Source organism: Canis lupus, chromosome 14, assembly GCF_048164855.1.
Source record: "Canis lupus baileyi chromosome 14, mCanLup2.hap1, whole genome shotgun sequence".
NCBI classification, from domain to species: Eukaryota; Metazoa; Chordata; class Mammalia; order Carnivora; family Canidae; genus Canis; species Canis lupus.
Window position 1 is genome coordinate 58,195,980 of NC_132851.1, and position 576,716 is coordinate 58,772,695.

General features: G+C 34.3%; 1 protein-coding gene, 1 long non-coding RNA gene and 1 pseudogene across 7 annotated transcripts; 1 reads left to right on the forward strand and 2 right to left on the reverse strand.

Annotated features, from left to right (window-relative positions):
* Positions 1-6,954: 6,954 nt before the first annotated feature.
* Positions 6,955-353,359, reverse strand: EPHA5 (EPH receptor A5). Of its 6 annotated transcripts, none has more exons than XM_072775217.1 (18): positions 353,314-353,359; positions 319,408-319,472; positions 280,649-281,312; positions 179,053-179,208; positions 174,716-175,051; positions 104,436-104,560; positions 97,595-97,754; positions 90,387-90,492; positions 64,350-64,415; positions 55,064-55,131; positions 53,340-53,465; positions 49,527-49,712; positions 36,254-36,315; positions 34,673-34,882; positions 31,663-31,812; positions 22,311-22,504; positions 18,247-18,402; positions 6,955-11,619 (listed from the first exon to the last, which is right to left on the reverse strand). In XM_072775217.1, exons 2-18 carry the CDS (start codon positions 319,444-319,446, stop codon positions 11,514-11,516), a joined length of 2,910 nt encoding a protein of 969 aa, XP_072631318.1. In that variant the 5' UTR covers positions 319,447-319,472; positions 353,314-353,359; the 3' UTR covers positions 6,955-11,513. The 6 variants fall into 6 exon arrangements, with proteins under 6 accessions (XP_072631318.1, XP_072631321.1, XP_072631319.1 ...); XM_072775220.1 differs by lacking the exon at positions 353,314-353,359 and adding an exon at positions 351,984-352,132 and having other exon boundaries at positions 90,387-90,489; XM_072775218.1 differs by lacking the exon at positions 353,314-353,359 and adding an exon at positions 351,984-352,132.
* Positions 353,360-376,835: 23,476 nt separating this feature from the next.
* Positions 376,836-376,936, reverse strand: LOC140604412 (U6 spliceosomal RNA; annotated as a pseudogene).
* A 39,653-nt stretch (positions 376,937-416,589) lies between these two features.
* Positions 416,590-434,574, forward strand: LOC140603503 (uncharacterized). Its single transcript, XR_012006492.1, has 2 exons — positions 416,590-416,672; positions 434,159-434,574. It is a non-coding gene; the product is annotated as an uncharacterized lncRNA (long non-coding RNA).
* The last annotated feature ends 142,142 nt before the right edge of the window (positions 434,575-576,716 follow it).

A 576,716-nucleotide genomic window follows, 5' to 3' on the forward strand; every position in this document is an offset into this window, starting at 1 on the left:
AGACTGAAGCAGAGAGATTTAAACTAATTTTCCCAGAGTCACACACTTAGTGAGTGACAGAGCAAGAATTTAAACCACATCTATAGGACTCTCGAGTTCATGGTCTGGATCTTGAGTATCTAACATAATGAGTAATTAAACAAATGAGAAGATAAATAAATAAGTGTTGGACACTGGATCTATACAGGCCATTAAAACTTGTCTGATCAACCAAAGTTTCAACTCTAAGTCTAGGTTTAACACAATGAAACTTGTGCTAAAAATCCTGTTGTGAAAACAAATGCATTAGATTTCACATCCATCTAATTTAGGAGTTAGGTGACTTCTTACAATTTAAAAAAATTGTTTTCCATATGAGAATATCATTGTCTTAGCCACATAGAATTTGTTTAGTGTTAGTGTAGTTTTCTACTTAGTTCATTGGAAGAATAGAAATCAGATTATGTTATCTCTAGGTCCCACCACGTTATGAAGCTATTACTATCAATATCTTCTATCTACTGGCTTTGACATACAAATAAGTTAATCTCCCAGGAGCATATCTCAGAATGACTCCCTAGGACTTAGATTAAACTTTGGAAAAATAAGTGGAAATAATAGGAAAGTCCTATTACAAATTATTTGCTTACAGATACAAGAAATCACTGACTAGAAAATATTCCATTATTACTTTGTCAGGATTTTTAATATTTTATGGTTTGGAATCCTTTGAGAATTCAATAACAACTATGAGAATTCTCCTTCTAAAATATACATAGACAAATTCTGAAGTTTTACAGAGTTCCCCAGTTCCCAAAGGCTATTATTTAAGGATATTAAATAATATTTTAAAAGGTTAATGATGCTTGCTTTAAGATCTTTGGGTCTGGATCAGTTCTCTGGAAATATCTAGGTAAATTTCCATATGTATTTTCTTTGTTTTATTTATTTCCTGATTTTCCTATATGTACAGATTTCCTCCACTATACAGAAATATTCTTACTAAACTTTTTGTGAGCTGAAATGGCTTAAAGCCACTGTTCTCTGCTTTCCAAAAGTTTGCAATATGCCATTTCATTTTTACCAAAGACCTACATTGGTGCTGTTTTTGCTGATAGAAATCTGAAGAGGATTTTTGCTTTTATGAAAAAAAAATGTCTGTATTAATGTAGGTCTTTCATAAATGGAAAGTGGCATAAGGTGAACTTTCAGAAAGCAGGGGATACCTGTATGTACTTCTTTTCTTTTATACCTCTCTTTTTTCCACATAACATCCTCTTTAAAGTTTAACAAAATGTGTGTGTGTGTGTGTGTGTGTGTGAGAGAGAGAGAGAGAGAGAGAGAGAGAGACTTTCTCAATTTTCAGTCTTGTTTCTGGCTCAGTCTTTTTCTTCAGTCCCTTAGTGTTGATGTGGAGTTTGATGCGCTCATTTATACTAAGATACTTAATCTATCAACAGCCTTTTGTTACCAATTTCTTTTTCTAGGACAATCTCTCTTCCCTAAATTAAGTCTGTTGCCTTCCTTGGCATAGAAGATGTGAACATTTCTCTAATTTTTACTTTTGCCAGGGTAATGAGAGTAATGAGACCAAGGTCATGGTTCATTTTTTTGTTGTTGTTTTAATATTGTATTCAGTAACCTCTTATTTCAAGACTACATCCTATGTATCAGAAATTGATGAGATACAGTACATATTTCAAAGTAAGTAAAATTGACTAATTAGTTCTATATGTTTTAGAGCCTATGCCATTCCTCAGCTGCATCACAATTTCACTATGGCATTGATCTCCAGGAAAAGTAAGCTGATTATGGATGGAATATTATGTAGCTATGTGGCCCTGGTGCGCATACAACTCAGAGTGGTTATCTTCTCATCAGTGCTTCCCAAGAGTAGCATTACTTGAGAAAAATATAACGTTCTTATAGTTAACTTGTGAAGTGTTCACATGGATGACAATGTACTCTTAGAATTACCATGTGAGAATAGTAATAACTGCAAAAAGCCAAAAGGGTCTCATGATCAAACATTTGGGGAATCTTTAAATTAAACTTAGGTGAATCTTTGTATTTCTAGAATATTTTGTGAAGCTCCAATAGAGGATAATAGAAGCAATGTCTTCAAAGCCGATATGACTTTGACTTTTGAACCCCTTTGCTTATAAAACACAAAGGAACAATTATTTTTTTGGAAGCTCTCCGCTGTATTATGACCATATGCTTTGACAGGACATAAAGGAATAGCTCATGATTAAACATGGGGAACTTTCAGAAAATCCTGAGAAAGACTTGGGCTTTACACAAAAATTAGATCATAACTCCTGGTGCCTTCTTCAGCATGAGCCAAGCAAAGGACTGAGAAGTCTACAATATATTTCACCTGAAAACACACTTAGATTGCACCTTCTGAAATATTTTATTTGATATTAATATCCATTATAATTACATTTCACATATTTGTAGATAAAAAGGAATGATTGGAAAAAACATTTGTTGTTTGGTCTGAATTCCATAGGACATATGGTTAGGGCTGTTACCACTCCAGGGAAAATGCAGTAAATCATTTTACTTTATCCTTCTATAGGAGTGGAAACCCTTCAAGGATTATCTTTTCAAATGACTGTGACTAAGTTTTTATTATCTTTAAAAATTTTTTTCAGCATAATCCAAGTCAATTTATTTGTTGACATGGTTCAGAGAACCTTCTCTATAGGGTATATCTATTTGGACAAAGGAAAAGTCAGTCTGATGCTTTCCAATTTTTTTTTTTAATTTCATGATCCCAAATTATAACAGTGGAAAATTTTTGAATGAAATTACTGTTTAATGTTTATAATTGATTGCTCAATGGTGTAAGATTCCCATTTAATTCCCTTCATAAAAAAATGCATAAAATAAAATACCAAGTAAGAGCGTTCTTTTGATTTGGGGTGATACATTAAATTTTCTAGGCTATGTTTCCCACTTAGTGCTACCTTTGACCTTTGTTTATTTTTCTGTATCTGCTAGTAATGTATATAAGAACATATTTAATGTGATACTAATAAAATCTTATGACAAGTACTGCACTTATGGAAGAAAGTATAAGTTGTGTTGAAGGTAAGGTCAGTTGAGATATGCTCATTTTAAAAGGCATATATTATAGTCAATTAGAAATCTTCAGTATAAGTTTATTCACATGGAACTATATCTTTGGAGAAATATCAGCACTGGAGATTCAATATGGAAATCCATTTCCATATATGTTAAAATTGAGGAGTTGTGAGTTGATGCAACTTATAGGGCAAGTATAATATGGAATGGCAAGAATAGAAATAACACAATCCTGCCATTTCAGCATTTAAAAGAATAGCAGAAAGGCACCTGGGTGGCTGAGTTGATTGAGCGTCTACCTTCGGTGTGGGTCATGATCCTGGAGTCCCAGGATCAGCTCCTTATTGGGCTCCCTGCTCATCAGGAAGTCTGCTTCTCCCTCTGACCCTCCGCCTGCTCCTATTCTCTCTTGTGCTCACAAATTTTGTAAAATAAATAAATAAAATATTTTTAAAAAATTAAAAAATAATGTCAGAATAATAAAAGTTAGTGAAATTAATTGAGAATAAATGGCCAGAAATGTAGACAAAGCAGGAAAGATTGAGTTCTTGGATGCTAAGAAAGGGGGAATATTTAAGGTGGGCCTTCTAAATGCTGTTAGAACATTAGTAGAGGTGACATGAGTTTACAGAGGGGATATTTGAGCCTGTGACCATTTTAAAATAAAGACAGTAAAAAATAACACTAATCAACTTCTCTGCTTTGTCTATATAAACTCAATCTCAAAGTAACTAAATAGTTGATAAAGAGAAATTAGTCTTTATAAAAGTCACGTGGCAATTAAATGAAAAAAATGATGAAAATCACCAATTCAAAATTATTTGTGAATAATAATTTGGCAATGATCCTCAATTATTCTTAACATCACAGAAAGATAGCTTACTTTGAGTGAGCACTGATGCAAATACACACTACTGTGTCTTCCTAAAATAAAAAGAAACCTGAATCTGACTCACCTGAATCTGTGAGTCTAATTGCCAATTTATAGGAAACAAAGGGAACATTTGGATATTGACTTGAGGAAACTATGAAAAAAAAAAACAAGATAAAAGGTGTGATAAAACAGGGGAATACCAATTGGGTATGTGAAAATATTTTTGAAAGATTGTGAATTTTTAGATAGTTTAATAGTATTATGATTATATTAAAATAATTCCTCTATTTTGAAGATACACACTGAAATATTTATTTACAAAATGATAAAATGTCCGAGCTTCCTTTTTTTAATCTGGGAGAGAATAGTCTCTGAAGTTACGTACAAAACAAAATTGGCATTTAGTGGATAATTGTTGAAACTGGCTTATATGCACAGGGGAATTAATGAAAATTTTATCAAATTTTATGTATATTTGAAAGTTTTGATGGCATTTATAGAGAAGAAAGATTTCAGTAAAGAAGATATGTAAAGATAAATAACATTTACTAAGCAATTATTATGAAGTCAGCACTATTTTCACTTGCTGTATATGTATTCTTCGAGTCTTATAATAGCCAAATGATTTCCTCATTGAATAGATGAGGTACTTGAAAACAGGGAGGTTAAATTGCTTGCCTGAGTTCAAACAACTAGCAAATGACAGAGCAGGCTTTGACATGCTGGCTCCAGATAACCACTTGCTATAGGCTCCCTCACATACATATAGAGGGTAGGTGAAGGGAACCATGGAGAATGGTGGGCGAAAACATTCAAGACCAGGTGCAATTGATGGAACTGATGTCAAAGTAGATAGGAGAGTAACATCTAGAACTCGGAGGCAGAGAATTAACTTCAAAAGAGAGAAGGGATTTAATGAAGTAGGTCATCTGCAGAAATTCACTTAGCTTTGCATAGCCTTGATTTCTACCTTTGTTCAAAAGAAAAACAGAGGTGCCTGGGGTGGCTCAGCAGTTGAGCATCTGCCTTTGGCCCAGGGCATGATCTTGGGGTCCTGGGATTGAGTCCGGCATCGGGCTTCCTGCAGGGAGCCTGCTTCTCCCTCTGCCTATGTCTCTGTCTCTCTTGCTGTGTCTCTCATGGATAAATAAATAAAATCTTAAAAAAAGAAAAAGAAAAACAGAATAAACCTCTCACTTAAAGGACTGTTTTGAGGATTGAATACAAATTTTTGCTTTCTAAAAACTTAGGATCACTAAAAAACTTCAAATTGAAACTAATAACCTCAACATGTTAATATTTTTCATTATCGAGGGATGATTAAAGAACTAATCATTCTTGCTGTGAAAAAAATTATAGTTCAACATTTCTTCGAGTTTTATTCCAATTTGTTATTTTTTAGCTTGCAAATTCAAGTAAACTTACATTTAATATTTTATGTAAAACCTTATTTAACTTAAATGGCTACTCTGAATTTTAATAATTATAAATACTTTTCACTTTTGGTAACAATTTGGTCATGAATCACTTGTAGACTTCAAAGTTCTACAAGTAAAGTAGATATTATAGCTGGAAGAAATAATGAATATATATTATGATTTTCTGTACTTGTAGTTGAGAAAACTATGCCTATTAGAAAGATTCACTGAATTAAATTGTGCTCCTGCTCAGTGGAGGAATTAAAAATAAGGAAAGCTTTTTGACTCCCAAGGTTTGGCTTACTCTAAAAAACAAATAAGTTAGAAATGCAATCCGTTAAATCCTGACCACCACCCCCCCCCCCCCCCCCAAGGTGTACACTTCAGTTTCTGGAAATGTTCAGATAATTTCTTTCTTGATAAGTTTCAGTTCTTGCACCAATGAAAGCAGGAGACTGGCCTAAATGATTCCATTATCTAGACAGCATTATCAACATTTTGGAATCAGAATATTATAGTAGAATGTCTGTGAGTTTGGTTTCAAATAAATGTGGTTTTCATCCTGCCTTTGAAGAACAGTCAGGACTTGGGCAATTTCTGAATGACTTTGGGTCATGGTTTCTTCATCAGTAAAGTGCAAACAATAAAACCATTTTAAAGGTGTGTGTGGAAAATTCTAAGACAGCATAGTGCCTTCTTATTAAACATTTACTTCCCACCACCACACCATCGCTCCTACCTGATCAAGAGTGTCCACAGGATTGGGAGAAAAATCCATTTTATCATAAGATCTTTACATTTGCAGCAAAGCAGAGCCAAGAATAGTCTATTTGGTAACCAAATACTCAGTCTTTACATGAGGCTATTTACTAAGATATTAAATGATATATATACATTTTTACTAAATTATTACTAATTTTACTAAAATATTAAATTACAAATATAATTATATATATATATGATATATATATATATATATATATCTTATAATACTGATTCTATGCATAGGCAAAGGTGTTAAAGATTATTTCCATAGGTATGGTGATGTCACTTTTCATGAATGTAAATGCATTTACAAATATGATTATTAATTTCCTTGAATACAGCAGAATGGGGTATGCTTTTTACAAAAGAAGACTGATACGATATAATATATACAGAAAAAGAGGGAGCATTTGTACTTATTGACACCCTTTCTTGGAAGAATGCAACTCCCCCCCCTATGCCATAAATAGATGCTGGGAAGTGAGAAGATGACCACCTCATGCTAGATGCAGAAAGTCTCTTTTTGCAGATGGTACACACAGTTTTCTGTTTTTGCAAGTAATGTTGTATTACACTGTCACAAATCAACTTCTAATTAGGTTTCCAATAATTATGCTCATGTCCTACAGTCTTATGTCAAACTCTAGTTGCAAATACTCAAATGCAGAGATTCATGAACGTGTCTTCGAAGAAAATGAATGCTGATTGCATTTTAAATATTTAGCATAGGAAATTCAAACATTTATATTAGAACTAACCGAAAATCATTATACAAACGCTGTAAGTTTAGAATCTTTTGGGGGAGGGTCAAGCATGACAATCGGATTTAACTGTATTCAAAGGGTTTTTTATTTTCTGAAAAAATATAAAATTTCATATCTTACACTACAAAAACATGTACACAAACCAAATGCACATAGAGCTTCAAATGGGGAAAAATACAGAAATGCTAATCTTTTCTTGAATTAATGCTTAGGCAGGGATTTGAGATATCCTGATGCCTAGCCTAGAATAAGATACTCTATACAGCTGCTTCTGACCTGTCTGAAACTAAGAGAATTTAATAAACATATTAACAAATGACTAAGTTTTATTCTCAGACTATTATAAATGAAATTTACACACTGTAAAAATATTAACTGTAAAACTATAGCAATCTAAGGATTCACAAATATGTTGACCACTAAAATCTCTACTGTTAATATGGCCCAGACTGAATACACATGACATATTTTGCCACCTTCAATTTTTTTCATTTACATTTAGAAGAAGCAAATGACATTTGATTCTCATTATTATAAATAGACTTCCCCTCTCTCTTTCTCTCTCTCTCTTTTTAAAGAATTGTGTCTTCTCCCAAGCAATAATTTTGTGGTCATTCTGAACAAGAACATTCAATCATTTATGTGTAAAAAGATGTTTTTTATAAACCAACATGAAAAGAAAGTTCTTATCTATTTCTTCTTTGATACATTACTATATAATTAACAGCATAATAGAGAAAAATATTCAATGTAACCAGCTGTGCTACAGAGTTGAAAAAATGATGACTTATTCTAGTTATTAATTTCAAATGGAACTAGCATTTTGATTGTTTATTCATCATCATCATCATCATATTGTACCTACTTTTTATTTATTTTGAGGTTAAACATCTGGTGGGACATAAGAAAAGACAGTTTACTATCATACTTAGCTTTTTTTTCCTATTTTTTGAAAGACAAAAATGGGAAAAAGACCTTATCTTACTATGCAACATCATACATCTAGTAAATTTCTAACATCTGAAGCAAATTTGCTATCCCACGCACCATTACAAACAAAAATCTTTTCTACAGGTAAATATTTCTACTTGTGCTTCTGCAAGCCCACTTTAAATGGGAGAAAGAACAGTGTTTGAAAAAAATTTTTTTTTGACTTTCACATAGAGATTAAATAGCAGACATGCAAACACATAAGTGTTCAACAGATATTAATTTTTCATTTTAAACTTATGAGGTGAAACTATCTCTTCACCATTGCACACTGGTTAAAACTCTTTACAAACTAAGTGAAGGATGTTCTGTATTGTATGGCAACTCTGAAATAATAATGCTGGCCACATTTAAGTTTATATAGAGTATTGGAATATAATTTTTACAGTAATTATACAACTTTAGAACACTGACTTGGTGCTTAAAAGAGAAGAAATAAAAGACCATGCATATTTTTTTTACATGGAAAAATCAAAATCTTTACATTTTTACATACAATTCAGATATTTCAATGGCCAAGAAGAACATATGAGCAAATGGGAAGATTAGGAAACAAACTATGATTGATAAAAATAGTAATTGAGTGAATTCAACAGGTTACCAGTAGGTTGAAAAAGACTCCCTGCTTGTACTTATTTTTCCAGGTTCAACACTGAGAATGACTCATGCTTTAAGGGTATTGCTACTTGATAGTTACAATAACATTATGTATTATTTGACAAATCTATCTTATGTGCTAAAATTATTGAGCCTGTGTTTTATTTTTAGTTGTCTGGTGGGTGGCAGAATGAACCAAAAGGATAGGAAATCACACAATCAAGATTTGTCAAACCTCGCCCTAGGTTACTGCCTCGCTGCATTTCACAAGAGCTGCCTCTTCTTCTTGTTCCACTTCTCACATTTATAGATGAGATTGGCACTTCCCAATTGGTGACATATCCAGTGGTGAATAAATATTTTAGAAAGGAATTCTTTCCTTTTTTTTAATGTGGAAGAGGGCATTTCTTATTTGAAAGTCTATTTCTTTTAAAATCAGATTGACATTCCTTAGAAATTCTCAACCAAAGTGAGATATAGATGAAATCTATGTGTCTAACTTTCATCTCCATTTACGTTCCAAAAGGAATACCAAGATTGCAAAGGAATCTGATCCATATTAATTTATAATGTTCTTTTGTGAAAAAGAAGAAATCTACATTGTAACTTTAAATTCTTTTTTTTTTGTAACTTTAAATTCTAATCACTTAGATATATCTGTGTTGACCTCTAAATCAATTTTGAACATATAAATGTAGAAGACAATTCAGAAAATATCTTTGCTATATGTGAGTTATTATGTCTAGTCCTAACATTTATGATAGTTTGTATTTTAAGTCAATATGTCTATTCCTACTTGGAAGTTTCTCAATTGTTACTCTATCACTTAAATTAATTTTTTGTTTGTTTTTCTGTTTTTACAAAATTCAATAAAGTGCAACAGTCTCCAATTATTTTGTACAAAATGAATCATGTCAGTTCTTTTCTTGAAATGCACAAAGGTGTATTTCATAATGGTGATGCCTACTACTTGTGATTTTATCAAGACAGTGCCAAATCGACCTTCCTCTACTTTCTTTGCAAATTTCACTAATCTATTAAAGTATACTTGATGTGTATTTTGTTAGGACCCATGGTACAGTATAGACCTAATAAGTAATTATAGCCATAATGGGGCTGGACTAAATATACCATCTGAGAACTGCTTAGAATTTTTTTTTTTTTTTTGCTTTTTTGTTTTGTTTTGTTTTGCCAGTTCTTTAGCAAAGAGTTACCTTACTGCTTAAGTAAAAGGTGGGCAAGGTAGAAAGAAGTTATTCCTTAAAGATTTATTCTTGTATATTCTAACATCCAACTAAAACAAGTGCTTGGAAGAGAGAATACCATTAATATCATGCAGGTATATTTTCTACAGATTTCATTAAACCAGACTATTCCAATATACTATTGCCCTGATAATCATAAATAGGCTATATTTTGTTCAAAGACTGTGCTCCTTGAGTAATCATATGTCATTCCAAAATGCGATACTGTAAAAAAAAAAATCGTTATTTCACCGAGGAGCTCAGTTTTGTTCAAATTCTAACAAACCGTATAACATAACACGAATGTTAGTTTTCACCAAGAGTGGTACATGTACATAGAACATATCAACTAAATAATACTTTGGACTGATTTATCAATTCAATTTGATGAAACTGAATACAAGATGAAATTACCAAATGGATAAGCAGTCATTGACAAATAAAACTTGTTAACTTTTGAAACAAAGACAATTCTGAGGGAAATACATATATATGATGTATTTAATCATTCCATTGCTGCCTTAGTATCAAAATTTCTAGAGCTGAACCACAGGGAAATGGTTACAAAGGATTAACACTTAGGGGTAATGCTTAGTGCTATGTGCCTGGATTTAACAACATTAACAGAGCCTGCACAGTTAAATCCTTCTACGTCCTGCTGAAAATGTGCCCTTGGTGTCAACTTTGCTTGACAAGATATTTTCTGGGACTCAGAAAGGTGAAATTTCTTACAGGGGTGCAAGATTAATGGCTAGAAGAACTGCATTGTCACAGATATCACAAAGTGTTTTCAAAAAGCCAAAGGGGATTTAATCTTATAGACATTTCCTGTTAGTGAATAAAGAGATTTAGTAGCTTTTGGACATATGAGAGGAAGAAAGACACAAGCTTGTGTTAAATTTTCGTTTTAGTGCTTCCCTACTTCTCCTATTCATATGACACTCTGGAACACTTGTTCTCATATGTTGTTAAAATTAAAACATTATTAAAAATGCAAGCAGAATGGTAACGCACACATGTGCAAGCACCACACACAAAACTGCAACTTAAATTGATTCCTGGGTATACAGCAAATTATACAGTATATACACACGTATTACCTAGTAGTTTCTAGAAGAGCAACTAAAAGTACATTTTATAACACAGAAAAATAAATATACACCCTGTATTGTACTTGTCCTTGATCAAGCAACATATTTATACACTAGAGTCTATAACTTAACGCTGTGTAACAGCATTTTAAAATTACAAAAGAAGGTATCTATTAAGAAATTATCTAATCATATTGCTCTTCAATACACTTCTGTAGACAATTCAGATTTGAAGTAAACTTCAGTAAATTCAGCTTTTGTTAGCCCACAGATGGCTATAAACTTTTCCTTTCAAGTAGATTCTTGGAAGTTTTGAAAGGGGCTGCCTTAATTCAGTCTGTAAAGATGCTCTATATAGTTACATTTTTCATTTACAAAATTGTGTAGAAGGAGTGGAAAGGATTTGCTTGTTGCAACATAAAATAATGTTTAACCTCATGTTTTTATTCCACGTAGGTGATATTTGCTTCATGAAAAATGAAGACACTGCAGAAGATAAGGAGATTTTAGCAAAACACTGATTACAAATTCTGTGGCTGAAACAAATGCTCTCCTACGGTTTAGAAATCACGGAGTTTTCCCTCCCCACCCCCTTTTATTTATTTATTTATTATTTATTTATTTTTGTTAAAATAAATCTCGGGGCTTGTTTACAAAGTGCAGAATCATTCACTTGACGAAGTGACATTAAAATGAAGTTACAGTGGCACCATCCCGTTTACCAGCTGAACCTTCATTTCTTGAAGGCTGTTCATGATCTTCTTCTGGTGACCAACAAGAGTCACTCCAAGCCGTCTCAAATCCCTGCATGAAGAAAGCACACATTGGATGTATGTAGTGATTCAATTGGTAGCACACCTCAATATTTCACGCTGGCAAAGACACAAACATTTTGCAGACACTAATTAGAGTACAGTCCCAATTTAGAGACACGGGGTCCAATTTTCAAAGGTAGGCTCCCAAATTGTACCTTTTTACAGTCAAACATTTAATTTATGATGATAAGGAGTGCTATGATGTATATTTGCCCCCTTTTGGGGCTTCATTATTTTGGTGGCACAGAGTGGTGGAAAAACAAATTTGCACGTGCTTACTAATAACATTTTTAAATTAAAGGTACAATTTCATTGAACAATTTTGAAAATCTGGACCTACAATAGGCACAACCATTTTTTTTTTTTCTAAAAGAAGCATAAAATATACTTTTAAAATGTTACAGTTAAGCAGCTGAAGACCAAACTCTTCAAATGACTCACTTGGTACAATCCTTTTAATACAACAGATACCTTTAAAGGATAGTGATCACTACATTGCTCTTATAACACTTCTAAATATTTTATTTTTCACTTGGAAACCAAAGCGCCAGAGCTTTCTTTCTTTACCAGATAATACCTAGGCTCTACCGGCATTTAGAGCATTCTGAAGATTACACACTATCAGAAAGTCTTTTCAATCAAAATACATTTCTACTGTTTCTTTTAAACAAGCTTATTATTCAAAATAAAATTACAAATGTTTAGGTTTCTAAAGTAACAGCATATTATAGAGCTCAAGGTCAATGCCCATGGTTCTTAATTGTTATTTTATAGGATATTCGGAAATTCTATTCCCCTAGAGTATGTATTTGGCAAATATAATTATTCAGGTATGTTTGGTAAGTGATAACATTAATTATAGGAAAAAAATAACAAATCAAGATTTTGAAGCGACAAAACTGTTTGCCCTGTTAGATTTCTTTAATTACTTTATTGAATACATTATACTTAAATGATATTTTTGCATTCGAAGTATCTTCAAATTCTTTATATAACATATACGTAAAATTGGATAGCTTTGGAAACAAGTAAATCTCTTAAATCTCAGAGAATAGAAATTTTAAAAATGGGTACTTAGGCTCCTATATATATTAGTATTGGAAATAACTGCCTGTTTAAATAATATCTTAGGTTTCTTTTTCCTTTTATGTTTTCTTGATTTTTTAGGCTGCTTTTAGCAAATGGCAAATAGCTAAAAAAAAAAAGAAGCAATTGATACTTAGGGTGGAAACATGTTCTTTCTTAGAATGTGAATATTGCACAATTCATATAACTAATCCAATTATTAGGAATGAGCTTTTGAAAATAATAATTACAAGTTATTCTGAAAGACCTGAGAAAGAAATTATAGGTTTCCCACTAAAACTGCATGGATTTTAAATATACAATACCAAAATCTTACTTTGATATATGCATGTATATGGGTGTGTGTGTGGATGTGTGTGCGGTGTGTAGGTATGTGCTCCACATTTCAACACTTGATTGTCTCATTGATATCAAACCACTGGTTTGATTTATTTTCTTTTCCACTGGTTTAATTTATTGTTATAGTATAGGTAAATATAACTTCATTCTCTCAAAATATCTTGACCACAAGAAAGACTCTTGGTTCAGTGCTTTTGGAAATTTAAATTTTTTACGACATCTATATCATGTTAAAGAACAGAGATTTGGAGGGATTATATTTGATTAATAAATGCAGTTATAGAGCTTGTGTTTATAGGCAAATAAAACCTTTTTTTCTTCAAACCATTTCATACATCTAGATTTTAAGTTCAGTTTGTTTAAATTTTTCCAGTGAGTTAAATATAAGATTTTTTTCAAGGTCAATTTATGATCTGATTATCCCCTAAAATACACATGGAAGGTCAGACCATGGAAATGCTCCCTCCACTTATCTCCTCCCAATCCCTCTTTCCATGGAAGGAATGGAGTTATAAAAATACAGCATTGCATTTTATATATTACCATAAATTATGTGTATCTTTAATGGAATGCTGATGTTTTTAAAATCTGACTTGTCATTTCAAAAGCTATCAAATTAATGTGCAGAGATTTAGAAAATAGCATGATTATAATGCATGCAACCTACATATACCTTTATGCAATGTGATTTTCAGTGAAAAGGTTGGAGAGAAGGAAGATCATTTATGCAAGTTAAAATTGTTCTCAGTAGCAAAGAAGTTTCTTAAAAAAATCCTGTTTAATATTTTTCTAATTATATGAGAATTTATGATTAAAATAGTGTTAGAAAAACATTTCTAGTGAAGCTTAAATAACTATCCCAATATTGATAAGTGCATTAAAGTATCTTAAGGATTGTCTCATACTTCAATGATGTCTAAAAATTGCCATTTTACCCTTTAAAGTATACATTAAATGGTCAAGTTAGCCATACTAAAGTGAGATAAATTTGATAAAAATTAAAGTATCTTACATTTAATGATAAAGTTACTGCTCTACTTATAAAAATTCTTGGAAATGATACAAGATATGCTATTTTATTCATTTGATTTTTCTATATAGGAAATTTTGTAGCTAAGTAAAATCTTAAATGTATCCCCTTTATAAATATTATACTAAATGTATCATGACCATGTGTAATCTTAGGTAATACCCAAAGCCAATTCTAATGATGATGAACTATATTTCAGCAGAGGCTTATGAATTTAAACATGATAAGAAGAGTATTGCTACATAAAAATAACTTGGCTTTTGTCAACAAAGCATGATTAGTTTTAGAAAAGCTGCAAATATAATGGATTCCCATTTATGTAATTACATTTCAGCATATTTTCAAATGTTACTCTATAATTAATATTAAATCATGGAAAACACTGATTATATGATACTGAAGTGGCAGAATGAAAAATAGAGAACAACAAGAGGTGTCTACTTGATGTTGGAGCAACTCTTGATTATTCAGGATTTCATTCACCCATTTGTGGATGAGTAATTCCCTCATTTCTTCTCCCTTCTGCTTTACACACCTTTTAGCCATATCACTGGTATTTACCCCACCAACACTGCTGGATAGGAGAAGGGAGAAGAGAAATGAATAAATATTCATTAAATTTCAGTGACTATTCTTTTTGCCTTATTTTGACCTTGCAGGTGTAGTTCTGAAATTTTTTTGGATCCTTTAGAGAATCCTGATAATATTTATATATCTACTGTACAAGATAAATATATTTACATTTGGCAAAGATTAACCATGACTGGTCATGATTTTCGTGAGTGACACATAGTGAGACTGTGAACTAGACTAGAGACTTCAGCTTAATTATGAACTAGAAATGATGAACCAGACTAGAAACTTTAGCTTAATTATGTAGAATGTAGAGGAGTAAGTACTCCTGTGTGTATTTCATGTATATAGTAAATTATGCATAATATCTTTATTGATAAGTTAAGAAATCTACTTGAATTATTGTGATTAATTTTGGCACTAGATTTGTAAAACTTCCATTTCTGTAGTGTAAGACCCCTTTTTAATAAATGATACTAACGTAAATCTCTTCAACTTACACACAATTGACAAATACTTAAATTCATGGGATTTTGATCATCTTCTGAATAATCAAAAGTTGATAGTACTGGTCTGATAATAAGTTTTAAAAGCAGCTGTTATACTGTCCTTAATACAGATCTTTAGATTCATTTTGCAACTCACCGTGAGCTTACAATTCCCCCTGTCAACCACAATTCACTGCATTTACACACCATAGTACAGATTACACCATTACTGCCACAACAATGGTTCTGTGTATTGTGCACAGAATAGAAAGATTTAGGCACAGAGAATGACAGACAGGACATCTAAAGTTGAAAACCACATTGCTGAACACATTTTAATTTTAGGACTGTTAAGGTTTTCATTTCTTTTCCACATTAAGCCATATATACATGTGCTGGGGGAAAAAAAAAGGAAAAATAAAAGGAGAAAAAAAGGCAAAAAACAAAGATAAAATAAATAACAAACAAAATTAAATTTTTATCAAACTTTGCTATTCTGAAAAAATGGTAATATTTTCTATTCCTTTTTCTAAACCCACGATGAAAATAAATTTGATGGCATAAATTCTAACATAATATTCTAACTTAAGTATATGGCAGTTTGACCTTTTTCCTTATACTAATTGATCTTAACTTTTTCCCCCATCTAACCATTTATCACAGGTATACTTCCAGTTCTTAGTTTCTATTATGCCTTGGCAATAACGCTGATGATAATATTTTATTGTTTTATTATAGCATTATGCAGCCTTCGTAAAATTAGTATTTACACTGGATAAAGACCATGTATAAAAAATCATTATCTAAATATTTAAGAACTTGTCTTTGTCTTTGCTGATATCCCGGCTCTTTTGCCATGTATCTTTAATAATTTTTTTGGTGAAAGGCAAGCAAGATGCACAGATAAACTTTTGCTCTTATTCCTGACCAAACAAGTAACTGATTACTCACTGTTCCATGAGTTATTTAAATGATATTTTCATAAATATGTTATTGTCAAATAGGAAAAAATATGTTTAAAAACACAATAAATAAGAGGACATATATTTAAAGGTGCTGGAAATCAACTTTACTGGATTTGAGGTTTGTTGGCTCAGTTCCTATTAAGGAATGGGTAATTATCTGCCCAGGAATCTGAAGCAACTGACAGATGGAGACCAGCGTCTCTGGACAGGAAGATGTTAGTGAGTCTCCTAATTTTACTTTACTCTTCCAGTTAAGGTAAATAAATCAAAAGATAAATATCTTAAAGGAGGTAATATGGCAAGAGGCAAGAAGATATCAAAATAATAGACAGAAAAAGCTGAACCAAGTAGAGAGAAATTGATCAAACAAAGACAATTAGAGAAATGAAATGGGGCAGAGAACCATAATTAGAAGATAGGAGAAGGTTAATAAGTCTTGAAAGAAAAGATAAAGAATGAAGAATGTTTGGGAACAGAGGAGTTGACAAGTAAATCAAGAGAAAATAATTAAAAACAATAAAAAAGTGAAACACTGAAATATAATGTTAAAATATTCAACATTTTGGGGCCCCAAAAAGATAAAGTAAAAGAGAGGTAGTTAACTCAAAAAACATTATTTGTTATTAAAACTATTCTGTGAAAGGAGAAGCAAAAAGATAGTGGATGTAAATATTTATATATACATTTATGTATATGTGCTATTTTAATAAAAAAAGAGACATCATTTAATGCAAATAATTTTATTATATATTTACAAGTAATCTGACATTGGGTAGAAGAAATACCTACAGTATCATTTTAATATAAAATGACAAATGACTTTAATAAATTAAAATGACCATTTTTACTGAAAAATTAAATAGCAATCATGTAAAAATAGTTTTAAATCATCAGCAAAATTTTCTGTTTACTATTTTAAATATAGGACAAATGAGTTCTTTGAGCATCCAAAGAAATAATGGGCAAAGCATACGTGTCATCAAATAGATACAATTTGGTGGTGAGGATGAGGATGAGATTCAGCAAATTAAGAGAGCATGCTGAGTAGTGATTTTAGGTCCAACAGTTATAGATATGAGGAAGAGAAATGCTGAGAATGTGACATTATTTGGTGACAAATGACGGTACCCTGTTACCTTTTGTGTGGATGGGCAGTGAATTCAATGAAGCAAAGAATGCCAGACTAGAAACGGCGAGAGACAACTGCTCAGCGTTCAAATTGTGTGAAGTAATGGAATAAGGACTATGATTCAATGTGTTAGAATGTTCTATTATATTCTAATCCTTACAATATTTTAACCTTTGAATTTGCAGGTAAGTTAAAGTAAATTGTCATTATATTCACAGGTTAAAACATTATTCACGTTAATGTAATCTAGATGGAATCACCATAACAACAGTTAATTTTTACAAATAACAAATATTGGGCTAAAATAATTACACATACAGAGTATATAATAAAATACAAACAACTTACAACCTTAAAGAAGTTAATATTTAACTCTAGTAATTTTTTTATTTAATAAGATTCGATAAATGTTATCTTAAACGTGCAAACAGAAGAGGGCACAATTGGTTCCACTGAGATTGTACCAAACAAGAAATCAGAGGCAGAATCTAATATACCCTTGGATTGCAAGGATATAAGGTGCACCACTGAGAGATTAAATGAGATTCCTGCCTGGGAAGCTTTGTTGAAGCTGTTGCTACCCGGTTATTCGTCACAGCCAACATTTGAGAATATGTTTTGGGGTTATGTAGGACTAGACACACCAATTGTGCTTACAGTTTGTTTTGTAGTTACATTCATATAACATAGGTACCAGTATAAAAACTTTGTCAAGAAAACATCTTTTCCACAACACAAAATGCCAGTATTTTGCCAAGGAGCTGTTATTCCAATTATTCCAATATTATAATGCTATTTGTTTGAAGCAAAGAGGCAAAGATACTGGCCACAAGTAGCATTAACCATGCAGTTGTTAACAATACAGGCTAAAAAAGAAGAGGCTTCTTGGAAAGCTGTCACACATGGACAAAGGTTAACTGATTTCCCTTGACCTCATCCAGATTGGATTCCGAACAATTTTTCTCGCCCCAGCAATTAGGTAAAAATTATCAGAAAAATTACTCACTCCAAGGTGACCTGAGCCACAGCGTCCATTGAACTGTATCCATTTTCCATGAAAATCTCTGTATACCGGCCCATTTTGATTGCTTCTAGCCATTCACCTACTGATCTGTAGGCCCCAGATCCCAGTGGGCCATGTTCTGCCAATAAATTAGATACCCTAAAATATAGAAAATGGTAATATTAAGAACAACACTTCAATTCTTTTATAACAAATCATAATGTTAGCACACCATCAATGGATCTGGGGTTTATATTTTTAGGGGAAATATATACTAATGTTAACATGGAAGAAAATAATTCAAAATATAGAACACAAAACTAGACTATTCAGATTTTTTTTTATCCAAAATCAGTGAAAACTTGTAATGGCTTAATAAGTAAATGTTCTGTGATACATATAAAACATTAGCTGAAACTTCCATGTGGTGATTTAGATGTATTTACTTCTTATTATTGTTTTTCATTTGTTAAAATAATAGATAAAATGCTACCAAAATTAGATATGAGGAATAATTTGTGTAAAGCCAGTTGCTCCTAGATTTTGCTAGAGAAATTCAAGCTCATTTAAGCTAATTTCCCAGGAAGTCCAGAAGTTATTTATCATGATTTTATGCTCTTACATAAGGGTGCTTGTTAATTCACCCCAGGAGTGATAGAACTGGGAAAACAAAATGTAATCCCAAATACATAAGAAAACAGAATAGGATCAATGCAACCACGAGATGCTCTTAACTGTACTGAGCTCATAGTTTTTGGCCAATAATAATAATAATATGATGATGATGATGATAACTATTTCTGGAAATGTATCCTAAGGAAAAAGTAATTCTCTCTCTTCCTTGGCCACTACTACATTGAATATTCCTTGACTTCCCTTTATTTTTTTTATTTTTATTTTTTAAAGATTTTATTTATGCATGAGACACAGAGAGGAGAGAGAGAGAGAGAGAGGCAGAGACACAGGCAGAGGGAGACGCAGGCTCCATGCAGGAATCCCGATGTGGGACCTGATCTCAGAACTCTGGGATCACATCCTGAGCCAAAGGCAGACACTCAACTGCTGAGCCACGCAGGGGTCCCACCTTGACTTCTCTTTAATCTTCTTTGCCTGTTACTACTCCTTTTCCTGACTTTAAAATTTGGAGGGACCTAGGACTTGGCTTCTGAATCTTCTTTGCTCATGCTAGAATTTCATTCCAGGCAATTTTACTCACTTCTATGTTTCATGTAGCAACTATTTTTCTCCAATTTTTATCTCCAGCCTAGGTTTCTCATGCATTCGTACAGCTACTACACACCTCCATATTTCTCATAGGAATATTGTCCCAACATGTCTGAAGCCACCTTGTCATCTTTTTCACATCCAACTCCACCTGAAGTCCTCCCCCCTCTAGTATATAATGCAATAGTTCACTCCTTCCATGTCCTCAAACCCCTCACAATCTATCATTGTGTGTACTATCCATTCTACCTCCAATATATTGCACATCTGACCACTCCTCTCTATCTCATTTGCTGCCACTTCATGTCTTACCTGCACAACTACTGTAGCCTCTGAGTTATCTTCCTAAATTCTATTCCTACTTTCTACTGCAAAACCAAAGTTTTTTTTTTTTTTTTTTTTACTGTTTTCATTTTGTTCAGTATCTTTCTTCTCTAATAGTGTGTTGCTCAATGCCGTATACTCAGCACCCAGCCCATAGCATGACACAATGTGGACACATAAATATCTGGATGAATAAATGGGTATCTTGTGATTTGTAACCTTTGAGTCATAGGGGTCAAAGGTTTGATGAAGATAGAAATACAAGAAGAGTAGGATCTTGAAGTTGAAATTATGGAAGAGTTGAAATTTTTAGTAATAGATTGTAGAACATGACTGTGAGAGAGAATTCAAAGTAGGCTAGTGCTCAGAATCATTGAAGGAGGACATTTCAATGTACTGAGAGGTATTCAAATATCATCTCCGAGGTTACCTAAATCACCAAGTTTTTTGACATGGGTGGGAACGATGTAAAAAAGAATGATCAGGGGATCCCTGGGTGGCTCAGCGGTTTAGCACCTGCCTTGGTCCAGGGTGCGATCCTGGAGTCCCGGGATCGAGTCCCACGTCAGGCTCCCAGCATGGAGCCTGCTTCTCCCTCCTCCTGTGTCTCTGCCTCTCTTTCTCTCTCTCTATGTCTATCATAAATAAATAAATAAATATTAAAAAAAAGAATGATCAGGAACTAATATCTTCTAGAATTAAGATTTGTAAATGACTAAACAAACAATAGCTAGTGAGTGGGATAGTCTTAAGCCAAATCTGTTTAAATGAAACCTAGTAAACTCATTCTATATATTGCATACAAAAAATATGAAACATTTTTGGAGATTCTTAAACCGCTCTTAATCTACAATGATACAATATAGACTAACACAATTTAGAACACCAAAACGTCTCTTTACAATTTTCCTTTCTTTATGTCCATTTGTGATAGCATAATTCAAGCAAGTAGATGAAAGAAATGCTTAATATTTTACATGACAGTAAATAATTTAAAAGCAGATATTTCAGGAACAACATAAGGAATATTCACTAAGAAGATAAATTCTCCAGTTGCTACTACAAAAAGTTAATGATGCTTGAACAGAAGTTGAAGATTCATTCCTCATTTGTATTTAAAAATGACTTTTTGCCTAGTAAACAAATGTTATGTTGGAATCATAGAACTTATGTAACTTTACCAACAAATTATTTCTCATTTAGTTCATGCTAATAGGCAGCCAATTTGGTTATACTTTTTGTAAAAATAAAAAACTTCCTCAAGTAAGTGAAAATAACAATTGGTCATTTTTTTAAAGTATAGAATCAAACCCTATTTATTTTTTGAGAGGACAATTCTGTAATTTATCAGGTTAAAGAGAAAAGCATGTTTTACATATATGCAGCATTATTTAAATATATTCATGTGCATTCAGAAAATTTTTTAAAATGCTCATTTGTTTACACAATTTTTCCTATAAATTACTCATTTATCAGATTTAGGTCTTGTTCCAACTGAACAGTAAATGATTAGCCACATATCTGTGTACAACCAAATAAGAGCAAAGAATCTCTGAAGGAATTGTCATTGTTCATAAAATATGACAGACACTAAAATCTGTAACACAGAAATTAGAGTAATTATTATTAGATATCTCTGGTTTACAACATATCAGTGCTTATTTAGCTTTTCCCTATGATCTTAGAATCTCATTTTGCCTCATCTACAGTTATGTGTCATCTAAAACACATGAAAATAAACAATTTGGGCTTTTTAAAAATAGTTTTTCAGGAAACTTCTATTTTGTTGATTGATGATTGATTTTAAGAGATTTTTAGAAAGTATCAACTTTATGCCAGACTCTGAAGATGGCCAAGATAGAAACATAGTCCCAAGACTATGACACGCCAACATGCGCTGTGCTCCCCATGACGAATACAGATTCAGGGTTTGCACAGCAGCAAAGATGAGGCTTCTTTGGCAAGCTGCTTGGGCTGAGTTCAGGCCTGTAATGGATTCCGCCCCAAAGAGGAGGTCTGCCAAGAGTGAAAAGTGCTCACTGCTGTCGAGGCCTTATTTATTTATTTTAGAGAGAGAGCATGAGTGGGAGGGGCATAGGGACAGGGAGAGAGAATCTCTAGCCAAAACCCTGATCAACTGGGAGCCTGAAGTGGGGCTGGATCTCACAACCCAGAGATCACCACCTTGCACCCATAGGGAGTCTGTGGCTTTACTGACTCTGCCACCCAGGCACCCCTCATTTGAGTCTTTTTAATGTTACCTAAACTTGGCTACAGTTAACACTTTTTTGAAACTGGCATTTACACTGTCAGATAAGGTGTTGATGCTTATAACTATTTAAATTATTTAAGAATAATACATTGTAAGAGACTAGCATTATGCAAAAATTGTATTTACATAAATTAGTATCATATAGATCCATAGATTTGGGGGTATAAATAATGATTTTATTGATTTAATATTTATGGCATCAATTTGAATTAACTCCACCAGGAAAACCTCAAGCCAGGCTTCATACCTGCTCGATGCATTAACCAGTGTCTTCAAACTACTTGGGTTACGTATCAGTTTATCCAACATGTTGACGATCTCATCAAACTTGGGCCTGCTATTTCGGTCCTTCTGCCAGCAATCCAGCATTAATTGGTAGAGAGCAGCAGGGCAGTCCATGGGGCTTGGCAGACGGTAGCCTTCCTCTACTGCTTTAATCACCTGTGTAAAGCAAAACAGAACCTTACTCAACACCACAAATTTAGTACAGAGTAGCTTGAGAAATTTCCTACTTTTCATCCTTTCTTAGTCTTATTCTTGCAGTAATAACCAGCATCACTATCTTTAAAATCTCTGATTACTTCCATTTGCTGCAAAACAACATAAAAAAGTAAATATGTTATCACACTGTAAAACGATAGGTTTTCTTCATATATTACAAAGAAAATAAATGGTAATCATTTTTACATAAAATCTTGATGAAGGGTGATTTGTAAAATTAATTGACATCAAAATAATGTTCATGTTTTATTTATCCTTGCATTCTGTAATCAAATAGGGATTACATTTGTTAGTGATTTCTCTGAAAAGTTAATGTCTTTTTAATGAAAAATTATGGGCAGATCCACATTTTTTAAAGCACTAGAATGGCAATTTTACTTCAAAAGAGACTTTTGGATGGTAAATGATGGATAAGTCAAAGGCTAAATTAGCATAACTATCTCATGTATCATTTAATAATGTCAAAGTCTGCCTGTTTATTATCATCTACCTATTTTTGTCAGGAATTTGGAATGACTGCCTAAGTTGCACAGGCATTACAAATATCATTGATTTTATATAAAACCACACATATGAGTATTGGTCTAATTGTGAAATTGTTTTATAAAAAACATTCATAATGCTGCTGCCATCAAAATATCTAACTATAGAAGAAATTTGTTTATGCTTCTGAACATAATACAGGTTCCATTCTAGAAAATTCAAATATCTAAATGATACCAAAACCAATAATGATAAACACATTTCTCAAATTCCTATTGTGAATATTTCCTCAAATATTAAAGCTAATTAGATTTTTCGACAAAGAGTTTAGATTTGATTTGACAAATGGAAAAATGAATAATTATTAGAATAGGAAATTTACAAAAACAATTTTGAAAGATTGGAAAAAAACAGTCTCTCAATGATAAAGGACATGGCATCTGAACAAAAGCAATGATACATGGAAAGTTGAAATGGCAGATTTAAGAGACATTTATGACATAGGGGAAGAGGAGAGAGGAGAGAACATATGTGAGATAAGGCAAGTTCAGACTTATCACACTGGATGGTTGTTGCTCTTTACTTTAGATGAACACATTTATTGGAGTGGGAAAGGTTGACAAGTATAATTTGGAGCGTGTTTTGTTTGGGGTGAGTAGGGAACACCCAGATGGCAATTTGCAGGAATCTGGCTAGGGTGCAGGACATATTTGAGATGATAATGTAAATGTGAGAGTCATCAGCATTTGGTTACCCCTTTGAAGTTAGATGTGGTATATATCTCCCTGGGAAGGGCATAAAATAATAGTTGCTGGGAAGTACAAATAGTTAAGTTCAGGCAGAGAATTCAAAAGTACTACCAGACTCCAAAAATAATCAGATAAATTACTATATGACTCTGAGTGAAATTCCTGAGAGTTACCTACTACCCTAATGAACCTAAATCAAAAACAATATAAAAAATTAAAGGTAAACCATAGTAGAAACGATTACAAACTGTAACATATGATTAGCCTAACCTAATGTGTTAAAAGTTCATAAATATTGAGAAATAAACAACAGATTTGTGAGAAATAGATACTAACCAAAAATTTTAAATAAATTTTAAGAAAACATTCATTCTCACTGGTGATCAAATAAAAATAAACAAAAATAAAAAGGACCATTTGAACTTACATATTGATGGAAGTTCATTTATTCATTAATTTGCTTATTATAAGGTTTATTATTGATGTCAATCCTGGGCTATTGTCTTTAATAACATATATACCAAAATAAAATGTCCTAGTATAGTTTAAGTCATGAATATTTCACTATGCAGTAAGAACAATGATTTTTTACCTACTTAAAATCTGATTTCTTCCATGAATTTTTTCCCAAAGCTGCTACCAGTAAGCTCTATTCTTCCTTTAGCACCTATTTTTTGTAAATACTGTCTTTTTTTCCAATGAGCACTAGTGTTCACATATAACTATGAAATGAATAAATTAAACCAAGTCATTAGATTTAAGGTAATTTTATAAGTTGTTTGATTTGAGACATTATTTCCAGAATGTATTACTTAATCAGTTTTATTTTCACGTAAACATATATACACAGAAATATAATACCATGTCTCTAAGTTAACTTAAGTACTTGGCCTGGGAATTAGGTCATTGAATTTAATTCTAAATTCATCTTTAGACTCTATCTTCAAAGTATATTTAAACTATAACTTTACATTTTATATTTGGACACAGTGAATTTTTTTTTTTTCATTTTTAACTACCGTTTCCTTCATAGTTTGGGGGAGAAATGACTAGCATTCATACTCCGGTAGCTTGTGAAATGCTTGAAATTTATCAAAGTGCAATTTAAGCTATTCATTTTATCATACAGTTTATAATGTATAACCAATGAACTATAATCTCAATTGGGTTTCTTATTACTGCTACATTTGTTTATGTGGATGGATGACATAAACAAAAGAAAGAAAGAGAAAAAAGAAAAAGACAACCAGAAGTTTTACAATTTGGCACCAGTTCATATGTGTTACATCTGAAGTATTATTACGAGCTACGCATTTTCTTGGCATTCACATGTAAATCAACAGTCTGAACACAATTTTAAGAATGTTGCTTCTCCTAATATATAAAACTTCAATACTGAGTCCCAACATGGCACTATTCACTTGGTGGCAAGTTGACTCTACTGGGACCATTCTGTCATGTGAAGGTCAGTGGTTTCATCCTTTCAGATACATATACCCATTCTGGGTACAGTTTGTTTTTGCTTCCCAAAGAGCCTCAGTCAGCATTACAAACTTTACAATGCTTGATCCACAAACACTGAATCCCATACAGCACTCAATGAGGGCATCCACTTCTAGGGAAGAATATGTCAGAGTATCACATACTCAGTGAGGTACTGGCAAATGTTTAACAACTGGCCCTCCTTGAGGGGTGGGGTGAGCAACATATTTGTATCATTTTCTTGTTTATGTGGTATAAATACTCCCTCCATGTCAAGTGCAAACTGTCAGTATGATCTCATTCTGAAAATCTGCTAGCTGGTATGGGCTGGTTCCAGCAACCACTACACATAGTTCACAAGGCATGTAAGCTGCGTTCACACAATTAGAGTAGGGAAAAATAACCTGTGGAACCCAGGTGATATACTTGGGGCTTCTTGTTACTCTTTTGTAACAACTGTGGCCTGTAAATGCTAACTCCCAAGAACAAAAGATGGATTCAGGCTACCAGTTCAGCCACCATGACCTGCCAAATTGATAAATGAGGAGAATCCAGAATGGATAGTGGAGGAAGCAGAGGCAAAGGACTAGGTGAGGTCCTGAGATCAACTGAAACCACAGGGACTATAGTTAATTCATAAGCTGCCTCTTAAAAAAAATAAATAAATAAGCTGCCTCTTCTGAGTTTCCCCTCAGGAAGAAAAGCCCACAGAACCATGAAGTAGATACTCCCTGAACCCATGTGGGGAAGTAGGTCTGTGCTGCAAATGTGTGGGGTGTAGCAATCATGAAAATTTGTCTCCTCAGATCTTTACCCTCTGGGTGGTAGTTGACCAACAATCCTTAACCCTAAACCACCTAAAGCTATCATCACATTTACACCAACGCTAGGGTCTGCATGGGTTATTTTCAGTCAATTATTGAGCATGGCATTGATAATAAGATGAGCTTATTTCTATGTTATTCCTATGATTGCAACATTATCACAGTCTGACATCTCTCCCAGCTATCCTTCATCCCTTTTCCTTACAAGAGTTGCTTCTTCATCCTACTAATGTATATCAAATTCATTCTTTGCACAGGCTTTTTGGAGGACCTAGACTAGCCCAGGCATTATATCATAGGTACTACAGTACAAACTGTATATATATATATTATCTGCATTCATTGTTACCATATATTTGTAAGATAGGAATTACCATACATGTTTTATAGATGAAACACTTGAGACTCCAGAAGGTTAGTTATTGCCTTTGTTTACAGCTAAGAAATTGCAATGGTAAGATTCACATTGAAGTCTCTCTGGCAAGTGAACCTGCGGTCTTCCTATCCTGGTGCTGAGTCACACCACTGGAATTAGAAGTAAATATGTCCCAAGAAAATAATTGGGGAGAGTTATGGATTTTACTCCATGGAATTAGATTTTTGTGTTCTGATGAATTAAGTTCTATATAGGTGTGAGTGCCTATGTTGTTAGGTATTTACTTGGAATCTTACATATGAGTCATTTTGTTATTGTGAGATATGATGCTCTTCAGAAGTGACTAGAGTTTAAGAATATATTCCTGGAAATAATTTCAGATACCAGAGAAATAGTTCCAGATCTACAATTTTTTGTAGGATTTGTTTTGTTTCCAATATTTATTCAAAGTATTTTGAGTATGTTTTTTTTTCTTAGTATATCAATCTTAGATCAGTAGTGTTCCAGTGATTAAAGAGATCTTAAAAATCAAGTCCATTCCCTTTGTAATCACTGCAACTGACCAAGAGTTATAGATTCCAAAATGACTGGCTTTCAGTTCAAGATGTTTGTGTTGTTATTGTTGTTAAATAGCAAGGTACAGGATTTTTGAAATTAAATACTGATATTTTTTGTGTCACTTTTTCCAAAGGGATATGTATTATCATGAGGCTACCAGTTACTAAAATAATTACTTTCCTCTAGGGGCAGGCAGCATTATCCTTAGAAGACTAATATTATCTTCAAGACCAATATGTGTTTGTCAAATACACTCATTTAGATACTACTATACTACTGAGGCTCATAAGTCAAATAATTTGTTCACTGCCAAACCTTCGTAATTTTCCGTATTTATCTGAAAACGAAATTCTTCATACTCCAGTTAATTATAACATTCTGTGTGATGTCGTAAAATATCCTTTTATCATGAACTATTCCAACAACTAAAGATATATGTATCTTTGTATGTATATATGCATATATACATGTATATATCTTTGTGTATATATATATATATCTTTGTACATATCTTTGTATGTATATATACTATATATCTATATATATTGTCCCATCAGAAACTACACAAAGAACAGAAAGATGAGAGGTACACCCACAACGTAGGTTGACATCATTTTGGGGTCAAAAATCCTTGCTGCCTTAGAGTGAGATCTAGGGCAACAGAAATAGTAATAGAAAACTGTCAAAAAAAAAAAAAAGGAACAAAAGTAATTCTAACATGAGAAGACTGAGAAAGATAAATGAGTTTTTAAAAACATTTTGTAATCTATGTGCTTTATATATTCTATGCATTCATACATTTCCCACTAAATAAAAGAGAAAGACACTGTCACTAGATATAAACATGCAAAGCAATTAATTATTTTTTTATTTTGGTTTTGATTTTAAGTTCAGAAAAATGTTGACATTCAAAATGTTTGCTATCAAATAAAGAAGCTTCTACTGACTTCAGGATATTATCTTAACTTCCTAGGTTTGAATCAAAGTTCATGGTCTGGTATTAAAATATCTTAGTCATTCCAGCTTATTTTTATTATGTGTTGTTATGTTTCTTCTTTGTGATGACAGAGGCAATCCTAAATCAAAAGAAACCACCTGCAGCATTCTGTCCCCTTGACATAGTGGAAAGTATCCTCTGAGAGACTTAGAATATTCTGCATGCCTTGGTAATGTCATATTTTCCTGTTGCAAAGCCCTTTTAGAATCAGATAGTATTTGCAATGTAGAGATTGTGGGATATATCATTAAAAACACCAAATCAGTACTTCCATTTTGCTCTCTGAGAATTTGTTTCAAAGAAATATTCAGTGATCATGACTTTCAAATACAGTAGATCCATCATGTTTCTTGAATACACATTGGGATAGCAATTGAGGATATCATACTTAGTACTATACATAGAAACTAAATCCTACTAATGATTGTGAACTTTGCTGAGAAAATATATAGCTTTTATTGTATTTTATTAAAATCAGACATTTTAGAAAAATATGCAATTATATAGTCATTTGCTGTTAATCCTATTTAGATTCTTGGAAAACCCAGCCAAAGCTGGGTTATTAATTTTTATTGTTATAATTTAATTATATCAATTTTTATTGTTATAATTTCCTGAGAATATTATATCAGCACTCCCTTTTATTTTTCTTAGTAGTTTGAAATAAGTTATCTGATAGACTGTTAAGAATCACAAATGGCTGAAATAATAAAAAAAAAAAATGTCTCCCAAATCCTTCATACCTTCTTGTTTCTATGTCCTTCTTCATGTAACTTCATGTAACTTTAATAGTGGGCAGTGTGATTGGGCCAATCCCCTGATTATGGGATTGGCTAATGTGATTTTAGCAGATATGTTACCAAATGAGGTGCAAATTGGGATCATTCTGGCCCTTCAGTCACTTGACAGAGAGTTCACACCAGGCTAGTCTGCAAGTCTCCAGAAGAGGATGAAAGCCACATGGATTAGAGTCAAGGTGTGCCAGTATAGACCAGCCAATCCCAGAAACAGGAGCACATCCCGTCAAGATCAACAGAAACACTTACAGTGCATTCACCCAGCATCATGTTTTCTTGTAGTCTATAATTTTCTTTATGACAGATGTGACTATATCAGATATAATTGCCAATAATGTAGATGACAATGCTGTAGATGACAATGTCATACACATAGCTGGGAAGGACTAATAATTCTGAGTGACAGAATGAGAATTCAAAAAATATTAAGTTTGAGAAGAGGTCAACTAGGCAAATAGGGGACAAAGGTTTTCCTTGAGTGAAAGAACTAGCCCTGCTGGTAGTATGCCGGAATAAAATACTTTCACAAAAATTAAAGGGAGAGAATGGCATTAAAATCAGCCTTGAGCAAAGTTAGAAGCCAGACTGTGAAGAGCACTGTTGTTCAAGTTAGTATTTGGTATTTATCTGGGGAACTGTAAGTAGCAAATAAGTGCGGTCTTTGTTTAGACTATAAAAACCAGAGTAATCATTATGTATTGATAAATATATAGTATCTTATAATATTCAGGTGGCTGATCTAGGATCACTGGTTGAAAACAAAAGGGAAGAAGTAGACACTGATTCAATCAGAGACAGCATGGTAGTCTGGTACACAAATTTTAGAGAATCATGTTGAAATTTCTGGTGTTACTTTTATTATTTTTTGTGAGCTTGAGAAAGTCATTTAATCTCTCGAAGCTCAGTTTCTTAACTGCAAAACAGGAAAAATAATAGCGTCTTCTGATGAGTTGTTCCGTGATACTTTTTTTTTCTTAACCATAGCCCTCGGCCTAAAATCACAAACCTGAGGAGAACAGACACTATGTTCTCCAAAATTTAGAGAAATATAAGTCAGTACTCCCTCCCAAAGCCAAATGAGTGGGACACAGAGAAAACCAATTGTAGCAATTTTAGGTAACTACAAAAAGAGGAGGTTGGCTGCCTTGCTGCAGGCTTATTGAGAGGTGGGGATGCATTAAGCCCAATTTACTATTGCTATCAGAGAAGAATGCCATGAAATAACTCTTGGAAAAACTGAAGTGTGACCCTGGTTTCTCACCCAGAGAAATGTGAAGAAGGCAGGCTGTCTGGAGCAGTCTGCAATAATGGTCCAAAAGAAGGAACAACGGGAAAGCATCCCACTAGAATGGGTTTCCGTCAGGTGAAGTGCACATGTGTATGGTACCGTGAGAGATCGTGAAGTGGGTAGACAGTGAGTGAGAGGAACTCAGAGAATTCTGTTGGAGTGCATCCTCATCCTCTAGCGACCTGCAAGGAGAAGCCTTCCCCAGGGGTCTGTGTAAGACCTCTGACACGTACCTCACTAGACAACTGAGGTTTGAGTATGAGCCTGGCAGGAAGCATCAGTAAACTCACAGAAAAACAATCTTGCCCTTTCTTTTCTACATATCCACCCATCAAGGACAACCCTGAAAAATCTAGATACAAACTTTGACGAAGGAGGAAGAGGAGCAAACACATGACCATTCTTCCCTCCGAGTCTAGGTGCTGAGGATCACGCTGACCCTGTAATTGTGGAAAACGCTTTGAAATGGATATGGCATTGACTTTGATTTAGACTGGACTTGAATTTTTATATCTGAAATTGAATCTTAATTACTGGCATGGGACTGTTGTTTCAACAAAATGCAGTTGAACAACTATAGTATTTGTCTAATAACCAACCCCTGAAGGCATAGGAGTAGGAGATTTTACAGAGCATGGATGGAAGAAATAATTGGAGGAAAAATAAATGTTTTAAATCAGTATGATGTTGAGTTCAGACTGCTCCATATACCGGTTTTAGAAAGAAGTAATGAGGTAGTTGATAAAGCACTTAAGACAGTATGTGGCACGTAGTTAGGGCTCAATAAATGTTAGCTGTCTTCATAGTTGTTGGTAAGTTGAAGGGAAAATATCAAATTTCAATGTGATCCAAAATGGGAAGGACTGTACTGAATAGTAACAATGAAAAATTACAAAAGCAAAGACCAAAGAGCCATGTGTCAGGCATCACATAATAAACATCTGAACTTGAATAGAAGATTCTTTCATAGCTCTTTTCATTTCAGGATCCTACTATTCTAAGCATGCATTATTTTTCTACATAAAAAAAAAAATCTGTGTTTTTCCCGAATTAATAGACAATCCAACTCTTCTTACATGTTTTTTTTTTAATTTAAAGAAACACAGATTATTATTTTCTATTCCCTCAGAGCATCCACTATTAAATCAATATCATTCATCCTTTTGGTTTGGAGTATTAGCTGCCTTTATCAAATGCAAATCATAAAACCTTGGCTGTCAGTATTCATTCTCTGATGGCTCGTTCTTCATCTTTGAAAATGGTACTGACATAAAATGAGTGAACCGTCACTATAATACAGCTAAAACTGTCTGGCAAGGGACTGAGCTTTTATGTAATAGTGACTTCCTATCCTTTGTACTAACTTATTTTGAGTTTCTGCATAAAGGCTATTTCAACAACAACAAAACAGATCAGAGGGTAAGCAAAGTATTTCATTTTTTTTAAAGCAACTGTCATTGTGAGAAATGAAAGATTTTCTGTCTCCTGACTCAGAGAACAAAGCATTTCATCCCAAACTGGAGGGAGAGTAGTTCCATACTTACGTCTTGATTGGTCATCTCCCAATAGGGCCGCTCTCCATAAGACACAACCTCCCACATCACTATTCCATAGCTCCAGACATCACTGGCAGAGGTAAACTTTCGGAAAGCTATAGCTTCTGGAGCAGTCCATCTGATTGGAATTTTGCCTCCCTAAAATGGAAAAAGAATAAAAGAATTCCCACATCTTTCAAATGAAACTCAGGATATTGCTTTCTTGGTGGAAAGATCTAGAAAGAGATGTAGCATTTTTAAGTGAATCTGTTTGACAGCATGCAGTCTCTTTTCACATATCTCAGCCCGTAAGCACTTGTAGACTGACTACTAATTGGCTGTCCGGAAGGTTTCTGGTTTAAATTCTGTTTGACTACTGGAACACATACAGGACCCACATCTCAATTACAGTATCATGATGGCAGCTCTGAGAGGGGAAAGCAGGCAGTCAAGCAAATCAATAAGGTATACTTTCATGACTTTCTAACGAAGAGTAAAGGACTCAAATTCCCAGGGTGTTTTTTTTTTCCTTTAACATAGGAATTATGAATGGTAAGTCTTGATTGCTGAATGCAACCCTGAGAGGTTTAACAGTTAATAAGACAAGCGTGAAAGTCAGATATAGTTATATTTCTTCTGTCATTGTGCAATTTCCTTTAGTCTTGATTTCTCTTATTTTCTGCCAACCTCTTTTTGTATTTGTTCTGTTATAGGCTGTTTTTAATTTCACCTAAGAGACAGGTATCTCATTCAATTTAACCGAATTAAAAATTATGGAAATATTAGATTGTGGGGGAAAAACTTGACATTACCAACATTTGGAGACTTTTACATGGTAAAAAAAAAAAAAAAAAAAAAAAAAAAAAAGGGTTTGGGAGATTTCCTCTTAGTTCACAAAAGAAACACTTTGTATCCTGTAGGCAAACCCAGGAAACCAAACATTTCATCCACAGGCAAAAATATATCAAAGGGGGAAGGGCATAGGTTTTGAATATTTTCTTGTATAAAAGATGAAGAGCAGCCTTTGCCATCCCATTTTGCAGAGAAGAAATAATTTAATTCATACACTACCAAAAGTGGAACTTACGTTGCTCTTTATGAACCAAAGTTTCAGGACATGAGGAAATAAGAGTTTGAGGTAATGTCTGAAATTGTTCTGTGAGCTCAGGTTAATTTGGACTACTCAAACTGTGTTTAAATTATCTGCTCCTTACATATATGGTAACACCACTTTAAGAAGACCTTCCTTATACATACTTTTGTTAATTAAATATTCATAGGTAATTAAATGATGGGTAAAATCACATCATTAGACATGGCCCTATGTCATTGTGATATTCTATTACGTATTATCACTATTCCTCTTAAAAATATACTTTGTTGATTACTTTAAAGTGGAGCCTAGAATTTTTCTCCTGGTCCTCTGACCATCATATTTGATGTCACAATTATCTGAAGTTCCCTTATCTTCTTATCTCTTAGTATATGGATTCTCCACAAATTGTTATCATGGCTCATCTCAGAGGAGTAAGCCTTAAGGGTCTTGGGAACTCTGCCTCCCCTTCCACCCTTTTCTCCCCACCCCAGCACATTACATTGACACAGACCTTGACAAATCTATCTTATGCATTTAACTAAGACATCAACCAATCATACTGGGAATGGATTTTTCTATAAACTCCCTCTTGCTTAGGCTAAGTTTATTAAGTGTAACCCTAATCCCAAGAGAATTCTTAACTGAGGCTTCATTTAAGGCTAATAATGACAATGATAATTAGGTCTAGAAGAAGAAGGATATCCCATCAATTAACTGATTGATTTATTAAGCTAACCATTAGAAGACTTTGTTTGCTTAGATAAGTTACTCTTGATTTTCAGTATAGTAAAGTCCCTAAACATGCATGAATCACAAAGCAATACTGAAAAAAAAACAAAACAAAACAAACAAAAACAGCCTTACAATCTACAAAAAGAGTTTGTTGTTAGACTATGAGTGGAAGCCATTTTAAAAAAATTGAATTAAAGAAACAAATGTGTAATACATATATCTTAAGAATGTGAGATGCCAGAAGTGTTCTTCTGTATTGAAACAAAAGTTAACTGAATCTTATAGTGAAAAAGATATGATGAGAAATATTCCTAGCTTCACAGGGAGTTGGAACATTAAGGATATCTAACTTCATGTTTTCTTGACATTGAAAAGATTTATAATTAACCAAATACAGTTTCTCATAAGGGATTCAAACTCAAAAGGTGCAATACATAGACTGTTCAGAAAATTCTGTTGTACCAAATACCCACAGTTGTCCACAGAAAAAATCGTCAGATACATACTATATCGATTCAGGAAGCAATTACTTTGCTGGAAGAGGACGTTGATTTATGCTAATTATGACAACATGAGTTAGTGACCAATTTTCCATAGATGTGGGCCTAACAGTTAATATAGCATGTCAGGGAAGTAATTAGGCATTAAAATACCTCCAGTAAATCACAACTTTTTGAAGGAATAGTTCTTTTATTCCCTACCATGTGAATCCTTAAATGGTAGGTTTAGATATTTCTGTATTTCTTTTAAAAAATATAGACACTATAGTACAGAGACTTTAAGCTACCCAATAATGTTATACACATTTATTTGTCCATATATATAAAATATTTATTGCTTTTAATGTAGGAGATTCTCTCTTTAACTTTCTTTTACCTTTAAAACTGTTTAATTTTTATAATGTTGTATTCACTCTGAACTCAAAGTTTTTGTTTCCTGTATCTGTAGGAAGAAAACTGAATTATTATGCCCCATAGAGTGAACACTTTGTTTATTTGAGTTTAAAAGGGAAATTTGCAGATATTTAACAAGTAGAATTATCTGGACTTTTTAACTCCCCCTCCCACCAGCCCTTTCTCTCTCTGTCTTCCTATGTGAGAGGAATGTCCTCTTTGCTATTTCCTTTAAAAATCGTTAAAAATTAAATGTCTCTAGTCTAGTGTTTCAGAAATGCATTCTGTTAGATCTTACCCTCGTGGTGTAGGCTGCCTCAGGATCATCTTCCAGCACCCTGGAAAGTCCAAAGTCAGACACTTTGCACACAAGGTTACTGTTGATTAAGATGTTTCTGGCAGCAAGGTCTCTATGCACGTAACCCATGTCGGAAAGGTACTTCATTCCTGCAGCGATGCCTCTCAGCATGCCAACGAGCTGAATCACGGTGAATTGCCCATCGTTTTTCTATTAAAATGATGTCGAAATATTAATCCAGCAACAACAATCACTGGGGGGAGATTTGAAAGGATCTGCCTTCAAACCCCAAATGAATACTCTCACCAAATTCATATGCAATTTCTAACTGAAGGAGGATGGAAGGAGTTATGAAATAAATCATTAACTTTGTACCCTGGATCAGTCCTCTGCTTGGTCAAAGCCTCTCAAGGCTTGAAAGCCCTTGTCAAAAATCGAAGTTAGTTGCCCTTTTCTGCATTGCAATTCGTTTATTCTCAGTCGTTGGGGGCAGTATTTCATCATTCTGACCTAGTACCTGCCTTAGACAAACACTGTAACTTTTTTTGGGTGCTTTAAGATAAGCTAGCTGGAAAGGCACGTTGGGGTGAGCCCGAAGTGGCAGGAGATGGAGATCCTTCAGGCACACATGGGCACACGTGGGAGGAGGGACGTGCCAGAGCCATGACCAGGACAACACTGGTGACTCTTGGCAGCTTGCTGTCTTTGTCAAGGGCACCGGACTTAGGTGCAGCCACACAGCCTAAGGCCCAACAGATGATTATTTTGCAATAAAGGGATGATACAGCCGTAAGAGACTAGAGAACTTGAAAACATGCATAAGAAATCCGGTAACAGAATCTGGGGGAGGCTGGAGATCACTGTGCCGTCACCTCCCCTAATCAATGGTAGGAGTCACTATAGGAAATGTGGAAAAGTGACAGCCTATAAGGTTCAACTGGGCCTGCAAATATGTTACACCGTTGGCACGAGCTATTTGGTAACATAACGAGTTTCCAACAAGTAAAATTTGGACGCTTGCACATAAAACAGAATCTTTTCCTGCAACACAGAAGGTCTGACAGCATTAGTGATATTGTCTGTCACCATATGACCACTGCACCTGCACAAGTCGTGGCTGGCTCTCAGATGGGTTATAAGCCCGTTTAACTTCTTCATCAACACAGATGATTTGCATGGACCTTTTAGACGACTTTTCCTTACTCTGCCTGATATTAGACATTCTGAGAAAGTTAGGTACTTGCAAAAAATGCTTCTCTTTTTTTCCCCTTTCCTCTATCCTTCCTTTCCACCTCCCCTTCCTTTCTCCTGTCTTTCTTTCAATTTTTTTTTATTTTATTTTTTTGGGGGAAGGAAATTAACATTCACTTAAATAGAACTGTAGGGACATATGATTTTGGATTTAAGCTTCTAGAAAGGACAATTTACAAACCAAAGTTTATTTTTTGAAGTATGACTATTCCGACTCCAGATATTTCTATTGATTTATAAGTTCTGCTCAAAAGTGGCTCAATTTCAGCTTCAATGTCATAGTCAACATACAAGCAACACTTTGAATAATTAAATTTGTTTCAGACCTACCTTTAAAAATGTATCTAAAGAGCCATTTTCCATGTACTCTGTCACTATCATCACTGGTTTGCCTGAAAAGAAAACAGTGGTATGAACTGCAACTTTTTGATTTTGCATTCTTATCCAGAAAAACTTTACTAGAAGGTGTTATTTTTGTTCATACTGTATATAATTCTTTTGAAAAGTGTCCACTTTGAGTAGCAAGTAAATTCATGACATGATGGTATCTTCGTGTAATGTGAGGGGGCAGTGAGAAGAAACTTATCAAAAGATTAATAACAGATTGACCTTTAAGATATAACAATACATAATTTTCAACACTAAAATCAATTTATGTAAAAATGAGTTTAAAGATACATTTTATTTTAATAGAGGTAATGGTATAATGTGCCAAATAATATCCAGCAAAGAATTGTGAATGTATTTATCTTTTCCACAATTCTGAATAAAAGCTCTTATCCCATCTAACTGCACTGCTTGTGATCCCTTGAATATATGTTGTATTTTGCTAACTTTATTTCTCTATTCTTGTAACTCCTTTCCTCATTCCTACCTCACTCTCCCTTCTCTGTCACACACTTACAATCTCTGTCAATCCAGTGTTTTTCATTCTTCAACTCTGTTCTAATTTCTCTTGCTATCTGGAAATTTCTCTTGTAATCATTGTTTCCTCCCTCTCTCATGTCTGATGCAGGGGTGCAAGGTAGAGATTAGCTGGACAGACTGTGGAGTCACACTGTGTGGCTTTGAATCCCAGATCAATCACTTATTATGATGCAATCTTGTGCAAATCAATCATTACCTCTGTGCCTTGATTTTCCCATCTGTAAAAGATGGATGTTAATGGCACCTAACTCGTAGAGTTGTGGTGAGCATCCAGCAAGACATAAGGATCTGCAAGTCACTTAGAATAGGGCCTATCACTTAGAATTTGCTGGTTAAACTTTTTGCTGGATATAAGTTGTCTATGAGAATAGATCGTATTTTATCCCCTATAAAATTCAGGCACTTTGTATACAATATATCTGTGATACAAGGTTAAAAATACATGACCCAAAATCCTTCTTTATATGAGAAAATATCTAAAACATGAGTGTTAGTTTTATCACTTCACATTAATCTCACTATATTTTAAAGCATGCCCCTTTCCTATTTAATAAAGCATGCTACGTAAAGTTTGTATTAGTTTAAAGTATTTTGAGGTAAGTAAAAAGAGATCTTATGTCAAAAAATGCTATCTTATATGTCTATTAATTTTTTTTATGTCTATTAATTAACTTATTTTATTAGGAGGGGAAACAACGCTTGTACAATCAGGAGATTGTAATGATTGCATTATAATGAATGTAGTGGCATTCTCCAGAAAGACATCTGTATTTTACTTAAGAAATCATTACTTCAAGTCATAGAATTAGAACATGCATATTTATTCATACAACACTATTTAGAAGTACAAATAAAGCTATAGAAAGTCAGACAATTGCATATGAAAAAGAAATAACTAGGAATAAAGATTTTTTTCATTTCAAGATCAAGATCACTTAAAACGTATTATTTGGAATAATAAGGTGGGACTGTCTTACTTAGATAACTATATCTTTTTAAAATACTTCAGAAGCAATATTCTTTTAATGAAATGCTATGAGTATATTGCAAAGCCAGATACATTTCTCTCTTCCTGTTTAATGTTTATAAAAGTAATTTATTTGTAGATGCCTGTATTAGGTGAAACGCCACATATGCAGAGAAGGAGCACTGGATGTGAAGATATCATTTGATCTAAACTTTGAAGACTGCAGGGGTCACTGATGTAATAAAAGGTGACAGATATTCCAGGAAGAAGAGGCAGCATGTGCCAAGCTGACAAGTCATGAAAGAACCCATCAAGTTCAAATATGGGTAGAGCTCTGGATTTTCACTTTGTCGATGCAAAAGTGATGGGAGATGAACTGGGAAAGACTTTATTTTAAAACTGACTGGGCCTACACTAGTAAAAAATAAAAAGAAATACGGTTCATAATGTATTTGTAAATGTCTGTCACAACACAACAGAAGAAAAGATTATAAATAGTTTTTTTTCTTTAATATAATTTTAATCAAGGCTCATGAGTAGAGAAAGGCTTCTAATTTAACTTTAATTATATTGCCACACCTGTTTTAATTCAGACAGATTTAAAAAGAGACTAAATTCTGTTTTGGACCCTCGTGGTCCCATTCTCACATCAGAGGGCCCATTACAGACTTTCATTAATGTTGAAGCCCCTTTTCTTTCTAAAGTCCACAACTAATATGCCACCCCAAGGGTGAAAGCCAAAATATTTGACACCTGCGTTGGCATGGGTACATATGTGTCAGAAGTTCCACCAGCTATAATGCTGGAGTATCCAGAATATCCTGCTGTACCAGACATCATCACCCCTTCATTTGGCTGGTTTCAGGAATTCAGATGTAACCAGGGATGAAACTGAGTAGTCATACAAAGGGGACATATGAGTAATCCTGGCACCAGCTTTTTATCAAACACTAACAAAGTATTCTAATAAATTTAGAGATAATAGAGTCAAAGGGTACGTACCAGCTAAACTTCAGCCCTGATCCAATTAGAAGGAGGCCTACATTTTCTGGAGTCAGCCTGGGTAGCTCTTTTATTCTGACTCTGACTCTCACTTACAGAAATCCACTGGGGGAATTGTCAGAGTATAATTGGAATTGGAAGAACTGATTTCCAACAGATATTCAGAGAAAATAGTCTTAGATTTCCCTCATTGGCACCTCTCAGCTCATAATATATGAGTAGGTATCTTGTCTATCAAACTGATACTCTGATCTTAGTCCATCATTATCAATTTGACCCCACTCCTTTATGATTGTAGCATCTCCCTGATAGTTCTACTTATGAAATTTTCAGTTTTCTTCTACTTTTTTTGTAGAATTTCTTCATTTTATCTACCCTTTACTTTTTAGACTCTTACTTTTCTTTTACCATTATGGGTCAGTGGTAAATATTTAGTATTTCTCACCCAAGGTATATTGAGTGTAAGTTGGATGGAAGTCCTATGTAAAAAAATATTTTTCTTTGGTGAGTTTGTTCCATAAATTCAATCCAAATTCACTGAGCTTAGAATAAAAAAAAATTACACTGGAAAGAGAATGAACTGATCAGAAGACTTCTAGACTTTGAATAATATACATTTGGAAAGAAAAAAATACATTTACTTTTTAGGGAAATGGGCACCTGGCATTTGTTCTGTAAGATTTCTTAGATTTCATCACCTAGTTTTAAAAGTCAGATTAATTATTTATGACAGTGTAGGTTGTAATGTCAATAACGAAAATATTATTTGAGAAGCATGATAGGGAACTAAAACACTTCTCACATTTTAGAATATGGGAGAAAAGCAATTAAAATGAATGTTTGCAAACAAGCAGGATCTTCTTTTGTTGACAAGAATAAGACACTTTAGGACCCATTCGATTATTTTTTATGCTTGAGTCATTTTAATGCTAATTATATTTAGTTTGGCTTATGTTTTGTCTCAGTTCCTGCTAGCCTGCAAGAATGACATAGCAATAATTAATGTGGCTCACTCTAACCCTTGTAAATTCAATAAAACTGTAGAAATCATTTTCCATTATCCAGCTCAAAGTACAGACAAAGAATAGATTTGCCAATAATTTTGAAAGCATATTATCAAAAATCTATATAAAAAGAGCTCAGAAAGCATGTCAAAACATGATTCTAATCACAGAGCAGAGTTTTTATATTATTTTATATTATTTACCAAAGATCTAGCTCAGGCAGTCTAAGTATTAATAGAAGCATATTATTTGTGGAATTCACCAACCTTGTATTTAGTCATTCAGTTTTGGTAATCACAAAAGAGCTACAATCTATTGATTTATTGAATTTTCACTCTTTATAAGGCACAATGTTATTTTTAATCTTATTAAATTCCGTAACAGTGGTATTACAGAATAAATTTTTCAGAGAAAGGAAAGTGAGGCTTAAAAAGATTCAGTGTATGACGTGAGTTGACTAGTGCCAATATATAAGAACCAAAGCTGAGAATCTAATTTATGTCCACCTGACTATAAAGGATGTTTTCCTTTCCTCCACACCATGATGCCTATAGTTTTAAAACACTTATTTTAAAATTAAAATTTTAGTTTAAAATCTTACAAGAATTTACTCTTTTGTGTTATCACAAACTTGGTAATCATGACTGTTGCCGTGACAAACTATCCAGCCACTAATGGCAGATCTAGAGGAATTTAGCTTTTCTCAGTAAATAATATATCCTTACATATGACTATTACTTACATATGTTCTGAGTGTTCTGAAATATTCTATAGTGAAATGGTCTTGGATTCTATTTATATGGAGGTATACAAAGCAATAAAACCCATAGAAACAGAAAGTAGAAATGTTATTGCTAGCAGCTGGAGAAGGAAGGGAGAGTTGCTCTTCAGCATGTATAAATGTTCAGTTTGCAAGACAAAAGAGTTGTGGAGATCATCTGTACAACATGTGGTTATAATGAACAATATACACTTGAAAACATAAGAGGACAGATACATGACATGGGAGGTTATTTTACTGCAGTGGAAAAACTGAGTTTGATTCCTTATTCTGTGATTTTTTTGGTGCTAATGTCCATCACAAATCCAAGACAGGAGAGAAATGCCACCCTTGGTAAAGTAATCCTTTTCCATAAGGTATCTCAGAGTTAAGTGAAACAAACTTTGGGGAGTGTTGATCTAGCCCTTGTCTTTCAGAGCGTTGCCCTAACAGTCAGCAGAGCTATCACTGGGGAGCGTATTAGAAGTGCATAATCTTAATGCTCAAGTTGATCTATTGAAACAAATTCTACATTTTAGCAATATCCTCAGAGGCACATAAAATTTTGAGAAACCGTAAACTAGGCCACATTGCAAAAGTTGCAGCTAAATCTGGGCTTATTATTTTATTTGCATTGATACCACATGCTTTTCTGAAACCATTAGCTCATCAATAAACACTTGATACCACTTAGGGCTCTACTCAGGGAGCATTTGATTTAGAAGCATCATAATTCACTGGAGAATAATTGTCACTGGGTTTCTCTTAGAAATATTTTACAAGACTTGTAAATAATTAAAAGTATGCCTCTGCTTATACTTACATATCTACAGTTTTATTTCACTCTGTCATTCTATTTGGATGATATTCCATTTAGTATACTAAAACTTGCAGCTGTTTGAAATTACTTTTATTTTGACCCCAAGGGAAACTTGAGATAAGTCAAATATTGTGGTTCAATTATTAATGGTTAATGGTCAACCAGAAAGTGGAATCTTATGCTTAGAACTGGAAGAGATAATGCTTATTAAGGGGATAAGGATGGAGGACAAAGTATGGGGCAATTAGAAGGGTACTTGTATTTTAATTCCATTATTATCCTTAGTTGTTGATAACATTTTAGGGAAAAATCATTTATAACATTATGTAATTTTAATTTGGAGAAAGATGATAAAATAAAAGGTCTATATACCTTATCCGAAACAGGAACATGAAAATAGTAATGTCTCTATAAATAGAAACTCAAAACTTTCTGTAATACTATCCTCTATTTCAGATCCTGTACACTGATAAGCTTTCTCATTTCTCAAATTAATAATGATTTAGAATTGTTCAGACATTAGTGAAGGTAGATGATTACTGATGGTGTCAGAAATTATGGACTTTTCAGAGGAGGTGGGGAATCCAAGAATTAAGAAATCTGACAGCTTGTTTTATTAATAGTGAAATAATTTAAAACTATATAAAAATAATAAAAATAATTTAAAACTATATTGTTTTATTTACTAATAACAAATCTATGAACCAATAAATTTTGTTTCTATAGTTCTATTTTTTTCAGATAAGCAGGGTTTAGATTTTATCAGGAAGAGCACTTGTAAATGTCTAATAATTATTTTGTATTTCTTAAACCTCATTCTATGCCCTAACAAAGAAAAACAGGTACTGAGTTAATGAACTGGATTTTATTTCTATTCACCTTTTTTTTTATTTTTAAGATTTTATTTATTTATGACAGAGAGAGAGAGAGAGAGAGAGAGAGAGGCAGAGACAGAAGCAGGATCCATGCAGGAAGCCTGATGTGGGACTTGATCCCGGGTCTCCAGGATCACACCCCAGGCTGAAGGCGGCACTAAACCGCTGGGCCACTGGGGCTGACCTGGTTTATCACTGGTTCATAGAATTTGTTCTCCCCCCACACCTTTTTTTTTTAAGATTTTATTTATTTATTCATGAGAGACACAGAGAGATAGGCAGAGACATAGGCAGAGGGAGAAGCAGGCTTCCTACAAGGAACCAAATGCGGGACTCAATCCCAGGACCCTGGGATCACGCCCTGAGCTAAAGGCAGACAGACACTCAACCACTGAGCCACCCAGGCATCCCTAGACTTTGTTTCTTTATGTGAAATGCACAATATAAAATTCAAGCATACTCATACTTCAAACATTTTCATTTTTAGGACTAAAGGTAAATCAATCACTGCATGCTTACAGGCCTCTCAAATGTAAATTGTCCAAACTGAAGTACTGATTACTAACCACAGTCTTGCTCCTCCTAATCTTTTCCCCATAAATGGCAATTCCTTTCTTTGAGGAACTCATGACAAATAATTTATAATTATTGTTGACTCCTCTCTTTTTCTTATACTCCATATCTAAATCACAAGAAACCTTCCTGTGATTGTCTTCAAAATATATATAGAATTCAACTACTACCATCATCTTGTTAGATCAGTATCCTAATCTAATTCATAATGAAAAAAAATTCATAATGAGGTATGAATAATGTCAGTAGCCTCCCATGGTCTCCCAGCCTAAACACTTGGCTCTATGCTTAACATGGCAGCCTGACTGATCTTGTACACAGATACCAGATTCCATCACATCTTGGTTCTAAAGGCTGCAAAGCACAGATTAAGAGATAGTCTTTACAGGGACCAAAGTGTGCACTATCTACCCTCCTAGTACATTTCCAAATTAAGCTCTTTCCAGTCTCCTCTCCCTCATTCCACTGAAGCAATAATGGCTTTAATGTTTCTTGAACATCCCATACAAGTCTCATTTGAGACTTGCTGGTCCTTATTTCTATAATATTTTGCCCCCGATATCTGTAAGGCCTTCACTTTATTCAAGCCTTATCAGAGAGGTCTAAATAAAATAGAAATAAATAAAATAGAAATCCCCAACCCTCAATAGAAGCAATCCTTAATTTCCTCATCTAGCTTTATTTTCTCATTTAATACATTATAAATGTATTTATTCACTTAGTTTCTCTCTCTCCCACCCAAAGCAAACTTCATAAAGGCAGGAACTCAGTCTGTTTAATTTCTGCTGTATCCTGATTAATAGCAAAAGACATGTATTAGGTGATCAGTTAAAATCATTGAATAAATAAATGTCAAGTGTATGCTGAGTGTTGAAATATGAGATTGGTAATGTAAACTCTAAGAGCTTGGGCTTGGAAGGTATGCAAAACTGTTTTTAAAATGTGGCATTATGGGACGCCTGGGTGGCTCAGCAGTTGAGCACCTGCCTTCAGCTCAGGGTGTGATCCTAGGGTCCTGGGATCGAGTCCCACATTGGGCTCCCTGCATGGAGCCTGCTTCTCCCTCTGCCTGTATCTCTGCCTCTCTCTCTGTGTTTCTCTCATGAATAAATAAATAAAATCTTTTTTAAAAATGTGGCATTATATTATGCTAGTTTTATGATACTGGATGGGGTATTTGACCTCTTTAAAGTCAATTTTCCCTATCTGTAAAATGAGAACAAATACTAGTGTCTAAACCATAGCATTATTGTTCAGATTAAAGGAGATAATAAATTAAGAGAATTAAGCTTAGTAAATTCTTAAAGCAATGTTAATTGTTAGTGGTAGTAATGGCTGTTATATTCAAAATCCTGTGAAAAGATGATCAAACAATTCCCTTCATATGAATTTTATTTTTTCTAAAGACTGATAGTTTTATAGAATAAGGTTTTAAGAATAAAATATAAACTATATATACCTTTAACTAGTTTTAAATGTTTACATAACTGCATTTAGTCATTCACTCATTTAATATCATTTATGTCTTTTTTTAAAAATTACCTAATGTGTCTGGCCCTATGATAGAGACTAGGGGAGCTATAAACATACCAGTTTCAAGAAGCTTATTTTGTAGTAAGGATGATAAAACGTGCAGAAGGATAACTATGATACTACGCATAGCAAGATAAAGTGCACAGAAATGCAACTAGAGTGTATAAGATTGTCTCTGGCTGAGAATTTACTCATTCAACAGATCCATGAAATACTACCCATGCTGAGCACTGATCTGAACATATTGGTGAGCAAGGCAACAAAAATCTCTGCTCTTTGAGGCTTAAATTCTAATGTAGAACCAGGAAGCTTTCTTTTACTGAGCTATTTGTGGAACTGGGGAGCTTTTCTTTACTGAGCTATTCAACATTATTTAGTGGTTCCTGTATGCAAGGCAGACACTGAGAATAGAAAGAAAAATGAAGATAAATGACACTGATCTCGTGGAGAAAGCCACATCTGAATTCATCCTGAAGGTCAAGTAGAGCCAAGGAAAGTGGAGAGGACATTCTCGGGCTGAATGGAATATTTCAAAGGGGTAGAACAAGAACTCGACAGAGTTTTTATAGAAAGGAAATAATAAAAGATGCAGTTATGGTTAAAATTATAGTGGGTTAAGCATCAAAGTATATACGTTTTGCTTCATTTGCTTGTTTGGTGATGAAGCATCAGAGGAAAGCAGTGATTTAGTAAAACCTACCCTGGTATAACATCTGTGGAATGGGCTCATGTGAGAAAAGACAAAAGTAGAAAGGCTAGTTTGAAGAGTGTTGAAATGTTCCTGGATAATATATAATAAGAGCCTGCAAAATGGAAGTATCTTTTTTAAGATAAAATGAAATACTATATTTGAAATAACAAATTTATATAAGTCAAAATTGTCTGACAATTTAAACAATCCATTGTCATTGAATGTGCTATCTCTTCAGACATAGAAATAAAAAGAAATAGGGAGAGATTCCTCCAATGTTCCTCTAATATTTTGCTTAAATATATTTATTTTACAAAAGAACCAAATTTATTTGTCCATGACCCTAGATTAAAAAATATAACTATAGGGGATCCCTGGGTGGCTCAGCGGTTTAGCGCCTGCCTTTGGCTCAGGGCGCAATCCTGGAGAGCCAGGATCGAATCCCACGTCGGGCTCCCTGCATGGAGCCTGCTTCTCCCTCCTCCTGTGTCTCTGCCTTTCTCTCTCTCTCTCTGTCTATCATGAATAAATATATAAATAAATCTTAAAAAAGGAAATATAACTATAAATCATTTTAAGACTCAATAGAAGTATTCCTTTAGTCAATTTTGATAATAATTTCCATAAGTGGGGAAAGATAAATCATAAAGAACTTAAAGGTGCTGCAATGAGAAAATTATTTTCCCATTTTTACTTTATTTTTGAATCTCTACAAATAGTAAAATTGGCACTGTATATATTTCATTAAAGCATCTTGTATTGTGAATGAGTCAATTAAGCCTAGATCTGAGGGTTTTTTACATCATTTGTCAGGAAGTCTCTCTAGAATATATAACTATGATATGCCCTGTTTAACAACACATCACAGAATGAATTTGAATTTGGGCCTATGTTTCTGGCACGTAGGGCAGTAATAGGGGAAAGATGAAGGTTCATGATGACACCACCCATAGGAGTGCTACTTCAGACTCCCTACCTCAGTTTCAATCAGAAAAATCACAAGATTTAGTTGCACTTATGTCTCATTATCTGTGTGCTGCAGGTTGAGAATAATTGTTGAATAAATTAGCATCAGATCAGAGAGCATGAAATTAAGGACACAAATAAAGTGAGTTGCAACATGGTAAATTAAAAACAAGTTGAAGACTTCCTCAGCTGAACATCAAGAGGTACATTTATTAAGGGGAAATGCAGTTTGAGTTCACACAGAACTGAAAACAAGACAGAAATATTTTTAATATTTTCATTTTGCTTTATGTATATGTTTAGTTTCATGGCAGCAACATCAAGTAGAATATTTTATTAGGAGATTCGAAATTTCAAATCTGTATTCCTAACCACAGTATTGTTTTTTAGACTAAAATTCAGATAAGATCATTTGTTGATATAGGTTTCAAGTGTGTATAAAATATATGGCAAATTAAGTTAACTGAATGTGAGAAATTTAGTTGTCTTACTTTGCCTCAGCCATGATCCATTCACATTAAACAGTTTATATAATAAATCAGGGATCTATAAAAGTAGGTGAATATAAACTAATAATTTTGGGGACTTATCCACTAGTATCTGATGTATTCACTTAGATTAAAATAAATATTCACTATTCTAATTACCTGCAGTTTTGTTCATACACACAAATATACCTTAATTCAATCTGTATAACAATCATACAAGTTAGGTATGATTTCCCCTTTTTATTGGTGATATTGAAGCTCAAAATGTTAACTAACATGACTATGGACTGGTTTAGCTTTAGGTATGATAGGCTTACATAAATATTTAGGATACTGTCTCTGTCTTCAAGGATCAGATTTTAAAATTTTTTTATTTATTTTTTATTTATTTTATTTTTTTAGCTAGGGAGTTAAAAATATATGCAAAAGGGACAAAATGAAATGAAAGATTTGAATAAGAGTTTTGGCCAAATGAAGGATCATTACAGGCAATTGCAAAAATCTGTACATTGGCACAGTGTTCAAAAGAAGAAGGGAGTACTTTAGGGTGAAGTGATGAGGGATTGTTTCATGGATGTGATGTAATTTGAAAGGGTTTTGAAGGAATTGAAATGGTGGTGAATATGAGAGTGTAAGTTCCAGAGGAAGAGGCAATGTAGGCAGGTCAAAATATCAAGCATGTTAAAATGGACTTAAAAAAACAAAACAAAACAAAACAATGCATGTGAAGGAGTTTAGAACATAGGAAGAGATATAAGGAGAAAGTAACGCTATATATTGTTTTAGTACCTGTTCTTTGCCCTGCCCATTCTAGACTTTACCTGTATTCATGTCCCCTCCCTCAATTCACTATCTTTCCTTACCCCATGTCACTGATGAGGACTACGTTTTCTGAATGTCTAACTATCTTTTTCAAAGTCACATAGTTTATGGCAGAACCAAAATTACAGTATGTGGCTAGATCTACAGTCCATGTTCTTGACCATTATGCAATACTATCTTCCATAATAGTAATAGTGATCTGGCACTGTTCCAAACATTAAATCTGAACTCATTACAGAAGGTAAACTGGCTGCCTATAGACCACATTTATCCTGAAGAGGTCATGGTCAGAGTTTATTTGAGGAAGTTAAATTTGGCAGCCGTGTTAAGAATGAGATAAAGAAATGAAATGTATCAAATATTTGCCTACTATTATTACCATGACTACAATTAAGAAATATGCTTTATATTATATAGCACATTACTGCATAAGAAATAATCAATTATCATTATAATTCTTGTTCCTACAGTAGTGCCACAAGCAATCACTCATGTCCTTTTAGGACCTTTCCTTCAGATACAATATAGTCATATTCAAATTTTGATTTCATTTTATTGTACCAGGGATGATCTTTTTTACATCATATTCTCATTACAAATAGTCTTGCTCATTCATCATTGGGTACAATTTTTGTAAAATATTTTAATTTCTCATATTACTAAAAAGTCGTATTTTTTTCCTTATTCTCTACCTTTCTTTCTCTTGTCCCAGCCTCTCACCTTTCTTTAGGAACTTAATTGTGTGATATGACTTTAGGTTGTCCTTCTTACTCCAGCAATAGAAAGCAATACAATACAATACAATGTTATTCTTTGAGTTACTACCCCCCTTGATAGGGGGTAGTAATGAATATGCATCTGGAGGAAGAAACACACCTAAGTTTTGAAGAAACCTCCCTTTCTGCAGGTTATTTTATTCCTATGCTACATTTCTCAAGGAGAATTCTTACTAGAAATGTGTATCTCTTTAAAACATGGGAAAAAACAATCTAGCAATAAAAGCTGATTCAAAAGTTCAGCCAATCGTCAATATGGTAACTTACACTTTGGTTGGTTTTAGAAATTGTAAGGGGTTGCTACCTTCTCTCATCTGTGACCTATTGTGAATAAATTATGATTTTGGATTAACTTGTTATATACAAATATTTTGTTAAATACAAATATTTTGACTTGCTTCTTTTGTCTATATAGTGAAAAAGTTGTGTTTCTATTATTACTATTTTGTTTTCCATATTTAAAAGCTAAATAAGTGGGTATTCAATCCACTTATGTCGATAAGTGGCATAATTGGCTATCTAATAAATTGAAATTACTTAAATTGGTGGCATTCATTGAATACATATTGCTGATATGCATATTTAGCATATATAATGCAAAACGTGATTATTAGCAACTGGAAGGTGAACAAATAATTAAAAGCAAGTCTAAAGAATATTCCTTGCTAAAATTTTTAGATGATTTAGAAAGTGGTGAGTAGAACACATAGAAATAACAAAGAAAAAAATGAATTTAAATAAAGACTGCATGTGACCCAAAAATACTTGATTGGATGATGAAAAATTATTTGAACTCTTTGTAATGGGAAGCTTGTCACATAAGCACATTTATAAGACATAAATACATATTTAAAAGAGATGTGAAATTTTAGATAATTTCTGAGTAAAAATTAAATTTTCTTTAAGAAAATGATTAATCTCAAGGAATTTTTCCAACCTTCTGTGGCTGCTGCTTTCCCTAAAATTATTATAAGATCTCAATGAAAAAAAATGAATGAAAGAAATACATCTGTCTTTAAAGAACAGTTTAAAAGTGGCAGGGCACCTATGGTTATAGTAACTCTATCAAATGTTAAACTTCAATGTCACAATCAAAATGTTAAAATTAATATTTTATTAGGATAAAAAGTGAAAGAGCCAGAAAAAAAAAATGTTGATACATTTACTACTCCTTTTATCTGGTTCCTTTTTCCCTATTAGTGAATTCATAATAAATGAATTAATACATAAGTTTTGAAAAACTAAATAGAAATTCAGGTTCTATTATAATAAAGATATTTTTAATAACATTACTGTGGCTACTTTTCTTTTTATCCTGAAATTCATAATAACATAATAGAAGATACCCAGATATTCATGATACACACACACACACACATAGAATTTTTACTTTACTTACTTTTGGTCACAACACCTTCCAAGTGAATGATGTTAGGATGATCAAACTGTCCCATGATACTTGCTTCACCCAGGAAATCTCGGCGTTGCTTTTCTGTATAGCCTACTTTCAGGGTTTTGATTGCCACAGGTAATTCTCTTTTTCCTGGAAGTTTCAAACGTCCACTACAAACTTCACCAAATTCACCTTGTCATAAAGATGGAAAAACAAACTCATTTTAAATCCTTACTTAAGTAATATGCTATGGTATTCCTAGAATATTAAGGTTTAGACAAAACAGAATTAATGGAGGAGTCCAAACTTCATTATCAGTGTTAAGAGAATAAGTGGTGCGTTGGGAAAAATCATCTACAGGTGATCATAAAACACTCTGGGGGTTATTAGCTTCATCCATCTCGTCTACAAAAACCTTAATGAAAACATTAGAGAGAAATTAAATTCAACTGATTGAAAATCTCTTCCATCTTCCTTCTCTTTCTACACTAACAGTGCCATAATTAATGTGAAGAGAAAAGGAGGAAAGTTTATAGAAGGACAGAAAAGAAATAATTTTAAGGAAGGGATGATTCATAAATGGAATAACTGAGTGCTTAACCTATGTAAATCGTTTTGGACACTAGAAATTATATATGGAATAGAAAAACAGTAGATGATAAAATCCTATATTTGTAAATACATAATTTTTGTTGGTTTATTTATTTTTTTAATCTTATAAAGCAAACATTTGCTGGTTTAAATATGAGCTCCACAGAAGGAAGAATTAAAATATGATCAATTACATACTATTTTGAAAGCAAGTCAGTTACAAAAGATTTAAAAACATACTATGTTAGATGAAGACATGGACATATACATTCTATATATAAACATGGATCAAAAGAAAAAAAAAAAGAAAGGACCCAAATAGATAAAATCATGAATGATTGAGGAGAGATCACAACCAATGCCAAAGAAATACAAACAATCATAAGAGAATACTATGAAAGCTTATATGCCAACAAACTTCATGACCTGGAAGCAATGGACAGCTTCCTAGAAACTTACAAGCTACCAAAACTGAAACAGGAAGAAATAGAAAATTTGAAGAGACCCATAACCAGCAAAGAAACTGAATACGTTATCAAAAATCTCCCAAAAACAAAAGTCCTGGGCAGCCCTGGTGGCTCAGAGGGTTTAGCGAGGCCTCCAGCCCAGGGCGTGATCAGGGAGACCCAGGATCGAGTCCCACATTGGGCTCCCTGCATGGAGCCTGCTTCTCCCTCTGCCTGTGTCTCTGCCTCTCTCTCTCTGTGTGTCTCTATGAATAAATAAATAAAATGTTTAAAAAAAAAAAAAAAAACAGAAAACAACAAAAGTCCTGGGCTGGATGGCTTCCTAGGGAAAGTCTACCAAATATTTAAAGAGTTAATACCTATTCTTCTCAAACTGTTCCAAAAAATAGAAATGTAAGGAAAATTCCCAAACTCATTCTACAAAGCTATCATTCCCTCGATCTCCAAACTAGACACACACCCGACTAAAAAGGAAATTAAAGGCCAATATCACTGGTGAACATGGATGCAAAAATTCTCAATAAAATACTAGCAAATCAAATTCAACAGTACATTGAAAGAATTATTCACCACAGTCAAGTGGGCCACAGGGTGGTTCAATAATTGCAAATCAATCAACATGATACACCACATTAATAAAAGAAAAGCTAAGAACCATATAATCTGTCAGTAGATGCAGAAAAAGGCATTTGACACAATACAGCATCTTTTCCTGATAAAAACCTTCAACAAAGTAGGGATAGATGTAATACACCTCAATATCATAAAGGCATATATGAAAGACTCACAGCTAATATCATCCTCAATGGGAAAAGAACTGAGAGCCTTCCCCTATGGTCAGGAACAAGTCAAAGATGTCCACTTTCACCGTTATATTTAACACAGTACTGGAAGTTTTAGCCTCAGCAATCAGACAACAAAAAGAAATAAAAGGCATCCAAATTAGCAGGGAAGAAGTCAATTTCATTATTTGAAGATAACATGATACTCTATGTAGAAAAACAGAAAAACTTCACCCCAAAATTGCTAAAATTCATACTTGATTCAGCAAAGTTGCAAGATATAAAATCAGCATGCAGAAGTTTGTTGCATAAGATACCTAGGAATAAATCTAACTAAGGAAGTAAAAGACCTGTACTCTGAAAACTATAGAACACTTACGAAAGACATTGAAGAGGAAACAAAGAAATAGAAAAGCATTCCATGCTCATGGATTTCGATTCTGAAAAAAAGAAAAACAAAACTGGAGGCATCACAATTCTGGACTTCAAGCTATATTACAAAGCTGTAGTGATCAAGACAGTGTGGTACTAGCACAAACACAGATACACAGATCAATGGAACAAAAGAGTGAACTCAGAAATGGACCCACAACCTATGGTCTACTAATCTTTGACATAGTAGGAAAGAATATCCACTGGAAAAGTGACAGTTTCTTCAACAAATGGTGTTGGGAGAACTGGACAGCCATGTGCAGAAGAATGAAACTGGACCACATTCTGATACCATACACAAAAATAAATTCAAATGGATGACAGACCTTGATGTGAGACAGGAAACCATCAAAATCCAAAAACACTGGCTGAAACCTCTTTGACTTTGGTGGGAGGGAGGCACTTCTTACTAGACATGTCACCATAGCCCAGGGAAAACAAAAGCAAAAATGAACTACTGGGACTTCATCAAGATAAAAAGCTTCTGCATAACAAAGGAAACAATAAACAAAATTAAAAGACAGCCTATGGAATGGGGGAAGATATTTTCAAATGACATATCTGATAAAGGGTTAGTATCCAAAATCTACAAAGAATATATCAAACTCAACACCCAACAGGCAAATAACCCACTTAAGAAATGGGCAGAAGACATGTATAGACACTTTTTCAAAGAAGACATACAGATGGCTAACGGACACATGAAGAGAGATGCTCAATATCACTCACCATACAAATCAAAACCACAATGAGAAACTACCTCACACCTGTCAGGATGACTAAAATTAACAGCACATGAAACAACAGGTGTTGGTGAGGATGTGGGGAAAGGGGAACCATCTTGCACTGTTGGTGGTAATGGAAACTAATGTAGTCACTCTGGAGAACAGTATGGAGGTTCCTTAAAATGTTAAAAATAGAACTACTCGACTACCCAGCAATTGCACTACCAGGTATTTACTCAAAGGATAAAAAAATACAGATTCAAAGGAATATGTCACCCTGATGTTATAGCAGCATTAACTACAATAGCCAAACTATGGAGGGAACCCAAATGTCCATTGATTGATGAATGGATGAGGGAAAAAAAAAAAAAAATATATATATATATAGGAATATTACTCAGCCATCAAAAAAATGAAATCTTGCCATTTGCAATGACATGGATGGAGCTAGAGTGTATTATGCTAAGTAAAATAAGTCAGTCAGAGAAAGAGAAATACCATATGATCTCATTTATATGTGGAGCTTAAGAAAGAAAACAGATGGATGTATAGGAAGGGGGGTGGGAAGGAAAAAAGGAGGGAGGAAAACAGCCCATAAGAGATTCTTCACAAAAGAGAACAAACTGAAGTTGTTCAGAGGTGGGTGGGGGATGAGCTAGATGGGAGATGAGTACTAAGGAGGGCACTTAGGATGAGTTGTATGTAAGTGATGGATCACTGAATTCTACTCCAGAAACCGACATTGCACTGTATGTTAAGTACCTAAAATTTAAATTTAAAAAATACAAATAAATAAAAGTCTGGGTTACAACAGTGTTGTACCTGCTCCAATAACTCTTTCAATGGTGATGCATGAAGCTTCTATCTCCTTGGCAAATTCATGGACAGCTTGATTGGGATCCTCATAGGTGTGTGGATCAATGTAAGTTCTTACTCCCGGCAGTTTAACTGGAAAGACAATTGTGCATTAAAATATAAGTGCTAAAAAATAAAAAAAATAAAAATAAATAAAATAAAATACAAGTGCTTGTGATGGATGACTGAAATCATAAAGATTATTAACATGCAACTATGGCTTAAATCCCTAATTCCTAGAAATGGCCAAGCTGCAAGGATAGCTCCTCTCCTGAGTTATTGGAGTCATTTGTATAGCTTGCCATTTTTATCATTTAAAAAATCTGGGTTTTTGGCATGTACATGAAATACATATATGACAGCATATTTGAATAGATATAGCTTTCCACAATAATGTTCAGAGTCTCTGAGCCAAACTAAGATAATTTTGTTTACTAAACTGGGCAATGGAATGCTACTGCATTGTTGTTTTGTTATTCCGTTGCACTTAAAATGCCATCACAGGGATGCCTGGGTGACTCAGTTGGTTAATCTGCCTTCTGCACAGGTCATGATCCCAGGGTGGTGAGATAGAGCCCTGCATCGGGCTCCCTGCTCAGTGGAGAGCCTGCTTCTCCCTCCCTTTGCTACACCCCCTGCTTGTGTTCTCTCTCTCTCTCTCTCTCTCTCTCTCTCTCTCTGTCAAATAAGTAAATAAATAATATATATTTTTTAAAATACCATACAGATAGTTAATTTTGGTTTTACAAAAAATGATTTTAAATAATTTTTCTGGTACTTTGATCCAGTAAGGCTGACACAGAAGTCAAAAGAAAAAGAGAAGTTCTATTTCTCACTCTACCCCTGTTACTGCATGACTTTATACAAGACTAACATTTTGTGAGCCTCTGTTTCATCACATTTAATGACTATCAATTTCACGAGTTTTTTTTTTTTTTTAGGTTAAATACCATTAAATAATACAGGACTTATGAAAATAGATTCAATGCTTTGCAGCATGAATTATGGCTTTAATGATTTTGACTTTTATGGTCACAGCAGAGTGACAAAAACAAAAGAAACTTTATTATCTACTTGGCACATCAACAAATGCTATACTACTTATGAAAAAAATGTACATATTAAAATGCAATTAATTAGAACTCATTTAGGCTAATTTTTAAAGCATGTTATCAAAATGACTTTCTGTGTTTTAAAAAGGACAGTCTTTCGAATCATTGAACAAAGGTTGTTGCTACAGTAGCTGCTTAGGGAAATTCATACTATAATGCTAGAGAAAGAAGAAAAAAATATTAAGAAATTTTATTCATTTCATCTGATGGTGTTTTTTTTTTTTTAATGGTGTTATTTAACGATAAGTTTCTACTGACTGTGTTGCAAAAATATTAGATTTGGCCTGGAAATTTGGTTTGAAACATAACAGCTTTTTATATTGATTGAAAAGGTTTTTTTAAAAAAATAATTATAATAAAGGTGTACTTTTAAAAATTGAACAAACCTCCAGCTGTTGTCTAGAGTCAGGCAGCAATGCCCCCAAGCCCATGTGCTTTACAAGAACATAACAGAACACTTACATTTTGTAAAGACAATATTATGGTCAGTTATTACAAATCTCCTTGTCTGAAGATAAAGAAAATAACAGTAAAATCTCTTCTATTTTGTTTTCTCTTGATTTTTTACAATTTGCTTACTGTGCCCATTATGAAAATGCATCTTTTCCTCTTCTGGATCTTGTTTTGCTTTGCTGTAACCACACCGCCTGGAACAGAGTAAGCTACAATTAACCACATCTCCAAGTGTTGAATCACATACAGCCCAGAAGCATGAAACACAATTGAAATGATTGCAGCCCTAACTGATTTTCACACTAGTAGCATGAAAAAACATCAATCCTTCTATTGGATGAATCACATTTCCCCCACCAGTATCTCTCAGTCTTGCCCAGATTTCACTGAGAAGTCAGAAGCCATCCAAAGTCATTTTTTTTTAAAAAACCTCTTCGCTAAACCACACTTTCAAAAATTTTCTTTTCCCTTTCCTACTTTTTTTTTTTTTGCCACCTCAGAAGCAGAATGAATTGCCCAAAATATGCCTCTGATTCAATAGTGTCCTCCTTTCAGTATCTTACTCTATCACTTTATTTTTATTTTTTTTTCTCTCTCATTGTGGAGTCTTAAGTTGCTCCATTGGCTTTTCTCTCAATCCACTTAGATCCCTACCAAATTTAACACATCCTGCAACCTTTCTCAGTTCAGTTCCACTCCCCAAATCTTATTCTCTCCTGTGTTACTTAACTACTTACTAATTTAGAAGTCCTTGCAACCTGTCCTTGTTACGGAAAGAAATTTGTCCTTGAAGGTTCACTAATGATACAGTCACTTCCTGACTCTATCTTAGTTTTTAATTATTTATGATGGACTGAAATCTCTAACTACTCCTTTTCTAATGCTTCTTGCTCCTCTCTTCATTTATGTGAACATCTCTGGTTCTCTGCTGTCAATCCATTCATTTCTGTCACTTTAATTATTACCTCTATTCTGGTTTAATTCTTTTGCAAGTTACACTCTTGTTCCTCATAGATTTATTTTATTGGGATGTTCCACTGGCATACAAATTCAATAGACCTGAAAACCAAATCAGTATATTTTTCTTTATTTTCAGTCTTGATCTGTTCCCTTTTTTTCCTGTTAATATCACTAGCAAGGCCTTGGCCTCTTTAAGAACAAAGCCCTATTCTTGTGTACTTCACAACAGATTAGTTGCCAAATCGCAAGCATTGTATAACATAAAAGTCTTACAATTCATCTCTTCTTTTTCATTAGCTCTACTGCTTCTTCAATTAAGGCTTTGTTATTTTTCATTTGGATTGCCGTAAGTGCCTCTGAACTGATGCCCCTGCATTCTGTAACTGTTTTCCTAAACTCTACTAGAAATGGCTGTAGCCAAATTACTGTAAATAAGCTACTTTCTATTTTGTTACTTGTCTCCTGCAAAGTCTTCAATAAAATGGTTAAAGATTCCTAAACATAGTCTTAATGCATATTTCCTACACTATCTCTGTTATCTTCAAGTATACTGGACTATCTTCAGGTCCTCAAGATATTTCTCCATGTTTCCACATATTTACACATACTGGTTCCTACACCTAGGATAGTCTTCCTAACAATTTTCAATGGTCAAAGTCTAGTTCAATTTTTGCCTTCTTCGTGTTCTTGTTTCCTGGTACTCCAACTTAATGCATTCTTTTCCCATGTGAGCCTAATAACTTTCTACAGTCCTCTCACATTGTGATTACCATTTCAGTGCAACATAATAATTTTAGTATGTCTCCTGGATCTCTTCCTATTTGTCAGTTTCTTCAATGGCAGCAACTAGCATTTATATATAAATTTCTACAGTGACCTTGTGGCTGTCTCAGAGTTGGCATCAAAAATATTTGTCACATTGATGAATGAATACATGAATGAGTGATTTGATTGCATATACACAATGACAAATATTTAGAGAAGAAATACATTGATGAATACTAAGCTGATGTGGTACATGATTAACCATAAAACATTAAAACAACTGACTCAAATGAAAATAAATTATTTTTAGTGAAATTGTAAGAGGTGGATTTACAATTCATAAGGTTTCATAACAAAATTAAATTTAATAAAAACAAAATTTCCATTTATTTCTGCATAAAGAAAACAAGCCAAAATGGCAGATTCACAAAATATTTTCACTACAGAATTGGTTGAAAACTACTATGTGATGTAAATGAAATGTCCAATCAACACATACAAATGAGGACGGTACCTTGTTTACATATCCAATGGTATTTTTTTAAAACTTGTATATTTTGATATAAAAATGAAACACTTTATTCTATATCATTTCCTAGTATATAAATACATATACAAAGTAGATAACACACTCCATCTTTTTGTCATTTTTGAAAGAAAAATACAATTATTTTTGTTTTATCATGTTAATAAACTGGAAATTTATTAATAAAATATAGCTAAGTGAAATTCGAGTAAATTTGAAGTAATATACTTAATAGGTATGCTCGTCCTGGGTGAGGAAAAATACACAATGGGGATCTGGTGGCTTTTCAAATTTTACTCGTAACACTTAGATGCATTTGTCATCCAAGAGTCCTTAAGACATCTTGAATCAACTCACTGCAGTGAAATGGAAAGAAAAAAACAAACATATAAAATCATACAATAATTATATATGGTCTGACATTTAAGTTATTTTAATGCATTGTTAATAATTTTTCTAGATATTTCATTATTCTTTCAATCTTTAATGCATGTCTCTAAAGAGAAGTTTGATACTTTTTAAAATCAATGTTCTAACTACAATTGTGTGAAACCATCCTGAGATTTATATTATTTAGATAATACTGACAAAAAAACCTTCGTTAGAAGAATTCTAAAGAGACCAGAAAAGTATACACGTTCTTGCAGTTTACTTTAGAAAACAAACACCCATTCTACCTTCAACTCTCCTACCTTCACAAGAAAAAAAAAAAAAAAAAAGCTTTCAAAGTTGTATCTTCAAATAGTCTTTATCATTAAATAAGCCTCATGGATTTTTAAATTGCATGCAAATTCCTCATGTGAAAATGGAAATAAAACTTTGGATCTCATCTAAAAAGTGATTTGGGAATACCTTGGTGAGGACGGTTAACATTTTAATACCTAGGGTGAGAGTCAGGAGGGCAATAGAAAGGAGTTATTTTTGACTATGGGCATCTCTGGAGCTCTATAACATATACGGCTGCATGTCACATTAACATATAAAATTAAGTTCTGGAACCCCCAAAAGCATCGTTAAAACAAGTCTCAACAAGATACAGCAAGTGAAAGTGCAGCTGGCAGAGACTAGCACTCAAGCAGCAGTTCAGCCTCGCTAACAAAGTATTGCAGGATGCCTGTTCATTCAGGATCATCTTCTGTACCTGCTCCAGATGCATAATTTTAACCCATCAGACAAACAGTCAATAAATATGCCATTCTGTACATAAATTATGCCTCCTACCTTCTGGAACCAATTTTTTTTTTTCTGAATGAAAAAGAAACAGTTTTTTTTCATTTTGCTCCATATCCCAATTTTAATGAGCTTTGATATCATTGTACTAAAAATATCTGGAGTGTCTGTAATTAGGGGTATCATCTTTTTGTCATTTATACTTCTGTTCTACTAGAAAACAGTGCTGTCTTACTGTTTAATAGTAGAGGTGGGCATGAGAAATCACATTAAATGTAGCCTAATTAATATTCATTTATTAATGTTTATTAAAGAGACCTAGAGAGACACTTATTATATAAATATAATAATGACTTTATAGGTTATTTAGAAATCAGTCTATTTTCTTCCATACTTGTCCTGAAAATTTGGATAACACATCCTTGATGATACAAATTCTGATCTTAAAAACTGAACCCCAACCATAACATTTAAATATGGATATTTGAAATTTCCATAATACATGAAAGAATAAGCAATAATCTTTATGTATGGATGGATGTACCAATGAGTAATTTAATTCTTGGATGTAAATTAAGAATTTGATAATAAATTAGAGTGAATGTCAAGCCCTCCAGAGTACCAAGCAATGCACAGAATGAGTAATTTACTAAATTGCACCCTTATGTCCAATAAGGAAAGATGAGTGAAAGCAAAAAGGAGATTGTATATCCTTGTTCAACTACAGCTTCCAGTGCTTCAGAGTTCTCCATTGCATTAGCCTACAGAAAAACTAAAAAAAAAAAAAACAAAAAAAACAAAAAAACACTTTTTTGCCACTGAATTCTAAATAAGGTGGGGAGGGGTGCAATGATGGGAGAAGAAATAGTTCTGCATTTCGTGAGTATGTGCAGTCCCTATGCCAGAAAAGTAAACTCCTATGTTGCCCCTCTATTATCCAGGTTGATTAAAAAATGCTTTACCTATATTCTAAAGGAAAAAATATTAAAAAGGCAACAGGTTGTAGCAGACATAGAGTTGATATGTTCTACTTATGGAAAACAAAATCTTGTAATTTAAACCTCTTTAAAAACCATCCTTTTCCATATGTGCACACTCTTATATTCTTACATAATAATGACCTCAACCACTGTATAATTTGTTTAAGAATTTTATTGATGGTATCTTAAGAAGAATAAGTTACAGCTTCTAAGGAAATACTTTAACTTTTTCACTTACAGATTCTCTCCAACTGAGTAAAAATACTTTTAATGAAAGCAGCTAATTCAGCCTCATAAAGTAAAGAAGCATATGAACATCAGCTTATTAATATATCTAATGAATACTGGCAATAGATTAAGTTTTGCTTTACAGGGCAAAATTCTTCAATAAGAATGTGAGTGAAAATGTAAAGAAAGTGAAAGAATGTGAGTGAAATTTTGGATATTTAAGCTACATTGCTTGCAAGACCTTGACTCTCATTCATATATTCCTCATTTTTATACCAGCTTACTATGATTTTGAGTACCTTATAAATAGATTTAAGTTACACAAAGAACGTGAGTGATCTATTATTATTTACTAAAAATTCTCAAGCATACTTCTCAAGAGAAATGTATTCGTGCTGAAAATCACACTTTCCATGGGATATGGGAATGGAGTGATTATACTACACAAAATGAGGGCATAGCTTGCAAGGTTCCCATCTCACATTCTATCAGGATACTAACCACTCTGTGATTAAAGGCAACAACAAACACTAAATTCTTTCTTATTTTATGCCTTACCATATTTGAATTCCATATTCTAAAAGACAAAGAAAGAAAACCTTTGAAATAACACCTTCCAAAATAGTATAGGATATATGAATTTGTAAATTTCTCATAAGGAAACTCTTCAAATAATTTTAGAATTAACAACAGGAAGACTTGAACACTTTCAAATACTTCAAAATATTCAGAGACAAATTGCAGACTTTTCAATATTGAGTTAAATTTTAATTGGCTTAGAATTTTGACATAAAAACACATTCCATAAAGTATGATATGTGAAAACTCTTTTTTTTTTTCAGTAAATTTTGTTCTAATGTGAGAGTAGGTAATATCCCATTATTTCTTAAACTATTTCATGAGTATGACTATTGGATTTCTCATTTAAAATCCAGTTAATATCATCTATAATATTTCTTCCTTGAGGTTTCACAAGTTTTATAAAAAGGGATTTTGGAGCATTTCATTGTCGTACTTTATATAGCAAGCTTTCAATCAGAATTTAATATATTCTCTATATATTGTAGGCAAGCCTTATATCTGCCTGCTATGAGCACTTTAAATGGGGGTCTAGAATTATAAGGGATAATTTTATTTTATTTTCTATGTCTTTCTCCTAACTCTATAACATGGATTAGTACTTCCACATTCCTCCTTGGCAGAAATGTAAAGATGAATGAAATAATCTCTGTTGTATGTATGTGGAAATAAAAATTTGCTTACTTCAACTTTTAAGAAACATTCAGTTAATATAGGGAAAGAAAAATTGTTCATTGAAACATTAAGATAGTCTTGTTTTTGTTTTTTAAGTAGGCTCCATGCCCACTGTGGGGTTTGAACTCAGGTCCCTGAGATCAGACCTAAGATCAAGACCTGACAAGAGTCAGATGCTTAACTGACTGACGCACTCAGGCACCCCAAGATAATATTTCAATGTAATTTGTGATCCTTTTTGATCAGAGAAATTTGTTTTGGTTTAGGTTTTGCTCTTAATCTCTGCATTATGACAGAAGCTAGAGTTTTTCCCTTGTATCTGTGATTCATATTTTCAAAAATTTCTAAAAAAGACTGATTTCCTAAAAAAAAATCAAAGAATAGGAAAATGAACCTTTAATACCTCTATTTTCAGAATATAAAACTCCATTTCCCTTGCCACTTGAACACTTCAGAAAAAGCAGTAAGTGATAAGAAAACATTCAAAAGCATGAAAATTAATGAATGAGGAAAATAGTCTGGCATATGTTTGAATTTAAGAAATACAAGAAAAACCTACTTTGGGACCATGGGATCTTTCAGATGGACTTAAAATAAATATTATGCTATAAGCATATTTTGGGTTCTGCAAACAAACACAAATGAATATTAAGGGATAAATGATAATGTTATTTTAGAAATTACTCACATTAGTGTCTTATTTACATTAAAAAACAATTCATTCAACACTGGATATTTGTAAAAATAAATTTTCTTTGAGAAGTGAAACAATAATTAGAATCTCAAGCCAGTTGTGATGGCATAAAGTCAAAGATGGCCAATAAAAACTGTCTCTGCTAAAAATGTAGGCAATCTTAGGTATCTAAAATCTAGGTATCTGGTTTTCATTCAGAAATAGTTTCTACTATTGGGCAGATTGAAGTCAAAGAAGAAAAAATATTTAAATATTAACATTATATATAACTATACAGTTGCACACAAAGTGGACAACTCAAGTGATGAAAAATAATTTGAGATCAAAGGTGGCAACATCTAATTATCAATGTCAACTTATAAATGGTACGCCATGCTTTTAAAAAAATTATGGAGCATGGTTTTCTGGTGAGAGATGTAACACAACAAAACTCACTCCTCTGAAAAAAAACCAAAAACAAACTCACACCTCTGGAGAATTGAGGAAGCTTAAGTAGAGTTGAACTGCAGAATCAAAATTCTCAATCAGTGGTTTCAAAATTATGCCTTTAAGACCCTAAGATTTCCATAAAGTATGTCAAGTTACTTTTAAAAGCCAGTGAATTTACAGGAGGTAATTTTAATCTATATGCATTGGATTACATTAAGGTCAAAACTAAAGATACATGAGTTGTCTTCCCAGAAATGAAAAATAGTGAGATTTCAAAACCTCAAAATGTCTCACAACCTTTGCTCTATAATTGTAAATATGTCTGTTCACAAATGCTGATGATAGAATGTTTCTTGGAAAATATTTATGTGGTAATTGACTCATACTGATGTGATTATACATATGGAATTAAGTGACAAGATTTCAGGTCAAGATTTTTCAGATTGCAGTAATTTCAGTATTTCAGTGCTGACTCTATCCGGAAAATTATTCTTCTCAGCTCTTAATTTCCACTATAAAAGGTTGTTTTCTCCTCAATGCTTTAATCTGAACAGTATTTTTAGCTGAAACCTCATAGTGACTTGAAATTCCATTCTAAAATGGAATTTCGGAAAACATAACAATAAAAACATTTTAAGCTTCCGTTCTTTCCCAGTAATGATTTTGGATAACTGCATTCACACACACACACACACACAAATGCACTCACTGTCTTTATAATTATTAACATTATTTGAAGAAAAATATTAGAAAAATGTTTCAGTTTTCTTAGGATTTTTGATATGTTCTTTGTGAAGGAAGCATTCTGTCCTCCCGCTCTCCCTCTTATTTATTTTGTAAACTTCCTGAAGCCAACTGTATAGTAGAAAAAGGTACTATTTTTAACATCAAACCTTTAAAATCTAGCGAAACTGTTTTTGCCAATACTTTCTAAATCATGTCTTCATAAATTTTTATACTTGCATTAAGATTATCTTTGAGATTTATTTAAAGTAGGCTTGGATGTCCATCTTTTTTTCCAAGATGCAAACTTTGCCTATCCTGCATCAGTGATGATATATATCTCTTTCAAGAACTATACTCGAGACTCAAGTAGCCTGAACAGTTTAGCAATTATTTTCTTGTTTTTACCTTTCCATAGCACGTTTTTTTTTTTTTAAAAAAGTCACAATGTAAAGCAATTTATATTATACTTTGGCCATTGCGAAATTTCAGGGTTTTTTGGTTTGCCACCAAAACCCATGCTAAAAAAAGAATTTGAAGAGTAAGTTAAATCATGTGAAACAAATCTGTGCTTTTTATATTAACCTCAAAACTTTTTTCAAGATCTCTGATTTTTTTCAATCTGCTTGTTACTTTCTCTTGTTATCAGATCATTGGTACCCATTCCACCATGTCTCACATGTACACACGCATGCACACATATTCACAGCAGTTTTTTTAATCAACAAAAATAAATTTACTAGAATGCAAGTTTCAAATTAACGTGCCCCCAAGGAAACATACTTCTCTAAAATGTATTTCAGAAAATCTTTTCCTGGCAAACATTGACTACAGGTAACATCTCAATACAATAATTCAGGGATTTAGACTCTTTAATCTGGGAAGAAATTATCTCCATTATTTCAGTATTTACAAGATAGCACACTATTGTATAGGAGACCCTCTAAATCTGTGGATAGAGGTCTCTGATCTTTCCTCCTAGCCTATGGTTTCATAGATATAACCCAGATATATATCTAGGATTTGCATTTGTAAGTAATTAAGACTATCCCATTTGGACACTGATACCAAAAATGTGCATATTTTTTGCTTCACTGGTATCAAATTAAAAATATCACTTCTAAGATCTGAAATCATTCAAGCTTAAAGATATTAAACAAACCATTTAGAATTACATGTGGTTCTATTCTCCAATGCCACGTGTATCCACAATGATTATTAAAAAATAGAAGATCCCAGTTAAGTTACGGTCATTCCATGGTTCTGGGAGAGAGAAATGGTGATTTCACCTGAAACAGCATTTCACCAAGAAGTAGCATCCCACTTCCATACATGATACGATTTTAATCTTAATGGAACAACAAACAACAGCAACATGTTAAATGTAAAACAGATGCTACAATCTTACAACTTCTGATTTAAATCAGGACCACAGTAAAAGCTTCAGAAGAGAAGTATGAATGCTTGACATAAGGATGATATGCTATATGTATATTTTATTTGAAATTATCTATTATCCAAGATTCCCCTTTGGGAATCAGTTTCAATCTACTCTTCTTTGAGGCATAACTGGTGCACTAACTGTTAAAATGTACACAAATGGAGAAAAAAAAAAGGAATGTTGACGATAATACATAGAGGTGGGACATTACATAGGAGTGAAAGTGGGAGGGGAACACTAACCATATTAGGCTTGGATGGGCAACAGCGCACAGGGAAGAAGCCCTTCCACAGCCACACTCGCAGCAACTGAAAAGCAAACAAGAGAGCCCAAGATAAGGAAGAGATCCCACTCCCTTATAGCATAAAGACACTATGAATTTAGACAGGTGTCTGCTTTGCTTTTCAAAAGCAAAAATCCCTAAATGTATCACAATTAAATTTATTCCACAATGCCTTTCAAATTAAAAAGCATTTTATGGATTTAAGAAATACAGAGCTATATTAGTTATTTTTATTTTACTTAAAATGCTTATTCAGTAGGAAATATAATGAGCCAATGCATTTGATTATGCAATTAAGATAGACATACAAATAAAGATGTAAGTCCATTTAAAATACATCTTTCCTCAGAAATCCCTGCAAAATTTATACTCAGAAGACTTGCTAAATTGTCCTTTAAATACATGTTTGCATAGAGCCTACAAATTTAGGAGGGAGAATAACGTCCTGCTAATTTGACCCACTGATTTCATATGCTACTGGCATTATTTATCACAACCTATTAAATTGTTATGCTTACGTGACTTCTCCAATCACCTATAGAAAACTATCAATTTGTTTATATATTCAACTTAAAAAATGCCTCTCCAAATATATATTTGTAGAGCTATTGCCATATTAAAAAAGCAAACTATATATAATACATGCATTTTTCTGGATATTGCAACATTAATGAATCTTTCAAATTAGCCACATATTCATAAAAAATCCAGAAAATACCAAGTAAATTGTTTAATAAAATGCACCTTATCCTTAGAAACCACATAAACTGATCGCAAAATATAACATAGAAGTTATTTAGTGCTTCAATGCATTCACTTGCCAGTATACTTTATGAATAGCATTTCTAGTGATTTCAAGAGAACTGCGAAATGAGCTCAGCAATGATACATAAACCAGCAGGCCTAGGGTTTTGTCTAAAATCTATTTTGAATTGTAATTACTTGAAATGTATCTACTCTATTTTATAACAAATAAGGAGAAGAAAATAAAATATAAACATACAACAAATTTGGAAATGCTAACAAAGTTAGAAAAGTATTTCCAAATCAAATTCCAAAAGGTCTCTTTTTCAAAAGAAAAGTAGAGAATGTTCCATATATGTGTATATACATATTTTTTTTGAAAACCGACGATGTTTTAATTTTTAGGGCTACTGATTGTCGGAGAATTTGGCTGTCACTAAAATGGAATCCTAGTAAATAAAAATGGCCACTATGACATTTGTTTCTTTTTGACTATTTGTTATAATACATTTTAAAAAATATGCCTTAAAATTATTTCACTGTAGAGATAATGAAATTCAAAGTTAAAGTATATCAAAATGTTAAAACACTTAAAGAGTAGTTAGAACATCTGTGAAGTACTTTGGCAGATATTAATGTATTTCTTTATAATCATATTATTTCATTAATATCTTAAACACTTACTGATCTCTTATATAAATTAACTTTTCTGTTTTTGTTGTATCAGCACTCAGATGAGAGTTTGGCAAACTACAGCCCATGAACCAAATCTGTAATTAATTTTTGGAAATAGGGTATTGTGGGAACACACATACTCATTACTTGTATGTGGCTTGTTTAGTGCTATTATGACACAGTGGACTAGTTGTGGCAGAGAATGTAGGGCCCGCAGAACCGAACACATTGACTCTCTGCCCTTAAAGAATGTTTGCCTTCCTCATTTCTTAGGCTATTAGTTTCCCAAGATGAGGATGATTCTTTGAGCTTTTCTTTTTCTTCACAGTTTAAACAAAATAAATAGCACCAGTAAGTAGTCAATTTTTTTACTGTAATTGGTAGTTAACTACAGCACAATAATCTCAATTTACTGTTAGTTATTAATGTGGCAGGTTTGCGTATATGTGTTAATTTCAAACAGCACAGTTCCAACTTAATAAATAATTAATAAATAGTAATTGATAACTAATGTATCTGATAACTTTTCAATGATGAAAAAAAAAGGATGATGTAATCTCCTAATAAAGTACAAACATATGTCTGGTTGAGGGTACAGAGTTTATAAGCTCATGTAGAGCTGTGTTTAGGAAGGTGATAATGTCACTGTGGTTTGCCATTACCCAACAGGATTTAATACTCGGCCTGTGTTCTGAGACTCAAAAAACACACTAATGATTCAAAAAATAATATTGTTTCAGTCATCCTAATTTGAAAAATTATAATACGGTTTTTGTTGTACAAGTTAATGCAGACACACACACACACACGCATACACATACTATTCTCTGTAACAGCATATCCCCCAATTTTAGTCTTGAAGAACTGACATCACCTTACTTATCACTAGAATTTTAATTTAAAGTTTTAATAAACTTTAATGAAAATATGAAATCATGTAAAATCAAATGCTTGCACTTCTATATTTTTCTGAGTCCTTGTTTTAGATTTTGCACTGAAAGTGTCTGACTTGTTTTAAGATGAAACAAATAAATTACCTTGGGTAAATTAGTTAACCTCTTTGTGTTTCAGCTGACAGCTATAAAACAGGAATAATAACAGATCCTATCTCAACAGTTTTGTGAAAATGAAGTGAGAGAATATATATATTCACTTAGATCAGGATCTGGCATATCATATATTTTGTGAGAAAAGCAGTAGCTATTTTACTCCCAGTAATATCATAATCAAAATGATAGACTAGATTCTTATTATCTCAGAGGAATTATTTTTTTCATGATCCATATAATATTATCATACTAAGTATTTCCATTTATAATATAACTAAATAGCTGATTATATTGAGACTGACTCATATAAATACAGAATGGTTAATGCAATTAAAAAAATCAATTCCATAAAATATATTTTCTAAGGATTTGATGATCAGAGCATTCTATGCATTATTATGTTATTAATAAGATTAAAGCTGAAGTTCCTTTTCTATGAATATCTGAAGTGTAAGAGTAACCTCCTAAGTAAATCTTTTAAAATAAACCGTGAGGATGCTGTCACAGTAACACCTCAGCACAGATGGCTTACATGCTCTTTCCTTAATCAATAAATACTTGAAGTACAAGTTGAACATGCTTACAAGCCTCAGAGATAATTCAGAAATAGAAACCAAAGTGTGCTAGAAATAGCATCCAATCTAATTTCTATGAGCTATGGCTCCACACAGGGCACATCTGCATTCTCCTTTTTTGTGGCACCTGGAAAGCTGTAAGGAACTGCATGCAGTCAAAACAAGATCATTATTATCCAAGTTGAAAATAGTTTAGCTTTTCCAGTCTTATAATAAAAAAATCTGTTGGCCTTTGTTTTAACAAGATATTTCGATTTGTCCTTCGGAAGATTAAAATATGATAACAGAAGCTTTCCAGACCCAAGGAAGATTCAAATAAAATTACTTTAGCCTGGACTTACACAGAGTTGATCAATATATGCATGAAGTGTGTCAGTGTAAGTAAGATAACCTCCCTCCTACCAAAGCAAGGTGATTATAACCCTAGGGAAGAAATTCTCAAAGATACTAGATCAGAGAACCAAGACTACAGGCTATGGATAAATGATTTAAATTCTTAAACAAGAGATCATACAAGCAGATAAGAAAAACACTAAAATCCTAATAGATAAATGAGAGAAAAGCAGAAAGAGTAATTTCATAAAACAGGTACTTTAATTAGGTAACAAATATTTTCAGTTTATTGGTTAAAAAGAAAATTAAAAAGAAGAAAACAAAGAGACTCTGTAGTTTATCCATTTTAAATAAACAACAACAAAAACAACTGGTGGTACTCAGTGTTAGGGAAAACAGAGTAGCGCTTAGTCCACCCAGAAAAGTGTCACCAGGCCTTTAGAAAGCAATCCTCCAAAACCTATCAAAGAGCAATAAAAAAGTTCTCACCTTCTGACACCATTGTGAAGCTAAAGAATTAAGATCGTGGGGTTTTTAGTCAAAATAGGAGCAGTCCTGGATGTATCCATTACTATATGGATTTTTGGGTAAACCAGGCAGGGACGTAAATGAGACAAGAACCACATAATGAAGTTTTGAAAAATGAGTTTTCATAGTATGTGTGAAGCTCTTTGCATTGTCCCAGGCCACAGAAACTTGAGAAGTTTTGAAACTGATATTATTATAATAATCTGGTCTTAGGACAAAGAGTGAGGTGCAGAAAATATGCATGAGGCTGGTCAAATTGAAGGAATTTAATAACTAATGAATATTTTGAAGTAAACGAAATGCTTTTGTGGACTCTGATGCAGTGAAAATCAATATGATTATATATATATATATGTATACACACACACACAGATATATTTTTAATTAGTGTGCAGAGAAATAAAATCATGACAAAAATGTTTTATTGAGAGCTATTGTTAGAATGTTATTAGAATCATGGGGCAATTTTAATTTTCTTTGATTTCAATTTTTGTGGATATTTCACTTTATAATCTTAAGAAAGTGAAACAAATTATTTAAATAATTTCCAGTTATGAGGTTTATCAAAATATACTGTCATTTACACTCTAACAATTTTATTTTATTTTATTTTATTTTTTTAATTTTTTTTTAATTTTTATTTATTTATGATAGTCACAGAGAGAGAGAGAGAGGCAGAGACACAGGCAGAGGAAGAAGCAGGCTCCATGCACCGGGAGCCCGACGTGGGATTCGATCCCGGGTCTCCAGGATCGCGCCCTGGGCCAAAGGCAGGCGCCAAACCGCTGTGCCACCCAGGGATCCCATCTAACAATTTTAAATGATGAAAATAATATCAATATGTAACATGTATTTATAACAGAAGCTGAGGACATTGTTCACTGATAATCGATATTGACAGTGTTGATCATTTTATAGATTTTTAAAAATCTTATAATGCAGTATCTTTTGCATCTGTGTCTTAATTCCCTCTTCTAAGATTTTGTACTGATAACCTGATGAAGCCAGGCTAAAATTTTGCAGAAATTTTTTGCAAATACTGAGCAAGGGATAAAAAGCATGATTATAAGGTATATGGCTCCCAAACTCTACTCTTCATTCCCCATGCTTCTGGCACAAAGGCATAAAATTATTCCACCATAAAGAGAAGATAATGCAAAATGGTTATAAAGTACTTTTTATTTTTATTTCATTGAATTGTGTTTTTGAGTAACTGAGTAAATCAGGGATTTATATGTGCAACTCAATCACTATTTCCAAGTCATAGTCTAGACACATTGGAATAGGATATCATTATACGCAGTAATTTTTCCAAACTTCTTTTCTAGTTCTCTGTTTCTTTCTCACTATAGAGCTTTTTATCCCTCACCAACAATTATAGGTGCCTTCCTTTTACCTCCTAACATGCTTTACTAACAATTGTCATACCTAAGCAAGAATCACTGATAGATGGGTTTTGAAACATCAGTGGATCTTTGAGTCTTATCAAGTTCCAAGCCTGTCATTCTCATATCTTGCTGTGAAATAATGAGAAATATATATTTATAGTATCTACTTCCCAGTTCCCAAAACAGAATTCCTAAAACCTTATAGATATGGGTGCCAGGAGAATCTTTTGTTCCAATATTTATTCTTTGACTCCAGTTCCTGGCACAGAGATCCTAAAACTCTTGTAATTTCCTGGTAATCACATCACAAAGAGCATATCTTGTTCTAATATTTGGTCTTTTATTCTGGTTCTTGACACAAAGCTTCTAAATCTCTTGGAATTCCCTGGGTGTTAGGAATGTCTTTTGTGGGACGCCTGGGTGGATCAGTGGTTGAGCATCTGCCTTTTGCTCAGGGTGTGATCCTGCAGTCCTGGGGTTGAATGCCACATTGGGGTCTCTGCAGGGAGCTGCTTTTCCCTCTGCCTGTGTCTCTGCCTCTCTCTCTCTCTCTCTCTCTCTCTCTCTCATGAATAAATAAAATCTGAAAAAAAGAGGAATGTCTTTTGTACTAATAAGGTGATTCTCGTCGGTCTCCTGGATGGAGGCTGATCAGCAGAAACATCTAGGTCATGAGTAGAAGTATAGAATTTTCAATCATACCCCTCATTCTCCAGAGAGAAGATAAGGGCTAGAAATGGAGTTAATGATCAATCATGTCTACACGATGAAGTCTCTATAAAAACCCCAAGAGTCCAGAGTTCAGAGAGCTTCCACACACCAGGAGGGTGATGCACCTCAATTCCATGAGCTTCAGGATTTTGCATTCAGGCCTTGCCCTATGTATCTCTTCAACTGGCTATTCATCTGTACCCTTTATCATATCATTTATTATATAATAAACTAGTAGATGTAAGTAAATGTTTCCAGAGTTTTGTGACCTGTTCTAGCAAATGATCGAACTCAAGGAAACAGGTCATGAGAACCCCTGAGTGTAGAACAGAAGCTGTGTGCACCCAGGGACAGACTACTTGTGATTGCTGTCTGAAATAGAGGGCAGCCTTGTAGGATTGAGCCCTTACCCTGTGGTGCCAACTCCAGGTCCTGTCAGAATTGAATTGAATTGCAGTCCACCCAGCTGATGTCATTGAGAATTGCTTGGCATGGAAAAACAAACAAAACCCACATACCTGGTATCAGAAGCATTGTGAGTATGGTAGTAGTGTGAGAGTATAGGACAAACACAAAAGGAGTATCTTTCCAACACATTTGCTTTTTTCTTGTATTTCCTCTTTCAAGCCAGAAATGTCCTATTAGTATATTCATCTTAGGGCTGAGGGTTCTGAGACTCAAAGAAGAAGCAGTTTTCCCAAGATCGCACCTGAACCCAAGCTGTGGAGGTCATATGGGGGCACCAGTTACTGCATTATACTGCATTGGAAGCCCAATTCCTTTCACATCTTCCAGGTCCTTTCCCTCCAACCACTCCCACAGCCACATTCCTCTCTTCTCTGTTGAAAACTTCACATGTTGTCATGGACAGCTCTGCAACAGACCTTTCCTTCTTCCTCTATCAATAGCTTGCTATTATGTTAAAAAGTGGATAGATTAACTCACAATTACATATAGCACCTAAAATGCCTGTATATGGGTCTAGCCTTTACTATAGCAAAATATATCAAATTTTGTTTGGAAGTATGAAAGGATAGATGTCATAAAATTACTTAATGACCCAAACTCTACTATTAGTCAAATGCATGTATAAAATAGAGTTCAAATCATATAAGTGACTGACCTAAATAAATTATACACATTTCAAGGATTTCTAAAATAAAAGCAAAACCCAAAACTCTACAGATCTAAGTGTGCCAGGTGCAGCCATCCCTTTCCTGAAGGATGAAGTCACAAAAGCAAGCAAACCAAAAAACTAACTGGCTTTAACTTTGGAATCAGGAACTGTCCTTATTTCTTACTCTGGAAACAACTATTAGGACCCAGGGATATCACACACTACATGAAAGTAGAAAGAAAGCTTCAGAGGATTTATCTTTAGACGACATTTCAATTGATCTATTTCCCAAGCTATACCTTAATGAAGATTTGCTGTATTTCTTTTAATCATTCTAATGGGCCCAAGATCATTATAAAACAAGTTCTTCTTCCATGAATGCACAGTTCAAGGCATTGATGCAGCTAGCAAATGTTATTGAACATGTTAGATTTATTCAGTCTGCTTATTCCAGTGTATATTTAGGCACTCAAAGTGAATTTCACCAAATATTAACCACCTTTTGTACACTTTTTGTTGCAGTAATAGACACAATGATTCTCCTTATTAGCAAACATTTACTAACAATCTATGTGCTGTGCTTTCAGAATAAGGAATTATATAAAAACAACTTTCTATTCACAGTATGCAATGATTCTAAACCTACCTAGGGATTAAAGCAACAGATGATATTTAAACCAACAAATACCAAAAAAGAATCAACAGGGCTCAACCTAGAACAATTAAATCAAAATAGCTTAGTTGTGGGATCCCAGGTATCATTATTTTTCAAAAGCTTGGATTCTGAATTTCCTCCCGTTTGACAACCACTGATCCAATAGGTACTCAATAAATACTTGTTGTGTTGAATGATGTGCCTTATAACATTCTTAGGGCAATTTGTTTTATGAATACAAAGGGAAAGGTTCATAATTAGCATATTAATTGTCTGCATGTTAATAAAAACTTCTGAAGTGCCTAGAGGTGCTTAAAAACAATTTGTTCTCTGGTAAGTACCTTAAATAATTCTGCAATTTGTTTACAGTGTTAATTTATATTATCTACAAATGAAGACTATTTTTTTAAGTAACTGTAAGTTTCATCCTGCTCTCTCTTTTTAGACGAGATCGGGCGCGTTCAGGGTGGTATGGCCGTAGACCTGCTCTCTCTTTTTAAACCTCAAGTTTTGTTTTGTTTTATTTTGTTTTTCTAACATCTATCTTTACAGATTTCTTTTAATGGCAAGTTTAATGTTTAACAATAGACTCTTTTGAACTTCTATATTTCAATAATAGCTTCCTGGAATAATTAGAAGTCATAATATCTCAACCAAAATAACCAAACTATAAAATTATCTGTATTCAGCATCTCTATTTTGCCCTTGTAATTATTAGACCAAAGACTTACATAAAGTTATATGAAAACAAAGCTCAGTTTTGCCACAGATTTGTCAGAAGAGCTTTCAAGAAGTAGATATTTTGACATAAAAGATTTTCTTTAAACTGTCACTGAGCTGGAGTAAATCAGAACCACATACACATTTGTTTATATAATTTTACATATTATATATATTACTTATATATAAACATATATAATATTTGTAAATAAGAAAGCTCATGACAAAAATAGTAGAAAGGAATAGGGATTAGGCTGGCGAAGGTCACAGGTAGAGGCTGTAGAAAGCCTTGTAGAGGTCTAGAGAGTCACAATGCACCAGGCATGCCATGTGCATTCATCCTATATGCCTTCCTTATCACACACTAAATGAACTGATACAATTTCTCTTCACTCAATGAACTGATACAATTTCTCTTCACTAACTTAAATTTAACATTTCTGTAACAATATTTCTGTATTCATTAAAGTGAAGATAATCATATTCTCTATTCTATTCTTGTACCAATGGTTAAAAATATAGTACTAATTATGTTACTTTGAAATGACATGTCTCACTATTAGAATGTCCATGCTATGAAAGTAAGAAGCATTCAATCCCATTAAAAAAGCAAACCCTACAGGTCACCAAGTTTAGAAAAATCTATTTTAGTGAGTCATAACAAAAAGAGGTTACACAATACACCTAGTACTTTTGCAAAAAGTGGTTCCAGTGCGATATTTTGAACAGAAAAATCAGTTTCACCTTTTCATACATTGCTTAAATGTTTTTTATATTATTCAAATTTAAAGAACTAAAAGTCACTACTATATTATTGTACACATATATACACATTTATATATGTCATATGGATTTATATATACATGAAAATGCATATAAATATAATATATACATAAATATGTGTAAGCTATAATTTAGATATGGTCAATAAAATACTGATGCCTTTTTACTATATCTAGTCTACATACTCTTATCAATATCTATATTTTGAAGCTAATGTCCATCTTGTCAGGTCAGATGGAAAAATGTACATTAGAGGTCATATCACCCCTAAGGATGGCTCAACTGGCCAGAACATGTAGGCTGAAGCTCAATGGATAGGAATGATTGCTTATTATTCAAAGGAAGCTGTAGGACAAGTAGTTAATCAGCACCACCTTAAAGATATATATACCTAATGAAATCTCTAACATGAAAAAAGATATATATATATATATATATATATATATATATATATATATATATTCCTATTATTTTTTTGGTCCACAAATGGCCATTTTAATGAAGAAAACCATGATAATTTACAAATAAATCACTTTTTGGGCCAGAGCCAGGAGGGTTGAGGGCAGAAAGGAGGTGGAGGCCGTTGGGAGTCTGGGGCCATGAGCTCAGCACCTTCACAACCAATCCTACCCAGGCTCTCATAGGCTGGGCAAGCCCCAGAGGACCCTGGCCCCTGCCCCTTGACTCCCACTACTCATTTTCTAGTGGGAAGTTCTTGGGTTAACTTCAGGACAGAAGGTGGAGAAGGAAGGAATATTTATATATTCTTCATGTTAGAAATTTATATATATATATATAATTAGATTATATATATATATTATATAATTATATATTAAAATTAGATTTCAAGTCTTTTGATATGGAACAAACCATATCAAACCTCCAGGGACCAGAGGATATGGTCCCTGGAAGACCAGAGGAACACCTACTAGCATGACCTCCTAGGCCTCCAGTCAATGGTGTCCACATTTTCAGAAGACTGCTGCACCAAACTTTGCCCCTAAAATCCTCACTTGAAAGCCATCAGGGAGTTCAGGACTTTTAAGCAGTAGCTCCCTACTCTCTCAGATAGAACCACACCAATAAATTTGTGTCTATCTTTCTTCACTTCAAAAGCTTAGTGTAAGTTTTTATTGGCTTGTTGTGCATCTGGTGGATGAACTCTCCCTTCAGTTCAGTTATAATCTTCTAAAAGCTCAACTTCTTCCTCAGATAGCAAATAAGAAATAGATATTGTGGGCATTATATAGGTAGGACATACTATAAACTGATATTTGACCTCAAAAACTGGCAAACAGGTAGGTAATAGGAAAAGTTTTCTACTAAAACCACTAAAAATGCATTTTTTCACCTCTATCTCAACCTCATTCCCCCTTTTTTTCTTTCTTATCTCTCACTTTTCTGACATTGTAAAGATATATTATTTCATAAGTTATCTGATAAGACAAAATTCATCTTAAACAATTTTTATCCTTTAACTTCAAAATTATATGGTTTATTTCACAAATGAATAAAATCAAAGTGATACTGATTTAAACTAGTTTCATTTAAGCTCTGTAGTAATTGACCCGAGTGGTCAATTGGTCCAGACTTTATCAATATATACCAACTTCCCTAATTTTTATCCACTCTTCCAACTTAGGACCAACTAGAAGAAGTCAAACATGCTACTCTAATCAATCCCACAGGATGTTCTATTTCTAGTTAGACCACTTCCATCTACCACATGACAATAACTTCCAATCGTGGCAAAACTAAAGCCTTTCCTTCTTTTCATTACAAAGCATTTACACTCCTCTGCCTGTCTTTGGGTTTCTGCCAGATGCAAGTGATGGTGGTTGATTCCCTTGCTATAGCAATCTCTTAATAAATAGTCTTTGCTTGTTCTCATTTGGGTGTTTTTTGTTTATTTCCACAGAAGAAATAATCTTTACTAGTTCAATAAAGGAAAATTACATAGATTTATCTTTGCAATCAACTGGCATCTTAGTTCTGTTCTGACACAATAATAGTGTTGATATACAAAATACTGAATCATGTGTTGCTTTCTTCTGTGTGATGATGCCATCACTGAGCAAACATCAATTACCTCCATTTGTAGAAGCCTAAAGTAACCACTGAGCTCTTCTATCCCAGTCATTTCACTGCTGAAACAGGTCTATCTCTAAAGCTTATTTGAGGGGAGTGTGTGACTCTCATGACTAACCTGTCTGTGCTTAACTATTTGCAGTTTTGAGAGAAGTAGAGAGTTAAAAGTAAGGACAGATTGTGAAAAAAGTGATGTTAATTTTGCCAGCTTAAAAAAATGTTTTAAGCACAGCTCTGATAGTAACATTTGCTTTAAACAGCCATTTGTCTTAATGAAAAAATAATATCATTTTAAAACAAGTGGGTCTGATATTTCCCACACATTTCTTCTCCCTTCCCTTATATTCCCTTTCACTAATATCAGAAAGGGAGACAGAACATAAAGACTCCTAACTCTGGGAAACGAACTAGGGGTGGTGGAAGGGGAGGAGGGCGGGGGGTGGAGGTGAATGGGTGATGGCACTAAGGGGGGCACTTGACGGGATGAGCACTGGGTGTTATTCTGTATGTTGGCAAATTGAACACCAATAAAAAATAAATTTATTATAAAAAAATAAAATAAAAACAAGTGGGTCAAAAAGAGGAAACTAATCAAAGAATAAGCATATGTAAGTTCTGATTTATTTAGCTCCCTCCATTATGGCTGTTGAATATTGTTTCAGAGTTGAATCACTATATCAGCATTAAACTTACAAGGTAGAGATAAAGGTAAAATTAACAATTGCATCCCATGCAAAACAAATATTACTAAAAAGTAAACAAAACTTGACACTTCTAATAATATATCTTTACTATATGAAGAACTAAGATCCCATTAATTTAAATAGGTAAAGAGCATGTATATATAATTTATGAAACTGGTAATAAAGTAGCTGATGGGGGATCCCTGGGTGGCTCAGCAGTTTGGTGCCTGCCTTTGGCCCAGGGTGCAATCCTGGGGGTCCCGGGATTGAGTCCTGCATCGGGCTCCCAGCATGGAGCCTGCTTCTCCCTCTGCCTGTGTCTCTACCTCTCTCTCTCTCTATGTCTATCATGAATAAATAAATAAAATCTTAAAAAAATAAAGTAGCCGATGCCTACAGTTATTGTATATATATTAATAAACATATTAAATTTCAAAAATAAATGCAATTAAAAATACAGAACTATTGTTTTCCTGTTAAATTAGCAGACTGGCTAGTTTGTGAACCACCAGGAAATGTCACACACTGATGGAAGGAATGGTAATTTGTACAATGATTCAGGAGGGCCATTTGTCACTATGTATCAACAATCTTAAAAATATTCATATTCTTATGAATCAATCCTTATTTTGAATTATACAAATACATTCTATGGACATCAAAGACAGATATAGTAACTCCTCTCCTCATAACAATAAAAACAGAAAAGAAACAAATAATACCAAAGGAAAAGCATATGGAAAAAGTTAGACATTAGAGTATCAAAGATCTACTAAAATTTACTTTTAAAATGCTTTTAATCACACAAGGAAATTTTATATTTTTATATTGTCAAGGAAAATAGCAAATAAAACTATAAGTTATGAATTAAACCTTATATATAAAAAGATCTTAATACGTGTGCAAAACATGAATATTGATTGCTTCTGGTGGATAAATATGATTTTCTTTCTGTATTTTGTCTTCCATATTCTCTATAGTTTTTAATCAGAAAATTAAGAAATGCAAATATAAATAAAATATCAGCTAGTAAGATATTAGGACAATCATCTTAACTGTGCCCACTATGTAAAGTGCAGTGCTAAATGTAGACTGAAATTTATAGAAAAGGCTGACAGCAAGAGACCTTGGGAATGTCAAAATAATGATATCTAAGGATGCTCATCTAAGGAAATGGACATTAATCTAAAGTTGAAGACATGTTGGAACATAGCTAAAGCAATCCAGCAATTTGCATATTTGATGTCTAAGGAATTATAATATAATGGGTGGGCAGATGGAAGCAGGATTGATAGTGATTTCCACTTCAGGATATATGATGTACTGAGATGATCCTCTGATAGACTTCCAAACTGAGTTACTTAGGAGTCCTCTAAGAGCGAGGGTTTTCAAAGGATTGGAGACATAGCAGCAGGATTCAATCACCCTGGTGTTGGGAAATGATGGAAACAAAGGGCCAAACTACACAGGTTGCAGCCAGAAAGATGAGATGTACGTAGGATTTTACATCTCAATTTCTGGGATCAACATTTAGAAGCCTCAGAGCTTGGGCAGAAAAACACTGGATGGTAAAATAGACATTCAAAATATCAGAGAGGAAGACGGTTGGGGATGATAAAATAGATGAAGGGGATTAAGAGGTACAAACATCCAGTTATAAAATAAATGTCATGAGGATGAAATAAATGCACAGCATAGGGAATGTAGTCAAAAATATTGTATGGTGAACATGAACATTGTGAACATTTCATAATATATATAGTTGTTGGTTTACTATATTGTGTACCTGACACTAGTATAATAGTGTGTGGCAGGCACATCAATGACACTTCGATTAAAAATAAATAAATATTAAATAAAAAGGAATGCTACATTGGTTAATATCCAGCAACCAAAGGTTTAAATTAATTTTCAAATGATGAAAAAATACAAGCATTTGGTGTCAAAAGATCTATAATGACTATATTATAAAACTACAAAGAAAAAGTATTTTCCCATTGGAGCTAGAGAGTGATGGTACAAATAGCACAGGTTTGAAATGATCAACTATAGATTTTTAGGGTTCCAGGAAAGCCTGGGTTTATGCTGTCCCATGATATTACAAATGGCTAGAGAAGAGATAAATCTAGAAGACCACAATATGTACATTTGAAATAGCTGGAATAGGACTAGATCAGAGAGTCAGATAGTGACATCAAAATAAATCAAGAGGTCCTTATGTACTAGAAAACATGTAAGTCATACAAATGTAGAATTCTGATTTATCATATATTTGTCTTATCAAAATTTATATATAAACAATGGTCAATATCACTTATGTACATACTGAATTCATGCTGATTTGAGGATAACTTATTGGATTTTTACATCATCTTTGGCATGATGAGACAGAAATTAGTCATTTGCATGGTAAATTTCATCTTAAAAGTTTTCTGAGGAAGACTGGACCTATAGATTGACATTCTGGCAATTACACTGTTAAAAAATTTAGGAGAATCAGAATAATTTTACAGATTTAATATCTACACTGCTTAAATATTTGTGCTGAACTTGGTATTCTTAGAAAAGTAGTATGTTATTGGCATATGAAGATCTCTCAAACAACTTTAGCAGTGAGGATTTGTGGTAAGGATTCTAGAAGGCTAAGAAAAAAATAATATTAACATATACAATTTTTCACTTAATTTTATATTCCTACATATTTTTAAAGATGTTTGCTCAAATATTTGCTCTGTGATTGGCTGTATGATTACCTTTACATTCTTACCTGTACTATTTCTCCGTATTTTGTACCAGGTATCTCTTTGTATTAAACAGTCAAAATATTAAACAATTAAAATACTAAAGCAGAGTTACTTGACTTCAGTTGAAACTCAGCATATATTTTTTTAATGTTGGCACACTGTATATATTATCTATTGGTTTAAACAATGCCTATCAAATTTGCTTCAAGAAAATCAATGAAACAGGCATAGAAATGTCAAAGCAGCAGTAGGATTTCCAGATGTCAGAAGCATGGAGAGCTCTGGGAGGGGAGAGAAGAGGTGTTTGTGAGATACATGAGATATTTGAATCCTATGGAATGTTCAGTCTGGAGGGACCCTGAAAAGGAATTATATTGTTGGTCTAAGAACAACCTAAAAAAAAACAGTCTTTCCTTCACTAATCACCACAAACAGGTCCCACTTTGCCACCTTGACATCTTGTCTTTCAAGATGTATGTGGTGGTGTGAAGAGGAGACAAAAACAAACAACCTGTGATGAAGTTTAACCCATCTTTCTCCTTTAGATCTACCTTAACTCAAGAGAACTCAATAATGACCATGATGGAGATGTGGAATCCAATGCCAGACCATAAGAATGGGAAGAAAAGATAACAGGTCATTAAAAAAATAAACAAATGAAAGAGTGATCTAAAGAGCAGAATCCCCAAAATAAGCATTAAAATTCACTGACATTGTTATGTGGTATTGATGGCTTCAAGAGAGTAGAGAAATGCCTGTAGACTATTAAGAGCAAATGCATGCCAAGATCTAAGAGAACACTGCCATTTTTCTGTAAGATTAAAAAGTCAGGGGAGTAAGAAATAATGAGAAGCAAGAAGTGAGCTAAAGCAAAAAGATTTTTTGGTAAGCAAGATAATTAGAATATAATATGTTTTGTAGCACTAAAACTATCACAGACATCAGATATATCTAACCTCAATTCCTCCCATAGCACAATAAAAAAATGCGGCTGTTTGAAACTCAGTTGCTAATCCATTAGAAACATTTCTTTCTTTGCAGGTTTATGCAAGTTTTTAAAAAGAGCACAGATCTTAAACAAATGTGGTTTTTAGCCGGTGCTTAAAATCATTTGGAACATTTTATTGTCATTTGCTTCATTTCTCAGCAATGGATATACTCTCAGACATGGCTCAGGAAATTAACTGAGTTTTTGTTGAATAGACGGTCTATCCTTTGGCTTAGGGCAGTGCTATTGATTTTTCTCTGTAGAGCTGGGTATCAGGTTCCTGTGAAAGCCTGTGTGGGCTCAGGGAGATGTGGTAAGATTCCCAGAAACCTAGCAGTCTTCTATTAGAGCCATGTGTCTCCTGGCATGCCAGCATGTTCTCTTTCATATCTTATTGATACTGAGCTTCAGGCAAATGGAATTTCAGACAAAAAGCATATTTTGCCCTTGTAGTTAGGCTTTTGACCTGCCCTATGCTTCATACTTGATGAAATCTGAGAATCTTTAGATTCTTTGCTGTAATCTTTTTTTTTTTTTTTTAGTTTTGCAAATCAATGATATTAGCTTATCTTGGTAACATAGAGTTTTCCTTCTAAATGTTTGCCTCAATATAACTTCCTGAGAATGGCAGTGATGTTTCTGTGTTTGATCTGTGAGAAGTCACAGGTGGGATATTCAATAATGTTGAGCAATTGAACAGGTAACCCTCTTGGGTTCAGTTTCCTAGGACGATTTACTTCCCACAGTGGGCAATTAGTTGTTGCTATGCTCCTAGTCTTTTTGGCACTGCTCTGCCCTGATCCCCATTTGTCAGTTATTAATAAATTATGATCTTCTCTCTAATTATCTTTGATTCAGAGCCTTTGAAGAAAAAAGCATGTAATCATGAGAAAATAGAAGGAATAACAACTCTCAGATATTAAATCAATACACATGCCTGGATTTATCACAGTTTCATAAAGTCACATCTACTGTTAATTCATAAACCACTGAGATTTGCTTTTAATGAGAGCTTTCCTAAAATCAGTGATTGCATGTGTGATTATAAATATTTTGCTATTTATCATTATTTTAAGACAAAATAGTATTAGATAAAATATTTTCATATAATACTTTTTCTTACCAAAATTTACCAAGTTCCAAAACTATATGGCCCTTGTTATGTTAAAAATGCTAAAACACAACGTATTCATGATACCTCTGATCTGAAGAGAATCAGGAGAGAAATACAAACCTACACTATCATTAATAAAAACTATTGCTACTTGATGTTACCAGGTATATCATCATATTAGCATTACCATATCTAAAGGGCAAGTAAATAATATAAGCTGACGAAGATTTGTTTTTTTTAAAGATTTATTAATTTATTTGCACATGCAAAAGAGAGAGAGCAAGCATGCGCCAGGTTGGGGAGAAGGACAAAGGGGGAGGGAGAGAATCTTAAGCCCTGTGAGCACAGAGCCTGACACAGGGATCAATCTCATGACCCTAAAATCTGAGCCAAAATCAAGAGTTGGATGCTTAACCAATTGACCCTCCCAGGCACCCCATCTGATGAAGATTTTTTTTTTATTTTTTTTATTTATGATAGTCACACACAGAGAGAGAGAGAGAGAGAGGCAGAGACACAGGCAGAGGGAGAAGCAGGCTTCATGCACCGGGAGCCCGACGTGGGACTCGATCCTGAGTCTCCAGGATCGCGTTTGGGCCAAAGGCAGGCGCTAAACCGCTGCGCCACCCAGGGATCCCCTGATGAAGATTTCTTAACTCCTATGTAATACTTCTTTGAAATCACTGTATTTATTTTGTGATGGCACAAAATATTTCAGTAATTGGGAAGAAAGTGTACTTATGGATTAGGTACTGTATTAGACTTATGTCGGTGTTGCTAACAGTTCTCATTTTCTAAACTACCAACATTAGTTTGATTAATAAGGACAAAGCACTTCAAATGGAGATTGATGCACTGTTTAGTTTTAATTCAATAATTTATGAGGTATTCATTCAATTAGGTTATGTGGGAGAGCCACAGAAGTCTTTATCTTCTAAATAGTCACTGAAGAAGAAAGAAGATATTTACTCAATATACTATCATTTGTGGTTGAAAGTTTAAATTTCATGAGAAATATTGATACCTTGCTCTAAGACTTTAGCCAAAGGAAAAAAGGTTTTGGCTAAGGGAATTAAGGAAGATTTTGTGATAGAAAATAGTGGTTAATGTGCATATTGACGTGGGTAGGTTTAAATATTGAGACATGAAATGAAGTATAAGAAAAAAAGGCACAGAGAGAGATCCTCTTTCTGCATTCTTAGTTCATGTGCTTAGTTCATGTACCCTGTCTTCAGATTCAGGTGTGGACTCCTACTCTGCTGGGCCACGCAGTGGAATTTCTCCATTCTCTTCTTAAGGTCCCAGTGCTATTGATTGACTTAGTCTATGGAGCCAGCTTTTAGGTTCCTATCAGAGCCTGTACCGTATGAGCTCTGAGAGTGAAAGGCAAGAGCTGTAAAGTCAGAGCTGGGCTCACTACAGTGACCATTCCTGCTTCAGTGATCCAATAACTGTCCAGTCTCCTGACACTTAATGGGTCACTCTTCAATCTCCTTTGATGGATCTTTCTCCTTCACTCTATCTCTCAATGTCACTGTTGCTGGGCTCCCCCAGATAACCTCATTTTGGTGAGTAACTTTAAATACCGTATTTGTGCCACAACACTCTTCAATAATATGCCTCCAATTGCATAGCAGACACTATTTTAGCACCTAGATCAATAAGTCTCTGTACTTTAGGGTTTTTTTTTATATATATCTGGAACTTTTCATATGATTTATAATTATCTTTTAGAATAAGCCACTTTGAATTTAGCCTCTGCCATATGTGACTAAAGGAGTCCAGGTCAAAAATGCATAGTGGTAATGCTGAAAGGGTAGTCTGCAGTATATTTTCAAGAGTTCTGAACTCCAGTTTCATTCTTCCAGCAATAAAGTCACTGGGTATTTACTGGGAATCTACACTATAATCCGTACATTCAAGATGAGCACCAATCTATTGAAGAGACATATAAAATGATGAACTAAAACTACTTCAATTGGAAAAAAAAAAAAAGTTTTGAGGAAACAGAGAGGTGAAATTAACCAATCATCACAAATCAGGAATGGTCATAAATTGGTGACATTGAATGCGTGTAGTTCTAGAATAAATCATTTATCTAGCACTATTTTTCAGTGAAGGACTGAGGGACAATTCATTAAAATCCAGTTTATTTTTTATTTACTGTAGTGTCAAAATATCACCGACAGTACTTTCTAGGAGAGGCTTTATTTATATATTGACCAGTTTTGAAAGTTTTATTTATTTATTTTTTGGAAAGTTTTTTTTTTTTAAATATTTTATTTATTTATTCATGAGAGACAGAGAGAGAGAGAGAGAGAGAGAGAGAGGCAGAGGGAGAAGCAGGCTCCATGCAAGCCTGATGTGGGACTCGATCCCAGGACTCCAGGATCACACCCTGGGCCGAAGGCAGAAACTAAACTGCTGAGCCACCCAGGGATCCCCATAAAGGTTTTAAATAATAATAATTAATATTATTATTTTGGGGGATCCCTGGGTGGCGCAGCGGTTTGGCGCCTGCCTTTGGCCCAGGGCGCGATCCTGGAGACCCGGGATCGAATCCCACGTCGGGCTCCTGGTGCATGGAGCCTGCTTCTCCCTCTGCCTGTGTCTCTGCGCCTCTCTCTCTCTCTCTCTCTATCATAAATAAATAAAAATTAAAAAAAATATATTATTATTTTGGAGGCAGAGAATCAGTGACTTTGTATACAAGAGTTCAGAGTTTCACCAAAATCTACAGTTTAATGCTTATGTATCATAATGCACTTATATAGTGAAGAACAGAAACCCTAAGGTCAGATCTAGGTTCAAGCCCCAGACTTTCACTAACTGTGTACAGTAATTTGTGTTCTAGATATTTTCTCCGAGGAGGAGAAATCATGCACAGATAAGAATCCTTGCCATCTTGGATCTACAGACAAAAAAAAACTAACAGGAGAAATTTATACTTAGTATATAAATAAAACACTACAATTAAGTGTTATGAAGAGGTAAATCAAGGTAAGAGAGATCTGATAGGCAGTGGAAGGAATCACAGGCCCTCATTTCAGTAAGCTCAATTGAGAGGATAGAATTTTGCAATGATGTGAAAGCAGGAGGAAGCTATGTGCCTCTCTGGAACATGGGAGTTTTAGGCAGCCAGAAGAGCCAATACAAAAGCCTCAAGTCTGAACTATTTTTACAATGATCAAGAAACTGCAAGAAGATAATTTTATCAAGCATAATTGAAAGATAGAACTATTAATGAGATATGGTGTTGTGAAATATTACATGTAAAAACCCTTGGAACAATACCTGGGAGGCAGTATGTAATTCATGCTAGACCATATTGTACTTATTATGAACATTATTATGTTATTTCCATTAGGCAAAGAGGGTTCTCTGAAGGTTTTAGAATACTTCATACCTTTTAAAAACCATTCACTAGAGAAGCTATTATGCTTTGATATAAAAAAGTAGGCAGAGCTCTGGCACTTGTCTGAATTAAATAATTACATTAAAAAAATTACATTCAAAATGCCTGCATAATGATTTTATTTGGCTCCAAATAAGTTTGAAGAAAAGTTCCTAAGTACAGTGGATTTTACCATCAAACTATTGTTTTTCTTAACATAAAAATTGTGGTGGCATGTAATAAGAAGTCAGATTTTTCTTGAATTAATGCATCAGACCATCATTGTGGTCCAAAGGAAAACAAAAGTTACCATGAGGGAGGGATTCCAGTTTAAATCCTTGTCTTTATCCATAACTGTTGCGATTCTGCTTACAAAATTCTGTCCATTGATCTGACTACTAAATTAAAGTGGAAATACCTTGAGAAAAAGACATTATCTTCTGATTCCACATGCCCGGGACTTATCTTGATATTTGATGTGCAATAGATGTTCAATAAATGTTTGGATTATTTGAAGAATAAGTCAGTTATAACATATTATTATTAAGAGATTTGAAAAAATTACAAAAGGCTAAATTTTAATATTATTATTATTATTTTTAAAGACTATTCATGAGAGACAGAGAGACAGAGACAGAGACAGAGACAGAGGAAGAGGCAGGCTCCATGCAGGGAGTCCGATGTGGGACTCAATCCCAGGACTGCAGGATCATGCCCTGGGCCGAAGGCAGGCGCTAAACCGCTGAGTCACCCAGGGATCCCCCTAAATTTTAATATTATTTTTAAGTAAAAAACCCTAAAGCAGCATTTTATATAAATCTACTCTTTTTCCTTTACATTTTTAACGTGGCCTCAGTGTCTTAATTTTGATAGGTTAGCCTTTAAGTACACTATCCGTTGAAAAATTTTCAGCTCAGAAACTATGAGACAGGGCAGCCCTGGTAGCTCAGCGGTTTAGTGCCACCTTCAGCCCAGGGCATGACCCTGGAGACCCGGGACCGAGTCCCACATCAGGCTCCCTGCATGAAGCCTGCTTCTCCTTCTACCTGTGTCTCTGCCTCTGTCTCTGTGTGTGTCTCTCATGAATAAATAAATAAAATCTTAAAAAAAAAAAGAAAAAGAAGAAACTATGAGACATTTCAAGTGAATTGAGTTTTGGTTGCTTCATTCACAAAGAGGAAAATAGGATTTAGCAGTTATATGTCCAACCATGGGATTTGAACATGAACAGGCCAAACAAGGGAAGACCTTTGCCCAGAAAATAATCTTTTTCACAGCCATTAAGCCACCCCTCAGACTAACCTTATCATTTTAGGAGCATCATAACATTAAAGTCATTTCTGAATAGCCTTAAAATTGCATCAAAGGCTAAGCAGCTTGAGGAAATTCTTCCACTTTTTATTCCACCTCATAGGTTTTTTAAAATTTTATTTTCCACTTTTAAAACTGGTGACAGATTTAACTTATTTTAAGCATCCAACTCTTGTTTGGGGCTCAGATTGTGGGATGGAGCCTCCTGTGGGCTCCACACTGTGTGGAGTCTGCTTGAGATTCTTTCTCTCTGTTCCTCTCCTCCTATTTTCAATCTCACTCTCTCTCTCTCTCAAATAAAAATGTTTAAAAATGATTTAAAAATAAATAAATTCACAAGCTTTATATCAGGTTGAGAAATAACCAGTAATTAAGGATTAGGCCCCAAGTTTGAAATGGAGACAGAGAAAAAAAGTAACAATGTAATCAGTGATCATCTTCAAAGGAAAGGAAAACAGGAGAAGAAGATTGTAAAAGTCTTTCTCAAACATGTAACTGGGAGTATGGGCATGACCACCATTAATGGAAAAGTTAGTTTATTAAATAATTTATATCTATGTAGTAGTATTAAATCTATGTAGTAGTATCTATAAGGGGAAAATAATAAAATTAGTTTATTATAAGAAAGCAATGTGCATTGTCATTTCTGATTAAAGGGGGAAATTTTAAAAAACAATTACAACATACTGCACAAATCAGGAGGTTTAATTTATACTCATCCTAGAGTAATTGGCTCATAGTTTGCTGAGGACATATCAATTTTTTTGTAGTCCAATAAAAAAAACATTTCAAATTAATGATAGAGGAAGTGAAAAGGAGAATCTAAACCCTGCAGAAAATGCTCTATGGAATATTTAGCACCTCTAAAGGAAGATCACACAAAACGTAAGATTGATAGAATCCTAAGATGCTATAATTCTGTTTTTTAAATGAAACTTTTTCACTTAAGATGGATATCTGCCTACATTATTTTAAATTATATTTAGGTAGGAAGACTCCAAAAGGTTCTGTATAATCAATTTTAGCCTAAAGAGATTAGAAAGTATGTGGATCCTGGGGTGGCTCAGCGGTTTAGCATCTGCCTTTGGCCCAGGGCTTGATCCTGGAGTCCCAGGATCGAGTCCCGTGTCAGGCTCCTGGCATGGAGCCTGCTTCTCTCTCTGCCTCTCTCTCTCTATGTTTATCATGAATAAATGAATAAAATCTTTTTTAAAAAAAGTCTCTCTATCTGATTTATCTTTCATTTATTTTAGAACAAAAAAAAGTTCATTTTTTTCTTTGAAATAGATTAGTTCCATAGTATTCATATTTTTGATTTGGTGTGAATAAAAACACAAATTATCAGTGAATATGTATCTTTAAGACATATTTTCTCCTAAATAATATAAATTGCCAATAAATATTGCATTCAAATAATATTAATATTTCTGCAACATGGAAAAATTAGTTTATCTATACAACCACTGACAAGTAAAATTATTTGTAATCAAAATACATTTTACCTAGGAGCACATATCTGGTTCTTAATAAACTCAACAGATTAAAAAGTGATAAAATAGTTCAGAGTTAAGAGGATAGTCTAAATTTCATTGTATTTTTGTGTGTGTTAGTAATATTTTGGCAAGGAAAGGAGGGAAAAACATATGTAATTCAATGTCTTCCGACCAATTCTATAGTAGACTTTTTTCAACAACTTGTCAGTACTCATATATAACTTCCCAAATACTATTAGGTTTCAGCTACATTTCTTCATTTAATTTTTCTTTTATTTGATAAATCTTTACTGAGTTAATTCAGGACACTGTAGGTATTATGTGATAGGCACACTTCCCCTAGTTCAGACACAAATTGTGAAGCTCATTGTCTTGAATGAGATAGGAAAAGACTTTCAAAAATCATTTCATTTAGCTTTTGAGTACATATATTTATATAAAACATCTTAAAATAACTTATCTATGAAAAGTAGAATAAGATGTCCACAGATGTTTTTATCATAAGACAAATACCCCCCGAAATTCAAGAATGTGCATTCAACAAAATGAAGTAATGAAAATTTCATGCAAAGAAATCTGCTGGTAATAAAATGCAAATCTCAGATTTTGGGGAGTAAAATTTATTTTCCTTTAAATTAAAAATTCATAATCTCTGCACAGTAAGTTGTGTTATAAAATTAAATCAAGACAAAATGTAATATGAATAAAAATGTACAAATTAATAAGGTGTCTCAGGTTTAGTTATGCTGAAAATTAAGTTTTGGGTGTAGTTGTGATTCTCCTATAACTGATAAATTATATTAAAATTTAATTATTCTTACACAGGAAATCCAGGTACATATAGAAGTCATGTAGTGCACATGTGTGGGTGTGCCACATCCTAAAGCATTACTATCTATCCTTCAGTTACCAAGTAATAGGTTATATGAATCTTTTCTCAAACATTTTGTCTAATGCTACAGATGCAACAAAGTAAACTGTTTTTAAGTCAGTTTTGTATATAGATTGGGGAGGAAACATTTTTGAGAACAAGGTCTCATTCACATGCAAGTAAGCAAGAATTCATAGCTGAATGTAGTCAGTAAATTCACATTAAAATATGAAGGTTAAATAAATAGATACATTATATATTTGATTTGTCCTTTAATAAACCCTTAAACACACAAATTTATTGGATTTTAGCTCTTAAATCATTCATCTGGTTTTATTCATTTCCTCTAGGTGTGGACCCAACGAATACAGTATCTTCTTATGATCTGCATGTCCCTAACTATAACTAACACTTCTGGATTTTTGGAAAGGAAGAAGACAACTCTTATCCAAGTTAGAAGTAAAGAAATGTTATAAACAAGCTCTGAAACTGTATCATAGTTATCTACCCTTTTGAGGTAGAAAAGACTCATATGATGCGGTGGTTTTCTTAATAGCTATCAAACACTCAGTTATCTTATGTAATCAAAATCTGAGCAAAGTTGTTATGACAAAATTTATATCTTCCAGGAAGCAGGGACACAGCATTCTTCTCGGGTGACTTCAGAAAGAAAAGAACTGTGGGGCACCAGCTATCCAGCCTTCTGGTCAAATAGGGCTAGTTGTCCTCAATAGAACACAGACTGCTTCCTACCCAGAAATTCTGAAAATGTGTAACTGCTAATCTAACATTAAAAGTAAGCAATGGATTTCTATATATACTCTTAAGGAAATTTTGTACATTCCTGAATAAACAGGAGCTAGAAGAAAATGAATGTTCAGATACAAAAAGAAAGGATGTTCAAATGAATATTTTCAACAATGTTTTACGAATATAGATTGCTGTAACTTAAGGATATAGTCATAAATCTTTTCAGAATACAATATTCAGTATATTGAAAAGTGCCCAATTCTGTATATTTATGAGTTGAATATGTGCTGAAGAGTCAAAAATAAATAAGTAGAACAGGAAGAAAATCAATATGAATATTGATTTTCTGACTTTTTTTGGACCTAACACTACAATTTCACATCTTTAGGCAAGTCTAAATATTTCCATGAAGACTTTCATCAAATTTTCTGCAATAGTCTCATTCCAAAACATTTTCAAATGGACAGCTCTAATTACTGAATATCCTTTCAAACAATGGCCTGGATAAAAAAAATGGAAATATGTCTGTTGTAGGTTGATGTGTTGATGTATTTACTCACTGTGTTTTAAAATTTTTTTTTTCAGAGGGTTGATTATGCTCAGCTCAGCATCAGGAAATACTTTCTACAAAAGTTGTTGTTGGGCCTCTACCTCCTTTATTTTTGTTCAAAATGAAAAATGCAGATGTGTAACACACATGTTAATGTATCGATACAACATTCAGTAAAATTCACTTTCAATCAGTACACACTATTGATGTATTCAGGTTGAAATCATTCAGAGGCTGAAAATAAAAGCAGTCATGTAAGAGGGCTGATTATTTCTCAGAATGTTGGTCTGCCAGAGTGTCTGTATTGTATTCATCACTCTGTTAGGATTGAATGCTGCCTAAGTAGAATTATTAGTTTTATTCCTCTGAATTTACCAGGAAGGCCTTCCCCAACACTAAAATTGAAGCAGACAACCATAAATAATTTTGAGAGAAAAAAATCACATTTAAAATGCTATATCAGAAAAAAGATGGTTAAAGGTAGAATAAATCATAACAAGTTAATAATTAACTCTTGTGAAGTGAGCATATCTGAAAAAAGAGAAATTCTGTACTTAAAAGTTAGCACTTAACATGGACAAGGTAAAGCTTAAAAATACATCATACTTGAGTTTATCTACTGATACATTGCTTGACTGATACGTTGTGGGATGTGCTTCACAGCCAAATGGCCAGATCAAGGTAAAGAAGAGATCAGGGGCAAAAGTTCAGAATCACAGCTTCCTCTCTTACCTTCCACTGAGGAGGAAGCCAATAACCACTGCCAACAAAATGACTCCCACTGTCACAGACACAGCAATTATAGGAATCTGGCTTTGATCGCTGGATGCTGCAACTGCTGATAGGAGACACAAGAAAGGAAGCCCGAGGTTAAAGAGATCATATGCATTCAAATAAGAGCTGCTTAATAGTCAGTAATCGATGCGTGATTTAAGCAATCCCCCACACTTGGCCGCGATTTCCCCCTCATATCTCTGCTCAGTGGTGTGTAATTGAAAAGACATCTCTAGGAGAAAATATTTACTCTCCAAATGGAAATTTGAAAGAATCACTAAGTCAATGATTATTTCCTTGTCATCATAAAAAATGAATGTAATTGTTTGCATAGTATTTATCTAGGGATCGGGGGTTTGCAAGATAAAATGAAACTTAGTCCTTGAGATCAAACACCTTCATCTAAATAGGTGATGCTAAGTATATGAAATTTGGCATTTTAGAATCCGCATGTGGCTGTTCTCTAGGAAAAAAAAAATCAATATATCAGACAGGGTTTGTGTTTCCCCCCCCCGCCCACATAGACATAGGTTAAACTCCAAAATGTTGTGGCTATGACTTCAGTGAAGTTAATATAATGTCATTATTCTGAAAGCAAGTTTAAAAACTGTAATTTCAAACAGAATATAAACAGTGAGTATACTTTATGTGTAGCACTACTTTTTGAAAGATATCAAGGCATATATATAGAACTTTGAGAAGCCAGCAGTAAGAGTGGATTCATTTACATAATCTTTCAAATACATGGATTTAGATTAAATATCCTATATTTTAACAGTACAATTACCATAATAAGGGGCAATGGACATGATTAGATAGTTATGCTTCAAAAAGCACAGGGATATTTATTTTGTGCTGATAACTGTATTGTATTAAAATAAGAAACGTATAGAATAAAATAACTTTTACTAATGTTCTCAAGAAATGCTCAATAAGATACTTACTATTGTTTAACAATATAATCATCTTGATAAATTCAGAGTGGCATTAGCTCACCTTCATAACAAATTTTAAGTCATCAAAAGTAATAACAACTATACTTTCCACATTTTGTTTCTTATAACTCCTTACCAGATCTTGGCCTAATCAATAGTTTTGGACATCCAAACACTTCCCTTTCTATTATTGTCACCTCTCCCTTGAGTCTTTCAAAGCAAAACTGGCTTTCTGACTCCTTCTTATACTTTATCTATACTTTCTATGCTTTCGGACCAGTCTTCAAACCAAATATTGACAGTAGCTTCTTCATGTTCAAGAAAGATTATTATTGATGATCAAAATCTATGTACCCTCTCTTTTCTTGGATAATAATAGTTGTAGTTCAATGGCTCTTTATCTTGATTGTTCTCTCCTAATATCTGATGCTGAAGTCTGTGGTAGGGAATTCAATGCTGGTGAGCAGTATAAATGGGGTAAGGCAAAGCTAATTCACTATCCCACTATGCCTTCTCCAAGATTTGCTTTATTAATCTCTAAACTCAGATTACTCATACCATTGCTTTTTCTCAGTTCTTTAATTTTCTTTTTGGCAAGAGGAATGTTCTTAGACTTGGTTCATAATATGTTATTTAATTGGGCTCTAAATGCTATTCCAATTATTTTATTTTGATTCTCTTATTAATTTCCTAACAAAATCACCCCCATCATGAGTTCCTCATTTTCTCAAAACACTAATTCATTACCACTTCTCATGTTTCAGAAATGAAACATTTATCTATAATCTTACAGGTAAAAGAGAGTGATCAAGTCTGAACTCCATGGTTAAATAAAACTGTAAAACTCTATGGTTCTTCAGTTTTCCTTTGCTTTATATAAATCCAAGGTTAAAATCCTTCCTGTCTCTTCAAAGATGTGCCTCCTTCAATGATTTCCCTCCAGGAGAGTATTTCATTTCCTTACAGGCTACTTCTTTGCTACCTCCTAGCCTAAATAGATAATTCTTTTGGGGGGAAACAAATCCTTAAACTTACTGATGTTGGTTCAACTTAAATTTGAAAATAGGTCCAACATTTACTAGGTATATGGGCCAAAGCAAAGTACTTACCCTTATCAAGTCCCATTTCATTAATCTCCAAATAGGAATAATTTTCCTGGATCATTATAATTCTGTTTAGAGATAATATTTAGCAACTATTGCCAGCTTTAAATAAATAGTAGATAATATTTCCACATATAGTTATCTGATCCTCTTTATCACTCTTATTCTTTCCTATTTTTCACCATCTAGACTAACGTATCTAGAACTAGCCTCATTGTCTGATAACTGAGAATGTAAATTCTCTCTGAAACTTCTTTTCTTTGGCCAATGAGTTCTACATGTGATATTCTGGCTACATGCAATAAGTACTTTTGCATTTACTTTACCATGGACGATAATGAGGCATTTAACCCTTCTGAACATAAACTTCAACCTTGAGACTCTGTTCCTCTTGGTTTCTAGGACATCAGATAAGCTGTTTTCCCTTTTTCCCACTCAGAAGTATTACTCTGTCAGTTCTGTTGGCTCCACATTCTCGCCCCACATCTTATGCATGAACAATTTCTGATGAGTGCTGGCTCCTAATCCTCCACATTTCCCTCCTTAGCTCTTCACTCTCTTTCTGTCTTTCTCTTTTCCTTCTTCCTTTTCTTCCTACCTCTCATGTTTACTTCTTTGCATGCAAAGCTGGTAAGTCCCAAATTTATATTTCCAACTCTTATTTCTCTTCAAAGCAACACTCTATTTAAAAAAATGGACTTCTTTCTTTTTATTTGGATTGTTATTTTCATATAAAAACAATATGTTTAAAATCAACCTTTATACCACATCCACCCCCAAGGGCATTAACAAAACCACATCAATAAACAAAGATGCTATAAATCAAACCACAAACCAGACTAATTTTATCTCCTTTCTTCTGGTTTCTTTTAACTGTCACTAAATTTTTCTTAACTCTGACTTGCCCATTAAGTAATAAGCATTTTTGTGTTTCCTCTGTTTTTATACATGAATTAAGTTTTTTCATCCAACACTCATCTATTTGATTCATATCTGCTGACATACGGTTCATTAGTGTTTTAGGTGTTCCCTTTGCCTTCTATGTACTCACATAAATATCTAAAAATATCACTTTGATCATGTTTCTCTGATCAAGAAGTTCATAAACTCTTACTATCTATATAAAAAAAAAACCACACCAAATTCTCCAACTAGCATTCAAAAGCCCTTTTAACCAAATTCTAACAAATCTTTCTGGCCTCAATATGTCATTTTGGAAACTCTAAGATTCAGTTTTGGAAGGAGACAGCATGATTAATCAGAAGTAGGGATAAAATAGGATAATTTCACACTAACCAAAGTATTAATTTTGAGAAAAAATATGGATGCTTCATATCATCAAATGCTTCATTTTTAATAATTTATAGAACTAATCTAATTTAACAATAGGCTAAAATATACATAGTATGGGCTAAGATATTGCAAAAAATTAACTTAATGGTATACTAAACATTTTCAAATGCTTAAATTATTTTTTGAAAATATTTTTGTAATGCCAAATCACAAAGATTCATATTTACATGTTGTTATCTACTGTTTACTTATATAAGATATTTTTGTATAACAGACAATTAAATTAAGGATCTACGAGGAAGAATTTAATAATATATTTTCATTTTTTAAAAAATGTTCAGCATTTTCTAATTTCCTTGATGGGCTTTAAATATTTTACTATTTTCAAATGTATTAATTGTTTAGTGAGCTTTTTCAAGTAAAAAATAACTCATCAAGATTTTGTACCATTGGGACACCTGGGTGGCTCAGTGGTTGAGCATCTGCCTTTGGCTCAGGGCGTGATCCCAGGCTCCTGGGATCGAATCCCACATTGGGCTTCCTGCATAGAGCCTGCTTCTCCCTCTGCCTGTCTCTGCCTCTCTCTCTGGGTCTCTCATGAATAAATAAAATAATTAATTAAAATAAGATTTTGTACTAATTTATTCCTTTGTTTGACCTGACAGCATCAATAATATCCCCAATATATCAACTAACTAACTAAATATATAGAATTGATAAGGTATTGTCAATGCCTTCATACTTCATTCTTTAACATCAGGGTAAAATTGTAAGCCCAATATGATCTATGATTAGTGTTTTAATATATTATTAAGTTTTTTAATTGTTAAAAATAAAAATCTCTAATCACTCATATTTCCTAATTTTTTATATGTCATGTAGTTTTGGAAGAATTGCTGAGGAATATTTTGGGAATGCTTACAAGCAAATTTGGGGCAATGTAACACTACTATTAAAAGAATATTAGTTATAAACATTAATATTCTTTAGTAAATAATGTTTCTTTTTTTCAATCATTATATACTTATATTATCCATGGAAACTTAAAGGTAGCATACCCTGAGAAATCACATTGTTTACCTCACTTTGCTTCCTGTACTCCTGGTTGCAAAACAATATTACATAGGTATTCTCTATATTTTAGCCATATATTTGAATAGTTAATCATTAAGCTGAAAAGATTTAAAGCCAGGTTATAAGTGCTTTTGAAGGCCAGGCTGAGAATTTGGGATCTTTCTACCACAGCTGTAACTCACTATTAATTTTCTTGATTAAGATAATTAGATCAAAGCTACGATTTTTGATATGTAATATCGGTACATAGAAGTTAGTGGGGATATTTAAAATAGCATGGCAGGTAAATACAAACATGAAAAGATGTTGAACATCATTAGCCATCAGGGATTTCAAATTAAAACCATAATGAGATATCATGCCCACCTGTCCAAAATGACTAAAAGAAAAATACAGTGAGAACAGCAAATGCTGATGAGGATGTGGAGAAAGTGATCACTCATACATTGATGGTGGGACTATAAAATGGTACAGCCACTCTGAAAATCAGTTTGGCAATTTTTTACAAAATTAAACATAAAATTACCATATGACACAGCAAGTGTGCTCTTGGGTATATCCCAGGGAATTGAAAACTTATATTGATACAAAAAGATGTACATGAATATTCATAGCATCTTTATTGGTAATAGCAAAAATTGGTATTAGCCCAGATGTCCTTCAACAGGTGAACTGTTAAACTGTGGTCTACACATACCATAGAATATTACTCAACAATAAAAAGAAACAAACTTGGTATACATAACAATTTAGATGAATTGCCAGGGAATTAAGTCAATTCTAAACTTTCACATTCTGTATGATTCCATGTTTACTACATTTCTGTAATGTAATATTTTTAGATATGGATGTTTAGAAACTAAGAGTTGTCAGTGATTAGTTATGGGATAGGAGCTATTCCCAAAGGCAGTTGGTATAGTTGTAAAGGGCAACCCAAGAGATCTTTGTGATGTTGGCACTATTTAGTATCTTGACTATGATAGTAGATACACAAATCTACACCACTGACCAAATCGTATCCAACTTAATAGACATATGTCTATACACATATACATAAAAAGGAGTAGAAGGAATGTGAGTAAGATTAGTGGATTGCATCAATGTCAATATCCTGAATGTGGTATTATGCTATATTTTAAAAATATTAGCATTGGGGAAAACTGAAAAAATTGTACAAGAGATAACTCTGCATTGCATTTACATTTGCATATAAAACTACACTTATCTCAATAAAAATTTCATTTAAAAAACAGAATAGCATTATCCCAGCAATTGGGTTATACAAATTTGAATTAAAAAGGTAAGAATTCAATGAAAGGAAGTGATGCATTGGAGAAAAATAAATCATAAAAGAAACACAAAGGTGTTTGGTAAATCTTGTTAAGTGGGAGTTAAGAAAGATTCAGTGATAGTCTCAAAGTTTCAAGATAACTTATGTTAAAAGAAACCATATAAAAAGAGTGAACTAGATGGGCTGGATGGTTTCATTCATGCTGTTTATTTATTGGTATTCTTTATCACTGCTATTGGGAAAAGGAATGATTTATATATGTAACAAAATTAAAATAAAGTGGGTAATAGGCAGTTATAAAATATAAAGCTTGAGAGAGAAAGACTTCTGAGGTTTTCCCATCCAAATCTTCAAGACAAATAACCTTTCTAAAATAAAGATTTTGTGATCCTGTGCTTACTGTTTGCATTCATTAGGACTATGTGAGTGACATATAAGATAATGTAGATGAAAAAGAAAATCCCCTTGTAACAATTTTATGTCCTAGGTATAACATAAATTAAAATTTATAAATTTTAAAAATTAAGCAAATTAATAACATCATGCATCATTTTTATGAATTGAGTAACCAATTAGAAAATCTTTTTAATGATTTTCAGGTAATTTTCTGTCCTAACATACCTGAATGATAAGATAGAATTTCCTCGGTATTGGTAACTCATCAAAGTCAGTATTAACTGTCATGCACCAAATGAAAATACATACACACACATATTTGACATTTCACACTACTCCTCTGTGTTACTTTCTTCATAACAAAATATTAATAGTGTCGGTTTTTCATCTATAAATAAAAGTAAATTTTCTTCTAATCTTGCTTTTAATATATACTTTAGGACAAGTAATTTAAATATTTTGTTTGTGGTTAAAGAGAAAAAAATGTTTTATGCTATTTTATTCTTAAAATGGTACAAGAAAAAAAAAAGAAAAGAAAAGAAAAGAAAAAAAGAAAAAAAATGGTACAAGAAGTGTCTTCCAGAACTATTTCTAGGCCCTTTACTCAGGGATACTGCCAGAGATTTTGATTTTCCAAAACAATCAGATTGGTTGCTGAGACTGCCATTTTCTTGCCAAACTTAATACTTATGCAAACTCCTGGTAGAATTTTCATAGAAAGACTAAGCCTGATAACATTGTTCAATAAAACAAGTAAAACTCAATGGCAATAATTCAATAAAGTATGGCAGCTGTGGAAAGAAAGTCTTTAAAAGCAGGTTTAAACATTTCTTAAGGATCTCTTGATGTTTCATCTCCCAGGAGACCAAATGTGATGAGGAGCAGGGACCGATGTGTTAACCCACTAACCTACCATAATAGCATGACAGATGCTTCCTACCCGAAGGGGTCATGCCTGGGAGAGAGAGAGAGGAGCAGGAGACTGACAGAGTGCCCAGGGAGAGTATTGATCTACTGACTCTTTTCTGGTAACCATTACAGAGACATGAGTTGACAGTAATTAAAATGACTTACACACTGGGATAGTTTCAAACTCAAATCTTCGACTGAAGACACCATAGCCTGCTGCTGTGCGTGCTCGAATTTGGAAGACATACACTGAAGCTGGTTTCAAGCCTTCTGCAGTTACAGTTGTCTCCTTAGATTTGATGATTGTATAGCTGGTTTCCTGGTCCTTGGGTTACACGTGCACATACAATAAAAAAAAGTCAACATATGAATTACTTCCTGACAATAAAACTTAGAATCATAAATCAGAAAATGAATCCAAAACTAATAGCTTTGATATTCGTACAAATTTAATCTTTTAGAAAAAAATATATACATCCTAGGTGTGCTATATACATGAAATTTTAAAGTGTTTCCTAAAACTCAACGATGGTGGGTAACATGTTCTCCCCTCATCCGCCATACTTGTCTTCAGCACAAATAAATTTATAAAATCTTAAAATATGATTTGCAGGAGATGAATTGTTTTATAGACTCTATTTTAGTACTGGTATTGTGTGCTTATTTTTCTCATAAATGTTTTATTGGAGTACATCAAACATGCTTCCTGTTCATAGAGAAAGATGGCAATGTCTCAAATATTGCCAGGTAAGAATTATACTTTATATCTCTGGTAAATTTGATTTCTAATTATATTTAGGACCTGGGAAGGGGAATGAGGACTTTGCTGGAGAACTTTAATTTCAATTTATTAAGTCTAAACAGGGATTACTAAAGAAAAACTGTAAATAAGCAATTTTTTTCTTTACAAAAATCTTTCCATTTTTTCACACTTCTGTGTTTAAGCTGGATGAGTAGTAAATGGAGATGGAGTGAAAAAATATATTACAGTAAAGGTAGTTTTGGAAACTGAAACAAATAGAAAGCTGTTCCTATTTTGATAACTACCAGAGTCTAGACTAACCATACAAATGTAATTTTTCCTTACCTCTGAAGTTGCCACACTGAATCTCAAACCTACACACTGAATCTTGGCCCTACAAAAATCTAAATACACAGAGTCCCTATTTTGAACTTTCTCCTCCCATGTATTTTTCTGTGTAAATTATTGGCTACCCTTGCTTTTTTCCTTAAGGTATCCTCACAATTATTACATTTCTGATAGATATTACAGGATAACTTAATCATAGGTAATGGTTAGAGATTCCCCCCATTCTTAGGAACTAATCTTTACTTATCTTGATTGTTGACTATAAACTATCATTTTCTAGATCATTTCAGAAAATTTTATTTACTAATAGAAATATGTATTGAGTTTCTTAAGAACTAATGGGCATAACATGTAAAGGATTTTTTTTTCTGAAATGAGAAAAATTGAAAACAATTTTTCAATTCTTCAAAAATTGAAAAGAATATAATAATTGCTACTCAAGCATCTCAATAGGGAATATGGTGATTGTTTAATTTTCTTAACACAATTAAAATGCAAAATAAATGCAAATGATGCTCCTTCTCTGTTGAAGTTACCATCAACAGCAGCATACCATCCTGAAACTTTAATGTGGACACAGAAACCATGTGCTAAAATATAGCAAGTCGGGCAGCCAGGGTGTCTCAGTGGTTTAGCGCCGCCTTCAGCCCGGGGTGTGATCCTGGAAACCCAGGATCCAGTCCCATGTCAGGCTCCCTGCATGGAGCCTGCTTCTCTCCCTCCCTGTGTCTCTGCCTCTCTCTCTCTCTCTGTCTCATGAATAAATAAATAAAATCTTTAGAAAAAATAAAATACAGCAAGTCCATTTTTACTTTTATCCTCAGTTTCCTTATCTGTAAGATTGGAAAGAAATTAGTGCCTGGATATCCTCATAGTGATGTCATAAGAATGAAAAAAAAGTAATGCGTGTGAAAACACTTCATAAACTAAAGACTACATGTTTTCATTGTCATAATTATCCTTTATTTTTTTTTCTAATTTGACACATCAGAATCAATGGCTAATCACATTCTATTCTAACCAATACAATCTAAAATATACAATCTATCAAACACTTTTTAAAAACAGTTTTACCATTCCTCATTTAATACAGTCAAATATACAGAATTTTCTTAGGGTTAAGTTCATCCAAATTTCTAACTAAATCTATGTTCTAATTTCTAATGCAAACAGGTTTTCTGATTCATTCCACAAAGATGACTATTTTTTATTTATATTTTTTTGTGCATTGACTTGTAAGTGCCAAATCTTTAAGGTGTTTTAGAAATATTACTAGCGTTTGCAAGGATTTAAAGTAGGTCATTAAATCCTATAAAATTTTACCTAGTAATGTCAGTCATTTTCTTCATTCACAAACATTTACTAACTTTGTCTTCTATGCTCTATTACCCCTTCTACATGCTGGGAATAAAGCAGTAAAAAAAGGCAGACAATTCTTGTTGTGTCCCTTTAAAGGAGGTAAATAGTTTCTATAAACTGCTGTAGTTACTGATATATGGCTGCTCAGGTTTAAGACCCAATATGCAAGATTTTCTCAATAAGATTATACTTTTCACTTTGGCTATGACTCCTCAGTGATTTCAATAAGAAATGATACAATATCTGTATGCTATTATTTGTATTTTGTTTAAGATAAGGCAAAAAAATCTAGACAAAACTATAGATTCTGGTATATTTGATATAAATATGATTTTTATATAAAATATTAACATTTATAATGTGAAGTAAGAGGGTTTTTGTTTTGTTTTATAAAAGAACACAGGAATATCATGGTTAGAATTCAAGCCATGCTATTGCCTAAAGAAGTGTGTAAATATGGAAGCACAACTCAACCTGTCTTTTTCTTCCTTAAATTGGGATAAAATTATTTATTTAAGAGCATTGTGAGCACATAGAGATGGAGAGAGATGATGCACATAGCACCCAGCACAATCTCCACATCATAACAGGTTCTAGGTAAATGTGACTTGAGTCTGTAGCATGATGGCAAATTTAATTAAAAAATAATCAAAGAATTTGCTGTAAACTCCTATTGAAGGAACAATTATGTCTTGTAAAATTATTAGAAGTTGACACTTTCGCCAAATGAAGGGGAGGGGAAACATTCCGAGGAAACTGGCATGCTGCTTCTGCTTGAAATAATACAGGTTCTAATATCAATTGCACAAAATTATGCAACATTCTGTTTTATATACTAACATATATATCTAAGTAGTTCCTTATCTGAGTTCTAATTGTACGTTGTCTCTCAGGGTCAGCTGAATGCATTAATATCAGAGGGACTCACCAAATCATATATGTAAGAGATCAAAATCCATAAATGTACATTTTGAATTACCTAAGTAGTTCCAAAATTTGCTTCTGTTCCACTCAGTCACTGTTGTATTATAATTTACTTTTTATCACCAACTTTATATACATATCATCAACACCCATGGCCACCAGGCTGCCAATTCCTGGTCAGGGCAATGGCTTTTGCTGCCTTCACACTCCTGCTGAGCAAATGAGCTACATTCCCCAGCTGCTTAGCAAACACTGTTCACATGCAGTGAGGGGAGGGCCTCAGCAGAAGGAGCCAGCTGGCAAACACTCTGCCAAGGGGCAGCTTCCCTTTGCCTCTGCCTTTAATTAAGAGATGGCAATGGGCCCATCACCATGCAGGAGCAGAGAGGCCCAATGACCTCTATTAGAGCAGGGCAATCGCAGGCAGTAATGCCAGCTGGCAAATGCACGAGCCCTGGAAAGCTCTGCCACCTGTGTCTGGCCAAGAGCCATCCAATAAGATGGTGGTGTCATTCTGAAGGTTCAAAATGAGCTCTGGAAACCTATCAGGACCCCTACCTCAGTACATGCTATAAAAGCTCATTATCCTTTTCCTTTCTCCCCACCCCCCACCCCGAGTGTGTTAAAAAAAAAAAAAAAAAAACGTTCAGGTATTTTATTGGTATGCTCAATAATTTAGCTTGGCAAAAAAGTTCTGTGAATATTTTCAGTGTAAAAAGAAAAACACTGACCAAGAGAAGTTAATAACTTCCCCAAAATAATGTACTAGATGAAAGTTTTGCTGCTTTTAATGAATGTGAGTGGACAAGTTGCTATTCATTTTTTGAGACTATATACAGAAATATTTTCCCAAGTTATTTTTTTCTTATATTGAGTTATGCAGATAATAGAATGTATTAATACAGCATCAAATGTAAGATATTAAATGTAAAACTAAATTTTCATGAAATAAGGATAATTTAAAAATTGAACTATAAAGAAAATAATTCCACATGGATAAAATTCACTAGAAGGAATATTAAGAGAAAAGGACTCTCCCCACCACTTGTTGAAAAACTCTGCTTAAAGAAAAAAGAGAAAAAGATGATAAATCCTTGTTTTTATTGAGTATTATGCATATGAGATTCATGTACATGCTGGTAAGTAATAGTAAAAAAAAATAAAGGTAAATCTTAAGGGTTAGAATAGGGTAATTTCATTAGAAACTAAAAAGAAAACCAGACATTGATCCAACTAGTTGCTTCAGGGGTAAGAACAACTAACTATATAGAGAAAGAACAATTTGTCAAATTTTATTCTTCTTGCTGTTAAGCTTTATTTCATCTACAATGTACATTAAAATATAGAGTTTGGGTGCATTAGGTTTTTAATTTTTTTATAAATCCTTTTAAAATTTATCTTTAAAAAGTAGTCTCAATACTCAATTTGGGGCTTGAACTCACCACCCCAAGTTCAAGAGTTGTGGGCTCTACCAAGTGAGCCAGCCAGCCAATAACCCTGGTGCGTCATTATTTTTAAATGCCATTATGCATTTTAACTTTTTAAAAAATCAACCTCAATTACAATGAATATAACTCAATGAATATAACTTACCAAAAATCAGTATATATATATATATATAAAACAGCTTTTCGTTAGTATGCAGTAATAAAATTTACAAAAAACGAATAAAGAATGTAAGCCTTAATTTAACAAATTATTTTTTTGGATATAGCATGTGTTTAGATTGTAGACCTCTAGAATTTACAATGCAATGTAGACTACTACTCCCAGAGAAAACAAGAATCAGTGAGCAATATTAATATCAATACATTTTACTTGATTTGTCTTCTTTTTTTTACAATAAATACTCTAAACCATATCTCACTATGTTGTTTTTTAAGATTTTACTTTTAAATAATCTCTATACCCAACATAGGTCTTGAACTCACAACCCCAAGATCAAGATTTGCATGCTCCACTGGCTGAGCCGGCCAGGTGCCCTTATACCAAAATAGTTTGGTCTCATAGGCATTCTCATAAGACGTTCTTAGTAAATATTATATTTGATAATACATTATTTATGAAATATAAGTATCTTCACTTATGTTCTCTAATGATCTAATAGGTATTTGTAATGCCACCAGCAAGTCACTCCTAGGATAACTATGTAATCCTTCGAAAGTAATAATTTACTGTTTACCTATTGATAAAAACAATATAAGAATACTGTACAGTATTCAAAACCTAGAAAGGATATGAAGACATCTCCATTATTCTTCTTCCACCCCCAACACTAGGGTTTATTGTCATTATCTTTACACAGGTAATTGTTAAAATGAATAAAAGAAACATTTAAAAAATCTCTATAATACTATGTATTAGTTTAATGCATTTCAATGTATTTACCTATATTCTTTCATCTACACATATACACAGAATGTTGAATTTTTAAGTAACTCTCATTAATAGAATGTAAGTATTTTTTTCCTGATATTTTTGCATTAGTATAAGGAGAACCATTTATTCCCTCTCTCTTTACCAATGCCCTAGCTTGGACAATTTCTTTGAGATTGCAAAGTAAGTCTTTAACTTCTTCCTACTCCCGTCACTATTCCTTCTAAGAGAAGTGATGGCTCTGTGAGTTTAGGGAAAGCAATTGAGTATGTGCGGCTGAGTCCTTTCCTTTTCTTTTGGGATCTTCTTCTGTGCATGTGTTTGTGATCTTTTCTACCCCTACTTTGATAGAATACACACTCCTGAGTCAGAGTTTCCTACCCACCAGTGAGAGTCTGGTTTGAGTTCATTTCTATTTTTAATAACCTTTACTAGAAGTCAGGTTGTTCTAAGTAATGTATGCCACTCAGATCCAGACTGTATAAAAATAAAAGTAATATAGGTGTGGGAAGTGTAGGAAAACACTTATGATGATACATATCCAAGCTCTATACTATAGATCCAGTTTAGAAATTTAGGTTGACCTTTATTTTCCATCTGTATTATTTCCTTATCAATGGCTCACTTGGTTATGGATTCAGAAAAGAGGAAGAGGAATAACTATTGCCTTTAGACTATTATGGCAAAACACGCAAGAATGGACCCAAGATACAACTCAGGGAAGAAGAAATTGAGAACATGTAGGAAATGTGAAGCATACATTTCTGATTTTGTGCCCTCAAATTTTAAAATAAAGTTTATAATATGGTATTAGGTTTTTATATGCATTTAAAAATTATACTTTATATTCACATCGTATCTAACCATACCTCCTTAAAAGCACAGGAATTATGCAGGGTTAATGGCTATAACCCTATGTGTTTTTCCTTGCGGTACACTGCAGTGACTGCTGAAGGTCAAGAACTTAAGTGTTTACAACACTTTCAAAATGTCCTATGACTTCATCTTTTAATGCTGTGAAACCTAGTTAAGCTGATGTTAGACTACATGGCAGTAGTCCGGCAGCATAAACTATTTGGCACCAGAAGAACACAAAGAGTGCTCCCTATACATTTCTAACCTCCATAATCATGACTGTAGAATCAATTGTCATTGATTTACACATAAAATTGCAACATGCTTTTCTAAAAATTGGATAATTGTGGTCGCTAAACTGAAAAAAAGAAGAAAGGACTTTCTTTATTCTATTACTCTCACCTTTTCAAAATATTTGATTTCATACTCCAGGATGATTCCATTTGGACGATCTGGCTCTTGCCAAGACAAAGAGATGCTGTTTTTTGCAATCTTCCCCTTTTTCACATTGGTAACTGGAGATGGAGCTGCAAAATAGTGCAAATAAAGAGGAACATGATTAACAGAGCCCTGAAATTACAATGAGCTATATGTCGTATAACTACCATTAACAATTAAACAAGAACTACCTAAACAATTAAATTTTCTTTTAACCTGAAAACGATTTTACTTTCTCTATATAATAGAAAGTTTTACAGATTGTAAAATGTTTTGCAAATATAAATCAAGTATCCTGAAAATTTTCTTAAAACTGTATTCCCAGGGCACCTGCCTTGGCTGGGGTCATGATCCCAGAGTCCTGGGATCATCCCATCATGCTCTCTGCTCAGCAGAGAGTATACTTCTCCCTCTTCCTCTCCCTGCCACTCTGCCTACTTGAGCTCTCTCTCTGTCAAATAAATAAATAAAATCTAAACAAAACAAAACAAGCAAAACCCATTTTATAGTCACAAAGAGTCTTAATTTTACATTTTCTCTATAAAGTTAAGAAAGATAGATGAAGTATCTTAATTATCTTATATAACAAAGACATTCCTGATGAACTTATATATCTTCCACATTTCTAAAATTCATTAACCTTGCATAATATATATCCCATTGTACTAACACACGTGATTATCAATACTATATTTTCATAAAATTAATGCTTTTTAATAATTTTTTAATCATGTGGGTCCTAAAATCATTAATAAATCATATGTTAAATATAATGGGGATTGCCTTCAAAAATAAGTTATTAAACTTGTGATATTTCTTGAAAATAGTAGCAGATAAAATAAACATTTTCCTAATCTAATAAATTTTTTCTCTAAGATAAGGAACAAGAAAAGGATACCCACTTCCACAACTTTTATTAAATATCATATTAGAAGTCCTAGTCATAGAAATTAGGCAAGAAAAAGAAATAAAAGACATCCAAATTAGAAAAAAAAAAGTGTCACTTTTTGCAGATAACATACCATATATAGAAAAAGCTAAAGACTCTACCAAAAAAAAACCTACCAAAATTAATAAATTATTTTATTCAAGTTGCAGGATACAAAATTAATATACAGAAATTTTTTGTGTTTCTATACATTAATAGTGAACTCTCAGAAAGATAAATTAAGAGAAAAATCACATTTGCAATTACATTAAAAAGGATATTTAGGAATAAATTTAACCAAAGAGGTGAAAAACTTATATTCTGAAAACTATAAGATACTGAGGAAATAAATTGAAGACAACATAAATGAATGGAAAGATGTGTTATACTCATGGGTTGGAGGAATTAATATTTTAAAAATGTCCATACCACCCTAAGAAATCTACATATTCAATGAAATCCCTACCGATTTTATTTCTTATAGAACTATAACTAATAATCCTAAAATGTGTACAATCACAAAATACCCCAAATAGCCAAAGCAGTCTTGAAAAAAAAGTAACAAGCTAGGAGTATCACACTACTTGATTTCACACTGTATTACAAAGCTGCAGTGTTCAGAATAGCATGATATTGGAAGAAAAACAGACACATAGATCTATGGAATAGAATAGAAAGTCCAGATATCAACTCACTCGTATATGGCCAATTGATTTATGATAAGAGAAGGAAGAAGATACAATGGGGAAAGAACAATCTTTTCAATAAATAATGTTCAGAAAACTGGACAGCCACAGTTGAAAGGATAAAACTTGACCATTATATTATTCACATAAATTAACTAAAATGAATTAAAGATTTAAATATAAGATTTAAAACATAAAATAAAACATAAGCAGTAATATCTTTGACACGAATCTTAGTGGTAATTTTTTAGATACGTCTCTCCTGGTAAAAGCAACAAAAGCAAAAATGTAAAAAAAAAGGGGGGGGGACTGCATAAAATTAAAAATCTTTGCACAGTAAAGGAGACCATCAACAAAAATGAAAAGGCAACCTCCTTAATAAGAGAAGATATTTGCAAACTGTATATCCAATAAGGGGTTGATAACCAAAATATATAAAGAATTCACACAATTCAATAACAAAAATATACTGTGATTAAAAAAAATGAGCAGAGGAACTAAATAAACATTTTATCAAAGAAGACAGTCAACAGGCATATGAAAAGATGCTCAATATCACTAATCATCAGAGAAATACAAATCAAAACCACAATAAGACACTGTCTCACACCTGTCAGAATGCCTATTATCAGAAAGACAAGGAATAACAAGTGTTGGCAAGGATGTGAAAAAGAAAGGGAACACTGGTGTACTGTTGGTGGATATGTTGGTGAAGCTGCTATGAAAAGAAAATGAAGATTCCTCAAGAGATTGCAAAAAGTACTACCATTAGATCTAGTAATTCCCTTTATGGGTATTTACCCAAAAATATGAAAATTCCAATTTGAAAAGATACATGTACCCCTATGTTCTTTGCATCATCATTTACAATAGCAACCAAATTGTCCATTAATAGATGACTATATATCAAAGATGTTGTATATACTTATGTGATATATATGGTATATATACATGTGTATGTGAAATATATGGTATATATACATGTGAGTATAATATGTGTATTTTACTCAGCCATAAAAAATGAAATCTTGTGACAACGAGGATGGATCTAAACAGTAGTATACTAGGTGACTTTTTAAAAAGATTTCATTTAATTTTTCATGAGAGACACACAGAGAGAGAGGAAGAGACATAGGCAGAGAGAGAAGCAGGCTCCATGCAGGGAACCTGATGTGGGACTCAATCCTGGGACTCCAGGATCATGCCCTGGGCCGAATGCAGACGCTCAACCGCTGGGACACCCAGGCGTCCCAAGTTGACTTGTCAGTTGTCATTTGTGACAATGTAGATGGACTTAAAAGGTAGGATACTAAGTGAAGTAAGTGTGACAAAGAAAGGCAAATACTATATGATTTCACTTATGTGTGGAGCTTAAAAAAAACAAACTAATAAAACAGAAACAGACTCACAGATGCAGAAAATCAAAGAGTGGTTGCCAGAGTAGAGGGATGAGGAGACAGGTGAACTGGTGAAAAGGATTAAGATATATCAACTTACAGTTATGAAAGAAATAAGCTATGGGGATGTAATGTACAGCATAGGGAATATTGCAACAATTTCACGTGGTGACAGATAATTTGGCCTATTGTGGTGATCATTCTGTAATATATAACAAAATATTGACTCACTATCTTGTGCACCTGAAACTAATTTAATATTGCATATCAGTTATAGTTTAATAAAAAAGGAACATTTTCCTTCATTTCCATTTCCTCCAAATATTTTATTAGAACTAACAATTACTTATGGTGTTCAATGCTGTCTGTCAGTGCCTATTGAATGAATTTCCGATTAAAATAGAAAAAAAATCTATGCTATTTTAATATCTGGATTCCAAACATATGGATATTTGATTCAACAACCATTTTGTCAATCTGTAGAGATTTGTATAGATTCTGGGTTTGATAACACAGATATATGTTGACTAATATTCTTCTTGATGTAGATTATTTTTGCCAATATTTAAAATATTTTACTTATTCATGAGAGACACAGAGAGAGATAAAGAGAGAGAGAGAGGCAGAGATACAGGCAGAGGGAGAAACAGGCTCCTTTCAGGAAGCCCCATGTGGGACTTGATCCCAGGACTGACTCCAGGATCACATCCTGGGTCGAAAGCAGATGCTCAACTGCTGAGCCATCCAGGCGTCCCTATTTTTTGGCATTTTTAGCTTTGATAGGACATAGGAGAGATCATCATGGACTAATGGATGGTGTGTGTGTGTGTGTGTGTGTGTGTGTGTGTGTGTGTATGGAGAGAGAGAGAGAGAGAGACATCATGTATAATACATATTATATAATGCATATGTGTATAATGAACATAAATAAGGTAGAAAAGATCTCAGCAATAGTAAAGAGTGTCTAACCAATGAATAGTGGATAGCCCTGTCTGAACACTATTAAACATCCAATGAGATTAAAATTATATATTAAATATATGCAATTTATATATTATATAGTGTAAATATATAACGAATAACATTATATAATTTATTCAGTCAAGAGTAGAAGACAAATCCAGAATTGCATAGAAGGATCAACATCGTCTGGCACCCTGCATCGTTTCTTACTTCACCTCCTGCTAGCTCCTCTGCCCCAGCGTTCTGTTCTTAGAACACTTCAGACATACTTCTGCCAAAGAACTCTGCACTTGGCATTCCGTCATTCAGAGGTGCTTCCACCCTGACTTCTCTAGAGCTAGTTGCCTATCCTGTAGTTTTCTCACCGAGACCTTTCCTGTCCATTCTATGACTGAAGTAACCAATGCCCACTCTTCCCCCTCTTTCACCTTGCTCTCTGCTCCTTTAGGGCTTTATTTTTCTTCTTAGCTCTTGCACTTGCACTAGCTGATATACATATCTGAATTGTAGATTTGCTTTTTTTCAATCCTCTCAAGTAGAATGCAATTTTTATGACAACAGGATAGTGTTTATTTTATTCACTGCTAAATTCCTAGACCTAGAACAACAATGCCTGGGACAAAGGAGGGTCCAATAAATATGTATAGGTAAACCACTGGTAAAAATCAAAGTAATATAAACAAAACCTTTTAAAAGGTTTATTGTAAACCTTTTAAAATAAAAATTACTTTACTATGTCAACAAAATTAACCATGAAACTCAAGGGTGAAGTATGTCTTTCAATAAAATGAAAATAAATGAAAACAGATACGACCTGTAGGAGAGAAAAATTAGCTATCTAGTGTTTTGTAAACCCATATAGGGCGATAATGACTTTGGTACTTCATTGTGTACTTTTATTCTTTCAATCACAGAGCTCTGTGATACTCAGGTTCAGAGGGTTCATATGTTTAGCTTTATCTTGTTTTCTTAAACATGTCCAGTTCCTCAGAATTTTCTGCAATGCTACAGAACACACAGTGTGCATATAAAACCAAATTGTCTAAAAGTACCTCTGAAATTGCATTTTGTTTACTGCCATGGAAATTATAATTGACTGGTAGTTCTCACAGTTGTATTGTGGCAAGGTTCAGAGTCCTTATCGATTTCCTCAGGAAGGAAAAGTCATGCCATATTTGCCACTATGGACAAAGCATCCAGAAGATATGGAAACAAGAAAGAGCAGACTATGGGCCCCCGAGTTCATCACAGTATTTATAGCAAAGTCACAAATATACTCTAATAGGAACAGTAACAAGTTAATGGTAGTGTCATTTTTCTATTCATAAATTGAATATAACATGTATACTCCATTTAGTAGGAATTAATTTGGTTTAGCTCATTGCTATAAAAAATTACCAGAAAATTACTTGGCATCTAGAAATTTAATAAATATTTGCTGAATGGATGCATGAATGAATGAATGGGAAATACATACATCATCATGTATCATTCAAAACTGAGTTTGTCTCATCTAAGGTGCATATAGTAGGATCTTATTATTTGGGGATTTGGGTTTTATTTTAAAACTTAATTATTTGGGGCACCCGGGTGGCTCAGTCGGTTCAGTGTCTGCTTTCAGCTCAGGGCAGGATCCTGGAGTCCCAGGATCCAGCCCTGCATGGTCTGCTCCTTGGCTTCCTGCTCAGCAGGGAGTCTGCTGGTCCCTCTCTCCCTGCCCCTTCCCGTACTAGTGCTCTCTCTCAAATAAATAAATGAAATCTTTTAAAAATCTTAATTCTTTAATAAAATAATTATTTCAAAGTGAAGCCGTCAAATAAATATTAGCGTAGATATAAGCGGTCTGAAGCAGAATACGTTGTTATTTACTTACATCCATGAAGTTAAACAGAAATTGTGTGGCTTTCAAAGACTGCTTGATTTAAAAACAAAAACAAAAACAACAACAAAAAAACATTGTTTTTCAAACTCGGTTTTCTCAGAGGCTAAACAGTATTCTTTAAAGCTTGGTCGGAATGGGAAGAGAAGACCATACTCAGGTTAGAACCGTTGAGGAATAAATTCCTCTGTGATGAGACCATCTCTGCCTCAAATGGGTAAAGCTGATGAAAGTGGGGACACTGACAGCTCCTGGGGGCATGATGCACAAATTGTGAATGGCAGCACTTTACTTTTGCATAGTATTTTATAGATATCATGCATATTAAAACAATTGTGACCAGATTTGTCAGCATCAAGAGCATGTTTAATTATCCTAGTTATCTTCCCCACTGATACTTTTGTTCTACCCACTTAACCTTTTATTAAGTTAGCCTGGGACAAAATAAGAATGATGACTTAGAGCGTTTCTGCCTGTGAAATGTTGTTGATTGATGTTAAATGATACAACTATTACTGACATAGGGTAGGAAGCACAAAAATACTAAAGGCATCAAATTGTGATTAGAACAAAAAATTTACATAAATTCTTAACTTCACATGTTGGATCTGTGGAAACATTCCAAATTGTGCATTACAGCTTCTATAGTGAAGAGGACCTTTAAGTACTGGTATGGTAAACATGATACTGATCCTTCAGGCTAGTAATAGTTTCTATTACAGGCTAATGTTTTTGTCTGTTTGCTTAATTTTTTTAGTTTAAAATAGTTTTACATTTATATAAATATTATAAAGAGAGTATAAGAAGTTCCCATATACGCACACCTAGTGTTTCCTTGTATAAGATATCAGGAATATCTTACAGCAGTATATATAGTACATCTGTCACAATTAGTGAACACATTGGCACATTATTATAACTAAAGTCCATACTTTATTCAGATTTCCTTGTTTTTTACCTATTACCCTTTTTCTGTTGCAATATTCCATCCAGTATACCATATTACACAATATAGTCATCATGTCCCCTTAGGATCCTCTTGGTGGTAATACTTCCTCAGACTTTGTCTGATTTTGTGCTTTTGGGGTTTTTGAGGTATACTGGTCAAGTATTAGACTATTTCTCAATTGTTATTGATTTTACGTTTTTCCCATATGACTAGACCGAGGTTATGAGTTTTTTTGGAGAAACACTACAAGCGTAAAGCTCCATTTCATTGCATCATATTAAAGATACATAATATCAGCATATCATCACTATTAGGTTAACCTTGATCGCCCAACTGCAGTACTTTATCAGTTAATCAGTTTTCTCCACTGTAAAATTATTCTTCTTTTCCAATTTTCTGCACTGTAATCTCTGGAAGGAAGTCACTCTGTGCAACCTGCACTTAAGGAGTGGGGAGTTACATTCTACTTCCTTAAGGTTGGAGTATTTGCATAAATTATTTGGAATTCTTCTGCACAGATTTGCCCATTCTTCCTTATTTGTTTTTTCTTGTTTGTTTAATCATGTATTTACATTAATATGGACACAGATTTTTTATACTTTGGTATAAAATCGGATGCTTTATTTTGTTAACTAAAATTGTCAAAGCTTTGACCATTGATTAGTCTTTCAGTTAGCTCCTATGTTTCTTTGGCATACCCTTATCATTGTGGGTTTGATAGTTTTCTTTTTTTTCCCTATAGTTTTTTGTTTTATTTTGTTTTGGTTTTAGTTTCTGGCACTACCAAATCAGATGCTCCAGGCTCCTCTTGCTTATTTACTGTCTACTTCTAGAATCAGTCTTTTCCCTTAGGAGCACTGGCTTCTTTTATTGGAGAACATTTTTAGAAGCCAATTTCTGAATGTGTTCCTTCCTACTGGGGTGTCATTGCTTCTCCTTTCAGGTAACAGAACTAGGAAATAAATGTGTTTACATCAATTTGTGTATATCTATATCTATCTATCTGCACACACACAAACACACACACACACACACATATATTAAGCTAAACGTGAATACATACTGATGTTACCAACTCTAATCAGTTGCAACACAGGTCAGGTAGCAATGGAGTGAAATGAGTAAGAGGGAAAGGGAAGGAGAGGAAGGAAGGACAAGGTGGCAGAGGGCATAAATTGATAGGGAATGAGGACATTCAAGCTTCCACACTACTTATCTGTAACCTTGCACTCCCACATTTGTTCCCACCATCTGCCATTCATTTACTTAATTGTTCAATGCCAGTATATATGTCTAGTGGTTAAAGAATTGCTAATCCATTTTCTGACTTATTGATAATGATATAATATAAAAAATCTCTAACATCTCAGCAGCTCAGGCAATGATATACAAAACTTTGCTATTATTGTAAAGCAGCATGCCATCTAGCTCTTCAAAAATACAGAAATCTAGTTTAAGACATGCTGTCTCCACATAGGAAAGAGTGACATGACATGCATAGCTTTGAAGTCAAACAAAATTGGCTTCTAATCCTTTGGCAGCCAACCATTTTCTAGCTGTGTGGCCCTGTTTAGGTTACTTAATCTCTGTAAAGGTCCTTTTTATATTTAACTAGTAAGAGTGATTCAATCATCTTTTTGTAAGGTTGAAATATGATTCCATATGCATAATGCCAGGTATATAGTGGGTACCAAATAAAGACTGTTTGTAATAATATCAGTTGTAAAATAGCAGACAATTGTTTAAGACTTCAATAATAAATTCTCCATAATTCTATAAGCTTTTCAACATGTATCAATCAAAATTCTTTGTAGCTTCTTTTCTGAATGTGTCACTATTCTAAATATTCTAAATGTTCTAAATGTTTGCCTCCAAAAGGCAAAGTACATATAGAGATAAGATGTTTTATATTCTATGTCTGGTGAATTTCATGAATCTATAGTAATGAATAGTTATAGGTAAACTTCCTTGATAGTCATAGATTTTTTTATTGCACTAAAAGGTGTTGAATTTTTAAGTGTTAAAATGATTAATAGCTCATTTAGTATTGAATGTCTCTAAAAATGGCTTTAAAAGAGAATGATGAAGGGGCGACTGGGTGGCTCAGTGGTTGACCGTCTGCCTTCGGCTCAGGTCATGATCCCAGGGTCTTGGGATCCAGTCCTGCATTGGGCTCCCTGCAGGGAGCCTGCTTCTCCCTCTGTCTATGCCTCTGCCACTCTCTTTCTGTGTCTCCCATGAATAAATAAATAAAATCTTAAAAAAAGAGAATTATGAAAACATAAAACTTAATTGTGTTAAATGAAATAAGAAAATACCATTTATCAGTCATTCTAACCAATGCTATTTGTGTAGACAAATTATAGATAGGATCACGTGTTGATTACTTGTATTTAAAATATATCTCAATAAATAAATAAATAAATAAATAAATAAATAAATAAATAAACTCCATGCACATGACTTATTTCCCTATGTTTTGGGTCTTAACGCTTTGTGAAAAATAAACAAGACGACATTGAAATCCTCAGTCTGTGACAGTCCATGAATGTGTTAAAATTTCTTCAGATGGCACTTCTTTTACTTTCCTACAAAAGTCCCCTCACATGAATAATGTATTAGTTTATTTGCACACAAGTTTTAAAATATACAACTATCCATGATTTGATTCCCAGGTCAAAGTTTGACCAGGTGGATTGTCACTATCTGCCAGCTGGAAATCACTACTGTCTCTGCCATGCACAATTCATCATATTTAGGAGCTTCTTGTTATCCAGGTAGGTCTGGGCCAGTTTTCACTAAAAGTACAGATTATTAGGTTTCTTTCCAGGAAATTCTGACTCAGGTTGTCAGACTTGGACCAAGGACTCCCTGTTTTTAATAAAGACTCTCTGATTGAATCATTTTACCAGTGGAAGTTGGAAATTACTAAAGGTAAAGTGTGCTAGGGTTAGTTATTCTTTTAACAAACTTATATGAACTTAGAAAACTGAAGTTAGAGACTGGATAAGTATTGATGATTTTTGAGCTGCTGTTGCCTTAAACTTCAGCTCCCTATTATTGACTGTTATATTCTGATCTCTGTTACCATATATATTTGTCTTTCTTCATTTGGGTATTATTTCTTCTTATATTTGATATTTTCCTAATCCGTTATCATTTGGTGTAAACTGATTTGTTTGTTCATTTACACATATTCTGGTTTAGTCCAACTAGAGTGCAATCTCCATAAAATCTGAAAATTCTTTGTGTCTGTTTCATTGTAACCTGATTAGTCATTAGAACAGACTCTGAATGATATTAGATCCTTACAGTCTTTGGCAAGTAAGAATGGAAATGGGCAATGATCTTCTTTCTGTTACAGTGGATCCATTTGCATTTTCTAGAGTGTTAAATAAATAAAGTCATACTATATGTATTCTTTTTTTTGACTGGCTTATGAAAGAACCCAAGGAAACTGTTGGGAGAAGTGGAAATGCTCACTATCTTGTTTGTGGTGATGTTTCATAGGTGTATACATACATTAAAACTTATCAAATTGTGCATTCTCTGTGCAGTCTATGGTACATCAATTTTATAGCAATAAGTCTCCTAGAGTGTACATATTTGTGTCTGTGTATGTTTGTGTCTGTGTATGTTTGAAACACAACTTCTTATATCTCATATCTGCTTCCATCCTTGTGCACATACCATGTTCTTTCGCCTAACTAGTCTCTGTTTCAAATCTTCTATGCCTCCAGTAATTTCTTATGAGAATGGGTAATTATTTATTTTTTCCTTATGTAGACTGAAATAAATAGTATGAAAATTAATGACTAGGGATCTCTGGGTGGCCAGCGGTTTAGCGCCTGCCTTTGCCCAGGGCGCGATCCTGGAGACCCGGGATCGAATCCCATGTCAGGCTCCCGGTGCATGGAGCCTGCTTCTCCCTCTGCCTATGCCTCTGCCTCTCTCTCTCTCTCTCTCTCTCTCTCTCTCTGTGACTATCATAAATAAATAAAAATTAAAAAAAAAGAAAATTAATGACTAAAATCTCTCTCAATGGACTTGATTTTTTTCCTTTGTATTGCACCATACTTTAGTGGTTCAATATAAAAGAAAGTTGTAGATGTAAAATAAGTTATAAGAGATTCATAAAATCAATTTTAATAAAACTAAATGGTAAATTTTTCAATAAATTCATGAGAAATAGAATGAAGGTAAAATGAAATAGGAAGAACACTAGAAGTCTAGCTAATCACTGGGACAAACTGACACCATATTATTTTCTATCCTCTTATCATGAGTAACTATAACTACTATCTGTTGAATTTGATTTATCCTGAAGTTAAATATACCAAGGCTATTTAATAATTCCTCTTTTATCCCAATCTTGCATTGGTGCTGTCTGTTGGACAGTGTTCCATTTCTACTTTCATAATTGGACGGGCACACTGCAAACACACTTAGAGCTCTCCCCCAAGTACCAAAATGCATCAAACTTAGTCTAGAGCATGTGAGTTAATATTTGGGTAGTGCTGAGAAAAATGCCTGCAAAGCGCAGAAACTACATCAGTTTTAGAGCTATAGAGTACACATCTATCATTTAAAGGTAAGAAAATAAGTCAAGAAACTACATTTTTAAAAAATAAGTAAGAAATGCAATTGAATAAAATTATAAACATATCTGAAGTTGTTAAAATGGAAAAGTATGGCAGATATTTTGAAATACATACACACTAAATATCATATATTTTGTATTTTAGAGAATAAATTATACATATACATATATACACAGTTATTCTATACTTAAGATCTACTTATCGTTACATTGTCATTTGATACCACTGACAAAAAAAAAAAAAAATTCTCAACACACCTGGTATCCATGCTCTCTTCTAAAGAAAGAGGGCATTTTAGCGGTTTCTTTCTCAAATAAAAATTCAATCTGCTCATTCAGACAAAACCTACAATCACTCCTTTTTAAGAGACTGCCACTGGATCTTTTGATATATGATCTTAGAGAGGTTTTGAAAGACCCTTCCACAAAAACCTAGCCTTAAATGTCACTAGTTCTAGAGAGATGATATCCTTTTTAATAAAAAGAACCTATGAACTAAGATGTCCCACTAGGTAGAGTGTATTTTTTCAGACTTTAAAATCATAAGATATTGAAAGTTAATTGTTTTCAGTAAGAAAGAAAAGGAACTTAATTGCAAAGAAGCAATTTTTGGCATGATTAGACTTAATAGTATAAAACCATATGCTTCAAATATCATTTTGAAGTCATATTCACAATGATGTTAATTAGAAAAGAAAATAGGAATAATAAAAACAGAGAAACTATGCACTAGCATTTATTGTCACCATTTTCCAAAACAATCATGCAAATTACAAAAACAAGTATTAAATATAACTATGTGTAAAATGACAACACGCCTCTGTCTGGATAACAAAATTAATTCCGCATCAAATAAATTATCATAGAATTTATTTTCCATTTATTGCTTATTACTCTCTAATAGAATTTTTAGTACACAAAGTGGCCTTCATGTCAATGATTATTTAATCTCAATAACTGCAGTACCCATTTTATGAGAAACAGAGTTTAAACAATTTTTACAGTACCCTTTTTAAATAAAATTAAGTTCTATCTAGTAAATAATGTGACACAGTAGAAAAACTTTAATCAACACAGTATTATTCAGTTACATTATATCCAAGGGAACATAGCCCTATATATAATTTTCAATATTAATTATCCATATTAAACTTCAATTAAAGATATGACATTTAGTTTCAGAGATGGATAAATAATAATTAAGTCAACACATTCTTATAACTCATGTTCTTTTTTCATAAAAAAATATTTTCTTATAAACACACATTATAAAAGGTCTTCACCACAGAATAATCCACCAACAGTAACAAAGAAATACAGTGGAAACTTCAATTCTTAATTACTTCAAGATTTTCACATTTTAAACTAGTCTGATCTACCATTTTAAGGAGCAAAATAAACACATCATAAATATAAATAACTCATGTTTTTCCCTTTATCTCTTCCCATTGGTCCTAATTTTATATAGCTATGCAAGCAATAAGAATTATTTAACAGGAACCATGATAATAAGCTATCATTTATTATTGATTGTTTATAAAAACAGATTAGGCTCCTAGTGTACCATTAAAGTTCAAGGCCATCACATCTTCTTTTCCTAAATATATTTTCTCTGAGGCCATTTGCCAAGACTCCTTTAAAATCTGAAATTGTGCCAGTAGAAACAAACAAACAAACAAAAAATTAAACTTTATGACTACAAAATAACCAGAGAGAACTGAGTGGTACTTATCAGCTGATTTAATAAGCATCCCAATCACAATATCTTTTAAATAGTATAATTTCTAGCAGTAACATGACAGCCTATAACTAGAAAAAAATAAAAGAGTAATGATTACAGTAAGTCAATGTTTTAAAGTCCAGGGAAAAGCCAAATCAATATATTCTGTTCCAAATTAGTAATGTTATCAGATATTTAATTCCCTGGCTCTTACCATGGGACTAATTTAAGGGAATCAAACTCACATATTCTCCAAGTTGTGGAAAACCTCAGCAATGCTCAAGTTGCATGTAAGCCCATTTTTTCCTCACAGTGATCACTAGAAATTTTGAAAGCCAACAAAATATAGCACTATACATTTGTCATCAAAAGTTCAAATGGCATAAGGTTCATCTTTTTGGATCTACTGCAACAGTGGTTTGTGTTCATATTTACCAAAAAACAAAAGTAAATAAATAAATACATATATACATAAATACATAAATGAATAAAATAGAGTGCAAAATTCTGGCTGTAAAATGCCCAGGATGATGCATTTTATAAAGTTGCACTTGATGACATATAATTGTGTCTACTCTGAGTTTCATAACAAGGAATGATTCAAAACAATTTTGTCCGCCATAACACATCTAGAAGAGAACATTCAAATGTGTGAGAGCTCTATATATGTGTGTATATACCATACTGATGAAACTGGAAAATTTTCTCCTGGAAAAAAGCCCCAAGATAAATCACAACCCTCACAACCATTAGTGGTACATCGATAATGACTGCTCTCCATTTGCTGCACCACAGATAAGATGGACTCTGGATTCTGGGAAATTTTGTGCATGGTAGACACAGCTCAGTCTTCTCCACCACTCAGAAATGCCCAGTTAAACTCTCAAATATTATCATGCAATTATCATACAAACAGACATAAATATCCTTTAATTTACATATATTTAAATATATATATATTTAATAGACTTTGATACTTAATGGAGAATAAATAACTTGCAAGGAGTTACAGTAGAACAAGCAGTGTCTGCACTCTAGAGTCACACCAGAGGGATGTTGGGATTTCATGTAAATCTCTCCTTTATTTGTCCCAGCACATTCCTTTCCCCAAAACTCAAGCCATCTACCTCTGTCTCTGTCACAGGGTCTTTTAAGAGGCTGCCATAGGGAAAAAGATTAGTACCAGAAATCCTCCATTAATCTTCTCTCTTCCTTCTTTCATATTATTACTGAAAAACTAATAGGTGTCAGAGACTAGTCACTTGGACTTCTGCAATCAACAACTCCACATATCCTGGCAAGTGATCATAAAACTGGGATGTTGGGATCCCTGGGTGGCGCAGCGGTTTGGCGCCTGCCTTTGGCCCAGGGCGCGATCCTGGAGATCCAGGATCGAATCCCACGTCGGGCTCCCGGTGCATGGAGCCTGCTTCTCTCTCTGCCTTTGTCTCTGCCTCTCTCTCTCTCTCTCTGTGTATGACTATCATAAATAAATAAAAATTAAAAAAAATAATAATAATAAAAAAGAATTAAAAAAAAACTGGGATGTTAAAAATAATTCATTTGGGAAAATATTATATACCACAGATGCAGAAAGTAAAACCATTCCTCTGAGATCTATTTACCTGCTTCCCAGACTATATAACTATATAACTCTTGAGTACAGTGAGTGGCTCCATTTGTCTTTGTATCCTCTGTAACTGGAAAGAGAACAAGCACATGGTAGGTGCTCAAGAAAAAAGAAAAAGATCCAATCAATTAAAAAGCCAATGAAACAGGAAACTGCTACAAGATATTTCTGATAGGTGGTAAAAATGTGATATTATCATTGAAAACAATGGAATCTTGGTTTTTCAAAATCTGTATGTAAGACTGTGACAAATGCCATTTTTACTTTTATGTTAGCTTTTATTTAGAATTCAAAAAGGAGTAAACCTGAAAGTGGCCTTCCAGACATTATAAGTTCGAATCTATCTGATGAATAAAAATGAAACAAGAATAACCAATTCTTGAATATGAGGGCAGGTGAAAATTACTAAGAATTGCAATAAATATAATTTTAATGTATTCTTCAAAGACATGCTTATACATAATTGACAGTTATAACATCATGTGTGTAAATGCTGAAAATAACCAGAGATAAGGAAGTGAAACAAGGCAGAGAAATTTGTGATACAGCAAAATCACTCAAAAATACTGGAAGCAAGGTTTATTTGCACCTGTTTATAGTGAGTGTTAATTAATAGAAGCAACAGTCATTAGATTGAATATATTCTGGTTGAGAATTATCTTCAGTAGCCCTAGATTGCTGTGTTGAGTTCTTTCAATCAAACCCTTCATCATTTTTCTTCATTCATTGCCATTAGTCCACTAATTTTCACTTCCTACTATTGCTGTTATATCTGCCTAGAACAAACTATATCTTAATTGTTGAGAAAATAGGTAAAAATATTATATAAATTCATAAATGTATATATAATATGTAATACACAAATACATATGTAAGTATATATGTGCACAAAAATACATATAAATATATGTAATGCATAAATATAAATACATTGAGTACATCTATACTTTCAGGACGAATAGCTCTTAAGCAGTGGAGTTAGAACTTAAACACAGATATGTCTGATTCTAAAGATAATTCACCTGCTGCCTCTATATAGAATGAAGCATTATTCTTCAAATTAATTTTACTAAGCATCTCATTATATATACTTATGCATGTATATTAAATGAACATAGATTATATGTATTGATATACTATATGTATGTCTGTATATATATGTATTTTATATATGCGCACACACATATAAAACAATTTCACCCACTTATTTCAAAGCATCATATGTAATTAAGTACCTAACCTAGACTGAAATAAAGAAATACTTGGTACAATTGAGTACTCAAATTCATTCTTTTTAGTTCACAAAAATACAACATGATACTTATTTTTAATATAGTTTTCTGTATTTTGGTGACCTTAAAAATGACATCAATAAACAAACACATTACTTGTTCTTAACATTAGAATACAGACATAAGGAAAAATTTAGGGAGGGCTTCATATTAAAAAGTAATATACATACAACAAAATATTCGAAGGCCCTAATTATTATACCCTTATTTGTTGAAACCAAGTCCTAAGACCATACTAATATCTTTGATATTTCCTTGGAATGTATTATGATAAATATAGTTTGGCCAGAATACAGGCATATAATTCTTGATTCCACTCACCCAGACAGCCAGATACACTTTAACCCAGCCCTGGCAAAAAATCCTATTGTATTAATTTCCTATTACTGCAACAACTACCACGTGCTTAGTGGCTAAAAAAGCCTACAAATGTATTCCTTTAAAGAGGTTAAAAGTCTAAAATAAAAATATTAATAGGGCTGCATTCCTTCTGAAGTTTTCAGAAGGACATTATTCACTGGCTTCTCCAGTGTCTTGAAGCTATTGGCATTTCATGTCTCTAGCCCCTTCTACCTTCCGAGCACACCACTCCAGCTTTGGGATCCACAGACATATCTTTCTCTAGCTCTTATTCTATTTCCACTTTTTTATAAGGAACTTTATAATTATATTGGGTCTACACTAATCATACAGGACAATCTATTAACCTTAAATCCTTAACTTTATCACATCCACAAAGCCTCTTTGTCATTTAAGGTAGCGTATTTAGAGATTTTAAGGACTAAGATATAAATATTTTGTAGGGCTATTATTCAATCTACCACATGTATATATATTCTGATTTTTGCCATATTTTGGGTTTAATTTATATCACTTTGTAGGCTGTGCCTTTCCACATAATAGTATGTTTTAAGGCAATATATTTGTGATCATGTCTCTATTATGGAACTGTTAATTGCACCTATCAAATTATATTTTATGTACATATTTCCAAACACTTTCCATAGGGTTATTTAAACACAGACCTTTAATATCCATTTACATTCATTTATGCAGCTTTTTTTTCCTCTTGAAAATTCATCTAATTCTCTTTGAAACATTACCAAATATTTTAAAAATACATTCCTTTGCTTCACCTCCAAATCACTTTTCCATTCATCATGGGCCTTCTACAGAAATTACTGCAATGTCCCATCAACTGTTTAAAAATTCTATTGGAATAAGAAAAAAAATTCCCCCTTGAATTAAATTGTAATCTTAAAACCAAATGATTACTAATTTTTGTTAAAACCCTGAAGAACCCAAACCAGGGCATGCTCTGTTCAGAAATAATTTATGTGAATTTCCCATTTCTTCTAGAAAATGCTTAAACCAGACACAATGCTTTATTAAGATATAGAAATTAAAATAAAGTATATAAATGGCACAACACAAAAAATAAGGGTCCCTATAATATCCCCCATTACCTCCCTTGTATGTAAATTGTGGTGTATGTAGGTAAAGGAATTTATCATTAAGGGCCAATATTACCTTACAAGGACCACATAAAAGGAAAGGCAAATCACTGGTAGTTTCCAAATCCTGACTAACACTTGGTCATAAAATAAATATACATCCTGGGCAAGTTCATGAACATTCAGGATGCTTTATTACCACATATTAAATCCCAACTTACTGCCATGGAGAATTTAAGAGTTGTGTCATAGGTATTTGGGATCAGTAGTCAATTTGTATCCACTCATAGAGGTCTCCCAGCACAGAGAGGAAGCAGCTGCATTGATTAGACCACTATGGACCAGGAATAATATTTGCTGCATTTAGATGAAGACATATGCTGAAGGCATAATAATCCTAATAGCATTGATCTGGTCTTTTTCATCTTCAAAGGATTTTTAGAGTGTAAAAGAAATTAAGAAGTCAAAACATTACAGACCTTGGTACCAATTCACATGACCATAAAGAGAGAGCTGGGATATCTAATCATATTGACAGATTCTAGAAATATTCTCAAGCATTTTTCTAGATGTAGAAAATTTTACTCTCTACTCTCTGAAAAGTTCTTATAGTTGCTAAAATCCTCAGATCAGAAAATAAAGAGCTTCCATTCCAGCTCTGCCACTATTTTACATTAGGAGCAAATCACTGAGCCTTTTTCTGTGTAAAATTAATGTGCTAGAGCAGAATATGTCTGTTATGTTCTCTGACACTTAAAAAAATTCTACAAGCATAGAAATGAAGCACTGGAAGGACAAAGAAAAGTTAATCTCGACTTGATCAGAGAAGCCCTGACACATGGTAATATGTCTTGACTATTAAATATCTGCATTAATGAAAAGTACATAATCTAAAAATATTTAAATATGTTTTTTTTCCCAACTCTTGAGTCCTAACCATTTATTATACTGTTATAATTAAATTAAAACATTTCCTCACCTGATGGTAGACACAGTAATATTCTCAATGGAGAAAGACAACGGCAATTAATTATGTAATAGTTGTATACAAGAACAAGTTCTATTTAGTGGTGAGACCAGCAGTTATAAGAGATAGGTCATTTTGGAAAGCTTCAACTTTTGAGGCAGAGTTGTTCTGATGAAATAGAACTGAGAAATTTGGAGGATCTCTACAAATAATTTTAACAAAATTGCTTGTATTCTACGGATATAGTATGGATATAGTATTTACTACTTGGAGAAATGTTTCTGTTTTCTGATCAATATTATCAAAATCTACTAATGTAGTGCTACAAACAAGCACCAAAAGGCGTGACACAAAAGTGTAATCAAAAGTGATATACAGCTTCTTGGAGGCACTTTCATGTTAAATCTATACCCTTTCTCTTCTATTATGAAACTCTTTTGTACTTAGAAAATTCAATGTTCTATTGACTTATTATTAAAACATTCCTACATAAAACGATGGAGGTATCGATAGGGTAATCCAAAGAATCTGATAAAACAAAGATGATTTGAAATCTCGCCATTTGCAGCAACATGGATGGAGTTGGAGGATATTATGGTAAGTGAGATAAGCCAATCAGAGAAAGACAATTATCATCCGATCTCACTCATGTGGAATTTAAGAAACAAAATAGAGGATGATAAGGGAAGAGAGGGAAAATAAAACACGACAAAATCAGAGAGGGAGACAAACCATAAGAGACAATCATAGCAAACAGACTGAAGGTTGCTGGAGGGGAGGGGAGTGGGAGGATGGGGTAACTGGATGAGGGGCATTAAGGAGAGAGGGCATGTGATATAATGAGCACTGGGTATTATATATGACTGATGAATCACTGACCTCTACCTCTGAAACCCATAATACATTATATCTTAATTAATTGAATTTAAAACAAATACAAAAATGATGATTATTTGGCACTGCATGTGTATCAGAAGTTCATTACTTTGAAACAAAAATTAAGTATTTCTTATTTCAAAATATGGACAAAATTCAGTAAAATATTCTTGGATTTAGCAGCACTGTAGCTATTTTTAAATGTACATATTTTAAACAGCCAAATCAGCATGAAACCATCTGAATATAGGAATTACAACAACCATAACTAACTTTGGCTATTTAGACATGAGATTATCTATCCATAACTAACTTGCACCTACTGGGACTTGGAGGGTTTAATGACTTTTTGATCAATTACATAATGCCTAAGGTTGTTTTTTCCCCATAATTTAGTACTCATCTCTTTTCTTTTTATCCTTTCATGAGTAAATGGTACCAGGCTTTTGATCTGTATATTTCCATCACAATAACATGGTAGGGGAGGAAAGAAATCTCTTTTTACAGTGTTCATTGCCAGGAATTTATGAATGATGTGCTAATTTTTGTAAGTATGCTTAAATACAGTGAAAGGGCCATTTCATGAAGATTTACATAAGATAAAAATATTTTTAAAAAACAATATTTTTACTTCCCCTCTTTATCCATGCATTACAGAGGCATTATTCTCAAACTTATTCTTGAAACTTAGCTCACAATATTCTTGCAAAGAAGGCAAACAGAGCTGTCATACTGGGTTTATAGGTTCTCACAAAGAACCTCTGGCTTCCTGCCAGTCAGAGACTATTTCTTATTGTATTTGGTGGCCATCAGTCTTAACAAGTTCCTGGAAACCTTTCCAAGAGGTCTTTAAGACCCTTAAATGTTTGTATCACCAAACATTAAGATTAAATATTTGTTTCTTCTGTAAGAAGAATACATCCAAAAAATACGTCGAATTTTGGATAATCCACAGAGAGTAAAGACTTCATTTTTTATTAAATATTAAAATACAATTGATTATATTTTACCAGAAGCACCAACTTAGAATACTTTTTAAGAAAATCTATGCTTAAGGAAAGACCTAAATTTCTGATGTAGAAGCAATATAACCACTCCTGCTAACTATAATTCATTAATGAGATTTCCCATTAATAAACTGGATTCCATATTGGATTCCAGAGTGAATTTGGAATCCAGTTTAAGTTCTGCCAAAAAGTAGTAAAATCAGAAATTGAGATTATATTTGTCTCAACTAACTCACAAGGTCACAGGGGATTCAAAGCCATATTATATGTAATATTAAAATAATGAAATATCTATACAAAAATAGACACATCAGGACTTACAGAGTTAAAATTTAAGCAACCATTTCCTTTTTCTTTTCTGTGATGTCTTATCAAATCTGAGAGACTGCATATTTGGTCTTTTAAAAAATGTGTCAGAAACGAAATCCTCTGGTTTCAGAATTGAAAACTATTTATCTGTTCATAAAACACCACAGTAGATTCAATCTTCCATTTAATTAAATACTTACAAAGAGGCTACCATGTGCCAGGAACTCTTTTAATTGCTGGAAAAATAGCACTGAACAACATAAGCAAGTCTCATTCTTACATGAAGCTTACATTCAAAATGTTACTGATTTATCTATAAACTGTTAATTTAATAATCTAGAGGCCACCACAAATAATCATACCACCAACTCAAAATATTCCATTGAAATCAGATTATTGCATCACATTTGCCATTTCAATCGATTCTAAGGTGAATTTCACACATCAGTTAAATTAATCAATTAATCAAGCCCATTTACTTCTTTTAATTGTACATATGAATATAAATATTAATGTAAACTTGAATATGTATACATGTTTATAAATACATACATATATGTATTTTTAAAATTTTTTATCTTGTTTGGAATGCCCTCCCATATCTGTCTTCTAAAATATAGACTGAAGGCCGTGGAAACAAAAAGAATGCAGTGAATAACCACATGGAGTTGAGGAGCATTATGAAAGAATTTAAATAAGCTAAGTCTTAAAACGGAAATTTTTCTACCAGACAAAAAGGACAGGGACCATTTGGACTGAAGGAATGTAAGTACAGTGACTAAGTGCTAAGAAAATGTTATATCACATTTAGTGATGTTTGCAAATAGGCAACGTAGCGTGGGCGACAGCAGGAAAGAAAATAAAATAAGAGTTTAAAACCAGGGGCACCTGGGTTGCAGGGTCAGTTAAGCCTCTGCCTCAGGTTGTGTGGGATCAAGCCCCACATCAGGCTCCTGCTCATCGAGGAGCCTGCTTCTTCCTCTCCCCCTGCTCTTCCTCTCCCACTTATGCTTTCTCTCTCAAATAAATAAATAAAATCTTTTAAAAAAGTTAAAAACCAGATTAATGCTGTAATACTGATTTTATAGGATAGATTGTATTGTTGTTGAGCTTTCGAAGATAGTGACCAATCTTCTACAATTCTACACCCTAACTCCCAATACAAGCAATCATACACAGGAATCACTTCATAAATGTCTGTGATTGCTATTGCTAACACTGTTGCTGTTGGTACTGATGGTGCATGATGAATACATTATTGTTTAATAACAATGAAGGAATCTGGGGTGCCTGAGTGGATCAGTCAGTTAAGTGTCTGCCTTCACCTCTGCTCGTGATCTCAGGGTCCTGGGATTGAGCCCCATGTTGGGCTCCCTGCTCACCTGCTTCTCTGTCTCCTCCCTCCTCCTGCTATCTCTTGCTAGCTCTCTCTCTCAAATAAAAAATAAAAATCTTTTTATAAATAACAACAAAAAAATCTATAGAAATCACAAAAAGTGAGGTCACAATGGCTTGATGGAAATTGCTTTCAACTGAGACTTGAATGATAGGATATGGACAGGTAGAAAATAAGAAAGAAAAGGAATTTTAATGGAAAAAAAAATGTCCAAAGGCTCAGATATGCAAAATGGCAAAAGGGAATAAATTACATGGATATTAAAGATCTTGACTTCTGGATTGGAGTACTTACACTAACAAACATTTGGATAATAAATTTATAGTGATTCTAGGTCCAAAGTACCAAGGATTTTGTAAATTAGACTGAGATTAAAATGTGTTGCAGGCAAGAAAATTCACAAGCGCCTGCACATAGCAGCACACACACACAGTCTATTCATGTTTATATAAAATATAGATATTCAGTCTATTTACACACTTATAAAGAAACTAATATCATGAAAGTGGCATCATAAGGTGATACCTCTGCCAAACTGTGTAGGATATATGGGACGGGAAGGAGATTGGTGGATCTTATGAGATAGTAAGAAACTACAAAGTCATTCCTTTTCACGGGAATAAAGGGAAAGATAATTAGGTACTTATAAATTGTTTTGTCTTTTCTTAAATAAGCTGTGCTCTTTCTACAAGGGAATTAAAATGCTATAAATGTTTAAACTCAAACCCTACAATGACTATCCCCAATATCCCTCATTTATGTTGTGAAAAATAAACACCTACATAGTTGAAAACTTCAAGGATCTCAAGTTCCTTATATCCAAATATTAAATTGATTACAAATTAAATTAATAACAAATTAAATTATCCCAAATATCCACTGAGTCATTGCTAATATGTTTTTTAAAACCTTTCTTCATCTTTACTAAAATGCCACCATAGATTAAGGCCTTGCAATCTTGCTGGTCAATTTAAACTGCCACTAATGCTACTGTCGCCATCACCTGTAAATTTCAAGCCCTTTAGCCTGCCATACAAAGACCTTGAGCCTGCTCTTTGGTATCACATTTCATTACCCTACCAGATGCATTTCATGCCAGACATCTAGATTTCCTTGTTCAACAACTGAATACATTTCCAAAGTCTGGAGGCCAATAGTAGACACAAATTCTACAGAGATATCAAGCAGGTTGGGGCTGATGTTAATTTTTAGAGTTAGTTACAAGATGGCCAGTGGTTTTAATTGAAAAAAGGAAAAGACAAAGAAAAGCAAGAATATTTGCACAAAATAGGTAAAGAATAAAAAGAAAATTAAAAGTAAATTTTAAGCAAAGGGATTATAATAATGTATAATTATGAAAGAAAAGTAAAGACTCAGAACTCTAGGTGAGTAGGAAGAGGCAGATAAAAGTGATGGGTTGAAATGATTTACATTATAAAGAGCTAAAATAGCCAAGACTCATACACGTCTTGTATAACTGTACTCTAAATTCATTTAAAATATACTAGATCCTCACATATACTGGCTGCTGTAAATCTAAAAAGCAAGCCAATGAGATTGGTACCACTATTTTGCCCATTTTACACATAAGAATACAGTGGCAGCGAGAGGTTACAAATGGTGTTGGAGTTGATCAAATCCAGGGATTCTGGAATCAGAGTCTACATGCTTCACCATTGACACTACCATACTATACTTCAGGAGTCGTATCTGGAAGAGGCAGGAAGATTTGAAATACTTGTAGGTACATTCAGATATGCAAAAGTTGCTTTACTTTCTTTTTTTTAAGATTTTATTTATTTATTCATGAGAGACACAGGGAGAGAGAGAGAGGCAGAGACACAGGCAGAGGGAGAAGCAGGCTCCATGTAGGGAGCCCGACATGGGACTCACTCTCGGGTCTCCAGGATCAGGTCCTGGGCTGAAGGTGGCACTAAACTGCTGAGTCACCCGGGCTGCCCTTTTTAAAATTTATTTTTATTTTTATTTTTTGTTTTGCTTTCTTAAATAAACTTGATATTTATCATTGTAGCATTTGTTAGATTTATCATAAAAGTTAGGCTAATCAAGATGTATTTTATTTGTTCCTAAATCCTAAGATCAATTGTACACAATCTTTGTTCAACATAGAAAAGTTTTCCTCCCCCCTCTCCTCCCCACCATGGGACACCAAGTATCAGGATCAATTACTCTTTAAAATTCTAGATAGTCTAGTAGTTTTTATTTACAAGGTCTAGTTGAAGACTCCTTCCTAAATCTGAGCAGGATTATAAAATGCTGACATTAAGTGACATAAAAACATTTGAGTTAGGAAGAAAATGTATATGAATCAATGATTAGTTAACAGTAAGGCAGATAACGGGGCTATTTTAGCTTGTCTTCTTAGCAGTTTGAACTGATTTTCAGGATCTTTTTAAAAACTATTCTGATTTTCTTTCTTTTTTTTTTTTTTTGTAATTCCAGTAGCACAGTTCAATCTGTGTGCAATATGCCTTTATTAGTCTATTTCCTCTTATGTTTGCATTTACCAAAATAAAAGCAAAATGATTGGGATGAACTATATTTAATTGATCTAGGTAAAATAAATACCCTTGATGTTTTTAAAAAGTAGAAAATATGTTTACATTATGAAGGTTTCTGTCATATGTGTAGCTATGGTATTATATATGCTTTACTTCATGTATCTTTTTGCAATGCTTATAAGGTTGCAATAGCTGCCTATTTCTTAGTTATCAAAAAATAATATCTCTCTTCAAAAAACTTGCCAGGAATATCAGGAGATGTTCTGACATTGAATTTTTGTGAATGCTACTGTAATATTTATTTATATAAAATAGAGTTTAAAAGAAAAATAGTTAAGTAAAACAGAGTTCTTTGTCTCTTAATAATTCCTTAAATAATTTGAAAAGAATTATTTCCAACTTCAGAAATGTTACCATTAACATCATATTTACATCATATTTATAAATAGTCAATACAAATATTACTGAAAAGATTTCACATAGATGTTATCAAACAAGCTGAATATTAGTTCAATAAAAAGTCTTTATAATTTATGAATAATACTCTAAGAAAGAAGCATTGTGATAAAAGAGATTCCAGAAGACAGTTTGAGACCTGGATAAATATTAAACTTTAATACTACATCTACAAAATTTTTAGTAATAATGACGCAGAAAGAAAAAGATTGTGGAAAATATACAAATCTATTGTTTTTATAGAATTTACTAACATTCTTCCTAAATCTTTGCAAAGAAAAACAGAGTGAAATTCTCTATTTCTGTCAGAAGAGATACAAATTTATTTCCTATTAGTTTATAATATATAAAAAATACTCCAATTAAATGAACTATTTCTGTTGTTATTCAATACATATTTCCAGTATCTTTTTTAAGATACATTAATATTAAGACTAGACCTTCCCCACTGCCATGTTTGTAGATCCCCACATCCCTTTTAAAGCTACAGAATGTCAAAACACATCACACTGAATCTAGTAATCACAATTCAGAGCCTATTAGTGGGCCACGCATATGTTAAATCAAGAGGTGTCTTTGGGGAAGGAGTACCACCATGAGGAGGGGTCTCAATTCTGGGAAGAGAGAGCGAAGGAGAAAGAAAAAAAAGGGAAAGCCTGGTCTTAAGAGCCATTTCTGGTGGCCTATCTCCCTGTGGTGGATTTGGTGGTCGTGGTTGAGAGAGAGAAAGATAAAAGGAATCTGATGGCTGCCTTGTGTGCAACCTACCAAGTGTAGTAGAAGCAAGTAGGTCTGCGGCGGCTGTCTATCATCTGCCCAGGCCATTATTTACTGTTCATGCAAATGTCATTTTCCTCTGACTTATTGCTTCCAAACTTATTTCTCCACAATTAAACTATCAAAGATATATTACTGTATTGCACATAAAGTTAACAATTTTAAAGTTGAAATGCTTGTCAATATACTTGCTTATTGATTTTCTAATAATTTCAAGTTATCACATTATTTATATCATCAGCACAGTCTAATACTTTACTATAAAAAATAATATAGAGTAATTAATTGAAAAAATGCAAATGATCAATATGTATGAGAAAAGTGTTTTGCTTCAAGTAAATTAAAGCATCACTCATCCAGTTGGCAAAGTCAAAAAAAAATCTAAAATCATCTTCTATTATTAAGGGTGTTAGAAAGCCAATACCTCTGTAGTTCATTTATAAAAGCACAGCTTTTTTTGCAAAGTAAGTTTATGGTATTTACTTAAATTTAAAATGTTCATATCTAGAGAAATTTATCTTTACCACTAGATAAACAGATGTACAAATTAATGCTTAATATAGCATTATTTATAATAGGGAAAAATAAAGAGATAAGTGAGAAGCAATAAAGAAAGGGAGAGAGTATTTGTGTGGCTCAGCAGTTGAGCATCTGCCTTTGGCTCAAGGTGTCATCCCGGAGTCCCACATTGGGCTCCCTGCAGGGAGCCTGCTTCTCCCTCTGACTGTGTCTCAGCCACTCTCTCTCTCTGTGTCTCTCATGAATAAATAAATAAAATTAAAAAAAAAAAAGAAAGGGAGGGAGGGAAAAAGGGAGAAATGGAGGTTTGAGGAGGAAAAGAGCAATCTGAATGAAAAAAGAGTCACAGTATATCCATCCTATGGAATACACTGCAACAACTAAACATTTAGAACAAAGTAGATTATATGTAAATACTAACTTGGAAGGGTCTGTGAAAAATGTTGGGGAAAAAAAAAGTAGTTTGGAACGTCTGGAAACATTAACCTGCCAGACTGAAAATCTGTCTCAATTAAAAAATATGATATAGGTTGGGACACCTGGTTGGCTCAGCAGTTAAGCGCATCTGCCTTCAGCTCAGGGCATGGTCCTGGAGTACTGGGATCGAGTCTAACATCGAGTTCTCTGCATGGAGCCTGCTTCTCCCTCTGCCTATGTCTCTGCCTCTCTCTTTCTGTGTCTCTCATAAATAATAAATAAATAAAATCTTTTAAAAAACTTGATCTAGGCTAAGTAGAGTAATTATCAAGAAAAACTACCAGCCAATTTGATTGAACTTGATTATATCTTTGTCATAATGTAAAAGATCTATGATCTTTTTATTCGAACAAATATAGAGCTTTTACTGTGTGTCAGGACTACTAGACATTTTACATGGATTACTTGATTTAATACTTCATATAACCACATGAGTTAGATACCATTATCCACAGATGAAGTAAAAATTCCTAACAAATTTCCAGTGTCATTCCCTTTGTAAGAAATTCCATGCAGAGATTTACTACAGAGATTTACTCTTAACCTCTATGCTATTTGGACTCCACAGATCTTTAAATGAACACCGACTTGTGTACACAGTGTGTGTGTGTGTGTGTGTGTGTGTGTGTGTGTGTGTGTGTAGGAACTTAGCCTACAAATGTGTAGATACTCATACATACTTATATATTTAAATATAATATATGTTATAATGCACTCCATATAAACACACTACATTTTTAAAAACCTAAGTTCTAGGAATATTAGAGCAGAATAAAATTAAATATGCCTACCACAACCATATATGTTTTTTTTTCTTAGAGATAGCAGTAAGAAATTTTGTAGCCACCTGGTGTCATCTGGAAAATCATCATTATTTGGCAATTCCCCTGTAAGGTGAGAAGAGCTGCCAGGCAGCGGAGGGTAAGTGACTTGTCTGTAGTCACACAGTCACTGCCTAACACTTGGGATGACAACTTGCAAGTCTCAGATCTCTACTGAGTTCACCAGATCACGGACATTTCTACAGTGAACTTCAGACGTTAGAAACCCTTTCAAGTTCCTATTTGAACAAACTATATTTTCCAACAGTTCTTTTCAAAGAACAATGCTAGAAACCTCAAATACCTCAGCAACTTGCTTTTTAGAAGAGCAAATCAGAAATGTCAGGTATAGTGGATGAGAAGGTCCCGCTGCAGTATCCTGGGGTTTGCCCTAGTTATTTTCAACTTGTCTAGACTGAGACGCTCTACTTTACAGTTGTGTCTGCTTTTCATTAGTTTTTTTTTTTTTTTTTTAAGGGTATCCATATCTGAATCTTTCCTTTCTGGATTACATAAAGCTGACCAAGTTATCTAAAGTATAAATCAATTTTCTCTCCAAGAAATTACTACAACTGAATTCCTTGGGATTCAATTAGAAAATTAAAAAAAAATTCATGCTAGTATTTCAACAGAGGGAATTTAATCTAGAAAGTAGTTTACACTGGCCTAGAAATGTGAAATCAGATAAAAAGGAAATATTGAGAACTACGTAAGGAGCTATCATCCCTACATCAAAGAAAGGGAAAATTGGAGGATACGAGAACCAAGGACCTAGCTGCTGCAGGTACCTCAGAGGCTTAGAGAAGGGCCTCTGAAGGGGTGAGTTGAGGCTGGTTCAGCAAATGCCTACAGAACTGGGGGCTGGAAACAACTGCTGCTATGGAGACAAAGAACAATTCCCAGGAAAGCTATGCCTGGAACAGCGAGTAAATGGGAAGAAACATTCTACCCTCTAAAGCCTTCCAATCTCCCAGTTGACGGAATTTGAGGGGAAGCCATTGAGCAAGATAGAAATGTTGCTGGGTCTCAGCGCTAGCATGGCAAAACTGGTGACAGTAGGGTGGAATTCCATTAGAGGGAAATGTTTAATAGCTAATTTCTCCTTAAAAAAGCCTTATATTAAAAACAAACAAACAAACAAACACCTTATATTTCTAGGATTTGGGAGGATGTGTGTCTGTATGTGTGAGTATGCAGGGAAGGAGATGATAGGTACACACATATGTGTGCAGGTTGTCTATAGGTCTGGCTAGTGCTAGAACAATAAACATCTCTTTAGTAACTGGTTGTTGACTTTTTTAGTTTGAAAGCCTTTCTGTGATTGACTTGTATGTTAAATAGTTTACTAATGCTGCCACCAAGTAATGAGGCTGTATGTGTAATGCAAACAGTTTCAGCTTTAGAATAGCACAGAACAAACTTAAACTTCAGTTCCGCCACTTCCTAGCTGAGTAATTTAGGAAAAGCTATTTATCTATATTTAACCTCTTTTCAGTTCTATAAAATCAAGATAATATCTATATTTAAGTTGTTATAAAATTAAAGATACCATATTTATTTAATCTAGCCAGTGCCTCTTACACAGTAATGCCCCATGTAATATTATTACTGTAGACACCAAGCACTTCTTTTTGAATATCTTATTTATTTAGTCTTCATAAAATTTCAATAGAAAAGAAGAAATCAAACGCTATTGAACACTGTTTATTCACACAACACAGATTGTAGACTTGTAGAGATGATATTTTTATAGCTATGAAATATAGATATTATTTTGTTTTTCCAAATAAGAATTAAGTGTAGACAGTTGAAGTGATATGCAATTCTGCACAGTTATCATTCAAAGCCATCGTGGTTTTGTGGTGGTGGTGGTCATTGCATTTTTGCTTGTTTTCTGGTTGTTTTTATTATGTCTAGAAATAGTACATACAGCAGTTTAATTCTCATGAATTTAGATAAAATGGATAGTGCAGAAATAGTAGATTTACTTTTTTTTCATTCTGAATCAAACATATATTTTATTTCTTTTGTTTTTCTTGCCTCTCTAGCCAGTATTTACCTTCTTTCTTGGTAATTCTACTTTATGACCTCCTTGGGCCCCTCATCACTATTTACTTGAAAACAACTCCAATTACTGATTCATTTTGCTTGGCTGCTTTTAGGAGTATTTGTATTTTTTTCTCAAAAACTTAAAATTCTTTTGTCCTAAGATATTTATTTTGCCCACTGGAAAGTATAGAAAAGGTCTTTATTCTCCAATTTTACATGTAATAGCCATTTAACACATTTTATTTTGTGAGCCAATTCAGAAAAGCAGGCAAAGAAATAATGATGAGTTTTAGAAAAATTGCATACAGCTCTCACCTTTGCTGTTTTATTGTTAATCTGCACTTCTAATTAATAGAATACTTCCTTTGGATTCTCTTTCTACTTTGCAAATGTTTCTTATTTTCCTGGCCCATATCTGGGGTACATACTTTTATGTAGTATCAATAAGCCATCAATAAGCCAAGACTGTGGTAACTTTAAATCAATCTTTTATTAAAACCCTTTTGAGTTTGGTGTTCTGATTTATGACTTAAATTTTGGTATATGTACATTTTAATTTTCATACACATTATTCAGAATAATTGAGAGTTTCTCCTCTTGATGCAATATGTGACTCTAGGGCTCATAACTGAATGGACAAATACATTAATGTTTTAAGACACCAAATTATATTTAATCCATTTAATTATTATGTAGGAGTGTTGGTGATCACAGATAGAAGAAGTCGGTTTAAAACAAATAATGAGAGGAGCCTGGGTGGCTTAGTTGGTTGAGCATCTGACTCTTGATTTTGGTTCAGGTCATGATCTCAGGGTTCTGGGATCGAGCCCCTTATCAAGCTCTGTGCTCAGCAGGGAGTCTGCTTGTCCTTCTCCCTCCTCCTGCCTATGTGCTCTCTCTCTCAAAAGAATCAATCAATAAATAGTCTTTAAAACTCTCCAAATAATGAATATCAAGAGACCTTCAAATATTGCTGCTTTTTGATCATACAACTTTCCGGTGTGTGAGGATGCCAACAAGATTATGAGCATTCTCAAGGAAATTTATCATCAAAAAAAGCTAACTACATCTGGAACTGCTGCTTTGCAGACCAAAATTTTAGCTATTTCATACAGAATTAGCCATAAAAGTGAAACATTAATATATGAGAAGTAGAAGTTCATCATTTTTTATTACAAGCAGTTTTCACTTCACCACACTAAATAGAATATGTGTACTCCATCCTTAACTTGCAAGCATGAAAGAAGTAAGATGTGCCATCTAAAATTTTAGCATTTTTTTTCCCCTGTAGATTGGTCGGCCGTTCATATACTCAGTGACCTTCTCCTTGCCAGAGAACACTCACTACATTCATCATTCAAACTAACAAAAGGATTAATGTTCTCGTACAAAAATATTAATCTTAGTTCAAATAGCTGTACTTCAATTCACTACTTCAAATCCATATAGAAATACAGCTGCAAATAGCAAGACTAGCAATTTCTTTAACTCTTCTAGTATTTCAAGTAATGGAAATGCTTGAAATGCCTACTAAAAACTGAGTCTCTTCTGAAATTTAACATTCAAAACGTACTACCATCTTTGCTACCATTTTTATGCAGACCAACACTATCTCTCCTGGATACTGCAATAATATCTTAACTGGTGTCCCTTTTTCCACACAAGTTACATAGCCATTAACTACAAGGCTATCAAATTGATCTTTGTAAAACAAAAGGGTGGTGGAAATAATTCAGATCATGTCAACCCTCTAACATATCCATCATATTTTTAATAAAATAACACTTTCCCAACATGACTTATAAGGCCTTTGATGAATTTAGATGTTTGCTTGTTTAAATTATATCAGTTGTTTGTTAATTACTTTCTAAATATATTTACTATCCTCAGCTTTATTGTAGTAGTATGAAGTATGAATTACTTTATATAGCATCTACTAGTGTAAAGCCAATGAAAGGTCTATATGCAATACAGTGTTACAATAACCACTCAGAGAAGTTACTTGTTTATTCAGTTATTCATTTGCTTATTTAATGAATACCTGTTTTTTTTTTTACCTAAATTTTGCTAGGAACTTTGATGAGTACTAAGATACTGCAGCAATAAAGGGGAAGACTCAATCATTGACCTCATAGAACTTAGATACTAGGGAGGGATACAGACAAGTAGAAAAGATTATTACAGTGTAGCACTGTGGGAAGTAACTACAGTTTCAGATAGTGTACCATAAAAACACACCCATAGAACCTGGAGAATAAGGCAAGTTTTACCAAAAAAAAATGACTTCTAAATGAATAACATCTAGACATAAGCTATTTAAAGGAATATAGGAAATATATTATGGCCAAAGGGACATTGTGTATGTGTGTGTGTGTGTGTGTGTGTGTGCCTGTGTGTGTGAGAGAGAGAGACAGAGAGACAGAGAGAGAGGGAGAGCATAGGATGTTTCAGTATGGTTGCAGCACTAATTATGAAATGTGAACGAGAATTGAGACTGTGAGGTAACAGGTACAAATGACACTGAGCCTATAACTATATTGAGGAGTTTGAATATATCTGGATATTTATCTATTAATAAATATTTCTATATATTTTTATTTTATTAATTTTATTTATTTATTTAGACCAACTAGGGATACTTAATAGTTACAATAAAGAGTAATATCACCAAGCCTACATTTTAAGAAGCTTACTTTGTTTCCATTGGATACAATGCATTCAAAGTGCCTGTCAGGAGGTAATAGTAGCTTCCAGTCATGTATTTGTTGGGCAGAGACCATGATACTTAGATATTCCAAATACTTCTGTAAATAAATAAATACTATGACATTTGGTCGTAAATATGGTTGATGTCAAATTTATGACACCTTTGTCTCAGTTGTTATTCTGAAAATGGGGGTTTTGGAGGAGGTACCTATGATGATAGATGATAGATAGATGATAGATAGATAGATAGATAGATAGATGATGGATAGATAGACAAACAGACTATATTTTAATTCTAAATGATGGACTTGAAAGTGACACAATTTAATTGGCTTCTTTTCAAGCAGAATTTGATAAAATCTAGAAGACTGCTTAAGCTTACTAAATATTACTAATATTTCCTTAGACAATCCTAAATAAAAAATGTACATTCATGGGTGCACCTGGGTGGCTCCATCAGTTAAGAACTGCTTTCAGCTCAGGTCATGATCCCAGTGTCCTGGGATCCAGCCCTGTGTCAGGCTTCCAGCTCAGTAGGGATTCTACTTCTCCCTCTGCTCCTCACCCTGCTCATGTTCTCAATCTCTCTCTCTTTCTCTCTCTCTCTCTTTCTCTCTCTCTCAAATAAATAAAATCTTTAAAACTGTACATTCATAACTCATTCTTTGCTAACATAGTTGAAAATGAGGAGTTCTTTGCTAGATGATCCCATTGACTTAGAAAAGCAGAAGATTGGACAGGAAGTAAACTAAAAAGTACTGGAGTTTTTGGCATTCCTTGAATAAATTTATTCTTGTCTGATAAAGAAAAACCAGATAAAGGAAGAAGACTGATCTGAAGAATTTATGACAAAATGACAAATAGTTAAAAAATATTTTAAAAATTAAAAAAATATTTAAAAATATTTAAAAATGACCTCTTAAGAAGGAACAGACATGGGTGATGTTATGAAAAAAATCAAAATTTATCTAACATGATTTCAAAAGAAGATAGCAGGAAGAGCCAGGAGAAGAGATTTGAAGAAACAATGATGACCAGCTTTGAAAACAGGTGAATATCATACATCCTCATCTCCAGTTATAATGTGTTTTAGAACTATAAACAAAAGTAATTTCAACGTCAATTTTATCATATGGAAACTTTAAAAACCACAAATATAAGAAAAACTGTATGAGATCCAGAGAAGAAAAGAAGACAATTTACAAATATACTACAATTTACACAGAAAACAGGTTATTCAACAGAACCAGAAGTAAATCCATAGAAATGAAAAAAAATATATATATATTCAACCTAAGGCAAAAGGGGAGAATAGCCACAAAACCCACTAACTCAAAAATGATAGAGGATAGAAACATCACAGATTACTACAGTTATTATAACTATATTATAATTATTATAAATAATTGAAATGAAATGTAGTCTAGGAAGAGAGCTATGTATATATGAGTGCATTTATATTACAGTAACATTATTATTAATCCATAAAGAAATAATAAATAAGAAATGACATTGAGAAATAAGTCATTTGTATTAAAATGACATTAGAATCATAACATACAATAAAATAAATTATAGGAGAAATAAAGGTCTTTATGTGAATTATCCAGATATAATTTTTGAGATGAAAGTATATCTTTAAAAATGATACTTTTAAATTGACACAGAAAGTACAAACTATAAGGAAAATATAGATAATTTTGAACATGTTGAAATAAAAAAATAAAGTATAGCAAAACTTTTAAAAAGGCCACAGATTAATAATATATATTTGTATTGATTAAAAACAGTAAAATTGCTATCTAATGGATGCAAATTTAAAAAGTTATAATTCAATATAAAAATAGTTTTTCTTTATTTATTTATAAAGATTTTATTTATGTATTCATGAGAGACACAGGGAGATGGACAGAGACATAGGCAGAGGGAGAAGCAGGCTCCCTGTGAAAAGCCTGATGCATGACTCGATCCCAGGACCCAGGATCACAATCAAAGCCAAAAGCAGACACTCAATCACCAAGCCAACCAGTGCTCCTATAAATATAGTTTAAAATTTATAAGGCAATTAATAGAATAAACCCAAATCCCCAAAGTTTATATGACAAGTTTAAATATTTTTAAAGAAAATCAGGAAAATGCAAATGAAAACAAAATGGGATATATTTAACAAAGAAAATTTAAAAATTTGATAAAACCCAAGCCTTTCTGAGAATTTGGGGAGTCTTTTGCTTTGATTTACATGTTTAAAAATATCTACATTTGTATACCTTCGAATTTGAATATGAGAAAGTGTAAAATAGAGGAAATCTAATTCTATATATTAGACTCCGCAAGACCATGCTCAATTAGACCATGAGATGGATATTATGATGGAAAAAGAAGTCAGAAAAATCTAACTATTCTTCAGTGAAGCCATAGATATACTGTAGCACAATCATAGCAATTATATTCAGTAAGATTGATATGTAAATATTGTTATGGATTGATTTATGTTCCCCAAAAAGATGTTGAAGTCCTAACACTCAGTGTCTGTGAATGTTACTGTACTTGGAAATACGGTGATTAAGCTAATTCTTATCCAGTATAACTGTGTTCTAAAAATAGGAGAAATTTAGACACCTTGTGAAAGTGAGAAGATCTTGTGAAGACTAGGGTTATGCTACCCTAAGCCAAGGAATGATTACTAAGTAGGAAAGAGGCTTAGAGCAGATCCTGCCCTACGGCCCGTAGAGAGTACATGGCCTGTATTAACATCTTGATCTTGGAATTCTAGCTTTCAGAAATGAAAGACAATAAATTTGTTGTTAAAGTCAGTGAATTTGTGGTACTTTGTTAGGTCAATCCTAGGAAACTGACATAGGTATCAACGTAGATAAGTTTTAAAGGTGTTATAGAAGTATGACATTAATGACATTAAGGGGCACCTGTGTGGCTCGGTTAAGCATCTCACTCTTGATTTTGTCTCAGGTCATAATCTCAGGGTTGTGAGATAGAGCTCTGTGTCAGGCTCCATGCTCAGCCTGAGCCTATTTGGAATTGTCTCTCTCCCTCCCCCAGTGCCCCACCCTAAATAGATAGATAGATAGATAGATCCTTCCCCAAAGGATTATGATGTGTCCTTGTAGGTTTGTCAACTGCAACAAAAGTACCAGTCTGGTGGGTGATGTTGATAAAAGGGGAGGCTGTTCATGGGTGGAGGTAGGAGGTATATGGGAATCCTCATATCTTCCTCTCAATTTTGCCAGCAACCTGAAATTGTTCTAAAAAATTAGGTCTATAAAACAAAGATGAAAAAAAGTCATGGCATTTAATTTTTAAAGTGTGTTTTTTTAATTGATGACTATATTTTCAGTAATACTACAAAAACAGGCATGCAAACAGTACACACACACTTGAGGATCATGATTTCTTCTAGGAAGAAGTTGAAAGAGAAATAATGGGAATCAATTTAACCATAGAATTTTTAGTGTCATTTTTAGAAAGTGAAAGAAAATTTAAGCTAATGAGAGGAGATGTTTCTATATATTTCAGCTATGGTTGAGTACATTAATTCCTTTATGTACTTGTGTTTCTTTGAATTGTTTCACCCTTACAAATTTCTAAAATTAAAAGTGAAACACAGAGCACTATTACTCTACATTTCAGTGTCTAGTGGACCTCGATCCATAAACCAGTATTCCATAGGCAAAGCCATTGTGACCATATATGGAGGGACAGATTTTTAGAACAATGTAAAAATATCATTGTCATTTATGTTACTTGCACATTCAAAGTAAAGCAGAACATGTGTGATCATGTGAAATATTAGAAATAATAACTTTTCCCATAATTATGAATCATATGAAATTATTAAATATGGGAATAGTGATTAAAACTCTGGTCCAGTATTTGAATCAGAAAATCACAGTGATATAGTAACAAGTCAATATGATTTTCTCAACAGAATGAAGTCACCTTTGTGTTGATTTCTCCATTGAATTTCCCAATTTTTCACTTTCTATTCTTAGAAAAGACTATAATACCCCTTAAAAAAATTCAAAATAACTATGACAAAGAATCCTGCAGTACAAATTCTGTTACTTTTTCCTTGTCTATTCCCTGACTAAAATTGAAATACAAGTAGTGCTTTGCCTTTTTAAGCATAAGTTTATGTAATCTTAAAGTGTATTCATGCATGAGAGAAAAATATCTCTCCTGTTTTGACTAATGCCTGAAGCATGAACAGTGAAACCTTATTCCTCACTGCAGACCCTCTAATGATACTTCAAAGACTTACAAAACACCCCAGAGGGTGTTCAGAAGTGCCCATCCTTCTATGATAAGGCCAGGCTAACAGAACAGGTGGCTTCAGTCACTTGTATAAGCAGCTGCTTTCTGTGAGATGTTTTGCATCACATGAATTGACTATTCAATGGTAGCTTTAAAAAGACTTTTTAAAGAATAATTGAAGAACAAAAAGTAAAACCATATATGTTCTTAGAACATTTTCTGAAGTATCTTCAAATCATCAAAATATTTTTTCTATAAAGTAAAATAATTTGGACAAAATTCTGACAGTACCATTCTATTAGATTTAATCACTATCTACAATCCCAAATGGCTATTAAAATAAACACTTTCATTTTTTCTAGCAATTAATTAAAGCAGATTCAAGGTGTATTAATTCAAAGTTATATAAAAAGTATATTTAAGAAACAGAATTCTGGCGCCAAATATGACATTCAGAGGATAGAATGGCACTTCTTTAATAAGTGAGTTTATAGCTAAGAAACAATTAAACAATATAAAACAGCAATTAAGTCAAATATATTTTTGAGCATGGTAAAAATATTTTATCAAAAGCACTTTTGGCAACTTTTTATGACTATAGTCAAGAGCTCTTAACATTGGATTTTTCCCCCCACTGAATAATAGCATTAACACAGCAAGACATCTGGCACAATCAGAGTAAGCTTGATATTGTGGTCAGGTACATATAAATAAGCTATTTCATATGTTTATGACTGATGGTGCTGTGCTGCCAATTAAGACAAAAGATGAATGTGACCAAGAATGGGAGGAGTCTGAAAAACTCTAGGAGGAAGCAGCTATAGGATATTCAAAAAACTCCTCCTGGATCTCCCTCTAGTTTAATTATTATCATTTTGTCCTGTAAATTTCCAACAGTCATATTTTTTTAATTTAATAAAATTTTCCAGATTGAATTATGATTGAAATAAAAATTGTATATATTAAAAGTGTGCAACAATGATGTTTTAATATAGGTAGACACAATCACCATAATCAAGCTAGTTAATATATCTATCACAAAATCATATTAGTCTGACAGTTAAAACTCATATTCTTTTCTTTAAAATAGTTTTATAGGTGAAGATGATATTCGAGTAGTTGAAATCTATCCAGTGAATTTTTTAGAATTATTAGGAAAATGGACTATAGAGGTTTTTTAAAAATTACATTGTAAGTTTCATGTACATTTATTCAAAATGGTGTGGACGATATCTATATACTTTACTGGTAAGCTTTTTTTTAAACAGTTCATTGATTGCTACTTAGTCTAGAAGTAGCTAAAATTTATAATCTGTTTCTGTACATTTTAAACCAAGAAATATAATACAAATTTCTTTCTTCATGAGATATTTAACCTTTACAATAAATAACAAATAGATTAATTAATATGCTTATTCTTAGAAGTAAATAAAATGTAATTCATATAAGAAATTTAATGCCAAGTTATGAAAACATATTGTATATTATTCTTTATCAATTTACACACACACACACACACTGAAATGCAGTGGGAAAGAGAATAACTATTTTAAGTAAGCTTGTGACAGAGATTAATCATTGTTTAAAGCAAAGTATATTAGCTAGCTCAGCTAAAACACAAACTACAACAATATAAATAATAAATATTCCATGGCTGTGGGAATTCATAAATTGAAAATTAGACAGTAAAGTTTTAGTGTCTATACACTCACTTAAACCAATGGTGTCATTTTCCTTAAATGCAAACAATAAAACTAAAATGAGTGAGTAATGTTTGTGTTTAAATTGAAAAGAGCAGAGCAGAAATGATGAAGAAATCAGAGAGATCAAAAGAGAACCAAAAACAGCTTTTGCACTCTATTAATTTTGTATTCTATATACTATCTCCCCCTTTTTTTTGTAAAATAACATAAAATAACAAATATTTTTAAAAGAAGAAGAAGAAAAATCCCCTTCAGAAAAGAAAGTTGTAGTGAGCTAGTCAGCATTACTTTTCTTTCCTAAGTCTTCCATTCTCACTGAGTAATAATTTCTAGGAACTTCTCTCTCCAATCTTTGTCCATATAAGAAATGGTTTTACTAACTTAGAAAAATTTTTAAAAGAAACCCAGTGGTAATGAATGGCCATAATTTTTGGAACTGTAATGAGAAAAGAAATGTTTTCTTTTCAAATGACTTTGCCTCTTTTTTTTTTTTTAAGATTTTATTTATTTATTCACAAGGGGCACAGAGAGAGGGAGAGGCAGAGGCAGAAGGAGAAGCAGGCTCCATGCAGGAAGCCCAACGTGGGACTCCATCCTGGATCTCCAGGATCATGCCCTGGCTGGCTGAAGGTAGTGCTAAACCACTGAGCCACCTGAGCTGCCTATGACTTTGCCTTTTAAGTAAATATTAGACATTAAATGCACACAGGTTTGCAATATTGTGTTCCAAGGTTCACCATTTTCTGATACTCATAATGTAAGCTATTTTTTCTCTCATTTTTCTACATCAGGATACATGAAAAATTATACGTTCTTTAAATTCCTAATTAAAATCACAGAGAAACATGATTTGTCCTTAAATTGTTTACATGTGGAAATTACAATATAAAATTAGCAGAGTAAAAATTTATACCAATACTAAATATTCCACTGAGTAATGAGATTTTTGAATATGTTTTAATTTACTTATTATCTACATTTCTCTCCAATATATGAGAAAATAAATCAATATCAAGATTTTTAATTTTCTGCTAACTCTTTGGATCAATGAAATTTCCCTGAAAAAGCACAGAATTAAAAAAAAAATGACCAAAGAACTGGGAGAAAAATGTTTATTAAATTTATTGAATTAATAGTCCCTAAATTCAGATGACTGTTGGCAGTGTTCTTACCCCTCAAATACACCATGGTTTTTCCTAATACCGTCAAATCATAGAACACTCTAGATTCTGTAAACAGACAAGTGCATAACATGTGGCATTTTCAAAGCAAAACTTGGCCAAAGTGACTTAAAATTTCTTGAGACTTGAGAAAATTTTGAACTGAAATTTATGTGTCGAGAAAGAAGTAAAGAATGAGAAAGGAGTGTAACATAATGATTTGATCAGCTAATAGGCCATCAAATCATTGCTTTCTTTATCAAGCTAATTTTGGTCATATAATTGTGATTTAAGAGCTAGATGAGAACAAAGCTAAGTTCTAGTGGTGATAGTAGTTGTGGGCAACCAGTTAAGTAAAAGGTATCAGGTTGGGTTGCTAATTATTGCTCATGTTTCCTGGGCATTTGCTTAGTAATGAAAAATTAAAAGAACATTTTAATCTCATGTACTTGTTTGGGGAAAAAAATGGGAGCAATGGAAGTGCTGAGGAGAAAAGGTACACAAAGTTGTTGTGGGAAAAACAGACAAAAAAGTTAATGATGACCAAAAAGGAAAGTACTATATTTTCATATATACTGAAATAATTAGATACAGAACAGCAAGAAAAATTCTCAAAGACAAAGAGAATATTCCGCACATGTGAGAAATATCGGTCCTATGCAATGTTCAATGGACCCACAGCAAATATGGAAGAAAAGCAAATCCTCAAATGGAAAATCTTTCCATATGTGTTAAAAAGCTCAAATCAATGTCACATGCCCACCAGACAAATGTTAATGCAGGAGCAGGCTAAGACTTGTTCTATTTGAAAAACAGAGATGATAAAATCTACTCATCTTTATGTTTATGAACTGAATTTGGAAAGATTTCTTTTCCTCTTCAAGGAAAGATCAGATTTCAGAGCCATTCACAAGTGCATTCTTTGCCTACTTAACTGGGTAGTAAAGGCTGCCAAAAGGAAAGTTGGGAGGAATGAGAAACTTGTTTAAAGGAAACCATGAATCAGTATGAATAACTACTATGCAAATTTGCTTGAAAATAGGGGCAATCAGAGTGAATGCCTGAACAGTGCTCTGCCAGTCTGGCACTGAAAGAAAGACCTCTCAGAAAACAGCAAAGGGAATTTCTATACTAGAGGCAGATCTTTACTGCTTTGCCTAACGTTGGCAGATTTCACAGCATTAATTTCTGTGGTTCTATTTCTGAACCTTTCTTTCCCCTGTTCTTCAATTTTCTTTTCCTTTGGAATGGAAGAAAAGAGTAGCATAAAATACCCTATGGTTCTAAACATGCTTTGGTAGCTGTTCTGTTTTCTCCAATTTGTGAAAGACGAATAAAAAAGGAAAAACATGCACTTCGTTATAGAATCATTGATGAAATGTTAATGCTGATTAGTGTGTCACAAGAAGATTGTATTTTTAACTAATCACGTATGCTGCTTAATTTATGATGGGAGAGCTTGAAGGGAGCCAAGTAATTAATGGGTCTTGGAAATGTTTAATTAAAATTTTAATCAACATAAAAGGTGCATGAAACACAATTATTTTAGTCAAATATGATTCTATCAAAGTATATCAGCTATGAACGGAAAAAGCATGCTAAATAAACACACACACACACACACACACCACTATTAGTTGATTTATAAAATGTCACCTATCCACTTTATCAAACTTGATTAGTAATAAATGAAAATTTTCTTTCCATTTCAAGCCATGGAAGCATGTTGATATACATGAAATCATTACTTTCTTCCTTTCAATCTGATTAAACTGCTCAGTACATGAAAATGTATAACCCCAGGAGTTTATTTGCTATCTCACTGCAGCAATAAATATCATACACATTATAAATATCATTGTTTTATTAGAGTGTGATGTAAATTATTGTAACCAACAAAAGACAGATAAAAATAAATGACAGCCTTAAAACTGACCTTCAGCACACACTGATAATATTATACTTAGAGGTCGGAAAAACAGACTCTTTTATAAGGTACAGGTATTTTAATTTGTGAGCTCACCTCTTGGGTAAGGATGGAAGGGGTAAGAGGACATTGGACGTTACACAAAGAAATTCCACTGTATTTGGTTAATGGAATGAGTTTGGTATCAGCTTGCCTGGCTGTATACTGGGTCATCTGTTTACAAGTTCTGTGACTTAGGCAAGTCTCCTAAACTCAGGGTCTTCAACTGTTAAATGGGGAAAAGACTATGCTTACATCATAGGGTCACTGTGTACATGTAATTGATTGAAAGGTTTATTTCATGAAAGCACTATACTAAACACTCTATAAGTTATATATAAAATGATTTATCCCCCCCTATTTCTTGCACTGCTGAAACAAATTTCTCTTTGATTTAAGAATAAATTCTATTTCTGTTGAGCTAATATTTGCTGTGAATAATTTTTTTTTAAAGATTGATTGATTGTAGAGAGAAGTGGTAGAGGGAGTGGGAGAGAGAGAATCTTAAGCAGACTCTGCTGAGTACAGAGCCCCACTCAGGGCTGGACCCATGACATTAAGATCATGCCTGAGCCAAACCAACAGTTCCCCCTAAGGATCATTTTTAAAATACATAGATCAGAAGAAGAGTCAAGTACCCATATTTTCAAGTCAATGTATTTTTTCTACGTGCATTATAGCTTTTCCGTTCAATGAGGAGTCTCATAACCTAAAGTAATGGTTTTCTAACATAGCTCAGCACATACAGCATTGGAATTAGTGTGTATTATTATTAAAAATATAGATGTTTTAGCCTAAACTACACCTAGTACATTGGGGGGCCTAGATTTTTTTGAAATGCCAGTGTAACCTGTAAGTGTATGAAATTTAGATTCATTTGTAAAGGAAGTTGTTTAAGAGCAACTTTTTTAAATTTATTTTTTATTGGTGTTCAATTTGCCAACATATAGAATAACACCCAGTGCTCATCCTGTCAAGTGTCCACCTCAGTGTCCGTCACCCAGTCACCCCCACTCCCCGCCCACCTCTCCTTCTACCTCCCCTAGTTCATTTCCCAGAGTTAGGGGGCTTTCATGTTCTGTCTCCCTTTCTGATATTTCCCACTCATTTTTTCTCCTTTCCCCTTTATTCCCTTTCACTATTTTTTATATTCCCCAAATGAATGAGACCATATGCTGAGTGAAATAAGTCAATCGGAGAAGAGTAACTTTCTTAAATTAGTTCCCTATAATATGATAAATGGCAATATAAACTTATAATGTAAGGAGTTTTTTCACACTTAATTTTTTTTCTTTTCAATTATTTTATCTTAAAAAGGTTTGAAGCAATAAAGTTGGCTTCATATTAAGAAACTTTAATGTCCCTCAATGTATAGATTATTAAATATAATATTTTTATTTTAGTATTAAAGCCCTCCACAATCTTATACCAACATACCTTTCCAAATGTATAGTCTCATTATCTTATACACAGTACCATCAAACCAGAACATTTTATGTTCCTTACATGTTCTTTGGACACTATTTCTCTGCTTTTACTGAGTATATTTCCACAGTCCAACATGTTCTTTTCAAACACAAGATGTCTAGATTCTATCTGTATTTCGTGACCCCATTCAAACACCACCTCCTTCATAAAACCTTTTGATTCTCTCATCTGGAAATAATAGCTATTGCTTCCAAATGTCCACATTAATTTATTAATCTCCTTAACAGAACTACTTACAAGTCTATGTTCTAGTTGCTTGTGCACATATGTAATTTCTCCTATTAAACTTCATGCTTACTGAAGGCAGGAATTACGATTTATTTCTGTATTTCAAATATTCTTAGGATAGTTCTTTCTAATAGTAGCTATTCACAATTATTAATACTAAACATATGGGGACGCTTGGGTGGCTCAATGATTGAGCATCTGTCTTTGACTCAGGGTGTGATCCCGGAGTCCTGGGATCAAGTCCCACATCAGGCTTCCGGCATGAAGCCTGCTTCTCCTTCTGCCTATGTCTCTACCTCTCTCTCTCTGTGTGTATCTCTCATGATGAAATAAATAAAATCTTTTTTTTGAAGACTAAATATATGAACAGAAATAAGGCTTTGTAAATATCATCCATATATAATATTGTTCAATGATTTAATCAGCCATTTATTGAATAAATTTATTTATGCCCATTTTACTCAAGGATATGAGATTAATATTCATACTATTATCAAGTGAGTTAACATCTGCATTAATATGAATTTAAATATAAATTTAGCCTTCCAAATATTAAAAAAACACTTTTCTTTATTAATTTTAAATGCCATACAATGAAAATGCTATGAATTTTCACACCTGTTTTTTCATGAGACTAGTAATCCAACACATTTCACATTCTGAAACCTGTAAACAAGGGAAGCAAGAAAAGTATAATCTGAGACCTGAACTATTATAGTTCTTACCTGTGGAGAGTATATAGGAGCCAAAGATGTACTATAGATCCAAGGAATATAACCATGCTCTATACTTAAGTTTGGATCTTAATTCAAATTGGATCTAGGAACTAAGTAAGAGAAATAATACATCTCACTAATGGGCATCAATTCAAATGTTCTGATCTAATATTCACAATTATCATATCCAATCACTACAATGAAAACTAAGAAAGAAGCAAAACAGTAATTAAAAAAAATTAAGGCAGATTTATAGGAAATCACATTTCCAATTTTCCTCAATTGTGATCTATAATGCACAATCACTGCTCTCTGGATATTTTCATATGTCTTACTATATTTGTAAATATTTCCATTTTACCAATTGCGCAGTGGAGGTATGAATGATTAGCTGGAGATAAGGCCATATCTTCTAATAAGCATATCAAGTCAATGGTCTTAATTTTAACTTATCATATATAGGAGATTTACTTCTAAGACAGGACTATTCTTAAATCTTCTTGTTACTTATCTCATGCAGGATTATATTATAAGAGGGAAATGCATAGTATAACAGTATGTATTTTGTTAGGTTATTGAACACTATAAAATTTTCTAAATATAGGAAAAATATAATAAAAACCCAAATTTATCTATGTATGCATTTACTGTCTCTCTTTTGATAGAGTGGAAATCAAAGAAATACTAGATATTCAGTTATCCAATCCAACATGGTTAGTACACACACGCCAAAAAAATAAAAGTGCTTTGGGGCATCTGGGTGGTTCAGTTGGTAAAGCATCTACCTTGGCATCCTGGTGTCCTGGGATGGAACACCCTGTCAGGCTCCACGTCCAGCTGGATTGGCTTATCCCTCACCTTAGTGGGAGTGTTCTCTCTCTCTCTATCTCAAATAAATAAATAAAAATCTTTAATTTTTTTTTTAAAGGGATGCATGGGTGGCTCAGTGGTTGAGCATCTGCCTTCAGCTCAAGGCATGATCCCCAGGTCCTGGGATTGAGTTCAGCATCAGGCTCCCGGCAGGAAGCCTGATTCTCCCTCTACCTATGTCTCTGCCTCTCGGTGTCTCTCATGAATAAATAAACAAAATATTAAAAAAAAATAAAGTGGAAGCAGGCTTCATATCTGGAGCTAATGTTAGAAATTGAAAATCCGCCCAAAAACATATTTTGAAACAATCCATCCTCCGTATAGAATTATCTTTGAGCCTCAGACTGAGAAATTTGAAAATAATATATTTCTGAACTTGCTTTCAAGTTTTATTGTTTGTTGTGATATAATGTCTTGAAAATAAGCATGACTTGATTTTTTAAGCAATATATGCTTATGCATGTACATAGATCCTGGTAATGGGTCTATATTTAGCAAGATTAAATATGTATATAGTACAGAACTTAATATTATGTAATCTATTTTCAAATACATAATATTTAATACTATATTCACATTACCAAATATGAGTTTAACTACCTGACTGGAGATAGCCAGACATAGTTTGAATCTCAGTTCCATCATTAACTATACTATTAAAAAATTACTTAGTTTCCTTATACCTCAGTTTTGTTAGCTTCAAATGAAAACTCCACTTGGGATACTGGAGAATTATATAAGTACTGAAGGTAAATTACTTAGCCTTGTCTCTGGAACATACTAAATAATCAATAACTTTTAGTTATAAATAATGACTTTTCAAGGTCAACAGCTATATAGAGTGTATACATAACAAAAGTGCATTTAATATTTTAATATTTTATATGAATGCAGGTATTTGAAATATAAGATAGTATTATTCATTATCTTCACAGTTAGGTTAAAAAGAAAACAATAAACTTCTTCGTCTTCTAGATTTACATTAACTTTTCCAAATAACTTGCATTTATTTGACATCTGGGAATTAGTTACTTAAACTAAATATATGTTTGTCTCATTGTCTGCAATAGTAATGGTGGAAGAGATTGTGTGTGAGCATGTATGTGTGTGTTTGTGTATGTATGCATATCTGAGTGTGTGAATGTTTGAGATGAAAGAAGAGAGATGAAGAATTATAACAGTGATTTTTCATTAGATAGTATTCTTTTTACTTTGTTCTCAGATTTCATATGTAACCATTTCATAATAGTTATACCATGAAATTTGATATAATTGTCATATATTTTTGGTGTGATAAAATATCTGTAGACATGGGGAAAAAACATAAACATTTACTATAAATTTTCACATGATCGCCACACATTCATTTATTATAAATGTCCCTGCAATGCTGTGCCATATCGCTGAATTTTAAAATTTTCAGGTTTGCATTCACTTATTAACAAACCAACAATTACCAATAAGAGATAGTGCCAATTTACATCTAGCCATCAAGACTAAATCAAGTTAAGGCTAAAAACTAGGATGGTTTGTGGTGAAGATTTTAAGTGAGGAACAGATCTAATCACAATGAGTGACATATCATTCTATCAATATATCACTATATTCCTATTTGGCTACATAATTTTGTTGTTCTTATGTTTGTTTTTCTACAATTTATTCATATATATTAAAACTGTATCCCTGTAAATGATAGGTATTTGCACAGAAAAATTATATCATTATAAATCTAAATGTATAATATTATCATTCTTTCAAAGGACTTCCAATTTGTTATCATGAATGTATTTTTGATATACAGGTTTACTGAACAAAAAGCAGATAAATTAATAATGATTCCTCAACATTGTCTTGTGCTCTTTTTAAAAGTATTTGTTTTAAATGTACTATGTTCTACACACAAAAAAAATCATTAAAATATATCACAAGAGAGCAGATAAAGGCTATTAGTCAAACTATTGAGCTCAAGTCATGACTTTCATAAGAGATCTATATACTTTGCAGCCTCAGACACAAATGGCACATTTAATGCATGGGACAAAACTTCACTGACAGCTTCAAAAATGAGGTACATTTTAAAAAGATAGATAAGAATCTTAAATTTGAGAATATGGACATAAAAATATGAAATATAAGAAGGAACAAAATAAGAACAAAAGCTAATGATATGTCATCTTAAAAAAAACTCAGGTCAGGTCTGCAGAAATACAGTGACAGGATATAATTGATATTGAATAATTATGTAGTTAGCTAGAAAGAACATGGCTGCACTGGAGGAATGAAGCCTATGTACACCAAAGATGATGAAGGGATAGTTTGACAGACTGACAAATAGATAAATAGCACAATTTATGCATATTCATACATTAAACAAGGCAATTGGGGAAGTTCTGGTCTTTTAAGACTGAATCATCTGTGCTGATTTCTGAATCATTTTTGGTAACTAATACAGCAATAATGGTTAATGGAATGCTTCTGAAGCAAAATTGCATGGATTCAAATTCTGATGTCTCTACTAGTTGTATGTAAGTAACTTCAATCTTTTAATATGTCACTTTTCCACTAGTTAAGGAGGAGTGATCTGGATAATGATGAAGTAGTGTTCATTAAGTCCTTAGAGCAGTTGGAATATTTTGTAAGCACACCACAGATGTTGGCTATTTTGTTGATTACCAATTACTGCAAAGAAATTTGGTGACTTGGAACAACAGTGATTTACCATTACTCATAATTCTGAGCATTGGCTGGCTGATTCTTCTGCTATCCTTTCCTAGATTTGCTGTCATGGCTAAATATATCTTGCAGAACTGGTGGGCACTAGGTTTGTCCCAGATTATCTCATTTTCAAGTTAGGGCTTCATATGGGAAGGCTGGCGACCTCTTTCTTCAGGTGCTCTCACATTTCCAAGAAAGTTAGAGCAGACTTCCTCGGAACATGATAGTCTCAAAGTTCCAAGACAGTGGGAGAGAAAGCTGTAGGTCTTTAGAGGCCTTGCCTACAGAAATTACACATTACTTCCAACCTCATTCTTTAGTCAAGAAAAATCCCAAACCAAGTCAGATATAACAGTCTACCTCTGATGGAAGGAGTTTTAAGAATTTGTGGCCATGTTTTTATATCCTACCATAGCTATGATTTTTATTCTGGAAATTAGAAGCTTACACAGAAATCTCTATGCCTAGGTATCGAAAGAATGAAACAAACTCTTTACTCAGATGTCTAAAAAAGTTGGGGATAATAAATGCAATCTTGAGAATTAAAATTGTACTTAATAGCCATGAACCATAAATAAAAAAGTCAGTGCATAGTACACAAAGGTATTGTTTTATATATTTATTCTTTAGGTTGTAACTAATGTTTACTATTTAACAAAAAGAACTCACATTATGGATGTAAACATGCATATATCATTTACACTTGCAAATAAGCTGGACAACATTGGTAACACTTAAAAATGAAGATAAGTGCTCTCTGTCACTTACAATATATGTGTTCTTGTATAATACACAATTTTCATTCTGTATTCCAGGCAAAGCCATTGGAAAGTCACTCAACACACATGATCCTTTTCTTAGGCATTTAATAATGACATTAACAAGCATGAATTCATGGTTTCAGTGATATCTGAAAATCTTTTTTGTCTAAACTGGATTTTATTTAATATGTCCCGGTCATGAGTTGGAAACAATTCTATAAAAGTTATAAGAAATATCACTGCTGTTAATAAAGAACTTTTAAAGTAATAGGAAGCTCTTTAAATTAGACATTAAAGGCATTCATATTGGCAAAGAAGAAGTCAAACTCTCCCTCTTCACCGATGACATGATACTCTACATAGAAAACCCAAAAGTCTCCACCCCAAGACTGCTAGAACTCATACAGCAATTTGGTAGCGTGGCAGGATACAAAATCAATGCCCAGAAATCAGTGGCATTTCTATACACTAACAATGAGACTGAAAAAAGAGAAATAAAGGAGTCAATCCCATTTACAATTGCACCCCAAAGCATAAGATACCTAGCAATAAACCTAACCAAAGAGGTAAAGGATCTATACCCTAAAAACTATAGAACACTTCTGAAAGAAATTGAGGAAGACACAAAGAGATGGACAAATATTCCATGCTCATGGATTGGCAGAATTAATATTGTGAAAATGTCAATGTTACCCAGGGCAATTTACATGTTTAATGCAATCCCTGTCAAAATACTATGGACTTTCTTCAGAGAGTTAGAACAAATTATTTTAAGATTTGTGTGGAATCAGAAAAGACCCCAAATAGCCAGGAGAATTTTAAAAAAGAAAACCATAGTTGGGGGCATCACAATGCCAGATTTCAGGATGTACTACAAAGCTGGGGTCATCAAGACAGTGTGGTACTGGCACAAAAACAGACACATAGATCAATGGAACAGAATAGAGAACCCAGAAGTGGACCCTGAACTTTATGGTCAACTAATATTCGATAAAGGAGGAAAGACTATCCACTGGAAGAAAGACAGTCTCTTCAATAAATGGTGCTGGGAAAATTGGACATCCACATGCAGAAGAATGAAACTAGACCACTCTCTTTCAGCAGACACAAAGATAAACTCAAAATGGATGAAAGATCTAAATGTGAGACAAGATTCCATCAAAATCCTAGAGAAGAACACAGGCAACACCCTTTTTGAACTCGGCCACAGTAACTTCTTGCAAGATACATCCACGAAGGCAAAAGAAACAAAAGCAAAAATGAACTATTGGGACTTCATCAAGATAAGAAGCTTTTGCACAGCAAAGGATACAGTCAACGAAACTCAAAGACAACCTACAGAATGGGAGAAGATATTTGCAAATGACGTATCAGATAAAGGACTAGTTTCCAAGATCTATAAAGAACTTATTAAACTCAACACCAAAGAAACAAACAATCCAATCAGGAAATGGGCAAAAGACATGAACAGAAATCTCACAGAGGAAGACATAGACATGGCCAACATGCATATGAGAAAATGCTCTGCATCACTTGCCATCAGGGAAATACAAATCAAAACCACAATGAGATACCACCTCACGCCAGTGAGAATGGGGCAAATTAACAAGGCGGGAAACCACAAATGTTGGAGAGGATGCGGAGAAAGGGGAACCCTCTTACACTGTTGGTGGGAATGTGACCTGGTGCAGCCACTCTGGAAAACTGTGTGGAGGTTCCTCAAAGAGTTAAAAATAGATCTGCCCTACAACACAGCAGTTGCACTGTTGGGGATTTACCCCAAAGATACAGATGCATGAAACGCAGGGACACCTGCACCCCGATGTTTATAGCAGCAATGGCCACAATAGCCAAACTGTGGAAGGAGCCTCGGTGTCCATCGAAAGATGAGTGGATAAAGAAGATGTGGTCTATGTATACAATGGACTATTCCTCAGCCATTAGAAACGACAAATACCCACCATTTGCTTCAACGTGGATGGAACTGGAGGGTATTATGCTGAGTTAAGTTAGTCAATCGGAGAAGGACAAACATTATATGTTCTCATTCATTTGGGGAATATAAATAATAGTGAAAGGGAATATAAGGGAAGGGAGAAGAAATGTGTGGGAAATATCAGAAAGGGAGACAGAACGTAAAGACTGCTAACTCTGGGAAATGAACTAGGGGTGGTAGAAGGGGAGGAGGGCGGGGGGTGGGAGTGATTGGGTGACTGGCACTGGGGGTTATTCTGTATGTTGGTAAATTGAACACCAATAAAAATAAATAAATAAATAAATAAATAAATAAATAAATAAATAAATAAACAAATAAATAAATAAATAAATTAGTATTTGCACCATTAGTTAGGAAGAAGATCAAAGAAATCAACAAGGTGAAATTTGAAGAGCACTGGATAGGGATTCCAGACACCTGTGCCTCAGCTTGGCCCTTCTGATGATTGTGTAGCCTTTGACAATTATTTCATTTTCTACAGTCCTCATTTAAATATAAATCCATTCAGATGCTGTCAAAAGTCATTTTCTACAATATGAATCATACAAAAACCTTTGTGGAACTTTTCTCTTGTAATTTAGTTATTTACATTACATGAACATTTTTCTCTTAGCATAGGTAGGAGTATGTTTAAGATTTAATATTTTGCCAGATAACAGATGTTTATGTGCACAGATATTCTTAGAAAAAAAAAAAAAAAAGCTATGGCCACAGCTCTTAAATGTAGACATCAAAGATAACTTAGCAAATTAGTGCAAAATCCTTCCTGACTCTTAAATAAAATCTATCTATAAATCTCCACTTCCTTAATTAAGGTTAAGTAAATGATTTGTTATTCTATTTGTTTTTGTATGCATGCAGAAAAAAATTCCACAAACATTAAAGACTATATATTATAATATGAGATGTAATTTTACTCATAGACCTCATAAAGCTTTGCCTTTCACCTATTCGAAGAAGAACAAAACCGTAGCTTCAGAGTATCATGAAAAGTAGGAAAGAAACTCCAGTCATATACTAAATAAAGTAATAAGTGTTTTAAAATGCACAGCATAGGATTTCTGCAAATGTGCATTGATTGGCCTCAATTTTATTCATTATAAATAATGAAGTTTCAAAACTCATCATTTTTTCCATATGTAGATTATTTTCCATATTTTTTTAAATTCAGAACCAATTTCAAATGACTGGCATGCCTACAAATTGAAAGAGAGAGAGAAAAAAAGAAGATATGTGAATTCTGTCTCAAGGAATTGATAACACAACACAAAGGACAGCAGACAGTTTTATTTTAGGGCACTCGATTAACCTAACCTAAATAGATAATAATTTACACAATCTTACAAAGAACTTAAAAACCCAAAAGCTGGGATAGTTTTACCTAACAATGATTTTGATGTAACAACTTATGAAATAATTTAATTGTAGAGTTGAATAATGCATACACAATAAGTACAATAGTATTTTAAGTATTTTAAGAGGAAGTCAGGCAAGATTTAAAATTAATATTTAAAATGAATATTTAAAATGAAGAAATTATGACTGTATGTTGGCAAAATTAGGATAATTCTATTTGAAAACCAGAGTTGCTTTTGGGTGCTTGAAGAGTCAGGAAGAATTGGTATGAGTATTTAGAGGAAACAGGTTTTCTATTAATAAAATGACATTTAAAAAATAATTCCTGATTTTGAAAATTAATGGCATTTCAATGAATTACATTCATGTATTTAATCATTTAAACTATTTATTCACGTATTATGTATTAGAACCATCCTAGACAGTGTGGATTTAGTTATGACTAAAGCATGCATAATCTCTGCCCTCAAGGAGCTTAGAGCATAGTGGGGGAGACAGACGAGAAAGCGAATTACAACATACTTGATGCAAGTGAAGAAAGTGCCAGAACCTGAAGTAAGGCCTCGTCTCAGATTTGATGATTCAAAGACAGCTTCCTGAAAGAAGTCACTTTAGATGGGAAATAAAGATTGAGTAGGAGCTAATCAGTCAGAAAGTGGAGGTAATAGGAGGCTAGGGGATGTCTTTTTTTTTTTTTTTTTTAATGATAGTCACACAGAGAGAGAGAGAAAGAGAGAGAGGCAGAGACACAGGCAGAGGGAGAAGCAGGCTCCATGCACCGGGAGCCCGATGTGGGATTCGATCCCGGGTCTCCAGGATCGCGCCCTGGGCCAAAGGCAGGCGCCAAACCGCTGCGCCACCCAGGGATCCCTAGGAGATGTCTTTCATGTGGGATTTTATGCTGTTCAATTATGAAATGACATATTTTAAAGCAAGATAAGCAACAATTAGAGCATTAAGAAGAGGTAATGATTGTGCTTGGTAAAACAATATATCTTCCAATTTCCTAAGACAAATATCTATGGTGAAAAGATACCTTTAAGGCTTTTATCATTCATTCACACATTATTCCAACAAATATTCATCAAATTCTACATGCATGTACCTTTCTTGGCAAGAGATTATAGTGAACTTCCTGCACTAAGGGCACTAAGGGCACTTACATTCTCAGGGTGAGACCAAAAAAAAAAAAAAAAGAAAAAGCATGCAAATTCAATAAATAATAAAATGTTAGAGCGATGCCTGGGAGGCTTGGTAGTTGAGTGTCTTGGCCTTTGCCTCAGGGTAAGATCCCAAAGCCGGATCCAGTCCCACATAGGGTTCCCTGTGGGGGGCCTGCTTCCCCCTCTGCCTGTATCTCTGCCTCTCTCTTTGTGTCTTTCATGAATAAATAAATAAAATCTTTTAAAAAGTGTTATAAAGTGATATGTGCTATGGGAAAAAAATATGTGGAATTAAAAAAAAAAAAAAAAAAAGACCGGGGTGAGCCGTATGTGCGTGCACGTGCATGTGCACGGGGTGCTTACAAGCACAAGCATACATTTTTAAATAGAATGGTCACAAAAAACACTTCTGAAAAGGTATTAGAGAAAAAATGTGTTTATGATGCCAAAGTAGGGAATAGTATGGCTATTTGGGGAAAGATGGTTTTAGACAGAAGTAATAACAACTATAAAAGTCCTGAGGCTAGTACATGCCTGAAAAGCTCAGTGATTAACACGGAGACAAGCCTACCTGCACATTGAGTGGGTAAAAAGGTATTGTTGGGAGATGAGGTCATCCAAAGAAGCAGCGAAAGTTCAAATACTACAAACATATCTTTAACTCTGAGGGAAATAGAGTCCTTAGAGGGTTTTGAGCATAGGAAGTGATATCATTTGATACATTTTAAAGAGATTCCGGTGGCTGCTATGTGGAAAATAAACTACGGAGGTCTAAAAAGGGAAAGCAAAGGGATTGATTCGGAGACCATTGTAATAATTTAGTTACCAAACTATGGTGGTTTGGATCATAGTATTATCAATGGAATGGGTGGGAAAAAAACTGACTTATACATTCATTTAAGAATAGAATGGGTAGGATTTAGTGATGGTCCAATGTGGAAGTGAGGGAGGGAAAAATCTCAAAAAGGACTCCAAACCTTCCCCAATAATACATGATTGAAAACAGACACTTTTTGTACAGATTGCTTATCTCCCCCTTAAGTTTTTACAGGCAATAGTCTGAACTGAATAGTCAGGAACAGAAAGCATAAATGAGACATTCAAAAGTGATAGCTCCTTAACCCTCAATGCGACAAACAAGGTAATTTATTTAGAATTATATAAAAGAGTTGGCACTAAAGCAGAGTGAAACTTGACTCTCCTGTTTGTTTCCCCAGGGGACCACACCTCTAACAAATCTAAGCATAAAGGGAGAGATTTGTCTTCCACTCAAAGGGAAAAGCAAGAGAAAAATGATCTAATGCCAGGCAGTCAGGACAACAGATGAGAATGTTTGAGAGCACTAGAGAGTTTGCATGCTTGGAAAATAAACCAAAGTCATTAATGTGACTGCAGAATCTTTTTGATGGAACAAGCCTTTTGACTTGCCCTACTTGACTTTTTACTCATCATCATGTCCTATTTTTCTTGGAACCTGTTTTCAACAAAGAGACCGGCTACAGGTTGAAAGACCACATGGAGAAAAGCCCAGTTATCCCAACCAAGGCTTTCCTAAATAAGCCATTCAGTTGATAAATAGAGGAAGAAAATTTTCTGTCCTGGTGTGATGTGCTATATGTTTATGAGGTCTGGAATTGCTACAGCCATTTTGCTACCATGGGAGAATTCCATCTGAGTCAAGGCAGACCAGAAGAGGGTTAAGCAGTACAAATCTCAGAGAAATAGAGCCAGATCCATGACCAAACTAGTCCTGAAACTGGTACCTTTCAATGATAAAATATATCCTCTGTGTTGTTTAAATACATTCTAGTTGAATTTTTGTTACTTGCAAAATTAAATGTCTAGTCTATTAATTGTGTGTAAAATACAGATACAACTTAAATACATCAATGAATTGGTATGAAGGATAAATAAGATAATGGATGATCCCTTTTGTTATTTGTATTTTAGAAAATATTATGTAAGGAAAAATGGCTCTTATATAGGAGAATTAAAAAAAAAAAACAAAGACATGGCTGTGTCAGATGAAATGTGAGATCCCTTTAGTTTCTCAGGACAAAAGGTGAGGGTTGAATGCAGGTGAGTAATGTAAGGACTATTTCATATCTATTTGGGAAAGAGGACCAGTTTCAGGAATAAAAGGTAAATTATGTTGCTATTTCCAATTTCACCAAAATTATTTAAGATTTTTTTAAGAAAATTAGCTAACACGTCTCTATAAAATTGGAACAACTCTGCATATAGAAGTGTTTTTACAGTCATCATCGTTATTATTGTCAGCATCTTTAAAATAAATGTAGAGAGTATTTAATCAATAATTTTATGATGAATTCTGATTTAATATGAAAAAAACTATTCATGTTACTGAGACAAAAACAAATAAGAAAATCAAGGGAGGGTAAATTATTGTCAAACCAGATTCTAGTTGAACTATTGAGTCATTTTCTAACAAAATAAGCAATAGCTTTTCAAAACAGTCATGGTTAGTCCTTACAGAAGTTCAAACAGTTTTGACCCAAGAATCTCATCTTATATGGAATTAACTGGAAAAGACTGTGAGAAATTTTCTAAACACATTTATTTTTCTCTGCTGACTTGTAATAACCAAGTTTGTGAATACTATCTATCTTGATTAAAGGCAGCATAGAGTGCTGGATTTTTTTCTTTAAAAGAGATAAAGTAAGTGGTAGGGCTAGAAATAATAACAGCACTTTAAAAAGTAAAAAAAAAAAAAAATCAGACTACATGACATTAAGGTCCCCTACTATATATAGTAGTGTGATATATATAATCACAGTATAATATATTATACTGTATATAAGGTGTGATTCATAGTTTTAAGGGACCACTAATGTTTCCAGGGCTAGTCCCTAGAAAAATAGACATAAGTCCCATGAACCTCTTGAACTAACTGACTAGCTTCTCTCTGAAAATATCAATACTGTCATCATATTGGGAAATTAAAAATTATTCATTTAATCTTTGAATCCTTTTATTCTCACACATAATTTTTCATTGTTTAAAGTCAACCAAGACAAAAATAAATAAATCACTAAGCTACCACCACAATTCCCATTACTACCAATAATAACTTTGAAACAGTACCAATTTACTCTTTAGAGACTATTTTTTTCCTTCTAAAATAGAAGTATTTCCTTTTATATCTACAACATATAGGGTTAGTTAAGTAAAACTAATAACAAAAGACACCTTTTTGATATGAGTAGGCAGTTGATGACAGAAATTATAACCTGAAAGATTAATAATTTATAGGATAATGAGTTTTCACCTTCAAATATTGTTTACTATTTTATTAAAGAAAAATAACTATTTTAAAAAAATAGAGACCCTCTAAATTCAAGTACTTTATTATTTTTCAAACTTTTTGAGTATAGTTGGCACATAATTAGTTTCAGGTGTTCAACATAGTGATTCAACATCTCTGTATGTTATACTCACCACAAGGATAGCCACCATCTATCACCACACCATGTTACTACAATATTATTAACTCTATTCCCCATGCTATACCTTTTAATTCTCATGATTTATTAATTTCATTACTAGAAGCCTGTATCTCTGACTCCTCTTTATCCATTTTGCTCATTTTTCCACCCTCCTTGCCTCTGTCAATCATCAATTTGTTCTGTGTATCTGTAGGCTTAGTTTTGGCTTTTTGTTTGTGTATTCATTTGTTTTGTTTTTAGATTCCACATACGAGTGAAATCATATGGTATTTGCCATTTCACTTAGCATAATATCCTCTAGGTCCATTCATGCTCTCTCAAATGTCAAAATTTCATTTTTTTTATGGCTGTGTGTGTTACACATTTTCCTTATCTATTCATCTATTATTATTATTTTTTTTTTAGAGAGAGAGAGAGAGCGAGAGTAGGATGTGAGGTGCAGAGGGAGAGGGAGAGAGAATCTTAAGCAGGCTCCGTGACACAGGGTTCCATCTCGTGACCCTGAGATCATGACCTGAGCCTAATGCAAGAGTCCAACATTTAACTGACTGAGCCACCCAAGCACCTCTAACCATTCATCTATTGATGGACATTTAGGTTGCTTCCATACTTTGGCTACGTACAGAAGGGTATATATATCTTTTTTGAATTAGAGATTTCAGTTTCTCTGTGTAAAGAGTGAGTGGTGGAATTATTGGGTCATATTCTATTTCCATGTTTAATATTTGAGGACCCTCCATATTGTTCTACCGTGTCTCTACCCAATTTACGTTCTCACTAAGAGTACACATAAGTTCCTTTTCCTCCACATCCTCACCAATGCTTATTATTTTTTGTCTCTTTTTCTAGCCATTCTAACATATAAATAGGCAGATATAACAAAAACAGAGAGACTGCAGAGTCTCAATAATATTTATTTATATTTGGTTCAAACCACCACAAGCCCAAAGGAAATCATTGTTTTATTCATAATTTAAGCATCAGTTTGCATGCAGGTCATATCCTCAAGCCTTCTAAGCTTGAAGATTCAATAAACTAGCCTCTTTTTTTATTCCTGATGGAGGAGAATTTGTGAAAAGTAAGATCAAAAAGTGGGCACTCAAAGTATATTTTGTTTAATGGAAAACATTCCCATCCTCAAAAAAATTTGTCAAGCTAGATGCTTATTTTGATAAAGAAGATATTGGTATCATTGTATTGAGCTACAAAACAGGCAATTTGCTCTGACTGTATTCCAATAATGTATCAAATGTACTGTCAATTATTAATACAATTAGATATAACAAAGTAAATGAAATGCTCCCCACAGTAAAATAATCTTAAGATATTTCTTTTCCCACTTCATTTTGTGCTAGTATATCACTCTACAATAGGCCATTATCAGTAAAGATTGATTATGCTGTATTGATGTTTACCAAACTAGGCATGGTCACTTAAATAGATGCAAAGGCAATTACAAAAATGGTTTATCATCTATGTTGAGTAAATGCACCCACATATCATGACTAAATGGGTTTGAATTAATGCCTTACAAATATACATGTAATAAAGGATGCGAAATAGAAAAAAAAACATAATGTGAAGTCGACAAGTCAATCCATATTGTCATTCAAAGATGAGTATGGTGCTATGGCTGTTGAACTTAATGCCCACATTGTCATTAATTCCTTTATAATTGTTTTACTTTATTAGACCTTATTCTTTAATTCTTCAGTGGCCAAACAAAATCCTCTGTGGATGAAGCATGTCTTCAACTACTTTTGTATCTTTCAGAATGCTCAATAGAGAATGATGAATGCAGGAGGTACTAAACACATACTTGGTATTTGAATGTGTAATAGTCAATTTCAGGAAAATAACATGAACAAGTTATTTCAACAAGTTCTGCAAAAAAATGTTTCAGTATTCTAAGTGAACTTTGCTTATAATTTAATAAAGGACTCATGCATATTCTTAATTTAAACATTTTGCAACTGTGGTTTCACTACTATACTACATCTAAAGAGCACACTAGGAAGATTTGCATGATACCAAGCCATTGGGAAGGCTTTTAGAACTCTGATCTCAAGGACTAGTAATAAAGGGAAATAGCACTTCAGAATAAGGTTTTAAAGAAGTTGATATTCTATGCATATCAATTTACAATATGCATCTTTACGCAAATAAGTTCATAGCATGCATGCCAATGAGACAAATGATTGAATAGTTCAAATGCTGAGATGCTCTGATTCTGAGCTGAGCCACAAGAATGTTTGATGGTTCACAGAGGAAATGGATCATTGATCATGTTTCTGTTGAATAGGGAATTAGTTTGCAACCAGAATGGACACAAAAGAGCAGAGTTTAAAACCAGTTTTCAGGTAAGCAAGGGGCAGAAGAGAGTTTCCAGATTAGAGAGAAAGAATGGTAACAAAATCATTCCTGGTATAAAAACAGACTGTCAGCAGGTATTTTGTAGAGAACTTTAGGGAGAGGCAACACCAAATAAACCTCATTAAGGGGTTGTCACTATTTGCCTAAACAGAAAGGACAGGAAACATATCAGAACCTCTGGTAAGTATAATTTTTCTAAAATGGGGGCCAAACACACTTTACAGCAGAATCCTTGGCTCTGTGTGTTTGTGTGTGTGTGTATGTGTGTGTGTGTGTGTGTGTGTGTGTGTGACAGAGAGAGAGAGAGAGAGAGAGAGAGAGAATGTGTAGATTCTCAGGCCCTCTGTCAGATATACTTAGTCACAAATTTAGGATGTGGAGTCCAAGAGTAAGTAATCCTTAAACACAAATACCATGCATTACCCTTAAATAGCATGGCAATTGTTATATAAAATTCTTCTCTAGAATGGGTTCAGTCCTACTCAATGAATCCTTTTGTCAAGATTAGAGTGTTTAAATCAAAAAGATTAAGAAAGTAGACAGGCAAGCTAAGTGAGAGACCTTATTAATATCTTATTTTAGAGTCCTGGAGAGTGTAAACCTATGAATTACAATTAGGGCTCTGTCTGGATCCTTAAGAGTAAGTAAGTAAGTAAATGACACACAACACAAAATTCTGGCATAAAATTATTTGAAGAACTCCAAAAATCTTTAAAACACATTACACATCATCAGTACCAGTAACCGAATTACAATACTAATTTGAATAATACAGAAACCATCAAACTCATTCATTCATTTATAAATTGTTTCAACAAACAGTTATTAGGCACCGTTGTGACCCATAAGGAAAGATTCCGGAAAAACAGACAAAAGAAGAAATCATTACAGTGCTTTGTGCTCTGGAATATGTTAGAGAAGCATGCCTAAAGTGAAGAGAAGAGAAAGCTTTTCTCAAGGAAGCAGCAATTTAAGCAGATCTGAAGCCTGAGCTATCTGGAACAAGGATATAAGAAATAGGAATTCAGATAGAGGAACAGCATGTGAAATACTTCCTAGGGATTCAGAGTATTGTGGCTCTAGGGTAAGAATTTCTTGGTTTAGATTCCTATTCCCTCACTTACTAGATTTGTGACCTTGGGCAAATCACTTCACATCTTTAAACGTCAGTTTCTTCATCCTAAAAATGGGAATAATAATAATATTATGTCATGAAGATACTGCTAGGATCAAAGAAGAAAATGCAAATAAAGTTCTTCACATAGCAATGTGCACACAATAAGTGCTGAAACATGTTAGGCATCATTATCTGCCATTGTCACCACAGTAGGTAGAAAGGAGAAAGAAGCAACAGAAGACTCTGAAGTGCCTTTGTAGAAACCAGGTGAATCTTTAGCAAGTTCTCAAAGCCACTGAACCAAACAAGAACTCTGATGGCTTCTGAAAATATTGCAGCCTGTCCACTTAATCCTTATTAAATAAATCAGAGATGAGTTATGGACAAAATAATCAGAGTCTCATCTTTGAGCAATGTTTTCAAAACAGCAAATAGGCATAGAATCAAGCACAGAACTTGCACCTCACTTAAGTTTCAATTTAGATGGGCAGCTTCAGTTGGCAAAATGAGAAGCTTTTTGTTGATAGCCATAGTAACAGTAATTGGTCAGAGAAGCATCGGTGCAAGGTCGAATGTAGAGACATCCGTGATATGAAATTACACAAAACATTTGTCTCTTAGATATTTTTCCTTTGAAACTTTGAAATAAACTTCCACAATTAATGTCAATCCACACGCAAAAATTATGTAGTTAACAAATTTAATATTTTTCCGAATATATTTTGATTCAAATAAAAAGCATTACCTATTTTCTTTTTTTGTTTGGGGTTTTGTTATTGTTTTCCAATGAGCTTTCATTTATTTATTTATTTTTATTATTTTCATTTATTTATCATTTTATTTATTTCATTTATTTCCAATGATATTTATTTATTTATTTATTTATTTATTTATTTATTTAGTATTTTCCTCATTTTTGCTCTTGCTTTGATACTTTCATTCTTTTGTCTTTATGCTATCTCTCTGGTTATTTTATCAAACATAGAAAAACTTGAACACTAATATAAAACTCAGTGTTGTAAGACATCATTGAAGATAGAGTCACCAATGGAAAAATAATATTCATGCTTTACTCCTTTTAATAATATTCATGCTTTACTCCTTTAAGTTGTTACCTGTTTTGTTAGTGATTGTATATATTTATTTTTTGCTTTTGAATGTTTTTTCCCTTGTATCTAACCTCACTATTGAGTTTGTCTATATAATACTCATAAGGTCTAAAACCTATTTATCCCATAGTTTCTCTCATGGACTGATAGTATATAGAACATTAGTGAAAAGTTTCTTTTCTTCAAGATTTTATTTATTTATTCATGAAGCACACAGAGAGGCAGAGACATAGGCAGAGGGAGAAACAGGTTCCCTGGGGGGAGCCTGATAATGGGACTGATTATGATCCGAGGACTCAGGGATCATGACCTGAGCCAAAGGCAGATGCTCAACCACTGAGCCACACAGGTGCCCCTGAAAAGCTTCTTAAATGCTATTATATGACCCTTATTAATGCCTTATTACATGCTAGGCAGCACACCAATTGTTTTATAGATATTAACTCATTTAATCCTCACACCATCCTCTGTGATAGATGCTATCATTTAGTATCTGGGAGGTCTGAGTAACTTTCTCATGTCACACAGCTAGTAAATGGCAATGACATTATCAAAAGCAGAAAGTCTGGCTCCATGATCTAGAAGCTTAACCAAAACACTCATCTACTACTCTGTGCAACAGATTCACACACACACACACACACACACACACACAGTTTCTACTTTGTGTATCTCATTTTGAAGACAATAAAACTATATTAAGTATATTGTATAGGGAAATGACAAAATAATTGAAAATGTGGTCTACTAGTTTTGTTGTTTCCCATTTTTTGATATTTTCCTTTTTAATTTTCTTTTTCTAAAAGAAAATTTATGTATGCTGAGTGAAATGCACTATATTAGGACTTTAAAATGAAAAAGGAATGCTCACAAATTGTGTAGTCAGAGAATCTGAATCTCTGTTATTGAGTGAAATATTTAGATTATAGTAAAAAATTAGTTGACCGAGTAAGATATTTAAAATAACCATTGAATTAAATTAAAAACATATATATTCAATATTAAATATTTGATAAGAATATTTATGAACAACTACAACAAAAATCCCCACATCATATAAAGAATCTGCTCTTTAGTGTGGGAAATGACAAATGGATTTAAGACAAAAGTGGTACATAAGAAAGTATATAAACCAGGTAAGAGCCTTTCATAGTTCAAAGATGGTAATATGCCAAGAGTTGAGGAATCTTATTAACTCAACCCTCAACACCTGAAATACAAATATATAAATGGAGGAAAGAAAGAACAAAGGGAAGGAGGAAGGAAATAATGAAGGAAGAAAAAAGGGAACAAGGGAAAAAGAGAGAGAGAGAGAGAAAGGGCAAATTATTTACTTGAGAAATCAGATTTTCCCAAAATATTAGAGATAACTTGTCCAGCAATTGATATGTAGAAATTTTAATCCAAATTCGAATAAATTCATTGAATGTCACTTTATGTATTTATAAAACCGAGGTAATAAATCTTATCTCTCCAATATAGAAATCTGAACTAAAAAAAAAAATCCAGTTTCCTTTTTTCTAGGACAAAGGTATTCAGCTTGAGATCCATCAGACTTGCCCAGGCAAGATACTGATTCAAATAAGCAAATTGAGAAATCAGGTTTTTCATGAAGTTCTGTTTTTTAATTTCTGCTGGTGAAGATGGTAGCAAAATATGAATATTTTCTGGTGACAATACTGACCATTTTTCAGTACAAGTTTGAGACTCTGAAAGAGCAATGCTACTAGTGGCACTATCAATTGCAATAAAGTCAAGTCTCTGACACTTACTGCTTGATGGCTGTAGTGGCAATGTTTCCCTTCATCAGGCTAATTCAGCTGTAGAGTATCAAGCATTTCTTCTAGAAACATAGCCTCTAATCTTTGAATCTATTCTTTTCAATGATTGTATGAGCCACTTAATACCCTATATTAAAGGACCTTTCCTGTTTAAATCAGCTGGCGTAGATTTTGTTTGCAACTAAGAAAACAGACATTAAAAACAAAAATTGTTCCCCAAAGAAAAATGTTCCAGGCAATAGTCCTTAAGGGAATGGGAATATAGACTCTGTAACTAGACTTAGTGGTATTTTAATGTAGCAAGGACCTATTTAGTATTCAGGGGTGGTAATCTAACAATGGCTGGCCTATTATGGCATGTTTCATCACCTGTGGTCACCTCGAATAAAGGGCTTCTTGACAGTAATATTTTGAGTGACCAAATTCCATCTGTTTTAGTACTATAAAAGTATGAGAACAAGAAATATGAGGAGAATTGGCTATATCTGACTGCACTGCAGAATTCAAAGAAATAAAATAAGAAGCTTACAATTTAAATTTTCAGCTCAAATCATATTGAGATGATCAGAGGGTCTCCCTGCCAAAAGTCCTCTTACTCAAGTGAAAAATGATAACAGACCTGCACATCAAAATCCAAGTCTTATTTCATAGAATTCCTGAATTGTAAAAATTATTGAACTTATTGCACTGCCTTATGAGAAAATGAGGCCACTGATTGGAAGAAAAAGTGAAATCCTCAGCATTGGAATGCAGATATGTGGAAGAATTCAGATGACTCAAAAGATTCCCAAGTTCTAAAATTTACTGAGTCTCTCTTGCTACTCTACTGGATGCAGTCGTTCCACACCTGACTGAGGAAGTGGTTTCTTCACACCTTCATTACCAAGCCCACACCTTATCTAAGATTGTTAACTGATAGATGGAACCAATTCTCTTCCTGCCCAAACCTATTACTCCATCTGAACTCAGGACACCAACATTTTCTTGAAAGCCAGTTATCAAGTCCATATTGGGGGCAAGAAGCTTCTTGGATATGAGACTCACGGGATTCCATAACTTAAATTTGCCAAAACTTAGGAAATGTGAGTAAAATGGATTTTTATGAGTTTCTCACATTCATAGGAGCTAGAAATAATAAAATTCAAGCTAGAATGATTATAGAGTCTGTATTCAATGTATTTCTCCATGTCACTGGCACAAGTACTAAATGTTTCTTCAATTTGTTGGCCAAAACCTGGACTGAAAAGTGGCCAAAGTTAAATAAAGCTCAAAAACTGAGAATCTCTTCTTTTATTTAGAAGAAGGAATTAAATGACCTTCTGAAATGGAAGCGTTAAGATGGATTTATTTTTCAAGACCTATGAAACGACTCACTAATCACATCTTCAGGAAGGATCCAGAAGACAGTTTCTTTGTCATAATGATAAGAAATAAATTCATGACAGTGCCACATTTATAAACAAAATGCTTATAATTTCTGTCCTCTATACTTGAAAACACAGAAATTAAAGCTGCAGTAAAACATTTTATTGATTTCTTTAAGGTTTAGCTGTTACAGAGGCCACATAGTACCACTTTCCATCAGAAGGAGGTGGGCATGAATTTCATAATAGGCAGCAGGATTTGAATGGCAACAAGCCTTAGTACTCTGGTATCCAAAGACCAGAAGTATGAGTCATTTTATTTGTGCCATTAATATATGAAGGTCTGAGAAATACAAATCAAAATTTAGCGAGCTAGTAAGTCAAGGTATCTCACCAATTCCCAGACCTGAGTTAGTTTATGCACGGTTTGTGACTTAAAATGGTCCAATTTACATTTTTTTAACTCTATAATACTGCAAATGTGATAGACATTCAATAGAAACCTTATGTAGAATTTAGAACATTGATCTTTCCCTGGGCTAGTGATTTCTAACACCATACTCTCACGAATCTGGGCAGCAAACCTCTGCCACAAAGTCACCAGGATAAACAACAAACAACACTTAAAACCATTCTGTACTCAGGCAACCACCCTCTTTTTCACTTTTAGTACAGAGTGATTGCCTTTAAAGAAGGATTTTGCAAAGCAACATATTTTTAACACTATATGTCTGCCTTTTAGCTTCTCCGAAAGGTATTTCTGACCATTTCTAAATAAATGGGCAGGGGCAAAGATAAAAGCCCAGAACTTCCACAGGTTACTGAATACTGTGCCTGAGCTAACATTAATTCCTATGGATTTCAAATACCACTAAGGAACACTGATCTAAGTGGATGTTATGGGGGTAATGTGATGAATGAGATTTTGTTCTGAGCCCATATTACGACTGGTATAGTGATGCCTTCTCCATCTTATCCTTTGATTCTTTCACCAGATCATTAGTATATAGTTGGAAGATCTTGCATCTGAAAGAAACCTCTCTGGGCAGCCCTGGTGGCACAGCAGTTTAGCGCTACCTGAAGCCCAGGGTGTGATCCTGGAGACCCGGGATCGAGTCCCACGTCAGGCTCCCTGCATGGAGCCTGCTTCTCCCTCTGCCTCTGTGTGTGTGTGTGTGTCTCATGAATAAATAAATAAAATTCTTTAAAAAAAAAAAAAAGAAAGAAAGAAACCTCTCTTTGCCCATGAAGGAAAAGCTGTGAAACTATAGTAATAGCCAAACTAAAGCACCTCCATCCTACCAAAAGAGTAAGCACAAATCTTTATGGTATCTATGGGGGTATGTGTGTGCAGAAATTAGTGCCATCATAAAAAATATGGAAGAATAAAGGGTGGGGGTTATAAACTTTAAATGACTTGTTGGTCTGAGTAGAAGATAAACTAATCTTGGCAAACAATGCATTTAATCAGGTGGTGATAACAAATACAGCCAATTTGGACTCTCCACTGATGAAAATGAATAAACATCTTCACCATTGTTTAGTAATGGTCTATCGAGTTACAATAAACTTTTTTTTTAAACATCTCTAAACACATAAAACATTTCTCGCCAACTTGGCAAGAGCAACAATGTACTTTCCCCATCTTTTTTCAGCATCCTCTTAAATTTCCAGCTCTACAGCATAATTTAGTCTTCAGGAAACCCTGATCATCTCACCATCCTATAATATATATCATGCTGGTCGACTACATGAGTAGTATCAAACTGAAAGTACTTGATTAAATGGGATTATCATGTACGCCAGACACTTTTGCAAGAACCAAGAAATAAAAACCATCAAAACATAGGGACATATTTTATAGTGATATTTCTGATAGTCTGGGACAGATTGGGACATCCCCCACAAAATGTTTCTTGCATTTTGCAACTCACGTTATGTCAACTGAGCCCTCTGAAGATAGAATCCATGAGCCTAACTTTAATTCAAAACACAGTTTGCCCTATTTTACCTCAAACTTAGGGTTCTGTATCTTTGCATATTAAAATACTAGTAATTTAGACTTTTATTTGTCTGTTTTGAGTTAGAATGAGCTTATTCTTTCTTGGGATAAAATATACATTTCTATATATTTAAAAAGCTTTATATTTGTATATATTTTAATAGCATACCTTGATAGAGTATGCCTAGTGCAAAATTATTTTAAAATAAAACTTTAAAAATATGTTTATAGAAGAATGTAACACACAATGTTTTGTAAGTAAAAAATGAAACTTAGAAGATACTAGTTGTTAATAGAATTTTAATTGTAATATTCACACTATGTGTTGAAATATTACTCATTCTATCTACCTATATATCTATCCATTCATCCATCTACCTATATCTAACTAGAAGATAGAAATTTTAGATAACCTAAACAAATAAAACAGAAGAACAATAGAAATGTTATGTAAATAATCGAAATACCTTTTTTTAAGAAAGAAAGATTATCAAAAAAAAAAAAAAGAAAGAAGGAAAGATTATCACCAGTAATTCAACTTTTTGAAAGCATATATTGCATAAAATAGACATACACTCACCAGGTAGCTGGAGGAACTCACTCAATATCCCTTTTCTAAGTTTAAGAATTTAAAAAATTCATAGCTTGTATTTCCATAATTTTATTCACTTTGCAACATATTTGTTAAGAGTTCTTTACAAAATTAATGTATTCCCATTGTATTTTCCTATCATTTCTCACTCCTCCACAGACAGCATTTCTTTACCTTCATGTGAATTATTTTTTCTCATTTTTCCCCTTTCAGATGTATTATTTTGTTTTTGACCATGAAAATCCTCACAATTTTACAATGCTTCCCTGTTACTATTTGCTGCATTTTACAAGGACTATAAATTCCAACTAATTATAATATTCAGCTTTCTTTAAAGCTTTTAATTTATTTTTTTGTTTTGTTTTGTTTTTTTCAAAGTAATCTCTTCACCCAGCGTGGGGCTCCAACTCACAACCCTGAGATCAAAAGTCAGTCAGGTGCCTAAAACTCTATATTTTGACTTTACTATTAAATGACATATAAAAAAGTATCATTTGAATTTTACAACTTCTCACAAGAGCAAGGTGCTAGACTTCATAATGATATAATGAGTGGGGAAATGTTTTAACTGCTGTATAAACATCCATAAATTTATCATTTAATCACTATCTTCAGCACAAAATCATTATTTACTTTTATAACCCAATCAGCTGGGGTTACCTAATCAATTTCAGCTCCTAGCATAATGCAAACAATTGCTATTTTTTCTTCTTGTACTTTATAAATATATTTTTGAATCTGGACAGTTCAGACTATGCAGTAAAACTGCAATAGGTAACTGCTGTCACCTCTCTGTGACTATCTCAAGTGACCTCAAGGAGAAACCAAAAACAAAAAGAACCAGAAAGCCAGATAAGCAGATGTAGGATGGCAGTATTTTTGAATAATCCGATGCGATAGAAACAGAATGCATTAAGATGACATAAAGATCTTTCACATGACTACATGGAAATCAGTAAACCTTAATTTTTGCAACAAAACAAATTCTACCTTGTGACACACAACTACGAAGAACTGTTCATAGGGATGGATATGCTTTCCTCCTCCTTATGCACATAATCCTCTATAAACCAACATGTTTTGGAGCAGTTCTTAAGAGCAATTTGAAATACTATCTCCTGGGCTACAGTCCTCAGGAAGACACCAAGAAAAATATTTATTTACTTATTTTAAGGATGGTCATTTTTTTTAGGCAACAACACATTGGTTACATGGCACAAAAAATAAATCAGAAAATGCCAAAATAAATTACAAATCAGAAATGAATCTATTACGAAAGAAATTCATTTCACAAAGAAACCTCCTTAAAAAGATTGAAAGTAAAGTTAAAATTCACTGAAAGAAATTCTATATAAAAAAACACATATGGCACAAATAATTTGCTTCCATTTAATGCTTAACATACTCAAACATTAAAAAGTACCTACTACAGCTCATTTCCCATAATGTTGGTACTTGCTAAATGTGCAGTAATCATGATATTAAATATAAGACAGGAGCTACTCAAAGTTAACAATTTTTGTGAAAATTGAGACTTAGTTTGTCTGGAATGTCAGATACTAAGAAAAACCTATTGTTTTTATTTTTTATAGGTTTGCAAGGCTTTTACAGTATGTGTATCCTGAGAACTTGGAAAAAAAGCAGCAACCAAAAGTCAACAAAATGTCTGCTCTGAATACAAATGTTTATTTTATATGATAGCTGTGCCTTGAACAGTTGGATGAAAATTATTCTTTCATGGTATTTAAGGTATTTAAATATCAAAAAGCACACTTTGCAGTTTGAATAGACTAGCAAGTCAAAGACAACTAGAGCAAATATTTATTAAGTACTTCATTTTAAAAATATACAGTCATTTTCTATACCTAGTTCATCAGAGAAATATCTTTTACGTAAGATGAGGTTATACAAGCTAGAAATTGTTCTCCCTGAGGAATATAACTCTTAGTGATTGTTCAATATGTTTTTAGTATGTTAATGGAAGACTCACACACAGAACCAAGCAAAGTTGAAATGAGAAGTTGCATGAGACACCAGAAATCATATTATAAAGCCGGTATTTTTTTTTTTTTTGATGTGAGAAGACAGTTCACATTTACTGAACAATAGTGACTAGATACTGTGGTTGAATATCAATATATACCAGTATTGTTGGCAGATGAGTCTAGAGCAAAGGAAAATTTAATTTTCACTATTTCTATCCAGTTCTTTACTACTTTTATTAGTTCCACCTTAGGTTAGGGAGCAAATGGAGAAAAATATAAAGGATTCACTTAGGGAAGGAGCATTTATGTGTGTGTAATGTTTTCTCTCATGGAATAAAAAAAAAAGATGCTGTGACCATCTATTCAACATGGATAAGAATATCTAGAGTAATTAGAATGATTCCTAGTTAATTATTCAATTGCTTTCATATCATCTAGGCTGCTCTTGAATATTTCCCTCAATTTGATCAAACAGAAGCAACCATTAATTCAACTGCATGCATTTTCTTATTCTCAAGAGGTAATAACATGATTTACCTGACACATTCAATAATTCAAATTATTGTGGGCAGCACATGGTTGCCAACAGCATTCTCTTGTCAGTGCAGTCATTCTACAACTGACAAACATATACTAATGTATATGAACTAAGTCCAATTCGATTTAGTCAAACACATCCTATTTCATTATGAGTACACAAGGCAAGGGTATCTTCACTGAAAAAGTCCAACTGGGGTACTAAGAAGGTGACAGTCCATGAACTGAGAGCTGTGGCCAGAGAATAGAGGGAAGTGACATTTAATGCCTCATTCCACCCGCATAACTGTTGTTGACAAAAACAAGTCCTAAGTCACCCACAAGCTTTGAGTGATTCTTGGCACACAATAAGTTGAATTATTTTTTTTTAATAAGTTGAATTATTAGTTTAATCATAGTTTATCTTTGGTGTTCATTTTACCAGAAAAGAAGACCTTTATATTAACTTACTTAAAATTGAATATCTGAGCAGAAACTAGCAGGGAATTAGTAGCTCAAGCAAAACTGTACTCCCTCCTTCCTAATAATTACTCCCTAGTGATTCTAAGATCTTCATAGGGAACATAAATGTGTTTTCATGTATAGTTTACAGTTATTCTAAATTTTATAAAAAGATTATCAAAAAATTCATTTTGTACATTTTTATAAAAATAAGAGAAATAATAAGAAAAACTATTTCAATATGCAAAGAAAATTCAGCTATGATGCCAAACAAACAAGCAAGAAAATAAATCTGCCTGATTATCTGTTGAATTAATGAAATAAAAAACTTGAAGTAAACAAAACAACAAAATATGTAGATTTGAGTTATCATAATTGTATGTGTGAAACTTGAGGTAATATTCTTGATATAAATGAATCTGAGCCAGAAACGTCGTTTTAATTGAAAAAATTCAATTAAAACATATCCTTTTTTTTTTTTTTTTTTTTTTTTTGTCCATTGGATGAGTCTGCCGAGAAAGCTGTAGCTTTTATTTGTTTAAAACTAAATAAAGCATTTTGACATGTATTCTACTTTAAGTCCTAACCCTCTGGTTTATGGGAAGTTCTCTTACAGATCTCATACAGTTCAGCTCTCACTTAGCTGTGGGGATAATTGACAAAACTCAGCCTAAGGTACACGATTTGGTTGGACATCACACTTACCTGCTTGGTTTGTGGTTACATTTACAGACACATACTGCCGGGCTCCTGGGCTCAAGTCGGACACTCCATTCACTGCCTCAATCTCAAAGGTATAGTTTGTGTGAGCGAGCAGATCCACCATCATGACAGAGGTGTTTTTCAGGCCGATTTGCCGGGGAAGGTACCTGACATGACCGCCACACTCGTCACACACACCTGCATGGGAGTTGCACTTCTTGCATGCAATATAATATGATACATCTTTCCTTCCACCAGTGTCAGCAGGAGGAATCCATTCCAGAAAGACACTAGTTTCATTAACATTTGAGATGGCATTCCGAGGAGCTGAGGGGGGTCCTGGTTTGCAAAGTAAAGTGAGAAAAACATATTTTAAGATGATAAAATTAGGCATCGCTTACTACACAAATCCCTGGTCTCAAGGAAATTAAAAAAAAAAGATTTGCAATCAATCTTTTAAATAGGGAGAATGCAAGAATCATCAATTTGTAATAATTTGAAAAATTTTGTGATAGTTTTGTTGGGACAGTTGTGGGGTTTATGGTCTACAGAAATAACTTATCTTGCCATTGTTATAACCACATGTTTAGTTAAAATACATGTGTTGCTTAGTGTAAATGCAAAGAATTATGGAGTAAAACTATGTATGCAAAAATAATGTTAGATAAAAATTTATATATTCAAAAAGTGGTAAGTCCTTTGGCAAATCCAAGGAAAAATTCTCCTTGGGGACTGAACTGATTACCTCCTTATTGAGATCTGTCCCAGAAACCTAGGAAGTACACATGAAGGATTTACTGAGTAATGAGCACAAGTGAAAATAGGATTTGTCAGTGTGGCTCTTGACTACAAATTCTGCAGCAAGGAAAATAGCCTCGGCCTACCTCAAAATAAATTACATATCCACAGATATCATCAATGACATGTGAAATCTTCCTCTTATATCAAGAAAAAACCTTAGAATTTAAGTAGTTGGACATTGCAGTGTGTAATGAAACTTCACTTATTTTGGTATTGTTTTAATACTGTGGCTCTGTTGTGAATTTTCCTTATTAGGAAATCAGAAATTTATTTTAAAAATGACTCTCAAAAGCACTATGAGAGGAAGAATGAAAATGTTCCGATATTGAAGGATCAGCAGAACAAATTCATGTATAAATAACAAACAATATCCATCTGTATATTATTTTATTTCTGGAATGAATAATTAGCTTACTAAAGAGAACTAAAATTAAGTCCATATCAGTTGTGACAGTCGCATACCACTATGGCAGGAATTGATAAGTGAGGAGGCTACGCATGTACGTGAGCACGGGGTATATGGAAACTTTCTGAGTCTTTACTCTGAATTTTGTTGTGAACCTTAAAATTGCTCTAAAAAAATAAGTCTTTTAAAAACTAAATTGCATAATATCTATCTCTATAGTCAATTTTAAATTATATAACTTCAGTTTTTAATGTTACATGGTCACAAGTGCCCAAAGAAAAAATTCATTTATATTTATTTCAGACTTAATAAGTAAAACTTCTCCACAAGGAATAGAATGGACTATGGGGGTAGCTGAATGGTACATAAGCATAAATTAAGCTACTTGAGAGGGCTTAGCTTAGTTCTTTTAATATTTATTGTATTAAATATAGAAATTAATATTAATTTCTACCTAAGATTTATTAAGCCATGACTGTTAAGGAGGAAATTTAAAAGTGATAAAAAAAAGCTATCTGATATTTACAAAATGTCATTTAAATTAAAGGACCCCATAACCCACGAGTTGCCATTTTTGGCAAAATAATCCCCACCTCAACTATATTTCTGATTGAACCCTGTGAAATTTTCCATACATACAACCTCACACACAATTACTTTTAAGTTGAAACAATTACTTACGATGGAAATATAAGTATTATTTTTTACTGTAAACTTTAGCTTATTTAATAGTGGGAAGATACAGAGAAAATGTCATTTGAGATTAAAATGTTACAGGTTTACTTCTGAGAAAAAAGTAAAATATACTTGAAATATGTCTAGTTCAGAAAGATATCAAACTTTTATCTCCGTCATCTGAAATATAACCAAATTTAACAGCTTTCTCTAAATCTGTAAAAGTACATCAGAGTCTGACTCTTCCTTTACTTCTGACTCTCTGAACATTTGATGGGGATGCATATGCCTCTTAATGTCAAAATGAAACTCATTCAAGTGAAGACCTATAGTAGAGGTAAAAGAGGCTCAGATTACAGACACCTAAAAAAAATCACCTACGGAAAATCCACAGCCTTGCTAATAGATGTAATACATGACCCATAAATAGAGCTATGTGAAGTACTTTGAATTAGGCAGAATCATCAGAATCTTTTGTTTTACTTTTCCTGTAAATTTATAACATTCTATTTTCCTGATATATATTTTTCCTCATATATATATATATATATATATATATATATATATATATATATGTATTAAAAGGAGTTGGAGCCATAAATTTAATTCTAAAGGAGTCAAAGGGAAAGCAAAATTCAAAACGTTCATGTGAACGTGTGAACATCAGTCAAGTCATCTGTGTAAGGGGATCAAATGCATTATTTGTGGTGCTACGAATGCAACTAAAAACTGAACACACACACTCACAGATTACATATTAGAAAGATCTTCCACACAAGTCCCAATAGTCTTTTCGAGAAATGCATACATATTAGTGTTCTTTTGAAACACAGTATTAGAAATTCGCACACCTGGAAACAGAAGATTTGAAGCCTCAAGTCCTGTAAGAGGACTAAGCAGTCCCTGCCACCAAAGCACAGTCTTTCCCTCATCCCAATCCTAGTGAATTTACAGAAAGGGAGACTCACTTTTATGGTGAGAAAGAAAAGATCATGGCTGGACCACTTAAGGAAAATAACTATTAGAAAATTAATGAAATTTAAAAGATAATTCAATATATGGTTTTCTCTCCCTAATTTACCACTCTATTGTCTGGCCACATTTTCTCCTTACTCTCTGGGCATTCTTTTGCTCCAATAATTAAAATAATGTCTACTATAACCAAAATGTATCACATTCAATCATAGTTTATATCTCCTCTATTCAAATGCATCTTACCAAAAGTATATATAATGATACCATTTACTTATTTAAAAAGGAATGGTTTATAATTAGTAATCATCTAACCTATTAAATGATCAGTCTTGTGATAAAAGAATGATCTTTAGCAATGTGAGCTAATTAATATCAGAATTGAGAAATTATGAACTTATGTCTCACACTATGAAATCCAGATGCTGAAATTCAGACAAAATTTCAGTTTGTGTTAATTTGCTTAAAGGAATTGTATATCTGTTTATATTTCATACTAGAATACATGAACTATAATGAATAGTAGGTTTCAAAAATTTGTGTCATCATCTTTGAGAGGACTAGAGTTTGCTCTATCAAAACTAATAAAACAAGGCAAGGTCATGGATATTGAATCTTATGGAGAGAAGAGATAGACATTCTTCTCTTCCATTTTGATAATTTGTTTGATTTGCCATAGAGACTGTGACTGTGGAAAACTTATGAAAGTATTTTTATCAAGAAAACAAATACATAAATGTGTTTCCTTCGCAGAAACATGTGGAACACTAGAAAAACAAAAACACCAAAACCATCGATGGATGTGAATGCCTCCACTGCAAATGTTGGAATTAAATTACTATTTATCCTTCTAATTATATGATTATGTGATCATATAATTACTAATAGTTAAGAACACTCACTTCTAAGAAACATGAAAACTGCTTGAAAGTCCTAGCTAAAAATTTGGTATTATAATTGTCTCCTAAATCCGATTTGCCAAACCCCAGTCCTCCATGTTCTTGTAGTGTTTCCTGTCTTCTTTTATAAATGACCTTCTTGCTGGCCTTTGTACTTTAGTTGGACAGGTTAGGGGAAGGAAATGACAAAAGTACCATTTATGACATGTTGACATGATCAGAAGCCTGGCTTCAGAGAAGACAAAGAATGGAAAAAAAAGTTTATGGTGAACAGGAAAATGGGTTTATCAAAGTCATGTTTAGCTCTCATGAACACTAAAAGAAAATAAAAGAAAGAAATCTACATCTGTCTCTGTTTGAATTTGAAATTAGGGAATAGGAATGCTTCTAATAGTGAGTGATAACAGGGACTCCAACTTTTCAAAGTTTACTTAAGAAAATCGAAATTTGGTAAGAAAACAATTTTGGAAGATTAAACAGTTATGCCTGTTTTGGGGAAAATGGTAATAGGATGCAACAGGCTCCATCATGCTCTCTTTTCAAAGTGGTGAAAGTTAGCATCACCAAGTATCAGTGGGTTTCCTTACTTGTGCATGCCATTGTGGGTGGATCAGACTCCCTCCTGAAATAATCCTTTTCACAGACACAAGAGGTTGAAGCTTCCTCATGGGTATAACTGTGAGGTGGACATTTGCTGCAGCTCTGGCTGTGAGGTGAGGCTTTGAAGAACCCAGGTCTGCACACTGTCAAAAGAAATAAGAGACTAAGCTTTTCCCTGGAACAGATGCAGTGTTTGTTTTGTGAATAATGTCATTACTTTGACTAGTATACACAGATTACATACAACACAATATTGGCATTAATTTCAAAAATGTTTCATAAGCTTCTGAATCATAAATACCAGGCTATTCATTCAGATCATCAAATATTTAAGTATTTAAATTAAACATGTCTGGACTGTGTTTTTAGTGATTTTTATGCTGCAGGAGCTTATAAGAAATTGTATTATAAATGGTAAATACTTCTATGTATTTAAAACTGAAGTAGTGCTTGGAGTATAATTTTCATTTACTCATTAATACAACTTTTGTTGAAGAAATGTGAATTTTCCTATGCTTATGGAATGCCATGTTATACAGTAGGTGCTCAAAATTTTTTTATTGAATTAATAAATTATTTGGTAAGTGTGAAGGGCTTCATAGATTTTGTGGGATTTGGGAGAGTGCATGGATGAGCTGGTGTATCATTCACATTATATTGATTTCAAGGGGAGTGAGATGTAGGCTTTTATTTTACATTTTACTCCATTTTAGAACTTGTATTTGATTCAACAAGCATCTATTCTAATATCAGTCATACTTATACTCTACAAATTGCAATGATCTATAAAAGGTAGAAACTGTGTCTTATTCAATTTTGAATTCATAACAGTTATCACAGCATTTGACCACAGTAGGCGATCATAAATTATCATGTAATGTATAAATGAATGAATGACATGGAATGAAGACTGTAACTGAACTATTCAGAATCACATAAAAAAATGTTTTCTGGATATTTTTGTTAACATTTCTGTTGGTGGTCAAGTAAGTACTAACAAACTAAATCTTTTTATTATGCTCCTTCTCTACCCTTTTGTATTTTTCTTTCTTCTCAATGGCTAACAAAGCCAAACTTGTATTCCAATTGTCCAATATGGGCCAATTAAAGACGCCAAATAGATGGTTTGATTAATGTTTACGGTTTAGATTACATAAAACTAGCCAACCATATACTTTTCTTTCTATTTTCAAAACTTAGTACATTTACTTCAGTGCATTTATTCAAGCATCAATGGAAATTTGCTAAAGCTCAAAGGTGAACTTTTATTCCAATAGAAATTTTTGATAGACATAATGAATTTGGGCTAATTTTCATGTGCCATAAACGATTTAGAGCTTTAGTAATCCATGCTAAGTCTTTCTGCCATCACCATGAATAATCAGAAATTGGCAAAAATGAGAAGGTACTTTTTCAGTAGATCTAATTATAGCGATAGCAAAACCTTAATGCTCATAAATTCAGAGAGAATGTGAAAGTATTTGAAGATAAGAAGAGCTTTTTGATAGTATTAGGGGCATTCTTGTAGTTAAATGATTAGGAAAAGATTTATAATATTATTTTTCTTATAATAAGATTGCTATAAGCCACCAATACCATTCTTAGCTAAGTTATCCATTCTTTCTTCTTTTATCCTCCTCAGTAAAACCATTCTCACTTTTAAACACTATTTACTTTCAAAGACATGAAGTGTCAATTCATTCTGCATATTTGGAATCAATGATTATTTATGAAACAAAAAATTAATTCTTTTCTTTTACTGAATGCTTTTTAACCTAGAAACTTATTTTGATATTATATACAACACTATTTAACCCTCCATGGAAACTTGGAAACTTTGGAAGCAGAAAGTAATATATATATGTATAAAAGTAGCTAAGTGTATATTTCTGGTCAGCAGCTCAACAAAACGCTTTCAGCAGGTGTAGTGGGCCAGAAATTTTGCTTGGTACTAGATTACAGAGGTAGGCAAGATAGACATGGATCTGCCTTTGTAATTTTAAAAGTATGCATGAATAATTATCAATATTACTATGCTGGAAAAAAGAAAGAGCATGGAAGTGAACATTGGCATCCAATTTAGACTGGGATGTTAAAAAAGACTTTCTCAGGAAGCCGAGACTCTGCTGAGATGTTAAAAAAAAATTAAAGGAAAATTAACCAATTTACATTAGGGGAGCATTAGAGGAACAAAATCCTTGCAAAAGACCAAAACAGGTGAACAAATATGGAGATAGAGAAAACTAAAAAATTAATCAGGGTGAGAGTAGAATTAAAGCAGCAGAGATAAAGTTAGACAGGGAAAAGGATACCAAAACACACCTTACAGTTTATAATATTTGAGATCATCACAATATTTTAAGCAGAGAAATGTTAAGATCACAATGATTTTTGAGAGATCACTGTGTAGCAGTGTTGATAATGGATTGGAGAGGAACGTGATGGAGACAATTGGTCCTTTTGTGTCTGTTGCACTGGTGTAGAAAAAGATGTGTTTAACAAGAGTGGCTCCAATTGCGATAGATGAGAGTAGGTGTATTCAGGGGATCAGTCTGAGGTAAAATCAGTGAGGTTTCAGGATATACGTAGTGAGTCAGACGTGAGTGGGAAATACTAAGAAAGACTATGAGGTGTTTGCTTAAACTGCACAGGACCTACTGGTACCATTTTCTCAGAGAATGCTTGAAATGAAATGTGTTTGGGGGAAGATCAAGATTATATTTAAAGTATTATTTAATTTAAAGTGGCTAAAGAAATCCAAATAGAGATATAGAGAAGAAAGCTCTGGGCTCAATGTTATCCAAGAAAAAAAAAATATGTATACATACATATAAAAGTAATTATCCATTGCCTTCGAATCATGGCAGCGAATCCAGATAGGACATGCAAGGCTGCTAGACAATCTTAGTATTATTTCCCCAGTTAACTTTACTTTTCAGCATCAACATGATTATTTTGTAGCTTCTACTCTCTCTTCCTACACCTTGGAAGCTCTATTCCTTTGTGATTCCTAGCTCATTATATTTGTCTCTGTGCTGAGAAAATAGAATTCATTAGAGGAACTTGCTTATTTTCCTACCACGGAATTTCCAAACCTATATTCACTTGTAGCCACCCTCTCTACCTTTCTACCCATTAAAATGCAAATGTGGGAGTGCCTGGGTGGCTATTCAGTTAAATATCTGCCTTCTGGCTCAGGTCTTGATTGAGGGTCCTGGGACCAAGCCCCTTAGGGAGTCTGCTTCTCCCTCTCCCCTGCCTGTTCCTCTCCTGCTTGTCCTTATGCTCTCTCTTTTTCTGTCTCTGTCAAATAAATAAACAAAAAATATTAAAAAGGGCACCTGGATGGCTCAGTGGTTGAGCATCTGCTTTTAGCTCAGGGCTTGATCCTGGGTCTTTGGGATGGAGTCTCACATTGGGCTCCCTGCAGGGAGCCTGCTTCTCCCTCTGCCTATATCTCTGCTTCTCTCTGTGTGTCTCTCAAGAATAAATAAATAAAATCTTTATTTTTAAAAAATCTTAAAAAAATAAAATGCAAATGTGATTTTGCTTCTATCAAAGGAAAATATATTTATTTGAATTAGGAACCTCATCTCTATTCTCTGAGGGCAATCTTCCAAATGTCTATCCCTTGCTCAGTCTCTCTCAACCTTTCTCAGTTTCTGTCTCTGTCTTTCTCTCTCACCCTATCACTCACATGAGCCCAATACAATTTTCCAAAAATTTTCAATTGAAACAAAGTGAAGCAAAACAATACAAATAAAAACAAGAGTAAATTATCAATCTCACTTGATCCCAATTCTTCCTGTAGCTACCAAGTAGTTTCGTTCCCTTTTGGAAACAATTTTTTTTTCTTTAAAGATTTTATTTATTTATTCATGAGAAATATAGAGGGAGAGAGAGAGAGAAAGGCAGAGACACAGGCAGAGGGAGAAGCAGGCTCCATACAGGGAGCCCTACGTGGGATTCGATCCCAGGTCTCTAGGATTACACCCTGGGCTGAAGGCAGTGCTAAACCGCTGAGCCACCCGGGCTGCCCTGGAAACATTTTCTTAAATTACTTTTCCATAAATGCATCTCTACTTCTATTTGAAATCACACATTGGCAAAGTCCAGTTCACTCCTCTGAAATTGTTTTTGTTAAGATTACAGTCATCTTGTTTCCATACTTTCAACAGCATTTGATCATGTCCTTTTTGGGAAACTCCAGTTAATTTTAGTACAAAATGCTAGCATAGCCTGCAAGTTTCCACACAATATCTATGAAATCAATCGAATGTGGTCTCCTCCCACATTCACTATCTCTATCCATACTAACCTACTTATAATTTTCTGCACTTGAGAAACTCCTCTATCCTTCATACCGCAGGAGAAGAATTCCAGCCAAAAGACAAGAAGTGTAAGGTGCATGTTGGGGGTGGGGAGGAGGGATTTGTAGTTCATGATAAGGAATTTGGGTTTAATCTGAATGCATTTGGAAAAAAATGGGTATTTATTTTTTTGAGGACATCCCTTTTGTCAAGCACTCTGGCAAGGAATATTTATATTGTGGTCAGAAAATAAAAATGAAAATAAAGTGAAACATTTCAAGTTGGAGTTCAACAAAATTGTACTACTCATCTAAATAAATCAGTATTTGTTAAATATTGTCATAATTAAAATGCAAAAGAGTCAATTTTGCTTCTTTTGGTAATTTTTATTTTCTGTCTCCCAAATATGTTGTAGTTTTGGGATGTCAAGTACTCCAACTTGAAATATTTCACTTAAAGGTAAAGGAAGCTTTTGGGGTAAAATTGTTTCAAATGACAATTGTACATTACCTAAACATTATTTAGAAAATATTACACAAGTCCATTTAGGTTGAACAAGGAGTAGGAGGCAAAAATGCATCCTATGGTTGATATATTTCATGAGACTGATTTGGAGGGAAAGAAACTATTTTTTCTTTTGGAAATAATTTAGGAATAATAATAGGAATTTAATAATTCCTATTCTGTCCATGCTTCAGGGTTCTTTTTAAGTGCTACCTTTTCCATGATGTTTGTGATGATCTCCATGGCTACATATTCTTTCCTTATGCATCTTTTAGACCTACAAACTATATATTTGACATCTATCTTATGGCATATGGCAAAAATTGTGTCCTAAGTTAGTTTATCACCTGCTTTGAATTAAGTTGAGAAACTCTATATAAACATTCTAGAAAATGGAAACGGTTCATTTGATTTTCATCATACATAGCATAGTTTGTTGTACTGCATACATATTCATCAGTATTTCTTGTGTAAATAGTACATTTGTGTCCTGCTCAGAGTCTAAATGACATAAAAGAACTTAATAAAAGCTGATGAAGCTGAATTATTTAACTATTAAGTCTTGGCCAGTAAATAATAATATGTGCTATATCTATGCTGGCTACTTTAGAAGTTTTGCAAAAGCCACCAACGTTCCAGCTCTCATATTTATCACTTAGAAAACAAGGATGTTAATTAAATCTAATAAAATAGTTTTCAAAAAATCTAAGCAGAAAAAGCATGTCATCAATATATGAATTTCAATTGTTAAAGTTGTGAAAAGGTGTTGCCTAATTAGAAAATTCTTAAAAGTTCTCGAAATTACTAAAAATGGTTTATCTGATAATTCAGATTTTTGTCTGAATCAGTGTATATAAGCAAAGTCTTATTTATTTATTTTTAAAGATTTTATTATTTATTCATGAGAGACACAGAGAGAGAGAGAGAAGGTCTGAGACAGACAGGAGGAGCAGGCTCCTTGCAGGGAGCCCAATGTGGGACTTGATCCTAGGACTCCAGGATCATGCCCTGGGCTGAAGGCAGGTGCTCAACCACTGAGCCACCTAGGCTTCCCTCAAATTTATTTATTTTATTTTTTTTAAGATCTTATTTATTTATTCATGAGAGACAGAGAGAGAGAGAAGCAGAGACACAGGCAGAGGGAGAAACAGGCTCCATGCAGGGAGCCTGATGTGGGACTTGATCCCAGGATTCCAGGATCATGCCCTGCGTCGAAGGCAAGTGCTAAACTGCTGAGCCACCCAGAGATCCCCTCAAATTTATTTTTTAAACAGATTTTTCATAATTAAGTACCCATAGAATAGTTTAGCCCAAATTTAAAAGATGTGTTTATTAAGAAAAACAGCATTACACGTTATAAGAAATGTACAACTCAAAATAATTCAATATTTATAACAAAATTTAAAAATGAAAGCAGACCTTTATACTTAAAAGATATGCTCAGTATTAAAAAATATGTAATGACTTAAAACAATGATACATTAAGCTAGATCTCAAAGTATGAACTCTAAAATTTAGCAACATCTCTTGAATTCTTGCACACAGAAATAGGGCAAATAGCCCACTCAAGAATCTAAAATTCCTGGCTTTTTCGAATATAACTTTAAATGGTAGAAAGCAATAGGCCGATTTTAATATTAGAAAATAATATCAGAGAAGAAAAGAATACTATTTTAAATTATTTTTATTTTAACTCCAGTATAGTTAACATACAGTGTTATATTAGTTTCAGGTGTACAATAGTGATTCAACAGTTCTATACATCATTACTCAGTGTTCATCATGTAAGTGTACTCTTAATCCCCATCACCTTTTTTCATCTATCCCCCCATCATATTCCCTCTAATACGCTTTATTTTAAATGAGTAGCCTCAGTTAAAGTTCCTTTTTTTTAAACTAGACCATTTTTAATTGAAACATATTTTGGAATGCATGTTTCCAAAAGATATATATATATATATATATATATATATATATATATATATATATATATTTGGATGTATAATGTACATATATAATATATCTTTGGATACATAACGCATTATATATCCAACAAAAATAGAATACACATTTTCTTCAAGAATTGCCTGGTTAAATGACAAAAAAAAAAGACATAACAAATACTGCAAATTTAAGAAGACTGAAATCATATCGAGTATATTTTCCAACTTCAATGATTAAAATTTCAATGATCAAAAACTTCAATGATCAAAAATGATCAAAACGAAAGATCAACAATAAAACAAAGCTGGGAAATCTGCAATGTAAATACTAAATATTTAATATGTAAATATCAAACAACACACTACTGCACAAGCAATGAAACAAATAAGAAATCAAATGACAAATCAAAAAAAAAATGACAAATCAAATACATCTCAAAACAAAAGAAAAATAAAACACAATGTTCCACACTTAACGTGGAACTGCTTAAGATTCTCTATCTTCCCTAGATTCTCTCTAGGGAAGTTTTCTGCTATTATTTCAGAGGGAGCTCTGCCCCTCCCATGCTCATGTGCATGCACTCTCTCTATCAAAAAGTAAAGTAAAATAAGTAAATAAAATGAGTTTCTTGTAGGCAGCATATAGATGTGTCTTGCTTTTTTTTTTTTTTTTTTTATCGATCTGATACTCCATGTCTTGATTGGAGCAATTTGTCCATTTACATTCAAAGTAATTATTGATAGCTATATATTTATTACCATTTCATTACTTGTTTTGTCATTGTTTCTGGAGATTTTCTCTGATCTTTTCTTGTCTTTGTCACTTTTGGTCTCTCCTTTGCATCTCTTACTCTATTCTGAATAATAACCTTGCTGGATAGAATAATCTTGGCTGCAGATTTTTCCCAGGCAGCACTTTGAAGATATCATGCCACTTTCTTCTGGCTTGCCAAGTTTCTGTTAAGAAATATCCAGCTAGCCTTATGCATGTTCTCCTAAAAATTAAAGGCTTCTTTCATCTTGCTGCTTTTACGATTTTTTCTTTATCATTATATTTTGCAAGTTTAATTATAGTATGTCTTGATGTTGGCCTGTTTTTGTTGACTTTGATAGCAGTTCTCTGTGCCTCCTAGATCTGGATATCTGTTTCTTTTCCCAGATTAGGGAAGTTTTCTGCTATTATTTCATGAAATAAAATTTGTTATCTTTTCTCTCTCTTCTTCTGGGACTCCTGTAATACAAATATCATTACATTTGATAGAGTCACTGAGTTTCCTAAGTCTATTCTTGTGTTGCAAAATTCTTCTTTTTCTTTTTTTGTTTAGCTTTATTATTTTCCATTATCTTGTCTTTTAAGTCACTAACTCATTCGTCTGCTTCTGCCAGCTTGCTGTTCATTGCACCACGCCTGTTTCTAATCTCATTTATTGCATTTTGATTTCTAACTGATTCTTTTTTAATGCTTTTTCTCTGTGGTAAGGGTCTCACTGAAGTCTTTCTATTCTTTCATCAAGCCAAGTGAGTATCCTTATGACTGCTGCTTTAAATTCTCTACCAGGCATGTTACTTATACCTATTTCCCTTAGATGTCTTCCTGTGGCCTTATCTTGTTCTTTCATTTGGGATAAATGCTTCTGTTTTGGCATTTTGTTTAAGCCTCCACCTTCTTTATGTGTTAGAAAAGCCAGTTATGTCTCCTGCTCCTGAAACTGATGGCCTTATGACGAAGAGGTCATGTAGTGCCCAGGGCCTGGAGCTTCAGAAAGCCTCTCCAGTGTCTGCTGCATGCACTCTGCTGTTGTGTTTTGTGTGCTCTATTCTTCAGGCCAGTCATCTGCAGAGGCTCTACTTGCCTACTGTGGGCAGTGTTTGGTCCCTGGACTGTATGTGGAGAATTTTAACTAGGTATGCTCTGATCTACTTGTGGAATGAGACCTGACACCCACTCCACCAGAACTGAGGCCCAGCAGTACTCTCTGGTTGGTAGACATGGGCTGGGCAGGCATTTGTGTTGGCCTTCTGCTGCCCTCGGACTGAGGTGTGGTTGAGAGGGGCAGTCTCACCAGAGCCCAGGGGTGGGACTTAATGTAAGCAAGTTGGCAACCAACCTCAGCACTGTGCTGTCCCCCACCAGTGCTGGTGGCTCTGTGTTTATGCTGAAGGGCAGGAGGGGAAATAGTGCTGGCCAGCTCTCTTCTTAGAGAAGTGTTTCTGTAATGCTACCTCTAAGGGATGCTCTCCTCTCTAAGAAGACAGAATAATCTCCTCACTGTGTGCCCCAGGCATTTTTCTCATTGTGGCTTCCATGCTGTCTGCCCCTGGGTCATTTGCCTGCCTTCTCTCCAGGATAGTGCCCTCCTGGCTCTATCCTAGCCAAGCTCACTGACCTTTAAAACTCCACATTTTAAGTCCCGCCGTTTGTGAGAACTGATGAAATTCAGCCCCTCTCATTTTCCAAGCCAATGACTGTGGGAAAACGTTCTCTTTGTTTTTTCCCTTTGTGTGCTTCTCTCTCTCTAGCCCTTCTGGATCCGTTTCTTCCCTTTTGCAGAAGCTATAATCTGTTTCTCCTCTAAACCATGTCTTCACACTTCCTTCTTCAATGTGCCCTCTTCTCTCTCTTTAGTTATGGAATTTGTTCTGTCAGTTTTCTGGCATATTTCTGGAGTATTTAGGATAATTTGATAGTTATCTAGTTGTATTTGTGGGCTGAGAGGAGCCTAGTGTCCCCCTACTCTGCTGCCATCTTGGGGACTTATTCCACAACAGGAATACTATTGATAAATACATTAAATCTCTCTTTATCTTTACATTTGTAATTTATAAATTTTTAGGATTGCATTATGTTAACATTTTAATGTTCCTAAATCTGTATCTTTTATGCATCTTCTATATAAAATATATTATAGAAATGCTGTATTTTGTAGTGTCAATGATCAATTGTAGTACTGACCTCCCTCTCATAGCTAAGAAACTATTACCTTCCTAAAAGTTAAAAAAATCCTTAAATTTAGTAAAAATATATTATGTACCAAGATCTCCTCCTGCTTTACTTCTAAGATTATAATTTATATACTTCATAACTAATAGCTAGCAAAGTTAGAAAATGCTCAATTTTTAAAAGATACTGAAGACAATATGTATCATTATAACCAATTTATGTTATAAGCTAGGATGGAATGTTTGTCTTGCTCAAGTAAAGCATGTTAATTCAATTATATTTAATTAAAATTATTAATTGACAAGTGATATGTTTCATAAGGTAAAATAAACTAAATTAATTTTAGCTTCATAAGTTTAAATACCAAGAGTCCTGCAGAGTATTCTTAGAAGACACTCTATAGTGATATGATGATATAATTTCTCCACCTTGGCAACATGGACATGCTTAAGATATAGTAACTAAACCATGAAGCTCCTTGTGGTTTGGAATGCACTGACACATGACCCCTGAACTATGGACAGTTATAAATCATAACACTTTGTATTTATCTAGTTGAATCTCCATTAAAATGAAGACTCAGCAATTCTTGAAGGACTTCTACCATCTATCTATAAAAAGATGAATATTTAGTGGAGATAATAGAATTCATGATATCTCTCAAAGCAGAGATTATTTTCCCCCTTAGTTATGATGAACTCCTCTACAATAATAAATTGTAATAGATAATTTAAAATTTTTATTTTAATTATTAATTTTACAGGCTTTTTCCCATATCTTTACATTTTCAATAGATACTTAAGGTGTTGGGCAATTTTGCTCTCCCAAACAAACAAATATGAATCAATTTACATCAGCTCATTTTAATAACAGTGTGTGTAGAATATGTATGGCAGTATATGTGTGTGTGCAAAACACTTTTGATATTTGGTTACATATTTTCCATTTTATTAACATTTTAATTAGATAAAGATTTGAGAGTTAGTAATAAGTATTTCCGTTGTTAAAAGAAACAGACTTGTTGCTAGAGGGGAAGAGAATTGGGGGAATGAGGTAACTGAAAGATGAACATTAAAGAGGGCACCTGATGTAATGAACGGTGGGTATTATATAAGACTGATGAAATCACTGAACTCTATCTCTGAAGCTAATACTACACTATAAGTTAATTGAATTTAAATAATTTTTTAAAGAAACAGATCAAAAGGAATACACTGAAATATTTATGTAAAGTTAGTATAAATTTTATATATATATACATATATATTTTTTAAAAATATTTTATTTATTTATTTGAGAGAGCAAGAAAGAGCACAAGCAGTGAGGGGCTGGGCAGAGGGAGAGGGAGAAGTAGGCTCTATGCTGAGCAGGGAGCTGGACTCAGGGCTTAAACTCAGGACCTGGGGATCATGACCGGAGGCAAAGGCAGATGCTTAACTGACTGGGCTACCTGGGCACCCTAGTATAAAATACTTTTGTATTAACCATTTTACCTTCTCTACTCTTAAACATTATTTTTACTTTTTTCATGAATACAAACAAAAGTTATCTATTTGAACAAGAATTAATCCTGACATCAACAAATCCTATGCGTAGCTGCTTTATTATGTCATTTTGACCCTATGTACAACTGTTGCTTTTGAACAACTTTTCCTTTTTAAATAATTTGTAAGTTAGGAAGCATGAACTATCAAATATATCTGATGAATCCGGATCTCAATGAATTTGTAATTTAGAAGTGCAGAAAAATATAAATTAAGTTAAATCAAATTAAATGACTTTTAATTTTTAAATGGTAAATCTCCTGGTACTTTCTCATATTATGCCTTCAATTGGTGAAAGGATTAGAACAAAACAAAACAAAATCCAGGAGATGACCAGGTTATGAAACATTGAGAAAACTGACTTTACTTAGTTCTTTATAGAGTACCTAAAAATTAACATTATGCCTTGCAAATATTTTCAACATATTTTTATGGGTCAATTGGTTATCCAAAATGTATAATTCTTGCATATCTTTCCAAGCAAAATTAATGTTTGTAATTATTTTATAAGTTTAGAGAAAAGCTAGATATCTATGTTTCTGAGAATAAATTTAGTATGGAAAATTGTATGAAAGGGGAAATCTGTAGACAAATGATATCTCACTAAAAACATGACATTTAGCAATTTTTTATTGATTAAAAAGACATATACTATCTTCTCTAAGTTAAAAGGATTTCAAGTGTCCCACTTATATTTTCTCTCATTGTAAGCACAGATAATTTTTCTGTACAAATGCTGGAATCTGATGACATCTAGGTCTTTTCACTTTATTTCATGTTGAGCATGATAAAAATTAAACACTGCTGAAACATCATGAAATATTCTTGTATCAGCCTTTCGTGTTTTTCTTCATTGTTGAATGGTTCAATCCATGTGCTTTTCTGAACATTATCTGTAATAATATGTTTATTGCCTTGATAGGAGAGATGTACTGTTTAAATATTAAGCTCGATGATTTATCCTGTAATTGAAAGGAAACCTTATGGCCTGTGTATTTGATTTGAAGTAACCATTATTTCTCAAATCAAGTAGTGAAAGTGAGTTTGTTTATCTCACGTCTGTGATGGTCATAAAATAAGTCCAGTTATGAATCATGAAGAGAATATGTTCCTGTTAATGCAATAAAACTTCCATGAATAGATAAAAGCATCCAACACAACAGTTGTTAGGAAAGTGTATGCAATGCCTGGCTCAGGGTGTTGGTCTTGACAGCTAAGGTAAAAATAGTGTTTTCTGTTATGAATATTTCTCCAATGCCATTGGGCATTGCACCTGAGTTCAGTAACTCAGAAAACAATACTGGCTGCGTAACAAAATTACATCTCCTTTGATATGTACTATTTTAGAATGAATAATAAACCATAATATGTGGTATAAATGCATTAGTGATTACATTTTCTCTTTAAAAATAAAACTACAACAAAAGGAAAAGTTATTTCTCAGTATAGTCATAGAATTACTGCCCAGATTGATCATCACTTGAGTTTAAGTAGAACATTAACAATGTAGTTCTTTAAAAAACAGAGAGATATGGAGAGATTAACTGTAACAAGTGTTTGAAAATTGTAATTTGCCTTAAAACAAAAGAAAATTTTAAAAACAGCCACAGTAATTTGTAAGAAAGTATACTCGTAGTATAAGATTTAGCTAATTTCAGCTATAAATATAAATACAATTAAGTATAAGGAACATCATGCAGTTGTTTTAAACCAGTTTTCTGCAAACTGTACATTGAGAATTAAAATGAATCAAACCATTTTGTAAATATTCAATTCATATCTATGAAATACTGTTCTTCTTAATTGAAGTTCTGTGAATTAGCAAAACAACTGGTTAATGCAGTTCATTTGGCCAAAGCAGTCTTCTAGTTGCCCCTAATTTTCAGTGTGCAAATGTCTTACTGTGTCCCAAATTAAACAATTTCAGATGTCAAATTTAAGGGCAAATTTCTTTATTCACAGAATGGGAAATTCATGCCCAAAATAGCTTGGTAAATAAATGCTGGCTTTTAAAAATATACCTTATTTCTAAAACTTTCACCCAGGAAAACTCTCAAATATATTTCAGACCATCATATGTTACATTACTTTTATTTGTCTATGTTTAACTCACATATTTTATTTCTTCTCAGTTTATTATGATCAGTGCTATAGAATTACTCAATCATCCCTAGCATCTATTATTATGTGCTAGCTATCTGGCAATCTCAATTTCAAAACCAGAATGGGGCCTGGCTTTTTTTTAGAAGCCAGAGTAGGAAGGAAAAGTAAGCAGCCAGAAAAACAATAATTCTAAATGGTTGATTTCAGGGATGATTAGAAAGCAGTATCTTTATTTTGTAATACGAAAACTTAGACTTTCAAGTTACAATCCTAACCCATATTAAATTATATTTTCAAGCATATTCCTTTCTCATTGTCATTTTATGATTATCACCATCGTGTCACCATATCACCAAATGTATTCTCTTATAAACACATCACATAGAAATAATGACAGTAGTCATACTAATAAAACAAACTGACATATATTCATCATGTCCACTCATACCAGTGAGTGGAACGCTACACAGATCCATATCATTTAATCAGTACAATGATGATATGAAGTCAGTGGATTAACATTTCCATTTTATAAATACAAGGCAAAGCAATGTGCTTAAGATTTTAAAACCAGCCAGTATTAAGTGAAGAATTTAGGAGTAGAACAAGGATGTATCTGGTAATACAGCTCAGCTTTCTCACGATTGCTCTGGTGAGAGCAGACCTTGAGGCACTGTCTCTCTGGTTCCTGGGTAAAACTCAGTCTTTACCTAACTAACCATTCTCAAGGATGGAGGATTGCTGAGGACACTTTAAGTGTACTGTGTGCAATCTCGGGTAATCCAGACTGATATTAGCCTGATCTTAATTCACTACTTTTGTTTGTTTATTTGTTTTCTCATTACTGTGCTCTTCACAGTGCTGGTTCTTAGCTCTTTCAGTCCATATGGCCACACATTCTCTTCTCTTTGGTTAGAAGAGCATAGACTTCAAGGTCACACAGACTTGAGTTTAAATGTTAGTGATTTTACATTGTATGTATATCACTCTTGATATTTTATATTTTTACATTTTTACATTATGAACCTACTGCATTGTTTTATAGTTTTACAGCATGAAACCTATACTGATACTAAAAGAAGAGCATTTGCTATAGACTAAATGTTTATGCCCCTTCAAAATTCTTATGTTGAAGCCGTAATTTCTAATGTGATGCTATTAGGAGGTATAGCCTTTGGGAGGTGATTAGGGACAGATGAGACCATGAGGACAGGGCTCTCAGGATGGGATTAGTGGCTTTGTCAGAAAAGGAAGACAGAGACATCTCTCTGTTTCTCTCTGCGTACATGCACTGAGGAAAAAACAAAGACCATTAGGATATCACACGAAAATGCAAGCTCGGAAGAGAGCCCTCATGAGGAAATGAGTCAGCCAGCACCTTGATTTTGCACTTCTCAGCCTCTAGAACTACTAGAAATAAATTTCCACTATCTAAATTACTCATCTAGGGTATTTGATTATGGCAAACTGAGATAACATACTATTACCCAAAGAAATGTGTGTGGGGAGTGGTGGTGGGGGGTCATCTGTTTGGAATAATACTGGTTAAGAAAATGCTTTAAACATTATCTTCATATGAGATCTTTGAAATCTCAATCTAGTACCTCAAGAATATCTCTCAAGCATATATGGGTTAATATGTTATAGGTGGTTTTTTTAAAGGTGTTTTTACAAATGTGATTATCATTTGTAATGGTCAGTTTTGATATCTTAAAAATATCTGTATGGTAATGGTAAGATTTCATCAAAGAGACTACATCAAATAATTTTGGCAAAATGATAACTTCTGAAAATTTCAGTTTATCAAGCCATAAAACACTGTGTGCATATGTGTGCATGTGTATATGTCTCAATAAGATACTCAGAATCATTTAATATCTTTCTACTCTATATCTGCAAGTCCATAGAAACCTACAGTCTTAAAAGGCAATGAAAGAGATAACTGAATTTCAAATGATGTAAGAAACGTTTTATAAATCTTAGCTGACACTATGGGTCATTTATACAAAAGTTTTTAGTCAATCAGTTATTCCATTCATATAGAACATCACTTCTTAGTATCTCAGACTAATACATTGGTTTATAAATAGTGTATGTTACATAAATTTATTATTTTATATAAGGCTATTCATTTCCAAATTTTAGACCAAAATAATCTAATTTTTCTAATTGCCACCCATTTTCTTTTCTCTGCTACTTTATTTCTAGTACATCTCTCATCTTTTTTATATTTCATTCTAGCACATACGATGGAGTTCCATCTCCACATAAATTAATTCATTATGGCACTTTATTGAGTACGATAAGAAGGCATGTACTATTCACAGTTATGTATGAAGGTGAAAAAGAGAGAAGTTTGAAAGGTGTTACAATAGGGTTTTATGGGAATAAAAAATAGGAAAAACACAGTGGTGGAGAATGTAAAGGGGTCATGGAAGGCTGCATAAATGAAGTGATGCCTGTGTTTAAATATGAATTAAAAGATCACTTAATGGATGAAGTATGGACAGGTTGGGTATTATTGAGGAGATGAATGAGCAAAGATTGAGCAAAGGAGGCAAGCAAATTATCCAAGTATGAGCTTAGAGAAAGCATGACTGTAATCAGGAGGCATGTCTCATATTTCATGGATCAGAAAGGAAGCCAGAGTGGCTGGATTCGAGTTGATGAAAGAAAGTATATTAAGGGTGGTCAAATGGATAACAGGCAACAGATAATGAACAGCTTTGAAGGCTATTGTAGAAACTCTTACTTTTACTCAGGAAAGTGACATAATAGGATTTTTAAAGGATAATTGTAGCCTTCCGCCTTGGGAACGGACTTTAATGAATGAGAGGGAAATCAAGGAAAAAAGCTGAGGGTACTCCTGTAATCCACCAGAAAGATGATGCCAGCTTGGTTCAGGGTCATAGCAGTGGAAGTGGTTTGAAACCATTGAATACTGCACACAGTTGAAAATAGACAATGGTATTGGCTAACTCTTTGGATGTGATGGTAAAGAGAGGAGCAAAGCATGATTTAAGAAATTAAAAGGGTTAAATTGTCCTTGGGTGATAATGGAGAAGCTTGCAGTTGGTACAGGTTTTCAGGGGAAGATGGGGAATTCAGTTTTAGACATATTACATGTAAGAAGTAGGAGATATTCAGATGGAGAATTCCACTCTGCAGCTGGATAAACGAGTCTGATATTGGGGAAAGAAATTTCTGCTGGAGTAAACCCGGAGTGAATGAATGAAGTCTTAAGGCCAGGGGACTGAATAAAATCTCCATGGGGAAGGGTGTAAATGAAGAAGAACACATGGCCCTTCACATTCAACACCCACCACACAAAATTCCAGACACTGTTAGTTATCTTTGGCTGGGTGCTTAGGATATAAGAGACTCAAAGCATAGCTTTCAGCTTTTTAGTTACTAATTATGTGTCTTCAATTTTCTGAGCAATTTACTAAGATACACTTTAACTTCATTTCCTCAAGAAACTCATGAGGTAAATAATATCATGTTTATTTTACACTTAAATCAACTATACTCCTGAAACCTACCCAAGAGCAGAACTGAGATTCAGACTCAACTTTATTCAATGAGAAATTTGCCCCCCCAACCTGCTATTATCCTTTATATTCTCTTCATCCAGGAAAGGATTCTACTCGATCAGCCTTTCTTCCCCAGAAGAAACTTAGCTCCATTTCCTCTCCCCAACTTTCCTTTTTTTTTTTTCCTGAAGGAAAATCCATACTCAGTTGGACTAAGTGTCACCGGCTTTGTATTGTCCCAATTTTTATTCAGAGATGGCCAAAACTAAATAATCTCTTAAATTATCTGAGGGAACATTTGTATTCTTTTATTCACAATTCTCATCAGCTCATCATGGCATTTTATTTATTTATTTTTTAAAAAAGATTTATTTATTTATTCATTCAGAGAGAGAGAGAGAGAGGCAGAGACACAGGCAGAGGGAGAAGCGGGCCCCATGCAGGAAGCCCGATGCGGGACTCGATCCTGGGTCTCCAGGATCACGCCCTGGGCTGCAGGCGGTGCTAAACCACTGCGCCACCGGGGCTGCCCTCATCATGGCATTTTAATAAAAAATGATGATGAAAATGGATAGGGACAATTAAAAATCATCTTTTGGAATGTAGTGATTATGCCACTATACTTAAAGCTTCTTATTAAAATGCACTAAATCCATCATTAACATAGGTTACTATTAAGAATATTTAAGGTATCAGTAAGCATGGTATTGCCAGTGATAGATGAATATATAGAGAAAATAAGCATAAGAAATAAATACGTCAGTAACTATTAATTTTAATAAACATGTTAATGACATTTTTAAGTGTATATAGAATTTATGATGAATCATTTAATCATCTAATATATCATAAACATGAAACGTAAATCAATACACCTAAGGTTTTCAAAATCTATCCTGTATTCAAACATTAAAAATCTAATGGCAAAATTCAGGGGAAAAAAATCTCTGAGTTTTCAAAACCCAGATGTGTGATGGTTTACTAGAACTGAGAGTCTTTAGTCCTATGATCAAGCGTGCCAACAGATTTGGCTCTGAGCCTGCAGAGAAAGAAGGATTCTCAAATTATGGTGCGGTTTGGACAATTGGAGTAATTTGTGGTTAGGAAATATGACATTTGGGAGAACTTATTTTGATGATTTATGTCATATGTATTTGCTCTACCCACATTTTAGGGCTCCAGTATAAAGTAATAAGAAGTTACAAATGATCGCAAGAAACAACTAACTATTTTTGATAGATTTTCATTTATGTAAGCAAACAAATAGTAGAAGTTTTTATTTTTTACATTCTTCAGACATGTTTGGTCTTAAAGTTGAAACGAAATCATTCCATATTCTGATAAATCATATTGTATAGTGGTATATTTCACATGAAGATTTCTAAGCACTTCTGAGTTTTTTATATTTTTATCTGTATTTGTTTCCCTTAAGGTAACTAAAAGGCTGCCAAAAACAGGCATCAACTGATTTACCTCTCTACCACTTTGGGGAGGTATCTCAATAATTATTGTTTTTTTTTTTAATCATTTTAACATTCATTGTGATTTTATCATAAGAATCAAAAGAATTCAGTGGAAATCACATTTTGTATTTATCCACATAGTAAAAATCAATACTCAACATTTATTGAGTGACAAAATGCCAGGTCCATCATAAGTGCTTTGCACATATCATCACACTTGAACCTCCAGTTCATCTTTCACCATATGAATATTATCAAAATAACTTTGTCTATTACCCTTTTATTGATTTCCTACCTTTTACTTCCATAACTTCTGAAAATGTACTATTGTGATTCCTGTCTACTTCAGATTATAAGCAAACATTCCCAGATCCTCAATCTTTTTTATATGATCCCTTTTACCTTTTAGTGCTAAAAAACATGATCCTTTCTTTTTTTTTAAACAGAATGATTATTTATTTATTTATTTATCTACTTATTGATTTATCTATCTATTTATTTGAGAGACAGCATGAGCATAGAGAGAAAGGGAGAAGCAGACTCCTTGCTGAACAAGCGAGTCAGTTGTGTGGCTTGATCCCAGGACCCCGAGTTCATGATCTGAGCTGAAGGCAGACACTTAACTGGCTGAGCCACTCAGGTGCTTCAAACATGATTCTTTCCTGATAACACTAATTGTCCAGTGGCAATGGTAAACCCTTTAACATGTTCTCCTACCAATGGGCCTCTACGTGTGGTAAGTGTCCCCCTTGTTCTTCACTGAACTTTCTAGATCATTCTTCTGTGGCAGATTTCATTTTCCACAGTGATTACTCCAGGATCTTCCACGGAGATCTATCTATGTATCTATGTATCTATCATCTATCTATCCATCCATCCATCCATTCATTCATTTTTTGGGACCATTTAAGTTCTCCTATCTCAGCAAATTTCAATTATCTACTCAACACACCATGTTATCTTTGTGAATAAAAGCAAGAGATGAGACCTACAATGCAAAAGTCTTTGTTTCATAACCTAGAACCCACTATATTTTAACTATTACATTACAATTTTTTTGAATCTAAGTTTCTACCCAAATTAAGGAAAGCTGAGCTTGTGAAACAGGCTTTATAGGAATACCAAACCTAAACTCCTCTGATCCTAATCATTTGAGAGTCACTGTTTCTAATGTTTGCCCAATAGGGAAGCAAAAATAAACAAAACATTCCCCTTCCTCTTCTTTATGTAACCCAGCTACCATTCCCACCCTGACGAATCCATTTCCCAATGTCTGCCATAAACATGTTATAAAATTCTGGCCTGTGGCAAGCACAGCAGCAGCTGGTCAGCCCACTGTGCATCTCAGATTTAGAGGCTCTAGAGCTTGATTTGTAAAGCTCTGATTCTGAAGATCATGATGTAGCTTAACTTTCTCCTCCATTTTAAATGTCAAAGTCCATCTAAAAATTATTTTTAGTTAACAAACAGCTGTAACACTCACAACACACATCTGTGGAAGTGAAATCAACAGAGAAAGGCCTAAGATCAGACTAACTGATTTAAATATGCTAGAGGTGCTGAGGTGTGTCCCGGCACTGCCTCTAACGTGTTCTGTACTTTCCAAGGAGACTCTGGTTCTTTTGTGTCCCAGTTCTTCTAGAATATTACAGGATGGGGATTTTCTGCTTCCTCTTGATCTGCTGAGTTCTTCTAAGTAATTAATAGTTGTAAATGAACTCTGTAAGTACACATATTATCAAGAATTGCACTTGATTTCTTCAAAGCTAACAGTCTCTCATACTGTCCTTATCATTTTTATCTGGTAAGCAAAAGCCTTTTCTGTATTTAAGTATAAGTAAAAGAGTAATTCTGACCCTTCTCCAAATCTCTGTCATTAAAATTAGCTATCCAGAGTACTGAGACTTGCAAGTAGATTTTTAAATAACGTAGGAGCTCTGTGATTAATAGAGAACAGGTTTTTAAAGTGTCACCCAGTACATTCAGTATTTACATTACAGAAGCCTCTGTGTTTCCTTAACACAGATATGTGAATGACATAAGATTTTAAATCAGTGTAACAGAGCCAGCACGGGCACCCGTTCAGTTCATGATTGACTTAGGGCTGTTCATGTCACACATCATCTCCCCATGAGGCTTTCCTCACACAGACTGTGTGATCTGTTCTTCAGTAACTCTTCCCTTTTACTTCCTTTCCATCCAATTCGCTGCAGTTGAAATGATTCCATGGAACTTACACAACAGTCTGAATAAGGTGGTGTCACATTACACTTTTTATTTTAAATCACTTATTCAGTATAAGTAATATCCTGAGGCTTCAAGGTATATTAAGGGAGCCTAAGAAGGATGATTAACAAAATGAGGCAAGGGGTATAAGGGAAAAGCATTAGGTGGCTGCTAATTTAGAACCAGTCAGTGGATTTCAGTTTTTTTTAAATACTCTGTCTTTCCAATCTTAATATGTAATCACAGAGTATCAGTAGTTAGACTAATACTTATACATATTATTTATTATCAATAATAATAAAGTAATATAGTATTACTCATACTATATGTAACTGAAAAGTAGATTTAATATGATATATGATACAGTATATAACATATTATTGTATGGTAGAACGCAACATACTATATTATTCTCAGGAGCCCATAAATACTGCATTAAAAACTTTAACTATTTTTCCCTTATCCCATAGTACTCCATGTAAAATAATTTCTAATAATATACTATCACACTGACATAGCGCTTGAGCTTTGAACCAGAGCAAAGCAAGAAAACGACTGGCAGTCCTCTTTCACTTGGCCTGATATTTCACCTGTCCTTGTTATTGTAACAGAGGGGATCTGGTTAATTTTCCTATAGTTCTTTGGCTGTCAGCTTTTGTAAACAGTAAGTGACAAGATGTCCAGCTAACTGGGAAAAAGACACGTATGAGAGAGACAAAGTTGTGTCGCCATGTGATGAAAAAGAAATTTATAACCAAATGTGCAAATAGGAAAGCAGTTTTAATTGAGTTTACAAATCTGATGCTGTACAGTATGTTCCTTTATGAAATTATTCAGATATCATAAACCAGGAGCTATCATTGCAGAACTGAGGCTTTACATAGATAATAAAAATACATTCCAAATAGCTTTGGTGAATTTTCAGATGCCTCTTGATTTTTTTAATTGCTTCTAGCTCATCCTAAGAAAAAGAAAACTACTCGCTAAGAGATTTGAATACACAGGATGCCTACAGGCAAGGGTTCAGGTTCAAAGGAGTCTTTTTCCTAACCTAGAACAAAGAAGAGGAGAAAGGGTGGGTGCACCACTTGCACATCACAAGAGTGAAGATTATTAAACCAGCACCGCAAACGCATTGGAAGCTTAGATGTAACTGTCAAGGTCCAAAATGCCTAGAAATAATTTTAAAAATTGACTCGAGAAATAACTTAGTCTTCCTTTCCAAGCAAATTGGTAAACATATGTAAAAATCTTATTGTCCGCATTGCTTTCACTATATTTCTTCTTTCACTATATTTTTGATTGGCTATAATGAAATTGAAATACATATAGATGAAATTTTAAAGATAAAATATTTTGAAGTAGCTGAGTCAAAGGAGGAAGGAGTCTAGAGAACAAAAGAGATACTGTCCTTTGTTTACTTAGCCAGAGGTGTCAAGGGAGACAGAGATGTGATTTGTTTAAATTGTCGACACATGATACCTTTGATTATTCCCTTACACTTTTATATTCTAACAAACATGAATTCCTCTGCTATTTGTAGTTTATACATCTATATACCCCTTTTCACTTTGTTCAGTTTTATAACTAATTGTCTGTGTCTGTATTTTCTTTGCAAACCCTAAGCTCCTAAGATCAAAGCTGTGTTATATACATTTCAGCATTCCTATTTGGAACCGGTCAGATTTTGCTTGGATTAACCAAATGGAATATTATAAAATAACCTCTAGGTAAAGGAAATGAAGTATTTGCAGATGCATATATAGCACATTTTGATTTTTATGAGCTTTGCGATTTCAATGTGCTTAACTTTGAATCAAATCCTGGTAATATTCCATAGTAATGAATACTTTTTTTTTTTTTTTGAGTCCTCACGCTAACATTTTCCCAGGGGTGGGGTGGGAGGATTGTAAGGCAGATGAAACACTAAGTATATGCGTAAATATGACAGATCTATTAGCTATTCCTACAAACCAAAGGAGAAGCTTTTGGACATATACATTTTGTGAGGTGGTGTCTTATTTTTTTCCTTTCTTAAAAATATCCCACATAGCATGTCATCTCCTATGTTCCGTGAGAATCCTACAGTATGCATCCTGTGCTTTAAGGAGAACCTATATTTGAAGGTAGCAGAGGATTTTTTTAAAGTCCATGTACTAAAGGACTTATTGACTAGATATCTTTTGGAACTGTGGTATTAATGGAGGGGCATTTGGCATGTAGTGCTGCTATCACTGTAGCTTAAAATTTTAAAAATTTATTATGCTTTCATTCATTCACTCATTCATTCATTCATTCACTCAAATCTTTGATTATTTTGTCTCAGGGTTCTGAAATACAATTTAAATTTATTTTTTTTTTAATTTTTACTTATTTATGATAGTCATAGAGAGAGAGAGAGGCAGAGACACAGGCAGAGGGAGAAGCAGGCTCCATGCACCGGGAGCCCGACGTGGGACTCGATCCCGGGTCCCCAGGATCACGTCCTGGGCCAAAGGCAGGCGCAAAACCGCTGCGCCACCCAGGGATCCCTGAAATACAATTTAAAATGACAGATTTAAATCTTATCCTGAATCCGATATATAGCTTTTTATGTTTAGGCTGGAACATTTTCATATATTTTTTCTTCTGTCTACAGCAGTTATCAATCTGTTTGCTACAAGTCTCCTCCTGCTCTTAAACTACAGAGATCCACATCTGCGGCCCATTTCAGTAACCTACTACACCCTTTGGAACCATTGAGAAGCTATTTACTATACTCTAAAGAGCAGTGATTTCTGCCTTAAAGTGTTCACATTTAAAAGTACAGACTTCCTCAAATGAAAAACATAAAGAAATAAAAACAAAATGACCTTACTAAAACACACAGACTCATCATTTTTTCAAAGAGAAGCCCCCTGGCGTGAATAAACCATAAATATACCAATATAGGACTAGTGTAAGAATAATCAAAGCTATCACATATCAAATTTCTTCATTTCTTTGCTTTAAACAAGTACCATGAGATTTTTCAGAATCCAATCTTCTGTATTTTTCTCTCAGGCACCAAACAAAGATGATTTGGAAATCTCTTGGTATCTGGCTACTATGTTAGGCATTGAGGTCACAGAGATGACTAAGACTTTGTATAACTTGATTCTGCTAGATTTTGGGCAAATTACCCTTGCTGAATTCTAATTGCCTTATAAAATATAGTATAATACTACAATCTATCTCATTGCATTGTTGTGATGAATCACATCAGTATTTAACCTAATACTTGGCACATAGTAGGTATTCAGTTGATAAGTGTTACTATTTCTTTTATCAAAAGTTATTGGGATCTGGTAAAATGTCAGAGTTGAAATAATTTTGAGAATGGAAAATACTACACCAAAAGGGAGAGAAATGTAGCTGTCTCAGACATATCAGGGTACACACTCACACAATGAATTGTTCTAAGAGCCAGGAATATGAAGATAGAATATCACTCTCAAGTGTTCAGTGTTTAATAAACAAAATAAAATAGAAACAGGCTCATAAATACAGAAAACAAACTGGTGATGGCCAAAGGGAAGCGGTGTAGGGGAAGGGGAAAACATGAAGGGGATTAAGATGTACAAACTTCCAGTTATGAAATAAATAAATACATTTATCATGGTGAGCGTTTTGTAATGTATACAAATATCAAGTCACTATGTTGTACACACAAAACTAATATAATGTGTAATGATGTGTGTCACCTATATTTCAATTAAAAAGAAACTAGAAAAAAAAAAGAAACTAGTTTAGGGTTTAGTGCCCCTTTAGGCTGGCTGTAATTAAATGGCAATAGGGGCAAACCATTAAGGCAACCCATCTATTGTAATTCTAATTTGATTTCAAGGAATTATAATACTCTCAAAATAATTTTATTTCTAGTGTTTTATTAGAAATTAATATTTTACAAAGACACAGCTTATAAAGTGTAAAAGAAGAGAAGTTAGCTGCAATTGTTTATTAGAATAAATATCTACCATAATCCAGTATCAGCCTGGAAAATAAAATTACAATGAATTTTGATATCAGTTGAAGGTCATCAAAATGCCAGGGAAGCCACACTGTTTATTTGTAGGTCATATCACCCATGTGTCAACTGAATCAAATGCCTGAAAGTTCTGCAGTCTCACTTTCCACTTTCTTAGAAAAATGTAGTATCTCTTTCATTTGCTTTCTATCTTATTCTTTACCTTCAATAAGGAAAAGACAATTGATTCAGTTGATACATTTCTGAAATATGGCAATAGGAATTTCAGAAAGGGAAAAAGAAAAAAGCTCTCTACTGTGACTAAACATGAAAAATATGTGCATTGCCATCTGTAGTTGGGGAAGTGTGAATTTCAGCGACCAACTTACAGACTTCAGGTTGCAAATCATTTCAATATTGATATTAACCAATAGTTGGTAAGTGGTAAAAACAGAATTTGTGTACAGTACTAGGAAAAAAGCACACTTTAAAAAATATTTTATTTATTTATTCTTGAGAGACACAGAGAGAAATAGAGACATAGCAGAGGAAGAAGCAGACTGCTTGCAAGGAGACTGATATGGGACTCGATCCCAGGATCCTGGGACCATGCCCTGAGCCAACGGCCACATAATAAGTTATCTATTGTGCTATTGCTTGCAATAGTGAAAAAATGAGAAACAATCTATAGTGGAATATTATTCTGCAATGAAATTAAATAAATTGGATTTTTTAAAAGACATTTATTCATGAGAGACAGAGATGGAGAGAAAGGCAGAGACAAAGGTAGAGGGAATAGCAGGTTCTTCCCAGGAGCCCGATGCGGGACTTGATCCCAGGACTTTGGGATCACCCCCTGAGCCGAAGGCAGATGCTCAACCGTTGAGCCACCCAGGCATCCCAAGTTGGATCTTTTTTATCAAAGGGATAAATTATGAAAAATTATGTTGGTAGGAAAAAAGAGTAATAAATTTGTACATAAAATATTTTCTAATAACCTAATTATTGTGAAGCTAACAAAACATTATTACATACTGAATTGGAGATCTCCCCTACCCCCCTCAAAAAAAAAAAAAAAAACCAACACATTACTTACAGGAAGTACAAAAGGATAATGTTACCCTTGGAGATGGTTAGGACTCAGGATAAAAAGTACAGCCTCGATTATTTTTTTTAAGGAAAAAGTAACCAAACTGAACTAAACTAGCAAAACCTGAACCATTTCTTTTTAAAATCAGACTTAGATTTTTAACCAATAACTTCATATGGCTTGGTATAAATATCTGTGAGCGATAAATTCTGCTAGAACTAGAATGTGCTAGGGAGTAATGTTCTGGACATCCTTATTTTTAAACATTTTAGTTATTTAAAAAATTGCTCAAGGGTTTATTATTCGCTAATTTATTATGTTGATGGAAATTTAAGCTATAGTCAGCTTGAAAGGAAATCATTTGACCAGTAAGTGGAGAATACAGAATGTTTCCTACGCCATTTCTTATGTAATGAGAGATCATCTTGCTGTGGATGTTTGCAAATATAATTATAAAAGGGAGAGACAGTTAAGCATTGCACATTGATAAAATACTAGGTATCGTGAGCCAAAACAGCTCAGAAGGAGTGAGTAGCTTCCAAATTTAGCCAAATTATTTGAAAATCGGATTAAAAATATAATGTGCTTTAATTTTAGCAAAAATTTTTTTTAGCAAAAATTTTAAAGTCATTTTTACTTTTAAAAATCTAATTAGTTTACTCAAGTACATTTTATGCACAAGAACTGTGCATAAAAGTCACTTCCTCCTCTGTTTTCCTTTTATCTTAAGACTAAAAAAAAAATCGTTGGTTTCCCCTGCTGCTTAAAAAAACAACAAACTGAAGAAATTCAATCTGTACATCCACTCATTCATTAAAATCTATTTTTTAATGTTTAATTCAAGAATTTTCAAGAGAGAAATAAGTAGCTCAGGATACCCAGTGATACACATACTACATACTTGTCAACAAATATGCAGAGCAGGGATTACTTTCATTTCCTATTGTTTCGGGTTATTTTTTCCATCTTTGGTTGCATCTGAATTTTAATTCTGTTCACATTCTGTTATTTGTAAGAGAGTGGCCTGAAGCGGACAGCAAGAAGAGAGTAGTAAATGGAGCACGTAAATCACTCCTTCCCCAGTTCCATAGACGATTTAAAGAGCATCCTGGCACTAATGCTTGAAAATAATATACTGTCGAGCCTGACACAGCAGAGGGACTCTACTTCAAATTATAGGATAGTCCAGGTGACCATGCAATTACAATTAACCTCCTGCCCACAAAGTCAGTGATAAACAGTCATGCGAGAGATGGGCCTAGGAAAGCACTCAGGTAATGTACAAGCCATTCCTGAGGTTGAGTGTTTAAAAAACTATTTTCAATTAAAACATCTAACAACTTCAAAAATTGGTTTCCTGGTGAATGTAAGATTTTTTTAATTAAAAAAAGCTATATCATATGACATAAGAGAAGCAACTAGAACAATGTCTGACATATATGCACAAGAAATACTTATGAAAAGAAAGACTATAAGCACACTTGCAGAAATCCATAATCTTTCTAAACCCCAAGTGCGTTCAATATTTGAAATAGCTTTGCTAAGCTTAATTTTTGCTCAATCAGGTTTATATGAAGTAATAACTATACTGATATACTAACATCAATGTCAATAAATTTATTGTTTCTTCTGAGGCTTATAAACATACATGCCTGTGTATGTATGTATGTGTGTGCATATATATGCAAATAATGCTTGTGCCCACAGAGACAGTGTATCAGGTTATCCTTCAAATAAAGAGAGAATAAGACAGAGAAAGAAAAATTGTGTATGTTTACTTGATCTTTCCACTACAGATATTCTATGATGTGGACATACATAACCTTTAGTCTACTAATACATACCTAGTTGGAACTCAATAAATTGAATTGATATAGTGTCGGTAATTATAATAAAAATTTTCCAGGCAATGCAATGATCCATTCTTACAAAGAAAGCTCTGGTAAATGTCACTAACGAACTAAAATCTACCATTAGAAAGCACTAATTTCTAATTCAGAATGACATTATAATCATACAAGTTTAGAAACACTGATATTCAAGGTTTACATTAGTATGGGTAAATATAATAATTAAGAAAGCAATTAAAAGTTAACAATTAAAAATAATACTATGTATTCTTTATTGTGACAGGTGCCAGGTGAATACAAAGTGGTATAATAAAATGACTCTGGTTTCAGATTTCTTACATTCTAGCTGGAGAAACCAATTTATCTTGAGAGTTTTTTTTTTTTTTTTGCCCTTGAGAGTTTTTTAAAAAGGAAATTAATAAAATTAGTACAAACTGTTGCAAAAAATGGAATTCAAGAGTAGTTTACGCAGTTAGAGAATACTTATGGAGCTGTTTTAGAGCTATGACAAGTAAATTTTAATGAGCATAATCTTTATGCAGGTAAAAGAAGCAGGTCATAGAGTCAAAGATTGTTACTGTAAGGAGTTGATTCCAAATAAGATGAAAGACTTTGACAATAAGGCAAATAATTTAAAATTCAACTGGTAGGAAATACAGAGCCATCGTCCATGTGTCTAAACGTGTATTTTTATGCATCTGTGTGTGTTTGCATAGGACAGTAAAGGAATAATGCGATCCATGTAGAACTAAGGATTTCTTTAGTGGATGACCGGTTAGAAATCCAGCATAAACTGTGGAAATCGTTGAATGTATTGTAGAAATCCGGCATTAATTGGGAGTTTGTATTAGGATGATAGCTTATCACCATGGAGAGAAAAAATGGATGTAATGCAATTTCTAAATTACAGATATCTGATCATTTTCTTAAGTATTGGACTTTAATAGAAATAACCTCTCTAAGCCTTGGCCTCCATGTGTGTATTATTAATGTCAATGTTTAATAATACCAAGGTGAATGCAGCCAGCTCTCTATTCACTAAGTATTCTCTCCCTTTGCCTGAGGAATAGAATCTATACTGTGTGTGCCAGTGTGCCTAGCTATAAAGTCACCTTTAACAATTCTCCTCATAGAATGGAGTTGAGGAGAATGCAATGAAGATAAAGGTGGATTTTGTGTGTTACTTCCAGAAAAGCGCCTTAAATAGTGCTGACTTAACTGGAAGGCATGTCTTCTTTTCTTTTTGCCCTTTCCTCCCTCTTCCTGTCTAGAGTATGGATTTGGTGGCTGGTAATCCGGAGGTCATCTAAGGCTAAACCAGGAAGTTCGTAAAGAATGAAAGCTATATAAGCAAGATGGCTTTGCAAAAATGACAAGAATCTGGGTACTTGATAATAAAGAGGTACCATGTCATTCCTGGACTGAGTGTCCTCAGGCTTCATTTATAAGAGAAAAAAGTAGTTTCACTTAGGCAATGAAATTTATTTTAGGTCATCGGACTTTCACTTAAACCTTTCCCATAAGATTATGATCTTAAATGAGGCCAAGTCTATATAGGGCAAATAAATCTCTCTGTTTCATATTTGATGTCTGACCTTAAATACTTATTCAGAGGGCTTCCTATGTGGCTTAATGTGAAATAATCCTCATATGTTTATTTTTCTTTATAGCATTTAACATAATTGACAAATATCTAAGTATTTGTTTACTTTTCTAGTCTTTCTCTTTATTGTACCCGGCGAAACAAGAGGAAAGTCATAAACTCAAGAAATGGACACAGAGTGGTGATTAATAAACATATACTGGTTAAACAAAGGAATAGCACATTAAAATGAAGTTATTGATTTTCTCTTAAAAATCCTGCATAAACAAAATAATATTTTCCACAACTATATTTTAATAAATAGAAAAGCTTTCACTTATTTTCAATTGATTATCAACTAGCAATGAAATTTAATGTGATTTTTTTAATCTCCCAAAAGGTGATGAGTACTCCTCAGACACTTCAACCATCATCATTCTCTGTTTGAAAGAATTTCATTTAATTTTTTTTCTTAAATTATGATATTTTACTGATATTATCATCTCCAATTCAGTTAGATATAATTCAGTTACCAGGTTTCTAAAACATGAAATTTTCAATATAAGAATAGACTGCTAAGTAGCCTTATACTATTTTGAAGTTTTATTCTTTCCATTAACTCCACTATTTTGAAATTCCTTTATGTTTCCCATCTCCTGGATTTTCTCTTCCCCTTTTAAGATCATTGATGAATTTTTCTACTCTTTTTCTTGTATACCTTCTAATTTTCTTTGAATCTGTTCATTGGCCTTATCCCTTTCTCTCTCTTACGCTTCCTATCTAATAATTTCACATAGTTCATAAAACAAATTCAGTTCATAAAAAAGTATAACCTCTTCATACATGATTTCCAACTGCTTTTCAGTTCTGAGCACTTTACAGCTCTAGGCTGCCTTTGTAATCTTAGGAGTCAGATTTTATTGCCTTCATTACCATCATGTAATTAGCCATTTATCAGACACAGTTCATTTTTATAATTTTCAATCATTTTTTTCTTCTGCTGGCATCATTTTGGTCAAAAGCAGAACTATGCTAAAAATATAAATAAGTGAATGAGTAAATGAATGAGTGAATGTTCATTGTGACTCTTCTTTATCTTGCTGTATACACTCAGTCAAGTTTCCTATTAATATTTCTTGTATGAGTAATCTCATACCCTTCCCACTTCAATTATTCTAATTCAAGACCTCATTCTAAATACCAAATCATATTGAGACAAACAATTCTGTAAAAGTAACTAAGAACAGTCAGTCTCTATGCTTTTTATCCTTGGAAAATTTGCTGCTTGAAGTTTTAACAAATGTTAAAAGTCAATTTATGTATGATACTGTTTTTTCCATTTGGAAGATTCTGTGCATTAGTTTTATATGTATATAGAATTCTAGAATTTATAAAACTGTTTCATTATATCATGACTAAGCAAGGCAAGATAAATAATATTGTTTTGACTTTAGTATTTAGAAGCTCAGATGTGGCATGATTAAATTATTGCTCAAAGTGACACACATGTAAAAGTGTTTGAATCAGAACTTAAGTTTGTATCATTTCTATACTGTTTGCTAGTAAGACAGCAGTGCATTATCTCGTATTTTCTTTTATTATTTGATGAGGGCCAGTGTATTATACCTAAAACTATGAATATCAACTTTGAAATTAAACTATCAAGAGAGCTTTTCAACCAAGCAACAGAGAAGGGTTTAGCTAAGATAAGTTCTCATTCTGCACTCTGCATTAATATGCTATAAAGGTGTCTCCAGAAGGATCAGTAATGAAATTAAGATAACTAACACAAAATGTCTGTGACCACACGCATTTAATTTACTCAATAATTCATAAATGGTTCAAGTTCCCAAATACATAACACATTTCCTACTAAATTATTCTGTGAAAGAAAGCTTAGGAAATTAATACACATTTTTATGATCTTTTGTGAATGTAGCTTCATATTTTCAGTGAAACTGAAAATTGTATTACATTTAAATTTATGACATTTTAAATATCCAGATTTTTAAAAATCAAAATAAGATCTTCATAGTATCTCTGACATTGTCCACGTATCTGAGACTTATAAAATAATTCAGTTACACAAATTAAGAACATTTGGGAAAACCTGTTTACAGAAATTAACTTACAGAATTTCCTGTTTTCTTTCAATCTGCAATAATACACTGCTAAAACAAAATAAAAGCATGTTTATCCACCTCTACTAAAGTATAATTGGGAAAATTGTAATATATTTAAAGTGTATAATATTATGATTTAATTTATGTACATATTGTGAAAAAGTCTTGTTTTTCATTTTTGAAAAGTTTCTAACAATCAAGTTAATAAATCCACCCATCACTTCACATAGTTACCTTAGCTTTTTGGGGGGCGGTTGGGTGAGAATATGTAAGAGCTGCTCTTTTAGAATATTGTGATTGTATAACACAGTATTATCAACCAGTTACCATGTTACACATTAGATCCTCATATCTTATTCATCTCGTACCTGAAAGTTTATGTCCTTTTATCAAACTCTCTCTGACTCCCCCATCCCCTGGCAACCACCATGCTACTGTTTCTGAATTCAAATCTATTTATTTCTTTTATTTTTTTTAAGTTGTCATATATAAGTGGTACCATGAAGTATTTGGCATTTGGTCTGGTTTATTTCACTCAGCCTAATGTCCTTTTGGTACATCAATGTTGTTGCAAATAACTGGATTTCATTTTCTTTCTTTATTCATTTGTCAGTGGACACACAGGTTGTTTCCATACATTGACTATCATGAAAAATATTTCAATAAACATGGGAATAGGATATCTTTTTGAGATAGTGATTTAATTTTCTTTGGATGTGAAGCCAGACATATGATTTCTGGATCACGTGTTAATTCTGGATTTAATTTCTTGAGGAAGCTCCTACTATTATCCATAATGGCTATGCCAGTTTCCATTCCCAACAACATGAGGGTTCCCAAGGGACATTATTTCACCTTTGTGAAATACATTTCAACTTCAAAAAGAAAACACATCTATAAAGTTTTTTGTCATTTCTGACACTTTCAGATTGTTCACATTTCCTACAGTAATTAAGCAGATGGAGATGTCATTTGAAGTAGATATATAAATGTTATTCCATGCACATATGTATTATTTACTTTATGGGCAATTTTTGCCTAGATCTGTAGCATGATTTCAAATAAATCACACAGGTTGACTGAGACTTTGAGAGATATGTTTCTAGTATGGATGCAATATTTATATCTTTGAATCAAGATTATTTTACAATAAAGCATGCTGAAGTAGATACATTATGCCCTTGGAAAAGTGACCATTATGGATGACAACAACTAATGTGGATTCTAATATTTGTAATGGAAAGTCTTTCTTTCTCTTTTTTTTTTAAGATTTTATTTATTTATTTATAAATATATAAAGAGAGAGAGAGATATATATAGAGAGAGGCAGAGGGAGAAGCAGGCTCCGCACAGGAAGCCCGAGGTGGGACTCGATCCTGGGTCTCCAGGATCACACCCTGGGCTGCAGGTGGTGCCAAAACGCTGCACCACCGGGGCTGCCCGGAAAGTTTTTCTTTCAATGGAAATGGCCACTCAAGCAAAATCTGTGATCATATTTTTTGTAATGTATTTTGAAATTTTTCAAAATTTTGAATATACTCATGGTTAAATTCCTTTGTTCAATGCCAGGAAATAGCTCGCCCTGCTGATGGACAGAGCTTGGATGCCACAGATAGTTCTGTGGAAGATCACACTATTAAACATGAAATTCTATGTGAGAGTGAAAACCAAATACTGGGTTTGTTTTATTTTATCTTTTATTCCTTTTATTTACCATGGGCTTTCCCTCTAATCTACTAATATTATTTAATCGATAATGAGACTATTGTAATATTAGATAACTTGCTCTGCTCCCCTTGACATGATTAAAGATCTTCAATGTTTGTCTGTGAGAGTGACAGAAAAATCACAAAAATCACAGGACATAGATGGATGCTGTAGTGAGGTAAAAGACGCATAAGAAGGAGAAGGGTGGCTATTTTTCCACAACTGGACAATTTTGAAGGCACGTATGCCCTAGAATAAGAATTACCAAGTAAATTCCATTTCTGATTCCAGAGGAACAGATAAATTCATTTATTGACCTTGTCTGTTTAAAATGGATCTATTCATCCAATTTCTCAGCCCATCAAAGCTAGTACTATAAATTTTCTAGACTTGACAATTAATCACTCTTAATCACTGTGCCCAAACTATTAAAATTTTCTATTTCAAAGCTGTAGAAAAATTCAATACATGTAAAATGTCAAGAGAATATTTTGAGGATTCCATTATTTAATATTGAGTTGGAGGTTTTAAAAAATACTAATAATACCATAGTTTTAAAATGTACGTTGTATACTAGAATGCAGAACTTATACTTCTAGTGAAAGGAAAAAAGGTATGATTGATTTATGAAAAATATCAATAACACCTGGTGTATAAATAGCTAGAGTCATATGATAGCAGACAGTATTTTGATTAGAAAAATCAATCTAATTGAACTAATTGGGGAGTTTTTCCTCTAAGTATATATGTAATAAAGCAGGTAGTACAGAAAATTGTTAAAAATATGAAAATGCCCACAAAAGGAGTAGTATAAACCAAATATAACAATTGTACTGGCCACAAAGCAAATTATTAGTGTTTTTAGCAATTAGTGTTTTGATCAAAAAGTTTAATGTTGAACATAACTGTAAAATCTCTATGTTTGTATAGCAAACATCCTAATATTATACATATAGTTTTAAATAAATAAATGTACAATCTCATTCTTGTGCACATTTGCTTTTTAGGTAGATGTTTATGTTCACTTCCAAACACCTTAGAGAAGGAAGATTTCTAAATTTCTAATTTTCAAGATTTTTATGTGACAAAACTAAATTCTTTTTTAAAACTAAGAATTCCAAATTCACTGCTTCATCATCAATAATTATTAAAAAAGTTTTTTTTCTAAAATCAAAAGGGTAATTTTTGAATTATAGTCTTTTAAATGTGTTTAATTGACCAACTGACCTCATGAAGTGTAATTGGACACCTAAATTTTGCAGATGTTCTGACATAGACACAATTAAATTAACAATAATTTTTATTAATATTACTATTTTTCTGGTGGTTAAAGTTGTTCAATTAGGTGTTATAGTTTTACAATAAAATATTTTAAAGGAAGATTTCTATTGTCTTTTTAGATTAAAAAAGTACACTGAAATTTCATGGAGAAATATGTCTTAAAGAACTTTAACTTTAAAAAAACACTAATAAGCAGTATGATTTGCAATAGCAATAACATATCAGACCATTTCATGCTCTTAGACTTTATACTTGACCAATACATTCACATATGAATTATTACTTGTATTTTGAACCTCTTCTGAGTATGATAGAATATACTTATTATTACTTAGGGTGGATCTTTATCTGTTGCTCAGTGCTTTGGGGCAGACAATCACCCTTTCCTGATCTCTTTTGAAGCAAACAGATAACAATTTATCACTGTGATCTGACTTCTTTCAGTTCATTTAACTTCCCTGAAGTATGACAGGCATCAAAATCTTTTGTAATTGACTCTTTACTGACTGGCAAGAAAATCACTGCATCTGACACGATCTTATATAGAAACAAGTTCCCAAATCCACAATATAGAGGTTACATTTTCTTAATTGTCTGAGATAAAACACAAATTTCCCATACTCACTAGAAAGATTAATCCAGCAACTTTTGAGCAGTAAATTTTACTGTACTCTTTCAGACAGAATTTTTTCTTAACACTTCACAAAGCCACATAATTTTAGATATATATTTTAAAGATATTGTTGAAATAAATTAAATTTAGTTTTGAATCAAATTATAACCAACAATCCCAAAATGTATGCATTTATAATAATTTAATTATTTCATCCACATAAAATTAAACGTTAGTGCTCTTTCAATTTTAGAGAAAGAATCTAAAATACAGAGAATCTAAAATACAGAGTAATCTAAAATACAGAATCCAAAATACTCCAAATCCTCTGTATTTTAGATTCTTTAGATTCTATATGACAAGTTCTTTGGTCATATAGGAGAAGTTTTAGAAGGAACAATTTACGAAAATCTTTACACTTAGATCTCAGATTACTAGCTATGCATGACACCCAAAGGAAAATGAAAACTGAAATTAATGAAGTTTGGTTTCAAATATCCTATACTTGATTTATCATGATATATAAAATTGATGCATATCTTAGAATGGTGCTACTGTGATAACAACCCAGTTTTACATCTTTTAAATTGTAAGTGAATTAATCATTTTCATATTCTAATTGGGTCAGACTATGACTTCAAGGGACAAAATTTCCATAATACCCTTGGGATTCAAAAATTAGAACATATTTCTCACATGAGAGAGATGGTGAATATCTGTATTTTCCCTGTGGTAGAAATAAAGGAAGGTACTGAACCAAATTCATTTTCAGTTATAAGAAATTAGGATATGGACCACTTATCTCCAATTGATTTTTCATAATTCAACTGAGCATGGGCTTATATCCAAATTGGAACATTATCATCTTAAAGTTATGGAATAAAGCTAATGTGCATCATTAAGTCTTGTAGTTACTATATAGCTATGTGATAAGCAGAAGATGTTTTATGAAAATACAGGACATAGAAAAATCTTAGTTTTCCAGATGGCAAAACTAAGTTACACCTTGCCATTTTGGCATTAACCCCCTGAAACTATAGCAAAGCCTACAGAATAATGTTTATAATGTAAGATAATTCCCAAATAAACAAAATTCCCAGAAATAAATGTCTATTAATAAGGTTCAGTTTTACTCTCTTCATGGGGATTTGATTGTTTCAATTTAGAACCATTTGTCACTTGTATCCTTTTAAACATGTTCTTTTCTACATATTTGATGTACCTAAGAGCCCAAAAGTGATTCCAGACTCAATCAGCAAGACACAATTCTGAATTTTACTTAAAAGTAATGAAAATTTCTATATTGGGAGTTCTGAGTCTAGTCAATTGATTTCTTCTAATAGTTTATTTTTTCAAATTTTTAAACAGTTAAATATTTGAGATCTTACAGAGTTCAGGTTTTAAGAAACAGACAGATGAAACAAAATATCCAGGAAAAACTGAAAATAAATATTCTAGCACAATTGCTGCTTTAAAATATATATACTGGAAATGGAAGATTTAGGAATTTCCATGCATCCTTCTCTCACCCTTTTATACTAGTATTAATACACATTTGGAGACTGAAAATAATGATCAGAAAAGAACCTTATAGACAAACGAGTCACAAAAAAGTCATAATCCACAAACATACATTCACCTACATAAGGATGTCTTATTAAAAAATTACTCTCATCTTGGGGCATCTGTGTGGCTTACTCGGTTAAGTGTCTGACCCTTGATTTTGGCTCACATAATGATCTCAAGTTCATGATCTCAGGGTCAAAAGAGAGAGCCTGGCATTGGTTCCATGCTCAGTGGGGGTCTGCTTGAGATTCTCTCTCTCCCCTTTTTTTTCTGCCACTCTCCCTCCTCACATGCACTCTCACTCTTCTTATCTCTCTCAAATAAATACTTTTTTTTTTAATTATTATTGCTCTTGGGGGCACTGAGTGGCTCAGAGGTTGAGTTGTATGCCTTTGGCTCAGGTCATGATCCCAGGGTCCTGGGATCAAGTTTCACATTGGGCTTCCTGACGGCAGCCTGTTTCTCCCTCTGCCTCTGTCTGCCTCTGTCTGTGTGTCTCTCATGAATAAATAAATAAAACCATTAAAAAAAAAATGCTCTCATCTTATACTTTTTAAAAAAATTACAAAATAAAATAACATTCTCAAAAGAAGGAAAATTCTGTTAAGACAATCTGATTTTTTTTTAATATTTTATTTATTTGTGTGAGAGAGAGAGAGAGAGAGAGGCAGAGACACAGGCAGAGGGAGAAGCAGGCTCCCTGCAGGGAGCCTGATGTGGGACTCAACTCCAGGATCACGCCCTGGGCCAAGGCAGGTGCTAAACCACTGAACCACCCAGAGATCCCTGACAATCTGATTTGAATCCCTATTGCTCAACTGGCCATTTAGTTTCTTTCCTTTTAAACAAACAAAAATCTGCAAGGGAACAACTGGAACAAAGAAGTAAATCACAAGGAGGTCTGGGATATCTTAATTGCCAGGTAACTTAATTTTATATTAAAAAAAGTTTAAAAACCTCAGTGCAACCTTCTAATGTTAAAAAAAAAACGGAAAACTTAAATATAGACCAACACGAGTCCCACTGACAGCACCGAATTCATTGAACAAGTTCAGGGTTCTAACTGAAAATATCATTCTGGTCTGAGTCACTTCCACATCAACTCATACAAAGTCTCTCACCAAAAAAGATTGAATATGTTAAGAGTCAAAGTTGATTAGAGATCCACATTTAATAAGCAAATCTCCTTACCTTCTACTCCCTTCTTTATTTAATCCATATACCTGGATATGAAAATATTACTGGTAAACTGATTCTAACAAATTTCTGCCTTGTCCCTTAGCCTACTATCAAAGCATGTAGAAGTTACTTGATATGGAAAAGCTAATACATTGGTTGATCTGTAGATACACTATCTAGAATTAGCAAGGGAATAAGAAAAAGCAAATAAAACATGACAAAACAGATTGACAGTTGGAGTTCAAACCAGAGACAGACACCTGACCTACAAATCTATGCCATTCTCTATTCTTGATTCTAGAACTTCCTGGGTGGATAGCTACCCAGCTAGTGATATTTCTCACCATAACTTTCGGATAGATGTGATCATATGCCCATGTTCAGGCAGATTGGATATGAGAGAAATGATTTATAACTTCCTAGATATCTCCATAAAGCTGAAGGCCCTGCTCTAGGCTTCTTCTGTTTCCTTGTCTCTGACTGAAAAAAATGGTGAGGGATGTAGTAACTATTGTAGATACAGTGATTAGCATCCCATGTTGAGGACTGTAGAGACTTTCTACCAGCCAGCATCCTTTCATGATCTCATAAAGTGTGGTCTGTCTACCTACACATGACTGCTAACCAAGAAAAAAGGAAGTTTCTCTCTTGTTTGAGGTGATGTGTTTTATGTTTCTTTGTTTTGAGGGTAGCTGGCACCCTCTCTAACATAGAAACTAAATGGCAGTATCTTAATATTAGGATTAAAAAGCAAATCAGCTGGAGGTAGAGGGGCCTTATAATGTGATGAGGGGAAAGAGGTCCCGAGGCTCAACAAACTAACTGGATTAGAGCCCCGTTGTCCCAGCTTCAGAAACTTGGAAAAATGAATCTCTCCTTGTTTTAAATTCCGTAGTGCTAAATGAGGACAAGGGTATCTTTCTCCCAGAATTTGGTAAGATTTATAAATTAATACAAAGTAGAAAACAGTGTAGCCTGCCAAGTAGTGGGTGCTCAAAACATGTTAGCTATTACTGTGACTGGAAGAGAGAAAAGTTAACTTTCCTAAACATCTGTGTCTGAAGCTCCCATCTCCCAGTCTCCCTAAGACTAGGTTCCTCCATTTTTGCTTGAAGTCAGTGATTCAAACCCACATCTCAAATCACCTTTCACTCCAACAAGCATAAGACATTCTGTTCCTTTCCATCACAAGATAGAAAAACTGAGAGGCAAATCTTGCTTCTGGATAACTTACTTTTAAATAAATTCACACTTCATAGAGATGTTCATTCCAAAAGATTATATAGGCTAAATGAACAATAATTTCAAAAAGCGTAATTAAGTGTATTAATGACAAATAGTTCTGTTAAGGGCAACCATAAGGTTGTAGAAACGTGTAGCAAGAATGATCTAGCTTGTGCTATTGAACAAATGGCAAAAAAAAAATGTACAAATGGTTTCAACATTTGTTGAAGAGCATTTTTCTTGTCACTCCTACGAGATACTCAGAGCTAGCTAAAGTGTCCATGGGTCTAGAGAAAGATACAAATGTATTCTCCTTTCTTATGACTGTAACAGGTATTAATTACGTATGATATTAAATAGTTCCTTCCATTCCATCATTATTCTATCCAAGAATGAGTCAAAGATGTCATGCTAGAAGTTTCTTAAAAATATAATTAAAATTCTTAAAATATGAGCAGGAAGAAAAAAAAAGAAAAAGAAGGAGCAAGGGGAGAGAATAGGGAAGAGAGAGAAGAAAAGAAGACCAAAAAATCAAGAAAAACACTTATTCAAATATAATTTATTAAAGGGGTGAAGATAGGCCTTTTAAGTGTCAGTCAGCATAAGGGAGACACAAATAATGTCTGAATATGACAGAAACCATCTTTTTTTAATTGCTCTTAAGCAGATGTGAAATAGAAATACAATCATAATTCCATTTGCTTCCATAGTCGTATTCAATAGTTTGTTAACATTCTACTGAAAACAGATGAAAGGAATGGGATGTTCTGATAACTGTTTCAAGAAGTTGAAAACCACTGCAATTTGATCAGTAAAGAAGTTTCAATCTCACTGAAAAACACCTTCCAATTAAATGGTACCAGAAAAAAAAGAGTTTTTGAGAAATAAGGAAGTTATAAATTAGACTTTCCAACTTTTTAAAACAAGTTTCTTGGAAGCACACTGTCTTCAAAACCCGAATAATTCTGCTAAAGCTTCACTCTTTGTATGTTATTGTGATTGTGAATCATATTAGCGATTATATCACTTTTTATTCTCTTTTATGATCAATCACACAATAAGCTAAAAAATAAGCTAAATATCATCGAACCTCATTTTACAACAACGTGTGCATGCACCTCCTATATAGTTTCCCAACAAATGCTTCTGAAAGACTATGCTGTTGAGATCATTCCTTCAATTTAAAATGTACAAACACGGACTTATGTATTGTGATCTTTCTACAAGGATATTCTACTGACAGTAGGAAGATACTAACGAAGACAGCACCATGCAAGAAATTAATCACACTGGAACAAATGTCGGGAATTCACAGACACTTATCATGACTGTCATTTACAGATGAGCAGCAATGAGAAACGTGTCTATACTATATTTCATTGTCCTCCCTTATCCATGGTTTCACTTTCCATGCTTAGAATTACTGTGGTCAGTCATAGTCTGGAAGCAGAGATCTTTCCTCTGACACATGCTCAAAAGGTCAATAGCAGTATAATGCTATGTCACAATGCTGACATCATTCACCTCACTTCACCTCATCACATAGGCATTTTGTCATATCACAAAGAAGTAGTAGGCGTGCAGTATAATAATTTTGAAAGAAAATAAAGTACATCCACCAACTTTTATTGCAGTATGTGATTATAATTGCTCTATTTTATTATCTGTTATTGCTGTCATTCTCTTACCGTGCTTCGTGTGTAAATTAAACTTTATCATAAGTATGTATGTACAGGAAAAACATAGTAAATACACGGCTTGGTACTATCCACGGTTTCAGGCATCTCTTGGGGGGGTCTCAGAACGTATCTCCTATGGATAAGGGGGCTAACTATATAAAACAAAGATTATATTCTTAAAGCCCAAAGAGTTTTCTGAAAATCTAATTTTCTAAGTGGAGGAAATATGAGCATGAAAGCATTTTTTTTTCAAAAGAATCAAGTTGTCTCTTGTATTGCACACTTTATGTGAACAATGGGTTGATACGACACCAGTCTAACTTTGTCACTGGCAATTCTCTAGTTCAATAAGCAACAATTTTCAGCCCCTCTGAACTGTTTATCCTCCCCTTAATTTGGTGTCCAGAGGATATCTTTTCAGTGACTGTTTAACAAATAATTTATAGGGCAGCCCTGGTAGCTCAGCGGTTTAGCGCTGCCTTCAGCCCAGGGCCTGATCCTGGAGACCGCGGATCGAGTCCCACGTCCGGCTCCCTGCATGGAGCCTGCTTCTCCCTCTGCCTGTGTCTCTGCGTCTCTCTGTGTGTGTCTCTCATGAATAAATAAATAAAATCTTTAAAAAAATAAAAAATAATAAAAAATAATTTATATGGTGACAATCTGAAAAATTACAGTAACACCAAAACGCAGAGCAGCAGGTTCATTTTTTTTTTTTAATATAATACGAAGGGAAACATTTTAAGAGATTCCTGCAGACATAAATTTAAGATAGCAGGTTCTTCTCACACCACTAATGATACAATGATTCAAATATTGCAGAAAGTTTTTTAACATCTAGCTGGTTTCAAAAAGGCTTTTAGGTTGCCACATTGCAAGACAGAAAGCCAAGTGCACTTAATGGAGTTTTCCTTCTCGGATGACTTTTTTTTCTACCTTTTCTTTCTGAAATAGTATACAGTTTGCAATCTTCCCACCCCCACCCCCATACCAGAATCACTTAACACTCATTTTTTTTTTTTTTTTTTTATGAAAAATCCTTTTCAAGTGTTAGTCACTGAACACAGTGGAGTGGTAGTCAGATCTGACTACTGACTTCTGTTTAATGGGAGAAAAGGAGCACTTTTACACAAAGGAAAGGCCTTGAAGATGACTTGAGCCAAAGACTTCAAAGTACCACTGTAAGCCTCTCTCTCTCTCTTGCTCTCTCTCTGACTCCCATCTCTCCCCTCCCTACTTCTCTCCCTGTCCTATCTCTCCTCCCTTGTCTCCCTCCTCTCCTTCTATTTCTCCTCTCCTCTTCCCCTCCCCTCTTCCACTCTTTATTTTTTTTTCTAATTTTAAAAATAAAAACGGTGTTTAGGATTTTGTTTTTCCTAAGTTTCCAATCTGTGTTCTTTCTCTAAATTGTGTTGAAGCAGACAGGATAGAAAATTCAACCATGGTGGAAAAACTATGTTGCAGTCATAGAAGTATGTATTTGCTATTGTTATTAATAATTTTGTCATCAGAGCAGCAAAAGTTTACCCAAACTTAATTTTTTTTTTGCCTTAACAATGTCAGTACTGTTAACAGAAGGAATCAGGCATCTGGGAGCCTATCCTTGTGTCCTTGCTATCTGCTCTCTGTTTCTTTATCACATTTTTCTTCTACCTGCTTATATGGTCTGGATGGGATTTTGAATTGGATCAATTACTGAAGGCAGTCCTCATGGGTCTGATAACCCCATAGAGGATGGGATCTCCATTATCCAAAGTAACCCATCATTCCCCATCAGATAACTACAAAGATACTTGTTTTGACCATCACAGCTTAAAGCAGAAAGATGAAATCATTATGTGATGCTAAGTGGTGAGCAGTTTTATCAAAAGTAGAGCAAATTCTTATCAGTCGTTTCTTAGACTTAGAAGTCCAGAGGGGAGAAAAAAGTTTATACAATTTAACTACTAGCACAAAAAACTGACATAATACAATATGAATAATATACAAAACACAAAACAAGGAATATTAGAGCTCAGCCTAGATGAATACCAATAGAGAACAAGGTGAAAATGGGAAGAGAAAAATATTCTTTGAACAATGGATGGTTTTCTATATGATAAGAGATACCATAGTGTAACACGTATAAGTTATTACTCTTTTTTAGATTCTATAGAAGTTTGCATATGGGGTCAATGACTTTGTTTCCTAGGATCAATGCACGCGGTCTGAAATAAAAACTTTTTGGCACAAACAGATCAGTGTAGACCATTAGTGACAATTTGACACATCTACTGCAGGAGTCTAATTGTACAGCAAGACTGAAAATAGTAAAATGCCACATTCACCATACTCAGCAGTATTTTAAAGCAGGGATCTGTTAAGGACCAGATATTAAATATTTATAGCTTTGCGAACCAGAAGGTATCTATCACAAATAATCAACTCTGAGCTGTAGCTTGAAAGTAGGAATAGAAATATGTAAGTAAATGAGCTCTAACATGGGATTTGACTCTGCATTTAATGACCCTTGTCCTAAAGAACACTTTAGTAAAAATTTTAAATTATTTCGTTATTTTTAATTTTTATTTTGTGAGCACAAGGAGAGCAGTCAGGGCTTAGGAGTGCTGGGATGCTTGCTTCTGATTGTTATATATCATAAAGGTAGAGGCACTTAAAAATAATAAATTGATCAAGTTGCCACTATTGGACCTTAAATAAATATTTAGGTATCCTATCATTAATACCTCCTTATATTCTGAACATAATCAGAGGGATCAAGAAAAGCTATATTGAGAAATTGAAAGTTGTGGTTAAAAGGGGGATGTGCTTAGTAATACAGCTCACTGCATATTTGCATTTAGGTCTATTTTTTCTGGATTTAACTAAGCAATCTATTTTTCTAATGGTTCTTATTTGTTTTTGAACACTTAGTTTTCTCTGTAGTTCAATATCTCCTGAATGAAACATACTTGCAGAAATTTTAGCAACTGTCCACTGATTCCAAAAAGTGATTCATAATACCAGGTTTTTAATTTTGTTCAGTTAACAACTGAAATTCTAACGGAATGGCATTAAAGGCACCTGAAAAATCATCACCTTTATTAATATTATCGGGAAATAAGAACAAATTACAATGTGCATGAACTTCAAGATCCCTAAAATCTAATTCTATATAAAAAAAGAGTTAATATTACTATTGTAAATAACCATTGAGTTTCTATCAATCACCAGAAGGAACGTTATTTTTAGGAGGTAAGGCTTTATGAAATATTTTACTAATTTATTTTTTTAATATTTTATTTATTTATTCATGAGAGACACACAGAGAGAGGCAGAGACATAGGCAGAGGGAGAAGCAGACTCCTCGAGGGGAGCCAGATGTGGGACTCGATCCCAGGACCCCTAGGATCACGCCCCAAGCTGAATGAAGGCAGATGCTCAACTGCTGAGCCACCCAGGTGCCCCTATTTTACTAATTTCAAATAACTTTGCCCAACTTGCAAAGTACTCTGTATGCATAATACATTATTGAAAATTTCAAACTCTTCCCTAACAGGATAATCATTCATAAGTTCCCATGTGACTGGAAGCAACAGGTCTGTAATGGAAATGTCACTGCAACCTTAAATATAGCATTCACCACTGTGAAAACTGTAATAACAGATGCTCACAAACGCCTGGTGTGATGAATCAATGCAGAGAAAGGAGAGAAAGAGGTCTGTGTAGGTGTCTATGTGGATTGGGGGAGAAGAGTGCCTTACAAACACAGGAGTAAGCAGATGGCAATGATGGAGGCATGCTGGGGTAAATTTGACTTTTTCCACCCTGGGACTTCTCTGCTACCTGCAGGTACCTATTCATCAATTGGACAAAATAATGAAGATTCAAAGGCAAGCGGGGGAAAAAAAAAGGAAGAACAAGAGTGACTTTATTGCTATTACTTTGGTGATGAGAACCAAAGAAAGTGGGTAATAAAAAAGAACAAACGATACAGGGAAGTTGTTTTAAAAAGGTCAGTCAATATACATTTACTAGACTCTCTGACATAGTCTAAAGTAGTTCATAATCCAATAATTTTTATTTTTTTCCTACTATTGTGCTAAACAATGTTCTGGGTAGGAGAAAAACATTTAGAACATACTCTTGAGATTCCTTTTTTTTATTATGATAAAATAGGCTATTAAGGCTAATTTTCCCTCTTAGGAAAAAAGAAAAAACCCTAGAAAGAAAAGCAGGAAAAAAAAATACTTGAAAATATCTCTTTGTGTTTAGGGACTCTTTTGCTAACTGTATTTTTGATTCCCAAACTGAGATTAAGTGGCTCTTTTGACAGCCACATATGGTTAGGGAAAGATATTTGAATTTAGGGACACCCAAAGGCAGAGGCTGAGGGATCCCAAGGAAATATTATGGCATTGGAAAGTGACCCTGAAAAGCTGCACAGTCGGTAAGCCAGAGGCAATCATAGAGAATTCTGCTTATCTTCAAAATGAAATAAGCTGAAATCAGAGGGAGACAAACAATAAGAGACTTTTAACTTTAGGAAACAAACTGAGGGTTGCTGGAGGGGTGGAGTGAAGGGATGGGGCAATTGGGTGATGGGCATTAAGGAGGACACGTGATGTAATGAGCACTGAGTGTTATAAGCAACTGATGATTTGAAACTGATGATATACTATACATTAATTAATTGAATTTAAATAAGTTTTTAAAAAAAGAATCATGCTCAGCTTCAGATATCTCAATTGCTGAAAATGGATTGTAATAATTTCAGATCACCACAAAACCTGGATCAAAAGAGAATATCCTCTGTAGAGAAAAATATTATCACACTTCAAGTTAAATAATCAGTTTTTCAATAAAATATATAATACATAATCAAAAATAACCAGGACCACAAAGCAGGGTGGTATGAATAAAAGTCAGCCAGCCCAAAACAACAAGCAATATCAACTGATCCATGCAGACTACGGTATTGACAATACTGGATAATATGAATATTAAATAACTATAAATACAACTATTTTATTTCTTTTATTTTTTTTAAGATTTTATTTATTTATTCGTGAGAGACAGAGAGAAAGAGAGAGAGGCAGAGACACGGGCCGAGGGAGAAGCAGGCTCCATGCAGGAAGCCTGACATGGGACTCAATCTCCAGTCTCCAGGATCAGGCCCTGGGCTGAAGGCAGCACTAAGCCGCTGAGCCACCCAGGCTGCCCTAAATACAACTATTTTAACATAGCTATATATAACAACGTGTCCAATTAGAAAAATACAGTAACTTTTTTGAAATTTATAACATTTATTGAAAAATGGGAATGTATAACAAAATTAGGAACTCAATGGGTAGGACAACAGCAAATTAGATAAAGTAGAAGAGTCAGTGACTGAGTCACAAGTAAGAGGGAAAAAATCCCAACTTGAAATCTAGAAACAGAGAAGAATGAAAAATATAGAAGAAAAAGTATGAGACAAAGATAATAATACACTAAGAAACACCAACATATCTCTAATTGGAGTCAGAGAAAAAGAGGAGAGATAAAATGAGTCAGAATCAATTTTTAATAAAGTAATGACTAAGAAATTTCCAAACATAATAAAGCATGTGAAACCACAAATTCAAGAAACTCTATTAATTCCAAGCAAGAAAATACAAAGTAATGCGTTTGGGGAAATTGTCTGTTTCATGTTTCTGAGTGTCCTACAAGCAGAAGCATTAACTGGCTTTGTTCTAGACTTTTATATATGGATGCTTATATAGCAAACAACCTTGAATAATAAAGCTAGTGCCTCACTCTGGAGCAAAGACAGATTTCTACATGCTCCAATATACAAAGGTAAAGGTATAAACTCTCATGTTTCCTCAAGTCAAGGTCTCTCACTTGAAATGCAACCCACTGAGTGCAGGTGTCATGTGGCCCTTGGCATCTCTATCTGGGATTCGAGGCTTAGAAAAATGACACAATCCTAATAGTCTCACTAGTGGTAATGTTGTCAATAACAAAGTCCTTTGTATCTCTCCTAGGAGCATCCTGTCTTCTGCCAAAATGTATGGAACTGCTGGAAGATAACTGAGCTTCAAAGTCAAGTAAAAAATAGCAGATCTTTCAAAGTTATAGATAGAGGAATGGATAGATAGATTATCCATGTATATCAAGTAAAAGTACAGAAAGTCAAGATTACATTCAAATGAGAAAAGGTACACTAACAGTTGTCTTTTCAATAGAAATCATGGAAATGAGAAGATAATGGAATGATGTCATCAAGTCTTCGAAGATAATTCCAGCAACCTAGAATTCTATAATCAGCAAAAACATTCAAGGTGGTTTTCAGATAAACAAATTGAGGATTTTTACTACCAGTAGACCCACACTTAAAGAATTCTAAAAGGTACTGTTCTGGCAATAATAATGTGATTACAGATGGAGGGCCTCAGAGGCAGGAATGATGATAAATAGCTATAGCTAACACATAAATATATGCAAAGTTTAAGTTAACATTGATACAAGAATAATGTGTTGTTGGAAATGTAAAACTAATTAAAATAAAGACAGCAATGTCACTCAGTGTGGAAAAGAGCTGATGGGTAACTAGATATTCTAGGGTGTATTTTTTGGAAAGTTCCTCACTTTTACTCATATTGGTTATACTAGTTAGCAATCTTTATAATAAGTAATGTTGATTAATCGTGATTTTAATTTCAGAGTCCTAAAAACTTAGCTATTCCCATGCCACTAGTACAATTATCCTGACCATCAGAAGCTAGTGGTGATTAATTACATGTTAAAATTTTTAGTAAAATACTTATCAAGTCTGCACTTGCACTTGCACGTATATTTTGGCAATTTTCGCCTCCTACAAACTGGTGGAAGGCAACACACGACACTGTAAATGATAGTCACCAGAAGCAAGCTGAGCCATGATTCAGACCTCAGTACATTTCTACCTGTCTCCTCAGTGAGACTGTTTTCAGAGAGCAGGGGGAGAAAAAGACACCAACCTCACTAATGAAGCTGTTGGAGCCTGTGGCCTGATGTCAGAACAGCAGACGCTGACTTCATCAGAATTTAAGTTACAGGAGCCGAGAATGTTGTCTAGTTGAGCATTGTTCCAGTTCTTTGAACCGACTGCCATGGATTCCTGGAGCTTGACCACATTACAATTTTCACACTTAGCAACTGTAAAATTGTTAAAGCGATATCTTTCCACACGGTTTATCCTTTATTACTGCGAAGTTTGGCATACCACCTTAGTTACGGGCTTTAAATGCCACTTTCATCACTTCCCAGGGTAACCTTGGCCATGAAATCGGAAAATCAGATCATTTTCTGGTCCGTTTTCTTCTTTTTCTTTGGATGAGATTAGATTTTGCTACGCTTGACTGACAAATCTCATTTAGGATTCAAGGAGAGGCCCAGGCCCCGACCTCTTTAAGAAGTGGGAGGTGAGATGTCTTAGGCAGTGATGAGGAAGAAAGGACCAATTTCAACTCATCACACAAAGGCAATTAGTGATTAATTCACACTGTGAGACAAAAATACTTGTAAAAGTGTCTTTTAGTGTCAGGTCACAACATTATTTAAGATTCTTTAAAAATACCAATCATGTGCAAGGGTTTTCCTCTGCATGTTTTGTTTTCCTTTCCAACCATATTTCTAGGTCTGTTAAAAGATAAAGCACAAACCAAAATTATTTTTACCCAATTAAATATCGTCCACAATTCATAGCGAAAAATCATATTTTATTTTAAGAAAGAATGAGTCTGAATCCAAAATACATTTTCTATGAAATGTTCACTTAAGACCAGTTGCTTTATAATTCAAGAATATAATCGTGAGTTGCTGGGTTGTATATAGTCCATATATTACCTGCTTTAAAGACATTTATCCCTTGAAGATGGGTGAAGAAGTGTGTTGGATAAAGGGTGAAAATAATGATTGATAAATGCCTTAGAATGAATATTTTGTATTTTAGACTTTGTTCTCTGAATAGAGTAGGTTTAAAATCTCAGAGATGAGTTTAGGGATGAGTTGGCATTTTGGAATCTATGTCCTACACAAATTTACATTAAACTGATTGAAAGCAGAAAGTCAACTAGATATTTTATCATGAGAATTTGAGTAAGCACATGGATCAATGGATATCCACGCCATCTTCTTTCCTTTAGAGAATTGTTCAACTTTGGAAGGCCATTTGAATCAAATATGCAAACTTGGAAGAAGAATATTTTTAAAGAGCAAATACTTAAAATGATTGTTAGTTTATGTTGATTTCCACACTACTGCCTTGTTTCTTTCTAAACTTCTTTTTCTCAACAGTTGCATTTCCAGGAATTCTTATTTCATCACCTTTATTATCATTGAGGTTCTAACTACTTCAAAAAAATTTTTTTGAAACTTCTCAACTTCTTCTTTTTCTCAACAGTTGCATTTCCAGGAATTCTTATTTCATCACCTTTATTATCATTGAGGTTCTAACTACTTCAAAAAAAATTTTTAGTTGTCCTCAGAAATTGTCCTCAGAAATCTTTAGATACATTTGGTTTCTGATGTATTTCCAGCCAATTTGGGGGTCTAGCCAAATATCTACTAAGAGAATAAGCTAAAATCCATTTCTAAAATGTTATGTGAGGAAGAAATGTGGATCATGGTAGCTTGCATAAAGTGCTAAATAAATATTTGTGAAATTGGGCCATCTTCCTTAATCTCTCTAGCTGTATAAATACTGCTCTGCACATATCAAATAGTCAGATGTAGGACTCAAATGTTTTGAAATCCATTATATATGAAGAGATTCTCAGCGGTCTAAAAATTTAAATAATATATTTTTCTTCAAAGTGGAAAGTCTTTAGTAATATGGCAATATGCACTCTCCTAATGGAAACTCTAGTGAAGTTTGATTTTATTTTATATATTAGGTACATTTCTGAGAAGCTATGCAAAGTAAGCAAAAAAAAAAATTCTCAGTGAATTTCATTATACTTTCAGCAGGATATCTCAGGGTAACTCAGCAAAAAGATGTCTTTCGTACATGAGAAAAATTATTATGTACCTAGGAATTTCAATGTTCATTTCAAAAAAGTACTCCTTTTTTTTAAGATTTTATTTATTTATTCATGAGAGACACAAAGAGACAGAGACATGGACAGAGGAAGAGGCAGGCTTCTTGCAGGGAGCCTGATGTGGGACTCGATCTCGGGATAGGGACCAGGCACTGGCCCAAAGGCTGACAGATGCTCAACCAGTGAGCCACCCAGGCATCCCAAAAAGTATTCCCCTTTTATCCCTATCCTTCTAATATCATATACCCTTTGAAGACACCAGGTAAGTAAGGAAAGAAAAATCTCTGAAATTTACATTTCTGCAAATTTCAAACATACACAGCCTCACTTAAAATCTCATATTAATATTAATATCTAGCTTCTATATGATTTCCATTTTGTTTATTATTTGCATTAATTTTATGAGACTTTATTATTTAGTTGGCTGTAATTTTGACTATACTGTTCATGATATGAATAACATTCAGCTCTATCAAGTAATGATTATTTTCAAGTATGTGCAATTTAATTTGTCCTAAAAGTTAACAAAATGAGAAGTAAGATAGTACTTGATCAAAATCTAATAGTTGGACAAGGAAAAAATGGTAAAATAAAAATATGTAGATGATTATAATAAAAGTATACTATATAGATGTCATTTCTCCTAAAACTCCACTCTAGTTTTTTCAGGTACTTCACCTATATTTTATTAATAAACTATTCCTTTATGTGTAGTCAAAATATATTTGTCATTAAATACATTTCCATTATGAATTTTCTTTTACTGTATAAAAGAGTTCTTGCATTCTAAAGATAGATATGTAAATTATCTGGTTATTTTTCAAATAGCCAGTATTTAGTGAAAATGTACCCTATGTCTAGCAATTGTTTTAAGGTTTGGTTATGTAATTGAAAGGTAAGCATTTGGGTCCTTGGATTTCCAGCACAAATTTCTCTGTGCTTCCACACAATAGGTAATGTTTCAGAGATGGAGAAAATTTATTTGTAGGTATAAAATGCCAGCATTGGGCAGCCCGGGTGGCTCAGTGGTTTAGCGCCGCCTGCAGCCAGGGGTGTGATCTGGAGACCCCTGATCAAGTTCCACATTGGGCTCCCTGCGTGGAGCCTGCTTCTCCCTCTGCTTGTGTCTCTGCCTCTCTCTCTCTCTCTCTCCTCTTTGTGTTTCTGATGAATAAATAAATAAAACCTTAAAAAATAAATAAATAATTAAATAAATAAATAAATAAATAAATAAATAAATAAATAAATATCTTTAAAAAAAATAAAATGCCAGCATTTCCCCCTACACAGCAAAGAGTACATTTGCTATGTTGTGTCCATCTTAGGGAAGTTATATATTCTATATATGTTGTTTTTATGCTTTGCCCAGTTATATTTCAATGTGAATTCACTTCCATTAACCCATAGGAGTCTATTTTTCTTAGTGTCCTTCTAAAATGTGGAACATACTCTGTGACCTAATCATTTTCCTTCTAGGTGCCTCTTCAATAGCAACAGATTCATGTGTTCAGTTTTTGCACACATAGAAGGATTAAGGAAAGGGTATGGCAGCTTGGAATCACCGGGGAGAAATATCCAAAGGCTGTATTTATACACACACCATGATTCAGAGCACTGATTAGAAAAGTGTCTTTTTTTTTAAAGACTTATTTTTCTTAATAGGTCTTTTTTTTTATTTTATTTATTTATGATAGTCACACACACAGAGAGAGAGAGAGAGAAAGAGAGAGGCAGAGACATAGGCAGAGGGAGAAGCAGGCTCCATGCAGGGACCTGACGTGGGATTTGATCCCCGGTCTCCAGGATCACACCCTGGGCCAAAGGCAGGCGCTAAAGCACTGAACCACCCAGGGATCCCAGGAAAGTGTCTTAAATATATACCTTTGAAACAAGATCTTAATTTCACCTTAAAAAAAAAAAAAAAGAAAAAGGAAAAGTGCTCCCCTCTCTGTCTGTGGCCATGAGCTCAAAACAAATGATGAAGTAAAACCGTATCACCTTTTTCAAAGCAAATGAGCAAAATTTTAATTTCATGTATTTCACTACTCTGACATACTATTCAAAGCTGAGCTACCTCATCAAACTCTTAGGATATCATTCAAATATTCTGACAACTGACAGTAATTGATTATTTAGTGTGGATTTTTAAACTCCAAACCTTGTGGTCTACTAATACTACAAAGAGATACATGCTGTATTCAGACGGTCAAATAGAAACACTAGGATAACAGCCAGGAGACAATACTTTTGATTTGGCATTTATAAATCTGCATTTGTTTAGAAATTTTTTATTTTGTATAAGTTATCAATTATAAGGAGGAAAAGCTATGACAAATATATAAAGCTTTCCAAATTTTCATGATTTTATTTTCAACAACACTTTTAACTCAATTCCAACCACATTTTAAAAAAATAGAGTGATTCAAAAAAATGCTCCAATGCTGATGAACATACCCAGACTTCACCAAATTCTATTGATATTTCGTAACATCAGTAAGACTTGTACCCTCAGCAGCCATTCCTCATTCGGAAAACACATCTTTCTACTGACATATCAGTTTTAAAAAAGCATAAAGCCAATTTGATGGCAAGTGTGGATATGTGCTATTTCACGACCAGTCAGATTAAATGGAATAGCCTCAAGAGATCCTGCAAGAACTATTATGATGTCAATAAAATGTTCATGAGTGGCAGGGCTAAGCCAGGGACAATTCACCCTTTCACTAGTGGGAGTCCAGTCACATGCCGAGAACACTCTAAGGAGTACTTGGCAGGATTAGAAATAGGCTCAGCATGACCAATATAATTTCTTCTCTCCACAAAAATAAGCATTTAACAAGTGTGGGCCAAAGAGGAATATTGAATTAGAAAGATTAAGCTGTTTCTACCAGTAACAATATATTTGTGTTTGGTAAAAACACTTTATCCAACAGTATTATGTACATGGTGATCCAATTCAACTGGGAAAAACTTCATAGAATTTAGAGGATTCTAAGGAATTTAAGGAGTAATATAATCATATTAATTGACACTAGTTTTATCTCTAATGCTATTTTCAGAGTACGAGTAAAATTTAGTAAATAGACTGTTCGCTTCAGGACTTAGTTTGATTTTATTTTAGCTATAGACAAGTGGCCTATACTATGTTATAGCCCAGGAAAAGAACTGGATCCATTTTTGCTTTCTTGTATTGACTAAGACCTCAGTAAGTATTTATTAAAAGCTATCGCATCAACTAAGGTTAGTAGCAGAGGATTTTGTAGTCTGAAAACCTTTCAATGCTCTGTCCAATTCCATATGAAGTGAGTTTTCCTTCACTTTCTCCATCAAAAAATCATTAACTGATATATATTCTTTTTTTCTTTTATTTGGGCAACTGTAGGTCTCATTTTCTCTCATTTCATTTTGGATAAAGTGTATGATAAAACTTAGAAAACTAGGACTCATGTATAAGTTCACTAAAATTTACATGGACTCTTCTAGGCTTCATAGTTAGAAGTAAAAATGAAAATAGACTTGGGGAGGGACATGGTAATAGAAATTGTTGCAGAACTTTCTTTACGCATCATGGGATACCTATGTTTTTTTCACACTTTGTTACCATACACCTTAACCTCATAAATTCACTTAGGAACTTTGGGGGCAGATACGTTGGGAATAATTATGAAGAACAAATGATGATCTATAACTAATATCATTGAAAAATTAAAGTTAAATACTTTTACCAACTCTGACCCATAAGTATTTAATAAATATTAAATGCATAATCAGTATCATCACCATTCATTCAGTAAATATTTTTAGAGTATTTATGATGTGCCAGCCTTTGATCTAGGCACTGAGGCCACAAAAGGAAAGAGCAAAAAAATAGTAAAACCACGAAACCAAATTCTTGGAGATCATCTCACGAAGTCATTAATCCAGGAGACCAGATAGATACTTGTATTAAACAAGGAGTTTTGATAAGTAAGTAGAAGGCAGAGCCAGCCATGCACACTTCAAGGAGGAAAAAAGTATAGATTCAGTGACATTCTAGCGCCCACATGGGGCTTCAGAGGTGGATAAACGGAAGAAGCTGAAAACTTTGGGTAATGTGAAAAAAGAAAATGTAGCAATATTCCCACATCATTGATTGAGTTATTGAAATGATTCTAAAATTTCCAAGCCAACATTTTTCTTAAGCCATACCGCTCAGAAAATTTATATTCCATCTTTCTCTACTAGGTGTGTGTTGGTGTAGTTATATGTGCATTTATTGATACAACAAATCACACCTGCATCAAGTTACATTTGATATGTATTTAAATTTCCCACAATTCATTGATAAAAACTGAATCTAAAATGCACACTGGTATTGCTGAGAAAAAAATTAAATATAGCATCAGTTGAATATTTCACTTATATCATATCTCCCAGCTGACTTTTTGATGTATGTGTGTATATGTGTGTGTAAACATGTGTAATATTTATTGAACACCTTAAATACTAAGCACAGTAGGACAAATTTATTACAAATGCAGTCATTTTGGGAATCTATTCTTATGTCCTTTTTTGCAAGAGAAGAAAATAATTATAGAATATCTATTACTAGAATTTAACCTCAGGTTTTCTGCCTGGAGACCTAACATTTTATTCAAGATGTCAAAGTTGGCCCAAAGCAAATTTCATTAAAGAATTCTTAAAAATAAAAGATAAGGATTGTTTCTAAAACAGGTAATAATTACCTGACACATTTTTTTCCTCTTTTATTAAATGAAAGGTTCTCTAAGGTAAAACTTTTCATTGTAAATTTCACCCATTTCTCATTTCTCTTTCTTCAGCCACCTTCTTCGATTCATTCATTTATGAACAACGGTTTATAACTTAGAATCTGGTGTATTATTACAGAAACTCATAGAGATATATAAAGTGCACAAAAACACAGAAACCTTTTTCATAATTTTAGAAATAATTTCAAAGTAAATCTGTAAGGCTTTGATTGAAAGCACTTAAATTTTCAATTCCCACAGCTGTCACACCAGCAGTGAGCAGTGAAGTTCCCCATCCATAGTACACTTTGTAAATCAGCCAGCTCTTCTGGGGCAGGAAATCATCTGTTCCTGGAAGAGTTCGCACAATCCCTTCTCCCAACAGAAACCTTGAGGTTTTTCTGTGGTCTCTCCACAAAACAGTGTTTTCACAGTGATTTCACAGGCTCTTCATTTTTAATAAATATTAGTCAGCCGAGCTCCCTGGGTGGGTTCCCCAGTATCTTGAGCTTGTGCAAAGGCATGTGGACTTCTGTGAAAACCCCTATGGGTATGTGGATGTGCTGAGGGTCTTAGAAAGCCTTACAGAAAAGAAAATGCTGCCAGCAATTTCAGTGACTTTTAGACTGCATTTATTCATACCATATAGCTGCAAAACAATTTTGAACTGACTCTGCAGTTGCTAGCAGTTTTCTTTTTACATGGTTGGTTTCTGAGAGGACGAAATGTCTTGATTACTGAAAAAGCATATGTTTTACATGAGTATACTAGTTTTAAAATTTTGTATGTACAGTCACAAAGTAAAACACTTGACAGTTTTACTGCTGATGTATAAGCGTATTATCTAATTCCACAAACATCTGATGGGATAATCTTCAAATATAACCTCTTATTCACAAAAACAAAAACAAAAACAAAACAAAAAAACATTGGCAGTCAGTGAGAAAGGTCAATTTCTATGGCTGTGACATGCTAGGAAGTGTGAAATATTATAATGTATTGAACCCTGGAACTTTACAGCTCACTCTTTTGAACCAAATTGATTGTTTCTATCAGGTACCCCAAAATCCCTGAGAGAATGTAGACAGATCATTTGGCTATTGCCTTAGTCACATAAATCTTTTCAAATAAGGAATCTCTGAAGGAAAATGGACATGTTTAATCCAGATACCGTTTTGCATTTCTACAGGCTGTTTTCTATGTGCGGTTTAGCAATGTAATTTTCTGAAATCTAGGTTTCCTATACAAAAGAATACGTAGCCATTGTTCTGTATCACAGCTTAATTTTCACCCCAGAAGAATAAAGATTTTCTTCCTTCCCTGGATTATTCCGAAGATCTTTTCAAATAATTTTATTTTCAAAATGATAACATCTTCACTCCATGACATCAATAGTGAAATATTTCATACAAGTATCTATCACTCTCATGATTAACATCCTTATCCTAATAGTCCATTTGCCCCGTCCACTTTGGGGAAGATATGAGAAGGCAATTGTATTTCTTTCTTTCTCTCCCTCTCTCTCTTTTTGTATTTCTTTATATTTCAATTCACTGTCAGTTTTCTGTGCCCCTCCTCTAAGTGCAAAGCTGTGTTTTAACCAGAATGCTGCTGGACTGATTGGAAACTATTCTGTAAAAAGGAGTAGAGAAATGATAAAGGAAATATAATCTTTAGCTTAACCCTGAATCTTTGTGTTCATATAAGTATCCTAGACTAATACTCCCTGTCTTTTAAGTAACTTAAAGGCATTCTGAGGATAAATGAACTAATACAGAATATAGATGATGTGCCTTCAGTGTTTTGAATAAAAAAGCGTTTCTAAGTGAAACATTGTGCTTTGATTATGGTTAAAAGGCTCCATGTTGATTTTCAAATAATCTCTTAGGGATCTTTTGCCCATCCATGTATAGTGCTTCAAATCATTAATTTATAAGCTCTTGATTAGAATAAAACTCTCACATTGAAAACAATGTAAGTTCAAATCGATTTTATTATTAAAGGTACAGGAATTTATTGTTATTACTTAAGAATAGGAATTCAAACTAAAATTCCAACACAGGATGACTTTTAGGGCTTGGAAATAGGGACAAAGAATTTTCTCAGTACCTACGGCGACACTGTTAAGAGATAAAAGTACACATATTTTATAAAATAGCAACTCAATTTCCCTGTCCTTCAAAAGAAATGAATTTTTAAACATATTCCTGACTTTAAAAGGGGAAGAGCCTTCAGATGCCTATACTCATGACAGCAGCATTATTGGAATGCCAAACACTTTGTTAGGCAACCTGCCACCACTTTGTTAGGCAAAGTGCAGGTACTTACTATCCATAGACTATGCTATCCATAGTCATCGGTATATGAAATAGCCAAGATAGTGTCCATTGTCCCTCTGTTCGGATGAATCATTCATAAGCAAGGGGCAGGCAGGAGTTAGACTGAGTACAATGTGCTAAGGCATGGCAACACTTAGCTGTCATGTATGTTTCTGAATTTAGGCTCTTCACAGTGGTTCAACGATCTCATGGTCAATTTCTAATTTCTCACAAATATATAAATACATGGAAAGTAAAAGCAGAAAGTGAGCGCAACAAGAGCATTAGGCCATTGAAATTAAGACATATAGTATTGATTTAAACTTTTTCAATGCCTCAACTCATCACCAGCTCCATGTACCTCCATTATGTTAAAAGCCAAATACATGTATTGATCTGTGGTATATTTCTTGGAAACCATAAGGTAGAATGGACCACAAAAGGTTGGGGGGAAAAACCATTCTAGGAAATAATTTTTAAGCAAGATTGATATACCAGCAAATTGAAGATCCACTTACATGCTTAAAAATAATTGCTTTCCTGCTTTCAATACAGTAGTATTTCTATGGACTCCCACTGGAATGTAATATCGGAAGACATTTATGGTGACCATTCAATCTGACAATGATCAGAGTTAACCTAATCAATATCTGTAATTTGGTTAACTGTGATTATCAGAAAGTTTGTACCTTCATTTAAAATCAACAGAGCTCTTGATTCTTGTGATTATTTGAAATTTTTAGTCAAATTTAAAGGTCACTCCCATTATTCCCTGAAAGAACAGACTTGCTAGGCATTGAAATTATGCTATAGACACAATTAGATGGTATTCCTCAACTGTGGTCCAAGTAAACTTGAAGGTACATAAGTTTAATTAGATATTCTTTATGGTTTTATTTCAATGATAATTTTGGGCAATTAACATAAGCCAGTTACAAATATCCTATTACTACTGAAAAGTACCTCTTTTGCATTTGTATTTAGAATGTTATTGGCATGAAGTGAGCAGAGCTTACATTTTACCTCTAAGGCCAAGCATCTCAATTGTTTTTCTTGCACAATTTAAAGACCTTTAGGGTTCTCCAACATAAGCCTGAATGTTTATGAATGTTTGTAGACCTTTAGGAACTATCTGAATTGCCTCAAGTTTAAAAGAAAATGCAATTAGCTTTTCTTAAAACTAAATTTCATATTAGCATAAGAAAAAAAACTTTAGATACTTGGGGGTTTTTTTATAGGCAAATCATATAAAAATTTCACAAGGGAATTTTTCAGCTGCATGTACATGCATGGGTGAGACATGGTTTATTATGCCAGGTGGTCAGGGAATATGCATGCCAAAACACTACTGACCTACTGAAGGCAGTAATTTCCCCCCCACTGTATTACAATTGTCAAAGTCAAGCTTATCATATAGAGTTCTTTCAGACTTTAAAGACCAATTTTTTTGGAAAAATCTCACAAGTCTTCAGACATTAAAGACACTAATTAAAAATACTGCAGTAGGGATGCCTGGGTGGCTCAGTGGTTGAGCGTTTGTCTTTGGCTCAGGGCGTGATCCCAGAGTCAGGGGATCCAGTCCTGCATCGGGCTCTCCATGAGGAGCCTGCTTCTCCCTCTGCCTATGTCTCTGCCTCTTAGTCTGTGTCTCTCATGAATAAATAAATAAAATCTTTAATTTTTTTTAAAAATACTGCAATACAACTTTTGTTTTAGTTAAACTATTATGATCATAGTAAAAATGCTTTCAAGAAGATATATATTCATTTCCTTTACTCCTTTTCTTCCTCCTCCAATCTCCATTTTTAAAAAAATTATAGTTTATTTTTTTTACTTTTTTTATTTATTTATGATAGTCACACAGAGAGAGGCAGAGACATAGGCAGAGGGAGAAGCAGGCTCCATGCACCAGGAGCCCAACGTGGGATTTGATCCCAGGTCTCCAGGATTGGCCCTGGGCCAAAGGCAGGTGCTAAACCGCTGCGCCACCCAGGGATCCCTTATACATAGTTTATATGGAACACTTGGCTCATCCTTACTTCAGGGCTCCATCTGGCAGAAGGATCCCTTGTCCAAAATATGCTGAGTTTTATTTCTTGGGTGTTGCTAACGTGTTGATAGCTGACGGAAGCTTAACTGATTATTCTTAACAGAAAATATTTACAAGAATGAACTTAAAGAGTGGTCTTGAGTTCCTTCAACAATGAAGTAGAAAACAGAGCATTCACAATTATTTGGAGGCATAAAGTCATTCAGCATTCTTCAATCACAGCACACAGGAGCTTCTTATTCTGACAGAAAGGACTATCGTTATTTTTCAAGAAAAGCCATTAACAAAAAAATATATTATGGTTAGGGCTTAGGAACTAGAACTACAATAAAAAGCAACTATATTTGCAGATTTATCAGCAAATTTCTCCAGATATCAGTCTTATGAGAAGGTAAGGAAGAGTCAGCATAAAACTGCCAATATGTGTAGCAGAAAATACCAAAACCACATGCCCAGCTCTTAATCAATGTGCCAACTAATGACTCGTAGTGAGTACCTTTTTGATGAGAATATTTTAAAATTAGCACAAGAAAACACAGTTAGTTTATCCTTGGAGGGGAATAAAGGTAGTTCCCCCATTTCTGTCCTATTGAAAAATCTTAACATTGGTAATGAGAGAGTTTCAGATACAAAGTTGTAGGACCTAAATGATTTCAAAAGCATGTTTTCAGAATTTGTCCATCTATTTAGAAAGTCCAATGCTAATAAATCAAAATGAGTATTATATTCCACAATCACTAGAAATTTTCCTCTCAAGCTATTTTTTTTATCCCAAATCCCTTGTAAATTATCGGGTACTAAGTGTTAAACTAATTTATCATCTGCTAATCTCCCTTATGCTTAATAAACTTTCATTTTTTTATTTTTTTAAAGATTTTATTTATTTATTCATGAGAATACACAGAGAGGGGAGAGAGAGAGAGAGAGAGGCAGAGACACAGGCAGAGGGAGAAGCAGGCTCCATGCAGGGAGCCTGACGTGGGACTCGATTCCGGGTCTCCAGGATCATGCCCTGGGCTGAAGGTAGTGCTAAACCGCTGAGCCACCCAAGCCGCCCACTTAATAAACTTTTAAACAAAAAAAAAAAAAAAAAAAGAAGAAGAAGAAGATATCATTCAGCCCAGATTTTACCCCTGTCCACATATTTGTGATTTCACCATCCCAAATAACTCAAGAGATATGCATGTCTTACGTATGATTGGTGGTGCTCATAGAGTATAGACACCAAACAGCCTCAAAAGCAAACTATCCAAAGAAGTTCTTCAGTCTAAGAGAAAGGCTTTGTCTAAAATGTTAGAACCATTTCAACTAACCTTTCTAAGTTATAATCCCTATTCAGTTGTGGATAATTGCTGGCATTCCATTACTAGAAATTTAAATATTACACCAAGAGACTACCAACATTACTCATTCCTTTTCTCTCTCATTTCCGTGTGATTTTGAACTTTGTTTGAATCTATATATTGCTTCTATACATTTTGCTTTCTATAGACCTTGATGTGTGTGTCTGTGTGTGTATTTTTTATCATATCCTTTTGGAAGCATGTGTGAATGACAGCATAATTCAGCTCTATTTACACTGGTCCTACTTCTATAAACTTTACATCTTTTCTAGCTTCACGTACAAGTTACTCACGTACAGCTACTCAGCCAGAAGAGCAGCTGATATCCTTTTGAAATGTTTTAAACATTTTGAGATGCTGCTGACCTTACAAAGTATATTAGTATTTGATTAAATGGAAAAAATAAAGTATAACAAAATTAAGCAATATATGTATATTTAGGTTGGTATACATATACACTTATAGAAAGAATTAAGAATTTAAGGAATGGCATCACTCATCAACTGCCTATATTTCCTATTATTGGTATTTCTTATACACAGTGTTCTCTGTTTTGAAATATATTCACTGTTAATATATGATACTAGTTCACACAATTGCAGCCTGAAATAAATCTTGTGGCTTTGTATAATTTTCCTTATTAATTACACAGAATCTATCAATTTTTTTAAGATTTTATTTATTCATGAGAGACACAGAAAGAGGCAGAGACATAGGCAGAGGGAGAAGCAGGCTCCCTGTATAGAGCCTAGTGCAGAACTCGATTCCAGGACCCTGGGATCATGACCTAAGCCAAAGGCAGACGCTCAACCACTGAACATCCAGGCGCCCCTATCACCAAATATTGTATAGTTAATTAAAATATTAGATAGGGGCCTGGCTAAGTATATAATGTGTTTTATAGAGAATTACCAACATTCTTCATATCCAATTACAATATACTAAGTGACACCTTACAGGACTCCCTAAAAATTCATTCCAAGGAACTAAGAATTTTCTAAAACACCCTTATATAACACACTTCTGCAGGAAATAAGTTGCAATGTCAGTGGTGACCCATTTACTAAATGGATCAGAGTTAATGGAAATTTAGCCAGCTAAATCTTTTATCATTAAGCAATCTTGGGGAAAAAAGCACTTTAAATTTGGTGCCTAGTATATTCAACCTAATTTTACTTTAAAAACTCTCTTTCTAAGCCTTCACAAAGTATTTAATTTCTAGACTTGCACTCTTACATAACAAAGAGACTCAGAACTTATAATTATGTGCTCCAGAAAAATTTATAAGAGATTTTCAATATGGCCTTAATAATTTTCACTTTGCTCAGTCTCTAATTTACCTTATTCTACCCTAAAGTTTTTTTGGTCAATCTCTATTTCAGAAAATGCAGGACTCTATTAGTTATTTATTTTTACAACTATACTTCAAACAATGTTTTGCTTTCATCACATTTAGAAAACTTGCACACGGGTAAGGCAGAAGAAACAATACCAGAAAGCAATTACTCTTTTTTACTTTTTAAACTTTTAAAAACATTTATTAAGTTTTCTATTTTAATTCCAGTAGAGTTAACATACAGTGCTATATTAGTTTCAGATGTACAATAGAGTGATTCAATAATTCTATGCATTACTCGGTACGCATCATGATAAACGTACTCTCCAGTCCCCTATGTCACCCATCCCTCTACCCTTCTCCCCTCTGGTAATCGTTTGTTCTTTATAGTTAAGTCTGTTTCTTGGTTTGTCTCTGTCTCTTTTATCCCTTTGTCCCTTTGTTTTGTTTCTTTTGTTTTTTATTCGAAGCAATTATAATTCTATTATTTTTTTTAATCCTGGTATAGTTAACATACAGTTCTAAATTAGTTTCAAGTGTACAATTCAACAATGCCATACATCACCTGGTGCTCATCATGACAAGTGCTCTCCATAATCTCTATCACCTAGTTTACCCAATCTCCCCACCCACCTCTATTCTGGTAACCATTTGTTCATTCTCTGTGAATAAGAATCTGCTTCCTGAGGTGCCTGGGTGATTCAGTCAGTTGGGCTCAGACCCTTGATTTGGGTGAGGTCATGATCTTAGGATACTGAGATAGAGTCCAACACTTGGCCTCCCAAGTCAGCTTGTCCCTTTCCCTCTGTTCCTCCCATCATGTGCTCTCTCTCTGTCTCTGTCTCATAAATAGATAGATGATAGATGATAGATAGATAGATGATAGATAGATAGATAGATAGATAGATAGATAGATAGATAGATAGATAAATAGATAGATGATAGATAGATAGGATCTTTTTAAAAAATTTGTTTCTTGATTTGTCTCTTTTTCTTCCCCTTTGCTCACTTGTTTGGTTTCTTAAGTACCACATACAAGAGAAATCGCATGGTTTGTCTTTCTCTGACTTATTTCACTAAGCATTATACTCTAGCTCCATTCATGTTAAAGAACAAGGTAATCTTTAAAGTTAAGAGAATTCTAAACTCTAGCTGATATACAGATACAGTAAAATATAACCAAAAATATTCTAAAAGACTCTTTTATGTTAGAAATTAAAACTGAACAGAATATATGTAAAATGCTAATTCAAATTGAAAATTGAGTTTATGATTTTAAATGTTTTAAATATGATTTTTTATTTTTAAATTAAAAAATTATTTCTCATCATACCTTAGAAATATAACTAGGAGACTATTTCCATCTCATTTTTTTCACCCTGATGAACTTTTTTTTAAATTTTGGTATGTCAGAAATGCTGCAGTGTTCCATTTAGCCAATTCTTGGCTTTTAATCTTGAATTCTCCACTTCCTTCAAAATATCTTTTCAAACCTGTCTTTCATAATTTCACTATCCTTTCCATTACAAAGAGACTTCCGTGAGGGTCCTACTTTTCTATGTCCTACAACATAGAAGTATGGTAATTAAGAGCTTTCTGTCCCTGTTTTCTCATGACTGTGTAACTAGAAGACAATGGGGTCTCCTCTTTCTGTTTAGCAATTCACTCATGCAACAAAGATGTTCAATGTACATGTCACAATATAATCACAGTCTAAATGGATTAAATTGCAGTGTGTATTAAACACACAATTCCCTCTGGCAGATGCATATAGATATTATGCACAACATCACTTAACACTTCATATTCAGTTGTAATGCACAAAGTACCACCTCACAAGGTTCCATAAAATTCCACTCCAAGAAACTAAGACTTTTCTGAAACACCTTTTCATATCAAACTTTTTCAGGAATTAAGGCTGCAATGTCAACGTTGAACCATTTGCTAAATCAATTTCATGCCTATTCTTCAATTCCACCCACCACTTTCTTTTTTCTTTATTTCCTGTCATTCTGCTTTTTTTTTTTTTTTTTTTTTGATGGAAATCCAGAGAGGCAGCAAAGTGCTACTCCAATTTAAATCACAGTGGTGGCACTGAGTATAAGGGCCCTAAAGCTCTGAGGTGGCTAGAAACATCTGCCAGTTAGCAACACCTAGTTCTGTGGTTGCAAGGCCTGTCTGTATTGCACCACTCATATCTTTAACAGGGGTAAAATGCAACTGACAGCCCACTAATTCTTATATATTGGTTTTCCTACCCATACTATAATATACTAAAGACCACTTAAAATATCCAGTGGTTGTTTTGGAAAACAGATTTTAAACATTTATTTTTTGCTAATCTCTTTATCTTTTTATAATGTAGCTTTATGTTTTTAAATGAGAATTTCAGGAATGCATATTTATGCATGGCATGCTCTTCTAGGTCTCACATACTTAGTATGAAAGAATCATACTGACTACGCACACTCACTCCACATTTCTATTTGTGCATTCATCAAACTGGCAATTAGCAGATACTTGAAAAATATTTTTTTCTAATATGCTATGAAAGCAAAAGGAATAAAACAATAATTTTGCTTTTTATAGGTCATTGTAATAAATGTTGTTTCTTGAAAAGTTTTGGTTCTTAAGTATTTCATTATATGAGGCATAAATGGATGAACTTGGTAGAGTACTTACCACCAGAAATGAACTTCTTAGTAACCCCACTTCCATCAATCAACAGAATTGTAAGAGAACACTAGTGCTCTTTCCTAAATTTAATACTTGGTCTTAGAATGGCTATAATATGTCAAACCCACACTCTCTGCCTTAGCAAAAAACATATTTTTTAATTGAAGTGTAGCTGACATACAATATGGTATTAGTTTCAGGTGTGCAACATAGTGACTCAACATTTATATACATTACAAAGTGATCACCATGATAAATCCTTCTACCATCTGCCACCACACAAAATTATTACCATTTTATTAACCATATTCTCCCCCCCCAAAAAAACTATATTCCATGTGCTATACAATGAATCTCCCTGTTTATTTATTTTATAACTGGAAGAAAAGCATATTGTGACATATTGCCACATGTAAGCTAGTATCAATAACACCAGAGTTTAGGCTCCTGAGTTTATATTAAAGAAAAGATATAGACTAAGAGAAGGTCTCTGACAAAAAATAAATGCTCAAGTTCAACCTTAGCCGACCTGTTACTAGTAGTATGACATCCTGAGATTAAAAAAAAGAAAAATGAATGAAATTAAAATACAATTTCTTTTAAATGATTCAAACAGAAACACGGTAGATAACATCTGAATGTATATGTGTGTATCTAAAAGCATATTCCGAGGAACATTAAATATAGACTATGATTGTGCCTGTTAACTGTAGAACTAGAAGAAGATGCTGTGCTCACCAACAGTGGTACACAAAATATGGATCATTGGAAATTTCTATGTTTGGGTGGATGGGAAACTTTTTCTTACTTTGTGTTACTTTCATTGACATTGCCCTATACATTCAGATTCACATTCATCCTTTGTTTTGACCCTCCTGTTTTACATTTGGCCAACTGTTAAACTAATCCTCCTCTTCCACTACTTTTTGTAGCAAAAATGAATTATGGGCTGTTTCCATTCTCAAAGTCTTGGTATAGGAACAATGAAAATCAACTTACATTCGTGAATAATCAATACTGAAATGATGCTACTATTTTTGATCAAAAACAAATACTCACGTGCTCTTTTCTGTCATGGGATAAATGTGTGGTCCTGACACTATAGTATTTTATTTGCTCTAGAAGAAAATCTATCTGTTCATTTTAGGTGACAAGGGTCCTTTTCAAATAACTTTCAAATTTTGCTAGAGATACATATATTCTTCGGGAAATAAAGAGTTCCAATAGCAGTTCTTGAGGGAGAAGTATGGAAGTAGATTTATTTCACTCGTATAATAAGCAGAATAATTAAATACATAGCACTTTTTGGACACAACACAATTATATCTACCAAAGTATTGTTGCATTTTATTTAATAATCTTCAATCATGGAAAATGTTGACTTGTGATAGCAAAGATTAAATATACTCAGGATTTGTCATGAAATATCAAATAATCATTTATTATATTTGGACCACAATTCTATTTTTTTTAATATTTAACTTATATATTCATGAGAGACACACAGAGAGAGGCAGAGACACAGACAGAGGGAGAAGCAGGCTCCATGCAAGGAACTTGATGTTGCACTTTATCCTGGAGCTCCAGGATCACGCCCTGAGCCAAAGGCAGATGCTCATCCACTGAGCTACCCAGGCGTCCCCACAATTCTATTTTAAATACCAACTACAATAAATGAGCAACAGGAAATTAGATATTTTTATTAATGGTTAAATTTCATTTAACATCCAATCTTCATTCTTCAATATTCTGTTTTATTTCACCTTAAGGAAAACACGAACAGAAATTGTGAAATGACTATTCAGTTTTCAGAGGAGATATTCTTTCAGGAAAATATTTGTCTTGAAAAGCATAAATATCACATTAATGGGGATAATATCCTTAAAATGTATTTGTGCTTCTTAAAAGGAACTAGTTTCTTATAAATAATGAAAAAATGAATTTACCTTCAATGAATTTTTCAATGTTATCAATATTATATTACTTTCAAGATCATAATAAGTGTTCCCATAGTGATCTTCAGTTTAATCTATTTTTTATAGATTTTATTTACTTATTTGAGAGAGACAGAGCACAAGCATGGGTGGTGTGGGGATGGAAGAGGAGATATGGTTGAGATTTAGGGGGCAGTAGGCAGATTTGGGGAGGGATTTGGAGGGGAGGAAGGAGAGGAGAACCAGAGGGAGATGGACTAGCAGATTCCCGGTTAAGCAAGGAGCCCAGTATGAGGCTGATTCCAGGACACTGAACTAACTGAACCACACAGGTGCTCCTTCAGTTTAATCCATTTTAATCATTAAGAATTAGAATATATTCTTACACTAAATGACTATTTTCCTTTCTCATGATGTACATTAAAAAATTATTCTGCTTAATTTTTCTAAGCATAAAAAGATAAAATATTAAAACATTTAAAAAGCAATATCCAACTCACCTATTCTATTTCAAAGAATAATTTGCTTATTTATACAAAGTGTATAATACATATACTTTGAAAATAGATTAATCACCAACGAAGTTATCACAATATTAAGGGAAATAAAAAGTGTTCAGGTTACGCTCATTATATTCTAATAAATATTTTAAAAGTTTTTAACCCCAAATATAATATTTATGAAGCCAAATACAATAAAAATATTTTGTAAATGTCAAATTATTAGTTCCTGTCATGAATTTAAATGCTTATTTTTGTTTTATATGAATTAGTGGAACTACTTTCCAGAGGTTCTTTTTTTATTTATTTATTTTTATAATAAATTTATTTTTATTGGTGTTCAATTTGCCAACATACAGAATAACACCCAGTGCTCATCCCGTCAAGTGCTTCTTTTTTTAAAAAGTGATTTATGGGACACCTGGGTAGCTCAGCAGTTAAGTGTCTGGCCTTTGGCTCAGGGCGTGATCCCGGGGTCCTGGGATCCAGTCCTCCATCAAAGCTCCCTCCCTGCGGGAAGTTGCTTCTCCCTCTGCCTGTGTCTCTGCCTCTCTCTCTGTTTCTCTAATGAATAAAAAGTAAAATCTTTAAAAAACTAAAAATTAAAAAATAAAAAAGTGATTTAAAAGTAAGAGGAAAAAATGTACCTTTGCAAAGTAAGTGTGCATTTAAGGATCAAAAAAGAGGAAAATCAATGCGTTAATAGAATAAAACTTACAGATCCTCCTCCTTACTCCCAGGTTATTAAAGTCATGTTATGTTTGAAGTTTCAAATTCAGTTTTTTTAGAGGATATGAATATTTCTTGGACAATTTTAATTCAAATCAGGCAAGTTAAAAGTGAATCAAAAAGGAATGGTTTTGTTGATTAAAGATATACATTATTTTCTTTTATTCAAAACATGCATATAAATTGGAATATAGTTCAGGCATGAAAGAAAAAAACTTAAATGTGACCATGTATCAATGACTTGTTATCGGAATATACAAATAAAAAATCATGCTTTTATATTTAATATGGGTAAAGGTTTTGCCATTTCACCTCAAAATTAAGTATCTGGAAATTAATTAAATATCTGGTATCTTATACAATAACTACTAATCTTTGTTTGGCACACCCTCATCTTCATTTTATTCAACCTCACTGTAGCACTAATGAAGTCAAGGAGCCATTGAAAGTCAAGAGGTAGCATCTGGCTTTCTAAATCTAGTCTTAATTTTTGCTATGTTTGGTTAGAGGTCCCCAGGATGATGGCTTTGAACTATTTGGATCACCTCTTTCCACTCCCCCCCCCCCCGCGCTGCCTTATAAACATATACCTATGAATGTTCTTCTGAGACTCCTTTCCTGAGTCTTGAAATGGACTAATACTTTAGTTCATCTTTCCTTTCCATAATGATCTTTATCAATCATCTAAGTTTCCTCTCTCTAGGATTTTTTTTTTTTAAAGGCCATTGCTTAAGGATGAAGATTAGCTAAAAAGTGGACATCCTACCACCTTTTTAGGGGGAATATATAACTTATTATGAATATTTTGTAATATTCTGTGTCCAAAAAAATCATGGTATTCCTAGGCAGCATTTCATTGACTTTGTGCATTTTATACCATTAGCATGATTTTACATTCAATCTGTAACTATACCATAGTTTCTTTAGCTAAAGCCAATAAAGATTCTTAAGATTCAGTTAATTTATTATATTTTAACAATAAATTTACATTATGATATACATTTAGAAGGCAGTGGAGATGAAAGAAGTAAGTAGTGATAGAATGTCATTGTTTCTGGAAAGACTGGGCAGGATATTACTAAGAGAAACAAGACCCTAATATTCACGGGTTTCATTTCCTCCTCCTCCTCTTCCCTTTCAAAATCCACCTTCTTTCTTTCTTCCCTCCCTCACTTCTCTTAACTTGGTAAATAGAACATTTCTTTTTAGAAATATTTCTTCATGAGACAAAGTGATAAAGAAGGGACAGAGAAATATATAAAGTTACTGGAGAAGCAGAAAGGGGAAAATATGAGTACAGAGATTTTATCTAAAAGTATCTTAAAAATTAATCCTTAATAATAAAAATGCATAGTGTGGGCCACTTGTAAGTAATATGGACCATTTAACAGGTAAAATGCAAAATATAGCTCACTTACAAGTAAAAAACAAATTAAAAACCCTATATTCCATAAATGCTCTAAATCAATAGGTTTAAAATGGATTTAATGGAGTATCATAAAATTTATAAGAGGACTATTATATCATTGCGTTGGCGATTACTCAAGAAACTGTCTGCTTAAGAAGGTAAATTAAAGTGTCAATACATCAATTCTTTAACATTTTCTTACTCAGCACCAAAGCTTTAATAAGTCTAAAAAAAATAACAATTTCAAAGAATTTAAGGAAGAGAGGCTTGCTTCTCAAACAACTTTGGTTACCATTTGTACTCATGTTTTCCAATACTTACACCTTGCTTTTAACTCCAGCACTCACAGGCATCTACTTTTTAACTTAAGTTGATTTTTGAGGTTTTGTGTGTATTTTATTTTTCAGTACAAATATGTATTTTGGTCACAGAGGTTAGTCTTTGTATGTGTGCGTTTTTAACTTTTGTTTTTCAATGTAGTCAGAATTCTGGGTCTTAGAGTTGCATAATAATTTGTCAATATTTGTGTTCAAAGTTAAATTACGTTTCCAAATATTATTTCTGTATTGTAAAATCAACAAAATAGAATCAACCTTCCAAAACCATATTAAATAGTCCATGTCAAAAATGCAACCACCCCAAATAATTAATATAAATTCGACTTTTTACATAAACTTCTTCCCTCTATTGGGGTAATTTTTTAATTAATAGAAACACTGCAATTGAAGCACATAGTGATATGAAAGGATTGGGATATTCTTATTTCTCTATTTCTGTTCTGGTCCTATATCTGAATATAAGTTTAGAAATAACTTGTGATGCTAATGAAGGTTTTAGTGAATTCCATATTGTAATATAGCTATAAAGTATGATCCATTTTCTCATGCATCAAATATGATCTCTTTATAGAGCTCTGATGAAAATATGCAAGTTAAGGAGAAGAGAATAAATAATTTAATTATGCAAAGGGGTAACTGTGAAATATTGTTCTGTACCTTGAATAATGTTTTGTTTGTTTTTATTGACTGGTGATGAATTTCTCATGTTCCTTTTTAAATCTTATCCCTAAATAATGATGTTGCTTCTAGGCTCATACCAAAAGTACGAAGGATTGCTATTATTTATTTTTTTCAAACAAATATATTTATTAAGTGCTTATTTATCGTAATTTGAATTTTAGTCAACATACAGTGCCATATTAGTTTCTGGAGTAGAATTCAGTGATTTATCACTTACATCCAACACCCAGTGCTCATGACATCAATTGCCCTCTTTAATATCCATCGCCCACCTAGCCCATCCCCCACTCTCCTCCATTCATCAATGTTCAGTTTGTTCTCTATAGTTAAGAGTCTCTTATGGTTTGTTTCCCTCTCTCCTTTTCCACTCTCATATGTCCATCTGTTTTCTTTCTAAACTCCACATACGAATGAGATCATATGGTATTTGTCTTTCTCTAACTGACTTATTTTACAAAGTATAATACACTCTAGCTCCAACTACATCATTGCGAATGGTAAGATTTCATTCTTGTTTGTGGTTGAGTAATATTCCATTGGATATATATGCCATACCTTCTTTAATCATTCATTAGTCATGGACATTTGGGCTCTCTCCATAGTTTGGGAATTGTTGATAATGTTTCTATAAACATTAGAGTGCATGTAAACCTTTGAATCTGTATTTTGCATCCTTTGGGTAGATACCTAGTAGTGAAATTGCTGGGTTGTAGAATAGCTCTATTTTCAACTCTTTGAGGAACCTCCATACTGTTCTCTGGAGTGACTGCACCAGTTTATATGTCCAACAACAGTGAAGAGCGTTCCTCCTTTCTCTACATCTTCACCAACCCCTGTTATTTCCTGTGTTATTAATTTTAGCTACTCTGACAGGTGTGAAGTGGTATCTCATTGTGGTTTTGACCGAAGATTGTTTTTAATCTTCAGAAAGTTTTCTCCTAAAATCATTATGCAGTAAGTTTTAAAGTATACACTTATTAATAGAAGAATTTTATTATTTATTATCACGTTATCATACTCATTTTGTTATCCTGTCACTTTAATATATGATTTAACATCCAATGCAAGCTTTCTAGAGATGGATATATGTTCTAGAAGTAGAATCAAGTCTCTACATTTGAACTTAAGCCCTTATCACATCTAATAGCTTTGAAGAATGAATCATCCAGTATCATATGAAATAAAGGAAAAGAATTTAGACATTTAGTGCACAAGACATGCTTATCAATTTTGGTCCTTTTTAATAATATAACAAGCCATATGCTAGTTGAAAAGTTTGCATAGCAATTATGGCTATAAATCTAGTTCTCTGACAAAGAGTTTCTCTGGGTTATAGGACAAGCATGTGTGTGTAGGGAAGTAGAAACAGAAAGAAGCAAAATAGAGGGTCCTTCACTCTCACATATTATTTGTATAATAATCATCATAGCAGTTCTGTAAGGTAGACTTGAATAAATTTCAAAAGCTTTTAAAATATCCAAGCACATTCATACTCTTAGGGCTATACATTAAAAAAATAAATACACTTTGTTTGAGGAAAGCATCAGCATCCTAGAAACTTAACTGGAGAGCAAAGGTTTTTGGTAAATTCACTAACCTCTGCCTCTAGACTTCCCTGCCTGCTCTTATCTGCAAGTCCTGGACATGAGAGGCAGCCTCCAGCTGGGCTCCTCACCCCAGCCAGGCCATCCCTGCTGCAGACTGGCTGCCCCTGTGGTTCACATCCTTCTATCCTGACCACTTCTCCTGTCTAATGAGGTTTTGTGCAATTTCATGTTTTTTTGTAAACCGACATTCTTATTCGTAAAATCTTTACTCAAGGGGAGATTTTTATAAAACAAACAAACAAAACAAACAAACAAACAGGACGTCTCTTCAGTCCTGAATAGGTTTTTGCTCAAACTATTTTTTAAAAATCTTATTTATTCATGAGAGACACAAAAAGAGAGGCAGAGACATAGGCAGAGGAAGAAGCAGGCTCCCTGCGGGGAATCAATGCAGGACTCCATCCTAGGACCCTGGGATAATGCCCAGAGCCAAAGGCAGAGTCTCAAACACTGAGCCACCCAGGGGCCCCACCAAAATAAAGTTCAACAAATTTTCTTCTCCCTAATTTACTACTCACTAAATGTATAAATATGACAATTCACATTCTTTACTCTTCCACATTTCTAAAGTATTATTTTAGCTTTCCATTTTAGAAATAGTGAACCAAAGATCTGTCCAATAAAACATGATATCTAAAAAAGGGAAAAGAATTATAAAGGTAAATATTTACTTAAATGGAAATTTATCAAAATGTTATTCACAAGGAAGAGAAAGTAGTCTGTGTTTAATAGGAAAATTATTAAATATATTCTATAGATAGATATAATTGTAGAATATTGTGTAGTCATTACAAATCATTTTCTCAGAGAGTACTGAATATCACAGCAGAATGCTCCAGTAATACCCCAGTGATACTGAGTGTTTCTGTGAAGGTCCATCATCAATTGACTTTCCCTATAAATCTCCAGAAACTTCTGATGTGTTATCTGGCATCTCACCTTCAGTTTAAGCTCAGTGTTAGAGATATGGTAACTTGAAATCCCTAGTCTCACAGCGTTTCCTTTCTAGAGATAAGGTCAAGAGGCTGGTATAGGACTATAATTTGGATAAATACTATCCCATAAAGAAGTAAGGTCTAAATTGGAAAAAGACAGTTGCTAGCCCTCAAAAAGGATAAATCTAGGAAAATAATATAAGAAATCAAGCAATTGTGATGCCCCCAGATATGGTTTTCTTTTTTAAAATTCCCCTGGCTATTCAGGGTCTTTTCTGATTCCACACAAATCTTAAAATAATTTGTTCTAACTCTCTGAAGAAAGTCCATGGTATTTTGATAGGGATTGCATTAAACGTGTAAATTGCCCTGGGTGACATTGACATTTTCACAATATTAATTCTGTCAATCCATGAGCATGGAATATTTTTCCATCTCTTTGTGTCTTCCTCAATTTCTTTCAGAAGTGTTCTACAGTTTTTAGGGTATAGATCCTTTACCTCTTTGGTTAGGCTTATTCCTAGGTACTTTTGCTTTTGGGTGCAATTGTAAATGGGATTGACTCCTTAATTTCTCTTTCTTCAGTCTCATTGTTAGTGTATAGAAATGCCACTGATTTCTGGGCATTGATTTTGTATCCTGCCACGCTACCAAATTGCTGTATGAGTTCTAGCAATCTTGGGGTGGAGATTTCAGGTTGTACTACAAAGCTGTGGTCATCAAGACAGTGTGGTACTGGCACAAAAACAGACACATAGATCAATGGAACAGAATAGAGAATCCAGAAGTGGACCCTGAACTCTATGGTCAACTAATATTCGATAAAGGAGGAAAGACTATCCATTGGAAGAAAGACAGTCTCTTCAATAAATGGTGCTGGGAAAATTGGACATCCACATGCAGAAGAATGAAACTAGACCACTCTCTTTCACCAGACACAAAGATAAACTCAAAATGGATGAAGGATCTAAATGTGAGACAAGATTCCATCAAAATCCTAGAGGAGAACACAGGCAACACCCTTTTTGAACTCAGCCACAGTAACTTCTTGCAAGATACATCCACGAAGGCAAAAGAAACAAAAGCAAAAATGAACTATTGGGACTTCATCAAGATAAGAAGCTTTTGCACAGCAAAGGATACAGTCAACGAAACTCAAAGACAACCTACAGAATGGGAGAAGATATTTGCAAATGACATATCAGATAAAGGGCTAGTTTCCAAGATCTATAAAGAACTTCTTAAACTCAACACCAAAGAAACAAACAATCCAATCATGGAATGGGCAAAAGACATGAACAGAAATCTCACAGAGGAAGACATAGACATGGCCAACACACACATGAGAAAATGCTCTGCATCACTTGCCATCAGGGAAATACAAATCAAAACCACAATGAGATACCTACCACCTCACACTAGTGAGAATGGGGAAAATTAACAAGGCAGGAAACCACAAATGTTGGAGAGGATGCGGAGAAAAGGGAAGCCTCTTACACTGTTGGTGGGAATGTGAACTGGTGCAGCCACTCTGGAAAACTGTGTGGAGGTTCCTCAAAGAGTTAAAAATAGACCTGCCCTACGACCCAGCAATTGCACTATTGGGGATTTACCCCAAAGATACAGATGCAATGAAACGCCGGGACACCTGCACCCCAATGTTTATAGCAGCAATGTCCACAATAGCCACACTGTGGAAGGAGCCTCGGTGTCCATCGAAAGATGAATGGATAAAGAAGCTGTGGTTTATGTATACAATGGAATATTACTCAGCTATGACAAATACCCACCATTTGCTTCAACGTGGATGGAACTGGAGGGTATTATGCTGAGTGAAATAAGTCAGTCAGAGAAAGACAAACATTATATGTTCTCATTCATTTGGGGAATATAAATAATAGTGAAAGGGAATATAGGGAAGGGAGAAGAAATGTGTGGGAAATATCAGAAAGGGAGACAGAACATAAAGACTCCTAACTCTGGGAAACGAACTAGGGGTGGTGGAAGGGGAGGGGGCGGGGGGTGGGGGTGACTGGGTGACGTGCACTGAGGGGGGCACTTGACGGGATGAGCACTGGGTGTTACTCTGTATGTTGGCAAATTGAACACCAATAAAAAATAAATTTATTAAAAAAAAGAAATCAAGCAATTTTAGGAGGGAATAATCAACACAAGGCACATACAGACTGGAACAAATGAATAGATGAGAAAAGAAGCTCAAAATCAATCACCACAAAATTGAATCTTTCCTAATGAAAAAGGAAAGCACTTCAGGTACCTCCTCTTCTTGCTGCCCAAAACCTCACTCCACTGCAACTTTATGATAAGAACTCATCTAGTCTCTCCACCTATTATTTCCATAACTCAACATGGAGATCTTAGCTTATCTGAAAACTCAACTGCTTAGTGAAACTATCTATATAAAAATATCTGTTCAGGTCTCTGTTTCCCCCTAAACACTCTGCAGAAGGATGGAAGAGTTCTATTTAGCATTGCAGTGGTTTACTTCTCCTTATAAATTATGCCACTTCTTCCCCTCACCCTTTGAAGGGAACGGAGGAAGTCTACAATCAGATTTAGTTCTCAATATTTTTTAAAAACCCTATTATTAAACCCAATAGCAAATTCACCACCATTATCCATAGGCAAAGAGAATTCTATTAGAAATTATTATATAAAATTAATCAAGGGTATATTTTACAATTTTGGTGTAAGCTTTTGGTTACCAAAAATATCTCTAAGGCAGAGCTCTCTACCCATGTGGGGAAAATGGCAAAGTATAATAATAAGACAAGCACAAGGTATGCAGTACATGAATGTACAATTATCATTTGCCCAAAGAAGCATCATCTTTATAGTCATCTGTCTCAACTCTGATTCAACCAATAGGTTAAGTGCCATCCTTAAATTATACACAAATTTGAGTGTAAAACACACACACACAAAAATGAGGAACTAAAGCTACCTGTTACCAGAGACTGGCATATTTTCTTTATTTCCTACTATGGATTGTCACTTATTTTACAACTCTATTCACTTGGGAGATTTCTCACCCTAGACACATACGGAAAGTTCATGAAGTTAGGACAGGCGAACATTTGGAGTAGTACCACTGGGAGTTCAGGACTTGACTTCATACTCAATGCAAAAGCTCAGTCCCTAGCTACCTCACTCCATGTCCATCAGTTTGAATGACATTCTCTCTCCACACAGAATGAGATGAATTTTATACATCACAGAAATAAGAAAAGAAATTCTACTTTTCTTGAACACATATAAATCATTCTAATACTGTTGCTAATAGAATGTTGGCGTGTGGATTTTACTTCAACCAAAGAAAGAAGCATTTGCTAAAAATCATATCTGAAGGTAAGGCTTATTTTTCCTAATTATTATTATTTTATTGTCCAAACACAGATTTAAGTTTAATTTGCTATCACTATAATTTTAATTTATTTACTTAAAAGTAAGTTTCATATTAACCGCATATATACTGTTTTTCAAAACTTGTATGAGAATCCCTGCTTTTAAAAGACCATTATCTATGACTTCATAAATTGCAAGATAATCTTCTTTGATTAATGCTTTTAGCTATGTTCATGCATGTGATAATTAGGCATTTCCTTTCTAAGGTTTTTATAAATAAGTGACAATTACATCATTTTTAGGAGATATAAGTACATTTTCTATATCATGTGTGCATGATGATAGTATATGAAGTTACTATGCATCTGTTGAGGGTCATAAGCAATTGATGTGGTGTTTAGAGCCTAATGCAGGAGAAGCTCTTCCACAATCAGTTAATTTACAGAATGATAATTTAAAGACAATTTATTATTCCTCTGCCTAAGAGTTCAAGCAAATTTTGTATATACACTATTATTTATATTTAAACTCGAAATAGACTAGACTATTTATAACTGAGGCTTTAGTTTAGTCAAAAACTTACATCATATATGAGGAAATTCAGCTAAGTATCTAGAATTTAAAATATCATAGAAATCCAGCTGTAATTTCTAGAAATTAAAGAAATAGGTCAAATGGGAAGTATGAACTGAGCATGAAAACCAAAGTGCCTTTACAAAATCTAGTCACATTTCTCTCAGACCAGGATAGATGTTACCAATCAGGTTAGAAATAGTCTCTATACTCAGAAACCTTTTGTTCTTTGTTCAGTTTGTGTCCCTAGTAGTAGAATATCTAGCACTTAATTACCTTCAATTAATATTTATGGGATAATTAAATATAAGGTATTTATATATAGTTTTAATGCATGAAATAGGTTATTTCTTATAATATACCTATCAATATGTTTATATCTATATCTACTTTTTATCTCTCTTATCTCTAGCTAATCTCCACACCTTTCTCAAATATGTGATTGAAGTCTTGTAGCATAACCTAATAAGTTTCTAATATAATTACACTCTTCCTAATATAAGTCCACCCCACCCCCAGCTGGTTTTGTAATGCATACATCCTGCACAAAAACAGTCTTGTTACTTCCAAACTTTTACATTGAAAAAAACGGTGGCTGTGTTTTTTCCTCTTAATTTTTCCTCCAGCCTCTCTTCCATAGAAAGGTCAATAACTGAACCACATGGTGAAGGAAGAGCAAGGTGGAAAGGCACAGGTAAGCCAGGGACTCGGTGTTCAGCCTCTTTACTGCCATCATCAGAGGCAGAACCTGGAGCAGCTGCAATTTATTCTTAAGGAACCAGGGTGTGGTCGGCCTGGGCAGTCCCAGTAAGCAGAGAGAGTCAGACATACTGTTCAGATCACTGCTCATCTGCACATGCTCTGCATGATTTAAGCCATCAATATGTCTTCAGTACAGAATGCTGATAGTAATTAGTGCAGTGCAAACTTGTAAAGACCTCCTCCATGTAAGGAATGCATTTAAAGTTTTACATGGGCAAAGATTTTACTGTTTGCAATTAAAAGCATGTATGCTATTTGATTGTTTTAAAGTGGGGGGGGGGAAGCAGAAAAAACACAACAGAAAACAGATCTTTGAGGTTTACCAACAAATACATGTATATTTAGTATCAAGACTTCGGCAATAATTCGGCAGCAACTTTAAAAAAATAAACTGAGAACCACACCAAAAGTAGTATTGCATTTTACTCATTCTAGCATCCGGAGCCTATAATCACAGCTTTCTTATGTAGAGAATCCCATATTAAAGCTTGCTATTAAAAATGGTAAGAGTAGGGACGTCGGGTGGCTCAGTGGTTGAGCGTCTGCCTTTTGTTCAGGGTGTGATCTTGGAGTGCTGGGACGGAGTTCCACATCGGGCTCCCTGCATGGAGCCTGTTTCTCCCTCTGCCTGTGTCTCTGCTTCTCTCTTTGTCTCTCATGAATAAATAAATAAATAAAATATTTTAAAAAATTATAAGAGTATATTTTTTGGAAATAATCAAATATTATACTAACTGGATCTTCAACCAGATCTTCAACTAAAAAATGCACTTTAATGTGAAAAACAATGATTTTATTTGGTGTTTGGAATGTCAATCTAAAATAAAAATTCTTATATGAAACATACTTTTATAGCCAATAGATTTGGTAGTTTCTTTCTTTTTAAAAAACTTTATTTATTTATGAGAGGTGGAGAGAGAAAGAAAGCCCAAGAGGTGGGAAAGTGTAGAGAAAAGAGAATCAGACTCCTTGCTGAAAAGAGAATCAGAACCCTGAGATCATGACCTGACCTGAAGGCAGACACCCAACCAACTGAGCCACTCAGGCACCCTGTGGAAAGATTTCCTTTAACTACAAAATTAGCAGTTTGACATGAAAATGTGGAATTTCTGCTGTTTCATCTTAGTATGTTGCCAGTTTACATGTATATGTACCTGCCATTTCAGGGTAGAGTCAATGTAGCTTAAGATTCAAAGTAAGATATATGAATATTGAAACAAATGAGTCCCATTATATTTATAATGTTTGGTTATATATATAACTTATGCTTTCAAAATATTTTCAAATTATAAAATTAGAAGTAGAACTCCTATTATTACACATTGTATTTGTTTTCCTCATATTTCATAAAGATTCTTTAGCTCTACTGGATCATATACACCTGTACTTAGAAGTTCCATTCCATGTGATTCAAACTCAATCATTTCTATTTTTTCAAGAGTTGATTTCTAACCAACTATGTATCTATTAAGAAAACTGAAATGATAAATTTTGTTTTTTCTGAGCAGAGTAATTTCAATCCAACAATAATAGGACTTCTTGAATTAGCCTACCAATGTAGACACACACACACTGATGTGTTAAAAATAATTCTTTAGTGATTCTCATTTAAAGAACAAGTAACTTAGACAAATACAAAACTGTGCACAAGATTAAGATTATGAGACTGTTTCTAAAATTTTAAATTTTAATTCCCTCTATTAATTTTAGAGAAAATATCCTAAAGAGTTGATGGTAAATGTGCATAAACTAAAGTACTAAGCCTGATAATAATCTAATGATTTCATTTTTAAAGAGAGAATTCTAAAGCTTAAATAATATTGTCAATTTTTAAAAGAGAAAAATTCTCTCAATAATTATTTTTTTAAGATTATTTATTTATTTATTTATTTATTCATAGAGATACACAGAGAGAGAGAGGGGCAGAGACACAGGCAGAGGGAGAAGCAGGCTCCATGCAGGGAGCCCGATGTGGGACTCGATCCTGGGACTCCAGGATCACTCCCTGGGCTGAAGGTGGTGCTAAACTGCTGAGCTACCTGGGCTGCCCTCAGTAATTAATTTTAGAAAAAATTTAATATTCTCTACCTTACATAATATATACAAATCTTTCTCAACCTACATAGGGTTACATCCCAATAAACTCAAATACATTGAAAATATCCTATGTTAAAAATTCATTTAACACACTTAACCTATTGAACATCATAGCTTAGCCTAGCCTATCTTACAAGTGCTCAGAACACTCACATTTGCCTACAGGTGGGCAAAACCATCTAACACAAAGCCTATTTTATAATAAAGTACTGAATATCTCATGTAATTTATTGCATATTGCACTGAGGGTGAAGAGTAGATTGGTTGTATGGGTACAGAATGGTTAGAAATGTATCAGTTTTTCATACTCATGATGGTGTGGCTGAGCGGGAGCTATGGCACACTGCTCCCTCCCAATATCATGAGTATCGTATCATACATCACTACCTCAGGAAAAGATCAAAATTCAAAATTGGAAGTACTGAATGTGAATGCTTATGCATCACTGCAAAGTCAAGAACATTGTAACTGGTTGAACCATTGTTAGTCAGAGACTGTCTATACAAATATAAAGTTTAAAACAAACTTATTGGTATATAGTTGCTATAACTATAATGGCAAGTAATTTTATAAAGTTAATACAAACTACAGCAATAAAATTCAAATTAACAATACTAATTAATTAATGTGAAACATCATGCTATTTAGCTAAAACTAAAATGCTGTGCTCAAATATGCCGTCTGTCTTTACATAGGGAATTTTTGGAGTTTAACGCGAAGTGATGATTCAATTATTTTGAATTTTTAAAGACCATAATACATTTACTTATATAATAAACACTATTTTCATTTGAATTTTACATGGCCATGCATAATTCTGGCTCCATCTTTTTTACCTTAACTCTAAATAATTAATATTTAAGTAAATTGAATCTGAATAAATGGATACGTTGAAATAGTACAAGAGTAGACCTAAAGAAAATGCATATTCTGCTAGAACTCAGATTCAGAAAATACTTATATTACTTTTTGCTATGGTATAACTGTTTGCACCCTTGTTCCCCCAATTTGTATGTTGAAATCTTAACTTCCAAAGATGATGGTACTAGTATGTGAGGTCTTTGAAAGCTCTTAAGGTCATGAGGGTTGAATCACGAATGGAATTGATACCTTATAAAAGAGACTCTAGAGGAAGTCTTTTCCATCACATGAGGACATAATGAGAAATCTGCAGTCTGTACCCAGAAAAGGGCTTTCACCAGATACCAGATCTGCCAGCGTGGTCACCCTGGATTTTCCATCCTCCAGAACTATGAGAAATAAATGTGTTTTGTTTATTAACCACCCAATCTCTGGTACTTACTTATAGCAGCCTGGAAGCACTAAAGCACATTTTTAAGATTTTTATAGAAATTAAAATATAGAGTTTATATAAACATCCTAATAAATGATCTTTAAAGACCAGAGGAATATGTCTAGAAAATCCATTCTGAAAAGCACTGTACTGAACCAATCTGTCTTTCAAAGACTGATGAGAGTCTTTAGCAAGGAAAGTGATTTAACTACAGTCATGTTTCCAGCAGAGATGGTTTTTGAAAAATCAGGAATGATTTTTGTCTTCATTCATAAATCTGGGTTCTTTGACTTAAACTGGTATTTTTCATTCCATGGATTTGTATAGATTATGTAGACTAAAGGCAATGAGTTCCAAAATATGTCAGCCATGGGGATATTTTTAATCCTGTTTGTCTTTACAGTATGTAAACTTCAGCATCAGATTTTGAGTTAAAAATGCCTTAAATGAATTTAAATTCCTTTAGTAAAAAAAATAGGCTAGGAATTATTAATTCACTGACATAATGACTATTTCATACCATTTTAATGGATGGCTTCTAAATGAACTTTATATCTTATGCTGAACTCATAAGATAAATATTCAACAGTTTTAATAATGTTTTGTTTGTAATTCTTTACATTTAGACATTTAAAATTCCAACAAGATCACCTAAGTAATAAAATTAAACTGAAAAGGTAAGAAGTATGTTTGATTGTACAGAAGTATGTACAGGTGTGAGTATAAACCTTTTTTTTTCTTTGCTACAAATAAATGTCATCTTCAACTACACAGAACCCGAATTTCCCTTAAACATTTTTAAATTAATTTAGGAAGTAAAATAAATAAATAAAAATCCTCAATGTGTTCTGAAGGAATGAATAAATTAGTATATTTAAAACCAACATTGTTAACATAGTAACTTAGTGTAGAAGTTTCCACGAGGCAAACAACTTATATGACTAATTTTCCAGATTACAGTTCTATTCTTAGGCTAAGACAAGGGAGTAGGTATTTTTAACGATACCTTTACCAACTTTGCATTTTAAATTTTAGACTTTAACTAAATTAGACAGAAAGCTATGCATTAAGTAAATAATATTCTCTACCTCCGGAAGTCAAAGTCTAAATCACTGTTTGAATATCAGAAGCTATTTGCAATTAGAAAATGAAAGAAAAGAAAAGAATCTCCTAACTTTCCCTAATCATAACTATGGAGGACAAAAAAAGAATTTGTTTATGGACAAATTATCAAAACAGCAATAGACTGAAATTGTCTTGCTGCAAAAAAAAATTTTTGATAACTAATCTTCAGATAAGTGAGTTACAAAGCAATCTGTGAAAGTAACTTGTATAGTCTCTGGTGGGAAAAAAAAAAAAAGCTAAAATTGCATTTCAGTATCTCTTGGCTTGCATCTGTGCTGTCTGTGGTTAATGATCTGACTTCTGAAATACAGAAGAAAAGGAGAAATTCCTAAATTTACTTACATTTACTGAAGATTCAGTCTGGAATGTGTAGAATGAAGGAAAATGAGAATTGGGATTCATGCCATATGATTATGTTTTGATTCTACAACTTTGGATTACATAATAGATAATCATTTCTGTGTTGCCTTCTGCCATTACCTCTTCTCTTACTTTCTTCTATCTTTGTCTCCTTTATATAATAGAAGAGGACAGACAGGAACAAGAATTGAAAAAAGGATGTTCTTTCCTTGCTCTTAATTTTACAATGGAAGTCATATACACTGTTGGTCAACAGACATATATTCTTATTTGCAAATGTACACAAAGGGTTATTAAATTCATTAAAAAATATGTTTAAGGTATAGGTCAGTACATTGTTCCATGTGCTATTGATATACAAAGTCCCCGGTATCAGATAGTTTATATTCTACTGAGAGACAGAAAAGTAATTAATAATATTATAAGTATATGAGGAAAATGTATGTTGAAATAAATAATTCATAAATAACTAATGCCACTATATATGATATTATTAAAGCTTTATCTATAGAATACTGAGAAAAATCAACTAAAAGTTAAAAAAAATCCTACAATTAGCAGCAACAATTTATGTTCATTGTCTTGAAAGTTTATGTCCTTTCATAGAAGAGGACATTAGTTTTTACTCTTACTGTCTGTTTTTTAGATGGGCTGGCATGGCATCTTCAGAATATTTATAGTACAAGAACTAATGTATGTATAACCAATATATTTCAGTAAAATTAAATATGACAATAGTTTATCAAGGTTTTGTTATGAGAAGAACAACAATTTGCAGTCGATAAAAACCCAGCAGAATAAAAGCCTGATTGCAGTGATGAATAATGCATATTGCCTATGGTACTAATTAACCTTGTACTCCAGTAAGATATTATAGAACAATAAGGCTAATTTGAATGTGGTCCAGCACTTTTCCCTATGGCTGTGGTTATCACCCTTCAGACTGTAAAATTTTATTTGTTAAATAAGGAAAGTATATTTCTTGTTTTTCACATAAAATAATGAAAATATGAAAATGATGAAAAATGGAATTATATATAAATATATATATTCAATATATATAACATGTAATATTCTTTGTATAAGTAAACTATACTCAATATAAATAAATACATAGTGTTTATAAGTCAACTGTATAACATATTAACAATACGTATTAATTTAGGAAGGAAATTAGCTGAAATATCAATATATGATCAGTCCAACTGGACATAGTAAATCCCTATAGTTTAAATCCAATCCTTCTGCTCATGTAACTAAGAATTATCCTTTTTCTCTTAAAATAATAAAATGAATTAAATAGACAAGATATATCTAAAAGCTGTAATGGGAATATTTTCTTCCTACATAAATGCCTATTAATTTATTCAGAATATAATAATTTATTCAAAATATAATGCTTTTTTCTTTTGTGACTAAATCACTATTGGAGAGACCGGCATAATGATGACTATGAAGAGGTAAATAATCTTCAACTGAAAATGCCCATCTTCAATTCTTTAATTATACTATTTAAGTTATTATATGTGTATTTTTAAGTTTAAAAATATTTCAAATCCTTATTTCAAGAAAATTTCTTGCAAAACTTGATGATAGAACATAACTCTTTTTAGATTTTTGGATGGCATGACATAGCTCCCAGGCCCTTTTCAAAAAAATGCTCAAATGTGACAAAGTACACCTATACACATGAACCTTTTCTCCGTTGCATGTTTAAAACTAGCAGAGGAAACAAGGGTAGATAAATGTGAGCAAAAACTGAGTATCTAATAGGAAAGAGTTTCTACTACTTTTAATAATATACTTCGGAATGAAAATACTGCTATCTTAGTTCTTAACAATTTGTGTTTATTTTTAGACAATTGCATACACGTAAATGTTATTCTTAATGGACATTTTTTTGAATTTGAATTACTCTCTTTACGAGAAAAAATTATCAAGTGCCGAAGATTTCTAGAGACTTTTAATCAAATGAACATTCTATAAGAATATTGTTACGGGGATCCCTGGGTGGCGCAGCGGTTTGGCGCCTGCCTTCGGCCCAGGGCATGATCCTGGAGACCCGGGATCGAGTCCCACATCGGGCCCCCGGTGCATGGAGCCTGCTTCTCCCTCTGCCTGTGTCTCTGCCCCTCTCTCTCTCTCTCTGTGGCTATCATAAATAAATAAAAATAAAAAAAAAAAAGAATATTGTTACGAAGTCTACTTAAATATTTATCACTCATCTAATGATTACATATGTTTTTTTCTATTTTTTCTTTTTTTAAGACTTTATTTATTTATTCAGACACAGAGAGAGAGAGGCAGAGGAAGAAGCAGGCTCCATGCAGGGAGGCCGATGTGGGACTCGATCCCAGGTCCCCAGGATCACACCCCAGGCTGCAGGCGGTGCCTAACTGCTGCGCCACCGGGGCTGCCCATCTTTTTACTTTTTTAACTGGTTATCTCCTGATGAGAAAAATCAAGGAAAAGGTTGAAGGGAGGATAAAAGGGATGCTTATAAAACAGCGAGCTGGTCTCTCCATTGCCAGTGTGATATGGTAGGTAAGAACAGAGATTCTCAAATCAATGACTTAGGTTTTTATCTGACCTCACTACTACAATTGTGACCCTTGTTACATCAACTTTCAGTAAAACTGAAAAATTATATCTAATTCATAGAGTTTGTGTGTGTTTCTGTGAAGGTGAAATTATATAATAAATGTGCTGTGCTTAGAAGAGTATGGCATAGAGAATTTGCTATAGAATTATTAGGTATGTTGTCATTATAATTATTATTATTAATATCATCAATACCCTTGAAACATTATGTCTAATAATAGAAAAAAGGATGAATTTATTTTACAAAAAAATGCCTACACACATTTAACAGATATTTATGAGTCAAGCTATGTCTTTATATATCATAATAGTATCTATCCTTCTCTGTCCTTTGGTTCTAAGTAAACAGAATCAAGTGACCTCTTCTGAAAGAAAGAAGCATATGAAATAACAATTCCAAAAATAGCTTCCTCTTGAAGAATTAAGGTGCTCTCAAAAAGTAGACATTTAAATGAAGGGAATAATTTATAACAGAAATTTATAATAAAGGGAGGAAAGAAGGAAATTGAGAAGATATAAGTAGAAGTAATCAAAACAATGCAAGACCAAAGTGGTTTTAGAAAAGAATAATTAAGAGTTGGAGAAAAGAAAACACACACACACACACACACACACACACACACACACACACACATTAACCTGGTTTTAAATCCTGTCTGGGAGTTGGGCCTCAGAGTTTTTCAAGGTCAAATACCATTTTCATGAGGAAAAATATGTGCCGAGTGTGTTTTAATTACCGTAAGAGCTAAAGAATTCAGTACTTTCCTTTGTTTAAATAGGATATGTTCATTTAGCAATGGAGAAGCTAAAATGACAGAATATAAGTAAAAAGTCAAATCTTTTTGTCTCTGAGACGAAATCAAGTGAGACTTCTTTGGCAAAAACAGAGAAATGTGAGGTTTAATGGAAACCAGTTATATTTGGTTTGGGTCTATCTTTTCCATACAGGAAATATGGAACACTTTGTTGTAATTAGCTGTTATAAATCTACAAGTTCTAAAAAGCATTTAAGAATTCTGTTATAAACATGAAAGTGATTGGACAAAATAGAGAAAAAAACATATATTTTTCTATAGCAGACATGGACTTGTTTCTCTTCCTTTTTAAACCTTACTATGTAAGGCTAAGTAATATTTATAATTCTAAAACTGAGAAAAGGAAAGAACTCAAGCATTTTTTTTTAACTTCAGATACACGACAAATCTGAAATTTATCATCTTTGGAACATGAAAATTGTGTTCCCAAAAACAAAGACAGAAAAGAGGAAAGGAGAGACGAAGGGAAAGAAGGAGTAAGACAGAAAGATGGTAGGATGTTATATTCTGAGGGAATTTGTTTCCAGTCATATTTCTTCAGTTACTAGATTATTTTCATGATGTAAACAATGAGAGAGTATCATTAACATATTAATAATGTTTGATTAGATAGATATCAGATCATATGAAAATACATCTTTTGTACTTTCAAGGTGGTCATACATTATCAGTGTTTTATACTTGTAAAAGCACTGATTTAATATTTTTCCACCAAAAGTAAATCTCATATACAAGTTATATAATAAGTATAAAATCCTGATTTTGGTTACAATTCTTTTAGTATCACAATTCTCTTAGTATTATATCTAAGTAGAACTAGTTTTGTTTATATCTTTTACTATAATTATTACCAAATAAATATTGGGCTTTGAATGTGACCAATTTGAAATCAAATAGCAGTTATTATTAAAATAAGTGACAGTTATTATTTTTCTCCATCAGTGCTACAATCATCTTCACATTTGTCCTTTCTTCCCCACATAACTCTAATAATCAAGTTTCCTCTCTTTTTCAATTAAAAAATAAAATGTGGGAACTTCTGGTGACTTAGGAAAGCCAGTATGTTTTTTTTTTTCTCAAAGTTAATATACATTGAAGCCAAACAAAAGTGTATTTGAAGTTAACTACTAACTCAGAGTTCTTGGAAATCATATTTAATCTGTATCAGCTTTAATTTTCTCAAATATAAAATAGACATAATAATATACATATTATATGTATTATAAATATTATATATATATTATATATATTATATATATATATATGGCAGGGTTATTGTCAGAGTTGAAATGTTTTCTATATATTTGGCATGTAGCTGGGTCTAAAAATAAATAAATATGAACTTTTTCTCCTGCAATAGGTCTGTTTTATCCATTAGAGCATAAGGATGTTTGCCTTTATAATCAGGCTGATTGTTTAATTTAAATCAGTCAAAAGAGAAATGACATTATTTTAATTGTACTATTTTGTTTATGAAGGTCTGTTTGCTCATTTTGTCTTTCTTTCTTTCTTTTTTCTTTAAATTTGTTTTGTCCCTTTTCAACTTCTCACAATCAAGACTGACGTGAAAATGCTTCAAAATGGAAGTCTCTTTCAGTCAGAAACCTCATACCTGCTAACTGTGTGATATGAGGATTGGTGGTAGATGAAGAATCATTCAGTTTCTTTATTGTGAAGATGAAAATCTAAAGATCCAACCAAGTCCATGAGGCACAGCTGGTGTTCTAAGCCTGAACACTGAGAAGTCTTCTTACTCATATTATACAATCCAGTTTTTTTTCTTCCATACCACATACTCAAACAAAGCAAAACTAACAAAACAAAACTTGGATAAAATAACACTTCAATATTCTAAAGACTAAACCTTTTTTTTTTAAAAGCTTCCTATTCTATTTATAGGAGAAGACCAGCAAGGCAAAAAAAAAATTATGTACTCAAGAATGCACAAATCTAAGTCAGAAATAGATCAAGAGAGCTTTACTCACTGATCCACACTCTCTCTGAAACATATCTGTATATAGGGTTTATTCTAAAAGTTGATGTTTCCCCTCCCATATGAATATTTGCATAAGAAACATGGTGTAAGTTCTAGTTAGGTCCTTGATTATTTACTTGTGTAAATAGGACTTAAACTGTTCAGGGTAAAAACCTCAGAATCGTAACGTGTTCTTCTCACTCATTCTTTGCTCTCTCAGACTTGCTTTGCTCTATGTCTTCCATTCTTCTGACCCTGTTACTTCTCTTTCCTAGCCACCTCAAATCGCCTGCCATTTCCTCAGTTTGAGGTCTGATTTAGGGAAGGGAATCTCTTCCAGATGACTATGGTGGCTCCTAGGTCTTTCTGGGGTGCCACTGTTTCTAAAATGCAGCTGACACAGGCAATAGAATGAGTACACGTGGGATTTGAATCAAGGTGACAAAATTAAGTGGAGCTTAATTATTGTAATAGATAACACATATTACAGTGGAAAGACACAGACTCTGGAACAGTCACATTTGGATTCAAATGTCAGTGTGCTAGTTTTAGTTTGAATGATCTTAATAAAATTAATCTGAGTTTCAGTTGCTCTGGAAACTAAAGCTCACAGGATGTGGTCAACATAAAACAAGAGAGACTGTGAATAAGATGTTTAATAGTATTGGAACATAGTAGATCTTTGCAATCATATCAACCCTACTTCATGCTTTATCATTCCATTTAAGACATCCTGACAATTCTAGTGTTCAGAATCTTAGGCCTTATTTCCTGGGATCCCTATTATTTCTAGTTCTAGTTTTGACACTCGCTTGAAAGTCAAACTATTCCCATTGGCCCACTTTTATATTTTCTAGGAACAAGGTCCTTTTCCCCTCAACTTTAATTCCATTCTCTTCTAACTTCAGATGAAAATAACAAGGTCTCCTGAGATCTGATCACGGAAATGCTCGGACCAATCTTTTCATTGAAGACACAGGTTGCCCTTAATTAAGACTTTCACCTTCATCAGACTTTTTTTTTTTTTTTCAAAACTCAGATATTTGTCTAACTCTGTGCTTCCTGAATCTTCCTGAATGACAACTTTCTTCTTTCTTCAGTCCCCGAAAAATGTTGGTTATTAATGGGCTCTCCATTCCTGTAATATTTATTTAACTACTTACAACATGTCCAGTTAGTCCAGTTTATTTCCCCCTTAAATTGAGATAAAAAATTTCACACTTACTTTCTCATACAAACACCGAAAAACCTCCTGAGTCTTTAAATAAGGCCCTGACCTGAGTAGCTGACGAATACAGACTGTACTGCACAGAGTATTCCCACTTTCCAATATTCCATGTGTCCTAGGAGGATAGGTCACCATCCCTGGGGGGCAGTAGCAACACCAATGCATGTTAGAATAAATGACAGAAACAAAAAACAAACTTCAGAACTTTGCCTAGGGTTATCTCATTGAAATTGCTTTTAACTTTCAAAGCTAAATAGTATGTATTGAGGATTTTCTTTTTGCCAGGTACTAAGCTTCATGAGCCTCCAATATTTAAAATCTAATCCAGGTTTTGAAATCATAAACAATACCGTTATTGCAGGAGATGGTAAAGAAGAATTTTTTTTCCTGTAGATTAGTTTCTAATGTTATGTCCTGAGAGCAGTAACATCTCTGGACTGACAACAAAGCATGGAAGAAATCAAACTATAAAAACAAAGTGCTGGGGAGCCCCGGTGGCTCAGTGGTTTAGTGCCACCTTCCATCCAGGGAGTGATCCTGGAGACCTGGAATCGAGTCCCACGTCAGGCTCCCTGCATGGAGCCTGCTTCTCCCTCTGCCCGTGTCTATGCCTCTCTCTCTCTCTCTCTTATGAATAAATAAATAAATCTTTAAAAAAATAAAAAATAAAAACAAAGTGCTATCCCTATTATTTTCAAGAAACTGCTCATAGATGTTTTCCTCTTGTCCATAGTGGAAAAATCTTCCTATTTTGGATTTAACTTCATTTCATCTGAAGAGTGAAGTTTCCCCAAGTTTAAGTGCATTTATCTATTGCTTCTGTCTGTGTGGGCCTGAACGGGACTTGACTTAAGTTGGCTCTATTATTACTTTTTAAATTCCCCTACCAACCCTCTCTGCAACCACTGACTGTGTCAAAAAAAGCTACTGCTGTCACAAAGCAAGGAGTACTCACTGTGGTGACATTTCATTTATCTGGGCAGCAACATGCTTGAAAGGAGACTGCCTAGTCCTAAGTAAAGTATGGAAGACAATCAAAGCCCAGTTAAGCAAACCAGGGTTGACATATTAAATCATGCTTCAACCAAGAGAGCAACAACAGATGACACACAAAACCTTCTAGAGAGAATTTTAAATAAATAAATAATTCAGGTCAGTCTGGTTCTAAAAAAAGAAGCTTTTAGCATTGGAAGATACTGGGAGTAGGTGAGTATCAGAAAAACTTCACAGGAACTAGTAATTATGTTGCCTTTCGATGGTAAGGTATAAAACTAGAGGTATAGTGTTGGAAAGGGAAGCATGAGAACACAAAATCTAGGTGAGCTCAATCACATCACATCACTTTCCTATCCATAAAATGGAAAACAAAATTCTGCTAGTCCCTCCCATTATTTAGGAAATGTCCTAGTGGAATCTTTTCAAAATGCTTTGAATTCATCAGAGGCAAAGTCCTTATGCATATGGAGTAGTGTGTTATTATTCTCCTTCACAATCACACAGCAGGAACTTTGGAAGCATGCATTCTCCAAGTCTGATTCCTGCTAACAATTCCATCAAAGAAATGGAGTTATCCATCAGTCAAATTATCATTTGCTCTAATTGTTACTTACCCCAAACTGTGGCTCTTCATTCTTTTCCTTCTTTTCCTTTCCTTTCCTTTTTTTTTTTTAAACTATACTTTAATGGCACTCAAATGGGCAGGATATCTTCAAGTTCAGAAAAGATCAAAGCATATCAATAAATAACTTCAGTTCTTATACACGAATTCCTACTGGTCAGCCTTAAGCGCAGACAAAACATTTAAGAGCAAAGAGAATAAAATACTAGGAGATAAGATGTGACCCACATCCAGAAATAATAAAGGACACAAAAGCATTTTTCATGTAATGAAAACCAGTTATGAGATCATGGATAGTTAGGATTCATATTTTTATTGTTACAGTTAATTAATGATACACTTAGAAAGAACTATGTCAGGACTAGTTCCATGTCTTCTCACTTTATAATAATTGGCATGTCCTTCTAGACTAATGTATAAGTGATACTGAAAGGCAATAAATTATACCGTTTAGGTAAACAGTCTACTTGCCTTTTCTCCTGTAAGGAGCATAAACTAGATATTTAATAAATCAATTAGATAGATTGATACCTACAGGTTAAGCTGCTTCTTATTTACTTAGAAAGCTAGTATACTATGCAATCCTTAAAAGTGGTTAAGTCTATTTTTCAAGGTTATTCCATATAGGAGGTGCATTAAATAAATTTATACAGCTAGAACACCAAACATTTAACATACTAATTATAATAGATATATGGCCCTAAAAAGAATTAGTGCTTTTAATTCAGGATAATTATCGATATTATATGTGATTACAAACTACAAATCAATCATTCTAATTAATTGTGTTTATATACTGTACAAAGTACAATAATATAATGAATAATCTGAAGTTAAATATACAATTGTATTCCCAAGTCTAAACATCTAAAGGGTAAAAGAAAACCTCAATATGATCCAACTACAAACAACTAGAAATGCCAAATTAAACAGAAGGTTCGGGTTAATTTGTTATGTTTTATTTTAATGTAGAGTAGTTATAAGAAAAGTAATATGTATTTTTTTAAAGTCTGGGATGGGTAGTCCACGGAGCAGAAACAAAAGGGACTAACGCATGCTTTGCTGTGCAGCCTGCTAGAGCTGATCCTGCTGCTGTGCAGGCCAGGTGGGGTGAGATGGATTGTGGGAAACCAGGAGACTTGGATTTTAATGCTCTAGGGTACAAGAAAAAAGGTCATAGTCTTTTATTAAGTGGGGAGCCCTTCAGAAAACCCAGAACCTTGAAGGGCTAGCTACATCCTCAAAAAAGCAGAGGATAAAACACTGCCCATGTGTACTAGGACAGCCAAAGAGGCTTCTGTGTGCATGACCTTCTTGATGGGGAAAAGACTTTCTTGATGGGGAAAAGAAATTAATCTTGAAGAATCAAAATCTGTGGCTTTCCCCGGGTAAATTTTGGTGTGTAAATTTACACTAGCCACTATAAGTCATGAAATCTTAACACTAATTATTACAATATTTCTCAATCCTGATTGCACATTATAATCACCTGGGTGGGTGGGGACCAAAAACAATCACCTGGGAAGTTAAAAAAAAAAAAAAATGACAGCCTGGTCCAGTACTACACAATGGAATCAGAATCTATGGTGGGGACATCCAGTAATTATATGGTTTAAACTACTGTGTTGTACTATAATTCTTGAGAATGGCAAAATTAGATAGAACTTGGCCACAATCATACTTCATCAGTAGAAGAAAATGCCAAATCATGTGAGGAACTCCTACAGGTCAATGAAAAAAGACAAGCCTCCCAAAAATGAATAGGTAATTCTTAAATTGGAGTGATTAGGACATGGGTGCCATTTGTACTTCTTTCCTATACTTGCTGTAGTTTGATTTTTCCCCTAATTTTCCAATATTGCCTATTTATTTTAATAGTAGAAAGAACAGACAGCAAGTATGGGATTCCTAAGTCAAGATATAATTAGCAGAAATTAAAAAAAATAATATCATTAGATCTAATTCTGTCAAAAGTTATACAACTATAGTCTATATCAAAACTATATTCAGGAATATCTGGAGGAGATAAAGATATAATTAATGCATAATCGTTCTAAAACAATATGAATAGTGAAATATCTTGACAAATATCCAAAGCGAATAGAAAAAATATATTTCTTATATAGTTATACGGTTCTATGTAGTTATAGGATCTTAATTTATCTGTACCTCAGTTTCCAAATATATAAAACAAAGAAAAGAGTACTCACTTTAAGAGTCCTTTAAATCAGTGCTTCTCAAACTTGAAGACATGTAAAAAAGCACCAAGGGATCTAGCTAAAACGTAGATTCAGACTCAGTTTTTCTGGAGCAGGAAATGAGATTTCTCACTTCTAAAAATTATGAGGTCATGCTGATGTCACTGGTCCATATCACTCCCAAAACAGGCAGATTTGGTATGTACTTATAGGCAGGCTTTATAGGTGCATATTATATTACTTCATATTTCACACAGGTGTCCACAGTCACATATTTTTGAAATGGAAGAGTGAGATTCAAACTGAGGCCTACATCACCTTATACCTCAATGTCATTAGTACTACACACAAAAACTCCTTGTGATTTTACAGTGCAATTTTAATGTTTTAAGTTTACTTAATTACTTTATGAAAGGGTTTGGCTGCCTTGTTTCTTTTCATTTGAATTATTTTTTTCAACTTTTGGCTCTTGAAAATCTGAGAGCAGACACTGAGATGTTTGCTGAAAGACACTCTGAGTTTTCAACATTAAAGTTCTCAGTACACAAAACTATCAGCTATACGGATTGGTGTTATCAGACTTCATGAAAGTCCTTTTTCTGCTATCCAAATAATAAGAAAAAAGCAAACAATAAAACAAAAGGGATTATGCTTTGGTTTCCTAGAACATTAAACATTATGGATTTTAAATCAAATCAGAATATAGCAATTAAGATATGGCCTTTCTAAGATCTGTATCATTAATTTCTATAATAATTATCATTCTATATTAATTTATTATAATAAAAATATCCTATCCAGTGCTTCTCATTTTAATAAATGTTTATTACCAAGGAGTGTTTTGTGCAGTATAAGCCACTTGAGCATAAATATAATCATTAATTATCTATCCATATGATCATGATGAAGCTCTAATTCATTAATGTTATAATTCATTTGTACAGTAATAATACAGAAGGTGCCATCATCATAATAAAACATGTTAGAGACCTACCCAGAGTTAATTCACAAAGTAGTTATTAGTATTACTGTAAATATGAGGTATAGCATAGAGAGATGAGGGAAAGGGTGGGATGGAGAGACTCAAGAGTTTCACTAGTATACTTTCTCTTATGAGTGAAAAAGTAGAAGTGCAAATCAAGATTAAAATTTTATCCTGCAAGGGAAACAAAGGCAAAAATGAACTATTTTTACTTCATCACAACTAAAAGCTTTTGTACAACAAAGGAAAACAGTTGACAAGCAAAAGACAACACATAGAATGGGAGAAGACACTTGCAAATGTCTTATCAGTTAAAGGTCTAATATCCAAAATCCACAAAGAACTTATTAAACTCAACACCCAGAAAACAAATAATCCAATTAAAAAATGGGCAGAAGACATGAACAGACATTTCTCCAAAGAAGACCTACAAATGGCCAACAGACAACCCATGAAAAAATACTCCACATCACTTGGCATCAGAGAAATACAAATCAAAAGCACAATGAGCTATCACCTTATACCAGTCAGAATGGCTAAAAAATTAACAAGCCAGGAAACAACAAATGTTAGCAAGGATGCAGAGAAAAGGGAACCCTCTTACACTGCTGGTGGGAATGCAAGCTGGTATAGCCACTCTGGAAAACAGGATGGAGGTTCCTCAAAAAGTTAAAAATAGAGCTACCCTAAGATCCAGCAATTGCTCTTCTAAGTATTAATCTAAAGGATACAAACAGTGATCCTAAGGGGTACCTGTACCCCAATGTTTATAGCAGCAATGGCTACAATAGCCAAACTATGGAAAGAGTCCATATCCACTGACAGATGAATGAATAAAGAAGAGGTGGGATATGTATACAATGCAATATTACTCAGCTATCAAAAAATGAAATCTTGCCATTTGCAACCACGTGGATGAAGCTAGAGGATATTATACTCAGTGAAAGAAGTCAATTATAGAAAGACGATTATCATGATTTAACTCATATGTGGAAGTCAAACAAGACAGGATCATGGGGGAAGAGAGGGAAGAATAAAATCAGACAAACTTAGAGAGGGAGACAAACCTTAAGAGACTCTTAATTACAGGAAACAAACTGAAGTTTGCTGGAGGGGAGAAGAGTGGAGAGGACATAACTGGGTGATGTGCATTAGGTAGGGCACTTGATGTAATGAGCGCTGGGTATTATGTACAAATGATGAATCACTAATCACTACATTCTACCTCTGAAACTAATAATATACTATATGTAAATTAAGTAAATTTAAATTAAAACAAACAAAAACAAAAATCTTTGGAGACAAACAGACCAGTAGTTGGGTTTTAGTTAGTAATTTAGTTCTTCTAAACACTCTGTAAACACTATACATTAATAAGTCTCCTTGTTTTGCTATGTACATATAACAGAAGATTCACAAATTACTAGCCATTGTTGGATCAATGAAACATTAAATTCTTAAAAAAGAAAAACATTTCATTCTTTCAATGAGTGTAGTAATTCACGAGTAGCCACCCACCATGCTACTCAAAACTACTGAATTGTCTCATGTTTGATATGCCTGTGTTTGACTTAGATATTATTAGGAATTCTCTATCCTTAAGATAGTATAACATGTATATGAACAGACTTTCAGCAGGTAATTTCAGGAATTTGCAGCTTTTTTATTACTCTAATTTTAATATTCAAATACATCTTTAAAGTATAATTGTAGAAAGTAAAGAGATACATGCAGAATTGATTAATATAATGGATCTCTGCACTGAAAGCTCCCTCTGCCTGTTAAAAGCACTTCCCTCACAGCTTCTCCCGAACTTTTCAGAGAAATGTTTTCTTCTTACCTATATATTTTTGCCTATCTAAACTTGCACACTCAAACTGCCATTAGTAACTCTCATAAATTACTGTAGATGTGAGTCTATATGTATGTTTGTATACCTATATGTATGCATTCCTAGGATATACAAATTGTACACATGGAATACAGTATATAGTTTAATCATAACTTAGAGAATGAGTGAAATAGCTAATCAGAGAGCAAATCTTCTTTATAAAGGCAGTTCTAATACATATGCACAATTTTGATCACTCAATAAAGACAAATGTAGGATTATTCTTTGATAAATTATACTGTTCAAGAATATACTATCTATTTTGAAAAAATGAAAGCATTTTTCTAACCTGAAACTACCCTGTATTTTACAATAGACAGGCACATACTCCTGGGAATACATTTTATTTTAATGATAGATATAAAGAGTAGATAATGTTCATTGAATAAATACAGTGTTAGGCAGTAAGTAATTTCCATATAATGTTTCATAGCATTGCTATAACTTCGAGATGAAGAAAGCAAGAAATTGAGTTTCAATCACTTGCACAGAGAGAGCTGATAAATGGCAGAGGCAGGACTGGAATTCAGGCATTCTGATCAGAATCTATGTGCCCAAACCACTAGAGTATGCTGCCTCTCACAAGCAGCATATTACCCATGATATTCAAGTTAAATCAATCACATTTCAGAATGTACAATCCTTCATTCTGCAGAATTTTAAGAAAAATATTCGTTTTTGCAAAAGTAACCAGTCTGTAAACATATTTAGTTTTAACAGCACATCTCACCTATTTATATGAACAAAAGGAGTATATTTCAGTTAGCAGTTCTCAACTGGGTATGATTTTGCCCCCAGGGACATTTAACAATCCATGCAGGCATTTTTGACTATCAAAATGATGAGTGGGAAAAAACTGGTGAGTGGAATATCCTACTGCATCTAGTGGATCAGAGGCCAGGGATTCTGCTAAATATCCTACAAAGAATAGGACCAACCTGTTGCCCAACAAAAAAATATCAATTGTAACCAGTGGCCCAAATTATCAATAGTACCAGTGCTGAGCAACTTTGATTTAGGAAAGAAAAAAAAAAAAAAGCAAGATCAAAAATAAATACAAGGTATGCTCTAAAACTGCAACAAAACTAATCCAAGACCATTGAGGGGTAAAAAAGAAAAAAATCTATTCTATTATTCTCATATATAATACCTGCAAATGGATGAAAGGATTTAACCACTTAATTGTCTTGGATTATAATGGTCCTCAGAAGCATCACACACACACACACACACACACACACACACACACACCCTTGTGCTTCCATAATTACCATCTTTTGTTAAAATTTTGAAATTAAGATTAGTTTCCTTTTGTTGCATAAAAGAGCATACCAAATAGAACCAAAAGTTCAACCCCTTTGATGTTCTTTGGTAATATGCCTAATTAAAAATAACTAGGCTCTCCAAAGCATAATTACAGAAGCACCTAATACACTACATTTCCAGTCAATTTTGTTTCAAACATAAATATGCACCAGAAGTATGAATGATCGACATACTACTCCCTGCAGTATCTGTACTGTTTCTGAATCAAGGCTTTTTCTTGAGCTCAGTATTTTCGCTACATTTTCCTTGCTATGCAATCATTTCCCAGTTGGACAATTAATAAGTGCTTTTTCTCCACAGCCCTTGGCATGTAACCTCACTTACCCTGTATTTTAGCATGCACTATATACCTTCTTCACTCTGACTGGTTTTGGCAGTGACCCACAATCTAAATCTCTTTCCTCCATTTGATATAAGTGAAACTATAATTATCTAGGGGTAATTTCAAATTACTACTTCATTCCACTAGCAACTGATGAAGATTAGTGGTCTTGCCTTGCATCTGAGTAAGTCAGCAACATAATCACAAGAGAACTCAGCAGGCAACATTTGATTCATGTGAACTCAATTACTTCTGTCAAACATATTCACTTCAATAAAAAGCAAAAACTTCCAAAATGGGTTTTTGCTAATAATTTCGTATTCAAAAAAAATTCATATGACTCTTAAGGGAAAAAAAATTGCCCGGATTTTATCAGAAATAATAAGAAATAACAAGTAGGAAAACATACTTATATAAATGGACTTAATACATTATTAGTTTCTGAAAATAATAACATTTCAAAGAAATAAATCGTATCCTTAAAACAGTTTATTGTTGAAAATTTGAGCATATAAGTAAGCCTTGGAAAAATAAATGCATTCTATAATTTAAGTTAATACAATGGGAACCAGAGTATTTTGTTACCTCATTAAAACAAGGTTATTATGGGAAAGGTTGTCAATTTCCCTTAAAGGAGGTTAAATAAGGGGATGTGAAGATGATAGATCATGAATTGCTAAATGGACAGGGATTCCTGAATCACTTGATTGTCTTCTGGGTTTGAAGCCACGTGTTAATGAGCTGCCTAGCATTCTGAATCCTGAATGTAGTCTCTAGAAGACCTTGGGTCAAGTACATCATGCCTTACATCAAGTCACATGAGCATGATCTGACACCAACACCTGATCAAATCCTAGCACAGACTTACCAAATATTAACATAGGATAATCACTACAATGGATTGACTCAAACTTCAGCTTCTTTATATAGTCATATCCGTAATTAAATCCCAACATATTTTGATTATCAAAGAAACAGTAATTAAATGTAAATGTCTAATAAGCATATATTACAAATATATTTTAGGATGTGATGTTCTGAGGTCTAAATTACTAAGATAGTCTCTATAACAGTTCATACATCATATGCCAACCATATATGGCTTAACACAAAGAACCTGAGTATTTGCCCTGAGAATCTTAGGACTAAGAAATGACTGGTTTAAGAGACACATTTGTCAATTTTGTGCTCAAACTTTCTACAGATAAATACAAAGGTAAAAAAGAAATCAATACAGTAGTTTTCCCTTACCCACTCTTCTGTTTTTGGTGGTTTCAGTTACCTGTAGTCAATCGCAGAACAGAAAGAGATGATTCTCCTGACATATTGTCAGAAGCTCAATAGTAGCCAAATGATAGGTCACGGTGCCTATGTCATCCCCTTCACTTCATCTCATCATGTAGGCATTTTATGACCTCGCATCATCACAAGAAGGGTGAGCACAAGATATTTTGAGAGAAAGAGTATAATAGAGACCTCATTCACATTACCCTTATTGCAGTATATTATTATAATTGTTATATTTTATTATTCCTTGTTGTTAATCTCTTATCATGCCTCATTTATATATTAGACTTTACTATAGGAAAAAGGCTATAGTATATATTGGGTTTGGTACTATTTCATCCATCCCTGGGGATCTTAGAATGTAACCCCCTCCAATAAGGGAAGACTACTGCAATTTTAAAGCACAATATTCTTTTATAACTTTGTCCATTCTACTCTCTGTTTAGATTCATTTCATCTCTTCTTGCCTTTTGATTTCTTTCTCGTTTCTTAAGGTAACATTCACCACCCCGGCCATCAAGGAGTGTGTGATCTAGTGGGGGTGAAGAGAATCATTAATCAAGTAATAAATTAACAAAAAGATGCAAAATCATAACTCTAAATGGTTCTATGAAGGGAAGACATATAAGTATATAATAGAGAGGCCTGATCTTGAAGAGTCAGGGATAGCTTCCCAGAAGAAGGGGTGCTGGAAGAGAGAACTGAAGGATTAGTATGAGCTAATCAGGTATGAAATAGAAGAATGTTTCAGGCAATGGAACAGAATCATAGGAAAAGGAACAGAATCACAGGGAAAGTGGGCATATTGCTTATGAGAAAGTGAAAGAAAGCCAGTGTGACTAGGGCTGAGAGAAGAGGAGGAAGCACAGTTTAAGATGTGTCTGGAGCAAAATCACGCAGGATCTTAAGCTACTGTAAAAACTTTTATCTTAAAAGAAATCATTGATGTATTTAAAGTTTGAGGTGGGGGTAAAGTGGGGACAGAGAAGGATGGGTGTGTGAGACAACCAGATTTGTGTTTTTGTAGAGGCGATACATTCACATGCCTCAAAAATCAAAATATTATTATATCAAATCTTTCATTATATTTGAAAGTAAAGTTCCAGTAAGATATGCTTATAGATTGGAGGAAAAGAAATAGAGAAAAGTGGATGAGTTTAAGAGACGGCCTAGTGGTAATATCTATGAATATTTTGTGACAGGTAGAAACCAGGTAGTGAGTAGGAAGAGATGTTAAGGATGATTCCTAGATTTCTAGTTTAAAAACAACAAGATCCTCACTTAACAGTTTGGGGATAGTATGTTAAGACCACAGAGTGATTTAAAGTTACGGTTGACTTGTTTATGATACACACAGAACACAAATATTTCATCTGCATCTTCATATTACACGTAGATATAAGTGCCTGGGGAATATCGTTGATACCTTAATTGTCCAAAACAAGACTTTCAATATTTATTTATTCATTCAATGATGTAAATTATTTCTAGAATAAACATTTGAAATTCCTCATAGAGTGGCCACATACCATCTGTATTTTTGGGAAAAAAAAAGAGGCACCATTTATATGGACTACATTGTGTGGAATACCCTCTGGGACTGTGAATCTCATAGCCTTCATGACCCCACAACATTTATTTATTCTTACTAGCAGGATGGGATAATGAATGAATTTAGACAGTCCAGCTAAGTGAAGTTTTCTACAATGTAATCTCTCTAGTTCACTCCACTGTCTTCCAGTTAGGTTTCTACTCTTCAATTATTGAAAGTATGAGAAGAGAAAGATACCCACTGAGTGCCCAGACTAAGAAACATTCTGTCAAAAAACCTACTTCTCTAAAACACTTTCAGAATAAGCATATACAGAATCCTTTAATCCTGGTAACAATAAAAAAATATCCTCTAAACATACAGAGGACTATCTGTCCATTTGGATGAAGGCAAAGGTCATTGTGATCTGACCTAAAGGGCCCATATACCATCCTCTAAAGTGACATAAACAAATAATCAAATAGAACAATTGTTTTATAATACTAGTAAACAAAATTTTTAACAGTAAGATTTATATTGCAAATATTTTAGACAAAATAATGAAATGAATTCAACAGATTATATAATCTCCTGTTTCTGATTCTATAATTATATATGTCATCATCTTACACTAAAAGGACAGTTCAAGAAGACAAATTAAGATAATGTTAGTTAGAACTTTCCTTATATCCAATCCCAAATAAAAGATAATTCATTTTCCTGAAAAGTTTAAAATTATTTACAAAACATGTTTGATTTAATAAAATTTCATATATATGTATATACATATACAAAGGTATAGAGAGTTGTAGACTACATAAAAAGATAACGATAACCTTAATTGTAGAGGATATTGTAGGAAGACAAAATAAGAACTTTAAAGATGGTGCAATGTATTTCTAGAGAGAAATAATTCAGCAAAGTCACTATTTTTTACTGATCATTTCCCCAGTTTTGATTCCCTGGTTCTATAATCAATCTACACTCAGGCCTGAACAAACTTGAGCAAGTTTGATTCACATTATATAGTGGATTTAGGGGGAAAAATGCACCTGAAGCTACCAGGTTGGATTAGGGTACTTTTCAGCATTTAGTTTTCTCTTCAGTTAACAGTAACTCTCATTATCTATTTAGCCTGTGCACAGCATGGTGAAAACAAATGAAGGTTTACAAGGACGAATGAATTTTTTTAAGTAAAAATGTTTTCTTCCACATAAGCTGTTCTTTACTTTGACATAAAGTGCTAACCTATTCCAAAAAGCCATTGTTAAATATCTAAATTTAACTCACCACACTGTGGGCAAAATGAGGATATTTTCAAATGCAGAGGGAAGGATACATGATGAAGAGGGAAGTATACATGATCAAGTTTCAATTTATTTATTTATTTTTTTTAATTTATTTTTTATTGGTGTTCAATTTACTAACATACAGAATAACCCCCAGTGCCCGTCACCCATTTCAAGTTTCAATTTAAAAGAAAAATTAAAACAGGAAAAAAAATCCCCATGTGTAAATTTTTTTGAAATAATTTTTTTTGTATTGGCTCTATCTCCAAAAGTTATTCTTTTGAGTGCTACGTATTTTATTTAAAAACAAACATCCAATAGGAATTATATGTAAACAATACAGTAAACTAAGTGCTGTTAGCTGACAAATATTATCATATGGAGTTTATACGGTCAAACTTATTTCTGAGGAATCTTTTAAAGGCAGTTAAAAGCATGCCAAACAAGTCTCATCTAGTGTTTGCATTTGAATTTTATGCAGCAAGGTAAGGGTACTATTTTCTCTTCATGGGGAGAAAATAGCAGTAGAGTAGCAGACAATACTCATACAATCAAAAAATCCTTTGGGTTGAGTTGCTCAAAAATAAAACTTCTGAAAACAAAATGAATATGAAATACTACACTGCAAGTAAGACTTTCTGAGTGTTAATTATATATATTCAGCAAAATATTACATTAAATCTTAAATTGTTGCCAGAAACTTTAAAATTCTGAGAGAAATCAAACTTCAAGAGAAATAATCTCCATAAATTAGCAAAGTAAAAGGTCATCTGCTCATAATCATTGGCGAAAATACATATATATGATCTAGCTGAAGCAGACAGCACCTGCCAGTCTGCAGGCAAATTCTTACCTTGACAGGTGCCATTTTTCTCTTCATATCCTGCCTTGCACATGCATTTCCCGATGGGCACCAGCCACTCCCCTTCAGCACTGCAGTGCATTTTGGGTGGTTCATCTGTCACAGAATGGTTGACACAGGAGCCCGACACTTCAAGCAACTGCGAAGAATCAGCTCCAGTGATTGTGTCAGGGAACACAGCCAAGTGTCGTACCACAGAAGGACATTTTTTATAGTATACACGCACAGAAACCAGAGCAATGCAAGCACCAACATCTTGAAAAGCAAGATAAAATCCCTTTTTGCTTAGAGGTCCTACATCTCTGACCTCTGTATTCAGTTTCATAACCCGGTCACCAAGATCAAGCTCTGTAAAGCTTTCATCGGCAGCAATGGTATCAATTTTGATGTACTGATTTTCCTTGATGTTTCTCCCGTTCTCATCATCTGACTCAAAGTAATACATGTTAAAGGTTTCCTTACAGGTTCCCAGTCCTCCAGGAAGGCTGTTGCAGTCCCGCAGAGTAAACTTGAGTTCTATAAAGATTCTGGAAGCACCTTCATTGGAAATCCAACTGGTCAAAAGCCAGTTATTCTGATTCTGCTCCATAACTTTGCATACTTGGTATGTGTGGATAGGGGCATAATTTTCATCAACTTCACCAATCTCTTCCCACTGTATAACATAAAATAGACAATTTTTAATATTTAGAAAATAACTAGCAAAAAGTATCAAAAACTATTTCATATGTAGAAATTTTTGCAGCCTTAATCTGCGGTATTGGGGGAAGGAATTCTACGATGATAACTTTTTATTAAATACCTTTTTAAATTAGGTAAATTAATAGCACATTGTTCATTGTCTGCGCTAACTCAAAAGTTAATACATATGAATTTGAGTGGAAAAAAAGAAAAAAGGCATATGTTCCATAGAAAAGGCAAAAGTAAATAGAATGTGAGTGCTGTTATCAAGAAGGAGAACTGAAAGGAAAGTACGTATATTTGAAAGATTTTTAAGTATGTAAACTAACAGAGTAGATAAAGAGTGACAGAAAAAGGCAGTACATTTTTTAAAGATAACAGTGAATAAAAAGCAATAAATGTGGAAAAGAAGGTAGAAAAATGTAACTTGAATCCACATTTATTTTATTGTGTCCTATTATAAATAACTCATCACTATAATAATACTTGAAAGAAATTTCATTAGTTTAAAACTAATAGTAGATACTTATTTCATTGACTCAACCTATTTAGGATTCTTTTGCAAATGGGATAGCTAAATGTTTATTCATAGATTTATCAATGAAGCATAAACTAAGAGACAGATATAAAATAGGGATAAAAAGTATATATGAAAAAGCCTTGTCATTTTGAATACTGAGTTTTTGTTATATTCTGGGAATGCATTAATTATTTTAACCAACATGTTATTTTATGTGTAATGACCTTAAGAGTTCTGAATATATACAAGATACAGAAAAAAATTAGTATGATTTATGTAGCTGCCAAAGTATTAGGTCAAAGAGATCCAAACCAATCTCTTGGGCAGCCTGGGTGGCTCAGCAGTTTAGCGCCGCCTTCACTCCAGGGTGTGATCCTGGGATTGAGTCCCATGTCAGGCTCCCTGCATGAAGCCTGCTTCTCCTTCTGCCTTTGTGTCTGCCTCTCTCTCTCAGTCTCTCTCTCTCATGAATAAATAAGTAAAATCTTAAAAAATAAAAATAAAATAAACCGATCTCTTACCCAATAAAATATTTCAGTCTTAATACTGTGATGTAACCATAATCATTTTCTGAACAGCAAAGAACCAAATTTCTTATTCTCCATAAAAACATTATTATTATAATTTAAGAAGTTGTTTAAATTTGTATAGAATCTGCGTGCATAAAACTATATATATATTTGTTTTAAATCTTTAAAAAAAGACCCTGAAACAGAGCAATGAAATCACACTGGCTTTCAATAAATCCAGAATGTGATTTCAGACATTAAATATTATAATAAACTTCATAGAACTTCATCTCTTTAGACATGAAATTAAATAGAGCATTGTTTCTTGGTTCTGTTCAACTGACAGAGATGTGAAAAATGTGGAGTCACAAGGGACACACATAAATCGTGTACCTCAGATGGTCCCTCTCAAAATTCTAGCTGCCATCAGACAGACAGAAGTAAAAGGTGCTAATGAGAGAAAACTGCTGAGCTCCTGAAATTCACAAGAGAGAGAGACATCAAGATTTTATCTGAACCACTTTCACATCGTGGTGTTATGTGAAGCCTTAGTTCTTTCATTTAATCTCACTTTTGTCTTCCCTCAAAATGTACATAAACTCTACTTAGCTTCAGATTTCCAAAACAGCTTTCTTTTTCAGCAGTCCGTCACTAAACTATTTACATTATCTTCCTGAAGTGATCCAGCTATCAATCTCTTTATTATATTACTGAATGCCATTATTAATATTTCATGCAAAAGAATACCTCAACTAACCAAATGAAAATCATACAAGTAACTTCACATATCAAAGTTAAATACATATTCTTTGAATTAGTAAAATGGAAAAAAGCATCAAAAACTTTCTTCTCTAGGAAAACAAAATTAAAATGCTACATTATCTCTGTTTTAGACTATTTTATATCTTCCAATACAAAACACAAACAGAATTTCAAATCCTTGCCCTTAAATAATTTATGCAAAAACTATCTCTGCATCATATATTCCAATAGGACACTGCTAGCAAGTAGAGGACTCAGACAAGTAAAATGAATCAGAGCAACAGCATCTTCCAAGATTATAAGGCAAGCAATTCACAGTCTTTGTCTGTACAAAGTCCAAGGTACCACAAATATTATTAAAAATGCAAGCCAAGCAGCACTCAACAAGACAGCTTAATAGTTACTGCTTCAGGTGATAATTTCAAAGTATGTGCGTAAGCATCTTACTTCTCTGAATATTCTCAATTAAGAAGAGAAAAACTATAATTTTCTTTGATGTTAGAATCCATCATGGTGGGATTTTATTTATTTTTCTTTTCAAGTGTCCAAAATATAAATGAAGGCTCACATTTTCTGTTTTTAATGAATGAACAGAAATACTTTAATTTAAATAATTATAGCCATAAGCCATTCAGAGAATCAACTAGAAAATACATACAATTTCCCATAAATATCTGCTGCTATGTAGATGAATATGCTAAGAAATAGACGAAAAAAATCATCTATTTTGGATTTGCTAGTTGAACTAAAACTTTGAATTCTTCCAAGTTTTCTTCCTTTTTAATACAAAGTGTGCATCTTGATGTCCTCAGCAAAGATAATACTGATGTAGAAGAAACAAAGGGGATAAAAAGAAAGAATACCAAAAATTTAAGAATGTGGCAGGTACATCTTTGCAAATGTCATGTTAAGGAAATTATAGCCATATAATGAAGCCCACAAATTGAAAACACAACATTTTTGGTTCAATTTTGTTGGGTTTCCTATGATCCCATGGTTTATTATTTTTATTTTCTTAAAGATGTTATTTATTTATTCATGAGAGACAGAGAGAGTGAGAGAGGCAGAGACATAGGCAGAGGGAGAAGCAGACTCCCTGTGAGTAGCCTGATGCAGAACTTGATCCCAGAACTCCAGAATCACACCCTGAGTCAAAGGCAGACACTCAACCACTAAGCTACCCAGGAGTCCCGATCCCATGGTTTAATAAAAGTATTTGCTGTTCCTTTATTACTGCAAGCAACGTACCTGGGCATTTTTTTTTTTTCATGATAGTCACACAGAGAGAGAGAGAGAGAGAGAGAGAGAGGCAGAGACATAGGCAGAGGGAGAAGCAGGCTCCATGCACCGGGAGCCCGACGTGGGATTCGATCCCGGGTCTCCAGGATCGTGCCCTGGGCCAAAGGCAGGTGCCAAACCCCTGCGCTACCCAGGGATCCCGTACCTGGGCATTTTGAAGGCATTTTGAAAAGGTGGACACTGAATGCAAGTCTAGCCACTCCTCAAGGTCCACCCTCTGAGCCCGTGCTTTTTGCTACGTTTCTTTCCTCCTTACTCCTATTACTTTAAGATTAAAGAACTGGTTTTACACAGTCAGCTTGGGCTAGTTCCTTTGCCTGATGGGCACTGAAAACTCTAAGTCAGTTGGATTCAAATCCTATGCCTGACCAGGTATCTCAAGCCAGCTACAGTCATGAGAGTTGTGGCAAACAAAAAAGGACTTATTTTCATAAACATGTGTGAATCATGATAAACATACAAATGTTAGAGTTACCAACCTTTCCCATACAAAGCAGAACTACCCATAACTCAAACCCTCTATTCCAGTCATTTAATGTCCAGTATAAAATATTAGAAGGGGTCTTAAAAGATCTGGCCCTACCATTCATTTTAGAAATGAGGAAGTTGAATACCTGACAAAATTCCAAACTCTCAGAGGACCACCCTTTCCATCTGAGCGTCCCCTCTGCCTGTGTCTACCTCTGTTTTCTTGTTGGCACATCTCTGTCCTTGATGTATATGTGTGTGGGATTCCTTGATTCACTGCCATCAACTGCTACCCCACTCTGTCAAAACAAAATTCACTTTTTTTTTTTTTTGGCATCACCTCACTAAACTTTTCTTCTTTCTTTCTTTTCCTTCCTTCTTTCCTAACTTCCTTGCTTCCCTTCTTTCCTTCCTTTCTCCTTCCCCCCTTCCCATTTCTCTTTCTTTCCTTCTCCCCCTCCTTTCTCTCTCTCTCTCTCTCTCTCTATATATATATATATATATATACACATATATATTTTTTAATACTCTGAATCACAGATATGAGAGTAGAGACATGATTTCTTATTCTCTACTGTATCTCAGAGTCTGACAGCACAAGGGCACAGATTAGGGCACTTCTATATTTTGTATGACTGAATTAATATCAAATATATACACATTCCTCCTTAGTGCAGAGATCTGCCAATTCAAAATATGAAATAATTCAATCATGGTAAATAAACAATTGTATGATTTGTCTTTTGGGTTGTTTCACACAAAGATAAATTTTGTTCTGTGTAACCTGTCTGAATTTCATAAATTTGAAAAGGAGAGTTTATAAATTCATGGGTCTTTTAAATTAGTCTTCAATAAAAAGCTGTAAGCAGGGCAGCCCAGGTGGCTCAGCAGTTTAGCACCACCTTCAGCCCAGAGCCTGATCCTGGAGATAGGGGATTGAGTCCCACGTCAGGCTCCCTGCATATAGCCTGCTTCTCCCTCTGCCTGTGTCTCTGCCTCTCTCTCTCTCTCTCATGAATAAATAAATAAAATATTTTTTTTAAAAGCTGTAAGCATTTAAGACATTTTCTCTTAGTCCAATAATTCAATTGGACTACAATTGTTTGGCTTTCACTTTTGTGTATTAACCTATGGAACTATTTTTCATTAGCATTATATTTTAACAGTTTTAACTTATAGCTTAGTTTAAATGTTATTTTTTTCTATGATATACTTAAAAATATTCTTTTCACTTTTCACTCACTAATCTTCTTCACTATTCAGAGTAAAAGCCCAGAATATATCATATGAGTCAGTGACACTGCACTTTATTTCATATTTCAGTCAAATAACATTAGGACTATCTTAGTGATTTTTTTTTGGCAGAGAGATATAAAAATATAGCTAAGAATCAATTATTTTCACTTTTACTGTGATATGCCCAAAGCATAACTTTGTAGCAAGACCTTGTTTACCACATAAATGCTTCTTTGAATATATGGATAACTGCCCATTATCCTTTATGTTACAATATTTCGTATAATGCCTTTGAAATGCTCCAAAAAATTAATTCTGGGCTTCCCATTATATTTAAAATACTTTTAGATGTCATTTATTATGATCTGCAGTGTGTGCATATGTGTGTGCTTGTTATCTGTGTATACTGTATATTTCCTAATTTCATTGAGGATGTCCTGATTTCAAATTACTAATTAACTGCTGTTTTTAAAAGAGCACTACTTCTCCATGACCTTAGAAAATGCCCAGGAAATAGTGTGGCAATATGCTCAAATTTGAAGTAAGGCACTTTAACCATTTTAACCAATGAACAACACATTCCAATTGTCACCCCATAATATGTTTACCTAAAGTCTAGAATTTCTAGAAGCTTCTTGCTATGTAAAAACCAGATGAAATACAGTATAAAAAATCAGAATCTTCAAACTAATCAAAGATCTTCATTACTTCATCTTATTTTTTTTCGATTTTGCTATACTGATTAAAATTGGGTAAAATACATTGAAATAAAGATCTAAATGAATTGCTTATTTTTTTGTTTTCCCCAGGTACATGATAAACAATACTAATACTCTTCCCCATAACATTTTGTAAGACTTACTATGCTTACATAAAATTATTATGTTTTTCCTTTCTGATGGATGTACAATTGATCTCACTTGTCTGTGTGCATGAAAAGTCAGTCTTAATTTAAGACATTCAATCCAGGACATTTGCTCTGAGAGAAACTGAGCCTGAAAATCCTCAAAGTTAAGTGACTTGGGAACATGATTAATGGCAGAAAAGGTGGAGGAATCCTGTTATTATCAGGACAAACTTTTTTTTTATCTGTTTATTATTACTACCTTTGGTGTGTTACTGTCAAGTAGAAGCCATTCCTCATCACGAAGAAATACTGTATTATTATGACTAGTACATGTTGAGTGCAAATATGAATTCCAAGTCTGCCGGCCTATCTAGTGGCCGCCCAAATGCTTAAGCACTGAGTCAAGAAGAGCAAACTTCACCTTGGATCATAATACTTTGAAAGACATTTTGTTATATAAATCAAATGTGATCCTGGGAGATGTGAAAACCTCACAACTAATATAGTACAGGAAAAGTAGTCTATAGCTAGAGCTAGTCAACCCTCATTTGAGATTAATATTCTTATTAGGTACTATGTGCATGAATAATCATAAAGAATACAACCAAATTATTTTGCAGATAAGTAAACTGAAGCTTAGAGTGATTGATATACTCATTAATGCCAAATTAATATCTGGTCAAAACTCTCTGACACTGTTTTCTCCTATTTTTTTTTAAATATTTTGTTTATTCATGAGTGACACAGAGAGACAGAGAGAGAGGCAGAGACATAAGCAGAGGGAGAAGCAGGCTCCATGCAGGGAGCCTGATGTGGGACTCGATCCCGGGACTCCAGGATCACGCCCTAAGCCAAAGGCAGACGCTCAACTGCTGAGCTACTCAGGTGTCCCTGTTTTCTCCTATTAAAGGTGGTTAAAGTTATAATAGAATAAAGTTATAACGCATAAAGCATAGTAGTGCTTGAGATTATTTTAACCAACAAGAGATAAAACTTTTCATTATCTAATAAACTAGGTAATTTTGTTTTCAAAAGATAAAATTGTGGGCCATTGTTGTAGAATCACAGCATTCAGCCCTCCTTGATCAGTTTCCTAATTTTTGGATCAAGGCCATGCATGTTCCACTGAGTTCCAGAAGGTTCTTGGTTTTTACGTATAACCATAAGAACAGAATTATTTAAAAGTAATAAAATACATAGTATAAAGTTTCTGCTTCAGATATTCAATCTTTCTAATAGTCATGGTTCTTTAGTAAAGTAAATATGACAAAATATATCAACTTTCAACAAAAAAAATTTGAATCAACAATCTTGTTCCATTTCTTCAATAATATGTTAGTGGAAAAAGACTGCATCAGATAGGCATTTGAGTTGCTTAAAACATCTTTAAGGGGCACCTGAGTGGCTAAGTTGGTTAAGTGTCTGCCTTCTGCTCAGGTCATGATCCCAAGATCCTAGGATTAAGGCCAAATTGGGCTCCCTACTCAGTGGGGAGTTTGCTTCTCGCTCTCCCTCTGCTTACTCATTCTCTCTCACTCTCTTTCTTTCAAATCTTTTTAAAAATCCTTAAAATTGACAAGTATGGTATAGAAATATTACTAGAGATGACTCAATTTTCTGTGAATAATAAAGGTGAAGTCAATTACTTTATTGTCAGTGGAATTGTACAAATATTTGTGGGCTCAAATTCAAGTCATGAAACAAAAACACTTGAGAAAGAGAAATTAAACTTTCAAGTTTATATGAATATTTTCACAGGGAACCATAGACAATCAAGCATCTATATACAATCAACACTAAATAAACATGAATGGCAAAGAGGAGATTTCTTTTGCCCTAGGAAAACAATTTATAGTTATTTTTTCTTGAGTGTTGCAGTCAGCAATTTTTTTTAAAGGAAAATAAATGAAAAGAAAGAAAACAAAGTCTTTATTTGTTAAAAAAAAATTATCCAAATGCAGATGAAATGAATTGGACATGGGGAAAATCAAAAGGCCCATATCAGCTAAAATATGCACAGAGAAGTTCATGACTTTAGCAAAAAACAGTAATTCCTAGTAAATATTATAATGAACTTAATCTAAAAACAGAAAAGAAAATGTCTATATCACAATTGCTTATGCATTTATTGTTATTCCATACTCACTATAAAATAGTTTCACATAAAATGATTAAACAGGTTATAAATATTTAAGTTTTAAAATCTGGCTTTTTCCCTTGACAAATTCACTTAGGGAAATAAATTCAAACTTATCAAATGGTCAATAGTTTCAAAGGTAGCAAGAGCTAAGTGGATAAGTATGCTTGGAATTAACAAATGAATAAAAATTTAAATTTAAATTCTTAAATGATTTCATTAGTGTTTTTCAAAAAGCAATCCCATTAAATATGATACATGTTATCTAGTATGTCAGTGACTTTCTGCCATGAATTATAATTATAATTTTATATTTTATTTTTTTGAATTATAATTTTAATAGCAGCTAAAACCAAATAGACTTATAAACAACTAATTTAGTTTAGTTCCATATCTGTTACATTGCTTAAGTTATAGTAGCTTACCACTGTATATTTTCTAGCATATTATATTAAGAGATGATCAATCCAACATTTAATAATATGTAAAACCATTGGAATATTAATACTCTTTCATGTACTGAAACAAAAAAAGTTTTTATAATAAAAATTTACATAGTCTGTGAGTGTCTATCTTTCTCAAGAAATGATTGTGATCTCAATTCCATACAAGAGTATAAATTTACTCTTTTTAAGGTCGAAAAAGTCATATGTTTCTCTTATGTCTCAGGATTTCACAGTGGTCACACACATGCTGTAAAAAATTCCTCCCTGACAGTCATTGTGAGATGTTAGAAAAGATTCTCCTAATGTTATTTAAATGTATATCACCTCAATAACACTTAAAATTTCAGAGTGACATTACTACTCTCTTTAATATAAATACTGTCCTCTTACACATAGCTACAAATTCTGTGGAGAAGCTTTCATTTCAAAACAATATGAAAGTTTCCGTAAATGAGGGGGGAAAAAAACTATTTTACTTGGGATTCAATTTAATGAAAATAAAGCATATTAACCTTTGGTGCACTTAATGTTTCAGGCAAAATAGATACAATTATGTCCTTCCCATTCTGGCAAGAAAAAAAAGTTTCAGTAAACCATTTGCAACTCTGGATTATTTATCCAGCCTATAAAAGATACCAGAAAATATAATATTGTCTGTCCTCTCTAGTATTTACTCTGGCCTCATTTTTCAATAGATAATATTGCACTTGTGATGTAGGCCTTGACAACAGTGCCCATAAATCAATTCCATATTTCACATTAATCATGTTCTTGTAATCAGTGGCTATTCAACACAAATTTCCATCTCATTTTTTGTTGGAAAACAGCCACATTGGAGCTTTGAGCTTATTCAAGTAAAAGTGACTATATTGCCATAATATGGACTAAAGTCCACTGCATCTACTTGCCACAGTTGTATTAATGAAATCCTGTAGAAAATGAGGCCACCTAACATTTAGCGTGTGGTCATCAGGAGCTGGAACTTCAATCGTTTATTTTTTCAGAGTCCCTGTACTTCTCTCTTTCAACTAAAAGAAGGAACAGCTTTAGGTCCATTGCAAATCCCTCCTCCTGTATTTTTCGAGCCTTGTCTGGCCAAGACATGGATCTCAAAAAAAAAAAAAAAAAAAAAAAAAAAAAAAGCTCTTTGAGTAAAACTACACATTTCTTCCAAAAACTTAAAATGGACATTTAAAATGTTTAGTGATAGTTCTAAAATGATAATTTCAAGATCAGTGTGTATTTTTTCATGCTTTTGATCATTAGTTTAATGCAAATTTAATTTTTACCTCCATTAGACTGTGGAATTTTATAACAGAGAATTCTTTTTTTTAATTTATTTTTTATTGGTGTTCAATTTACCAACATACAGAATAACCCCCAGTGCCCGTCACCCATTCACTCCCACCCCCTGCCCTCCTCCCCTTCTACCACCCCTAGTTCGTTTCCCAGAGTTAGCAGTCTTTACGTTCTGTCTCCCTTTCTGATATTTCCCACACATTTCTTCTCCCTTCCCTTATATTCCCTTTCACTATTATTTATATTCCCCAAATGAATGAGAACATATAATGTTTGTCCTTCTCCGATTGACTTACTTCACTCAGCGTAATACCCTCCAGTTCCATCCACGTTGAAGCAAATGGTGGGTATTTGTCATTTCTAATAGCTGAGTAATATTCCATTGTATACATAAACCACATCTTCTTTATCCACTCATCTTTCGAAGGACACCGAGGCTCCTTCCAGAGCTTGGCTATTGTGGCCATTGCTGCTATAAACATCGGGGTGCAGGTGTCCCAGAGTTTCATTGCATCTGTATCTTTGGGGTAAATCCCCAACAGTGCAATTGCTGGGTCGTAGGGCAGGTCTATTTTTAACTGTTTGAGGAACCTCCACACAGTTTTCCAGAGTGGCTGCACCAGGTCACATTCCCTCCAACAGTGTAAGAGGGTTCCCTTACAAACCTCTCCAACATTTGTGGTTTCCTGCCTTGTTAATTTTCCCCATTCTCACTGGTGTGAGGTGGGATCTCATTGTGGTTTTGATTTGTATTTCCCTGATGGCAAGTGACAGAGAATTCTATCTGAAGACAGTGATGACTAACATTTATAGAAATTATTTTTACCTATAAATTCAATCTAAATATTTTTTACTGAATTTTATTATCATTGTAATTTGGAAATAACTTAGAAAATAGATTTTTCTAAGGATTCTAAGCAAATACGAAACCTTACAGTATTTGTGGAATTGCAATAGTAGGGAAGATAATCTTACGTTTATTCTTTCTACTTGGATTCTGCCTACATTTTTTTCTTATCTTCAAATATTGTTTATATCTCTTTGTTTCATATATCGTTTCTTCTCTCTCAAGCAATTGTCTCTTTCTTAGGTTAATAACCATAAATGGGAATAATGATATTAATTTTGTAGTGTGATGTTAATTGTAAAATTAAACAAGTTATTAATTGTCTTTTTCTCTGCTTATCAACACAATCCCCTTCACCAATATATTCTGGTAATTGGAAATATACATAGAGTAAATACACATTGTAAATCTGTTACAGATAACAGATAAGGCTTGTTATGATGCAGAAATACAGAATTTTTTAGCCTAATAATGTTAGATGTTATTTGATACTTCCATATGTATTTGTAGATGAACAAACAGAGCTTTTGATATGATAAAAAATATATTCATAATTACAAGAGTTAATTGTCTCTGACATCCATTTATTCTTTTGTGTTATACAACTAATACTTTATATGGTATATAACTAACAGATCCTAGTAAAGATGGCTCAGTGGGCTCCTGGGGATCTCAAGAAATTTGCTGATATTTCTCTATTCCAATTTTTGTTAGTTATACTTAATATAGAAGAAATTTAAACGTTTAAGTATGTGTTTATTAGGAGAAAAGTAGCAGATATGGAATCAAGTTTTAGAAGGGCTATTGGGCACAGGAACTCTTCTGTGCTACTGGTGGGAGTATACATTAGTAGCAAAATTTGGGGAGCTGCCTGGAAATATATTGCAAATTATTATTTTTTTAACTAGAATGTTTACATGTGACTAGAAATATATATGTCAAGATGTTATCTCCAACATTGTTGGCCAAACATTAGAAACAACATACATGCCATCAATAAGAATGAATAAAAAGTATTATATTCATACTATACATCATTGAACAAGAGTTAACATTAATTCTTTTATGTAACAATTGCAAAAACATGATAGAGGAAATGTTTTTTTTCATCAGTAAAGCTATACTTTAAACATAAATAAATAAATAAATAAATAAATAAATAAATAAATAATCTCTAAAAAATAAACAAAACAATACTAGAAGTTATGTTTTGCAACATCCATATACTCATATGGTGATAAAAATATAAATTAACAGAGAAAAATTCACTAAATTTATGAGAATAGATCAATAAAAATAATCTAATATGAAACATAGAAAAAGATTTACTAAAAAACCTGACAGAGCTTCAGAGACCTCTAGAACAAAATAAAGCATATTGACATATATGTAATCAAAGTCCCAAAAGAGAAGCGAGAATAGAATGAGAAACATGGTATTTGAATAACTTATCAAGATTTTGCTAAATTTGAGGAAAAATATTGATGAGCAAATCCAAAATGCCCACTGAACCTAATGAGTGTATTCACAAAGATCCATGCTTAGACATATTATAGTAACACTGCTGAGAGCCAAGACATTAAAAAAAAAAAAAAAAAAATTGACGGGTGCCTGGGTAGCTCAGTAGGTTAAGCATCCAACTCTTGATTTCAGATCATGTCATGATCTCAGGATAGTTAGATCAAGCCCCGTGTCAGACTCCATGCTCAGCGGGGAGTCTGCTTGAGATTCTCTCTCTCACTCTTCTTCTGTCCCTTCTCCCCGTGCATGCACTCTCTCTCTCTCATAAAAAAAAAAAAAAAAAAAAAAAAAAAAAAACTTAAAAAAAAATTTGAAAGCTGCAAAGGGGAAAACCTCTCATCAAGTAGAGAACAGAAATATAATAATCAGCTGACTTCTCAGCAAAAACAAGGCAGGCCAGAAGAGAATGGAATGATGTATTCAAAATGCTGAATGAAAAAAAAAAAGCTGTCTGCAGAGAATTCTGTATCTAGCAACTGATTCAAAAGCTGCCAATAAAAAATAAATGATCCAATTAAAAAATAGACAAGCCATGAACAGACATGTTACTGCATAGGGTGCACAGATAGCAAGTAAATACATGAAAAGATGTTGAATGTCACTAAAATATCAAGGAAATTTAAATTAAAACCATATTGAGATATCACTACACACCTACCTGAAATGTATTAATTTTTGTGCGTGTATGAAACCATAAATGTTGTTGAGGATGCAGAGAAACTGAATTGCTTATACATTGTGAGAATGTAAAATAGTACAACACTCTGTAAAACAAGCAGTTTCTTATAAAGCTAAACATGCAATGTAGCAAGTTCATTCTTCCACACTGGTCCTAGGTAAATGAAAGCATGTTCACACAAATATCTGCATGTGCATGTCCACAGAATATTTATTTTTAATACCTCTAAAATTAGAATCAGCCTAGATGACTTTCAGTGGTTGAATGGTTAAACAAACTATGGTACAAGTATACAGTGGAATACTACTCAGCAGTATAAAGAAACAAACTATTGATACAAACAACAACTTGAATTAATCTCCAAGGAATTAAACTAAGCGAGAAAACTCAATCTCAAAATGTTAAATGCTTGATAAATTCATTTATATAGTATTTTTGAAATAAGATTTTAGAAGTGGAGAAGAGAGCTGAGTGGTTGCCAGAGCATAGGGACAGGGACATGAAGGAGCAGGAGACACATGAATGTGGTCACAAATGGGCAATATGAGAGATCTTGGTGGTACTGTCTCTGTTTAGTATTGTAAAGGTGGTGAGTATATAAACCTACATAGGTTATGAATCCGTATAAAACTTAATACATGCATGCACAAGAGAGAAAGAGAGAGAGAGAGAGAAACAGAGAATGAAAGATCAGGGGAAAATGTTACATAATTAGTGAACAATATAATAACATTTGGAATTCAGAGGTCTTTGACTTCAAAGTTCATATTTTAAGTCACTACACCATGATGTCCCCCAAAGGAAAACATAGAGTTTACGTGAAAATAGTCATTCCTAGGCAAACTAATAAATGGAATAAAGAAATTCATTCTCTGGTATTCTTTTCAAGACACAGCTATATTTTTTTTATTCCCAAAATCCTATTCTGTACGTTATTTTTGTTTCTCTTTAAATATTAAAGCTAAAGTAGTTATTAAAGTACTATCACTCAAAGTACTTTCTATTCAACTAGAATCCCACTAAATATTTCATAGAAAATTAATGTTCTTAATTTTTATGTATTTATATTTTAATTCTAGTATAATTAATATACATTGTTATACTAGTTTCAGGTGCACAAATAGTGATTCAACAATTCTACACATTACTAAATGCTCATTACAATAAGTATTCTCTTAATCCTCATCACCTATTTCACCCATCCCCTCACTTACCTCTCTTCTGGAAACCATCAGTTTGTTCTCTATAGTTATGTTTATTTTTTGTTTGTATTTTTTTCCCTTGTTCATTCCTTTTGTTTCTTAAATTTCACATATGAGTGAAATCATATAATAATCTGTCATTTTTTACTGACTTATTTCACTTAGCAGTATACCCTCTAAATTCATCCATGTTGCTGCAAATGGCAAGATTTCATTCTTTTCTATGGCTGATATATATATATATATATATATATATATATATATATCAGCCATACACATATATATACAATTATATGTGTAGATAGATAGATAGATGATAGATAGATAGATAGATAGATAGATAGATAGATAGATAGATAGATACACAATTTCTTCTTTATCCATTCACCTGTCAATGGACACTTGGGCTGCTTCCATATCTTGGATATTATAAATTATGCTGCTGTAAACACAGGGGTGCATACATCTTTTCAAGTAAGTAAAAACAATTTTTTTTAACAAGACAGAGCTCTTCCTAGTGTATTCCGGTTTAAGATATTAAAATCAAAAGCTTTGAGAACTCTATGCACATATATAATTTCATAGTATACATATCTGTATAGTAAAGCTATGCAGTAAAGTATACCATCAAGTTTTATATATTTACTATTTTCTACACTTGCGTTGCCAGAGAACTCATTTATTCATAACACATATGAGCATTTTGCTGAATGCTCCACAGCACATATTTTGGGAAATACTAGTTATGGTGTTGACTGTTAATTGCTTTGTTGTAGCTACTTACTGGAATGCCATGAAATAATGTCTTAAATTCTGGCCACTCCCTGTGATACATTTTTGTAGTACCTAATTTATATTCTATTGTCAGTTTACATATCTACATCCTCCAATAGATTCACTCAATGACAAAGAAACCTGTTGTCAATTGTTTGTGTATCCCCAATGTTTAGAATTATGCCAGGAGAGTTGTACAAACTTAATACATATTTATTGAGTGAATGTACATAAGAATGAAAGAATGGAAAAGTGAATAAAAGAATAAATGCATGAAAATAAAAACAGCCATTTGATTTACTCTCACTGCTTTACTCAGTGATGTGCTGGGATCTACAGCAGGGGAACAGAAAGAACTTTCAAGTGAGTTATTTCTCTCTCCTTTTTCTAGGAGCAATTTAGTCAGAGAACACTTGGCATGTCAACCCTGAAATGTTGCCAGCCTTTTGCTCTGGCCACTATTTTATTCCTCTCAATAATAACTCCCACCAGAAGAATGGCAAGGAAAGAAAGAGAAGGTTAAACTGAATTCTGTCAAATGTTGTTAAGAGCTGGCAGCTCCAGGAAAGGTTTTATACCAAAGAGAATTGAATCCAGTGGAAAGAGGCTACCTGAATCACTGTGAATTTCATTTATCTGTGTATTTCTGTTCCTAATTATCACTGGTAAGTGACAGTTGGCAAGCCCATGGAGGTCTCAGAAGATTATAAAATTTTATTAAACGGTCAAAACATAACATTTAAAAACTTCAATGATTCATGCAAAGAAAAGCACACTGTATTTCATGTGATGTTGAGGCTTGCTCTAACCAGCTTCTTTTCATGTAAAATAAGATGTTAAAGTTACATAACGGTATCTGAAATTTCTATTGTGATAAGATCTAATTAGTTGGGCTACACAAAATGTAAAGTTTGAATGCTGGAACATAGATTCCCTTTCACTCACCCCAATCCTCTCCCAATATATATAATATATATGAATATAATATACATAGTTATATTCACTTTTTTTTTTTTTTTGCTTTAATTGAAGGTCTCAGTGTACTTCTCAGGAGAATTTAGAGCCATATTTGAGAGTTAACCACCTCATAGCATGAAGGTAGAAATTCTTCTTGAAGATTTTTCTCTAAGTAGTTACTTTACAGCTTCATACAACTTTACTGCTGACACTGTTCATTCCTGCAATGGTTTTTACAGAATAACTAATATGCCCCAAATGTGCTAGTTTAATGTTTTTCTCACATTCAACGACAAAGTTTACACTTATATTTATGAGATGAATGCATGTATAATTCTGAAAAGTTGCCATAGTTAAACATTCCATTCATAACTAAGTAGAGCTTAAAATTAATAAAATACATACTTGTCCCAATCACAAAATGTTGCCACAAAGAGGCCTATGGAAAAAATAAAGTGATGTCAGTGATGTCAGTAAGTGGTGTCAGTGATGTCAGTAAGTGGTGTCAGTGATGTCACTGACAACCTGCCAGCTGTTTACATACATACATTTGTTGATAATACTTTATTTTGGAGACATTTACACTAATCTATTATAAACAGTTTAATGTTTTCTACATAACTTAAAAATTATGTCTTTAGCAAATTATATTTAAAAGTTTAATATTCTTCAGAGTTTTATAAACCAGTACTAGATAAACATAGAAATATACATAATTTTAAGCATTTAAAAAAGTCTGGACTATCTTTGTTTGAAGAAAGTGATTTAAAAAGGAGCTTTGGTATTTAATAATAGAATATTAAATGTTATCCAAGTTAGAATCACTAACCATAAAAAATATACAGCTAGAAAAGCTATATATTGATATTAAGTAATTGAATTTGATTTCTGCAGCCTGGTTTTGAAAAGGTACCTCTAATGGAAGATGAATAATGACTGGGGTACTTTTTTTTTTCTATTTAAACCACCTTAACTCATTTTTTTTCCTCAGCTAAAATACCTTAAAGGTGACCGTATTAAATATTCAGCAAGAGATGTACCAAGTGAGCCTCATTAATAGGCCAGGTTTTCCTAGATAATATCTATGTGCACAGAATTCCCATTCAATGGGATAAGACACCCATATTTGATTTCCAATGCCAAATACAGTCACTGGAACATAATAGGTGGGTGATTATCTTTTTCAATTAATATTTACAATTTATTTTCTCCATCTGACTTATGAGCAGCTTGAAGTTTCTCTTTCATTTCTCCATTTATAATGGACACAGTACTGCTATAAAAAAAAGATTTATGATAAATCTTATTTCATTGACAATGAATGGAGGCACCAAAAACAAAGTGAAAAGGGTACAGATATCATAATCCATGAGAAAAGTTAAGATCTAGAACTAGAAACAAAATCATGTGTCCAGGGACAAGAATATGAGTTCAAATATTAAGGAATTCCCAGAAAACTCTTCCACAGAGTTCTAACATGTAATGTTTTTATTAGGATTTCTACTGCATTGACATATATAATCCTGGAATAATCTTCTGGGTATTTTCTATATCTAATACTACTAGGTTATAAATATCTCTGTGTGTGTATGTGAATGCGGTTCTGAGCATTTAGAAATTTGGGAAAACATAGGGTAGGTGAATTGGGCAACAAATATTACCATCAGTACTCTGGCTTCAAAGGAGAGGCTACAGTTCATTAAATCCTCAGATTAAAGTTTCACTTAGATTCTATTTTGCTGCAGCCTTAGCGGTATGATTAAATCTCAGATAAGAATCTTACAGTTAAAATTATTCAGTCAGGCCTAACATGCTCTAGGCACCCTTATATTAGTCCTGTGTGATTGTATTCTGTTCAGACTGCTTTATTCTACAAAAAAAAAAAAAAAAAAATGTAACATTTTGGTTTAGAATCACTTCTAAATAGTATTTCATTTGGTATAGTCCTCAAAGATGAACTATAAACTTATCACAGTTTTGATTAAATCTACCAAGTAGATTCTTACTGGGTTAGAAATAATAGTAAATATCATAGCAGTGTAAGTTTTCTAGAAAAACACTTATGCTTTAATTTAGTTTACTTGTTCACATACGGACCTAGGCAAATTTAACCAAATTGTGTTCAAGGCAGAGGGAACATGGCCGATTTGGAAAAACCCTGGACAGAAGTTAAATGTTCCAGTCTGTAAATGAAGACACAAATTTCACCTCATTCCCAAATGTTAGCCAATGAACATTACAGAGCCTTTACTAATTCTTAAGGAAGTGAGAAAAAATGTGCTAAGTATTTCTATAAAACAAATTTCTTCAATTTAATGAAATATTCTTCCTTTTGGGGTTATATGCTTATTATTTTGGAATTTTTATGTATTAAATTTAAAAAAGATTTATTTATATTAAAGAGAGTAAGTGGGGGGGGGCAGAGAAAGAGGGAGAAAGAGAATCTCAAGCAGACTTCTTACTGATTCAGGGCTTGATCTCACAATCCAAGATCATGACCTGAGCTGAAACCACGAGTCAGACGCTTAACCCACTAAGTCACTTGAGTTCCCCGAGAATTCTCTTTTTAGTGAAACAATAGTGATAATAGAAGTTAGTCATAATAGTGATAATGAGTTTTTATTTAGGGAGTGCTCTGAGTTTACTTTTTAAATCACTGATTGGTAAACAGCATAATTACAATTCTAGGAACTGCTTGTTGGGTTTTGTCTGTAAAAAAGAAGTAATGAATGATGCCTCCCAGAATAAACTTGTTCTGGCTTTTGAAGAAAACTGTGCAATATTTGAACTTCAAGGTTATACTGTGTCATGTTAGAGATTCAGCAACACTAGGCTCTGTCAAACACGTAATTTTAAGGGTGTATATTCTTTATACAACAATTTATCATCAACTGATTTGTACAACATGACTTGAGGCAGTTAACTTATGAAAAGGTAGCACTCCCAAATTATTTGTAACTAACCTATCTGAACCTTAGAAATCATATCCCTATAATAAAACACTTTTATCAGGTCACAGGTCTCACATAAGGCTATTAACCTATATAATTAATATATATGATATTGTTTCTACGAGAAGCACACTTAAAGTCATAATTAAGGATGCCTCGTACTCACAGCTCATTTACAATAATCCCAAGGATCTGAATCCATATTTCTGCAAATGAGGAAAAACTCCCCTGCCAACTACACAATCATGTAGTTGTTCATTCACCCGACAATTATACTGATCATGTACTATGCTCTGGAGACACAACAGTAAACAAAGACAACTGCATGTTTTTTACATTATATTTATACCTCACACACTCTATTAGGAGGTATGTAATGGTAAGATATTATATCATAAAATGTTGAGTTTCTGATAAGTGCTAGAAAGGAAGTATTTAGTCTCTGTTATAGCTTTCCAAGAAAGCTGTATGAAGGAGGCTCCAGGATTTTGGAATTCTTGGTATATTCAAAACGTCTCTCCATAGAGACTGAGGCATAAAAACTTTGGGCTAAATGGCTTCATAATAACTGCCCGAATAGCACTATTTCTTCCCTATCATATAATGGTAATAGATCTTATCTACTATTGAGTGTCATAGGACAATATACAAAAATTCCTAATGAAATAACATTAATGATTGTGATAGAGTATTTTATTATGAGAAATAAATGAACTATGTGCTTTAATAACCATATGCTTTGATAGCAGTATGATTATTATAATTAACAATGAAAACTAAGGTTTTACTTGACAAAAATACTAAGTTCCATGTAAAACTTCAAAAAATGCTGTTCCACCAGTAATTAATAAATGATGGACAATTAAAGTAAAATCCATGATCTAACAGCTAACCTCACATTTCACTATTACCAATTATAATACAGATCAGAAAACAGAATTCAATTGAAAAACCTGAAGAAATTAATGATAATAGAGGTACGAGTAGAGTGGAAAGAATGATTCCAATTCAGGAAAATTTCAGTAGGAGATAAAATAATTACATAATAAAAATTTTACTGAATTTAAATACAAAGACAATCCTGGTGACATTTCAAAAGCAAAAGTTGAAAGCTTTTAAGTTTACTTGTCATTATTCAATGCTTTTCATGTTAGTGATTTACAAATTTACTGTGGAGTGTGGTTGTCACACATCAATGGATGTGCAGCTTGCTGACTATAGATGGGACAGGGACGTTCATTTTATTTCTATTAAGAATTGCATTTCTTTTAAAAATTGTAACAGAACAGATTCCCATTGTTATCTTTCTCTTCATATTTTAATAAATTCAAAGGTAGATGTCTTTAAGGACACAATTTATTGAAAATAATTTCATCCGTAAAGGAACTTAAAATATTCAAGACAAAATGGTCATTTAAAAACAATTGTTATTTAGGGGCACCTGGATGGCTCAGTCATTAAAGCATCTGTCTTCAACTCAGGTCATGATCTTAAGGTCCTTGGGATGCAGCCCCACATAGGGCTCCCTGCTCAGGGAGGAATCTGTTTCTACCCCCCTTCTCCTTGTGTGAACACATTCTCTCTCTCTCTCTCAAATACATAAATAAATATTTATTTTAAAAAATATTTTTTAAAATAAAAATAACTGTTGTTTAAAAATAGTAATTGGCATAGATGAAATGACCACCTCAGATTTCAATGTTTAATGTACATGATTATTCTGATTAGTACAGCACTAATGGTTTTAAGATTTAGATAATCAAGAAAACAAGGTTTTCCTTTATAATGGAACTAAGTAAAATTGATCATATGTGCTCTCCTATATAAAAAATGTAAAAAAAGTACATAGATATGTTATAGGGCAAAATCCACTAAGTGTATCAATAGACTGAGATAATACAAGTGAAAGGCATATAGAGAGCAGCGTCCCTTATGAATCTATTTTTTTCTGACATTGCCAATTTATTATATAAAATATATAAAATGATCACTTGTCTTTTTACATGACTATATAGGTAACACACATCTATGAATGATTTTCACCTCATTTCATGTGCAGATGCAATCATATAGTATATAACAAAGAAAGCAAGCTGTTATGTTCTCCAGTTAGCAAATGATGCCAACTATGACATTTAGAAATATTAAGATATCAAGCACTTAAACAGTGCTTAATATTTCTCTCCCAGTTCTCCTATGAGTAAGTCAGTATTCTCATCTCTAGAAAGATTTAGTAACTGACCTACTTGACCTAATTCACAAAAGGAGGCCATTGCAAAAAAGGAGCTAAATTTAAAAATCTCCTTGTTGCTGTGGTTGTAGCTACATGAAAAAATAACGTGAACCTGGTTTTGGAATCACCAATTGACATGGCCAACATCTGGATCCTAGGATGTGGATCTGTTAGCAGTTATTTTAATATTTATTTAAATAATGTGCTTCAATAAATGTTAACTGAATATCATATATAGCTAAGTTATATTTGAGCAACAATTTTACATTTTGAAAAGAGGCATTATGTAAAACATGACTTGATATTTAAATTTGCCATTGGCAGGGGAGAAATAAAACATCAATTTACTGCAATAACAAAAAATATTTTTGAACATCTAAGGTTTGATAAATACTGCAGTAGATATCTAATACATCATTAAATATAAGAATAACTCCCTGTTTCCCAAAGTCCATAGAAAATAGCACTATTATCTACTTCATTATTTTTATTGAATATTTAAATATCATTTATCTGAATAGTTTTATTTTTTATTTTATTTTTCTAAAGATTTTATTTATTTATTCATGAGAGACACACAGAGAGAGAGGCAGAGACACAGGCAGAGAGAGAAGCAGGCTCCACGCAGGGAGCCCAATGTGGGACTTGATCCCAGGACTCCAGGACCATGCCCTGGGCCAAAGGCAGGCACTAAACCGCTGAGTCATCCAGGGATCCCTGATTTTAGAGTTTTAAATTTCAATGTTAAAAACCTTTACAAGACTTGAATTGTTTTATCTATTCAATTGTAGAATGATGTAATCTCCAGTGTTAACACTTATTTTTTTTTTTAAAGTTAATGTCTGTTATATGTCTGCATCCTGAGTACCAAGTATAATTCTACATCAAATGATTTGTTGGATAAATATTTGTTGGACAAACTGATAAATACATAAACCCACAACTATATCAAGACTTTTGGACTTAAGTCCAAAATCATAATTTCAAGGTTATATGCAAGATCATACAATTTCAAATCCAAATTTTATTTAGAAAATCCACCTGTGCATGTGTGATGCAGTATACACTATTTTTACAAGACATGAAGTCAATAGAACTTTCCATGGGATTTTTCAGTTTCTTTCTTTGTCCTACCAAGGAGCAAAAGATGAGATTATATAGATGTTTAATTAAAAACATGAGCTAAATAAATTATTTAGTTTCTCATTTATGTAAATGAAGAGGGAATTTCTTTCACTGACCATGGATCTGAAATCTCCAACAGTAGCTTGCATGCCAAGCTCACTGTGTCTCTTTAGTATGAATGTAGAATAAGCCTAATGTGGCCCATCCAACTGTGTGTAGGCTGTAATTTTCAGTGGCAGACTAGCTAGTTGTTATTATGGTGCCTTAGACAAAATTTCCAGTCATGTGTAGAAAAATGGTTCATAGCACTGTTCCATATGGCATTATGATAAAGGAGAAAATCATATTCCCTTACTCCTATTTCTCTGTATCACTGCATTCAGGTAAGTTTTAAAAGAAGTTCTTTACTTGAATAAAATGTTTCCTGAACTGTGTTCCACTAAACATCCTTCACAAAGATGTTCTTGAGACAGCGCATAAAATGTTTCCTGATCAAATGTGGGATAACCTCCATGGCCATTAATACGTTAAAGGCTTAGTATAATGCAGCCTATAGAGAAAACTGTTTAATTCCATTTAATTTAATATTTCCCAAACTTATTTGAGTATAGAATTTCTTTGGCTTAACACATTTATTTCCTTTTTCAATCTTTAGTAAAACATTACTTTGAGATGTACTGGGCATCAATTCAGAAGTTCTAGTCCCCCTTAATTTATTTGCCTAAAAGTCTGTCTTGTTTATTAAATGCATATTCACTTTATGGAATGTGTAGTTTGATCAAAAGAAAGAAAGAGAGACAGTGAGAGAAAGAGAGAGAGAGAGAGAGAGATCAATCTCCCATGATTCTCATTGCTCTTTGTGTCTGACCACATTAAAACTTATTACTTCGGGCAGCCTGGGTGGCTCAGCGGTTTAGCACCACCTTCGGCCCAGGGTCTGATCCTGCAGTCCTGGGATCGAGTCCCACGTCGGGCTCCCTGCATGGAGCCTGCTTCTCCCTCTGCCTGTGTCTCTGCCTCTCTCTCTCTCTGTGTCTCTCATGAATAAATAAATAAAGTCTTTTAAAAAAAACCTTATGACTCCTTTAGATAAATACAAATTGGCACCTGTCTTAGTTCAGGTTCTGTAACAAATTACTATAGACTAGATGGCTTTAACAACAAATACTTATCTCTCAGAGTTCTAGAGGCTAGAAAGTGCAAGATCAAGGCTCCAGCAGATCATGTATGGGAGAGCCTGCGTCCTGGCTTACAAAAGGACAGACACCTTCCTGCTATATTCTCATATGGCAGACAGAGAGGGGGATATAGATAGGAAGTGAGACAGACAGACTTCTCTCCCTTGCTTCGTCTTATAAGGGCACTATTACCATCCTGAGGGCTTCACTCTCTGAACCTAATTACCTCCTGAAAGTATCACCTCCTAAAATCATCACATTAGGAATTTTAACATATGAATGGGAGGGAGGTAACAAAAACATTCAATACAGAGCAGTACCTAAATTTTCAAATTTCAACGAATTCACACCTCAGTTCTCAGACTTGACTACCCCACCTAGAACCACAGGATTTATCGCATTAGATTTACACAAATTCCAACAATGAACTAATTCTTGGTGCTAATATCTTTGTACATATTATTATCACTTATTCTGGCAGATTTCAAATCAAACTCAGAACCATAAAAGCACAAAATGTGGTCATTAAAAGAATCGTCAAAACTGCCAACAATTATTTTTTAATACATGAGTAAACTGAGATAATTAAAGTTGGGATAATCTCACAAATTGTTACCATTATTGTTTGTTATATTGTTCTTGCCACTGTTCTTGTGGTGGTGGTTTTCACAGTTTCAGGAAATATAAATTCATTTTTAAAGAACACTCTTTTGTTTTTTGTTTTTATAATTTGTATCTGCAACTTGCTCATAAGTGAGAAACTAGGCTTTAGTTGCAGCACAGGGACTTTCAAAAACAGGTCAGCAATCACGAGCGGTGATTTTCTTAAGCTCTAAGGAAACAATGAGCTAATAGGATGCTATTAGTTTATGCCTACTGATAATAATTTTATGTAGACAAAAAATATGCAGCCAAAGTAGCATGGAAGCACAGAGATATTTGTGTTACAGAAAAGAATGATGCATACAGCATAGAGAATATAGTCAATAATACTGCAATACACATATTGGGTGAGCATTTCAAAATGTATATAACTGTTGAATCACTACATTGCACACAAGAAACTAATCTAATACTATATGTCAACCATACTTCAATTAAAATTAAAATATAAAGAATGATGAGAATCAAAAAATATTGAATCAGTAACTACAATGAAGCCCCAAATTTAAGAAAAGTGGGACAAGTAACACTAAAATTTTAAATAAATCAAATAGACCAACTAAATACCTAATAGAGCTTAAATAAATCAAGTAGACCACTCCAACAAAATATTGAATGCTGAGTAAAATTCTTGTGTATTGTAGAAATCAGGCTTTATAGACGTGATCGAAATTATGTACTGAAATGGCTAACTTCACTGTAAATTTTTAGAATAAAATATTTCACATTAGTGATTATTTTTTATAACAGATTTTTTTTTAATGAAAACACAACTTTATATTGAGAGAAATGCTTCCTTATCAGAATTCCTAAGAGGCACAAATTGAGATGGAGCCCAGATACTCTTTAAGCTACTCTCCTTATCATAGAGATAGTCACCAACAGCCACAGTGGCATTTTTACTACACAATTTTATCCTTCTCCCTCAACCTAGCTAGAGATGTTTGCAAAAGTGATGGACAGATGAACCAAGTGGAACCCATCAAACTCCCTCTATGTGGAATTTGGAACACTTCCAGTCTGAAGTTTTGTCTTTTTAATACAGGAGATCAAATTTAGAATTCTGGGAAAACCACGTGCAAAGTGAACTAAAAAAACCTGGTTTACAGATAGAATGAAGAAATAACTGGTCAGAACCAGGAATCAGAGACAGAGAGAAAGAGGGGGCAACCACTGCCCTGTTCATGGGATCTTGCCCCGTCACTTGGTTTCCTTATTTCAAGAATTCAATTGACCTTGGGTTTTCTGAATTAACCATAAATTCTGTTCTTTCTCTTAAACTAGCTAAAGTTTGTTGATATTATTTGAAACCAACTAAAATTTGATCAATGGAATAATAAATAGCTGAATCAGCTTTAATTATCTGGGCAATTTACAAAGTGAAAATACTTCTTTGGAAATTATTATTATAAGCATAATATTTTATTTAATAATTTTCAAATGAAATATTTTCCCTATATCCTACTTAAGAGAAAAAGCAAAACGACACCTAAGTTGTTCTGAAAATAGAGAATATTTATTCGGTATATCATTGTACTCCTGCTCTAGAGTAAAGATACATATATCTTTCCTCAGAGTTTTAAATTTTCAGAGTGTTAAATTTTCATAGATTTGTTTTAGGCTGCTGTATTAATCTGTCCACGATGCTATTACAAAATAGACACTGGCTGGGTGGGTTTTAAACAACAGACTTTCACTTCTTACAGTTCTGGAGGCTGGAAGTCTGGAATGTGTTGCCAGAATGATCACATCAGGAACCTCTTTCAGGTCTCAGAGTTCCCACTGTGTCCTCACATAACAGAATGGGGCTTGCTAGCTCTGTGGCATTTCTTTTTTTTTTATTTATTTATGATAGTCACAGAGAGAGAGAGAGAGAGAGAGAGAGAGAGAGAGAGAGGCAGAGACATAGGCAGAGGGAGAAGCAGGCTCCATGCACCGGGAGCCTGATGTGGGATTCAATCCCGGGTCTCCAGGATCACGCCCTGGGCCAAAGGCAGGCGCCAAACTGCTGCGCCACCCAGGGATCCCTGTGGCATTTCTTTTATTAGAGCACGGATCTCATTCATGTGAGCTCCACTTTTATGGCCTAAGCACATCCTAAAGGCCCTACCTCCTCATACCATCACATGGAGCACTGGGATGTCAACATATGAATTTTCATGAGGACACAAATATTCAAAACATATTACACATCAATGTACAAAATGATCATTCTGTTTTTGATAATTGTTTTCTCCCTTCACTGTGAATTTTCGCTTCTTGCTACAATTAGTGCACATTCCTATTTTGTTTTGTGAATGTCAAGTGTTCATCAGTGAAAACAAATGTTTTAGAAAACTTTATGTGTGTACTACCATATAAATGGCCAGGTGACTTTTGGTAAAACCACTTAAGTCTTCATTAATAAAGAATCTTGATGCTTTATTTAACAAGTGAGTATATTTTTCCATCTTTAAGTATTCAGAAAAATTTAGTTCAAATATACATAGTAAGATAATGGTCAAGACATAATAACATTATAAACATATCAGTTAATAAGTATTTCCTGGGGAAAATAAAAATAAGAACAAAAAAGAACAGAAACCAAGATAAAGAGTAATAGCAACCCTACACACTGTTTAATAAAGGCCAGGCAGTGTGCTAAACTTTGCAGTTACCTCATTCTAATCCTTATAAGAACATTGGTAAGTAGGAAATTTTATACATAATCTACAGAAGAGGGAAATAGAGATACAGAGATTAACCAATTTGCTACACATTAGTAATAGGGGTGGAGCCAGATTTGTAATCTAGCTTAACTGTTTTCAAAGTCTCCATGTCAACTACACTGCTTCTAAGGAGGCCAATATGTACATATATTAGTAATTTGGATTGAGCCCAATAGAGAAAGGACCCCAGAGTGTGCATATGTTTGTACAGGCTGTGTATTTCCCAACTCTAGGTGATGTCATTCAAACTTGTCTGTTTGTATAGAAGAGGAACTGAGTCCTGTTTAACAATGTAATCTCAGTGCTTGGTATATATTAGTCTTTTGGTAAAATAAATTGCATAATTAAATAATCTTGGCTCAGGGTTGCATGACACAAAGTGAATTAGCATGACACAAAATGAATTAGAACCCCTAAATGCACACTTTGATGTCTCTTTCCATTATTCTATTTTTACCCAAAAATATGCAGCCTTTTGGGTCCAAACAACCATCAGTTCCTTAAGATTCAGATGCCTACTTATTCATCAACCAGTAACAGATATAGTTAATCTAAAGTTACATCCAAGGCATCAGGTGACATGCTAGAGGTAAAGACAAGTCTTTACACTGAAGAAACTTACAATATCACACAAAAAATAGGCAAATCTAAAATGTCTAAATTTTAGTGTATTCAATACACAATAAGTGCTATATTGATTCAGGCTAGAAAGTAGTCACTGTCCTGAGTGGTAATGAAAGATTTCATGTTTTATAACTTCAGCTGGCCTTGAAGAATATGATTAGCAGTAAGATGGGTTATATGGAGGGTGGGAGGTAAAGCAATACAAGCAATTTGTGCAAAATGCTAGAGGTAGAAATTTATATGAATCTTTTGAGGAGTTAAAAAGAGAGAAATTAGTTCATCTGGGAGAACGTGTGGTGGGGTGTAAGATCACAAGGATTGCAGGATTGCAGTGGCTAGGCTCCAGCAGACAGAGATTCCAGGCTGAGCAGTCTGGACCATCACATTCTGCATTAGTGCAAGCAATGAATAGCATAAAATTAAAAAAAAGATAAAAAAAATAAAAAGAGAGAGAGAGGGAGGGTGAGAAAGAATAAGGCAATGAATAGCAAAAGCCTCAAAAACTTTAAACATGAGAGGAGTCTTGAGCATTCTCTCTCCCCCTGCTGCCTTTAATGGAAATAATCAACAGGAATGCTGGATGATTACAGTATATTTTTTCTCTGTGGGAGAGGGAGATTATGTACTCAGAACCATAAAGCATTTTGCTTGCAAAATTAATTCAAATTGACTTGTATGGGAGCACTGTCACATGAATTGAAAACAGCTGAAGAATGGTGGGGGGGGAAGATTATGATAAACAGCAATCAAACTACTTAGAAAAATACCCAATATTTGGACCCTGGGGACCTCTGCAAGGCCCAGTTTTATTTAACATCTTCATTAATGAATGGGAAGATGGGAGTAAAAAAAAAAATCATCATACTCACATATGGAAACTGGTACAAAGAGCAATGAGAGCAGAACATTTTTTTCAGAAGGAAAAGGATTTTAGGTCCAGGTTTCACATGTATCACATCATTTGGCAAAGAAAATACAGACAGAAACCTAGAAATCCTCATGTACATAATGAGGAAAAGGGAACTATGAGGACCCAATATGAAACAGGTGGAAACAATATTGGGAAATGACTGATGCAAGTGTGTGCACAGGTGTCTCACATCACAGGCAAGGTGACAGTAACTTGTATGTGACTCTTTAGAAATGATCTGAAACTGTTCACATTTACACTCCCTGCTTGTTATACAGACCAATAGAAAAAGCCAACAAAAAAGGAATGAATGGGAAGAATTAAGTGTTTCAGTACAAAACTAGACAAGGTGTTGAGTATGGATAACATAGCTATACACACTTCAATCTGGAGGAAAAAGGAGATGGGGTTGAGATGGAGGAAGAAGAAGGATTTCACAGCACGATTTGCTAACAGGGAGGAAAATAATTAATCTTAGAGCCATACTTTTCTGCCGAAGTAGGACTTACACTATGGTGTGAAGGATGAAGCCTTTAGCTAGGTGATTTCAGGTAGGTTGAGGAAGGATTAACAAAAGTAGTTTATGGATAAGGTCATTCTCCAGTTTATTTATTTTTTTTTTAAATTTTTTTTATTTATTTACTTATGATAGTCACAGAGAGAGAGAGAGGGGCAGAGACACAGGCAGAGGGAGAAGCAGGCTCCATGCACCGGGAGCCTGATATGGGATTCGATCCCGGGTCTCCAGGATCGCGCCCTGGGCCAAAGGCAGGCGCCAAACCGCTGCGCCACCCAGGGATCCCCATTCTCCAGTTTATATTTGTGAGTATCCTTTATAATGTGGGAAAGTGTTTCGAGAGCCTCTAAAGAAGAAAATATTTGTAATTATTTTATAGCGACTTTGAACAAGTAAAGTGATACCTAATAAATAAATAAATATTACAAGCATGTCTCAATACCATTTTGCAGGAATATACTGTGACTATTGCTAATTCATTCAATATAACTGCGTATGTCAAAGACTAAATTTGTCTTATATGCCAAGGCAGAGCTGGACATTTTAAAGAACTTTCTTCATAATTGCTAAGGTTCCATGTGGGAAATCTAAATGCAAAATTGTGCTTCTTCTAAACTTCAGTGTATGCTTAATGACGATCTTGAATTCCTTAAATTATTTATCTTAATTACCTTACGGGTTGGGTGTTCTTTTTGTTTTTCTAAAAAATAATGAATACAAAGCTACTTTGGAACAGGATTGTTCTTCATTATACTGGCATTTGCATTATATAGTATAATATCCATTCCCTTTAGAATTATTTTCTATCACTGTCCAAATAAAGTACTTTTCTATATCCACTAATGTGTTCTTTTTTACCCACTTCAGCATTACGTTAATCTTTATTAGCCTCTCCATGCTCAGTGTGGGCCTCAATGCTCGTCATTATCTTTCCTCTCCTTCAGTGGAAAGCAAAGCCAAAATAAGATTCTGGCAAAACTTACCCTGATAAAAGAGATTATCAGTGTTCAAATACTTCTCTCATCCTTTGCCTTTAATTTTGGGGAAAGTGAATCATTCACAACCCTCCCCCACCCCCTGCCACACTTTTGGTAAATCTGTGATTCAGAACAGAAAATCCAGCTTAAGTTCTTCTGGATTCAAGTGAATACACATAAAACACTAACAATATATTCACAGGCCACTTTGAATAATCGAAACCTGAGTTATTTTCAACTTCAAAAGTAAATACACAGGTTCCCTAGCTCAAAAAATTCAGAAAACAGAACAAAGTGGCACTAAAACAGGGAAAACCATAAACTCCTGTTTTGAAGCATCTTGTATGGAATATTATTGCTCATTCTTTCTCCCCCAGGCAGAGAGCCCATTACCCTGTCTCTATTTTATTACAAATATGATTTAAGTCAATATTCTGAAATCTTTTTCAAATGAATAAATTATTGCAAATGATTCTAAGAGCTGCTATGATCAGCAAAAGAAAATATTTCACAGTAAAGTCTAGTTTATTTGACTGAAAGAGAAGACAGTAAAAATAAAAGAAGACCTTGCAGGACAATTCAGAAGTGATGCCCAGGGGAATATGGTGGCTTGCCCATTGTGTGCCACAGGAAGTACAGAGAACTCAGTGGGGAAATGGCAGGCTCCACTAAAGCAAAGGAGGCAGGTGTATCTTGTAAACTTTTGTAAGAAAAACATGTAAAAAAAAAAAAAAGAGCAATAGTGGAATTTCTAAGATGTAAGAGCATAATCTGCTCTAAACAAACATCATGACCATTAATTTTATTCTCCTGAGAAAAAGTCCTGAAAATACTTGCTAAAATTTTTCAGAAAACAATGTTGTTTACATCCATGCTTAGAGTATATAGATTAATCAATATTAAATGCTCCAGAAGATGACTAAAGTAAATTTAATGTAATTAAAAGGAAGGAAAACACATCTTCAGGGTGTGCACAGATAGGCTGATAAAGCTATGAATACAAGATTGACGATTTAAGGGAAGAAAAAAAGCGGGGGGGGGGGGGACGAAAGTCTTAAATGAGAAAATAGCTATTTTATTTATATTATTGTATTTTTTGCATTTATTTATTTATATTAGAGAGAGACAGCAAGAGAGTAGGGGAGGGGCAGAGGAAGAGAGAGAAAGAGAATCTCAAGCCAACTCCTCGCTGAGGCTGACACATGACTAGATCCCAGGATTCTGAGATCATGTGACCATGAATTCATGACCTGAGCTGAAACCAAGAGTCAGATGCTTAACCAACTGAGCCACCCAGGCGCCCCTAGAAAATAATTATTTGAGAAAGAGTTCATTGGTTCCACTGTTATTCAACCAAATGATTCAATCAGAAAATTGGGATAAGCGGATTACTATGAAGTTTGTTCATCTATTCTAAATACTTTCACGATTTTAATTGAAATGGGATTTATATACAATATGACTTCTACCTTTAGAGAAAAAAAATACAATCTTAAAGGTTTTGCTTATCTTTTTCTAGTCTAGATGTGGAATTTGCTACTATACATGCCATTTTCTGGGAAAGTGAAGATTTGCGAAAAGGGAGTTCTTATAATTATAGGACAATGTGAATTCCAAAAGTCCCAAATTGGGTATCAAAAAATAGATATTCTATGATAAAAAATATATCACTCTCAATCCACAAAAAAGATACGGGAGAACCTTAAACGCATCTTGCTGAGTGACAGAGGCAAAGCTGAATAGGCTATATGCTGTGTAATTCCACTACTCAGCATTCTGGAAAAGGCAAAATTAGGGAGACAGTAGAAAGATCAGTGTTTGGCAGGGGTTAGAAAAGAAAGAGGGAGAAAGGGAGCTAGGAATAAATAGGTGGAGCACAGGAGATAGAGCAGTGAAACCAATCTGTATGCTAGTGTAATTGTATATGTATATCATTCTGTATTTGTCAAAACCAACAAAATGTAAAACAGAGTGAACCCTAACAGAGACCATGGCCCTTAACTAATAATAATGTGTCAATGTTGGTTCATCAATTGTAAAACATATAACACACTAAAGCAATACAATAATAACAGTGGAAATAGTGAGGAGGATATTGAAATGGTATATAGGAACTCTCCATACATTTTTTAAAGATTTTATTTATTTATTTATTTATTTGTTTGTTTGTTTGTTTGTTTAGAAAGAAAGAGAGGGAGTACAGAGGGAGAAGTAGACTCCCCAGTGAGCAGGGAGCCTGATGTGGGGCTTGATCTCAGGACCTAGAGATCATGACCTGAGCTGAAGGCAGACACCTAGCCAACTGAGCCACCAAGGTACCCCAGAACTCTCCATACTTTCTGCTCATTTTTCTGTAAAACTAAAACTTCTCTCTTAAAGTCTATTCATTTAAAAAATTAAAATAGTTATAAAATTTATAAGTATTTTAAAATAAAATCTTATGGAAACACTAAAAAATACAAGGATGACAATAGAATCCAATCCATCATGAAATTAAAAAAAAAAAAAAAAACCTCAAGGCCTCTTTATGATCCCTCAGTCTTATTCTTAAAAATCATTGTTGCAGTTAAATTATGTCCTCCTAATAGGTTGAGACTGAAAAGGTTTAGAACCTCAATATAGAAAATTAATGATAGGTGCTCTGGAGGAAAAAAAATCTTATTCAAATAAGCAGTAGAGTTTAGAATTGAGAGTGTGACTATGTATATTTTACAACAATCTGTGTTTTGCTTATTTTTGTTTCTGTTTCTAATTAAAAGCATTCTGGAAAAAAACTTTTTTTTTTTTTTTGAGTTTACAACCCTTTCCCTTAATTTTATCCAAAGTGACATTAGAGTATTGAGTCTCATGATATAGGCTGTTGGGAGATGAAAATCCTTGAAGTCTAATGACTTCATTCAACAGTCAAATACCAAAGATAGGTGAATGGCTACTGCTTTTAACTACCAAAAAAATAAAAAATAAAAAAAATAATAACTACCAAAGTGTTGCTTTCTAGATATATTTGGTTTTTTTCTTTTTTTTTTTTAAGAATTTATTTATTTATTCATGAGAGACACAGAGTGAGAGAGGCAGAGACACAGGCAGAGGGAGAAGCAGGCTCCATGCAGGGTGCAGGGAGCCTGATGTGGGACTCGATCCAGGGACTCCAGGATCACACCCTGGGCTGAAGGCAGGCGCTAAACCCCTGAGCCACCAACAGATCCCCTCTAGATATATTTGGAAGCAGTAATAGAGAAGCAGCTTTTGAATTAACCAAAGTCTTCTCTATTTCTTTGATCCTTTAGGGATCAAGTGGCGCATTGAAACAGATTATCCTATATTATCCTAAAAACAACACTGGGAGACTAATGATAGAGTAGCCATACAGTCCCACCTAGCCCTTAGGAAAGCTAAGATTCATGGAGGTCCTCAAAACAATAGTGGATTACAGGTATAGCTAGGAGTCAAGTTAATTCATCCTTTTAATGATCTACCTGTGTTTATATATGTATAGGTATATACACATTTTATATACACACAATATAACAAATGCAGCATACTTTTGCACCTATGTGCTATACATTTTTTCAAATACTTATGATTTGGCAATGAATAGAACATAACCAACTCTGGCTCATTTAAAACTTTTTAAAGGTGAATTTCCTTTTCAGCATCAATCCTCTTTTTATAAACTAGAAATCTGGGCACCATCCAAAACCTAGTCATGTCTCTGGAGACCTAACTGTTTGGAGGACTTTGCCTCTGGTTTAAAATAATCAGTCTCCTGGAAGACCTGGGCTTGAAATAGAATCAGTCTCTTACCAGCTGCCTAACCTTGGGCAATTCACTTACCCTTACTGAACCTCCTTTCCCTCATCCACAAGAAGCATACTAAGTATCTTTTTTGCATTGTCATTGTTAGTACTGAATGGATTTATGTACTTGCAGAAGTATTTTTTTCATAGGAAGACAATTAGAAACAGTGATATGACACCACAGTGCACCAAATATAATATACGTTCTCTTCCCAGTGTGACACAGAGTCACCTTGAGCAAATACTGTCACCTCTCTGCCACTTTTGTACATTTATAGAAAGTAAAGAAAGTACTAGAAAGCATTTCACCCACCACATTGTTCTAACACACTTTGATTACTCATTCTAAAGATAATAATGCTTCCTTGAGCTCCAGGATGTCAAGGACTTCTGTGTTCTTCAGTGCTATATCTCAGTGCTTAGAAAAGTCACTGACACATACTTAGTGCTCAATACATATCTGTTGAATGAATGAATGTGGAAAATTTGCATAAAAAGCAAACCTCGATATAGCATAGTACTTCTAGATATGTTCAGATTTTTTAAAAAAGGGGAAGGAGAGTATAAATTACTGTCATGAAGTGTGTGTGCATGAAGTGCATGTGCATACACATATGGTGTCTCTCGTATACTGTGGTTAAAGAGCGCATGCTGAAATCCAAATTCAAACAATGTGTGTCCTGATTTAGATGAAGTACTCAAAATCTAGGAAAAAAACAACTCAGTATGTAATAATTAGAGATTTCTTTTAAAGACCCTCCTGAAACAAAAGAAACCCCTGATGATTGTACAGTATTTTTAAAAGATTTTATTTATTTATCTACTTATTTATTTATTTACAGAATGCACATACGTGCAGACACACACATGTGGGGGAACAGGCAAGGGAGGGACAAGCTGACTCCATTCTGTGAGAATAGAGTCCGACTTGGGCTCAATCTCACAACCTTGAGGTCATGACCTAGGCTGAAATCAAGAGTTGGTCCATTAACCCACTGAGCCACCCAGGCGCCCCCATGATTTAACCTTATTTAAAAATGACTCTAGGGCAGCCCGGGTAGCTCAGTGGTTTAGTGCCGCCTTCAGCCCAAGGTGTGATCCTGGAGACCAGCGACTGAGTCCCACATCAGGCTCCCTGCATGGAGCCTGCTTCTCCCTCTGCTTGTGTCTCTGCCTTTCTCGCTCCCTCTGTGTGTCTCTCATGAATAAATAAATAAAATCTTTTAAAAAATAGACTCTAAAATACTGCTAACATTACAGACTGGCAACTTAAATAAGAATATTAAATGGAAATTGAGCCAAAGAGGATAATTTGTACCCTCACAAAACAGCAAACTTCATTTAGCTTTCAGTTGTTGAGGTCGTATTAGGCTGCTGGTTCCAGCATTCTGAAACTTCCAATTACACAAAGAAGCTGGAAATTCAGATTTCGGGTGAAATTTCTCAATCTTGAAGTGCTAACAATGAATTCAAATGGATATATTTATATGGAAAAATAGATAATCTCTTGGTATAAGGAGAATAGAAATGTAGTAGAAGGTCAAAGAAAGAATAGCTATTGAGGGCCAAAACTGTGCCAAGTTCTGTTTTTTAAATCTTTATGCAAAACTATATCTCAGTAAGTTGTGCTCCATTTTATAAATTTAAAAACAATAAAGTAAATTATCCTTACAATACATGTTTACTGAAGTTCTCTTTTATGTCAGGACCTGTGCCAACTTGTAGAAACACTGCAGAGTAGTAAATATGAGGTAGCTATAAAAAACCCAGGAGCTAACAAGCATAGAAAAAGTATCATAGGAGCAATGATTGCTTCTAAGAAGTGCATGACTTTAAGGATTGGATAACAGTGTTTCTCTTAAATACTTGCCCAATTCTTAGGTGCAGATTTGGGGTAAATAAATAAAATATTTATTCCTAAGGCCTAAAGTTTGAAAAAAAATATTCCTATTTACTTAGTATATAATAAAGGCTTTCAGACTGGGGGAGCTCTGAGTCAGATCAATCAAAATAGCCTTACAAAAACAGTCTTCCAGGAAGCTATCAGATCAAATAATGACAATTCCCTATGATCAGGTCTTTGAAGACTCTCCTGTCCCCACTCCATGGCTCCAGTGCCTGCTAGCCTGCTGCTTTTTACCTTGACAGCAGGTTTTTGGCTTTTCAAGGCTACTTCACAGCTAAAGGGGCAGGAAAGAACACAAGGCACCTTAAAATGCTAAAGCTATTAAAATAAAATAAAAGAAAGGGAAAAAAAAGGAAATATCCAGTTCCAATAAATAGTAAAAATTTTTACCTAATATATTCCTTTTTTTTTTTTTTAATACTAAAGCTAGTGCTGCTGTTCTAATAAGATTCCACTATTTTTCTTGAATAAATGTTCCCTGTATTGCTCCAAGACTGGTTAATTTCTGGAGTTCTAGAAAATTGATTCTGATGATATTTGCCAGTTCTCTCATGGCTTTTATGGAGAACCTTAACTCCACAGTTTTTGATGGCATGGCTTTTGATCTATATTTCACTTAGAATTAGATTGCCTATCTAATTACAAAGGGCACAGCTTACTAAAAATAGAATTATATATTAATTAATTCTAATTAGAATTACACTTCGAATATTCATTTTCTTTAAAATGTAATTTCTAAATTTCCCTTATTTTGTATTTGAGTGACATAACACAAAGTAAAAACACCTACGTTCTGTACACTTGGATAAGTGTGGACAAGTATATACTTGGACAGTTGCACATTTTTTTTCTTTAATATTAACATCAGGCATAGCAATGACAAAAGAAACATAAAACATTGCAAGAATGTTGAAAATGAAATTCATTGTTTAAAAAACTGAACAAGGGACACTAGGTGGATTAGTTGGTTAAGCACCGGTCTTTTGATTTTGGCTCGGGTCATGGTCTCAGGATCATGGGATCGAGCTCTATGTCAGGCTCTGCACTGTGTCCAGGTGTGGAGATGCTTAAGATCCTCTCTTTCCCTCTGCCCACCCACCTCCCCACGCTCACACATTCTCTCTCTTTTTCAAAAATAAAACAAAAATTAAATTTAAAAAATTAAAAAAGATAAAACTGAACAAAATCAATAGTGTACTAACAATTGTAACAAAAAGTAAAAGCACAAAGTTGTTAGAATGAAAAGAGCTCATTCCAGATATGAAAGGACTATGTTGTTATAAAGGAAGCAATTGTTTTATACGAAATTCCTGTACAAAATTGAGTAATCTCCCCCAAACTTCTTTAGTTGCAAAAGCAACTACAAATCGCCTTCAAAGATGCATTCAACCAAACCTTTTCTGACTAACTTTTGAATAGAAAGAGGAGACACACAAAACTAAATTCAAAGGGGATATGATTTTTTTAAAAATTAACTTTAACCCCACCTATTAGCCATCTTCCGAGAAAGAGCAATTTAAAATATTTATGTAACAAATCATTTTTGGTATGTGAAAAAATGCAGAGTACAATATATAGCTATAGGTTCTCATAGATGGATATTAACCAGCCCTCTACCTGTACAAGGGTGATGATAGATCAAAGAAAGAAAATGATGTGAGCTGAAGGGTGGAAGGAGGTAAACAGAAAAGAAAAAAGAACATAAGAAGGATAAAAAAGAGCCAGACTAACAGAATATACACCAGTATGTTGGCACTGGCTAGATCTACTTGGTAATATTCTTTCCCCCTTTGGCTTATAGTTATGTCCTAATATCTTAAAAAATGAATATACTTTATTTATGATATATATCTAAATGCAACCACAATTTTTGATAACCAAAAAGAGATACCATGTTATGAAAGAAGAGAAATCACACTGAGATTAGGATGTTAGCATATAAATTATGAATTAGAACAACTGATACCATCTGTTTTACCTTCATAATAATTTTCTTTGTTAGGGACTAAATAACATACCTGATTTTCTCATCAAATTAAAAAAAAATAAGTTTTAACTGTTTGGGTCATGACAATATTAGATTACTTAATTAAACCGAAATTAACCTTGGAAGTCACATGAACTATTATTAGTGTGACTAATTTTCTAAATGAATTAAATATATACACTATACTATAAAGTTTTAAATATTCAAATTGCTTAAGTTATTTTTTTCAAAATTGAGTATTGAAGAATATTATTTGTCCTTGCCACAAAATGGTTCTATAATGAATTTGGGTAGTATGAGTCTGAAAATTAAAAGATAGTTAAATATTAAAGTTATCAGATAATAAAAATCTCTCAGAATCTGAATTTTTCTTAATATAATAGTCATGCAATATAGTTAATATTTTCTCTGTGATATAATGATTCTGACAGAATATTTTACTTACATTCATTTTCCATCTGCTAATATAGATGTATTTTTAATTGAGCAGAAGATAATAGAATACTTTTTAATATGTATTGTTAGTATTATACATTAATATGCATATTGGTTTAAAAACATCTTTACCTAATTTTTGCCCAAAATATTTTATTTCTAATGTACACCAGTAAAATAAACTACTAGCAAAGTCAACTGCTGTTTATAAAATTCTTCCAATGAAGCACCTTTTCTGAAAGGTTTTAGTGAAGAAAAAGCCAAGAATTGAAAGAAAACCTTTGACTGATGACTGACTTGATAGTCTGAGAAACTTTTAAACTCAGAAAATTTGAAGGAATTTCTTATATTATTTTCATTCCCCAATGTAGTGAATAAAATAGAAAATAAATTGTGTTTGAATCAACACTGGTCATTGACATATTAACTTTTATTTCCTATTCAATATACCCAGGATAACAGCAAATCAAAATATGTTCAGTGAATTTTCATGTGTGCCATTTAACATGATGTCTACTCAGCTTAAGTTGTAGGGAAAATTTCATAAAGGCTTACCCCATTTTTTGGAAAAGCAATCCATCCCAAGTCCCCCATGACAGTACGTGAATCCAATAAATTCACTGAAAGAAAAAGAACACAAAACTGAGTCAAGTGTATAAAAAAGCATCACTATGTTTGTAGCGTTATTAAAGTGCATATTTCTTACATAACTGGAATTAAATTAAGTATTCATTATCATGAACATAAGAGTTATAATTTAATGAAAGCATTATTTGGATGCAGAAGAACAAGTAATTTTGAATAAACATTTGGGGAACAATTACAACAAAAATACATAAACAAGTCATTACTCTAAGTGTTCTTTTTTGTCAAACAAGAATTAAAGGAAAATAGTAAAAAGGAAAAGAAAAAAAAATGAAGGTCTATAGAAAACCATAAGGACTATGCCACTCCTTAAAAGGCTCTCAATTTGGGGATTAAACTGCCATAAATTTGTGACTAAATATATTATATTTTCTCCTGGAAAGGTATTATGAAGCAATTAACAAATAATTTACATTGAATAGAAATAAACTATCCCCAAGCTTATAAGATTTTTTTGTGATATTAACCAAAATCTGTAATCCAAATTACAAGTTAAGAAATAAATTTACACACCTCTCATCAAGCCAATAAAATTATAGCAGCTCTCAGGGTTGTTGCCAGAGTTATGTGTCCACTGCATTCCCAAAAATATCTTCTACTTACAAATAACCATAGTCCACAATGTGCTTCTTAGGGAACTATCAGCTACATTTTTGAAATGCAACCTCAACTATGGCTGGATATCCTAAAATATTTGGAACTCCCAGAATGGAAGTCTAAATATGATTACTACAAAAGGAAGCCATGAAAGCGTGTGTACACACACATGCACCCACAGTCACACACACACACACACACACACACACACACACACACACACTGTTTATACTTCAACAGGTTTATCTACTGATCGCCTCCCTACATCCCCCAAATTAAACTAGTTTATAGGATGCTGAGTAGGCAAACTGCTTCAGACCTGGATCACAGATCATTATTTTTCCAACCTATTATGCCTATCCCAAGTGATCTACCTGGCCCAGCAGATAGCTAAACCACTATAAATGAGCAGGGTGTAAGTACCCAAAAGGGAAACAACTGGGTTATCCCTAGTCAGAGATTACTGAAGCTTCCTTATCATACATTCAAAAACCACTACTTTGAAATGCTACCAATTCTTAAAAAAAAAAAAAAAAAAAAGGTTCTATCTTTAAGTATAAAGCTAGAGTGAGTACTAAAGTCGTAATAGTTGATAGGCTGAGAAATGTGTTACGACACTCCCAAAAGAAAATATAAGATAAAATTATTGCAACCAAGGCAATTAGGATCACAATTGAAATGAAAATTTTCTACCTACTATAGAAATTATATGCATTTAAGCCTCATTATCCATTGGTTTATTTCTTTTTTTCAAAAGATTTTATTTATTTATTCATAAGAGACAGAGAAAGACAGAGGCAGAAACATAGGCAGAGGGAGAAGAAGGCTCCCCTCAGGGGGCCCGACATGGGACTCAATCCCAGGACCCTGGGATCACACCCTGCACCAAAAGCAGTCACTCAAACGCTGAGCCACCAAGGCGTCCTTCCATTGGTTTATTTCAAGTAACATATGCAAACATATATATCTCATACACTACGTTAACAGTCTATAATACTGGTTACATAAAAATAAATCACAAGTTTAAAACTTTCAGAAAACACAGAAATATACTCAATACCATATATATATGACAGCCTTCTATGATGTGTGTGTATTTAATATACTCAGATTCTGATCTCTTTAACTCTAAAACAGTCCATGTCTATAGAATGTTTGTATCATCTTTAGCCTACACATATCAGAGTGGCTTTATAGAATAATAAAATAAATAATCTGTTGGATTATTCTTTTTAGAAGAAATTGGCCTAGCTGAAAACTATTGTTTAAAACAGTGAAAACCAAAAAAAAAAAAAAAAGAAAAACCAAACTGTTTCATTACTGCCTGACCTTGCAAATCTACCAGTCATCCCAGTAAATCTATTTTTTTTTATCTAGATCCATACTCTTTTTACTCTATTGTTGGCTTTTCTAGTTTCCATGGGAATAAAGCTACATTAAACTTAAATGTCCTTGTCCTCATTTTGGATTTTCTGGGACACTGGGGCTATGTCTAGACATGACTAAATACCAGGGGAGTGCAGAACCTAAATCATTATGTTTATTCATCCTTATGATTCATTTGATTCACCTTTGATATTGAGCAGCAACATATCTGTGTAGACCTGATAAAGTAGAGCAAATCAGCAAGCTAAAGGCCTTTTACTATGATGGCAGTCGAAGTGAACTTAATCCTGCAGTGGCAAACTGATGTGAATAGGAATTCTAGGAATTCATAACTAGCCTGCCATGAGAAACACCACATTCCTTGTAGACCTCTTAGTAACATGTGCATCTTCAAAGATTCATTATTACCAACAGAAGTCCAGATGTCTTTCTAAAATTTTCTTTCTAAAATTTAGTTGCCCTCACTTGAATTAACTTTAATCTAAATTACTATTCTTAACTCTTCTTTGGCTTCACACATATATGTATGTGAAATTAAATGAACTGAATACAAAATACCAGCTTAGCTGTTAATACATTTATTAAGAATTTTCAACATTGGCATATATTACTAAACATATGAAAATACAATAAAAATGTGCATTATCTTTCTAATGATGATCTTGTCAAACGTTTTCCTTCAAAGAAATAGGTTAGGAGGTATATAAGAAATACATGTATGTCACTTCCCTCTAACTGTCCAAAATTGTTTTTGTTTTGGAAACAGATGTTTTCATAAAATTCACAAAGCAAAGAAGATACTTATGCATATGATTACTAAATTGGAAATTTTAAAAAGAGTAAAATTAGATGTTTCAGGCAATTACTTGCCAATTACTATATTATAATTTTGTTCATATAATTCAGAGGAAATTGGAATTTGATGCCTCAGGAAAAATAATTAAAATTATAGTTAGATATGTAGAGATATTAATATAGAGATAGAAATATAGGGATATATGTAGATATATAGATGTACAGATATCAGAATATAGAGAATGTTAGATTTCAGATACCTCCAAGTTCTGCACATGCTACTTTAGCTGTCTTAAATGTCCTTCCTCTTTTTTGAACTGCTAACTTCATTTGTCCAACAAAACATATTTCAGGAACTGTTTTCTCTAAGAAGCCATCTATCTCTCTTCTTCATTCTTAAATCTAGATAAGGCACTATTACTAGATAGTCTATTAGCACCCAATTATGATCTCCAAAACACTGAATACACAGAATTGTATTGTTCACTTAAAAGAATACCATGTTTGACTCATCCTTATGAACCAAGCCTGCACTCAGAAGAGCTGAATTGCTGTTTGTCTTATTAATGAATCATTTGGTCAGTGGGCAGATCAGGAGGATGTGTCTGTATCAACATACACCAGTGACTCTCAACATGGGCATCTGATAATGTCTGGAGACATTTCTGATTGTCAAAACTGGAGGATGGGAGGAGTATTTGCTACTGGCTTCTCACAGGAAGAAACCAGGTATGCAGCTAAGCATTTCTCAATGCTCAGCAAAACTCCCTCACCCCCCACTAGAGAATTATCTGGCTTAGATTTCACTAACGACAGGGTTAAGAATCCCTGGTATACCCCTATGATGATACACTTTCACATTCATTGTGTAGTACAGCATTTGCATGATTCTCATTAATAGAAGTTAGCATATTTGAAGGCATTCCTAATAAATTAAAATACTATTATTTAAGGAAATAAGAGTAATAAAAATTGAAATCGTATTTAGGGGCAAATAGATTATTCTTATTACCTAACACTCTTAAGTCATTTTTCATATAACTAATATAGCTGTTGTTATAAGTATTCTTATTTATGCCCTAATAATTCGTCAACATTCATGACAGCATGCTTGAAAAAACACTATGACACTGATATTATCAATGCCTCCATTCCCCCCACTAAAACTACTTACATAAAAAAGCAGAAGTTTAGACATAGGGTATATATAAATGGGAATTTTCAGAAGTTCATTACCCGATTTCATTACTGAATTTATTAAAAGGGGAGATTGGCAGTAATGGAGCACAGTCACTAAGTATCTTCTGTGCAACAATTACAGTAATTAAATTGTTCTGAACAGTATATATGCTTGTTGTAAATTGCAATGAATACACAATGAGTATTGATCTTCATTGTACAACTTAATTAAAACTTGTCTGGGAGAAGCCACTAATGAATATAATTAGAGGGAATGTTTGATACCACAGTTACTCTGGAAGACATTAATTAGGTATCAGAAATTTTATGGAAAATGTTTTTATTCTATTATTTATATTTTAAAATAAAACCACACTATTAAACAGAAAGATAATCTTCAAGGTCATTTCCCTCATTATTTTATAATTACAATGAAGATGGGCATATTAGTTGGTATACTCGTCAGTAATTAAGAAGACTGATTCTCCAGGAGAAACAACTCTTCAGGGGTCAATGAGTATATAGTCTATTACAAATTCCTAAAGTTAATATAGGAAAAAAAATTCACTAATACAGGAACTTTTAAATAAGTAAAAATAAGTTATCTATCCAACCAAATAATAGATTATAAGTGAAACTAATTAGAAATAATCAAGTATACTTTTATTACTACATACTGATAATTTTAATGCTTTCTTGAACAAACAGAAAAGCTTTTCAAGAATTTACTTTCAGAACAGTCACAGAGTTGCTAACATTCTTTTGGTTGGGATTCAAGGGCGGGGAAGGAAAGGACAGAATGGCTAAAATGTAATATGCATAAGAAGATTTCTAAATTCTCAACCTCACAATTCTAACAAAGATTAATTTGAGTTAATAATTCAAATATGCTCTTCAATGATTATAACTTTCAAATATTCATAACTTTCCGTGTATCATTGTGACTCCATATCTTCCTCCTTAACATCTTGCTAATATTAGTCATCAAAAGCAGAAACAAATTTATTAGATTCTCTAGGAAAATAATACATTGGGATGAAGGTGTTTTGAAACTTTAAAGAGTCAAAAGTCAGCTCAAGGACATTCAATCCCAGCACCATTAGTTGGACAAGACCTTGAATGTGTGATCCTTGATAACATGAAGGTAAAATAGAGTGCCAGTGGCATATTTATACTCTTACATTGTTTCTGTTTTTCCCATAATCTTTACACAAACAAACAAAAACAATTGTAAGGGTAGTTGGACCTTTACCACAGTATGAAGAGAGAATACTTTAGATTAGTAGCAGATAGGACGGCACTACTCTTCCTCAAAGGCAGTGAATCAAAGTCCGGTTGCCAACAGTAGAATTTTGACTGATGCTTGCTTATTGATTTCCATTTAACAATATCAGAAAAGCTACTGGATTCAATTATAGCACACATTTTACTGATCTGTGGGAATAAACCCCAGATGTACAGCTGTCCAGCCTCTCTCCATAGTCCCAATCAGCACAGATGTGATTTCTTGCTTCCAGGCTAAATTTTATAATTTGACAACTGCTGCAGGGAACAAAGAACAGTTGACAATATGAATGCAGGGAAAGAGTACATGTGTTTCCCATTGGAAAACTAAATTTGTAAATTTGGTAAAAATTATAACTTTAGGAGTGTTATGTAGATTTCTGGCACCCCTCTACTTGAAGGTAAAAATCCATAACCAACAGTATTTCAGCAGATGATGAATGTGAGAATTTTTTTTCAATTCTGAGCAACCAATGTGCATAAACTTTTACAAAAAAATAATATGAAGAAGGGAATTTATTCAGTGCATATTATGTGCCAGATATTCTATCAAGTAAAATATATATTCTTTCATTTTATCTTCACAACAAAACTATAGGCTCAATAAGAACACTGATGGGGCACCTGGATGGCTCAGTCAGTTAAGTGTCTGCCTTTCACTCTGGTTATTATCTCAGGGCCTTGGGATCAAGCCCTGTGTCGGGCTCCCTGCTAAGGGGGGCAGTCTGCTTCTTCCTCTGCCTCTTCCACCCTTTTCATGCATTCACTCGTGCTCTCTCTCTCTCTCTCAAATAAAAAAATTAAATAAAAAAAAAAACCCACTGATAGTTTCCAGTCTCATTTAGAGCCCAGAAGGGAAATCAAGGAAAGAAGAAAGCAAGAAGCAATACTTGAAGTCTTAATGACAACCACAAGCACTTCTTCTGGCTTCCTGCATCCAAGTCCCTTATTTAGAGCCTAGATCTAAAATACTTTGATTACACCTATCTTTCTCTCTGGATACCCAAAGGCCGTATCTAAACCCTAATTATGAATGAATTTACTTTATTTGTACATGAACTATGGCTGCAGAACACTGCTTGAGAAAAAACTAATAATCAATTATACAAATAAATATAAAATATATATTATAAATTAACAGTGACCTCAAGTAGGTCATCAACATTATCTAATAAATATACCCTTTGGGAAGTCAGGTCTCTCATAAATTAACCACAAAATATTTTGTAAAATTTTGGTTAAAGCTTTAAAAATACACCTCATATTCTCTTCCAGCTAATACCCTCTTCTAAATTCAGATTATTAAATGAGTTGTCAACATTCCTATCTATTTCTGCATATTCTCTTCATTATTTAACTGACTGCAATTTGGATTCAAATCCACTATTTTACCAAAACGTCTGTTACCAAATTGATTTGTGATAATCATGTAGCTCTGAGTTCCTAATTTGCCAGCATTTGGCCATGACACCACCCATGGACAAACTCTCTCATCTTTTATCTTCAATGGCAACTTATTTCTGTGATTTTCTTCTACTTCTCTGGCTATTTGTTTCCATTATAAACTACTCTTCCTATGTCACCCTTCAAACCTTGGTTTTGATTAATACTCTATTTTTGTAGATCATTTTCACTTCTCACTCTATACCAATGATTCTTGACTAGAACTTAACATAGGAATAAAAATAAAAGAAGCTCTCTGAAAGAATAAATGGCTTGGCACTAGTCTGTACATACTGAATTAGACTATTTAGGATGGAAAATGGTTAGTAAATCTTTTATTGGTTAGTTGCTTGCTTTAAAGGTGGTATCAGCATATATCCTTACACAAGGAGCCCTGTAGAGGGGCTCTGGAATTTCTGTCTTCAGTTATAATGTAGATGTTAATGACCCCACAAATCCATATACTTTGTCTATTTCTTCCTCTTGAAATTCTGATCAATTTATAAAACTGCCTACCAGTTTTTAACACATTCATGATATGTAGTCATCCCCAAATGAACAAAGTACTTATCCTGCATGAGAAAAGCAAATATCACCTCCCATAGTCCCTATTTTAGTGAATGCAATGCCATAGAACTACTTGCTCTATTCAGAAATCAGTGAATCATCTTTGTATTCCTTCACCTTCACTCCCACATTGAATCAATGATAAAATCCCACCCAATCTAACTATATACTATATCTAACTCCCTGAACTGGTTGTTGTGTTTCATTCTACAGCATAACTAATCCAGCCAAATTCTCACCATAATTTTTCACTTGTCTCCACTAGTGTCTCAGTAGAAAGACATGATACCTGACAATTTCTTCAAAATACTACTCTTAGAAAGATCTTTCTAAGCAACCAATATGATCATGTCACCCTCCTACTTTAAATTTTATAGTTTTCACTTTTTTTTAATATAAATCTTTCCAGGATTGGTCTCTATTTTCCTCCCAGTTTCATTCAGGCTTTTCCTTCCTTCCTCATCCACAATTTGGCAATACTGAACTTATTTTCAGTTCCATTATGTGGACTCACTATTGATTCAGTTCTGTCCAATGAGCTGTGAAGGTGATCTGAAGAGAAGGCAGTTTTTGAGAAGAAAATATTAGAAAAGGAAACTCCTGGCTACTTTGAAAGTTGCCGGGTGTGGGTGTATTTCCTGGAACTAATGCAGCCATCTAGAGAAAATAAGGCGAATCAGCAAAGAGCAAAACCTAGAGATTAAGGTTGGCAGAGTGAAGGGATGGGAAGTATCTAGTTCCAAATTATATCATAGAGTAGCTAATCTATCTAAATTTGAAACTTGCTTCTCTTAGGACTTTCTGTTATGTCAGAAAAGAAATCAATTTTGTTGCTTAATCCACTGAGGAAGTGATTTGCTGTTACTTGCAGGGGAAGACATTCTTACTGATACAATTGCTAAATGGCAGAATTTGAAGGCAAACTCCAGTCTCTTTTATTCCAGAGTCTGTTCTCCTATCATCATGCCTTGAAACTTCTAATAGTCTCTTAGGAGAATTCCAATAACATTCCCATGTGAGTTACTTAAACTCAGATTAGAAGTGATACCTAAATTGACCTTTGTTGGGGCGTCTGGGTGGCTCAGTTAGTTAAAGAGTCCGACTTTTCATTTTGACTCAGGTCATGATCTCAGGATTGAGGAAACTGAGCCTGGTTTGGGCTCCATGTTGAGGGTGAAGCTTGCTTGGGATTCCCTCTGCCCCTCCCTTCCCCTTTCTCTAAAAAAAAAAAAAAGACTTTTGTTGTTCCTTTCAATCTTATTATGCCTAGTTGTGGACCATGAAGAACAAGTATTGCCTTTAATTGCTTCAAAATTGGGATCCCTGGGTGGCTCAATGGTTTAGCACCTGCCTTTGGCCTGGGGCATGATCCTGGAGTCCCGGGATCGAATCCCACATCAGACTTCCTGCATGTAGCCTGCTTCTTCCTCTGCCTGTGTCTCTGTGTCTCTCATAAATAAGTAAATAAAATATTTCAAAATAGTTTCTCCTCTGTTCATCTTGTTACTTTTATATTTTTTTGTTCATTTTGTTTCAAAATATTTTTCATCATTATAAAGAGAAGTTTTAGCTGCTGTTCTTTGAACATTAAACAGTAGAATTTCAGACTATGAAGCATAAAACTCTGAAAGGAGCAAAACTTAATCAGAATTGTATACTAAAGATTTGTGAATTGTTAATATACTCTAAAATATAAACCCAGGGAGATGGAAGAGAGCAATTCAGAATTAGTATCCATTGGTGATTCCGCACAAAGTTTTTAGGCAAAAGTAACACTGAAATCCACTGACAGCTAAATTATGACTAATGAGCAGTCTGTTACATTCACAGGACACATGGTATAAAGAGAGCAAAACCATATGGTTTTCAGCAGCTACCTTGTCAGGTGTGGTAACCAAACTTGTCAAATTTTACATATTGTTTTTCTTCTAAAGAGAAAAGTCAACATTAGATGACATAACAGGCTTGAAAATCATCACATCACAGAATACACTCATTTAATAGCTGCTTAGTTCCACACCACACTGTATATATAAGAAGCTATTTCTTACAAAATAGTGTAAATCTTCAACACTTGAAATAAATGTGCTTATTCACAATTCACTTTTTGAATGGTTTGCTGCACAGAGAATAGTCATTAATTCTATGGTTCCAGTTTGCTACTATGTAAGCTTATAGAAATGATTTTACTTTGAGGGATTCAATTTTTATATCTATAATATCAGTGATTGACACTAATAAAATTATATGTGTCTATGCTTAATATATAGTATATCACTTAGTCTTAACAGTGATCCTTTGATATGTTTTTCCTCCATTTTTCAGATAAGGAAATTGAAGTTGAGAAAAGTTAAATAGGGTAGTGGTCCAAGGTCCCAGAGCTAATAAGCACATAGCTGGAATATAAATCCAAGTCATATCTAACTCCAAAGCTCTTTCTTTTGCTTCTATATCACACTTTCCTGATGTTGGGCTTGCTGAATCCAAAGGTTTCAAAGGTTTACTCCTTTGAAACTCTTAACTCCTATATCTCAATGTGTTTTATTAAATCAGTGAATTGTGAATCGTATGTTACAAAAGCCAGCATCTACCATAACATTTTAATAGTACTGTATGTAAGATGAAAATCTTCAAATATATTAACCTAAACAGGAGAGACATTAGTTTTTCCTGGGCAAGTTAGAGTTCAGTATCAAGTTTCCAACAAGATTCAGGTAAGTTACAAGTTTGGTATCAAATTTCCAAAGATTCAGCTAAGTTACAAGGTTCTTGAAAGTGAAAGGGTAAGCAACAAAGTAATTATGAACCTCTTTTCTAGATTTTTATTATTCATTATGCTTTACACATGTTAATTGGGGGCAAAACAGGGCATATATTTGTTTAACTATACTTTGTCCTTAGACGTCAAAAAACACATAAAAATAGAATGGAAAATATATGCAAAGCTAAATCTTTGTTTTCAAGGCATCCTTATCCCAGTCCCTAATTATCCCTAATGCTTGACTGAAATACCACAAACTGCAAAACAATCTATATAATCATTAGTTTTCAAGCCTTCAGGGTAGGATAAATGATGATTGGATCTGAACATGAACTAAAACAGGAACTTGCACAAATTCACAGTATGCATTTTAAAGTGATGGCATTTCCAAAAAGATGAGGAAAAAAAAAAACTGAGTAGCCCAGTAGCCCCTTTTTTGTAAAATGAAAAGTGACCCAAATTTTTGTTGTCAACTTTAGTCACTATGCTTATGCCAGTCTTTCCAGCTTCATTAAAATTTAATGCTGCTGTAAAGCCTACATAAAGATTCTTTATTATCTGAAACAGAAAAAAAATGGTATTACAAAAAAAAATCTTTGGGTAATGATTTATCATGAAAAACTAGTCAAAATGAATAGCAATACAGACAGAAGTACAAATAAATCTTGTGGCCAATAATTTAAGTGGCTGAATATAAACATTTTAGTATCCAGCCATAGTCACTCAACTCAAAATAGCTAGCAGCATACATGAAGAAAGGAAAGTAAATTTTACGTCAGTTTATTAAATACAATGAATTATCTATCTTAGCAGGTTATAAGATTATCTAGTAGCAGTCATTTTTACCTAGTTAACCCAGTCCTTAAGTCTATTTTTTGGTCAAAATATAACCTCAGAATTTGGCTATTTCTCCTTTTACAAAGGCATAAAAAGAAAGGAAGAAAAGAAATAAAGTAATAGTACTTTCACTTTTCTGTAGTATTGTCAAAGATGCTTTTCAGGCTATTAAATATTTACATTCTTTCTCCTTTCTTGGTATCAAATTCTTACTATGTTTGGAGTAGCAATATGCCTAGCACCATACAACAGGTCATGATTGTCCTTATCCAATAATGATAGTCACGTTTCTATGATCTTAGCCTTCATTGGATCTGGTGGCCCTGTTACATAGATCTGGCCAATAATATAAAAATAGAAATCCGCTTGCCAGTTTCTGGGAAAGTTTTGTCCTGGATGAAGGAATATTGCTGCTGGAATGATTCTTGGCTCTTCTCTTTCTCTTCTTGTTCTGAACTGGATGTGATGCTTGGAGATGTATCAGTCTTCTTGCAATCATGAGACAATAAGCTTGACAATCATTGTGGGATTTCTAAGCCAAAAATCCCACAATGATTCCAGTCCTAAAATCATAAGTCACTGAACCCATATCACCAAACTTCTACCCTTAAATTTCTTTTCCAAACATTTGAAACACAAGCCCTCTATATCTTAAATCACTGATAAACAGTTTTTCTCTGCAACCTAATACAATCCTATGTAATACAAATAATATATAAACAACTGAGAAAAAGTCTAGCTCACGGCTTTAACCTCTATTCAGTTCTATGGAAAGTGGCACCAACAATGAATGGGGGTTCACCCATTCAACAAATATTTATTTAAGCTCTATTTAAATACTAAGAACTATTCTAGGCCCTGGGGATACATTAGTGAAAAAAAAAAAAACCAGGTAGTATCTTGCTGATTGTTCAACTTTTCCATTGCTTGGTCCCAAGAGTAGACACTTGCTTAAATGCATATTACCTGTGAAATAATCCTTCCATGTCCTCTGAATCAGACATTTTTAGGGTATAATTATCTGAATTTGATATTTACAGGTATATATAAACACATTCAAAATGAGTGTAATATTTTTAAAAATGTAAAAGTTTTTTTAAAAAAATCATATACCTCAAGGATCAGTCCTGATATCAATGGCTTTATCACTGACTATATAGCAAACCATACTTAGAATATATTTTTCTTTTGCATTTTGGTATTTGCTTTTACAACTTTCTAACTTATATCTCTATCTTACATTTTCTTATTGCATTTTATTTATATGTCACTTTTGGCCTTATCTGATTTATAAAAATACATCACTTCTAGTCTTAGCACATTTTTATGGTCTCCTTTTTGAGATTATTAACAAAAACACACTTATATAGCATTTTCTGAGTGTTAATCATTTATGTGTGCCATATATATATATATATATATATATCGATAGATATACTAATTGTTTTTTTTTTAAAGTGTGGTGTGTCTATATCAGCATTAGGATCACCTACAGTGCCCTTTAGAAATGTAAATCCATTGGCTCCTTCTAAAAGTTACAAAATCGGGATATTAGGTGGAGCCCAGGAGACTGCATCTTAGAAAATCCCCACTACCCAAGTGATTCTCATACTCAATTCAAGTCAGAAACATTAGAACTTGGCTACGCTCCATTCAATGTGGCAAATTTACCTATAGCACAGTTGGATTATTGTGGCAATATCAAATCACCATAAGAGTCTGGAAAAGCTAACACTTAATCTTTGTATTGATTCCATTGCAGGCTGCCATCAGCCCCAGGCCACAGATCTCATTTTGTGTATCTCTGTTTGAAGTAAGGGCTCTTTAACAGAAACAAAAATCAGAATTTATCTATGGATGTTCTACAGCTTACTAGGTTCTAAACTTATAGACTTCTACAAAATTTACCTTAATGAATTTTCATTTAGTGAGTCTAGAAGGGTCCAGACGTAGTACATTTAATAATGTTTTGAGGTTGGTTGCAAGGATCACTTCTAGGTTAGGACACTAGATTTGAACTTTTGGCTCAAAGTAAACTTTACCACGATGGGGCATCTGGTTCAGTTAGCTGGTTAAACTCTCAATGTCAGTTCAGGTCACGATCTCAGTGTCCTTGGATTGAGCCCCGTGGCCAGCTCCATACGCAAAGGGAAGTCTGCTTGAGGATTCTCTCCTTCTCCCTCTGCCTCTCTCCTGCTCATGCACACACGGTCTCCCTCTCTCTCTCTCTCTCTCTCTCTCTAATAAATAAATAAATTTTAAAGTACACTTTACTACATATTATAACTTGTTTTTTGACTAGATTGTCAGAAATCTACAAGTCAGGATCATAGTATACTGATCTCATATGCAACATTCCTTTTATATTTTAACATAGTGGTTTTCACACTCAACTCATGATGGCCAATGTGGTTCTAAAGAGACATCTCAGAGGCACAAACAGATGAAGGGAGAGAGAAATAAAAACACTGCCAGGAAACCCAACAAGTCTGTTATCTGCTTCATATATTGAGCTTCCACAGTGATTTATTTTCCATGAGTTTCTACGGCTTTAAAAAAAAAAGGGGGGGGGTTTGAAAACCACTACTAATATTATGTCCTTCACTTTCAACAATGTCATATTAAGAATTTATCAAATGCAAATCAGGTCCGTGTATTTTGGAAAAATTCTTAAGACTATCATGGGGGTCCCTGGGTAGCTCAGTGGTTTAGCACCTGCCTTCAGCCCAGGGCGTGATCCTGGAGTCCTGGGATCAAGTCCCACGTCGGGCTCCCTGCATGGAACCTGCTTCTCCCTCTGCCTGTGTCTCTGCCTCTCTCTCTCTCTCTGTGTCTCTCATGAATAAATAAATAAAATCTTTAAAAAAAATACTATTATTCATGCCATTTCTCAACAACCCCAAACACAAATACCATGGTGACCAGCTTCTCTGAAATCCCAGAGTCAGGAAAAAAAAAATGTTTTTTCCTGATATAAACTGACAAGTCTTCTAGCAGGAAATAACTCTGTAACAGAAAGCTTGTATGTAAATATCTCTATCTAATTGCTTTAGCATTGATAGTAGAGAGATTTTCTTGATATAAGTTTTCCATGTTTCTATATATATTGCCTATATTTATATTATTCTTATATTGATTTCTTATAAACATTATTTTTTAAATAAAACATGATTCCTTCCCCAAAAAATTGTATGCATGTATAAAGTGTAAATCATAATACCAAGTGCATTCAGATAAATGTAATCTCTAGCGTAGTGGGTACAATCAAGAGCTTCAGCATCAAACTTACCTGGTTCCTACCCTGTTCCCAAATTTATTTTGTGTATGACCCAATGTATGTTACTTAATCTCCCCTAAATCCAAACTCCCACTAATAAACTAGAATAATAATACACATTTCACAGGGTTGTTATGAGAATTAGAGATTATGTAGTAATAGTCTTCATAGCAAATACCATTAGTATCCCTCCAACCTAGATAAAGATTCACTTTGAAGGATTCTTGGCTCAGTAGAATACAATACTAACCCACTGATATTTCTGATATATCTGCTAGAATTTTTATAATAAATAAAAATACATTCAAAAGGGATAGTCCATTAAGTACACTAACCAGATATTGGTTAGAATTAAATACACTAACCAAATTCTACTTAAAAAGCCATTCATTATTACATTCTAAACTTTCTCCTTTAATAAGTTTATTTTTTAATGTAATTTTATTCACATGGTAGATCTTGCCCATTTTTCTTGCAATACTAGGAATTTCTACCAAGTTATAAATCTGAAGTGCTTCATAAAGTAAGTGCCAGTCTAAATAATCCAGGAAATCTAGAACAAATGGAAGAGTAAATCCATCCACTCTCAAGAAATGTAAACCATTAAGAAACAGATGTTTTATATGAATTGTTTTTCAAGAGATAAAATCGAACCATGATGAAAGTAAAAAAATATATATTTTATGTTGGTTGATAGTGGCTCAGTTCGTATGACTTCTGACAATTTCTCATAAGGAAGAAAGGAAGAGAAAACCATAGCTGATTAAAGAACAAAGAAATAGGGACCACAGGATACTTACTAATTATTTTCTAGTCATGTTCCAATCAGCAGAACTTTCCTCTCATTGATGTTTTTGGTTAATTTAAAATATTCTAATGCCACATTCCTCGGTATTAAATTGTCTGGATTGGCAAAATCATACAATCTTTTAGTTGGCAAACTTCTCAGTTCAGAAAAGACTCTATAATACCAGAGATTCGAAATGCTTTAGTTATGAATTTAGGAAAACAGTTACATTGACTCTACCAACAAAACAGTAATGAGGTGACAATGGTTGTGGGTAAAAGCAATGTCTTTAAAGAAACAAAGACATGACTTAATAAAATGCATTCATTAAAAATAAATTCATAGGATGTAACATACTTTGCTGATATTCCATATGGAATATGGAATGTCAGACACTGGGATTTGCTGTCACTAAGTTTACAGACAGGCAAATCTTTCTGCATATTGATGCATGTGGTAAAGGGAAAAAAAAAAAAGCTGTACTGCCAATTATCTGGAAATTAACTTGCTTTGGTTGGCAAATCATACTATCTCTGTTAGTAGGAAATTCTTAGTTCAGAAAAGAATTTTTTTCTCTGATTAACCTTTACTTTTTACATTGACTTCTATTCTGATCAAATATCAGAGCTGTACAAACAAGGAAAAACTCAATTCCAGTTCAGTGTGATAAGCTACATATGGAATAAGAATTGGTACACAATCTTAGAGAAATGGGGCGGGGGGTCCTGCCGTGTGCACCTCAGCATAATGATCAAATTACTTAGGTGAAGGAAAGACCTGAGTGTTTCCTACCAAGTATCCAGAATTCAATTACACTGAGAGCAAGAAGCCTGGGAATGGGGAGACAGGGGGAGAAGCAGCAGGAGAGGTGGGCCAGAAGCAAATCACAGAGATTTGTACTTAGGCTTAAGGACTTTAGATTTTAGCATGAGGTCACTGGAGAGCCACTAAAGGATTTACCCAGGGAGTAAACCAAGGGTTGCTTCAGCAATTGAACTAAAGTGAAGTGTTTTTCTTCTGGTATTTCCATTTACAGTAAATACTAGACAGTACCCACTAATGCATAAAATTAGATCTTGCTAAATATAGGAGTGCGAACTCACACTACTTTTTTTAGCACATGTAATATATAACATATATGATGTTTATGAGGTATCAGAACTTTTAACAAAACACTTTATTAATGTGAATTCACTTAATTTTTCCAACATTTGTATTAATATTTCCATTTTACAAACAAGTAAGCATAGGGCCAGGGAGGTTTTCTAGCTTTCCCTAAGTCACACAGCTCTAAATGGTTCCACCAGGCTCCAGAGCCTGTACTCTTTCAACTTTGTTATACTGCTTTCTGAAGTCGAGTCCTGGTTCTGCAGTTATATGACTCTTGCTTTACAACTAGTTCTGATTTTTTAATAGATCATACTTTCCTTTCTCGATTCCTTTGTTTATGACAATGATTTATCCAATGTATCTACAGGCTTTTTTAAATGAGATTCCTATAAAATAATATAGCTTAGAACATTTGATAAACTATAAAGTAATAATATAAACTACATAAGAGCGATTATAAAATATTTAATATAACTCTGTATATAAAAAGAAAAAAAAAAACAACACCCAAGGGGTTGGCTTGGATAAAAGACAAAAGTAAATACATTTTTCACTGAAGCCTTCAGTCCCCTCACTTGCTAAAAGTAGTATTGCCTAAAAAATATAATACTATGAGTTAAGGCAAAACTGTGTTTTTAAAACTGCCTTCTATTCCTAAGAGAGCAAGGGGTAATGATTAGCAATAGATAACACTTTGTGAGGGAGGGATTCTCTTTTCTTTCTTTTTCTTTCTTTTTCTTTTTCTTTCTTTCTTTCTTTCTTTTCTTTCTTCTTTCTTAGCATATCTTTTTTTCCAGTTTTATTGAAAAATAATTGACATATATCACTATACAGACGTAATTCATTTTATTGCACTTCACTTTATTGTATATCGTAGATATTATATATTTCATAGATCAAAGGTTTGTGGCAACTGCATCAAGCAAGTCTATCAGCAACATCTTGTCAACAGCATCTGCTCATTTTGTGTCTTTGTGTCACATTTTGGTGATTCTTGCATTATCTCAAGCTTTTTCATTATTATATTTATTACAATGATCTGTGAACAAAGATCTTTGATGTTATTGTTGTAATTATTTTGGAATGCCACAAACTACACCCACAGGGGATGGCAAATTTAAGTGATAAATGTTATGTGTGATCTGACTGCTCCTCTGACTGGCTGCACATGCTCTCTTTCCTTCTCCTCCAGCTTCCCTATTCATTGAGGCACAGCAATACTGAAATTAGGCCAGTTAATAACCCTACAGTGGTCTCTAAGTGTTCAAGTGAAAGAAAGAATTGTATATCTCTCACTGTAAATCAAAAGCTAAAAATTATTAAACTCAGTGAGGAAGGCATGTCAAAAGTGGAAACAGGACAAAAGCTAGGCCTTTTGCACAAAAGTGCTGGCCAAGTTGTGACTACAAAGGAAAATTTCTTGAAGGAAATAGCAAGTGCTATCCAGTAAAGACACCGATGATAAGAAAGCAAAATAGACTTTTTACTGAAACGAAAGAAAAAATTTAGGGGTCCGGACAGAAGATTAAACCACCCACAATAGTTCCTTAAACCAAAGCAGAATCCAGAGCAAGGTCATAACTCTCTTGTATTCTCCAAAGGCTGAAAGAGATAAGGAAGCTGCAGAACAAAAGTTAGAAGCTGGCAGAGATAGTTTCTTGAGATTTAAGCAAAGAAACCCTCTCCATAACATAGAAGCAAATCACAAATCTACTGTTGGCTTGATTGTCACTCCTCTTCTTATTTGACCCCAACCAATTAAACGCCAGTGTTTCTCAACTCTCCGGCTAAGGGCAATTTTTTCTCCTACTTCTGTGCACACAGGATTAGTCAAAACGATTTTGCCCAAATTGGCCTTGACTGCGCTAACTCTTCCTCCAGTTGACAGGGATCCTATGTTCACCATGAGCACTTCATTCTTAGACAGATTTTGTACCTTTGCTGCTTTCTTGTCATCTTCATCAGAGTGATGATGTAGAAGCAGCAGTGAGTTATCCAGAAGATCAGCTAATAAGTTCATCTGTAGAAGTGCCTCTATCAAACAACAAATTTTCAATGTAGACAAACAGTCTTATATTGAAGATGTCATCTGGGACCTTCATAGTTAGAAAGGTAAAATCAATGCCTGGCTTGAAAGCTTCGAAGACAGGGTGATTCCCTTGTTACAGACTAAAACAGCTGGTGACTTATGTTGGAACCAATGCTCATTTACCATTCCCTAAATCTTAGGGCCCTTAAGATCTCCTCTGCCTGTGTTCTAGAAATGGAACAACAAAGCACGGATAACAAAGGCACATCTGTTTATAAGATGGCTTACTGAATCTTTTAAGCTCACTCTTGAAATCTACTACACAGAAAAAAAAATTCAAAATATTACTCCTCATTGAGAATGCATGAGATTACTCAAGAACCTGATGGAGATGTACAATGAAATCAATGCTATTTCATACCTAATAATACTACAACATCCATTCTGCAGCCCATGGATCAAGGAGTAATTTTGACTTTCAAGTCTTATTATTTAAGGAATATATTTCACAATGCTGCAAAGGCTATAGATAGTGATTCCTCTGATGAATTTGGGCAAAGGAAATTGAAAGTTTACCAGAAAGGATTCATTATTCTAGATGCATTAAGAACATTCATGATTCATGGAAAGAAATCAATATATATTCATAGGAGTTTGGAGAAAGTTGACTGCAGACCTTCATGGACAACTTTGAGGAGTTAAGACTTCAGTCATGGAAGTCACAGCAGATATAGTAGAAATAGCAAGAGAATTGAATTAGAAGTAGAGTCTGAAACTGTGACTGAATTGGTGCCATCTCATAATAAAACTCGAAGGAATGAGGAGATATTCCTATGGTTGACCAAAGAACGTGGTTTCTTGGGATGCAATCTACTCCTGGTAAAGATGTTGTGAAAATTGCCAAAATAAACAAAGGGTTTAGAATATTACATAAACTTACTTGATAAAGCAGAAGCAGTATTTGAGAGAATTGGTTCTGATTTTGAAAGAAGTTCAACAAAAAAAAAAAAAAATGAAAGAAGTTCAACTGAGGATAAAATGCTATCAAACAGCATCACATGCAAGAGAAGTAATTTGTGAAAAGTAGAGTTCATTGATGTGGAAAACTTAATTGTCTTATTTTAAGAAACTGCCATAGCCTTCCCATTCTTCAGCAGCCACCTCTCCAATCAGTCATCAGCCATCAACATTTGGCAAGATCCTCCACCAGCAAAAAGATTATAACTCTCTGAAAGATCGGATGATGGCTAGCAATAAAGTATTTTTAATAAAAGTATGTACATTAGTTTTTATATATAATGCTATTGCACACTTAATGAACTACAGTATAGTGTGAACATAACTTTTATATATACTAGGAAACTCATTTGCCTTGCTCTATTGTGATACTTGTTTTATTGTGGTGGCCTGGAGCCAAACCAGCAGAATTTCTGAGGTATGCCTATATTAGTAAGTAAGGGCTTACTACTGTCATTTTGTTAATTTCTGAATGCTTTATTGCTCCATTGTTCCTTGTTTCTCATTCTTTTTTGTGTGTATTTTGATGTCTTTTGGTATCAGCATGCTCTGACTTCATTATCACGTTCTTTTGGGAAATTACCACATGGTAACCCTTGAGGTTACATGAGATTTAAATAAACAATTTTAAGGTTTAACAATATTTTAAACTGATAACAACTCAACTTCAATATAATCCCTAAACTTTATACTTTTCCTCTCCCTCACATTTTAGATTATTGCTATTACAATTTACATGTTTTTCAACTGTGTAACTAGGGGGAATGCCTGGGTGGCTCAGCAGTAAAGCGGCTGCCTTCAGCTCAGGTTGTGATCCCAGAGACCAGGGATTGAGTCCTACATCAGACTCTCTGCATGGAGCCTGCTTCTTTCTCCCTGCCTATGTCTCTGCCTATCTCTCTGTGTCTCTCATGAATAAATAAAATCTTTAAAAAAATAATTGTGTAACTAGAAACAGATTACTGTAGTTATGGTTATTTTTATTACTTAAAAAAATAAACTAAACTTGTAAGTGAATTATGCACCATTATTACCATATTGCAGAATCTAACTATGACTATATATTTACCATTAATAGTGAAATTTACACAACCTTTTGTGTTTTTACACTATTAATTAGCACCCTTTTACTTCGACTCACATAACTCCCTTGAGCTTTTTTTGTAAGGCAAGTCTGGTGGTAATAAACTCCCTCAGCTTTTGTTCGTTTGAGAAAGTCTTTATCCCTCCTTTGTTTCTGAAGGACAGGTTCATCAGGTATAGAATTCTTAATTGACGGGTATTTTTTTTTTTTTTCTGTATTTTGAATATGTCATCTCTCCTGACCTGAAAGGTTTCTGCTGAGAAGACTGGTGAAGGTCTTATGGGGGTTCCCTAGTATGAAACATCTCTCTCTTCTCCTGCTGCTTTTAAAATTATTTCCTAATCTTTGAAAACTTAATTATAATGTGTTTCAGCATACCCTATTTCAGTTCAACCTATTTGGAGTCTTTTGGGCCTCATGGACCTGGATGTCTATTTCTTTTTGCAAGTTCAAAGAGTTTTCATCCATTATTATTTAAATATATATTCTGTCCCTTTTTGTCTTCTTCTTCCGGAATTCCCATAACGTGAATGTAAATATTATTTCTTTTCATTGTAGGTTTTCTTCTTTCTTTTTTCCTCCTCTGACTGATTTCCAATATCCTATTCTCTAGGTTAGTTATTTCTTCTTTTGTATGGTTGAGTCTTGAGTCTACTTTTGATAATTTCTACTGAATTCTGCAGTACAGTTATTGTATTTTTCATTTCTATTGACAGCTTTTCCTTGTCAAACTTCTTGTTCCCGAATTGTTTTCCTAATTTCATTTAATTGTGCATATTTCCTTGTAGTTCACTAAACTTCCCTAAGAGGATTATTCTGATTTACTTATCTGGCCTTTCATAGATCTCCATTTCTTTAGAGTCAATTACTAAAGCTTTATTAGATGTATTTGGTAACTTCATATTTATCTGATTTTTTTTGTGATCCCAGACTCCTTACACTGTATCTGCACATTTGAGTAATGGGGCTCCTCTTCCAGACTTCACAGGTTTGCTCTGACAAATGCAGTTCTTCATCAGTCAGCTAAGTTGGGATTTTTGAGTGTGGCTCTTGGTAATGTCCTTGCACAGGTAATGCCTGCTATTATGGTCTATTTTGGGACAGGTAGCTGTTTGAGCTCTGAGGATGGGGACAGGGGTTGTACTGTTGGCTGATAACAGCTGGATAGGACTGCTGGCTTTGTTGTATACATAGTGAGGCTGTTGATGGAGTCCACAGCTGCCCTGATCTCTGGTAAGACTTACTAGATGGTCAGGACTGAGTACTATATTTAGTAGCAAATGAGGTTATTAATTTGCTTTCCCTAACTTGTCAGGACAGGACCCAGGGATGTATATAGCTCATCGTTTGCATACCTGAATCAGGTATGACAGTGTCTTCAATTACTTGGTCAAATAAGGCCAACAGTTTTGCTTTATAGATGGGGAAAGACACCGGCTGTGCACCCTGCTCAAGTGCCACTGTATGTAGGGCTGTTGGATGGGCTACACAGTCTCCCATGTGCCTGTTAGGTTCCCTTGTTGGACAGGTTGAGGGAGGTATACAGCACTGAGCAGAAACGCAAATCAGATTTCCTGTTGGGGTGCAGTAGAAGAAACAACTCCAAAGCCAGTAAAGCTCTTTGTCATCTTAACTCAAGCTGACCTAGGTCCAAAGTCTCTTAACTGAACACAGCCACTGGCTTAGTTCTGCAAACTATTGGCTTTGCCTGTCTGCATCTCAGTGTAAGCTGAGACAGCCTCACAGGCCACACAGCCTCCAGGAGTTGTCTTCAGCCCTTCTGGATTGGGATATTAGGACACTCTACACAGAAAGTGGTCAGGGCTACAAGTGAACTGGGCAGAAAACATCCTTTGAACTGTATATGAAGTTTTGTATGTATTTTCACTATACTTCCTGCTGTTGGCGGAATAAGCCATTACTCAGATGAGGAGGTCAAAAATAACTTTAGATGTCTGGAGGATTTTAGTCAATAGTCTCTCCTGGTCTAGAATTGTTACAGTCAGACTACCTGCAGTTGAATGCAGATTTCTACCACTTTCAGATTTGTAACTGTAAGTTATTTAATCATTCCCTGCTCATTTTCCTCATGTGTAAAACCAAAATACTATTATATAGTTATATTATATATATTAGTACATATACTAATATTATGATATTAGCATATATTATTATATACTACTAAGACTTAGTAGTAGCAGTAGTATATATAATAAGTAATTATATATAATAATAAAATTATCATTATTATTATGAGCTTGTTTTGATGAAAAGAAATCTATCTATATATATATAAACTACTTAGTACAAATGTCTGAAACACTATGTCAATAATCAATGTTAGCTATGATTATGATATACAGGTATATGCTCTCATTAGTATGCAAATATACTCATACATTTCATAAGCAGTTCTAAAAACAGTACATTCTAAACTTCCTTATACCTGTTTATGTTCACCTATATAAAAAAGATAAGCCTTCACAGAATTATATTAAAACCTTTCTAAAAATATAAAAATGTTATACTTCCTCATACAATTTTAAGTTCTGAATTGAACAGACCAGAAAATTATATATTTCAGACTAAAAGATTGGTGTCAAATTATAATGTCGGTCATTTTTTTTAGGAAACTTCTAAGAGGGGATCCCTGGGTGGCACAGCGGTTTAGCGCCTGCCTTTGGCCCAGGGCGCGATCCTGGAGACCCGGGATCGAATCCCACATCAGGCTCCCAGTGCATACAGCCTACTTCTCCCTGTGCCTGTGTCTCTGCCTCTCTCTCTCTCTCTCTCTCTCTGTGTGACTATCATAAATAAATTAATTAATTAATTTAAAAAATAAAAGTAAAAAAAATTAAAAAAAAAGGAAACTTCTAAGAATTTAATTCTCCCAACTATCCATTGGGTCCTTTCAATGACTATCTATTTACTCACCTATCTATCTGTCTATCAGGTAAAACTGACAAAATACTGTGCTTGGACTACATTTCTAAAAGGTCTAAGATTATCTCTTAATATGTTTTGTGGCTAATAAGCAACATATGACTTCTACCTGGGGAATAATGAGATAAAATGCAACATTTACAACCCATGATCCTTATATTGATGTTTTTTCCTCTCTTTCCTAATCAAACTCCAGTATTTAAAAGCAAATAATGAGGAAACCAGGAGAAAATCCAGACAACATCGTGTCATTGAATTTTATTTTAGATAGCTCTATGGAAAATTTGCACATGCAATTCTTTTTTTAGATTGTTTTCCTGTCCCAATTTCCCTTTAATCATCCAGTGCAAGGGATATGATGACCTGTGATTGTGAAATCTTCCCTCAAAGAGCCTATATTTAGTAGTGGGGGAAATACGGGAACTTACATCTGTTGTCTACCTGCTTTGCTCTAGGAATTTTATTAAACAACATATATATATTTTTACTTTATTTTTGCAACAACTCTATGAGTGTGTGTTAACATTTCAACTATGTGGAATCTGAGGTAGATGGTTCAGCACCATACTACTAATCCATGATAGAGCTCATTTCATGGGCTTTATATCTCCCCATTCTACACTATCCAGTAAGAAGTATAATTATTGTGAAGTTAACTAAAATCAAACTACAGGGCCTTCAAGGACATGGTATTAAGGCATTGATGAAGTGTTCATTAAATCCATAATTTGTTAGATTTGCAGAAGTAAGATATTTTTATATTCCTTTTCTTAACAAAGTTTCCTCTCATAAGTTTAAAAACAAAACTGTTGCACACAATGCCCTCAGGTATCCTGATCCTTACCCAGGAAGTACGGTGTTAACATGCATGCACTATGCAGAGTATTAATCAGACACACTCCCAAAACTTTCATTTACAAACTGTTCTACTAACTAGAAAGTTGTTTCATCTTGTTTGTTCTCTACAACAATCATGTAAAGTAGGCAGGACCAAATTACAAATAAATGAACTGAAGCAAAAAAAAAAAAAAAAAAAAAAAAAACTAAATGAGGGTCCTCAGAACTTAGAAATTAGGGTTGGGAAGCAATGGATATCAGCCAAAAACAAAACAAAAACAAACAAAAAAAAAACAAAAACAAGACTAGTTTTTTTTTTTTGAATTTCAAAGTCAAAGTTTCTGTATTTGCTTATTTTTCTGTAATTGTATAACATTTAATCATTTTTTTATTTTTGTTTCATAAGCTTAAATAAAAAAAAGTGATTCCAATTCTGTAAGATTAATTAGTTCTATTGTTATTACTGTTATTATTGCCTTGCTCCTCGTTCCAGAGAAATCATATATGATAGTTTGAAACTGGACATGGTTCAAATCCTTCAGACACAGCAGTTTCCAAGTATTTTCTGCTTTTCTCAGAGGGCTAGTTGTATACTTTTGTAGGAGAGTCATTACACTGCCCAGAGTAAAACTCTTGAGGGAGAAAAGAGTCCACTGCTATCTTCCACAAGACCAGGTGGCCAGCCTCACCTGTTCAGAGAGCACACAAGGCAAGGGAGGACTCTGGGTGAAAGCCAGAATTTGGCTCACAGAGAAAGCTCCTGCTGAGGACTGCTGGGCTAAACCAGTGCCAGCCGGATCTACCTGCTGAGTTTGTCTTTCCACAGAAAAGACATTAACAAGCATCTTGGAATAGGAAGTTACAGCCAGTGCAAAGAAAATCAGTGAGCTATCTTATAAGAAACACAAAACTCACAGAGACAGTTTAAATTCTTGTATTTCTGATGTATGAATTAAATAAACAATGTATGACTTAGTTTGACACGATATGCTCCTTCCATTTAGAGACTGAGTCCCATGATTAATTTAACAGAAGACACTTGCTTGTCACCCAGTTTGACATCATGACTTCCTTGGGGGTGTTGGAACATAACAGGCATGAGCTAGTATCCTCTTATCTTGCTTTGACTTTATATGAATGGAGTGTCTGATAGGAAAGGTGAGAGGAAGGAGGATTGGAGAGAGAGAGAAAGGAAGTGAAGGAAGAAAGGAGGGTTTGAAGGAAGAAGGGGGATAGGGGAACAGAGATGTGGCAGATAAAAATAAGAGTGTGACATTATTATAAGAGAAAAAAAAAAGACACAACCCATTTCTCAGTAAAAGAACAGACTGTATTTTCTCTAAATCTTCCAATACTTAGCCCGAAACATGTTTCCAAGTAGGAACATTTTCTCACAAAGCATATGCAAAATATTTCAACCCTCAGGTTTTGGCTTTTTGATTTTTTTTTTTTTTAACCAGAATCATTTACTTAACAGAGTTATGGGCCCAGTTTAGTTGGAACCGAAGACATGTGTGATGGATGGAGAAGATGGCCTGGGCAATAGTCCAGTAACTAAAACAGAATTAGAATCATCACAGACACTTTAATCCCAATTATTTAATCTGCGGGGTGTCTAACACCACAAGTATTTGGCATGACTCAACAAAACAGTAGAGTTTACAGAGAAACAGAAGAATAAAAAAAAAAAAGAAAACTAAACTGATGTCAAAATTAACTAAAGAGGTTTTTTTTCATTAGGTTATGATTTATATCCTCAGAGTAAAAGTGAAAAATATAAAATTAGAATATGTGTGTGGGGGAGAAGGGTAATGGTATTTTTAAAAATAATATACAAAATAAAACCTAAGCACTTTTATTAATATCAAGGTCAGAGTGATACCACCTTGACACTCCTCCTTACTCTTTGTTTCAGCCTCACTGTGATCTTTCTCTACACCCCCAAATGTGTCCATGTGCACCTGCACCATCACCTGGTCAAATTACTACACTCTGCTTAACAAATATACCACAATTAAAGCCATGAACACATGAGGAAAGAATGCATGTCCTAGGGTTGACTTTTGACCAACAAAATTTTGTATCTTCTCCAATAGTTTATGAAACAATGTAAATGATACTAATAAAGTAACCCATAAGCTGATCAGAGACTAAAGACTGTAGTTCTTACAGGAAAAGAAGAGCTGGAATAAACCTTGATTACAAACAGAACCTACTAGGTTTTCCTTAACTGCAGTACATTATAAATGGTGTTCTAAAGGCGAAATTGACACACATTTTCAAAAAGAAATTTCCAGCAATTTCTAAATAGTAGAAATAGCTTCTTAGGGTTTCTTTAAATCACTAAAGATAAAAAAAAAAAAAAAAAAAAAAAAAAAAACATTTAAAAATTATATTCACACTAAGACAGCTAATAAATGTCATCATACTAAACCAGAGAGTTTTCAAAAACCCCAAGTGGTACACCTACTACATTAGTTTTATTTTATGACTTTGTAACACCTGAGATTCTCATTAGAGATAGTTGAAAGATTTAAGCTTTTACAAAACGAAAAAAAAATAACAAGACTATAAATTACCACACATTTCACCAGACACCATACAAATCCTTATGTACCTTACAGTGCCTTTCCTTTTTAAATATTTATTGCTTTCACTAACAGATTATATTAAGTAAGAATTTTATAGATGATAATGAAAGAAGCTAAAAGGGAATTTAAAAATCTTTATTTCTCATGAAATGCACTGATTAGAATTACATTTTAAATCATTTCATTGTTTTCTATTATTATTGTAATATAAATTTTAAATTAGAGCCACCTCTTGATTTTATGTGATCAGAATAAATGGAATGAATAAATCCTATATCTGTGGAAATTTATAGCATCAGAAGATGAAAATTCCAATCAGCTTTCAATACTCAAGAATACCTGTGCCACTATCTATTTGTACCTTGATTTATGAACAATAATTTCATAGCACAATTTATGGCATTACTGATTTTACCGCTTTTGTGGAAAGCTCTTCATTATGATACTTGCATATGTTAATAAATGTATTATCAAAAATGAACTGTTCTCTAAAATTTGAATTTAAAATTTTAAACATTTTTTTCTTCATCTAAGTAAATTTTTTGACTTGTTCAAACACTTTCAAATCTATTTCAATAACTCTGTATAAAGAAATGTCTGGAAAGTCAGAAACTAAAAAGAGAAAAGTAAATATATGATAAAGGGAGACTGTTCTAAATACTTATACTAATTGTTTTGGAAGTTCAAACCAAATACTTAACAATGAATCATTTAGTTTTAAATTTAAAGACTTTTAATAGAACCAATAAAAGACTTTCACATGAATAACTGGCAAATCTTCCAGTTTTCTCATTGCTATATAGTTCTTTAAAAATTATTATGAATAGATCTGAGATTTTCTTATCTATTTCTTATAACAAATACCTCTTTACTGAATAAAAAACATTGTGTTTATTACTTTAAAGATATATATATATATATATATAAAGCTTCTTAAAATATGAAACATTTGAATCTGTATTTACAAAGCCTTTAGAACTCATTTTTATTTTTTAGCTACCTTTGTAGACACTCATAGAAACGTTAAGTGTACCACCTAGTCTGGAATAAAACATAGCATAAAATTTTTAATGTGAATTTAAAATACCACTAGGTGTGCTTATGTATACAGTAGACTAGGATAATTCCCTTGAAGAAATCACTACCTAACCAACTGATTATATAAATTTTGCCAAAATAACAAAACATGTATTTACCCAGTAGAGCTACCAGTAGGATCTATTCTGCTCTACAGATAAATACATACTCACCAGAGATACTAGAACTGCAAGAACCATTCTGAGTGTCTAAGTTGATAATTTACATTTTTAGCTTCCATATTGCTTTTATAGTAAAAATTTATTCTTCCCAGAAAGGAAAAATGGACAAATACTGCAATCAATTTTTAATGGTTTATAATAAGCAAGGCTGCATATTCAAACTTCAGTTAATTTTGATGCTTTATGAAAACAATTGTAAAACTACTCTAAGATGGTCAAAAATGGCATCAATCGTGTTTCAATAATCAGGTTACCTCTGCTAATTTAAATTCAAACTACTCATTAGTAAAATGAAATATATATGGTAATTTAAATGCAAAAAAATGAAATATAAAGAGTCACCAATACTTTCTACAGCAGTTATATCTTTAAGATATTAGCAGCACAATTTTTAAAAAAAGAACATTAAGCTTTACTCATATAAGTAAAAGTAGCTATAGTTAGTTAATACAACATAATAATGAGTATCATAGTCTATTTTTATAGTCAAAAGTAGAAAGGTTTCTTCCAAATGAAAGAGAAATTAATTACTCATTCAAGCAAATACATAAGAAAGCACTCCAAACAAAGGAGATTCAAGTGGTCAAGTCAATTAGCAAAAATGTAGTGAAAATAACTAAAGCATAGTCATTTTCGCAACAGTAGCAACACTGAATAAAGTCTAATATTTAAGTAAATAGTTTGGGGATGTTTGTCTATAAATAGCTGTATCACCTATTTTGACATCTTATGTAGAAATAGTCTAAATGGTCACATTTTGTAGAGACGAGTATTAATTGTATAAATAATGGAAAGTACAGTAATGCATTTCTAAATAAAAAAAATTAAGCTCTTTTATATCCTATGTAGATTGAAATAAAGAGTTAATAATATTTATAACTGGTCATATTACAAAAAGAATATTTTCAATAAAAAAAGAAAATTCCATTGTAAATACAGGTATTGTCCACCCTTTTCTCTGTCTTATATGAGGAAATGAAATCCTCTTACCTGTCACCCTAACACCTAAGATCTTTGTCTACCTCAAAAAAAAAGCTTAAAATTAAAGAGTCAACCCTCTGCCCCCCTTTCATGGTTTATGAAGCAAAAAACCAAACTCTTTATGGCTTCTTCTCCTCCCAATCACCTAAGATTAAAATAAGGATAATTGCTCTCTTGTTTTGTTCAGTAGTGTCCTGGCGAGGGAATGATTTTACTGTCCCTTTTCTGTGGGGTCCCGCCGTTTTATCTAAAAGGAGATGAATTATAACAGGATGACAAGGCCACAAAACAAAGCCATTTAGTTTTACAAATCTATTATGTCCTCTAATCTGTTTTATGGGCCTGGTCCTATTATAAACCAAGAAAAACTCTAACACCAACTCTTTTTTCCTTTCTTCCCATTGAAAACATCTACAATTTTATGATTGTTTAAGTTTAGCCTAAAATTCTTTACGCCGTGTGTGTGTGTGTGTGTGTGTGTGTGTGTATGTTTCTCCCAAGAGCCCGTCCACCCCACTTTCTGAAACATACAAAACATTCAGAGACAAGAAACTGGACTTTTCAAATACAAACTGCTGACAACTGTCAGAAGCACTTTACTGGGACATTACTGACTGTAGCTTCAATGAATTAAGCTTGATTCACTGCGGGTGAATCATTTTCAATGCAGAGCTGTTCAGCAGTAATTGGCCAAGAATCCCTGCTGCGAAAAGCACTTGTCAAATAATGCTTGTTTACAAATATATCTCCAGACAGCAAAAAGTGGCAGTTACTGAATAAGTTCAGGGCCACCTCCAATATTCATAACAGTGGACATGCTTTCTCTACTTATTAAATCTATTAACATTTTCACTTGTTGATATACTTGCTAATGTTTGTCCTGCTTGATCAATCTTAGAGATAAGTTTCTTGCTAAATATGCCTCTGGATTATTTTATAATAAAATTGTTTCGTATTACACTGTACTTCAAAGGTTTCTTCCACATGCAATTAATGCCAAATATACGTAAAAAGACAACTAAAGATATATTTATCTTATCTTAGAATTCAGTCTAAAGAGTACATTTTCCTCTTACTGTCTTTTATCCAACATATCCTAACATTTATTCCAACTCAATTTAACATTCTAGATATATATTTGGCTTTTTCTGTTCAGTTCTGTTTATTTGTGTCTACCAAAGTTAAATTTTAAAAATGCCTAGAATCCTAATTATGAATGTAAACTCACCTTTATTTCTATCTGCCTTGAATTTTTTCTCACAGAAAGGGAACATTCATATCATACACATATATAACATATTATACACACACACACACACACACACAAATAGTCTGAGAAATCACTAAGTACCCATAGGTTGCAGAAGACAAAGTATAAGAGAACAAGTTATTAATGGATGCAGTGCATACATCAAATCTTTCTGCCACTGATCTTCCAAAGACCTCCCAGAAATAATCACAAACAAAAACTCCAGTTGGAATCTTTAAATAAATAAACTGCTATCAATATCTTAATATATTATTGTTCGATTCATAATAATACTTGCATGGAGAGACAAAAAGAAGGGGAGAGCATAAATTTTATAGAACAGAAGCAATGCTCTGAGAGGATACTAATGGGAAGGTGGAAAACTGTTGGGTAGAGATGGAATGAATGAGACGAAGTCATAGATATCATTACGATTTTATTTCCTACTGTGTGAAATAGTGATAGGCCCCCGCTAGCCCCACCTCGCTACAGCCCAAGTTGTGCTGCGTTCTAGTAGCTGGCATAAGGACGATACAACCTGTGGTTGTTAGGTCTGTGATATCAACCAGTCTACCTTCCAGAAGATTTGAGCTCTGCTTACATCACCTTAAAAGGCCGGTGCTATTTCCTGGCTTCCCTTCAACTCCCCCTGCCTCTTGCCCTGGACGCAGTCTCGGCCCCTGTGCCCACTCGGCGTCACCCTCCCTGAGACTTCATTTTTCTCCCCTTCCCTAACCCAGAGCTTCTACTCCCTTTCATCTCTACATAAACCCCTTCCCTCATCACACCTGGGGGGAAAAAAAAAAAAAAACACTGAAATATAATGGGAAATTCATCCTGGGAAAGGATGAACGGCACTACCATTACTGTTACTCTTTCAGTCTAAACCAGATGCCCCTTCCGGTGGAAGAGGACAGTTCAGAAAAGGACTCCAAGCCGTGTCATAATCCTCCGGACTTCTCGCATAATGAATCTAACATGCGGAGTTAATCCAAGGACTACGACTTAAAACACTTTTTCAACTTTCTGGGGAAGGGAGGAAAATGCAAATCGCTTGGGTTCAGCCTGGGAGATGGCGATGCCACGGCTCGATGCCTGGATAGGTGGGTGGATGGATGGATGGATGGACGGACGGACGGATGGATGCACGGGCAGAGCGAGCTACTCAGGGTCTAGGTCGGACGTACGACCACGCGTAAGGATCAAGAGGGAAGTTCATGGGGTGGGGCCGGGGGTCGGCCCCGCTTCCACGCGGTCCCCGGGGCTGGCAGCGCTCCTGGACCAGCTCGGCGCGTCCTGCTGCAGCCCCACCACCCGTGCGAGTCACGGGGACACGCGCGACCCGAAGGCTGCGGCTTCATCTTTCCGGGCCAGCGTCCCCAGCCTTGGGAGTGCAAGGCTGTGTGCACGTCCTGTGCCTCCTCGGGGCACGCGGAGCCTCGGAGCGAGACCCCAGCATCCGGGCCGGGGGGAGCCCACCGCCTCTTGCAGCCCGGCCCCGCGTGTCAGATGCCACAGCCCCCAGCCCCCAGCGCCATCCTCGAGGCAGGAGCTCGCGAGCAGGGACCCGGCGCGCTCCGGGGGTTGGGGCCGGGGCGGGGGGAGCGAGGGCGGCGGGCCCAGGCGCGGAGCTCGGCGCGGGAGCAGCGGGCGCCGCGCAGGTGCTGCTCCCCCGGGGCCGGCTCTGCCGCCCGGGGCACGCGGAGACCCCCCCCCCCCGGGCCTGAGCGCAGGATTGGGGGTGGGGAGGACGCCTGGGGGCTCCAGGACGGGGTGGGGGGGGGGGCGCGGGGCTTCTCCCTCCCGCGGACACCGGCCGAGACAGCAGCCCCGCGGGTCTGCGCAGCAACTTCCCGGCAGCAACGCTCCCCGCCCCGTCCGCCTCCCGCATCCCACCTTCCCGCCTTCTTCCACTTTCTCAGCGCGACCACGAGCCCCCGAAGTGAAGGGCCCCCCGCAGCGTGGGGCGCCTCCCGTCCTTGTCCTTCGCCGTTCCCCTCCCTCGACAAATAGCAGCTCTCCCCACCCACCCCGAAGAGCAGCTGGAGATGCCCTAAATAACAGCTTCCAAAAGGCACTCCCCCCCCCCCCAAAAAAAAAATAAAATAAAATAAAAAATAAAAGCAGCAGCCAGCCACCGCCACGGCGCGGCCCATCACCGGCCTCACCGAACGGTTCCGCGAGGCCCGCGCTCCCTCCCGACCCCGCGGCCGCTGCGCCTCCCGCAGGTCCCGCTCCTGCGAGCCCGAAATGTCACTTCCCCACGCGCTTCAAGTGCGCAGCAGCCGCGCCCCGCCTTGGGGCGCGGGTGTCGGACCCCGCTTCCCCCCGCCTGCAACTTCCCAGCCCGGGTCCGCACCAGCTCGGGCCCCGGCGCCCGCAGCCACGCGCGGCGGACACCTGCGAATTCGGATGCGGGGCGCGCCCCGGGCCGCGGTCCCCGCCCCCGCCCCCGCCCCCGCCCCCGCCCTACCTTCGCTGCTGGGGCTGGCCAGGAGGGTCCGGAGCGCGGCGCACAGGAGGAGGCACGTGCACAGGGGGGCCCTGCGCGGAGCGGAGCAGCAGCCGGCCAGGGACGCGGGCGCGCCGGGGGCGCCGGGGGTGCCGGGGGCGCCGCCGCCCGGGGGCCCCGAGCCCCGCATCCTGTCCCGGCCGCCTCCGCCGCCGCTGTCCCGCGCCGCTCGGTCCCCGGCCCCGGCCCCGGCCCCGGCCCCGGCCCCGGGCGGCGGGCGCGGGAGGCTCGCGGTCCTGCGCGCTCCCCGCGGGGTCCTCCGCGTCCCGGCGCGCGGCTCGGGTCCTCCGCGGCGGCCGAAGTTTGCTGCCGGCTCCGGTCTCCCTCCTCCTCGGGGCCCGAGGAAACACCCGCTCCGGCTGACGGTGCAGGTGCGGACCGGACCCGAGGGCGTCGGGAAGCTCCCGCGTCCCGCTTCCCTGCCTCTCGGGGCTTGCCCGGCGGAAGGTCTCTAGGATGCGCTCCCGGGCGCGGCGGGAGGCGAGAGGCTCTCGGCGAAGTCAGGAGGAGCTCCTCGGTGGGGACCCAGGAGGAAAGGGACGGCGCGGCCGAGGGTCACGGGGAGGAGGCGCCACGAGGCGGGAGAGGCGCGCGGAGGAGCGGCTGCGGGCGTCGGGGGCCGGGGGCCGGCGGGGGAGCTGCGGGGGAGGAGCCGGCGGCGCCGGGCGGCTGCGGAGCCCGCGGCCCGGGCAGGCGGCGCGCGAGGCGGAGGGCGAGCTGGGCTGTGCGCCGCCACCGAGCGCGCCTCCGCGTCCGAGCCCCGCCGCCGCCCCGCCCCGCCCCGCCCCGCCCCCGCTCCCCGCCCCGCCCCCGCCCCGCCCCCGCCCTCTGCGGCTCGGGCCCCGCCGGGAGCGTCCGCGGCGCGTGCGAGCGGCTCACGCCGAGTCACACCCCCGCGGAGGCCGGGATCGGGAGGCTGCGCGGGGAGCGTCGCCTGGCGCGGCCCGGGAAAGCGCGTCTTGCCCCCCGGAGCGCTGGGGCGGGAGCTCCGGACGGCGCATCCCCCGGAGACGGCGGCGCTGGGAGGCGCTGGGAGGCGCGGGCCCCGGGGCTCGGCGCGCTGCGGGCGGCCAGCGCAGGCGGGGGGCATCAGCCCAGCGGGCCGCGGCCGGTGCCCGCCCCGCACCCCCGCCCGGGCCTCCAGGACGCCGGCGGCTGCCGTGGCTACTCAGGCGGCGTCTCCTGCAGAAGTGAAGTGTGGGATCTCTCCATACGGACACCGTGAGTATGGCTGAAGCTTTCGGGGAGTCACAGAACTGGACTTCCCGAGCCCCGGAACGCGCCCCGTTACCTGGGCTGCGAGGATTCAGCCCATCGATCTCATTGGTCGGACGTGTTAGAACTTCAGGACTCCTAGACTCGCAGCCCTGGGCCGTGAATTCCGGGGAAGCTGGCACGGCCCACGTGACGCCGGGGGTGCCAAAAGATTATTCTGATTTCGTGTTTTCCACTGCAGGAGAGACTTGCAAACTAATGACCGGACACACACACACACACACACACACACACACACACACACCCTGGTTTAAAGCAATTGACTTTTTCTGTGCTTCGCCTCTATTCTGTGTTCTCTTGCTTCAGTATTTTTCTTCAATGTGCTCATTCATGCTCCCAAAGAGGCACATCTGGAGGGGGATTGTAGCAAATGCTGCAACTAAAGCATGTGCGTACGAAGTGTGAGTTGGGAAGAAAGGTACCTCGTTCGATTTTGTGTATGGTGACTGCTGTGAAGATGGGGTTTGCATTCACACCTAATGAAGGGGAGTCCGCTCACCAGCTCTGACCTCTAGAGCCCTGTTTGTCTCCGCAATAAATTTCTCATCATCTTTAGGTGATGGCATTTATTTTCAGCTTGACTATGTGCAGTAAAGATGAAAGAATAAAGAGGCAGTGATGCAATTTTATAAAGAGATGGAAGCTCATCTTTGATTTTTTTTTCCCCTGAAACCTTTTGGCACCAGAAATCTAAAAGCAGCTTCTTTTATTGTAGTGTGTTCCAAATGCAAGAGGTGAATTTAAAGAAATGGCAGTGAAATCAGCCTTTCAGTGTGGCAAAAAAAAAAAAAAAAACCTCACGGTGACGGGCAAAGTTGAATCTTATATTTCTATTTGAAGACCATTGAAAATGTAAACTCCTCCCTCCAAATCATAGTTGATTTACTTAAACATACCTAAACAGAATATCAACCAAGTTATCTAATGCCTACAGATACATAATAATGCTAATATGAAATACAAGCAGTTTAATGAGACTTTGAGCTTGTTGCGTTACTTCTTTCTGTAGGTCTCAGTATCCTCATCAAAAAATGAGGGATTTGGAGAAAATGATCTTCAAGTTCCCTTTTCTTGCATATCCTTTGCATTTCTGTTACACCAACCTGTTCACCTATCTCCAATTATTTATTATTGATTACAAAATTATTAGATTTCCGCAGCCTAAGATTGAAAATATTCTACTACCAATATCTTAAATAATATTTCTATTTTGCTTTATCTTAAAATTTGAATTCAGTGTCCTTTAAATTGCCTCACACCTCTTTGTTTTTTTATGCCTGTCACTACATCTCACAGAAGTTTCATCTCCTAAAAATATTTAACAACCTCCTCTGGACACCTACTCACACATACACATCTCTGTCATCAAAAATCCTATCCAGTATCCAAAGAGAATAAGCATTCCAAACTGATCTTTTCACAAAAAGAAGTGATTTGGTTCTACTTTTCCAAGGATCCATAGCTTATGATTTATGTCAATCAACACAATTGCAACATATTCTGAATGAAAAACTGGAACAAATTCTCAAACAACTCCAAGTTTATATATTGGGATAAAAAAGAATTAAACTGGGTATGTCAGAAAAATTCAGGACACTGTTCACTGTGGTGGGTAATGATGTCATCTCCTACCCAAGATAGTTAACTCCTTACCTTAAGTGGCTAAGACTATAGAAAACCAAATCCTTCGTTTTCTTCACCTTAAATAGCAGCCATCTTTTCGTGGTTTAATGATGTTTGTCATATATCCTTGAAAGAATGAACAGCTGTAAAATGGATCTCCAGTTACAGCAATGAAAGAGTTAATCAGACAAGGCAATGAGGATGGTTTGATTTGGGCCTTAAAGAGATCTTATATCTGGTCATGTGTTGTTTTTGTGGAATGTAGATACTCTCTTAGCACTCTCTTAGCATACTTACATTGCAGGAAAACTAGATTTGTCTTTTTCCTTAATACTTACTGCTTTGCACCAGAACAGGCTAAAATATCAGTAGGAGCTTGGAAGTCCTATTGTTTGCATTTCTCTTGCTTGGGATAACTGCTATGGCTTCAGAAGGTGAAAGTGGCTGAAGTCTCCCTAGATTTTACCTTGGATGTGGCTTTTTACTAAGCTTTCATGAAGAAAACTCAGAATCACCTTGATAAGACACCTTGAAAGGTTATTATCCTAAAAAAAGGTATTATAGATAAGTTCAATATATTAATAACCCTGAATATATATCCACTGAATTCAGAGTAGAACAACAAAAGCAATTATAAGCAGAATTATAAGCAGAATTGCCAGTAATTACTGAAAAATTGCTATGTGTGAGGCATTCATTATATGTTGTTTTACATTAATTTATTTTACTTAATGCTGACATTTCAACCATATCACTATAATTATTAGCCCCATGTTAATGATGAGAAGACTGAGGAAATGAGGCTAGGCAATGTGAGCAGTCCCACAGTCTCACAGCTACTAAGATGTGGCAGTTTAACCCATGGCTCTCACTCTGTGTAAGAAAATTGTAACAGAAGTAAAGAATAAATTTGAAACCAGTTTTTCAGAAGGAAAAAGGAATAGAGGACTGCCCCCCCAAATTCTGTATTAATGGGAACAATTAATGAAAAAATTTCTAATCTTTAGGTTCACCTAAATCCAAAAGCAACTAGTCAAATAATATAGTTCAAGTCAGATCAATGAATAGGAGAAATAAAAAACAAGGGAGCCTATATAAGCATTATTTGGGGAAAAACACTGTCTCATATAAACAAAAACATGCATGCCATTTGTGTACAATGGAGAGACAATGGACCAAATCAAGAACAAGGTGTAGACAGATAACATTAGCACAAACTGATTGCCCAAAGTCTATTAAACTATGGTAGGAGACATAGCAAGTCTTTACAAAAATAAGTAAGACTTTGGAAACCAAAGAGCATTTTTTTTTCCTAAAATATTATGTAGTATTGGTAATTGTTTTTTACATTATTCTTTTAAATGTTTTTGTCAGTTAGCTATATGCTCTCTTTGGGAGAATTTTGGCGAAAAAGTAAAAGCAAAGCAAAATTTTAACCCATGGTAGATTTTAGATACGAAATTACAGGATAGCCTAATGAAACCATAAGATACACTAATGAAGTTAATTTGTCAAGTCCATGATTTCCTGAAGAGGATACATATATGGTGATGTTAATTATTTTGACCCCAAAGGAAAAGGCTAAAATATATTTAAGCAATCAATAGCTCTTAAAGTTCACACCAAGAAAATGCTAATGTATTCATTATTTTTATGTTGCATTTTAATGTAATTAGCATAAAACGGATAGTATTTTAATTTTTATCCATAATCTTGTTTAACAAGTTTTTCGAAGTCCTCAAATCACTCCTCCCTACTAATGACCCCCATTTTTACTATTAATGTATGATTTAGTTATATTTCAATTTAATTGATTATCAAGTATTTGATTTAAAAATAAGGGATAGTTTTAATAAGTTAATAAGGGTTTAAATATATCAATTATCTCATTACTTAACAATACATAAAATATTATAATAAAAGCAAAATTTTAAGGAGAAAAACAGCTTTTTAAGGTAGTGAAACTATCATGTATGATGATGTCATGGTGGAATATAACATGTATTTGTCAAAATGCATAAGGTTACAACATCAAGAGTGAACTCTAATGTAAACTATGGACTTTAGTTAATAACAATATGTCAATATTGGCTCATCAGTTGTAACAAATGTCACCTTTACATCTTAAAAAATTTAAATAAATATGTTTCTATCGTATTCAATCCTTTGTCTTTTTTTATGAAATCTTTTTGTCTTTTTTTATGAATATCAAGAGCATGATAAAATCCTCCACTGTCAACAAGTATTAATAGAGAATTTTGTAGCAAAGAATAGGAGCAAGATATTTAAATGAATTACAGAGAGCCCAAGAGGTTTTTGTTGTTGTTGGTGGTGGTGGTGGTTGCTTTATTCTCTAATCATTCCTAGATCAATGTGTGAGATTGCTGACACTTCAGTGTAGCAGGAGGCCAGTGCTGCTGTAGTTGATGAGGAACCAAACCGACCTGCCATGAAGTTCTTTGCTTGTTGTTTGCCTCCAGCATCTTGGGCAACTGGCATCACATGAAGATGTGGACAGTGAAATAATAAGGACTCTCGGGGCTGAAGAAGTAGGAAAATTGTGCTCAGAAGAGCCATAAGATTGATGTGAATCATTGTGAGAGTAACTCATTTCACTTAAAACTCACCTATTCTAACCATCTTCTGGATTCCAAAAGTGTTTGCTGTTATGTGAGAAATAAGTCATAACAGCTTTCATATTCTGAGGGAGTTTTTTATTAAATTCAGTGCACTCACTTGAAATTCATATATAATGCACTCGTACAAGAACATATTTCATAATATAAGTAGTTATAGTTTTCCTAGGGGAAAAACTGATCAATTTGCTCAATGGCATAAGTAAATAAGGGGTACACGTGCAATCAAGCTTTCGATGCTGCTGTTGGTTGTCCACGGAATGTACTTCTAGGTAAAAGCTAACAATGATGATCTCATGTCCTCTCATACTTTGTTGGTGGGAAGTGAATCTAGAACATCTCTTGTAGGGTAGCTTCACAATATCATCAAGTGCCTTTAAAATATAATGGCTTGGGATCCCTGGGTGGCGCAGCGGTTTGGCGCCTGCCTTTGGCCCAGGGCGCGATCCTGGAGACCCGGGATCGAATCCCACGTTGGGCTCCCGGTGCATGGAGCCTGCTTCTCCCTCTGCCTGTGTCTCTGCCTCTCTCTCTCTCTCTCTCTCTCTCTCTCTCTGTGACTATCATAAATATTTAAAAATTAAAAAAAATATGATGGCTTTATATCTAGCAATTATAGACTTTAAAGATTAAGCAAAGAAATGGATTAAAGATGAAATGAAATGGTATTTTTTAAGTTTTTATTTAAACTCCCATTAGTTAACATACAGTGTAATATTAGTTTCAGGTGTACAATACAGTGATTCAACATTCTCATACAACACTCAGTGCTCATCACAACCAGGGTCCTCCTTAATTCCCATCACCTATTTCGCCTTCCCCACCCATCTCCATTCAGGTAACCATCAGTTTGTTCTATATGGTTAAAAGTCTGTTTCTTGGGGATCCCTGGGTGGCTCAGTGGTTTAGTGCCTGCCTTTGGTCCAAGGCGCAGTCCTGGAGTCCTGGGATCGAGTCCCACGTTGGGCTCCCGGCAAGGAGCCTGCATCTCCCTCTGCCTCTCTCTCTCTCTCTCTGTGTGTGTCTATCATGAATAAGTAAATAAAATCTTTAAAAAAAAAAAGTCTGTTTCTTGATTTGTCTCCCATTTTTTTCACTTTGCTTGTTTGTTTTGTTTCTTAATTTTCACATATAAATAAAATCAGATGGTATTTGTCTTTTTCTGATTGACTTATTTCACTTAGAATAATACTCTCTAACTCCATTCATATTATTGCAAATGCCAAGATTTCATTCTTTTTGATGGCTGAGTAATATTCCATTATATATATATATATATATATATATACACCGTTATATATGTATACCATTATATATTATATATACCATTATATATATGCACACACACGTATATATACACATACACATACACTTTTCTTCTTTATCCATTCATCAGTGGATGGACATGGGTTGTTTCCATAATTTGGCTACTGTAGATAATGCTGCTGTAAACATCAGGGTGCATATAACCCTTTGATTATTTTTTTTATTCTTTGGATAAATAGCTAGTAGTGCAATTGCTGGATCATAGTATAGTTCTACTTTTAACTTTTTGAAGAACCTCCATACTGTTTTTCAAGAGTGGCTGTGCCAGTTTGCATTCCCACCAATAGCACTAGAGGATTTCCCTTTCTCCACATTCTTGCCAACACTTGTTTCTGGTGATTTTGATTTTAGCCATTCTGACATGTGTGACATATCTCATTATAGTTTTGATTTGCATTTCCCTGATGATGAGTGATGTTGAGCATCTTATCGTGTGTCTGTTAGCCATATGTATGTCTCCTTTGGAAAAATATCTATTCATGTCTTCTGCCCGTTTTTTAATTGGACTATTCATTTTTGGATGTTGCGTTTTATAAGTTGTTTATATATTTTAGATACTAATCCTTTATCAGATATGTCATTTGCAAATATCTTCTTTTGTTCCATGAGTTGCTTTTTAGTTTTGTTGAAGGTTTCCTTTGCTGTGCAGAAGTCTTGTCTGTTTTTTATTTTGATGTAGTCCTAATAGTTTGTTGTTGCTTTTGTTTCCCTTGATTGATTCAAGAGGCATATCTAAAAAATGTTGCTATTGTCAATGTCAGAGAAATTACTGCCTGAGCTGTCTTCTAGTATTTTCATGGTTTCAGGTCTCACATTTAGGTCCTTAATCCCTCTTGAATTTATTTTTGTGTATGATGTAAGAAAATGGTCTAGTTTCACTCTTTTGCATGTTGCTGCTCAGTTTTCTCAACACCATTTGTTGAAGAGACTGTCTTTTTCCTATTGGATATTCTTCCTTGCTTTGTCAAATTAATTGACCATATAGATATGGGTTAATTTCTGGATTTTCTATTCTGTTCTATTGATCTATATCTATTTTTGTGAATACCATTCCATTTTGATTACTAGAACTTTGTAAACTAATTTGAAGTCCAGATTTGTGATTCTTCCAGCTGTTTTTTTTTTTTTTTCTTTTTTCCCCAAGGAGGCTTTGGCTATTTGGGGTAATTTTTTGGCTTTCATATAAATTGTAGGATTGTTTGTTCTAGCTTTGTGAAAAATCCTGTTGGTATTTTGATAGGGATTGCATTAAATGTGTAGATTTTTTTTTTTTAGTAGTACAGACATTTTAACAATATTTCTTTCTTCCAATCCATAAGCCTGGGATATCTTTCCATTTCTTTGGTCATCTTCAGTTTCTTTCATCAGTTTTTCATAGTATCTAGAGTACAAGTCTTTCACCTCTTTGGTTAGGTTTATTCCTAGGTATCTTATTGTTTGGGGATGGATTCCTTAATTTCTCTTTCTGCTGCTTCATTCTTGGTGTATAGAAATGCGACAGATTTCTTTACATTGATTTTATATCCTGAGAATTTGCTAAATTTGTTTATCAGTTCTAGTAGCTTTTTGGTGGAGTCTCTCAGGTTTTCTGTATAGAGTACTGTCATCTGCAAATAGTGAAATTTTACTTCTTTCTTGATTATTTGGAAGGTGTTTATTTCTTTTTGTTGTCTGATTGTTGTGGCTAGGGCTTCCAGTACTATGTTAAGTAACAGTGGTAGGAGTGGACATCCCTGTTGTATTTCTGACCATAGAAGAAAAACTTTCAGTTTTTCCCCCATTGACAATGATATTAGCTGTGGGTTTTTCATATATGGCCTTTATTATGTTGATACGTGTTTTCCCCAGCCTACTTTTTTGAGTTTTTGTCATGAATGATTATTGTCAAATGCTTTTTCTACATGTATTGAAATGATCATATAGCCCTTATCCTTCCTTTTATTAATGTGATGTGTTGTGTTGATTGATTTGCAAATATTGAATCAGCCTTGAACCCAGGAATAAATTCCACTTGATCGTGGTTAATGATTTTTTAAAATATACTGTTAGATTCATTTTGCTAGTATTTTAAGTGTGAATTTTTGCATTCATGTTCATCAGAGATATCGGGCTATAGTTCTCTATTTTAGTTGAGTCTTGGTCTGATTTTGATATCAAGGTAATCCTGATCTCATATAATGAATTTAGAAGTTTTCTTCCATTTTCTATTTATTGGAAAAGTTTGAGAAGAATAGGTATTAACTCTTCTTTAAATGTTTGGTAGAATTCCCCTGTGAAGCCATCTGGTCCTAGACTTTTATGTAGTTATGGGCTTTTTGATCACTGATTCAATTTCTTTGCTGGTTATCAGTCTGTTCAAGTTTTCTTTTTCTTCCTGTTTCAGTTGTGGTAGGATATATGTCTTTTGGAATTTATCCATGTCTTCTGGGTTATCCAATTTGTCAGTATATAGTTTTTTATAATATTCTCTTAAAATTGTAGTTCTGTGGTATCCATCGTCATTTCTCCTCTCTCATTTGTGATTTTATTTATTTACTTATTTATTTATGTCTCATTTGGTCTTTTTTCTTTTATGATAAGTCTGACTAGAAGTTTATCAATTATTTCTTAAAGAAAAACCTAGTTTCATTGATACCTTCTCTGGCATCTTCAGTTTCTATATCATTTATTTCTGTTCTAATCTTTATTATTTACTTTCTTATGCGGGCATTCTGTTCATTTGTTTTTCTTTTTCCAGCTCCTTTTTGTATAAGATGAGGTTGATTTTTTGAGACTTTTCTTGCTTGTCAAAGTAGACCTGCATTGCTATATGCTTCCCTCTTAGGACTGTTTTTGCTGCATCCCAAAGATTTTAGACCTTTGTGTTTTCATTTTCATTTATTTCCATGTATTTTTATATTTCTTCTTTGATTTCCTTGTTGACCCATTCATTGTTTGGTAGCATGTACTGGTGGTCTTTCCAGATTTTTTCTTATGGTTGATTTCTAGGTTCATTGCATTATGGTCAGAAAAGGTGCATTATGACTTCAGTCTTTTTGTATTTCTTGAGGCTTGTTTTGTGACCTAATAAGTTATATATTCTGGAGAATGTTCCACAAGCACTCAAAAAGAATGTGCATTCTGTTGCTTTAGGGTGAAATGTTCTGAATAATCGTTAAGTCCATCTGATTCAGTGTGTCATTCAAAGCCATTGTTTCCTTGTCTATTTTTTGTTTTGATGATCTGTCTGTTGATATAAGTGGGTTTTAAAATTCCTTACTATTATTATATTACATATGTTTTTTATTAATTGTTTTACATATTTGGGTGCTCCCATGTCGGTGCGTGAATATCCGTAATTGTTATATCTTCTTAGATTGTCCCCTTTATGATTATATAGTGCCCTCCTTTCTCTCTTATTACAGTCTTTGGTTTAAAGTCTAGTTTTTCCAATAGAAATATCGCTACTGTGGCTTTCTCTTGGCATCCATTTGCATGATAAATGTTTCTTCATCCCTTTGCTTCTGCATGTATCTAGGTCTATTATAAGTCTCCTGTAGTGTGCATATAGATTGGTCTTGTTTTTTTCATCCATTCTGACACCCTGTAACTTTTAATCAGATAGTTTAGTTCATTGACATTCAAAGTAATTATTGATAGATAATATTTACTACAGTTATAACTTACTGAATTGTCTATTATTATGTATTTACTTCCATTTTATTACTTGTTTTGTCATTGTTTCTGGAGATTTTCTCTGATCCATTCTTATCTTTATCATTTTTGGTTCTCAAGGAGTTCCCTTTAATATTTTTTGCAGGGCTGGTTTAGTGGTCATGAACTCCTTTCTTTTTTATTAGCCTGGGAAACTCTTTATCTCGCCTTCTGTTCTCAATGATAGCCTTGCTGGATAAAACATTCTTGGCTACAGATTTTTCCCAATGAGAATGTTGAATGTATCATGCCATTCTCTTCTGGCTTGTCAAAGTTCTGTTGAGAAATCTCCAGCTAGCCTTATGGGTTTTTCCTTCTAAGTTAAGGACTTCTGTTGTTTTGCTGCTTTTAAGATATTTTTTTTCTTTATCACTGTATTTTGCAAATTTAATTACAATGTGTCTTGGTGTTGGCCTACTTTTGTTGATTTTGATGGCAGTTCTCTGCACCTCCTGGATCTGGATGTCTGTTTCCTTCCCCAGATTAGAGAAGTTTTCTGCTATTATTTCTTTAAATAAATTTTCTGCCCCCTTTTCTCTTCTTCTTCTGGGACACCTATAATATAGATGTTATTAGATTTGATGGAGTCACTGAGTTCCCGAAGCCTATCCTCATTTTGTGTAATTCTTTTTTCTCTCCTTTGTTCATTTGATTACTTTCCATACTTTGTTTTCTAGGTCACTTATTTGTTCTTCTGCTTCTTTCAGCATGCTGTTCATTGCATCAAGCCTGTTTCCAAGCTTGTTTATTGCACTCTTCATTTCTGTTTCTCTTTTAACTCTTTTATCTCTATGGTAAGGGTCTCACTCATCTTCCATTCTCTTCTCAGGCCCTGAGTATCTTTATGATTGTTGCTTTAAATTCTCCATCAGCCATGTTACTTATGTCTCTTTCATGTACATCTCTTCCTGTGGCCGTATTCTTTCATTTTGGATGAATTCCTCATCTTGGCATTTTTTCTAAGTCTCTGCCTTCTTCTGTGTATTAGAAAAGCCAGTTATGTTTCCTGCTCCTGAAGGTAATGGCCTTATGAAGAAGAGGTCACAGAGTGTACAGAGCTGGTGCTTCAGGGTGTATCTCCAGTGTGTACTATGTGTGCTCTGATGTTGTATTTTGGCTGCTCTATCCTTCAAGCCAATCATCTTCAGAGGCTCTCTTTGCCTGCTATGGACAGTGTTTGGTTTCTGGCCTGAATGTGGTGAGTGTTAACTAAGTGTGCATTGGTCGGCTTGTGAAATGAGATCTGACACCATCTCCACCAAAACTGATACCCTGCAGAGCTCTGGTTGGGAGGTGTGTGGGCAGGGGTTTGCCTTGGTGGTCTGTGGGTGGGGCCCACTGCATTGAGACTGAGGCAAGCCTGACTGAGAAGGGTAGTCCCACCAGAGTGCAGGGGTGGGGCTTGGTGTAATCAAGTTAGGAAACCAGCATGGGTGTTGTGCTGTTTCCCCACAGGTTGCTCTGTGTTGTGTTAAGGGGTGGGGGAGCAAAATGTCCCCAGCCAGCTCCTTTGTTCCTGGAGAGATGTATCCCTGAATGCTACCTATCAAGGAAGCCCTCTTAGAACAGCAAATAATCTCCTATCTTTAGCCCCAGACATTTTTCAGGTCACTGTTTCCATACTGTCTGCCCCCAGGTTGTTAGCCTGACTACTCTCAGGAGCAGTGCAGTGCCCTCAGGGCTCTATCCCAGCCAACTCAGCTGACCTTTAAAATTCCAGACTTTAAGCCCACTGGTTGCAAGAACTCAAAATCCAGCCCCTCTCATTTTCAAGCCAATGGCTTTGGGGAAACATTCTCCTTGTGCATTCACTGTTGTGCTCCTACTTCTCTCTTGCCTCTTTCTGAGACCGTATCTCCCTTGCCTCCACAGCACTCATGATTCATTTTTCCCTTAAACTACAACTCTGTGCTTCCTGCCTTCTTTGATGTGTCTTCTTCTATTAGTTGTAGAGTTTTTCTATCACTCTTCAGGTCTATTTCTGGGGTATTTAAAGTGGTTTAATAGTTATCAAGTTGTGTTAATGGGAAGAAGAGAGACTTGGGTCCTCCTACTCCACTGCCATATTCCTTTCTTTCTATAATTAATGAGTAAAAAGTAGAAATTAATGTTCAATGAGAAGTGTTAAATACATCTGTATAATAGTGAAACATCATGGAGCCATTTAAATGTTTGGAAGAACATACGCATACATAAAAAGAGAACTCTAAAATATCAGAATATAAAGGCACACTATAAAGCATTTTTTAAGAATTTATAGTTATGTGTCATTAATGACGTCTGTATATGACTGGTGGAATCATTTGGATTTATTTTCCACTTCTTATTTTTGTATTTTCTATAATTAGCATTTATTGCTTGTATAATAATGGAAACACAGAAGTAAAAAAAAACAGAAGAAAATTTGTATATAGTCTTACACATACACACTCAGATGCACAACAGGAAAAAAAATAAGAGAAGGAGAAAAGGACAGAGGAGAGTTGAAATAAGGTGATAAGAACCTTATATTACCACAAATTAGTACATAACTTTCTTTCAAGTAGCTGCTGCTTTATTCTGAAAACAGTTGAGAGGACATAATAATTTCTGTGGCATTTCCGGGACACTTCCAAGTATTATGTCAATGTTGAGAGGTATAATTTCTAATGTGTACCTCATTTTCCAATGCATTTCCTGTTGGAATCTCCAACACTCCTGCTTGGTTGATGGCAGTTCTGTTCCTGTTTTCTTCTCACACTGGTTTACCTCATAATTGGCAATGTCCCTCTTCCTTTGCTACAAAAAAAAATGTAGGCTCTGAATAGCTAATTTTATTAACCTATATAAAAGAAGATGAAGATTGTAACACAGAATCACTAAATATTGATATTTGACTTCAGTGTTCTAAAATTGGATGGCCTGAAATGTCACTGAAAATTTCTCTGGAGCAAAATTTTTCATCAAATTTGTTCCCGGTATCCATTTTCCTGGCTTTCTCCTTTACACTCTTTATCTTTTCCTTCTTCAAGTACCTAAATTCTTATCTTTTCTTAAACAGAAAATTTGCAAGTTCATTTTCTGCAGTAATCTTGTGCCTACAGATTCTCAGCAAATATAACTAAAAAAAGAAAATCATAGAGAGATTTCCTTAGTTCTACTGGCTAAAAATTGAGTTAGCTTTTGAAATAACACTTTTTCCTTTATGTTTCCTCCTGGCTTTTTAAAACTTTTATAAAAATTTAACACCAATAAAAAATAAATTTATAAAAAAAATAAATAAAACTTTTATAAAAACATGAAAGCTATATAGATACAACAAATATATATAATTACTTTTAAGTGATTAAAGGATATAAGGTAAATATAAAATATTAGTAAATATTTGTAGTAAAATTAGTTGATTTCATGAGCATTTTTTGTCTTATAATTGAAAATGAATTTGTCAGTACTGATGGCCTCTAAGGAAGAACATAATGCAACAAAGGGCCTAAGCATGAACAAAATCACTAATTGAAATATTTGTTTAGAACCTACCAATAATTTTTATTGTTAAGCTTGAAATTTTTAGTAAATATAAGTTAATAAAATATGAAAATGGGTGTATTATTTTATAAATGTATATTTAAAATATTAATTTAAAAAGGGTTTTAATTTTTTTACAGAGATAAAAACAATATAAATATGTATAAATTTTCCTTTACTTATACAAAATATATTCTTAGTATTGTATCCTAGAATCAGATTCCATTTCATGTTTGCAAAGAATAATAAAAATAACCCAAAAGATAAAATGAAAACGCACATTCAATATTTAAAAACCACCTCCAAGCTCTTGTTCATGGGCATGTATGTGTATGTAATCTTCCTGTAGACTTACACAGTGGACTAGTCTGAGCACAAAGCTTTTGAAAGCCTCCCATTGGAAGGTGAATAAAAGTGAACATCAGTATTCTCAAAATGTGACAGAGTCCCAAAATGCAAACTTTTAAGCATTGCATTGTCTCTTAAGGTTCTGCCTATCAAAATTATTTTAGCAGAAGTGAAATTTTGTAGATATTTCATTTTGAAATAATGAAATAAAATAAGATTCACAAGACATTGCAAAGAAATACACAAAGAAATTCCATGAACCCTTCCTTATATTCCTAAACCTCCCAATGCTAGCATAATAACACATTTGTAATACGATTTTAAAACCAAGAAATTGACATTGGCATAATTTATAGGACTTATTCACATTTCAGAAGGTATAGATGCACTCGTGTGTGTGTGTGTGCAGTTTACACTCGTACCATCACTAAAATATCCCCTCATGTTACTACTTTATAGATGCACATCTCTCCACCTGTAGCCCTTAGAAATCACTAACAAATTATTTTCCATTTATGTTTTTAAGCTATTTTACAATGTTGCAGAAGTGGAATGATGCAGTATATACCCTTTTGAGATTGGCTTTTTTTTTTCCATTCAGCAAAATTTCCTTGAGGTTCACCAAAATTTTATTTATATGTATACATACATATAATACATACATACATACATACACATACATATCCTTTTTATTGCTGAGTAGTGTTCTATAGCATGGATGTACCACAATTTGTTTAACCATTTACTCACTGAAGGACATTTGGGTACTTTTCAACTTTGGGCCATTCATTATAAATAAAGCTGCTAGGAACATTCCTGTACAAATTCCTGTGTGAAAATAAGTTTCAGGGCAGCCCGGGTGTCTCAGCGGTTTAGTGCTGCCTTCAGCCCAGGGCCTGATCCTGGAGACCCGGAATCGAGTCTCATGTCAGGCTCCCTGCATGGAGCCTGCTTCTCCCTCCGCCTGTGTCTCTGCCTCTCTGTCTCTCTGTTTCTCATGAGTAAATAAATAAAATCTTTAAAAAAAAAAAGAAAAGAAAAGAAAAGAAGTTTCACATCTTTAGAGTAATTACCAAAGAGTGCAATCTTTGGGCAATAAGATAAGTCAATTTTCACCGGTGATTTTTAATGATATATGATTAATAAGTACTCCAATTACACCTCCATGTTATCCAACAACAACAACAACAACAACAACAACAACAAAAAGGATGAATCAGATCCAATTGTATAATCTAAAAAAAGAAAATATTAGAACACACAAGAATGTTTCACATAAACACAAAACAGCAAGTGAAATAGCCAGTGGAATGTTGAATAAATAAAAAGGAATACTTGAAGGAGAAAATTTTAAAAATCAAATTAATATCTTGATATATAGATCTATAATATATTTCTATACTTAAAGTATTTTAATAGTAGGTAACTAAATTTCTTAATGAAATAATAGCCACAAAATTTTACTTCCTTGATTTACTGAAAAATATATTCTTCAACATCATTTTCTCTTCTTAAAAAAAATTTGTTTTAGATTCTTAACACTTATACCAGAATAAGTAACTCATATCACTTCGTCCCAAACTGACATTTCAAAAGATGAGTTCAAATACATTTGCAGAGATATTTTTGAGTTCATTCAAGCTGAGCAGTGCTTCTTATCTTTTAAAATGTCAGGCGGCTGGTCTGAGCAAAATGGAAACAGATCTCTTTTTTAACATCATCACACTTGTGGGCATAGGATTATGACTTGGTTTCTCCAGCCACAATGTTGGAAAAATATCATATTTATGTGTGTGTACAAAGAGCTTCCTTTTCCAGGAGAAAGAAAGAAAGAAAGAAAGAAAGAAAGAAAGAAAGAAAGAAAGAAAGAAAGAAAGAAAGAAAGAAAGAAAGAAAGAAAGAAAGAAGAAAGAAAGGCAAGAAAGAAAGAAAGAAGAAAGAAAGAAAGAAAGAAAGAAAGAAAGAAAGAAAGAAAGAAAGAAAGAAAGGAAAAAAGAAAACTCATGGAAAGTAAAACTCAGCCATCTTAATTAATTTGTATCAGGAATTTTAACTGAAGTCCCTTTTTATAACTTTCCATTTTGGATTTTCTGATCACTTTAAGTGGGTTAAAACTTTTATTATACTGCAGTAATGTAGTACTATGAAAATTCAAGAATTCTATAATGTAGACAAATATAGGATTTTTGAAACCTAAATTTGACATTAAAAATATTTTTAAATTGCAAAAAAAACACATATAATATTCATGTACCATTAACTCCATCTGAATAAATATTTACAGTACCATTATTTTCTTAAAGTCATTAAAAATACTGATGATCTTGTGCATTATATAAACATAATATATTGAGGGGCACCTGATTGGCTCAGCTGGTTAAGCATATATGTCTCTTGATCTAGGCTCAGGTCTTGATTTCAGGGTCATGAATTCATGAAGCCCAGCATGAAGCCTACTTAAAAAGAAAAAAAAAAAAAAAGGAAAGAGTAAGAAAGATAGTAGATTGAATACATGTATCCACTGTAGATTGCCTCTGAAACTCTTAAAATTACTAGTAAAGGGATTTTTAAAATTACTAATAAACAGACTTAAAAATCAAACACAAAGTCATAAGGAGGAAGAGAAGAGAAAAGGAGACAACAGAAAAATATTTTGGAAGATAGACTCTAATTGGATGAGTGATAAATAATCTAAGAGTCCCAAGGAAACTGAAGCCTAATCAACAGGGGGGGGGGAAAACTAATAAGTAGCCTGATTTTTCTTTCAATATTTTATTTTATTTTGTTATATTTTATTTTATTTTATATATAGTGTTATACTGGTGTTAAGTGTATAATATAGTGATTCAACAATTCCATACATCACCCAGTGCTTATCACAAGTGCACTCCTTAATCCCGATCACCTGTTCTACCCATCCCTCCACCCACCTCCTCTCTGCTAATCATCAGTGTGTTCTCAACAGTTAAAAGTCTGTTTCTTGGCTTCTCCCTAATTTTCTCTCCCCCCCCCCCCGCCCTTGCTCATGTGTTTTGTTTCTTAAGTTCCACATAGGAATGAGATCATATGACATTTGTCTTATTTCATTTAGCATGATATTCTCTAGCTCCATCCATGTCATTACAAATGGCAAGATTTCATTCTTTTTTATTTAAGCAGACTGGTTTTTGGTATAAGTCTGAAAAGGGCCTCTGAAACTCAGGTGGTAGAATTAGGTAACTCAGATAGTGGAATAATGAAATAAAAACATGAGTTTTAGTTGAAAGTGTGTTTTAAAAAGAATCAGATTCCCAGATCCTGTTCCCCAATCTGTGCTGTTAGGTATATTGCCCTCTTCCTTCCTCCCCTCAAACCTGGAGTTTTAGTCTCTGAAAAAAGTTAAACAGAAGCTCTTATTCTAGTTTATATCAAACAGAATGAAGATAAGAATTAGTATTCCTGCCTCTTATGTGTTATATTATTTGTTTAATATGAGGCAACAAATTTCCTCAATGCTCAGTTGCTTGAAACCACACTGGTCATTTCAAAGTTTCCATAGATCTGGAAACTAGGCAAACCTTAGCTGTAATGTGTGGGTAATGTCCTCAGAGGCTGAAATCAAGGTATCAGATGGAACTGTAGTTATTTCAATGTTCAACTGGTGAAGGACTTACTTCTGATCTCACTTACTTTGTAGTTGGCAGGATTTGGTTCCTTGCAGGTTCTTTGTCAAAGGCTATCTTTAATTCCTTACCATGTCAGTCTCTTCAAAATTACATATTGACTCATCAATGTGAGCAAGTTGAGCAGTGAAAGAGTGTGAGAGAGAGACAAGAGTTGTAATTTTTTACAAACTAATCTCTAGAATTATATTTATCACTTTTGCCCATTCAATATATTAGAAGCAAGTCACTAGGTCAGCCCACATTCAAGAGGGGGAGATTACACAAGAATGTGAATATCAAGTGAGGTAAGGGCAACATTTTGGGAACTACAGCCACCATACATGACTTTTGTAGATGGAACTCCATAAGTGCCATCCTTCTTTGCTCACTCTGCTTTGAACCCATGAAACAGGAACAAGACAAAAAAAAAAGGAACAGTACAAAAAAGAGCTTTTGAAAACTAAATATATATGATTGAAATGAAAAACTAGCAAAAGGGTTGGTTACACAGTGAAGAAAATGAAACAAGGAAAAACATGGGGTAGCAGAGTGAATATAAGAAATCCAGAGGACTAAAGAAAAAAATAAAAAAGAAATCCAGAGGCCTTGCTGGAAAGTCAAACATTCTAAAATAATTCCAGAAAGAGAGAAAAGATAATGAAAGAAAATCACCCAATTAATAATTAATATAAAACATATAAAAATGAAGGACACAAGTCTGGATATTGAAAGCCCATAACCCGTACCAAATGATCAGTAAAATGAATAAATAGATTTAGGCAAAGACACAATGTTATGACATTTCAAGACAATGATGAAAAAGAGAAGGATCTATTAGTTTCCAGAAAGAGAAAAAAAAAGGATACACATAAAATGTCAGGAATCGGAATTACTTTATTTAGTATCTATTATTATTTTTAATTGATGTATAATCAACATACAATGCTATATTAGTTTCAGGTGTACAACATAGTGATTCAACAATTCTATACATTACTCAATGCTCACCTCAATAAGTATAGTCCCTATGTGTCATTGTACAATGTTGTTGCAATATTACTCACTATATTCCCTATGCTGTGCTTTTCATCACTGTGACTTACTTATTTTATAACTGGAAGTTTGTACTTCTTAATCCCCTTTAACTATTTCACCTATACACCCACCTACCCCCCCACACAATAATCACCAGTTTGTTCTCTTTATTTAAAAGTCTGTTTGTTCATTTGTTTTGTTTTTTAGATTCCACATAAATGGAAATATGGTATTTGTTTTTCTCTGACGGACTTGTCTCACTTAGCTTAATATCTTTAAGTATGTGAATGGTAACACTGGTAAGTAGAACACTATGGAGCATAACTTGCAAGAAAAAAATACTCCCAACCTTAAATTTTACATCTAGCTGAATTATCAATATGTGTGAGGACCAAATAAATTTATTCTACTTAGTACTTCCAGTTCAATTTTTCTTAAGAAGACATTGGATGAGGTGTTCAACTGAAATAAGAGTAGAAACCAGAAATAATTACATGTGTATTCAAAAAATACATTCCTGGCACAGAGGTAAAGAAGAATAGAATTCTCAGAATATGGTCAAGGATGATCCCAAGATGAGATCTGTATTCCAGGTATGGAGGCCAAACAGTCCTGATTAGAGAGATCAGAAGGTTGTTGAAAGATTTCTTTAAGAAGATAAAATTGAAAAAATATCTGATGCATACTAATTCAACAATATTCGTGACATAAATAACTTGGGGTTATTTTAGTGATAGGTAGAAAGAATAATACAGTTATTCAGGGAAAACAACATTTTAAGGAAAAGACAACTAATAAACTGATACCTCTTGAATGACCTGCTGATAGTATTCACATAGTAATAACTGCAAATACTGAATGTAAATCTAACAAAAATTTTGATAAATATGTGTGACTGAAAGAGGTGATGAAATGCAATTAAGGGGAATGATGAAAGAAAACTAAATTATTATCTTTATTATTGCAAGATCAATAGATAATGTATAACCTTAAAAATTGATATGCTAAAGCATGTGTATTTTATTTAGAGATATAGGGATATATATACAAAAAAAATCAGCCAAAAGGGTCAAAAATGGTTGATTTTGGAAAAAGAGAAGTCAGGGGAAGAGACACTGAGCCACTATTTCATTAATAAACTTTATAGAACTTTGTGAATCATATGCATTTAAAACTGATTAAATTAAAATTAAATTAAATGAAGAAAATATAGTTTGTGTGGTTTTAAATAATTCACAAATATTTACCATGCCATATATAACATTCTTTAATTTGTATTTTTACTGTTAGCATTATATTTTCAATTTATATATTGATGTATCTCTTTCAGTTAGTTATGTAGTTTTACAGTATTCTGATAAATGGGTTAATGTACACTTTAATTATCCACTTTTTCCACTGTTGGCAATGTAATGACTCTTGCACATGTTTTGTTAAAATGCATCTAAAGTTATATATTTGTAGATGGAATCAAAGGGTTGTAAGTGTAAGATTAAGATTTTAATCTTAACTAGATATTGTCAACATATTCTCCATAATGTCTGTAAAGCTGATAAACTGTGAAATACTTAGGTATTTGGCAAGGGATAAATATTGTTGTCCCTCCTTTCTCCAAAGTGAAGTTGTTCTCCTTTTACAACTAATTTTTCATTAAACTTTTCATTTTCTTTATTGTTAACTTCTACAGTGATTTTTTTCTAAAGACTTCATGGAGGTTTTTTTGTTTTGTTTTGTTCTGTTTTTTTTCTATGCAACAATAAATGTAGGAGGGCAGTGCAGCAAAGTCAATAGAGGTTTAATAGGAAAATGACTGTGATTGAAAATGGTGAATCCCTTGCAAAGATAATTGTTCATGTGTGAAGGAAACATCAAGTCCTGCTTTGCTTCAAAACACTAACACTCAAATATATTTTCATCAAAAATTTTTGGAAGAATTTTTCCATACCATCAAGAGCTAAGAAATAACTATGAACATTCAATAGCTAAACACCAATATAAATGTGTAAAAATACTAAAGTCTATGGGAATGGGTAGGTTTTTAATGTATGTAAATAACTATTATAACTCCAAAATACAATGTTTAAGTCTAAAAAATTATTTATCTGGAAAGATAAATTTTTCTCTTTATCTTGGAATTTGAATTTATTGTTTTAAATATGGAGCTTGTGACTTAAAAATAAATTAAATATGAACTGGGGAAAATGTTAGGGAAATAATGTAAGGAAAATGAGTTAAAAGAGTCTAAAAATTAACTGTGTTATTTAATATAAATATGGATCATTAAAAAATAGATGTCAGTATCTTTAAGTAGGTGAACTGAAATTAGCACCTTAATTTTTAATTTTTTTTTAATTTTTATTTTTTTTTTATTTATTTCTGATAGTCACAGAGAGAGAGAGAGAGAGAGAGGCAGAGACATAGGCAGAGGAAGAAGCAGGCTCCATGCACCGGGAGCCTGACGTGGGATTCGATCCTGGGTCTCCAGGATCTCGCCCTGGGCTAAAGGCAGGCGCCAAACCGCTGCGCCACCCAGGGATCCCAGCATCTTAATTTTTAAATCTGCAGAAAGAAGTCAGTAAAAGATGGAACAAAAAGGAACCCCCCCAAAAGCATAAGATTAAAAAGCATAAAATAAACCATGCAATGGACCAAATATAATGTTATGAGAGTAACTATGAGCAGCTTAAATTCCTTGATCAAAAGTCAAGATATTCAAACTGAATAACGAGGAAAACTGTTTAGTATTGTTGATTCATGGATGGTTTCTCACAGAAAATGTCCTTCCAAACAAAACCTGAGAGATTAAAAAATGTTTTAAAATGATTTCGATAATTCTGAAATGTGGAAATGAAGAAGAAATGAGAAAATATGAGGTGTTAGCAATGGGATGGAATGCAATATATTTTCGACTTTTCTGCCTACGGAATTCCTTCTTATTCTATAATGATCTTCTCAAACACTACTTCTTTTTCAAGTATTTGCCAATAAACCAAACCTTAAAGAATAAATAACTCTCTCCTCTTGCATTTTGTTATTAGGGTTAGTGATATAATGACTCTTGTATTACATAAAGTCTTTAGTAGCAGAAAACCTGTACTAATGATTTTTGCTGTCAATGTCTAGAATAATCTGAGATATAATAATGTGTATATAATCAAGTCATGTTTATAAGATTAGTTAAATTGATTTTTAAATGTCTTAAGCCCCCTTATTCATCGCTAATAACTTTTCACAAATTATCATGCTTTGTGATTTTTGGATAACTACTCTATGTTAAAATTATTCATATATCCTTAAATGCGTTAAGAATCTCTTCAAATTCCCCAAAAAATCTAAGAAGGTGGTGGGGAGGCTGGGTGGCTCACTGGTTGAGTGCCCAGGGCCTGATCCTGGAATCTCTGGATCGAGTCCCACATCAGGCTCCTGCATGGAGCCTGTTTCTCCCTTTGCCTATGTCTCTGCTTCTGTGTGTGTGTGTATCTCATGAATAATAATAATATAAAAAAATCTAAAAAAAAAAAGAATCTTTAAATTCCAAGATCATGGTATATTTACTTGCAAAATGTTCAAAATAAAATGCTGTTGTTGTTGTTGTTTTTTTAAGATTTATCTATTTATTTGGGAGAGAGAAAGAAAGAAGAAGAAAGAAGAAGAAAAGAAGAAAGAAAAGAAAGAAAGAAGAAAGAAAGAAAAGAAAGAAAAGAAAGAAAGAAAGAAAGAAAGAAAGAAAGAAAGAAAGAAAGAAAGAAAAAAGAAAGAAAAGAAGAAGAAAGAAAGAAAGAAAGAAAGAAAGAAAGAAAGAAAGAAAGAAAGAAAGAAAGAAAGAAAAAGAAAAGTGCGAGTGGGGGGAGGGGCAGAGGGAGAGAGTTTCAAGCAGAGTCCTTGCTGAGCACGGAGCTCATCCCAGAACTTAATCTCATGACCCATGAGATCATGGCCTGATCTAAAACCAACAGTTGATGCTTAACCAACTGGCCCATCCAGGCACCCCTAAAATGCTGATTTTTAAGTATCTTTGCATTTAGAGGACATACAGATTTTCAATCTGGTGACACAAAATATATTTAAATAATACAGATTTTATAAATTAATGCACAATGCATTTTTTCCTATTCTTTAATTTTTCCTGTCTTCTTACTTAACAGTTTTTAATGGGTTATGTTTTGGATGAGTAGCAGACTCAGGAGAGACACCATTTGAGGCAAACTGCTTTAAAGCTTTTTAGCATTACCCTAAGGAAATCACAAAAGTCACAATGATATCAACTATTAAATCTAGATTAGTACTTGGCTGTGGGTTTATGTTGGGCTATATTTTTTAAGTGGAATATGTTCTTCCTCCTTGCTTAATGAAAAATTTTTACGGTATCCTGAGTACCAATTCTAAATAGAAGCTTAAATTAAAAAGAAAAAACAATATTTTAGTTAAGAAAACTGAAATCAGTATCATTATTTTATTTTACTTACCTAAAAACAGTTAAATTTTAATTAATATCATATTTTGGAAAGATAAGCATTAAATTCTAATGAAACCGTGTACATGTGTATAATTACTATTCAAATTTGCACACAACTACTGGTAAAATCGCTGTAATTGTGTTTGCACATGTGGCTGAAATAGCTCAATGCCTAATAAAAGGCCATTTTCACGATTTAAAAAATGTTTTCCTATAGCCATTTCTAAACCTGGATTTTTCATTGTTTTCAAAGTCAGTTTCAGCCTCAGTCTTATTGTCCAGTCTGTTCACATGTGCTAGCTTGAGAACTGTTAAGTAGAGTAGTGCAGATAAATTCATTTATTCATTCTGGTTCTTTTCCAGGTGCTTTTGTGTCCTAAGTTGTATGAATTTTACTTTCAGTTGTTTAGCACTTTCTTTGTATTCTTTTTGTGTGGAGTGCAATTCTTACATCTGAAATAAGGAACTAGATGGAAGACATTTTCGGTACTCATTGATTATATTAAAGCATAGGGTTTTTTTCAAGTCATGCATCTTCTAGAAATTACGTTTCTATAATTTGGCAGAAGTGAAATAAAAATATTTGTTCCATGTTTCTTAAACTGAAAAATATGCATTAATGGTAATATTATCACTAAATTGAACACCTGCCCAGGGCAGGTCCTATAAGGACACAGACACACACGAAAAAAATCTTATATGCAAACTCTGTCTCTGTGAAGGAATTGATTATTATAGCTATAACCAACTTGTAAAATTGGTAGAGACTGATTTTTTTTTTTCCTTTGAAGACTTCTGCTTCTCTGTGATAGGAACACCAGGTTCAGACAAAGCAGTATTCAGGTCATGACTCAAATACTCTGGAAGTTCCGTTGGAATTTATATTAAGTAAGAATGTTGCTGGGCAATGACTCACCTTAAAAGAAAATTGCGTCTAATTACATATCTTTTTCCAATCTTTATATGCTACTGTTCCAAAAAAATCATTGTCTTTAATTATTTACATACAAATTATGTGAAAATCATAGTATCATTGACACTACACATATAGAATAGCATAATTATGTTGTCATAAGCATCACTGGAAATAGACTGTTCCAAAGTCTCTATTTGCCATTTGTATATTTGTCATTTAGTGCAAAAAAAGAGAAAGGAAATATAGCTGACAAAATTTCCAGATAGGGAGCTTCTAAGCTTTTGTTCTTTTTTATCATATAAGAAAGTTAATCCTAGTGTTTTCTCTAGACAAGTGGTCTCTCCAATTTTTTTGTTTTTTAATATGAAATGCTTAAATTTGCATGTCATCCTTGTGCAGGGGTCATGTGAATATCTGTATTATTCCGATTTTAGTATATGTGCTGCCAAAATGAGCACGGTCCCCCCAATTTTTTGATACCACATTCCATCATTAAAATTTTTTTGGAAAAAAAAATAAAATAAAATAAAATAAAATTTTTTTGGAAAAGTATTACAAAATACATTTATTTATTTATAAACTATGTACACATACTTCCTACTTAACGCAAGTATGTACATTATAAGCCACAAAAAATACAGAGGTGTGAACAATGATAAAACGTATTTTAATGATTCCATTAAGTACACTTACACTTCACATTGTCTTCTCATGATAGAAATTTTTTGGTGTCTGCTTGTCATGTCAGTTTAAACCATTACTGTTTTTGTCTTGTAGTGTGGTCTACCAGAAGATTGAACTTGATTTCTGCCATCTTCTGATGTTTGTTGATGTTTGGATTATTAATCATATGTTATCTTTAATATGTCTTTGTTTTGCAGAAATCTCTGTAGTCCACTTGTCCATTTTGTAAGTATTGTATTAATTAAAACTACAAAACATATAGTGTGTAAGTCCGTTCGGCTGTGCACATGCAAACTTCATTAAGTTATGCTGAGGCAAATATAAGATTAAGTGTGACACTGTCAATCATTCTAGGATGTAGAACTTCTACTCTTTACACAGGACATATCACATGTCATCTGTGACATGTGACCCCCCTCAAAAAGGGACTAAGGAAGGAAATAGTGTCAGTCTGCATATTCAAATTCTCCAAGGGATTGTCTCCAGTTTGCAGACAGCCTCTTTAGACCAGTTGTCTTCCAACTGGGGTATACATAGCCTGGGGTTATAAGATACAAGCACAGATGGTTTTAAGAAAATTAATTTCCTGATCCTCACTTCCATATGGATTCTTTCCTAAGACTGATAAGGTTTCTGAGTGAAGCAGTTTCTTTTCTACATCTCCTCTCTCTAATACATTTATCTACGCTTTATACTAAAAAGGGACACTTCTCACCCATCCTAAGGCTCATTATGGTATGTTGTTCCAGGATGTAAAATTCTCCACTGTTTCCCTCATTCTGTCTCTCAGTACCTCTCTCTTTCTTTCTCTTTCTCTTCCTCCCACACTCCCTCCCTCTCTCTTTCTCTCTCTGGTATATATACAGGGGATAAACTAGATTTTGGCGTTAAAATTGAGAAAATAAAAGACTAATGACTAGAAGACAAATGGTTTTTCAGGTTGTTTCCAATTCATACTTTTTAACAGAACTGAAGGAGAACCAAATTTAGTTATCAGATGACAGATGATGAAATATTTTTTAATGGTAAATCAGCATGAGATTTTTGGCACAAAACTCAGAAGAGATTCAAAGAATTTAGTTAGGCTTATAAAAAGTCTGTTCAAATCTATATACTTTATGAAAATAGTTTCATGTTCAGACCTATTTTTTTAATTAAAAAATTCAACTCCACATTACTCTCACCATAAATAGTATTCATCCATGGATACATGATAGAATATCTGATCAATTGTTCATTACATTTATATAGAATAGTAAAGGTGTGTCAGTTTAAAATAATTTTTAACATTTACTATCTTATGCTTATAAGACATTTTAAAAATAATTTAAATTTTTTTAAGATTGTATTTATTTAAGAGAGAGAGAGAGAGAAAGAGAAAGAGTGAGAACGAGAGAGAGAGAGCACAAGCAGCAGAGGGGCAGAAGGAGAGGGAGAAGCAGGCTTCCACTGAGCAGGGAGCCCGATGCTAGGCTCTGTCCCAGGAACCTGGGATCATGTTCTGAGCCCAAGGCAGACTCCTAACTCCTAACTGACTGAACCACCAAAGTGCCCTTAAATTTAAATAAGTAAACAAACAAACAAACATAAATAATACCTATATGCATACATAAATAATTATACATAAATAACATGTATATTTAATATATTTTATTGTAGAGAAATAATAAAAGGCTTTCAACAAAGACTTAAGCGTATTGTATATATGTGAATAAAATTTGATGAAGGAATTGGGATTGAATATGATCTAAAGAAGCAAAAATCATGCAATGCAGTATTACACTTGTTTGTGTATTTCTTTTATATTAGTGATGTCCTGTATCCAATCATTATGATATTTAGATCTCATTGGATATAATTTAAAAAGCTGACATAACCTGTCCATTTTTAAATGCCAATATCTAATGCCTCAAAATTTCAAACTGTTTAGTTATTTTAAACTGTTACCATTTAGTCGTCAACCTAGTAACTTTCTTGAAAATACTGTTTTATTATGTATTCATGGGGGATATATGAGGAAAAATACTTTTAAAAAAACACCGATTTCTACAAGTACTATCATTAATAGAATCTGCTTATATCAGAAGTTAATATTTTTAAATAACAAGATTTAGTCAGATTTTAGATATCAGATAATACCATGAGAGAAAGGAGAGAGAATAAATATGAGAGAATGGTAGGATTTTACTTCAGATGTAAGGCCAAGAGTTATTTTACACACATAGGTTTAATTACTGCTATGCCTGAATTTAATCAACAATAATTCTATGTCATGTTTCCTTGATCAAGAGAATTGTTACCTGGATCACGTGCTTGCTTGAGGATACTTTTCTAATGTCAAAGTGAACTTCAAAAAATGTGATTGTTTTATTATAATGACCACAGCACTACTACTACATAGATGTTTAGAGCATAGGAAAATTTGATCAATTTTTCATGGGTCATTGTAAGCCAAATCTGTACCTACAGGTCAGATTTGTAGGGCCAAATGTGATTTTAACAACCATTCTGGATAAGTTCACAACTATTACATTATCTTCAAAGAATATCATTTTATATTTTAAAATCTTGCTCTCAGTGATGCTTCCAAATAGTTCCAGATACGAAGTAGCTATTTTTATATTTCTGCCTTAAATTAAGAGGAAAACCTCATTTTAAGCTCTTTTTAAGTTTCTAATTGGTAAGAAAAAATAGTTTTTCAATAAATAACAATCACACAGATGCATACACATATTGCATTTTAGAATGAGGACATAATGAACCAGAATTATTCACTTAGAGAACATGGGAAAAATAAATGATTAAAAATAATCCCATTATTGAAATGTCACAGTCCACACTGATATACTCTAAGAGTGGGTAGAAAGCCGGAAAATATGAAATTTAACTCTAAAGGTAATATTTTAATAAAAGAACACTTTGTTATAAAAAGTTGGCCCTAATGATACTTATCGAAAAGCTGTTTGATGATTATTTTTCATATTTATTTTAATAGGACTGTTAAAATAAGAGAGATAGCACCTATGATATCAAAGTTTCCTTTGTGCTATTTATTTTACATATGCTATTATTCTTTCTAGTATGTATATTTTTGGACTACATTTCTTTCATGCTATCTACTTATACCTAATGTCTGTGAACCTCTGCCTATATTTTCTCTGTTTTAGGTTTTCTTCCTGATTATACACCTGAACCGTAATTTCCAGGCTCCTTTTCAGTAACGTGTGGCCACTTGACTTAGGTCCAACTAATTGAATACGAGGCAATCAGTCCCCCTTCCCAGAATAGAGAAGAAACGCCCTTGAACCCCAGGCTATTCTCTTCCCATCAGTTGGTTGAAAGGAGAGGAATTCAAGAACTTAAGAGGCCAGTGAAGCCACCATCTGGCAGGACTCTGGGGGAATGGAAGACCCTGTAGAGCAGCACCCCCATGAGGGTCTGCCCTCTCTGTGTTTTACACAAGAGATAAACTATTTGTGCAAACCCAGTGAGATTTAGCAGCTCATTTCTTAAAGCAGTTAGCCTACTTAGGCTTACATCTCATGGGAACCTTTGACCTCAGATGCTCATCATTTCAATCCATCCTTTTTATCATTGCCAATTAATTTTTTACATCAAAGAACTGTTTTACAGCTGCTTGTTTCTAAACTCTGACTTTGACTCACTATCCCATTACAATTCACATTATGATCCTAATTCCCTCAATACTTTCATGCTTGTTTTACTCAATTCCTTTTCCATGTTTCCCTCATCATGGATGCTCTGCCTTCTCCTTCTGTACACAAATCAACTTTCCTTCAGATCCTGGTAAAATCCTTCATTCTATCTTTTCTGATTATCCCCATCTCCTTTCCCATATTAGGTCCTCCTCCACAACTCTCTGGTCCTGCCTTCTATCATACTGCTCCTCCCTCACCTTGTCTTCTTGTGCTTTTTCCGATACACAGAGTTTATTTCCCTTACATTTATTTGAACAATTTCCTGAAACTCTCTTATCTAAAAGCTTTCATAGTTTTCACTCTTCTTTCATGCATCTCGCTCATTATGTGACATCTCTTAGGATTTCCCTGATTGGCCTGTTTATAACAGTTCTCCCAGGGGCGCCTGGGTGGCACAGTTGGTTGAGTGACCAACTCTCAGTTTTGGCCCAGGTCCTGATCTCATGGGTGGTAGGATCGAGCCCCAATCAACTCCACACTCAGCGGGGAGTCTGCTTGAGATTTTCTCTCTCTGCCCCTCACAGCTCTCTCTCCCAGTCTCTGCCTCTCTAAAATGAATCAATCAATCAATCTTTAAAACAAAATAAAATAAAATAGTTCTCCCAAAAGGCTGTCACTCTGCACCATCTTATTTTGCGTTATTTTTTGCAGTGTTTCTAATCTTACCTGGTAGTTGATATGCTTGTTTATTTGTTCATTTTCTGTTCCCTCCCATAGAATATAAGCTTGCCAGGAGCAGAGGACTGGTCTATTATGTGCTATATATGCAGCACCCAGAACAGTACTTGCCGTATAATTGGGGGTCAATTCACATCTGTTCAATAAAGAGATGAAGAAATCAATAAAACTATCATTCAGAAATACTGTTACTAATGGTGATTAAAACCAAAACTACTTTCGGTAACTTTTACAAGCATTGCCTCATTTGTGCCTCTTTCCTTTTCTCTGTCTCCCTTCAGAAAGTTTTGCATAGTTGATTATTCAGAGATGAACACACTGAAACTCAAAATTACCCTGTTAGGAAATCGCAGTGACAGAGTTGGAATCCAGATCTTTTGACCTAGAAGGTGTATGATTCTCACAACAATATGCACACACCATCAGATAATATGCAGATTGAGTCTTAGTTATAATACTGACTATTACCTGTTTGGTACTTCCCCACTATTTTTAGAGGTGCTATTGCTATAACTAAATGCTAAGCTTGACGAAAGGAAATCCTATCTTAACATCATAGTAAAAGGTTGTATTTGTTCAAATTTTCCATTGATTTACTCATTTATTTATTTTTTCAGAAGCTTACATCCACTATTATTTGAAAATCTGGTTTAAATACAACATGGTTTTCTGATCATTTATATTCTACAAATTCAGAACTATTTTTTAGCCTTTTTACAATTAAAATGAAATAATGGCAGTAGTTTATGTTCTGTGAACAGCAATAAAACTTGAACTCTTAGTCCTATGGCATATCTACTTAGTTTGAAGTGAATACTGTTTAAATAAATTAATGGAATAAATACATGATTAAATGAAAATTTGTCATGTCCTTTCCTTCTTTGAGCAACACACCATGTGCCACAGAATGCTGCTACCTTTCACACATTGGGTGGCCTTCATTTATATTTGGACATATTTTTCTCATGCAAAATGTTCTCAAACAGTTGTAAAGCAGTAAGAAGAATAATTTAACATCATGGTAATAATTTATGCTGCACTTCTTAAACAAAGAAAATGCAGTCTCTCCTACATTAAGTTGCATAAACTATGTAGAGGGTTTGCATCAAAATACATGCTTGCACTGAAGCACAGTAGAAAGTCTTCCTAGGGACTGGCCTGTTTGAGATTTTCTTACATATTTTTACCCTCTGCTTTGGGATTGCAGATTCTTCATCTTGTTGATTCTTATGGCTTCCCTAACTAGTTTTTGCCACAAGTGTATTACTTTCTTTTAACAGTTCAAGGTGTTTTACAATCAGCTTTTCTACAAGGGAAAAATAACTACCTATTTCCTGAATCTTTGATTTCAATTATTAACTTCACTTGAGATATTTTCCACTGAATCAGAAACCTTTCCCAAATCACTTTCTAAAGTAACACTCTGTTTTGCAACTTTTACCCTATATCTTTTATTTCCCTTCACAGCACTTACACCATCTGATATATATTAAATGTTTTATTTATTTATTCTTATTCTCCACTTTTCTCTTCCAGGATGAAAAATTCATGAAAACAGGCACTTTTCTGCCACTGCTTTTTTTTTTTAAAATTATTTTATCCCTATGTCCCTGCACATATTATGATCAAACAATACTTATAGAATGAATGGATGAACAGATAAATGAATTCATGTTTCAATTCTAATTCATTGTGTCCCAGGAGAATATTTGGCATAGAGAATTAACTATGTTGAATTTACCAAGTTTCAAGAAGATTTGTCACACTCTCATGATATTTATTAATAGATTTACAATCCAAAATGAAAACTAAGTTACACATACTAGGGAAAAAAAGATGAAAAGTGGAGCACAAACTTGTGCTCCAATTATTTAATTGTATAATCTTAATATTTAAATATAAATGAAACAATTAACCTATTTTTTATAATCATTCAAGTCACAAGTCACAGTTTATTCCTGTTCTGTCACGTACATTTCTGGCAAGATGATTTGAGTTCTCATTTAGAAACACTGGCAACTTATTTTAAAATAGTATATTTGTTCCTCTCTAGTGAGATGTGCGAGACACAGAAATAGAACATTGTGTGATGGAACAGATGCTGTAGCAATGGTGAGTTTATATGAGGATGCCGATGACAGATGCCACCTTATAGCATTAGCCAATAAAAAAGTATGGATATTACTGTTTACATTTACTCAAAATGAGCTGGGCTATGGGCAACCTTGAATGCACAATCTCACTCTCAGGAATTGTAAGTGATCTTGTATTATGGATATAATAAATATCCAAATTTAATTTAAAAGGAAATAAAACAAATTTATCTTAAGGCAGGTATTGTGAATCACCTCAGTTTATTCCCCCACCCCCTTAGGGAAGTGCTTTATTCTCTATGGCAAGAAGAGAGAAACTAAAATAAAATTTACTTGGAATAGAATTCATTTGAAGATAGTTGAGTAATTTTGAAGATTAAACCAAATACACATTTTTTTTCAATAGAAAAGATACTAGTGATAATAGTGATAAATACACTGACTAGAGTTATTTCCTTTTTTTGGACAACTAACAAATATGAATAGTTGAAATCTTATTAAAATTAATTGGAGGAAACTTTCAATTTTTTTTTGTAACTGGAGAATTGTTTTATTCTACATCAGTAAAAGCAAATGTATAATTCACTTAAAATATTTTTACTGAGATAGCTTTAATATAGTTGCATTTACCATGGGAGTCCTTTGATCTGCAAAGGGAAAATAATTAAATTGAAAATCAGTATATTTTAGTCATCTTACAATCCTGTCAGAATTCAATTTCACCGGGTTTTCTATTTCTATCATTGACTTTTTGAACAACAGAAGTAACTTAAATGAACAACTATAATTGTTTTGTTCCACTATGTCAGGTTCAAGTGGCCATAAAACTCAGATTCAGAGATACGAACTTGGGTACAGGTAATGTATATGAGAAGTGATCTCAGAAAATACGAGTAAGAGAGTGTAAGGCGGGGAAGAGAAGCTTGGGTTAATATAATTGCTGTTTTAGAGTTCTGGCTCAGTCCTCTAAAGATCCTCTGGGAAACTGTGGGACAAGATTCAGAATCGTCCCTCCAGAAGAGAGGTCTTGCACTGATGCTTTGATGACCCCAGTTTCCGCTGTTTGAGGGTTAATTGAGGAATACCAGCTCCCTAAAACTTACAAGTTGTCCCTAATTGTATCCAAGCAAGTTCTCAGTAACCAACAACGTCCTCAACAATACTGTATTGTATTCTCAAAGTTTACTAAGAGGGTAGCTCTTATGTTTTATGTTCTTACCACCTATGCTGACAAAAATAATAATCATCATAATAATAATGGAGACGGGAGTAAACTTCGGATGTAATAGCTATGTCTCTGGCCTTGATAGTGGTGATGATTTTATGGATGTATACTTACCCCAAATTCAAGAAATTGTATACATTAAATTTGTATGCCCTTTTACATGTCAATCATACCTTAGTCAAATGGTTAAAAACATTTTTTTCAGAAGACAGGATGAAAGAAGGCCTTAAAATGAAAAGCTGAGGGTGAGGTAGATACTATTAAATAAAACTAGTGGCAAAGTCAGTTGGGAGAGAGTATATGGGATGGGGCAGCAATAGCATTTGCTATGGACACTTTTTGTTTCTTTGTGCATCAAGGTCAATGGCTGTGTGTGTGTGTGTATTATAATCCGTGTGCGTCTTTATGTATACTTTAATTTTGCTTTAATAGAAACAATTGTCAAAAAGTCAAAAATCAATGCTAGTAAAGTTTCCAGGAATTAAGTTCAACAAGAATGTTAACATAGAATAATTCCTCATAGATTAATTTTGCTACTATTAACATTTTCTTCTTACTGTATAATACCTATACAGGAAAAAAACTCTAAAATGGCGTTAGTAGAAATGTCACTACTGAATACAAAGATGGTTTCCATTTTTTAAAATATTTTATTTATTTATTCATGAGACACACACACACAGAGTCAGAGACATAGGCAAAGGGAAAAGTAGACTCCCTGAGGGGAGCCCAGTGAGGAACTCATCCCAACCTGAGCCAAAGGCAGATGCTCAACTGCTGAGCCACCCAGGTGCCCAGTGGTTTTCCTTTTAATTATTTTTGTCCTAGTGCTCCCTAAATTTTTCTCTCTACAAACTGGCACGAAGAACTTCCTCTTCATAAGATGAACAGGATTAAATTCCAATCAACTTAACTGCCTTGTAGTATCAAAAACTAGATTTTCATCTACCAATATAGAATGTAGAATGTACTTTTTGTTTTCTAATATTTACCTTATGACAGTTAATTTCTTTTTCTTATTTTTCTTGTCTTTTCCTTTTCACTTTCTTCTTTTCTTTTCTCTTTTCTTTTCTTTTCTTTTCTTTTCTTTTCTTTTCTTTTCTTTTCTTTCTTTCTTTCTTTTCTTCTTCTTCTTCTTCTTCTTCTTCTTCTTCTTCTTCTTCTTCTTCTTCTTCTTCTTTCTTCTTTATAGTTATGTCAGGGGTCAAGGGGAAAAAAAGAAAAAAATAACTTGCTACATTTTTCTTCGGAGCAAAAATAATCAGTATAGCATGAGCTGTGTCCAGATCTGCTTTCTGCCATCTCTAAAATACTTGCAGTCTAAGCTCATATAAATGCCACTGAGTGAAGGGAAAAGGTCAGGAGAAAGCTTGTGGCTGCCCCTTTGTTCAACTTCCAGCCATGCTAATCTGTGTACAGGCGTATCCCTTGTGGCTCAAGTTCTTTCTTGAAATTCTCTGCTTCAGTTTCATTCATTTTTAGTGAAAGAATATTTTCTGAAACTCTAGGATGTATTGAAGGTCAGAGCCAAAGCTAAACAGGTAACTCTACTGGGTCCTTTCCAATAATAGATACATATTTACTATGAGCCATAGAACTTTTCTTGTATCATTTATTTTCTTTAGTATCAATAATATAAGGAACAAAGTAACTATGCTATTTCTATGCTCCTCACAATCAATAGAATAATCACTATTTCCTTTTTTTTATAATCATTATTTCTAAATAATACTAAAGCTTCCAATGAAATGACTAAAGCTTGTAGAATTTTTAAAAGTTATCAGTGGTTTCTAAAAACACATGAGAGGTATGAGTTTCTGGTATAGATGTTATATGTATGTCCAAATGATCCCTTTCCTATTGTTGCCAGTCCACACAGAGTGTTACATTATTTTTAGAATAAGTCTTGTGTCCAAAGCATATAAACAAGGGATTAGAAAAGACTCAATATAACACCAGCCAATTAATCCGCAATTTTATTTTTTTAAATTCCTTTTTTAAAGATTTTATTTTTTTATTCATGAGAGACACACACAGAGAGAGGCAGGCTCCATGCAGGGAGCCTGATGTGGGACTCGATCCCAGATTCCAGGATCACACCCTGAGCCAAAGGCAGACGCTCAAGCACTGAGCCACCCAGATGCCCCAATCTGCAGCTTTAAATTAAATCTTGAAGAGCTGCATTCTACCTAAAACAAGTAGCAGCTGAAGAGCTGAGCCTCAGCCACAATCTGAGGGTCAAAGTTATAGACTTAAAGGATAAATACAAAGTTATCCAGAGTGTAGTAGATGTAAAAATAATAAAATGAGGGAATAATTGGAATAGGTCAGGATAAATGAAGTGGTACCTGAATGATAGGTAAGAAGGCTTACCACTTGTTCCTCTCAGTTATTGGACATGCTGATGCATTATCTTAGTTTAAAGTTGCAGGAGAACTGAGATGGAAAATTTGGAGATTCCATATAATTCTTGAAAGAATGTGAGGATTTTAAGTATTTGATATCATTTTGAAACCAAATGAATGAATTAAAACAAAATTTCACTCGTAGTCAAGGAGTATCTCAGGGATACTATACTTTTTCTACTTTTCTGAAAGCCTACATTAACCTTCCTGAAAGCATATATGTCTTATTGACTGAAGATGAAGATCGAATGGGATATTACACCTTTATGGGATATTTAACATTCTGGGATCTAGTGTGCTCCTTGGAGAATAGGGTTCAGTCAAGTATTTGTCTGTAGTACGATGAGATTATTTTCACTCTCAAAGAAGAACACTCTGTCCATAGCTTTTATTGTAATGCTATTTTTAAGGTCTTACAAGGGGGTGCATAAGACCAGCAAAGAGGACCATCAATAAAGACCATCTCTAGATTAAAATTTGAAGCCATTAACTTATGGCCATTATAATTCCTATAGAGTCTAGTTTAAATATATCATACATCTTAATAAATATCAAAAATATTGATGGATGGGTGAACAGAAAGTTTAATGAATCTATAAACAACACAACCAATAAAAAACAAGAAAAAATAATTTAAATGTGGATATTTATTTCAATGAGAAAAAAAGCAGAGTCACTGGGGAGGTTGAGTGTGTGAAGCATGGCACTTTAAACATATACATATAAAATGGAAATTTAGCATATCTTCTGAATATGACCATAATGGTCAATTTCATGTGTCAATTTGGCCAGGCTGTGGTGCACAGCCATTGGGTCAAATGCCATTCTAGGTATTTCTGTGGATGTGTGTGTGTTTTGTTTGTTTGTTTTTTTAATGTGACTAATGTTGAAATCAGTAGATTCTGAGGAAAGCAGTTTATACTCCACAGTGTGGATGGGTCTGATCCAATCAGTTGAAGGGCTTCAGAGAAAAAGATGAGGTTTCCTGGAGGAGAAGGAATTCTATCTCTAGATTTCCTTTTCACTTGAAACTACGGCAGCTCTTTCCTAGTCTCTAGCCTGCTGACCTGCCCTGCAGATTTCAGACTTGCCAGTCACCACAATTCCCTAAGACAATTGCTTAAAATCCCTCTCTTCCTTTCTCTACACACACACACACACACACACACACACACACACACACACATCACCATTTTATAATAATCCATGTTATAATCCATTTGATCATAGTCAGTGAATGCTATATTCATTACATGAAACTGTTAGAAAAGATATAAACAAGCCCATTATCACTCTACATATTAATTATAAATTTTAAATTTTAAAAATACAACTTCTGAAGTGATCAAACTGAGGATCATTTTTAGAATTGTATCTTCACACCATGGTATTCCTAGTGTAGAAGAATATAAAGTAACCAAAATCACCCAGGAAATATGAATCCTTAAAATGTTTCGTCTGAATTTATTCCAGCCCAAAAGCCTAATGTTCACTTATAGGAAATACAGGAGATGAAAGAACAAGGCTAATAGCTTCATGAGGAAACAATCACATGTATCCAGAGCAAAGGATATTCTCCAAAATAACTAGCCTGAAACAATCAATATCATTTAAAGCATATATGTGGAGATTATTCCATATTGACATAAGACTATAAAGGAATAAAAGGATGTATGTATCTTACCAAATAAGATTTATATTATTAATAATAGAATCTCTTACAAATTAAGAACAGGAAAAAATTAGGAGAAGAGAATTGATGGAATTAAATGTGTTTCAAAATGTCACTCTTACAACAGTATGGAAACATGATAGTTTTACCACAATGGTGCTCTGAGAGACAAGGAGAGCTTAAAATAAATAAATTAGGAACAATTAGGATATGAAATCTTAGATTTGGTGGTTGATTAAATGTAATCTGTAAAGAAGTGGTTGGTCAAACATTATAGAATCTGCCTTGAATGGGGGCTTTTGTATTAAAATTCCATGTATAAGATCTAGATAGGTGTGTTTCATCAGAGAAGGGGTTTGGGCATCAACTGCTTATAGATAGTGACTGCAATTTCAGGCAGAGATGAAATTTCCCAGGGACTATAGTTAGGAGAGAACTAAAAACTAAATTTGCAGGACCCTGTATTAGCTTACTTATTGCTGCTGTAGCAAATTATCACAAACTTAGTGGCTTAAAACAGAACAAGTTTGGGGGCACCTGGGTGGCTCAATCAGTTATGCACCTGCCTTTGGCTCAGGTCATGATCTCAGGGTCCTGGGATTGGGCCCCACATCTGGGCTCCCTGGTCAGTGGGGAGCCTGATTCTCCCTTTCCCCCTGAAGCTTCCCTTACTTGTGTGCTCTCACTTTCTCTCTGTCAAATAAATACATAAAACCTAAAAAAAAAAAAAAAAAAAAAAGAAAGAAAGAAAGAACAAGTTTATTCTGGAGGTCAGAAGTCTGAAGCAAGCTTAATAGAGTTAAAATCAAATTGTCTACAGGGCTACTTTCTTCAGGAGGTATCAAGGAAGAATTTGTTCCTGGCTTCTTCCAGTTTCTAGAGGTTGCCTACTTCCTTGGCTTATGGCTGGATCCCTCCAATCTCTGCTTCCCTCCTAATGCTGCTTTTCTCTCTCGCACTCTCTTCTATAGCCAAACCTACCTTCACTTTGTTTCTTATATGAACACTTATGATTACATTTGGTTCACCCGGATCATTGAAAATAATCTCTGCATCTCTATGTCCTGACCCTTAATCATCGGCAAAATTCTTTTTACCATGCAAGGAAATACACTCTTAGGTTCTGGGGGGGACCCAGGTATTGACATCTTGGGGGACTATTATTCAGCCTATAACTCACATCAACACACAAACTCATGGACTAAGAGAAGTCTTTATGAAAACTGATAGAAAAGTAGAGAAAAAGAAAAGTGAAAAGAGAAAGAAATGGAGACATTACTTCCATACTAACCAAAGATGGTAACTTTACAATAGAGCACTTTCTACACACCTGCCATTAGACCATGTACTTATAATTTCTGGTAATATTGATCATACTTTTTTTTTTTTTTTGCAAAATTCTTGACAACATGAATTTGGATTAACTGGAGTTTTCTCTAATTTTCACTAGCATCTCTAATTAGAATTTTTAGGCTGGGCTTGTCTTCCTCTGCTTATACTCAGTTTTGGAGATGTGCATATACTTCTTAGTTGCAGATCTTGGAACATGTTCCAGGTTTTACTAGACTATTTAAGTATAGGCACTTGGCATTCCAATGAGACCACATGCATCCACATATGTTGCTGCAGACAGCATTTTATTTAATAATTTTACTAATGATAATTGGATGACTAGTAAGTGCCAAGTATACCAGAGACATGGTGTTCATTCTCATTAAGAAGTTTACATTCTACAGGATTTGACCAAAACACACACAACACTCTCACACACAATCAATTTTAAGATGCTGATTGTAAGATATAGCATTATCTTATATAACCCTACAAAATTAAAAATTTTCCTATCAAATTTTCCTATAACACTAAAACACCATTCCATTCATATTAAGATACATCTTTGGGGCACCTGGATGACTCAGTAGTAGGCTAAACATCTGCCTTCATCTCAAGTCATGATTCTGGAGTCCTGGGACTGAGCTCTGCATTGGGTTTCCTGCTCAGCAGGGAGCCTCCTCCTCCCTCCCCCACTCCCCATGCTTGTGCTTTCTCTTTGTGTCAAATAAATAAATAAAGTCTTAAAAAAGAGACATCTCTAATTTCAGAAATACTGTATTTTATGAATTTAATATGTCCTGACTGATAAAAGGTAGTGGTTCAATATATCGCATATTGTTTAAACACAGAGGGTGCTCCAATTAATTGAACTAAGGAAATTAGTAAGGATGGACATGATAGGAGATTGTCTAATCAAAGGAAAAGAAGTTAGCACATAACCAAAACAAGTTGCTTTTATTTGTCTTTTTTTGTCCTCTTGGCTATCACTTCATAGAGATTATCAGATTATAGAGAAGAAAGAGTAAAAAAAAAAAAGTGAGTTCTGATCTTGATTTAGTTCTAATCTCCAGGATTTAGACTTGAAGAATAAGAGAGATATAGCAATTACAACTAAAGAAATGGAGACATTAAAGAGTCAATGTTACTTTTTATATTTGGTCTGGTTAGATTCTCTGGGCTCTGGATTGGCTCTCACTTGGCTTGAGTTGGCTAGACGATATTGCTTGAGCACTGGTTTGATGGATAATTAAATGGAGGATAAAACCTAAGGAAAACAATTAACATATTACATGGAAGCATGAAAGAAATGGCCTTTGGAGATTTTTAAATATTTTGGTATTATGGACACATATATTACGTGGAGAAATCTAAGAATCAGATTGTTGAACAAAACTAGTCAGACTATGAGGGAAATTATATGCGCACCAAGGAACTCAGCTTTATACTTTTAAGCAATGTGTGGTTATTGGTAAGGCAAGATCAATTTTTGGAAAGAATAGCTTTTTGTTATTTTAAAAATAATATATTCTCAAAAATAATATATTTTCAATAGAATATTTAACAATATAGAAAAGTAAAAAGAAAAAAATTAAAGCTTTTCACATATAACTCAGATTAAACCACTTGTTAATAACTTGAGAACTACCTTTCCCATCATCTTGCTGAATAAACACAGCATACACATATACACACACAGATGATCTTTTTCCTATCTAATTTCAGTTTCCTTCCCAGTGCAATAAGGTAAATATATTTTATTAGTATTTTATGTATTACATATATTAAGATAAATATTACATATGTAAGATATATTTATTTATGATGTAAATATATTTACTATGAATTGTTTACATTCAATCTGGACATGTATGGGGTCCAGAAGATATGTGCGCTATTAATAAGGTCTACTATTCTTCACCATTACTGTTTTTATTATACCAAACAGCATGACAAATGTTTGCAATTTTATTTGAGCATTTTCCTTTGTATTCCTTTACTTGTTTTTTTCTTACTTTTAAAAATAATTTTCAGTTTTGAATTTTCTTTTAAATATTTGCATGCTTATCTTTTAAAACTTTTATATTCTATTAAAACATCTAACTGCAGGGTCAGTACTATTTGGAGATAGAATTGTTTTTCTGTATAATTACTACTAAAATACATTTTTTTACAAAGGTTTTTTAAGATGTGCACCTTCAGAGATACTGAGCTATACTTGATCCCTCTGTGGGTAGTTCATGAAAATAGAGGATACTAAAGCTAGTTTTTCTAGCAAAAATCAAGATAAAATGTGATCAACAGTTCTAAAGAACTCTTACATGTTCTACATAAGCACTGCTGACAGTAAAGATTGTCTGGTTTCAAGCGTGGAGGGAACACTCTCATTACCTGTTTCATTCATATAGCATGTTATTATTTGTCAAGCCCTTTGAGGATGCTCAATATAACAAATGATACTGGTTGTGGCAAGAACATACTGACAACTTACAGCCTTTGAAATGTCATATATACTCAAACCTACATGAAATCTATATGTATGTATATTCAAAATATAAAATCATTTTTCAAGGAAAATAAAATAAAATTTTAATTAAAAGCTAAGTAGCTTCACTGCAGTCAATGTTGCTGATCATATAGAAAACACCATAATGATTTATTTTGAACTAATTTTAGTAATTAACAATTTTGGAATGCAATATGATAATTTATATACAGAGCGTAGAGGTGGAGCTGGGAAATAAGCTCAGTCTCGTTGGTTTCAACACCTAAGCTCTTAAACTGACTTCTCAGGTCCAAATTCCGGAATCCTCAGTTTCATTTCCATGCAAGAAAAGGAGCAAAAAGAAATCCAACTACAGAGAGTAATAAAACAAATATTAGGTTATTTCTGTTAAAGGGTTTATAAATTTAACACGGTGATTAATTAGTCCTCATGGTCTCTTTTTCAAAGAGAAGTAAAAGAGTAGAAGTGGTACCTGTGAAAAGAAGTATTTTCTCTTATTAGTCTCATTATCTTTATCATCATTTTGCCTATGAGTAGCTATCAGGAAACATTACACAGTGAACAAGAAGGAAATAACTTAATATTACACATCAGGTAAGCTTCTTGGGGAGATATGCTGGAACTACAGAAATTACATTGGGCAGAAAAAAAAACCCAAAATGTTTAGACTGATAGTAAAAAATGCAAATCCACTTGTCAGAAAAATAATGTGTATAGTTAACAACTGTTCAAATAGAAGTCTTACAGCAAGGCTCAGCAAACTTTTCTGTAAAGAGACAGGCAATAAATACTTCCAGCTTTGTGGTCCATATGGTCTGCTTTGCAACTACTCAAGTCTACTGTCCTAGCATGAAAACAACCATAGACCATATGTGAATGAATGGGTGTGACTATGTTCCAAAAACTTAATTTACAAAAACAAGGGAGGGTCAGATTTGGATCTCACAGCTTAGTCTGCTCATTTTTTTTTAATTAAATGATTAGGTTGAATGTGAGCTATATCCAAATTAGAAACGAGAGCCAGGAAGGTGAACAAACCATTGTACTAAGTCGGTCAAACTGTTAGGTAGTAGTGATGTTCAGAATCAGATAGAACCATACATCTTAATTCTCAGCCAACTATCCGCCTTGTCCAGGCAGGTTTTCTGAATCCTGCATGAAAAGGACAGGCTGAAACTCAGGGCCTGACTCTAATCCCACTGGGGATAAAATCATCCAAACAAAAAGTCCATGTCAAGGTTAGATGATGAAGACAGTGAGCTTACTTGAATATATTCAACACAGTGGCTCATAGCAACAAGGGAGGTTCACTCTGCTAATTGCAGCTGAATTTATTTCAGATCCCATTTCCTGCTACCTGCTCTATACTTGCTCAGGGATGGGTTCAAGAACTAGGTAGATCTAAGCCTTTGTAATGTCTTTAAAGTCAGCACATCATTGTTTGTGTTGTATCCCGGGAATACATATAACAATGCTTAGCACATGATAGGCATTTAATGACTATTTGTTGAGTGCCTAGCAACTGACAACTATTAAAGATTGTTGCCGTAGAAGTTAGTATATTAATACCACAACTTTCTTAGCATTTACTCTCTTTATAATATCATATGTAAAATTCTGCAGATGGACGATATCTGATAGTCACTGTTGCATCCTTTGTCACTTTAATTCCCAAACATGTCAGACTTCATATATTTATATTTAAAAATTTAATTCTGAGTTATGACTGCAGCAGTAAAAAAAAATCCTAGATGATAAAGGATATGGAGCAGTTGGTCTACTGATCGACATTATAAGGTAGTGGTGAGCACTGAAATTTAATTTGTCATCTCCTCTGTCACTCCGTCCTTAGACATTTTAGGGTCACCCTCCATGAAGTAGGAGATTGATTAAGTTCTACTTTAAATAAACCTTGATTTGGAGTTGAAATCAGTCAACCTTGTTGAAAGAACTCCTGAGCAGGAAAAAAAAAAAAATCCCAGGACATTAGGGAACAACTGAGTATTTAAAAAATCTCTCAAAGGAGAACCCTCAATAAACATTACGGTAAGCAATTTTATCTATATTAAAAAAAAATGAAGACCTGAGTCAACTCAGGTAGGAATTGAATATGTCATTTTATAGAGTCTCAATATAACAAAAATGAAACATGTGTCACTAATCCACCTTGCCAGCTTATACAGCTTCTGAGAGTGAAAGGCTTTCAGTAATAACATTAATCATTATTAAATATTACTAGCTTAGTGTTGTAGAGAATATAAACACCAATATTTACAGACTTTTGGTGAAATGTACTTTTTATTTTTATTAGGACATCGTAGAGTAGGCTATCAAATTCCAACACAACATATTGTAGAATTGTCATTTAATAATTTTTAGAACTAGATAGAGCGGGCCATTCTTTCTCAAATGGCATGTGTTCCATTTTCTGTCTTGTCCTCATCTTTACCACCTGCTAGCAGTGTTTCAGGCAACAAAACCACAGTGTTCTGAGCAGACAGTACAGCCTTCTCCAAAATGGTAGCAATTCAGATGGTTCACATTAAGACAAAAACCTTACTCTATAATGAATGCTTTTTATTTCTTTTTTTTTTTTTAAATCTTCCGTTCTTCTTTTAATGTTTAAATACTGGATTGTAAAGGGGGATTCAAAATTCCATTGGGTGTACATATGGAAGTATAGATTTAAAAAAACAGTTGAATTAAATATATCTCAGTCTATCTTTAATGATACATATGTGTTGAATCAGTTCTCTGCCATCAGAAATTAACTATTTTTTGGTCTTATTTTATAGTGCCTGGCTTTCTAATTATCTTATTTTATTTTTTCTGTGAAAAAATTGCTCTTTCTTTCCAGGTAGAAAACGTCTCAGGCTACTCTAACAAGGTGTCATAGACTAGGTGACTTATAAACAGCTGATAGTTCTTTCTCAAAGTTCTGGAGGTTGAGAAATCCAACATCAAGTTGCCAGTAAATTCAGTGTCTGGTCGGGGACCCCATCCTGGTTCATAGACATCCATCCTGTTACTGTGTTCTCATATGGCATAAAGGTAAAAAGAATCCTCCGGTATCTCTTTTATAAAGGTACTAGTACCATTCGTGAGGGCTCAGTTCTCATGCCCTAATCATTCCAAAAAGCCATACCTCTTGATACCACCACCTTGGGGTTAGGGTTTCAACATTTGAAATTCAAGTGGGATGGGGGAGAGGGGCATAAACATTCAGTTTATAGCAGAAAATGATCCTTAATATTAATTATGTTATTTTTATTCAAATGAAAACCTTTTATCAGTAATAGGAAATTATGATGATATGTAAAAATTTGGGGAGGAGTAAAAGCAACAAATATTGAATAATGATTCCACTTAACAATATATTTTGAATACTGAATAGTTCTGTTTAAACAGTATATTGAGAATGTATTATCATTATTTTTTAAGATTTAATTTATTTATTCATGAGAGAGAGAGAGAAAGAGAGAGAGAGAGAGAGAGAGAGAGGCAGAGACACAGGCAGAGGGAGGAGCAGGTTCCATGCAGGCAGTCTGACGTGGGACTTGATCTCAGGTCTCCAGGGCCACACCCTGGGCTGAAGGCAATGCTAAACCGCTGAGCCACCAGGGCTGCCCTGAGAATGTATTATTGATAGAAAAATATATTCAGGACTTTCTCAATTATTGATGTCTTGTATGTATTGTATGTTTTACATTTCAAAAGAATGAAAAATTAATTTTAGAAAGAGCAAAATACATTTTAAACAAAATGTAAAATAAAAAAAAATATTTTTAATTGATCCCTATAATAGTGGAATAAATAAAATTAACGACACACATTTTTTAAGAACTAAACAGTTACAAATGCCCATTTATCTTTAAGGAAATAAATATGACTGCAGATTGAGCTAAGTGGAATTTTATTCACTTATAACTTTAAAAATAAAACTGTGTGGGTGGGTTTCATAATTTCAAAGATTTGAGTGAATTAAGAACATAAAAATTATATTATAGTGCTTTTGGAGTTTGAGATGAAGAATAGTCAAAGGAAAGCTATTTACAAGGCCAATCCTGAAATTACTGAAATGTTCATTTTTTCCACTGACCTACAAAATACAAGGAGAAATTATAAAATATATGATTTTACATACTAAAAATTCAATTTAATTAAATAAATTTATTTAAGCACCAACTTTTGAAGATAAAATGCTAAGTGATTGGTTCATAGACTGACTCAATGCCTGACATCAAGAATTCACAGTCTATTAGGAAGATAAATTATACCAACTATCACATTACAGTGTGGTAGTGAAATACCACTACCCAACTATTAGAATCCCTACAGCTGAAGAGAGAAAGAGACTGAAGGAAACAACATTAGTGAAGATGTAAAGCAACTGGATTTCTCATATACTGTTAAAGGAACATGAAATGGTACAACCCCTTAAGAAAACAGCTTGGTAGTTTCTTATCCTGTTAGATATACAGCTACAATATGATGCAGCCATTCCACTCCCATGTATATAAGAGAAAATATATGTCCATACAAAGAATTATACATAAATGTTCACAGCATAATTATTTTTTGTGTCAAGGTTTTATTTAAATTCTAGTTAGTTAACATATAGTGTATTATTGGTTTCAGGGGTAGAAGTTAGTGATTCATCACTTACCTATAACACCTAGTCCCAGTGCCCATCATAACAAGTGTCCTCATTAATACCCATCACCTATTTAGCCCATCTTCCATCCACCTTCCCTCCAGAAACTCTGTTCTCCATGGTCCAGAGTCTTTTATGGTTTGTCTCCCTCTTTTTTCCCCCTTCCTCTATGTTCATCTGTTTTGTTTCTTAAATGACACATGTGAGTGAAATCATATGGTATTTGTCTTTCTCTGACTTGTTTCATTTATCAAAGTACACTCTAGCTGCATCTATATCCTCCCAATTTGCAAGATTTCATTCTTTTCGGTGGTTGAGTTATATTCCATTATATATATAATTATATATAATATATAATGCTCACCTATAAAATGAATAATTCATTTACATATATATGTAAAGAAGTGGTATATTATATACCACTTCTTTATCCATTCATCAGTTGATGGGCATTTGAACTCTTTCCATAATTTTGGCTATTGTCGATAATGCTGCAATAAATATCCGGGCACATGTGTTCCTTTAAATCAGTATTTTTGTATCCTTTGGGTAAAAACCTAGTAGTGCAATTGCCAGATCCTATGGTAGTTCTATTTTTAACTTTCTGAGGAATGTCCATACTGTTTTCCAGCATGGCTGCACCAGTTTGCATTCCCACCAGCAGTGTATGAGGGTTCCCCTTTCTTCCCAGAGAAGTACCTCCTGAAGCTTTTTATCTTGATGAAGTCCCAATAGTTCACTTTTGCTTTTGTTTCCCTTGTGTCCAGAGATGTGTCTAGTAAGATGTGTTTAGTAAGTCCTATAGCTGATGTCAAAGAGGTTGCTGTCTGTGATTCTCCTCTATGGTTTTGACGGTTTCCTGTCTCACATTTAGATCTTTTATCTATTTTGAATGTGTTTTTCTGCGTAGTGTAAGAAAGGATCCAGTTTCATTCATCGCATGCCATTTTCCAGTTTTTCCAAACACCGTTAATTGAAGAGACTATTTTTCCATTGGATATTCTTCGCTGCTTTGTCAAAGATTAGTTGACCATATAGTTGTGGGTCTATTTCTGGGTTTTCTCTCCTGTTCTCTTGCTCCATGTGTCTGTTTCTGTGCCAGTTACATGGAAGCACGACCTTGCTGAGGTGGCAGATGGCTTGGACACAGACAGGGTAAAGGCAGGATTCTGAGGGAAGAGAAGCCTGGGACAAAGGAGGGGAGATTGTTTGCTCTTCTCTGATGGCTTCCTGAATAGTAGTGGGTGTGACCTCCCCTCTCTGGGTAAGAGAGAGTGGGCTGATGCCATTTTTTACCCTCGCCCATCAGTACAGACAGACTTCAGTCAACAGTACAGGGCTCACAGTGGAGGCTTGAGCCACTAACACCAAGCTCCGCCCCTCTGTGTTTTGCAAGTGCATTTTCATTAGGGCAAGTGTGCCATAGAGTCAAAGCATCAGCAAGACCAGCATAAACCCCCTGCACTCACCAAGTCTACCGATCATAGAAAGATGCAAAGCCTCAGCTCTAGCGGAAATAGGATCTAGCATCTTTTAACAAGCAGTCCAAAACATACCTAGTTAAAACTTGTCATACAGTGGACAAGGTCCAAACACTTTCCACTGCAGGCAAAAAAGAAACTCTGCAGAGGTCTGACCTGAATCAAAGAGCAACCAAAACACAACAGCAGAGTGGACACACAACAGCAGAGTGGACACAGTATACACCAGAAGCACTTCCTGAAGCGTCAGGCCCCGGACAGTATAGGACATCTTCTTAATACAACCATTGCTTTCAGGAACAGGAAACATAACAGACTTTACACACAGAAGAAAGACCTAGACAAAATGCCAAGACAGAAGAATTCATCCCAAAAGGAAGAATGAGAAGAGGTCACGGCCATGGATTTAATCAAAGCAGATATAAGTATTATGCCTGAGCTGGAATTTAAAACACTACTCATAAGGATGCTAGTTGAGCTTTAAAAAGAGCATAGAAGACATCAGGGAGTCCCTTACCACAGAGATAAAAGATCCCAAAACTAGTCAGGCGAAAATAAAAAAATACTATAACCAAGATGCAAAACCAATTGGATATAAACGACCACAAGGATGAAAGAAGTAGAAGAACAAATAAGTAATATTGAAGATAAGATTATGGAAAATAATAAAGCATAAAAGAAGAGAGAAAGAAAAATATTGGATCATGAATGTAGACTTAGGGAACTCAGTGACTCCATAAAGCATAATCGCATTCCTATCATAGGAGTCCCAGAAGAAGAAGAGAGGGAGCAAGGGGCAGAAGGTTTATTTGATAAAATGACAGCTGTAAACTCTAATCTGGGTGAGGAAACAGACATTCAAGTCTAGGAGACATAATTTTTTTTGTGATAGCCAAAAATTCAAACAACTCAAATGCCCACCAGAAATTCAATGGTTAAACAATTTTCCAATATTCATACAACAGGATACTACTCAGTAATGAGTTACTGGTATGTAGAACATGTATGAATATTAAAATAATTATATTGGGCAGCCCTGGTGGAGCAGCGGTTTATCGCCGCCTGCAGCCCGGGGTGTAATCCTGGAGACCCAGGATCGAGTCCCACATCAGGGTCCCTGCATGGAGCCTGCTTCTCCCTCTGCCTGTGTCTCTGCCTCTCTCTCTCTCTCTCTGTGTCTCTCATTAATAAATAAATAAAATCTTTAAAATAATAAAATAAAATAAAATAAAATAAAATAATTATATTCAGTTAGAAACCAGATCAAATGATAAATTTTGTATCAATTTTTGTATTTATACAAAATCGTTCAAATGCACATTATAGTATCAAAAAGCAGCTCAATGATTGCTTGTTTGGGGATGGCAACAAATGTGAAGACAGAATTACTAAGAGGCAAAAGAAAGCCTATGGAAGTGTTGGACGTGCTTGTTATCATATTGCTTTAATGGTTTAATGAGCATATGCATGTATCAAAACTTATTAAATTGTAGATTGTATTTTTTCTCATTTTTTAACTGAAAATAAGTTGACAATGTTGTATTAGTTTCAAGGATACAACATACTTATTTGACAGTTCTATACATTACCCAGCACTCACCTTGATAAATGTAGTTACAAAGTTATTAGACTATTATTGACTATATTCCCTATGCCATACCTTTCATATCCATGAACGATTCATTCTATAACTAGGAATTTGTACCTCTTAATCCCCTTCACCTATTTTGCCCTTTCTGCTACCTACATCCACTCAGGCATTCACTAGTTTGTTCATTGTATTTAGAAGTCTGTTTATGTTTTGTTTGTTCATTTGTTTTGTTGTTTAGATTCCACATAAAAGTGAAATCATATGGTACTTGTCTTTCTGTCTGACTTATTTCACTTCTAGCATAATACCTGCTAGATCCATCCATGTTGCAACAAATGACATAATTTCATTCTTTTTTATGGCTAAGTAACATTGCATTGTGTGTGCACCTGTATGTATATACATACACATACACATGTACATATACATAATATATATTGTATATATGTGTATGCTTAGAGATATATACACAGTGGATATATATATCACATCTTCTTTATTCATTCATATCTATCAATGAATGGTTGCTTCGGTGTCTTGGCTATTGGAAATAATGCTAATGCTGCAATAAACAGTAGTGTATACATCTTTTCAAACCAGTGTTTTCATTTTCTTAGGGCAAATACCCAGTAGTAAAAGTACAGGATCACATGGTATTTACATTTTTAATCTTTTGAAGAAACAGTCATACTATTTTCCATAGTGGCTGCACCATATTTATTTCCACCAACCATGCACAAGGGTTCCTTTTTCTTCACATCCTCACCAACACTTGGTGTTTCTTGTCTTTATTATAATAGCCACTCTGACTGGTGTGAGATGATATCTCATTGTGGCTTTGATTTGCATTTCCCTGATGATCTGATGATTAGTGATGTTGAGCATCTTTTCATGTGTCTGTTGGCCATCTCTTTTTCTTTTTTTTGTAAAATGTTTATTCATTTCCCCTGCCCATTTTTTTATTTATTTATTTTTTTTATTTTTTTTTTCTGCCCATTTTTTTAAATCAGAATATTTGTTTTGGGGGCGTTGAATTAATCCCTTGTCAGGTATATTATTTGCAAATACCTTCTCTCATTCCATAGATTGCATTTTCATTTCATTGATAGATTCCTTTGCTGTGCAAACCCTTTTTATTTTGGTGTAGTCTAAATTTTGGCTTTTGTTTCCCTTGCCTGAAGAGATATATCTGGAAAATGTTGCTAGGAGTGAGGTCCAAGAGATTACTGCCTTTTAGGGGTTTTATGGTTTCAGGTCTTACACTTAGGTCTTTAATACATTTTGAGTTTATTTTTGTGTATAATGTAAGTAAGTGGTTCAGTTTCATTCTTTTGCTTGTGGTTGTCCAGTTTTCACCACACCATTTATAGAAGAGACTGTCTTTTTTTTGCCACAGAATATTCTTGTCTTCCTTGTAGGTTACTTAATCATTTAATCTGGGTTTCTTTCTGGGCTGTCTGGTTCCCTTCACCTATGTGTATACTTTTGTGCCAGGATCATATAGTTTCAAATACCACCGTTTGTAGTGTAGCTTAAAATCTGGGATTGTGTAGTTGATTGTATGTTAATTATCCTTCAATAAAGGAGGTAAAACAAAAGACCAAGAATATATATCCTTAAATTATTTTAAAGGCATATGACTGCTAAGCAAAAATTAATTAACTAATTAGTTAGTTAGTTAGGGGACTGCAACATAAGTAGACAGAAAATATGTGATATAAATTGCACAATAAAAAGTGTTGGAAAACTGTTCTGTTGCAACTTTCCTATATTTAACACAGAGCACTATAATTTTAATTTTGTAAATAGTATATATTACAATCCTCAGAATAAGAATATTAGATAGATAGCTATATAGCTAGATAGACATAGCAGTAGTATGAAAATGCCAAAATGAAGTAAGTGTGGTGTTAGCTTAAGAATAGATGGAATGAGGCCAATAATTGTGATTGGAGAAATGAGAAATATATCCATACTTATATGGCTCTTTTAAACAAATGGTACTGGTACCACTATATATGCTGATATGAAAAGAAAACTATAAACCCTACTTTATAAAATACACAGAAATTTTTTTTTTCACAGAAATTAATTCAAGATGGAGAATATCCCTAACTGTAAAAACTAAAACAATAAAGCATTTAGAATAAAATCCACAAGAACATCTTCATGACTTTTATCATTAGCCATCAGAGAAATATACATTGAAGCCACAATAAGATAGTAATAAGTCATCTACTAGACAGCCTTAATGTATAAAAGCTGACAACACTCAGATGTCAATGATGATGTGGAGCTACCAGAACTCTCACATTCATTGCTGATGAGAATGTAAAGATTATAATTTGGAAATAAAGATTTGAAAAAAATTTTACAAAGTAATAATTTTATCCAGCAATCCCATTTCCAGGTAATAAATAAATACATTTGTCCACTGAAAGATTCTGGACCCACATATTAACAGCAGTTGCTTTTTCTTTCTTTTCTTTTTTTCTTTTCTTTCTTTTCTTTTCTTTTCTTTTTTTTCTTTTCTTTTCTTTTCTTTTCTTTTCTTTTCTTTTCTTTTCTTTTTTTTCTTTCTTTTCTTTTCTTTTCTTTTCTTCTCTTCTTTTCTTTCTTTTCTTTTCTTTTCTCTTCTTTTCTTTTCTTTTCTTTTTTTTTCTTTTCTTTTCTTTTTTAAGATTTTATTTATTTATGAAAGACATAGAGAGAGGCAGAGACACAGGCAGAGGGAGATGCAGCCTTCCTGCAGGGAGCATAATGTGGAACTTGATCCCAGGACCCCGGGATCACAACCTTAGCTGAAGACAGATGCTCAACCACTGAGCCACCCAGGTGCACCTCACAACAGTTTTTTAGCAGCCCAAAACAAGTAACCCAAATGGAAAATAGATAATTGATGTATGGTATAGTCATATCATGGGTAAATATTACGCAAAAAAAACTCCACAATTTATTGATAGACACAACAGCACGGATGAAATGCATAGATATTATGGTGAACCCAAGAATCTGCACACATAATAGTATATACATATGAGTGAATATGTATGAAATTCTAGAACAGAAAAAACTAATTTATAGTGAAAAAAATCATGGTTATCTCTGGAGTCAATGTTGATAGACCAGCAAGGGACATAAGAAAATATCTGGACTGATGAAAATATCCTACGTCTTTATTGACAATGTGGATCCTATGTTCCCATTTATCAAAATTATATATTTCATACTGTGCATTTCGCTGTATTCAAATGCTATCTGAAAAGCTGAATGATAGTGTAAAGTGTACGTGGAGACAGATTAAACAAGGATATTTGATCACAAATACTGATACTTTTTGGAGCGTGGTAAATGATGCATGAGGATTCATTATACTATATTTGAAACTGCCCATGTTAAAATGTTTAAAAAATTAAAGCATGTGAGTTCAATACTAGAGAGTACCTGTATAGTGTGGGGGCGTGGAAGATAGTCATAATTATTGCAGAAAATCGAGGCTAAGGAAAGGATCTTTATGGAGAATGAAACTGGAAAACCTTAGGAAAAAAAAAAGACCATAATATTATTAGCTTTTCTTTTTTATAAAATGTTAATCAGCAGGAGCATCGATGTGTGAGTAAGAAGGCAGAGAGGTTTATGCATTACAGAGACTCAGGTTTGTATTTTTGTTCTTCTTTATTAGCTTTGTTTCTTTGTGCAAAGCAATTAACCTTTCTGAGCTTCAGTTTATTCAACTCTAAAATGAGATTAATTATCTGTAACTCAAAAGGTGGCAATGAGAAAATGGCAACCTTAACATATTGTAAGCATTTAGTACATTATATGAAATTTAGTACATATTAAGGAAATTTGTTTTCCTTAGTTTGCCACCCACCCTTTATTATCATCCTAGCTTCCTTAAAGAAGCTGTAAGAAATTAGGATTTACATTTGTTATTTGAATTAATCCATATGTGCTTCTAGTCTTGGGAAACAAAGGTGAAGAATAGAAAAGAATAACACAGTGGAAAGAAAATCAGATTTATAGTCAGACTGAGACTGTCTTAGTTACTACTAGCTGTGCAGCTTTAGGTAAGACTTCTACTGTGAAATGAATATAATAACTAAATTGTAGGATTAAATGAAATATTTTAATAAAATTCCTTGAACAGTATTGTTTTGTATATATTTGTCACAAAACAAATTGAAACTACTTTTATTATTAGCATCAAATAAGGGCTACAGAAAGGCTTATTTTGTTGTTCAATTACTTGTGGTCTATCCAAAGTCTAAATTGGAAGTGAAGCTTTATAAACTAAGTGGTCTATGTGAAGAATTTTCAATTGAGAAATTGAGTCCTAGAGTTTTGTGAGAACCAAGGATACATAGTTGTAATTTTGAATAGAAGGAGCTTTTCTTCACTAATACATAAGACAAAATATCCCTTATGTCAGTTCTTGAGACACTAAATCTGAGGAGTCAGATCATTTTACAAACATAGTGGGTCACATAGTTTAAAGCAGAAGCAGCAAAGTTACTTGTAATTTAGGGAGATTTATATGATTAAGCATAGTTAGCAAAACCGAAGACGAGAATAAAGAAATTTGTCCTGATGCAAAGGCTATAATTTTAAAAAGGTGAGTAATGTTATCAAAGCAGTACATAAAGAAGGTGGCATTTGAAGTATCATTTAGGATTCTGTTGGGAAGAAATCTTAAATTTGTGAGAAAAAATATTATGTAGCACATATGTCATTTGTTGATACACCTTCAATGTCTTAAAAATTAAGTTAATTTTTACCTTTTGTAATAAATATGTAACAGTATTAGATTTCTGATTCAGATATAACTTTTTAAGACTGAACAAAAACTCTAACATCTGACATATTTTTGGCTTATCTATTCTTAAAAATATAGTACATACTTTCACAACATAAAAACAGTATTTTAACATAAAATTACAATTATTTCAAGTGAGCTGTATCATATTTCTTTGAGAATGTCAGATATCTAGTGAGATGGTATTCCACAAAATAATGAATAAGTAATTTAAAGAATTAGCAAATATAAGAGCACCACAGTTGAAAAACAGAAGGCTTACTTGAAAGATCCTGCAAACTGAAAGAGGATAGCTAGGTTTAAACTTCTTTGTGGTCATAAGAAAAAGTGGCACTATAACTCATATTTAAAGTTCACATACAGACACACAAACATGTACCACACAAAACACAGTATGAGCAAATGCACTAGCATTAAAAATGCATTTTGACTTTTATGTTGTACATTATCAAAACTCGAAGTAGCATGGGAATGATGTAATAGTTATTTTCTGTAAATTTTAATTCAATTAAAATGAGCTTCAATTGTCATTAATGTACTTTCAGACACTCATTACTTACTCTTAGCTCCAATGTAACTGTTTACTCATCCTCCTAAGAATATTGTGAACTATAATTTTCAAGTCTTTGACTTTTTTGGTAATGTTTCAGTTAATGAAGACATGCTTAGGTGATTTGGAGGATCTAAATATGAAAAGATATCATCTGTAAGCTTATATTGTTTATAATTTAAGACAAGCAACTAAAAATATCCACACAAAGAATTCTTTCAAACATTTATGGAAGAAATAAAACTAACCCTTCATAAATTATTAAAGAAGAGGAAATACTTTCTAATTCATTCTATGAGGACACTTTTATCATGACATGAAGGGTAAACAAAGATCCAAGAGAAAAGAAATGAAGAAAGAAAGAAGAAGGAAAGGTTGGAAAGAAGGAAAGAAAGGTAGAAATAAAGAAAAGGGAACCAGATCAACGTTCTTCTTGAATATAGACATGAAAGCCCTTAACACAATAATATTATATCAAATCTCATGATATGTATAAAAATAAATTCTCAACCACTACCATATGGGATTTATTCTAGGAATGCAAAGTTATTTTAATTTTTGAATATCATTTAATGCAATTCCCCATGTGATTTCCTCAATAGGCTCAGGAAAAGCATTTGACAATATCCAAAAAAATAGGAATAGAAGAGAATTCCATTAAAATCACAAAAAGTACGTAAAACCTATGGCTAATATCATAGTCAAAGGTGAAAGACTGCTTCCTTTATAAGACCAGGAAAAACAGTAAGGTGTTCTGCTCTTAACACTTCAACATCATACAAAAAGTTCTTATAATTATTATCCTGTACACTTACATTCAGTAAAATTTATAGCATATGAATTTTACCTCAAAAAACCTCTCAAATGTTTAAGACAAGGAAGAAAAATAATTACCCTTTTATTTCACTTTATTTGTAATCTTCTGCAGAGGTAAAAATATATAGAACATATTTTTTTCAATATTATGAAAATTCACATAAAATTGAGAAAATAGTTCAAATTACCTTACTCAGATGTTTAAAACTTAAAGCATGTTAATTGCTCATTATTGTAAGTATTTGTTAAAATTCACTCTATTTTTTGGTCAAAATTATCTGGCTCTTCCAATGGCAATAAGCTTTTACCAATAAATCAATGTGTTCAAATAACAAACAAAATTAATTTCATGTATATATAAAAACTTATATTCAGTATACCATATTCAATATCTAAATAGGTAAAAATAAATGTGTATTCTGATAAAATTGATTTTAAAATATAGCTATACATTTCAGCATCTTGTAATTGTTTATACATAACTAAAGATATATTTACCACATTTTATCAGAATAATATCTATAAGCTATTGCTTAAAAAGAAGGGCACAAAAACAATATTTAACAATCAAGAAATGCAAAATAAAGCATATGGATAGTTCACTGTCCAAGATCCTTGCTAATATAGTATAACTATAATTTAAATATATTAGTATTACTTATTGGCAATATCCAGGTTTTGAGGGGGGAAAGACAGCAGGAAAGCATTTTGCTGGTGGCGGTGTTTTCTTTTTTCAATTGATAATCTTCCCTTCTTGTTCTGGGGGGCCACTCCTGTCTAATAAGGAAAGATTTACTTTGCAAATGGAATTATAACATTAAATGAGCACTAGAGGAACTGTTTTTAAATTCTAGAGGATTCCTCTAGTATTATTTAATCACATGAACCATTTTGAGTCACATTTTGTATATGATTTAGGGAAGAGGTTCCGTTTCATTAATATTACCTGTGGCTATACACTGTCAATTCCATTTCATTAATCTACATGAATCTATTCATAAGCTATTTCTCTTGATTACTGAACTTTGGAGTAAGATAACACATCAGCATGTTTTCACTCTGTAGCATTTTATTTTTCACCATAGGTTTGAATATTCACTTTTCTTTGTATTTCCATATGAACATTGGCAACAGCTTGTCAATTTCTGTAAAATGATTGGAATACTTAAAAGATTTTAATGAATTGGTAGAATTAGTTTTAATCCTATACCCACTAGAGTCCGTATACCTTGGAGAAAAACATTTCCAGTTTAATAAAGAATGGGTTCAAACTTGATCAACTGTCAACTTAATATAGACTGATATATGAAGATACATGTACATATATACAACCAAATGGTAACCACAAACCAAAATGAGTAATAGATATGCAAAAAATAAAAAGGAAATCAAATGTATCACTAAAAAAAGGCAACCAATGGTGGCAGAAGAGAGCGAGAAAAGAAAGGAACATAGAAAAACTACAAAACAACCACGAACAAGTAACAAAACGGCAGTAAACTACATGCCTGTCAATAATTATTTTGATAGTAAATGGCCTAAACATTCTAATCAAAAGACAGAATGATGGAATGGATAAAAAAGCAAGACCCACCTCTATGCTGCCTATAAGTGACTCATTTCAGACCTGAAGACATGTGCAGAATGAGTATAGTGGATGACAAAGCATTTACCATGCAAATGGATGTGAAGAACACTGAGATAGCAATTCTTATATTGGACAAAATAGACTTTAAAACAAAGAATATAACAAGACAAAGAAAGACTCTAAAAAATCATAAGGGGAATAATCTAACAAGAACCTATAAGAATTGTAAATATTTATGCATCCAGTATTGGAACACCCAAATACATAAAGCAGTTAGTAACAAACATAAAGGGAGTGATAGTAGTAGAGGATCTTAATGCCCTACTTACATCAATGAACAGATCATCTAAACAAAATATCAACAAGGAAACAATAGCTTTGAATGACACAGTGAACCAAATGGGTCTAACATATTCTGAACATTCCATCCTAAAACAGTAGAATACACATACACATTTATTTAAGTACACATGAAACATTCTCCAGAAGAGATCATATATTAGGCCACAGAACAAACCTCAACAAATTCAAAAAGATAGAAATCATATCATGCATCTTTTCTGAACATAATATGAAACTAGAAATCAACCACAAGAAAAAAATTGGAAGGAGCACAAATACATGGAGATCAGATAACATACTACTAAACAATGAATGGTCAACCAAGAAACAAAGAGGAAATAAAAAAACACATGGAGACAAATGAAAATGAAAATACAGTAGTCCAAAATCTTTGGGAGGTAGTAAAAGCAGTTTTAAGAGGAAGGTTTATAGCAATACTAGTTAATCTCAAGAAGAAACAAAGAGGGCAGCCTGGGTGGTTCAGTGGTTTAGCGTCGCCTTCAGCCCAGGGTGTGATCCTGGAGAACCGGGATTCAGTCCCACGATGGGCTCCCTACATGGAGCCTGCTTCTCCCTCTGCCTGTGTCTCTGCCTCTCTCTCTGTGTCTCTCATGAATAAATAAATAAATAATCTTAAAAAAAAAGAAACAAAGAAACAAAAGCCACCACACACACACAAAAACAAAACAAAACAACTCAAATAAACAGCCTAACCTAATATCTAAAGGATCTAGAAAAAGAACATGTAAATCCAAAAGGAAAGGAATAGTAAGGATTAGAGCAGAAATAAATAAAATAGAAACTAAAATACACACAAACATACATAATAGAAAAGACTGATGAAACCAAAATGATCAACAAAACTGAAAAGCCTTTAGTCAGACTCATAAGAGAGAGAAATAAAACAAAACAAACAACAACAAAAACAAAACCAGAACAGGACAAACACAGAAATGGAAGAGGAGAAATAACAGCAAACACCACAGAAATGCACAGAATTATAAGAAAATATTATGAAAAATTATATGCCTACAAACTGTACAACCTGGAAGAAATGGATAGACATATAACCTGTCAAAACTGAATCAAGAAGAAATAGAAAATTTGAACAAACTGATTGCCAGCAATGGAGTTGAATCAGTAATAAAAAAAATTCCCCCTAAAAATTCCAGGATCAGACAGTGTCCAGCTGAATTCTAAACATTTAAAGAGTTAATACCTATCCTTTGTAAACTTTTCCAAAAAATAGAAGAGGAGAGAAAGCTTCCAAATCCATTCTATAAGACCACCATTGCCCTGATACCAAAACCATATAAAGATACTATAATGTCTCTGATAAACATAGATGCAAAAATCTCTGATAAAGCATTAGCAAACCAAATCCAAAACACATTAAAAAAATCATTCACCACAATCAAGTGATATTTATTCCTGGGATCCTAAGGGTGGTTCAATATTTGCAAATCAGTCAGTGTGATATGTCTTATCATTAAGAGAAGGATAAAAACGATAGGATTTTTTCAATAGGTACAAAACAAACATTTAACAAAGTACAACATCCATTCATGATAAAACCCTCAACAATGTAGGTTTAGAGTGAATATATTTCACCATAATAAAGGCCATATATGAAAAACCCACAGTTATCATACTCAGTGGTGAAAAACAAAGTTTTTCACCTAAGGTCAGATCAAGACAAGGATGTCCATTCTCACCACTTTAATCCAACATAGTACTGGAAGTCCTAGCCACATCAACCAGACAAAGGGAAGGAATAATAAGGCATCCAAATTGATAAAGAAGTAAAATGTTTAATATTTGCAGATGCCCATGATACTATGTAAGAAATCTGAAAGACCACCTAAAACCTACTAGAACTGATAAGTGAATTCAGTAAGGTCACAGGACATAAAATCAATGTATAGAAATGCATTGCATTTCTTTATACTAATAATGAAGCAGCAAAAAGAGAAATTAAGAAAGCAATCCCATTTATACTACAAAGCTGTAATAATCAAGAGTATTGTGACACATAGATCAATAGAATAGAACAGACGGGCACCTGGGTGGCTCAGTTGGTTAAATACTTGCCTTTGGCTCAGGCCATGATCCCAGGTCCCTGCATTGGGCTTATTGCTCAGTATGGAGCCTGCTTCTCCCTCTCCCTCTGCTACTCTCCCAGCTTGTGCTCTCTCTTTGTCAAATAAATAAATAAAATCTTAAAAAAAATAGAACATGCTGAGTGAAATAAGTCAATCGGAGGACAAACATTATATGGTCTCATTCATTTGGGGAATATAAAAAATAGTGACAGGGAATAATGGGGAACGTAGAAAAAAATGAGTGGGAAATATCAGAAAGGGAGACAGAACATGAGAGACTCCTAACTCTGGGAAACGAACTAGGGGTGGGGGAAGGGGAGGTGGGCGGGGGATGGGGGTGACTGAGTGATGGGCACTGAGGGGGGCACTTGACGGGATGAGCACTGGGTGTTATTCTATATGTTGGCAAATTGAACAATAAAAAATAAATTTACAAAAAATAAATAGAACAGAATAGATAGCCAAGGGGGGGGGGGGCATGGTTATATGGTCAATTATTCTTCAACAAAGGAGGCAAGAATATCCAATGTGAAAGCCAATCTCTTCAACAAATGGTGTTGGGAAAAAAGAGCAGCAACCTGCAAAAAAAAAAAAAAAAAAAAAAAAGAAACTGTACCACTCTCTTAAACCATACACAAAAATAAACTCAATGGATTAGGTACCTAAATGTGAGACCTAAAACCATAAAAATCCTAGAAGACAGCACAGGCAGTAATTTCTCTAACATTGGCCATAGCAACATTTTTCTTGATACGTCTCCTGAGAAAAGAGAAACAAAAGCAAACATAAACTATTGTGACTATATAAAAATAAAAAGCTTCTGCACAGCAAAGGAAACAGTAAAAACAAATTAAAATAAAAGGCAACCTACTGAATAGGAGAAGATATTTGCAAATGACTTATCCAACAAAAGGTTAGTATCCAAAATATATAAAGAACTTACATAACATAAAAAACCCAAATAATTAGATTAAAAAAGGCCTAAGACATGAGCAGAAATTTCTCTAAAGAAGAAATACAGATGGTCAACACATGAAAAGATGCTTAACATCACTCATCATCAGGGAAATGAAACCCAAAATCACAATGAGATTATCACATCACACTTGTCAGAATAGCTAAAATCAAAACAACCAGAAATAAGTGTTGACAAGGATGTGGAGAAAAAGGAACTCTCTTGCACTGTTTTTGGGAATGCAAACTGATGCAGCCACTCTAGAAACAGTAATGGAAGTTTCTCAAAAAATTAAAATGGAACTATCATATGGTCCAGTAATTCCACTACAGAATATTTACCCAAAGAATACAAAAACACTAATTCAAAGGAATACACACATCCTATGTTTATTGCAGCATTATTTACAAAATCCAAGTTATGGAAGCAGCCCATGTGCCCATCAATAGATGAATGGATAAAGAAGTAGTGGTATTTATACACCATGGAATATTAACCTTAAAAAGGAATGAGAGCTTGCCATTTGCAACAATATAAATGGATCTAGAGAGTATAATGCTAAGCAAATTAAGTCAGAGAAAGACAAATACGAAATGATTTCACTCATATGCAGAATTTAAGAATCAAAACAAATGAACCATGAAAAAAGAGACAAACCTAAACACAGACTCTTAACTACAGAGAATAAACTGATGATTACCAGAGGGGGTGCAGTGGGGCGATGGGTGAAATAGGTGATGGAGATGAAAGAGTACACTTATCTTGATGAGCACTGAGTAAGGTAAAGAATTGTTGAATCATTATATTGTATATTGAAACTAATATAACACTGTGTGTTAACTATATTGAATTTAAAAAAAAATCCAGTCATAAAAAACAACATAGTTCCATTTCTTTGGATCTCAGTTTCTTCAACAATGAGTTCTGTAGCCTTATAATTTTTGACTTCAAAATGGGTAGTACTGAAGGAATTCAGTAGTATTCCTGGTTTTTAAGCCATTAAACATCAGGAGAGAAAATTGGGTTTCCACCAGAATGTGAAAGTTTGGGATACAGATACCATTCTGTGATAGACAGTTTTGGGTTGTCTGTGCCATTCAGAATGAAGCTGTCCTCTCAGGAAACTCATGTCCTTCCTATGGCATTACATGTATAGGACCCTAGCAATTGCACTGGTAAATGATGCAAATGATCGTACTGTCTGACCAGGAGTATTGGATCCAGTATATGCACCTGGACCAAATCAGAACAATCAGATTTTCTTCTGGTGTCCTTATTTGTGTCTGATAAACCTCCTCTGTGCAAATGGGCCTATAACATGTGAATCTGGAATCCTGGATCATTTATTACTCTGTAGGTTGGAAAGCCGAGAAGAGGGAGAGGGGGAGGGAGAGAGGAGGAGGTGGAGGAAAGGAGGGAGAGAAATTCATTTTATAAACCACAAAGAGCATACAACATTTTAGAAACCCACATTTTCTAGAAGGTGAGGTCAAAAGATGAGGGTTGGAATTGTGAGTCTACTTATTAAATTCTCTCTTTTCTTTTTTTTTTTTTTTTTGCTTTTTTCTTCAATTTTAATCCATAATAGTTTTTTGAGATGCAGAAAGGCATAGTTTGGTGACAAAAGCAGTAGCACAGGGACACCTGGGTGGCTCAGTGGTTGAGCGTCTGCCTTCCACTCAGGTCGTGATCCCAGGATCCTAAGATGGAGTCTGACATCAGGCTTCCCACAGGGAGTCTGCTTCTCCCTTTGCCTGTGTCTCTGCCTCTCTCTATGTATCTCTCATGAATAATAAAAAATAAAAATAAAAATAAAAATAAAAAATAAATAAAGTATTTTTGTTTTTTAAAAAAGAAAATACCAATAGCACATATGCTACAGATTTCAGGAAATCACTGACATCTTTCATTTTAGCCAATGATCTATATAGAGTCATCATCAATCTGAAGTAGCCAGTTCTCTCAATACAAGTAATTCAAATCTGCTGAATAAGAGGACTATAACAAAAACTTATAAATCCTTAACATGTGTTTTATTCTATTGTAAGGATATTACAAATAAAATAATTATTCCAAGGACATTTCAAGTTTGTATAATCCTTATAATAATCCTGTGAGAATGGGTAGCATTATCTATCCCCATTTTTAGATGAAGAAACTGAGTCACAGTGCTTAAGTAACTTGCTGAAGGCCAACCAGAACGAAGCACTGTTATTTTCACAAAAGCTGAGTCCATGATTGTAACCATTATCCTGTACCTAATCTCAAATGAAAGGACAGATCTCTCAACAACTTCTCAGCCCAACCCCATTGTCTATATGTTTTCTAAGGCACAGTATTGATCATCCCTTTTTTTTCTTTGTCTGCCACTTTCCCACATTTACTAGCTCATTTCTAATGGAACTTGGATGTGCCAAAGCTTCCCAAATCTTAAAACAAAATACATAATTACCTCTATTTCGCTTGTTTTTCTAACTAGGCAACTTTTACATTCTCTTCATGCTCTCGAAAGCTAAACTTGTTAAGAGAATTGACTACACTTATTAACCTTTTCTTTAGAGTTATTTATTCCCAAACACATTCCAAGCTGCAAATGTAGTTGCAACTCCTCCAAAAGATTTTACTTCTAAGTTCATTATTGCCCTTTTGTCACTAAACACGATAAGATTCTAAAAAATCCTTTTTATCTTGACATCTTAGTAGTTTTTAACACAGTGAAGGTTTTTGTTCTCTTGGCTAAACTGGTTTCCTTGTCTACTTCTTAACGACTACTTTTCTGCCACCTTTGCTGGCTTATCACTTTAAAATGAGCTTGTAAATTGTAGAATTATGTGCATTTTTGGCATTACATTTGTTGAACTTAATTGCCATTTAAAAATATTTTTTAAATGACACTAGTTTGGCAGTAAAACAAAATGAATAATGTGAATGCAGAAATGCATGTGAATAGCAATGTGGCATGAATTTGATAGTACAGCAAGTACAAGTCAATGGAGGACTCACTGCATCTCCAGATTTACTTGCAAAGTAACAATGAATTTCTTTATGATCTGAAAAAGAAAGATACTAACAATAGATGAAGATGAGTTATATTTTGTTACTGAGTTCTGTGCACAGAAATTGCCTTTCACATGCTAAGCTGGAAATTACTGGCACCAAAATTGTAGAATGGAGTTCAGTGACTTGGAAGAAAATTTTGGAAGCAAAAATAGAGTGCATTGTAAGAAATCTAAGAGCATTAGCATTTCTGATAACACAGAGAATGACAATATGTATGTGTGTGTATGTGTGTGTGTCTGTGTGTGATGACATCAATACCACCAAGGGGAGGCTGATTGTGAATAGAACACATTTCTAGGAAAACACTATTCAGTTGATTTCACTTGTATTTATTTTTCTATGTATGACCAAGAGTGTTTATATGATGGAATCTAAGTAAATCTTTAAAAATATTTTTAAAAATGTAAATAATAAAAAAAGCATTGCATTGTAGTTTATTAGTTTTTTCATAGTAATACAAAATAGCACATTTTACAATCAATAATATTTCAGATTAGATTAAATATACTATCATACTGTATATATTGTGTGATTATTTGATTTACTCTCCATCTTCTTTTCTAGAATATAGACTCCATGAGAATATGGACTCTATTGTTTAACATTCTATCCCAGGTCTGCAACAATTTGTGGCACATAAAATGCGTGAATTTCCTGTCATTCAAAAATATAATTAAAGATGCATTTTATGTGTTGGTGCCCCGAGGTTCCTGGTGACCAGAGGCCTCTGACTTTGGCACAGAAGGCAGCTTTTGCCATTGTTATCTGTGAACATTTCAAGTTCTACATACTGTGATATAAAAAGGGACTTCCTAAAGTAGAAGTTCATGGAGCCTACCTTCTGAGTTTAAACCCCATCTTCAGCCAATTCTCACAATCCCTCGAGCACTTCTAAATTTTCATAGAACTCTCTTCATTGCTCAGTTTGGTTTTGCAATTTTGGGGGGGTTTTCTTCAGTTATTTAGAGTCTTTTCCCACCTGCCTCTAGAGAACCGTCAATGTCATCTCATTGGAGTATTCATATCCCTGTTAATTCTGTTCTACCTACTTAATCTTTCTGGCATAATGCTATCCTCTATTCATATACGTATTTTTCTTTCTAGTATGTGAGCACCACAAATATTAGGGACATTAAGATTATATCTGATTGGATTCCGGATAGAATGATAAGATTATTTGGTCTGGCTCTTTAATTATAACCTTAAAATCATGCTAATAATATATTATACAGCACAAACTTGTTAAGGTTAAAATCAGAAGTTTTGACCATTGCATGCATAAAAAATCAGTTAACTTCCAAATATTACAGAATAGTCGTATAGAAACCAAAAATGTTACACTAACTCCACCTTTACCTTGTCTTCCTAAGTTTTACCAGCCTGTGAGCAGATAAGAAATTACACTGGCAGCCTATCCCTAGAGCAGATGGAAGAACGTTAGTGCTCAACAAAGGCCCCTGCCTGGTATTTTACAGAGTGTTTCACATTTTCTTGCAAACAAGTCTGCTCCCACCAACTGCCACCACCACTGCTGCTGTCTCCCTCTGGGCATTGGCACTAATCTACTCATCTTTACATTCTCCATTTGGGCCTCTCTGAAATGTATTGCTGCTTTTACTGGGTACCAAAATCTCTTGCCATGAGCTATGGTCACCCAGCCAAATGCCTCTGCTTATGTACAAAGGTCTGAATGCCAAATGAACTAGGTGGTTTGGAGGAAACTGCGAGAGAGCACTGTGTAATCCTCTGAGTTACACTACATCAGGTTGGAGACAAAGAACTGCTATAAATATTTTAGTCAAATAGCTTTTAACCTTTTAACTTATCTGTGTCTTCACAGAACTCCAAGGAACTAGGATGGAGGACACATTGGAACAATTAATATTTCAGAATCACCAGCTCCTTACTGGAAAAACTGGCTGTATGTAAGTAGGTCCAACTCCCTACGGCTGGCTTCTTTTTTTTTTTTTTTTTTTTTGCTAATGATGGAGTGTCCTAGAAGGCTCCTCAGCCACTTCTCTTAGGTCTGCCCCAACTGTTCCTAGAATATCTTTACTGCTAAGACTCAAGATTGTCTCCTGCTTAGAACTTATAATTACAACATGGAAAATGCACAATGCTAGCTGATTGGGTGATACAAAAAGTTTGTTTATCTCTTCTTTTGTGGCTTATATTCTAATTGGAAAAAATTATCTTAAAACTAATTTTGAAGGAATTCTAAAATGTCAACTTTGTACATCATTTATGCTTTCCTTTTTACCAGGAAAGATGGTTTTCTTTTGACCTGATGCTGGGGTTAGCCTTGAAATTCCTTTAGTTAAAAATGCTTGCTGTAGCTAATAGTGTCACTCCATAGTGATTAAGACTGACATAAGCTTCTGTTTTGGGTACAGGCTTGTTTGCAGATGCTCCCAAGTTCTAATGACAGTTCTCCAGTAGATTCTTAATGTGGCTTCAGACCAGTCTCCCTTCCTGTACTGAGCTCTGCCTACAAAACTGGGCTAAGGGCCTTCTGAGAATTATTTACATTTCATTCAGGGCTTAGAAACAGTATTGAAGAATAACACATTCAACAATACCATCTCTTTGTTATGTAAAATGGTAGTTTTTTTGGAGCTAAAACAAACATAGCCAAGCTTAACCAGGGAAAGCATCCCTTACCAATTTTACCTATAATGCCTTTGATACTTTATGCTAAGCAAATTCATATAGCTAAGCACAGTCAGACAGCTAGTAGCTAGAAGGGAAATAATCCCTGCCTTTTATATGGAATGAGACTATCATCCTTTCCAGAGAAATCATTCCTATTAAGTGGAAATTTGTCTCTTTAGAACAATGTGTAATTTTCTCTATTATTTGACATGAAAGAATGTTAAGGGTGATATTTTCTCTGTGAGAAATAGTACCCAAATGAAATTATACAGTGTTGGCAATTAACCCTATGTGCCTATATAATGCTTAAAGAGCCTTTGATACAGTAAAGATATATAATTCATTTTTTCCCAAGAATGGCCCAGAATAAACAATACTGAAGGACAAAGTTGGAGGACAGATTATATCTGACTTCAAAACGTACTATAAAGCTGCAGTAATCAAGATAGTGTGGTATTGGTGAAAGAACAAACAAATCAATGGAACAGAATAGGGAACTCAGAAATAGACTCACATGAATGAAGTCAACCAATCTTGACAAATAAGCAAAGACAATATGTGGAATAAAGATAATTTTTTTCAATAAATGATGCCTGGGGGATCCCTGGGTGGCGCAGCGATTTGGTGCCTGCCTTTGGCCCAGGGCGCGATCCTGGAGACCCCGGATCGAATCCCACGTCGGGCTCCCGGTGCATGGAGCCTGCTTCTCCCTCTGCCTGTGTCTCTGCCTCTCTCTCTCTCTCTCTGTGACTATCATAAATAAATAAAAATTAAAAAAAATGATGCCTGGAACAAGTGGACAACCACAAGCAAACAAATTAATCTAGACATACATTTCCATCCTTCACTAAAATGACTTAAATCACAAACCTAAATGTAAAATGCAAAAGTATGAAACCCCTAGAAGACGAACATTGGAGGGACGCCTGGGTGGCTCAGTGGTTGCGCATCTGCCTTCAGCTCAGGGAATCATCCCGGGGTCTGGGGATCCAGTCTCACATTGGGCTCCCTGAGGGGAGCCTGCTTCTCCCTCTGCCTGTGTCTCGGCCTCTCTTTCTGTGTCTCTCATGAATAAATAAATAAAATCTTTAAAAAAAAGGATTAACATTGGAGAAAACCTGGATGAAACTGGTTATGGCAATGACTTTTTAGATACAACACCAAAGGCACAATTCATTAAAAAAATTTGATAAAGTAAAATTCATTAAAATTAAAAATTTCTACTTTGTGAAAGACAATGTCAAAAGAAGGAGAAGAAAAGCCACAGACTGAGAACAGATATTTCCAAAAGACAAATCTGATAAAGAACCATTACCCCAAATATGCAAAAATCTCCCTCTAAAACTTAACAATAAAAAACAACCTGACTAAAAAATGAGCCAAAGATCTTAAGAAGCACCTCATCAAAGAAAACAAATAATATGAAAAGATGTATCATATGTCATCAGGGAAATGAAAAGTAAAAGAATGTCATACTACTACACACCCATTAAAATAGCCAAACTTCAAAACACCGACAAGACCAAGTGCTGAAGAGGATTTGGAACAACTAAAATTCTCATTCATTGCCAGTAAGAATGGAAAATGGTATAGCCACTTTGTAAGACACTTTGGTGGTTTATTACAAAATTAAATACACCCTTATCAGACAATCCAGCAATCACATTCTTTGGTATTTGGTTAAAAGAGTTGAAAACCTACGTCCACACAGAAATCTGGACATGAGTGTTTATGGCAGCTTTATTCATAATTGCCAAAACTTGGAAGCAATCAAGATGTTCTTTAGTAGGTATATAGATAAATAAACTGGTTTATTCAGATAGTGGATTATTTTTCAGTGCTAAAAGAATTGGGCTATCAAACCCTGGAAAGCCATGAAGGAAACTTAACTCCATATTCCTAAGTGAAGTAAGCCAATCTCAAAAGGCTACAATATTATGATTCCAACTCTATGATATTTTGGAAAGAGCAAAACTAAAGAAAGAGTAAAAAAATCAATGCGTTGTCAGGGGTTGGGGACAGGGTTCAGAAGGGATGTATAGGTAGAACACAGAAAGTTACTAGGGCTGTGAAAATATTCTCTATGATACTATAATGATGGATAGTTATCACTACACATTTATCCCAAACCATAGAATACGTAACACCAGCAGTGAACCATAATGTAAACTATGGACTTTGAGTGATTATAATATATTAGTGTAGGTTCCTCAACTATAACAAATGTACCACTCTGATGGGGGATGTTGATACGGGGAAAGGCTATGTGTGCCTTGTTAGGGGAAGGGGCTATATGGGGTATCTCTGTCCCTCTTCTCAATGTTACTGGGAAGCTAAAATTATTCTAAAAAATGAAGTCTTCAGGATGCCTGGGTGGCTCAGTGGTTTCGTGCCTGCCTTCAGCCCAGGGCGTGATCCTGGAGTCCTGGGATCAAGTCCCATGTCGGGCTTCCTGCATGGAACCTGCTTCTCTCTCTCTGCTTCTCTCTCTCTGTATCTCTCATTAATAAATAAATAAAATCTTTTAAAAATATGAAGTATTCTAAAGAGTGAAAAGAATTCAGATTTCAATAATAAAACTTACCAACAATATAGTATTTTGTATATTTTGGATAATGGTTCTTTTTTTTTATGGATAATGGTTCTTTATCAGATTTATCTTTCTTCAACTAGCTAGCAATCACTTAAACAGAAAAAAATATATACAAGTAGAAAATAAGATAAAACAGTTACACACACACACACACACACACACACACACAGATATAAAGTGTTATGAGAGCTAAAAACACCAGCAGAGTTTTTCAGCCAGCGGTTCCAGGGAAGAGGGTAGTTTTAAAATGATTTTAAAGGCCTGCAATAATGAGATTTTAACAGGTTGGAGAAAAAAACTTCTAAATATAAAAAAAATGATTTTTGTCAAAGACGGGTAAAAGAATAAAATGCATTTAATGGAGGAGAGTTTAAATAAAGTATGTAAATGAAGTGGAGGGTCTCCTGGAAAGCCTTGCTGATGTTTCAAAGTCTGTAAAAGGCTGTATCCTTGGGGAATTGACTGGGGTTCCTGATATGAACTCAATATTGCAGATCTTGTATCCTGATGCATGTGAGCATCAAATGTCTTTCAGGATAGAGTCACACTATCCAACCTCAGAGACTGATAAATAGAATGACAACATATTAATGATAAATAGAAAAATCACATGAATGATTAAGTCACATTCAGATGACCAGGATATTTTCTACTTACAAGCAAAACGTTTATCGTAATGGAAATTGCAGTCTGAAAATGGCTTCATTAACATGGGCTCATAGGAGTTAGACTTGCTTTCCTAATTAGGTGCTATTAGCAGCAACTCAACAGAGTGATGGTCTCACCAGTGGGCTAATACTGAAGTCCTTGGCCAATACTTTCAGTCCTTTGGACAGTGGTTGACAGAGAGAATCGGCTTATGGTATTTGCTCCTCTGATTTTTTTTCCCCTTTCTTCCCCCATCTTTTCTCTGAAAGATGGGTTCTTTGTTTAGTTATGTTAGTTCTGTCAAAAGGAATATAGCCCATGGATCCTTCCTCTCCTTTCTGCTGATGTTCCTATTATTCATTTTATGCTACCGTTATGGTTTGTCATTTGAAACTAAATTATTTACTTTTCATCCTCTACCCTTTTCCAGGTGTCAAGAACTACATCGTACACTTACATGTTTAACACATGTCTTTTTTTAATATATGTCTTTTAAATGCAGGTGAACTTATTAATGGTTTATTTTGAAGGTATTAGATGTTTTCAATTCAACTTCATATTTCCTGATTTTTTTCACTGTCACTTTCTAACAAATAGCTGCTGAGATTCTTTGTTCTAAGATAATGTCTAAATACTATAACATGACAAAAGAGAATGACAAATGTATAGGATTTATCCATTTAAGCCCATATAAGGTATTGATTCTATATATGTTTTTAACATGTACATTCTAATAGAGTGGTGGAAACTGATTTAGGGATGACATGATGGCCTTAATTGTAAAGATCTCTAGGAAGTCACACATTTCTGTTCCTTACATTTGGACAGGTAGTAAAATGATTTATTTTTATATTTAGGTTTCCCTTGTCTGTTCTTTATTTTTATTTTATTTTATTTTTGAATTATGTTTTTCTTCTTGGTACTTTCTTTTATTTCAAGGGCCCTCAACCATTTTTTTATAGAGAATTTCTCTCTCTAAATATTTTTAGTCCCCCCAAATCCACATACAGCTATGTAGCCCATATTTTCATTTCATAATAGTAATTATCATATGCTGAGTGCCTACTTTGTGCCAGATGTTACATAACTGTTTTATGAAATATGAAACTACATTTGTTTCTTTTTTTAAATGATTTTATTCATTCATTCATTCATTCATTCATTCATTAATGAGAGATACACACAGAGAGAGAAGCAGAGACACAGGCAGAGGGAGAAGCAGGCCTGATGCAGGACTCAATTCCAGGACTCCAGGATCATGCCCTGAGCAAATGTCAAGTGCTAAACTGCTGAGCCACCCAGGGATCCCCGAAACTATATTTGGTTCAATCAAGTTGCTAGCTTGGTATTATGAACAAACGTCAAACACAATCTTTGTTCAGGAACTTAACTTTGTTATCATGCTGGCTCTTCTCCCTCATTGTATTCTCATGACTTGCTCTCTCATTTCATTTGGGTCAGAGTCCTTCTGGCCACACTATTTAAATGAATTCCTCTCCTCACTTACCCTATAATCTCTGTGTCCTTGCCCAGTTATATTTCCTACATTCTAAAACCTCACTATCTGATAAACACTGTATATGCATATATGGATATATACATATGTCTATCCTATCTCCTGCTCCAATAATAGAAATTCTGTGATGGCAGGTGTTTACATTGTTTTGGTCCCTACTGTTTTTACAGCATCATACCAGGACCTGGTACATAGTAAATTACAATACATGTTTTGTTGAGTGATCAAAGGAATGACTAATCCCCTAACTATAATTCAAAGAAATTAGCCCAGGTTACAGAAAAATTACTGTTGTCCATTAATGTGTTTTTCCCCATAAAAATAAAATGGATTTAAGTTGGTATACTTATGTATATAAAAATCTGTTACTTCACAATGTTGGGTCTGAAAGCTAAACTAAACTTTCATTACAAAACAATAGTAAAAATAATAACAAGAATGATCTTTGGAAGAAAAATAGCAAAGGTATTTAAGTAACTTGTTTGGACCAGGCATTAGATGAAATAATCTCTCTCTCTGTTGTCTTTTTCTCTGTCTCTCTGTTTCTGTCTCTTTATCTCTATGTCTCTTTCTCTTTCTTCCTCTCTTGATAGTTCTTCCAATTGAACGTACCTAGTATTCCTATGGGTGCCATTACATAGATTAGAAAACTAAGGACAAAAGTGAAGTTTCTCAAAGTCTATAGCTACTGAGTGGTAGCAGTTACTGAAATGTAACAACTGGATAGAAGAATTTGAGCTATGACACTATACCACGGCATTAGTTATCTTGTCGAGATTTGAAATGGTACCCACCTTATGCAAATATCTTCTGTTTATATCTTATAAGAGGAACTTACTCTTTAACTTTCTAGTTAAATGATGCAATGAGAAAGAGAGGAGAATTTGATAGATTTTCTTAGTTAAAAAATATTCATCATAGTTGAAATTATTTCTTTAAAGAACTATTTAGTTGTTTTCTTTAAAGAAGATACATTAGTGTTTTAGATTAAATGACCCATAAAACCCAAATAATTGCTGCTCTATATTAAAATCAAGTCTAGCAATTTTGTAATTAAACTTCTTTGGACTGGAGCTAAAACTAATTCTGCTTATTTCAAAATTTCAGACTTCTAATTTGATGATAATTTCTCAGAAACTTTTCAATTTCTCTGAAATTATTCTGATGAAAATAAGTCTTCAATTTATTTTATTATTTTATTTTATTTTATTTTATTTTATTTTATTTTATTTTAATTTTATTATTTATTTATTTTATTATTTTTCCCCTTACAGGAAGCAGACAACTTGCTAGCAGTTCAGCTAGGGGTGGGGGGAGTCCTTGTTAGGTATCTAGAATGATCCTACTTTTGTTTTTTAATAGAATGTTTAAGGAATAAAGGGATTAGGGGTTCAGGATTCTGATAGGAGGAGTTCTTTCATAAACAGTAAATGTGTTTTAGGTTCATTATTGTAGTTTTGTTCTTTCCAGCATCAATCTCATATTCTAGTGAGTTCTTAGGGACTAGGCAATTGAAATCTAGGCTATTTGTGTTACAATGGACCTTAGTGATATTTAAGTGTCTCTTTTTCATTATATAGATAAAGGAACTAGGTGACAAAGGGGTGAGTGATTTGTCCATGATCACACATCTAGCTAATGCTAATGCCTTTGATTTAAATTTTTCATCTTTATAGCAAAGAATTCAGATGTATTTCCTCTAAAGAGTTTAAGCAACAATCTTATTGCCCTGTTGCAAACTTGTCTATATGCTGATGGATTTTCTATATGCGAGCATAAAATATCTTAATGATGTATCTGGTTCTTTTACTTTATGACAGATATTCTATGATGATCCAAACTATAGAAATGCCATTCTTTTGGGAGGCCTTGATTACCAACAGTGGGATTTCCTCCTAACATCTTCTATGTGTTATTCTATTGTAGGATGAATATAAGGGAAGGTTCATTTTGGGGTACTGTTTTGCACATAGATTAACATTTAAAACTATTTTTATAATTAATGTACTTAGAATGTAGCTTCTTTCCTTTAGGAATTTTAGTTTTCCCTCAATATAAACTTATCATGTTGTTATTGGGGGGAAGGAGGTAAATGCTTTTTTGGAAAATAAATATTTGCAGGAGGGATTAGAAGAACACCACCATTATACTTGAAAAAGGGATACCTGGGTGGCTCAGTGGTTGGGCATCTGGCTTCAATTCAGGGCATGATCCCGGGTGCAGAGATCAAGTGCTGCACTTGGGCTCCCTGCGAGGAGCCTGCTTCTCCCTCTACCTGTGTCTCTGCCTCTCCTCTGTGTCTCTCGTGAATAAATAAAATTCAAAAGAAAAACTTGAAAAATAACTTAGAGGCTTTTATGCAAATATAGTTGTACTATTTTCTCACTTGCATGATAGAAAACCACATTTAAAATACTGGAGAAATTGAACTTCTATTTTAAAAAATATTTGTTTGAAGATTATTTCATTGATAACATTTATAATATAAACCGTGGGTTCATATGTCTTCTTTAAGACTTTCATGGTATTAATTTGTTTTGTTCAGGTTGAATAAACATCATATATATTTTTAGTATCTACAAAGTATAAGACAGAAAGAAAATTGGAAAAAAATATTTTTTTCTGTAACAGAGGTTTATGTTATAATGAAGAAAATAAAAACATACAAATAGGTGGCCTCAGCCAATATGGTCAACTCGACGAGCTAGGTTCATATCTCTATATAATCAAAATCTTAAGACTCTGCGGGATATATGTGTTTTTTTCTAAACTAATCTTACTCTCATGGGATTGGCACCCTGAAAGAAAAGAAAGAAGAAGAAAGAAAGAAAGAAAGAAAGAAAGAAAGAAAGAAAGAAAGAAAGAAAGAAAGAAAAAAAGAAAGAAGAAAGAAAGAAAGAAAGAAAGAAGAAAGAAAGAAAGAAAGAAAAAAAGAAAGAAGAAAGAAAGAAAGAAAAAAAGAAAGAAGAAAGAAAGAAAGAAAGAAAGAAAGAAAGAAAGAAAGAAAAAGAAAAAGAAGAAGAAGAAAAAGAAAAAGTTTGGCTTTCATGGGATTCCAGCAGAATCAAATAAAACTATGCCTACAAAGGTCCTGTATACCCCAAGGTCTGTGATACTCCCATGAAATCAAGAACTACTAAGTATGAGTTTATTATTAAAAGATACAAAAAAATAGAAGAAAAAAACACGACAGAAAGAGTTAATAGATATAACAATACAGAGACTAGACTTTAAAAATGGACCAAGGCAGCCGGAGTGGTTCAGCGGTTTAGTGCCGCCTTCGGCCCAGGGCACGATACTGGAGACCTGGGATCGAATCCCACATTGGGCTCCCTGCATGGAGCCTGCTTCTCCCTCTGCCTGTATCTCTACCTCTCTGTCTCTTTGTTTCTCATAAATAAATAAATAAATAAATAAATAAATAAATAAATAAATAAATAAAATCTTTAAGAAAAAAAGGGTCTGTTACAATACAAAAGAATAAATTAAACAAAAATAAGAGGGTCTGGCGGAAAAATAGCAGCTCTGAAAGAAAATAATTGAATCTCTAGAAATGAAAAACATAGTCGTAAGAAAATGGACCAGTAAAATAATGAAGTCTTTTACAGAAGACTTGGTACTCATAAAGATTTCCTCAGAGATAAGGGATAAGAGATCTATTAAGACAAGTTTTAATATCCATTTTATAGGAATTCCAGAAACAGGGAATGAATGGAGAAGAGGCACAAATGAAAAATAAAATGGTTTAAATCATTTTATAATAGAGAAAAGACATGTGTTCTCAGATTGAAAAATCACTTCTAATCCTAATCAGGGGAAATAAAGCCAAACATGCGGCCAAATACATAGTAATAAATTTTCAGAATATCAAAGTTAAATATATATTTTTAATAATGAGGAAACACAGAGTCCAAAAAATGGAAAGACTCTGACTGCTTGTAGGCTTATCATGAGCAACAGAGACCTGAAGATATAGTGAATCAACCCAGAATTCTATAATAAACTAAGCTTTCATTGAAAGAAAGAGTGAATTTTCATCTTTATAAAAACTAATAGAATTTATTACTCTTATTTTTTTTTCTAAATAAACCACTGAAGAGAGTCTGCCAGCAAGAAACAAATCAAAGACAAAAAGAAAGATTGTTACACACAAACAAGGGTAAACAAGTAAAATATTTATCAAAACTAATTTAACTATGATCTTTAGTAATAATACTATGATTATAAATATTATAGAAAAAATAAATAGCTCTAAGTTAATATCCATAATGCCCTGGAGAATACAGACATATCTGCAGTATTGTTTTTGTTCAGGATAGGAACAGAAAAATTAGCTAATGTTGAATATTACTAGGTTAAGTATTCATGCTAAGATATTTATATGCAGTCAAATAAATAAAGCAAAATGCATGTAACTTTGAAACCAATTAAGGACACACGCACACACACACACACACACACGCATACACAGAGAAAAGGAAAATAGATTTAATCAAATAAAGGGTGAGAATTCTGAAAATTAATGCAAAAGAAACTTTTGGTAAGTAGAGGCTACAAAGTAAAATTAAAGAAAAAAGTGTATCCTTTGGGCACCTTGTGTGGCTGTCAGTTAAGCGTCTACCTTCAGCTCAGGCCATGATCCCAGTGTCCTGGGATCCTGCTCTCTGCTTAACAGAGAGACTGCTTCTCCCTCTCACTCTGTGCTTCCCCTGGCTCATGCTCATGCTCTCTCTCTCTCTCAAATAAATAAAATCTTAAAAAAAATTACTTATTTATTCATGAGAGACACAGAGAGAGAGGCAGAGACATAGGCAGAGGGAGGGAGAAGCAGGCTCCATGCAGGGAGCTCAGTGCGGGACTTGATCCCAGGACTCCAGGATCATGCCCTGGGCCAAAAGTAGGTGCGCAACCACTGAGCCACCCAGGCATCCGAATAAATACAGTAATTATAAATAAATAAATAAATAAATAAATAAATAAATAAATAAACAAACAAATAAATATCCTTAATAGCAATTGATATAAATAAATTAATATACTTCCTTGTATTAGAACCAACATTGATAAGAGTGTAATATACATTATAACTGCTTTACATGCAATTGCTAAAGGGAGGAAGTCAATGTGGAATACTTCTAGGAAGTAGGATTTTATCTTAACTTCAATAGAAAGGACAGAATTTGCTTGGGCTATATTTGAAATGTATATGTGAAATGGATACTCTAGCCAATGTAAAATAATCTAAGAATATCTTAGGGTCAAAGTGCAAAACATATTTGTTGTATTACAGGAGAGGTAGTAAGCACATTACTGTATCTGAAGCAAAATTGTATGTGATGGAGAGATAAACAGGATTCCTTTTCTGTAGGAATTGGCATTAGAAGATTAGAATCATTGGTGGCAATAAGCTGGAACCAGTAGCAAAGTTGAACTAAATTTGTATACTGAATAATGTGGAACTTCGTGTAAGTTTCTAAAATTATCTAATCTACAGTCCACTCCTCTGGAAAATGAGGAAATATACATTTCATAGTATATTTTGAGTATTTAGTCACATAATTTTTGCTAAGAGCTGAGTTTATTATCTGGCAAATGTTAGAAAATCTTAACACATTATTTTTATAATGTATTTTTTTTTTTTTTTGCAGCGTACTAGTTGAAACTCTCCATGCTTTTTCCTTTAGAGGGGAGGGGAATGGTGTTTTCTGATGGTAGACAGAAAGGCTGGCTGAGAATGAGATCAATAGATTTGTGTGTTAGGAATTAACTCTAGACACGTTGTCTGCAGTAGATTGAACCACTAGACTGAGTGCTCTTGCAAGGGAGCCTAGTTCATTCTTGCGTCTGTAATTCACTACAATGTTATCACATAATAAGTGATTAATGAATATTTTTTATTAAAAAGAAGTATATATAAAATAAGACAAAAAGAGGACATTCTCCAAGACGCAATAGTAGCCCTCAAAATATGTTTAATATTGAAGTGCAACATTATGGTAGTTAATAAATCAAACTAAATGAATGTTACTTCAAAGTGTTCACCTGTGGTAGGCACTAAGCACATTCATTCAAGTATTGAAAAACCACAAATTCTTTCTAAGATTGTTATACAGAATGGAAAATCCTATCTAATGTTAATATATAACTATTCAGTCTCCCAGAACCTTTTATTTTGGAGGCAGAGGAAATAAAGATATGCTGCTGAAGCAGTAGTTTTTAACACACACCTCTGGTTTTCTAGGAAGTGCATGGACATGAATAATTTAAAGGGAACAATTGTCCAGATCCTCAACTTTTATCTGTGCTGTTTCCTAAATTAGTCTGCTTCTGATCCTCGGTTTCTTTTCCAAACTCTCCTTTCACAAGAACTCATTTCCCATTTTAACAGAAAAAAAAGGAATATTTTTCATCTATCAATGAGACATCGCCATAGGGGAGAAAAAAAAAAGCTAAAAAATCTTTTAAGAAAGCAAACACAGACAACTGAAAAAGCTTGAGCCATTAGAAGAGCCCTGTGATAATAACATGCCTGTAAGGATATTAAATTGAGTACATCGTGGTGATCTATGGCCAAAATGTTGGCACAGTTACATATTTGTGTGTGTATGTATGTATGTATGCATGTATTTATCTCTATCATTTACCATTTGTTACCTATCTTAATATTCAGAAATAAGATTAGGGAAGAGTGACTTTTCTGATGGACATTAAGCCTGACTTGGTTGATTATTTTAATGACTGGGCTTACTTTATCACCAGGTCAAATTGTGCATGTTTTCAGGTATTGGACAAGCTAGACCTGTAGCTCTAAATACTTTCATGAAAATATATGTAAATTGTATGGGCAGTAATACACAAAAGTCAGGAATACATACTTTGCACATATGAAACTAATACATTTTAGATGAAGCAGAGTTTTGTAAAGAAAATAGAAACCACTCCATATATTTTAAGCAGAATTGGAATTGAGCAAAGTAGTTTACAGGACCATTAAAAGGGATAGATGATGTAAAAATCAGGAAAACCTCCACCAGGTTTCAGATTCAGATTCAGATTCACTCATTCATTTTTGCAATAAGAAATTGCAAAAATCATAGGAAATTACACTAGTAATTATAGTTTTCTACAGTATTAAGGATGTTGGTTTGCAGGGAAATGTGTTGAATTTACCTAAAAACCTGTGGCTACTGCAGCCTAAATCTCTGCTACAGAAACAGTAAAAAGGCCTCTGCCCTCCTGTTTTTTCATCTTGTGCAAATGGATCTTACTGGCAGAATGTTTCTCAGGACTCTGTTACCAAATACTTTTAAAAAAAATGTAATTCTAAAGCTCCCAACCTCTGTGATGGAGCAAAGAGAATGAGAGGGGGGCAGGGGCAGATATGGTGCTCACTTGCTAACATGCAATTAGGCACAGTTGTTAAATTTTAAAATGTGAGTCATGTACTTCTTTTTCATAAACCCTTTAGGGATTAAACAAACAAGAACTTTGAAGGCTTGTGTACTAGAGTCTTAATCAGCTTGGGGTGTGATAACAAAATACCGTAGATAGACCAGGTAGCTTAAAACAACATACATTTATTTCTCTCCGGGTCTGGAGGCTGGGCGGTCCAAGGTTAAGGTACAGGCAGATTTGGTTCCCGGTGAGAACCCTCTTCCTGGCATATAGATGGCTACCTTCTCACTGTGTGCTCATGTGGAAGAGCAACAGAGAGTGCTCTGGTCCTTCTCCTTCTTATATGGGCACTAATCCCATCTTGAGCGTTCTACTTTTATGGCCTCATCTAAACCTAATCACCTCCCAAAGGCTCCACCTTCAAATTCTATCAGGTTGGGAGTTGGGACTTCATCATGTGAACTTTGGACATACACAAATGTTTAGTTCATGAGATGGGATATTCTCTATTATCATTCTCTACCACACTTCTGGTGTCTGCTATGTCCTCTCAAACACTATTTCAAGTGTGCCATTTTCCTTATATTTCAATTTCTGGCTCCCTGACATGACCTCCTACTAAATCCTTTAGTATCTAGAAAGTTGTCTTAAAATTCAAACCTATCACAATTATGGGCTTGACCCGGAGTTTACTGAGTTACAATTGCTTGTCAAAGCATAGTTTCTTGTTTATTTCCAGTGATTTCTGCACAGTTACCAATAAGCGATATCATACTTTCTGATATATATATGTGTGTATATATATATATATATTCATTTGAATGTTATTTTTTAAGTAACAAGTTAAAAAGGACTTATGTGGTATACAGTCTTAAGATTTTCTATGGAGGTGAAATATGTGTAACATATGTGTAACATAAAATTAACCATTTTAACTGTGTAATTCAGTGGCATTTAGCACATTCAGATTGTTGTGCAACCATTCCTTCTACTTTCAGATCATTTCATCATCCCAAAAGGAAACCCCATACCCATTAAGCAGGCACTCCCTATTCTCCTCCTTCCTGGTGCCTGGGAGCCGCGGACCTGATTTCTGTATGGATTTACCTATCCTAGATATTTCATTACATGGAATTATACAATATGTAGTCTTCCATCTTTCACTTAGCAGAGTTTTTTCAAGTTTAATCCACATTGTAGTATCAATACTTCATTCCTTTTTATGGCTCAGTATTTCATTGTATGGCTCTACCACATTTAGTTAATTTTCTCGGTTGATGGACATTTGGGTTGTTTCAACCTTTCACTACAGAATAGTGCTGCTATGAACATTCATGTATCTGATATGTGTTCATATTGAGAAAACCGTCTGCTATGTCTGAACTCCTTATAATTCTACACTGGATGCAGAAGCTGCTGAGAGGTACCTGTTTTATAGATTTTAAAAATAAAATTTTTATAGATGTGAATAAAGCTACAAACCAAAGTCAAACCTGATAGATAATATTTAGCTAAAGTGTTAGCTTTATATCCGATTGCTTTGAAATTATGAAGAAGTTGTCTTTTAATAGCATTTTGTTCAAAACCTTTGGTAAGTTAATAAATAATAACAACAGTGGAAAAAATAACACTAATCGTATGCTTAATATATACGCAGTACAACATTAGATCTTTTGAGTTACTTATTCTTCACAATAAACTATTATTATTGGAGGTCACTGAGGTAGAGAAAACTTAAATAAAATTTAAATAACTTACCCAAATGTCATAGCTAGTGAATGATGAATTCTGAATATGAATCCAAGGAAGATGGTTCCAGAAACCAATCTCTTAAACTTTACATTTCTTTTTTGCATTTTTTTCTTTTTTCCGTTAAAAGTCTCAATCTCTCTCCTTTCACTTAATCATGTGTAATAAAGCAGTATTGATTTGATCTCATTTGGTTATTAGTTCTTGACCTCTTCCACAGACTTCAATCTCCTTATCTCAAAATAGCAAACCCCGAAATTGTCTGCAGTGGCATTAGACTACCTTTATGATCTGGCTGTTGGTGGCATCATCCATTTTTCCCTTCACATATTCTGCTCCTTAGGCCTTTGCATTATCTGTTTTCTCTGCCTACAGGAAATTTACTTAATTTAAACCCTGTTCAACTGTCAGTTCCTCACAATGGCAGTCTGGGTGAATCTGACCCAAATCACCAACCACTAATCTACCCTATAACCATGTAAGCTCCCTCAAAGGAGGGACTGTTTTTTGTTTTTTTGTTTTGCTCATTTTTATTTTACGGATGCATTTCTAGTGTAAACTATTATGTGATACGAGTAAGACATGTACTAAAGATCTGAACAAAGAGCTTCGCTGAATGAGTTCCATGGGAGCTCTTGTGGATATTATCTGACTTCACAACATATTTAAGGTATTCAAGGCATTCAGCGTATCTTCTCTAGCATTAAAGTACATTCTTGGTTCAACCTTCAAAGATGTGACTACCTCTTTTTGGATGAGGTTTTTGTTTTGGTTTTGGTTTTGTTTTCCCCATGGAATATATCATATAATGCAGTTGGGAACCTGACACACTGACCCTCTACAACTTGTAGACGTTTATCATCACAGGACCTGCAGAGGTTAGGCTCAAGTTAGGATTCTGCTGTAAAGCTAAGATAGATACAGAAAAGCTGTTTCTTAATTTCTTAAACTTTTGAAACTTTTTATTTGAGATTGCTTCAGAGGAGTTGTAACTTGCTAGTATGGTTCACTTAGAACTGGCATCAAGAGTAGTATATTACCTGCTTCAGGAAGCCAAGGCCTTGGGCTTTGAAATCCGGGTGAGAGGTACATTGGTCAGGTACATACAATTGTTCTTGCCATTGGTTGGCTACTGGTTTTAATTATATGGATCTTTCTTTTGTTTGCTTTTTGTTTATTTGTTTTATTTTGTTTATTTTTCCTAACTCTAATTATATATATTCTAAATTGTTTCTTTGTGAGAAGAAGCACAGATGACTGTTTTTCTCTGTGTCACATCTCTGTGTAACTTTTCTCCTTATCCTTTAAGGTGACCATAGTAACTTGGTCCTTAAAGTATGATGAGGATCCTACTAAGTTTAATCTATCCTGCTTCAAGGAACCCAAAAAGGTTCTAATTCCATCCCTCTCAAATAATAGAAGGAAAATCCAAGTTGAACATTAATATCTATTTTTATTTTTATGTACTCACACAATGTCCATGAAGATGTATTATCAATGTAGTGTGTTTTGTTTGTTTCTTTTCCCCTAAAGTTTGATCTGTGGATTCACTGGACCAGAATTACTACAGGTTCTTGTTGCTGAGCTTCATCATAGACTTAAGGAACTGGATAATAGACCCAGAAATCTAGCAAACTTCTTTGTGTATCTCTTTCATGGTAAACTTGAGAATTATTGATCTGTGGACATATGACTATAAGATTTTAAACATAGTTTTTGGCATCTTAAAATTTGCAACATGGTTTGCTAATATTCCATACTTCCAACTGGAATTATTTAAAAATGCATCTATTGGTATTTGAAATCTGCATACCAAAATACAAGTTTTATTTCTTTTGTATTTGTATTTTTTTTCCATTTTGAACTCAAAATGCTCTATTTTTTTCATTGGTATATTGGATTGAATCTTCATAGATTTTATAACAACATTTCTTATCAAACGGTGGCAATTTTCATCTTCACTATATGGGGATATAGAATATATTTATGGTGCTACATTGTATTGTTTTAGACTACTAAACATTTCCTGTGGAACAATAAATTGGTAGACATCAATCATTATTCATTGTAGAAAATTCAATATATCATTCAAGAAGATGACATTCTTGTTTGGATGGTATAGACAAATTCTAAGAATAATCTTCTCTCATTTATCATCATCTTGAAAAAATATTACAAACTCATATCTCTTACCCAATCTATAGTATGTAGCAGCATGTAAAATATATCTCCAATTTATTTGGATGCCTATATATGTCACATGTTTTGATATATTGAAGTAATATCCTCTTTTTTATTTGTAAACCTATGGCTTGGGTAATTTTTTGTATATATTTGACTGTTCTATTGAAAGAATTTCATTCAGTCTCTTTTAATATGTGGTTAACATTGCTGGTACACTCCCTCTTTCAGTGATATTAATATTAAAATTAGCAAACAAAGGGCATACAATTGTAATAACAAAAGTCACTTTCTAAGATTATTTTGCTGATACCAAATATATCTAGCACTTTTAATAATATTAGTGATCATTGGGTTGCGCTTTATTAGATATATGAGGAGAAATAGGCCTGTTGATATGGTCACAGACAACTTAAGGCTTGCCAATCCAATTTACTTAGAACTAATATAATATTTTTCAGGCTCGTTACTTCTAAGAGTGTTGGCTATCACGGCCTGAAAATGTCAGATAGATAAAAACTATAGAAATATTTTTTAACTACTTATAAGCATAGAAACTAGTTTTTCTCCCTAAAAAAAAGCAAGCAATTGCTTCTTTCTCTCTTAGTAGCTATAAAAAATTACACACAAGCTGCCCTCAACTATCAAGCTATTATTATTCTCTCTTTCTTTCACAGAGGCAGAGGTGTTCCTCAACTCCCTAGACTTCCAGGAAGAGATATAAGTTTCATCATGTTGTCTGTTACATGCCCAGCCCATCTACCTCATGAGTGATGGAAACTTTTTGTTCCAGCTGCAGAAATATTCTTCAAATAGTTTGAGACATTACATACTATAATTAAATTGCATTATATTGCATTATATTTATTATATAATAGATTGTTTATAAATCACCATTGTGTCATATCAGATTTTAATAGAAGCTTGATATCTGAAAAAAAGCACTGTAGTAATACTCCTCAGGCTTTGATGCTAATTCCATTTCTTTGGGAAAATGTTTTAACTTCTCTGCATACTAGTCCTATCTTTCAAGACTTGTGTTGGAAGAGAATGTATCTTAAAGAACTATAAAAAATAATTAGATAACTTATAATATTGTGTTTTATTTTATTAATTAAACATTTGTATTTTATATTTTAAGTTACTTCTATAGTATTGAAACACTTTGAATTATCTCAAATTGCAGCTAGAATTGCATTTGGTTATCACAGATAGCTCTAGTTAACACGGTTAGCATTTGAATCCTTATAGATTTAACTTAACAGTCCAGTGATGTTTTATGAACTGAATTTCCTTGTATATTTATGATTCAATCAATCTCACGGATTCTAAAAGTGCTTTTGTAATTTTACATGAAGTCTTTCATACTGACCCTTATAGTAAGACTCACAATTTAAGAGCGTTAGTTCACATGAATAAAATATAGTCCATAAAAAATCATCTCTAAGATAAATCTCCCATCTCCCTTACGCTAATCATCCCACAAAGGAAAAAAAAAAAAAAGATGCTCACACACCATAGTAAAATAAAGCATATTTAAGGGGCATTATGATAACTTAAAATGAGTCTTCAGGCTATAACAATATAAGCAACATTTACTATATTAGTCATAACCATGCTTGAAGTTATGTGAAAAAAGGGACATTGCAAAGGCTTGGTATCTATGATGGTACATAAAATAAAATGGTTATGTCATAACTTGATTTTGAAATTCAAAGAGAAGAAAGAAGGAAGTTTTAATACATAGGGCATTAAAGTTAGTTTGGTGTCAATAGGAGCAGAAGCAGAGATAGAGAGTCTGGGGGAATGCAAAACAAATAAGCTGATTAGAGAGGAATTTGTACTTTTGTCATTAGAGTAGGGAGAGAGGAGTTGGAAAAAGCCTCATCAGGTGAAACAGCTCCAGATAAAAGCACAAGCTCAGTTGCTTGCATGTACTTTGTCTTGAACACATTTCTTTCCTGTCTTTCCCAGGAAAGCTATTATAGGTAACTCAGCATAGCCAGGCCACTTCAGAGGAAAAGCCAGTCTTATATGTAGTATCACCTTGTTGAAAATGGTGAATTTAGACAATTAGTAATTACTTCCTGTTTCATTTGTTCCTAGTTTTTCTATTTAACTGCAAGATATAAAGAGAGTCTTTGTAGAAGTATAATCAATTAAGAATAAGGTAGTTATGAAATTGTTACCTAATAAGAACTACTTTTGGGGCATGAGGGTGGCTCAGCAGTTGAGCATCTGCCTTTACAGTCCTGGGATCCAGTAAAGCATCGGACTCCTCACAAGGAACTTGCTTCTTCTGCCTAGTGTCTGCCTCTCTTTCTGTGTCTCTCATGAATAAATAAACAAAATCTTAACAAAAAAAAAGAGAGAACTACTTTTAATAGTGGAAGAATATATGAAAGTAATCATTTTTTTCATTCTACCTGCAAAAACCTCAGTTTTCTGTATTATATTACAAATAACTTAGGTGTGCTCATGTAAATTTAAAATCAAAACTAAATATTATCACCTTGAGATCTCTTGTAAAATTCCCTAAGACCAATTTGTTTGTTTCCCACAGGTAACGAGAGTCTTTATTGAAAAATAGTTGGAAGATTGTTAAATATTTATGTTTTACATTTTAATTATTATGTATAGTTTTAATCTACAGCATAGGTTGGCAAACTTTTTCTGTAAATGGCAAAATAGTAAATATTTTGGGTTTTTCAGGCCCTTTGGTCTCTGTTAGTATTATATTTTGTCACTGAAGCATAAGAACAGTCATAGGATGTAAATGATTCAGCATGACTGCATTCTAATAAAATTTTATTTACAAAAGCAGATGGAGGGCTGGGTTCACTTTGTGAGCTGTCATTTATTAATCCTGGATGTACAGAATGTTTAAATTAATAATATGAAACACAGCTACATTTTTGCCTGTAAATCTTAAATTCATAGAAGAATTCTCTGAGCCTTAGAATTATTCTCTATTAGACTGTTTTCTCCACCAGACTATGAATTCCTTGACAGTAAGGACCCTGTCATAGTCAACTCTGTGTATATATAAAATGACTTGGATGAGAGTTTGTATTTCATTGAAAGACATTTTCCATTTTTAGAAGTTTTGTGGGGCAGCCCCCGTGGCTCCGTGGTTTAACACCGCCTTCAGCCTAGGGTGTGGTGTGATCCTGGAGTCCCAGGATCCAGGCCAATGTTGGGCTCCCTAAATGGAGCCTGCTTCTCCCTCTCCCTGTGTCTCTGCCTCTCTCTCTCTCTCTCTCTCTGTCTCTCATGAATAAATATATAAAATCTTAAAAAAAAAAAAAAGTTTTGTGTCTATCTTTTTAGATAGTATCTCAAGGATCAAAGATTTTTAACAATTTGAATAATGAAGCATAACACATATAACTGAAGAAATTATAGTCTTTTTTCATTATTTTAAATAAATACTTTTATCACCTTCTTTATAAGATGTATTAGATTAAACTTTATCTTGACCCAACTTTTAATTTATAACTCTCACCATACCTGGGCCATTTCATCTCCTATAGACTCAAGATATCTATCTAGCTCCTGCCATACAACATACAATCTTTAGGCTTCACAAATTGTTTTGCTGTTGGTCCAATCCTTTGTATTATTTCTGGTAATATGACTTAGGGAGTGAAGTATCTCTATGGGCTTTGATTCTTATTAATTTTTATATTTAATTTTTTTTTCTGGGGAACTACTGTCCTCAACCTGAACCACTGGGTGTCTGGGTGGCTCGATGGTTGAACGTCTGCTTCTACTCAGGTCGTGATCCCAGGATCCTGGGATTGAATCCCACATCGAGCTCCCCACATGGAGCCATCCCTCTGCGTATGTCTCTGCCTCTCTCTGTGTGTCTTCCATGAATAAAATCTTAAAAAAAAAAAACACAAAAAAACTGAACCACTATACCTTCTTTTTATGAGTTATTTTCCACAGTAGTGAAGTCTTCACCTGTACCTATTGAATTTCCTGTCAAGATATCTTAATCTTGATTTATATGCATCTGTTGGGATTGCTGCTATTTTACTAAAATTCCTTATCACTAACTTATTTGCTCCTATGTTACCTGAAGATTCTTTTTTTATTATCCATAGCTTCTCCCAACTCAAACACCAGGAGCTGGTTCAGCTGTGATGTATTTGATTCCATTGAATCATACCAGTGATAAGTTCTGACCTATTGTTAAAATCTTTATTCAATTATAATTAAATAGTGCTTTGGTATTTTCAGAAATAGAATTTTATGTTTTCTTAATTTCCTACAACTTTATGGTAGATTTTGTTCTTCCTAGCCATGGAAAATTAGAATTACTTGTCACATTTGAAATAAATGAACATATTTGAAATTAATATTTGACATATTTGAAATTAATGTATCAGATTTCTTTAAAATGTTTTTTTCCCAGCTCTGAATGTATTTTCTGCCACTTAATACCAATGAGCAATATTTCACCATTACACATGGCTTTAATATACATTAAAACTAAAGATAAAATGACAAATGCACTATTTATGATATGGAAACTAATAGCAACAAAATTTATCCTTACCTCCTATTTCTTTGTTCAAAAGGTTTTTGTTGTTGTTGCTATAAATCTAAAACAGCTCACATTTTCTGTGCTATTTCAAATAATATGGATTTTATTCATATGCACATTTATTTAATTGGGACAATTTAGGTGTAATTGAGATCAAGTAAAATAAACTTGGTATGCTGAAACAAGTTGAATTAAAGTATAAGAAGTGTAGTTCAAATGGAATCCATAATGCATAAGTTCAGTTATTAGGACTAGGTTACTGGATGAATTAGCAGCAAAGTCATCTTGGTATCGAACCATGATTTTGTGGGACAAGAGCCAATTAAATATATCTTGCCTTGAAATGGAATTAGATGTGGATAATGTAGAAGTTTTGAGTCTGATGTTCTGCTGTTTGATAGATTTAGAATACGATCTAATTCGAACATATTCTAAATATAGAAAACTTTGGGAAGTTTTTTTTTTTTTTATTTAACCTTATCTATATCTCAGTGTCTACACAAAAGGGAAAAATAATAGAACATACATTATAGTCTCTGAAACTTTAGTGAACTCAGTATTGCCCTATTAAGATTTCTGTTGCTAGGCTACATACAGATGTTGGAACTTTTGCTAATATATCTGAAATTACTTATTGATAACATGAGATACTAAGATTCCAGGACATGATGAATGTATAGCCCTTAGCAAAGTACCTGGATCACTGCAAGTGTTAAAGAGTTTTAATTACTAAATATTATTCTTACCAATCATTGTTTCTGTAGGGAGGTGTGGTTGAGTAAGTAGAAAGACCTATTTTGTAATGGGCACTTATATACTTCTTGCAAAAATCCCCTTAAAGATAGTTTTCCAGTTTTAAAAATATCTTTTTTTTTTTTTAATTTATTTATTCAGAGAGAGAGAGAGGCAGAGACACAGGCAGAGGGAGAAGCGGGCTCCATGCAGGGAGCCTGACACGGGCCTGGATCCTGGGTCTCCAGGATCAGACCCCGGGCTGCAGGCGGCGCTAAACCAATGGGCCACTGGGGCTGCCCTGTAAAAATATCTTGTATGAAAATTTACTAAGCTAATTATTTACTTAATAAAATATTTATATATTCAAGACATTTCTTCAAGGTATGAATGTATGCCCAGACACGGGGGGGGGGGGGGGGGATGGTTTAGCCATCTGCAGAAGAACCCACTCTAATATATAGGTTAGTGATCAAATTAGGGTATTTCCAAATGACCATTAAGAATTAAGAATTCCAGGGATGACTCAAGTCCTCATCAAGGAAGTACATTTTGTAAGGATATTAGTTTAAGTATTTATTTTCTAATTTATTTTAATAGGTATAAAAAATATTGGAACAGAAAGTTTACACTTTACTTATTAAATTGAAAAAGAAAAAGAGAAGGAGATAAAAAGGAGGGAGGGTAACAAGTCCTAAGAGACTCTTAATGATAGAAAATAAACAGGGTTGATGGAGGGTTGTAGATGGGGGATGGGCAGGATGGATGAAGGATATTAAAGAGGGCACTTGTTGTGATGAGCACTTGGTGTTGTATGTAAGTGATGAATCACTGAATTCTACTCCAGAAACCAATATTGCACTGCATGTTAACAGCCCAAAATTTAAATTCGGGAAAGGATAGTATTAGCTCAAAAATACACCGATGAAAAACAACCACAGCTCTCAGGTAGAAATGAACCTGCAATGTTTCAGAATCTAACGCAGGTCCAGAGCAGCTGGGAAATAGTATTCAGTGGGAAGAGTATTATAAAATGAAACCAATAATGCAGGGTTTATAATTCATTTCTAAAGCACTGAAATTTATCCAAAGAGTAATGAGAAACCACTGAAGAATGTTTAAGCTGGTGACTAAAAAATAAAACTTTGTTTTTTCAAGTATCATCAGGGTTCTTGTGAAGAGAATAGACTGTAGATGGGAGTAGGGAGTCTAAAGGGGTACAGGAGGAACGTGCTGCAATTTTCTAGATGCGCAACTTCATTTTTTTCCCACCAGTATCTGTTTTCCCTCTCCTGTGCCCATACACAAAAAACTAATTCTCAGACTCTTGCAGTTGACTGTTTTTGGTCAATGTGGCAGAACATAGGTCCCTTCCACTGCAGATAGATTTAATTTCTGGTTTGAAATCCTATAGCAATCTTTCCTTTTTTTTTTTAATTTATTTTTTATTGGTGTTCAATTTACTAACATACAGAATAACCCCCAGTGCCCGTCACCCATTCACTCCCACCCCCCGCCCTCCTCCCCTTCTACCACCCCTAGTTCGTTTCCCAGAGTTAGCAGTCTTTACGTTCTGTCTCCCTTTCTGATATTTCCCACACATTTCTTCCCCCTTCCCTTATATTCCCTTTCACTATTATTTATATTCCCCAAATGAATGAGAACATATAATGTTTGTCCTTCTCCGACTGACTTACTTCACTCAGCATAATACCCTCCAGTTCCATCCACGTTGAAGCAAATGGTGGGTATTTGTCATTTCTAATAGCTGAGGAATATTCCATTGTACACATAGACCACAGCTTCTTTATCCACTCATCTTTCGATGGACACCGAGGCTCCTTCCACAGTGTGGCTATCGTGGCCATTGCTGCTATAAACATCGGGGTGCAGGTGTCCCGGCGTTTCATTGCATCTGTATCTTTGGGGTAAATCCCCAACAGTGCAATTGCTGGGTCGTAGGGCAGGTCTATTTTTAACTGTTTGAGGAACCTCCACACAGTTTTCCAGAGTGGCTGCACAGCAAAGGATACAGTCAACAATCTTTCCTTTTGTAAAACAAAAATTGGGGATCCCTGGGTGGTGCAGCAGTTTGGTGCCTGCCTTTGGCCCAGGGCGTGATCCTGGAGACCCGGGATCGAATCCCACCTCGGGCTCCCGGTGCGTGGAGCCTGCTTCTCCCTCTGCCTGTGTCTCTGCCTCTCTCTCTCTCTCTCTCTCTCTGACTATCATAAATAATAAAAAATAAAAAATAAAAATAAAAATAAAAAATTGTAGGTAATTGAGGAAGCTTACTGTATTAATCAGGGTTTTCCAAAAAGATAAAGGGTATCCTTATAGAAAGATATTTATTATGAGGAATTGGCTCACATAATTGTGGAGAATGAGAAATCCCATAATCTACCATCTGCAAACTGGAGAACCAGAAAAGTTGCAGTTGTAGTTCTAGTTAAAACCTGAAGATGTGAGAACCAGGGAGCCAACCAGGTAAGTTCCTGTCTGAGTATAGAAGGACTAAAAACCAGGAACTCTAATAGTCAAGAGCAGGAGAAGATGGGTGCCCTAACTCAAGTAGAGAGAGAGCAAATTTAGACTTATTCTGCCTTTTTGTTCCAGTCAGGCCCTTCCTCAAAGGATTAGACAATGCCCACCTGCATAGGTAAAGGATGTCTTCCTTACCCAGTTTACCAATTCAAATGTTACTGTCTTTTAGAAGCACCCTCATAGACACACTCAGAAATGTTTTAGAAGCTATCTGGGCATCCCTTAACATAGTCAAGTTGATACATAAAAATCAACTGCCTGAAAATGTAAGATGATGGAACCACAAGACAGAAACATACTGAATCAGTAATTTGTGGCATGGATCAGTTGTCTGACAGAGTTACCTGTATTGAGAGCCTATTTTGCATTAGCAAGAAATAAACCTTTGCTGTGTCAAGCCACTGAGCTGTGGGTATTGTGTGATAAATTAGTGTATTTTAACTATCACATCAGGTGGGTGAGGATGGTTGTTTTAATTTGGGTAGAAATGAAAAATCATGGGAATAGATGGAACAATCTAGGGAGAAAGCTTACAGAGAGGAGAAGATAGAGCCTGGAACCCACTCCAAAGAATTCCTGTGAGGATTTACAGACTTGAATGCCACAGGTGATAGATAAGTAATGTGAATAAATGAAGTAGACACTGTGATAAGAACTAAAATTAATGACACTCATCTAGCTGTGATACTTTTTGATATACTCACTCACATTTTTGCTTAATAGAATCATGGACCCAAGATTGCCAGTTTTCAAGAATTCCAATTTTTCAAGGAGTACAGATGTTTAAATTTTAACTCTTTAGTTTTTAAAAGGTCCAATCTATCTTATTAAAATGAATGAAAACAAGTAATATCAATCCATTGTATCAAACTTGGTGGCCTAACCTAATAATACCTGTGTACTTCTTGTTCACTCACGTCAACATCTAATGATATAGAAATTATATTTTTTCTAAATAAATACATACATAGGCATACACAGGCACACACACACACATTCTACTTTTTCTGCCTTATGTCAATTCTGTTTTTTCCTTTATTTTGTACAAGATGGCACACAAAAAGCAAAGTAGAGAGGATGAAAGGAGAGAGAGAAAGAAAATCAAACCATACATTGTTGATGGATAAATGTCAAAAATAATTAATTTCCTGAAGAATCTGCTGCTCTTGGGACACCTGGGTGGCTCAGTAAGGTCAGCTTTTGACTCTTGATTCTGGCTCAGATCATGATCTCAGGGTCATGAAATTGAGTCCTCTGTCCCGAGGCTCTGAGCATGCTTGAGAGACTCTCTCTCTCTCTCTCTCTCTCCTGCCCCTCTCTATGCTCTCTCTCTTTTTCTCTCTCTCAAAACAAAAACAACAAAACGACTGTTCTTTTACACAGCCTAATCATCAGGACAGAGAAGAGGCAACCCTATATCCATAATAATAATTTCTCACCTTTAAAGATAAGATGATCTGAATTCTAGAATTGTTATGTGAATGTAACTTATCTGCGTATAGTAGTTTGTATGTTCAGATTACTCACACTAAGTGTATGCATATGTGCATGCAACTTCTCCATCATGAGCATGTAGTTATTTCAGTGTATTATATATGTACGGGAATTGGAGGAGAATTAAGAGACAGAACCTTATTCTCAAGGGCACTGTATGCATCTTTAACAATATCTTTGCTAAACATGGCTGAAATAGAAATAATTTGCTATTGAAATAAAAATTTTCAGCAGTTCTTTTACATCCTTCTAAGTCCATGTGGAGAAGAAGATTGCAGTAGTGGAAGATGGAGCAGGGGAAACTAGCAGTCCAGCACAGACAGACAAAAAGGAATGTGAAACGGTAGTTAGGAGGCATGAAGGATGGAATGGGAAGCTCAGAAAAATGGAAAAAGGTTTCTAGAAAAAATAAATAAGTAAAAAGAATGGGGGAGAGATGCCTGGGTGGCTCAGTGGTGGAGCACCTGCCTTTGGCTCAGGGTGTGATCCTGGAGTCCCGGGATCAAGTCCCACATCGGACTCCACACCTGGAGCCTGCTTCTCCCTTTGCCTGTGTCTCTGCCTCTCTCTCTCTGTGTGTCTCTCATGAATAAATAAATAAATTAATTAATTAATTAATTAATCTTAAAAAAAAGAATGGGGGAATGGAGAAGCAAGATTCAAATTGATAACTGCTGACAAGTTTTCCAAAATAGATCTAAATTCTTAAATGATCTCACCCTCCTGAGTGCCAAGTAAAGTAAATATTAATTAAGAAATCAGCAGCTCAATACAAGTTAGTAGACATAAATCATTGCACAGAAAGACAAAATTCTAAAAGACTTTACAAAGAAAAACAAAGTACCCTATAAAGTATGGCAATGAGGCAAAAATCAAAAGAAAAAAATTTTAAAAAGGACAAAAATAGTAATTGAAATAATGTTTGTAAATCCACTAATTTATGTAAAGTTATAAAATAACATGAATGACTTAATGTCATTTCCCACCCTTGTTCTGATGTTAAACTTTGCCAGGCAGTCATGGAATGCTTCCCTTGAGCTACCATGTGTCCTCAGCACTTATCCCAACCTTGTGCTTGGCATCTGAGATGAGCCATAGATTCTATTCCAGAGTGGCTAAAATAGAGTATTGAGGAGGCAGATTTCATGTAGTCACAATAAAAAGTTTCACTTCTTTGCAGAACGAATATCTTTCTTTTGTCTGGCACAGCCATTCACACAGGATTCATGGCCCAGTGACATCTGTGCCACTTCCTGGCAAGATTTTCTAGCCACAGGGCAGCCTCACTCAAGTGTAACGGTATATTCACTCAGCCACAAGCCCCCCCTCAGTTATTGGGTATCAGTGCTTTTCACGCTTTACTTTTATTTGTGTTCTAGTTCACAAGGAGTAAAAAATCTCACTTTAATATTTTTTCCATACTTTTGTTAGTATGGTATGTCTAACAGGTTTTCCCAGTTTATGCCACAGATGTAGTTTTATCCTAATTTTATACCCTGTCTGTTCTCACACATATGTACAAATTAGGAGAAATGTTGCCATTTTCCTTGAAAGCTCTGCCAATGTCTACTGATATTCCTGAACTACGAAAGGTTTTTCTGATGTTCAATACTGGAAAAGATTTTACTATAAATCCTAAAACTACTAGGACTATTGTATTATTATAATATAGTACTTCTCAAATATATTCATCAGAGAAATTCTTATGACAGGGGAGAAGGAGTGCTTCCTTCTGGTTATTTGGAGACATAACCTAAACAGCTTTGATGAGCGAAACACGTTTTTTTTTTTTTTTTTTTAAATTACAAGTTTTATCATATAAAGCATGAAAATCTTTCTAAACAGTTGCCATATCAATGTACTTTTAATACAAAAGTGATTAAACATCACCACTGACTAAACAGACACTTGAAAAAGGAACATTATATTTATTCCGAATATAAATGAATTATTCCCTTACACATTGCTCTTTTCTGGAAGGTGCTATACATTAGTTTGAAAAGCCCAGTTTGTCACAATCATTAAATATGAAATATATTTTAATGTAATATCAAAGAAGTATTTCTATTTTTTAAAATATATTTTTAAAAGATTTTATTTATTTATTAATGAGAGACAGAGAGAGAGAGAGGCAGAGACACAGGCAGAGGGAGAAGCAGGTTCCCTGCAGGGATCCTGATGGAGGACTTGATCCCAGGATCCCTGGATCACATCCTGAGTGGAAGGCAGATACTCAACCACCCAGGTTCCCCCAGAAGTATTTCTTATTAAATGACAATAATAAAATAATCTCAATTTTATGCGAAGAAATTACAATTCTTTCAGAAAGTCCCTGAAATTGTAATTGCTGCTACCAAATCCATATTTTAATATAAATTTTGTTTTGCCTCACCATCTAGAATGGAGGTTAAAAGGTAATAATAAAGTATAGCAAAGCACCTAAACTTCACTAACAATAAAGCAAAATCCGCTAATACCATGAGTTGTCCAGCAGTACTGTTTTCAGAATAGGTTTCTTAATTTATGAAGAATGCATAATACAAGTATATATAAACTATCTACAAACATAATGCAAAATAATTGATGCGTATAGATCCCTTCACAATTGTATCAACAGTGGAGTACTAACATAGAACAATTGGCAAGGAATGCAAACTGAAGTTGCCTAATGCCATTTTCCAAGATGAATAAGAATTTTTTTTCCTAATAGAACATATTTTATGTGCTTTCTCTTCTTTGTTTTTTTTCAAATCTAGAATGACATTTATTTCCAATATTAACCTAAAGCCTGTATGTGCCCTCTATTTTTAATTATTATTTAGTAGCAGCATTTTGGAAGTACATTTGGAAGTATATATCAATATATATGATTCATTCATATGGGTTATAAATCAAAACCTTAAATGATGTACTTTTTATATTTGTAAGCAATTTATTGTACATTTTATATGGTCTGTTTTACTCATTAGACAGTTCTTCAGTGTGAAACCAGAATTATTTCTTAAAAACAAAATAATACAATTAGCTTAAAGTTCCTTGTTCTGCTGTTTGTGCGTGTGTGTGTGTGTGTGTGTGTGTGCACATGCATACTTCAGTGATCCATATGTAGTCTGAAGCTTTGAAAGAAAGTGGAGGTCTAGAAGTTTAATTTATGTTATTGTTAGGATTTCAAGATTTGAAAACAATTAGAGAAGCAGTGTGAAAAAATGTGCTAAACCTAGAGTTCTTCTAAGTTCTATCACTAACCGTATAATTTTACAAAATCATTTGACCTAAATTCACACCTAAAATGTGATTGGAGATGAGCTTTGTTTTCCTTCTAGAACTAAAGTTCTATTTGTTGATATAATTACATTCTGTAGCGCTGACAATATTTCAGCAGCCTGATGACTTACAGTACATTATTTGAGGAAATGCAAATCATCCAAAGAATTTTACAAAACCATTTTTGGCAATTTTTACTGCTTATTGGAAGTTTCTTGATGGTTGAGTTCCTCAAAAGTGACAACTAACAATTAATTGTATTATTTCTCACTACAGATTTGAAAAAAATACTACAACCAGCATTTAAGACCCCAGGAAATGTCACAGCTTTTTCTTCAGAAAGCATAGAATTTGGATTTACCAAAGCAGCATGGGTTAATATCTTGATATGCACACTTAATGGAATATATGAAGGTATAAAGTCAGCCCACATAATAATAAATAGTTAAATAGATGTTGCACAGTTGAAATGTTCAGCAACACTTTGGATCATTCTGTTTTTTTTTTTTTTTCTTTTCTTTCTTTTTTTTTCTTTTATTTTTTTTTTAGAAATTAAAAGTATAGAAAAACACCTAAGTTTATTCAGTGTTATTTCAACTCTATTTCATTTATTAATGTCCTTTGATGGGCAATTTGCAAATTTTAAGAAAATTGTTTTCCAAAGGTTGAAATATAAATAGTGATTTCTCCCAGTACATGATGATAACACATCACTAGAATTTACACTTTGGTTTAGAATTTAATGATTTAACTTTGATGATATGGGTTGACATAGTACACTGAAGTCAGGTATTTAAAGGTTATTTCTGAAAGAACTAAAGATTCTGGGTATTTGTTTTCTGGATGGGTTGCAGGCATTTTGCAGAGCCATATGCATTGAAATGGAAATATTGGCTGATACGGAATATTAGTAAAATCCAACTTTACTTTGATTTAGAGCCGAGTTTCAAAGACAAAAGAAATTTGGAAATGATGCTGCAAATATTTTGTCAAAGCAAAATGATAGGAATAACAAGATCTTATAAAATTGAATAGCATTAGCATTATTGTCAGCTGTGAGGTCTATGGATGAACATGCAAAATGACAGATAAAAATAATTTTAAAAACTAAAAAAAATTAAAAACTAATTAAATCAAGTGTTAATTCATGAGTTGTAGGTAGTTTCCTTCTTGTGATCTATAATTGTATTGTAAGATAATGATTTATAAATGTAAATCTCCATTGTTTTCAAAACCCCTTGAGTCGATATTTTTATTTGTTTTGTCTTCTCTGTCCCTTCCCTCTCTTCATACAACATGTGCACATGCTCACAGACTCACTCATTCACACATATATGCACATACAGGATCTTACAAACCAGCAGGAGAGCAACAAACATAAGCATCTCAACACAAATCCTTCATTTCTGCACTTGTATCAGAAACAAAGCTTGACTAAGAACAGGAGAAAATTCAAATTAAAAAAAAAAAGAGAGAAAACAACGAATAACAAAAATTATAGATATTAAAAGTAGTTTAGCCAAGTATATTTCTCTATTTATCACCTCTTTAAAGTCTTACATTTTTATGTTGCTACTATGTTTACTGCTAGAAATATTAAATTATATTTCAATAAAGCTGAGATAGAAAGAAATATTCTAGTTTTCCTTGCTCTCTTTTAAAAAATTTGGAAATGCAATTTTTAAAAATTATTTGTAAGAACTCTCTCAATAGTGCTGAGAAAGATGCAGCTTTCTATTTATTTGTTCTACTTCTTATAGTAATGATTAAATCCTATAATTGCAAAAGAGCCTCAAAAAAAAGCAACTGATAACTCAAATATATCTCTGGGGTAAATCTATTGTCACCATTCGGTGAACATCATTATAGACATTTCTGTATGCTTCTATACAGAGAAGGATGGTTACATATACATACATGCATGGATAGATGAATGGATGGAGAACAGACTGATAGATACATTTTAAGATAAGATCATACCTTAAAAGACATTTATGAAAAAAAGACATTTATGAATCATCAAGTGAAAGCAATTCATCTTTTTTAGCATGATAATATTAGAGCCGAGTGTTGTTTTCTAATCAATTTTCTTTAAACCATATGTCTTGAAAATACATAGGCTGCAGAAATTTGGTTTGGGTTAAGTAAAGCTTTTGAAAATTCCAGGGGGCATACAAATTTTATTCTAGAGAACGGCCTAATTCCTGAGGTTAGACAATGCTATAGCCCTGCCAGCCTTTCTGTGCTATTTCTTTCTAGAGGCTATCACATATCTATCATCAAGGCTTATTCCATTCCATCAGGTTTTAGTCTCATGAGATTCTGCTCACTTTCCAGAGTCTTTCACATGATTGTCAAGTGACATGCTCCGTGGCCATTTCACTCCCTGGTACCATTAGTATGCAGCACTTTCTAGGCTCAATGTTTTTGCCCCACATTTTTTCCACAGCAGTCTACTCATCACTCACCCATCTCCATCCCAATCAACTTTGAGGTGGGAAGGCACTGGTAAGAAGTCTTAAGATTAATTCCATTCACCTGCTTATCTCAGTGCTGTTTGGCTAGAGGAGGTCCTGACCAAGTAGACCTGACCAAGAGTCTTTTGTTTAATAGCTGCATTTTTCCCCCTTGACAGTTCCTTTATTTTCCTCTTATTTATTTAGTATTGGTATTAAACATATACCAACATTACATACCTATATTATACATCACTTATATATTATACCAACATTACATATATATATGACAATCTTATTTTAATATTTTTTGTTTATTTCATCATGTACAGGGAAAAGGGATATTTACAATTCTGTTCTATTCTGTCTCACTCACCCCAGGTCCAGCTTTTAATATATTATGTTTGCAGGCATGCAAGTGCACACACACACACACACACACACACACCAATGTAAGATGTATATAGGTTAGAGGTATGAAGTACACCATTTTCTAAATTCTCTTTCGGGCATTCATTAGATTAAAATTTCATTTTGTTCAAAAGGAAAAATGCCCAACAAATTATAATTTATTCTTCCTCACCCTTTTATGAACTTGTGTTGTACATCATTTCAGCCAGGTGTTGGCAAGTTAATCATAATCTGAGCATGCCTCACTAACTTTAACATTATTTCTGAAGTCTTGTGAATTCCTCTGTAATCCAGATCCTCTATCCCAGCTCCAAGAATAACATGTAGCAAACCTCGGAGCATTCATTAACTGAAATGTTATTCAACAAGTTATTTTTTAAACCTACAGTCTTCTTGTTATAAATAATTGCTGGATTCACCAAGTAAGCAGAGAACAATAGAAGTCCATAAAACATAATATTAAAATTAAATTAAAATCCCATAATGAGTGACAGCTGAAGGATAATCGTGGATTATATTACACTAAGGCTGGCAGCAGCCTAGAAATCACTTTTCAGTTTTCCTATTCAAACGGCATAGCAAGAGCTGCATGTGCCTTACCCTCGAACTATCTTATATTGACATCATCGGTTCACACCTAACATTTGGGCGTTCCAGACCCAAGGCGGGCGTCCCGCTGGGGCACTCGATGATGCGACGGGGAGTCCCCTGCGCCCTCCCCTGGGGGTGATGGCAGGGCTGAGGCTCCGGGGAGCGCGCCCGCGGAGCAGCCTGCGGGGAGCGTGACACTGTCGTCGCCGTGTCCCTGCGGCCGAGGGTGAAGGTCGCGCTTCCCGCAGGTGACTTAGCGGGACGGGGCCCCCGGGGCTGCCCGCGCCCGTCACTCTGGGCCCCGCCGGCCGCGCGGGTGCGGCGCCTCGGTGCGGGAGGGGAGTGGACTCCTGTGCAGCGGCTCCGGCCGTGGGGGGCGTGCGCCCAGACTCTGACTCAGGGTTTGGCCCCGTGGGTGGGCGGGGTGAATCTCGGACACCAGTGCGCCGGGATTCCCAGGGGCTCAGGGGTAGCGTCGCTGGGCGGCCAGGCCCCGAGCCCCCCTCTCCAGGCCTCGAGCCGCCCCCCAGGCCCTGAGCCCCCCCTCTCCAGGCCCCGAGGCCCCCCTCCAGGCTCCGAGCTCTCCCCCAGGCCCCGAGCCCCCCCCCCAGGCCCCGAGCCCCCCCCTCCAGGCCCCGAGCCCCCCTCTCCAGGCCCCGAGCCTCCCCCCAGGCCCCGAGCCCCCCCTCTCCAGGCCCCGAGCCCCCCTCTCCAGGCCCCGAGCCCCCTCCAGGCCGCAAGCCCCGCCTCTCCAGGCCCCGAGCCCCCCCTCTCCAGGCCCCGAGCCCTCCTCTCCAGGCCCCGAGCCCCCCCTCTCCAGGCCCCGAACCCCCCCTCTCCAGGCCCAGAGCACCCCCCTCCAGGCCCCGAGCCCCCCCTCTCCAGGCCCCCCCAAGCCCCGAGCTCCCCCTCTCCAGGCCCCCCCCAAGCCCCGAGCTCCCCCTCTCCAGGCGCGCACCCAGGACCCCAGCCGTCCCGGGGCTGCACCTGCGCCCGCCCTGGGCATCCCGACCGCTGCGGCTCCCTGCGTCCCGCGGGGGGGGGTCCCCACAGGCGCTCCCTGCTCTCCAGGCCTCGGGTGTTCAGTTCCTCCGAGGAGCACCGCTCGGGGTGGAGAAGGGCTGGGGGGAGGCGCCGGGGTGTGGGGGCGGCGGGGCTCAGGCGCGGAGGCCGGGGTCTTCCGCGGGACCCGCGACCCGTGTGGGGGCAGCTGCGCGGGGGAGCTCACCGGGTGTAGAGACGAGGGGCCAACCCGGGGCAGCAGCGGCCCATACTTCTGCCCAGGCCGGGATGGGGGTGCCACGTCCCTCCTCCTACGGGGCTCTGCTCTCCGCCGTCCCCAGGAGCCCCCTCACGCCCGGCTCCGGGCCCCAGACGCTCCAGGCCAAGGAGCCTAAGGAGGCCCCAGTGCCCTTACCTCGCCTGGCGTCACCCCCATAAGCTTTGGTCGGAATATTCCGAAGAATTTGGGGGAACTTTCTTTAGAGTTGTTTCTCTCTAGCTGTTTGGGACTGGCTTGTCATTCTGAAATGATGCCTGTTTAGGAAGCATCTAATTTAAATTCAATAAGCCTATTTTGGGGAAATGTGCATATAGACAGTTCAGATTACATAATTTTGCTTCTTTATGTTTCTGAAAAAACTTGTCAAAAAACACATTTTGGCTTATAAACCTCTATATTATATTGTTACCGTTGCTTGATTGAATTGATTTTAATTTTTTGCCTTCTACTTCTTCATCTCCTCCCCTCCCCACCCAAAATACTTGTGTCTCCGGAGACTGTGATGTATCTGCTGCTGTGTACCTTGTGCTTTTTACATCAAAATACTAGTGCCCTTCTAATGTTAAGCACGTAGAACATTAATACATGTCTACCACTAGTTAAATAGGCTGCAGAAACACTGCCTGCTGAAGTCCATACTTGAATACACACAACCTAATTAGCATATTAAAAAGTCAGCGTAGGACTGCATTTAAAAAAAAAAGAAAAAAGTTTAATTTTGGTAAGCCTGATAGTTACCGATTTTTTTAGACTACCTCATTTTGTACATTGTGCAGCTTATCATCAGGTATGTTGATTTTGTTGTTTTAGAAAACTGGTCATGGAGGGGTTCTGTGAGGACAGGTAAGGTCCTGGTGAAGGGTAAAGGAGTATTAACTAAGCAAATGCAGGCTGAGATAAGAGTTGTATTGACAGTCAAAATGTTTAACCGGCTGCCTACCCAAGCACACTGGCACTGAGCAGTCAGAGGATATCTCTGCTATAAAACTAGGCCTGCATCCTAGAGACGGATCTTAGAAGTCCTTCTGGCCTGGCATTTACTCCTTTCTTCCTTGATCATGGGGCATTTTGGAATCCCACGGAAGGTATCAAAGTAGCCCAGGCCGTGAGGAGTGAAAAGCTGGGGAGCTCAGAAGATGGATGTTTGGCAATCAGCATAGAAGTATTTAAATATTTTAACAAATGTGCCAGTGTGTATTTGAATGTCAACTCTGCGTAAGAACGACCTGGCCTAAAGGACAAATCTGAGAAAAGGAACAGAAATCAGGGGTGATATGTGGTCTTTTATTGAATTCAACAGCTGAGCTTTGTTTGTCTAGTGAAAATGTACTACGAAATTCCCCTGTTGAGGCAGATGTAGAGACATGGGCAATCATTGCATTTAGATTATGGTATAACAAAACCTTTTCTGGTTCTGTCAAGGTATCACTCCCCGAGAATCTTTCTTCTCAAAATTGATAACTGAAGACTCAGCAGATTACATTTATCTGGAAGACGAAGTTAGAATTCCTCATTTGGGGTCCTCTAGAAGCTAATGCTGAGGCAGATTTCAGCCTTAGTAATTTGCAGCGAGAGGAGGTCCAGGTCGCCCAGCAGGAGAGTGAGGAAGTGATACAGGGAAGAGAAGGAGTTAATGTGGATGTTAGGAAGTCAGTTACCACAATAAGAAACTTCATTTCAATTCAGTTTAACTCCTGACTCAGAATTTTCTCTCTGAAGCAGTGAGGGTTCTGTGCTATTTATTTACGGACTAGTTTCTTGGGGATCACTGAATGAGGGTTGTCTTAGGGAGAAAGAAATGGTGTCAGTTCACTGGTATTTTACTGTCTCCTGTGAGTACAGGCAAATCCTCCCTCCAGTGTTCTGGGCTGGGGACAAAAAGTGCTCAGATCCAGAAATACAGAAACTAGCACCTGGAAAGGTCAGACGTGAAGGGGAGGCGGCTGCCAGTTTTTGTTTCTCTTGAGTTACTACTGGGGCTGAGCTAGGATGTCCTCAGCTGGGTCTCAGTGGAAAAAATAGACAAAGCAGCTTCTTTAATCAGATTACCTGTATGAAATGTGGTTTGGCCTAGCATAGTGTAGTGACCTAGGTTCAAACAAGAAACTCAAGATCATGGTGGGAAAGTGGTTTAAGGAGCTTATGATTAATTCGGAAAGTTCTTCCAAACCCATTCTCCTAACCCAAGCTCTGTGCTCTAGATAACATGCCTGAGAATGTGAATAGAAAGGGAAATCCTTGCATGGAGTTGGAATGGTAAGGAATGACTGCAGAGTGGACATGATATTTGTGTGAATGAAGAATAGTAGTAGTAACAAGAATAGTAGTTCTAGTAGTAACAATGTCAGTGGTGGATTGGTGAGCTATTGAGTAAGTTTTCTCCACTTGAGTATGATGTTTGAATGAATATCTGGCACCCTGGTCTTGGAATGTATAATAATTCTGAGTGAGACACCCAAATGGGTTAATGGGTTTCCCGCTTATCTGGAATGTGCTTATGTGGAATAAAATTTATTTTGATTGAAAAAGTAAATGTGAAAGATTCATAATCCAGAAACTTGAAATAATACTTAAAAACTAATGATAGGGATCCCTGGGTGGCGCAGCGGTTTAGCTCCTGCCTTTGGCCCAGGGCGCGATCCTGGAGACCCGGGATCGAGTCCCACGTCGGGCTCCCGATGCATGGAGCCTGCTTCTCCCTCTGCCTATGTCTCTGCGCCCCCCCCCCCTCACTGTGTGACTATCATAAATAAATAAAAATTTAAAAAAAAACTAATGATAAAGACAGCCCTCTATAAAAATAGATGAGACTTGTATATGTTCTCCCCAAAGAAGATAGCTCAGTGATCAAAAAATATTAATATGTGGCATTAGCATGCAGGGCAATGCAAACTAAGATCACAATGAGGTATTACTATTGCACTAACTTAATGGATTAGTATTTAAATTAATCACAATTTTAAGTGTGGCTGAAGATGTATAGAAATAGAAATTATCATGCATTGGGTGACAACACATCTTGGATTACCTAATAAAATGCTGGCTAAAGTTAATTGTCCCAGCATATTTTTTTTTAAAGGGCCACTCTTTCATTTTCAAAAGTATATTATTTTGAACAATACATTTTATGGACAAATTACTTGAGCTGTAGATTGGAGTAGAAATTGGTACAACTACTTTTTAAAAGTTTTGTATTTTATGTTATATTGCAGACTATGCACAGCTTCCTTTCCTTTCCTTCCCTCTTTTCTTTTTTAAAATATTTTATTTATTTACTCATGAGAGACACATAGAAAGAGGCAAAAACACAGGCAGAGGGACTCTGTTGGGGAGCCTTATGTGGGACTTGATCCTAGGACCCTGGAATCATGACCTAAGCCAAAGGCAGATACTCAACCACTGAGCCACCCACATGCCCCCTTTTCTTCCCTTCCTTTCTCTTCTTGAAATTTTCTGTCCAAAAGTCATTAAGTGAGCCCATGGAAGGTAGCTTGCTGCAAGTGAGAGTAGTCTGTGGCCTAAAGTGGGGTTTTAAAGGCTCATGTGAGGGCAGAGGTGCATCTGGGAGCATCTGCCATGGGATGTTAAAGCCCGAAGAATGTAAGAAACTTTCCACTTGTGAGTTGTACTAGTATGGGGATTTGGAACCTGAGTGGAGGTGGTTTAGATAGGGTAGAGAGTATCACTGATGATATTAGGCTTGTTACGTTAAAGTTTAATAATTATTTTTAAAAAATAGATATTATTATTCCTGTAGTACAGATGGAAGAAAGAACTTTCAGAAAGATGAAATTATTGTATATGATTTTTCAGCTAAGAACTGAATATAAAATTTAGTTGTAAGATTCAAGTTCAACAATCTTCTTTAATATGATTTCTAGTGTAGTGCTTGACATAGAGTGAGCATTCAATAAGAGTTATTAAGTTAAAACATAATATATGGGTGGAGTTTCCTCTGTCTTCAGCAGTGCTCTGTTTAGCCATTTCTGTAACTGTAGCATTCTATTATAAATGAGTGTGTGCACTGAGTTTTGGGGGCAAGGACAACATCTTATTCATTTTTGTATTATTGGTGCCTAACACGATGTCATAAAATGAGTGTGCAATACTAGTAGCTGAATCAATAAATAATCTACTTGGAAAACCAGTGCTGATGTACATGGAGACAAATCAAGAGGAAATAATTGCTTAGCTTCATGGCGCTTACTATAAGTATATAAGTATATGGCCACTCCACAAGTTACTTTACTCTCCCTAGAAGCACTCTCAATTAATTCCCCTTTCGAGGCTTGTTACAGAGACTTTAGATTTAAATTTTATAAAGAAGGTGATGCAGTGCTAGCTATATGCCAATGAATCCTCTTCTAGCAATTAAAATCCTATAATTGCTTTGTTTCCTAAATTCTGTAATTAAAAATTCAACTTATTATCATTTGGAAAAAGGAGCAAAAATGAATCTGGAATTTTATTTCAAAATAAATATATTTTTTCTTTTTGCAAATGTGCTCAGAATGTTAGTTCAGCTTTAAGATCAAACAATGGTAGGGACACCTGGGTGGCTCAGCAGTTGAGCATCTGCCTTTGGCTCAGGGCATAATCTGGATCCCAGGATTGAGTCCCACATAGGGCTCCCTGCGAGGAGCCTGCTTCTCCCTCTGTCCATGTCTCTGCCTCTCTCTCTGTGTCTCTCTTGAATAAATAAATAAAATCTTAAAAAAAAATCAAACAATGGTATACAAATGCCTAACAGTATTAGAATAAACCTTACAACTTAACTTTGGTATCATGTTTATCAATAACTTTTATTTTCCCTAGGTTAATTTCCTTATCCTTTGTTCTTCATCTTTATATAGAATCTACCTGAAATGAATATTGAGGTGGAGGGGGTGCAGAAATCAAAACAAAGAGATTTGCTCCACAAGATTTAGATCAATATTATTTAATGGCAAAAAACCTTGATTGTACCCAAATAGTAAGAGATATTATAATTGATTTAAATTTTCCCTCAGGCCCTCAAAGAATCGATAAGAATATATAAAAACATAATTATAAGTATATGGAGACCAGTGACAGTGTTGATCAGTATGACATTTATATTGCATTACCTATTAGCACAAAATTACTACAAGTTAAAATAGAAAGCATATCACTAAATAGTAACAAAATGCATTTAAATTAGACATAAAGCTTGAGAGTTTCTTAAAATTCTTCATATTCTACCAAATTAACAATTTATAAAGGTTTAATTTATACAAAAAGAGACAAAATTTTGAATGCAGAAATGCACATTTCAGTGAGCACAATCTGTTCATGGTCAAAATTTGGTCTATTTTTATATATGAATGAGGACTTATAAATTTATTGCAGATGTTTCCAAAGCATTAGCTTGAAATTTCTGGTTCTGATCTTGGTTGATATTAAACATAACATTCTGCGGTGCCTGAGTGGCTTAGTCAGTTAAGTGGTGGACTCTTGATTTGGGCTCATGTCCTGATCTAATAGTTGTGGGATCAAGCCCCACGTGAGTTCCATGTTCAGTATGGAATCTGCTTAAGATTCTCTCTCCTACTCTACCCCTCCCCACCCACTCTCTCTCTCTCAATAATAAAAAATAATATAATAAATAATAAATAAAACAATAAATAATTAAAATATTTAAAAATAAATAAATATGCTACTATAAACAACTATAAAACTGTACAATTTTTTTTTTTTGCATTGGACAAGAAGGGACAGCATAGGACTTTGGTTCTTGAAAAAAGGAAACATATGAAGTGAGCTCTCCATTTATCCGGGCTTTTTGAATAAAGGCCTATTTGAAACCATAGAACAAGAAGTGAGGCTTACAAAGTAGTGGTCTTGCTAGGTGGGAGAAACAGAGATTGGAGTTCATATTGCTAAAGCCTTGGAATTTTAAAATGAATACAAAATAAAATATTTTCAGGTTGAAAAAAAAGCTCTGTGATGTGTCTCTAATAGAACTGACTTATAAAAAGTATTCATGTAAGTTAATTATGTTGATGGGAAATGTTATAAGGCAGCTTGGATCTATTTGAATGGTGAATACTGCATGAGCATATATATGGGGAAATGTAACAGAATTCACCCCTCATTTCCTAACTTATTCAAAATAAAATTGATTATTTAGAGCAAAATTAATAACATTGAATGGAGGGGTGTATAGGACATGGAAAAATAAATGTACACTACTACCAAGGACTGAGAAAGCTATATTGGGACATATTGTTGAAAGGTTCTCAGGCTATATGTGTAATGACATAATAGCAAGTCAAGGTATACAATGATAAATAAGGTGTACACACTGTAATCACTGGAGAACACTAAAACACCAAGTACAAAACATAGTTGAACAGTCAATAAAGGAAATAAAATTTAATATTAAAAATATGTAATTAATACAAAAGAAAGGATGATAAGAAGAAAGCAGAAAAAAAAACAGTGACGAATAGAAAACAATTTTAGCAAGATTATAGAGTTAAGTTTATTTATTTATTATTCTTTAAAAAGATTTTATTTATTTATTCATAGAGACACACACACAGAGAGGCAGAGACATAGGCAGAGAGAGAAGCAGGCTCCATGAAGGGAGCCCGATGTGGGACTTGATGCCGGGACTCCAGGATCACGCACTGGGTGGAAGGCAGGCACTCAACCGCTGAGCCACCCAGGTGTCCCTAGAGTTAACTTTAAATGACTAATTATTTCAACTGAAAAGTAGAACATTTCAGAATGGATACAAAAGCATGACCCAGCTGTATGTTGTTACAAAATATTCACTTTAAATTTAAAAGCACAGACATGTTGTTATTGAAATTATAAAAAGAAGATATGGGAAGAAAATAAGTCATTAGGAAGAAGATATGTGAAGAAAATAAGTCATCAGGAAAATAAGTCATGAAAAGAAGATATGTGAAGAAAATAAGTCATCACTACATTAATATCTGATAAAGTAGACTTTAATCTGATAAAATAGTTTCCAGAAGTAAACATAAATATTTTATAAAGATTAAAGTGAAATTCAACAAAAAGGTGTAAACGAGTTTGTGCCTACTACTGAGCCTGAAAATTAGCAAAAAAGAGGAGAAAGAGATTGGAACAAAATCACACATATGCCTAGGAAAGTTTAGAATTCAAGAGAAAAGAAAATGACTGTTTTTGTGAGCTTTTAAAGAAGGCTTTGTCATCGCAATGGAAAGAAGGGAGTACATAGAAAATGAGATGGAAAGTCATGTGGAAGAGGAAGCTGTTTGGAGGAGGAGAAATTGAGTTAGACAATCCTGAAGTAAAACTGAAATAAAATATAACAGTGCACACAGAAATATCAACATTTAGAGTTTTCCCTTTATATTAGGTACTTGACTTCATATGTAGGAATTGGAAAATCATTTAGATTTGTCAGAAGATTGTTTATTTTTTACCAAGTGCAAACATTCAGTAGATCTGTGGCAAGCAGAAAGAGTATTTACTGATATTTAAAATGCAATAAATATTCATTAAGCATATATAATACAGATATACCTTTTATATTACATTTGCCAGAATTATAAATCATCAGTATAATGCACCTTACATTTTCTTTAGAGTTAGGCATTGTGTAAAATATGCATAACAAAATTTTTTTACCATCATCCTTGAATATTAAGCAATTGCGATAGACTGAATGTATCCTCACAAAATTCATATTGAAACTTCATCCTTAATATGATGATATTTGAAGATGGGGCCTGTGGGAGGTGATTAGGTCATGAGGGAGGAGTCCTTGTAAATGCAATTTGTGCCCTTATAGTAGAAGACAGGCAAGAGAACTCCCTCACCCCTTCTGCTTAGTGAGGGCACAGTGAAGAGGCAGCTTATATGAACAAGGGGGAGGACCTTCACCCAACAGCGAATCTGGCAACACCTTGATCTTGGACTTCCTAGTCTCCAGAGCTATGAACAATGAGTTTCTATTGTTTACAAACTATCCACTGTATGATATCTCGTTATAGCAGGCCAAACATACTAAGATAGAAATATTCACTGATAATTTTAACACATCAGAAAAAAACTAAATTTCCAATAACTTTACCTAAAATAAGACAAAATATCAAAACAAAAAATAGCAATTTATAGCCATCGTCAAACAATAAAGAATTATCATATAGTCATTTAGGTTAATCATAGAAGAATATATTTTGGGAAACACTCCTAGAAAACTATAAGGAAACTGAAATACTTGTAACAATGTCATTAGAACACATGGTTACATGGTTATACTGTTTGGACTGATTGTATCCTCTCAAAATTTATTGTTGAGGTCCCAGCTCTAATTGTGACAGTATTTGGTGGTGGGGCTTTTGGAGATAACAGGTTTAGATGAGTTCATGAGTGTGGGTCCCCTGATGATGATAGTGTCCTTGCAAGTAGAGGAAGACACTAGATCTGCCTCCTATACCTCTTTCTCTCCCTCTCTCCCTCCAGGGAGAGGGTAGCTGTCTGCAAGCCAGGAAAAAACTCTCACCAAAAACCAAATCATCCAGCATCTTGACCTTGAACTTCCTAGCCTCAAGAACTATATGAAAATAATTTTTTAAGCTACCCAGTCTACGGTATTATTATATTATTCTGTGCTAAGATATATACTTATATTTTTTCTTCTATTGTCTTTATCAGTCAAGAAAAATAAAAATAGAAAAAAATAAAACATAAAGATATAAATTTTAATAAACCACGATTTAAAGTAAAACTCACAATCTCATTACCTTGAAATATACTTCATTAGAATGCTTAGAGTCCAAGATGGCAGAGGAGTAGAGGACCTTAGTTTCATCTGGTCCCAGAGTTCAGCTAGATAGCTATTAAATCATTCTAAACACCTGCAAACTCAACCAGAGATCTAAGAAAAGAATAGCTGCAACTCTACAAATAGAAAAGTGACCACTTTCTTTTTTTTTTATTTTTTATTTATTTATGATAGTCACACACAGAGAGAGAGAGAGGCAGAGACATAGGCAGAAGGAGAAGCAGGCTCCATGCACCGGGAGCCCGACGAAAGTGACCACTTTCAGCAAGGTAGGAAGCACAGAGAAGTGAATCTGAGGCAATATATGGGAAGATAAACCATGGAGGGAGGGAGACTCTGTAAGCTGGTGACCAGAAGATGATAGAGCAGCAGAGTGCAAATTCAGAACTTTTAGAAGCCTTCTCTGGTGAGGGATGTCTCTACCTGAAAAGTGCTCAGGTGACGAAGGTGGAGGGCAGAATCCTAGGACAGTGTGGCCTCAGGATCCTCAGGGTCATAGGAAGACTGAGGGTTCCTGAATGCGGCAGAGTTCCCAGGCATTGGGACAGGAGTGATTGACTGCTCTTCCTTGAGGGGACACTGATGAGTGGGGTCCCAAGCTCTCAGCTCTGGGACTGGAGATTGGGAGGCACCATTTTCACTCACCCCCCCTAAAGCTGTGCAGAAAGGCTTCAGGGAACTAAGGCCACCCAGAGCAATCTGGAGCAGATTACTCAGCCTGGCCTCCTAGAAAGCTGTGCAATTCCACTGGGGGCAAAGACTTTTGAGAATCAACACAAAAGGCCTCTACCCTAGAGGACCAAAAAGAACACCCAGCAAAGACCAAGTTTACTCCAATGTTTACTTCTTTTTCAAACAATTTCTTATTTTATCAACTCTTTTTTTAAATCTTTTTTTTTAATTTTCATTTTTACAGTTACATTCTATCCTTTCACTGTATTTAATTTTATTTTTGTGTAGATATACATTTTTCTTTGTTTACAACTTTGGGATGCAATGTCTTCTAACATGCCAAAATACTCCCAGAATCTAGTGTATGGTTCTCTTCACCTGTTTGACCCTATTTTCTTTTTTTTTGTCTTTTTTTGTTTATCTGTTTTGCTAAAGTCTTTTTTAATTTTCATCTTTATAGTTACATTCTGTCCTTTCAATGTATCTAATTTTATTTTTGTATATATATGTTTTTATTTCTTCACAATTTTGATATATAGTTTCTTTTAACAAATTGACCAAAATATACTCAGGAAACAGTGTATATTGCTCTGTTCTGTTCACCTGGCTGTTTATATTCCTTCTTTTTTTTCTTTTAATTTTCATTTTTACAATAACATTCTAACCTTTATTGTGCTTTTTTTATTATCATCGTTATATATCTATAAGTTTTTCTTTCATTACAATTTTGAGATCCAGTTTTCTAACAACAACAAAAAAATACACAGAGGATCCAGTGTATTGCTCTATTCTGTTCACCTATCTGATTATATTCTCTCTCTCCCTCCCTCCCTCTCTCTCTCTCTCTCTCTCTCTCTGGGTTTCAAGTGTCTTCTGATTTGTTTAGTGTATATTTCTCTGGAGTCGTTGTTGACATTTTAGTATTTTGTTCTCGCATTCATCTTTTCTTCTCTGAGCAGAATAACAAGACAAAAACTCACCTTAAGTGAACAAAAGAGGCAGTACTGACTGGCAGGGACATAATCAGTATGGACATAAGTAAGATGTCAGAACTAGAGTTCAGAATAATGATTATAAAGATACTAGCTGGGCTTGAAAAATTCATAGAAGACACTAGAGACTCCTTTTTTTTTTTTTTTTTAAGTTAGGTGACAAAAGACTGAGATTTATTTTCTTAAAGATTTTATTTGTTGTCCATGAGAGACACATAGGCAGAGGGAGAAACAGGCTCCATGCAGGGAGCTTGATGTGGGACTCAATCCTGGGATTCCAGGGTCACCCCTTGAGCAGAAGGAAGGTATTCTACCACTGAGCCACCCAGGCATCCCTAAAGATTCCCTTTCTAGATAAATAAAAGAACTAAAATCTAATCAGGTCAGAATCAAAAGGGCTATTAATGAGATGCAATGAAAAATTGAGGCCCTAACTTCTAAGATAAATGAGGCAGAAGAAAGAATTAGTGATATGGAAGAGAAGATGATGGAGAATAAAGAAGCTGAAAAAAAGAGACAGGGCAGCCCGGGTGGCTCAGTGGTTTAGCGCTGCCTTCAGCCCAGGGCCTGATCCTGGAGAAAAATATACAGCTAAGGATACTTTATAGAGCTAGGATGGCATTCAAAATAGATAAAAAGCTTCCAGGACAAACAGAAACTAAAATAATTAGTGAACACCAAACCAACCCTACAAGAAATATTAAAAGGGATCCTTTAAGTGAAGAGGGAGCCCAAAAGAAACATAGACCAGAAAGGAAGAGAGACAATATACAAAAACAGTGACATGTCAGGTAATACAATGGCCCTAAATTCATAACTTTCAATAGTTACTCTGAATGTAAATGGGCTAAGTGCCACAATCAAAAGATGCAGGGTGTCAGACTGGATAAAAAGCAAGACCCATCAATGTACTGTCTGCAAGAGACTCATTTTAAATCCAAAGACAACTCTCGATTGCAAGTAAGGGGGTGAAAAACCATTTATCATGCTAATGGACATCAAAAGAAATCTGAAGTGGCAACCCTTATATCAGAAAAATTAGATTTTAAAACAAAGACTGTAATAAGAGATGAGGAAGGTCATTATTTCATAATTAAAGAATCCATCCCATTGGAAGATCTAACAATTGTAAATATTTCTACCTCCAACATAAGAACAGCCAATTATATAAGCCAATTAATAACAAAATTTAAAAAATACATCTATAATAATACAATAATAGTAGGGACTTTAACACCTCCTTACTGCAATGGACAGATCATCTAAGCAGAAGATCAAAAAGTAAAAATGGGCTTTGAATGACACACTGATCCAGGTGGACTTTACAGATATATTCAGAATATTCCATCCTAAAGCAGAATATACATTCTTTTTGAGTGCACATGTAACTTTCTCCAGAACAGATCACATATGGGATCACAAATCAGGTCTCAAGGGGTCAAATGATTGGGATCATTCCATGCATATTTTCAGACCACATGCTTTGAAACTGGAACTCAATTACAAGAGGAAAATTGGAAAGAACTCAAATATGTGCAGGCAAAAGAGCATCCTACAAAGGAATGGAGAAACCAGGAAATTAAAGAAGCATTAAAAAATTCATGTAAACAAATGAAAATGAAAACACAACTGTTCAAAACCTTTGGGATGCAGCAAAGGCCGTCCTAAGAGGGAAGTATATAGCAATACAAGCCTTTCTAAAGAAACATGAAAGGTCTCAAATATACAATCTAACCTTACATATAAAAGAGCTGGAGAAAGAACAGCAAATAAAGCCTAAAGCAAACAAGAGAAGAGAAATAATAAAGATTAGAGCAAAAATCAGTGTAGAAACCGAAAGAACAGTAGATCAAGGAAACTAAGAGAGGGTTCTTAGAAAGAATTAATAAGGTCAATAAACTCCTGGCCAGACTATTAAAAAGAAAAGAGAAAGGACCAAATCAACAAAATAATGAATGAAAGAGGAGAGATTACAACCAACACCAAAGAAATATTTTTCAATTATAAGAAGGTATTATGAGAGACTATATGCCAACATATTAGGCAATCCGGAAGAAACGGGTACATGCCTAGAGATGTATAAACTACCACGACTGAAACGGAAGGAAGTAGAAAACTTGAACAGACCCATAACCATCAAGGAAATTGAAGCAATAATCAAAAATCTCTCAACAAACAAGTGCCCAGGGCTGATTGGCTTCCAAGGGGAATTCTACCAAACATTTAAAGAAGAATTGATACCTATTCCTCTGAAGCTGTTTCAAAAAAAACAGAAATGGAAGGAAAACTTCCAAGCTTTTTCTATGAGGCCAGCATTACCTTGATCCCTAAACCAAAGACCCCACCAAAAAGGAGAGTTACAGACAAATATTGCTGAAGAACATGGATGCAGAATATTTGCTAAAATATTGGCCAAGAGGATCTTACAGTACATTAAAAGGACTATTAACCATACCAAGCGGGATTTATTCCTGGGCTGCAAGAGTGGTTCAACATCTGTAAATCAATCAGCATGATACATCACATTAATAAAAGACATGACAAGGACCATATAATTCTCTCAATTGGACAAAAAACAGTATATTTTCTTGGTTAAAATTCTCCACAGTATAGGCATAGAGGGAACATACCTTAGTATCATAAAAATAATATATGAAAAGTCGACAGCAAATATTCTTAATGGGGAAAAACTGAGACCTTTTCCCCTAGGGTCAGGAACTTAGCAGGGATATCCACTCTTACTACTGCTATTCAACATAGTACTGGAAGTCCTACCCTCAGCAATCAGACAACAAAAAGAAATAAAAGGCATCTGTTTCGACAAAGAAGAATTCAAACTCTCACATTTTGTAGATGACATGATAGTCTATGACTCTCTATATGGAAAAGCATAAAGACTCCACCTCAAAATTCCTAGAACTCATACAGGAATTCAGCCAAGTGTCAGGATATAAAATCAATGCACAGAAATCAGTTGTATCTCTATACATTAACAATGAAACAGAGGAAAGAGAAATTAAGAAATCCATCCCATTTAATACTGCACCCAAAACCACACAATATCTATCTAGGACTAGACCTAACCAAAGAGGCAAAGGATCTGTACTCAGAAAATTTATAGACTCATGAAAGAAATTGAGGAAGACACAAAGAGATGGAAAAATGTTCCGTGCTCATGGATTAGAAGAACAAATATTGTTAAAATATCTATGCTGCCTAGCAATTTATACATTCATTGCAATCCCTATCAAAATACCATCAACTTATTTCATAGAGTTGGAACAAATAATCCTAAAATTTGTATGGAACCAGAAAAGACCCTGAATAGTCAGAGGTATGTTAAAAAAAAATCAGAACTGGTGGCATCATAATTCTGGACTTCAAGTTCTATTACAAAGCTGTAATCATTATGACAGAATGGAACTAGCACCAAAACGGACACATAGATCAATGGAACAGAATAGAGAACCCAGAAATGGATGCTCAGCTTTATGGTCAACTAATTTTTGATAAAGCAGGAAAGAATATCCAATGGAAAAAAGTCTCTTCCACAAATGGTGCTGGGAAAATTGGACAGCCACATGCAGAAGAATGAAACTGAACCATTTCCTAACAGCATACACAAAAATAGATTGAAAATGGATGAAAGACCTAAATGTGAGACAGAAATCTATCAAAATCCTAGAAGAGAACACAGGCAGCAACCTTGTGACCACAGCCACAGCAACTTTTAAGTAGGCATGTCTACAAAGGCAAGGGAAATACAGGAAAAATGAACTATTGAAACTTCATCAAGATAAAAAGCCTCTGCACAGCAAAGCAAATGGTCGACAAAAATCAAAAGACAACTGCCGGAGTGGGAGAAGACACTTGCAAATGACATACCAGATAAAGTACTAGTATCCAAAATCTATACAGACCTTATCAAGCTCAACACCCAAAGAACAAATAACCCAAGAAATGAGCAGAAGGCATGAACAGACATTTCTCCAAAGAAGACATACAGATGGCCAGAAGACACATGATAAAATGCTCGACATCATTCATCATCAGGGAAATACAAATCCAAAGCACAATGAGATACCACCTCACACCAGTCAGAATGGTAAAGTTAAGTCCGTAAATGACAGCTGTTGGCAAAGATGCAGAGAAAAGGCAACCCTCTTACATTGTTGCTGAGAAGACAAGCTGGATCAGCCACTCTGAAAAATAGGATGGAGATTCCTCAAAAATTTAAAAATAGAGCTAGGGCAGCCCCAGTGGCTCAGCGGTTTAGCGCCGCCTTCAGCCCAAGGCATGATCCTGGAGACCCGGGATGGAGTCCCACGTTGGGCTCCCTGCATGGAGCCTGCTTCTCCCTCTGCCTGTGTCTCTGCCTCTTTCTCTCTCTCTCTCTGTGTCTCTAATGAATAAATAAATAAAATCTTAAAAAAATAAAAATAAAAATAGAGCTACCCTATGACCCAGCAGTCGCACTGTTGGGTATTTACCCCAAAGATACAAAGGTAGTAATCTAAAGGGGCACCTACACCCCAATATTTAAGCAGCAATGTCCACAATAGCCAAACTATGGACAGAGCCAGATGTCTATGGACAGATGAATGGGTAAAGAAGCTGTGGTGTACATATAGAATGGAGTACTACTTAGCCATCAGAAAAAAAATGAAATCTTGCCATTTGCAATGACGTGGATGGAACTAGAGGATATTGTGTTAAGCAAAGTAAATGAATCAGAGAAAGGCAATTATATGATCACATTCATATGTGGAATTTAAAAAACAAAACAGAAGATCACAGAGGAAGAGAAGAAAATGTAAAACAAGATGAAATCAGAGAAGGAGACAAACCAGAAGAGACTCTTAATCATAGAAAACAAACTGAGGTTCTCTGGAGGGGAGGGGTAGGAGGAGGGGTGACTGGGTGATGGACATTAAGGAGGACACACATGATGTAATGAGCACTGGGTATTATATAAGACTGACGAATCACTGATCTCTACCTTCAGAGGTTTCAGGACCAATAATACATTATATGTTTATTGAATTTAAATTTTAAAAAATGTTGATTTTTGTGTTATTTTTATGTGTTATAAATATATATTTGTTCAAAACCTTTGGGATGCAGCAAAAGGCAGTCCTAAGAGGGAAGTATTATACATTATACATACATAATACATTATACATACATTATACATACATACATATACATACATTATATATCCATGTATATACACTCATATATGGATATTTTTAAGATATTAAGTTATTTTGAGTTCCAAACTTAAATAACTGTCATCTTTTGGAAAAGCTGAAGTTCTGAATTATATCCATCCATATATCCCACTTCTTAAAATGTTTCTTATCAGTATTTCCAAACCACTTAATCACATATGACATTAATTATTTTGTGATAGCTATATACCACCTATGTTTCTATGTAATTAATAATCACCTTTGATTTTATTTGCATTTAAAGAATACAACTAAATATATTTTAAGGAATACTTCCTTATTAGAATAAAATCAACTTTCTCATAACTGAAAGAACAGAACCATAAAAGGACCTCAGTTATTATTTTTTTTTTAAAGTAAAGTAAAACTTAGAAAATGATAGTCACTTAGACCCTCCTGATGTTATCTAGAGATAGATCAATCATTTAATATGTAACATGTTTGGAGTAACATAGCCTCCCTAGTTCATTATTCTATAACACTTTCTCCAGAATAAATTAATTATTGATCTTAAGTGTTATTCTACTATTTTATCACCAGGAACCTTTGTAATATTGTGTTCCTGTTCTGTCTTCTGTGTCAGACTACGGGTACCAGGACAGTATCGTGAGTCTCTGGTCCACTGTTCTAATCTCAGTGTTAGGCATAAGGGCTACTCTATAGTAAGCACTTAAAAAACATGCTAGAATAAATGACCAAAGAATGAATATATGTATAAAAAGTTTCCTTTATTTTGCTTCTCGCAAAACTTCTTTTGCTTCTTGTAGGTTTATATACATTATTTATAAGGTGTTTTATTATAGGTGAGTTACCAGTATGCAGGGCCATATTTTTGGAACACCTGAACTTTAGTAATTTGGAAAAAAAATGGTTAAACTTAAAACCCAAATAGCCACTTGTGGTTTCTGAAATGTGCATGCGTGCATGCACATGTACATGTGTATAAGAGAATGATAGTGTGTGCATGTGTTAGCATATGTGTTTTCTTACGTAAATTATACCAGAGAAAAAATAAACCACTTGGTTCTTAACTTCCATGTAGAAACTGGTAAAAGAAAAAGAAAGTCTAAAGTTTTAAAACTGCTAGTTTCTCTGTCAGTGAAACTTGTGGATGTTGCTTAATCAGAGACATTAGCTATGCGGGAGGTCTGGGGCTGAGCTGGAGATGGAGAGCATAATAAATGAGGGAATCTGAATTTTGTTTGCTTTGGGTAGGGAATGGAGGAAGTAGGAAACTCGGGTGAAGGGTACAGGTTCTGGGCAAAGGGGTGCTGAGAGATGGGAACACGGAAGATGAGAGCTGGATAAAGCTTTAGACATATATTTGCTCATTTTTAGTGTTTTGTTCTTGTGCTTATTGACATGTTTAATTTTAATCATGGAGATCGAATCAATTTACACAGTTTAGCTTATGAAACAGAAGAAGAAAGACAGCTGTAGAAAGACTGAGCAAAAACCCCAAATCAAAAACATTTGTATTACCTAGAGGCCTTTACAAATGCATGAAAATATTGAGAAAGTTATTGTACTTCCCATGGGAAGTAGATAGATGGATGTAACCAATTTTGCTTAAATTTCGAAGAACAGAGTAACATTGGCTAACATCTGAGTCACATTTCATTGACTCATTCAATGTATCTCATGAATCAATTTGACCCATCACTGTTAATTTCCTTCAATTTAACAGACATTTAGATTTATTAAACATCTCCTAATCTTTTGTTCATCTAGTCATTTAACATTTTTTGAGGGACTAATATGGGTAAATGCTATGGGGTATGAACAGTTTAATCAGATTTTTTCTAATAATGAACATACATTATAATAGAGAATATTCCATAGTCATATCAAATGATAATATAAGGCAGCAAGAGTTAAGGGGTATGAAAAGGGACAAAGCATAATGGGTTCTCAGAAGAGAGGGAGATTTGTTCATTTACAAAAAAGGAGACCTTGATAGAAAAAATAGAAATTGCATTGGACTCCAGATAATAAGTATTAGATCACATGACAATGGGGAATACATTCTATTCAGAGTTAAGAGGAGAAAAAGAACAGATATAGGAAAATGCTGGTAATTATGGAGAACATTGAGTTCTAATGTGTTATAGTACATGAAAAAGAGAAATAGATGAATAAATTATAAGGCTAGAAGAGAAGTTTTAGAAACCATGATTATGAGTCCTGAGTCCTGTCCTTGTCTAAGAGGGATTCTTTGCGGGTCTTTTTGTTTTTTTGTTTTTTATTTTTTGTATTTTGAGGAAGGAGAGAAAGGGAATTTCTGGAACCTTATTTCAGCAATATAAATCCATAAACTATCTGCTGAATATTTTGTAGAAGACTGTTTGGAGAAACCATTGCTTAATTCACTTGAATGAAGGGGATTGTTGAGAAATGGCTTATGTTGTGGGCGTATATCAGAAAGACTTCAGAAATAGCATGCACAGAACAAGGCAGTACTCAGTCTTCCCCATCTGTTAATATCACCAACAAGCTCATGATTCTAGAAGGTGAATTATAGGAGTCATTCCAGATATCATCCTTTCCTTTATTCTGCATAATTAATTCCATAATAGATCCTTAATTTCTCTACAGCTTTCCATCTCTGAGAATACCACCTTGCCTCTTTGCTGTTTTTCCTGATTCCTGTCTTCCTCCCTCACTGCTCATCTCCACAAAATAGCCAGAGAGAAGTTTTTAAAAACTTCATTTAAATCATATTTCTTCAGAGTAAATATATTAATGACTTGCTATTATCCTAACAATAAAATTCTAATTCCTTACTATGGAGTGCAAAGTTCGATTTATCTGCTCCATGTAATTCTACAACTCATTATACTCTATCCATACTTTTAAAATCTTCTGGAACATTCCAAGCTTTTTACTATTTCTGGGACTTCACACTTGTCTTTCTGGCTGAAATGCAACTTTTTTTTTTTTTTTTTTTTTTTAAGCTTTGTTATGTGGCAGACTTGGGATCATCTTTTAGTTGCCAGTTCACAGTAGCCTCATCACCCCTAACATTTTATTCTCTATCATATCAACTTAAAAACAAATCTTTACAGCAGTGATCACAACTATGTCTTCTACACCATTATTTTGTCCTTCTTAGTAGTATAACAATCTACATCTATCTTGTTCATGTGTTCATTTACTTGTTTATTCTTCTTCCAAGGTGTAGCTCCCCTATTTTGTCCTTATCTCTATCCAAGGACCTAGAAAATTACCTGGCACAGAGGACTTGTTCACTAAGCACTTTAAAAATTAATGGATAAATGATTGCAATAAAACAGAGAAATTGATTAAAAATTACTATAACATATCCTGTTTGAGTGACTGGGAGAGTAGTGATATCTTTGATAGAACTGCAGATTTGGTGAAAGAAAGGTTATGAAGAAGGGAGAGTCATATATTAACTGTGAAATGCACAGGCCAGCACAACTGGTTTTGGCATGTAAGTTTTAGAAGTACAGAGCACTGTACGATTTACTGTATTCCCATTAAGGAGTTCATAGCTCTGTGTATGTAGGTAATTGTGGAGAGGTAATTCATTAAGTATCCCCAGTTACAGTTTTAGTTTCTTTGACCCACTAGGTCCTAGGTTCCCAGAGTTCCCTGATCAAGAATGGCCTCATGGCCTAAAAGAGAATTTACCTTCTAGATTGGAAGTATATATTTTCAGGGCTAAGCAGAAAACAAATGCCATACTCAAATAGGTTATATAAGAGACCAGAGGAAAGTGTGGGCATGGTTAATGAGAATCAATATACAATGGTAAAACACAGTGGGGACTTGTTAGGATGGGTAAACCTGTAGGGATAACAGGAGATGGATTTACCTGAATGCAACTAAGCTGTTGTTCAGTAGGGAGGATGCTAACAATAAAAATTTGCACTTAATTCCCCTACTGCCCATGATAAAATATTGATACTACTCATTGGCCAACCCAACTAGAAACCAGAGGACAACAGAACCTGTTGCTTTATTCTATAAAATTCTACCTATTAAAGGAAGGGAAGAGTTAATTAACATGAAGTTCCAGCATTTTGTCCTTACCTATACCCACAGAATTTTTAAAAATGATGGGGACATGGTTATTCCTCATTAAGTATTTTAGAAATGAATGGATGAAACGGTTGCAAATAAGATGTAATCAAAGAAAGGAAACATTTAAACCTACTACAAGATATCCTGTCATAGGAACTAGAAGAATGGTGATATCTGAGAGAATCTAAGAGACAGATGCAAATTATCTAGCATAATTTCTTTCATTAGCTGTATGTAACTAATTCAATAATGTATTCTTGTAGGTACCAGTTGCAGAGTACCTGCTATGTAAAAAGCACTGATCTGAACCTTTTACAACTCAGCAAGCTAGGAAACTGAGGAAACATACACACAGAAGTGGTTGTCTGTTTAAGGCTTCACAAACGCCAACCATTAGACCTACGACTTGAACTCACATTTTTCCAATTTCAAAGTCATTCACATCAACAAAGAACTATTGCCTCTGTGTATTGCATACCAGCCATCTTTTTCTCTCTAATATCATGAATTTCCCAAATTATTTTATCAATCTCTTTCTCTCTTTCTTCCAAAAAAAGAGAAAGATTTAGGTGAACTGATTTCTAAGATTCATGCCAATTCTGTCTGTCTAGATCAGTTGTAATTATTTGTGTAATGTCATCGTATAAGAAAACGAACAGAGCTCTGGAGGTAAAGCATGCAAAAGACTGTGGGAATGCAAAAGCGGGGATTACTCCTTGGTAAAACATGGATTCTTAAAGAATTATTCAGGAAGGAGACACCAAAAGATAGTAAATAATTACAGTACAGTGCGGGTAACATGTTCATTCTGAGTTAAAACTGCTTTTTTACTGGGTGATTTATCACATACACAATGAAACCACCAAATTAATTATGAAATAGATACTACCTAATGTGAATATCTTGAAGCCTGTCCTTTAATTATATTGGTTTTCTGAGGTTATTGTCACTCGATACTAGAAGTTTCATCTAAGAGAATCAAAATCCAACCAACATTTGAGAGTTCCTAAAAAATAAGATTGTTTCCATATTTTCACATGCATATTAATGTGAACCATGAAAAAATTTCAGAATTGAACTGGAGTTAAGAGAGGCCTGTGTTTGGAGGTGAGGTCTACTGTGTCTAGCCCAATAAAGCAGGATACTTTATTTAATACTGCGAGCAAATGTTAAGTTTTTTGAAGATAAGATTGTATAGATTATGAAAAGTGCTTAATATTGTGCTTGGTTTACAGAACATTTAATAAGCAATGCCTATTATTGTTATTAGTAATACAGGACCGAAAATATTACCATCATTATAATGTATAAATCTTTTCTTATCATTTGGTGGAAATTCTTACAAATTAAGTTAATTTGCAATGAATCTGTACTCCAACAACTGAGTGACAATATATATTTAAGGGCTATAATTGGCTTGAATACAATTAAATGATCATTGTAGTGCATTTTTTGACCTGTTTACTACATCCTCTTTCATAGTACTAAACCAAACAAACTTACTTATGGGAAGAAAGCATTTGATACAGAAGAATAAGGAACTGCTAAAGACTGTAAGAGATGATTTAACAGATATCAATATATCATAAACATGAAATGTGAACATTTTTATTTTTTATTTTTTAAAAAAATTTAAAAGATTTTATTTATTTATTCATGATAGACATACACACACACAGAGGCAGAGACACAGGTAGAGAGAGAAGCAGGCTCCATGCAGGGAGCCCGATGTGGGACTCAATCCTGGAACTTCAGGATCATGCCCTGAGCTGAAGGCAGGCGCTAAACCGCTGAGCCACCCAGGGATCTCTGTGAACATTTTTATTACAAAATAATATATGCTTACTACAAATACTATGTAATACCTAAATACCTATATATATAAAGTGCCCATGCCTCCAAATCTAGTTTTTTCTGTTATATATATATATATATATATATATATATATATATATATATATATAGTAAGTCTACTTTTGCTTTGAATCCCACTATTATTTTTTTCCCCACTATTATTTTTTGTATGTCATTTGAATATATCCTAGATCTTTTCAGATTGTAGCAGGGAAGATAATTTTCCTGTGAGTCCCACCGGTAGGTTTTTTTTTTGTTTTTTGTTTTTTGTTTTGTTTTTTTAATCTACCATAGTCACACACACACACAGAGAGAGGCAGAGACACAGGCAGAGGGATAAGGAGGCTCCATGCACGAAGCCCAACTTGGGACTCGATCCTGGGACTCCACGATCATGCCCTGAACTGAAGGTGGCACTAAACTGCTGAGCCACCCAGGCTGCCCTATCCTGTATTATTATTGACTGCATTGTAATCCACTACAAGTATTTATACACATACATATGCACATACATATGTGCGTATACATATATATGAGGTTTTTTATTTATTTATTCATGAGAGGCACAGAGAGAGACAGACAGAGGCAGAGACACAGGCAGAGGGAGGAGCAGGCTCCATGCAGGGAGCCCGACGCGGGACTCCATCCCGGGTCTCCAGGATCACGCCCTGGGCTGAAGGCGGCGCTAAACCGCTAAGCTACCCGGCTGCCCCTGTTGTGGGTTTATTTGTGTGTGTGTATATATTTATAAAATTTAGTTTTATTTATTTTTGTTGCTTTTCTTCCTCTGAACTACACTTTTCTTAAAAATGTGATTTCTTAAATGCAAAAGTAATGTGTGCTTCCAAAACTCAAATTATATACATGTGTATGGAGTATAGAGACACTTCTTAAAGAAAAAAAAAAAAAAACATGAGTGAGATATTTTATACACTCTTAGCTAAACATTTGTTCAGAAGTTGTTAGCTCTTCATTTAAAAGATAATGTTCTGGAGTAATTATTATTTCTTTGAACAGAGCAACTTGGACAAATCCAATTTACCCCCTTCTTTTCATTATGTAATATGTTTCTTAGCTCATTTTTGAACTATTTTATGTAAGTGAATTTGATTTAAAAAAAAAGCTTCATGCCAACTGCTAGCAATATCTGAATAGCAATTTTAGGCTGAACTTGTCTATATATTGACTTTATGGAAGATATATCCCTATGGCTTCAATCACAACTCACTGTCAATTAGGGGCAGCTCTCAGGATTGTACAATATCTGAATTCCAACAGGGAAGTTTTAAAGATATTAATTGTCTTACATTTCTAGAATATGCTTATGCATCATTCTGACATATTTCTGGGAAAGTAAAAAAGACCCATGTAGCTTCCTGGTTTATCTTGGTTGAGAAGCATAACCTCTGGCACCGATGACTGAAAATTTCTCTCAGGCAGTCATTTCTCTTCCCATGCAAGGAAATACTAGCATCAGAAAGAAACCTAATCTCCAGACCCTCTCCAAAATTTCAATTCTAATCAATTATTTAAATCAAAAACCATACAAAAAGCTGCTGAGAGGACTTAAAAAAATAACAGAAATCAATCTCAGAGTAGTGCTAGTAGGGAAAACTAATTGATATAGTCTAGTTGAGTGTAGAATGTGGATTGGGAATTGCAAGAGCTTTGTAATATGTCAACCTAGCCAGTCTGAACTATATTTCCCAGAATTTTCTTTACTATATGTTTATGTTAGAGTGAACAACCCGAGAGATTCTTGGGAGGCTTGAAAGGCAGAAGGGAAACAGAAACCATTTTGCAGCTCACACACTTATTATGGATCTTTTGACCCTCCCCATTGGTTTGAAGAAGCAACTGGGCATACAACTGTTCTACCTTTCTCCAGTTACCAACCACTGGTGTGTATTTAGCTTTGTGACAAGAGTCTGGTTTCTGCAAGAGTCCGTGTCCCAAGAACAGAGGTAACAGGAAACCTCATGGTTTTCTTATGGATTTCGGTATGATTTTGTGAGGTTCTAGCTTATGCATGCAGGATTCAGCCTGCTTATGATCTTTGCTTCCTTCTTGCCTGTCATGGAGTTCAAGTTCCAGTACAGACAAATAGAGACAGTTCAGTCCGCAGTTTACTTTAATTCAGTAAACAGGGGCAGCCCCGGGTGGCTCAGCGGTTTAGCACCACCTTCAGTCCAGGGTGTGATCCTGGAGACTCGGGATCGAGTCCCACTTGGGCCCCCCGCGTGGAGCCTGCTTCTCCCTCTGCCTGTGTCTCTGCCTCTCTCTCTCTCTCTCTGTGTGTCTCTCATGAATAAATAAATAAAATCTTAAAAAAAAAATCCAGTAAACAAGTTCTCTGTCACACACACACACACACACACACACACACAACTGATTCTGTTTCCCTGGGTTGAACCCTGACTGATGCATGAAGTAAAACAATAGCGATAGACAACTCTTTCATTAACTTCTTTTATGAAGAGAATTGCAGATAATATCTGGAGATCAATTGAAGTCAAAGGATTATTATAAAAATAAAGATACACATACATATATACACAATATATTTTCTATACACAATATACACATGTATATACACAATATATGTATTTATGTATAAAATTGTGTAGACACAATTTTATTTATATAGACTATATCGTCTTTATACTATATATAAATATATAAATATGTACGTATATGTACAACTATACAGATAATATACAAAATATACATTAGTTGTATATTAACATAAAAAGTATATATAAAATATATAAAGAGTACAACATGATGATTTGATTACACACACATTGTGGTGTGATTAATTAACACAACTATTACCTTACCTTCCTTCTTCTAACTTTGGGCTTAGTTTGTTCTTAATTTTTAGTTCCTTGAGGCATAAAGTTAGGTTGTTTATTTGAGATCTTTCTTTTATCAAATGCGGGCATTTATCACTCTAAACTTCCATCTTGGAACTTCTTTTGCTGCATTCACTATGTTTTGATACATTGTGTTTGCATTTCCATTTGTTTTAAAATACCTTTGATTTCTCCCTTGACTCAGTGGTTGTTCAAAAGCATGTTGTTTAATTTCCACGTATTGGTGAATTTTCCAGTTTTTTTCCCTGTTACTGAGTTCTAGCTTCATACTGCTGTGGTTAGAAAAGATGCTTGATAGGATTTAAATTTTCTTTAATTGTTTAGACTTCTTCAGTGACACAATATATGATCTGTCCTGGAGGATGCTTCATGTGCACTTGAGAAAAATGTATCTTTTGCTAATGTGGGATGGAATGCTCTGCAAATGTTTGTTAAGTCCATTTAGTCTGGAGTTGTACTTCAAGTACGATGGGTCTATTTAAGATATATGACCTACAATTCTGTGAATTAGAATTGAGAATTGGTAGCATAGCTGTGTACTTTTCAATATTCAGCTGTAAATGACAACCATAGAATAAAGTAAGTAGAGAGTTGGAACTGACCAGAATGTGTCTTTGCCAGGGGTGAACAGAGTTTCTACAGATGGATCTATGAATCCAAACAGGTAAAATAGAGATGCAGAGACTTGAATAGAGTGATAGATGGTGACAAGATAGTAGAGTTAATGGATCGGGAGTGTACTAGTGACTTGGAATGTTGAATAATTAATTGAGCGATATGTTTGAATAGGTGAACTGGCCTAAGTGAGTATTACATTAACTGTTAGGAAATTTTACAATAGACTCCTAGAAACTTGATTGTTTAAATACTATAGTTCCGAGACCAGCTTGTCCTTTAAATTTCTTTCTTTTAACCCAAGTAAAATTGTCCTTCATTGGCATACAACTTTCTATTTTACACTGCAGGTCTTTATGAATTATTTTCTGGAAAAGAGTGATGAAAAATATTGTTGCATTTGTTTGACTTAGTGTTGACTTTGGAAGATTTTCTGTTTTTCTTTGTCATTGCTTCATTTAATCCTTTATTTTTCCTTCCTTCTTGGATTTCTTTTATTCATTCTCCAAATATTAAATGAGTATCTGTTACGTATATAATACAGTAGTAGCTGGTAGTGCAGCAGTAAATAAACAGATCCAGTGGGCGAGGCCGATAATAAAAACGTTAACAAAGAGATATGAATTATGATTATTAGTGCTACGAGGAAAAAAAAGTATTGTGGATGGGAAAAGCATAGTGTGGTAGGAAATATTATTTAGATAACGCTGTCAGAGAAGTGTTTTCTGACGAGATGATTAAGCTAGAACCAAAGGAATGAAAACGTGTTCATACAAAAACCATGTGAGTGTCTTGAGATCAAAATGAGCTCTGTAGAATGATGACCTCACTGTATCCTACAGTGGCATAAATGAGGTTGGATAGGTAGGAAACCCAGACTACACAGGGCTTTATTAAAAAGTTTGGATCTTTTCATGCCATGTTTCTTTTAGCAATTTCTTAAGCACAGTATCGCATCTGGTAAACAGCAAACTCTGACATGAAGGCTTCCAGACTACATAAAAGTAGCTGTTTTCTCAACTGCCTATGGTATTAGTAAAGTTTTACCAAAGTACACATTTTTACTAAATATACACATATATACTATTTACTTTGGTATATGTTTATAACTAGTATATATATGTGTGTACACTACGTATATGTGTGTACATGTGTATATATGGGTGTGTATAGTATGTATATGAATGTGTATATACTATTTGCTTTGGTATATATACATATATATTATTTGCCTCAGCAGTCCATACATACATACATTGGTAATATTATAAATATTTATAATATTTAATATATTATATATTTATAATAACATGTGATCATATTTTTACTTTGTAATTGATGATTACCATATTTATTGGAGATAACTATTATTTTTTATCTTATAGAAGAAGAAAAATTGCTTGTTAAATTTAAATAAGCTCAGTAAATGTCAAAGCTAGAGCACAAAACCAGGCATTTTACCTGTATTAAGATTATATCAGAATTGTTATCGGTTAGGAAATGTTACTGTTCAGCTTTTAAAAAACAATGCCCGAAATAAAATAAAATAGTAACTTTGACGCTGTTATGTGGCAGACCAATTGACCACCACCGTTGCTGCTTCTTTCTTCTTCTATCTCCCCTCCTCCTCCTCCTCTTCCTCCTTCTTCTTAATTCTGACAACTGCCAACTTTTTTCTTGCATAGGGCAACAGGAATTTCTCATTTGCTATAATTATCAATTATGTTAAGTAGTGTGTTAAAAGATTATCATTGTGTTAATCACTATTTATGATAATGGTTAACCACAATTATCATAAAAAGATTCGAAATGTTAAAATAATAGACTCTATGAAATATAAAAGAATTGAAGCCAAATGTAATATTTATGTTAAAAATTAGTTTTGAAAAAAAATAGTTTTGTCTCTTTATTGGTTCCTGAGGTTTATATAAATATGTCTATTTTAAGAAATCAATTGTATTGTGAGGTTGATTGGGTTAGGTAAAAAGTAAAAAGTTGACTCTGGCAAAGAGTCCCTACCATTCTATTTCAATGAATAAACTTCTGTTTTTTTATGATAGAAATAATACCTTGAAATGTTAATTAATTCTTTATTTATGTACCTGAGTGAAAGCCTACTGGCTAATTTAGTTGTAGGTAGTTAAAATCATTAAGGTTGAAGAATTAACCAGAATGTTTTATAATTTTAGTTTTTGTAAGAAGACTCATAAATGAACAGGTCATTTAAATACCCCCCTACCCCCAATTCCATTGAAATTGACAAGAGAATTAAAATTACCTTCTAATTGAATTTTGTAAGAAAAAGGTAAAGCACCTTAAAGGCGTAACCACGTTATTTACTATACAATTATGAAAGGGTGATAGACACTGAAGCATTGATTGATTCTTATTTAATGATTCATATTGAATTATGAAATAGGGTCCTTGAAACTAACTTACTGATTTTCTTTGGAGCTATGACTCTTTTCAACATTTTCTCATATTTTACCCAATCTAGAATAAACAAATCTGACATTTTAATTAAAAGGGAAACTGGAATAATATAATGTCTTGTACTTAATAGTTGAGTTAATTAAATATCTAGAAATGTAAAGTGTAATTGTTGCAACAAATTCAAGGATATCCAATGCAAAATATAAAGTGATGGCCTGAGAATTAATTCACTGAACATACTATGTCCTTATCAAGCCAAAATGTAGGACTCTTAGGAAATACTTTTTTGGTTTTATACTTTTATGCTATTCTTTACATTTAACTGCTTCTGAATTACATTTTCTTTGAATTATATCAAGAAAAAGAAATATAGAGCAGGTGTGATGTTGCAGTTCCAGACCTCCTGGTTGAACAAGTATAATAATTTCTGTCCTCATCTACCATTTTCAAATATCCATAGATCTATTGTTGAGTTATAATACTTCTTAAGGAGACTCCCTCTGAAATGGTATACATGCCATAAACTTATCGCATACAGCAATCCTAATATCAGAATGAGTTATGAGATATGAATTTTATTATCATAATGATTTGTGTTTAGCTAATATGTCAGTTATGTAATGCAATGGTAATGCTGAATAGTAAACAACCACAGAGTCTCCATGGCATACAAGAAACATTGATTCAGCCCACACATCCACATAGTACATCCGATTGGGCTGACTCACTTATGAATCTGTCTCCATCTGCTCAGGGTCTTCTAGGTCCTCTGTAGATCTTGGCTCACGAAGAAGCTTGAGTGGTCAGCTGGCTGACTACTGTAATAGGATGGTCCCAGCTAAGATGGCTTGCAGCCCTTGACTCAGCCATTCCTTTATCTCCAGCTTCAGCATGCCAGCCTGATCATATTCTCATATTAATTACACAGCAGGTGGAACAAAGGGAACAAGCTCAATCACTCAAGTGTTTTCAAACCTCTGCTTTTGTCGGATTTACTAACAGCCATTGTCCAAATCATATCACATGGCTAACCCAAATCATATCACATTGCTATCTATCTGAGTGGGAAGGCACTGCATGACAAAAGCTGTTCAGATTCCCTTCAGGAATGAAAAAAACAGCTATCTCAGTAGATGTGAGTGCTTCTGGAAGGCTTCTTCAGGTGTCAGCTTAGTTTAGGAAATGCCATAGCTATAGTGCCGTACCAAATATCATGCCTCCTTCCTTCTCCAGCTAGTATTAAGTGATTGATTGACACAGAAATGTTAAAATCTTTTAGCCCAGACATAAATAGTTCTAAATAGTAATTTCATTTTCAGATCAGCTAAGGCTTCTGTGGAAACTGCATTGCAGTTCAACTTATGTCCATTTCTCCTTCCTTTCGATTCATTCAACTAGTATTGAGCCCAAGATTTTTCACTAATTCACTTCCTGCCACTAATCTGCATCTCAGAATCTATATCACAGGGAACTCAACCTGCAGCACACCACAATTTTTTTCCTCTCTTTTCCTTTTTCTTAAAATTGAAATTCGATTTGCCAACATATAGTACAACACCCAGTGCTCATTCCATCAAGTACCCTCCTCAGTTCCTGTCACCCAGTTACCCCATACCCCCGCCACCTTCCCTTCTACTACCCCTGTTCTTTTCCCAGAGTTAGGAGTCTCTCATGGTTTGTCTCCCTCTCTAATTTTTCCCACTCATTTTGCCTTATAATCTCTTTCACTATTTCATATATTTCCTGCATAAGTGAAACTATGATAATTGTCCTTCTCCGATTGACTTACTTCACTCAGCATAATATCCTCTAATTCCACCCACGTCGAAGCAAATGGTGGGTATTCGTCCTTTCTGATGGCTGAGAAATATCCATTCATCTGTTGAAGGACATCAAGGCTCCTTCCACAGTTTGGCTATTGTGAACATGAACATTGCTGCTATAAATATTGGGGTGCAGGTGTCCCGGCATTCCACTGCATCTGTATCTTTGGGGTAAATTCCCAGCAGTGCAATTACTGGATTGTAGGGTAGCTTGCTTTTAACTCTTTGAAGAACCTTCACACTGTTTTCCAGAGTGGCTGCACCAGTTCACATTCCTATCAACAGTGCAAGAGGGTTCCCCTTTCTCCACATCCTCTCCAACATTTGTTATTTCCTGTCTTGTTAATTTTCACCATTCTCACTGGTATGAGGTGGGATCTCATTGTGGTTTTAATTTGTGTTTCCCTGATGGCAAGTGATGCAGAGCATTTTCTCATGTGCTTGTTGGCCATATGTATGTCTTCTTTGGTGAAATTTCTGTTCATGTCTTCTGCCCATTTCATGATTGGATTGTTTGTTTCTTGGATGTTGAGTTTAATAAGTTCTTTATAGATCTTGGATATTAGCCCTTTATCTGATATGTCATTTGCAAATATCTTCTTCCATTCTGTAGGCTACCTTTTAGTTTTGTTGACTTTCTTTTGCTGTGCAGAAGCTTTATAACCTGCTTAAGTACCAGTAGTTCATTTTTGCTTTTGTTTCCTTTGCCTTCATAGATGCATCTTGCAAGAAGTTACTGTGTCCGAGTTCAAAAAGGATGTTGCCTGTGTTCTCCTCTAGGATTTTGATGGATTCTTGTCTCACATTTAGATCTTTCATCCATTTTGAGTTTATCTTCGTATATGATGTAAGAGAATGGCCTAGTTTCATTCTTCTGCATGTGGCTGTTCAGTTTTCCCAATAGCATTTATTAAATTGACTGTCCTTTTTCCAGTGGATCGTCTTTCCTGCTTTGTCAAAGATTAGTTGACCATAGAGTTGAGGGCCCATTTCTGGATTCTCTATTCTGTTCCATTGATATATGTGTCTGTTTTTGTGCCAGTACCACACTATCTTGATGATCATAGCTTTATAGTACAACTTGAAATCCAGCATTGTGATATACCCCTGGCTTTGGTTTTCTTTTTCAATATTCCCCTGGCTATTCCGGGTCTTTTTTGATTCCACGCAAATCTTAAGATGGTTAGTTCCAACTCTGTGAAGAAAGGCCATGGTATTTTGATAGGGATTGCATTGAATGTATAAATTGCCCTGGGTAGCATAGATATTTTCACAATATTAATTCTTCCAATCCATGAGCATGGAATATTTTTCCGTCTCTGAGCACACCACAAAATTACCTGGGAAAGAACATGGCTCCTGGGGAAGTTGAATTGAAATCATGAATGCCACCAATTCAGTATTACTTTCTGATGTAACAATCTAACAATGTGATATTTGATCATCCTTAAAATAGTAATCACAAAAAATATATTTTCCCCTAATTATCTTTCTTTTTTCCAATTCTCCTTTAGTAATGACTAATATTTTAGTCACTCAGTGTCAGAGCTGAAATATGTGCATATTTTCTTGCTTTTTCTTCTTGGTCATGCTGCTGCCTCTGTAGAATGTCTTTTTGTTTGTTTGTTGTTGTTGTTTTAAGTAAAGTCCACACCCAATGTGGAGCTTGAACTTAATGACCCCAAGATCAAGAGTTGCATGCTTACCTACTGAACCAGCCAGTGCCCCTAAAATGTCTTGTTTATATTGATTTGCATGTTAAAATTTAACTCTTAATTCAAATTTGAATTTAGACCTTATTTCTACCTGATGTCTGTCCTGTTCTTCTCATTTCAGAATGGTCTGATTCTTTCCAGCATATGTATCTTTTGAACTTGCCATGTGTTCTTGATAATTTATAATCTTGCCTCATCTGAAGAGATCCTCAAGGGTGAGGATTCTGCTGGAGGTCTTTTTTTTTTTTTTTAATTTCTTAGGTCATCTAAAAAAGTGACAGCATACCTTCTTTTTAATATAAAAATCTGAATGATTCAAGAAAAAACATATGTTACCCATTGTCGTCCATGAAACTTTCTCATATAAAATATATATCTTCAAATATAAAAAGCAACAGTTCTTTTTTACAAAGAATATGCATGATTTTTCACAGGGCAGATATACCTCAAATATAAACAAAAAATAAATTTTTAGCAAACTCAAGATATGCAAACAGATGATATATACTCCAAGCTAAGGATCTCAATTTTGATTTCCCATTTATTGGCCTATTGAGTCATATACAAACAACTCACAGAATATATATAAACAAGATATGTTTTAGTCAGTAAAACATGCTGATACAGAAATGATTGTCATGAAATAAGAAATTTTTACTTATAGTTTCCTAGAAATAAGAGGCACTGTATGCCAATCAAGGCCACAGAGAAGGAGCAAGGTGCATCAGAAGTCAGAAAGGGGTTGGGGGATCTGGGTGGCTCATTGTTGAGCATCTGCCTTTGGGGTCCTGGGATCAAGTCCCACATCAAGCTCCCCATGGGAAGCCTGTTTCTCCCTCTACCTGTATCTCTGCCTCCTGTGTCTCTCATGAGTAAATAAATAAAATCTTAAAAAAAAAAAAGAAAGAAAAGAAAGAGTGAGGGGAAAAACATGAGAAAGAGCATTTATAATGGTTTGTGTAGGAAGAAATGGGGAGGTCAGGGAAAGCAGACTAAAGAGTCTGTTCCATATTGACCTTGGTGTGATTAGAGCAGGAAAATAGTAATCTAGAATGTGGAAACCCAATAAAGGTAGTAATTGAGGGCATGAACCCTGGATTAGATGGTTTGTATATGGGCACCCTCCCAGGTGAGTTGTTAACTGCTCTAGGAATTGGCTGACCCTAGGAGAGACCCTCCTTTCGTTGTCCCTCCAGGGTCAACAAAATCCCCAAATGCTAAAGCTGAAAGAAGGCAAGGAAGCAAGTAAAAAGGAGAGAGGGAGGGGAGAGTGAGAGAGAAAGAAGGAAAGAAAAGAAAGAGAAGAAAGAAAGAAGAAAAGAAGAAAGAAAGAAAGAAAGAAAGAAAGAAAGAAAGAAAGAAAGAAAGAAAGAAAGAAAGAAAATAAATTGTTACTACACACAATCACCCACCAGTAGATGATTTTGGGGAAGGGTATTCTTTTCTGGACTGCAAAGGCCATATTTTTACAACCCCAGTGTTGTGTTAATCCATAGTCTATTCTCAAGGAATAGTTTCATTATATGTTATTTATCCAAACTGATGCCAAAAAAAATTATGCAAGCTATTAGTACAATCTATCTTCTCCCTAAAAATTATTCTAGTCTAATCGAGGAACTATTCTCCTCATTAATAGCTGATATACATAAACTTGTTGACCTTTGGCTTATCTTGTTGATTTACTGTATAATCAATTGCAGCCCACAAAATAACTTACTTGCCAAGCCAATAGTTATATAACAGTTCTTTCCTTTACTACCCACATCTGACAAATTCCCCACATTCTTAACACAAAAGTAAACAGACTAATCTTGCTCCTTTGAAACTCCAAAATATATTTCAGTATTTCACTGATTTGTTTTCAATTCCTCAAGAGTTTCACTGTGTAAATAAGTTAATATTTTACTGATTCTTTTTATTAAAAAACAGTATTATCATTAGGATCTAGCAACTATAAATCCTAACACTTTGTGCTCTTATATGGAATGTTTTAAATTGGAAAACATATGGTTTCTTTTTTTTAACTTTTTTTAAAGATTTTATTTATTTATTCATGAAATACACACACAGAGAGAGAGAGAGAGAGAGAGAGAGGCAGAGACACAGGCAGAGGGAGAAGGAGGCTCCATGGAGGGAGCCTGACACGGGACTCAATCCCGGGACTCCAGGATCAGGCCCTGGGCCGAAGGCAGATGCTAAACCACTGAGCCACCAGGGATCCCCCAAACATATGGTTTCTAGGTTGAGATGGTAGAATGTAGGTCGATCCCATCTTGTTACATTTGATATCATAGACACCTTACAATTATAAATTTCTGTGTGTAGAGGATATCAGTGAACATGGCATAAGAAAATCCTCCAGAAATTCTCCCCTCTCTAATAACAATAGGAACACTTGAAAAAATCATCAGAACCACCATTTTTCAGAACTCTGAAGATTATTCTTGTTCTTACAATAACCTGGAGAGCATTATTGCAACAAAGACAATCAAATCTCAGCAAAAAAAGTGAATTTTAAGAAATTGTAACTTGTTGCATTCCCACTCCCAATCAACTCCTCAGTAGCCTTAAAAACCAACATCTCACAGTCAAGGTAAGATTCAGCAGTCTGGCAGTCACTGGAGGGAACAGACTGAAGTAAAAGCTTCTTATCAACCCCATTTGTAGAGAACGATCATTATTTGATCACTTTGGTGTTTTCTTGGAAGATCCTCTTTTGAAATGTCTTTATTTGACCTCACGTAGAGCTCATCCAAAGACATGAATAGTCTTTGGTGCCATGTTGTTTGTCAAATCAAATAGAAGCAATTGTTTAACTTACCCCTTCCTGAGGCAGTAGGTAGTAGTTAGGGCAAGCAGTAGTTAAAGCAAAAGGTAAAAAGGAAAGGCTGGAGAATTAGATAAACTCTGATATATTCCTGGGAATATAGAAATCCACCAGCATGGATAAGGCTGTGCACATGTTCTGAGCTGTGCTGGGCTCACCTCTGGCTGTCTGAGACATTGTATAAGGAAGAAATTAAGGCTTATGCATAGCTTTCAACTGCTGGTCTGAGTGTTGAAGATATGCCTTAACCCAAATTCAGAGACTCTCCCAGAAGACTAGGAGACTTATTGGTTCCATGTGTTTACGAAAATCTGTTTAGTTGTTAGTGAAAAACTAAGCTAACTGAACATATATTTAGGTGGTCACATATGAAAAAGTGAAGATTTCACATAATTAGTTGATAAAAGTACATAAACAAACAGTAAATAGAAACTATTCTGAGGAAGCTGACATGCTGAATTTATTAGACAAAGACTTTCAATCACCTATTTGAAATATTTTGAAAAAAACTGATGGAACTGAAGGTAATGTTTCATTAAATACAGAATATCAATAAATATATGGAAATTATTTTAAAAGAACCAAATAGAAATTATGGAGTTGAAAAATATATTATATGAGATGAAAAATTCATTATGGAGTTCACCATAAGGTTTTAGGAAGCATAATTGAGAATGTGCAAACTTAAAAATAGATCAATTGAGAATATCTGGTCTGAGGAACAAAAAGTACAAAGAATGAAGGTAAATAAAATCTCAGAGAAATGTGGGAAACCATTATGTAGATCAACATATGCATAACATCTCAAAAAAAAGTGGGAGATAGGAAGTGGCAGAAAAAATATTTAGAAAATAATGGCCAAAAACTTGCCAAACTTTATGAAAAATAGGAATATGTACATCTAGGAAGTTCAACAAAATCCAAGCAGGATATATCCAAAGAGTTTTACACCTAGACACATGATAATCAGACTGCTAAAGCCAATGCCAGAGAGAAAATCTTGAAAAGAACAAGAGAGAAGTAACTCTTCATGTACAGAGATCCTTAGTTAAGATTAATAGTTGATTTCTCAGCAGAAGACATGAAGCCAAAAGGCTGTGGGTTGATAAAGTCAATGTGCTGAAAGAAAAAGATTGACAGTAAAGAATTCAGTAACCATCAAAACTATCCTTCAAAATTGTAGGAGAAATTATGACTATTCCAAGATTTAAAACAAACAAACAAACAAAAAACACTATGAAACACAACAGAGGAAATTTGTCACTAGCAAACCCACCCTATGAAAAATATTAAGGAGAATCCTTCAGGATGAATGATAAAATGAAAGGACATCTAACAGTAAATTCATATAAATTCATATGGAAAAATATAGAGCACCAATAATAACTAACATAAACACAATATATTTAACATATCAATAATATAAAGTAAACATAAAATGTAATCTAAGTGTGTTTTTTGGGTACAAGTTTTTTCTCCTAATTTAAAAATCATCTGCATAAAGCAAAAATATTAATCAAGATCTAATTTTCATGATTAGAACAACATAAAGGAGAGCAAATGAATGTAAGGTATAGGGAAATAATTATATACTATTGAAATTAATATGATATTAATTTAATCTCTAGACTGTTATAAATTGCAAGATTAATTGTAAACTTTAGAATAATTGTTAGGAAAATAAGAAATAAGTAGAAACATATAAAAACATATATAACTTAGATAAATATGCATATATAAATGACAATGGAACTAAAATGGTACATAAAAGAACATCCATTTAAGAGAAAAATCGGCAGTAATAGATGAATAGAGGATTTAGGAAACACTTAAGAAAATAATTGGCAACAATTATAACAAGATAGCCAGAGGTACCAATTTATACAGACTAATATACAGTAGTTAATGGTTTTAAAAGGTCACAGAACTTAAAAGAAATATAGTTGGAAAATTGCTAACGAGGTCTGGGGAAGAGTTATGTAGATAAACCTCTTCAAGTCACCAGAAACTGTAAATATATTTTTGCCCCAGTTAAATGCTCCTCAAAGAACAACATCTATGGAAGAGGATTGTAATCATCAGGTAGAGAAGAATTAAGAACAAAAACTCAACAGTAAGAAGAAAACCCAATTTAAAAAATGATCAAAGGAATGAACATGCACATTTCTCTAAAGAAAATATACAGATGGCCAATAAGCACATAAAGAGATATTCAACGTCACAGTCATTAGGGAAATGCAAATCAAAACCTAAAGAAGCACTACTTCACAAACACTATCATGGATATAATAAGGCAGATAATAAGTGTTGGCAAGAATATTGAGAGATTGGAATACTCATACATTGCTAGTTGGAATGTAAAATGATACAGCCATTTTAGAAAACAATTCGGCAGTTCCTCAAAAAGTTAATCATAGGGGGCTCCTCGGTGACTCAGTTAGTTGTGCATCCAACTCTGGATTTTGGCTCAGGTCATCATCTCATGGTCATGAGTTTGAGTCCCAAGTTGAGCTCTGCACTCTGCTGAGAGTCTGTTTGAGATTTTCTCTCCCTTTCCCCTTCCTCTCACTTGCACACACACTCTCTAAAATAAATAGTTAAATCTTTAAAAGCAAGTTAATCATAGAATTATCATATGACTTTACAAATCTGTTTCAGAAAATTAAAAACGTGTGTACACAAATATTCATAACAATATTATTCATAATAGCTAAAAAGTAGAAGCCACCCAAATGCCCTATCATGGAGATAATAAGGCAGATAATATTGCAACTAAGGCAACTATTGAGTGGATAAACAAAATAGAGGACTCAGACAATGGAAATTTTTGTATATAGACCTGAAATCAAATTTATATACAGATTACCCAATTTATTTCTGTAAAACTGTTATTTCTCTTGAGTTAATGGTTGTACACAAGAACTCAATACTATGTTTTCTTAAGATTACAGAAGTCTTCATAGAGAAATAGTTTATTTAATCAGCATGTTTGTGTTTATACACATACTTTTGCTTTATCAGTGAATGTGCTTAAGTTAGTCGGCTGAGAAATATATGGACTTTTCCCATTTTTTATTGATTTGAATAATGTACTGAGCAAGATCATTATGAAATGGTATGGTATTCATTTACTAAATGTATAAAGTTTTAAAAATGAAATACTATTCCAAGGATTTTAATTAAAATATCCTCTAAATTGTCTCCTTAGGTATCTACCATTCAATTTTTAATTTTCATACTATTTCTTGCTACCTAAAATTAGGATTATTGAATGACCTTTAACCATGAGCAGTGAAGTTTTAGGTTTCATTTTTTTACATCTATGTTCACACATATTTTCTGCCCACATCTTCAAATATATTTATTTATCACATCTTTACTTAAATTAATATTTGTTTTACATCATTATTATTATGTTGATATTTTTCATGGACAAACTCTGTATTGTACTATGATTTCCTTTCCATTCTTGTATAATTGTTTTGCGGCTAATAATTGCCTTGTTTTCATCTGTCTAGGCTTCTCAATACCCAAATCTTCCCCAAAAGAATTGTAAATCTCTTCTAATATGGTTTACCACATCAGGGAATTTTCCATTTCCCTCTGGAAGTCCTCTGTCCTTCAGCTCCTATATAAACTGGTTATTTTCAAGACCTGCTAGAAACCTGCCAGCAGCACAACTGATATCCTCAGATATTTCTTCAGCATCATTCTGGAATATTCTCTAGTTTTTTCTTCATTATGTGATTCCTTTATTCCTGTTGTATTACTTTATATCTATGTGTCAAAGAGAGTACATGAGAGGCAAATATTTGAGATTTTTGCACTTCTGAAAGTGTCTATATTTTACATTACTCATAATTCACTTGCTAATTATGCTTTATTAGTTTGTTAGAACTGACTTAACAAAGTCCCAATCTGAGGGGCTTAAACAAGAGGAATTTATTGTCTCACAGTTCTGGAGGCCAAAAGTCCAAGTCCAAGGTGTTCTCTGGGTTGGTTCCCTCTGAAGTCTATGAGGAAGAATCCATTCTATATCTCTTCCCTAGCTTCTGGTGGTTTGTTGGCAATCTTTGGTGTGCCTTGACTTGTAGAAACATCATCCTGATCTATGCCTTTATTTTCATATAGTTTTCGCTCCATGTGTCTCTGCATCCAAATTTTCTTATTTTATAAGGACATCAGTCAGCTTAGAGGCCCACCCTGTACTAATTATGACCTCATTGCTAAGATGTAACTAGGTATATCTTAACACTTTCTAGAAGAAAGGTTATGTTCTCAGGTATTAGGGGTTAGAACTTCAACATCTGAATTTTGGAGCAACTTAATCCAACCCATAATACAGACCATGGAATTTTTGTTTGTAAAAAAGTTTACCTCAGATAATTGAAGTCATCTCTTTATCATAGTCTACATTTTAGTATTGTTGTTGAAAAGTCCAATGCTATTTTGTTTTCTAGGAACTTGTGTATGTACAACATTTCTGTCTCCATTTTTTTCCTGATTTTTCTTTTTTTAAATTTCCAATGACATGTATTGATGTATGTTTTTATTATTCTATTAATGAAGTCTTTAAGTCAGCTCTTTCAATCTGTGTATCAGTCAAAATTTAACCACAGAAGGAAAAGCATTAGGAGACATATTTGTGCATATGTACACACATAAATATATGCACACACATACATATAATTATAAATAGATTTACTCACTGATGGGTTTAGATAAATCCAAAATCCACAGTGAAGATAGCCAGGAAAGGAAAATCATAAACTACAATCCACAAGGAGAATTTCTATTCTTTCTTGCTGATTGGGTCAGTCTCTTTCAGATTATCCAAAATAATCTCTCTTTGTTAAAATCAAGTGATTCTAGAGAATTTACTTAAGATTTTCAAAATATCTTCACAGCAACACCTAGATTAGTGCTTAAATACCTAGGGCTGACTATAGCCTAGGAAAGCTGAATATCGGAAAAGCTACTGCAATTAATAAACAGAACTCTCTTGGTTTTGAGGAATGTTCTAGAAATATTTATTCCATAAAGTTCTCAATATTTTAAACATTTTATTTCTTCACTTTTGAAACTCCTATGAGACCACTCTTAGGGACACTTAATTTGATCTCTACTTTTTTTTAAAGATTTATTTATTTTAGAGAAAGAGAATATTCATACATGTGTGCACAAAAGTGGAAGGAGGGGGAGAGAGAGAGGGAGAGAATCTGAAACAGACTCCCCACTGAGCGTGAAATCCTACTCCAGGCTTGATCCCACAACCCATGAGATCATGACCTGCGCTGAAACCAGGAGTCAGATGCTTAACTGACTGAGCCACCCAGGCACCCCTGGTCTCTACTTTTTTTAAAAAAAATTATATTCTGTCTTTTGACTTGTTGTTATATTTTCTATGCTAGTCTTTAAAATATATTATTTAATCTCTTGGTAATTTTTAAAAAATATTTTATTTATTTATTTATTTATTTATTTATTTATTTATTTGAGAGAGAGAGAGAGAGAGAGAGAACATGCACAAACAGGGGAGTGGCAGGCAAAGGGAGAGGGAGAAGCTGGGTCTCTGCTGATCAAGGAGCCTGACATGGGACTCAATCCCAGAAATCCAGGGATCATGACCTGAGCCTAAGGCAGACACTTAACTGACTGAGCCACCCAGGAACCCTCTTGGTAATTAAAAAAAAAAAAAAAAAAAAAGAATCCTAATTTTAATTCACATATTTTTTAAGGACTCTCTACACTCACTATGGGGTTCAAATTTAAGACCCCAAGATCAAAAGTCACATGCTCTGACAGCCAGCTAGGCACCTCTTAATTCACAATATTTTAATTGCTTGTTCTCTAAATTTTCTTACTGTAGCTTGTCAAATCACTCTAAGGTTATTCTTTCTACATATTATGTATCAACATCAATAGAAATAAATACATTTTAATATATGTAAAAATATAGATCTATATTCTGCTTTAAGAATACATATATATATAGTTATAATTTTCTGCTAAATTTGAGGTCTCTTTTTCCACTGATTTATTTTAATTTATTTGAGTATAGTTTAATTTTTTTCTTTTTTAACACAAGCTTTAGCTCTCTGACTTCCATATTGGAGGATTTTCTTAATCTTAGCATGCTCGGATTTTTGCTGATATTTAAGAAGGCATACAAAATAGATTAAGAGATTTGTGTTTGTAGGTAAAAAATATAAAATAAAATCAACTCTTAATCCCCGTCACACCTGATAGCTAGCTAGAGAGCCTACCATTTCATTAGCAATCCCTCTTCCCACCTTGACTTTATTTCTAGTGTTTCCCTTAAGCTAATTAATTTTCCTAGGAAAATAATTCTTCACTCATCTTCCTGGAGGATATTAGCTGGCTCAGGAGCCTGGTGGGCAAGGAAACCAGGTCTCCCTCTTCGTTATGCAGACTTGTATTTTATCTGTGTTCATTATAGTGTTTTACTTCTGATCGCTAATATACTTGACCAAGTTCCCAGTTCTCTGTTTTCAAGCTTTCTAGAAATAAGCTCCATATATTATACTGGAGTACAGATGGAGCAAATGACTCGATGTGGGAAGGGAGAGAGGACCATAGTGTCTAACTTCTTATTCTGAAGATATTTAACCAATTCATCTTTTTGAGATTCACCCCTTTGCTCCCACTTTAAGAAGTCCTTAGACAGCAATGCTAAGTCTTCCTGGGATTTTGTGACATGAATTCTTATAAGATTCTCACCCTCCCAAACATATACACTTAGATTTCAGCTTCCCTGCTTTTTTTTTTTTTTTTAAGATTTTATTTATTCATGAGAGAGCGAGAGAGAGAAAGAGAATGGCAGAGACATTGGCAGAGGGAGAAGCAAGCTCCATGCAGGGAGCCCGACATGGGACTCCATCCTGGGTCTCCAGGATCACGCCCTGGACTGAAGCGGTGCTAAACCGCTGAGCCACCGGCTGCCCAGCTTCCCTGCTTTTTTTTTTTTTTTTTTTCCAGCTTCCCTGCTTTGATAAGTCAAGTACTGCTTTCTTTCTTTAAAACAATGCCATTAATATTATTCATCTACTTCATCTTCTGTATCCTTATAGACCCTGTGTATTTAAATACTTTTTCTTAATTATTTTTTGTGGGTCTTTAAGAGCTGCTAGAAATAAACATTTGTGTTCAAGTCTCCAAATTCACACAGTTAATCCATTCATTTGGGTTATATTTCTAATACAATTTCATGAGATTAGTATTTTAGTCAGATATTTCCTAATTATGCTGCATGTGTCATTAGCACATGACATGAAGTCATCTGCTGATAGAGGCTGTATGAGCTGTTTACCATCTCTGCTGACTCTGTGTTCCCAGATGATTTGGTTAAAGAGCAGTTCTAGGGCTGCAGCAGAACAGTTCTGAGATAGTTTACAGCATTACCTAACTCTTTTGCAGATATTGATGTAACATGGGTCGTTGAATGGTGTAATTTCCACCATACAGTTACTATTGATCTCTCCAGTGAGTCAATATGTACTTGGTTTATTCTGAAGTCATTTAGACAATTGAAGATGATCAGAGATTTCACAGTCAAATTCTATCCTTTGGTCTACTAATAATGTGCAAAAGAGCAATCCTTAATATTCTATAACCTCTTTATTTAACTGTCAAGACTAGTTAAAGGAGTTCTCTTGTAAGAATCATAAATCAAAATTAAAATTGGACGCTGTGTGGTCTTTTCTAATGCTGTTACTTGTGCAACTGTAGAGAGCCTGTCAGGAATGAAGCTCTGAAGCAAGACTGCAAGTATTACAATTCTGAGTCTGTCACCTATAGCATGTGGTATCGGACAATTCTCCTCATCTCTCTGGCTTCAATTTATTCACCTGTAGAATGTAATGATAATAATAGTATTAATAATGAGTCTTGAGTTATTAAAATAAATGATGAAATGTTTGATTGCATTATGTGCTTAGAACATGGTAAATCACAATTTATTATCATTGTTATTATTAAATGGGAAAAGAGTTAAAAAGTTAGTAATAGATTGCTGTAGAAAATTTCAATATTGGCTGTCATCTGGAGCAATCATTTTTCTGGGAGGACAACTATATTTCTATCTCCTTTGCTATGGTCTTGTCAAGCATTTGGTTTCCAAACATTTGCTGTGATAATACTGGAAATTATTCATATAATAGGGTGGGAATTGTTTTCAGGTGGATTCTTGAAAGGCAATACATGTTTTTTATTTAGGGGAAGTGAAGGAAAAATAAAGAAGCAAGAGTGGCATCCCCTATGACTTCTAGTAGAAGCTCCATTTTTTGTTATATTGCAGCCTTCCCTTTAAAACAATATTTATTTATTTGAGAGAGAGAGAGAGCATGAGCAGGGGGCAGGGGTAGAGGGGGAGGGAGAAGCAGACTCCTCAGTGAGCAGGGAGCCCGATGCAAGGTTTGATCCCAGGACCCCGAGATCATGATCTGAACTGAAGGTAAATGTTTTTGTTTGTTTGTTTTTAAATATTTTATTTATTTATTCATGAGAGTCAGAGAGAGAGAGAGAGAGAGGCAGAGGGAGAAGCAGGCTCTATGCAGAGAGCCTGATGTGGGTGGGACTCGATCCTAGAACTCCAGGATCATGCCCTGGGCCGAAGGCAGGTGCTAAACCGCGGAGCCACCGGGGAATCCCCTGAAGGTAGATGTGTAACCAAGTGAGCCACCCAGGTACCCACAGACCCTTTAAATTGCAAATTAAAATAGAACAATATGGCACATAGCCTGAACCATTCTCAGCCAGTTTATACCTCATGGAGCATGCAAACTATTAACTATGGCCTAGACATCATCATACCTTGTATTTTGCAAATATTCTTTTATGACTATGTTCTTGAAAACTATAGCCCAAATTTGTTTTATCGTTAATGAAAATAACAATATTTATTTCTCTGGATTTTGTCCAGAAAAACCTAAGGCCAATAAAAGTTAAATAAGAAGACTTAGTTTTTAAAAAATTCTTTATGGTTAAGCAGATGTTCTCATATCTGATCTTAGTTCATCCTCAATATGTTGTTTTTTATAGAGTAGAGAAGGGAGGTAGTGTTTTCCTTTCAATGTGTTCTGGTGTACCTATATCATTTTACAGATGATAGAAAGATTTGAAGAAGGCACATGTGGTAGAATAATGCTCCCTTTGACCCCCAAAGATGTCCACACTTAATCTGTGAACCTGTGAAATATTATCTTGCAAGGCAAAAGAAGTTTGCCAATGCGATTCAGTTGGGATCTTGAGATGGGGAGGTTATCCTGGATTATCTGGATAGGCTCAATATAAACAAAAGGGCCCTTATAAAAGAAAGAGAAAAGTCATGAGAGTCATTGTTAGAGTAGTTAAGTGTGAGAAAGACTTGACTGTCCACTGCTGGCTTTGAAAATGTATGAAGGGGCTGTGAGCCAGAATGCAGGCAGCCTTAAAAAGGCAAGGGAACAAAGTCTCCCCTAGACCCTCTAAAGCGAGTATAGTCCTGCCACCAACTTGAAATACCTTAGCCCAGTGAAATGAATTTTAGACTTCTGACCCCTAGAAAAATCAGATTATAAATTAGTGTTGTTTTAAGTCTTTTAGTCTGTAGTAATTTGGTGGAGCAATGATAGAAAATTAATATGGCAAATTATTTGCCTAAAACTTCACAAAGACAGCAGGAACAACTCTTCAGATCTATGGGTTACCAAACTAGTACTTTCATATCATAACATAATGTTTCTAAATATTGTTTGAATTATACAGTGTATATGTTTATATATGAAAATATAGATTAATGTAAAAATAGTCCTCCAAAAAAACTTTTACACAGTAATGTATACTTAAATGGTTTTATCCTGTGTATTTGAAAACACTACTCATTGAGGATAGACTGGTTAAAAGATGTGGTAAATTACACATATAACATATAATAAGAACATATAGGAATACAGCCCACAATTAGTGTAAGCCATACTCATGGTATGTATGATTGGTTCTAGAAGCTGTTTGATTCACTGTGACTAGAAATTCCTATTTCATCCCTGTTAGGTCCTTTGATTTTCTTCCCAATCATCCTCTTATTTACTTTGCCAACCTTCATTTACTCTATCCTAGCTTTTCAATGAGGGTTGGGTTGAGATCTGTTCCATATGGAAACCAAACAAAACAAAAACCAAAGGTTGTGTGGAAACTCAATCTTACATGAATTTCTTAATTCACCTGTACTTCTACCTCTTCATCCGCGTCCTACTTCTGCCTCCCTTCTTTCATGAGTGTCCTAGAAATGAGAGACTCTCTTTACCAAGGTTAGTTGCTCTTGTCTCTGAGCTTGATCCAGTCTTCCTTTAGGAACTGGTCATTAATCTCCCTGCTCCTTCTGCTGGCATCTTAATATTCTCCCTCTTGTCTATTCTTTCTCTTCTGCTTTCAAAACTGACATTTTTTCCCATGTCTTCCAATATCAAAAAATAACTCTTCCACATTTTATGATGCCATTCCATAAATCTCCTCCCTTTATTATATAATTGTGAAAGAGTAATCTACAACTACTTTTTTCCACAAACGTGGGTTTTTATTTTCCATAGATACTACCCAGACTTACTTTGCAAGTAAAGGGGATCTTGATTCAATGCCAAATTTGCTTTTAGGGTAAGGAAAACCCAAACTACCCATAAAAGGGTAGTTTATGTTAAATATACTGAAAGTAAGCATCTGATTGCAGGTTCAATGGTTCCCTTGCAGTCTTCACCTCACTTGAAATATTGGCAACATTTGGCATTATTGATTACACATCATTATCACTAATAAACCTATTTTTCACCATCTAGACAATTGTTAAACTGGAAGATTGTTGTAATAATTGATTTCTTCAAACTCCCAAAGCTCAATATTCAACAATAACCATTCCTATCTTATTAGGAAAACTGAATACACTATACATCTTTATTAGAGAAAATTTAATACAGAAATTGTTCAAGGGATCCCTGGGTGGCGCAGCGGTTTGGCGCCTGCCTTTGGCCCAGGGCGCGATCCTGGAGACCCGGGATCGAATCCCACGTCGGGCTCCCGGTGCATGGAGCCTGCTTCTCCCTCTGCCTGTGTCTCTGCCTCTCTCTCTCTCTCTCACTGTGTGCCTATCATAAATAAATAAAATAAAATTTAAAAAAAAATTGTTCAAGAAAGTTTGAGGGAAGAAAAAGAAAATGGAAAGCAATGTTACTTGGATCAATAACGCAGAAGCACAAAGAGATGGGTCTAAAGTCTGAGAACCCAGTGTAGCTGATTGAAGTCTATGTCCCATGTCAGTTCTGATTCTGCCACCAGGAGCTGAACAGTGTTGATGAGAACTTGGAAGCCCATACTACAGATGCTACAGACTGGTCTAGAACCCAGAAGAAAAAAAGACATTCACTTCTCCCCTACTTTTTACATCTGATCTCCTAACATTTGCAGAATAGAACCAGAAACCAGTTGGCTGAAAAGCTTGAAAAATGCAGTTTGTGGGATCCCATCCCCTTCCAATAATAGAAAAGGGCTCAAGTGGTTAGGGGATGCAGGGAAAGCAGAGTCTAGAATGTTTGAAACAATTGGGAGAGTAAAAGAAAAGAAAATGACTTCACTCAGAGTTTTATGGAGAAAAATACTACCCTGTACCCCACTCCCAGACAAATAGTTTTATAGAATAACCGAGATCAGAAAGCCAAGAGCCATCTTGTAAATTACCCAGAAAATTACCATCAGTTACTCAGCATCTGGTTATGCTACTTAATCACATCACTTTTTCTCTTCATATTCAAGATTGTATGCAGTAACAATGACATCTGGTTTCCATTTAAAATGATACAATTGGGGGCACCTTGATGGTTCAGTTGGTTAAGCGGCTGACTTTTGATTTCAGATCAGGTCATGATCTCAGAGTCCTGGAATCTAGCCTCACCTAGGGCTCTGCACTCAGCAGGGAGTCTGCTTTAGGATTTCTCTCTCCCTCTGCTCCTCCTTCTGCTCTCTTGCTGTCTCTCTTTCTCTCTCAAATAAATAAATCTTTAAATAAATAAAATGATACAATGATCACTTCTATAGACACTATCTCCCTCTTCCCAAGTGGATAGACACAAAGTACAACTGCCTCCATGTTCAGTTCTGACTGATGTTCATTTTTCTTTAAGTCCAGTCAAAATCCTCTCTACATATTTTGTACCCAGTTGTTAGATAAACAACACCAACATTAAGTATATGAAAATAAAAAATAAAAAATAGGGAAGAGGTTGGAAAGACTAATTGGTTTGTATATGTATATATAACTACAGTGCCCATTTCTGAACTGACCATGAAGCCATCTTTGCCATTTGTTACTTCATTCTTACATTTTCTATTCGTGTAGCTTTTGTCCTTAGTATTCAAGCTGGTTAGGGTTATTTACTTGGTGGAGTAAAAGTCCTTCACTCCTGAAGTCCTTAGCAAATTTTTGCATAGTAGTACAGGACTGTAAAAGTGACGACAAGTTGAGTCTGAAAAAAAAAAAAAAAGAATAATAAAAAATTTAAGTTAAAAAATATCTAAAAACTTAAATGGAAGAAATGTTATGGTAACAGAATGATCATAACTTTTTGAGCAAATGTGTCAGCTTGAAAAACAATGATTATTTTGTGACTTTTAAATTTTTGTCAGGGCATTGAAAACTTACTGTTGGTTATAAATGTATAGGCAACTGAAAAAATAGTAAAACTAATATATATTTAGTACATTGTAATTTAAAAAATTAGAAACATTGAAAATTAAAATGTATTATTTCCTTGTAAAATCTCATCAAGAATAGTTTGAAGAGTGCTGGCCTTCTTTCTATCATATAATTTACTATTCTATGCCTTGATGAATTGTCATACCTCTGAGTTTGTATCAGCTTCGAACATTTTTTCCTTTGCACTTTGAATGTTGTGAAATATCTGTGAAGGTCCTTTTATTTATTTATTTTATTTATTTATTTTTTTTTTAAATTTTATTTATTTATGATAGTCACAGAGAGAGAGAGAGAGAGGCAGAGACACAGGCAGAGGGAGAAGCAGGCTCCATGCACCGGGAGCCTGACGTGGGATTCGATCCCGGGTCTCCAGGATCGCGCCCTGGGCCAAAGGCAGGCGCCAAACCGCTGCGCCACCCAGGGATCCCTGTGAAGGTCCTTTTAATATGATCTTTCCTGGGGACATCATCATCCTTTTTATTATTTTCCTCAATTATATCAATGACTTCATATTCTCTAGGTTCCACATACTTAGTTTCTCCAATGATGGTAGTGTTGACATTACTATTTCTTCTATAATTCTATGGAAGTCTTACTCAAACTTAACTTCCAGCAATATCACTTTTCATTACTTTGCTGGAGTTTCATCTTTGTTGGAAAATTTCCTCTTTAAATGACACTTTTTGTGAGTGGACTTGTAGGTTTATAGCCGGGACACAGAAAGACAACATGACTACTTTCTTTCCTATCTCAGCATGAACCAAATAACAGCATGACGAATCTTCAACAGACTGAAAAAGTGACATTATTGGTCACTGATCATGATGAACATGTTATTTACATAGTGATTTGTGAATTGCAGAGCTGGCAATGAAGATTGTTTTTTATGCAGTTACTCAAAGTTAATATACCATAGTACTTGGAATGTGAGCTGTGTTGTTGGGAGACTGGTACTTAACTAAGCTATAGCAACTAAAATTTGTACATACTGGAGCCATGCAAAAATTTGTTCATCATAGGACTGTTTGTTCATCATATTGCTTCCACTTGATGATGGAATGCTGCTGCATATCCCATATGTATGGGTCTCTGGATCAGATAATACCTAGTTCATAAAAAGCAGTTCAGTTTGGAGGTTATTAGACTCTCATGCAGGGCCAAAAGGCAAGCCAAAATCTGTTTCTTAAAGTATGAGACTTATTTGCAAAAGATTCACAGTTTTGTTCAAAACCCTACAGCTCTGAGATGCTGAGACTTGCCAGAGGCTGTATACAAATCCCTAAAATCTTTCAATTTGCTTTCTCTTCTATAACTCCACAGGCTGGCATTATTTCCATATGCTCATAATCTTAGTTCTGAATTTTATGGTTTCTTCTTGAGAGAAGAATCAGCTTCCTAAAGATGCTCCCTACCTCCCATTTTTCCAACTGCAATGTTTATGACATGATGGTATTTATAAAATAAAAATCAGATCATTTAACTCCTCTGTTTAAAATCTGTCAACGCTTTCTTAAAAATTTAGGACAAAGCCAGATCTCCTTAGCATAGATTAGGGAGTTGTTCATGAGTGGAATCCTATTAATGGGATCCACTTAACTTTTAGCCCCATCTTTTAGACTCTATGATGCATTCATTCTAAACACTCGTGGGTTTCTAAATTCTGACGTTCTTACTCTTATTCTTTCCACATGGTACTCTCACATCTTAAACATCCAACTTTATCTGGAATATTGGTGGTTATTCAACACAATGATCTAGTAATATATCTTTAGGCACGCCTTGGATGACTCACCTAGTTAGAATAATTTCTGTCTTCTAATTTTTGAGCTATCACCATTTAAAAATTTATGACTGGGATCCCTGGGTGGCGCAGCGGTTTGGCGCCTGCCTTTGGCCCGGGGCACGATCCTGGAGACTCGGGATCGAATCCCACATCGGGCTCCCGGTGCATGGAGCCTGCTTCTCCCTCTGCCTGTGTCTCTGCCTCTCTCTGTCTCTCTGTGACTATCATAAATAAATAAAAATTAAAAAAAATTAAAAAAAATAAAAATAAAATAAAAATTTATGACTGTCTTGTGCTTTATTCCTATCTTCTTGTATTTTCCATAGTCTTTCATTGTGGGATACATATTTGGTTTTTGTCCCCTAAGGCTTAGTGCAATAAAACACACATCCCCTTTTCTTTTTTACACATTTTTTTCTGAAGCTTTTTTCCCCTTGTTTCTGTGAAAGTATCCTCTCTAGTGTCCTCTTTTAGCTTTAGTTACTATTATTCATCCTTCTGAATCTATCTTCTCTTGTGTCTCTCATTGAATTAGTTTTGCTCAAGTCCAGTGAAAGCGCTCTTATTTTTGTTGATTTATATGTTTTTTTCTTTCCATGATTGTTTTATTTAATATGATTATTTCATTTAATCCTCATGACTTTAAATACTGTCTTTGAATTGGTGATTTCCAATCATATCTTCACTATAAATACAAATATTCTAGGTGGCATTCACAGTGGTTTATTTGAAATATTTATTTTTTATTTTTTTAGGAGATTTTACTCATTTATTCATGAGAGACATACAGAGAGAGAGAGATCGAGGCAGAGACACAGGCAGAGGGAGAAGCAGGCTCCATGCAGGAAGCCCAATGTTGAGACTCGATCTCGGAACTCTGAGATCACGCCCAGAGTGAAGGCAGTTGCTCAATCGCTGAGCCATCCAGGCATCCCTTGAAAGCATTATTTTAATGTTCCAAAATATTCATAACAGACAAAACCCCACAACATATTTCTCTTCATGATCCTTTAAGTAATAACATCATTACCTATTCAATTTTTTGAGTCATTCATACTTAATTTTAAAAATTTATTTAAATAAATTTCATTCATGACCAAAAATCGTATATTCTATTTTCTATGCAGCATGCTAAATTACAGGAATAAAAATTTGGCAAACATAAATATACCTGCCCTTAAAGAGTCAGAAGATTTATGGCAAAAGTACTATAATGGAGAAATGTTTGTTTATGAAAGTAATGCCCAGTTGTTTATTATTGAGAGCTAATGGTCATTAACGTCTTTAGAAAAGAGATACATCTTGAATCTCATAAGTGATAAAACAGTGTATGCAAAAATAAGAACTTGTCTAAAAATATTTTACATGGTCCGAACTCCCAGGACCCTTTCACTTACACCTCTGAAACATCAGTAATGGTTTATTATCTGTTTCCTATAAGGACCACAGGTCCTCCTCAAGCCATCATCATCTTATCTCCTAACATTAGTTTTACTACCTTCTCCTCTATTCTAAATATTTATAGCAATAACTTAAAAAGCAAATTATGCCATTTAATTTCATAAAAATAAATAGAATATTTAACCACTTCTTATATACATCATTTTCTTCATTTCTAATTGGCATAATGGAAAATGATATCTGAAGTATATTAAAGCAAAGCAAAATGAACAAACAAATAAAGTGGGGCTCTAGAGCTAAGAGTTTTAAAATTGCCCTGGGTTATAATGGATGTAGTAGGTTGGGAGGTGGAGCAATTCTGCACTCCCACAGGGAACTAGAGTGTCAAGAGTTTCCATAAATTCTTTCATGTCATTTTGAATTGTAGGTGAAAAGTAGATGCCTGGTTATGGATAGAGCAAGTCCTTATGCCACAACTTTCTCTTCTTCCCCAGGGGTAGACCTATCATAATCTGTTTCATAGGAACACTTGGAGGAGTACTATGAAAATTCTGCTACATTGCACACTCACAGCTACTGTCTACTCACACACTCATATCATGGACTTTCCCTTGCACATGGTTGTATTAAAGACAAATTCTTCAGATGGTCTGAATTCTTATCTGTAACATTTTTCCTGTCAGCAATCTTCACAAGCTGCTTCAACTGAGAAAGATGAGCAAAGATCTCAATGTGAGAGCAATCACAGAGACATTTTCCTTGAAGACTTCCATTCTCTAATGTTTCTCTTGACATCTTAGGTCATTTCTCTGAAGAACCATCAATCTACACAAGTGCATATTTCCGTGCCTACAATACTGATTTAACTGGGACAGAGTCACTGTCTATGTTAGATAGCTTTTTTTTAAATATATTTTTTTATTTTTATTTATTTATGATAGTCACAGAGAGAGAGGCAGAGGGAGAAGCAGGCTCCATGCACCGGGAGCCCGACGTGGGATTCGATCCCGGGTCTCCAGGATCGCGTCCTGGGCCAAAGGCAGGCGCCAAACCGCTGCGCCACCCAGGGATCCCGATAGCTTTTTTTTTTTTTTTTTTTTTTTAAATCTTAATTTTAAATTCTATTTATTACTTCAATAAAAGTTCTTAGAATAATATACTTTGACTATTATCTTCCAAGACACAGGAGCACTGAATTAAATTGTACACCATTCTGCATCAAGCAGCTCAGAAATAAGTCAAGGAACTAATTGACATCTTATCAGATTTGATTGTAAATAGAACATTACATTCACACACGAAGAACAACACATTCATTCTTAAGTTTTGTAACTTCTTTTGCTTTATGTCAGATCATTTATAGCTACAAAGGTAGCTCTATGAATAATTGTGTAGTAGAATATCCACTTTAGCTGAATGGACTCATCAATTTAAGCAGGCAACTGATTTGACTGACATTTTCAGTGACCATTTGTTTTTTGTGAAGCTGATTAAATTAACAAAATTCTATGACCATATTCTATGAATATGAATTATAAGAAAGAATGTAATTATTAACAGAAAGCAACACATTTATTTCTATGAGCAGTAATATATTTCAATATATTTTTTATCCATTTTTACTAGCAATAAAAGGTCTTAATCAGTCTGTAAAGAGGATATTGAATTAGTCAATTATTGAGTAGAGAATGGCTACAAATGAATGAAAAGAATAGCAAAGCTATCCTGATTATTTGAAAATAGACAAAAATTGCATTGTCTTCCAGAGATAATGTGTAATTTCTTGTGTCATTAATTCATTCTATTTCTTTTAACCAATGCCTAGTTCAAAAATATTTCATAAGTATCTAGTGCTTCCAAGTACTTTGTTGTTCATTATAGGGTATGAAGTTACTAATAAGGAATACAAAGTGATTTGGAAGAAGCTCTATTTTAGAGGATAGATGAATGGTAATGTAGTCATGTCCTACAAGCAAATAAATGTTTGCATTGGGAATTGGGAGATGACCCTTCTTTACCATAATTCCAGATCTTTCCTTTTCAAAGCTACAAAGACACAAGGAAAAATGTGTTAATTATTCCTGAGAGTCATAAATATATGTTCTCAGTATAAAAATCCAGTCCAAATATGCATCAAGACCTAGGCGCACTTGAACAAATCATAACATGAGCACAGACAGTGACCTTGTATCTCTCTTATTCCTCATATTTTCATCTTCTCACATAAGAGGAATTGAATGCAATCTAAATGGGCACAGGAATGTGAGATGTTTCTGTGTGTTTGTATTTGTGTGTGTGTGTAAGAGAGAGAGAGAGACAGACATCTTAAAAAAAATGTTGATTTATTTGAGAGAGTACATGAGCTGGGCAGGGGGAGGGGAAGAGGGAGAAGGAGAGGGAATCTCAAGCAGATTCCCTACTGAGAATGATGGTCGGATTCTACCACTCTGAGATCATGACCTGAGCCGAAAACAAGAATCAAATTGGTCAACTCACTGAACCACCCAACACCCCAAAAGAAATCTTTTCACACAGTTATCCTTTATGTGAATATGGTCTCTCTCATAATATAGGAACCTTGAGTGGGTTCAGAATGCAGTTAATCACGGAATATTTCTTCTTAAATGGATTTCTCTTTTAATTCTTGTTACTTGTGATCTCTTCTTCCTTGAATTTCATGGATAATTTTATGTCTAAGTCTTTTTTGGCACTCAGTCTACTGTACAATTCTTTATGATTAAATAAATAAAAGTTATTAGCTCTGTTAGAAAAATCTTTGAGTAATATCCTTAGGTCTCAGGAGCTTAAGATGCTACTAGCCGGCATTCTAGACACATGAGGTTTATTTCTAGCACTGAGTTAAATTCAGTAATTGTTATTTCCTGGAGTGTTGACCCCAAATCTTTATATTGTTCCATTCTCTGGTAAATTTGTCTGAGATGTGATTAAGCCATTTTCCTTGACTTATTTCCTAATACTCACATATCTAATTGGATACAGAGAAAGCATTTATTTTATTTTTAAAAGATTTTATTTATTTATTCATGAGAATACACAGAGAGGAGAAAGAGAGGCAGAGACACAGGCAGAGGGAGAAGCAGGCTCCATGCAGGGAGCCTGATGTGGGACTTGATCCCAGGTCTCCAGGATCATGCCCTGGGCTGAAGGTGGCGCCAAACCACTGAGCCAGCCGGGCTGCCTGAGAAAGCATTTAAAGAGGTAAAAGAGGGTGCACCAGGCTATCTGACTGCACAGTGTTATTGGGGAAAGAACCTAAAAGAGAACAGCAAAACAAAACATTCCAAAGTCACATCCCATTGTAAAATACCACTCAAACCAAATAAGGAACATATTCTTCTCATTGTGGGTCTTAGGCTTAGTATTAGAGAACAATCATTAAGACCTTGATCCAAGTGAGAATTATTTTCCTGTGGGTGAGAGAAAGGAGAGGAAGACTTGCTTTCCTCCTTGAGGTTAGAATACTTCACATAAGCTCTTCATGAAATTTCTGCTGTTGCGCTTCAAGATCTGCACTTAGGACAAAAGCATCCTCCTCTTGGAAGAGGGTATTACTTCCTCCAAAAACTTATGCCCACTCCTTCATAGCACCACATTTCTTATTCTTGGTACTCTTCCTATGTTTCAAATACGATCAACAGAATGGGCAGCTCAGCATTTCAAGAATATATATGATTGTCTTTTAGATGTTACCCTAAAAACATCTGAAATTTATCAGAACATTACTAAAATTAAGTATACCCCCAGGACACATTAAATATTTGACCAAAAATGTACACTGTGGTCCAACTCCCTTCTCAAATTATGCATAGTTATAGCCAGATTTACCAGATGTTGCAATGTGCATCTTAAAATAAATTGGTCTCTAATATGCAGTTTTAGTAATATAAAATTATGCAAAATTTTTCCTCATCTGAAATTTTAATAATATCAAGACTATCTCTTAGAGAAAATTAATTCCCTGAGTTAAATATATAAGTGTGTGTGTATACGTATGTACAAATTCCCTTTTGCTCATCCTTCTTCTTTTTCTGCTTTTTCTGCTTATCCTGGCCAGATAGCCTTATTGGATAAATAATTCTGTAATCACTTTTTTGAGACATATATATTTTTGATCCCTAAAACTGTCAAAGACATTACAAGAAAGGAAAATAAATACTGGCCAATAAGCTGCATGAACATTAATGCTAAACACCTAAGCAAATATTGCTGCTCCAAATCAAGATTATAAAATTTCCTTAACTGTAGATAATGAAAATAACGTCACATTAACAAAATAAAAGTCATGTGACTATCTAAATAGATGCAGAAAAATACATTAATAGGTTAACACTTTTTATAGAAAAATATTAGCAAATTAGAAAAAGGAGAGGAACGTCTTAACCTAGTGACAGGAATGACAAGAGAAAAACAAATACCACAATAATCACTGAGTTAAAGAATTTTCCTTTGAAATCAAGTTTTTCTTCTGGGTGTGAATTTCTGTTGCCATCACATATATTCAACATTTCATCATCATTTCCAGCTACTATCATATGATAACATAAATAAGTAAATGTTATACATATTGGAAAGGAAGAAATAAAAATATGTCAGTGTGCATAACACTTGCTTTTTGTATTCAGAAAACCCAAAAGAGAAAACAGATTAATTCTTGGAGTTTATAAGTGAAGTAGCAATTTTCCTGGAAATAAATCAATTGTATTTATATATACAAACATGTAGAATATGAAATTCATAAAAATATAAATATACATTTGTTATATATATAAATAAAAATATAAAACTTAACATATCACCGAATTTACGTAACTAAGAACAAAACTAGTAAGAGGTTTTATGTATTTATATGCACAACTACAAATCACTATAGAGGCAAAATCAAAGTAAAACCAAATAATTGGGGGGCGGGGCAAGACGGCGGAGGAGCAGGGTCCTCACCCCACCCGGCCCCAAAAACTCACATGGATAACTTTCAAATCATCCTGAAAACCTATGAATTCCGTCCGAGATTTACAGAGAGAACAGCGGGAACGCTCCTGAGAGAAGGTTTTGCGCTTCTAACAAGGTAGGAAGGTGGAAAAATAAAAATAAAAAAGAACCAGTGGGGGAGGCCCCGCGGGGGCTGGGCTGAGGCCCCGGGAGAGCCCCCGGGACAGGGGAGCCCCGCCCGGAGCAGCGGGAACCTCACCGACCCCCGATTCCTCCGCGGAGAAGCGCTCGCAGGGACCTCGGGCAGGACCGGGAGGGGCCGCGGGGCCTCCAGGCTCCCAGGGTCACTCACGGAGGAGGGGGCCCGGGGAGAGGCTGCACCCCGCGGCCGAGTGGGAGAGGGCGGGGGCTGGGGGGGCCTCGGGGAGAAGCCGGGGGTCGGGGGGGGATGGGGGGGGCCTCGGGGAGAAGCCGGGGGTCGGGGGGGTGGCTGGGGGGGGCCTCGGGGAGAAGCCGGGGGTCGGGAGGGGCTGGGGGGGCCTCGGGGAGAAGCCGGGGGTCGGGAGGGGCTGGGGGGGCCTCGGGGAGAAGCCGGGGGTCGGGAGGGGCTGGGGGGGCTCGGGGAGAAGCCGGGGGTTGGGGGGGCTGGGGGGGCCTCGGGGAGAAGCCGGGGGTCGGGGGGGATGGAGGGGCCTCGGGGAGAAGCCGGGGGTCGGGGGGAATGGGGGGGCCTCGGGGAGAAGCCGGGGCTCGGGGGGGGCTCGGGGGTCCTCAGGGAGAAGCCGGGGGTCGGGCGGGGGCTCGGGGGGCCTCGGGGAGAAGCCGGGGGTGGGGAGGGGGCTCGGGGGGGCCTCGGGGAGAAGCCAGGGGTCGGGCGGGGGCTCGGGGGGCCTCGGGGAGAAGCCGGGGGTCAGGCGGGGGCTGGGGGGGGCCTCGGGGAGAAGCCGGGGGTCGGGCGGGGGCTGGGGGGGCCTTGCGGAGAAGCCGAGGGTCGGGGGGGCTGAGGGCGGGGGGGTGCTGCACCTGCTGCCTTTGGGAGCCACGGCCCGGGGAGCATGATACCAGCAGCGCAGGCCCCGACCCAGGGCGCCGGGGACACGGCCGGGCTCCTGCTCCCCCCGGGACAGGCGGAGGCGGGGAGGGCCCAGGACGGCGAGGACGCTCCTGCCCCGGGGCCCCCAGCTGTGCAGGGCAGCGCCCCCCGCCCCGGGAGCACCCAGGCCCCTGCGGACCGGGAGACTGCGGTGGTTCCTGGGGAGCTGACTCCAGGGCTGGGGACCTGGCCGCCGCCGGTGGTGATGTCCCTCCTGGGGTCACCCTGTGCCTGGGGGGGCGGGGCCTCCAGGGAACAGGGGCCTCACGGGGTGAACAGCTCCCACTGGGCCGTGCACCTGGCGAGGTGGAGGGGGGAAGCTCCCCCAGGTGCACACACCTGAGAACCAGCACAGCAGGCCCTGCCCCAGAAGACCAGCTGGAAGGACGGGGGAAGAGCAAGTTCTGGACTGGGCAGTGCTGGGAAGCTCCAGGGGAAGTCGACGGATTTACAGTACATAGAACCAGAGGATACCTCTCTTATTTTTTTTCTCTTCCTTTTTCCAGTACAACTCGTTTTTAGCAACTCTGCACTGAGCAAAATGACTAGAAAGAATTCCGTAAAAAAAAAAAAAAAAAAAAAAAAAAATTCAGAAACAGTATCCTCTGCCGCAGAGTTACAGATTTTGGATTACAATTCTATGTTAGAAAGCCAATTCAGAAGCATAATTATAAAGCTACTGCTGGCTCTAGAAAAAAGCATAAAGGATTCAAGAGACTTCATGATTGCAGAATATAGATCTAATCAGGCCGAAATTAAAAGTCAATTAAGTGAGATGCAATCCAAACTGGAGGTCCTAATGACGAGGGTTAATGAGGTAGAAGAACAGTGAGTGACACAGAAGACAAGTTGATGGCAAGGAGGGAAGCTTAGGAAAAAAGAGAAAAACAATTTAAAGACCACGAGGAAAGGTTAAGGGAAATAAATGACAGCCTCAGAAGGAAAAATCTACGTTTAATTAGGATTCCAGAGGACGCAGAAAGGGACAGAGGACCAGAAAGTGTATTTGAACAAATCATAGCTGAGAACTTCCCTAACTTGGGGAAGGAACAAGCATTCAGATCCAGGAGATACAGAGATCCCCCCTAAAATCAATGAAAACTGTTCAATGCCTCGACATTTAATAGTGAAACTTCCAAAATCCAAGGATATAGACAAAATCCTTAAAGCAGCAAGAGACAAAAGATCCCTAACTTATATGGGGAGAAATATTAGATTAACAGCAGACCTCTCCAAAGACCTGACAGGCCAGAAAGGTCTGGCAGGATATATTCAGGGTCCTAAATGAGAAGAACATGCAGCCAAGAATACTTTATCCAGCAAGGCTCTCATTCAAAATAGAAGGAGAGATAATGAGCTTCCAAGATAGGCAGAAACTGAAGGAATATGTGACCACCAACCAGCTCTGCAAGAATTTTTAAGGGGGACTCTTTCTGTAAAAGAAACAGGAAGTCCAAAGAAATAAACCACAAAACCAGGGACTGAGTACATATTATGATGACACTAAATTCATATCTTTCAGTAGTAACTCTGAACATGAATGGGCGTAATGATCCCATCAAAAGATGCAGGATTTCAGACTAGATAAAAAAGCAAGACCCATCTATTTACTGTCTACAAGAGACTCATCTTAGACCTAAGGACACCTACAGCCTCAAAATGAAAGGTTGGAGAACCTTTTACCATTCAAATGGTCCTCAAAAGAAAGTTGGCATAGCAATCCTCATATCAGATAAATTAAAGTTTATCCCAAAGACTGTAGTAAGAGATGAAGAGGGACAGTATATCATACTTAAAGGATCTATCCAATAAGAGGACCTAACAAACCTGAATATTTATGGCCCTAATAAGGGAGCTGCCAAGTATATCAATCAATTAATAACCAAAGTAAAGACATATTTAGATAATAATAAACTTACACTGGGAGAATTCAACATAGCGCTTTCTGCAAATGACAGATCTTCTAAGCACAACATCTCCATAGAAACCAGAACTTTAAATGATACACTGGACCAGATGGATATCACAGATATTTACAGAACTTTACATCCAAACTCAAGTGAATACACATTCTTCTCAAATGCACATGGAACTTTCTCCAGAATACACCACATACTGGGTCACAAATCAGGTCTCAACTGATACCAAAAGATTGGGACAGTCCCTGTATATTTTCAGACCATAATCCTTTGGAACTAGAACTCAATCACAAGAAGAAATTTGGAAGAAATTCAAACACATGGAGGTTAAAGACCATCCTGTTAAAAAGATGGAAGGGTCAACCAGGAAATTAGAGAAGAATTAAAAAAGATTCATGGAAACTAATGAGAATGAAGATACAACCATTCAAAATCTTTGCGATATAGCAAAAGCAGTCCTAAGAGGGAAACACATCTCAATACATGCATCCCTCAAAAAATTGGAAAAAAACTCAAATACACAAGCTAACCTTGCACCTAAAGGAACTGGAGAAAGAAAAGCAAATAAAACTTACACCTAGCAGAAGAAAAGAGTTAATAAAGATTCAAGCAGAACTCAATGAAATAGAGACTGGAAGAACTGTGGAACAGATCAACAAAACCAGGTGTTGGTTCTTTGAAAGAATTAATGAGATAGATAAACCATTAGCCAGCCTTATTAAAAACAAAAGAGAAAAGACTCTAAATAATTTCACGAATGAAAAAGGAGAGATCACAACCAATACCAAGGAAATACAAATGATTATAAAAACATATTATGAACAGCTATACACCAATAAATTAGGCAATCTAGAAGAAATGGACGCATTTCTGGAAAACCACAAACTACCAAAACTGGAACAGGAAGAAATAGCCTGAACAGGCCAATAACCAGGGAGGAAATTGAAGCAGTCATCCAAAACCTCCCAAGACACAAAAGTCCAGGGCCAGATGGCTTCCCAGGGGAATTCTATCAAACGTTTAGAGAAGAAACAATACTTATTCTACTAAAGCTGTTCCTAAAGATAGAAAGGGATGGAGTACTTCCAAACTCGTTCTATGAGGCCAGCATCACCTTAATTCCAAAACCAAAGACCCCACCAAAAAGGAGAATTATAGACCAATATCCCTGATGAACACAGATGCAAAAATTCTCAACAAGATACTAACCAGTAGGATCCAACAGTACATTAAGAAGAGTATTCATCATGACCAACTGGGATTTATCCCTGGGATGCAAGCCTGGTTCAACACTCATAAAGCAATCAATGTGATAGATCATATCAACAAGAGAAAAATCAAGAACCATATAATCCTCTCAAGATGCAGAGAAAGCATTTGACAAAATACAGCATCCATTCCTGATCCAAACTCTCCAGAGTGTAGGGCTAGAGAGAACATTCCTCAACATCTTAAAAGCCATCTATGGAAAGCCCACAGCAAATATCATTCTCAATGGGGAAACACTGGGAGCCTTTCCCCTAAGATCAGGAACATGGCAGGGATGTCCACTCTCACCACTGCTATTCAACATAGTACTGGAAGTCCTAGCCTCAGCAATCAGGCAACAGAAAGAAATAAAAGGCATCCAAATTGGCAAAGAAGAAGTCAAACTCTCCCTCCTTGCAGATGACATGATACTGTACCTAGAAAACCCAAAAGACTCCTCCCCAAGATTGCTAGGACTCATACAGCAATTTGGCAGTGTGGCAGGATACAAAATCAATGCTCAGAAATCAATGGCATTTCTATACACTAACAATGAGACTGAAGAAAGAGAAATTAAGGAGTCAATTCCATTTACAATTGCACCCCAAAGCTTAAGATACCTAGGAATAAACCTAACCAAAAAGGTAAAGGATCTATATCCTAAAACTTACAGAACACTTCTGAAAGAAATTGAGGAGGACACAAAGAGATGGAAAATATTCTATGCTCATGGATTAGAAGAATAACCATTGTAAAAATGTCAGTGTTACCCAGGGCAATTTACACGTTTAATGCAATCCCTATCAAAATACCATGGACTTTCTTCAGAGAGTTGGAACAAATCTTCTTAAGATTGGTATGGAATCAGAAAAGACCCCGAATAGCTAAGGGAATATTGAAAAACAAAACCAGAGCCAGGTACATCACAATGTCTTATTTCAGGTTGTACTACAAAGCTGTGATCATCAAGACAGTGTGGTACGGGCACAAAAATGACACATAGATCAATGGAACAGAATAGAGATTCCAGAAGTGGACCCTTAACTTTATGGTCAACTAATATTCGACAAAGCAGGAAAGATTATCCACTGGAAAAAGGACAGTCTCTTCAATAAATGGTGCTGGGAAAATTGGACCGCCACATGCAGAAGAATGAAACTAGACCATTCTCTTACACTATACACAAAGATAAACTCAAAATGGATAAAAGATCTAAATGTGAGATGAGAATCCATCAAAATCCTAGAGAACAGAGGCAACATCCTTTTTGAACTTGGCCACAGCAACTTCTTGCAAGATAACATCTATGAAGGCAAAGGAAACAAAGCAAAAATGAATTATTGGGACTTCATCAAGATAAAAATCTTCTGCACAGCAAAAGAAACAGTTAACAAAACTAAAAGACAACCTACAGAATGGAAGAAGATATTTGCAAATGACATATCAGATAAAGGGCTAGTATCCAAGATCTATAAAGAACTTATTAAACTCAACAGCAAAGAAACAAGCATCCAATCATGAAATGGGCAGAAGACATGAACAGAAATTTTACCAAAGAAGACATAGACATGGCCAACAAGCACATGAGAAAATGCTCCCCATCACTTGCCATCAGGGAAACAGAAATCAAAACCACAATGAGATCCCACCTCACACCAGTGAGAATGGGGAAAATTAACAAGACAGGAAACAACAAGTGTTGGAGAGATGTGGAGAAAGGGGAACCCTCTTGCACTGTTGGTGGGAATGTGAACTGGTGCAGCCACTCTGGAAAACTGTGTGGAGGTTCCTCAAAGAGTTAAAAATAGACCTGCCCTAAGACCCAGCAATTGCACTGCTGGGGATTTACCCCAAAGATATAGATGTAGTGAACCGGCTGGACACCTGCACCCCGATGTTTATGGCAGCAATGTCCACAATAGTCAAACTGTGGAAGGAGCCTCGGTGTCCGTCGACAGATGAATGGATAAAGATGTGGTCTATGTATACAATGGAATATTCCTCAGCCATTAGAAACGACAAATACCCACCATTTGCTTCAACATGGATGGAACTGAAGGGTATTATGCTGAGTGAACTAAGTCAATCGGAGACGGACAAACATTATATGGGGAATATAAAAAATAGTGAAAGGGAATAAAGGGGAAAGGAGAGAAAATGACTGGGAAAAATCAGTGAGGGTGACAGAACATGAGAGACTCCTAACTTTGGGAAACAAACAAGGGGTGGTGGAAGGGGTGGTGGGTGGGGTGTTGGGGTAACTGGGTGATAGGTACTGAGGGGGGCACTTGATGGGATGAGTACTGGGTGTTATGCTTTCTGTTGGCAAATTGAACTCCAATAAAAAAAGAAACCAAATAATTGAAGGATTTTTCATCATTTTGGACTGAAAGATTAGATATTATATTCATAAAATATAATAACATTTAGATATTATACTCTTGTCAATACGTAATGCAATTTCAATCAACATTTTAATGTATGTGTGTGTGTTTGTGTGTGTGAACACTGATAGGGTTACTCTTAAATTCTATGGCAATGTGAAGGTCAAGACAATCTTGGAGGACAACTTTGGAGGTCTTACCTTACCAGATATAAAGATAGAATGAGCTACATGGATTTTAACATTGTATTTTTTCAATTTATTCCCCAAATCGAATGATTTTAGATTATTATGTATATTTGTATTCTCTAGGGTTTAAGTGATAAATCTTCAGTCATATCCCCCTTCAAGTAATATCTTCTTTATGCCTACTCCTGGACACTTAAACCTCATCCTTCCAGTTCTGCACTTTCATTTTTTGTTTTGTTGTCGCCATACATTTCAATATTACATATGTTATAAATCACATAATATATTGTTGGTATTTTTGCCTAACATACTAATTTTAGAATAATTAAGTTTTTAAAATATATTCCTTTATTTTCACCATTTCCGGAGATTTCTATTTCTTTTTGTAGATCTAAGCTACTCTTTCATATCATGCTTCTTTTGCCTTAAGAACTTCCTTTGAGTTTCATTTTAGGATATGGCTACTGAAAATGTATTCCCGTAGGTATTTTTCCATTTATAAAACCTTTATTTCATCATCTTAATTTTTGAAACACATTTTTGGTGACAGTTTCTAAATGTTTACAGTACTTGAAAGATGTTACCCTATCACCTTCTCTCTTCATCTGTCCCTTGCCAACAATGAGGTTTGCTCTCCGGCACCAGAAGACTTTTCTTCTATAGTGATAATAGATTGGGTGGAGGCCCATTCCTCACTGGAATTGATGCCTTCATCCATCTTGAGGAGATCTCATCAATAAGGGAATTTTTCTCTAGTTTCCTGCCTGTAACAGTCCTCTTTTATGACCTTGGTAGAGCCTGTGAAAGTTTTATTTCATCAGTATAAACTCCTCTTATTGTAGCTGTGACTGCCATAGTTTCTATATTCTCATCCTAACTCATACTTAGTCACTAGCAATTTGTAAATAAGAAAGCTATATTCTTTTACTCTCATATAATTTCTGCAATGGTTTCCTCCTCTGCATAGTCACACGTCAGCCGGGACTCAGGCGGTTTCTCTTCTTCTAAGGTCTTAGATTTCAGGCTACTTGGTTGTCCTATGATCTCAGACTTCTGATGACTTCAGAGAGCTTTTTCTTGTTGTTAGGTTTAGAGTGATACTATTTCTAGCAATCTACATCCTAGGCTGAGGGGGTCTTTCTCAATCAATATCTTTTTGTAACGAACAATACAAAGATCTTAGGGTGTTTCACATCCGGATGCTTTACCCTCTTCTCATTTTTCTGCTCTTATTTTCTAGTTTATTATATCTGGTGTTTTTCTGAGTCCATAAGTTAGAGATTTTTTATTTTTACTATTTGCTTTTTTAAAAAAGAGATCTATCTATTTGAGAGAGAGAGAGAGACAGAGAAAGCACCTGCACACATACACAGGTGAGTGGGGGAAGGGTACAGGGAGAGAATCTTCAAGCAGACTCCTTGCTGAGCTGGGAGCCCATCGCATGGTTGATTCCACGACCTATGATATCATAACTTGAGCTGAGCCCAAGAGTCCCATGCTTAAGCCACTGAACCACCCAAGAGCTCTGATTTCTTATTTGTAATTTCTGTTTAGAATTCCTAAAAAGAAAGTTTAAAGACATTTTGTTTGCTTATTATTATTTCTTGCATTTCAGACCATCTTATTGGTTTCACTAAAGCATTTTTAGGGAATATACTCCTTCTTTACTTGAATTTATTGATAATAAGTACAGATTATGTTTGAAGTATTTTTCATTTAATCATTTTTGAAATATAGCTTCACTAGTGCACAATTTAAGGTTTACATTCATTTTCTCCCAAACATTTTAAAGATCTTTCACTGATTTCCAGCTTCCATTGGTGCATCAAGAAGTTGGACATTAGTCTAAATATTTTTACATATAGACAATTTGTCTTTTATTCTAACTCTTGTTTTTTTTGTTTTTACTTTTTTCCCTGCAGTTTTACTATAGTATATCTAGATATGTCTTTTCGTATTTATCCTTCTTGATATGAAGAATATATATAAGAAATATATGAGAGGTATAATAAAAATCATGCCTTTCACTAATTCTGTAAATTGGTCTGTTATCTCTTTGTGCTTACATAATTATAACTTTTAAATTTGTCAATCAGTTTTATAGCTTCACATATCTGAGGGGGATGAAGTTCTTTGTATGGTTTTAAATTTTGTCCTAGTTTTGTGTTCACAATACAAAGGGAAGGAGAAAATCATATATCAGAAAATAAAGGGACATTCAAGAGCAGGAAACATTTACTTATATGTTTTTCTTTCTCGTGATGGTAGATCACTTTCAGGCTATATTCGCCTAATCTGAAAGATAGAGTCTCAGGAATGGAGATAGATTGAGAGTTTTCCTTTCTCTGAAACAATTGGGGAAAAACATTCTAAGCTAAACTGGGGAGAAGAAAACCAATTATTCATAGCATAGTATCATATACCCTGTAGGTTTTCAACAATATAATTGATGATGATGATGATGATGATGTGACAGTCATATGTGTACTTCACTTTAGTCTTTGACATTATAGCTTTCATTATTCTGCCTACATGTAACAAGTAAACTAAAAAATCAGTCAATATATATTGGAATTTCAGGATATAAAAAGATGTCAGATTTCAAAATAATAATTATTTCTTTCTTCTAGATTCCTCCTTTATTCAAAACCACTTTCAGTGACAGCTTTTCTCTTTATTATTCCTTTACCGAAATCATCGCTGATTGCAATGAGCTCTGTCTCCAATTTTTGTGACAGGCATCTGAGAATTATGGCACTAGCATTTACCCTCTTGTTCACATCAAACTGTTCCTTCTGTTCTTGGAATAATTCAGAAGATATGATATGTGAGCAATGCAGGCTTAAAGACAAAGGAAATTTTTATTGATGTCAATGGTAGTGACCTCTTGTTTTTGAAAGAAAGGTCTATCCTTAGACCCTCTCTAAAGCCAATATGGACACTGCTTTAAAGGTGAACCAGAAGATCACTCATTGAATTGAGGATCTTGAAACTCACATAGATACTGAAATTTTGCCCCAGTTATTTTGTTTTATGTTTTAGGAAACTAAGTCTACAAGAAATTCTAATTTTCTCAAAGCACACATTTAGGTTGCTAGAATTTTTATTCTCTACCTCATAATAGCTTTATTAATACATCAATTTTACTGACATTCCTTTTCTTCAGCACAAATCAGTGTTGTGCGAAGCTTTTCAATATGAAAAATTATAATTTAGAGGTCAATTTAGGAAAGGGGTAGAAATATATGTTATCCAGCCTATTGCTGCCAAAAGCTTAATTTGTCCAGTGATAGATATGAAGCAGAGTCTGGCATTCTTTTTCACATTTTGACTCCTATTCAACCATTTCTCTTAGTGTTTTTCATGGACTTTCCCCAGGGAAATGGAATAATAGATCACAGGCCTTGGAAAATTATTTCTTACTCTTGTCAATTTTCCTGTATGAGGTTTTGAAAAATAAAACAAATCCTTTGATAAAAACAGTACATATTTTTTCTTTTGCAACCTCAAGCTTTTCAGTAGCACCAGTATCTCTATTTTCTCTGTAATCCATGTCTTACAGATGGTGGATTCCTAAATTTTATGGAGAAAAACAATCAGATAAACTTCTTCACACTATGAACTAATAGTTCATAATACTAATGTTAGTTATGTTTGTATTTAAAAGGCAGACTAGATGAAGAAACTTTTTGTTTAAATAGTAAAACTTAGTGTCAGAGGCTGCTGGATGATTTGTGGATATAATACAGATCCAAATGGAGTGGAGAGTTGTAATTTTTGCCTCTCATCACCACTGAAAAAAATCACCAAAGGTGATCATGTCAGAGGTGATCATTGGATTATAGCCTTGAAAATGTTGCTGTGTTTCAACTTTCTGATGATGCATTACTTAAAAAGTTACAATAGCAAACATCATTTGCCAGAGCAATTGATAAAATACCCATCAATCCCCCTCATCTTTTAAATTTAGCAAGCACTAATTTAGATTTGACTAAATGCTGGGCACTTTTTCAAGTATTTTGCAGATATTAACTATGTAGTTCTCATTACAAATAAAGTTTTTCTGCATTGGTCCTATTATTAACCCCATCACACAGATGAAGAAACAGGTTAAATAATGTGTCGCAGTCAAACGCATGGTTGATAAGGATCATCTTTTAGTGGATTCTGAAGGCAAATAAGTTCATAGTTTAAATACTAAAACAATTTTAGGAGGAAAGAAAGAAAGAAAGAAAGAAAGAAAGAAAGAAAGAAAGAAAGAAAGAATGAAAGAAAGAAAAAGACTTTACTTGCCATAATTTGGAAAGATGATAAACATAATTCTGAATGGTTTAGTTATTCATTATACCAGGAAACTTGGAATGAAAAGTGGGATGACTGGAATAGCAAAGTTGGTGAGACATTCTCTTTCCCAGGGTATTTCAGGAGCATGGACATGAATACTTTCTGAGACTGGAATTTGACTCGAGTGTTACTACACAATCTTGGAATACATGAAGGTCTCATCACCAAGAAATTTGCACAGATACTATTCTTCCATAATATTAGGGGACATAAAGCCCAATGTCAGTGTTTGAGGAATTCATTCTTGAGAAATGAGATCACTCACTCTGAGATCTTGAAGCACCTAATTTCTTTTACCTATTTAACTTTGGCATATAATCTATTTTTTTAAGAATAGAATTCTGGTATATCTATTTACACTTCAAAAATTTAAAGTTGGGATGCCTAGGTGGCACAGTGTTTGAGCTTCTTTCTGTCTTTGGCTCAGTTCGTGGTTCCAGGGTCCTGGGATCGAGTCCCACATTGATAGAGGCTTCTCCCTCTGCCTATGTCTCTGCCTCTCTGTGTGTGTCTCTCATGAATAAATAAATAAAAATATTTAAAAAAATTGAAAGTCATAAAATAACAAAATAAAACATTTTTGGTAAAGTTTCTATGATTGGAGTTGCTCAGATATTTATTTGAATAATAGATAAATCATTTTAGTAACTGCCTTGGCATTTTGGGGTAAACTAAATATATCAATTTCTCATAAGAATGCTTAAATTTAAAAATATATCCTTATTTCCCTATCACCAGATATTTTAAGAAGTAATTTAAGAGGCTAATTAAAGCACTTAAGCAACATTCTTATCAAATGGAAGAAAAAATACAACATTGAAATTTGGCAATAGTTGCAATTTTGACATAGAGATAAATTTAACTTTCAATCAAGCTTTGCAAATATTTAATCATCAATTTATGCCCCTTTGGGCACATTTTAGCATGATTTTCCTTATGTGATTCTTAAGATTCTTTCCTCTTAAACTGCTGAAAATAGTTAATAATCTATAAAACAGACTTATAATTTCATTTTTTTTTAAATTTTTTTTATTTTTTATTTATGATAGGCACACAGTGAGAGAGAGAGAGAGAGAGGCAGAGACACAGGCAGAGGGAGAAGCAGGCTCCATGCACCGGGAGCCCGACATGGGATTCGATCCCGGGTCTCCAGGATCCCGCCCTGGGCCAAAGGCAGGCGCTAAACCACTGCGCCACCCAGGGATCCCATAAAAACAGACTTATAATTTCAATAAGGAAATCTTGATATACTTTTTACCTGGATCATTTGGTGTTTACCTTTCTGAGTAAATAATACACTAATTTGATTTTTACATAACAAAGCTTATTCTGTATTTATTGAAGGTACCATAACTATACCATAGTTAAATACTGCTCTTACAAAGGAAATGAGAAAGACAAATGGGCTGCTTTGCTGTAAAGTGTACAAATTGTTTCTCATTGTCACTAGTGTTGAACCACAAAAAGTAGTAGAAAATGATATAGTAGGTATACCTATAAATACATTACAAAGGTTGAATAGATATTAACAACTTTATGCAATGCTTCATTAACATTTTCACTCTGAATATGTGCTTATTTTTCCTCAAATGTAAAATACAGTACCAAAAACTAAAGCCCCACCTTCTGCCCCTTCTAACAACCTCTATACCTAAAGTAATAGTAACTCTTATGCATTTGGATGTGTTCTTAAGTTTTTTGTCTTTAAATATCTAAAAATCCTATATTCTGTTATTTTATGGGGGTTTTAAAATATTTAAATATTTAGTATTATATAGTACATATATAGATTTATAACTTTCCTATATTAGCTCCACTTCATGACTTTTTAAAAATATTTTATTTTTAAGTAGTCTCTACATCTACTATGGTGCTCAAGCTTAGAATCCTGAGTTGAGTCACATGCTCTACCAGAACCAGCCAGGTGCCCCACAACTGTGATTTTGAGATTTATCTACATTGATTCCTGTAGTCTTCTCTGTTTGATATACTTCATTATGTTCAAAATTCCATTGTATTATTAAATCAGATTTTATTTCCTATTCTGAATAACATAGTTATTTAACATAGTTCTTTAATTAAAAAAATGATTCTGCATGCTTAACTTGCAGTGTTATGTTTGTTTCAGGTGTACAATATAGTGATTCAACAATTCCATTTATTGCTCAGTGCTCATCAAGATAAGTGCCCTCTTAACTCTTTCACCTATTTCACACATGCCCCCACCCACTGCCCCTCTGGTAACTATCTGTTTGTGTTCTATAGTTAAGAGTCTGTTTTTTAGTTTGTCTCCCCCTCTTTTTTTTCCTTTGTTCATTTGTTAAATACCACATATGACTGAAATCATGGTATTTGTCTTTTTTTGGCTTATTTTGCTTAGCAGTATTATCTGTAGATGCATCCATATTGTGGCAAATGGAAATATTTCATTCTTTTTATGGCTAAATACATATATATGAATGCATTTCTATATATGTACATATTTTATATACATATTTGTATATATTATATATATTTGTGTGTGTATATGTGTGTATATATACATACATAAGAAATCTTTATCCATCTATCAGTATACACTCAGGCTGTTTCCATAATTTGGCTATTGTAACTCATGCTACAATAAATATAAGGGTGCATGTATCCCTTTGAATTAATGTTTTTGTATTCTTTGGGTAAACACCTTATACTACAATTACAGGATCATATGGTCATTCTATTTTTATTTTTTTGTGGACCCTCCATACTGTCGTCCACCATGGCTGCACCAGTTTGCATTCCCACCAACAGTGCAAGATGATTCCATTTTCTCCACATCCTTGCAATCACTTATTGCTTTTTATATTGTTGATTTTAAGCAGACTGACAGGTGTGAAGTGATATCTCATTGTACTTTTGGTTTGTATTTCCCTGATGAAGAGTGATGTTGAGCATCTTTTCATGTGTATGTTGTCCATCTATATGTCTTTGGAGAAATGGTTGTTCTTGTCTTCCGCCCATTTTTAAATTGGATTATTCATCTTTTGGGTGTTGAGTTTGACAAGTTCAATATACATTTTGGATATTAACCCATTATCTGATATGTCTTTTGCAAGTATCTTCTCCCTTTCAGTAGGTTGTCTTTTAGTTTTGTTGGTTGTTTCCTTTGCTGTGCAGAAGCTTATTATTTTGATGTAGTTCCAATAGTTTATTTTTTATTTTGTGTCCCTTGCATCAAGAGAAATGTCTAGAAAAATGATGTTATTGCCAGTGTCAGAAAAATTACTGCCTACGCTGTCTTCTGGTTTTTTATAGTTTCAGGTCACACATTTAGATCCTTAATCCATGAGTTTATTTTTGTGTTTGATGTAAGAGAGTGGTCCAGTTTCATTCTTTTGCATGTAATCCAGTTTTCCTAGCACCATATCTTTTTGTTTTGTTTTGTTTTCACTGAAGTTCAATCTGCCAACATATAGTAAGTATAACACCCAGTGTTCATCCCATCAAGTGCCCTCCTCATTGCCGGTCACTCAGTTACCACAACCTCCCACCTACTTCCCTTTACACGACCTTTTTTTTATTTCCCAGAGTTAGGAGACTTTCATCCCAGCAACATATCTTGAAGAGAATGTCTTTCCATTGGGTATCCTTTCCTCCTTTATCAAAGATTAATTGGCCATATTGGGGGTTTATTTCCGGGCTTTCTATTCTGTTCTAGTGATCTGTGCATCCTTTTTTAAAAATTATTTTTATTTTATTTTATTCTATTTTTGTGCTAGTATCATACTGTTTCATTACTACAGCTTTGTAATACAACTAAAAGTCTGGGATTGTGATACCTCCATTTTGTTTTTCTCTTCCAAGATTGCTTTGGCTATTTGGAATCTTTTGTGGTTCCATACAAATTTTAGGATTGCATGATTTTTCTAGTTCTGTAAAAGATGCTGTTGTTATTTTGACAAGGATTACATCAAGTATGTGGACTTCTTTGGATAGTATGGATATTTTACAACATTTGTTCCTCTAATCCATGAGCATGGAATTACTTTATGTCCATTACTTTGTTTTCTCTTCAATTTCTTTCATCAGTGAAAGAGGTCAAAAGAACAAATGTTCCTACTGACCTTAGGGGAAAAGCTCTCAGTTTTTTATCATTAAGAATAATATTAGTTGTCAGTTTTTCATATATAGCCTTTATTATGTTGAGGTGTGTTCTCTAAACCTACTGTTTTGAGAGTTTTTATAATGAATGCATGTTGTATTTTGTCAAATGCTTTTTCTGCATCTATCAAAATGATCATATGGTTTTTATAATTTCTCTGACTGATGGAAGGTATCATGTTAATTGATTTACCAATATTGAACCACCTTTGCATCCTGGGAATAAATCACACTTGATGGTGGTGAGTGATTTTTTAAAATATATTTTTGGATTTGGTTTGCTAATTTTTTGTTGAAGATCTTTGCATCTATGTTCATAAGAGATATTGGCTTGTAGTTCTCTTATTTTGTTGTGTTCATTTGTTTCTTTGTTCTGTTTGTTCTTTCTCTTCCTTCCCTTTTTTTTTTTTAATTTTTTATTTATTTATTTATTTATGATAGTCACACAGAGAGAGAGAGAGAGAGAGAGAGAGAGGCAGAGACATAGGCAGAGGGAGAAGCAGGCTCCATACACCGGGAGCCCGACGTGGGATTCGATCCCGGGTCTCCAGGAACGCGCCCTGGGCCAAAGGCAGGCGCTAAACAGTTGTGCCACCCAGGGATCCCTTTTTTTTTTTTTTTTTTTTTGAGTCAGGCTAGAGGTTTATCAGTTTTGTTGATCTTTTCAAAGTACCAGATCTTGTTTCATTGATCTGTTCCTTTGTTTGTTTTGTTTCCATAACAAAACTTCTATTTCTGTTCTAATCTTTATTATTTCCTTCTTTTGGTTGGATTTGGGTTTTGTGTGTTCTTCTTTTAGCTCCTTTGGTTGTAAGATTAAGTTGTTTATTTGGGATTTTTTTTTTTTTCTTCTTCAGATAGGCCTATATTGCTATAAATTCACCTCATAGAACCACATTTGCTGCATCCCAAAGATTTTGGATCATTGTGTTTTCATTTCCATTTGTCTCTATGTATTTTTTTAACTTTCTTTTTTGTTTCTTGGTTGACCCATTGATTGTTTAGTAGAATGTTATTTGACTTCCATGTATTTGTACTTTTCCCTGATTTTTTCTTGTGATTGATTTCTAGTTTCATTGCTCTGTGGTCAGAAAAGATGCATGTGATGACTTTGATCTGTCTGAAATTGTTGAGACTTCTTTCGTGATCTAAAATATGATATATTCTGGAGAATATTCCAAGGGCACTTGAAAAGAATATGTATTCTGCTGTTTTAGGTTGGAATGGTCTGAATACATCTATTAAACACATTTGGTCCAATGTGTCATTTAATGCCACTGTTTCCATGTTCCTTTTCTGTTTGGATGATCTGCCCATTGATATAAGTGGGGTGCTAAATTCCTCTACTATTATTGTATTACTATCAGTTAGGCCCTTTATATTTGTTACTAACTGTTTTATGTATTTGGGTGTGCCCTTGTTGGGTGTGTGAATATTTACAATTGTTATATCATCTTGCTGGATTGTCCTCTTAATGATTATATAATGTCCTTTGTCTCTTGTTACAGTCTTTAAAGTCAATTTTGTCTGATGTAAATATTGCTTTCTGGCTTTCTTTCCACATTCATTTGCATGATAAATGTTTCTCCATTCCCTCATTTTTTTTTTTTTTTTAAGATTTTATTTATTTATTCATGAGAGGCACAGAGAGAGAGGGAGAGAGAGAGGCAGAAACAGAGAGAGAAGCAGGATCCAGGCAGGGAGCCTGATGTGGGAATCCATCTGAGACTTCTGGATCACACCCTGCTCCGAAGATAGGCGCTAAACTACTGAGCCACCCAGGGATCCCTGATTCCCGCACTTTCAATCTGCATGTGACTTTAGGTATAAAGGGAGTCTCTTGTACACAGTATATGGATGAGTCTTTTTTTTTTTTAAGATTTTATTTATTTATTCCTGAGAGACACAGAGAAAGAGAGAGAGGCACAGACACAGGCAAAGAAAGAAGTTGGCTACATTCCATTCAGGGAGCCTGAAGTGGGACTCAATCCCAGGTCTCCAGGACCACACCCTGGGCCCAAGGCGGATCTAAAACTGCTGAGCTACCCTGGCTGCCCCGAGTCATTTTTTTTTTTTTTTTAACCATTCTGTCACACTGTGTCTTATGATTGGAATATTTATTCCATTTACATTCAGAGTAATTATTGATAAGTATGTGTTTCTTGTCATTTTGTTATTTGTTCTGCATTTGTTTTTGTGGATCTTCTCTGTCCCTTGCTTCCCTTACTCTCTTCTCTCACCATACTTTGGCTGTCTTTAGTGATATACTTGGATTCCTTTCTCTTACTTTTTTGCATATATATTACTGTTTTTTTATTTGTGGTTACTGTAGGTTTGTATATAATGTCTTCTATCTTAAGTTGATGATTGCTTAAAGTTGAACCCATTCTTCTCTTCCCCCCATAGTTTGGGTACATGGTGTATTATTATTTATTTTTTATTTTATGCATCCCTTAACTGATTTTTATAGATATACTTATTTTTAATGCTTTGGCACTTCCTTCTTTTCTTACTTTTACTTATGGTCTTTCCTTTCCATTCAAAGAAACCCCTTTAATATTTCTTGCAGAGCTAGTTTAGGAGTCATAAATCCCTTTAACTTTTGTTTGCCTTAGAAACTCTATCTCTCCTATTCTAAATCATAGCCTTACTAGATATTGTATGCTTGGCTGAAGATTTTTTTTTTCCCTTTCAGCACTTTGAATATATCAAGCCACTGTCTTCTGACCAGCAAAGTTTTTATATAAAAATCTGCTGGTGGGCTTGTGAGGTTTCCCTTATACATAAAAATTTTATTTTCTCTTACTGTTTTAAAATTGTTTGTCACTCCTTTTTGTCGTTTTAATTCATATGTGTCTTGGTGTGGACCTACTTGAGTTGATTTCTGTGCTTCCTGGATCTGATTTTCTGTTTCCTCCTCCAAATTCAGGAAGTTTTGAGCTACTATTTCTTCAAATAAATATTTTGTCCCCCTTTTCATTTTTCTTCTTCTGGGATTCCTATGATGTGAGTGTTTTTAAGCTTGATGTAGTCACTGAGTTCCCTATGTCTATTCTCATTTTGCATAAATATATTTTTTTCTCTTACCTACTCAGTTTGAATACTTTCTTTTACTCTGTCCTCCAGGTCACTGATTCGTTCTACCTTTTCTAGACTGCTACTTATTCCATCTAGTATATTTTTAATTTCTCTCATTGTGTTCTTTATCACTGATTGGTTACTTTTTTATCTCTAAGGGAGTAGAGTAAGGGAGTCACTGATGCCCTCCACTTGTCTCAAGTCCAATGAGTATCTTTATGATCATTACTTTAAATTTTGTATCAGACAGATTACTTATCTCCATTTTGCTTAGGTTTCTTGCTGTGATTTTGTCCTATTCTTTCATTTGGGACCTATTTCTCTCTCTCCTCATTTTGTGTAACTCTCTTTCTCTGTGTAAGGAAAGTTAGCTACATCTCTTGCTCCTGAAAGTAGTAGGCAGGCTGCACACTTTTAAAAAGATGGTGCTGTTCTGTTTCAACAGGCAATGTGTAGCCACTGCTGAAAACAAGGTAGCCAGAGCATGTCAGCAAAGGGTGCAATGGATAGGGCTTCAGTTTTAAAAAGGTGTGTACATTTTCTGTAGGAGGTGACCAGCCACCACCATGGGACTGAGGTCCTGCAACTCGTGTAGTTAGGGGACTCAGTGTTGGCAAAATTCATGCAGGTCTTCTGGGAAAGGAGACCTACAGCACCAGGATTGAGGCAGACCACTTTGGAGGGGGTATGGTGCTGTGCAAGCATGTCAGATAATGAATTTCAACATCGCACTGGTTCCTGGAGGTGGCCGTTTCTTTATTCTGCAGAGTGGGGGAGGGAAATGGTACCTGGAGCTCCTGTGTTCCTGGAGAAGTCCCACAGGAAACTCTGAGATGTATAAATAGCTCTCCCTCCTGTATGTATGTCCCAGGTGATATTCAAACTGTTGCTTCTGTGCTGTATTTCTGAAGGCAGTTTGTGGTGCTTTCTCTTTAAGGGCAGGGACTCTGCTTCCTACCACCCTCCAGGCTCTCTCAGAACCAAACCCTATGATTTTTAAAGTTCCAGACTCTAAGTCCAGCTGGTTGTAAGAACTTAGATAATTTGGCATGTCTGATTTTCTTAGCCACATGGTATGGGGATTCATCTTCCCTGTGCAGTTGCCCAGTATGATAATCTGTTTTCACACCTCTCCATACCTGTGGCTCCTTCCTTCTGGTGGCCAGACCCATGGAGTTTAGCTCACTACATCTTTGCCCTTCTACCGTCTTCAGTGTTGTCTTCTCTGTACATTTAGTTGTGGATTTTGTTCTGCAACTCTTTGAGTCCCTTACCAGGATTTTTTTACACTGATGTGAGTGTTATCTAGTTGTATCCCTCAGGCGAGTTGCATTTAGGGTCCTCTCACTTTACTATGTTCCCAAGAAGTTCCTGTTTCTAGTTTTTTTTTATTTTTATTTATTTATTTTTAACTGGCAAATAGTACTGCAGTTAACATCTTTAATCTTCATATGACTACTTGGCAGGGTTATAGTATAGGTAGGGGATAGAGGCTTATAATTTTGGAAGGAAAAGAAGAGGTTTTTGATAAAATGCCCTCAAGAGTAAAGAGTAATAAAAATTCTCCTAGGATATAAAATTTCATATATATATGTGAAATCATGCATAGGACTCCTTCTTTCCTCTCTACTTTCTCCGCCCTCCCCCCCTTATTTTCTCCTTTCTTCCTCCCTACCTTCCTTCCACAAATATTTGAGAGCCTATTATTTGTCAGGCACTATTTTAGACACTTGGTATATAACAGTCAACGATGCAGAGAATCCTGAACACCTGGGCTCAAACCCAGTATTAATCTAGGAGGTCTGTTTCTTCTTAGGTCTTCTGAGAGATGCAAATCCTTATATTTTTGCCTTTCAGCTCTATTGGTCACTTAACTGTACAACACTTATACACTTTTAAGAGATATAGAACCTTTATCTATTTTTCAATAATAGAACAACATTTTGAAATGCCTCGAAACAGAAGTCTAACCAGTAGTATCTTGCGCATAGCAAAAAGGGCATTGTGGAGAGAGAAAACAAAGTCAAAAAAGGTAAATGTGATTACACGCATATTGTGTCCTGAAAATTGCAAATATTTGCAATGACTGAAGAGGAAATAGGTGTAGGGATCTAGTAGAGTTACATCTGCAAAAACAGATTGGGCCATAATGTAGATTGCTACTTTGATGATCAGTCTCAAGTTTTAAGAACATTACTTTTCTTTTCTTTCCTTTTTTAAATGGGTTAGGTATTTCTGTTAATTACCATTCTTTAAATTTCATTTATTCAACAATTTTCCCTGTGCCAACTGTGCAAAGGTAAATGTCCAATACATTATGCTGTGAGAATTGCTGAAATTATGACTAAAATTTTTATAAAATATAATGATCCCTGAATTCAACTTACTCTAAGTATACATTAGATCCATAGAGATTTATTCCACTTATTTTCACATTGACAAATGAAATGTTCCTACCATCCTATATGTAACTAGACAAAGATAATAACACCAAATCATGTAGAAAATGTTAGAATTATTATTTTATTATTTATTATTGTTAGATTTTTTTTGCCCAAATCTATATTTCTCTTTGTACAGAAAATAAGAAAAAAAAACACATAAAATATAATTATCATTTTGTTTTTGTTGTCCAAATTATACTAGATACATTATATATTTTTTATTTTTTAACTTGTTGCTGACTCTTTAAATCTAGTTGGGTGGACAACTCAAGTGCTTATTTTCACATTGCCTAGGCTGGAAATGAAAGGAACCATCTCAGCTATAATAATTAACTCGAAAGTATTACTGGATCATTGTTGTCATTCATATGGTTTATATAATATTAACAAATGGAAACAGAAGACATTCTTTAAGAGTGTTTGAACTAGAGAGGTCCGTTTTACTAGAATTAAAATTGTATTTAAAGTTCATTTAACTGAGCATTTTAGGATAGACAATTAGAAATACCTCTGGGCAGAACCTACAGAGGGTATTAATTTGTTAAGGGTATTAGTTGCTAAGAGATTACTTTGGCATCATAGCTTTTACTCTGAAATTCAGGCAGCAGGCAGTGCCCAGTCCTCTTAAGATTTTGCTTCTACTTTCTGCTGACACCATTAAAATTTCTAGAGTTGTTTATAGTAGAGAGGATTAAAGACAATGGCAAAACCAAGAGTCACTAAAGGATAATGATGTAGGCATAGGAAAGATACACATGATAGATCAGGTGAATTGGTAATGAAGGAATGCTTCAAACTACTAATGCATAGTAAGGGAGAGTCAAAAACTTGAAACATAATATGTGGGATAAAGTGAAACAATTTGAACTCATATGTAATAATTATACAGAAACCGTAAATAATTCCTGACTTAAGAAACTGTGTGTGTTTGTGTGTGTGTGTGTGTGTGTGTGTTTTGGTTTTCATTTTGTTTGTTTTGTCTATTTTGATTTTTTCATGGTTTTTTTCCTTTTGCATAAAAGATCCTAGTACACCTCTCTGTGCCATCCAAAAATAGCTTTATATAGAAGCTTTCAGAGAAATCTAGTCTTTCTCAAACAGGTAATTTTAATAACCTAATTAGATTGTCTGAGTGCTTCACTGTTACAATGATAGACAATACATAAACAACCCGGGCTGTCACCTGAACACTCAGCATAGCTGAATTTGCATTTGAATAGTTGCCAGAATGTATTTTTTGCTTTTGGATCCACTGCATCATGCATTCTTTTAGTCTTTTGTTAAAGCAAAATCTGCAGCAAAATTGCAGAAAGCCTTGTTAATTCATTTCTTAATGAATAATACCCTTTGGCATTCTCTTTGATAGTCATGGTTTGCTGGAATGAACAGCGTACACTACTCTTTTTGGATTACTACAGCCCTTTTCAAGCTTGAATATGCCTTGGGGGTAAAATAGAGGGCTATCCATTTGTACACAGGAGGGAAAGTACTTAGATGAATACCAAAATGGAGGTGTTGGGGTACATAATAAATTTGTTTAGTGGAGATTGAGGACTAAGAAAGTTTGCCCATGGAATAATATTTTAATAGGATATATAGATCAATGTTATGCCTTCACATACAATGTGAATTAAATACTCAGGTAGCTTCCCAGACAATATAGCAAATAGTAATTTCTGATCTATGTGTTTTTTTTTTGTTATTTGTATACTTTTATGAGTCAAAGTTCAAGTCGTTTTAATAAATACTCATATTCATTAAATGACTACAAGGGCCCAGTTGTTGTGCAAATAACTGAGGATATAGGTAAGTATGAAATGTAATCTTTAACTTTGGGGTTTATATCATATCAGAGGAGAAAGAGAAGTTTCTAGCTAACTATGATGCAGTGTGATAAGTGACATAAAAGAGACATTAATAAGTACAATCATAACAAATGGAAAAAGCAATTATTTTGCATAGAAGGACAGCTGGACAGGTTTCGTAATACATGCAACATTTAAATTGAGAATTAAGCACTTGGTTGATTTGTGGCAGATGCAAAGAGATGTCAGGGCATTTTAGGAGGGGCAGCCCTAAAGGTAAAAATCATTGGGTCAGGGAAATTCTTGATAAATGATTAGGATGAAGATAAGGAAGGTCTGGAGAAGTACTGGGAAATGGCAAGATATGAAGCTGTGAAAATAAGATGTCAGGATCAGTTTCTGCTTAAATTTGTCTTTGCAGAAATAGCCTACACTAGTCTCTAACGATCTGGGGCCAATGATGATTCCTGAAACAATTTATGTATGTTCATTAATTGTTCAAAACAGCTACTATTGAATACCTGTGAATATTTTGAGAATTTCAAATTAAAATATGATTTTAAATTACTTCCTGATCCTGTAATTCCTGTTTTGTATTATTAGCTGTGATATATTCTTTTTTTTTTAAAAAAAGATTTTATTTATTTATTCATGAGAAACACAGAGAGGGAGAGAAAGGCAGAGGGAGAAGCAGGCTCCATGCAGGGAGCCCGGCGCAGGACTTGATCCCCGAACTCCAGGATCACACCCTAGGCCAAAGGCAGCGCTAAACCACTGGGCCACCCGGGCTGCCCAGCCGTGATATAGTCTAATAATAATATCAAAATAAGCAATGAAGATCAAAATTATATAAATTTGATAGAGTTTATAGGAGTAAGGGAAAGATTCCTGTTTCATCAAAATGTTCAATCAAGGATAAGAAATTCCAAGGTCATTAAGTTTGGGAGACTAAATACTAAATTGCCTTTGACAAGAATTGCATTCAGAGTGAGGTTCTTAAAATTCTGAAATAGACAATCTTGTTTAACTGTTAAATTCACTTGTTTGAGCGTATATATGTTATATATAACTTTATATTTTTATAATATGCAAACATTCTATGAAAACTAATTTACCAAAAGACATACTTTTTGGAACATGCAGGATACTAAAAATATTTCATAAGTGAATGGCAGGTATCAGAAATGTACCATCTACCAAACACGTATGTGAATAACCAACTGGTTCCTTGTGTGTTTTTTCTCAAGTGCATTCCTTGCCTATTGGGTGCTGGGCTCTGTATAAGGGGAACTGATTATAGGCTCATTTGCCAGGTTCCTATGGCTGATTTAAACCAATAGGAAGCAGTGGTGAACCAGGTATTCTTCCTCCTTTCTCTGGCAGTGCCTATATTCCCTCTATGTCCCCGTTCTAATAAATAGGCTCTAACTTGTGCCAGTAGCCTTTAGCTTACCCATTCCCTAGGTGTCCATGTTACCACATCCTTACATTATAATACATTTAGAGTTTGTAGTGTGATCTGCTGTTGCTATTAATACACCATCCTTAGTTTCTCTTCACAGCTCTTCCATTACTACTGTGTCAAGCTTCTTCTATTTAAAGCATTTTGAAAGAAATTTCTCTTTCCCTAGGTGGATGCTGACTAATACAACATCTTCAACATTTGTTCAACAGGCACCAGATTTGTACAATTACTTTAAAGGTTATTATTATTATCCTGTTTTTTTTTATTTTTACAAATAAAAAAATTGAGACTGTAGAGTCTGTAATTAAGAGTTTTATCGAATTCAAGATCAGTGCTAATGCACACTAAAAAATGGCATTTTGGAATAGTCCCCTCTACAAAAGCAAAGAGAAAAGCAATATGAATAAAAGTGTGCTTGAACTCACAACTGATTTCGGTCATCTATCTCATTACCAAGACACATCGTATATCTCATTAAAATTTAGGTTTGAGAACCTTGCCTTTAGGATCTTCTCCAATAGCATCTATAACCTCCCACCTCCATCTTAGAAGTCAGCATTTTCTCCTACTAGTTCAGGTTTTTAAGATGCCAGTCCTACCTATACCTTTGTAGAAAGTTGACTGAAGCTATATTTTAGTACTTTGATAGATACAGTATTGATACATAGCTCAGTATTTCTCCTTTACATTGAGATATTTTGTGTGTTGTTCTCTTGCATCGCACTTCCTCACCTGCTGTTCAGTGCTGTAATTAAAATGTCAACAAACACTTCTTTTATAATAGACAATATTCCTGACAAGTTGGACCTAATAGGAAAAATATCTTCAGTGCTTAATGCCAAGTCTCTACTTCTTTATCTCTCTCTCTCCATGTCTGATCATAATCATCCATATTGTCTCTCTTTCTTTTCCCTTTTAGTTTAAAAATTTAATAATGATTGCAGTATATATTTTTTCCTTTTGCTGAATGTGTAGACAAAATGCTTTTCATTGACATGACTTTAACTAGTGACTTTAAGGATATGTTTGTGAACAAGAGATATTCAGTGGAAAAATAGCTGTGTTTTTGATAGGTGACTTTTATACAAGCTTTGATAGATTTATTTTTTTAACATTCTTTTCAGAGAACAGTAAACTTTGAAAAACATCTCAGAACACCACTGATTTTTACTTTTGAGTTTCTTAGGCATTGAACAAGGCAGCATTTTATAGGTTCGAAAGCCCTTTAATTTTCCTGAGTAACGATTAGTTTTCTCAACATTTACTGTACTCCAAACTCTTGTGAGAAGTAGAAGATGCTTATATGAGATTGACCCAACCATAAAGCAAAAGTCATTAAGCATGCACAAGTATCATTCAAGTATCAGTTAAGGCAACTCCAAACATTGGCTAAATGGAGTATCAGCAGAAATGGAGATCAGAAAAAGAACATCTGGTTGAAATTTGAACAAGGAAAATGGGTCTACATTTGATATGATTTCAACATTTTGATTGAACTCCCTTTCCAATGCTTATTCCAACAGAAAGTCTTAGGCAAATGAGAAAACACATATTGAGAAGCCAGGTAGCTGCATGGTTATGAATACCATACCCATTCAAGCAATATTTTTCTTAGGATCTTAATAACTTGCATCCTAAGATGAATAAATCTCATTGTAAGCCCTTAAACTTATTTTCAACAATCTATATGCACTTATGTTCGTATTTTCCAAGATAATAGGGAGGAATTGAAATCCAATAGACTACTTTGTTTAATGGAGTCAATGAATTGTAATTTCAATTGTAAGTATATGCCTATATTTTGTATATACAATATATTCCTTAAAGATGTGCCTACATAGTACATTTTAAGCAATAGTTTATTCAATGTAATAAAATATAAATAAAAGTGATTCTCCAACCAGAGAAGAATCTAATGCTGAGCACTGGGTAATGAAAAGACTGCAAGTGACATATGCTGAACTCATGTCTGAACTCTAGCACTTACTGTGTATGTGATTTTGTATATGAGCTTTAAACTCATTGAACATGTTTGCACTTGGAGATCATCTAACTCATGTTTCCACGTAGGAGATCATTTTCCTCATAGCACCATTAGTATAATAAAGGATGTAATAAAAGTTATAGGATTCAATAGACTAAAAAAATGATAGTTTTTTTAAACTAACATTATCTCTACTCAATGCAAGGTGTTCTCCAATACACGGACACAAATTGGCTTTGTGGCTTTGACAGCTTAAAATTCTACCATTGCTAAATCACCACAAATAAAATATTATATTAATATATATTTAGAAGCCATATTTATTCTAAAAGCAATAATTATATAGGAATTTATTCCCAGGTGTTACTTTTTAAAATAGTGTTCATTTTCTTCTTATAGTTTATCAATTAAATATTTAATAATAAATGTATTCTTGATATGGACTTGAATATTTATTTTATAAAATAAATTGCAGAGTTATTTTAATGGCTCTTACACTTACTTCTTTCAAGATACAGATTTTGTACATCTGTATGAAAACAAAGCATGGGAAAATAAGTGTTGGTAGAGTTAGTGGAAGTATAATCCGGCCTTGAGATTTTATTAAGGTAGAATAGGTATGCTCTATTTGGTTTGCAAGATCTCCACCAAACTTAAAACAAGCTGGCTAGAATCTTGGATACACTCCAAAACTAATAATCAGAAATGGAAGATGCAGAGGATTATGGAAAATCAAACAATATCTTTCAAATGCTGTAATAACTAAAATGAGAACACTCCATATAGTAATAATGAAAGTTATATTTCAGAATTCTTAGCCTCCTGGATTTGAAAAATAATAAGAAGAGCTATCCTTGTTGAATGAATTTTGCTTTCTAATTTTTTTTGAAATAAAAATTTTCTTTTATACAAGTGTTGTGTGAGTGGAGCCTTTTCATAAACAAATAAACAAAACTGAGCTCAGTGAAGCCATTCAAGATACCTATGTAAAATGATAAATAAGAAGAATTAATGCTTATGGAATTGCATTGTAGACATTAATAGACATTAATGTTAAACCACAGAGCAAAAAGATTTTGTTTTTGAACTAACTAGATGACCTAATTAAATCATAGCCTTGCTAGAGACTTGATCCAGCTCAAAAACCTGAAAGGCAGGGGACAGAATTTATACCCAGGTTGTCTAATACCAAAGCTTGTACAGTTAGCAACTGTCAAAGCTGTCTCTATAGTCACAAGTTAAGTGTATCCAAACAGCTTTCTTATTGATTATTTTAATGTATGGAGATAGGAGATACTAACTTTAATGATAAAGCTATAGATAAAGGAATAAAAGAAAAGAGAAACAGTGGGCCCTAGAGATTTACTTTGGTTTATAATGAAAGAAACTATGTCTAAACAAATGCAGTGATTAAGCAGGAGGAATATTTGTTTTTACTATGTTTAGGCAAATTTGTAAATACCAAACATTCTATTTATATAAACTTAGATACACATGACTCAAACTCAAGTTTATTTATGTGTTATTGTGGTAAGACATATATATATATGTATTTTTTTAAAGCGACAATACAAAGTAGGATTTCATTATGTTGAAAAAGGTAGGATTAACTATAAATGCTCTAGAAATTTGGTAGAAGGTAACATTACTGCATGATAATAGAACAAACATAAATGAAGCAACTATAAATTAAATTCTGAAATAATGTGTGGGATTCAAATTGATAAAGAGGATGGGGTTATATTTTGAGTGAGATGGCTATGAGAAGAAGCAAGACTGTCTTTGGACTGTCCAAGTATTTATCGAGAGGGGTGCTGAATAGAAGTGAAGGAGAATAAGCCACTGCTTAATGCCTGATACAAAATAAAGGCTCAATCAACATTTATTGAATTAAAGTATGAAATATATCTACATTAAGGATTTACAAGCAGTTTCAATAAATAAGTCAGATTATACTATCTACACAACACTGTTACAGATACTAGATCTGAACCTACCCATAGTTCTAGCTGAAGGGGAAGAAGACCTGAGAACAGATAGGTCATCATAAGCCATAGAGAGGCTAAAAAGAAGGTCAGATCAAAATATTTAATCTTTCAGCAGTGAAGAATTGTCCCAAGTTTTATTTTTTATTTTTTTTGAGATTTTATTTATTTATTCATTAGAGACACAGAGAGAGAGAGAGAGGCAGAGACACAGGCAGAGGGAGAAACAGGCTCCATGCAGGGAGCCTGATGTGGGACTCGATCCCAGGACTCCAGGATCACGCCCTGGGCCGAAGGCAGGTGCCAAACCGCTGAGCCACCCAGGGATCCCCTGTCCCAAGTTTTAGATCAGAGAAATGGCATGATGAATAATATTTAAGAAGGCAGAACTTGTGGTTACATTTTAGGTCAAGGACTCACTTGAAATTTTGAGACTTTATGAAAGATAAGGAATGTTTATTCTCAACATAACTATATGCATTTATGTAACAAGTTTTTGCTTATGTTATGAGAATTCACAGATATTTAGAACCTAAGTTAATGATTTTTTTTAATAGACTAGAATACATTTGGTATGGACTGAAGTAGAGATAAGATATAGGGCTCTAGCAATTCAGGTATGAGTTAATAGATTATTAGGATGATGAAAGTAAGAATGGAAAGGAATGAATGGATGTCAGATTCAAGAAGGAAGGATCCATAGGATCTTTTTATATATTTTTTATATTTTTAAATTATTATATATTTTTATATTTTTAAAAATTAAGTTAAAAATTTAAAGGTAATTCATGTCATAGTTTAGCCAGTGTGTTTTCATTTCATATGTTGAGTAATCTCGTGTTCATTAACATATAAAGTCTTAGGACTAATCCAAATAAATGAGAATTTTTTTCAGCAGGTTTTTTTTTTAACATAGGAAAACTGGAACTTATAGAAATTTAATTATTTCAATTTCAATCCTCCCAACACCAAAACTCATGACTTTTCCACTTAAACTCCACTGCCTAAAATACCAACTCATTTATTTCTTGATCAGCTAAGTCACATTTTTTTTATTCTAAGAGAATTTAAAAATTCATGATAGAGAAATGTGGTAGAAAGAAAAGAAATTGAGACTCCAAATCATGACCATATAGTAAAGCAAGTTTTCCCCAGAATTCTGTTGGTCACAAACTCTAGGCACAATGTGGCTAGATTCTCTGCTCAGTTACCCTTTGGTTCAGAATTTTGAGAGCTTCCTGAGAGAAATGTGAAACTGGACCCTTTACACAAAGGGTGGGAGAGACCAAAGAAAGAAGCAGGCCAGTCCAGACTTATAAATGAAGGAAACTTATCCCAAGGCTTCTCTTGGATGGCTGCAAGATGAGTGGATCTCTATCTTGCCCCACCAGAATCTTAAAAATTCATAGAGGCTTTAACTAGGGTTAGTCTCATATTCAGGCCAAGTGGCTTCATCAACACATTGCTTTCTCAAAGCTTCATGCTTGAAAATGGCTCCTACTATGGGATTAGAGAGCAGAATGTACATGACAGTGACCAGGAAGGAGTTAAAGAGCCTTCAGTTGCCTGGATTTAGCTCACGGGCCCACTAGTGGTCACATCCTCTAGAAAAACTCCCCCAACAGTATCATTAAGCTGAAAACAAGGCAAAAGGTACAGTTATCTGGGGCTTGTGGCTCCCTACCAATCTTATTGATTATTGACAAAATTAATTTCATTGTGCCTATAGGACTGGAGTTTCCATTTTACTGCTAGCTCTGAGCGAGGGATCACTATCAGCATCTAGAAACCATCTTCACTCCTTGCCATGTGACCCTGTAGGCAGTTTACCACATGAGTGATTGTTTTCTCTTATCCAGCAAAACTGCAGTTCTTTGACGTCTTCTTCTGTGACCAGCCAGAGAAAACTCTGTGCCTTAAAAGAGCTCATGTAATTAGGTCGAGCTTACTCAGATAACTTCCCTATTTTAAGGTCAACTCTTTTGAGACATTAATTCCATCTACAAAATTCTTTCAAGCAGCATATAGATTAGCTTTGGGAGACAATGTGTCCTAACAAGAGCTAGCAATGTTGGGGGCCATTTAGAATGCTGCCTTCTACACTCAGTAGAATAAACAGTTCAGTAAATAAATAAGTATAGTAATCTTCCAAATTTTTATCTTCCTCTAAGGAATAATCAGCTAATCTATAAATGCTTATCTCATTTTAGTATTTTTTTTTATTTTTGTCTCTTTCCAACATTAGTAATGAGCTTTTTGAAAAGAGCAATTGTATGTTATGTATTAAATATTCCCAATTAGCACAATGTCTGGCAAATAAAAGATACTCAGCATGAATTAATGGAAATCATACTTAATACTAATAATTTAAAAATAACTTCAATGTTCACGTACCTCACTGTGGAAAACCATCCTACTCTGAGGACATGGATTTATAGAAAGTGTAAAATTTAAGAATGCTGTAAATTATACACAACATTCAATGAAATTTTGCATATGAAGAAAACCAGAACCTATAATCTTTGTATAGTCACTTAGAAAGTGGCACTTTGTGCATTAATTTTAGAATAGATCTTTCTGACTAAGGAAGCATTTGGATATGTTTTTTAAAATGTCAACGGTACCAGAGAAAATGTCATGTCTGTTTTTAATCTTTCTCCCTACTTTATTCTTGACATCTAGAAAAGACCCACAGAAGCAGGCAAGAGATAAAAGGAAGATGTGGCTTTGAGCTACCCCCATTCTTTGCTCTAACATGGGTCTGTCACTGCCACAGCTTCACTGAACATGTGTAAAAGTGTTAATATGTTACCATTTGCCCCTAATCTTTATCCTTACTTCGCTAAAAAAAGTGGATTGACAAGTGGAGAATGTAGGATCATATAGACAGATACTTACTAGTATCTTTATTTAAATAATCCATACTTATGTCTAAATACAGTTACAAAGAGAGGTTGAATTATAATTTTTAAAGAGTTATTAACTAAGCAGTGCTGAAAGCAAAACTGGAAAAATAAAGTTAATTTTTTTACATTTGCATTTCTTTCTTCTAATTCATTTATTTATTTTTAAATTTCTGAGTACAAACTAACAAAGGCCTTAATAAAAAATTATCTTGTGCAGGTATTCTTTTTCCTCTTCCTATCCAAAGTCTTATTATAGTTTGTATTTTCATTCCTGAAAATAAAAATTTGAGTAGCTAATAAGATCTACACTAGCTGCTGATATTAAATTTCATCCTCAACTTGCATATAATCTTTAGTCTTAATATAGTTTTGGTTTAATCATCAGAGACATCATACACATCATTTTTTTTTGTTTGTACTTTTTCCTGAATTTTCTAGGAATATGGATATTTTGCTTAGATAAATGAAAATAAGTAAATTTAAGCCTTTAATTTGAATGTGAAACAGATCTATAGTTATTCAAGAAAACATTTTAAATTACTGATTAGGATACTTTAGCTTCCATAGAATAGTACTAAATAACCTTTAAAATGTTTTGATCAAATGCTTTCTTGATGATAAAAGTAAAAATGATGTTTATCTATTTTATTTTTAACAGCACCTTTACTCTGTAGGGTGTAACAGTTTATCTTCTTTATGTTGTGGATAAAGGTAGAATAATTTAATTTTAGGTTAAGGTGAGAGCATTTATAAAAAGGAAAAAGGATTGAATCTCCCCAAAGATTAACGTAACTTTTATTTTGAAGTGGATAAACATCACAGTCTCCTTTGTGCATAATTATATGATTGTATTAATAAGCTCACTTAAAAAAGATTAGTTCGAAAATAGATACCTTTCTGTATATTATATATGGAAATAAATGTTGCAGGGATCCCTGGGTGGCTCAGCGCCTGCCTTCGGCCCACAGCATAATCCTGAAGTCCTGGGATCAAGTCCCACATCAGGCTCCCTGCATGGAGCCTCCTTCTCTCTCTGTCTTTTTCTCTCCGTATCTCTCATGTATAAATAAATAAAATCTTAAAAAAAAAAAAAAGGAAATAAATGTTGCTACTACATGCAAAAACCAAGGGAGCAAATAAAAGCTGGAAAGAGAAAATAAGAAAAGGAGAGTAATACCTAAAAAAATGACAGCGAGTACCAGTGATGTTGGATATCTTAAAAAATTGATAACTATATGTTGCTAAAAACCAGATCCTACTACATTTGGGTGTGCTGAACTTGCTGCGTCAGCATCATCCTCAGGCTATTAGTGTTTCCTTGCTTTGAGTGGCTACCCTCTTTTCCATCTAGCGGTCACTACAGATGGTGCCTCCTCTCTTGGCTCAGTAGACTTCAACCCTTATCTTTAGAGGAGTATAATATAACACATTCAAAAAGAGTTTTGTTCTTCACTTTCATTACCTTTGTTATACTCACACAGACTGGTGTCTTATCCCTCTCTCTCTTTTTTTTAAAGATTTTATTTAGTTATTCATGAAAGACACAGAGAGAGGTAGAGACATATGCAGTGGGAAAAACAGGCTCCCTGAGGGGAAGTGATGTGGGACTTGATCCCAGGACCTTGGGATCAGGCCCTGAGTGTGAAGACAAACACTCAAGCACTGAGCCACCTAGTTGTTCTCAGAATGGTGTCTTCTAATTTTAGCTACAGAAGCAGGAAACAAATGTCAAACCAGAAAAATGTGAACTGCTCAGTAGTTCAAACTGTATCTACTGGGGTATATATGCGATGCTAGATTTCTCCAACTGCACAATAGCTCTAAGCCAGAAGCTTATGGCTTGTAAATTTATGGTGCATACATTGAACCAAGGGATAAAAACAAGATCCTACACAAATGAACTCATTTTTACACTCAAACCCTTAATCCAGGTAGACATGTATTACTTCTGGCCAGATGTGAAATGATATAGGAATAGCCATCAAACTGGTAAAATTTCAGTTTTATAATATGTCTCTAGTGTACCTAACTTTCCCACACAGACAGTTATTGAGTGATAGAAAGAACCATTCTATAAAATATATGAATTTAGGTGTTTGGGCTCTTTAAAAAGGATATTAAGGATATTTGGATATTTGCTTGTCAAAATATATAAAGAACTCCTATAACTCAATGTCCAAAACAAAAATGATCTGATTGAAAAATGGGCAAGGCACCTGAATAGACACTTTATCAAAGAAGATGTACAGATAGCTAAAGGACCCATGAAAAGAACTTCGAAATCGCTAATCATCGGGGAAATGCAATCAAAACCACAATGGGAATTCAGAATGGCTAAAATCAAAAAGAGAAAAAAATAACAAGTGTTAACAAGAATATGTGGAAAAAGAAACACTTGTGCATTTCTGGTAGGAGTGTAAATTGGTGCAGCCACTGTAGAAAATAGTATGGAGTTTCCTCAAAAAACTAAAAATAGAAATTCAATATGATCCAATAGTTCCATTACTGGGTACTTACCCCCCCCCCGAAAAAATAAAATTTTAATGTGGAAAATCATGCACCCCTATGTGTATTGCACCATTACTTATAATAGCTAAGATATGGAAGCAACCTAAGTACCTATGCATAGATGAATGGATAGATAAGATGTATTGCACATTCACACACACACACAGTCTGTAGAATATTATGCAGCCATAAAAAGGACAAAATCTTGCTATTTGTTACAACATGGATGGACCTAGAGTACATTATGCTAAGTGAAATAAGTCAGCTGAGGAAGATAAATACCATATGTGAAATATTAAAAACAAAACAAATGAATAAACAAAAACAATAAAATATTTTCTTTAAATTATGACTTATTTAAAAATTTTGTAGACCCCAAAGGTCCATTCCTGATCCATTTATTTGCCTTTCACATTTTTTTTGAGAAATATTGGCTAATTTTGTAACATCAAGATCAATTTTGTGATGATTACTATCCCCAAAACATCCCTAATGTCCAATGTCTCTCCTATATAGATTCACCTCTATTCCCAAATAACAGCCAAACTCTAGTTTATTGTGTTCCTTCATCTTCCAAAGCCTACTTTTCCTTTTGCAAGGAAAATAGCCCATGGCTCCAGGAATTCAACAGTCCAGCAGAAGAGAAAGAGGCCTGAGGGTTAGTATATAACTTTGTAAGTGCAGTTAGAAATGTCAGTAAAGCGCAATAAATGGTACAATAAATATAATGAGGACATACTTTTAACAGGTATTAATCCAACTTTTTGATTCCGTTAAAATGGTTCTTCACTTCCACATTAGTTATATAATTAGATCTGCATTCTTTATCATGACATTAACAACTACACCATCTTTCCTCAACCAAGCAAGCCAGCCGCATATCCCATCCGTTCCCATGTCTGTCCTCTCTTTCTATGCCAATTACACTAATATAGCTAATTTCCAGAACATAATCAAGATATCTCTTATACATTTGTGCAGTAAAATGCTTTTATGCACCGTTTGGGGCCAGTGTCTCATTTGTGAATACTCAGGTCAAATAGTTCTTCTATGATGCTTTCCACCTTTCAAGGCAAAAACCGTTATTTGTTTTTTCTTACAAAATGTATCATGAGATATATAAAGGATACGATGCAATATATCACTTATTTGATCTATATACACACATTGTATATACGTATATGTAACATATTTGAACATATCTTTATTATATTTTACAATGACTATTTTAGAGTTAGACTCAGTCATTGAGTTCCAAACTCTGTCATTTTTACCTACTCTATAGCTTAATAGAGAATACATGCTCTGCTAATATTTCACTATTTGTATGTACCTTTTAATTACTAGTAGTGATTGCTTCTGATAAAATATTTAAAACAGAAGTGAATGTAACATGTGTTGAAAAGAGTTGCTGCTTTTAATTTAATCAAAGCCTTTATTTATTTATTTATTTATTTATTTATTTATTTATTTATTGCCTTCTACTTGCCTTTTTAAGCTGCTGAATGGGGTAAATTTTTCTACTTCCAGTGCATAAAAAACTCTGAGAGACCAGGTACCTCTTCCGGTTGTTCTTAGGTAACAAAAAGTAAGCAATTGCTTAAAGTGGAACAACGCGGTCTCAATTCTTAGAGCATCCATTTTGATATATTAATCAACACTTTTCATTCCAAGGTAAACTTTTTCCTCTTCTCTTGAATGTAGTGCTGCTCATTGCAGGCATCGTCTTTGCATTTAGTTAAACTAAATCTCATTTTAATCATCTCTTATAGTTTTGGCTTAGCTCTTCAAACCACAGGGAGTAGAATTCAAGGAATAATAAAGCTCTTCCCCTAATGTTATTGCGCTTATTTCCAAGTTAGGTTTCCACTCTGGACCTGGATATGCTTGAAGCAGATCCTTCTCATTGGCATTTTGCTGGGTCCTATAGGATTCCTTAGCTGGCATCCCCCAGTTGTAATTTTCCAGAGGCTGCTGCTACTGATATTCAGCAGTTCATTGCACACAGAATCTCTTCACTGAACTTTTAAAAAATGACCCAGAGCCTGATAATTGTTTCAAACACTTGTATTTGAATACTTTGTTTGGAATTTCATATCAACTGTGTCATGGTCCCACAGTGGAAAATTTCAATTAAATGTTAAATCTTATATAATGAAGAAATGAAAGTTGATTCCCAGGCCAAATGCCCTACACAGAGAAATAAACTGCTAATAGATTTGTGCATCTTTAGGCATATAGAAGCATATCTGTACATACACACATCATTAGTATGTCTGTACACATTTACATGTGCATTGTATGTGTGTATGTAGATGGACATATACATCCACACATAAGTATACTCTAATGCATAGTACTTTATACGTATGTGTGCAGTATCTCCAAATATAGACTTTAGCAACTTGCTTTGTGCACATCTTTCCAAATCTACATACCAATTTCCTTGGAGTGGTGCAATGTCTGTTATATCCTTTTCTTTTATTATTTTATTTTTTTAACACCTAAATAGGGCATAGACTTGAAAGAGACCATCTGTTTCTTAGGCAAGCCATGAGTGACCTGCATAACTAGGAAGCACCAGAGTCCAGGTGGGCAGACGGTGGCAGTTGTGTTAACAAGCACTAATGAGTAAGGTTGGCTGTAACTGTCCTCTGCATGAAAAGGACACACAAATAAATACAAGCATTAATAAGCATTGCATAGGTATATCATTTTGTTAAAATAAAGATTTGGGGAATTTACATGTTAGATAAAATTATATAAAATTTCTCTTTCTGCACACAATATACACATATAGTATCTTTTAAGAGCTCTTTTTCTGGTTGCAGTATTTTGAGATAATACACATATTTATAAATAAAACATAAAAATCGCCATCCTCACTAAGATGACTTGTTAACAGTTGAATATGTTCTCTTCTTGTGTTAATATGTCAATTATATCTCAAGAGACAAAATGAAATTCATACTATTCACTATTGTTTAAAACGTTTTAGTTTTTAAAAGAAAGCATTTTGTCTCTCAGGTGGTCTTTTAGGATTAGCATTACAACTAATAATGTGGAAGTCTTCCTTGGACTTTTCTGAACTCTGATTTATTTTCCTATATATTAAAAACATATAGCTAAGTTGAAAAATATTTGCTTTACCTTTGACATTCTATTATAGTGGAATTTGAAAAAAATCCATAAGGCTTTGGCTTTTCTTATTTATTATGTTGTGAATATTCTGCTTCTCTTTTTTTATCACTCCAGATACCCTAAATTCTATTTCCTGGTTTTGTTTCCATCTAAGGCTGTTGTCTTTGTTTCTTTTTGTATACTCTCTTTTTCTCTTCCATTGGTGTTTCTTTACGGAGTTGGCAGTTTGGGGATCTGCTATTACCTTGTCAAGAAAGAGAGCTTCCTAGCCATTAGGCACAATATCTTCCCCTTCTATGAGACAAAATCCACCTGTATTTCATCCAGGTTTTCAATAATTAGCACGTACAAACACATACACACACATTATCAGCCTTATTCCACATCTAGCCACTGTCTATTCGACTCCAGCGTCATCCACAATATTCTGTATCCCATTACTGCTACCATATATAACTTTTCTCCTCCCAAACCCTGAGACATTTCAGTGCTTTCTGTTACTGGTATCCAATAATCAGCAAAACCCTCCTTATTTTCATCCTCTAGTGTGAAATTTTTTTCACTTCCTTGGATTACACCAATCTAGAATCTGTTTTAGTGTATGTGCTGCCGAAGTGAGCACAGCCAATCTAGAATCTGATCTCAAGAGATTAGTATTCGCTGTCTCAGATACTATGTTTTTGTAGGAATGAGGAGGGATACCTCTTTTTTGGTACCATTGTTGATTACAGTCTGTGGTTCATTTACTCATTGATAAACTGTGTTCTTTTATGGCCTCTGCTTTAGGTCTGCCATCAATTCCATTTCCTTATTACTCATATTCCCTACCTCAGCTCCCTGTTTTCCTTTCTATCACAATGGGTGATCTCATTTCTGTGGACAAATCCTTCAATGTAAGAGCTTCTCAATTTCTTCATTGACTCTTCTGCACCAAACTAAGTATACTAACTTCATCTCAATTAGTTCCAAAATCACACACTCAAGTTTGTTGTAATCAGGCAGCACAAAAATATATCTCAGCATATCTGTTTTGTAATTAAATGGTGTCAGTTTTGCTCATGGAATAATAATTAAAATTATCACTGTGTTTTTTAGTATCTGGCATGATCTAATCTTAACTACTTTACTAAAGAAGTTTTTACCCTAAACCACAGCATCCTATTCCTACATCTTGCTTCAACTATTCCTCCAATAATTCTTTAAGCCATTGACCTCTCAATTAAAGATAGAGCAAAGGCCCCATCCATTGATATCTGAATGAGTTCTATCTCACCTCCCTTCTACTCATGACTCCTCCCCTTAACTCACCTCACTACAGAAGCTTTTGGATTTCATCCTATCCTGTTTTCTTGTTAAGCTTTAACACTATTATCTTTGCCCCTATCTCTCCCTCCTCCCGACTACCTCTCTCTTCCTTCTGCTCTCTTCAATATTTGTCCTTTGTGGAGTGGATCCTTTTCATAGCTTTTACAAAATCTAAAATCTAAAAGATAAAAGAAAAAGATTTACACACACACATACACACACATACATACCTTCTCTCTAAATTCTCTCTAAAACCTTAGTTAGGTTATCTCTTACTTTCCCTGCAGTTATTCTCTTTAATATTTTTTGTCTGAGCTCATTATTTCTGTTCTGTAACTCTTAGCACCCATGTATACACAACTCACTCTAATTGAGTTTATTTTTTCATAACTCCTACTCCTCTCGAGTAACACTTGTAAAATTCTTCTGTAATAAAAAAATATTCTATAATCTCCACGTTGTTAAATTTATTTTTTTCATGTTGTTAAATTTTAAGGCCATTTCTCAGTCCACAAATTTTCTGTCCTTTTTAGTAACAATCAATTTTGTTTATAATTTGGTGTTTTTGAAAATTCTTCCTTTAAGTTTCAGGACCCCGTGTTCTCTTTAATTTTCTCTTACCTTTTTCTCCAAACACTTTCTTTTACTGTCTTCTTCTACTCAGCCACTTAATTTTGGACATTCTCAGTCCTTAATCTCATGTTCTTTTCCCTTCCCTTCTCCTTCAATGTCCTTCCTTAGATTATTTCATTCATTTCACAGTGTTAGTGATCTCCTATATGCTGATTATATGTAAATTTAAACTTCTAACTGAGGCATTTCTTCTGAGCTTCAGAACAGTATATCTAAAAGCCCACCTGACATTGGCATTTAATTATCTTAAATATGGTTTAGAATCATTATGTCCTATAACGGACTAAAGGCTTTTCCCTATTAAAATAACATTTATGGCAGTGTTTTCTTTTACTATAATCACTGTCAGTAAATGGTAACATTCATCCATTTATGCAAACCAGTAATCTAAGACTCATACCAGATAAGACTTTTCCCTTTTTTAACCCACATCTAATCTACCATAAATCAAGTTATTTTGGCATCCAAAATGTCTTTTATTTTTTTTAAATTTCTCTTCATCTTTCCACTAATCTCCTCACATAAGCTTTTGACATGACTTCCTGAATGGTTTCCCTGCTTTCACTGTAGTCCATCATCCATCCACCATTCTGTCATCTTTTCTATTAGGCAGTGATAATTTTCAAAAATATATCTCAGCATATCTGTTTTGTACTTAAATGGTGTCAGTTTTGCTCATGGAATAATAATTAAAATTATCAATGTGTTCTTTAATATCTGGCATGATCTAATCTTAACTACTTCTTCCTGGTCATTGGATATAATACCTTCTCCATTCTGCTCTCATTTCTGTGCATTCATCTCACTAGCCCTTTTTTGGTTCCTTAAACATATCATGTGAATTTTGTAATAGTGTCTTTACCCATATTGTTTTTCTTAAACATTACTTACCTGGCTACTTCCCACTCTCACACATTCCTGACTCAATTATTGCTTTTCTGGGGAAGTATTTATACACATACACTAAATTTTGTAGTTAATATTAACGAAATAATATAGAGAACTAAAGAACTGATTAAGAATACAATTATTAATCAAGTACCATCTACTGATTAAAGATTTAATTTAATTTCATTTTTCTTTTTGACAACTTAGTCATTGTTATTCTTCTTGTGTAAATCATGAAAGCAGGAGCTCCCTAGGACACCTGGGTGGCTCAATAGGTTAAGCAGCTACCCTCGGCTCAGGTCAGGATCTCAGGGTCTGGGGATGGAACCCAGCATTGGGCTCCGTGCTCAGTGAAGAGTCTGCTGCTCCCTCTGCCTCTGCCCTTCCCCCTGCTTTCTCTCTCTCTCTTTCAAATAAATAAATAAATAAAATATTTTATAAAGAAAGAAAAAGAAAGAAAGAAAGAAAGAAAGAAAGAAAGAAAGAAAGCAAGCGGGAGCTGCCTGTCTGTCTTTGTTTACCTTTGTAATCAGATGCCCTCTACCAAAGTGGAGTCTTGGATATATTGTAGGCACCCAAAAAATAATTTTGTGAAAATATAGGTGGCTTTTACTTCCTATAGTGATCATATTTCTTTTATGCATTGAGGATGCCAAGCTATTTTTGTCTTTTTAAATGATTTCAATGAATGATTTTCTGAAAGATAAGTAGAATGTATTCCTCTTCCCTTTGTTAAAAGGTTTTGATTGTATTTCCAACAGACCTCAAATTTAGGTTTTTTTTCTTTTCCCCTTTTCTACAGTGAGGAAGACATATCCAAATACAGTATTTACCTATATCTTATGTGTATGTCATGGATTCATTTTCTTGATTATTTTGGAATTCCTCATTCAGTTCCACTGCTTGTAAGCAGCCTGAGGTATATGCAACTCTTAGACTAGTTTCATGTCCAAAAGATATTCATCAAGTACAATCATGATAGACAAGGTTCTACAACATTACTCTTTCTTTTCCCCTGAAAATTTGTTCAAATAAAATTATGGTGCTGTGTAGAATAGTACAAGAGTGCTCCCTGATACTGGGTTTTCTGAGAGAAATTTACTTTTGTAAATCTCTCGTTCCAAAATGAAGGGTCAATTCTAATTTCTTTAATTTTTTTAGATATTTCAATATCTGAATGATCAGTAGAGACAAATGGAAGAAGACAGTTCTTTGCTCTCCTCATAATGTAGTACTGTAAAAGACAACATATTATAAGTAAATCTCTATTTTGTTAATATAAAGAGTACTCATAAAGCAAGAAACGAAAGGTAAATAAAAATAAACTGAAAATAAAACTGAATAAAATGTCTGGAGAATGATTTTAAAAGGAAAAAAAAGTAAAAATCCTAAACATATGAAAAGTCAATTAAAGATCTGCAAATGGAAGCAATATTTGTGGCACCATTTAAACTTGCAACATTAATAGCAATTTAAATTTTAAAACATACAGGGTTGCATCCTCTTCCCCTTGGCTTTGCTCTGCATTCCTGTTTTGTTTTGTTTTGTTTTACGATTTTATTAATTTATTTTGAGAGAGACAGAGAGCAAGGGGAAAATAGAGGCAGAGGGAGAGAGACAATCTCAAGCGGACTCTATGCTGAGCATGGAACCAAACAGAGGTCTTGATCTCATGACCCTGAGACCATAACCTGAGCTGAAATCAAGAGTTGGATACTTCACCACCAGGCATCCCTCTTTCATAGATAGTTTAATAAAAATGTAGAGGTTCCCCTACATACCCAGGGATCCCCTAAACTAGTTCTTTTAGGCACCCTAGGACTTGGTATATTTAGGTTTATATTTAGAATTAAGAAATGGGATGCCTGGGTGGCTCAGGGGTTGAGCACCTGCCTTTGGCTCAGGGCATGATCCTGGAGTCCCGCGATTGAGTCCCACATCGGGGTCCCTACATGGAGCCTGCTTCTCTCTCTGCCTATGTCTCTGCCTCTCTCTCTCTCTCTCTCTCTCTCTCTGTGTGTGTCTCATGAATAAATAAATAAAATCTTTTAAAAAAGGAAGCAATATGATGTTCTGTGTCAGTCCTCACATTATAGTCTATACCTATAAAATTTATCACTTTATATTTTATGCTTACATACCTCCAATCACTCCCTATCACATTAGAGTGAAATATAAACACCATAATTTCAAAGACTAGATACAAGTCACCTCACCTAATCTCCTGACCCCATCTCGTATTCTCTTTGTCACTTGTGCTACTCAAAGCAGCTTCATTACTTCTCCTTTACACTTTCTAGAATACTTTTAACCTGGATATTTGCATTGTTCTTCCTCTCACATTATTTATCTCCACTTAGATACTATCTCTTCCAAAACCACCCTATCAAAATAGTTCTGCCCATCAGTCTTTATCTCTTTATCCTGAAATAATGTTACATATTTAAGCATTTAGTTGTTGTCTAAGTTTTATTTTTTTAAGATTTTATTTATTTATTCATGAGAGATAGAGAGAGAGAGAGAGAGAGAGGCAGAAATAGGCAGAAGGAGAAGCAGGCTCCATGAAAGGAGCCTGATGTGGGACTGGATCCCAGATCCTGGGATCACACCCTGATCCAAAGGCAGACGCTCAACCACTGAGCCATCCAGGCATCCCTGTCTAAGTTCTTCTATTTGGGCAGAGACCCTGTTTTCACTAATTTGTCTCCAGAGACTGAAACAGGCAGATAGTAGGTTAACAAACATATTTACTGAAAGAATAGATCCATAGTACTTGGATGAATAAACAGCATGTGCTATAAAAACCACTTAGCTATTCCATATATTTCATATAGATTTTTATTTTTTCTTTTGATATCTAATTTATCAAGATAGTGTTATATCTCATTTTGATAATCCATAATAAATCTCCTCCAAAATTGGTGACTATTGATTCAGGATTTCATTGAATTGACAAAATACAAAATTACATTTGCTGTATGATCTGCTATCAGGATAGTTTAACACTTATTTACCATTTTCATAAAGTATTTTTTAATATTAATATGGTCATTTTTGAATAACTCTATGTTTCTCATGGATATTTTTTTGCCACAGCACAGTGAGATGTGATGATATATATAAGCTTCCGACACTAACATAAGCATACAGGCACACACATTTTGGCATTTTGTAATGCTACCATCTGTTGTGTTGTATTAAGATAGCAGACAGAGCGTATAGCAGTACACCAGGCCATTGAAGGATTTCTCTCGTTTTCACTTAACAGTTTTATGTAGGAGCCTCAGTGTTGGCATCTGGACAATATGTCTCCAAATGAGCTCAAGTGCTGCTTTATCAGCCTAGTAGAAATAAATTTGAACTTGGTGGTTTCTTGTTTGTCCATTTGGTTTTAGTTTTAGCTTTAAATTTTATATGCACATGCATAAGTGCCATTCTCTATCCTATATATACAATCATAGCTTCTTGGGCCTAGTAATTGATTTACTCAAGAAAAAAGAGGTCTGAATAATAATATTATAGAAACATTAGTAAATTAACAAATTAACTACTTACTACCACTGTGTAATCTTGGAAACGTCACTTAGCTTCTCTGAGTTACCTACCTATAAAATGTAGTATTTACATTATTCTTATTCATTCCTACATAAGGTCGGGGTACAGGAAGGTTTTGCCCAGCATGAACTTCTTTCCTTAGGTCCTGACAACCTAATAAGTAATTAGGTCCTAATTACATGTGCTATGCTGTTGTCTTTTCTTTTTTATGTGCTTGGAGACATAAAAAAAAATAGCAATTCTGGTACTTGTCATTTAGAAAGTAAGAGATTAGTTACATTTAACTAAAAAGATTCTCATAGAATTAAAAGAATGCAGCACACATCCACCAAGAGAGAACAACATTTTAAGTGATCTCAGCAGACTATCAGGCTGTCACCATTTCAGAACCTTTTCAACTATTCTGGACAGTTCTTGATTATCTGACTTTCTCCATCCACAAGGATAGAACCCAGGGACAAAGACTCTGAAGATGAGGTGACAGCAGATACGTACTTCCTAATCTGAGTGACTTCTTGAGTTTTTGTTTTGCCAGTTCATGAAGAACTGGAAAGCTGCCAAACAAAATGACCAGTTGCTCATTTTTCAGGTTAAATATGTTTTATAATTGATGTTCCAATTGCTAGTAAACAAGGAAGTGGCAAAAAAAAGTTAGTCTTGCCTCTATTTCAAACATCAGCATATTGTTTCCATTGCCATATTGATTGACAACACAAATAGGCTTGGGATGTTTAAATTAAACATTCAATTCAAGGGCTGAAATGTTAGGGAAAAAAAAATACCCTCCCTTATTTACCTGGAATAGGAAAGTAAACCAATGTACCAAGGAAAACTTGAGTGTTAATATAGGAAATGGTAAGACTGTGGTAAATTGGAGAGCATATGACATATTTAAAGATAGCAGCCATAAGTAATGTGTAATTGATTATTGCTGGAAAGAAGTATGGGTCCAGATTTGCCAGATCTCCTAACTTTTCAAGAGAAAGCAAGAATTTTGACATTAATCCAAGTATTCTGAGTTCTTTTACAAAGGCTAGGCACAAATTTAAATACTGTCATAATTCTATAGGGGAGAAAAAGAAATAATTAAAGAAGAAAGGCAAATTCAGTCTTCTTGTCACTACCTTGAAGATGTTAGGATAGGGAACTATCTTCTATTTTTCCCATCTTTGCTAGTATTTTTTTCAATATTTATTTGGATAAATAACTGTAGCTATTTATCAGATTCAAAGATCAATGTATCATTTTAAAGTTGGACAGCACTCTAGGGTTTTAGTGCATAATTTTAGTGTTTAGATATGTATGTGGGACCTGAACCTTCACAATATATCTTGAGAACTTATACATTAAAACATAAAGATACATGAATATATAATTATATGAGATGATAATGTTTGTGAGTCGGCTATCACATTGTCTGAATGCTTAATTAGAATCTATGATAATATTTTTCATAGTTATTTTTTAAATACATTTGGTAAAATTTGTTAAATATATGGCTATGCTAATAATTATTAACAAATGCATAGTATTTGTTGTTTGAAAGATGTAATCCTAATTGTGAGGTAAGGAGAATGGTTGTTGTTGCTGATCTTCACTTTACCAAATGAAGAATATAAAACTTGGGATGTATGGAGGAGAGAGGGGAAAAAGAGAGAAAGAAGGAGAGAAGGGCAAAGGAAGGAGTTAAAAAGAGGAAAAGAGGAGAGAGGGTTGGATTTGAATTATGATTATCTGACTTCAAAATCCAGACTTCATTGAAAAATTCTGGTGTCAACTCCAACATGTAAAGAATTTGGATATTATCAGTGAAAATCAACACTATTTCTTTGATGTGTCAGAAAACTACCAGTTATAGGGCAAACCACCAACCTACATCTGGAGAGGAAGTTGAAATCTTACTGTTATTCAACAGTGTCCTAGAAGTCCTAGCTCAGGCAATGAGACTAAAATAAAATAATAAAATAAATTATGTTGTTTGGAAAAGAAGAAGTAAAGGTATATTTGTTGCAAATGACATGTTATCCATGTTGAAAATCCAAATAATTGACAAAATACAAAATCCTGCAACTAATAAGCCTATAATAAGGTTACATCACTCCATGTTAATATTTTTTTAAAGGTGTATTGACTCCTAAATGCCAATGATCAGCAATTGGCTATTTAAAAAACAATGCCATTTTTAATACTACCAAAATATAAAGCACTTAGGTATAAATCTAAAATTTGTAAAGGATTTTTATATAGAAAACTACAAAACTTAAATGAAAGAAACAACAGAATATTTGAAAAATGGGAAGAGAGTTCATGTTTGTGGATGATAAGACTATTATGGTGTCAGCTCTTCCTCACAGCCTTTTCTTATCCCACCACAATTCCAGTGAAAGTACAAGCAGATTCTTTGTAGATATTTACAAACAGATTTTGAAATATATATCAAAAACTATAAGTCTTAGAATAGCCAACATAAACTGAAAAATAATGAAGTTGAAGCACTTACACCATCCACTTTCAGGACTTACTATTAAGCTTCAGTAATCAATACAGCACAGTATTTGTGAAAAAAGTAGACAAATAGGTTAGGGAGAGGATGAGAGCCTGACGATACAACTATATAAATGTGATCAGCTGATCTTTGACAAAGGAAAAAAGTCAATCCAGCAGAGGAAGGATAGTCTTCCCAACAAATGGAACAATTGTTGCTGGCACAATTTGACAACCAAATGCAAACAAATAAAAACCCTGGCAAAGACATTACACCTTTTATAGAAATTAGCCCAAAAAGATCATAGACCTAAATGTAAAATAAAACTTATAAAATTTTTAGAAAAAATATTTAGGAGAAAACCAATATTGGAATGAGTTTGGCTATATGTTTTTAGATGCAACACCAAATGCATATTCATAAAATAAAAAATAATAATAATGTTATAGACTTATGCTCTGTGAAAGTCTCTGTCCAGAGAATGAAGAAACAGTCCATAAATTAGGAGAACATATTTGCTAATGATGTATCTAATAAAGGACTGTTATCCAAAATATACAAAAATCCCTTAAAACTCAACAATCAGAAAATAATCAACACAATTAAAAAATGGGCAAAGGATCTGAGCGGAACTCTCACTAAAAAAGACACACAGATGGCAAATAAGTACATGAAACAATATGCTACATCATTTATCATTAGGAAATTTCAAATTAAAACAACAAAGAAATATCACTACATACCTGTTAGAATGTCTAAAGTCCAAAAACTGACAATACAAATTGGTGGGGGGAATGCAGAATGACAGGAGCCCTCTTTCATTGATGGAATGAACACAAAATGGAGAGCTGCTTGGGTAGAGTTTTGACAGTTTCTCACAAAGCTAATCATAATTTATCATATGATCTAGAAATCAGAATTGGAACATCAGTATGAACTCATATTTAACTGAATATGGATGTAGATGGTTACATACAGAAATATTTAAAAATATCTAAATATGCAAAGGTTAGTATATATACATGTTATTCCTTATTCTGTTAACTGAGAGGACATAAAAACAATAAAATCCTAGGGACAACGTGCATACTACTCACCCAGATCTTGGTTTCTAATACTACTCTTCAAAATAGAGGGAGGACTCCTTGGAGAAATTGCTGATCTACAAATTTTTCCGTGATCCATAAGCATCTTGTAGTGACAGAAATTAAGAAAAGGCTGAAGTAAACAAAAGAACAAAAATGTTACAAAGATGGGATATATCAAAGGGACACAGGAGTCAACAGCGAAAGCTACAACAATTTGGTCAATAAAAGAAATGAAATACCCAAAGTTTAAGGTAAATATCTAAGAGTCCATACTAAATAAATAAAAGCTTGAATAAAAAAATAAATGTGAGATAGAAGAACATTCTGTGCAAAAGAATTTCAAATAATTTATGTAGATAAGTAGAGCATACAATTTTGTAGATAACTCCTTAGTCTTTAAATGTGGGCTGTGCATAGTAACTTCCTTCTGAAACGTACATCATGGAAGGGGAAGTGATGGTGATTAACTTTACAGTGGAGAAATCTGATAGACAAACACTACCTCAACCAGGTGATCAAGGTTAACATCAGCAATGATAAGTCATGTTGGTACAATATACACTTGATATAATGTGATGAAGATGAACTGTACTTTTTTGATCTTCCTCCCTCCCAACAATATCCTCAGTGTTATCATTTGAAACACATCAATCTAACCCCAATGTCCCAGTGGGACATTCAACAAAATATCTGACCAATACTCCTCAAAACTTGCAAGTTCACCAAAACAAAGGCTGAGAAAATGTTATAGTCAACAGGAACTTAGGCAGACAGGATGATTAGGTGTAATGTGATATCCTGGACCGGATCCCAGAAGAGAAAGAAGACATTAGATGAAAACTAAGAAAATCTGGATAAATTATAGACTTTAGTTAGTGAGAATCCATCAGTATTGATTCATTAATTGTGACAACTGTACCATAGTAATACTTTTAAAAGTTATCTAGGTGGTTCAATTTAAAAAATGGTCCTAGGCGCCTATGGAGAAGATCCTGAAAAAAATTGCTAAGGATATTACCAAATTAAGTAAAAATAAAGTGATTCTTACTGCTTGGGACTTACCACCCTAGACAAACTCTAGCACATAGGAATAATGGGGATGCAAAAAACGTTTTTTTGAAACTTAGTTTATTACAAACAGGAAGACTGATCTCAAATGCCCATCAGTAGGGAAATGAATAGATAAGTAGTGGTACATTAATATAATGGATTAAAGTTCTTAAAATGAATGAACGGGAAGACATAAACATGTCTCAAAACAAGTCAAAATAAGAGACTGTATCTTCATAAAACATGATAATAAAAACATGCAAAACAATACTTTTCCTATAAAAACATGCAAAACAATACTTTTCCTATAAAAAACAAAAAAAAGGATAAAATATGCAAAATTTATGAAAATGGTAAACACCTTATAAGCACATCTTGGAGATATTGCAGGTCTAATTCTAGAACTATAATAAAGCAAATATGGCAATAAAGCAAGTCGAATGAATTTTTTGGTTTTCCAGTCCATATGAAAATTATGTTTTCACTGTATTATAGTCTTTTAAGTGTTCAATTGCATTATATCTAAAAGAATAATGACATACCTTAAGTTAAAAATGGATTTTTTTTGCTAAAAAATGCTGTCATCTGAGTTTTCAGAAAGTCATAGTCTTCTTGCTGTTGGAGGGTCTTGCCTCAATGTTGATGGCCACTGACTAATCAGGATAGTGGTTGCTGTCTTATATGGGTGTGATTCATGGCTCCTCAAGACAGTTACAAGAGTAACATCAAAGGTCACTGACCACAGATCACCATAACAAATATAATAATAATTAAATAGTTTGAAATATTGAGAGAATTACCAATACGTGAGACAGAGACATGAAGTAAGCAAATGCTGTTGGAAAAATTACACTGATAGGCTTGGTCAACTCAGGGTGGCACAAATATTCAATTTAAAAAAAAAATTCATTACCTATGAAGTATAGTAAAATGAATCACCATACAAAGAGGTATGCCTGTGTTCCAGACATCAGATACCATCTCCTGAAGTGCATTCACAAAGAAGAATGGGTTGCATAGAATACATGGAGTTTCAAATTTACTAATAATATTTAATTTTTTAAAAATCTGAAGTATGGCAAATAACTGGCATTTTATGAAAATGGTACAATAATTTTGAGTTTATGTAGTTTATATAAAACTATAATTTTACATTTACACATCTATACTTAACAATTTTATTAACTTTTTAATTTACTACATAAGATAATTTAAAATCCCCTGTATGAACAATAGCCACAAATAAAGCATATGTTCCATGATATGGATGATATTTATTTTTTGTTAATAGGAACATTTTATATATCATTTTAATACTTTGTTGTCCAACTGTACAACAATTAAATAAATATCCAATTAATCATGTTTAGTCTTTAAAATAGTTGTTCATCTTATACTAGAATACAACATTATAAAAGAGGGTATACCATACATGAATTCAGTAGTCACAGGTTACAAAATCAACATACAGAGATCTGTTGCATTTCTATACACCAATAATGAAGTAGCAGAAGGAGAAATCAAGGGATCCATCCTATTTACTATTGCACCAAAAGCATAAAATAGCCAGGAATAAACCCAACCAAAGAGGTAAAAGATCTGTACTCTGAAAACCATAAAAGACTTAAAAAGAAATTGAAGAGGATAGAAAGAAGGGGAAAAACATTCCATGTTCATGGATTGGAGGAATAAACTTTGTTAAAATGTCTATTCTATCCTAAGCAGTCCACACAATTAATGCAATCTCTATCAAAATACCACCAGCATTTTTCACAGAGGTAGAACAAAGAGTCTTAAAATTTTTATGGAACCATAAAAGACCCCAAATAGACAAAGAAATCTTGAAAAAGAAAAGCAAAGCTGGAAACACTCAGTTCTGGACTACAAGTTATATTACAAAGCTTAAGTGATCAAGACAGTGTGGTACTGGCATAAAAACAAATCAGTAGAACAGAATAGAAAACTCAGAAATTAACCAACAACTCCATGGTCAACTAATCTTCAAGAAAGCAGGAAAGAATACCTAATGGCAAAAAAAAAAAAAAAAAAAAAAAAAGATAGTCTCTTTCAATAGTTTTATTTCAACAGATGGTGTTGGGAAAACTGGACAGCCACATGCAAAAGAATGAAACTGGACCACTCTTTTACAACATATACAAAAAAATAAATTCAAAATGGAATTAAGACCTAAATGTGAGATAAGAAACCATCAAAATCATAGAGGAGAGCACAGTCAGTAACCTCTTGAGAGTAACCTCAGCCATAGCAACCTCTTCCTAGGTATGTTTCCTGAGGCAAGTGAAACAAGCAAAAAGAAACCATTGGGGCTACACTAAAATAAAAAGTTTCTGCACAATGAAGGAAATAATCAACAAACTAAAAGACAACCAATGGAATGAGAAAAGATATTTGCTAATTATATGCCTGACAAAGGATTAGTATCTAAAATCCGTAAGAACTTATCAAACTCAGCATCCAAAAAGTAGATAATCCAGTTTAAAATGTGCAGAAGACACGAATAGACATTTTTTCCAGAGAAAACGTACAGATGACTAACAGACACATGAAAAGATACTCAACATCACTCACCATCAGGGAACTACAAATCAAAACTACAATGAGGTATATCAGAATGGCTAAAATGGAAACACAGGAAACAACAGGTGTTTGCAAGGATGAGGAGAAAGGAGAACCCTCTTACACTGTTGGTGGGAATGCAAACTAGGACAGCCACTCTTGAAACCAGGATGGATGGTCCTCAAAAAGTTAAAAATAGAACTACCTTGCGACCCAGCAATTGCACTACTAAGTATTTACCCAAAGGATACAAAATACTGATTTCAAGGGACACATTCACCCCAAAGTTTATAGCAGCATTATCAACAGTAACCAAATTATGGAAAGAGCTCAAATGCCATCAACTGATGAATGAATAAAAAAGATGTGGTGTATTATACAATGAAATATTAGTCATAAAAAAATGAAATTTTGCCACTTGGAACTATATGGTTGGAACTAGAGTGTATTGTTTAAGATAAATAGGTCAGTCAGAGAAAGACAAATACCATATTATCTCACTCGTATTGGGAATTTAAGAAACAAGAGAGAGGATAATAAGGGAAGGGGGGAAAATAAAATAAGATGGAATCAGAGAAGGAGACAAACCATAAGAGATTCTTAACTATAGAAAACAAACTGAGGGGTGCTGGAGGGGAGGGGTGGGGGGATAGAGTACTGGGTGATCGACATTAAGGAGGGTATGTGATGTGATGTAATGAGCAGTGGGTGTTTATATCCAACTGATGAATAACTGAACTCTAACTTGGAACTAACAATACACTATTTGTCAATTAATTGAATTTAAATAAATTTTTGAAAAGCTAAAAAATCTCAAATAAACATAGAGGAGAAAAAAAAGGCAAACCAAGAAACAGACTCTTAGCTCTAGAGAAACTGAGGGTTACCAAAGGGGAGGTAGTTAGGGGAATGGCTAAAATAGGTGATGAGTATTAAGGAGGGCACTTTGGATGAGCACTGGGTGTTGTATGTAAGTGATGAATCACGAAATTGTACACCTGAAACTAAGTATTACACTGTATATTTACTAATTGGAATTTAAATACAAACTTGGAAAATAAAAATAAAAAATAAAAGAGGATCTACCAAAAAAATAAAACAAAAAATAATTTTAAGAATTTAAAATTATCAACAAACAAACAACCTTTAAACCAATATGCATCAACATTTTGCTGGGTTATGCAAATAATTTCATAAAAAAAAAACCCCAAAGGAATGTTAAAGAAAATCTACTACCACCACCACCCCCAAGTGATACCAGAAGAACTCAACATTATGGATCTGTCTTTCCTGCTTCACTAAGGTCCTTGTAGGCCAAGCTTGGTATCTTCTATTTTGTGACCCTAGAATCTAGACCCTTAACATGCCAGTGGCTCAATATACATGAATTGAATTCATGTCAGATGCAGTAACAAGAAAAAAAAAAAAGACATAAAAATGGGACAACAACCCACAAAAGAATTTTATATTTTAATTCTTGCATATGCTAATAAATAGCCAAAGCTAGAAACTTGGAAGTAGCAACAAGACAGAACATAATAAAAAAAAAAAAAATAACCGTCTCGTTGACTTCTTAGGGAATGTCTTTACACACATTCTCATAGGATCATAACTAAACATTAAAGAGCCTTCTGCTATTTCTAAAATCCAGATTATGATTGTGCTTAAAATATATATTCAAGCTAACTTTAACTTTTCAATATATAGTCCCCATGGCATGTGATATGGCTACTGTTTTAAAAGAATATAAATGTATGCTTGGCATCGCAGGTAGAAATGTTAAGAAAAGATCATCACTTGTTAAAAGAAGAATGATAGAGGCTAAGCACATCCACTCTATAAATGGAAAAACGAGTGACGTTTTTGGAATTACATAGCTTTTTCTTTCTAATTAAAAGGATCACACACAAAAAAGCACCACATATCAGAGTGAATTTTTGTCAGGGAACAGAAATGCACATTTAGTGATGTATTCAGAACGTTTATACACAGAACACTTCATCACAGACACTTTATTCAAGGATATGTGTGGGGGCTGTAGGATAAGGCAACTAAATGTCTGAGAGTGTGCTCTGAAGACTAAAATTCCAAGTTCTCTCACTGTAGGTATTGCAGCACTAAATACCACTTACTCCTTAATGTTCTTTTGCTTTCTCTTATCCACCAGGTAATGTGCTCTATTAAGAGATAGTCTTTTATCATCTGTCTCCAAAATACTTAGTTAATACTATCTGCAGTGCAGGTGTTTAACATTCTAAACCATTTCTAGCCAATAGTAGTAAAAAATAATGAATGCCGTTTGACAAGCTTAAAAATTATCTTTTCAGAATGATTCCCTGAAGGCATATCTTTGTGTAATATGAAAGCAAATTCTAAAAATATTTTTGATTACTTGGCATATTTTCTCCAAAAGTAGATTTATATTAGAGTGAATCCTTATTTTTTTTTCTTTAGAAAAGCCTAAGCAATGTCTTTGTGCATTTTGACTGATTCCAATATAGTAAATTGTGGAATAAATTTCAGGGCAGATCATGAAGAATAATAGCAACATCTAAATGAAGGATTGCTGATGCAACTTCTTATTTCTTTAACAAGATGGGAAATAAAACATGTTTTCTTCCTAAAAGTAATGTTAGATTGATTATGAATGCTTTATATATGAGATGTTTCCTCTTGACCTAAGATACATTGCCAATAGCCTTCTCTTTCACTCCATGTGTATTTGATCTCTTTGGTAAGGCTTTATAACAGATCAAGTTTATTCACATTGAATAACTTTTGCTGGTTACAGATATTCATATTTTATGTACAGATGCCAACACAGAGAGGTGTGTGTGTGTTTGTATTGTGTGTGTGTGTGTTTCCCATGTAGTCAACTACTGTTCTTTATAATTTCATTCAACTACTGTTCTTTATAATTTCATTCCTTCCTAGGAGAGAAGCATAGAGATGACCCTGATTATAACAGCTAGTTCTTTAGCATTTTGTGATACAGTTTGTCAAGTTGACTGCTATATAGTAAACTTAGATCTGCTAGAAAATTTTACCTCTCTTTAATCCAAATTACCTAGCAATTTGGGGGCAGGTTTTGTTTTCAAGTAAAAGGTTTTTCTTTAAAAATCCATGGTGTTATAGAGATAACGACTCACTATGAGACTACTCCATGAATAGGACATAAGGCAATTTGAGTGTACACTGTCACAAAATTGAAATGATTTTGGAACTTTAATACGTAAGTTGTTTGTTTGTTTTTTTTTTTTTTTTTTGGTTAGGCTCCATATCAGATGTTTTCTGTTAAATGTTATTCTATACATTATAGAATTTTATAATCAATTTTACAGACACACACAAACATGACTATGTTAGGAATATTTTTTCAAAACTATTGTTTAATGAAGTAATGATGCTATGTGTTTTTAAATTAGAGAACCACTTGGAGCGCCTGGGCGGATCAATCAGTTAAGTGTCTGACTCTTGGTTTCAGCACAGGTCAGGAACTAATTGGTGGTGGGATCAAGCCCCGTGTCAGGCTTTGTGCTGCTTGAAAATTCTTGTTCTCTCCTCCTCCCCCACTCTTTGGCACTTGTGCTGTCTCTCTCTCAAAGAAGTGAATGATTCTTAAAAAAAAAAAAAAAAGAAATTAGAGAACAACTTAAGGATATCTTCCTACTAAGGAGAAAAATCAAATCTAAAAATAATCATCTAGAAGATAATTATATTTATTTGTATTTTTTTTCTTGTTGACTTTGATTTTAATACATGTAGAGGAATGGAGAAAATCAGAAGATATATGCATGATTGGAACCATTAATAAGTAAAACTTTTTTATCTTATTTATAGCATTTTGAATAGTCTTTTTTTAATATTTTATTAATTCATGAAAGACACAGAGAGAGAGACAGAAAGAGAGAGAGAGAAGCAGAGACATAGGCAGAGGGAGAAGCAGGCTCCACCCAAGGATCCCGAAGTGAGACTCGATCCCAGGACCCTGAGATCACACCCTGAGCTGAAGGCAAATGCTCAACTGCTGAGCCACCCAGTACGTCTCAGCATTTTGAATAGTCTTATGAACAAATGGTATTCCAAAATATATGCATAGTACTCACTTGGACATCATTATAAAAATTTAAATTTTCTGATTTCTATTCTGAGCCTTCCAATATAAAGTACTGGCAGGTCAAAAGTTGTTTGTAAATGTAGTTAGGATTTTCAAGACATCATCTGTTCATAGATACAAAAGAAGTCAAATCAGCAACAGAACCCAACTTTGGGTGGTTTATTGCTTCTGTTTGTAATTCAAAGGATCCCTCCATAATCAATCATCTGAAGGGATCTTACCTATACAGAAGTCCCACAATGCCTATGTTGATGAACCCAGCCGGACCAACATTCTTTCACCCCACAGCAGTCCCTCACAGAACTGTCTCTGCTCTGTGCTGCTCCTTGAGGTATGAAGGGGATTGCCATTATTACATTAAAGAACATTATTCTATTCAGAATACTGAAATTCTCTGCCAAGCTCCACAAAACAACAAATCTGAGCACTGGTCTGAAAAAGTCAAAAAAGGGTCCTCCCCATGTCATGTTAATGACATGCTTTTTCAGGCTGCGTGATTTTGCACATTTCAGTGACACATCTCTTTGGATTTAGGCCACAGCATGTGAAAGGTGAGATCCAGGTGTATTACATGACAAATTTGCTTTAAAGTATTTCAGTAGGTATATATGTATCACATATTTTTCATGTGTATCATTTTAGTAGTTGGTTAACAATTGAACTATCTTTATCCAGGAGCTCACATTCCAGAAGGATTTACAAAAGGGCTTCAGCAATCTTTATCTCTAACCAAGAAGAGGTTTTTCTAATTTGCATAATGGATGTTACAAATTATTCTCATAGGTTTAAAGATTGACATTTGAAATGTAGAAGTTGACTATAACTGCTGTCCTTTGCAAGGAAGAAGATAGCCAGTGTTATTTGAAATGTGTCTCTAAACCAGGATCCAGTCCAGTTCTGTGTACAGATGCTTATTGAAGAATTCTGCTCCTGCCCCTGGCATTCAGGTGTATTGTGCCTGAAGAATACTGATGCACCTACCTGTAGTGAAACTTTCATTCCAGGCACTCTCAGGCCACATGAAAGAACAGAGTTGAGATTACAAAACAGGTTGTCTGACTGTTTCTGTACCTGCTTACTAATAGATGTTTATATGTGCAGCAGCATTCAGCTTGTGACTGGTTGGTTCCATTCCACATAGTTTGAGGGAGGAGGGGATGGGGAAATAGGGAGAGTGCATACATAGTCCTTAAGGATCTCTCACTGTTCCCCGATAACAATATTTTTTGACATGAATTCTAATAATTCTTACTGTTGAAAATGGCTCAGGTCAGTTTCCTCAGCATAGCTCAAAATCTCTTGAGAGCTCTGTTGCTGGATCTCACTGGTTCTACCAATTTTCTTATTCTCCTAGGATGAATTCTCTTGAAGGAGTTTCCACAGTGCCCCGGTAAATTAAGAAGAATTGGCCCTGTCCACAAATACATGCCCCAATGTATTCTCAGTTATATCTGCATCTCCAGTGGAACAAAGCTTTATTTCATTTCCAGCTCCTCTGTGCACATTCAAATCACTTTTAAAAGACTTTTCCACCAGTGGTCCAGACTGACCAAAACCCAAACAACAGACCCAGCAGAAGAATAGGATAATATCAGAAAATATCAGAAAAATATATAAGCACTGTACTATCAGTTACATGTGATTTGGAGTTTAGTATATATTCAGTGCGAGATTGAGCTACACACAAATTTAGGAGGATTATTAGCTTTTAAAGAGGACCTATGTTCAATCAGACTCCTGAGAAATATTCCGACTTAGTTGTCAGATTTGACACTTGAGGATTTGAGCATATTTTAGTCAATAATCAAATTAAAAATAAGGCCTCTTTGGCATCTCCACTTTTTAAGGAACATTTATTTTAATTATAAATAAACATAACTCCCCCCCCCCAATTTTTATTTCTCTTTTGTGTATATGTGAATACTAGACAATGTCCATCCCTACTGTTTGTGCCAACCTGTATTTTAGGGTGTCAGATAGTATAGGATACCAGTTAAATCTGACTTTCAGATGAATAACAAATAATCTTATTGTAAGTATGCCCTATGCAATATTTAAGATATATTTATACTAAGATAATTGTTATGTATCAGAAATTGAAATTTAACTGTATTCTTGTTTGTTAAATCTGACCATCCTCGTCTATATACAACCAACAATAATTATATGGAAAATAAAGTAGTATTATGGAGCTGATCTATTTCAGTAGCAAGCTGCCATATGTGTATCACATGCATATAATATCTTAAATATATACATATGTATATATCCTTAATGATAGTTTTGGGCAATTTAGGCATAAAAATATCTTCATCAGTGTTGAAGCAAGTATCTTTTATATATATATTTCAAATCTGTGTAATTTGAGGACATGTTTCTCTTCCTGAATGATGACTACTGCCCTAATTTTGAACAAAAATGGCATACAACCCCCTTACCCAATCCCACTTTCCCTGGATCTTTTAGTTTAAGAATCCTTTCACTTCAAAAGCCAAAAGCCAAGAGCCAAAAAAAAGAAAAAAAAAAACCATAAATAAATCCTTCTCCTGGGCACAACTGTGAACCAAAATCTAAGCTCACTGATTTGGAAGGCTCAGCCTCTCATCAACTAGCATGTCTTGACTTTCAATTTCTTTTCTCCTTCACTTCTTGTATACAGTTTTTGACGTTTTCTGCTCTTAATCTTGTTAACTGAATTAGTTCACAAGATCTTTATTTTCCATTTTTCTTTTCTGAGTATTATCAGGGAGATTTCTGGGTCTAACTGCAAATTTAGACTGCTCATAAAATAAAATGCTCCCTATTTTTCTAATGCCTTTACTCTCTTTCCTCTGTAAATGTGAGATATTTTATATTCCCATCAATCGTGTTAGGGACCAAAAAAGCCACAGTGCACTTGTTTTTAATATGTTGCATTCCGAGACCTTTCTCTAAGGAGCTCAGTGTACATTACAAACATTATCTAATTAGTTCTCACTGCATCTGTGTGAGGATTTGTATCCTGCTCTTTTAGCTTCCAAATGATAACATGGCTACAAGTTCACATAACAAGTTTTGAAAACTTTCCATATTCTTAAAGGAGCTCATAAAACTTCCCATCATTCTCTCACTCTTCTTTCACTGTATAACACTTCTTTTCTATTTGCTTCTCCTTGGATTTCCCTTTTTTTATCATTTGACTTCACACCACCATATCATTTCTCTTTTAAATATATACTTCTATGATATTAAACACTGAGATCAATTTATAGATTCAAATGCAAGCTCCTCAGTTGACTGTGTTACAATGGGCCAGTCAGTCAAACTCTCTGGGCCTGGCTTTTTCAAATGTAGAAGCTACTTTTTATAAAGTTATAAGAATTTAAAGAAGTGAACATAAAACATTTGATACATTGCCCAGCATTTAGCAGACATTTACTAGCCTTCGTTGTTACTATTAGAATAAATAGATTGAGGCAGAGTAAATAGAAGGACCTTGTGAAATTTTTTAAGGAATTTCAACCTTGGACTTGCCTCAATTACCTCCTTTATAAGGCAGCATGCTTAATTCATATTTTTGAAACTTTGGGATATAAAAATATTGTCTTCTAGATGAATGATCTTATTGTTAGGGCTTCCAGATTTTATCAGCACATTTAAAAAAAATATTTATTTACTTATTTGAGAGAGAGAAAGAGAGGGAGAGAGACAAAAATCACGAGTGGGAGGAGCAGAGGAAGAGGGAGAGGGAGAGAGTCTCAGACTCTGCTGAGCCTGGAGCTTTTCATGGGGCTTGATCCTACAACCCTAAGATCATGACCTGAGACAAAATCAAGGGTGGGATGCTTAACCAACTGAGCCACCCAGGCACCTCCTGATTTCACCAACACATATAAGTTTCATGTACATGAAAGAACATGGCAGAGTAAAGGCTTCTTGGTATAAATTTTCTCTATGATTTTTTGGGTTCATTATTTAATCTCATTCAATCTTAGGTTTCTCATCTATAAAATAACTAAGATAATAATCCATAATCTGCAGTTGTAAGTATTAAAGGAGATAAAAATTCGAGGATATCCCCAGCATGTTGGGGATAGGTGGCAATAAACTGTTAGTGAAAATATTAAGGAGGAGAATAGCTTTAGGGAATTTTAATGGCACGTTCTTAAAAGCTCTTAATTATCTACAGGCCTACTTATAGATATTCTTGAAGGTACTAATGAGTAAACACCAAGGATATTTTTGTTATTAATACTTCTTAATTATATAATTTATATATTTTAAAATGATGATTATTTATTACATAAAATTCACTTCTCTGGAAAATTTTAAGCTTCTAAAGTGATATGTCCTAATTCAACATAAAGAAGTAGCAAAATGAACTGTGTACATGCTCTCATCAAACTTTCTCTAGTATATTTAGTCATTTGGAAATGAAACTGCTTGAGACCTAACACCTTGTACCTGGTGCTGAGTATAAGCTCAACAACATTAGTTCACTGTGCTGACTGCAGGGGGCATCCTCCAGATTTCATTTTTCCTGTTTATTGTTTACTACAACACAGAGCCCTCTAGCCTAGTATTTCATATAAAGCCAATGGATATCACATTCATTTTGACCTATCACCTTACAATTTCCATTTCATTTTTAAAACTTAATATTTGTTTTTACGACTATTGTAAAGTATTGGTTTAATATCTTACTCTGAATTTACAGTCCATGTTTTTATAATATATATGAGGATGTGATGGCCAAACCAAAAAAAAAGGATCTTAAACAAAGTTCGACTTTAATCCCAGACAAAAATAAAGGAATAGGGTCAGCGCAGGGTGGTGGTGGTGGGGGTTGTGCTCAGCAATTTAGCACTGCCTTTAGCTCAGGGCCTGATTCTGGAGACCCGGGATCGAGTCCCACATCAGGCTCCCTGCATGGAGCCTGCTTCTCCCTCTGCCTGTGTCTCTGCCTCTCTCTCTCTCTCTCTCTGTGTGTCTTTCATGAATAAATAAGTAAAATCTTTAAAAAAATGAATAGTATATTATATCTATTTCTACCTAATAAATTTTCATTTATAAAGTCTTCATCATCTTTTAAAGTGACATATACAAAATAAATACTGAAATAAAAATGGATTTAAATATTAAGGGACAATATACTTTTTACATGTGTTCCTGGTTATTTCTAAACACTCTAACCTCCCTGGACTGTTTTTAGTAGACTTTTTATGCCTAAAAGATTTTTATTAAAGCTATATATTTTATATTTGAATAGCACTTGTTATGCATTATATTGATCCATGAAGTGGTGCTATGTCATAAGCATGAAAGATAAGAAAAACTTTCATTCAACTTAAATGTGTACAATGTTTTTAATCACAACCTCTGATGCAATTGGTGAACCTTAAAATCAACTCTAACAGAGATGAGAAAATGCGCTAAATTCTATCTACAGATGTTCATACAAAAACCCTATAGAAATAAATTACAGTTTTATTAGAGTTCTGTGTGATTTTCAGAGATTAGAAATTGGCTTACGCCTGTTTAAATCATTCCAATCTTAGCATAAAATGTGATAGGAAAATTTGTACTGTGAAAAGTAGAATAGAGAACTAGTCAAAATAGAAAATCTTCCTATCCTTTACTCTCTTCCATCTTTTTTCACTACTTTGTTGAAATTGTTTTCTCCTGCACTTAAATTAACTTAAATTAGTAGTAAGTATCCTAATTATAAATTTATTCTTCTGGTTTTGAACTCCTTTAAATAAAATATAACCTGCTGTAGGCCGTAGGCAAACCATCTGTCAACCAGATGATACAGTAAAAAATGGGAAGTATGTAACTCTCAGTGGGCCTCTTCTCACATGGTATATTGGTTAGTAAACCAAAGTCTATAATTTCTCTAACTTAGCAATTTCCTTGCAATCACCATTGAACTGAAACTGAAAGGGTTTCATGGAGACAAGGTGCTTCTTCAGATCTCCACTATGGGACTGAAGCATGTGTTCTCTGAGTTGGGAAATCTATATAGCTATATCACATGCCTCTGTGGGTTGAGAAAAGGAGCTGGCTTGAGGTTGTGACCCCTTCCTGGGGCAGCTCATATCATTTATTTCCTGACAAAGAAAGTACAAATCCTGATCCCCTCACTTCAAGTTGAGGTAACTCTAGTTCCAGAGCTCACGGTGAAACGACCTGAGCTTACTTTATTTTAGGTGTAGATTCTGAATGTGTTCTCAAATAAACTTTCTGCGTGCAATTCAATAGACTTCCTGGATCTTTGTCTTTAGGATGTTCAGAAAATAAATAGCAAGGTGGGGAGTACTTCTGTGAAGACCTGGAGAGGCACCAGTGACCTGTATTCAGTCTTCACTGTGGCATTATTTGGAGTATATTCTTTGAACTGTTTGGTGATTCATTTGCTAGTAAATCTATGGAAATGGGATTATATCAGGTTCAAATGTTTATTCTCTCTAGTCATCAAACCCAGGCTAAGCCTTTCTAGCATGGCCTCTTCCCAGCAATATTTGTCTTATTCTTTAAAAGCTATAAAGTAGAATACTTTGTCTTACAGACAAAAGCAATCAATCAATGAATCTAGGCATTTTCCTAAACATTCATTTGGATTAAGTCATTTGTTTATATCAGATACATACTATTTCTATCTCCATTTAACAAATGAAAAAGCAAAAACACTGATTCCTTTAATGTACCCAAGATCACAAAGGTAGAATGTGGAGGGGCTGAGATTTATAGTACAACTTGTGCCATGCAAAATTTAGGAAGGAAAGAGGAATATTAGGAGATAAACTAAGGATGCTAAATCATGTAAAGTATTTACACAACAACATATTCAGTGTTTCCATAGACTATGGAAAAGTATGTTGGTGGCAATTCACCAGGCCAAGGCATCTATTTGTGACTTTATGTAAGTATAGACAACAACCAAATCCTTTTGGGAAGGAAACTGAGGGGGTAACCAGAGTATATAAAGAAATAACATTTCTTTTTCTTTTTTTAAGATCCATTATTTCAGAAATTGCCTTGACCTAGAAATCTTTGACATCTAAAAAGATTGGTTGTAGTATTTTATTAATTTTTTAAAGATTTTATTTATTTATTCATGAGACACAGAGAGAGAAAGGCAGAGACACAGGCAGAGGGAGAAGGAGGCTCTCCACAAGGAGCCCAATGTGGGACTCGATCCCGAACCCTGAGATCAGGCCCTTAGCCGAAGACAGATATGGCTGGGCCACCCAGGCATCCCAGCTGTAGTATTTTATAACTCTTTCTTTCCTCTCTCTTTAAAATTTTTGGTTTGATGAGGCCTCTTCTTTGAATAGAACAAAAGTGACCCATTTGAGCCTTTTCTTTGTATGAATTGATTACTGTAAATGGAGGCAACGTAAATTTTAGGATTGGAGAAATCAAGGCTATTCTGGGTTAACTAACTCATTTGGTTATTTATTTTTTTAATACATGCGCTGTGCTAGATATTCTTCAGATAAAAGATAGCATGATAACAGTTGCTCATATAGAACAAAGGACTATGGAAGAATGAATGCTCTCTTGAAAAGAATCAAAAACCAGGATCCCTAGGTGGTGCAGCGGTTTGGCGCCTGCCTTTGCCCCAGGGCGCGATCCTGGAGACCCGGGATCGAATCCCACGTCGGGCTCCCGGTGCATGGAGCCTGCTTCTCCCTCTGCCTCAGATCAGAGAGATCTCTCTCTCTGTGACTATCACAAATAAATAGAAATTAAAAAAAAAAGAACCAAGAAACTAAGTATTAAATAAAATATTTAGCAAAAAAATGTGTTGAGGAAAAAAAAACCACAGATTATAATTGAATTAGATCTTTCAATTTTCTATGACAGAAATTTATCATCAATGACAAAACCAAATGCACATTTGCAATACAAATCTAGGTGTATGATTGGTCTAACTTAAGGAAAACTTGTGAGAACCTTGTGAAGTACAAAGTAAAATGAAATATAAACACTTTTTAATCAAATAAAATTGTCATTTTACCATTTCTTGTAATTACTCACTTTAATGACTTCACTAAGAGTTTTTTTTTTTTTGCATCTGAAAATCACAATTCAATGCCATCAAAGTAATTGATTCTAAGAATTAAACTCACAAACTAATAATAAAGATCATAACTAACCCCATTTGTGGTCAAAGATAAGAAAGAATTGATGAATTCTGTCCTAAACTCACTTATTCCCCTTAATTATGGGTGTTATATAAAGGTGCGATTTTTCTTTGTTATAAGTAAAAAACATACAATAATCCATCCTTACTGTTTGAATATTCTTCTGAAACAAAGGATTTTTAAATAGATCATAAGCGTTGATTTAAATGCTATAGCTGGATACTTAGATTTAGACCAAATTCTGTCAGTTTATACTAATGAATGTGATATAACTTTCTGTTAATTATAATAATAATCTTCTTAACAATATACCATAGAATAATAAAGCTAAGTATTTTTGACACATGAAAATGCCTGACTCTATCCATCTATTCCCGACCCTTCTAACTTTCTTTTATCCCTCCCTATGTTTTGATTATATATCCTTTCCATCACTGCAATGTTCTCACACCCATTTTTTCTTATAGCAGTTTAAAATACGTGTACAAAAAATTATCTCTGATTTTTTTGTTAGTCTTCATAAGTTTTTCTTTTATTCTATATAGTTTTTCAACTTGAAATACTTATTGTTCATCTCTTTCTATAATATAAATGTTTCTTGTCTTTCTTTCCCTCTTTGCTTTTAAAACTTAGTTAAATACACTGCTTCTTACTTACCTGTTCCTTTTTCAAGTTATCAGACCAAGTATTTTCCCATGGTGTCCTAAACCAGCCTCCTGACTTAATTTCCTCATCAAGACTCATATATGCATTCCTCAGAGAAAGGAGAAATAGAAAATAATGGCACTGATAAGGGAAACCTCACAATTTTGGGAGAATTTTAGTTGATTACATCATATTTTTAAACTCACCATTTACTAAACACCTATTATATGGAAATCAGAATATATGATCAAAATAAATCCTGTCAAAAATTGGGGAATTATCTAGTATCTTCTCATTTCAGTTTAAAAGAAGAGCAGTTAGATTTAGCATTGGTGTAGTTTATTTTTAAAATGTAAAGACTGAGTGATTATCAGTAAATAAGAAATCCTGCATCTTGAGTTACTTTTTTTTTTTTTTTCCTTTTTGACCACATGCTGAAGCATACATTTGGGAAAAATTTGACTGAAGATATCTGGAGATATTGCTGCTATTCATGAAATAAACTTTTTACCTTGTAAAATTAACACATTGGGGCAACCTGTGGTCTCACTGGCATAGGTATTTAGTGCTGTCAAAACTTGAATATTAATGTAAAATTTAACAATTTTGGGTTGAGTTGAAATACTCCAAAGCATATTTTAGAAATGTGCTTACTGTTATTCAATTAGAATGGTTTTATATGTAATGATAATGCCAGTGGTATATTCAAATGCTACTAGCTTACTGTTGACTAATTTGAAGCTATTGGATTTTTCTTGTCAATTTAAAGTTCACATGAGGGATGCCTGGGTGGCTCAGTGGTTGAGCATCTGCCTTTGGCTCAGGGCATGTTCAGAGTCCCAGGATTGAGTCCCACATTGGGCTCCCTGCATGAAATCTGCTTCTCCTCCCTCTTCCTATGTCTCTGCATCTCTCTCTGTGTCTCTCATGAATAAAAAAATAAAATCTTTTAAAAATTAAAAAAAATAAAGTTCACATGAATCTCTAAAGAAGGTCATATGTTATTTGACACAATCTGATCAAATAAAAATACTATCCTTTAGCTTTTCTTATATCAAAAATTTAAATTATGTAGTTTGTTGCAAGTTTGATACCAAGGCCATCACTTTGGATTACTTTTGTCAAATTCAGGAATTTTAGTTATGGAACAAAATCCAAGCAATTAAGGATTTTTCAGTGTGAAAATTCAGACCTTTTTTAATACTTAATTTCTACTTTTTTATTATTTTGAGATTTACTTAGTAAGCACTATATAAACTTACATATTTAATTATTGCATTTATTTAGGTGTTGACAAAGGTAAAGATGACATTTAAGAATATGATATGTGCCCATTTAAAGATATTGCCATAAAATATGTATTTAAAACTAAACATCTTTGCAAATAAGATCATTGAAATCAACAGAACATATGTTAATGTGAGCAAGCTAACTTATAATGGTTTATATTCATGAGAATTTTCTATATTTTTAGGATGTTTGGTAAGGTGCTTTTACATAAATTAATCTATTTCATCCATACAGTAACTAAATGAGTTAGGTGCTATAATTATCTCCATTTTATAGTTGAGGAAACTGAGACAGAAAAATAAAGCTATGTGCTCAAAGTCACACAGCTATAGGGAGTGAGAGATCCAGAATTCGACTATAAAGAAATAGAGATATACAGATTTTGGAATGTTATTTTCTAGTCTTGATATTGCTTATTTTACATTTTAATAGACTCTTTCCTACATATGATTATAGTGTATTTGGAAGGAATTTCTTTTTAGGAGGGAATAGACTATAGTTGTCTAGTACAATCATGAAAATTATACTCCATACTACTGAGCGTAGGGAGCCTGACATATATGCAGGTCATGAAAGCAAATTAATCAACTTAAAGTATTGTAATGGAAACTATGCAAATAAAAGATATCCAACTTGGAGTTCCATTTACACAAGCAAGGAAGAAGAAATCCTTGTTGTATAATTCATGATTCTCTGTTAAGCAGATGTGGGAATAATTCCCTTTATAATTGGCCTTGCTGTAATAATTGGAGAACTTGAAGAATCATTCAATAACCAATGAATATAGCTATTTAGGTTTAAACACTGTTTCAGGTACTGAGTAAAATAGATAAATAAAATAGTTATTTCACAAAAGAAACTCATTCTCTAGTGGGGGACACACACTTAAACAATAAAATTAGGGATGCCTGGGTGACTCAGCGGTTGGGCGTCTACCTCAGCCCAGGGTATGATCCTGGAGTCCTTGGATCGAGTCCCACGTCAGGCTCCCTGCATGGAGCCTGCTTCTCTCTTTACCTGTGTCTCTGCCTCTCTCTCTCTGTGTCTCTCGTGAATAAATAAATAAAATCTTTAAAAAAATAAACAATAAAATTATATCACCTTATAAACATTTTCTGCAATAAAAGCACTAGTGCTAAGAAAATACAAATACGATCTGTATGATATGGCTGAGTCACTCTGGATGGTTTTACTCTTTTCTTCCACAGATAATATTGAAGATCTACTTACACAGCATAACATGTCTTTGCCTTTTTGAGTACAAAGATAAACAAACTAGTTTCCTGTACTTTAATAGTTTATTTCCAGAAGTCTAGGGGAACAAGTATTTAGACATTATAAATGAGTGCTATAATTGAAAGTCATATAAAGGCTTTTTGAGGGCGAAAACGAATATAAAAATAGGAGTTTGACAAAATAATGTGTGGGGTAACAGAAAAGGGACAAATGTGAAAAAAGAAAGTATGAGATTGCAATTCACAAGATTGGTTTCCGGTAGAGCATGCCTATAATGATTGACAAGGGGAAACTGGAGATATAGGCAGGGCCAAATCAGGAAGGCTAGTAAAACAATCATTAAACAATTTGGACTTTTTTTCTTAGCTTACTGATTTTGCTTTATGAGTCTGAAGCTTCCGTTTGCCTAAGAAGCAAATATTTGAATTATTTAGCTTCTAATTATACCTTTGAGAAAAATTTTCTAAGAGATGTGGAGAACTGCAGTTAGATTATTGTGGGGAAGCCAAGATAATTGATAGAAACCTGAGCCATGACAGCAGACAGGTGGATCAAAAACATGGAATCATTTGAAATTACCAATATGATTAAAATTTTGGAGTCTCTTGGATGAATTGGTAAAGGAGAAAGGAAAAAAAATGAAAAATTTATTTCTAATCACTACTTCACCATACTTTTGTGCACTGCATGTGGTTCTGTTGATTTTCCTACTGGTTTGTTGCATAGCTACAAAGGTAAATCACACCTTCTGACCAACCTACTGTGTGACCCATGTTAGAGACTATTTTATGTGAAAAAAAAAAAGGCTTAGTAGCAATGTATAAAGTGGCATACTAGGGATAAATCACACTTTCACACCTACTGTATGACCCATATTAGAGACTATTTTATGTGAAAGGTGTGCTTTGTGGCATCTGACAAATTTTATTAAACTTTTGTATAGAAAGAGCAAAATGACATTTCCCCTCATATGCTTGGCCTTGAGATTTGACAAAGAGTTTTGAAACATATTTGTAATCTTTTGCCACATATGAAGTGTATCTGTAAATGTTATTATGGAGCACCAGGTTAGGATCACAATTGAATACTATTATTAGCAATGCCATTAATATAGATGTTCAATTGAATCTGTAGTTTATAAACAGAATATCCCAATATTCTGCTCTCCTTTCACTTCTCCTGTGTTTATACTTCTTCCTACTTATCTTTTTTTTTTTTTAAAGATTTTATTTATTTATTCATGATAGTCACAGAGAGAGAGAGAGAGAGAGGCAGCGACACAGGCAGAGGGAGAAGCAGGCTCCATGCACCGGGAGCCCGATGTGGGACTCGATCCCGGGTCTCCAGGATCGCGCCCTGGGCCAAAGGCAGGCGCCAAACCGCTGCGCCACCCAGGGATCCCTTCCTACTTATCTTTAGGTCATTCTGAAAAGTCATCTGCTAGTCAAAGAGTATGTCCAAGATCAAGAGTATAGAAAAGATGTGAATGGAAAAACAAACAAACAAAAAACCCTCACAAAACTACATTAACAGCTTCACTCAATTTATTTAGCGTACCTAAGAGTTTGTATGTTCTCCAGTTGGTCTGCTAGCTCTAGTAATCAGTTGTGATTTATATAATTCATATTTTCTCTTGTTTCTTGTTTCTGTGCATGCTACAGTCATTCATACATAGATTAAACAAAGAGAGAAAGCCCAGCCTTCAGCATTTAAAAAAATAAATTAAGCTTGTTCCATGGGAAAAAAAGTTTGAACTGGAGGTCTGGCCAATAACTGAACTTTTCAATTAAATTGGTTCCTGTTTTATTTCTTTCCTTCCATATGTTTGGTTTGCATTAAAGTTTGACATTTTAATCATGCTGTGAATGAACTCTAAATAAAATCTGTACCCAATGTATATAAATGATAAGAGATGTGGAAAATGTCACATTTTTTCCTTTCAAATTTCAAAAAAATTATTAGGCAGTATTGCCTGAATTTAAAACTATTTGAATGCATTTAATTGGAATTATGCATAATTTAAAATTATTTCAGCACTTCTGTATGATATGGTTTTACATAATACATTTGTTAAGTTTTTATGTTTAATTTTTGTTATTGCAGTATATTCTAGTTGTGAAATAACGTTGCTTATTACACCAAAACCGAATGACATGAAACAATTTCCTTCAGTCAATATATGCTCTCATCAGCCAGGAATTTAAGTGTTCATTATCACAACCTGAGTAAATGCCTGAGATTTTTTTTTTCTCCCACTGCTTCATGAGGTGTAGCTATGTTCTAGCTAAATTTGACTCATTATTTTCCTGTTGCCTGGAACTTTCTTACATCTTCATTTATTGCTATTTTTCTGACTGCCATGTTCTTTCACTTCAATTCCTTCTTTTATTATGTTTCAGCATCTGACCCATTTGACTTCAATTCCTTTTTTTTTTTACTATGTTTCAGCATCTGACCCAGATTTTAAAATGATTATAATCCCTTAATCAAAATTGTCCTCTTCCTTCTTAAACCACCATAATATGATACATATTTAAATCATATAACATTATAATAGGTACTTTATATGCATACCTGTTTGTAGCTTTCTCATTGTTAGTGTCTTCTAATAGTCTGCAAGTAAGCAAAGCAATGATGGTGACAATGTGTTACTCTTCTTTTAATGACTTTACCAATTAGCACAGTGTGTGGGGGGGACTCTATAAATAAATATTGGAATTGAATTATTATTTTCCGAAAATTTTGTGGCTTTTGAATATTTTTTCTGAGTCTCTTCTACCCTCCTTCAATGTATTATTTATCCCTTACTTAACTACTTTTATATATTGCAATTAGTAATATTAGTATTAATTATTAATAACTAATAATGTTAAATACTAGTTTATATATTGTTATTGGTTTTTTAAGATGTGAGAATATATATATATATATTTTTTTTTAAGATTTTATTTATTCATGAGAGACCCACGCACACACAGAGGCAGACATAGGCAGAGAGAGAAACAGGCTCCGTGCAGGGAGCCCTATGTGAGACTTGAGCCGGAGACTCCAGGATCATGCCCTGAGCCAAAGGCAAGTACTCAACCACTGAGCCACCCCAAGAATTTTTTTCCCAAATTCTGAGAATATATCTTAAATGTTTTGGATCCACTCAGATGCATAGTTCATTATTGAGCACATAATATATGCTCAATAAAATACTATGGTTCACTGGATTGAATTCTTTTGATGATTTTGATTTTATTTAGAACTTAAGAGAGCCCATTTGATGCAGGATCAAAGTTTCCTTGGTATTTTTAAGAGAATGCAATATTGTTCTGATTATAGGACATCAAAGAACTTAGAGTAGAATAAAGGTACAACTAATAAATATAAATTATGAAAATACTATAACCAAATTATTATTATGGTTTTATTTTACTATGGATTAAATACCAAAACTTATGATATGTTTATTTAAAGTATTTATAGTGAAATGATGTGTAACAAAGAGTCAAAGTATGTTTGCATCATCCAAACAACCAAAGCAAATGCTAAATTACTAACATTCCTGTGATGAATTTTGACTTAAGCATGCCAAAATATAACTTATTTGGTATAACACTGATCAGTTTTTTTCTTTTTCTTTTTTTTTTCTTTTCTTTTCTTTCTTCCTTCATTTTTTTTTTTTTTTTTACTTTGGTAAAACACAGAGAAAGAGATAATAACATTAATTTAATTTTCTTGTGAGATCCAGAAAGTTAGCAAACAATCTGAATAGCTCCTGGAAGCTCCAGGTTCATATCTTTTCTTGCTATGTGTTGAGCTGTTGATTTCTTTGTTTTTAAGCAAAGTGTTTATGACCTACAGCTTACTGGCCTCAAAGCAACAGCCCTTTAATTCTTTTTTAAACCCGCAGTGTTCTCACTTCCACAGCATTATGACTTCATTCACCAGCAGGCTTGCTTTAAGACTACAATGAGTCCAACTTCCTGCTCAAAAAATGTGTTAAAGCTTCTGGCTGAGCCTTAAGACATTTTTGGTCTTCCTCACATGAAATAAGAGGCACTAAGCCACTATGAATTTGCATAAATCTGTCAATTATCTAGAATCTGGCACTAAATTTATTTCACTTAAGGGGAAAAATATGCTGAGAGATTGCAGTTCCAGCACAGAAAATGTTATTTGTCTTATTTGTTTATTTGCTTTGTTTGCTTGTGTTTTTTTGTTTGTTTTTAGTTTGGCTTTGCTTTTCAAGTATAAAGTTTGATCCCTTGAAATGGACAAGGGAAAAAAATAAAAAGAATTCATAGAATATTAATGCTAAAGAAAGCTTTTGTGGATAGATTGTTATCTCCTGAACATGTGAATAATAGAAAAGTTTAATTTCTGAAGTATGAATATCTATGAACTTTTACAATGTATGCAAACTGATGAATTGGGACTCCACTGTTTCAAACAGTCTCAGTAGCTATTTTATTCTTTGGTGGCAATTGTCATTTTAAAGTGGCTTAAGGGTGATTTTGCTAATTTTAGAAGAAAATGGGTATGTAGGGAAGCCTGGGTGGTTCATTTGGTGGGTAAGCCTCTGATTCTTGGTTTTGGCTAATGTTGTAATCTCAGAGTCATGAGATAAGCCTTGCATCGGCTCCATGCTTAGTGGGGAATCTGCTTGAGATTCCCTCTCCCTCTCTTCTGCCCCTCCTGCTTGTGCTCTCTCTCTCTAAAATAAATAAATGAATCCTTAAAAAACAAAAACGAAACAGAAAATGACTATGTAGGTGGAAGATAGAGTGAGGACGGTAGGGAAGCTTGAGTAGAGGAAATTAGAGCAGATATGTTCTGCTATGTGAAATTGTGGATAGGATGCTATTATTGACACCATTTGTAAAATTGACATCATTTGTAAAATTGAAGGCGATCACTTCCTAATTTAATCACATGCTTGAGGCATTTAATCTGACAGCTAACAAATATCCACAGTGTGCTTGATTGCTATAAAACATTCCACTTCATTATCTGTGCACCCATTTGTGTACCTATATTTCAAATTCAGAGCTCAATACTTTTAAGAAGGTGCAGCTCCTGAGAGTGCTGAAAGATTCAGGCAGATGGTACTGCCCAAATGAAGAAAAAAAATGTTTCTAAAATATTATATTTATGTTTCTAAGACATTATATTATATTATACAGTTAGTATATAATGATAAAGATAGGATTTTCCAACTTTTTTTTTAAAGAGATATTTATTCATTTTTGAGAGAGAGAGAGAGAGAGAACACAAGCAGGAGAGACAGAAGGAGAGGGAGAGAAAATCCCAAGCAGACTCACCATTGAGCACAGAGCCAGGTGGACTCAATCCTAGGACCTTGACATCATGACCTGAGCCAAAACCATGAGTGGGATGCTTAACCGGCTGACCCACTCAGGTGCCCCTCAAAACTTTTAGGTGCAAATCAAACTTTCCTAAAGAGCAAGCATGCAATGATTCAGTATTATCTTTAGAAAAATTTATTTCCAAAGCTGAAATTCAAGACATT

Coding starts and splice junctions, on each gene's coding strand:
- EPHA5 (XM_072775221.1), bottom strand. CDS start 352,152: ATGCGGGGCTCGGGGCCCCCGGGCGGCGGCGCCCCCGGCACCCCCGGC. Junction 175,052..179,052: donor ACCCACAATGGCATGCACAA/GTAAGGAAACCC, acceptor TTTGCAAACCAG/GACCCCCCTCAGCTCCTCGG. Junction 90,493..97,594: donor GTTTGAAACTATCCCAGTGT/GTAAGTCATTTT, acceptor GTCTCCTATCAG/CAGTTGCAGCATCCAGCGAT.